Raw genomic sequence first — 544,874 nt, 5'->3', positions numbered from 1 at the left:
CGGTGGCTCCTGGGGCTGTTTTATGCCCAGGTTTTGTTAAATGAATTTTCACAGAACCCAGGTGCTCAGGAACTTGATTCATGGTTGGATCTTGGCCGATGGTTTTATAGATCTTTGAGGAATCACTGGAAAACCTTTTTCTTTTTCCCCGGGTTTTGAAAGCCTAACCCTCTGGTACCTGAACTGTTGGCATAAACTCAGCTCAGAAGGCAATGTGAACCATTTGTCAGTGAAAGCAGCAGCATTTATTTAGCCCTGCAGCTTTTCAAACATTACCCAATAAAATAAGCTTCTCCATCCTTTCTGAAGCCCCCAGATCATGTTTCTGGACTGCCTGTGATTGTTCCATGGCTCTGTGAGGCTTTGTGCATCTGAAAAGCCCCTCATCATCACGACCTGAGGTTTTCTTGGCTTGAAATGCTGATCTGGGCCGAATTCCAAGCATCAGCTCTTTTAGATTAATGCAGTTTAAATTAAGAGAAATTAAAGATGAAGATGTATTATCAGTCTTTAGCTCGGTGTACTGTTGGTTCATGCTTATGATTTTGTCATTACGTTGGTTCTCGGGAAGTAAAAATTGCTGTTAATAATTTAATTTTTACTTCATTGTGTTGCAACGGACCTGCCAGCACCTGGAGGTGTGATGCCTGTGGTCTCTGGCTGATGCCAGCCCTGGTGGCTATGTCTGCTCATTGGCCTGAGCTCCATGCAGCCCCTGTTTGTACCAAGAGCACGCTTCAGGCACTGTAAGGTTTCCCTGCTTGCTCCAGCAGGTGCCAGGAAGCAACAGATGACCCAGCTCCTTCCAGCTTGGGCCACCATTCAGAACTTTCAAAGGGACCTCTGTGTTCATAGTCTAACAGATAAGTATGTTAATAGCAAGCATCTCATCCAAATGAAGGGTTGTTCTGCTGTAACGTTCTCAGATTACGACAATTCTCCATTTTCACAACTTCTAAAAAGGGCTTTGAAACCATAAGCTGAATTTTGGGTGAAAGCAGCGTGTTACTGGTGCCTTCTTCAGTTTGTATTTACACACCCAGCCAATGACTGCTGGGAAATATGGTGGTCGTGCCCTGCCAGTCTGTGCTTTTAAGGGCTGCAGCAGTGATTTCTGAGTTGTGACAAGCTGTCCCCAAGTGCAGAACTGCAGCGTGGTCTGTGCCGTGCTGTTCTTGGTGTGCGTGTGTACATAATCATTTTGGTTAAGTACAAAAAGTAATATTCTATTCATTTAAATATTGTACCATCTGACATAGCTGCAACGTGCTGATATTAATGGCTCACTTGAGGCCAATTCTTCTCCTCCAACGGCTCTTTCTATTGCAAATTCATCATGCAGGCATCGGGCGAAGAGTTATCATTCACTTTTTCTTTTTTTCATGAAGGACAGATATTGATATTCTCCTAAGATGTGAAAATAGATCTCCTTATCAGCAGTGCTTAGCATACTGGCTGCTTTGCAGGCTGAGTCCAGCAGCGATGCTGTACAAAGAAGCCCAGCACCGCAGCTTTCGTTTCCCCATAAATCAGTAATGGGAGCACTCGGGTATTGCATTTCTAGCCTAAAAAACTGGATGTTTGTTGGGTTTCGTGTTATTCATTCCCTGCATCTAGCAGGATTCATATTTCAGTCTGGGTAGAATCACAGAAGCATAAAATGGCTTGGGCTGAAAGGGACCCTAAGGATCATCAAGTTCCAACCCCCCTGCTACAGGCAGGGCCACCAACCTCTGGATGTGGTACTGGACCTGGTTGCCCAGAGCTCCATCCAACCTGCTCCTGAACATCTCCAGGGATGGGAGGTAATATGAGGACAAGAGCTCCTGTGATTTGAAATGGCTGAAACTTCAGTTGGAGGGGGTGGCAGGTGTCTGCAGGCAGCCCAAGGCAGCACTGGTGGGGCCAGGCTGAGCACTGGTGGGGCTGGCAGGACTGGGCTCCTTGCAGCAGCACCCTAAGCAAGTGGCCTGGGCCTCGTGCTTCCATTTCTCATTAGTGATATGCACAGAAAGCTGCTTTCTTTTAATGTGTCATTCTCTCACTTGCTAACCATGGATGTCTGGGGACAGAAGCCTTTTTAGCATACATTTACTGGCATAGCACGAGAGATGCCTTCTCTTGGCTGAGGCCTTCAAGCCTTGCAGGAGCTCAGTGCCCCATGTCCTAAGTGCCAGCAGCATCGTCTGTGTGAGTGTTGCTGAATGGCTTGCAGTGCTGACCGTTGCTTAACATAAATGCATCCAAGGAGGATACGAAATACAATGCAAGGTACCATTAAAAAACAAAGCCTGTATTGTTTTTGAGAAATCCAGGAATGTTCTCCTTTGGCGGAGTCTGAAACTTGAAGTATCTGGCAAATGCCAGTAAAATTAATGAACTGCTGTTGGCTGGTGGGTCTCCAGTGATGGGTGATTTGGAGTAGCAATGAACACGCAGTCCTGGTGCTGCCAGCTAAGGTCTGAGCATTACTGTGTGGGTCAGAATTGATTGATTTCCTTGTCTAAATTATTTGCAAGCTTAGTCATTACTTTTGTAGCTGATAATTTCACTGGACCTGCCATATTATGGCTTATAAAAGTTTAACCATCGGTGAACTCTTAGGCAATAAATCACGGTAGTGTTGCATTGCTCTCAAAACTCAATGGAAGCGCGCGGCTGAAACATCAGGAGGAGAACAGAGAATTTCAGATGCAGCCTTTGGTGCGGAAACATTGCAGCAACTGTCGGGATTCGTGTCCTGACCCATTACAAACCTCAGTGTTATTGAGATGAGGGAAAGCAAAGCTCCTGCAGACTCAGAGGCGTACTTCAGCCCGGCCCAGGACCAAGTTCTCCTCTTAGCATTAATAATACATCAGTGGCTTTGGCAGGGGCATGGTGACATCAGTGTGGTTAAGTCTCTTGGGGGAAAGATAAGATACGGCAAAACTGCTGAAAAAGCAGGATTTCCTGTCTTTGCTGCACTATTTATTAGTTATGGAAAGGTAGTAATCAGAAGAGCTGTAATAAAGCAAGCTTTCAGTGGTGTTTTACAATTTGTGTTTGGCTGCTTTTCTGCCATTCACTCCAGAAAACCGTGGGGTTCTCTGCAGGAAAGAGCTTTGCAATTATTGGACGTGTCTGAGATGACATGGTCTGAACTGGTCTGCCTGTGATATATTTGTTTAATAATCATGCATGTTTGTAATTGCAGTGACTGCAGTTTTTGTACTGATTGCTGCATTGTGAAGCACGTGCCTGGGGGTTAATGTTTTGTATTTGAAGTAGCTCATCTAGGCTTGAACCAGAGCTGGGTAGGGTTACGTGTTAGTTGAAATGCAGAGCGTGTGGTTAGAGTTACCTGAAATGGCTTTCGTTTGGTGCGGCTGTAAGCTGATGAGATCAGATTTGATTTCTGTACTTCTAAGATGCTCCCTTTAAGTGCAATTAAGCTACTTGGCAGAAAAAATGGAAATGTGAGAACTCACTAACAGGGTAACGGGGTTCCCCAGTTTAGGAGGTTGCTGTCAGTGCATTATCATGTCCAGTGCCTTCTGGTGACCCATCCTTCCAAGGCCTGCATCTCACAGGGCTCTCTGCAGCCCTTCCTCAGGGAATGCTTCCAGTCTTCTCACTGAGCTCAATGGAGGTATTTTTTTATTTATCACTTTGGGTCATTGAAAAGAAGGAGTAGAAATAAAGCACAGCTAATCCATATTCTGAAGTCTGGTAAATAGTTTCTGTGCTGTGCTTGGTTATTTTTGGTTGTGGTTTTACAAACCTACATTTCAGAGGTGCTCGCTGACACAGATAGTACAAGAAAGCATCATTACTTTTAAGAAATCGGATTTCCTTCTGACAGTGGATCTGAAATCAGTGCCTCACAGGCTGAGAGGTGTGGATGGGGGATGCCATTAATTTCTTCAGAAGTTATTGCAATGTGTCAAAAAAGTGCTATTTTTTCATAGTGTGCGGAGTGGTTCATGCCTTCCTCCCAACGTGACCTAGATAAGGGCTGTATCAAAGCTATCATCTTTGTGTGCTGGAGTTTCTCTGCTTCTGGGCTCCTTCAGGTTGCATTTCCAGTTTTAAATAGCAGACTTGCATGAGCAAAGAGAGCAGAGCCGTGCCCCGTTGATCCATCCTTCTCTATCGGAGTGCGGCTCTGCTTCTCTGCAGTGCCCTGCAAATGGCAAGGCATTAAATCCTGTGCCCCCATAATCCAAACAGCTGGGCTAATAGTTCTCATAAACATAATAATAATACTAATTTTAGAAAAGCAACGGATAAAGGCTAAGAAAAACATAGTAGCTGTAGAAATTGTGCCATAATTGTTCATTTGTTGTCCCTGAGCTGACTATCATACCTGTCTCTCCTTTTTCTCTGTTCCAATTAGAGATGTAAGATCTACTTTGTAAAACTGCAAGTCCACAGGAAATGCCTTTGCAACTGTGTCCTGCCCACAGCTGGGAGATGCTCCTGGCTCACAGCCTCCTGACTTTGCAGAGCAGTTTTCCATATGGAGCGCATTCTGCCCAGTCCTCGAGGAGCACACAAGTGTATACCAGCACATGGTCACCTGGAAAGCAGCTTTTTGATCGTGAAAGTCTTAAACAGGAACCTGGGGGTAGAGTTCCTGCAGGCACATGGGTTTAATGGCATAGCAGCCCAGGCCTGAAGTGGGCTGAGAAAAGGGCCATGGAGAGGGTGGGCTCGAAGAGAGCAGCCTGAGCACTGCATGAGAGAGAGGAGGAAAGAGCTGTAGTACATCACAGCAACATAAATTAGCATCAGCTGCAAGTTCCAGCAGCCCTCCCTTTCCCTGCTTGCTGCTGATTGAGGCAATCTGTGGTTTAAAGGAGGGCTGAAGGAAGAAAGCCTCTCTCTGCTCGAGCTGTGACCTGGTGGGCAGCAGGCTATGGCAGGAGGACAGCGTGGACCAGCACTGCAGAGCCCAGGTCAGGGCTTGCACAAAGGCAATCGAGCTGGGGAGCCACAGCAAGCTCCATTCCTGTCTGCCACTGTTAGTTTATGTCTTTGAAACCTAGTTTTTCCTCTCAAAAAAACTGCTTTCCTTGCAACCCTCAGCACTGCTGGGCTGAAGGCATCTGCCAACGATGCCTCCTTCAAGGCATGATGCTCAGTTGTTGCTGCTGAGTGCTGCCACGCATCCCTTTGGATACCAGGTATCATTCACTGTGCTGCTTGCAGCTGCATCTTTTTAATTGCAGTATGTTTATTAGCACAGGTGTCTCTGCTGGCAAGGTACCGTGCTGAGGCAGCTCTGTAGAAAGGCTGCATCTTCTCTGCCCAGAGCAGAGAAGGGCAGTGGGGCTCGTTGGGCTACAAGGTGGAATTTCAATGGACAAAGCTTGTTTCTGGTTGGGAGCTGATTTCCTGAAAGATTTCCCATCTGCACACTCTGGCCTGACCTGGCCAAAGCACTGGGAAATGTGCTGGAAATGGGTGTTTTCATGTGTTTATTTCTGTGCTCAAAGGGAGGGAAAAATCGTTAGAAACTTGAAAGTTAACATGTTTTCTTACCACTCGTGGAATTACGCTTTAATATCAGAGTTTATTGTGTAAATTACCAGTACAAGAGACTGTGGACCTACAGCTTAACTCCCCCGTGAGGCTCTGCAACCACCTGTAGATCTTTTGCATTGTGCCCTTGAAGCTTGTGATGTATTTGGAGCCCCTTGAGCAAATTACAGACTTGCATTAATTCCCTACAATTCCCCATATAACCACGCAGTTGTTATTCTTTCTGTTTTGTAATAAAAACTCTTCAATATATGGAAAGACTTAAAAGGTGCTAATTAGCATCAGTTCTGTTAGTGATTGTGGGTTGGGAAAGAATTTACTCAGGTTTCAAAATCTTACTCTTCCTTTCCTATTCCTGATTCTCATGTAATTCCACTGTTCAACAAACATATAACCAGTATTTATTTCGCTCATGTCGGATGTGTCACTGTCTGCTTTAACTCCTTCAGTGCTTTCCTACTTTCTGACAATTTGTGCATCTCCAAGCTGCTTGGGTGCATGTGCTGCTTGTCCTGGTGGAAGGTGTTTGCACAGAGCCTTGCAATACTTTCAGCTTTTCTCTCTGGCTTCTCTTCTATCTGCATAATTAAAGGAGTTGGACACAGAATCAACCCAGAGAGATAGATGTCTGCTCGTATTTATTTCTCCCGCAAGATATATTCCTTATAAATCCTTCATGGCACATTAAAAATTGACTCTTCCTTGTCTCCATGAACAAAATAATTGCGCATCACCAACTATCTCCTTCGAAAGCACAGAACGGGTTGCTGTAGCACTTTACTTAATATTTAATTAAATTCAGGTTTTTTAAAAAAAGTGAGGAGCTCATTCTGATCCACGAGGAACCCAGGAACTTCAGAGCTGCAGTCAGTTTAACAGCAGCCAGAGATTTCCTCAAGGATGCTCTCCGAAGCATGCCTAATGCAAGCACTTAGGAAAGCTCGTTAGGAAATGCACCAATTGCTGGAAGCCATGACTGAGGAGTCCCATCTTAAAAACTACCACCTATAGACGATTACAGTGTATTGTGGAAACTAAGAAATCTGGCTCTTCAAGAGAGCATTAGCCTTGCTTTGATTGCCAGCGCTCGTTAGCTGTGGCGCAGGCCTTGTCCTATGGGCTGGTGATGCCTGGGATGGGGCAGTGCCAGCCTCCTGCAGTGGGATGTCTGCTGAACGCAGAGCCTTTGAAAAGGAAGGAAAAGGTGAAATTCTGCTGTTTGAAGGAAAATATGAAGGCATACCTCATGTTGTAGGCAGTAAGTCACCTTCAGTTCTCCTCTACTTTTTTTTTTTTTTTTGACTGTGGATTGAAGAACCTCTCATGTAGAAACAATACAAGATTCCAACAGAATGCCTGTGAGTTCAGTGTATTCTGAGGAACATGAAGCAATATGAAGTCTGTTGTTGTTGTCATCATCTGCTCTGGGCTGTGTGTGCACTGGGCTGCTCTGATTCTGTTTGGAGGAAGTCTGCTTGTAGATGGGCCTTCATCCCAGTGTCATCCTCAGAGAAGAGGCAATACTTGGAGTGGAAGATGGGAACATCTGCAGAGCTACCCAGCTGCGGAGATTCCTGCCTCTATGCCTGTAAGTGGAGTTTATATTCTGCAGAGGGACAGTTTTGGAGGCTCAGAGATCATTTGGTTACCCTAATCTGAGTACCAAGAAAGAAGGGCTCTCCTCATCTGAAGCACAATGGTACAGGTTCCCTCCTGCGGCTCACGGCAGTTTGATTAAAGCATGTATTGCTGCAGTAACAGCAATTTCATTTGGGCTCGTTACGAGCATCTGTTGGGTCCAAAGTCAGCCAGTCCGCCAGCCAACATCATTTCCACCTGTAGACAATCCATCAGCATTGGGGTGTTGTTACTCCTGGTGCCTTCGGACCGATAACCCAGCCGGTGCTCCATGAGAAGTGTCAGTGTGAGGCTGTGTGTGTGGCTGTGCCAGGAGGAATAGCATCTTGAAAATCATCTTGATAAATACCTGCCGTCGGAGGCTGAGCCCTCCGCTGACATAAATAAGGTCAGTATTTCTCTGGTAGATTTAATACAAGATTGAAAAAGAAATGAAATGCATCAGTTTTATCGCATCGCAACACATTTGTGGAGGAGTTCAAACAGAGAATGAAATATATGGGAAGGCATAATTTTGAATGAAAATTGCATTTTTCTTTCTTATTTTTCCAAGTCTTAAATTAAAATAAAATAAATGGAAGAAATATTGCCAATGTCGGTGCTTTTCAAAATCACGTCTTCAGACTTAACAAGACGTAGGATTAACTTAAGCCTCAAGGTTTTAGAATGTAATTTAATTTTGTCTCAGGAAATGTGGGGTTCAGCCTCTGGGTGCCCTGAGTTAGTGCTCTGAACCGTCTGTCTTCCTCTGCAAGAGCTTTAAATTGCGTATTTATTTGAAGAGCGAGCTAAGATCCTGGGAAATGGAATCGCCTTGGGGCTGGGGCCTGAAAAAGGTCGCCAATAGCAAAAGCTGAGAGATGGTCACACTAGAGCACAAGCAACATGAGTTGCATGGCCTTCACGTGAGTCTTCTGTAGCCTTTTCCTCAGTCTGCTTGGTCGGCAGCCCATGTTTGTGAATCTGAGGGGAGGATGGAGGTGACCGGCTGCTCTGCGCTGGTTCTCCCCACCACTTGTGGGTGGGCAGGAGTCAATGTCAGCTGTGTTTGTGCCTGTGTTTCTGGGACACCTGGCAGCTGCAGGTACTGCCCTTGGCAATGCGAGCTGACAGCAAGCCCAGCAGTGCAGACAGCTGTGTTGTGCCAAAACATGGCACGTCCTGCTGCTGGTGATGTGATGGGCACAGCCCTGGTGGGAGTGAGACAAAATAGAGAATGGATGAAAAATCAAGGATTTTATCTTAAGATAGAGTGGATTCATTCTGAAAATGTAGTTTTGGAATGAGGAGGAATGGATGCATCCCAGCTTGGCTATAGGGCAGCTTCGTGCCTCAACAAACTCCCACTCCTTTGTTTCGGCGTCACTTTATGGATCTGTCTGTGTTCATACAGGCTTTACAGAGATCAGGGAATGCCATTTTTAATAAATAATCACTCTTCCCTAATGTATTAGATTGCTAAATGAATTAACCTCACTTTCTGGAAAGTATGTTTTAAAGTAAATTTTATGCCTGCAATATTGGCATATACTGAGATCTATGGGGAGGAACTCAATAAAGTGTTGGCAGCCCAGGGATTTATTATTTATATAATTTTTGAAGATCTTCATCTTTCTGGAGCTGCAAGCAGCTGAGCTTATAACATTTGATTTCCCCGGATCCCAATTAAAGCTGGGAACATTGATGTTACGCAATTAAGTGACCATTACTTAATTTTTCTCCCATTAAGATCTTTTCTTTTCCCTCTCTCTCCAAGCCTGCTCTGCGTTTTCATTTATTTTGACAGCAATTTGCAGTCCTAATGTGATTTGTAGGGAGTCCAGAGTGCAAAGCAGGGTGTTGACTGACAAGCCTGAGCGACCCTCGCCGAAGGATCTGCAAAATGGCTGTGGCACCAGTGGGTGCTTGGACACTTGGCAGCATGGGAGGCTTCATGGGCACCAGTTACTTCTATCTTCACAGCCCCTGCAAGGGACACAGGGTAGAAGGGCAGTTGGATGCTTTAATGGGGTTTTGGGAAGTGCCTCCTTCCCTCTCCGTGCTTCCTCCAGTGCTGGGTGCATGCAGACCTGGTGGTCACGCTTTGTGCTAAATGCTATTGCTCATCAGGTGCAGTGAGCAAAGGCAGGTGATAGGTAGGTCGTTCCAATGTGCAGAGCATCAGGTCCCAGCACATGCTGGTGCAGGGGAACCTCCTCAACAAACCATCACAGCACAGGTGATGACTGGCAGCCCTCTGTGCAGTGATATTGAGTTAAACAGGGAGGTACAAATGTAGTTTGGGACTTAATGCTTTCTATGTATAGCTTTTTATTTACATGACACTGATTTTTGCTGGGTTGTGATCATTGCTAAGGTTTGGAATATTAACAGCTACAGTGTGCCCATTTCAGAGCTGTGGGGGCTTCAGTCCCAGATCCATATCTGCAGCAGAGGTTTGTATGATGTGGTGAGATGCTGAAAAGGAAACGGGAAAAGCAGTTCTCCCCAGCCCAAAGGGACAGGAAAATTGCAGCTGCAAAATGACTTGGATAGAAGCTGTTTTCTGGGTGCTGTGTTCTGTTGGTTAGCAGCACAGCACTTGTATTACTATGTGCTGTTGTCTAGCTTGACAAACGTGTATTCTTATGAGCCTGTAAAAGGCTCCTGGAGAAGTATTTCTAAATCAGGTGGCAACAGAGCACCTGTTTGTGTTCCCAGGTGTTTTCCCTGGCGTGGAGTTCTGAAAAGGCACAAAGCATTTCAGTGAGCGATGGGAATGGCCTGGGCTTCCTAATGATGTTGTTAGCTCCAGGTGCTCCCAGCCTAGTCCTAGTCCTGCTCAGCCACGCAGCTCCTTGAGCTCCTTTCTTCCCTTCTGTTAAATTGGCCTGGCTCTGATCAATGTACATCGAGTCCCCCTGGCTGGCTGTGGCTCTGCTCCATTAAAACTGGACTGACACAAGATCAAGGTGTGGGTTGTGAGCAGAGGTCATGTTGGAAACAGCAGTGAATTAATTGTGAACGTTAAGAAACAGATTTATACAACCTCGTTAATGAAATATGTGGCTCTGGCCATGAGCTGATTTCTTAAGAAGGTTGACAAGAAATGCCTTGCCCATGTGCTTCATTGCTCCACTGACTGCCTGGTCCCACACCAAGGCACTGGGGTGTGTTGCAGCCATTAGGATATGGAGATTAAAGCAGGATGGTTGTGTCTGGGGGAGGTAAGCGAGCAGTGTGCACAACATGCTGCCTGGATTGCTAAAAGCCCTCTTGCTTTTCTTCCGTTCTGGAGAGGCACTGCAACAAGTTGCCCAGCGATGTGGTGGATGCCCCATCCATGGAGACTTTCAAGGTCAGGCTGGACCAGGCCCTGGGCAACCTGCTCTAGCTGTGCATGTCACTGTTCATTGCAGGGGAGTTGAACTAGATGGCCTGTGAAGGAACTCTAAGGATTCTGTGATGATTCTACAATGACGATGAAGTCTTTACCAAGAGTTTTCTCAAACGGCTAAAAAACTCAGGATGCCATAGCCAAGAAAAAGCTTTGTGTGCTAAAAGCCATCTCTGGCTCAGAGCATGGGGAAGGTAGTTATGAGGGAAATAACAAAGGGAAAAGGAGTGACAAGAAATTGACAAAGAATTGTCAAAGAAATGTGTGTTCAGAATATCAAGTGATGGAAAAGAGGGGAAGCTAAAGAAAACAGTTTGTGCTCCTCCGCTAAGGAATGTTCCAGGAGCTGCTGTGTTTCTCTGTCCTGACGTGATGATTTACACCAAGTTTACTAAGGCTCAGAAACTTTCTGTAAACTGTGGGGATATTGCTGCATGTTCCAAAGGGCAGGCAGTGGCCTGGTCTGCGAATCACCTTGAAGTTGGCATGAATTTGGCTGATGAAGAGGAAAGGAGTTGCACACGTGTCACTGTTGCATTTCCTCACATGTCCGTGACCAAGTCAAGGTTACCTCCCTGCCCTGCCGGCGGCAGCATCTGTGCCTGCTTTCCTTACAGTTTTCATTGACAAGATGTCCTACCTATAGAGATGTATTTCTTAGACGTTTAACTCAGCAGGATGGCTTGGTAATATTGCTCTATTCCGGCAGTTCCAGCACGTGGTCTGCCCTTCAGCTATTTGTATTCCCAGTATTTCTGTTGTGCTCTCTGCCCTGGCTGCTTCATAACCGCTCAGGTACAGCAAGCTGCTCCCAGAGTTTCAAGTGCAGATCTATGCCCTTTGATTCCAGCTCTCTCAACAAGAGCAAGTAGTGTCAATACTCATGGAGATCTACATTTCAGGTGCTGTGAATTCAGCAGAAATGTTTAGGAGTGAGAAAGTGATTGGAAAAAACTCTTTTCCCCATACTTAGCTTGGCTGTGCCTCCATGTGCCGTTTTTTGATGCCATGTTGTGCTTCTGGGACTGCTTCAGGCTGCAGGAGGAACACAAAGCCAGCTGCCCTTTTCCTTGCAGCTTCCTGGTTTCTTTCTGTCTTCATAAGGAAGAAAATCCAAACAAGTAGCATCTGTGAGGCTGCTGGGATAGCACTGCAGATCTGGCATCTCCCAGCATGTCCAAGTTTCTCAGCATGGCACATGCAGCCAGGATCCCACCATCCCCATGCAGCAGCAGGTCAGCATCTTCAGCCTTGCTGAATACTCTGGTGATTTGCAGCACTATGTACAAATCCTGTCTGTGCCCTCCAGATTGACCTCTAAGCCTCCCTTAACTTAGCTGAACTTGAAGTATATGAATCTGCTTTGAAGGCTTTACTTTCAGCATAGCGGGGTGTCACAGACTGAATGTTCACCATATGGTGCTTCTTTTGCAGCTCCATCTCCAAGAAATGGTTTACAGGTAGGTGTGGGGATCTAAAGCTGAGGCATCTTCCAACACCAACACCATGTGGCCCCAGTTAATGTTTTTATTGACCATTTTCCTTTTCCTCTGCAGCTATTCACTGCTCTACTGGCTTCTCCTTTTCTTTCCCCCTGTACCTTCTGAGCCTCGCTGTACTGTTACAGAAAAATTAGGTCTTGTAATGGCTCAGGTCAGAAATATGCCATTGTATGACCCCTGCAAATGCTACTTACTAGTGGATTTTATGTGATAAATTAATGCTTTAGTGAGAAGTAGTCCCAGAGCAGACATATTAAATAGCACTTGTTTTTGACCTGCAGCAACCTCAAGTCGAGAGCTTTCCAGATTTTGTTGCACATATTTCTAGCTATTTGCCCAGTTTGTAGCTGATCCCTTTCTCGTTTGCCCATGTTACCTTTTTCTCCAGAGATGTGCTGCCATGTGAGCTGGAAGCTGGGCTGTCTGCTTTGAGATGCACAGATGGTGCTGAACATGACTCTGAGCCTCCCTGCTGGGGTTAAGGATGGGTCCTCACTGGGTCCTTCATGAGGCTGAAGGTGCCCATGAAAGCGATGATGGGCTGCCCAATGCAATTGGGAATTACATCACCCAAGGCAGGAGAGGGACCTTGTGTGCTTAACATGGCCCTGTTGGGTGGCTCAGGTGATCCCAGATGTGGATTATGGGAGATTGTCCCGTGAGTTTGTGCATCATTCCATCAAATTTAATGAACCTGTGTCTGTAGAAGATGTTGCCCTGTGCCCAGAGCTATCTTGGGTGTTACTTTCCTTTTAAAAAGGTGGAATGGGAGCTGCACAGCTGGAGTTAGAGACTGAAAGAGTTGCCGTGGCCACAGAGGAGAGCGACACAACAATGTTGTTATTATTATTGCAGTGCAATCTAATTTAATATCCGTTTTCATAAAAGATCTCTTAGACAACAATAATGGATGGATGTGAGCTGTCTAGATTTGGGTATAGCATCTGACACACTGTCCAATAGAAAGTTGTTTGTTGAAGTAGAGCAGACAGGGATTAGTGCTATAGGGAAGGCATAGGCTATGGGGTGCACGGTGGGGGCAGCAGTGATGTTGGGGTCTATGCTCACCAGCTCTGCAGCCAGCACAGGGCTGAGTGGAATTGGCAATAGTAAGAAGATCTAGATGTGATATGGGGAGAATTAGATGACAGTATTGATTAGGGTAATAGAACCGAGAGGAAACCGGATAGCATGAAGTGCAAAATAATGCTTTCAAAGCAACTTTTCTATAACCTGGAGTCTTGTCATCTGGAAACGATGAGGAGGGAAAAAGATCTGACTTAGGAGGGTTGTTTGTGAGATGACAGTTATCAGCCACCTGTGGAAAGGATTGTCATTTATTTTTAGGATATGCTAGGTGAAGCATTTCCAGTAAAGTGGATGAGGTTACAGCTGCTGTGCGAGGCCATGGGGTGACCTCACGCAGAATATTTTGTGCCGTTTCAGGAATTATGCCCCAAAAGATGAAAGGATTTGGGTCGGGTGCTTCTGGGATGATGTATGTGGCATGGGTAACCTGATGGGAGCGTGAGCTTAGGGACATCTCGTTGCTGTGTGTCTGTGATCTGAGTCTGTCCATCCCTCGGCCAGTTCCTGGTGGTTTGAATGGATCTGCCATCCCCGGGTTGATTCTTTCAGTTCTGCTTTTCTGCCAGGCGTGGTGTAAATGCTGTAATACTCTCGAGTCAGTGCTTTGGAAACCAAGCATTTAAGAATTATCAAGAATTAAAGCAGAATTAATTTATTTTGCCCTAAGTGTTCTATTAACATTTCATTTATGTATATATTATAGCAAATGGACTCAAACCAGAGATTTATGTGCCTCCTGGATGATCGTTGCGATACAGTTTATTGAAATAAACTGAAAGCACTGCAGAGATGCCTCCTTTAACTCACGGCCTAAAATTAAAATGAAATGATCAGTGTATTGGCTAATTAAGAGAAGACCTTTGTAATTTAAGTTTTAGTGTTCTGTGTAACAGTAAGTCACAGGGCAATGATGGTCGTTAAAACAATATTATGAGAAGGTGACGTTTTCATTCCGGTGATGTAGTTGTGAAATGAATCAACCAATTTAAAGTTTAACGATGTCATTAGAGTGGCTGCGTATGCATCTTGTCTGAGATGGCAGCGTGGTGCAGGGTGAATGCAAAGTCGCTTTAAACAGGGCTTGATGTGGACTTTTATGGTGCACTTCAGTGGAGAGGGGCTATTATTTGATAGCACTTCAACCTGAAACAAGTGCCAGTTCAACTAGAAGGGAATTAAATCTGATTGCAATAATGTGCATGGAGAACCCGTGTAAAAATCAAAAATAAGTATCTCCTTATTGAGGTAAGAACTCGTGGTTTTGCTGAATACAAGTAGATTGCTGGGAGGAGGGGAAAACATTGGGTTGCAGCGGACCCCCAGCACAGACTTCAGCCCTGGTGAGCGCCCTGCAAACGAGCTGCTCTCCTGCAAAGTGATTTCCCAGCAGTACTATTTGCAAATGCCTCTGCTCAGGATAGGAAAAAGAGTCCTTGTGCCTCTTTCGTTTTTTGTTTTTTCTAATCAAAGAAAACCAAGAAACGTGGTTTTGTTGGAGAATGTTCACCATCCATCTCTGGAGTTCTTATTTGCAGAAGAATGAAATTATTGCATTAAGTCAAACAGCTAAAAGCAAAGCGAGGAAATCAGAGTTGGTTTATAAATGACTCGTGAGCATAAAACAAGGCTACGTTTGTTGTCCAAATTATTCATGATGAATTATTTGCTCAGCCCTGGTTGGTAGAAGATTTACAATGATTTCTCCTCTTCTGTGTTGCTCTGTTCAGCCAGATAGTTTGTTCCTCTGTGGATATTATATTATAATCTTTATGTACAGTAAACACCATTTCTTATTGCAGGCATCCATCTCGAAAGCAAAAATGAAGAAAAAAAAAAGATTATTTTTCCTTCTATATTTATTGAGTTAAGGCTTACAGAATCGAAGCAGGGTCTCATTTATCATTAGACTTGGTCTCGTCTTTAAATAATGCCCTTTTTATCAAAATACATTCACAACGTAATTTATGAAAGCAGCAATTTGGCAAATTGAGCTTTTTTTTTTTTTCTGAATGGAATCTCTGTTCTCTCTGATTTAATATTTTAATAACTAAAGCGTATCTGCTGGTGAACTAGATAGAAATGACAACTCTTCTATGCGGCCTGATTAGGGGAAGAAAATCCTGCAGGCAACTAATATCTTAGTTTTCAAAAGATGCTTTTAAGCTCTTCACTTCTTCCTCTTTGAAATTATTATAATAATTTGAACAACCTTGAATTAACAAATAATGTTCTACATCGGACTTCTAAATACTTACCCAGATAGCTTCAGCAAAGTGAGTGCTGACTCCTTGAAAATGGCTGTTTCTAATGAAGATCCGCACCTTAATGATCTTTTTGGTGATCCCATAACTGTATGAATTTTTTTGTCAGAAAATATTTGTACTGCAGAAGTGAGGCCCACATCCTGTTTGTTATTTAAAGACGTCTCTGCTCCGAATGAATGAACTGGTACCACCTTTGGCACCAATCAGGCGCATACCTAACCCAACAATTATCACAATTATCCCATTTTAAAAAAGATTGTCTCTAAAATTATTATTTTTTTAAATAAAATACATCCTTTGTCTCTTATGAATTTGATAGGTTAGGGGTCTTTGACGTGTTCTCTGAGCTGGATGGCAGCTCACACGGAGTACAAGAGGAGCGCTGCCTGGAACAGGGGGCATGGTTAAGTGGCGTGGTGCTGCTGTGCTGGCAGTTGGTCTTGATGATCTCAGCAGTCCTTCGTGACCTTAATGATTCTATGGAGCCAGGACCCTTCTGGAGGTCTCGCTGATGCAGATAAGCTGGCACTCCTTGTCTCTGGTCTCTCCTTGTTGGTCAAACACCAAAGACATGCAGACAGGGCAAAGTATGGGAAGGATTTTCTTGTGCTATTTCTGGCTGATAGCACATCCACAGCCCCAGCTGGAAAAGCACAGCCGGGTATTTATGGCTGCCCTGCTTGACTCTGGCCTTAAAAGGAGCACTCTGGCTTTGGAGCAGCACGAGTACGAGCAGGTGAGCCTTCGGCACGGGCCTCCTTAGCAGGATGCACATTCCTCAGCTGTTGCCCCCTGTTTAGTGCCTGCAGTGTTCCCCCAGCACCCCAACACGGAGCACTGTCTGAACCTTCCTTAGCCCCGGGTTGTGCCATGGCTGATGGACGTGGCCCGTCAGTCTGCACTGCCTCATGACGGCTCCTCCTGCTCTGCTGCTCTCTGCAGCCCTGCCCAAAGCTGATGCCCTGCCTGGGAGCTCTGTGCTACCTGCTTGCCTTCTGCCAGCTCTGGGCCTAACTCAAATTGTGTGATGAAGTGTGCTTATGCAGGTAATTATACAGCATTTTAAAACATAAGAAGAGTCATAGCGGCACTCAAGAGCAAAAAGCCCTTTGGTTTTTCCATTAAGCTGACAAAAAAATAATTTTCGATTGGCTTAACATGCATCCACCCTGCCCAGCACACTCGTTCATTCCATCTGGGTTTATTCTGTAACAGTTAAACAGCTTTTGCCTTTCCTCTTATTGTCAGCATGTTGGCAGCTCACAGGTCTGGCATAAATATTTGGATGCAATTAGAATAAAGCAATATTGACTTGTTGTAGTGGGAAACCTTCACTTCAGCAGAGCAAGCTGCAATCTCCTGGGGAGCAAGGAGGAGCCTGCAAACTTTGTTTGGGATTTCCCCCCGCCGCAATTGTGCTTGTTCCCATCTTCCTGCAGCGCTGAATTGATTTCTGCTGCTGTGCTTGCAGCATCTTTCTCCAGATCCAAGGACACCAGGGTCTCCCTGACTCCAGCTGGCAATGCCTTCTGCCCCTTGCCCTGCTCCCTGCCACAGAGCGGTGGTGCTGGGGGCTGAGCTGGGGGATGGCAGATCTCGCAGCAGCAGCAGACGGGTGGGCGCCAGAGGATGCTCCCCAGCTCTGCAGCCGGCGGCATCACACAGGCTATTTCTGCATCTGCAGGCACGTGCTCCCTCTCTCTTTGAAAATACAGACTGAAAAATAGCTCTTCGCAAGAATCCTCGAACAGGTGAAAAATGTAATCCCCAGCCCAAATGACCAACACAGACATCTGTTGAAGGCAAGCTTAAAATAAAGCTGTTTCTGGGGAGAGATGAAAGCTTAGCGTTGGGAAAGTGCTACAAGACTTGTATGTAATTAAAATCAAATTCATCAGGACTAGCATTCATTGCAGGGATTTTTTTTCAGATGGCAGAAACTATGAAGTTCTTTGAGAGGTGATCAATAACCCATTACAATAGCGACACAAACTCTGAACCTCATTACCAGCAACAGAGAGATGGAGCTAACCTGAAGAGTTATAAGAATGATTGGAATGGGCAAAAGTGTGTGGGGTTAACATCCTCTCCTTTATGTATTTTTCTCTATGTACCTTGATCTCTCGAATGCAACAAAATTCAGGCTAAAAGGGAGAATAATTAGACTCATCTTTTCTCCAACCTCAAAGTGCAAGCACAGCATCTCTTTTTCTCCTCTTGGATACAATTCTGCTCTTCTGGAATATGAGAAACCCCCTTGTTTTGCTGCCATGGCTCCTAACCCTTGCTGCATTTTCGTTCTTAATGAAGCATGCAGATGAACAATATCTATTGTTTATCATCCTTCAAGTGGATATGTCTATAGAGGCTTTCTTTTTTTCCCCTCTTCTATTAAAGTGTATCTGTGATGCTGGAATCTGAAAGTTCCCGCACAAAAACCTTCCAATGCCCCTTGCTGCAGAATGACAGACTTCATGCTGCTGTGAGGTGGCACTGAGTTTCACATCCATCCAAACCAAGTGTTGGAAGCACGTGTGGCCCAGTGCCCAGGATCCTGATAATAAGTGTGTGTGTGAGCAGGGCTGAAGGACGCACTGCTGGTGATGCAGCTGGCAGCTCACATTCTGCTCACTTCATCATCTCGTCAACACAGCATCATAGCAGTGCCTGCTGCCGTTATCCCTGCACCTTTGCCAGCTTCCCTGCAAGCATGGCACCTGCTTGGCAGTACAGTACCTTCTCCAACAGCTCCCAGCAGAGACACAGCCCCCCTTCTCCTTCCCTCTGCTCTCTGCTCTGTTCTCCAGCCGTATCTCACCCTTCTGGCTGTGTCCTGCCATCAGAAGGGGCTGGCCTTCCTCCTGGCACAGCACCACTGGCAGAAGTGTACTTAGTTAGCAAAGACATGAATTTCTTCCTGAAGGACACCTGATCTTGGTTTGGAAATGTGTGGCAATGTTGAGATCAGTGTTTCCCAGCTTGCTGATTGAACTCGTTTGGTGCTCTTGCCTGAATGTGTCTGGTTTTGGCACCCACTTGTAGGTTCTTCTTGGACTCTCTGTATTAAGCTGAAGAAGCTTCTTATGCTGTTTTTTTCTTGAAGATAATCGAGGCAATATAGTGTAATCCAATAGCCTCTCAGTCTTGTTGCTAAAAGGTTTTGCTCTCCTAGCTTGAGCTTTTTCCAGGCAGACCTTGCTTCATTTCTTGGTGTTTTCAGTTGGTTGTCAGAGCTTTTTTTAAGCAGTTGCAGAGAGGAATGATGCGCTGTGCTGCAGTAGCAGTGGTACCCATGGGGCCACACAGGGAGGCACCAAGCTTCCTTATACCTCCTGCTGTCTGTCTGAGGACCCTGGGATCTTAGGAAGGGGTTGAATCTCTGACGTGAACTTAAATAAAAAGTCCTTCATCTCCATGGCTGCTCTTGGAGCTCTGGGGGCTGTGAGCAATGCTGCTGCCTATCCCTCTACTCACACTGCATAGGGCTTACAGGCAGGGAGACTTCAGTGCTGTGTGCGTGGCAATGTCCTTGTACATGCATAGGAGCATTATTGTCTTTAGAGACACATATAAATTATCTTTGTGCATGCTATGCTGTATGTTAAAATGAACACGCAGCTAACTCCTGCAAAATGCTAAAACGAGAGCGTCTTCAAATCATGCCTTTATACCAGGAAGTGATGAGCTTTGTATTTGTTAAAAAGCACAAAATTCCACCCAATTTTCGCTAACAAAGCTGAATTTGGCTTCCAAGGTTCATTTAATCACTACAATGGCTTAGTTAGAAAGAACGCTGCAGAAGGGTAATTTATCTTTATTTGTCAGCTCCCCAGGGGTGAGTTCTTTTGAAGGGCACAAGTGAATAGGAGGTAAGAATAAATTGTAAGCTGTCTAATTTCTGACCTGTGATTCCTTTCAGCCATTATGTTATGGGAGTTTTCGAACAGTGGCATTAGGACACGTCAGTGAAACCTGTAGGGTGGACCAGCCTGCAGTTTGGCTGAGCCTGTGAGACAACATGCTGCTTCACACATTGCAGCCCACAGAAATGTGTGCAAGATGTAAAGGGGACAGAAGGGGACAGAAGGATAGAGCAGTTCTCTGCAGATGTGTAGTTACAGTGGGACAAAATAATTGAGGCAATATAAACTGCTTCAGTGAAACTGCATTTTCTCTGTTTCAGAACAGTGGCAGCTGCACAAGCTTTATCCCACGCCCACCAAAGTCAATAGAAAGATCCTATTGATTTCACTGGGGCTTGAATCTTATTTAATGAGAACTTCACTAAAGGCAACTCGCACGTGTCCAGACTGATGTTGTAAGGGAAACTGCTTTCTGCTGTGCAGTTTAAAAGGGGTCACTTTGGTGAGGAATGCTGATTCCTAGAAAGCTGTTTGTGTCTTAATTTATCAGTGCATTTGGGTAGGATTCTTCATCCCAAGGGTCACAAAGTGGTCTGCCAGTTACAGCACCTGGCTAACCTGTAAAAAGACATACTCATAAAAAGATCTGATGGGTCTAAATGGAATAAAATGACCTTTAGAAATGGACATATTCAAATTTCTAACAGTAACCTTTGTTCATGTGCACTGTACTTCAGGTGTAGTTCACAGAATACTTTTTGGCTTCATTGTCCCAGTGTTCCTGACTTTTTTCTGTAACTCATTTCTGATGCTGCTGCCTTATAAAATGAGCTCCCCAATAGTATTGGATAACCTATAAAGAACATCTACATTTGTGCATGGGAAAACCTACAGCTTTCCAAAGCAGTACGATGAACTTGGTTGTAATAACAACAGAATATTAGGCTTTGATGAGAGACAGAGTTCTGATTCATGTTTTACTCTACCATATAATAGGATTTATTTTACATTCTCCAGTTTTTGTTCAAGAATTTCAGTTTGGTTAATGAGACTGAAGAGATAGAAGTTATCTGGAATCTTTCCTGGAGGGTGAGAATTCAATCTGACTTTTCGGCTGTTGCGATCACCGCAAACTCCTTATTTCCCCTTTTCATTTTTCTCTTTGCATTTCATGTGATCTTACCCATGCCAATTTTCAACCAAGGTGTCCTGATTGAGCAGGGACATACTTAGACAAGTCGACCTCACGTACACGGTAACAAGGAGGTACAAGCAAGAAGGGCAAGTAGTGTGCAACACCACGTGTTTCTAGCAAGTGACCAACATCAGGTTTGTAGTGAGCACTGTGAGACCAGATCCATCACAGCAGTATTCACACACAAATCTCCAGTTTAATGAGGCCCAGCCTCAGTCACTTCTGTGTGAGTTTTCTATTTGTCCTCCAGTGGACGTGGTGGATGTAGGGAAGCTCCTGCAGCTGCCACCACGTGAGACAGAGAAGCAAGGAACTTACAGGAATGAGACTTAAGAAGCAAGCTAGGTTGAAAGCCCTTTGGGAGGCTTGCACAGTAATTAAAGCTGGCAGTAATTAAATGCGTCCTAGTTCCAGCTAGAGGAAGATCCCTGCAGGCAGCAGAAGCTCCTGGCTCCCACCTGGCCGGTGCTGCAGGACAGACCTGCTGGGCTGTGTGTGTGCATAAGGGCTTTTCTTGGTGTGCTCAGCCCGGGTGCAGATGGGGAAGCACAGCAGCCGAGCAGAGCTCAGCCCACGTGAAGGCACAGCCCGGGTTTTTTTCTGCTCTGCACTCTACTCTCACCATAAAAGCAGAGCTCTGAGATCCGAGCACATTCTGTAAAAGGTAGGCCAACCGAAGGGCTGCTACAGCCGTAGTCATAATGTGAGCTGTTCTCTGCTTTTGCCATCACCTTAGCTTTGAGGAGGCTAAGACACAGTCGTTAAATAATGCCATTTGGCTGTCATTCTATTGAGGTTTTCTTTCTGTCCTTTCTGCTCCGCACCAGAGAGCTCAGGAGCTGCAGCAGGGCAGGGAGCTGCCGAGGCAGCCCTGTGTCAGCACCGGGTCAGCAAGGAGCTCAGCCCACCGCCCCTGAGCTCCTCCATCCTCATCAACAGCTGCTGTTCAGTGATTCCAGAAATAAAGATCTTTGTTCCAAAACTCATTTTAGGTTGCTAAGTGACAGCAGCACTCATGCCTTTCCTTACTTACATTACTTACCATACCCAACCACTAAAAGCAAGGAAACGAATGGTCAAAGGCATCGTAAAATACAGAGTGCTGGGCATTAAATACATGCATTTCATTCCTCCTGGATAAGAGCATGGTTTCAGCAGCCAGAAGGGCCCAGCCCAGTCCCAGAGCCCTGGGAGCTGAGGTTGCCCTCTGTGCCTTTACCTGTCCTGTGCTTTTCTTTCTGCAAACATACAGACTGGAGTCGAAGGGGCTCAAAAACGTTTTTCAGTGTCATGCTGATGCTTTGTCACTTTTGCTTCACTCTCAGGAATCCAGGTGCTGTTACGAACAGGCATGTTTCTAACAGATGCTTGTGTTTCTCCTTTTCTTTGTCAGCATCAGACTCTGAGTTTATCTCACGTCGCTAGGTTTGCTTTATTTTGAGACAGACACAAACAACAACTTTTGAAATATAAAAACGCCCCAAATGTCCAAAGGCGGCTTTCAAGTTTGTGTGGGGAGGAGGAATGCGGGGCTGAAACCCTCTGCCTTTGGGAATACCCTGGTCAGTGCTCAGCCCTTAGCATGGGGAGGGAAGCAGGCGGTGATGCCTCGGTCCTGCCCTGAATTTGGTGCAGTGATGTAACTGCCTTAGCGTGCAGGGGAAATAAACCATGCCAGACAAACATCAGGAGCTGCACGCTGTCTCCTGGGAGGAAGGGACTGGAATTGAGAGAGACTAGAAGAGGATTTCTTAATAAAAGCTCATTAACGGTGCTGGCATCGCCGGTCCCAGCGCTAACTATGACAAATATGTATATTTCATGATCACAGGAAAGTGCTGTTCAAATATAAATAATTCCTTCTGTACAGAGCACTTGAAACAGAAATCGTCGGATATTTTCAGTCAACAGCAGTTGGCTTTTCAAAACTTCTCATCAGCTGTGATAAGCTCTTAGGAGAATGTTTATGGACACATCTAAAATTAACTCCAGAAAGCATCCATCATCTCTATCATCCCATTCCAGAGTGAAAGGGTGCATTTTGCTCAGAAATGGCCCGTTGAAACCAGGAGGGAAATGGTACAGGTTAGTGGTTTCCAGGCGTGCCATCAGGCTTAGATATGAGAAAAGAGAGATCGTTCATGTTCTATACTGCTAAAAATGGGCATTAAAAAGATGCTGTGAGCAGAGAATCGCCGCCCTGCATGCTACAAGCTTTTGTCAGCTCGTGTGCTGAAAGCAGAGGGTCAGGAGGCAGCGCGGGTGGGAGGCTCCGCAGCATCTCCGAAATGCAGCGCTCTGGTCTGCAGTGATAGTCTGATGCTTTGTGTTACGATGCTTTGATAGAGCTCCCAGTGCCTCTCCATCCCCAAAATAACTCAGTGCACCTCAAATCAGATGCCTCAAACCCATTTGCAAAGGAAAGGGGCTTTAACCTTGCGGTAGCAGTTGGAATATTCTGAGTTGCTTTCCAGAAGTTAAGAGAGTTTGCATCTGGAGAAGGAGATGGGAGTGAAGGAGTGCTGTGAGCGAGGCTGCCTGCAGCTCCTTCATCCTGGCATTGCCTGAACCACTTTCGGCTCTTACCAGCATCCAGCTGTGCCTTGGTGGATTTTAGTTTGGTCACTTTGGTTCTTGTAACACCTTTTCTTCCAAAGATTTTATTTTGTACGCTGTGCTGTTGGTCTGTTCCCTGCAGTCATTGCTAAAGGCTCTGGACAGCAAAGGGAGCATAAGTCTGCCCCAGGGCTGGGGCTGCTTTATTGCATCCGTCCTCCACAGGTGGGAAGGAGTTACTTAAATTCTGCAAAAATGACTAAATTGGAAAGGAAACTTTTAAATAACAATTATATGGTAGGCTTGTGCTGTAATGCATTGTGCTTTACCTGATGTGGTAATTACTACCATTACAGAACATTTTAATTACAACTGTGAGTCAAGCTTCTGTAGCTCCTTAAAGCTCCCAGCTGCAAAAACTATATTATGTATGCACAGATACAGTTTGTTACTAATATTTTCCTTCCTTCTCATTTAAAAGACTGATTCCTGCTGGCACGTGTCCCCCACTTCTTCAAAAGCAGCCTTGTGTGGAAAACAGATGCATTTTCTGAGACACTTGCTAACGTTAATGGACTGTCATTTTGCAAACTTGCTTTTAAGGTCTCACAGGGGAGAGAAAATATTTGATGTCACCATTCTGCAAACTGATAGCGAGGGGGCTGCAAACTCAGTTTGGTGCAACGTAGCAGGTTCACAGATGCTTTGGGAAGCTGAAATCTAAGGTAACACAGACCTTTGTGGAAGAGCTTAAGGAGAACATGAACAGCCTTTCAAAGGTAGTGAGTTGTGGCCTCACTGAAACAGAGAAACGGGTTTTTTAATATGAAATTATGCACCCCCCTCTGTTCTTCAGTTGTTTTTAAAACCAGCATTTTAGAAGAGAAATCAAAATTAATTTTGCACACCACGGGAAATTCTTAATGGGAAGCTAATGTAAAGTGTTATGCATTCAAGAATCGCCTTTTCAGATTTTTCTTTTTTGCTGTAAAAAGACTTTAATAGATGATAGTTATTTTCCAGTAACCATCCTCGTGGTTTTCCCCCAGGTTGCTGATAACTTCAGCTGGAAGGGTTTTGCTGCTCACGCTCTCTCCCTGTCTCACCCACAGAGCTGCCTTTAAATGCCCATCGCCATCAGAAAACCACTGCAGCCTTATCATTGTGATTGCACAGCACAGCCTTAACTCATCAGCAGAATTGTACGTGGGCTCAGAAACGAACCCCTGGCTTCCAGAGTAGAAATAACTCAGAACAGTTCAACCAACTTCAGCCTTAGCCTGGCTGTTGTGCAGACCGGGGCAGGATGGAGCATCGTTTGCAGCTCTCCTCAGAGTTTCTGTCCTGTGTTCTGCAGGTTTGGGGCACTAAGTTGTAAGTTTCCTTTTGGTGGCAGCTGGTAACGTGGCCTCATCCTTTCGGGGGCAGAAAACCAGGTGGGAAGAGGTTGGATGAGTGATGAGGTGTTGGATATCAGCTTGTGGGTATCAAAGGCACTGCCCAAAGTGCTGTTGGTTTACCTGCAGTCCTGGGGTGCTGCTTGGAGCCATTCTCCAGCAGTACTGGTTAGTTTTTTGGTGGTGTACTCAGACTGGTACTGGCAGGTCCTGTAGGATAAGGGGACAGGAGCAGAGGTATGGTGAGCTGTACTGAGATGTCCCAGTGTTTAAACTGAATATTTATAAACCAGTATTCATGAGTCTGTGCTTCTTCTAAGAGCACCAGCATATACCCACAGGTATTTCTCTTTGAAGACTGAAGAAAAATCAAGATCAAAATCAACCTTGTGGCTCAAAACATTCCTTGCAAAAACTATTTGGCTATCTGTGAAAAATTGTTGTTTTTCTGTAGTCTGTGGTGCTCAGCCATCCTCAAACCTGGCTTTTTGTGGGACAACCCTTTCCTCTTAAAATATTGCTTGGGAAGAACACAGTAGATACTTGGTTTGGTTTGTGTTTTAAAAATATATATATTTTTTTCTTCTTCTCCCCTTTGTGAAAGCCTAGGAGATGCTGTTCCCTCCACCTTCCCTGTGCAGGTCAGCAGTGATGGTGAGGGCACAGCACACAGGAGTGCAATGCTGTGATGTGCAGGCACAACCTGTGTGTGCTTTGGGAGCCCTTGGCAGAAAGCGAGGTGCTGGGTTATGGCTTGGCAATGTGCTGGAGCAGGGTGCTGCAGCTTTACAAAATGCAGTATTGGAGGGCACTCTTTCCTTTACTGGAAGCAGGAGGAGATAGCATGTATGTAGGCCAGAATGAAGCTGAAGTGTTACACCCTCGCATGCAGCCAGGGCAGTAATTCTAGCAGATTGCAGGAACACAGGGGTGCTTCTGGCATTGCATATGGTTCCTTATTTATAATCTGCCACTTCATTGACATAGAACACTCTATCAGAGAGCAGATGATTCAATGTCTACCTGCATGGGGTGGTAGAAGTGCTGTAGGAGGTGCCTTTATTATGATTTTCCCTTATCTGTCAGTGTGGTTTAACTTGTGCACGGGGAGATGATGCACAAAGCCATGCACAGTGGCTCGGTTAACTACCTGACCATTAAAGCTTACCATTAAGCATGGTTGAAAATCAGAAATTTCTGTATGAAGAAATTTACAAATTGGTTGACAGAGGAGTTGTTAAATCAATTGCTTCACTATGGTTTGTTGTGCAGACTGGATTCCTTGCTCCTACGTCTTTCCTAGAGAAATTGTGTTCAAAATCAATCCCAGAGGATGACAAATAGTGGATCTATTTTCTGTGAGAATTAGTTGCAGGCCTGAGTGTTCTCTTGAAAACAGACTATTTCCATTAAGTACTATTGTCTGCTCTAATGGAAAAGCAGCAAATTAGTATCTGTGGGTTGTGGGGCTTTCTGTCCAGTAGTGGCTTTTTTTGTTGCTGTTTTCTTGCAGACAGCTCTTCTGTACCATACTCTACCTGAGTAAAACCAACAACCCAGCGTGCTCCATAAGTTGCTGTGATGTCAGAAATGCTGTCTTTAAGCACTCGGAGGTGGGAAGGCAACGAAGCTGCACTTGATTGCTTATATTTAGGAGGGAAGTTTCAAAGCTGTGTGAGGAATTTGTCCACTTCTGGGAACTGAGCATCCACATAGCGGAGGTGCCCCTGGCAATGATGTTAGGGACAAAATAAGGAGGGCATTGGTGGGGCATAGAGAAAGGCTACAACAGATGGCTCTGTATTTCAGAGGCTGGATTACTGTCATACTTTCCCTGAGCAGAAATGGCACTTAAATATTCCTCATATAATTTTTTTTTCTTAAAAACAAGTTCCTACTTCAGTTTTTAGTATTAAAACTGTGCAGGAATGATAACACTTTGCGGTTGTATAATAGCTATTAACCAGGAGAATCTCAATTTGAATGTGCTTATAGTTTGCAGATACAGAAATTGTACCACCTGCTGCTGGAAAAAAATTAAGCATCAATGAATATTATGGGAAGTGCTCTGCAAGAGCATCTAGTAAGGGAAGGCGCGTGAGCAGATGCTTACCAAGCAGCTGGTGCTAAAATCACAATGCTGTGATTAATGTGAAGTCTTTTAAGATCACTGGGAGGCAGGACCTCAGTTGTCCTTGATAGAAATATGCCCAGAATTACATAAAAGCTGTAGAAAACAAACCACACTACTGATTTTCTATAAGCAGGGCATCCTTGCACACTTGTTGTTGTTGCAAGGCAGTTATTTTTATCTCATCTTAATGTGTCCTCTTAAATAAGTGCAGCATAGCTATTGTAGGTATTCCTGCAGCTTTGCAGAGTCCGTGCAGGGTGACAGCTGTGCCCAGCCCACGTGGCTGGGATTGCTGCTTCCTGCTCTGCACCGTTCCTGTTTTCCTTCTGTCTCAGTGTTGGCCTGCAGCATCCTGAAAAATGCTTCGAGGGCATCGAGGGAGCTGATCCTTAGAGCACTTTAATGGCATTTTCAAAGTGATACGCTGCTAATTGCCGCGTAAACTCTTTGCCACCATTAATAAGATAAATTGGTGTTTTCTTGCTTCTCATGCACAGTTTATGTTAATTTTAAGCCCTGCAGAAAGTGGCTGTTTCCATGAACAAATGTGGATAATTAGTTATAGATAGTTATTATGCAAATTCAGTGATCTGCACCTCTGAATGGCAGTGGATGAGCAGGGTGTGTGCAATGTCCAGATTCTGGATGCAAATGGAAGATCTGTTGCAGTCTAACTTGTCCAGGTTGCCCTCATTTATGATCAGCTGCAGAAATGAAGGTTGGAAATCAAACCCAGGAACCACACCGACCTTTTTTCCAGCTGCAAGTATGAATGCATTTGGATGGAAAGCCCCGCAAGCTGCTTGTGTAAATCGTTCTGCATTGTCCTCCCATTTCTGATGGGGATGTGAAATACTGTATGCACTGAAAACTGTCCATGTAAATGGGACTTGCACTTGTAGGGGCTGCTTGCAGCATCATGCAGTGTGCGTGGGGGGCTCGGATACGGCACATCCAGCTTGAAGCTGAGCAAGCAAGCCTTGCTTTCAGGGGGGGATGGCACCTGCCATCACTGTGATGGCTAATGTTCTGTGTAATTAGGAAGACAGTGGCTCTAACGAGCTGTGCTGCACTGCTGCAGGCTGTGCTGCGGAGCTGCTGCTCTGCCTCTTCCCCTATCGGTGTGGCCGGAGCAATGGATGGATCAAACCTGCCGCAGGGCTGCGACAACAGCTTGCAGGGCCTCCTGCTCCTGGGGGCTTGGCTAATTAGTATGAGTGCAGGCTGGAGCAGCGCCGGGTGCATCCTCACACGTGGAGGTGGAGTGGCTGCAGGGTGCCATGAGGGCCGCACACTCCTGTTGCTCTGAAGGAGGACGTGGTTATATTTACATCACGCCTTGTGTGCTCTGACTGACAACATCTTCAGGCTTCTGTACAGACGTGCTCAATCTTCACCTGGTCTCGTAAAATCACGTTATTGCTCCATCCCTTGATTATCGCAGGGGGACAAAAAAAATGCATTTCAGTAGCACTCAGTGACCAGAGATGGTGGAGAATTCAAGGTCTAATTTCATACATGGAAATAAAGATACAACTTCTCCGCAGAAATATTTGAAAGTTCTTTTAAGAAAAGATGCTGGTGGAGAACAGATGGCCGCCTCCTGCCATACATATTCATGAGTGCATTTATTTCATTATGCCTTCCCCTGGGAAACTTGGCGTTTCAGCTGTTCTAAGTGTGCCTGGCCATCAAATGGAGCAGTCAGAAGCCCTCTGTCAGAGCTCTGCTGCTGTGGAAATTGGAGGGAAGTATGTGAAAGGCTTTAACACTTCTCTCCTGACTGTTATCGTGGGAGCACCTGGTATTTTGAGATCAAAAGCAGAGATTTTTATCAGGTGAAATGCATGTGGCGATTCAGTAGGAAAAGGTGACCTGTCTGTTGTAACTGAATGACGCTCACTGTAAATTCATGACAGCTTTGGGCAGCACTGTGTGGTAACTCTGGGAGTTGTGAGCCCCACTCAGTGCATCCTGGAGTTGCCAAAAACTCTTTTCAGGAAATAAATTGCGTGATTCTCTGCTTGAGGTCATCATTGCCCGTGGTAAGTTTTACAAAGCAGCAGTTGCTTAGATTGCAAAGAAATGCAACATGCAGATATAATTACAAATAGAATTTGAAGTTGTCTTTTCACATGGGAGGACATGCTGTGCAAGCTGAAAATGTTTCAAGGATTACTTTTAATCTACTCCAAAGGCTTCCACGTGAAATCTGATCCAAATATTTTGGGGTTTCAGATGTTTTACCCAAAGAGAAATGCTTTTCCCTGTTGTGCCCCTTTCCCATTAACCTCTAATCCCCAGTGAAAGGGTGCATGTTGCTCTTCTCAATACTGCCTACATCTGGTGCTTTTGATGGATGTGCTCTGTGCAGTCCTGCAGTCCATGGCAAGCACTCTTCAGCTGTGAACTGCCTTCTGCAACCAGATGTGCAGATGGGTGCTTCTCTGCCCTGTGTACTTGGACAGGCGTTTGGTGGGGAGGTTATTTTTCATGCGCTGGCTTTTGATGCATTGCTGGAATTTAGTGATTGTTTGATGAGCTCAAGTAGACGGTGATTGCAAATGGTGGATTTGCTCTCTGACTGACATAAATAACCAGTTCTGTGGTGCTGCAGGCTGGGGTGAGCACTCTAGGAGGAGCAGGAGGCCTGGCAGCAGAGGTGCCCCCTGACTTTTCTTAGGCACTGCCACAGTGATGCTCTGGGAGCAGCCCCATGGGCACAGTGGGCCAGAAGTGGGGAGTTTGGCTTTAGGAGCGCTTTGTAGGGACCGAACCTGAGCCAAGGGCGCAGCATCAGTGCTTGGGGAGCTCAGCATTAGTCTGCAGGAGTTTGTCTTTCTACACCCACCAGCAGTGACTGATTGATGGCGAGGCCAGCGTCCCTGGGACTTTCCTACCCTCACATTCACCACATACCTCTTTTTTTTTTTCCTTTTTTTTTTAAAAAAAAAAAAAAAAGAAAGTTTAGCAGCTGGTCCTTTGATTTGCAAAATGAGGTTTAGTCCAAAAGAATGGGTCAGGATAGAGGGGATTCTGCAGATTTGGGACTTGAAATTTCTTTTATCTTTCCCTTTTTTTTGTAACTTCGTTCCTTTCTTTGAGGCCAGAAGTATTTTTGTGTGCTCTTCAAAAGAGGTGCTGGCATTGTTGCTTGTGCTCCACAGAGGCAGAAAACTCAGCACGTTAAATGTGTCATTGGAATTTGGGCCTTTAGCAAAGCTGAAAGGGAGGAAAAAATGGTGAAGTTTAGAAAGTTTCCTACTTGGGCTCAATTGATGGTTAACAGGGTATGAGATGGAAATGTTCTTTTTTTTTGGGGGGAGAAGGGAGGAGCTTTGCTAAAGCTGAATGAAATTACATTGGGCACAATGTGACACTTTAGGTTGTCACTGTTTGAATACAGACCAAATGTGACCGTGACAATGCAGAGCATCCAGCATTCAGTGTTACTGCTTTTCCAGGAGCACAAAAAAAAGGCTAATGTTCTCCCATTTGGTTCCGTTGGTAAAGAGTACAGTTTAATTAAATAAAATGAGCACAACTGCAATTTTTTTTGCAGTATGGAAATGTCAGTTTAGCACACAGTTCCCAAAGGGTACTCAAAGGATCATTTAATTTTAAAATGATTGTAGCCTTGAAATAACTTAAAAGGCCCTAATATATTTAATCAAAGGAGGTAACTGGTAATAGAGAAATAAATCATTCATGCATATAAATAGTGGAGCTTCAGTGAGTGTGTAAAGCTAACAGGGAAAATATTTAGGATTGAACTCTTTCTTCTGGCCCCTTTCTGCCAATGTCAGCGAAGCTAAGAGCCCCAGTCTGTGCTGTCAATACCAGATTTGGCCTTTGCGTGTATCTGCTATGACAAATGTACTGTCAAATATTTGTATGTCTGTACTCATGCATAATTCATGCATATATTATCCACATTATGTATTAAGTGTTTCCTGATTTGAGAAGTTAAGCGCTCTCAAAATATCAGAATTCAGGTTCCCTAAATAGCCTTAATTTCACCCTTTCATATTATTCACTGAATGGGAAATAATGAAGAAGAAAAAGTCGTATATGTGGCTGTGCAATTAAAGTATCTTTGAGGCTGAATTCAACTGAACTCTTTCTGCTGTTTCCTTCCTTAAGAGTTGCCCTGACTTTGCTGTATAAATAATGTTCTTTCAGCAGTGCTTGTTGCTGTCGTTGCTGCATTTTTTTTTGTTCCCCCCAATGAAGATTTTGCTATTTATCAGTTTATGTGAGAGAAAAGTGCTTTTAAGCACGTGCGATAGCAAAGGAAGTGCTTGGTTGATAAGGGCAGAGTGCTCTGCCTCCAGGCAGCAGCCCTGCTGTGTCCCAGCTCACCTGCTGCCATGCAGGTCAGTGATGCTCAGTGCCACTTGTCCCTTATAAGAGCTGCACTTCGCTTTGACCAGACCTAGAAGTGAGTGGTTGGTGGGACTGTAGAGCTGCTGCTAGGCTGAGATCTGCTGCTGCATCACCTGGAACTGGGCTCAGCAAAGCCAGTCTCCTCCAAGCTGATTTCTAATGGGTTCAGAAATACACATTTCTGTTGGCTCTTCCTAATTGCTGTTTTATTTTTTCATGTTGCTCTATTTTTATTTTTTTTTTAATATAAAAATACATTCCTGTGCATTGTGGTACTGCTTTTCCCAGCAGTCTGTCAAGAATAATCGGGGCTTGTGCTGTGCTTACAGCTATTTTGAGGCAATTGAAGCTCACATCAAGTGCACTTTAAACATCTGAAACACTCAAAACCTATAAATCTTTTGACAAAGTACCCACCACAACTTGATGTTTTTGTACTCTCAAGTATCATATTTTCATTTGTAATTTGCCATATCTCACTTGTGACCTGTACCAACGTCAGGAGATGAATCATTTAAGTTGGGTGTTCTTTTTGTTACGGAACCAAATACGTAAAAATGCAGTCTTATATTGTTCAGTGCATCTCCTTACAATAAAACCATGTTTTTTTCTTAATATATTCTGTAACATACCTGCTCTTAGCATTTTCAGCTTGTATGGCCTTCAGCATCTTTTAGCATAAGCCTTAAAGATGCTTTGTGAACAGCTATGCAGCTTGAGTTCCTAGGATTTCATCCACTTACAGAACTTTATCCATACCTTTCCCTTGGAATAGTAAAGAAACCACATGTGTGTCCCAGTGCCTAATGATGGCCAGCCTCCCCAGAAAGAGAGCGGGGAGGTCCAGCTTGACATGGTCCAGGGCAGTGGGGCTGGTTGGAGCCTTGCATCAGGTCCTGCCCTGTCCCCTGGGGCTCAGGTCACTGCTGTGTCTGAGTTGGTAATGGCTGGGGAAAAAAGCCCATCCTGATGGTAATAGGGTCTGGAGTTTGCTGTGTGCCCTGGGCTTACAGCCCCTGCAACGTTTCCCTTTTCACACACCTTCTCTGTGACCTCTGTGTGATTTTTCTATTTTATTCCTTCCCCCCCCCGTTAATTCTTGGGGTTATAAATTCTGTGCAGCCATTCAGCACACAAAATAAGGCAGTCAGTAGATGCTGCCCTGTGCAAGGAAGCAGGGATAGGGGAGAACTAATTTGACAGAAGTGGTAATGAGACATCTGCCCTGGGTATTTGTTCACTCTTTGGCTGTGTGTGTTTTGTATTAGCAGGAGTGTCAATTTGCTAATTGGCTGAACGCAGGTAGTCAGCCCTGTCCTAGTTTTCTTACAAACTGCCCATTATAGGCTATCTTTCCTCCTTGAATGAAGTTATTAAGCTAATCCAATGATTTTTCAAAGTGATTTAATGAAAACTGAATTTCTAGGGGAAAAAAAGAGAAGATGGCAGGTCATAAATATGAGATTTTCCATCTGTTCTGTTATGTGACTCAGTGATACTCCCATACACCTGGATAAAAGATGAATAACCCCCAAATCCTGCCAGCAGAGCCCTTTATCTGGCCAAGGTCGTTTAGGATTCTGGTATAATACCAGCTTGTTAGAAGTGACATTTTAGTAGCATAACTATACCTCTGAGGCTGTTAATATGAAGAAGGCAAGACTGAGGAGAAAGCTCTGGTGGCTTCAGCTACCAACTCACCAAATGCACTGGAAGCAACAGGTTTTGGATGCTGTTGTCACAGCTGGATTCTGTGCAGTTAACCATGGCAGCTGGGAGGAGCCTGGCCTGCTGTGCCCAATGCTGGGGTGATGCAGTGCCAGAAAGCAGGGGATTCAGGAGGTTGGAACAGGTGCTGGAGCAAAAAAAAATGCGCCTCATAGGGGAGGAAAGATTTAGCTGGCACCCAGTGAGGTGTAGTTCTTCATTGCATTTTGCAGGAAAGCAGAAGGTAGATCTACGATTTCAGTAGATAGCAGCATCTTTACAAAATCCTTTTCTAAAATGTTTTTGGGAAAAAAAGCCAAGAATGGAGTAACTAATGCTGCTGTAAAGTGACACCCAGTAAGGGGCTGTGACAGCCTTCCCTTAGCTGAGAAGGTTTTGAGCAGTAGTTGCTCAAGGAGTAAACCACCAACTTCAGGGGTGGAAGACTGGATGTTCAGAGGCGGGGGGGAAGAATTCCATCAACTTAAACATTCGTTACTTCATCTGTTTTAGTTTCCCCTTTTTTCCATGAATTGTTAATGGCTCAGTGCTGATTGCTACTTTTTGTAGTTGTTTCTTGCACATCCACTGCATTCCTCCTAAAACCTCAGTGGCTGAAGGTGCCACTACCATCAGAGCTCAGTGATAGGCCTGTTTTGTAGGCTCTCCTGCACAGAAACACGTTTCAGAGTACACTCTACCTCTTGGTAGACTTAATCTCACCTCTATCATTGAAGATGTGTGCTCAGGTACTGCGCTGTGTCCTTCAGAAGCAGTTTAAGATGCTGTTCTTCGTGGTGTGTGGTGTGGGAGGAAGTGAGGGGGAGAAAAAGCCAAAAAGCTGAAATCACACTGCAAGTTAACGAATCCTTAAAAGCCATCTATGATTAAACAGCTGTGGTTTTAATAATTTAACTTCACCATGTCCCTTAACGTGGAAATGATACTTCTAGTTTTTTATCAAAAGTTTTCCTAAAGTCAGGGTGAGAGATGCTGTAAGGTGACTTTGTTTGCTATTGGAGCAGACCTGGTGCTGGCCAGCCCTTTTAAGGGTCCCTTTGAGGGTTTGTATGCAAAGCAATTATTTTTGTGTGCTGGCAGTTACCATTAATAGGTCATGCTGATGTAAATTTTAAGAGCTTTTAATTCAGTTCTTTGGTTTGCCGCTCCCATTCCTCTCTCTAGAGGGGAAAAAAAGGAAAAGACATCTGAGTGGAAGGAAGTGACCTTTTCAATGTAATCGAAAGTTTTCAGACATTATTCTTAATAAGTAGGCGGCATGGTGTTATGCTAACATTTCATGTAAGGTAAATAGATGGTTAAAATCCCGTTATCTCTAGGATGCCATACCCAGGGCGCTTCTGAAGTGATCTTGAACTTCACATCCTTGTGGGCTCAGGAGGAGATCTCGATGTCACACAGACATTTAGCTTCTGCTCCTCGTGATAGCAAGAAAAATGTCTGTGCACAGAACGGCTGAGACTGAAGCAAATGTATGCTTAATGTCATGTTCAGACATCATCACTCCTAAATGTTTTTTCTCTTCTTTTCTGCAGTAAATACAGCCATTTGTCATAGCTGCATCACCTAAGCAGTAATAGTGTAATGTGCAATTGCTTGAACTGTCCCTTCTGACAGCACCAGCCTTGTCAAGCTGGCATCACGTGGCAGAGGGCTCTAAAGCATTGTGCAAGCTACAGGACGAAGGCCAGGAAATAAGCATTAATGTTTTGCAGTAAATACACTCTTGCTATGATTTTCTGATTTGATGCCTCTACCAGATATGTAACAGGTGTTTGCACGGTGCATCTCACTGTTCCCAACCATAGGTCTAAGTACAGGCAGTTCCTCAGGTTTAATTACTATCCACTCCTGTCAACGTTAGCTGTGCTGGTGTCCTTCACTACAAGCACCTTGTCTCCATGTGAACAGTGACTGCACAGCACGTGGCAGGTGAATAGCAGACAATGAGGAGTGATGACCCTGCTGAAGGCATCATTTGCCTCCTGGAAAACATCAGAACTATTGAGAGATGCCCGTCAGCAATGATGCAAACTCACAGGGAAGCTGACAAAACATGCCTCAAACATCATCACTCAGTAGCACTGCCCTGAAAGTGGAGGATGAAGAGTGAAACTGCGTTATTGTTTTTTCACCAGTTTATTGGCTCCTTGAATTGGAGCGCTCCATCAAATGCAGGCAGTGCTGGATTTGCTGGAGCAAATGATTGCTCCATCATTTCCAGGAGCGACATCTTGCACACTCTGTCTTAGGCAGCCTTGGCAGCTCAGGTTAGAGGAGCTGTTGGTGGGGCTGCTGGAGAGCTGTTGTGCTCCATGCACAGAACTCGAGGCACTGCGCTCGACTGGTGAATTGCATGTACCAGCTCAGCTGTCACGGAGTTGTCTGAGTTGGAAGGGACCTTTCAAGGTCAGCTAGTCCACCTTCCCTAGGAGTAATATCGTGTTCTGGTCATGAGGTAATTGCATCTGTGATGGCTTGGTAGGGTTCAAGATGATGAGGCGCTTCTCAAGTAAACAAACGGCTTGTGAAAACATCGTATGCGAAGCTGAGGATCTGGGTTCAGCATCTGGGGGGCTGTTTGTCCTCTGCTGGGGCTGGCTGTCAGCCTTGTTGGGGTGTGCTTCCTGTGAGGTTGCAGTGTGTGACCAACTGTTAATGAAGCTGCTGAAAATGTGGAAGAAATGTGGAAGTGAAAGCTCTGATTGTTCAGAAAATCCATCTGTCCATAAAAAAATTCTATTAGGAAATTAATAAATGCAATCACCTGATCTGCGAAGTTTTCAGCAAGGAAAGCTTTTGAAGAGAAGCTCTTAAGTGTTTCTGTATTGAAATTTAGAAAGGAGAGTTCCTCTCTGTTGGCTTTATTACTGCTGCTATTTCAGGTCTGTCATAGCAAAAATAAAAGCAAGCTTTGAGATTGGATCCTTATTTACAGAGTAATAAAATTTCAGGAAAAAGTTGCAATGGTTCATAAAAGTACAAGCTAAGCAGACTCTTTTCTTAGAATATGTCCAGCAATCAGAGGTTGTTTGAAAGGTGATAAGCAGAAGTGCAGGGTGGTTTCTTTCAACTGGTTTAAAAAATAAAATAAAATCAATGGATGTGAAATGAGCTAATAGAGCCTGAAATCCTTCACTTGTGGCACTACAGAAGGCTCTCGGTGCAGAATTTTCTGAAGGAACTGTTCATCTAGCCCTGATGATTTCCTCTTCATATTAAATTAGCTTTTGGTAATGACGGTGTTTAACTGCCCCCACACTTTTTTATTAGACAGCTAATGGAGAAGTTTCACAGAGCGCTATCGAACGCTTCTGTCAGTTCAGGTTGCTCTCTGTCAGCGCTCTGTGGTGTCATCAGCTGATGGTTGATGAGAGCCTATGGTGTGTAACTTCAAAGCCTGGCTGGGCTGTGTCCATTGGGCAGGCTGCAGCTCCAGCCCCTCCTGGCTGTGCCAAGTGTAATGTGTCCAAGCTTATGAGTTCTGCTCCTGTGCAGTATGGCCAGGGTTGGGATTCTGTGCGGGTTGGCAATTGGGATGTGCTGTTAGTCGGATAAACTCATCTATGCATTCATCCACATAATTCATTTTGTGCTCCCAGAAAGATTAGTCCACAGTGAAGTGTTTTGTATTAGAGCTGTTCTTCCAACATATACTCGTATTTATCTGGGGAGCATTTGCAAATGATTGAACACTTTAATCTTTTTCTTGCATTTTTCTCACGTGAATTTCAGTAACATGCATATGGTTACATCAAGTGGACTAAGACCCAAAAGGGTTTTATGAGGTTTGCAATGATGCATCCCTGTTGTAATATTTCTCATCTTTATCTTCTGCTGCATCCTCATTTAACTTAATTCTTTGGTATTCTCAATCACCACTTACTGCAGTACTGTTCCTAGAAGCTCGTTCTCTTGGCCTGAACCCAGCCACGTGCTTCAGCAGGAGCTTCACAAGGGACACTGCTATTAGTTGCTAATGGAAATCCTTCTCCGTGGCTAGGCAGCATCTGTGTGTGCAGCTTGTAGGTGTGCTATGTACAAAGTCTATTGTGTGTATAAACAGAGCAAAGGAAATGGTGCCTCAGAACAGCAGGACCAATATAATGTTTTCTTCTGCACATGCTTTAATTATTTTCTCAGTGTGGTAGCTTTACTCTAAACAATTATGCAGCCATAGTATAGGTGCAAAGGGAAAGTCTGTGCAGGTGGGATCTCCCTTCCTTGAGTGCTGGGGGAACCACTGGACTGACTTTGAGTTTTACTTGTGATGTCCACAGAGCAGAGTAGCCAAACGCCCCCTGTTGTTATGAGAAAACTAACCTGTAGAATAATCCCCTCCACTTCTTAATGTGCTCGTTCAGCAGCCCCGGGGCTCAAGTTTCTCTTCCTCAGTGGTACTAATGGCACCTCTGTATCCTTCTCTGCTACAGACAGTGGTCCTCAGCAGCCTTCACTCAGGTATGTGTCTGCAAACGCTTTACACCATGATGTGTCTTCCAGCTGATGCCAGAATTCACCTCTGGATTCCTCTGCTTGGCACAAGGCAGCCTCAGCACCGTGTGTGTGTCTCTCACATTGTACAGCTTCTCTTCTGCTGCTGTCTTGTTCTCTGAAGGCTGCAAAGGCAAATTGTTCACAAAGGCTGGGACTGCAGCCTCTCAAGAACCTTTGGATTATTTTGTTTTGTTTTATTCTGAGCCAAGCAGCAAGAACAGCTGGCTCTGCACCTCATTCAACCAATCAGTTGATCTGCTTCATAAACCTGCAAGTATTGCTCCCTTGCTTAACCATCACTGTAGCGGGGTGCTCAGCATAAGCTGGGAGTGCAGCTGTAAGCTACGGTTCAGTCCTCATGGCCTTTCCTTGAAGATCTGGCTGCTAGCTTGCTGACATTTGCTGTGGGAATTCAGTTGGATTTGTGCTTGTTTTTAACTTCATTTGCAGAGCTGATGATAGTCACTTGTGGCTTCCTTCCTACAAAACAACACATTGCAAAAAGGATAGACAGTAACTTAGTTTAAAATTCAAAACAGCAATCTTTCTCCAGTCCAACAAAATGATTAACAATCTCAGCTTACATTGAATAATTGCAAGCTTTCCTTCGTGCTCCCATCACTGTATTGTTCTGCTCAATATTGCCTGATACATCTTTATACTATCATGACATTTTTTCCTTGATGGACAATTAGAATTATAACAACTTTTACTTAATCCTCTGAAAAGCATTCAATATAATTAAGAAACCAGATCTCCTTAGAAACAACAGAACCTTCACTCTCCATCACGGCAAGTAATAATGTCACAGAGTGAGTTGTTTTTAAGGCAGCTTATGCTGCACATCAGGCTGCAGCAGCAGGATGCGTTCCTTATTTGCTGTCACTTCCCTCTTTGTGCCTCATGCAGGTTTGCCTTGTGTTTCCAGCAGTGGGGAGGGAAACCTTGATTTAGGAAACTGTGTTTCAAGAAAATGAAAACATGTTATGAGTTATTGTGGAAAACTGTTGCCTTTCTCCTCGTGTTGCTCCAGCGCCTTTGGGAGGGTTTGTGGTAGAGAACTTGATTGATTATTGTTAAGGCTGACAAATCCAGCCTGTGCAGTGCTGTACCACCTCCATGGAGGCAGTTGGCTCCTGCGGGGCACGGGGCTGTGCTGGCAGTGTGAGGTGAGCCCAATGCTCAGCATTGCTCCTAACCTATTGCAGAGGAGAGACTCTGTTGTAGTCTTGTACAATGTGATGCTATGCAAACGTTTCAGCATCTGCATAAAGGTAAAGCCACTTTGCTGTTCCTTGCATCTGACGGGGTCAGAAAGCAGTTCAAAATCCTGAAGTTGGGTAAGTTGGTCTTTCCTGGAAATCACTCTGTTTTCACAGTATAAGAGCATGTTCACAGTTCCCATCCCTCATTTTAGTTACCATCTTCACATCACAGTCTTAATGAAAACTTGTCTGAGATCTGATTTTAAATCTTGAAAGGTTTATCATCAACAAGGCAGCCTGTGTTAGCTGCTTCCCCACTTACTGGGATTTTCATCTTTCAACTCTCTTTTAGAGCCCCCAAACATCTTTCTGTGTTCTTAAAGTTGGAATGCATGATCTCCACTAACGCAAAAATACCAGTGAGAACCCGCAGTGTGCGTTTCGTGGCTGACCTGTATAACACTTCTAACAAGGTGCAGATTCAGAAACCATAGAGAACTCAGTCACAAGGCAACGCAGGGAGCTTCCTTCAAGGTTACAGTGAAGAGTGCACTCCATGTGCCGAGCTGTGCTGCACTGAGGGCAGCTGAGGCAAACACTCTCCCACTCTCCTGAGCACAGAGGCTGCCCATGGTCGCTGCAGGTACAGAAAAGCATTGCTACAAGCAGCCTGGAGCCGTGACCTTCAGGTATGGCATAAGGCCGTGTTGTTTGTGCAAGAGCAGGGGGATGGATGCTGATAGTTCTTGCCCTTCTCTGTGTTGCTGCTGGTTGGGTTGGGAGGCGCAGGATGGGATGTGCTGGAGGTGGAGGCAGCTGCGTGTGGAGTTTGTCCCTGATGTCCTTTCAGGGTGATCAGGTGTTCTTTTATCCATCTTATCAGTGAATCAAAATAAATGGAAACAGAACCGAGATGCTATTCAGCTGATACATATTTTTCTTTCCTTCCCATTTTCATGCATAGAAACAAATCCTATCCAATGTTCTGGCATAATGGACATTAAATAAATTGCAGTGTATTTGTACTGCTGAAGCTTATTTGAAATCTGGCGTAGCATCTTACGTCTGATACAGATACCTACATTTTCTGTTTATTTTCAATTATGTGATAAAGGAGGAGATGACCTTCGTGTCTGCCTTCTAACGTGCCTTTCATTCATGGTATTAGAGCTGCAAGGGGAAAGTTTTGGGTGGAGCTGTTGAAATGTGTTTTACTGCAGTATTAGCTGGCTGATAATTTAACTTTTCTTACTACATTACGCTGCTAAGCAACATTTTAATGGATTGCAAGTTTCCTTTTCGTACGAGTGCCTGGAGAGCACGTATGGTCTTCATAATATGCTTTAAATCTAAATAAAAAGTTAAGTATATAGCACTCTAAATCTTCATAGTACTTCAATAGATTTATTTAATCATCTTTTATGAGCTAGGCTAGCAGTGACTGCCTCCATTGCACCAAGAGGGAAAATGAGATATCAAGAGACTGAGTGATTTGTTTGGTCAGGAGTGCTGTTCCTGGGATGTGAGGACTCCCACAGTCCTGTCCCCATTTTTTGGCTCTGTTTGCCTCCACCCTGTGCCATTCTTGGATGGAAAAAACCTCTGCAGTTTTAACTGGTGGTTTCTTGCATTATTTCTTGATGCTGGATGGGTGCCTGTGTTGGCCACCTCTGCCTGCCTTTGGATCAGGCTATAACTACATAACATGGTGTCACACAGGGCTCAAGTTTTTGTTGGGTAAAAATTGCTGTCAAAGATCCACAGTGATTATCCTCAGCTCAGCATCTGACTCATGGTTTGTAAGTTCTGTCAGAATAAATTAACTGCTAATTTGTCATCTATCAGGTGATTCTTGAATAGGTTTGAAAAACCTTGCTTGCATCATGCATATTTCCTACCTGATTCATACAAGATACTTATTGCTTCTGCATACCAATAACAATGGTTACCTGGGCAGGGTTATTTAATAACCTCATTTAAAAAAAATGGAAACAGATATTTAATGAATCAAAATGCACTCGGATTAAATGGTTAGGAATTCCTAGTTAATCACCAGAAAGGAAACCAATTAAATTACCATTCAGTTTTTATGGGGGCCTTGGGATATCAAGCTAAGTCCCTTCAATCACTTTTTTCATTAGATGGGACAGACATGTTCAAGGTTAGTGCAGATAAATGCAATGTTCTTTGCTCACTCTTAACTGATATAATTTAAATAGCATTTTATGCTGCATCAACTAATGTTAAAACCAAGGCATCCTGGTAAGGAGAAGTCAGGGCAGAGAGGGCTCAATAGACAGGCACGCAAAAGAAAGGCAAGGGTCATGGAAATGGCATGAAACAGGACTTCATCAAAGATTTCATTCAATTACTGAATTTTCCCCTAAGGAATGGGGTAAGTAGGTGGCAATGGGCATGGGATAGTGATGATGTCCATGTTAGCTGTGAACCTTCCTGGGCTGTGCTTTGGACAGCCCTGGTGATGGCACATGGCGTGTGAATGTGCTGCTACACGTTGCCAAACATTTTTGATGCTCAAAGAGAACAAAACTTTTTGGTCAAAAGTATATAGGACACCAGTGGCAAAAGAGCAAGTTCTCTTCCTGGCAGCCTCTCTCCTGTGTCCTCGGGAGACGTTTGCATGGCTCTGCTGTGACAGAGCTCCTGCAGGTAGGTCAGGGCCTTGTGTGCAGGAGCTGACTGTGCTCCGCAGTGACGCCAGCAGCACTCAGATCATCAAACCAGTTCTGTCTGCCTTTTTATTTATTTATTTTTTTCCAATTCCTGTCAGTTACTTTAAAGTTGAAGGAAGTGTTCTGTCAGGGGTTCTACATTTGATATATTTGGTATCTGCAGCTGTAGCTCCTGCTGATCTGTGGCAAAGGAGAAGAACTTCTCCATCTCTCCTGTGCTTCGTCCATCCACCCAGCCCCCTTCAGAGGCACCAGCACTGAGCCCAGGGCACCAACGAGTGGGCAAAGTCCTACAGCAACTCTTCATTGTGTGGGGCAATAGTTAGCAATCTTACTGATCCTCTGAGTCTTGGGAGAGTAGTTGTGCACCTGTAAAGTTACCTTGTAATGTGGTGTTAGCTCAGGAGGAGGCAAGCAATCTGAGCATTCAGGAGTTTTTCTTAACAGTTATGGGAGTCTCATCCCCTTTTCTTGTGTGATTCTTATGCTTTTCTTGCAGTTCTTTTGCTGTTGGTATATAAGCATTTTCCTTGCTAAGAGCAGTAGCTGCTCATTGCAATAGCAATTTTTGGAGGTAGTGCTGCTATTTCATGGATGGGAAACAAAGGTGCCATAACCCCAGGGGTTCCTCATAAAATGGAGGGGAAATTCCCCACTACTTCAAAGCCAGGAATAAATACAGTGCTGAAATATATAGCAACCCAGTAGAGAAGAAAGAATGAAAAAGAAACTTACTTTAACCACAGTTCTGAATATTTTGGTGTTCCTTTTTTAAATTAAAAAAAAAAAAAAAGAAGAAGAAAGCAAACCTTTACAGGGCCACAAATGGAACAAAAGATCCCAGCGATATCCCTTTTGTTCGCTGAAAGGAAGGATTTTCAGAGGGAAGTTAAATCAGTGAACTCCTTTCACTTTCTTTCTTAGTTTTTTAACATCCATATCCAAGGTTTCTGACATCTAGAACTTGCTTGAAAAGCTCAGAAAAGAAAATGCAGCTGCAGGATTTCAAAGCAGGTCACAATCAAGTCAAAATAATCTCATTTCAGAGTCTGGGGTCCTCTCATTCACTCTGAGGTTTTCCCATGTCTAACTAATGGAGATACTGGAGACCGGGGATCATTCACACTGCTCATTAAATTGGTGCAACTTTACTTACAGGAGCCATAAGTATTTTGACCTTTTGCAATGAATGATCAACTGTTTAAAAAATAAAATGATTCTTGTGAAGTGAAGCCCAGAAAGCCTCAAAGTAAAGTGTTGCTGCTTTTCATTTTCTGGTGATATTAGTAATTAGGTTTGCTTTGCCAGTTGGGCTCATGTCGTCATATGAGAATCTTCACCTTCTTCAAAATAATGAGGAAGTTAATATATCTAGAAACTTTCTGTGAAAGCCTGAGAATGCAAACATGGAAAACAAGAAATGAGCACAATGGTATTGGTGTTATTTGTTTGTTTTTCAATTAAAACATTTTTGTATTAGTTTCTACACTTTGGGCGGCAGCTCCTCGTGGTTTTGCAGCGGAGCAGAATGTGCTGCTGTGAGCTATGGGGAAAATCTGCCTCACTTTGCACAGAGCTGACCTCAGAGCTGGAGGGACACCTGGTGTGGGACCTGGAGCACTTCCCATCTCCTGGTACCTCTTCCAGTGCAACTGCATTTGGATGTTCCCATATGGCAAGGCAATGGCCCTTGCTCTTTAACCAGGGGCTGGTTCCACTTTCCAGCCCAGTCTTCATTTCTAGAGAGTTTTCCCTTGTGTAGGAAAGGAGAGGATGTCTGGAAACTGCATCTTGGCTCACAAATGCCTGGAGATGCATCTTGGAGATGCTTTTTGTCTGCAGGGAAGGGGTATGGAAGGCTTTTTCCATATGTTTCTTTGCTTCTTTAGTAGAGCAAAGCAATGACCAAGCTCAGCCTGAGCAGTTTGAGCCCATTGGTTTCCTTTTGGTGACCAGGAGCTGAAGGAAGCTTTGTGGTGGCAATAGGGACCTGCAGGTCTGTTGACTGACGGTTCCCAAAGTGAATTCCTAGCAGCAGGGAGGAGCTCTCTTTGGACACACTGAACATCGTGCACCATCCTTAGTCCTCTGAAAAAGTGTATTCCTGAGTCTCTGGATACTGAAATTACACACCAAGGAACTGTGAGCATGGGCAGAATAAAAGCTTGTCAGGACGTACAGAACGAGGAGAGGAAACTCAGCTGATGCTCCCTCTGTAGTTGTGCCAGCAGTGATCTGGTCTGAGGATACAGAATTGCCTTATTTACTCCTGGCTCACTGAAGCAAAGTGTTGTTTCATGATCTAATTTCTCACATGATTGGTATTTGTCCTGCATTGCTGAGGCCCTGGCTTCAGTTAATTTTTATGGAAAAGGGTAGCAATGGTTGCTAAAGCATCCATGAGTAGAACGGCTTTTACTACTTAGAAATGTTCTTCATTTCTTAGCAGTGGTAGTTCATTATGGCAGTTTATGGAGGCTTACATATGATTATTCCTATATTACTGGTATTGAAACAGTGCTGAAAATGTAATTGTAGTCCAGGAATTCCCTGTTAAAATCATGAAACTGGAACGTGTTGATACTGCTTTAAAGGAAATAACTGTTGGATCTTGGTCTGACTGCAGTTTCGTAGTGGAACAGAACAAACAACAACACCCAGAACAGGTCCCAGAGGGTGAAAGTAAACGTTGCCACATCCCAACAGGCTGGAAAGCAGCCTCCTTCAAACCAACCTTCTGATCTACATCGCAGCTTTCATGCTGGGTCTCAGCCCAGGCTGAGGTGGCACAGCAGCCTCGTCCTCTAATCCAGAGCCATCTTTCATGTTCAGCAGGAGCTTACTGCTGGTTACTGCCTTCACAGCCAGGGCTGAGGAGATGAGCTAATTGCAGGACAGCCAGATGTTTGCTGACTGCTGTAGTTGCCTTCTGCAGTAGCTCAAGGCTAACGTTTGCGTTTTAGGCTTTTGATCATGTGCTGATAACTCTGTCATTATTTTATGAATCTTCTCATATCCTACTATGAAGGCTGATTGGAGTATTTGAAGATAAGCGGAAAGAAAAGCAGGAGGGTACTGCGAGCATCCAAAGCAATGATACTGTAAACTAGTGATAATGAGAGTGCTGCTGCTAGAAGGCATAGCTCATTATTTTCATTCTGAGGCACCAAGGCAGGCTTTGGGATGACCTCTGCAGCCTGGATGCCCAGCAGAAACACCTTTGTGTGCAGAGAACATGGGTGTGCCCCAAAGAAAAGGTATTCATTAAATGCCATGGTTTAATGATGTTTAAATGACTCAAGTGGCTTCAGTAAATGAATATGTTACAAAGATCGTGTCAGAAGAATTGCAATATAGCATAATAGAGCTAACAGTTCATTAGTTTCATAAATGTCAGCCCGTTATTAACAAGAGAGGTAAAGGTAGTTTTACAAGAGACTGCATTACTGTCCTGTCTGTGTGATATTATATGTTTAGAAACACTTTAACTTGCTCTTGAATTCCTGTGCAGTACTACTTGTGACCAGACTGCCAGCCGTGGGCTGCACACTGCTTGCTGGTGACTGGGCACTGCTGGCCACATCTCTGGTCACTCTGCATCCAGGGCAGTTAAAGCATCTCACATGTCCTTGTATCCCACTCTGTGCTCTAAGAATCCTTCCAATCAACACAGGGAAATATTGCTATTACTCATTGGAGAGGAGGCAGTGCAGCAGTTAAACACCACTCAGTGAGGAAGAGCTGCAGATGCTTGTACTAGTAACTTATCTGTCTGTGGAACTTGAATGTGAATATATTGGTATGGGGGACTCTCAAGCACAGCTGTACTGGAATTATTAAGTCACAGCTTGAACCAGTGATGGAGCACCTGGTGGGAGGGCAGGGCCAGCCTGGGGAGCACAGGTGTATGCAATGTACCCGAATAATGGAAGGAATGGAGCCAGGATCCACCCCTTTTGAGACTTCATTTAAGGGTTGGCAGTGGAGGTGAGGGCATCTTTCTCTCTGGAGATCCCTGTGTCCCTGAGGTCTTCTGAAGGTAAGAAGTTTCTTTTCTTTATTTCTGTGTCTTTTGCTGTTATATCTAAGCTGATCCTTGCTCTCTGTACCTTAAGACCTTGCTGCTCTGCCATTTTGTTATGGCTTTCATCAGGTTTCAACAGCTATTGTAAAGGCAAGTAAATGTCCAATCATTTACATAGGTTATTTAGAGACTTGTAAGCAATGCAGCATTGGTTTATGAGGCAGTAGTGGTGGAAGATATGTGAGTATGGGGTGTCAACCTGGCCCCTGACAGCTGGATTCGTGTTGCAGATATTGGGAAGAGTAAAGCCTTTAAGGAGTTACAACCTCAGTTCAGAACAGCCCTTAGTGGCTTTGGGCATGTTAACAGGGAGCTCTGCCAAGGGGTATTTCCAAGGGGTGAGATCCTCTGCTTGCTGTGCCTGGTGGAAGTGAAGATCCACATGGTCACACTGCAGGCTGAGCAGAGCATACACTGCAGCGGCATTCTGGGACCAAAAATATGTGGCCCTGGTTTTACTCTTGCTCCTTTGAAGCAATTAACTGTGCTGGGGATATTGACCTGCCTGTGGGAGACCACAGGTGTGGAAAAACCATTTGTAAATGCTCTTTCTTGCCCTGAATGAAGCCCTCTTCTCTGCTGTGCCTAGGAGAGAGACACTTGAAATATCACAAGTCATTAAAATAATTAGCTAATGTCTAAAAATTCTCCTGAAGAGAAGGAGGATTAAATAAAGAGGTGTTAATATTATTTTTAATAAATATAAGAGCCTGTTCCATAATGTAAGCTTTTATGATGAGGTACATTTCTCTGTGCATTATTTTCCTGTGCTGCTGAACAACAGAAGAATTAACAGACTTGCTTGTGACTTCAGGATTAGACTTTGCACACTGCAAATAGCTCTGGCTTTTATTTCCCTTAAACTGTATTCAAGCATTTCTGTATTTCATGCTTCATGAAGAAGAAGAGGGGCAATATGACAATAATCTCCATCATATACCCTCAGCTCAGATACATAATGGAGCTGAAAAAGCATTTCCAAAGAACAGCTCTGCTGCTGTATTGAAGTTCTATGAAACTCCCCGGGAATAAGATACAAAGGTGGATAAAGAAATCTGGATCACAGTGATAAGCTCCTGAAGAGAAGGAGAGGCACAATAGAGTGAAAAGCAGTAGTGTTATGTAAGTACATTATTTTAATTGAAAAGCAAATTATCCTTGCACTCCTTGGGAACAGATTGTGTCACGGACTGTAAGGCAATACGAAAAGTGAGGGCTTGCCATCATCTCCATATATAGACTATCTTGCTTCATTGAAGTCGATAGGATTTTGTCACTTACTTAAATTAGACTTTGGATTTCACTCCTCAGTTTTCAGTGTGTTGAGCTGTGTGAGAGCTGCTGTTTTTTCATTGGCCAGCTTTGGCTCGAAAGATGGTTCCTGAGAGGCACTTGTTACCTTCTCTTCCAAAATGTGCTGAGTAGAAATTGCAGGCAGAAGATAGCTTGGTCTTGGAGATCGGCTCGAGTTGGAGATCTTCCAAGAAGTTGTTCTGCTGGTGCTAAGTGGCCTCTGTCATCACTGGCTTAGAAGCACAGCTGCTCCCTCCTCCTCCTCACTTTTACAAGTGTTTGTAGCAATGTCCTTGTGAGCAGAGCATCTCCCAAGCAGCACTCCTCAATCCTGCCCCATCCTTCATCTTGCAGCACAGAAAAGGCCTGTGGTGGAATCGGAACATTAAAGAAGCTTATAGTGGCAGCTTCTTCTCTGCAGCAGGCCAGTGCTAGTATCCCTTGTGGATGCTTCTGGAAGGAGGAAATGCTTCTCTTGCTGCAAGTGTGGAAGAAACCACAGTCTGGTCTAATTCATGGAAGAATCTCTTGAGCATACAGTATTTCTTCTCTCTGGCAACAATAGCAGAGTACTTCTTGTAGCACATGTGTGCAATTATTTTGCGCAGTGAAATATGAGAAGGTCCACTGTGTAAGTAAATAAGGAGACGAGTAGGAAGGGGTTCTGTTTTATTTATTTAACACTGGCATCGTTTTCCCATGGCTACTATAATGAAACACCATTTTCTCACTTAAATGTTTTTGAAAAAGTAGAAGTTTCTTTGCTGTTCTTTTTCTCCTTTGATTCCATTTACTGTAAAAGAGACAATAAAAGAAATCTTTTCAAATGATGCCTCGAAATATGAAGAAACATTTTCCCCTCCAAACTGAGGTAGACAGGGGGAGTTCGTGATTTCCTCTCTAGCAGTGATGGTTGGATACCAGTCTCTTTTTCACTGGCACACCATGTTTGGTTATGGCTACCATTCTCCTTGGCTCTTGTGCTTGAAGATACTCCCTGAATTAGTCTCCGTGCAGAAAGAATGAGTGCATACAAAATGGCATGAGGGCAACCCAGGGAGATGCAGGGTAGGACCTGGGGGGGGGCTGTGGTCCTCACGGCTCACGTGCCACTTTGTAAGCACTCAGATCACCCCTGTGCTGCTGCCCAGAGAGCTGTGACTAAATCACAGGCCATCCTCCTAAAAGTCAGGCGCTTCAAGAATCTGCTAAGAAAAATCAAGCCAGCAGCTCAAACTATCACACGTGGCACCAAAACTGCAGTTGTTTCAAATAATGCTGTATTATGTCCCATAAATTCAGTAAGGTGACCCAAGAGAGTTCATTTGAATTTATTTTAGCCTCACTTATTGTCACTTAACAGGCTAAACAAGAACTGATGGCTCTTTGAGCAGTAATAGTAAATTATAGTTATGGTGAACACAAATGCCTCATTACATCCAGTCAAGGTCTATTTCCCCTTTACAGCGATAACTGTAGGAAAGCATTGTTTTTAATTTATGAATAAGGATGCACGAGAATCTTAGATTTCCTATTTACATAAACATGATAGACAATTAATCTTCTGTAAAGTATCCGGAGTGATGTTTAAAACAGGCAAACTCCTTCTGAAACGCACTGCAGAATGACTACAGGGTGTTTGTATTGTAGTGTGTTGTAATGGTAATCTGTTACATAGATGAATATAAGAAAAAAGAAATAAATCGTCTCTTTTCCTGCTGCTTAAGTGTGATTTTATGCTATGTGCTCCTTCCAGCAGAAACTGATGCGTGGGTTTTTATTTGCTGAGGCACTGGGGTGAAAGCATGTCAGAGCAATAGAAATAGCTAAGGTAGCAAAATGTGATGAATTCTTATTGCAGTACTGCTTGTCCCATCTTCTCTAAAATCGTAACAGTATTTCATGTTTAAAAAAAAAAAAAAAACAAACTTTTACACTAATGTTGCAGTATAAATAATGGAGCAATGGAGACAAGTTGAACTTGTGTAGGTGACAAGATGAGCCCTGCCTGATAAGCAGCTGTAGTTCGGTGGTTTACCATTGCTGCTGTGTTGCCTGTATCCTGTAACCACCATATCACCTACACAGAGCTTCATGTGCACCACCAATGAAACGAGGGAAGGTGCAGCCTCTTTGGGAAAGAGGACAAATGCAGATAGCGTAGCGAGGGCTCTATGCAAGACTCTCCTGTGTTCCCATCTTCTCAAAAGGCTAATGGTGATAACTTTGGTAAATGGACAGCAATTGAGGTCAGAATGGAGAAGCACAAATTGGAGAATGTTTGGTTGCTGTAAATACGCTGAGATCATTAAGAGAAGTGGGGGAGCACAGGGCTGCTTCTTGCAGGCTGCTGTAAGGGAAACTTGTGCTGGGGGCTGCCCATGGCACTGCTGGTCACTGACCTGCTCAGGAAAACTGCAGCTGGCTTTGTGCAGTGCTTGTTCTTCCTGCATTCCTTCGCTTTTCCACACCCTCACTTTACTTTGAGTTACTTTGAGTCCTTACAGCAAAGGGAGATGAAGGCATTTGCCTTGTAACTGCTCATCTGGACATAAAGGAGAAGGCAGTCATTAAAATCGGTGTTAATTATTTGCACGTATTAAAAAATAGACATGTAAACCAGCACACAGAGGGAAACTCCATATACAAACACTGCAGTTACACAGCTGAATCTTTGCTTCATTTCTTGTAAGAACAGTGCAGTTTCTGCAGAAACTGGTGAGTTTGACCTGAACCAAAAAGACAACAAACGTGGTTTTGAGGGCTCATAGTAAGACTTCTGTGCTTCTAAGGAGGCGAGAAGAATGTCTGCCTGTTTATTGAAGGCATTAAATCTTAACGTCCTTGAGCAGTAACAAAATCCAATGTGTTAGAACAAAATCATTTCTGAATGTATTATACTTCAAGATGAAACTAATTTTTGGCAACTGTTTTCCTTTTTTTTTTTTTTTTTTCACCTGCTTTCCTCTGAAGGTTTGTATCTGTCAGGCAAGACCTTCACCTTGATCCTGTCCACATTTCAACCTACTTTATTGGTACTGTAAGGGATAAATTTTTGAGTGCTGCCCACATGAAATATTTGATAGTGTTTTCTTTGATGCCTTGGACGTAGCACAGTTGTTCTTTGTCTTCTTAGGACTTTTAAGATCAGTAACTTCAGGTTTCTCTCAAGGCATAGCTATTTTTCTGAGATTAACTAGCTTCCAAACATCCACACTGATCTCTTCCCATGGAGATTCTTATCTTTATCTCACCCAGCAGAAAGTAATGAAATTGTAATAAATAAAATGCGAAGAACGTGGGTAATGTGAAAATAAATCACTTATATTGCATATTCAGTGCAGTGGGATGGCTTGTTTGACAGTCTGTAGTTTTAGTTCTATTTTCATACAAGATCCTGGTACTAAAAGGTGAGGAGATGTTGTCGCTGCTTTGGATAACAACAGAAAAATTTGCTTTTGGATTTTTGTGCTTCCATTGTTAATCTGTCATCTAACAACCCCATGTGTTTGCCTAAAGCAATGAAATCAATGAAAAGTACCTTGTGGGTTCTGTTTAGAGAACAAAAAGAAAGGCAGCTTCTTTCCTTGTTTCTGTATTTTAATCTCAAGAGTTTGCCAAATCCTTGTTGTTTCAGAACCCAAATAATTATCTGACTTTTGTAACCAGAATTTGATATCTTTGTTCTGGAAAGCGATCTCACTGAAATGGGCTTGTGCATTTAGATTGGTGTGACGTGCCAGGTACAAAACTAACACAGGAATGTTACTTTGACCTGGAAATAATGACCTGGAAACGAAGTGTTTTCTGTCAAGTAAATACTCAGTGAATCAGCACTCAAGTTATTGAGAAAAGACTGGCGTGCTACTTCTATGATGACCAGAAACATCTACCCTTGGTGTATCTTCTCAAGTCAGACAGAGTTGTGACCTTCTCCTCCTGAAATCAAATTAATGCAAATGATTATTTTGCTGCAAACAATTCCAGTTAATTCAGACGACCATAACTCACCTCGCTTCATGCAGAGCCCTTCCTGATGCTCCAGGATGCATTACATGCCAGAGCTTTCAGCCTGGTATTGATTGATTCTTTGCAGTGGACCTTAAAAACCCATTAAGGAAGAAGTTAGAAGATGTGAATTAATTCTAACTCCTTTGTTGGTATGTGTGGCTGAAGAAAGCCTCTTCAAAACCATTAATCATAACTCAAAATAGACTGCAAACTCTAAAATAAGCTTTACAGTAAATTGGAGGAAAAATCCAAGTTGGGGATTTACATCTGCTGTCCCTCTACCCAAAGTGCACTTAGAGTTCTCTCAAGTGAGCTACTGGACCTGTTTTCAATATTTTTCAGTGTAGAGAGTTCTGATAAAAGTATGTCACCGTGCAGCCATCTGTGCCAACATGAGAGGAGATTGCTATCTAATAGATAAGTTGTGTCACCTGTTTGGAAGGAGCTGAAAAGGGCAAACAATAAAACTCAGCATCTCCTCCCGGTAGCAACATGAATCAGGGAAAAATTATTTTATAATAACAAAAAAACCGTCTTCCTCCTGCAATCCTCACCAATGATTAAAATTAGTTTTGTACTGAATAGCTTATGCACCCACTGCTCCCCCAGACATCTCAGGCCAACACATGTGTATGAATAATTTAAATTTACACCAAAATATGTGGAGATCTATGTGGTATTATATAGGATATTGACTGAATGAGCAGCTGCAGATTTGTTCACGTTGAGCTGTTTACTACCTGAAGTGCTGTGATTTTTGGTGTCTGTTGGTGCTGGCAGGGCTGGGATGAAAGCTGCAGTCCAGGCAGGTGAGCGTCCCAAGGTCTGGAACTGCACCAGGCACATTGAGCTCCTCAATGGTGCTGGGCTCAGCCCTGCTTGCCTCATTCTGATCCCTTGCCTTCATGTTCCCTGCAGTCCACACTGGATGTTCCTGCGTCGTTCAGAGCCTGACTGCTTAAACAGAAAGCTCTGATAAAAAATATGTTGGCAGGTTGTCTTTGTCCATCTCCTAATTCTGGATCCTGCTGAGGCTGTGCTTTGCTTTGTCACTGTGGTTGCAGTTCCAGGGTTGTGCCAAGGACATCTGTAGCACTGGCAGCTGGAGCTGTTGGCTGGTTCCTGGGCTGGGTGCCTTGGGGTGTTGCCCCACTGTGTGGGTCCTTCCATTAGCAATGCCTTGGTTAAAACCTTCCTGTCCACCACACTCTGATCAGCACTGGGGCTTGGGTGGTCATCCTAATCCCTAGCAAGAGCTGTGGGTCACAGTGTTAAACAGGAAGATTCTCCCTAAAATGGGGAGTTCCTCATCTGTGAGGGAAATTAGGAATTGCGTTTCCTGAAACTTGAAGGTGAACCTGTGGCGGGGGAGGGAAGCAACCCACAAACAATATTTTCATCATTCCCCAAAGGTGCCATATACAGCAGTAAACTGCTAAAGTAATTGAAATGAGGCTGGTGAGCTGTGTAATAAAGATTAATCCTGCACTGAGAACACACGGTACCTGAGACAACTGCTCTAATTGGAGACGTATAGCAGTGAAGCACTGCAGTTAATTTCCAGGTGGTTACTAAATCCATTAATGCTTTATGTCAGTGTGAGGATCAATGTGCATGTGGGTTACAGACATGGCATGTGTCTGGGTTCTGTTTGCTTATGTGATGCACTCTTATACACGCGTACAGAAAGCTTGAGTAATGTCTTAACACAGCTTTGGAAGCAATTATTAAGCTCTGTGATTTGTGAGTTAACAAAAGTTACTCTGAAGAATTTTACAGCAAGTGTGTTGTTGGAAACAGGAGCATCGATTTCCCGTATCGTTACACTGCTGCTAGTTCCCATCTCATTAGCCTGGTGCAGCTCTATGTGTGTGATGGATGGGCCTGGCATTGCCAGGGGTGATCAGCCCCAGGCGTTTGGAAATGGAGGGGGTAAGAGTGGAAGTTCAGCTCCTACTTAGCTTGTGGCACTGTTACACACATCTTGGGTTCACATGTACAGCCATCAGCCAGTGATCGTCTTGGCTCACTGGTCAATGCTGAGTGCCCTTGGGGAGAAATCCATGGCCTGGCCAGCCTGCACCAAAGGACTGCTTCAACTCTTTGGGTCCAGTGCTCTTAGCCTGGTGTGGATGCTGCAGACCTGATCCAACGGCTCCTAGTCCTTGCAGCTCTTGTTCTGTTGGGACATGCAACAGAATCAGATCCCAATTCTCCTAAATCTTCCTGCAGTACGATAGATGCCCCATGGTTTTAATAGATGCAGTTTTAATAAATGCTCCTGGCAGAGTGTTCCACATTAATCATTAACTAAGCGCAGACGTATGTATGACTTGAAATGTCATTCTGCAAAATGTCTCAAAAGCAATGCTTTTTTTTCTTAGTATTAGTGATCTTTTTCCTTTCCACTGCACCTTCCCCCCCTACTTTGGAAACCAAGCTTTGAGGGGCAGCCAGATGTGGTTATTTCTTTAAGGATTTGCTTTCCCTAATTTGCACAGAACTGTCTTTGCTTAAAAATTGCAAGTCACAAAGGTACCTCAGGGATTGTTTTGAAGCAGCATACTTTCTTCTAATGAGAATGTATTTTATACCAAGTTATCCTTTTTGTTTATTCTAAGTGTGCTCTTTATTTTATCGATTGGTTTTATCTCAGTGTGATCAATTAAAAAACTGCGTATCTCACTGCGTAAAAATTGTTGGTAATTGAACTGCTAGCTTATATTTCTGTGGGTGCAGGTCTGGCTGGAGGCATCCATGTGTCTTTGTTCCCTATCCAAAGCAATTTTTGTGCAACTCTGCTCTAGGGAAGCTTTAGTTTCAAACATTATAATGTAATGGGCAGAGCAGAATATAGAATTTGTCTGCAGTATCTGGGCATGCTGTGTCCTCTTCCCAGCAACTGCTGTCAGTAGCGTTCATTTATGCCAACAAGTAAATGAACAAAATGAATAAATGTGATGGCTGCTCTGCCATAAGTCAACAGAACTGCAAGAACACTTTGAAATCCAGGTCTTGTTCTGCTTGTTTCACAGACCACTTTTTTTTTTTTTTTAACTTTTGCATTTCTCTTATTAAGTGGTTTAAAAGTTGAATACCTATGTGAAAGATTGCCTTCCACCCTGAAGGTTATCTTTTAATTCCCAAAGTCAAAAGTCACCTGCACAGATCACCTTTGGATGTGACTCTGTGCACCTCAAACAGTGAGAAATCTGCCTTTTTTAGATGCACTGAAAAAAAAAGAGATATCTTCCACCAGTGCTTTACGTGCAATTGATGTTGCATTATCCCTGATGGATGCTGAGGTAACGTCCGGGTCCATTGCTGAGTGACATGAGCAGAAAGCAGAAAGTCTCCTCCTATTCTTCCTGTGCGTCTGCTGAGTGCCACAGAGGTTGCACCCACTTCTGGGAGGGCAGCAACTGTGGCCATGGGGTCAGGGAGTGATGGATATAAAGCTGATAGAACTGCTGGGATCCTAGAACCAAAGCAGGTGATGATTTGTAGAACTTCGTTAATTTGATACATGCTATCTTCTGTTTTGGTGGTTGTTGTTCTTTGGTTGGGTTGCTGTGTGTGGTTTTTTTTTTTTTAAATTGTTATCACTTTTTGCACGTTATCTTTGGAAAATAAAATGGCCAATTCCATATTTGACAGTTTCAGCCTCGGTTTTGCAGCAGGTCTGTGGGAGCAGCACCTATGAAGGCTATGCTGCAGGGTCCGGGCCTGACTGCGTTGCTGCACAAAGAGCGTATTTTACTCTTGCTGCTGGAGGCTGCATTTATTGTCTGGCCGGTCACAGGCCAAACAGCAATAAGTTTTGCAGTCTGCAGCAGATGTGTGTGGGTCAGGTCAGAGCTCTGTCTCACTGTATGCAGCTTTCGGTCCCATTTGCCTGCAGAAGGACAGATGAGCTCCACGCATCAGGGCTTCCGGCAGTGCTGTGGCTCTCTGGCTTCTCAGCTGCTCGTTCCCAATGCCCAGCACAGTTCTCAGAAAAGGTGTTGCCCAGTGTAACATCCACAACGGGCTGTTAACACCAAGGGGTTTTTGTTTATTTCTTTTTCTTTTTTTCCTCCCTTTTTTTTTTTCCTATAAATATCTCAATGAATTTTTAATGCAAATGCAGGATCCAGGCTTAAGGTAGCAGTGTCTGCATTTGTCCTCAGAGTTTTCTGAATTCTGTGGTGGATTTCACAGCAGTTCTACCAATAACTATTTTAAAAATTCCTCTTACAGGCATGCGGTCTCTTTTTCTAATCAGTGATGGGTATTGACTGTTTCCTTCCCTTTTTGGTTTATTAGCTTCCACTTGTACAGTCAGCACAGGCACTTGGTTACGGTGCAGCCTTTAAAAGCACATCCCAGCAGTCTGCTTGTTGTCCTGGAAGGTGGTCTCCTGTGCAGCCATATGGCTGTAATTTGAACTGAGCTTTTTCTATAGACTCGCAATTTAATCTGTGTTTCCTGATATTGAACACCTTTAGAGAACTCTGTGTGCTGAGAGCAGGTTGCCTCTGTTTTTGAACCATGGAGTTGTGCTTTTTTGTGCCTGCAAAGCCAAGTAAGTTGTGCTCAGCACACCAGGCTCTGCCTTAGAGCCCTGCCTGGGAGCTGGACACAACCAGCAGCAAGGCAGTTACACCCAAGTGCAATACTAAAAATTAAATGGAAACATCAATTGCAAAACAAACCTATGGTAGGTTTTAATCTCTTAATTCAACCTTTCTGTTGAGAAATATAGGAAACCCAAGCTAAGATGTTCAGGAAGATATTGGCAGAGTAGGAAGCCATCATGAGACAGAGCTGCAAACCAAATAATTTGCATGATTTTCTGTCAAGTTTTGAAGGTTATTGTGACAAATTGGAAGTGTTCTCTGGACATTTGTGTTGATTGGTAGATTTTGTACTTTGATGCAGATGGCACTATGAGCATGCAGCGTTATTCCATGTTGATGTTCTGACAGCTGAAGTAAAATTATGAAGTTAGGAAAAAAATGTGATGAATGTTTTGAGGGCCAATTTTCCATTTGCTTGAATTTGGATCATTGCTTAGGTGGTTTGTTGTCCTGTGCTCTTGGTTGAGATATATCTCTGCTTTCCTTCCAATCATCGGATAACTGAGAAGAATCTCCCTGAGTTAAATGATGATAAAGTGAGGAAACTTCCAAAGGAAGATGGGCTTTTTTTTGGCATAGCATGGACTGTTGATGGTACTGCATTTCTTGGGCTGTGTTTCTGCTGACCACCTCTGTGTGCTCGGAACAAGAGCTGTATGTTTGGGTAGCAGCACGCCTGCCCCACTGCTCCAGCTTTAGAATGACAAATTCTGCAGGTCACTCTGTAAAGTATTTCTGAAATGAAATTACTATTTTCCCGTTCTCCTCATGGCCCCTCAGCAGAAGTGCCTTTTATTTTTCCTAATGCTCCCTGTGCCGTGCGTAAAATGTGTGAGAACCCATTGCTCTGCCCCAGTGAACATGTTACACTGGAGGCGTGTTACAGACCTGAGCAGAGCTTTCTTCTCCCTCTACTGCTTCCCCAGTTACAAAGCTTTGCTCTGAATTAGTTAAACCTCTGAGTCAGAGGCATAATGAGCTCTTCTCAATAGCTTTAAAAGCAAGAGAGTACCCAGGGCTGCTTGCGTGAAGCAATATGCTTTACTCTAAAGAATTGGATTTGTCTTTTTTCAAGATGGCCCATCACTTCACATGCTGTTGTCTTCAAAATGGAATGTATTTTGCTCAGAAGTGCTCACACCTCATAAGTTTGTAATTGCCTCCTGCATTAAAGCAGTGTTTCAGCAGTTCCACTGGTTCAGTTGAACCACTTTTCACACGTGGTTGTCTTGAAATGCACAGTGGAGTTGGAGCTATTTGACTCCATCCAACTTGCCCAACCCAATTCTTCTCTTATATTCTCACCCAACTTGCCTTGTCCAGCACAACTCTTTTCTTACCAATAGAGAGGGCACCAGCTGAGATTGTGTTCACTTCCTCTGTTTAACACCGGACTTGTTTCACAACCCTTCCATAATATTTTATATCCCATAGGAAAAAGCTGGTGCTCGCAGGAAGGCTGGCATCTTTTCATTTTCTCTTAGAACAAGATCAAGTGAGTAACTGGCACAAAATACCCCAGAAAGACTGTGTGGATATTTATGCCACTCTTCATGAACTGGAAACTAAAGAAGGCTTAATTTTTATGTTTAAGTTATAATGCAGTATTGATCTTGTGGCAAGAGTTGTTGCCTGGGTGCTGTCCCCTGACATTTTTGTTTCTTTGCAGACTGTAGTGAGGGGAAAAAAAAAAAGCAAAATTGTCTCCAGAAAGATAATAGGAAAGATGATCTTTTCCTTGTGATTAAGGACAAAGATTTGACAAAAAACAGTGTGGTAATATCAGGTTGGACTTTCATGTGGCTTCTGAGAAAAGTAAGCACAGATGATGTTAAAAATAGGATATTTTTTTTCTACTAAAAAAAGAAAAGCAGAACAATTGGAACTGTCTTCCCACCTAAGACCTTGTCAGCATAGGTCCATAAAGCAGTGCTGGCCAAGGAATTGCAGAGGACTTATAGTTAAGTTCAACTACTTATAACTGAGAAATCACAACCTTGCTGAAAAAGATCTTGAACTTCAGGACTGGAGCACTTTGAGCAGGATGAGCTGGGTAGGGGGGTCCTGGCGTGTCCCTCCTGCTTGTGCAAAGAGGGTCAGATGTGATGTTGGATGCACAGCACCAGAACAGCAAAATCACTCCAGAGGCTTTTCTTCTCAAAGTCAAATTTCAGGTTTTCCTTGAAAGGCATTGTGTGTCTGCGTTGTCTGCTGCCGTGGGCTGTGTTGTAATAACCCAGCAAATATTGGAGATATGGCAGTGGTTCTTTTCTTCTTGGCTTTGAATAAAATGTCTGCAGTGCTGCTTGGGAAGGTCAAGGCTGTGTGACACTGCCAGGATGCTGGTATTCTTGGAACAACCATCTGTTCACAGTGCAGTGAAAAATTGGTTGGTGACTGCCCAGAGTCACTTCAGCTCATGAATAAAATACAAAAATAAAATTTGAAAAAAGCACACCAATGTTTTACACTTAAAAAAAAAAATAAAAAAAAATTGCAGCTTGGAATAATTAGTGTTGATGCCCATGCCTAGATGTGCTGTGGTGGTTAGTGGTCAGGTTTAGGTGTTAGGAGCCAAAAGGAGGACATGGAAATTGAGCCCCTGGGATTGTCACTGTGTGACCAAAGAACCTGGGTCACCAGATCAGCTGTAATGAGTTGTACAAGGGCATGCAGGAGGGAGGTCAGGGGCTCACTGTGGTGAACCATGCTGACTAACAGAGCTTGAAATAAGGAAATAAATAACCTGCAGGCTGCACTCCTGCCTGAAGCAGAAATCAGTTTATAAGTGTTTTTCCCTTTCTCTCTGCTACATTAATACATTATATAAAATTGTGATAACTTTGGCAGTTTGAGACTCCTTTCTTCATCTCTTTATTCTTTTTTTCCTCTCCTGACAACTTCAACATTTCCGCTTCTCTGTCTCGCTCTCCTTTGTGGTTTTTCATGTTCCTGGCAGCTGCTTCATTCTCGTTTCTGTTTCTCCTCTTCTTCCCTTAAGGCTTGGTTCAAAAATTAGATCCAGTGACTTCTGTGGATGTTATACTTGTCTGGTTGGCCCCCAGATGTGTTGTCTTTTATCAGTGAGTTCTGCAAGTCAAATCTGCAGACCAGCACAGCTTTTAACTGCTGCTGCTTTGCTTAGTTGAGAGCGTATTACTGCTTAAAGTAGTGAAAATAACCAACACTCATCACAGGGGAGTGAAAATTAATGCTTTTTTTTTTTTTTTAATAAAGACTGTGACATCTTAAAACAAGACCACAGTAAACAAAAACAAAACCCACAGTGATTTACAAGAATAATGGAGTTTGGAAAATATACCTTGGCAGCGATGGCAAGGGCAGCACATTAATGTTTTTTGCAAGCTGAATGCTTCCAGTTGGGGATTTTCTGGACTAGTAAGTCCACATGTGGCTATGGTTGGCTTTCTCACCAGAAAGACGTGCCATAGTGCTTGCTGCCTTTCTGCTTTCTGGTGCTGTGTGCCTGTTTGGTGCTGTATGGAGAGAAAGGCAGAGGCAACATGTGTAAGACATGCACCCCAGGGAGAGGAATGCCCACAGAAATGGGGGCTGGCAGCAGAGGGGAGCTCTGTCTGGTTCAAACACAATTGGAGTCCATTTTAAGTGGGAACAAGCAGCTTTGGGAAGTTATTACATGCAATAGGCTGATGAATATAATTAAAATCACAGAAATGCTTTCTGGTATGGGAAGTTTCATTACAAGTTACATCTCTGAGTTCAGTCGCAATCTAATAAGAGATGTCTCCAGCTTCTTAAAGTTTAATTTGATAGTTTATGAAGAAAGCAATTAAAACACGCTGCTGCATCAGTCACTTTTTATTTCACAGCCTGTGTGAAAAAGTGCCACTCGTCCTGGAGTGAGAGTCCATATTGGCCTGCAGGTGTAGTTTGTCCTTAATGACACACACCCACTGACCCAAAGTAGGTGGGAAGTAATTGTTCAGATTTATAAATGTATATTGCTTTTAATGAAGTGTGGTCTTGACGTAAAATATAAGCTAGTGGAAAGTTTGGAAATGCTGTAAAGTGGAGCAGAGCCAGCCTGGGGTCTGTGCTGGGAGCACAGCTCCTGCAGTGCCTCTTCAGCATCGACTCAGCAGCTCTCCCAGGTCTCTGCCTCTTGTTGTGACAAGGAGATGTTTGAGAGCTCCATCTTTAAGCCATAACAATAGATTCTGGGGAGGGTTTGGAAGGTTTTTTTTGCTTTAGAATACTTTTAGTCAAACTATTTTTGTCACCTTTTGGATGCTTACACTCTTCAGTAACTGCCTTGAGCCAAGTCCATAACTACTCTTCACGTACCAAAAATAGGTTCATCTCCAGCCTCTATCAAGAGAATCACTTTAGATTTCTGTACCACTTACCACTCAGGTGCTTCACAAGCAATACAGGCTAAAACCTGCAGAACCTGTTGGAAGCAGGTTCCAGGACCAGTCAGGTCCTGGTCTGCCACAGACTGAGCTCCAGCATCATCAGGAGGGGACAAGGAGGCTGTGCTGCTGCAGGGCTGGGAGAGGAGAACCCAGCTCTCCATTCAGCTCCATCCCTGAGTGCTGGGCTCACTCAGCCCAATGCTGGCAATCTTCATTTTCTTTTTGAATTACGCTGGTAAGGGTTAAAAGCCCTTAAGACAGATAGGTGGAAAGGTGGGTAGACACTCAAGTCATTGCTTATCTAAAAGCAGCATCTGGTGAGAAAATGTAGCTGTGTGTTCAGCAAGCTGCTTGCATGTGTCATGTTTAATCCCTTCCTCGTGGCTTCTCAGTGCTGAGCAGATTATTTGTGAATAATGGTACAACATGAGAATAGAGCATGGCGCTATCTCTGCCATCTCTCCTTTGTTATTACCTGGAGGAACTGATAATATGAACATGAAATTAAGAATTACCTGAGGACTGTGTTCAGCATTAGCTGGCAGACTTGCAGCAACCTGGAGCTGATGTGATGGTCTTCCATGGGCAATTCATAAACGTGTGTTTCCATAACTTTTTTAGATTTTAGCTACTTGGATGTTAAGTTGTCTACTGATTGCAGTGAGTATGGATGTGTGGAAATGGATTTGGTGAACAAAGCGGTGCTGAGCTGCACTGGGGCTCTGCTGCAAAGGCTGGGGATGGGGTGATGTGTGAAATGAGATGCTGCTCTGTATTCAGAGCAGGTCTTTGGGAGGATGCTTCCAGACTGTAGGACCTACACAGATGTTCAAAATGTGATATTTCATAGTCATGAAGACGTGCAGCATAATTCTGCTTTTTTATCTCCTGAAGTTACAGTGCACAGCTATGTAGAACTGAATCATCCAAGCTCTCTTGAAAGACATTTTTCTTCCGAGGTTGTTTAATTAATTTCCTTTAATTTTTTTTAGTACCGTTTGCTGAACGTTAATTCAAACTGTTGTTAAGGGGCATGTGAAGAGGGAAAAATGAACCACCACATACTGCTTCTAATACAATTGTATCTCCCTGGGCAATCAGAGAACCTGAGAAAAATAGATGTTTGCCTCTATGCTTGACAGAGAGCATTTAGAACAGCCATGCACGTTTTATTTTAATTATCCTTGTTGGGCTGTTTTGTAAAACAAACAGAAAACTCTACAAGTTAAATGAAATCAAGAAGAGGCCTGGATGTTTGAGGCCCCTCTTTCAGACCAGCTATTCCTGATTCTTTTAATTATTTATTGTATCCATAGACCTTCTATGCTATGTTCCCACTAAAAGAAAAGGCATGAAGGCATTCAGTAAGATTATGAATTTGGTTTGAAGGCTGTCAGACATCTATGTGAGGAAACCTGACAGAACTGTGGAATTGTACATCACCTGATACTTAGACAAAAGCTCTGGATAGAATTACATGGGTATGTTTTTGTGCTCCTTTATTCTCATGATTAACTTGAAAGACCAACTATTGGTTGTTGCTGTTAGAGACTGGAGATGTCTCATCATAGAGCCAAAGTGGCACAGAACCAATATCCTCCAAAACAATCCCAGTGCCTGGAAGAATGAAAGAAGGCATGAGCCCTTCTGTTTTAAGGGTGAGAACTGCTGCTGCTTTGGTTAAAGGTGGGGGTGGAGGCTGCTGCTGTGCACTGAACCCCAGCAGATGCAAGATTAGGCTCTTAGAAATTAATGAGGACAATTCTTGGGCTGAGCCCAGGGTTTAGAGCTTGGAGGGAAGTCAGTATTGCAAGTCACTGGTTTGCTGGTAGCATACAGGGGGTGGGCTTGGCTTGCAGGTAGCTGCTCCTTCAGGCTTAGCTTGCTGTCATGTTTCTTCTCTCACAATGCTGACTGAATAATTTACAGACAAAGTTTGTCTTTTTTTCTCACATTTATATTTGCCCTTTCAAAAATCTCTGCTGAATAATTTATCAAAATAAGCCCTTTTTTCAGCAGCTTTATTTGTGAGCAGGTCGTACGAGAAGTTTCTGCTGCCTGATTGGAGGCTTCCAGAATCAGCTCCACTTGCAAAGATGTTCCATTTCAAAGTGCATGTTTCATCCACGTTTGCTGTAACTTTGAGTTTCTTAAAAACTTTCTGTTCTGATGAATGCTCCTGCCAGGAAATTTCCCTTTTACAGTGTTTGTGGAAAGCCCACAAAGGAGAAGGACACAGTTGAAGTCTTTTTTGCAAATGCATTTGAATATTCATGATGCATATATTAATAATTGCCCATTTTCTCCTCGTATGAGTGCAGCATTTCTGTTTTAAGGTACAATACCATTGTGGCAGTTTATTTGGCTATCAGGAATGTTAATTTCAGGGAGGAAAAAAAAAAGCAAAACCAGCAACTGGTGCAATATTTGGGCAGCAGAAGTCCTACTGCCTTAAATACACCCATAAATCACGAGGCTGGTCCTTCTCTGGACTGGGTGGCATGGATGAGGAATATTGCAGTAGAACGTGCATGCTGCTTTGTGGGGAGTGATTGGGATTTGCTTTGGAAGTGCCCCCACCCCTCTGCTGACTCAAGGCCAACTGTGTGCTGTTTGTGTTGGGTCTGGACAGGGGAGCAGGCAGGAGAACAGCTGTGCACCCTCTGGCTGCTCTGCGTTCTGAAGAATCAGCACGTTTGCCTCCGACATCATCCTGACCTTCTGAATTTCAGCACTCAGTCCTGGAGCAATGTCTTTTCAGGACGTGGGGACCATTTATCCTTCACCTCTCCCATTTCCATTACCTTAACGATTGTCTAACAAGAAAACGTATTTCACTGCAGCAAAGCAAACTACACAGCAGATACTGTCTTTTCTTTGTGGCATAGCCCATAACTAACAAAGCATCCATTTCTTTATTCTAGGATGATAGCATACTTAAGAAATATGCTGCCAGCAGCATCCAGAGGAATGTGACACGCTGCACCATTTCTTAGCATTAATACTTTCATTTATTTTCAAATAGTTTGCAGAGCAGCAGCCACCTGGCACATACGCTGCGCACCATTAAATCAAATGGAACAAATGAGTCCGAAGGATTTTTTTGAATTATTGGATCATTCAAACCCTGTACAGTAAAGCAGAAGATGCATATGCTATTAAATTTTTTCTCACAGGAGGCTGTTCGCTCGCCCATGCACTGTTTGCACAGAACTCACTGGTGAATTTAGGGAAGGTGCTGTTCTGCATAGCAGTGAAGCATATCCTAAAGTCTCACTGAAATATAGGAGAAGACAGGATTACAAGTCCTTCCCAAGGAGCCGGAACAGAACCCATTAAGGTATTGCAAGTCATGCAATTCAATGGCCCTCAAAGTATAATTTGATTGTAATTCAGAAGGTTACTAAAAGGAAATCCATACCAGGCTGTGAGATAAGCAAAAGAGAGAGGTGTATTTACTGTGAGTGTTTAAATGTGAGGTGTGTGAATCCCTCTTCTCTTTTGTCTGCAGTTTATCACCACTGAAGGCAAGTAATAGGGGAATAATATCTAGTTCACAAGAGAAGATTGGATTAAGCTTTCCAGAACATCTTACGAGAGTTATTTCCATATCACTTTGCTCTAGGTTAGCCTCGCTCCTTCAGTCCATATCGACATCTGTAAAGGAGAAGCTTTTGGTGCATGGGAGGGATGGGAGGATGGCCAGTGCATTTCTTCCTCCTGGGGGAATTTGCCTTCAGCTTCTGGAAGGCAGTTAGGAGATTCACAGAAGCCAACCTGAGGGCAGGGCTTTTCTTACAGGGAGCTTGCTGGCTTCTGACTGCTTTTTAACGTGCAGGGTTACTGTTTTGTGATGAATGTCTCTCGTGCTTTCTTAGAATAGTCATCAAAGCACACGCATTTCTTTTGTTAAATATCTTGTTGTTGTACTCTCTGCCCTTGTCTACCTTTGTAGGTACTTCATCTCAGTTTATGCCTGTGAAACAGCTAATAAAGTATTGGGGTAGCCTTGAGGTGCCTGTATTTATAGAAGTGCTATAGAGATGAGACTGATACATATTTTTTCCTAATATTATCTCTTTGTTACTGTGTAGAGTTTTGGAATGAATAGCCCTAAATAGAAGATAGATGCAAACAAAGAGCTCTGTTGCCTGGGCTGCTGGTGAGTGCCTGAGGATCCCTGATGTGCTGAAAGCATGGTCTGTCTGAGGTGAGAGCACAGGCAGCAGGGCTGGGAGAGATGATGCAGGTACCTGTGAGAGACTGATAGTGCCAGACAGAAGTTGCTCAGGAAATTGAGGGCACCACATGTTGGTCTTTCCAGTTAGAGAGGAATATGATGGGGGGAAAAGGCATCCAGTCTCTGCAGGACCCTCACTGAGTGCTCCCTGGAAAACCTGGGGCTATCTCAGTGCTTTATTGCTGCATGACAAGGAATTCTGTAGCCGTGGAGTGCAGGAGGAGCTCGGTTCTGTTTTGGGGCAGGGAAAGGATGCCTCTGCTTTCCAGATGGGAAACTCTCATCCTTGGCTGTGCCCATTCCCACCTGCATTGTGTTAATTTTAGCAGAAATGGTGCAGTCTCTGCATAGGGGTGTTCTCTATCATAACAATTACTTTTGGCAATGTGGGTTATCCAGGCAGAAGCTCATTAAGGAGACAGGATTTTGTGGTTCACAAGTATTTACTCTCAGATGGCCCTGTAGTTTCCTTAGATTTTCAGATATATCATTTGCTTTTACAAGCACACATGTGGAAAAAAGAATGCGCAGAATATTGTTTTGCTCTTTTTTACTCATAGCTTAGCTTAGAAGAAGAGATCCCAAATAAGCAGTCCTCTCTGATCAGCTATACCATGCTTTTTTGCAAATGGAATGGCAGAAAACCTGTACATCTCCATTGCTTGGACAGGTGGCTGTGACATTTAACCAGCCATTGGAGCAGAAACGAAGAGCAGCTTTCCTGCCTTTGACTCTGAAAAGGCAGCAGTGACACTTTCTTGCTTGCTGATGGGCAGTGCTGATCAGCACAGCATCTTTCTATTCGTTTCAGACCCTTTATTTTGAAGGGCTGCACAGTTCTTTTTTTCTGAACACTTTTCTTATTTCTGTGGTTACTGTTCCTTGAGCTCCTAGGCACTACGAGACATCTAGATGTTGAATCTTGTCATTTTTGATAAATCTCCACAAACCACAGAGCTCAGCTGAAGGTGCAGTTCAGCATCCTGAAGTGCCAGTTTAATCTATTTCTAGCATTGGGGGGAAAAAAAAAAAAGGAGGTGGAGGAAGTGAAGAAACCTCATAGCTTTAGACCTGCAGTAAGGATGGAAATGAATTGGCTTTCCAAAAATAATTTATTCCCTGGGGTATTAGAGATGGTGCTTGAGCCTCATGTTTAACAGAGGGGGGAGAGGGGAAACGTCCTGCTGTTGGGGGTTGTAGTGAAGGAAGAACACAAACAAACAAAACCCCCCACAACTCTTTTCCACTAAAAATTCTTGAAAATGCAGTTTGGCTTTACAATTTTTCCAGACCGAAGCTGCAGGTGGAACAGCTCACCCACAGAAATGTTAAGGAGTGTTTTGGCCCTTCACATTGCCTTAGGAAAGCAGTTGGAGTATTAGTGATGAAAGGGGAGAGGCCAGTGGCAGTTCTTTATAAGTGTCTGATTACTCACCAGGAGAGCTAAGGGGAGCTTTTAAAGACAAAAAAGGCGTGCTGGCTGTTTGCCATTGGATAGTCAGGAAAAGCAGGTCATCGTGTCTTAATCTGTGAAATTTCCTTCTGGATTTCCCCAGTGTAAGAGCACAAATTTCACTCCTGTTTTCATAATTCCATCTGGACTAAGGCTGAAGGTAGATAGAGGTACATGCCACTGCACCCCTAAGAGCACTTAGGCTGCTATTAGGAATAAACAGAGCGACCCGTTTATTAGGAGTAATCAGGATGAATGTTCAGCATTCAAGTTCATTTGTTTAAACTACCATTTTCATTTAAACTGTGGCTGTGACAAATAAATCAATGCCCACGAAATAAAAATGCTTTGTCTAATAATCCTCTGTGCCAGGGCCATCTATAGTACATTAGTCTTGCTTTGCATCTGTCAATGAAAGTTGCTATTGAGATGAAGGGAGCTCATTGAAAGAAGTGAGTGTATCCTATTTGGGAAGGAGATGTCTTCCACGATGGTCACCTCCTGACTGTGAGCTGCATGCTGTGGTTGCAACACATGCATTGCTTCTATTTTGTTCTCTTGAAACAGCTCAGAGGATGATATGATGATATGTTCCTAAACAGACCAGAAGGGCTACAGAATCTCTGAGCTGTATTCACACCATGGAAATGCGTGTGTGAAAACCTCCACAACAGGCTCAGTAATTATTTTAGTTGCCCTTTGTGTTTTGCCACTCGTCCAAAAAGCACTCATGTGGAGGCACAAGTGTCCTTTTTGGCCAGGAGTCAGCGTGCCCCTGACCCAGCTGACAGCACACGACGTGCTGACTAATGAATGCCCCTTCCTGGGCCACTGAGGTGCTCCTCACTCATTACCCTGGTTTATGTAGCTTGACGTGAGAGACTGAACCTTGTCCCAGCAAGGTGGCATGGCTTCAAGACATGGTATTTCACTCACATACTTTTGCCAGGTTCATCTTGGCAGCTTTCCACGATCTGGGTCCTCTTGATCCATGCACTGAAGTCTGCACAACATGCCAGACAATTTAGGTAGCACTTCTGTGTCATAGTTGACTGAACAAAAGTTTAGCTGCCCTTGGCATTGTCAGCTCTTTAGCAGTTAATTAGAACTCCACATAGTTTGACTAGGGCATCAACAAATACACTGTGTCATTAATTAGATACCAAATAATTAGTTTGGCTCCTGGGATTCAAATGGATTTCCTTCACCCTGATCATTATTTGGTTACAGCAAGTTTTGCTAATGATTGGCATGTGATTGTATGAAAATGTATCAAACCAGGAGACGCTGAGCGGTGGAGCAAAGCATCTGCATCACAGAGGGACGTGGAAGTGCCAGTCTTGATGGCAGCCTTGGTGGGGGCACCCAGCTGGGTACGAGCAGGACTCTGGGTGACAAAGGTATTAATTGTAGTGACTGGGGGCTGAGTTGGGAGCTGCAGCAGTGTGGCTGTGCAACTGTGGCCAGGATGGCTCTGCTGGCTGGATGGGTTGGGACTCCACTGAGACCTCACAGTCAGGGTATGTGGGTCAGTTCAGCACAGCAAAGAGAAGCAGACTGCAGCCAGTAAGGCGTCTGCAAGGAAAGACCTCCAGGGAGACGTAGGGTTTATTCTGGGAAGAAAAGCTAAGTGAGACAAAACCTGCTGGCCTCCTGGTATGCCAGGAACACGTGTTTGAAGGGATGCATGCCACATATATGTAAGTAGAGCTGGTGAAAAGTTCCGATTGAAAAACTGTTTTGTCAGCATATTGTTTCAATGAATGTTTCATGAACGTGTTTTGATTTCTTCAGGTTTTCCTAAGGAAAAACATTGATCGTGGTTTTGGGGTATTTCTGGTGGGGGGAAAAAAATAAAATAAAATCTCTTTCCAATTTATTTTATTTCCTTTTTGCTACAGGAGACTGAAGAGTTACAACGCCTTCAGCACAATCAACTATTTTTTATACCCTTTGTTTCATAGCATACTGCTGAAAATGACATGGGGAAAAAAAAATACAAAAAAATTTTGCAAAGTGAAAAAAAAACCCAATGTATTTTAGAGTTTCTCACAGGATATACTTTCCCTTCTGGAAAAGTTAATTGCTTTAATATTTAAGGTAGAGAAGTGATATGGTTACTGCTAGGGTACAGTTGAGCAAAAAAAAAAAAAAACAAAAAAACATTTGTATATAAAGAACTGTGTGAATTTTGAGCACCGTCTTGTGTCACAGTATTTTCTATCAATATTTCATCTTAAAAAGCCATTGCTTTGAGTCTTGCTTTGCCAGCTCGAGTAATCTATCTCATGTCATTCTTCAGCGGTTTTCTCTGCTGATAAAAGTTAGAAATGAGAATGAAAAAGGGCCTAATGCTTAAAGCTGCCTAGAAAAACAAGGAGAGAATGAAAGAACTTCAGTCCCTTTTTTGTGCAACTTCTCTTCCCCTCTGCCTGCAGGAGTCCCAGCACAGCACGGTGCCCCATAGGAGCCCCCAGCTCAACACAGCGCCAGTGCTGCAGGCCAAATGCAGATGTTTGTTCTTGGGAAAGACTCGGTACCCAGTACAGATTGGCATGCAGTAAAGGCAGTCTAAACTGAGCTTTCCTCAACTAGCTTAGATCTCTTTGAATATGCTCTCTCCACTGCCCTCAGCACACCAAAATAACTTTTTTTTTTTTGCCTCTTCTAGTGCAGTGCTGTGCTGCTGACCACAGCTACAGCAGCCCACTGCTGGACGATGGCACTTCTGAGCTAAGAGGGTATCTGGCTCTGTTACCACTGCTCGCTCTTGTAGAGCTCTTCCAAAGCCCAACCAGCTCTGACTGCTGCACCTTGCTCAAAGCCCAGCTCTAAGAAATGTCTCTGCCTCTCAGCATTGCCAAATCGCTTTCCCCATGCCTGCTCCCATTCCTCACTGCCCAAGATGAACACTGCTCTGAAGTCAGCCAGCGAGTTCTCTCCAAGACAAAGCTCTCCAGGGCCTTCTCTCACAGATGCGATGCATATTCTCATCACCTCCTGTTTCACAGCTCTAATGAGCTGTGAAAAATCTCTGGTATTATCTCAGCTATCTTGGGCTAATGTAACCACTCAGCTTTAGGATTCCCCCGTGGGTCCCAGCTGGCACGTAATGCAGATAAGGCCATTTGGTTTGAGGATTAACCGGTACTCAACAGTGCCCTCAATTCCTGGAGGCGAAGGAGGGAACAGAGCCCAGCTCTCCTCGCATGGGGATTCTCCTTGCAAACGGAAGGTATGAGCAGGTGCACCACTCTTCTGTCAGTGGCACATGCTGTTTGTACCACTGGATTCAGAGGGTGGTGATGCACTGGCACAGGCTGCCCAAAGAGGCTGTGGATGCCCCATCCCTGCAGGCATTCAAGGCCAGGCTGGATGTGGCTCTGGGCAGCCTGGGCTGCTGGTTGGTGACCTGCACACAGCAGGGGGTTGGGACTGGATGAGCGCTGTGCTCCTTTGCAACCTGGGCCATTCTATGATTCTACAGTTTAATTACTTAGTTCCTGTGAAAGCAGGTTGCCTAGAGATGGCTGGTCATAAGTGGGAAAAAAATTGTTACTTTATTCTTGAATAAGACGCATTTTAGTAACAAATAAAAATTATAGCAGAGAGTGAGGCTAGCTTTGTATGGGAATCCACAGCTGTATTACGTTTTTTAGTCTTGCCAACAAATATAGCTTTTCTTAACAGCTTTTCTACTCTCTTGCCTAGCAATTTATTTCTGAATGTGTTATAAATAGCCAGTGTTCCAGATCAGGTCAGTTCCCTGGAGGGATGAGTACATGCTTATATATACTTATATATACAAGGTTAAGTTCTGCCCTGCCTTATACTCTGCAGATTATGGCATTAGTGGAGGTGTAAGACAGGAAGGAACTTGATGCTGTGTACAGAAAATAATTCCAAAAATTATGCCAATTGCATGTTTAGAAACCATATAATAAGGCAATTAATTTCCTCAAATAACTAGTAATTAATTTTATGGAAGATGTTAGCAGGCAGAAAACTCAAAACACAGTGCTCTAGCTTGGATCTGGATACAAATAGGGCAAGATCAGGGTGGACCATGCTTTATAGATACACCCAGTGCCAGCTGGGCAGTGTGGTGTGGTGAAACATGGTGAGGTGGGGAGAAGGCTCCAAATCTCCCTTAGCCAAAGTGGAGGAGCCTGTAACCATCAGGGCATAGCAGAGCTGTGGTGCAAACTGATTTACCCTGCCCTGAGCTGGGGAGTGCATCCTGCTGGTATGGAGTCTCTTGTGGTACCTGTAGCCCTCAGAATCCTGTAGGGATTGCGATTGATAGTGATTCTAACCAAGAAACAAAAGACTGTTAGATTAGAAGAAACCATGATCTGTTGATCTGTCCTCTCTGCTGGTGAGGCAAACTCCCTTTCTTTGCTGGCTGTGGGAACTGTACTCCAAAACTGCTTTAAAACTCTTTAAAACTGCTGGAGCGCATGTGGTAATTTACTCCGTTATATGGTAAAGAGAACCTCCAACGCTGACTTTTTTTTTTTTGCTGTTTTTTTTAATTATTATAATAATTTGTTTCCAAATGGAGCTGTTAATGCTCTTGTTTAACAATCTGCCTTAGAAGAAAACAGCATGACCAGAGTCAAGGAGAAGAGCCGAGCCAATGAATCACGGCAGCACAAACCAGCAGTGAAGAAGCAGGCTGCTGCAGCACCTGCACTGAAAGCCCGAGGCCAGCAAGGAGAGCAGCAGAAAGGCTGTGGTGGAAATGGCATGGGGAGCACCATATGCACTGAGCATAAGTGCTGAGCACTGCATTTTCAGCTATCCTAAAGACAGGGAAAACGTCTGTGTCCTTGAGTAAGGTCAAAGATGAACTGATCCGGACCACACTTAGCATTAGGCAAGTGCAGGTCTGCTTTTATTTAAAATACAGTGTCTCCATGCTAATTGTGCTGTGTTACTTCACTGGGGATGCAAGCTACTGTGTGCAGGATAGAATCTAGCACTGCTGTTGGGTATTTATATAGATGAGAAATGATGTCAAGATGGTTTACATAAGGCTTACGACAAAAAGCAATCCATTAGTCAGTCCATCCAATTAACCACACTGTGTGCAAACTGGGGAGAGGTTTTGTTTTGTCTTTGTTGTTTTAACTATGTGTTGATACAAAAATTGTTTAAAATAGGAATGTAGTTGAATGAGATTCTCAAAATGGGTTTTGCTACTGCTAATAGGATGTTTAAAATCTGTGTGATGCTGAACTTTTCTACCCCATGTGTTTCTCTTTCTTAGTTTTAGATTTCCTTAATCTGCTGACTTCTCTATTCGGGATAAAAGAGAAGAAAACGTATTGTGGTTGAAATCAAAACTGCCTGTTACAGCTTTCCCTTGGCAAGGAGGGCTGTGGTCCCTTCACCAAATTGGGCAGAAGGCAGGTTAGCATCTCTTGTGCGTGGTTTTTGTTTGGTTGGTTTGTTTTGGTTTGCTACTTCTTGTTTTAAGTGCTGCTGAAAGACCAAGGATGCCCACTTAGACATGCTGTGAGTCGGCTGCTGGTGTCTGTGGGCTGGGGAGCAGCCTGGTGCCCTGGGGAGATGGGGGTGGGTGCTGCCAGGGGCTTGGCTGGAAAAACTTCCATGGTTTTACCATGCATTTTCTCGTGATGCAAGATGTTTTGCACAGATCCCCCTTTCTTCTTACCTGAATGTGAACACATACAGATCAATTGATGGAACTTGAAATCTTCTTGGGTGTTTCATGAACGTTCTGTTTCATTATTCCTTTCATGTATTTTGTGCAGAACAAGTCAACAACAAGAAAGTAACTTTTTCCAGATGATCAGAAATACCTTTTTTTTTTTTCTCTCCTGGTTTTCAAACGGCAGTACACATAAATTGGCTGTTGTCTGTACACGAAGCTTCCGTTTTCCATATGTAACCAAGGTGTTGTGCAGCTCATTATTTCATAAGGCTGAGAAAAATCATCACTGTCAGCCATCAAAGCTTGTGGCTGTCATTGGTTTTATTAAAAGCACAATTGTTTGATCTTTTGAAGAAAGAAAAAAGGTCAGCTCCTGCATTTTTAAAAATACTTTGCACTTGGTCTTACTTAAGGGACTCAAAAAGTGAAAAATACGACCTGACATTGTGTGTTCTAGTGGCCCCTAATAGCCAGTAACTCCACCGATTTCTCTAAGTTTATCTTTAATCTGCTACTCCCAAACTAATTAAGGACTGAATGCCTTTCGACTGATTTTCATTTTGTCTTGAGTTATTGCGACGTCTTGGCTACAAATTCTTTTTCAGTCTAATTAAATTCCCGCAGCATAAGTGTCATTATTAATATCATCACCTTTGGTAGACTAACTTTGGTTTGGTCTCTTGATAACTGTGCATTGTGGAATGACTCCCTTTCTTCCTGGTTAATATTTGGGAAGTTTTGCTTGAAGTAAGAACATCTCGAGGATTAGCATAGAGAGAGAATCCATTAATATAAATATAATAATTCAAATAGAGGGGGTTTTATTAAAAATCCTGTAGTCGTGCTATTATATTAGTTTTCAGGAGTATATTTCGAAACTAATTTTAAACTTCTCTTTTTATCTTCAGAAATCTTTCCTGGACCATAAGAATTCTAATAACTTGAGGGTAAAAAGCAATTCCCACTTACATGGCTAAAATTTCCAATCGAATCATTAACGCAGGTAGAAAGGACACTCAGTAGAACAATGTGTGTGGGGCAGCAGAGGACTGCAGAAATGAGGATTCCTTTCTTCAGTGCATAATCTATCCACTAGGTTGGCTAACAGTAGCTTGGCAATTTTTGTTGTAAGTGATTTTAATAGTGATTTTTTAGCTATCAGTCCATCCATCGGTAACACATTCTTTGAAGGACGCAGGTTGCCACTTGAAGGAGGTGCATTAGGAGTAAGTCAACAAATTGATTCCTACTCTAAAAAATTGCTTAATTGCTTAAGATGAAGTTCTGATTTTTGATCTCTTGAAGTTTTGATGAACATTAGTGGTATTAGAATTGCAGGTGCGGACATCCAGAACAAACTATTAAGTTAACAGTTAGTAAGAGTTGAGTTATAATAATCACAGTGTGAAAGCTACATTTTTTTGGAGATAGAGAACTCAAAGGGACAGAGTCTGAGGGAAATGCAGAGATGTGTTAGTTGAAAAACCACACTCTTGATTTATGATTAGCTAAGCAGAAGAATAAAATGCTGCTCAGATAGGCAAGTCTAAACTGGGATAGTGAGGCTATTATTCTTGCTTAACTTTTGACTGTCTCTGACCACTATCATGCTCCCAGAACTTCCTTGGTGCTCCCTAAATTCTCAGTGTAATCCCTCAGTGCTGCTCCTTTCACGAGCATGGAAAGGGAAGGGCCATCCCATAGGTGTTGGGTGCCTTGGTCCCAAGCTGGGCAGGCTGTGCCAGTGGATGCTGGCGCTGAGAAATCCTGAGTCTGACTTGGAACGTGGTGCACTGCTTTATCTGCTAAATAAAATCTAAATGATAAATGCTGATATTTTAATGAAATGTAAGTTTGGGGATTTCACATAAGAAAGCTGCTGTCACTGCTTTAATTTATATGGGGACAGTTATGTGCAGATGGTATAGACAGAGTTATTTCCTGACTGTCATCCAAAGTAAGTTGATTTGTGGTTTAATGACTTTTATCAAAATGAAATAAGCATTTGATCTTTGGATTTGATCTGGCTATATCTGCAGCTGCTACACCGCTACAGCAATTACTTCCAAACTGGGCTTTCTGCCCAGGCAAATGGAGTTCGTCCTTGTTTCATGTCTCATTGACTGTCCTGATAATACATACTGTTCTGCTGTAGGTTTCTTCTTCCTCCAAATTTGATAGGTGTGAAAACTTAAGTAAAGTCTTTATTTATTTATTTTATTATTGATGTTGTCTAGTAGTAAAGCCTTTACGACCGCTAGTTAACTTCATCTTGAATCTGCTCCTAGCTGTAATTTAGTACATGGATGTGTAATTCCCTCTACATAATCCTACTATGTCCTTTTTACAGAGGAACAAGAAGTGTATTTATGAATTCTAAATCTAGCAATTCCAGTGGTAATCTTCACATCTGCCTATATGTTTTCAGGAAGAAATTCCTCTGCCATGTTGTCTACCCATACTGGGCTAAATCCATTCCTAATGCAGTTCCTTTGAAGGCAATAGACTTATAGTAGGAATAAATTTACCTCCTTTCATCCATTTTTGAAATAGTGCTCTTTTGAACTACAGCCTCGTTACAGCCCTAAATTACGGCGCGTTCGCGTTAGCCATTCTTTTTCCAGGACAGTAATTCTTCCTTTATTTACTGCTGTGGATGAGATTTCCCCAAATTTAGCCCCAAAAGCTCCTGGTGAGAGATGGCAGGTCAGGGCTCTGTGCTGCCCGCGGTTCCCTACAGCCCCAGCTCTGAGAAGAGCACAAGGGATGGCTGCTGAGCTAACAGATGTGGTGCTGGCTGGTAGCATGCTCAGACCGAGGCAGTGGTGCTGAGGCTGCTCTGGGGGCTGTGCAGTGGGATGCACGGTCCTGGTGAAGAGCGGCCACGGTTGCAAAGAGTTGCCACGCAAATATTTCTGCTCTCCCTTTGTTTATAGTCTCACTGGGAGAAAACGCACTATGCTTTGTGTTAGAAGCTAGGATTTACACTCTTTTTTTTATTATTATTATTTTGGCAGGATGCGGATGTTTCTTACAAAGACACGTGTAATAAAAAATGGAAATAACTGGAACGTGACTGGAGAATGAGGTGCCTGTAGATCTGTGGTCCTACCAGAGATTGTGCAAGAAAGCTGTTAGTCATCAGGGCTTGGGGAGGATTTCCTGTGCCAGGGCTGCTGCTGTATCTTCAGCAAATCCAACTCCTTGCATAGCACTTGCTTCTTAATCCAGGAAAATTAAAACCACCAGTGATAGCCACATTGTCTGGCCATCTGCTCTTCCAGGTGCTCCCATGCCAGAGTGGAGCTGAAGCGATGTGACCCAGAATCCTGCTGCAGGGTTGGGATCATCCCCAGCACAGTCCTGAGCTTCAATCTTCTGTGTGACATCAGACAAGTAAACACCAAGATTTGATGTGAGAGCATATGTCCATTGCATAATTCATTAGCATTCTTCTCTGGAATTACTTTTAGATATGTGTATTTAAATTAGAATTGGTGGGTGAGGGTTATTCAGGGAAAAAAAAAAAGAGGGCAGTTTTCAGAAATGTGTGCTTCTCCTGGGACTGGAGGCAGGTTTGGCCATTCATTGTGTTTGCTTCTTAAATGATTATTTTGGTTGTGTAGATTCCTTTCCTGCAGTTTGGTTGTGAGATGGTGGAAGAACAACGGTGGCACAGAAACCTGCAGCATAGCACTGCTGCTAAATCTGCTCAGAAAATGTAATTATCATCTACACCAATTTCATAGCTGTGTAACTCCATCACCTTGAGTATAGTCGTTCCTGATTGCCAAACACAAGAAACATGCAAAACTATTTACCTTCTGTTTTGCAATGTACCTGCTCCACGTTTGTACTGCTTAGCAGGCAAAGTCAATTGTTAGCCTGCCCAGGCTGTGCAAATGCACGGTAACAGCAAATCATTGCAGCACTTACAGCTTGTTCTTTTGTGCCAGCTAGAAAACTGGAAACAAGTTCAGCTTCTGTGGGACACCTGGGATGTGCGTTGTTCTCTAATGAGGCCATTGCATGCACCCTTTTCCTTGCTTTATTTCATCTTCACATACAGTGCAGCCAATGGCTTTGGGAGTTGTTTTGCTGTAAGAATGTTTAGGGAAAAAAAACCAAACCCATCCCAAAACAGTGCTGTGCAGTATGAGACACCGAGGAGAAATGGGAGGAGGAGCTATTTTGAGGGCTTTTCCATCTTCCTTATTGCTAGGAGACTGCTTCCCCTGAGTGCAGCCCTCTCTGGGCTCCCAACAGCTGACTCGTTTGCACTGAGAGCAATTCACAGAGCAGCTTTGTACCAGAGGAGAAACAAACCTGGATGGAGCTCATTGTCACTTCTCAGGCTTCTGAGAGAAATGCAAGAGTAAATGGGAGACAGCTGCTACTGCCAAGGAGAGCACTGTGCCCAAAATGTCAGTGATCTGGGGCTGATCTCAGTGCTCTATTCAGGTGCCAGGGCAGCCACAGGCTGTTCTATGCAAAGAGCCATTCCAGGACTGGGATTCAGAGCATGAGGTTGTGCTTTCCCCATAGTTTTGCTGCTGCAAAATCACTAAAGGCAGCACCTATGTCCTGTAAGTCATGAATGTGTGAAGGTTCCTCTGCCCTGCCTGGCTGTGTGGGGCTGGGGAAAAACAATCCATTGGGAGTGAACTGTCAGGAAGATGATGTTGAAGCAATCACTGGAATTGCTGGGGAAGCACTGATGCTGATGGCTGCAGCTTTCCCACCCAGCTGGGTGCGTGGGAGTGGGGTCAGCCCCCCACGGGGCTCCCGGCACTGATGTTGTGTAAAGGAGAATATGTGGAGTAAAGTCTAGGCTTCATTTCTAATGCATCCCCCACTGTGAACTGCAGAGACTGGGTCTAGCATCAAGGGAGGTAAGACTATCAATATATCATTTTGCTCTGAAGTCGTGAGGCTGTTGCACATTTTATGTAAGCAAGTACTCAGTGGCATTAATTTTAGGCATCTTAGACTGTATTTATGATGTACTAAATCCAACTTTATGTTCCTGGTAGCAATCAGATGTCGTGGTCCTCGGAGGTAAAGCACTGAATAGGTAGAAATGCAGCCTGCTGGCTCAGGAAATGTTGATGGGTCAATTCCATGCAGCCAAGGCTTAGACTTCATCAGGTTTTGTCCTCCTGTCTGTAAATGGCGTGATTGGCAAAAGCAATGCCAACATAAGTCAGCAATTTGTGCTTTGATTTGTCCACGGCGTGACTGTGTAACTACCAGATCAGGGTTGCATGTGCACTGCTGGGGAAGCCAGCAGTGAAAATGCACTATTACCAATCTTGCAGCCCAGTTCTGGCCTGTCCCTGGTGGCTGCTCCATGAGCTCTGGTGGGAGTTTACACTGTGAGCTATTGGTGCTCTGAGTTACACCAGAGGCAGATCCTCAAAGCAGCCTTCAAGAGCACGTGTGAAGAGCAGCCAGATAGCACACGTGACTCCGAGTTACAAAATTCTCAATTCTGAATAAAAATTGTTTTCTGGGAACCGCAGATTTAATAATGCAGCTGAAGTAATCTGATTGTGTTTGGGATTATAAATGGACAAATCTCCTAGGGCTGTAATCATAAAGCCTAGAAGGAAAAAAAAACAAAACAAACAAACAAACAAAAAAACCAGAAAAAATCCACAACAAATCTAGTTAATGAGAATGTGTGAATTTATCATCTAGAAGGGAGTTAGAGACAACTGTACAATATCTCTTATTGCATCTCTCACACTAATGCCAGATGGCTGGGAATGGGATCCCCCATGTTCTCCTTCTTGTCTAAGATGACAAGAGTATAAACAGGGAAAGTGTCTGTGGTGGTATTATTTGGCTGCCTGGTAAGATGAGTCATTGCTTTTGACTGCTTAAATAATTAGGAGTGTTTTATAATTTGATTACACTGTTATCTCTTTCTGCTCCGTAACCCCAGGTTTTGAGTTTCCAACAGTAGCTCATCCTTACCGATATTCCTTCTCACTCGCTGTCCTTTCCGTCCCCATTTAGTTCTGCCTCACAGATTGCAAACTCTCAATCACCTTTTTACCTTCCCTTAGTTCATGCTCTTCCCCTGTGCTAACTGCTTGTGACTAATGCACATTTTCGGGAGGGTGGCCAAACGCCAGGTACCCTCGGCACTGTGCTGTATAAATAGACCAGCAGACTCCAGCGGGTGTAAGCAGTGCATTAGAAAAGCTTTACTCAACACAAATTAGTACTTGCAGGAGCCGTCCCCGTGTGTCCCAAAGGCAGGCCAGATGGCCAGTGTTGGCGTGAGCCGGCCCCAGCCTCACCCTGGGGGCTTTTCCTCGGTTTCTTCACACCAGTGCAGCAGTGTGGTCTGTAACTATGAAAGTTTCCATTTTTAATTTTAATTTTCAGAAGCTGGGAGCCATTTGCAAGTGCCAGCACCAATTAGGGGATGCTGGCGCGTGGCTGCTGTGCAGGGTGCTGCTGGGATGGTCTTCTCCCAAGGTGAGCCACAGGCTTTTGTCTCTTGCCATGACAACAAGGCTGTCGCTAGATGAGGCTCTGATACGAGGTTACCAGCAAGCGGAGTGCGTTTGCCCACACACTTTTGATCAGGGATCGGTCCTTGTCGCTTCCTTGTCGCTGGCTGGACTTTGAAAGCGTCTTTGATTCAGCTTTGCCAAAGAAATGCAGTTGTTTGAAGTCTTTGATCCTTTCTGTGGGCAGCCTAGGCCCAGAGATCTTGATGGGCTAGAGCTGTTTCTGAGCATTTCTTCCTTATTAAGACTCAGCATAAGCTACGTAAGCTCTTTCCATTGGCATGTCTGAGCAGACCCAGACCAGGCAATTTTACACCACTTGGTGGGTTGGAGTAGAAACCCATCCCTCCGTCATTCTTATCATCTATGGGACCATCATGTGAGTCACCAAGCTTCCCAGGTTCAGCTGCCTTCCAACCACAGGAGAAGGTTGTGCCAAGAATCACAGGAGATGAAACACAGGGAGGAAACTTTCAGTGTCGTTTTAAGACAGAAGTTTTGTCAGAATAAGATACAAAAGAAAGTACTGGGTTTGCAGATAGGCACAAGCTGCTTGGGCAAGACAGGAATGGGTGCCCTCTGCTCAGGTTTTGTTCTGGGGGTGCTTGGTGTGCTCTGCAATCCTGTGCTCCATGACATGGGGGGGTCCTGCTGCATGCATGCTCTGTGTGCACGTTTATTTTTAAGCAGATAATATGCTGCCTTTCCTATTTAAAGAGCATACCAAAGCAATTTTTGTTCCTTAGCAGATACCAGAAATAACTGGGTAAGTATAAATATATCTTCTAACAGCCTTGTTTGTGACAAAATTGTGCACTGAATCTTCACACTACATCAGGGCTGCAAATATTCAAGTCACATTTGGACGGCAAAGCCAACGGCACATAGCTTTAATTACAATATTTCTCTCAAACAGTCTTTCTCTCATGTTTTTTTTCTGAACATTGTTTAAAGAACTGATGAAAGGGATGAAAACTTTTCAAACTTTCTTTTTCTTAGGGTCTCATCAGCTCAGTCTTTCATCACACAGTCAATAAACAGTTGAAAAGGACTCTTCTGAACAGCAGCAGGAGGGAGGAAGAAGAGGGGAAATTAATGATATCACCAAACTGGAAACTCTTTCAAGTTGCCTTTAATTGCAGAGGGCACAGGCAGCGATTTCAGTTTTTAGCTCTCAGATCTCTTGCTGTCTCCAGATTGACTGACCCTCCTCTCTTCCTGCACTGCCAGCGTTCCCCATAGAGTGGCTGAGCCAGGTGGCAGTGGGACAGGATACATGGCTCCTTCTTGGGCTGCAACATGAGCTCCAACTCATGGCTCCGACACCATCACCTCCAGCACTTTCCCTCATCCTCCAATGGCTCTGCTGAAGTTGGTGTCCCCCAGGACCTCACCTTCACGTCAGCACCTGAATTCAAGGTAGGACTTGATGTTCTTCATCCTCCCGAAGTCCCGCCCCAAGGCTGGTCTAGCTTCATCACCCAACCTTCTCCTTTGAGGTCTCCTTCACAGTGATGTAAGGTTAAACATCCTTAAAACAAAGCTTTTATCACTTGATTCAAGGTGCCACCATCTTACCCTTCCTACTGCTGGGTGCCACAGCCCTGTGCAGAGATGCTCCATCTTCTCTTGTGGAGCTGTCCTCCCTATTTCCAGTCTCTCACAGAAGATCTTCAGAGAAGAAAGGAGAGGATGTGGGAGGGTAAATCGCACTTAGGCTTATTGTATTTAAGCTATATCATGAAGACCAGTGTGCACACAGAAGCCTTCTGTGTATCTGGCATTATTTTAGGGCTCTCTTCTAAACTGCTGGCTGCCTTAGGAACAAATCACAGCAGTTTTTGCAAACTTCTGATATGCTGTATTTGTTAGAAGTGTCCTTATGCTGTATCTTGCCATGTGAGCTGTCAGTCACCCCCAGCCCATGGCTGAAAGTGCTGCTCATTGAGTGCTTGCTCACCCGCCTGTGAGGTGCAGCTGGAAACTGCTCCTCTGGGCAGGCTGAGGGCAGAAAGAAAGCAGCAGAAGTGCCAGGGCTGTGAGAGCATTGCCACTGCCTACCCATGGTTTGCTCACTCTAATGCACCAGGCTGCACCATCCATCTTTGTCTCCTGGGAAGCGTCAGTGGGACAGGCTAAAGATTGCTCTAAGAGCAGTTTCCATTGCTTGAAAGACTGAAAATTGTAATTGCAACAGGTCCAGGAGCAGAAAGAGGAAGTATAAAGCTTTAAATTCTAGTCACACTGGTGAGTATAACCAATAAAGAGACCAAATTCCCTGAAAAATGGGATTACAGTGGCTAATGGGAAAGAAATATTGCTGAGGAAGTTAAGGAGAAGTTAATCTGTTTAATATAATTTGTTTCCCTATTCTTCCTGAACTGGCTTGCTACAGAGACAACTGCTTTCAGGGTTTACAGCCATGCATATGGTTAGGAGGGCTGGAACTGGCAGCAGACCGCCTGACAGAATAATGGCCAGCTAGCAAAATAGCTGGGTATATCACTTACAGATGGTATGACCTCATCAGAGGCAGTGCAGCACAAGCTGTGCATTGATGCAGGCTCCTGTTGTGCTGCTGGTCACCTCTCCTCCCAGCAAGGGGTGTGGGGCAGGGTGAGGGTTCTGCTGGGGCAGCCCAACAGGATGTGGCTGTCAGCTCCCAAAGCTCTCTAGGGAGCTGAAGGGACCCTGGTTGGTGCGTTTCCAGACTTCAGAACTGTCCGGGTTTGAACCTGAGCCAGCCGAGGTGAGGCAGTCTCAAATCCGATAATAAAACTGGTGAAGACAGAGTCTGATGATGTCAAAGTTGTCTGACCTTCTGCAAATATCCTCATCGTTTCTGGTAGAAAACTGTCTGAAAAGCATTGCCCTGCAAAGAATTAGTGCTTTACTGTGTGCGCTCTTGTTTTAAATCTGGGCACAGCTTCACCTCTTTTTTCTGTCTCAGTGGGAGAAATAACAGCTGTGCTGCTGTGCTGGAGACGTTTCCAGGCTGCACCCCTCCGTGCCCCTCCTGACATCAGCATTCTGATTGTTGTTCCCACTGGCCATCATGAACTGCCCTGGTGTTTTCTTGCTGTGAATCCATGCCTTTATGAGGTGAGTGGTTTGCTGGGTCTGAAATATATTCTTCCTGGGTTGCAGAGGTTCAGGCCACCACTGTTGAACTTCGCCCAAGAAGCAGTGCACAGGCTCGTGCTCTGCACTGATAGTATTGATTTCTCTGGCTGCGTTGTGTTAGTGAGTGTGGCCTTGCAAAGAAGGAAATTACTGCTGTGGTCTCAGGCAGTACAAAAGCTGCCATGTCACTTAACGGAAGCGGTGCCAGAGTTTTTATAGAGTGTAGTTCACCTCTTTCAAAATCCTGCTGAAGGATGCTTGAGCTAGCAAGACTGGGTTCTCTCCATTGAAGAAAGCCACGCACATTAGCTTTATTGTCAAGACAAGGTACAGAGCATTTATTACTTTTGGCTCATGTACAACGTCGGGTTATTCTGTGCGTTTACACAAGTCTGTCTATTTGTAGTTGGTAGTGAATTATTTGCTCATTAGTGGTTCAGAAAGGTCTGCCGGCTCCTGCCGTGCGAGGCAGCTTGGGTTCCTCCATGTGATGGAATGTGCTTGTCAGAGGCTCACAGCATCCTCAAGGTGGTCCAGAGGACATGGGATTATGAAAATTAGCAGCTACCATAAGAAAAACATTCAGCTTTTTCCTTTCTTTGTTGCCCTTTCTGGCATCACCTCCATCTTATTCTGTAGCCCTTGAGCCAGCCCCAGAGCAGCGAGCTCATCCCCAGCTGCATCCTGCTTCTTGTCCCCTGCGGTGCTGGGCAGGCTCTGGCACACAGCTGATTTTCTGAGCACATGTTTAGCAGGATCTTCAGCAAGCTTCTGGAAAGGTGCACAAATTTTCCTCTGACCCGTGTTTGTTTGTTTCGTAGAACTGTGCACAGCAATATTGTATTATTTTGTCCTACTTCTTTTCTTTAGAGCATACTCACAAGGCTTCAAGGAGGGATATCCCTGGAGCCAGTGCTGTGCAGCAGCAGGTTTAGCATATTTTGCCTTTCCTGGCTCAATCACTCACAGGGCACTTGCTCTCCTGAAGAATCATTTCTTAGTATTGCAGCCTCCACAATTTCACAATGAAATGAGATCGGAAGTGCTGTGCCTGGACACGAGCAGGCGTTTTGTGAGTGTTTCTTGGTCAAGATACTTAGACATATGGAACAGCCTAAACCATCAGCATCTCAGTGTTAGATGACATTTACATGCTAAATTATATCAAATCCTTCAGCAGATCTGGTCAAATCAAACTCCAAGTCCTCAAAGCTTCGTCCTTTCCACAGAGTAACGATACCGTAGCACAGCCTGTGAGGCCATGTTGTTCTTTGTCCATAGTAACGAGCAGTTCTTGGAAACGCCAGGTTAGGAAATGCTATCCAGGTTAGTTGTGGCTGTCTCTTGGCTGAAGGAGAAAAGCAGATTCCTGTGGCTGAGTTATGAAATGGAACCATTGATGGTCGCTATCAATTTTAGCGTTTGCTGCCATAGAACAGTGCTACCGGGAGATGTTGTAATCTCATTACTTTAAAATTTACTTCCAGAGTGAAGTGCTTAATTTATCCCTGCTTTTCCCTTCCCCAAATTGGTACAACATCAAAGTTTCACCTGTGGTACTGTAGAACAGCTCTTCCCTTTTGGATTTTCTTAGCACGCTTGTGCAACTTGTTATCGCTTCCCACGATTTTTTCATTTGTTTTTAAACTGTGCATTTTATTTCCTACAGTAGCTGCTTATAATCTTGGTGGAACAGTATGGGCAATGATTATAATCCAAAAATGTTTCAGATTTCAGGAAATGTCTGTCAGAATCTGCGTTTGCTAAACATCCACCTAGAAGTGACTGTGCAGTCGTGGCACAGATGTGTGCATGTGGCCCTTATGTGCTCAGGATGCAGTCAGGCAGCTGAGACCAGCTTAACTGCCAGTCTGGGAGATGCTGCATTTTGAGCGACGCGTTCTCATAATCCTTGAGTTCAAATGGTTCTTCTGATTTGATTCTTTACTGCCTCCCCTGTTTTGCATCAAATCAAATCGGGTGTGAAATGACAGGAAATCAAAGCAGCAGGCTCACCTCCCCTCCCACCGCTCATTTGCGTTGATGTGAGCGATGGCAACAAGCGTGGCAAAGACTAATTAGCCCTTAATTGCCCCTGATTAATCATATGCAGTGAACCAGTATTAGCAGTTATCCCAACAGGTGAAGGGTCCAGTTGTTACTCAAGAGGGCTGGCGTGGCTACAGTGGTGGGACCCATGGGATGCCCAGACCCACTTCTCCTGCCTTCAGTTGGAACAGCGATTTCCATGAGGGTGGTGGCACAGATCTCGGTAGTTGCCTTGCTGTCTGCCATGGAGGTTGTAATGATGTATTTACTCAAGCACCTGAAGTAAATGAGTTACATGAAGCCTCTGCTTTGTGTATAAATATGATAGTCTGTGTGAGCTGAGGTAATTGCCTGTTTTATATATGTGTTTATCATCTTCACCACATTGCATACACAATGTGCATTATGTCAAAAAGATGAGAAGCAGCCCTAATACTTGTGAGTCTTTTATACACGTAAGTCTTTTTAGGCTATGGCTGAGACTCCAAGCTATCTTATGCAGTTACCTGCAGTAGGTTTAATGTAAATTAGCATACTTATAAAATGTCAAGGAGCATTAATTGACAATTTCTGAGGCCTTCCTCGCTAAATACCAGCTCAGTGCCAAAACCTGTCTCTGCACATTTAATATATGGAAAATAATGCTTATTCATCAATGGCTTATGTAACGTGGAATTAATTTCATGGCAGCCAGAGAAAGATGGTACAGAGAGTCCTTTATCAAAGGAAGTGCTGAAAATAAAGCTTCGTGTCCCACCAGGGAACTTCTGAGATGGGATTCAGTGCTTTAGAAAACCAGGCTGTGTCATTCTGTGTGTAAATAGTGGCTTACTAACCTAATTCTGGGCCCTCTTTGGCAGAGCACTGGCCTATGTTAAGAACCTGTAACATCAACTGCACCTCCTGGACTTGCAACGAGCACAGCAGATGTGTGTGTTACCAACAAGAATGGTGCGGGAATGGCAGAAGGAGGGAGATCCCACCCCAAAGCTCATCTGCAAAGTGGGGATAACACTGAATGCTTCCAGTTCAAAAAGGTGAAGCAAGCTAAGATTTATTTATGTGACTAACTAGAAAAATGCTGGTAGATTCCTTTTTCTGTCATCTCCTACAGCCTGAGCAGCACCACAGCTTGTGATGGGCATGGTAATGTGCCAAAACTGGGGCACTGAATATTATTCATTGGTTATTATAGGGTTGGTTTGCACAGACCCCAGCTTCTCCCTTGGTGCCAGGCCCAGGCTCGGTGTCCCCACGAGGTGAGGTTGTGCCACCTCCAGCAGTAGGGCTGCTCAGCGCTGCGCCTGCTGTTGGAGCTCGTGGGGACATCACTGCCTGCTGAAGCCCAGTTAAGAAAGACTGCAAGGTGAATTTTTAAAGCATTTGTAGATTTTTCCTTTAATACACTGTTTCTTTTCCATCTATATGATATTTTCTTTATTTAATGCACTGCTGTTAAGCTTATTTCCATAAGATTAGACGCATAATGTCATTCTCATATTACAGAGGTTGGAAGAGACCTTTGATCATCTAATCCAACTGCAATGTACGGGTATGCAGGCACACTGGGGCTACAGAGCTGTGTGGTTATGGGTTTCTATGGTACTGCTGTGGGCAAGATGAGGCTTGAGGGGAGCTGCCCTGCTATATATTATGTATATATAACTTTGAGGTAGCACCCACCCTGATGTGCCAGCAGTGGAACAAAAGCAGCACACGCAGGAATGCAGCCTCTCTCCACCTGCCTGAAACCTTCCCCCGTATCTCCTGTGCTGCACCAAAACGGGGCTCAGTTTTATGGACAGCACCAGTAATCATCTTGTCTTCCCTTGCTTGACACAGAAAAAAAACGTTTTAACCCATCTGCCAAGCAACTGCTTCAAATTATATTTTGTGATAAAAGCAAATGAAGCGTAATTGAGAAGAGACAAGAGAAACTTGCCCTGAGAACAGAACGATAAGAAATGCGTTGTGACAACGGTGCAATGCATATTGTTGCTCTGCAGTGCACCAAACGTCCCCGCTGCCCCAGAGCTGTGACTGCTCTGTGGGGAGGGCAGCTGGCTGCTGTGGTGGTGAAGATGTCTTCCTCCTGTGTGAGGCTGCTCCTCTAAGCCTTACACGTGTGACTGGAAGATTCAGGCCAATCAGCTGTCAGGAATTAGGTAAAACAGGCACTGAGATGCTGCTGGAGATGCTGCTTAAAGAACAAAGGTCAGACAGAGATGCTTGGTGCAGGTATGCAGGCTGCCAAACCTGCAGCCTTTCCCAGGTGGGTCACTTGACCATGAAATTACCCATGAAAGGTGAATCTGTTGTTTACCATGCTAATTAGTAACCCAAGAATGTTGATTTAAAGGTTATTAGAAAGCACTGAGGAATGTGTGTCTGAATGGAAGAAAATTGAAGAAGTCATGGTGTTTTGTTTTGTTAGGTTAGTTAGTATAAAATTATTCCTAATATTTAAGATAATTTCTGAGATGTGCATTGAATTAACAAGGGACTTGAAGTTTTAATATAACTCAGTGTGAAAATAGCCTTCAGAATTTATTTTATTCAGAGATTTTTGCATCAAAGGTCTTATAGCTATTAATTTTCAAACCTCCAGGTTTTAATGGCAAAGTAAGAAATAATAGCTCTAAAGTTCCCTTGAAATACTTCATAAAGTTCTGCTCTTTAAAGAACTAAATGGCTTTCAAATGCCATCCACTGCTTCAAAGAACAGTATTCTTTGCAATATTTCTATACAATATTTCTATTCAGTTTTCTACACTGTGCACAGCTGACTCATTTCTGTAGCACAGAAACATCAGAAGATGGGCGATATGGAGGTATTGCCATACTCCAACAAAATGCTGGACTCAAACTCTGCCAAATACGTGACAGAGTAGAAGTTTAAATGCAATGCTAAGTTAATTTCATGTCACAGAAAGTTACTTTTCCAAGTAGACTTCCATATTCCATATTCTGTTGCTACCCAATATAATTATTCAAGCTACTCTTTGCCTTGTGAGCCAGACCTTGGGAGGATGAGCAGTGCAGCAGGTCAGTGGGCACATAGAGTTGCAAGAAAACTAGAAGAATTCTTCATCACTAAGGACCACAAGGGAGTGACTGAGTTTTAGCTGGTTATGTCTGTTGAGCAGAAAAGTTATCAATGAATGTAGGATAACTTAAGCAAGTAAGGGGTGCAAACTTGGTGCATCCCAAAGGGGTTCCGTAATGGTTACTGGGGAGAGAGAAGTTCCCTCTTGGATGCTACAAAAGAGATAAGAAGAGAAAAACACCTTTCTTTGCTCCTTCTTACCATCCCAGCACTCTAGCTCAACGTTTAACTCCCCAGCTCAACACTGTGGATGAGAGGCATGGCAGCACCTCGTGAAGGAGCAGCACGAGGACAAGCATCGCTCTGCACTGCAGGGAGGGACCTGCCTCCATCTCCCGCGGGTGAGTCGGCTGAAACAGCATCTCCCACTCTCACTGCAGAGTCTAAAAAACTAAAGCATAAAACTAAAGCATAATGAATCTCCTGCTTGGTGCAGGAAGCCAACATGGGCAAGCCAGGTTTCAGTTATGTGTGTGCCAAACAGCATTCAGGCACTGCCCGAGGAGGCAGAGGGCAGCGCTGAACTGCAGCTGGAACTGCAGCTCAAACCCCTCACAGGAGTGCTGCTAATTGTAGATTCAGGCATGCCAAGGATTAATTGCCAGCAGGTGTCAAAGATAAGAAATTTCTCTCTGATCTGGGCAGGGGGTAACTTTGTGTATTTTCTGCTTTTGTTCTGTTCTTACCATTGTTCATTAGAACATAAAATGAGCCCTTTATGTGAAGAAATTGGATAAATAATTTTGCTGTCGCTAGGAAAGAAAAAAAATAATTTGTCAGTGCAGGACTTCAAAGGGCAAAAATTGTTAATTAGGAAATTGCTGTTTGAAAAAATATGACTGTGGAGGCCAGGCAGTTCTTAACAACCTAGCCTGCAATTTTACAACCTGTCTACATTAATGGGCTGTACACAATATGCCCTAGCAATTTACTCGGGCTCCTCACCTACCTTCACTGTAGGAAAATGTGTGAATTTAGACAATAAGTAGAGCTGGTGATTGTCAAGACCCTCCCACTCATCATCAGTTCCTTGTCCATATGCTCAGGGGTTGACCTGGTGGCTGCCTTGCTTGCTCCAGCACTGAGCACAGATCCTGGCCTGGAAGCTGCATTCATGTCAGCTGGATGGAGCAGGAGCTCCTGCTGCCCTGGCTGCTCTTCATTGTGCCTGCGAAGGTAACCTTGACCCAATGCAGGTGCTAACTAGTTGTTTTAATTAGGGAACTGTTCCTTATGGACAGCAAATGGAGAGCAAAAAGAGCAAATGGAGAAAAATATCACTTAAAAAGTGATCCTCCCCAAGCCCTGTATATCTAAATTACCTTTTCAATGTTGTCTTTGTAGAGAATGCAAGGAGAATGGTTTCTGTAAGTGTTTGATATGGGCAGAGCATTTACTCCCCTTGGAAAGTGAGCAAGCTTGCTGGGGCACACTAGGAGCTCCCATGAAGAGAATTACTGCTAAGAAGCAGCACTGCATATATTCACACCTTAGTTTGCTCCCTGTCCAGGTGGGTAAATCCTGGTAGAGCTACCAATTAGCTAGTTCTAGGCACAAAGAAACTAAATGAGTAGGGCTGGTACTGGTTTGCACAATCAAACTCAACATCACAACAGGAAGAGCCAAGATAGAGAGGAAGAGCTCAAAATTCAATGACTCTTGCAGATTCTTAGGGCATGTACAACATACATCATTTCAATCAATATATGAGAAAGAAAAGCCCTGGCACCGCTTTAATGATGGCAAAGCATATGGAGCAGTCAGAAAAAATTAACTGCATGATAAGTGTGGAAGTTGGCAGATTGGAGTGTTCCAGTAGCTTCCTTACACGAGTCTGCAGTGCAATAGATGTTGTCACTAGGGGTGGTTTTCTGATATAAAAAAGTGTTGCTGGATACTTGGTGTAATAAAATAATATGGCCCCAGGAATTCAGCCGTCATCTTGAGCAGCAGCTGAGGCACCATCATTAACTCCTATACAGCGTTTAGGTTGGTGAAAATGGAAAATGAATTTTTTGGGTTCACTGAAACAAAACCCGAAAAACATTGCCTGTAGCCTTGCATGCCTTTGCAAGCATAAGGCTGCCAGCCCACACACCCCATAAAAAAGCCAACATTTTGTTTTAAATTAGCACCCAACTTCTTGCCAAAGGAAACAGAAGAAGCAAGCCAGCCATCTGAGTTTCTCTGCCTCTGATCTCCCAGTGAGCCACTTCAGCTAAGCACCAAAAGCAAATGCCTGTAAGGAAGGACGTTTATTCAGAGCAGAAGAAACATGCTTACAATGTGCTTACTATGTGCATCTGCTGAACAGTAAGTCTTGACCAACCACCCAACAAATGAGATCCCTGTACTTTTTGCATGTCTTCTGCTACAGAAAGTCTGTGTGTCTTTGAGCATTGTTTCTATTTTCTAAATCTATCAAATGCTGTGCCTTGTGGCATTCCCCAGTTTCCCTTTTCTCCATAACTGTCACCAGGAGCGCTTGTGTTAAGTTACTAGCAATGAGTCCGTTGTGTCTGAGATGTCAAGGAGTGATCTTCATTTTTTTACATATACTAAAACAGTTTCTTAATGGCATTACAAAAATCTTTTCATTTTAATTTCAGCTTTAAAGTGATAGAGGATGAATTTCAGCTCAAGGCAACATTTTTCTTTATTTGTTCATTTGTTCCCGAAAAGAACAGTACTTAGAGTCACCCCCTTTGAGTGTGCTGAGCAAGATCTTTATCTCCTGAAACAGCAAAAATGTGCCTTTGGTCTTTGCTAAGTCTCTGTATCCATTCTGGACCATGTCAGTGTGTATCAATAATGTGAAGTAATAGCAAACGTGGCTGACTGAAGCGTAGAGAAAACTACAACGGGCATTTCTCATTTTGACAGTTGTCCTTGACATCGTGTTCATCAGTCTTCTCCAAGCCTGAGTAATTCCTCTAGTAGAAATCATGTAGAGCCTGCTTTCCTGAACAGCACAAGATCTAGGTTTCCATCTGCACAGGCTTATTTTCCTTCCTTTCAGTAAAAGGAATATGCACTCAAGCAGAATTTGAAGTCAGTGGCAGGAAATCAGGCAGCCAGACCACATGAAGATGACTGGGGGAACTATAAAGGTGCGAGCAACGGATAGAATAGTAATGAGGGAATTAGATAAAGGACAGGGAATATGTAGTGCCTTGAAGAGCAAAAGATAAGGAAGACAAAATGTCCAGCGAATGTCCCGGCAACAGTTTCCCAGCAACAATGAATTCTGCTTGCGATAGAACAGGCAGAGAAAAAGCTGGGGCTCCATGTCTTTCCAATCCCTGCCAAAACCACACGGCCAGTGGTACCACTGCATAATGTTCAGTACAATGGGTAAAACTCTCATAGGTATGCATGACTTTGATGCAGCAGCTACTGCCAAGAAAACTATACGGAGGGAGAAAAGTTGACAGACAGTGCTGATGATCTGTGCCACAGCTCTTTGAAGAGGTATCCGTCTGCTGTAACCATTAATTTGACTTCCAGTTTGGCTGGAGACGCTGACAAAGAAGCCACATCGTGAGATGGGTGGTTTGAGGGGTAGGTTTTCTGCACAGAAGTGGTGTTGGCCTCCTGCTTGACTGTTACCAAGAAACAGGAACGGGATGCCTTTTTGCCACGTGGATTGCTTCCTCAATCGTAATGGGGCCTTACAAGTTAAAGGAAATGGGAATTTCCTGTGGATGAGCATCTGTGGGGCAATAAAGAGTATCAGAAGAAGGCTCACGTGTTTTTTGGAGTGAAAGAGAAATGTGGTTCATGCAGGTACATTTAGGTGTTCTGCTGGTGTAAGGTGAGGATGCGGCAAGTGGTCCCAGACTAGGTGAGCTGCCCTGAGAAATGCTCCATTAGGTTATGCAGCTTTGACAGCAGCTCTGAAGGGAGATTAAAATGCCATCTCTCTGTCTTGCAGTGTATTTGAATGGAAGTTCACTGCCCTCCTGGGCACCCAGATTTGGTAACCAAACCCCAGAGGTGAGGAAGGACTCAGCAAGCAGACCCACGTGGGCAGTGCTGGAGGATTATGTGTAGGTAAAGCATGATGAGTAACAAAAAGATTGTAATTTAAAGCAGCAGAATTATGTTTTCCTTTGTTCTTATAACTATTTCAATTCCAAGTATGCAGATTTTTTTTTTCTTCTTCAAATCTGTAATCAGCAGTTGCCAGAAATGAGAAATGGATTGGTTTTTCAGCTCTGCTGTGCTCCAGGTCAGCTTGATAACATAGGAAATGGCAGACTAATGGCAGTTTAACACCAATTAACAGACCACTTTATAATAGATTAGCATTCTGAGTCTGTTGAATTGATAATTACAATAATTAACTCTGAGCTTGCATGCGCTTCTGAACAGAAATTTGGTACCTCTGTTTATGCTGAAGAAGCAAATGCACAGAGATGTGGATCGTGTCAAGTACTACAATCACTCATGATCGTAAGTTTATTAAATCTGGTCTTGCTCTTGAAATGCACTTTGCAGGTGACACCCTCCCAGGTGGAAGTGACCATAGAAATGACTATTTCAGTTTTAGCTAAGCACAGCTGTGAGCAGAACATGAGCTTTAACACGTTCCTGTCATTCAAATAAGCTGCAAAAGGCATTTGTTCTGCCTTTTGCAGCTTATTTGAATGAGAGGAGAGTTCTTCTCGTTATTGCCTTTGGATCCCTGCTTTCAAACCGATTTTCTACATATTCAGGTCATATCTTCAATGTTTGGTACTCGTAGCTGAAGTGAGATTTTTTAAATATGTGCTTTCCTTTTGGGAAACAAATGGTGAGAAGTGTTTTGCAAGAGGCAGCTCCGTTCTGATGCTGATGGGAGACATTTGAATAAGCCACAACTGCAGCTTGGTCATGTCCCCCGAGTTCCTCGGGAGAACCCCCGTTGCTCTTGCATCCCTGAAATCCAAGTGCTGCTGCCACAGTGGTTTTTTTTTTTATGTAGATGATTTGTGGGCAGCTGCTGGCAGCCCGATGTGACTGAGGTTACGTTTTCCCCGGGGTTAGGATGCAGAGCACAGAGAGGTCAGTAGGGCAGCAACTGGCTGGTTCTTGTGACAGGTAACCAGGTCTCTGGCCATGCTGTGTTGATGAGTTTTGTGGTCACAAGATCTCCTTTGTAGTTGTTGGGTTACTACTGACTTTGTACATCTCATTTAACTTCGCCAAGCTCTTCTCTTAAATACTGTGAAATCTCATGTTGCAGGGCCTCAAGTTGTGCCTGGGGGAGGTCAGGTTGCATATTAGAAGCTATCTGTTCTCTGAAAGTGCTGTCAGGCATTGGCATGAGCTGTGCAGGGAGTGACGGTGTCTCCATCCCTGGGGGTGTTCCAGAACCGTGGGGATGTGGCACTGAGGGCCACAGGCAGTGGGCATGGCAGGAGTGAGGTGGGCTTGGGGCCCTAGAGGTCTTTCCCAAACTTAATGAATCTATGATTCTGAGGGGAGCTTTATTTGTGGTCGTTTCTTAAATCTGCAGGTAGGGCTAACACAGCAGGGAGACTCTGCCAACACAGCTCACTTTTCAGCCCCGCACAGATTATCCAAATAAAGCACCTGATGCAGGCAGCACCAACCCTAGAGAGCAGCATCCCAAATCCTGCTCGCCCTGCTCTTTCCATCCGGGATAGTGAAGGAGCTACAGTCTGCATGGCCTGGAAGTGGGAAAACAGACTTAAGAGCAATTTGGATTTTTATACTACAAGTGTATTGTTTGGATGGTATGGATGGATTGCTTTTGTCATGCTGCACTGTACAGGGATAATTGGATGTGTGCAGGGCATGGTGACAAGCTGGGTGACAGTGGGTTTGTCAAGGAGCTAAACAAGGAGCCGGAAGGCATGGGCTGCTGCTAAAAGCTGTCAGCATCTCCCTTTACCCCAGCAGAGCTCACGTCCCCCGTTCTTGACATTTCAGACAATTGCACACGCAGTGCACATTGCTGTTCTCATCTTGTTTGAAAACAATCTACTGGAACAATAATGAGGCGAAATGATAAACATAAGTGGCATTAATGATACTGTGGTTGTAAACAGCAAAAGCCTTGACTTTTCCCAGTAATGGCTCACTGGGGTTTGAGCATTAGGAGGGACGATGCTGTGAGCTGCGCTGGTTGCAGAAATTGTTGCAGAGGAGAGCAGGTGGGCCTGACAAAGGAATTTGCCCATGGAATAAAGTCCACTGCTGTGCTGTAAGCTGGAGGTGGGCAGAAGCCTCCTCTGCAGGGCCTTGTGTTTCCAGATCACAAAAATGCTCAGGCTTTCTAAAACCTGCAGGTGGGAGTTTTTAAATCCACAAACACCTCTGGAAAAATGACTTGTTTGACCATCTTGGCAGAAAAAGGTTGGACTGGTGAGAAAGGTTGTGTGCTAATGGACTGAAGTAAAAGAGCAGTGACATGAATGTAGGGTGTCCTCGAAGAGCCCATGTCACAGGGCTGAAGGCAGTGGTGGGCTAAATCAGCTAGGAAAGGACCTGTTAGCAGAAAAGTGGGAGTAATTAGTAAAGTTGACAAGGGGTCCAAAATTCCTCAATCAAGGAGGGTTGCTGATCTGTAGGAAACCTCTGCCTTGTTCAGAAAATTATAGATTTGTTTTCCTTCAATGTTGGAACTGTTGTTTTAGCGTTACTAAAGAGCTACATTTTCTTTTTTCCCCTCTTCCTGCATATTGCGGGGCACTCGCTTTCGTCGCTCTTCAACATAAGGCAAACACTGCTCATCCACTTAAGATATAAATAAGTGCTGCCGTGCACCCTGTGGGTGTGGAACAGATGTTTGAGAGCACAGCTGTGTGGCACTCCCATTTTTAGTCCCACTCAGCTTTTTATTCCAATCTCTCTCCACGGTTGCATTAAAATCAGCCCTGTCCCCAGTGCATCCCCCAGCCCTCCTTTGCCCACCTGGGCCAGGTCCCCTGGTCAGGAGAAGTAGAGGCAGCAGAGCTCAGCTCTCACAAATGATCATGTACGTGTGCCATAGAGCAAATATTGCAGTGGTTCAACGTTTGCTTCCTGCTGAGTGCAAAAGGAGGATGGCTTTCAGGCCTTTCGGAGGGTCCTTCCTGTGATGGAGAGCCTGCAGGCAGGGCTGTGTTTTCAACAAATGTCTTCATCGTACTTAACATTCAGTAGAGTAAAAGGAGAATAATGAGCACTGCAGCTATCCCAGGTTAGTAATTACCACCGTCATTATTAATTTTCCAGAGCAATCCCATCAAATGAGTCATTATTATCTCAATTCCTTAGCCAGGACTGATTGATTCTTTCTCCCTGTTGTGCCTAATTTCATGTAATATCTGAGAATAATATAGGACCATGGAGTCAGTGTAATTCTAGCACAGAATAACTCTAAATAACCAAATCCATCGCCTACAGCATTTTTAGATCTGATGCTTTATACTACTTAATTGAAATAAATACCCTTGTTCAAAAAAGACTCATGTTACATTAAAGATGGTTATAATTACACTAGAGGAAGAAAAATGATACCAGAAGTGATCCATTTTAGAATATGTTCCATAAACATATCCGTCACCGTCCTTCGTCCAGACCTTCCCAATCAATGCCTTGTCTCCATCCAAAGCTGTGCTGAATTGAGGTGAGCCCATCCAGGAGCATCAGGCCCATATGGGGAACCTCGAATGCTCCAATGCAGCTCAGTTTTCAGCTCCTGCCACATCCCTCTCGCCATCACAGTCAACAGAATTCAGACTGATGATGAGGGTTTACATCGGCCTGGATCCAGTCCGAGTGTTCAAGTGTGACATCTGTGTTGGCTCCCACCAATGTGTTGCAGCAGCAGCATGGAATAATTCTGGAGTGGGGTGTTGATGATCTTCCTCGTTTCACAGTATTCATCGTAAGGTGCCACAGTGAGTAGAGATGGAAAAACTGTTTTATGGGAGAGAATATCTTCTCAGCATCTGGTCGCGTGGGTCTGTCTTGGATGAGATGCTGAATGTTTGCTGCAAGAAATGGTGGCATAGACAAGAAGGACACTGAGGTGCATGTTCAGAGAAGGGCAACAGCTGTGCAGGGTCTGGAGCACAGCAGCTGAGGGAGATGGGGTGCTTCAGTCTGGAGGAATTCAGAGGAGACCTCATTGCTCTCTAAAACTGTGGGGAGGTGGGGGTGAAGGGGGGCTGGCCTCTGTTCCTGGGTAACACCAATAGGATGAGCGGATGGCCTCCCCTTGCACCAGGGGCTCGTGTTGGATGTAGGAAGCATCTATTCTCCAAAAGTGATTTCAGTATCTTGGCTGTGGCACACTTGTGTATTTCTGTGGCTCGCTTCTTGAGGCAGTTCTCCATTAGTCCGTTACCGCTGAATTAATAAATATATATTAAGCATAACTATATAAAATTAAATAGAAATATATTAAAAATAAATTTTCATAGTGTGTGAAAGCAGAATTTCATTGTGCGCTTTGAACTTTTCTTAGCCTTGTATTTAAATCCAGCAGGAGTTTGTGCTGCAGGATGCACTCCTGCGCCGTCTGCTCAGAAATATTTGTGCTGTAAATTCCTGCTTTTTTTCTGACATTTCTCCCTTCCATATGGATGCAGCCAGCAAGAAGCAGCTCAGGTGATAGATTGACATGCTAATTTTTCTTAATTACAGTAAATAAGAGTATCCTGTTTATGTTGCTTATCACTCGAGACATGTTCTAGGTTTGGGAGGCTGAAGTGAAGGCAAAGCAAACCTGGAGTGAATCCCAGGGCCGCCCTGGGTACATGGAGTGCTCTGGGCAGTCATCTGGAGGTGAGCGTGAGCTGGGGAGGCTGTTCTGGCCAAGAATGGGAGCTGAGTTCTGCCTCAGTCCAAGTGTGTGAACAGTGCATCTGAAGTCAGAGAAGAGAAGGTCTGCAGAAAGGAAATGTTTGTAGGTACAGCAGGACAAGGGGTGGAGCAAAGTGGTCATTTAAAAAAAAGAGGAGTTGATATGCCCGGAAAATCTGAACGTAAGTTAGAGTAAATTCAACTAATATGTAAGAATATGGCCAATCTTGGAGATGATCTCCATGTTTTCATAATGAATGCTGCTTTATGACAGCTGCCATATGCTACCTCTGGTCCTGTTTAATATAAATCATAACAAGTGTATATCCTAAAATGCATTATTGTCTTTTTATGGCCACACAGGGCTGCTGTTCCTTCCAGTTGCGATTAATTTTTTTAATGGCTCCCCATAGAACCTGAAAAATAATTAAAACTGATGAATGCTCTGCAGTGACAGTGAAGGGATGAGCGCCGCGTCCCCGATCTGATCAAACCCGAATGTGGAGCGTTGGCACGGCCGTGTTGTGCTGTGCTCCCAGCCTCCTCCTGAGAGCAAACGGTGGCTCTGGGGAAGGTCGTAATGCAGAGCTGCCTTTGTTTTGCAGGGATGGTGCTGAGAGGATAGAATTGAAATCAGTTGAAGTAGCAATGCTTAGTTCTTAGCACAGCCTTTGTAACAAATTAACCCGACGTAGGCATGATTTCAAGATGGAGGGATCTATTGATTTATTTGTTTTACTGTTCTCACCACACCTGGCTTTGGGATTATATATATTCCACATAGTAAAACTGGCTGGACTACTTCAGACAAACCTTGCTGGCCAGGGCTGCCCCATGCCTGGTTAACTGTCTTAAGCATAATATCGTCCCTTCTGTGCCTTATTTTGATTCATTTCTGATATGAGTTTTGGCTGTTTAACTTAACTTGCTCTGCAAGGAAAAGCATAGGAAATGGCTTTTTACATTCTGAAGATATTAGAGTTTAAATAATTTAAAAATACGTGCATAAAAAAAGTCATTGAAGTCAATGCTATGATGCCTCTAGGTGGCCAGGTTGGTCTGTACTCCTTATTTAAGCAACAACAACAAACTAACTAAAGAAACCCGCACTGATAACCCTGAAGTTAACATTTTCTGTACTAGTTTTACAGTGGGCCTCCATCCTGTACAGTTATACAGTATCGTGAGCTAAAGTGAACCAAATCTAAACTGTTGTGGCATATAAAAACGGCAAACAAAGGAAGGCAGCTTTTTTCCCTAACCCCCCGAGATTTATTCTGACAGTTTGCAACTAGATGAAATGGATAATGGAAGTCCCTTGTCACAATAACTCAGTTTAAATGTATTGTCAGATTAATAGACTCAGTTATCCACTCTTCCAAGGAGAAAAACGACTTTTGGTTTCAAATCATGCCCTCTCTCGTAGCATCCAATCAAATTAACTGAGCAGTCCAAATTTAGACTCCCAGCAGAAGCCAGGCTCTTTAGGCATTGTGCCATAAAAATGAGTTTATTTCTGCTTTTAATGCTGGCCAAATGACTTCCATTAGCCACAGCAACACCTCTTGGTGGCCGTGCAGCTGGTAACCTCATCTCATGGAGCTGTGCAGTGTTCCCACACCTCCTGTCCTTCCCATCAGCTCTGTGAATGCCTGAGCTCTGACTGAACTGCTGCTTAATCAGGGGATAAAAGCTGCTCTTACAGGGCTGTAGGTCTGTATTTTCTGCTGCCTTAAAGTGATGTGGGGGAGCGGTGCAGTACAGCTGGTGGGAGGCTGGCTCGTGGAGCTGCTGCGGACGCCTTAAGGTGTTCTGTAGGATTTACCATGGCCGGTTCCCAAAAATGCCTACACACGGCTCTCCTTGTCACAGAATCATGAAGGTGGGAAAAGACCTCTAAGATCGAGTCCAACTGTCCTTCTGATCCAAGGGAGAACGTACTGGGTCTCATCCCTTCCCCAAATAACCCCATGCAATAATTTCCCCTTCTATCCAAGGCAGCTGATTTGCTCTATGCTGCACCAGGTAGGCAATGAAGGCAGCCCCTTGTGGGCTGCAGCCACAGCAGTGTGCTCTCCCTGCCCTCGGAGCTGTGGATCTGCAGCAGGTTGGTTAGGGTTTGGGGTGAACATATTCTATTCTGCACGCTGGCAGGAAATAAGTCAGAATTTTCAGCCCATCGCATGTGGTGTGTGTGGGAAGCAGTGCCATTTATCAGTGCGTCTGCAATGAATTCTCCTGGTTTACATCTGGAGAGAGGCAAACTGTTGGCTTTAATAGCTGCAAGCTCCTCTGATCTGCAGTCGCTGTCTGGGAGATCTTTTGATCTGACAAAGCGTTTGCGGAGCGCTGCACGGCTCCTTCGTCAGCATCTCGGGAGGAATCCTGCTGTCAGGCTGCAGACATAGGACAAGTGAATGGGCAGTTTTGAAGTCTAAACCTCTTCGAGCTGGAGATGCTCTTAGGCAGCAGTTTACCTGCTATTGCCTCTGGCTCTGCTCGCTGCCTCTTGTGAGTTAGTGCAATAGCTCACATTTCCTCTGCAGACAGTCACCAAGTTTACTTGCTAGAATCTCATCCTGTTCTCTTAATTAGGCATTTTCATGCAATGAACCATATGGAAGTCAATGAAAGAAGTGTTGATGTGCAGCGCGGATGGTGATTGATAAAGCTGGCAGATGGGTGGATGGATGGCTTTGAAGACTGGATTTTCAGTTAGATTTGTTTTGAAACCAAGTAAATAAGATGGATAGAACTCAGTGGCAGGGAGGATGTGCAGCAGGGCTCCTTCCCTGCACTGTCAACATTGTTCAGGTCAATGGCCCCCTTGAAAACAGTTTACATTTTTCAACTGCGTGGAATCCTTTGGGTTGAAAGGGACCTTTAAGCCCACTCAGTTTCAACCCCTGTAGTGGGCAGGATATCTCCCATAGATCATGCTATCTAGGGCCCCATCTGTGGCCTTGGGCATCTCGAGGGATGTGGCACCCACAGCTCTGGGCAGCAGTGCCATGGTCTCGCTGCTCTCTGAGCCAATGTATAATGTCACTGTTCATTTCCAGTTGTGTTTTCTTTTTCTTCATTTCCCATATCTCTTCTTTTTCTGCTTCTTCCAGAACTTGCATCTTCCATTTCATCTCTTCTTTGCACATCTCCGTTGTCTTCCCATTTTCCCCAGAACGCAGATAATAATCTCTCACTATTTGGGTCTTTTCCCAATGGAGTGACAGAGTTGTCATTGTGACAACTGTGGTCTGCGGTCTGAATTCCTGCATGCAATTCTGTACAGATTGATTTAGGAAAGCAACTAAAGGGCATGTGTTCAAAAACAGATTTGAGTGCTGTTCCATGCAGAGCTTCCAGTAGTCCTTCTCTGCTCTGTCATTCTGCAAAACTTCCCCAAGAATCAGTAATTCCCAGCAATACCTGGAAGCTTTCCCCGTGCAGCTGCTTGAGAACTGAGCATCGTGGCACAGACAGTGACAGCAACATTCGTGTGACCCTTCCCTGGCTGGCAAAACTGCTGAGCACAGCATAACCACAAGGCATGCTGGTTTTTACTTTAAACCGTAGCCATGAAACATAGGAGAAAAGCCCAATGAAGCTAAAGCTCTTGTCCTTTTATTTTTGCTCTTAACATGTTAAAATAATAGAAGCGCCCGCTGCCTGCTGGGCTCGTTAAATTAGTCTTTTTATTTTCATAAATCACTCTGGTAGAATCTGAATTATTTACTCAGCAAACTCGAGGCTGCGTTGATCTCCCCTCTCATTGCTCGGAGACCGTTTCTGCATTGGTTTTGGAGCAGTTTCCCTCCTGCCTTGTGCTGGGGCCGCCTGGGCAGGTCCCACCCCAGCGGCTGTGGGGTGGCTGCAAACTTCAAAAGCTGCCCAGAATGCTGGCCCTGTGCAGCCTCTGCTGCCGCTAAATTATGCATCCGCACACAGCAGATCAAACACCTCCATATCATGAGCTTGTGGGTCTTTGGCAAAGCAATAAGAACCTCAGCATTCCTTCCTCAGTAATACGTGGGGCGATTGCTCTGCGCGCTGGAGAGTGATGGTGTCGGGGCGTGGGGGTGTGCGTGTAATTTTCTTAAGCGAAGCACTTCAATCAAAGCTTCATTCTACTGTAAACCCAATTAGCTTCAGTCTCTGCCAAGTCAGCTCAGCTGTCTGCAGCAATGTATGTGCAGCTATGAATAATTGCTACACCCGGTTTTCTTTCCATCTAAGAAACGCCACGAGGCTTTTGCTACCACCAGGTAAACCTTCTGCACGTGTCTGAGGTTCCAGATGAAGACCTCTGCTCAGAAATGGTAAACGTGTTTGAACAGAGCTCTGTGTGTGCAGAGGCTCAATGAGAAGCATGCCCTTTCTTTGCCTTGGAGCAGAAGGTCCAGATCGTGGAGCAGATCTGGGTCTGAACCCAGATCCTGTACTCCTGAGAGCCGTCAGGGTGCTGCCGTTAGCTGTGCAGGAGCAGGGAGGAGCACTTCCATGGTGTCAACGTGCTGCTGCACAACGAGCCCGTTACTGCAGGAAAAACACCAGCAGGGTGTCCTCCTTGTCATGCAAGAGGAAAAGGTGGGAAATGAAACGCTGCTACGTGAGGAAAATGGGTCACCTACTTTGTGTGAGGAAGCACACAGGATGCTCGCAGTGTGTTTCAATGTGCAGTGCCTGGTTTGGAGCAGCTGGGATGTGGTTCTGTAGTTAGGATGATGCTGTGTGTGATCACCAGGCTTGTCAGTGGCCCTGCCTGGCAGTGGGATGGCAGGGAGCTGCTTCCAGGGCTTCTCCCTTCACTGAGATGGGCACTATGGGTCCTCTAGCTTTGGCCAGCTGGCAAATAGAGGACTGTCATGGTTTTATGATTATTTGATGTCGGCATTCCACATCATAACATCATGTGGTGCACTGGGAGGTAAAGAGTTAGTGCTCCAGTTCTGTGGACTGTTGATATTTCTGGGTTCCTGGTTGGACAGGGATGTATTTCCTAAGATGAACTGTGTTGATATATTCATCTGGCTTAAACAAGTCACGCCTCACCTACTTGCACTGGGTTCTGCCTTAAATATTTACTCTCCTTTCCCCCATGTAGATGCAATGTCCCCATTCTTCCCTCTCCATCTGTATATAAAGTTTGCTGGGGGTGGTGAATCACCTGCCTAACTCCAGCCTGGATTCCCCTTCTCATTTTTGAAATTGGATCGTGATTTCTTTTAGCATCCCTTGAGGACAGTCATATTCCAATGACAGTTTGAAGACTCTACGATTGTTTTCTTGCAAGGCATTTTATTTTACTTTTTATTTTCCTTCAAGCCCAAGGTTCAGAAAGCAGCACTATGCTCTGTGCTGCCTGTTGGCTATCAGCTGTACAACAAAGCTTTGGTGCTTCAGGGAAAAGGTGAGATGCTCTGCAAGATTTGAAAACGTCCCGATTTTTATTCCTGAAGAGTTAAATGACATGGATTTACACTGACACGCTCATATAGGCAGCTTTTTTTCCCCCCAGATATAGTGTTATATGAAGCAGCATGACATTATTTCGTTTGTCTTTTTTTAATACCCACCAAAGTAATATGTTTGCACGAAGATCGAAAGAATTAGATATGAAAATATTTGCAGTGCTACAGGGGAGGATGTGATTGTAACTGATTTTATTGCAGCAGGTACAGAAGTGAGAGCCTGGTGTGACACCTATGAACAGAGCTGCACAAAGCAGGAGTGGCAGTGTGGTTCCACAGCAGAATTCAGTGCCATGCTGCTCCTCACAGCTCCAGCTTCCCTTCTCCTGGCTGAGTGACGATGTGTCTGCTGTTCTCTGTACACAGTCATCTGTCAACAGCCGCTTTCTCAATTACTCCTGGTGTGTGTGTGGGGGTGGCGTGGAGGAGCAGATGATCCCTGATAATAGTACATTATCAACAGGGGGAGGTTTCATTTTCTCTAAATAGAAACCGTGTCTGCACAGTTGCAAGTCTCCCAGACGCTGTGAAATCTGGAGGGGAATTCAAGCCTTCATATTTTTTTTTTCTGTGGGATTGTCTAAAAGCACGTGTACATCTCATTTCTTCTGGAAAATGTAGTCTGTGCTGCTGCTGTAGTGTTGTCTGCCTGCAGACTCAGATACATTGGGCCCAAGAAAGGAAGACCCATGTGGTCCTCCAGCGAGTCCAAAAGTATCCAAATAGTGCAGAACCCCACACAGTGTGCAGAAATAGGGGACAGCCCTCAAACAAAAGCCATGGGAGGCGTTTCAGTTGATGGAGGACGTGTTCCAGGCAGGTCTTACTCAGTGGTTGTTACAAGTTAGGCTTTGGTAATGGCATCCCAGTAGAGGCAATTTATCCAGAAAGAGACTGGAGATGTATTAAGCTTGATGGTTGCTGTGTCTTAAAAAGTGTCATTACATTTTTCTGCTTGGTGTAGATGCAAGTTGTTTTGGCTGGAAGAGGAGGAGTGTCAGCAAGTGTCAGCCTTCCCCAGCCATCCATAGAGAGTGACAAAAATTGTTAGAGAGCAGTGTGGGGTGAAGCAGAAGAGTGGCCATGCTTCTCCTTACCTGCTTCATTAGTAACACTGGTACACTCCTTACCCAAGGACATTATCACAGATTGTGGTTTGTCCTGGGTGATTGTGCCGTTGACTAAAATGTCAGTGACAGTGCAGAAGGGAGGGAGGTTAGGGACAATTTCAGAGGCTGCTAATGAACTATGGACTTGCTCAGTTGACAGTCTTCAGAGAAAAGAAAAAGAAAGATTTTGTCTTTTTCAGTCTTTATACTTCCAGCAACATTGTTGTTATTGATTGGACGCAAGAGAAGTTTTACTCCCATTTATTTTAATTTCTGGATGATGGTGGAGCCTCTGTCTGCAAACTGCATCTGTGGCCAAGGGGAGGTGCTGCTCAGAGCTGCAGGAATCGCTGTGCAGAGGCAGTGCTCACCTGGGGGTGGCCCTGCTCCGGAAAGCCCAAGAGCAAAGCTCTGTCTTGCTGAGCATTTGCTTGAAGCCTTTCACTTATTTCCTGCTTTCATGTCACTGTTTAGGATGCGGGCCTGGCACTCAGCTCTTACAGCCCTATGCTTAGAGCTGAGCTCAAGCTGAGCTTTGTGATACCTGTGCTGAAAGGAGATGGGAAGCAGTGTGATGTACATGGCAACAGAAATCGGTGCACTTATCTCAGTGTTTGTAACAGGAGGGCTCTGCAACAGGAGCTATTTTAGAATATATATATGTGTGTATGTGTGTGTATATATATATATATACATATATATATATATATATCTTGCTTTAAGTGCAATTATGGAGATTCAGCTGAAGGTTTCGTATGAGCTCATTACAGCATGGCAGGTGCAACTGATCCTCCCAGCGAAGCACTGCAGTACGCTAAATGTGGAGAGGCTGCAGAGCTGCATGTCAGAGCTGGAGTATTCTGGGATGGGGGAGCAGATGGGCTCCCCTAAGGAATCCCAGGAACTCCCACAGATGGATTTAGCACCACAGTATATAGAATATTTTTGTTACTAGTCCAATGAAGGGCAGCGTTCTCATGCAGGGGAAGTGCAACACATGCAGTCAGACATTAGTGTAGAGGAGTTCTGGCAACTGGTTTGAAAACTGTAGCCCTAAGTGTGGATTTTTCAGTTCATTTGAAAGTTTAAGCATGTGCTGCAGTTTCTGTATTCACTGCAAATGCTATGGAGGGACTGTGCAGGATGCAAAGCCTCTGCATGCATCTCCAGACTTTGTCTGCAACACCCACAGTATTCCCGTGAGACACAGCTTAAAAATATTGCATCCTATAAATGGAAATATTGTGAGAGTGTGTGAGTCCTTGGGACTGCACCTGTCATACCAGTAGATTGGATGGGGCATTGAGTGGTGCAGGCCTGCCCTCCCAGCTGTGCCATCCCCAAGCCCTGCAGGGACGGAGGGATGGAGATGGGACAGCTGAGTTCAGCAGCTCTGCTCCCTGCTTAGAGCCAATTAATTGTGTGAATCCTATTTGTAGCTCGTGTTCCTCCTTATATAATCCTCATTTGTTTCAAATGAGCAGAGAGTGTGCCCCTGAGATTCTAAACATACTTTGTTATTAAAGTTTAACCAGAAATTGTTACCTGCAGAAGCTAAACTTAGACCTAATGTAAAGTCAGCTAAAGAGGTGCTGTTACATCTCCTACCAGGTGTTAAGTAACACAGCACCTTAAAGAGGGGCTGGGAAGGTGGCTGTGCAGCACTATGAACGTCAGTGGTAATGATCTATTCTATTTATTTCTGCAATGAGCAGAATCAGATTAAAATCCCAAACACAGCAGTTAATTGGGTGATTGCACAGCAACTGGCTCTTGGTTTTGTTCTCTGCTCCCCACGATGCTGTGTGCTGCTGGGGGCAGCTGGGAGCAGCACGTGGTGCATCCCGACACCAAGCAGTGCAGGGATGTGAGGGAAATGCAAGGGCCAGATGTATGGTATGGCCTTGTTGCACTGACATGCATTAGTACTCCTCTGCCACCCAAAATAACAGCAGCCTTGTGTTAACAAGGTGTTTAAAGGCTTGGAGTGGGATATTGGGCCCATCTGTGAGCTCTGCCGTTCCTCTCGCAGATTTGCAGTTCATCTTGCAAGGATATTCCCATGCAGCCTGAAACATGAGATTGGTTAAGGTGCTGAGGATGTTAATGAGCCAAAGTGAATAATGCTGGGCTCTTCTAATAGGTACGATGCTGGAGAGTGCAAGCACAGAAGGGCAGCCGTCCCTTTGCAGCTCAGGAGCAGCGACTTTCATCATCACTGTGGCTGTGGCGTGCCCCTCTGAAATCAATGAAAGCCAATCCTGCCTCGGTGTGATAGATTGCTTGGAGATCTCGGTGGGATTTTTCTCCAAAATGTGATGTGAATTGGATAGGGTGTTACAAATTACAATAGCCCTGGCCTCAGCAGGTGCTCGTATCCTTGTGTATTTCTGTGGCACCGTGAGAGCAATAGGAAGAGGTGATGGAAATGAGAAGGAGGGCTCTGTGGCGATGTTTGGAGTTGGGCTGGGGGGACCTGAGTGAGGTCTGGGAAGGAGCTTTGTTTGGGGAGGTTTTGGGGATCTGCCTTAGCAAGGCACTGCCCATTCTGCCTCTGGTCCTACATGAAGCTGGCTGGACGTGCACAGTTGCAAACTCCCTGCCACCACGAGCACAAATTGCTAAGATGACTCGAATTGCAGGAGTATTCTGGGAGACAAGATATGCTTTTCCTCTAAGGTATACCAGGATATTTGTCAGTTCCTCTCCATTAGAAAGCGAACAGATTCAGAGGTAAAGATGAAAAGCGAAAAGCCCACAAAGATCAGATGAGAGGATGGAAATTACTGCTCAGGTAACCCAGCTACCTCCACGCTGTCACCATGGAGATCTCCCCATCCCTGCTCCATGCATGCAAAGTGCTGAGAAACACTGCTTTCAATAATTGGCATCATATTTCTCTGGGTATATTAAGCTTGCCTTGGAATAAGGCTCATCGGGCTCCAAATGATTTTTGGATAACCAGCTGTAATAGATCGGATCAGATGGCTCAGCACTGTGGTTTCTGATGATGCGCTGTGTTTCCATGCACAGTGTTAGCACAGCTGGGGGGCACTGTGGGGCTGCTGGGTGGGCAGGGGTACAACGATCCGCTGCTCCTCTCTCTGCATTCTGTGTGGATTTCTGTGCTCTGATCTGGATTTTCCTGGATTTCAGACTGCAGAAAGGAAAAATACCATTGCAGTGCTGCTCAGCAGGCTGCTGCAGAACCAGCTGGAAATCTTATTGTGTTGTTTTTGTAGGTCAGTACGTATGGGCTCAAACAAATATTTTGCACGAGGTAGGAGATTAAGGTGTTCAGATTGCTGCTCTGATCTGCCTTCGGTGCCCCACGTGGCTGCCGTGGGTGAACCCAGCTGTGTGCTCCCCACTGCCCTGCTTACTGCAGCTCGGGGTCACAGCAGAACGCTGTCATTTTTCAGGTTGTGTCTTTTAAATGAATGGCACCGTTTGTGTTTTATGCTCTTGTATCCCTAAAACAATTTAGTCTGATGGTGATTATTAGCAGTCTCATTAAGAACAGTTTAACTAAAAATCGAGACGCAGAGACTTCATCAAAGCCACACAAATCCAGATAATGCTCAGTTTCTAATTCGACTTCTATGCTTAGGAATAAATCCGCAGAGCATCAATTACTGTATCTGCTGTAAAGCAATTACGGCCGGCCTCCCTGCTCCGCTTTACATTTAGCTTAATAATTACTTTCACTTTAAACTATGAGCTACGGATTTCACCGTGCCTCCAGAACGACACAAAGCAGACACCAACCAAAAGAAAAAAACACCCACAAAAGCAGGAGTTGCTTTCTTTTGTGATCAGGTTGATCAGACCGATGTATCATCGAGCGCAGCAGGTGGGCAGATTAACGTAGCGCTAATTCCTAGCGGTCATCACTGCAAGGAAATGTAATCTGCAGAGTTCGCGAGGATTGCGGTCGCACGCTGGCGAGGCTCATTTCTGAGAGAGCAAAAGCAGCACAACTTTAAGTGCTGGGATCCAGTGCGACTCAGAATGATGTCGACCTGCTGGCCATGCACAATAGCTGGGGTCTTGTGTTTAATTGGAAATTAGATTCTTATTGATCACGGCCTCTTAACGACTGCATCCGGAATCCACGCCTGTTCTCGGTTGTGTTTGAGGGAATGCAGTCTGAGTTAAACTCACTCACAGGTATTTTTGCAGCTGCTTGTCCCTGCGGGGTCTCTGTTAGTACACAGCACTAATGGAGTCATCTCTCATATTTGGATCAATTCAGAGGAATTCTGCTGAAATGTAACAAGTGATGCTGGTTTTATATGAAAATAAATTGTGGCAGTGGTGGCTGAGACCCAAAGTGAGGCAGAACTGAAGTTCTGATAGAGATATAAAAAAAAAAAAAATCAAAATAAATTCCTGCATTCAAATTCAGGGTCTGCGGTTTCATCATGTGGGCATTTGCCATTGTGTCTCAACTTGAGGTTAAGAAGGATGGACAGGAGCTTTGTGTCCAACAGAACTCCAAGGAGGAGTGAGAAAGAGGATGTTACCAGCACAGATAACCAAATTAACCAGGGAACTAACAGGCAAGTTACTACATCAGTATGCACAGTAATAAATGGCAATGAATCACTGGAGATCTGGTGCTTTAATGATGCTGTTATAAAAATGATGGCCCTGAACTCCTTCAGTCCACATATACTGAATGTTGGCTGGTGCTTATCAGTTTATATGCAAGAAAATTTATAGCATGCAACGTAAATGAAACAGTCCTTGGACAAGAAGAAATGGATTGCAGGTGCAAACAAGCATGAAATGAAAATCTACTAATGAGTTTCCATTAGCAGCTAAATATATAATCGAATAATTTTAGCCAACACAGAGCAATGAAAAAATCAATTTATTCATCATAAGTACTACTATATAGATTGATATGGATTCATGCTCTTGTATATCTAAAACTGGTTTTGTTAAGTGAAACTTGAGCTTTGGATTCAATTAAAACAGCTAAGAGCAGCAGAACACGAGCTGGCTTTTACTGAATATGAATGTAAACTATTTTCTTTGGAAACCCTGAATAACTCGTGACTCATTCTACCTTATGTTAATATGGAGTGTTTCTATATGAAAGCTGCAGACTAAAATATTTCAGAATGATGAACTAACATTGGCAAACCTGAATTTATGTACGGATGTTCATGAATGTAAGCAATAGTATCCTCAATTTTCTTATTTTTGCCTTAGGTAGCATCTAACCTGACTGTTGTCAGCTTAGACTGTAACAACTATGAGAAATATTGCTCTATTGCAGCTCACACACAGACAAACTGGGTTTCCAGGCATTGGAAGTGCTCACGAGGACCCTTTTTGTTCCTCATCTGTAGCAGAAGACACACTAGTAGAGAGATGCCAATTTAGTGAGGTGTGTGAGAATGGCAAAATGTTCACATTTTGAAATGTTAAAAAGCCCTCAGGGCCTTTTTATTTCCTCCCTGGAAGAGGAATTTAAAATGGGGTAGACTTGGAGATTGGCATTAATGTCAATATTTTAAGGCTCAGTAGTTTATGAATCAAAATATGCATATTATTTCCTAAACTTGAAGTCAAAGGAAACAATAATAATAGAGAAGGAGCAAACCAAAAGCTTTTACCAAGGTTTTGGATGAGATAACTAGTTTTGGTGAGTCGTTATTATTAGGTTTCAAGAACAGCATCCCTGATTGATGTGATGGGGATCTCAGATCAGAAACAGCTTCCACTTGGGACAGGTTGTAGTGGATGTTATTTCTCAGTGGATCTTACAAATGGAATTCAAAATTTATAAAAAATGCATCAGCTGAAAAACAAATGAACTCGCTTGGGCTTGTGATACTTCTAGAGAAGCTTTCAACAAATGCATGCATGTAGATCTCATTTTAGCATGACAATATATCCCATGTAACCATCTCTTTGAATATACCCCATCAAGCTTCAGCAAAAACTCTGCATGGAAACATGCAGACATTGCAGCACGAGTGGGAGGAGGTTGGTGCACGCCAAGCTGATGGCCGTGTCCATGCCTGCTGCTCAGCCATCAACTCCCAGCACCTCACTGAGTCCAACGGGCTGCAACCTGAACTCACACAGCACTTTGCATTTGATGGGCTCCCTAAAAGATTTACAAGTTTGTCAAACTGCAATGTCATCCACTTGCTGCTGAAGGCAGCTTCGTTTGTGCACAAGGCACAGAGCTCTGTGAGCAGCAGTTCAGCGCTGGGTGATGAGTAACGTGCTGGAGAGAGTCTGAAGGGGAACCTGGGCAGGTGCAACGTGGTGATCTGACCTGACATGATGTGGGAGGGCTGTGGGAGTTCTTGTAATCTGATTTCTGAAAAATACAACATGGCATCTCTCATGTATTCCATATTTCAGGTGCGGGTTTCTTCTGAAAGCAGATCCTTTAGCTTTAGGCACCTGTCAGATCCGAGGGCTGTAAGGCAGCAGGAGAAAAATCTTTTCACCCTTAAAAAAGAAAAAATGCATGGGAAGTGAGTAGCTGCTCCATTTCCAGTACTAGGAAACTTATTGCCTGTATCCTTTATTACAGCACTGCCTTAGAATACAGCTTCATCAGGAGATGCCAATGGTGTAAGAACGTGGAGCTGCAGTGGGTGCAATGCTGTGGGGCTACACTGTGACTCCATCATTGTCCCTACCCTCCATCACCACAGCAATTTCCTTTGCCTGCCCACAGATGCACACATCTGGCTGTAAAGGTAATTTTCAAATCCATGGAGAATGCTGTTTGCCTAGGGGATTTCCTTCTGAGTTGCTGTAACTTTGTGCTGCGTGAATGCCTGATAGCAAACCATTGAGAAAGATGTCTTTATTATGGCCCTTACCAGTCATTGTTGTAGCACGGATGGATTCTGAGGGAGGTGGGGATGGTACTTCAGAGCTGCTGATTGTCTCTGTTGCCTCCATGCTTGGGCCATTTCAGCACATTGGATACAGGCATCTGCCATTTGCTGAAAGCTGAGCATTCAGTGATAGTACAAAAATTGAACTGGATTCCAGAAACGCTTATTCTAGCTTCTCCTCTGCTTACAATGGCATATCCAAATGCCACAGGTCTCAAAATGAGTTTCTCCCCAGCATCTCATTGTCCAACCAAGAGGCCAGGAACCAGAAGACTCTGTATTGTGGTTCCCAACTGATTTTGGTCACAGCACTGGAAATGTCCATACAGCATATCCAGCTCCACTCTGAAGTGCCAGATAAAGTATATCCCATCTTCCTCCAAAACTTCAAACGCGAAACAAAGTTTTTGCAGCCCTTTGCAGCCACTGCCATAACCCTGTGTATCAGTTGGCATCTTTTACCTCTCACTGGTTGGAAATCTCATGTTTCCATTGCCCTGGATCACCAGGTGCATTTATCAAACATGGCAAATACTCCAAAGCACTAACTCACTCCTCTTGATCTCAATGGATTATAATAATCACTGTCATACTGACAATAAATTTAAAAATGTCTGTGTTGCAAACTCAAATACTTCAGCTTTCTAGCTGGGCTGGGAAGCTACAGAAGGAAAACTGAATCCTAAATTAAATTTTAGAGTTTTTCAGTTTCTCAGAAATTTGATAAACATGCACTTTTGGGAGGATTTCAGATCTGTGTGTGGGGGGAAGGCGGTTTTTGTAGATACAGACAGGAATGTTTCATGGACCAAAAGATATTTTTTTCTAAGACGTAATGCTATATCTTCACAAGTAGGAAAATGTGGAAGTGAAAAATGACTTCTCTGCCTTCCTAGGGAGCTGCCAGTGCTGTTGCTCTGCCATGCATAGCCCTGATCCTTCTGTGTCCCAGGATGCCCAAACCTGCTGCTGGTGGCATTGCAGGAGGCTGAGGCAGCAGCTGTCCATCTCAGCTTCCAGGAGAAGACCAGAAGGCAGCCGAGCATCCCTGCCCCACTCTGACAGGAGCTTACACCTGGAAAGTGTTGGCAGGAAAGCAGTGAAGTCATTGCAGGTCAAATGCTGAGTGTGGCATAAAAAGGGAAATTTGGACTACGGACACGCAAACAAATTGCCCTAAGGATCCCATGTAACAACTGATGTGTGAGAACCACTTCTTATCTGCAGTGAGAACCAGCCCTTGCAAGGTAACTTGATAGCTTTAATTAAAAAGATTCTCACTTCTTTCTTTGGAGCTGGCCAAAGCCAGTGAAGTGGCAGTGCCTCATATAACCCCATGTCTTATGCAAGAGCACAGGCAGCAAAACGCAGAGATCCTGGCTCTGGTCACAGCACAGCTGCTTCAGCCTTTGCAGAGCTGGACCCCCACAGCCACAGTATGTGAACAGATGTTTTAAAATCAGTTCCAGAAAGGACATATGAATGTGAGTGTTTCCTCCTTGAAGTCTATCACTTAAATTTGAACGTGGTGTTTGTGCATAGGATTGTACCACGGACACCTGGGAGGTCTTTGTTCTCAGTCCACACGTGAATTTTGTATTTTTGAAGTATATTTAACGTGCACAAAAACGCAGACAATGTCTCAAAACCAATGTATTTGCTGCTGTGCAATCATACAGCACTTTGTCAGATTTCTGCTGCATGCCATTCATTTTTAGATCAGCTTAAAAAGGAGACTTGCCTGAGATTTTTCTGTGAGGTTTGTCCACCCAGTCCCCATTGCAGCTGAGCGTGGGATTTTGCTGCAGAAAGGTGCTGATTTTGCAAGAATGCAAAACGTGTGCTGACATCGGTGGGAGATGTGCATCTGGAGTGATTAAAGACCAAACCCAATGGAATTAGCCTGGGATCTGGTACACCTCTTTGCTGTGCAACTGCACCTTTTTAATAAGGGACAGCTTAAGGTTGCGTACCCCAGTCCTGCTGATCCAGATTTCTCTCTCAGCAGCTGCCCAGTGTGACCTTGGAGCCACGAGGGACAGACAGGAAGGCAGCTCCTCACCTGGCTGCTCCTCATGCCAGCTGCACAGGACTTTCTCATTATTACAGTAAGTTCACTTCCATTACTGTTTTCTTCCCAAATACCATCTGATTTCCTTCATTGATAAATCCAGTGTGGTACAAAAGCATTTATTTCCCTGACAATCTAGTTTCCCATTCTAAAAATGCCCAAACTTGAGGCCTCTTAAAGCAACTGACAGTAAAAATTCAGCTTGGGTGAACTCATGCTGCTCAGCAAGCATACCCCAATAGTGAGAAAATGGCACAGAACCACCACAGGAGGATGCACACAGATATAAGTAAGCCGAGTTCTGTGCAGTCCTTTGCTGTCCCCAGGGTGTTAACAGCACCTGGATTCAAATACCTGAAATACTGGTCTGTGCTGAGGAGCCTCTCGGGCAGCTCTGCCTCCTTCCTGAATGCTGGCAGTGGCTCAGGAGTGGCAGATGAGGACCGTCTGTGGGCAGAGGCTGCTCCAGACCTGCTGGGATGCAATGACCTGCTTCATCAGCAGGTTTTGTGTAGAGATTTTGTGTAGATTTTGGAAGGAGAGGGAAGACTGCTTTGTGCAGTTTAAATATTAAAAAGGACGAGAGATGGTAGAATGTAAATAACCAAGTGGCCTGATCTGCTTTCCCTGCTTGGAAGAGGTCCACAGCACAGATGCAGCTGAGTGCTTTGTGGTTTGAATGGCTTGATCCTGTGCCCTTCAGCAGCTCCAACACGGCACTGCTAGGCTCCCACGTTGCCCCTCTCAATTTGTCCAAATGAAGGCATTTTGGAAAACAGTGCTGCTTTCTTTGAGCTGAGAAGGGGCTGAGTCCACGGAAGCACTCCTGGAGGTGGCTGTCCCCAGGGTCCTGCAGTGCCACCCAGGGGGAGCACTGATGCCATGTGTCTGACAGGGGCTGTCACGCTGAAGCCCCACACAGCCTCCCATTGCAGCATGAAATAGGAACCATTATATTTTGGTGATTTCCACAAGCAAACCTCTTAACCTCTTCCGTATCAGCAGCCATCAAACCCCGATGCAGTTTTTGGATGAAATTATCATTAAAGTCACACTGTGTATAAATCACAGGTTTCTACAGCTGCAGTTAACAAGGCTGCCTTCACTTAGATGGCCCGAATGACACGTCTGCATTCTGGATGTGCTCAGCCCGCAGCCCGCATGCTTTCCTCTCTCAGATGCAGTAAGTGTGCATTAAACTTAATGTAAACCTGTAACATTTTTTGCATTACAATCAAATCTTGATGCTAATAAGGCAGCTATATATTTGGCATCTAACTTGCTCTGTTAAGCAAAATATTTGTTTTTAAATTTAATAATGCTGGCGGTCATTTTGTTATATGAAATGCTCATACATATTGCTTTCATGTTTTCCATGGGACTGTGTCACTGCCACGATCCAAACCCATCAGCTGCAGAACAAAGCAGTCGGCCTTTAAATGAAATGATTTTTAAATCAAAGCCATTGACCAGCCAGAGTTAAAGTTATAGTTTCAGCCCTGCGAATACTTAAGGCGTCGCTGCCTCTGTTGTGAAGCATTTATTTCAGCATGGGAAAGTTATTTTCAATGACTGATCCTAACTTTCTCTTTGTTGAAATTTGTCTCTCTGTTTTGCTGCTGCCAGAAGGAATCTATCCTCCTCCATGAAGATACCCCGTCATATATTCACTGCACATCCAAATTTGCTTTTGAAGTTTGGTGCTTACTGGTATATGAGAGGCTGAGAAACTCGGAGAAACGGTGCATTGAGCATCAGATGCTGCATTCATGGAGAATTACACCTCTTCCAGAGAGAGCCCCACTGCCTGGACGCACTACAGCAAAGTAAGCACTTGTCTTCTTTTATTCTTGGATGGCAATTTATGTTGTTCTGATTGGTACCTGCCCCAAGCGCGCTGGCTCTGATCCAGCACAGTACTTGCTTTACTTTAAACCCACACGTAATGCCATTGACTGGAAAGCGATCTTCACCTTCCCATAAATTTAATCTCCCCTTCCCGTCAACCAGTCTGAAAGTTCTCCAACGGGTTTTTAACTCATTCCAGGGGTGGGTGAGTCAGATGGGGGTGGTGAGAGCATCTATTGCATGTTCAGAGGGATGCAGGTGTCACAGGGTGTGGGCCGGGGCAGCCATGCAGCAGTGCCCTCCTTCCAGAGCTCCATGCGAGCAGCAGTGCATGCACTGGGTCCCACTGAATGGTGCTGGTGGGCAAAACCTTGCTTTGTTGGCTATCTGCAAAGCAGGTCCCTCGAGGGCTGCCTTTGATCTCCTTGGTACTGGGAGACGTGGAACTGCATGAGAACAAAGGGTGAGAACAAACTGTAAGGTAGATAAGTAATGACTTGGGAAATAGCAGGGTGACAGAGGTTAAAGAAGCAGGATTTGCAGTGGGAGTAAAAGCCATGCTTTTCTCCCATCCATCTCCCCAGCCCCCTGTGTGTGGGCTAATTCACAGCTAACTGACAGATGATGTTGCTGAATATCCCCTGTTGTTGTCAGCGCCTTGTAAAATAATGCCTTAATTCCAGGTAACCAGGCTAGGCTGACCTGAGCAGAAGGATTAGTTAATGGTCATTAAAGATCACCTCATTGAATTCAGCCCTATAGCCAGGAGTCGGAGGGCTGTGCACTCTGTGCAGGGAGAGAGGAAGGTGCTACTGACAGGATGACAATCGTTGTGCCTCAGTAGCAGCAAAGCACTTGAGACATGGGATGGTTTGCTACCTCACTTGCATAAATCCTGGGCAGCATGGAGAACACAACTGAAAGGGCAGGTCCTACATCTCAGTGCTTCCACAGGGCTGAGAGCCTTTGCCTCCCTGCACAGCCCGCATGTGCAGCGCTCTGAGGCAGAGGAAATTACAGGCTGGAAAACGCTCACCCTCCAGCAGGGGTAATTAGGAACAATGGGCTTAGAAAGGAGGAAAAACAACCTGTGGGAAAGTACCGGCACTCTGAAGATGGTGCTGTCCGTGATTCCCAGCTCTTGCCTGCTTTGTGTGCAATCCACTGCTGCAGCAGAACCCTTGGTTTGGCTTCTACAGGGAGAGACCGTCCACCTGAAGGAGCAAATGATGGTGGAGTTGTGTTTCTCTGTAGTGTCCGGTAGAAAAGAAGAGGAAAGAGATGACCTTTTTCCCTTCAAAAATAAGTCCCAGGAGCTCATTAATTGAAATAACTTAATGAACAGCTAAAGTTCACCTAACAGAATGGGATAAATAATTTGCAGCTTAGTGGAAATGATTAATTGATGGAGATAAAATGCGTCAGATCGTTTTGAACAAAAAGTGAAGGAACTGATCAGGAAAAAAACCAGCACATTTGAGGGCTGTTCCTGACTTTCAAAATGGTGGATTTGTTTTACAGCCAGCTAAAAGATACACTCTTACATGCTGGAAAAGACTGCGTGAACTGATGGGGTAGGACAAGAGCTACAAAGTCATCTTGAAGTAAGTTCTCCAAATGTTTAGCTGGTTAAACTTTGTTTTGGGGCTGGATGAGCCCCAACCAATATTGCTAATGCTTCTCTCCTTTCGTGTTTTGGCTACAAAGAGAAAAATAATTTCTCACGGTTCTGTAGCGATGATGGGCCTGGTCCCATCTGCAACAGCAGCTCAGAATTTACAGCCAACTTAACTGGCTCTATAGTGTTTAGGTTCAATAAAAAGATAAAGCTCTCATGAGCTTTTTTTTTGTTATCCTACTCTGGTTGTTGAAGCCTAGAAGGCACATAAAATGCAATTCTCAGCAGAAGGACGGTAATTGGGAGAAAAGGTAATAGATGGTCCGCATTACTCTTTGAAGTTCCCATTGATCTGTGTTGCTGAGACTATTTTTCCAATTCATAACTCAGAAACGTGAAGAAATTGTCACTTTATTCTCTGGGTAAATGTGATTCACCTCCTCAGAAAATGGGCTCAGAGCTCTGAGCAGCCTTTGTTCAGGTTTTTCTTGGGAGGGGGTTTAAAATGGGGGCAGAATTACAACTGCAGTTGTAATATTTTCTTGAACGCAAATTTTCCTGACGTTAACCAAAACAACAGTGGTTTTGAGATTTCTTTTTAATGTCTGAAATCCGTGTGAGAAGACTGGATACATCCCTGAAGGACGTGCTTTGCAGCCAGTACCAGCTGAGAGCTGGTGTTAATTAGGAGGTGATTATCCCACCTCCTTAGGTTGAAAAATGAAACCTTTCACAAGCGTGGAAAAAACCATCTGTCCAAATGATGCTTAAGAAAGAGGGCTTTTGATGCTCACAAGAGTTGAACCTACATGCAATACCTTGGGTTGATAGCAAATTTAGTAGGAGGAATGGTTGTGTCCCTGATTGATGTGGCTAGGCTGGCAAACTTGCCCAAAGCCAAAATGACCCTGTGTTTTAGGTGCAGGTTGTGCCAAAGCAGGCATTTCTCTGCATTGTCATGTCTGCTAGGTCTTAATCTCTTTGCATTTCTGTATCTCCAATGAGAAGTAATAAATAAATAAGACCTTTCCCTTATGGGAGTTTCCAAAGAGAAACTTCTTAAGACTTGTTCATGCCAGTGCTGGGGCCCTCTGAGGTAGAAGGGAAACCTGGAGATGGGGGAGGGCTGCTGACTTAGAAACAGCTCTGATGGACAAAAGAAAGCTGCAGCTATGAGGAGTTCTCACATCCTGCTGCCTTGCCCTTGTCCAAAACACAAAGCAAAGGCTGCTCCCCATGCTTGCTGCCAGAGGTTAGAACAACCCAGCAGGGGAGGCAGGCACTCATTCCTCACTATGTTTTAATAGGAAGGAGAAGGAAAATTTATAGTCAGGAGTAAGAAAATTACGGGGATCCAAAAGTTCAGAGCTAAAGCGAAAAGAAAACCAACAATATTTGTGATGTTGTGAATGAAAATATTGTCAAGGACTCTGAAAAACGTTTAGAGCTGTGGTCTGGGATCTGCATGTGAAGTAATTGCAAGCAGCGTTTGATTTAGCAGTTTAGTTGATTTAGCGTTTGTTAATTAGGTTTTAAGACAGCCATCATGGCTGATGCTAATGAAAGGACCCGTGTCCCCCCACCAAGAACTCGTTGTGGTTCACAAACAGTGTCCATCCCATGCGGGGCTGCTGGGGCTCTGCAGATGGAACGGCGCCTTCCCATCTTTTTTCCTGGATTCAGAAAAAGGCACAAAATGGTGATTCTGTATGCGCTGGCACACGCAGTGAGGAGTTCTACCAACCTGTCTCCAAGAGGCAGGTTTTTTAAGACTCATGCATTCATAATGCGTCGCCCTGCGTCTGCCCTGTGACATATCCCTGCTTTACATTCCCTTTGTGCCAAACGCACCGGTTCCCACTCAGGGACTGACTCATAATTCTTTATAACTGCCTTTCAGATGTTTTTGGCATCTAGTTTTGCCCGCATATCTGCTCTTCTTCTGTCTTTGGGGATGTGATCAATTCCTTCCTCAGTCAAACCCTTCAGAACAGCCAGGAGACCTGGGGACGAGCTGTGCTCATGGTGTAAGAGCGCAGCACAGTGCAAATGAAAACCTACTTGAACACAATTAAATCTATACAGCAAGCAGGTATTTAGATTTGCTGGCAGTTTATCTCAACCTGTGAGCTGTATCATTGTTTCTTTCTTCTATTTTTAGAGAAACATCTACTTTGGTTTGTAGACGTCCTGGGATCCAGCAGTCAGGAAAGGCAGGGAGAGGGATGATGTGGTATTTCTCTGAGCTTTTGGACTGCCTTGCAGTCCCCAAGCAAGAATCCAAGTGGATTTCATGTAAATATTTAAAGGAGAAGTCTGACCCTCCCTGTGCAATGCTGTGCTGTGAAGGTAAAGATTGGCAGCAATCTTCAAATATTTAGATGTGTCAACTCTACGAATGCAGCTCAAATGCTTGCTCCCATCCTGGAGGTACTGTTCTTTTTTGTAATAGCCATGTGACAGTTCAGTGACATACGACATTGAGGTGTATTTCTGAGAGATCCTGGCTGAATTTATCAGTGGAAACATTGGATGAAAGCATGCCAGGATGGGCTCAGGAATGACAAGGGGCTATCAGCAAGGGGCAGGGTGTTACTAATGTGTATTAATTTATCTTCCTCGTGCTGACATTGTTCTATAGTTTGCTGTGTAGTGGCAAAGGCATAACCCCTATTCTGCCCATGGTGGACAGTGATATAAGTATTACTGGCTGGAGTCATCTCTCTGAACTGAGTGATCTGCATGGTGTGTGTTTGTTTTTACATTGCAGCAATAGGAAGGCAGCTGCCCATGTATTTTCACAGGGCTGGCATCACTCACTGGGTGATCAGCAAGGTGCAAGACACCAGGAGAAAATGGGGTGGGTATTTCTTCCTCATCTCCTTGGGCCCATGCTGCAGTACTGATGGGTAAACACTTCCTGTGAGCCTGTCTTGTTTTCCATTCGAGTCAGTGAGAAATTAATGCTTTTTAACTCAAGCCTGGAGTATTGCTCTGCATTTCCTGTGCTGTCCTGCACCTCCTGTCCTCCTTTTCCCATGCCTACCATGGGCCTGGATCCATAGGAGAAGGAAGTCCTTTGGCTCACTGCAGCCATTAAGCATCACAGCTCTGCTTCTAAGGTTGGTGTGTGTGCATTTTAATTTACCCAATCTGATCCTTGCTAGGGCTCTGGTTTCTCTAGATTCTGCACCCAAAATAGACATCACTATGGGTTTAAATGCTAGGAAACAGAATGGCTGGCTGGTGGAATGGGATGTCCTGGCCAACTTTACCTTACACACAGTCCCATTGAATTGTATAAGAGAAGTGAAGCTCACGCTGCTATTTGCATTGGTGCTGCAGGGGAACCAGCAGGCAGTGGGGATGGTTCCATGCTGGCACTGATCAGCACTCAGGGAACACGCACAGCACAAAATCCACCTGGAGCCACGCATATTCTTATAGGTTACCACAAGTTTGTATTGATTAGGGCGACGGGATCATTTTGTTTTGTGCTGAACCACCCGGCATCTAGAATTGAGACCTGCCAGGCACTGAGTGAGTTAGCAGAGCAAATTGGAAAGAGCAGGGCTATAAATTGCAAGGGAATTCACTTTGTGGTTAACACTTGTGCGTGCTGTGAGAAACAGGGCTGTACACAAACCGCCCTTCCATACAGTCAGTTTGCTGACAAAGTACCCTGCTGAACCCTCACACCTTACTTACAGTATTTCTTAAAGTAGATGTAGTTGAGGAGGCACAGGAAGATGTACGTTCTCACCTTAAGTGATGCACTGACAGGAGACTTCGTGGAATTAATAAGGAGTGTATGGATGAGCCTGTAGCAGCCTTAACGTATTCAATATATACTGCTAAACTATAAAATGTGTAATTGAAAAAGGACCTACTTGATGTGTGAAGCACCATTTCTCTTCTCCTGTACGTGGTCTGAAAAGTCAGTAGACTATTTATTCATAAGTACAAATCCGTAAATTGCTAGAAAACTAGGTCAATATATTCATGCAGGAAACGAGTCAACCTGTACACAGCAAGTTCACCTCGTGCCAGTCACAAATCTGTGCAGATGGTAATTGAGCAGCATCTCTGAGCTGCCAGGCACCACGGGAACCCAGGTCTCTCCAGGAGCCCCAGATATCTTTGTGCACTTCAGCACTGAAAAACCACACTGTGCTTGGAGATGTCCCTCAGTTCCTCAGGCATCTCTGCCTGTGTTATCTTTCCTTCCAGTTATCTTCCCTTCCCGTGCTCCACAGTTTTCTGTGCTTGTCACCTGGTCAGCTTCTAATAGTCTGCTTCTCCTTTATGCTTAAATGAAGGTGGTGGTTGCAGAGATCTGAAGGTTTCAAAAGGCAATGCCCAGAGTGTTTTCATTTCTTATGACTTTTCTCGGTCTTTGGAAACTAGAAAAACGAGGAAAAAAAGAGCACTCACCAAAAAATGTGATGTCCAAAGGGAACCTATCCAGTGTCTGAACTGATGCTGGTACAGGTTGTTCTGATGGTTATTAAAAACAGATATGAGAAATGATAAGGTTATATCTCAAAGATTAAGCAAGTGCTTAATTCAGTGCTGTTAACTAAGGGGTTCAGCAAAACAGCCAGATTTCATGAAAATCCTGCTTGATATCAAGCCAAGGACCAATAAAAAAGCATTGCAGTGTCATTACATCTTACAGTAGAGATGGAATTCGGAGCCAAAGGAGGGAACATGGTTACCAGTTCTCATGCAGAAGAGTATCAAACGCAGTAGTTATTATTTCAGGAATTCTTTAGATGCCTGGAAAACCTTATTACCCCAGATAACTCTTCTTTAAAGGACAGATTTCATTGTGACCAATGGATTTGTGCCACACTTCAGTGCAAGAACAACTGTCCCTTTGCCTGGAGGGATCCATGGGTAGTCTCACTGCTCTGCTGTCCCCAGAGCAGCATTTGCTCTCATATCACATGCAGGTGGGCACTGGATCTCTCCTATGGGTTTAGAATTTGAGGCAGGCTTGGAGATAGCTCTGAAAAATGTGAGATGTAAAGAAAATGTTTGGAGAAACACTTGACAACTTTTCTGCATCCCAATTCTAAAAGATATATTTTCACTTGCAAATGTTTCACACTTTTTATTTTTCTTTTATACTTTTTTTAAGCTTGTAGCATTGCAAAACTATGTTTTTATTTTTTTTTCCTCTGTGTCCTTGGGAAAATGAGATAGCAACATCTCAGGAATTTGTACTGGGCAGTAATTCCCCCGGAACAGAGCTCTATTTTTTTGGCTGAAAAAAATATAATAATCTTGAAGATGTTAATTGTTTTAATTTCCAGTTGTGTAAGAGTTGATGCTTTTGGAAAGATGTGCTCTTTAAATCTGTAGGGAACGTAGATGTCCTCTGGGAGAGAGCAGTGGAAGCTCCGTGTTTGCTAGAGAAGCAGAACATTGGTGCTATGAGGCTGTTTTGTGTTAGCTGGTGGTGTTGAAATACAGTATTTTGTGGCAGAGAAATCGGAGAAGAAAAAGAACCAAAAGGTCTGCAATGCAATGCTCTGTTATGCTAAGAAGGGCAGGAGAAGCCAAATGTTTAAGGAGAGCTGGAAGGCAATAAGAGACAGCAGTGGGAGACATTCACATAAACAATCAACCTGCTGAGCATTAGGACTGAGAGACCAGTGAGAGAGAGGTGCAAAGAGAAATGAAAGGGGAAAGAAAATAAACAGGATTGTAATAAAATGGTGAAAGAATTTGGCTCTCATTGTGTGCAGATGGGATTCACGTCCCTCATGTCAGCCTCACCAGCACCAGGGCTGTCCCAGCTCCCAAGGAGCTCCAGCTGCCACCAAGGGCTGTGCCAGACTGGGGTGGAGAGCGTGTCATGGTGAAGGTGACCTACACATAAATGCCAAAGAGGGGAGGAACTGTGAAGGAAGTGGTCATTTTGTGCTAAACACCAGCTGGTTGCTGTCTGTCACAGAGGAGGAGGATCGAAAGCTGCTGAGGAGACAGGATTGTTTCCTGGTGTGATGTGATGGGGGAACTTGATCATCTTATGATAACAGAAATGGCAAAAATTGTGCTTACAAAAAAAAACCACAATAATCCCAAATCCAGACGATTTACGTGGAGCTGGGATAGAACGTGAAAGTCCTTTGAGGCTCTGCACAATCGATGCAGCACCTCTGCCTTGAGCCAGCCCACGTTCTATTCACACAAAGTGCTGTGAGCAGTGGCAGGGCTGTTCCTACACTGGAAGGCTGCTCCATTACCTTCTGTTCATTCTTTCTTGTTTTGTATTTTTCTCTGATTACACTTCACTCCTGGCAGCAATCCACCATAAGAATGAACTGCATCCTTTCCCCACCAGCCTTCACTTCTCCCCATGGCGGCTGCCCCTGCCCACTGGGTTGGCCTGCTGCCTCCTCCTCTTCCCCTGCTGCTCTTCATCACCTTTTGCTCAGGAAATCCTCACAGCTGCCAGTGATGTTTTAGTTAGAGAAATGAAATTCTCCAGTGATGCTGTAGTTAAAGAAATGAAATTGCTGATCCAGTGTCCTGTGATGGATGTCAGCTGGTCACCATATTTAACCTCGGATAACATTTAAGTACGTAACAGCAAGCCAAGCTGTGCTAAACCTCTCATGCTGGGTTGAGAGCAAGCTCATTTACCAAACTACTTTGGTAGGAATTAAAATAAAATTCCCATTTTACGCAGTTACACTCTGATTCTGGTTGTCATTAACTTACTCGAAAAAGCATTTGGTATTTCAAACTTTAGTAAATCATTGTGTCTTGCAATTAACTTTCATACTCCAGACAACAGACTGGGATTAATTTCATTCAACTCTGCTGTTTAATAAGCGTCTAAACAATTCTTTATTTCTGAGCCACATAGAAATGTCCACTTATATTCTACTGTATACGTGGTAATGGGCAAAAGGAAAATTACTAAGGAGAAATTCATCTCGGTTTCTTGTTTATCAGCTCTGGAGAAGAGATATTGTGAGAGAGATGGGCATGGCCAAGGCAGTGCCCCATGGGCACGTGGAGCTGTGCGGGAGAAGGCCTTGCATACCCAACCTCAGGGGTTCTGGCTGCCTGAAAAGGGCACTTCTGGGTCATTTCAGAGCACGGCAGCCCTGAGGGTGTAGACAGATATGGCGAGGGCAGCAGACCCAAACAAAGGTCTTCTCTATTGCTTCTTTCTCATTAAAACTGGCAGTTTTGCAAGGCGGTCAGAGAATGCGCAACTTTGTCTGTCGTGAAAAGGAAGAGAAGTTGATCCCATCAATACTTTGCAAATTGCAGATACTGTCCAGTGTGGGGCGTGTGGTCCGACTGAGGAGGTGGAGGATTGCTGTCGTTGCCCACATTCAGGAGAGTTAGGCAGAGCACACTGTGAAAAACCTTGTCCATCTTATGTCCGAGAGCAGAAATGTGTTAGTGTTTGCAAAATAAGCAACTCCAGTAACGTCTGAACTGTGGGAAGACATTTACAAAGGCAGGCAGGGCTGAAGCTGAATGCAAGTAGTCAGTGTTAGAAAAAAAAAGAAAACAAACAGGGAATTTATTTAGTGGTAAATAATGAGTTTACGCTCTGCTGCTTTTCTCAAATGTGTTTGCAGATCAATTAAAAGCTATGTTTAATCTCTGCTCCGTTTGCAATCTGATACGCTTTGTGCCACTTCCACCAGGAGCACAGCTGAAGGCTTTTCCTGGGCAGTGCCTCCTCCTGGGGGCTGCTCCACTGAAGGCTTCTGCAGAGCAGCCCGTGCATGGGCTGAACTGCTGTCAGTGGTTTTGTGTGTGCTTAACTTGCATGCCAGCATTTGAAACTGCAGGAAAACTCCCCTGAATGAGTAATGACTTTTTTATTTTGAAGAGACTCATGCTCAGGCAGCGTTTTAAAAAATGAATCATGATTTTAGGTGATTTCTTTCTGCTTGGATGCTCAGAACTGTCTGAAAATTGTCGGTTAAAGCTGCTTCAATTTCTGCCTCTAATGGAGGTGCTCACACTCCCTAAACTGGCAAATGCTGGCTGTGGAATGAGACACGTTCTCCCGATTACATTCTGTTTTTGCATTTATTTGGATACACAAAAAGTAAACCGGCAATGAAGAGCACGGTTAGAGCAAAAATAACCACATGGAAACAGAAAAATAACTGGGCCAAACCCACACCTGGTCCTGTGCATCTGCAGTGCTGGGGCTCCACTGGTCCCAACTCCTTCCCCCGAGCTCAGCCTGGTCTGCATGGCTGGGGACTGGCAGTGCAGCCCAGCACAGCTCAGCCACCAGGTGCTGTGGGAGTTTTCCTTTTTGTCCTTTTCACTTTATTGCATCAGAAGGATGTAAGCCAGGGTTTGATATTTTAATATTTGGCCCGCTGCTAATCAGGGAAACAAAGCAGCTGTACTTGGTAGCATTAAAGATACAAGCCATCTCTAACAGTCTGGTATTAAATGTGGTCAGATTGATTGAAAACGTTTTGCTCTTAAGAAATTTGCAATTCATTTGCAGTCGCTAAAATAATTAGGTGCTGTGCTGTGAATGCTCAGCTGAGGGCATCACTGCTGCCCTGCTGAGCCCAGCGTGACCAACCCCATTGCAGGGAGCAACTCCCATGTGCTGAACCATCCCAGGGACTGATGATACTCAGTGCTTAAGGAGGAGCTTGATGCTTAAATGGCTTCAGGAAGCTGGGCCCCAGCCCTGCAAAAAAACCCAAAACTGACACATAGTGTGCCCCTGCATTCCTATTTGTTTTAACCACTCAGCTTTTATTATAAAGGTATTTCTGTAAATAAGTGATTATAGGACTGAGACAAAAGCAATCAATAAGGATTAGATGCAAGTCAGTTTTATTGGAAAAGAGGGGGAGGAAAAAAAGTCTTTTCTTTGCAGGATCCCACTATGCGTCACCTTCGCAATGCAAAGAAGTCTTCTGAAAATGTGAGTTAACCTACTGAGCCTCCTTTATGCTGCTCAAGTGATGTAAAGGATGTCAGTTTGAACGAGCTCTGTAATGGCACTTCTCTTTCTACAGTGGTGGTTTGTTTTGTTTTGTTTTCAACTTGTTCTTTCTTAATCTAAAAACCTTTTACATTTTGAAAAAGCAAAGAGATGTTCCTGCAGTTCTGATGCTGGATAGCAATACCATGAGAGCAGTATCATTTGCAACATTCAGATGTCAGCTGAAGGTAATTGCTGAGGGCACGCAAAGCTTTTCTCTCTATGTCAGCAGTTTGTGTGTGGGTGAGGTTTGTAGAGGCAGAAGGGGCTGGGTGCTTTTGGGGAGGTGCAATAGGGTGAGGGGAGTCCAGCAAGCCGCTCCTCTCCCATGGAATGGGAATCTGTGGTGCCAAACAGGTCACAGCCAAGCTCACAACAGGAGCTTTTGTTGGCAACGTCACAAAAAACGTATGCACCGTGATGACTCTTTGCCTCCCTGTGTTTCTCACTCTGCTGTGTTCATTGCGTCCAACTCATTCTGCTGAATCAAAACCAAATGGTGAACTAAGGGGAAAACTTCTGTTTGTTTACTGACAGAGCAGGACCTGAAATGATGGTGTCTGTGGCTGGAGCCTGTAAACGCTGCTGTGAAACCAAACACAGTGAAAACAAATGGCCCTTGCAGGTAACTTTCACTTCAGTAAGCCAGGAATGCGAAACAAAACAAATCCCACTAATAATCCATTCACTTCAGCGGGGTCTGAAAAGTTAAGATGTTTGTGTACATTTTCTTTCACTGTTCCCTCCATTATTCAACCTTCATTGGTGTCCTTTACTGTAGTTTTAGACAAGCAGCTTGTTAATTTGTTAGTGAAGCAATAACAGTGGTTATCAAAGGATTGCACTGCGAGGAGGGAATTTTCAGAGCAGCTGTAGTGAAATGACCATGAAAAGGGCCAACGCTTTCACTGAATAAATTTATATCAGATTAATTGCATAGAGTATTAAAAGGCAAAAGTTGTGGGATAATATATGTTGGAAGATGTATCTATTTCCAAAATCCTTACAACCATAGTTAAATATTGGGAGTTATTACCCACCTTTAACACGGTTCCTATCAGCAGCACAGTAAGCCTTAGAGCTGACACTTCAGATGGGTACATGATCTAGTTCAGCCCTAAAATCTTTAACAGAAAAGACATCAGGACTTACTGTAAAATTTCATGGAGGATTAGAGAAAATATTAAGTCAATAGTTCTTTAGTTATTCGGGGCTTTTAAGGTAATCAATACTTTCTAGCCATATTAGTGCCTGAAAGGATAAAAGATGACATGAATATCCAGCTCCTCTTTTTGTGCTACGCTTCTGTATTTCCTTTCCTTAGTTAGTCCTCCTAGGATCAGTAGTGATACAAAGGATGTGATAATTTTTAAAATGCGATCGGCATTGATTTATTTATTACTGCCAGTTTCAAGAGGAACTTCATTTCAGGAACTCGATTTCGTTTGTACAAAAGAACTACCAAGCACACTACAACTTTGGATGCCCCTCGGTTTTGGCTATGGAGAGATTCATGTTTAGCAGGGTGCTAATGCAGCAAAGATGGTTTTATGAAAATGGTAAATAGGATTAATTCTAAGAATTCTTTAGTTATTTGCTATCTTATGCCCTGAAAGCAGTACATAGATATTAATTAAATTTATTTATGTAATTCAGCTCTAAACCTATTTGCATGCAGTTATTTAATAATTGTTTCATCAATTGAATTGATTCTTTCCTTTGATTCTATTAAAAAGCAATGAGGCAGTCACCCAACGCACCGTCCTTAGGCTCAATCTTTGTTGTTCAGGCAGGAACACAGCCAGTCATACAACAACGTTTCAGATTTTTTCCAGGCAGTGTTACTGAGTGTTCTTTTTTTCTGTTTCCCACTGATCATCTGCTGGCTTTCTTCTGCATTTCGCTGTAGGAATTTAAGAGTTCTGTTGATATGGATTTTCATTGCTGCACAGCTAGGATCCTGGTTTCCCTGGCTGCTCCCAACCTGATGCCACCTGCAAACATGGCACAAATGCCTTCTCCAGGTTATCGCTGCTGCCCATGACAAAGTTGTGAATGCAAAGGAAGGCTTGCCTACAGCTTCAAAGAACAGAACTTCATCAAAGCACAGTCATAATTTAACGTCTCTGCTGAACGGTATTCTTTATTTCTTTTGTAATTAATAGAATCATAAACATTGCCATCTAATCTAGTTGAGAGTGACTGTGAGATCTGTGGTGGTCGCTGTGTGTTTGCTGTGGACCACGGGTGTCAGGGATAACTAACAGCAGGTCTGTTTAATGTAGCAGCTTCCTTGTTTGAATGTGACATTTGGAAACTCTTGTTGCTTGTGAAAGGCAGGACTTATTTGCATGCAATGATTGCTCAGCTTCCAAGCGAGTGCCAATGAATGCCAAATGTATACACTTAACTGATTACAGAAAGCAGAACTGCATTATTTTGGCTTGATTTAAATAGTATTGAGCTACAAGTTTAATCTTGTTTCCAGCTCCCTTTATGTTCTGAATGATATAGGGAACTAGACTACTGCAGCAGTCACCAGATGAATTTCCCTTAGGAAATTAGCCCCCCTGATGCAGTGCTGTGCCATGGAACAATTGTTCCTTTCTGACCAGTACTAAGATAGCTGGAAGAAAGAAGGTCCCTTCTTACCCAGGTTTGAAAATGAAAGGAGCTGCTCCTTAGAAATATCCTTGAATCCGCTCCTTTTGGAAGCCATCTTGAGAACTGTTGCAAAACTGTTGCAAAACCAAAATAAAGTGGCTTGAAAGAGCAAGAGAGCAGATAGATGCAGCAGTCCTAGCACTTGAATGAAAGTGATGCGGGCTGCAGAGCTCTTGGAGAGCCTTATCTTGATGGAAACCTACGACTCACTATCAGCCTTCTAAACCTACGTTCCTGGCTGCCACCATTAAATCCCTGCTGTGTCTGTAGACTAATTATGCAGAAAGTAGCTTTTCCTGATAAAGGGTAAGGCTCGCTGAAGTGTAATGGGGAAGGCATCTCCAGTGCACTATCGATTCTTGCTGCTCTCGCTGTCGGGGCTGGTCTGAGCTGAATGCAATTAGATGTGATCCCTGCACTCAGGGGAGAAACGGGGCTTCTCATTTTGTAACTATGCCTTCTGCAAGTCCTAATAAATAGGACATTAAAGGAGAATTATTCCATTCTGTGTTTTACAAAAGGACTAGTCTTCTCCCATTTGATTACCGGGCCTTAACGATCAAGTCGGTGAAAACATTTACAGTCAGGGCCTCTTTTTATTTCAATCCTTTCTTATCCAGGGAAAAACAAAACCTTACAAAGAAAACACTGGAAATTTTGCATTAAGCTGACCTTGCCCCATACATCATTTGTACAGCTTTCTCTCCATGTTTCCAAGAGGCCATTTAGCTTAATGCTCTGTTCCACATCTCATTTCATTATTCTACAGGTGCTCTGGGGATGATTTTCAAAAGAACAAAGGAACGACATTTCCTGGCTTGGAAAATGAATTCAGTGTTTGTTTAGGCGTCTCCCTCCTTTTGTGCCTTAGATTTACTTTCCGTAATCAGGAATGGGTGCTAAGATACTTCAACCAAAATACAGAACATTGCAAATGGAAGCATTAATACAATATTCTAGCCCACTTCAGCTGTCCAAAGCCATTGGGAAATCCTTCGTCTGTTTGCACTTGTAGTAAAAGGTTAAACTGCATTTTCAGAAATTTGGTCAAAGACAAAATGACTTGGCCTCCATTCTATTTTGTTTATGCCAATAAGAACAACAGCTACAAACTCCATTATTTGTAAAGCATTCTTAAGCTTCTTAAAAAACAAAACGGAACAAAAACGTGCCTAGCTGTATGATAGTTATTTAGAGAGCACGTATTTTAAGAGCCCAGAGTATTCAATTTACATGAAAAAGGATGAACGAAAGGGGAGAAACGGGAGTGACATCTTCAACTGTTCGAGCTCAGGGATTTTGTGCCTTACCAAATGTGAAACGGGGAGCATAAAATTGTTCAAAAATGCAGTATAAAGACGGTGACAACTTTTGAAGTGATATTAACATTTTAAAACTTAGAATTGTTTGAAACGTGGTAGAAAATGAACTGTTTGTGAACAGCAAATGAAATACACTGCTGAAAATCTACTTAAGTACTGAAGGAAATTAATCCTAAGTGGGGCTTCAAGAGTAGAATTTCTACTTTGATGAATTTTTCATGCTTGACGGATAGTGATATTCAACTAATAATGTTAATAACCTTACTATTTGCAGGTAATTATCCTCATAAATGAGCTGTGATGGTTTGAAAACATCTGTTTCCTTTTGGAATCAGTGTACATCTGCCCTTAAACAAGGTGAAAATGTAGTGTGGCAACTCTGAGAACTGAGTTGCTGGTTTTTTATTTCTTTATTTTTTTTCTGTAATGCTGTATTCTCTGCAATTAGGTAACAGCTTTGAGTATGATTTTCATTTTCATCTATCTGTGTGTGTTATTAGAATGTTTGCTTCCTTACTCTCTCTGCTTTATCTGATACTCTAGGCATTAAACAAATCATAGGGTCAATATGTACAATGTTTTCAAAATAATTCTTTTGCTGGTGAGTTCTGTTTGACAGATAATTCCTCTTGATGAGCTTTGCCACAACTGCATCCAACGTGGGGCTGTGCACAGCCACCCGCCTGCTCCTTCACACCTCTTGAACCTCCACTGGCACAAATCTGTGCATGCAATGGGCAAACACAGTAGAACTCTTCCAAGGCTGTGACTGAGAATTACTTTGATGCCAGCTGAATATTCAGCCAGAACTCTGAAACGAGTGGTAATCAAATGCCTACAACATCGTGCGATGAGTAAGAATTTCTGTTTTCCAGGAGGTGCATTTTCCCCCCATTCCCAGCAGAGGCATTCACTGTTGCTTTATTGGAAACCCTTCACTGCTGGTAGTTCAGTGCTCCACTCGGAGCCGCTCACAGGTAGTGGAATCCTCTTAGTGTGATGGATATGCTAGTAAATGGAAAAATGCTGCTCTGTAAGTCGTTTCGAACATGAGAGAGGTTATCTGACAGAGCTCTCTTTAACCGTACAGTCTGCAGTGAGATCAATTTTTTTCTTCCTTCCAACAGAGAGGAAAGTGGCAGCTGGAAGGATTTTAAATGAAAACATCTCTCTGAGGCTATAGCTGCTCTCCAGGAGCAAGTCACAGGTTCCCATACTGGGTAGCAGCAAGAGCAAGGCTGGGATTGTCCTCAATCTGCTCAGCTGAAGCTGGTGTGTGACATGAAGGCACCGAAGTAGTTTTGACTATAGACTTGTGTGTCTCAGTTGAGCTGGGGTGCTCAAAATGTTGTAAGGCTAAACTCTGATTTTCCATCTTTCATGTCTCCTCTATTCTTCAAAGCGGCTGAAAAGCAGTTAGAGGGTTTCCTGAGATTTCTTTCAGTGTGTATGTTCTGAAGTATCGCACTAGGAGATGGCAAAGATCATGTCAAGGCAGGAAGAAAGTACATCTAGTCTTGCTGTGATGCCTGACATACCATTAACTATGGGGTCAAGGCTGTCCTAACCAATGTGGAGGTCAAGGACAATGGCATTGTGAGAGCTGCAGAAGTCTATGAGCATCTCTAAAGTACCCATTCCTCTGCGATCCTGGGCAGAAATTCATCAGAGGTGGTCTTTAATGTCCATTACATTGTAGTTTTTAAAGTGTGTACTTTACCTACCATCTCTGCAGTGATTGAAGTGATGCTATAATCTGTAGTGCTATTAAAAAAATTCAAGGAGTTAAGCTAACAATATGATTTTCAGTCCAAGTGATGGAGGGAAATCTACATAAGCCGTCTGCAAAGAATGGGTACTCCATTACATTTCACTATATTGTCATGAAAGCTGTACAGAAACCTCTGCTCAGAAAGGGCTGGCTAGATCTTCTTCAGCAGTACCGTCTAGAACTCTATATGCAGCCATCATTTTGCTAAGATGGGTGCTGCCAGACCTGATAAGAACAACGGAGAAGGAAAAAGAAATGTTACAGCTACTAAGATTCACTGTAGTCACCATTGTCTACACTAGGTAAGGCAAAGGAAATTCTGAATTTTTTAATGCAAAAAAGAAAAAAACAAAAAGAGAGAATATATATATATATATATATATATATATAAAAGGAAAGATTAGACTCTGAGCTCTGATAAATTCTTTTAGCATTTTGTATCTGTGTTGGGCACATCAGCTCATTGCTAACCCTGTCTTGAGCGTTTCATGGCAAAGAGTGTTTCAGGATGGGCCAAGAGCAGCGAGAACTGCAGTGCTCTCCAGCTTTATCTGCAAGAGTAGCAGGCACACAGGAATGGGCCTCAGCCCCTGTTCTCAAAAAGGTTCACTTATCTCTAAGCTGTCTGGAAGCTCTGGGTTAACACAGAGGCAATACTCCTAAGTGACACAGGGTCTTCTTGACTTGGTATACCCTTCCAGCTAGCATTACCTAAAAGGGAGCTCTCACTTTCTATCCTCTTTATTGAACAAAATTTCTGTTTATAGTCACATTTTCTTTATGGCTCATGCTGCATGCTGTCTGACACTTGCACTGAAGATGGGTTTTGCACACGTGCCAAATAGTTTGTTACTTGGCAAGAGTTCATTGGCAAGAGAATTTGCTTCTAAGCATAGTAATAGGCAAGTTTGGCTAATAGGCTCTTTGTCTGAAAGCCTTCTGCATATTCAGAGCTGCTCCCTTCTGCATATTCAGAGCTGCTCATTTGTCACGCTGGCCTGACCTAGGCAACAAATACTAAATAAGAGCCATAAATATGCCCTGTTCTTTCCAGAATGCCAACTGAAGTAAGCATTAGCTGTTTTGTGATGCACTTGTCATCTGTTCCTCTTTAGCTCCACAAGCATTGTCCAATAATGCTTATTTCTAGAATAGTCTTCCTAACCATCACTGAATTTCTGCTTTTGGAAGTGCCTCATTGTGTTCTCTGTGTTCTTGTGGACTACATCTAATATTAAAGCAGACAGCTCTGATGCTGCATAGCTTTGGGATGGTGAAGTTCATACCCCAGTATTTGTGAAGCTGACAGCCCAAGGTCTGTCCTGGTTTCACAGTCAATGGAAGGGAATGTTCCCTTTTCCTTGTGCTCCATGCGTGGGGTGGCAGGCATCTGGCACGTCCTGCCAGTGTGTTACCAGATCTACCAGCAGCTTGTGCTCACTGATCACTATAAAGCCAAGAACATCATTGGGCATTTTAAGATGGCAAGTGTCCTTCGTGTTGAGACTGCCTGATTAATGATATTAAGATGACTTCATGTATTTTTTGCAACTAGCTTTTTATATGTGAGTTACAGCATTTCTTGTCCTGCAACTTCTTTCTTATTTTCAATATTTAACAATAGTTATTCAGAGGTTGAGAGTCACTTTTTATTTTGAAGTACTTACATATATTACTTAATTCTGCCTAGAGCTAGAGTGTATAATAAGCCAATTAATTGGCAGAATAGAAATCAATAGCATACATATGAAAGACTTTTCCTTTTTTAATTAGACTATAGAGACTACTTTATAAACAGAAGTAGTCAAACAGCATGCTGCAGAAACAGGCAAAAGCCTATTCTGAATGGATTAGGTCAGAGATCAAACTTTCCTATTGTTTGCTGTGAATCCCCTAAAAATAGAAAGCCCAAAGCTAACAGTGCAGCACAGTTGATGGTTTCCCAAGTAACAAAATCAGCAAAAGTGAATGTTACAGCACCATCTAGTGCTTCTTGTTCCAGCAATACAGTAAATTGTTTTTCTGCTTAATTCGGGTATGTAGGTGGAGAAGAGGGAATGCATTGGATGCTTCTACATCCTGACAACTTATTTTCTGTCAGCCTGTGCTGAGATAGGAGGGAGCTGAGGGATGGAAAAGAGCTTTGCCATTTTACGTGGCCGGAGATTTTGCCAGTACAGCTGCTGTGAGTTCCTCCTATTTATCCTCTTAACATTCAGTCGGTTTTTCCTCCTGAGAACAGCTGAGATGAGGACACAGGAGTCCACGTGCTGAAAAAAGGGAGAGAAGCACCGCAATTAATTCTCAAAGTGACCAAAGTGAGTATTTAGTGGGAGCAGAGATTTTTGGTAGAGCGTATGTTCTCACTCGTGTGTTGTAAATGACTGACAAGTGGGAGGTTGGCATTTGTCTGCAAACACCTTTTGCTGATAACTGCACTCACGTTGAATGCGTTTACCTCAGGTCACCAGCACCCAAACCTTTCCTTCCATCCTGGCTATGACCCTCAGCAATATCAAAAGAAATTCCAATTTTTGCTATATTACAGTTATTATAATGTCCCTTACATTGCTGTCCTTTTTTTTTTTTTTCCTTCTTCTTTCCCCTGTGTTTTTTTTCTTCTAGAAAAGTGATTGGTGTCCTCTGACTCCAAAGAGCCATGAGGTTAATCAGCAGCAGTTTTGCACATAGCCACTATTGCCAGCCATTGATTGCTAGGTACAAACGAAACAATATGAACTTGGGCAGTAGACCCTACAGGCACTGGTAGCATGGCACATAAAAAGTGTGTCTAATCGATGTTCTTACAAACAGCCCTCCTATAAAAAAATGAAAATTTATGGCAGCTGGCTGCGTGCCTCTTGGATAAACAGCTGCTAAAAAGAAAAAAAAAAGCCCTTCATCATACCAAATTGCTCTGACTTCATCTAAATTACAATAATTTGGGCTACTCACAGATAGATTGACACCGACCAGATTAACGTACTGTGGGATGTACGTACAGTTGCCTTGATCAAATCTAATACAATAACTTGAGATTGACACAGCTGCTCTTCAGTCTGCAACCTACTGCTTTCTGTCTTTAAGCAGACCCTGTGCTGATACCAATGGAAGAACATGGCCTCTGGTGCTTCCAGTCCAGTTTGGAAACATGGCACTTGCTGAAGTGTGAGATTAATGAGCCACATTCTTCAAACTAGAGATTGTCTTTTGTGATAATAGAGCCAAACATTCATCTGTTAAATGCACTTTCTCAGACCGTTAGGTTAAAAAAATAAAATTAATCACACCTCAGAGTGTTTCAATAAAATAAACATCCCAATAGTAACTTGTTACCCAACAGAAATCACATATCTTAAGGAAAGAATTCACTCTGTTTTCACTAGGCCTAGAAAAGCTGGTGGATACTAATATAGGTAATTCATAGTCACAGACTAAATTAGAGTTTATGTCCAATCTGCAGTATTGGATTTAGGATTAAGGCAGTAGCTAGAACTGTACATTCTGCACACAAATATAGCTCTTAGCAGTGTTAACATCACAAAGACTTGATTTCATCCAAAATAAGAATTCCTGGGTTTTGGTCCTAGAATTTCCAGCAGTTGTCATTTTAATTTTTGTTAAATATATTTAATATTTCACAAAACAAAACAAAACAAAACACCTCATTGTCATCTGAATTGAGAAACTCGGCAGCCATTGAAAAAAAAAAGTTCTATCCTTCATCACTCTGGAAACGTGCTTAAGAGCGTGACTCAGACGTATCCTTTGCAGTTGTATGAAAAGAAAAACCCCAACAACAGAAATCCAGCTGTATTAGCATGCTGAAAGAAGTGAAAATTATATCTTGTCACCGTTTTTTTCTAATCAGATGTTAGGCTTCGTAGAAGAAATGGGTTTTCTTAATATTTGTTTGCTGGACTGCGATCCAGCACGTCTGCAGAAGTATTTGTTGGGTTTTATCGTGGCACGGGTGGCAGCTACAAAACGCTGGAGCGGTGTGTGTCGCACTGAGCTGATGCAGGTAATGCAACCTCTGAAGAACTGAGTGCTCGTTTTAGGAACGCTTGGTGTCTCATCAGGGCATCTGTAACACGTTCCTTTTGGCAAACGTGATGCTGAGTCTTGTTTGTATTAATGCTGCATGGATAAGGTTGAAATGCCCCCCGTGATGCTGAGGAGCCCAGAGCCGGGTCTAACAGCCCCAGCAGTTACTGGGGCCTCTGTGCTATTTATCTCTAAAATATGTTTCTCCTTGAACGCTTTATGAAAAATAAGCTGCGTTTACTTTCTTCCCGGCTAGGGGAGGACACTGCTTTAGTGGAATATAAGAGGCATTTCGTGAGAAAAGCAGGAATTTCTCGCCCGGGGCTGATCTGCAGGGGCTGTTTGGGGACCATCGCACGGCTTCGGCCAGCTGCGAGGCAGAGCTGCGCTGCTCCGGCCCGGCTCCGAACACGGCCCGGCTCCGAGCACGGCCCGGTCCAGCGCCGCCAGGGGCCGCTCCACAGCGCCTCGGCTCCCGGCCCGGCGGCTCCTCCTCTCGCCACCCCTCCCCTTTCCCAGGCTCCTCTCCAGGTAAACAGCGATGGCCGCCGAGGAAGGAGGTGGCGGACACCGTAACATGGGGAACCACCTGCAGCTGGTGCCTGGTAACGGGGGAGGAGAGGGGGGAGGCAGGGCTGGGGACGGCTGCGAGGGGCGGGGGAGGAGCCGGGGGGACGGCGGGCCGCTGGTGTCGAATGCGGCAGCGGGCCTGGAGCCGCCCTGCCCGCCGGTACCTCCCGGCCCGGGCCGTGTGGGCCCGCCTGCCTGCCCCGGGCTGCGGGTGGCTGCGGGCTGTCAGCGCAGGCCTCGCCTATCTCCGGCTGCCTCGTGTTGGCAGCGGGGCTGTGCGGGGGCTGTCACTGCCGAGCAGCGATCTGTGAACTGAGGGCGCAATTCTGTAGTGGGTGAAGACGCTGAGGAGCTGTGCAGCTGGTCAGGGGAAAGGTGCCGAGAAGATGTAGGTCCTACCAAAGTTAGCGAATGCGGATAATCCGCTTGCTAGATTTGGGCCGCTCTGAAACCAGATGGAATTGGAAGGAGTTGTTTGCTGATCTGGAAAGGCTCAGCGCCAGCTCGGTGCTCTGCAGTGCCAGTAGGGAGCAGGGAAAAGCAGGAGGTGCAGGAGAGCAGTGCTGGATTGCACGGTGCCCTTTGCAGAGCAGTTTGCACAGCAGCCTGCTTCGTCTGCCCACGGCAGAATCCTCATGAAGGTGCCTGCTGCATATTAAGGTCCATTTTTAAAAAGATTATTTAGAATGTGGTGCCTCCAAACTGACATGAGCTCATGTTTTTGGCTCCGGAAGCAACTCCTGCTAAACTGGAAAAAAATATATATTATTTCAGAAGAAGCATGTACCTAGTGGCGAGTCAGTCTTGCCAGTAACCACTGTAATTTGCTGTGGAGGGAAATAGTAGGAGAATGCTTATTTCAAACAATGTGAAAACACCAGCCTTAGTATTTCCTGCCCTGTTTCTGTTTGTTAAATGAAGTTTGTATTTCCTCGGTTCTGCACAAAGATGTCAGCAGTGGGTCAGGATGAGCATCCAAGAGTGCCCAGCCTGCACCGAGGGAAGTGAGAGCGTGCTCATACTCAAGCTCTCGCAAATTGAGAAATTAAAAAATCAACTAAAACACAATTAAGAGCGATGAGGATACAGTTCCGTTTGTCTTCCGTCTCTCAGTCCTGTAGAGTGACCAAGAGGAGTGTGAGGATGGTGTTTTTTCCACGTTCTCGTGGTGCTGCTGCTGCAGTGAAATGAGTCATCATTCCTCCCAGCCTTCCAGATTGCCTCTGCCAGCACACAGCCGTTAGGGTGTGATTTTGGCAAGGCATGCAAAAGTTTGCGGGGTGCAGGGTGCAGTCACTCTCAGATGAACGACTGTTAATTCCTATTGTGTTCAGAAAAGCAAATGAAACTGCCTTTCTGTCACAAGCTATTAAAAAGTGCTAATGATTCATGCAACTTAATGAGTGCAAGTAAACCAGAATGTGGTTTCTGATGGAGGTGGCTTCCCTTCCCCCCAGCCCACAGTGCTGCTCCAGAACCACCCAAAAACTTCTTCTTGCTCTGCCCCTGCAAAAGGCTAGAGATTGATGGCCCTCTTCTATGTTTTAAACTTTTTGCAACCACTGATGTTTAGGATTCCTGACTGCATATCACAGAATAAGTAAATTATGCAGAAATTAATATTTTTTTATAATAATGAAGGAAGTGGTGTCTTATTGCTTTAAGTTAATTAATGAAATAGCAAAGAGAGTCTGTAACCTGTTTTGTGCTGGATCATTTCTGTTGTGCTGGATCATTTCTGATTGAGATGAATACAACGCAGGATGGATTTGAAACATCAGTGGGTTGTGCTGTTCCTCCTACAAAGTATGCAGTGCAGTAAATCATGCAGGTTTTTGGGTTTTCTTTAGTGAGTTAAAGCAGAAACATAAACAGCGCTGTTGGGATTGTCCACTGTCAGCAGCTACTGATGTAAGAATCCTGCAGAAGTTGCAAGGTTTATAACATCTGTTTCAGATATAGGGTGGTATATAATTATTGTAGGTGTTTGAAGTGTAAGGAAATAGGGTGGAGTAATGCAGTACAATCACCCGTGTGCAGTAATCACATTGTATTCTTTTGGGTGGATGTACAGGCCTACATTGTAATTCACAGCATGGACAGTGAAACCAGCATTTTAGACATGCCTCGTTTGTTATCTTCAGTGTGATTTTTTTATATTTACTTCTAAACATACATATGGATTTTATACAGATAAACACAAAATAAAACATACAAGCAACTTAGTTGTGTTCTTGCTTGAAAGCAATTTTGGGATTGATTCCTAGGCTAGAAATGACATGAAAATAGTAATCCTTAACTACGAGTTTGTACTTGAAATTCTCTCCAGAGTCGTAACATTGCTTTCCTTTATAGTTTGGGCCTTTCTGGGTGTGCAGTGCTGGCTTTTGTGATCGTGTTTGGTATACACAGCAGAGAGGTTGACAGCAGTGAAATTGTCTAGGAACATCAGCAAGGGTATTTGCCTGAGTACAAAGCTTCAGGTTGCTTGTAGCTCAGTTGCTTTATGTATTTAGTTGTATTGTTCAGTTTTGTACCACGTCAAGTGGTGCATTCAGCCTCCTACAGGAAATTAAGTTGGTTGGCATCCTTGTGTTGCAGACAGAAAGCATTCAGAACTGAAGTAGAAAACAACTTCTGAAGTGAAAATCTGAACTGGCAGAATTTGTGCGTTATCAGCTGCCCAAAAAACTTGTTCCTGAGCTGTTCAGAAATACATCACCTGCTTCTGAGTCTTTCTACAGTGCAATGATTTTGCTATAATAACAAGAAAATTATTTACCAATAGCAAAACTGCTTCCCAGTGGAAGACAATGGCCCGGGGATATTGAAGGCATTTCTGTGATTCTCTGATTTTTCTCAGTATTTTGATCTGTGCTGGTTGATGTGTACACAGCATTCTGTGTGTGCTTGTTAGCAGAGAGCGAGGAAGAGGATGACAACGAGATGGAAGTTGAAGACCAAGATGGTAAAGAAGCCGAAAAGCCAAACATGATTAATTTTGACACCAGTTTGCCAACGTCACACGTGGTATGTCTTCCTCTAGATATCTTCCATTAACTGTGTTTCAGAGCAGCTTTGATTGTTTTTACATGACTCTGTCATAAAAACCTTGACTCTTATTTCATTTTATCACGGATGTTACCGTGACTTATTGTGTTCAGTATTTAGGTTCTGATATGGAAGAGTTTCACGGGAGAACACTGCACGATGATGACAGCTGTCAGGTGATTCCAGTGTTGCCCCACGTGATGGTGATGTTGATTCCTGGACAGACGTTACCTCTTCAGCTTTTTCACCCCCAAGAGGTTAGCATGGTGCGGAATTTAATTCAGAAAGACAGAACATTTGCTGTTCTTGCATACAGGTAAAATACATGGGTGAGTTTACTGATGGTACGCAGCATGTGTTTTTAGCACAATTTCTTTGGATAGTAAATCAAATGCAGTTCTGTGGTGAAAACTAAGTTGTGGTTTGAAATAGTTAGATAAAAATATTCTTCCAGCACACTGTGAAAAGTAGCATCTGTGACAGTAGATCTGTGACAGCATCACATTTAATTAAGAAAAGCAGAAAGTGTCCTTGTTTGAGCACGCTCCTGATTTTGCTGTTTGAATGCATTGCCTCTGTTTGACTTACAGCAGTCTTGGTCTGAAATGTGAAAATTTGATTGTTGTTCTGAACCTTTATTGCCAGGGGGGTGTATTTGCTTGCTTTGTGTATAAGCAAGCACAGATGAAGGTTTGACAGTAGAGGCATGTGAGATGGTAGAGAAGTGGAAAAGGCTTATGTGTCCCAAAAGAAGAGGGAGCATTTCTTCCTCTTACTCGCCATTTACTGTGGTTTAATTATGTAGGAAGTGGAGTAGTTATTTTTAGGAAGTCAATCTGAAGAAGTTTGGTACGTTCAGAGTCTGCCTTTCAAGTTGCTGAGCACTGTATTCCTAGATTCTTACCTCTACCTCCTTAAAATAAAGCCAAATAGCAGAAAAAATCACACCGACGTTAGAATTAGCTTTTAAAATGGGGAAAAAAAGTTTGCAGCAGTTCGAAGGCATTTCACCACATTTAGCTTTTTGATTAAAGCTGAGTTGTAAGATTTTACAGTCAGTGCAGGTGGATTAACGTGAGGTGTCTGAACTGTCCTATTTGAAGGGTGCTTAACTTTTAAAATTCTGTTGCTTTTAGTAACGTACGTGAAAGGGAAGCACATTTTGGAACAACAGCAGAAATATATGCCTACAGAGAAGAGCAGGAATATGGAATTGAAACAGTCAAAGTAAAAGCAATAGGAAGACAGAGATTCAAGGTGCTTGAAATACGAACCCAGTCAGACGGGTAAGAAAATAATGTGTTTGATCTTGCATACTGCAAATCTTGTTTGACCAAGAGCATTTATTTGTCACTGCTGCTGCATGTGGCCTTTCAGTCACACAGTTGGCTCATTAGTGTTTTTATACTTAATCAGCAGGTTCTGCAGCTGTGTGTTTCAGTTGTAGCAACTAAGATTCTCTAAGTAACGTCAGCCTGTAGGTTGATTTAACACGTGTGCAAAAGTATCTGTCAGAATTATTTTGGTTCTGAAAATTAAGCTGGAAATACCTCTGGCATCCATGTTTCAAACCAAATGTGAAATGAGAGGAGGCTGTCCTCTATGGAGTGCGTGCCTTGTGTTGTCTTGTGGAAAGCCTCCCTGATACCAGCTTCCATAGCTCTGAAAGCCTGTAACTTGCATTTTCTGAAGTCCTCTCTGGAGGTCTGCACAGGACATGTTCCACTGAACTTCATGTGCAGTTGCAGCTCTGAACTGCTGCAGGCACCGGTCTGACAATACAGCTAATAACCAAATGCCTGCCCTTTTTCTGTTCTGAGTGATCTTTAACTACTGAGCTTGAACAACATACAGAAGCATCCAGCTGCACGATTCAGATATGGAGAGGACAGTAACTGATCCCAAGAGGGGTGGTTTTCTTGGGGATGACTGGAGGCTGGTAATAATAACGGAGGGATAAGTCACTTCTCTTGCTCCTTAAAATAATGATATGCATCTTATATTTCAGCATCTCTGGTGCATCATACAGTTAAAAATGAAATTCCTTCCTTCCAGGCATTATTCTTGATAGCTGTGTAACTGTTATCAGACAGAGTGGAATAGGTGACCTGGTTGATGGTAGGATATTAAAGGACGATCGGAGCTTATATCCTATTTCTGCTGATTTTGAACTCTAGCTTAGCACATAAGCTTTTGTGGTTTCAAACTGCATTTCAGCTAAATGAGAGTTTGGTATGTAACAGCTGACTGTTAGTTTATTACCAAAGGTAACTCGAGGGGACAAAGATCTGAAAATCCACTGTGAGATGGTAGAATATTGTGTCTGCCACAGTCCAGTAGCTAACCTGTGCTCTAAAACATATGGGCATCTTGTTGTATCTCATGGAAAAAGAAGTTAACTGGGAAAGGAAAAATAAACAGCGAGTAACTTTTGCTGAAAACATTCTGTAGGCCAGTGCAAAAACTATTTGGGAAGCAGCTAATTCTGGCTTTCAAAGGCAAATTAAGAATAGACAGAGGAATCTAGAATTCGTTGCTTCTACTTTGATTTTAGGTGTACTGAATTTCAGTGTACACCAGAGTCCAGTCAGCACAATGGCTTAACAAGTTAGCCAAGGCTGTGAGTTCCTGTTTTAGAGCAGCATGTGCTTGGTTTGTTAATAGGCTGCATGTTTCCTAAGGTAACTTGAATTATGTTAGCACAACGTAAACTCTGATGTAACAGATTCCTGCTTAAATTCTGTAGTACCGTGTGTCGGTAAGCACTAAAACCCAATTTTGATGCTCTTGTGTTTGTGTGTATCTCCATGGTTTCTTTCTTTTCTCAGAATCCAACAGGCTAAAGTACAAATCCTTCCTGAGCGAGTGCTGCCTTCAGCAATGGCAGCAGTGCAGCTGCAGTCTCTCAGCCGACGTCATGTATTTCCTTCTTCAAAACCCACAGCGTGGCAGGATCGAGCTTTCCGTCAGTGGTGGCAGAAGTATCAGAAGGTTGGAAGCAAATTGTTTGTTTCTCATTACTGGTTTTCGTGGTATTGAATTCCATCTGTTTGTCTTCAGAGGCGGAGGCACAGCTGGGATGCTGGATAGCAAGCTCCTGTTTTTTGTGTTGTTCTTTTTTTTTTAATAACAGACTGTGATTATTTATCAGCTAACCACAGTAGGGAAATGCATGCTGTATATGAGTTTCCTTTGTTTATTAATTTATACATGAACGCGTCAGAGATGATGCTAATTGCTAAAGCTTATAGATGATGAAGAAAAATTTTGGTAGAAAAAATAGCAATTGTTTTTTGTTTGTAGGTAGATCAGGAAAACATCCTGACTTTAAGTAGCCTGACAGTTTTCTTCATCAGTTCTGTTGTGAGAAAACCTCCTCTGGAAGTTCTGACTAGCCCTCTTGTTCGTAACACGTTGGTTTTCCTCTTTAAAAATGTGTTTTTGAATTTGTCAGCTTAAGATACTTGAAATTGCTCATTAATCTCTTTCTTTCATTTTATGTATTTATTCATTTGAACGAATTGATACAAAGTGCTTTCATCGCCTTACATAGGATCAGTAATTGCTGTGTTGCTGAGACATCAATCACTGATGGAGAAACAAGATGCTTTACCTAATTGCACTTACATTTTTGAACCATCTAGATTTCAGATATTCTTTTGAAAGGCAATAATTCCTTATTACTAAGCAGTAAAAGTGCTTACAATGCTGAGACAGATTTTCTGAGAAAGTCCAGGTCTTGTCTGTCTTGCACAAAAGTTGTGCATTTAGAGCTTCAGAAGCCTCATCAAATATTGGCAGTGATGGTGATGATTTGTTGTGTCCTTAAATAACCAGATGTCTGGTTTACACAAACAAATAATAGACACACATTGGTAAGATCTGCTAATATTAAACAAAAATTGTTTCTGATTTGGATTTCAGAGGAAGTTTTACTGTGCCAGTCTGACGTCTTGGCCTCCCTGGCTCTACTCTCTGTATGATGCTGTAAGTATTACCAAGCAATATATATTTTGTTTTTTGTATCTGTTTACTGGATGATAGTTTTATTTTGTTGTCTCATAAGTGTATTTTAAGAAGGGTACAGCTGGTAGTTTACTGGGAAGAGTTGTAAAGGCTTCCCCTCTGTATGGTTGGTCCCTGGTGCTATGAGTGTGCATCTGCCATGCATGACTGAGGTTCAGGTTCCTGCTGTGTTGTCTTGGAGCAGAAAACTCAATCTTCTGTCCCACGTGCTCCACGTGAGTGTCCTAACCAGCACAGCACTTGATAGTCTCAGGTGGGTCTTTCCTGTTGGAGTCAGTTTACTTTTTAAAAAGCTTGTATTTTTCTTCATATGCTTAGGTGGAAATGTGTATTTAATACATAAAGGCTCAGAGATGGAGGAGGCTAATTCTGCTTAGCCCAGATCTGTACATGTCTAGAGTTTAAATAGTTATCTGCTTACCTCAGATGAGATTCAGAACTATTGTGGGTTGTTTTTTGCCCATTTCCCATCTTGCTTTGTTCTTAGCTTCAGACATGGAGGTATGAAGTGTCTGTAGTTAGCATTTAAGACTTACAGGAATTGTATCGTGTCCACTAGGGAAAATAGCTTCGTGTACATTTTGCTTCTTTTTCCTAAGAGAGCAGAAATACCTATGTCCTTATATTAGGCTTTTTTTCCTAACGAAAGGAAACCTTGATGGAAAGAGTCAAGAGGCAGCTACACGAATGGGATGAAAATCTTAAAGACGAGTCTCTTCCAACAAACCCGATAGGTATGATCTTCAGCTTATGAACTGAAAGTAGAATTAGGAAAAAGAAATCCTAACACCTAAGAGTGTGAGAATTACTTTCTACTGACAGTCCATTTCTGACTTCTGAAGTTTCACTTCAGTTGAGGAAATACTGGTAGCTGACGTTGTCATTAGCTTTGACAAGAACTCGTAAAGAAATGAATGTCCTCCAGTTGTTCTAAAACACTTTTAGTAAAAGAAATAAAACTCACTTGTGCTCCTTATGGAGGGAATGTGATTTAAATGATTCATAAGAAAACAAGAGCCAAAAGCATATGAGATTGTTAAAGTTTTCTGCAGGTGTCTGGATGTATAGAGATGAGCTCTGAAAGTCCATTATGAAGCTACATTTTAGCTCTCGATCTGTAACTGAGTAGAACAGGCAGGTTTATTTCTTTCTGAAATTCTAACAGGCCTGCTACTTTCTCATTTCTAGATTTTTCTTACAGAGTTGCTGCTTGCCTGCCAATTGATGATGCCTTACGCATACAGTTGCTTAAAATAGGTAGTGCTATTCAGCGACTCCGGTGTGAATTAGATATTATGAACAAAGTGAGTACTGTTATACCTGTTATTTACTTTAAAATTCTTCTTCTCACCACCATAAAAAAAAAAGCAACTTACCATCTCCTGTAACAAATAATACTTCTGGGCAGTGAGCCTGGGAGTTTTTATTTTCCTTTGCCTTGAGAAGTTGGCTCAAGGAAGAAACTGGTGTTCATTCTAGACTTATTTTGCAGCAAGAACCCTATTTGTTTTTGTTAGAAATCATATTTCAACACCGTGCTGCAGTGCCTTCTCCAAGAGATGGTGCTGTAAGTCCAGTGTTGCTGTTCCCAAACTTCTGAACATCAGGACCCCATATTGCCAGCACAGTGTACTGCAGTGAAGCAGTGTTGTGCTGTGAAGACTTCTTTTCAAAGATGTTTTAAAACAAGTGATCTTGTTTTCTTGCCATTCCATGGCCATATAATGCATATAACATAGGCCACGTATTTCATTTTTACATGGTACGTCGCTTAATAATGTAACTCTTGTTTTATAATGCAAGTATTGGACCTCATGTTGAATCCATGTTTCAGTATCTCCAATAGCAGTTCAGATTGCTACTCGTGTTCCAAAGAGCAAACACTGAAAGAGTCACCAATATAGAGAACATTGGTCGGGTGGTTGGTAGTGAGAATGTTCACTGTTGAATTTCTGGCTAGAGAGACCAAGTTTTGGTGACACATTCATCAAAACGCACCTCCTGAAACATGGTAACAAAGCCTTCTACTGAGCTGATTAAAATGGTTCTTTTCTTGGCAGCATTAGTGATAAATCGTTTGGTTCTGCTTTATAAATATCGTAGGAGATAAATTACCCTGTCATCATAATGAAGAAAAAGGTCAGTGCAGCATAGGTATTTATCTTGATTAATCTGAGACAATTGATCTACAGTGTTCTCAAATTTTAGAAAAACTTTAATGGTTACATTTGTATTCATTCTACCTTTTCTGTGTTATATCTCAGGTAACAAAGTTGGTTTTTTTTGTTTCTAAAGTAGCTTTTAAGGATCGTAGCAATTTGACTCATTGCTTACTCAGGTTTTTTAAGATTAAAAAAAGTGTATAGATTTTTAAAAATTAATCTTAATGATTACCATGAGTAAGTAAAATGCATGCAAATTGTTATCCTTTGATATAAAGAGTAAAACATAAGTGAGTGCTGCCAAAGGAGTCAGTACAAAGTTTGTTCTGAGAGAACAGAAGAGAAATGTTGTTATTTGCCTCTGTGCTGCCAAGTATCTGGAAATGAATGAAGTTATCCTCTTTTTTCTTGTTTCTCTTCTTCAAGTGTACATCTCTCTGTTGTAAGCAATGCCAAGATACAGAAATAACAACCAAGAATGAAATATTCAGGTGAGTTTATAACTCCTAATCAATTAAAGCACGTGATAGAGACTCAGGTTTTAAGGGAAACATGATGATAACCCCCTTAAACGGGATGGATCCCATAACAACGTCCTGTCAGCTGCTCTCTAATAACTCATTTCCTTTAACAAACAGCTGGGCAAGGTGCAGCTGAACATGAGAATATTGTAATCCTTACTTGGGCAATGAATGTTTGAACACCTTTCCTCAAACTCTGACAGAATTTTTAACTGTGTTTTACAGTTTATCCTTATGCGGACCCATGGCAGCGTATGTGAATCCTCATGGTTACATCCATGAAACCCTTACTGTATATAAAGCCTGCAATTTGAATCTCAGTGGACGACCATCAACAGAACACAGCTGGTTTCCTGGGTAATACTGTTCAGCTATTAGTAACAGTCATAAATTTGGTTGCAAATTTTCCTATTCCACTATGGCAAACACAGAGCATAACTGCAGTTACTCTACTGAGGGTTTGTTGTTGTTGTTTTTTTTTAGACCTGAACTGAATGAATGTTACAGTATTTTATACTGACTCTGTCTTAATCTGATTACCACTGAAGCACTGATTACCACTGAATCTTTAAATGGTCTTGCTATCTGGGAAAATGGCCAAATTAATTGTCAAGATGTAAAAATCTGCCTAATATAATAGTCTTGTGCCAAAATGCCATTTTTTGCTTTAGATAAACACGCTTCAGGCATACATTCAAACCTTTAAATACTTGACCTCTTAACAAGAGCAGAAATGTGAAATTGTGTTTGAATTACAGTTTCACAAAACCATTCTTTATAGCTGTGTGGTTTTTTTTTTTACCAAATCACTTATCTTTGTGGTCCCTTCTGTGACATACTATCAGAAATCATTCTTCTATCCTGAATGCTTTAAGAACTTTCTCTCCTTGAAGGTTTTGGTTTGTTTGGTTTTTTTTTGACAGGTACGCCTGGACTATAGCGCAGTGCAGAATCTGTGGGAGCCATATGGGCTGGAAGTTCACAGCTACCAAAAAGGATATGTCACCACAGAAATTCTGGGGATTGACACGGTCTGCTCTCCTGCCTCGAATTCCAGAAGCAGAGGACGAGTTGGGCCACGACAGATCTCCATTACTCTGCCTGTAATCCAGTACCCTGCTTTGGAGATGAACAGGGAGTACTCTGTCTCTTAGATACATCCGCTTAGTTCTGCTTTTGATGCTCACTTAAAAACCAACAAGAACTCGCAGCCCAGAACGCTTTGCCTTCAGTGTGCAGCACGTTACGTTGTTTCAGACACGCTGAGGACTGAAGGTTGATTCTTAAGAATGACAGCTGTGGAGAGAAGGTGGCACGAGATGCCAGGAAATCAGTTCATTTGGACAGACTTGACTCTGAACTTTCTACTTCCTCTGAACTTTCATTTCAGGAAATGTTTGCTGCTATCAGCCTGCAGTGAAAGAAATAGAGTATAATTATGCAACGTATGATGTTAGATACTAGTATCTCATTGCAGGATATTTCCCTTACTTAAAATGTGTTTACGATGACGATTCCTGTTTCTAACTATGTGGAATACTTGCAGTTTTAGTCTCGTGATGTTCATGAAATAATAACCATCAAAGAGAGTACAAGGCTGAAGGATTCTGTGTTGGTGATGTCAGTAGCAGTGGTGTAAATGGCAGAGCTGACTGCTGGGTGCAGCTAGAACAAGCATGCCAGAAAATTCCCTTTGAAACGAGCTTATATAAAGTATTTGTTCCTTAGAAGTTCTCTGGTGTATTGAGCATTTCTGACTTGTCTTTTAAATCTTAAATTATTTATACAGAATACACTGATCAGTTCCAGGAGATGAAACACACATTGTCATTTACCGTGGTTTATTTTACTTTTGAATGTAATTCTTGTATTTTTCAAAATAATTTCAGTGGGAGATCAGCTTACAGGAATGCATGTCTAGGATCCCATGAAGTACTCTCCAATCTACCTAACTGGAGATTTTTCTCTAATATGTATTTTGAGAAGAGATTCAGCTAATCTTTTTTTTCCTTCAGCTTTAGTATCATAAGGTAAAACTCTATATTATCACCTTACCTTGAAGAAACAAACTAACAGTGTTTTTCTTGCCCCGCTCTTTTTCAGTTTGTTTCCTGAAATTCTGTCTGTGCTACAGAAATGGACGCTAAAAGAGGGCAGCTTTTGCTACTGCTTGGTTGTTTTTTTTCCCTCAGAACAAATGCAGAATCTGAAGACGGCAAGATTTCATCAGTTTGTGAGTGTACATACACACCTTTTTTTTTTCTTGAAGCTATTGCATTCACTGTTTCTTCTGTGTACATTTTCAAGAACTTGCGTTGTTAAATACTGTGAGAATACTGCTTAAGGTTGAAGATGTAACCCAGTAATTGTTCTTTCCCAGTCGCATCAGACATGTAGCATGGACAGATTACTGCATTGGGAGGCCAAGGTCAGGCCTCTGCAAGGCAAGTGTGATCTGATCTCGTCTAAGTTGTACTTGTGACAGCAGAGCTTAGGAAAAATCCAGATGGGAAGAGATGCCAGATGCTGAAAGGCTGTTAGGATATTATGCTACGTATGTAGAAACTAATGGATGTGTAACTCAGGTTTCGTTCTTTGAAGCCTTCTACCTCTGTGCTTCTGTAATAACTTTGGTTTTCTCCATAGACATCTTTAATGCCATCTTCAGTTGTCTGTGCAGTACTCTGATTTGCCAGTGAACTGTGAAAAGCAATAATTCTTTGAATAGAATACTGAACAAATAGAGGATGAATGCGCTCATTTTCTTATAGAAACCATTCATTGTGTTTATGTAATAAGCTTTCAGAAGACTAAAATAAGGAGTAGTATGTGAGACTGAAATCTCTGCACCTAGATAACCACTAGAATCACACTTAGCTTCCCCCTCACTCCCTGCATACACACAGAGCCACCCGTGGCTTAGCTGTAGGCTTGGATTGCTTTTTTCCCTCTGAGATACTCAGGTATCTCTGCTGCCATTTGCTTTCAGTAAGTGAGGCTTTCAGGATGATCATTTCCTCAGCTCTCCCTGGACTTCACAAGGTGTTTTGGGTTTTGGCTGAGATTAAAAATGGCATTATATTCACAGTGCTTAAATACAAAATGGGCATATTTTTGGTATTGTGTGTGTGTATATATATATATACATATATATACAGTCAAGTGTAGCTAATATTACCAAGTGAGACAACTCACAAGTAAATTAGCACTAATTTTATCTTAGCGTTGATGATTTTTCATCAGCCCAACCTTCTGTGAATTGTTTCCCATTTGTAAGCCTATGACTGCTGGCTGAAAACAAGCATAATTCAGCTTGCTGTAAAACTGGGGGATCCTGTCATGGTGAAGCTGGCAGTTAAAGTGCTACAGAATGCACAGCCAGCATGTGACTTCCAACATGGATGTAGAATCATGGCAGGCTCAATACATTGATGAATGCTCTCTATGCTTTTATCTTTTTTTTTTTTGAGAAGAAACTACTAGAATGTTGGGATTGTGGAAATTTATTACTAGCAAATACAGCCCTCGTAAGCTTTTGAGAGTTAAGTGCAAAGAAAATCAGCGTATCTTACAGCAGTAGCTACATTTACTACATTCAGTGGCTGGCACGTGGCTTCATGCTGTAATTAATCCCACTGATGTGCTGGCTGCTGCCAGGAGAGTTTTTCTCCCACTGTAATTTCACTTATTCTGGGAGAGCTGGGAATTACACAGCCATGGGATGGGCGTGCTGGTAGCACAGCCGTGGCCTTGCTGGGTCTGATGAAAGGATTAAAGGTATTTTGGGGTGGGGGGACCCACAGGGGGGTTTCCCTGTTGTAGTATTGCTGCAATCACATACAGTGTCATACAATCAGAGCCTGTAATATTGCAAGCTTTCATACAGCTTAGTTTTGATGACTGTGTAGAATGATAACAGGATACTTGCACACTTGTTCTAAGAAGTTCTAGCTGTTCTTTTTTTTAACAATAATGCTATTTTTGTATGCGCTGCAATTCATTTTGTTCCTTTTGTAGTCGATCACCTTTACTTGCTTTGTACAAGCTATGGAAGGTGTAGCACATTCTCTGCTTTCACTCTTCCTCTGTCTGCCTTCTGGGACAAGTTTTCAGGAAAATCTTGTTGCTTGCAAACATTTGCAAAGAATAAAATTAAATTTGTTTCAAATTGATCTTAGCGGACGCGGTTTCTGCTGACTGTTGGAAGAAAGAAAATGTCTGGTCTAACACTGCTCAGGTTTTAAACCACAGTGCTTTCAGAAAATGATGGTAAGGGAGGTTAAGAGCGATGATGGGCCACTGGCTGCCAGTGGGACCCAGCCCTGTGACCCGAGGCATCCGCTCAGGCTGGGGGTGAAGCCTGTTGATTACAATGGGGATTGCTGTAGAGCTTCTGCACAAAGGCAGGGGCAGCTGCCTGGGGACCTGTCTCCACAGGCCTCGTATTTCTTTTGCTATAGCTTCATCTGAAGGTACAGTGACTAAATGGGGCTATAGGATGGCAGTTCAGTCTGTACACAGGTAGTGGAGCATGCTGAATTGAATTCCAGACTCGTGGAGAGCTATTGTCTTATCAGGTTATGAAGAAATTATCTAAAATGTCACAGCTTTAAATCCTCATCCCATTGCACAGCTCAGCAATGAGGATTGCTGTTAGTCATGCTGCCACCATTCTGTGTTTAATAGCAACCTGTTGAAGCTGGGAGAATCTTTTAAGGGCCAAAAAGGAGTGATTTCCTTACCACAATATTCCGTGGGATTTGCTGATTTATTTTAGTTTGGAAGAATGTTCAACTAGCTGAAAAAGCCCTGACATAAGACTAGGTGAGACCTATAGATGTTATCTGCAGCTTAGTAGCATTTGTAGAGAAATGATAAAGGGGTGTGACATGGGATATGTGCTACTGCATGCTGAATCTTAGAGTGCTTTTCTGGACCTAGTAGATGTTGCTTTCAGTGCTGTGAGGCTAAATTTAAAAGCTTGAGCTGAGCACCCATCTCCATGCAGTTTGTGTTTTCCTCTATGCTCTTGTTTCTCCCTACCCAAGAGTACCTCCGTTTCAGTACGTGAGAAGGCTGATATTGCCATCAAAAAACAGTTAGAGCCCTAATTCCTCAAGAGTCTAATTCAAATTAGTAAGCCATTTGTGTCTCTGCAACATGGCAAAGTAACAGAATAAGAATCCTGCTTTTAAGTGTAGCCTATATTCCCATGTATACTTATTTATTGTGCAAGCTGTAAATACAGCACTGCACTCTCCCCAGGGTGAACTGTGAAAAGGGCTGAGTTGTAAACTTAACAGTTAATAGAGCATGCCACAATTCATAGGTGTACAGAAAACAGTTTCCAGAGATGAATGTATACTGGAGATGAGAACCCACTGCATTTGTGCCTGGAAACCCAGTGCAGCCCTTGGCCCAGTCCACTGTGGTGAGCAGAGAAACAGAAAGAAAGTGTACTTACCACAGGCTGCTAAGAGATCACTGTGGAGTTATTCAGGGCTCCAAGTGGAGCCATTGCTCCTCAGTGTGTTTATAAATGCTGTGGAGGCAAAGCTGAGAAGCATGCTAACAGTTTGCAGCTGAGTCAGGAGAAATGAGGAACAGCTGTTGTCTCTCCCCAGGTCACCAGGCCAGTGGTTAAGCAGTTTGGGTAAGAACCAACCTCCCTTCCTTCCTCCCTCCTGTCCCATTTCTCTTGAATCCCATGTTACAGAACACGCTTTACACACATTCCCACCTGCAATATGATAGCACGAAATGTTTTCTCCTTTATTGTTACCTTTTACACTTTCTTCATACAACTTAACAACTCTTCTTTATCCATGCAGTACCCACTCTTCTTCCATTCCTCCCGTAACTGCTGCAGTGCTGAGCCAATTTCTTTCCCACAAGTTATGCCCATTTTCCGCAAATCATGGCCACTGACAGGAAAAGTAGGAACAGTCCACTGCTGCATTTCTTTTAAAAGCTGCTCTTCTCCCTGGTACTTCAGGAGTTCTGATATTTTGGAAATCGTATTTGCTTCTCTAGACTGAAAAAAAAAGAGGATGTATTAGGAACTAGATAACAATTCAAACCCTGAACATCTGCACCTCTCTCTCATTAGTTTTAAAACTCAGCCTGGGACTGGAGAGTCCAGCAAATGCTTGAAAACGTCATGAACTTCGTTTAGTAGCTTTTTAACCATTATCTTTAACCTACTGCTGGAGAGGGACTCACACCTTCCCTGGTGTGGAGGAATTCCTCTCTGCTGACACTGACCTCTTTCACCTCAGTTACTGCAATAAAAGTGCAGAACTTCACTTTCAGATTACTTGAAATTCACTCTGGAAGATGTTGTGTGTTTAACAGTACTTGGTGAAGAACACAAAGCACTGTTCCAGGCACTATGCAGACTCTGAATGCTCAGAATGAACATGAAATGAACATGAAATCCTTTGAGGTCCAGATCCTGTCTCATGCTTTAATACAGGAGGAGAACTCAGGGAGACAGTACAGCAAACCCTCAGTCCCCAGCTGTGTTCAGAGGCCACACTTTCAGCTGACCCTGTCCATCCTGACTGGTTTTTAAGTCTAGTAAAAATGTTGCTAGAGAACGCAAGCTGCTTGGATCAGCTAAGAAACTGTTTATCTCCTTGCAAAACTAAGCTCTGCTAAAGAACAGACATCTCTTTCTGTTGCTGCAGAAACATGACAGGACATTGCAAAAACACTTGTCTATTTCTGCTCTCCTCTCTAGATTCAAAGCAAAAGGAAAAAGCCCCCAAAACTTTAATTTATTGGATCTATTATTGTTAATACTGGATGATATTCCCGCAGTTAATGTAGTGATACTGCACTGGAAGCAGTCTAACTGTGGCTACCAGTTCTTATTAATACAGCTCATCTTCCTAATGCAAACATCACCATCTTGACAATCCTGCCGCCATGCACAGTGGAAGGGCTGCTCAGCTTGTAAGGCCCATGGCTTTCTTTGGCACTCTGTAAAACTGGAAACTCGTGGTTTACTTGAGAAGCCAAGTGCAGCAATATCAAGTACACTTACATCCATTATGAAGTCTTGATATGGTTTCAGTGGTTCTGGCCCCGTCGCTTTAGTTAACTCCTCACGGTGTTTCAGCAGAAAGAAGCCAAGGTTCTTCTCCTCTTTTGAGATTTTCAGCCTCAGATCAAGGTTTGTTACATCATCCTTCACCTTGAACAATGATGTCAGAACAGTCATGGGTTTTGGACACAAATTTGCAGTATTTATACTGACTCTGTCAAGTTCCTCCAGATTTCCATTACCTGGTAAACCTGAAGAGAAAAAGTTCAATAAGGCGTTAACAAGAAACAGGGACATTAACAAAGGTAAAAACAAACGAGTTTCATCTCCTTTGCTGTGCTGCAATTCCTTGATTTCCTATTCCTGTAACATTTACAGTCATCTAACTTTACCTATGTATTGAGCGACGTCCAGCTCATACAGAAGTCGAACCAAATGATTTACGTGGTTTCCAATTAGAATTTTTTTCAGTTCCACCCAAATCCTTTCTCCTGATATCCCAGCCAAACCTTTGGCATTGTCTTTAATTGCTTGCAGGGTGCTCGATTCGTGATCGCCAGGTTTTTCTGCAATCCTCCCATAAAACCTGCCCCAAGAAAACCGCTCCATGTTAATTTTGCCAGTCATTTCTTATTGCTACTCACAGAATTAACTCATGGAAAATTACATTAAAACAGTGGAGGACAAAAACATTATAGTTTCTGAAATCTCTGCAACATTTTTCTACCGTGAAGCTTAAAGCTCCTGCCTGCTCTTTCAATTTCACCAAGAGTACTAAAAGGGAAACTGCAGAGAGATTATATGATGTGCAGAAGTTCAGTGCCAAAAAAAAAGGCACAAGGTGGGTTACGTTGTTACACTGTCCAAAGCAAATAGATCAATCCTGATCAGATTTACTCTCCTCTCCCAGACTGCATGAAGCTTCAGGGCAAAGTAACTGTACTTCTTTTGGTTACATGTCAACAGATAGACGTCAATAAACTTATTACTTTGTTTTAAATTATACTTGAAACAGTACTGTTACAAAGACTGTTTGCAAAGGACAGCGTATTTCTTGTTCACACAGAGAAAGTAGAAGCCAAAAATACGCTTCTCTCATCATTTTGTGAGGAAAAAACATTGTCTGAATTTTGGTTTACAACCTTCTCCATGGAACTCTATTTCTACATCTCCAATGAGTCATCAGAAGTACTTATTTATACCATCTCTTCATCCAGACAAGGTGAAAGCTGGTACCTGAAGTATCTTAGGATTCGTAAATAATCTTCTTGTATTCTTGCGCTTGCCTTTCCCACAAATCTTATTTTCTTGTTCTTTAAGTCTTCATATCCATTAAAGAAATCATACAGCATCCCATCCAAGCCTAGAAGATGAAAAAACATCAACAGGAATTTAGAAACACTCTTATTTGAAAATGCAGAGGACAAATGGTGTCACTTGCTGTGGGTTGCCATATCTGTGCAGACCTTTTGGCTGACAGCAGTATAAACCAACAGAATGCAAAAAGGAGAGGGAAAATTTACTGGCATGATTTGAAAAGTGGTGTTTGATCTACGTATTTTCTTTTGCGTAATCTTACCTAAAAACATGGAATTGATGGTCAGATCCCTCCTTTCAGCATCCTTTTCCCAGTCGGTGGTGAATTCCACCTCTGCGTGGCGTCCATCGGTGACAATATCTATTCTGAGAGTAGTAATTTCAAAATTCTGTTCATGGAGCTGAAAATCCCACAGAGATCGTTATTTCAACGTGGATACAGATACAAAGGCTATCTATTTTCCTGCCCCACGTCGGTTTGCATGTAGGCAGCTGGAGCACAAACTGTACACAAACACACGCTGTGCTTCCACACGGAGCTGACACCGAAACTCACAGATGCCTCAGAACAGAGCTCATTTCCACATAAGCCGTCTGCAGGAAGGTGCCTGCAGGCTTAAAGCAAAGGAACGTGCAGACAGAGGAAGCAGGACCCGAGAAAGCAGGAAGCATCGAATCGGCTTCCCCACCTGATACAGATTGTAAGAGAAAACCCACAGCCCGACCGCGAACCAACCCTGGCCGTGATGGTTCCGTGTTTTTCTCCTTTGTTATTGATCAGCCGAACCCCAGCAGACGTGAACATCTCCTTCATCTCTTCGGGTGTAGCCGTAGTGGCGAAATCCACATCTTGAGGCGTCATTCCGCTCAGCAAATCCCTCACGGCCCCTCCCGCGATTCTCAGCTCGTAGTTCTTCTTCTCAAACAATTCTGACAAGGAGAAGAAAACAGTCGAGAACAAAAGCGGAGCCGCCACAGCCCCCACCTGTGAGGGACCCGGAGCCGCCACAGCCCTTCCCGAGAGGCCCCGCCCGGCCCTCACCTGCCACACTGCGAAGCCCCGGTGTGAAGAGCGCCTGGAACTGCGGGGATTGCAGCCTCATGGCGCGCGGCGCGCGGTGCCGCAACCGGAGAGGCGGAAGCAGCCGAGCCCTGCAGGGCAGAAGCAACACCTCAGCCCACATCTGGGGAGAAACAGAAACGCCGCGTCAGCCCGCGGGCCCGAGCAGAGGGGAGAGGCCCCTCGCAGGAGCGTCGCACTCACCCGCGGGCTGCCGGCCTCGCTAGGCCCGGGGAGCGGCTCCGTGCGGCCCCGGCGCGGCGCAGAGCGATGACATCAGCGGCGCGACCCAGCCACGCCCCCCGCCCTCCCTCTTAGGCTGCTCGCGGGCGCCCCCTGCCGGCCGATCCGCGCATCGCTGCTCTCCCTCCGCCTCGCTCTGTAACCGCGGTCCCGCTGTAGCGCCCCGCGCTGCGCTGTTTGTTTCTCAGCCCCGTTCCACGGCGGTGCGGAAGCACGCGTCAGTACGGTGTGCAGAGAACAACCGCCGCCGTCCCATCCCCACCGTGCCCGTGTTCCTCGGGAAAAAGCTCTAAACACCTCCACGTGTTGTGAAACCTTCACGATCCTCCGCGCCGCGTCCATCCGTGCGCTGGTTGCGAGGTCCCGTCAGCGATCCTGAAACAGCTTTAAGCGCTGTGGCTGCTGAACTACGTGCAGGAGCAGCTCCTGAGTTCGTTCAGCTTTTAACGTGTGGAAACATTTGGGTGGGAGCCCTGTGCCAAATCCCAGGCACAGCTGGGGGTCCCCGTCTGCTCTCCATGCCGTGCCGTCACGCCGCTGGTTCCATGTGTGAGATTTGCAGAGCGGTGCTGCAGAGCTGCTCAAACACACCGCTTGGTTGCCTTTGAAGTTCCAAGCCGGAATAAATCTGCCTCTGCCAAAAATGCTACGGGTTCTTTGTACCTGAAAAGAGATGTTATACAGATCTGTTCAGCCTTTCAAGCACCCAACAGATCAGCACTTTGCTGCAGAAAGGAGAGTGCTTGCGAGCATAAAAGGGTTTTGGGGAATGACCTATTGCCAAAAACATCTCACATTTACAATAATTTTGTCAGGCTTGTGTAAGAACATGAGAACATAACCTTTTCTTACCTGTTCTTTTTGTGACTGCTTCTTTTGTTAAATATCCTGCCTCACCTTTAGAAACAACCTCCTTTCTGCTGTAACGCCGAGCTGCAGCTGTCAGAGCTCCCTGCTCAACAGTTAGCTGTTTATTCAGGAGTGCACAGATACAGAAAACAGGGCACCTCACGTATCTCCGTGCCTCCTGGCAGGATTTCCTTACAACCCTCATTCCTGGCTGACTTTGTCTAAAGGTGCCCAGCCATAGTGCCCCCCCCCCCCCCCCCCCCCCAGCACTGAAAGTTCCCTTCATACCTAACCTGAATTTTACCTGTCATTACCTTTTATTTCTAGCTCCCCACTGCAATGGACTTGGAAAACAGGTGAAAGCCTTCATTTGTGCTCTAAGATTGCACCTCCGCATGGGCATTCTCCTAATTTGTTTTGAGTGGTTCTGGTTTTCGTAGCATCCATCACTGTACACTGACCTCCCATTGTTTGCTCCGTTTCTTTCTCCAGTGCAGCATCTGCACGGGGCAGTGCATTGAGTGGGGGCTTTATCAGTGCTGAGCAGAGCAGAAAGATTGCTTCATGTGTCTCGCAGAGGATGCCAGCTTCCAGCTGCCCCAGCACGCCTTTTTCACAAGTGCACAACAGTTGTTGAGTCCTCTGTGGTTTATGACCTGGCATAACCCCAGATCCTTTTCTGTAGAGCAGATACCTAATCACAAGTTGATTACTAATAGCCTGTAATTTGCAGTTAACAGCACCTAAATGTAGTTGAGAGCTTGACCATGCTGAACTGTGCCCAATTTTCACTGATTTTTGAAGAACTTGCTTAAATCGAGTTCTAGCCCCCAAAGAACTCACCTCTACCAGCTTGCATCACCTTCACATTTAGAAGGGTTTTCTGTATTTGCAATCCAGGTTTCTAATGAACATGACCTACCTAGGCCTATTACGAACAGACTCACTTTCTGCTTTCTCTGTGCCCTTAGGTCGTTTTCCACTCCTTTTGAGCCTGTCTTATCCAGCCTTCCTATGGATCACAGCTCAGAGCTCTCTGCACAAGATTGGGAAGCTGGTCTTGTTCTGGTGCCAGTAATTTCTCTAAATACCACCAACAGATATATGGCTGTATGGCAGGATGACTGGACAAGGTAATACCGCATGGTCTTCCAGCAACACTAGGATTTGATTTTCTAGGGGATGAACAACTTGATGATGGCACTGGTCAGCAAGTAGATTCTTTGCTTTGCAAGTAGATTCTATACCATGGTATAGAACTAATCCTCGATACATAAAGTAAAACCATGTGCTAGAACAGAGCCTTCCATCCTGTGGTTAAATCTGCAGTTCCCTTTTACAATGCAGGCTTGTCTATCTTATCATCTCCTATCATTTCTGAAGAACCTATCACATCTGTGCTTAAAAGACAGCAGTTGCAAAAGGAACCCGCAGGGAGACGACCCAGAAGACTTTTGAACAAACAGAGGAGGCTCTTCACACAGCTTCGGAGACTCTGCAGGTAACCTCCTGGGATTTACATTGCAGTCTGTTTTTCTGTCTTTCTGTGCTTTGTTTGAAGATTGGCCCCACTTTGAAAAGTCATCTTTGCATTATGGTGGGAAGTGCATCTGGAATCTGCTCCTGACCAATTGCCTCTCAGTAGAACTCGTGTGTCAGTTGTAAGAAAGAAAATCATGACCAATTCAGCTGCTCACTGTGTTTAGATTTATACTGCACTTTATGAAGGAATAGACCCTTCCATGAAGGGAATGCCTCTTTGACTTTCTCCTCACTGCTTTTTACTGCGCATAACCAAAACCATAAACAAGGCTTTTACTCATCCTGAGAACTTACTATGCCCGTTTTTGTGGGGAGCATAATCTTGTTTGTAGGTATTTGTTAACTTTTTGATTGTATTTTCAAGATTCCATCGCATGAGACAAACCTGTTATCACAGACTGTGATACCGTTCACGAATGGTAATGCAATTGGAAAAAATCTTGGGGCATTGTCTAAGCATAAAGGTATGGTATAGGTAACAGTGCCCTGTTTCATGTGTATTCTGGAAGAACCAAAATATCTGACCAAAATGTCTCAGTAACCCAACCTATGCAAAAGCAAGCGCTGACTCTCCAGGAATAATCCATTAGAAAACTCTAGAGGTTCAATTAGCCTCATGGACGCTTTGCCTGGCAGAATACCAGATACACACAGAAAACAAATGCAGATAATGAGCAGACTTGGACATTAAGAAACATACTGCATTGTGAATTATGCATCATTTTAACGAACTAAGCACTCATACACCATTTTTAAAAATAGTTATTGTGTAGCAGAAGTACTCCAACTGTGATCAATTGGATTGCTTCCAGTCCCTGGGTTATTTATTGGAGGTTCAGTGAGAACTGATGGGTTAAAGATGCTTTCTCTGCTCATTACCGTCTGAAAATATTATGTTTTTCATACAAGCAATTGTGTAGATGCCCCAGGGAAGCAGTGTGATTGGGCTAGGAGGGCGTATTTCTCTTCTGTGAGAACATTTTGGAAAGCTGCTGTTCTGTATTTCCATGTTGTTTATATTAGGTTATACATGAATGATAACACACGGATTTTTTTTCCCCTCAGTACTTCATGAAGCAATCTGTAGGAAGCATAGGAACATGCTGTTTTCAAGCATTAAAAATAGTCGCTCATTTAAATTAGAAACAAACAAAATAGTTTCTCTTACCCCCAGTAATTAACACTGGAGAATTAGCCTTGAGGTGAGCGCTGAGACTGCTTCTCAGTGAAATGGAAACCGGAGAGTAAATTCCAGCAAGCAGCCATTTTATATACAGTGGCAGCTAAAAAGACAGCTATTTCTGCTGTTTTTCTTGGAGTGAATGGGTCTCCACCGAAAGCCAACCTACCTGAAGCCAACTCTCTCTGCTAAGAGATGCTGTAGGTCCATGACCGCTGCCCTGAGCATCCACGCATGGCAGTGCTGGAAACAGCAGCTTTTTCAAGGGGGCCTGGAAAAAACAAAGGGAGCAAAATGAGATGTGGTTAATTGTACTTAATTTTAGCTTCAACGAGATGTATCTTCCTGCAAGGGAAGGAGAAAATTCTGTGCCCTGCAAGGTTTCATTGCTTTGGTCATGTAGCTGTGATTACCTGTAGCATGCTCCATGGTCTGCGTGCTTAACGCTTGGGCTTGTGCTTGGTTTTAGCTATCAGCCTGTCTGCAAAACGGTTGCAAGCCATGTACTCTGATGCATGGTGTTTCTCACTGACCATCTAAACTTTATAGCCAGCATGATGAGAGTTTGTCTGATGCTCCTTTGGATAAGAATCGTAGTCCAGCCCCCCACGCTTCAGTGTAAAGCAGGTAAGTTCTTTTCCTTCCAACAACAGCAGTGTTCCGGACAGTTTTACATCCAGGAATAAAACTGCACCTATCAGCAGAAACAAGGCAGCATAGAACATTGAGAGCAGCAGCCCTGATCTCTGTCCTGGCACATCAAGAACCTTAACATTGGCATTTTTTGTGGGCAACTCAACAAGGAACATTTTGGAGCAAGCAGTTCAGGGCAGTTGGTGCTGGGGTTTTCTAACTCTTCAGGAGGCCATTTCTCTAATGCCAAACACTTGCTTGAAAGTTGAAGAAACGGGCATTAAAAGCTGCCTGGGACATGGCAAATGAGGGAGGATGGGCTCTGAAGCACTCCAGAAATGGAAGAGAGTAGATTGATAATTTCACTGCATTGCTATTTATATGCTAACATTTCTCCCCAGCACGAGATCTTCTTCATTTCCATAAGAGCTCCAGGAATCCCTTTTGCCTTGTCATTTTAAATTATCATTCTCATCCTTTCTATGTTTTCTTCCACTTATGCCTAATTCCTCTGTTCATCATGCTTTTTTTTCCTCTCACATATGTCTTCTTGTGGCTGTCAGCCTTCACGTAGTCAGCCCCCACATCATGCTGTTCTGCAAGACTGGGTCAATAAGAATGGATTGTTTGGCTGGTCGCTTATCGACCCTGCTCAGTACAGATGCCCAGTTCTCTAGGGGATCCAACTGAAAAGCCTGAATCCAATTAATAAGCCAAATGTAATGTGTTACTGTAATTATAAAGATGAAACCATTGTAAAAAAAAAAAATTAATAACTTTCTTAAGCTAAGTTTTAAGTAAACTCTTATTTGATGAAGTTTTGGTTGTTATTTAAATGTATTTTTCAAATATCAGAAATGCTTTGAGAGAAACTATTGAGAGAATATAATATAATACAGTTTTATTATATTATTTATAATTTAATAGGATATAATATTTTTGTTTTCTTGTATTGCTCACTACGTTATCTACAGGTATTGGCCTAAACAACTTTTTTAGGATTACTGCACTAAGACTTTTTTGTTTTCTTCCTTACAGTTCAGGTTTTCCCACCTGTTAACTTCACCCTTACAGTCTCTGCATTAGCACAAGTACTTCTAAGCTGGAAGCTAAGTCCTAATCAGGAACAAAAAAACTACACCATTAGATACGATGTGAAAATCTTAACTCCTGTGTTTGAAGAGGTAAGATAAAAATAAGTCCAGGGTGCTAAGAAGGCTGACTTCTTGTTGAGTTCAACAGGGGAGCAGAAGGTGTGATGCATGTGATGGTTTCAAGCAACCACGTAGTGAGGCGCTCAGCTAAAAGCCTGTCCTTTGTAGACCACTCTCAGCAGATCCCTTAATTAAGCTTCTATCTTGTGTTGCTTCTTTCTTTCTTTCTTCTTTCAATTTTCAAGTATGATACAATGAAGACTCACAGTCTCCAAACAGCTGTACTCCACAATGGTTTCTCGGCACATGTCCGCACGTTACTTTTCCATCAGGGTCTTCAGATGATGAGCGACTGGGTGACAGCAGAACTCCAGCCTCCACCGGGTAAGAAGAAATGAGAAAAAGGTCTGAATTTGTGTTCTCTACTGGTCTATGGAGTAGACATCAGAAGCTGAGAGGTTTAATGCTGAATAATACAGCGTTTCTCACTCTACCTGCTGCAATGGTTTTACAGAATCATTTAATCCAGGCCTCTCTGTATGGCTCCACAGCCTGCTATACAATCTGAAGATGCAACATAGGTAACCCATATAAAATATTCTAAACATTGCTTGCTAAAGCTGAGATAACCTACTCCCATCCACTCAAGGATGGCAAAACACTGCCTGAATCCTAAGGTGTACAGAAGGTACGTCATGGTGCTGTGTGCTACAGCCTTACTTGGTGGTTTTTTGGAATCTCCATCCTTCCATAACTGGTAGAACTGTGTGATCAGTACCAGGACTGGACAAAACCTAGATAAAAATGGACAAAAGACTGTAGTCAAAGTGTCTTAGAAGTGCCAATTTCATGCAACTTCTGTAGTAAGTGTTTATTTTCTTCCTGTCTTATAATTCTGTGTTTCTGTAGGTGCTGAAAATACAGCTGTCACTGATCTGTCCTGTGTTACTCACTTCACCATTTCTAGCACTGTTTCTCTCCATTGCACTTGGCTTCCTGGTAAAGGGGCACCAGAAGATACTGAGTACTTTCTATTTTACAGGTTGGTGTCTTCTCCCATTTTACTCAACACAAAATTTTTTGGAGAGCATTTCTCACAGATGTTTTAATTTAGGTATGAGACCTACATGGAAGAATGCCAACATTACATCAAAGACAAGTGGAACAGGAATACAGAGTGCAGGTTCTCAGTGACTCGTATTGTTCCCGGTGAGATTGATGAGCTCATTGTAATACACATTAATGGCTCCAGCAAGTATGCTGCAATCAAGCCTTTCCAGCAGTTGTTTAACCAAAATGCCATTGGTGAGTAGAAACAAGCAAATGAACAAACAGCTCAATGAATAAAGTCCAGCAGAACTGTGAAAGACTTGTGAGAGAATGTTGTCAATCCACAAAATAGCTGCTGGTCATTTGATTTTTTTCCAGATTTCAGTAACTTTCCTGGTTAAAAAAAGAAACAAAACGGTTTGAATCAGTCTATGATTAGTTTCATGACTTTGCAAAGAGTAATTTAATAACCTTCTCCTTCAATAATCCAGTTTTTCTGATCTTATAAGTGGATTTTTAAAGTTCTTTTCCTTTAATTATTTTGTGCAATACACCTATTCCTCTTTAATCTTTACATTTTCTGCCTAAAATGTGAAATAACTTCAGAAAGTATAGGCTGCATTTGAACACTTGATCGATTTATAATCTGTTTCAATTGCTAGTATTTAAACTTCACTCTGTATATAACTTACTGGTGTGATTTTCTTTTCATAGAGAAGGTGAATGTTCCCAGAAATGTCACTGTATTCTTAGAGCAAAATGATCTCGTGGCCACATGGGAGAAGCCACTTTCTACTTTCCCTAAAGGCTGTTTTGAATACGAATTTTACCTCACCAACTTGAAGTCAGGTAACAAGCAGGTAATTGCTTCTCTGGTGCCCCAGCATTACATTTCACTCCTGACACTCACTGTCCTGTATGGATAAAGATTGACTTCATGCAACCTGGAGAAAAAGCCTTTGTATTCATAAACATGGTACACATTTAAGATCATTTAAATTAAAATCTGCTCTCAGTGCATTTGTGAAACTATGGGCTGTTGGCGAAACTTGGGTCTCATTTGTGACTAGGGTTCAACAAAGCCAAAATCTCAGCAGTTTTCATGTTTTATGTCCTTTTTGGATATCATTTATGCCTGCAACAAACCATCTCCAAGAGACCTTGGAAAACAGAAAAACGAGAAGGTTACTCCCTTGTACTGTGTTCTGCCTTCAGAAGGATGATGGTGGACAGTTCTCAACATCCACCATTAAGGGTCTTAAGGAAGAATCCAAAATAAAGCATATTTCACAAGATTTGCTCTGAAATACTGATACATAAGGAGAGGAATGGCACCTGTAAAGTCAGACAACTTTCTCCAAAGCAGTGTGTGATGTTCAGTGCAAGTCTACTAAAGAAGCTTGTAAAAATTAAAAAAAAAAACAAACATGATTAATCTGTTTTCTAGATTTCCTGGTCTTAAATAATGTGTGACAGTATGGTGTTGTTTTGTTAACAGGTATCAAAAACATATTCACATGACTTCAGATTACGGATTGATGTTACCTGCAGATACTCCATACAGATAAGAGCAAATCATTACATGTGTGCTGTAAATGGATTCTGGAGTGACTGGAGTGAAATTCTTTATATTGGTAAGGATTGCATTCATCAGTCTTGTAATGAAGGAGTAATACATTGTTGGAAAGCACGTACTGCCCAAACCATCAGCATGTGCAACACTCCCTTAATTTCAATAGAAAACAGCATAAGTAGATGCTCCAAGATGCTAATGCTGGAAGGTACTGTGAGAGGTCACCCCAGGATTACCTTACTGGAGCTACCTGAAATCTTAAAACAAACCAAACCACCGTGGTCTTTGGAATATGATCATTTGCCCCACTTCGTTCTGTGTTTCCTACTGAGCATAATTTTTTTCAGGGAGCAGCAGTTTTCTTATCATGGCACGTTATCAACTGTTTGTTCTTAGACATCCTGCTTTGCTGTTAACATCTTTTGAGTTTCTTCACTTCCTGGTTTTCACTAAAAAAAAAAAAAGGCAAAAGAAAGTCTACTGTACTTCTCCCTTCCCTCTGCAGCATTCTCTAGCTTTGCTAAAAATTGAAATCCAATTCTGAATCCTTTCCTTGGGCTGTGCTAATCAAACCCTGTGCAGTGCAGCCACGTGCTGCCAAAGCGGCGTTGTTAAAAGCTCACCTTGATCCCACCTTTCTCTGAGAGGTTGTTTAGAAGTGCTGCAGTCAAACAAAATACTCATGGCTGGTATGTGGGAGAACCCACTGCCAGGGCTCACGGCTTAACAGATGATTATATCAAGTTTGGGGCTGGAAAGTACTCACAGCACATCTGTGCTGTCCCAGTTCTGCTTTCCCAGCAATTCTGAAGAATCTGAGAGAAGCTCTGTCAACTGAAGCACTTCTGAAGCCATCTCTATCCTGCAGCATGATGGCAGCTGGGGAACCAGGAAACATAATTGTAAATGACTCCTCTACTAAGAGGCAGCAAATACCAAATATGAGAAATTCATTTAGTTATTTAACGAGACAAAAAGGAAATTAGTCTTCCTTTTTTTTTTTTTCAAAAAAAAAACCAACAAAGACTAAAATCTCAAACGTATCCAAGAACAGGATCAGCTTCTTCAGTTTATCTTAGGAAAGGGGATATTTAGAGGCTTGTTACAATCCATTGACCCAGCAGAGGTTACTCCATTAGTTGCTGGATTTCAGTACACATTTCAGCCATTCTGATCCACTCTGCTGCCAGCTTTCTGTGTGGCTCTCAGGATGGTTCCTTTATTCCCTCTCTGTCTCTCTTACATGTTGAAGACTGCATGAGGCTTTGAGCAACCTGGTCTAATGACTGGCACCCCTACCCATGGCAAGGGGTTGGTACTAGGAGGTCTTCAAAGTCTCTGGGGAGCACCATCAACCATAATATGGAAAAGACTTAGGACTCTTCTGGTTTTGGTTTGGGAAACAATGCTTCCCAGCCTTTATGATGGCAGCCTTCGCAAGTTGTTTGCACTGGGCATAACCCAGCTGGGTTGACAGTAACACTCCTGATTTCTTGAAAGAAAAGTGACAGCACTGCAGACTAAATAAGCCATCCAAAAGCAATAAATAAGCCATGTTTGCAGCTGGGGATTTCTGTCTCAGTGGCACGAAGGCCCAGGACACATTGATGCAAGCTCATGGCAGCACCCAAGCCCTGCTCCCACTGCCTACTCTGAGACACCAGACTCAGCTCCTTGTTTCTTAGGAAGAAATCTGGCCCAAATTCAATACTGTGTTTTTTCTACTGCACCAATAAAACCAAGGTGTCTGCTGCTGGCCGATTTATGTCCTCTCAATTACCTGGTAATGGCAGCGCTGACATTTGATACATAGGACTGGTAGTTATCAGAAGCACACACGGACTCGGCAACCTTTTGAAAATGCAGTTCAATGTAAATGTTTTTGTTATATGGCGTAATGTGGCACAAAGTAATGGTCCTGGTCACTAAGCATGCCTTTCTAAAATAAAAACGTTGACCTTGGTAGAAATACCTGTGTCTGCTCGCAGGCAGAGGCAGTAGAGAAGACCTCCCAGAGGAAATGCATCAGCAACAGCTCACAGGAAAAACTGCAGGTTTCAACATCTTTTTTACAGGCAAGTTTACGAAGGCAGAGAAATGCAGTTCCTGTGCAAAGGGTGAGCAGAAGTGAAGAGCAATTTAATGGAAAACAAACAGGTTGTGCCTGAGGCTACAAGCAAGCAGTGCCTCTGCTGCCTTGGGCATCTGGGGATGAGGTTTGACACAGGCTGGCACCCTGGCAGTGCTGCCGGGCCAGGTTGCTCTGCTTGGTGGCAGTGCAGTGAAAGAAGTGTATTGAGGAAGTCAGAATGTCAGCATAACAGAATCTATTCCTGAAGCTTTACATTTCATTTTTAATTTGAGATACCAAGTCGGCATAGTTTGCATGTTAAACTGTGATATGAATAGAAAACAGCCGATGAAACCTTTTGTAAAAGCATGCTTAAAATGACATCTGCACTAAAGTACATGTATTTTTTTTTCCCTGATACTCAGGAGAAAACAAACAGGAGAATCTGATAGTCTGGAGTCTTGCTGTGCTTTGTGTATCCACATGCTGTACGGTCACGCTTATTGCTATAGTATGCAAATCGTAAGTATTAATTTCTTCTAAGTATTAATTTCTTCAGTTTACCTAAGTATAGGTGTTGAACAGGCTTGGGGGTCATTAAAAGCTTTGCTTAATTTTTGGAAGGGAGTTTTGTATTCAAGCGTAATTACACAAAGCAAAAGTACTGAATAGGGAAGAATCAGCCTCATTAATTATCAATAATAATATTCAGCCAAACTGATGGGTTAAGAGGGTCATTCAATTTAATTTTAAAACAAAGAGAACCCCATATATCAAGAGAGAACATTTCCCTAAAAGGCTTTTTGTCCATATCTCATTTCCTCACTTAAGTGGACGTTACAGAGTTTATGAGTTCCAGAGGGGGATTCTGTCTTTAACCTCAGTAAAACTGATGAGACCATCTTTCATGGCCAAAACGTACACGCAGTCCATGATTTTCTCATTGGCCAGCACAGGTACACACAGTGTTCTACCCTGGGCAAGTAGTCTGTATGTCAACAGTGTGGTATGTGCTCTGAAGAGGTAAAAATTCCAGTGATCTTTTGAGCTTTCTGCTCCTTGTCACCCCTTGACAAGAACAAATGCATTCAAGTATTGGCTGTTGTGAGTTTTTAAGCTTATTTTTAAATACTGCAGAGGCTATGGATGCTAAAACAGCTTCCACATAGCCAAACTTCCAAGAACGTGCTGTAAAGAAAGCCAGCTGTGTTGGATTTCAGTAGCAGTGACTGGTCAGGCCATAAGTGATGAATTAGAGAATCCACGTAACTACAAGCTTTTTCCCTGAAACAAGCAGCAAGCATCAGTTTTCTGCTTCACAATACACACAGTTCCCCTCAGTTTAAGTGCCATCCTCAACTCTGCTAATTTCTGATTAATTTCTGTAGTGCATTTTGAATTAGTGGTCAGCCTGATGTGTCCCCTGGCCACTTCTTTACCTCACTGTCCCTTTTTCTAGCCCACTGGCCCACTCTGGGAGGAGGCAGGAGGTGCATAAAGATGAAGCACAGCGGTTAGCCTGTATGTTTGTTGTGTCTGCAGATATTAAAAAAAGAACAGTAGAACAGGTTCCCTATATCACAATTTCATTAATAATCCCAGTTTTTCCCGCTGTTGGAAATTCATGAAGTGTACCACGCAATTCAAGCCACGGAATCATTTGAAATTTCATGCAATTTAAAGACATTATAAGGAATTTCATTCTACTAAAGGGTTCTATACATTTTTCTGTGATACAAGCAGAGGTAAAGATCACAGCTAGAAGGAAAAGTAGCCTTTTGGAGAACCTTTTCGCTTACTTGCAGTAACAGATGAGGAAACTGTCTTGATGAAAAGCACAATTGAATGCTTTCCTAGTTTACCCTTTGTCTTCATGATTGAGCATCCTCTACGCTTCCTCACCTCTGTCTCTGAGCAATGCTTTCTCCTGGAGGAGATCCCCCAAGAGGATTGCCCTGCATACCCTAAGATGCCCACCCTGCTCTGCCCTGTTCCCCTTCTTGTCTGCACCCCACACAGCCCATGGCCAGCAGCCCCCCAGCACCTGCTGCAGGGCCGTCATTTGGAACAGGTCACAGAGAATCTCGGGAGCCATGCTGTCAGTAAAGGCACTCCAGCAAAATGTGAAATCAAGTATTTTATCCGTCTCATCACGGAGGTTACAAGAGAGAAAAAGAATGTATTCTCTTATTTCTGTTTATCTTTGGCCTTCTAAAATCCAGCCCATGGGAAAGTAGCAAATTTAGAAAGAAAGACACAGCACAACATCTGAAGCAGAGTGAAGCTTGGAGGGGCCCACAGGGCATTTCCAAAGCCTAATGGTCCAAGTGGTGCTAACAGCAAGGGCCGTGGTCTAAGCCATATAAAGGCAAACACAGATGTCTAGATTACTTTTTTGAGACAAAATATTTGATCACTTCACTTTTCAGTGTTCTGCAAAAAAAAAAAAGACCAGGACCATACTGAGAGCATCACTGTAAGCACCACAGCACTGCCCCATTGCAAGGACCCTTGCACCTGAGGGGCATGCAGCCACCACGAACCCGGCTGTGCTCCCAACCTCAGTGCTGCTGGGCACTCTTGCACCCATCCTCAAGTGTTTCCAGTCCAGAAGTGATGTGTAACTTAATTGCTGACTCAATAAATGATTAGGGCACAGCTCCATCAAAATCTTTCATTGATAAACAGCACAACTACAAATGCACCAGCTCCGAAGAAAACCACACTTCCTTGGTTACGTTATGCAGCAGTAGTATAAATCAAAACCACACTCAGACTGAGGTAAGAGCAGGTTGCACCCCTGCTGCTGTTTCCCTGAGCTGCTTTCCCAAATTCTCCATCTTTCCTGGCAGCAGCCTTGCCCCAGGTCCCTTTGGCTGAAGCTGAACTGAACTTGGGCACCCCGAGGCAGGTGGCAGCGGGTCACTCAGCCTTCCCTCAGCTCTTTGAAAACCATGTGCCACTGGGGCTGTGGAACCAGTGTGGACAGAGCTAAACTTATTTCTCCTCCTGGGAGGCCAGGACACAAAGGATATTCTGGATACAAAGGATATCCTTCCAGATCTGGCCCCTGCTAGAAGCTGGGGGAAGAGGCAGAGCACAAACCAGTCCCTCTTTATGCCCACAGAAATGCCACCTCACAACAAAGGGCCTTTTCAGATCCCCCTGTTTCTGCTGAGCACAACTGATCATTTACTGTTCTGAGATCACTTTGCTCTTCGTGGTAGGAGCTGTGAAGATGGAGTGCCTGCACCAGGGTGCGCACATTCCTTTCTTGGCTGCATGCCTTCCCAAGCTCCGGTCCATGCACAGCAATGGCAGACATCCCATAACTCGCTCAGTCAGATCTTGCTTTGTGCCAGCCTTGGTACTTCCCCTCCCTTCAGCAAATAATCAGTTCCCAATCAATGTCTCCTTAAAGGCAGCAGCCGCTCAGCCAGGAAGGTTTAGCTCCAAACTGATTGAAAATGCTTTGAGGAAGGGTGGGTGGGAGAGAGATGAGGATTTTTCTTCTGTCTCAAAATGAAAGCTATGGAAAAGGGTAAGTTAGCAGCAGGAATTTATTTTAGACTCCCTGCTGAGGAGGAATAATAGGATAAAAGAAAACTTGACAGAAATCGGAAAGCTTTAGAAGGAAAGTCAAAGTAACCAAAGTGCTCAATGAACCAGAGATCAGCCAGAGCTGTCACAGAACAAATGGGGCAGGGGAGCGGGGCTGGATGCAGTGCCCAGGGCTCAGGTGCTGCAGGGCAGCCATGCCTCAGCCTCACCTCTGCTTCGTGGGCACCAGGCCGGTCCCCAGCAGGCTCTGCACGCTCCTCCTGAGCTAAGTCCTGTCACCTTCACGCTGGCCACGTTCCCATTAAAGTAGGGCCCTGCTTGGACCTTGGCAGACAGAGCCTTTTGGTGACTGAGATGTGTATTCTGTACTCTGAGCTGTGTCAGATGCAAGGAAACGGTTGCACTGCAGCTCTTGCTACCACGAATGTGCAACTGCTTGGGCCAGAATAAGGAATCACGGAGTCACTAAGGTTGGAAAAGACGCGTTGGACCATCCAGTCCGACCATCAACTCATCACCACTAAATGCAGCAGCTTACAGGCAACCCATGCAATTCCTTGCAATTGCTCTCCTGCCAAGACACAGATTATGTCCAGAAACCACAATCTGAGCACAGGGCAGCCTGTCCTGAACTCCCAAACCAGGCTGCCCTCAGGCACAGCCCTGCACTGCTCCCCCAGTCAGGGCTGCTGGTGCCCGCAGGTTGGGCGCTTCCTCAGCACCCAGCAGTGCCCTCACAGCCCTTCGCCTCTGTTTCCCACAGACAACACACGTGGAGCAAACTGTTTCCGCCCATTCCGACGCCCAGGATCAAGTTCAGAGATCCCTTTCCAAATCACTACGAGGTAAAGTCATATCTTAATCGCTTTCGGTTTTTCTTAACCAACAGAGGGAACGCTTGTGTGCTGTCTCTCCAGCCCTGCCTCCTGTGGCAGCAGCGCGGCCAGGCACGGCGTGCCTTGGCAGGGACTGGAGCTCAGCTCCTGCAGAGCTGATTTGTTTTGGGAAACCGAACGGTGAGAGATGCTCGTGTCCTACTGTTAAGCTGGTTTTAAGCCTTATTATGTTTGCTGTCGCTTTCCCGGTAAATACATTTGCCTTACAGATAAGATAAAACTCCTCATTGTCTGCTCAAGGAAGTGCTGCTCACTAACTTGATTTTAATTTGTCCCCTCAGAATAGAGATTTGATTTTCGGGGTATTATTCCATGGTCCGGTCAAGGAAACAGGCTTAAAAGATTAGCAAATGTTTGTTTTTAATCAAAGCCACGGGTGTAAAATAATATGACTTAGAGTATCACAAATAAGAATGTGAGAAATGGCAAACATTAACACCGCAGCCAGGAAATGGGAACGCACAGAGGCTGTTCTGTTCCCAGGGGCATCTCAGCGCTACCTTCAGTCCTGCTGTCCTTAAGGGAAGCTCATGGTGAGCAGAAGGTCAGGGCACAGGGATATGAGACCTTGGAGCTGCTTGCTGCGAGCGCTCCATGCCTAAATTAAAGCATACATTTGGTGAGGTGCTGGTGTTACTGCCGCTGTGGGCTACCCTGCAGCTCTTGATGGCTCGCTGGTTCAGTTGGTGCTGCAGCTCTGCTTGTTTTGCAGAGGGCACGCAGCTGCCCCAGCGAGACGTGGCTGGAGCCAGGCCTGGCCGAGGGCCTCCCCTGCAACGCTCTGCACGACGACGTCTTCTGAGGCAGCCGCATGCGAAGAACTGCTCGGCTGTGGTTCCAGCACTGTTTGTTGGTTCATTTAGAACAACTGCTGTGAGCGGTGTGGAAAGAGCACGGCGGTGCCAATGGCGAGGTGAAAGCCCCAACCCTCAGACGGTGGTGCAAGAGGTTACAGCGTAAGGGGGAAAAAAAAATTCAAAAAGCAGCACTTTCCTGGCACGTTCTGATGCCTTTCCTCAAACCGATCTATAGAACACAGCCCGGGAACACAGCCCTCAGTTATGCAGAGCTAAGGAAGTTTGCCAAGGAGCTCCCTGTGGTTTTACCAAGGCTTTTTGATACTAAAGGAGCTGGGCCCCTTCTCCATCTGTAATTCCAACTGCCTTCAGGTGAGTTTGAAAATCCAAGCCCAAGATTGCAGCTCATTCTTCTTACCCATCCAAGCAAGTTACCAGACCTGCCCCAAGCAAGCTCTGGTCTGCCCTCACCAGCTGCTCTGCTCTTTGCATCCTCCCCAAAGAGCCTCCTGCCCACCCGGCTGCCCCAAGCACGTAAGCATGGAATAGGAAGACAAAAAAACAACAAAACACTGAGCAATGAAGTTGTTTGGGAAGTGCCTAAACATAATGGAGCTCCCAGGTGCTAAAGACTAGAAATAATTATAATAAATGAGGCAGCTCTCATCTGGGTGAAATAGCATGGCTCCATCAAAATTAATGTAGCTCATTAATATAACAATGTTTGTGCCTCAAATGTCTCTACTGCTTGTGATTGGAATGGATTGGAGGTGCCCAGCTTTAACAGTCTGAAAATCAGTATTTCATTAGTAAAATCCTAAAAACGAGATGAAAGAATTCATTTACTGTAATGTATTTCATTTATGTCACGGCTTCAAGTCCTCTAATAAATAAGATTTGTAAATATAATTTCACTCCCATTAATGGAAAGGTGCTGCAGAGATTAATGCAGTACATTTCGGTGTAGTTTGCATTTGAGCTGTGCACTGTGACTGCTCTGCACTTGCAGCGAAAGCCTTCAGCTCTCAGGGCACTTGGACAGGTACCCACATTTCTGCTAGGAGCTTCAGAAGTGGCAGAGAAGCTTGGGATTTTCCATACTGCTGGTGGGGATGAGGGGAAAACAACACAAACATTTGCAGTCTGTTGTTTCCCTCGCCTGGATTTCTGTGCTTTTTCCCCAAAGCCACGCTCAGGTGCCCCCCACCAGGTGCCAAGCTCCCTACCTCCATCTGAGTGTCACCGCTTCTCCTTCCCCATGCAATGTTCAGCATCACGAGCCTTGCCTGTGCTGCTGCTTGGGAGCTGATGAAACTGCCTGACACGTGGCCGGGCTGAGTGCTGCACGGCCCTACGGTGGCACGAAGACATTAAAACATGAATTTTTAAATTACTGCTTAGGCTGCATTCCAATGAAACAGAAATCCTTTCGAAATCATGGCTATTTTCATTGTTTTAATAAATCTTTGCACATTTCCCATGGAAGATGGTGATTCTACAATTTCTTTCTAAAAAGTGAATCGCGTCCTTTTGGTTTTAAGCATTACTGATGGGCAAAGTGCACTGGGTTCCTCTGGAAAACCAAAGGAAACACCCAAGATTTGCTCCAATCGCACAACTTACACTGCCACACTTAACACAGTTAGAAACACAAAACGTTGCCACGATCCACAAAGACAAGAAGGAAGCGATGCCTTACCTGAGGGGAAGGAAGCGTTTGTTTTGTTTCTGATCCTTTCTGATATCTTGGTGAGACTCAGAGATGCCCAAGCTGCACCGCAACCACACCAACCTGCATGGAAGCTTTGAAAGTTCAGGACTCTACAGAAATAGCTGCTCTCACCCCAATAGATCTACTCTGAAGCAGACCTGTCTGCCGCCCCCCCGTGTGGGGAGGAGCCGGGTGGGCGCTGGGTGCTGACATTTGTCACTGTGGGTGCAAAAGGATGGAGGGGAGAAACGCTCCTGGCAGACAGGTATCTTTACAAATGACAGAATATTTATTAACAATACCTTTAAAAAAAGGTTACATCTGCTAGTTCACTGATAAATATCATTTACACTGGGGAGAAAACTACAGCTCTTTTTTTTTTTTTGTTCCATTTTTCTTGGTTTTGTGTTTTTTTTTTCTTTTCTTTTCTTTTTTTTTTTTTTTTTTTACATAGAAGTAACCATATCAAACTAAGAAAGAAACACAGCTTGAAATACTGACAATATTTCTCTGGTCAACACCCCTGACTTTTACACAAGTGGAATCCTGATTATGCGTTACTGAATAAATATATTTAGAAGGTCTAAAAGTTAACTGTGTTATTTTGTAAGCAAAAAAGACAAGTTACAGGCAAATTCAAGCTATCAGGAAAAAATAATAGTAAACCACTGCTGCGCATTTAAACTTGAAAACTTTATAGAAAATTCCATTGCCTTGTACTAGCGTTATCCCATCTGAGTGAACGTACAAAAGTACCCCGTAGTAACAAACAGTCCTTCTCTGAAGAAGATGATTTTTGCTGTGGATATTGTCGCTTTCCGGCGTGCCGCTGTTACGCCTCCGGGTTCCTCCGAGGGGTTCCAAGAGCTGTGGGCTCCCTCTCCCCACACCGCTGCCGGGCCCCGGCGTGTGCCAGAATGGGGCTGGAGAGGAGGATGACTATGGGACGAGGGAGGGAAGCGTTTGGGCAGCGCTGAGCCCGGCTGCGCTGCGTCTCGGAGCGCTGCTCTCGGTGTCCATGGAGCAACGTGGGCACGGGATGAGCCGGGTTTGCAGCGGGGCCCTCGGGGGACACCCACTGGTACCCGACATCTCCGCGCTGCCTCCATTCCTTCCCAATTTAATGCTAATCATGATAAAGACAAAGCTATTTCAAGACAGTAAAAATGGAACCTTACTGCGTGGTGCCAGAATTATCAGCTACATGTCCTGTAGTCCGCAAACGACCAAAAGCTGCGCGTTCCGTTTCAAGATCGTGGCGTTCTTTCTGAGCATTTGGAGTCTGAATCCTCTGAATAACATGGAAAGTCTCGTGTGCTAACAGCACTGGGGTCACACAAGGATCGCCGCTCACTCTGCACCCGGTGGGAAGCAGTTCTGCCCCGCGGGGCCCTGTGACACCATACAGGAAAGTGGCGGCCAGCTGACTAAGAACAACGTGGAACTCTCGGTCAGAAAGGAAAAAATTCCAAACAATATTTTCATGATAATGTTGTCCATAGCATTTTATAGCAGAGGAAAAATTAATATCTACATCATATGTTAACTTTAAAAAATTCTATAAAACACTAAATATATAATAAAAAATATGCATATAAGGACATATGTAAACTGCTTTGGTAACATCGTATTACAGATGTTTTCAGTGCATTGCAGAGTTTCCAAGGAAACTTCAGACAAAGCTATATTTGCTTTGAGGAAGTACTGTATAATGCCATTCCTAAAGAAGCATAAACATTTTTCCAGTAGTAAGATGTACTCAAACCACAATATTACTTGGTACTGGGTGTCTTCGAAACAGCTAGCTAAATGTTGCTTATATTATAAACAAGAAGTCCTCCGTGTAATTTTTGTCATAAACTGGACCGAGCTGTGAGCGAGATCATTATCGTGCTGATGGCCGACAGTGTGCAGGCGTTGGAGGTCGAAGAGCTGCCTCCTCTTGCGTATGCATCTGAGCAGAGAGAGAGGGGAGATCAGGAGAGCACTGCAAACCCTCAGCCCGCAGCCCTGCCCGGTCCCCATGCCCCACCACCACCCCCTCTGCCCACTGAAATCCCCATTGCTGTTATGCTGAGGCTTCTCCCACGTTTCTCTTTATAATTCTCCTACTTTCAAGCTGTTATTTACAGCACCAGTCTGGCCCAATCCACATCCTACAGGACGATCCTAAAGGATCCTACAGGGATGCTCCCGCATGGAGCCAAATAGGAACTGGCGTGCGCTCCTGCTCTGCTGTGTCTGCTGATGAAATCCCTCTGCAGGGTTTGTATGGCCACAGCACACAACCAGGGGGAGATAATTCCAATCTCATCCATGGTTTTTCACATCGCTGTAATTTTAATGCCACATTCCTGCATTGCAGAGGCAGCTGATTTAATGCAGCTTATAAACGGCGGTATTATTAATGGAAGATGGGACATGGAGATTTTGCAAAAGCAATGTTGAGTAATAAAATACTCTCTTTTCTGTTTGTTCTTCTGCACAACCTCATTTCCCTAAATAAATATTTATGCATCCAACACAGAATGGAATATTGCCATATAGTAGCCTTATAAATTTAAAAGTCTCCGAACACTGCATTTTATATTTTGTTATAGTGAATTGCAGTGAAACAATATATTCAGTATATATGAGTACGAAAGTAGGAGAGCAGAAAGTGTGCAGAAATCTTAAACACAACCGTAAGCACTTATGGCAGCGTTTCCTCATATTTTAAACTTGGCTCAGGCTGGAGCCAGGACCCTGAGCTGGGCTGCTGCTGAATGCTGAATTTCTGCCCCCTCCCAGGGCATGATGCCCATGCCCAAGTCCTGCTGGCTGCTCCTGGGGTGAAACGGAGCAGAGGGGCACCTGTTCCCCAGCCTTACTTGAGATCTTTGGGATCCGGATCTGCTCACTGCTGCTGCCATCGCCCCCGTCACTGAAGGGCTTTATCTCGATGATGTAGTCCTCGTCAAAGGGCAGGGAGAGTTCCACAGAGGTCCTGTTGGTTTCAATCACTGATGCGCTGCTCTGCCTGTTCCACCTGTACAGAACCTGTGGGAGAGCGATGAGGAAGCACTCATGAACAGCAGAAGCACTCAGTGCTGTAGGAGTGTCTGGGCTGACCGCTGCTCTTCCCTTACCTTGAGTACCCAAAATGCACCCAGTGACACCCAGACACACAGTGTGGTCACCAAGGTGCTGTCATCCTGACCCCAGCAGCCACTACTGGCCTCCCCAGGTAAACTACTTTTTAAATTCACTGTCTAAGAACTGGAAGTCCTATTATCTAGCATCATAAATTGTGGCGTAATTCAGAAGATTTCCAGAAAAAAAATAAAAAGCTAGGCAGTGTTTTGCTGTGAGCCAGTAAGGAATGTGACTGTTATCCTAACCATAGTTACACAGGGAATTTTTAGAAACCTGTGAGATAAGATTCTGCTTTTTCAAAGGTGATGAAAGTCTCTTTCGCCTGTTTCAACTGACTTCTTAATTTGCATTTCAGACCAAAAATACGTAGGAATGAGATGGTCTGAACTGCTGGGATTCACCTGGGGATTCTGACTGAAAGCCCCGAGAAATTCCTTACTTTTGATTTCTCAATAGAGTGCACCAAAGATACTTAGAAGTGAGGGCAGACATGAAAGCTGGCACAAGCGCACGAATCTGATGCCCCCAAACTGTGGGCAGTGAACAGAACACAAAGTGTGCCCAGGTCCTTCATCGCTTCCAGCTCTGATGGAAACGCTCACATAGCCCGGCCCTGGAGGCACTGGCTGGCATTCGCTCACTGATGTCTTTTTTGGGCCAAATTAAACCCTTGTGGAAGGTGATGGAGCTGAAATCTTCCCAAAATTTCTCTCTGGTTAAATTAAGCCCTATTAAAACTGCTACTAATGAGGATTCTCTTTCTTTTCTTTTGGCTTTGCTTTCCGAAGAAAATAGAGCTATTAAAAAAGCATTTTATTTATCTGCAATTAAGGAGCTGGCTGCAGCCTCTGGAAGGTTTCCACCCAAGTTCTTACTGTAAACCCGAAACTCAATATGAGATAATAAACATTTCCACTAAAGCACAGTGCAAGAATGTGGGGATAGCCAAGGTACCATCAGGCCTCCCTGCAGGTCCCGATGGAGGCTGTGGCTGGTCATGGTCCCACTGCCTGTGCTGGCACTCACCTTGTAGCCCTGCACTTCTGACTCATTATCCAGTGCTTTCACTTGGTCCCAGTTCAGTATGATCTTGGAGTCTGATGAGTTCCATATGATGTTCCCAGGGGGCTGACTTGGTGCTATGGCAAAACAGAGAGAGTGCTCTGTGACTGAGAAGTGCCATCTGCAGTCACATCCGTCCCCATACCCTCCCAGCTTGTCCCATCCCAGCTCATAAGCTGATCTGTGTCCCTGAGGTCACAGCAGGTGTGACTGGCTGAAAAAGCATGCACTCAGGTGCTCAGCATGCCCAAGACCAGAAGAAAAAACTCTCTTGAACAACAAGATAAATACTTAACGTTCCTGCACAGCTGTGATTTGAATTTTGCACGCTCTGCTTACTTAACATGCAGAAGAGCCATACCAAAAAATGGATAATCCTTCTGCACAAAGAAAACAGCAAAGAACGATCTCCCAGTTCCTTAGGCTCAATTAAAACCCGAGGAGCTGGCAGAGACCCCCCTGAGGCAGAGCACTGCCACTGTCCTGAGCACTCACGTGGCTTTTTTGTCGTCACGTTGACCATGGCACTGGACGGACCGGTGCCAGCAGTGTTGTAGGCTTTGACTGCCAGGTGATAGAGCGCATTGCCCTGCAAGTTGGTGACTTTGGCAGATGTCTGGTTACCAACTGTCCTGATCTTTCTCGCGTTCTCTTCCTTTTCGTCGTGTCTCCAACACCTGACCTGCAAGACAAAGTGAGAACTTCAACCCCAGCTACAGGTAGGCAGCACCCTGGTGGTTCCTAGCTCTATGACACTTCTGCCCAAAGAAGTTCTCTCTGTCTCATCTGGATAAGTCTTGCTGTATTTTCCACCTCGGGGTAGATGTCAGGGATTAGACATGCTACCTGCTATTCTTAAACCCAGGGCTGATACTCCTGACCACTGCTTTGGTCTGAGATGGAGGAAATGACCCAATCTGTGAACTTTCCCAAAGAAGCACGCTGACATCAGAGCAGCCTCTCTGGTCATCAGCACACACTGGCTACCCACAGCAAGCTCTGATCTACATTTCAGCCAGCTACTCACGGACAGATGCGTCGCCTTTTACCTCAGAAGTAAAGGAACAAGAGTCAGGCCTTGCTCAGCAGGACCAACGCAGCAGGAGCAGTGCTGCCCCAGCCTGCTCAGCACACAGCCCTGCAACCACACCGCAGCTCCCTGCCTTACCTCATAGCCCTGTATCCTTCCTTTGTGCTGATTGTCTCGAGGAGGAGCCCAAGAAATTTCAATGTCTGTGGCAGAAAGGCTTCTGGCGAGAACTGTGATCGGAGCTCTGGTCGGCTCTGGGTAGACGAGTTGAAAATAAAATCAGAGTTTTCAGTTCTGTGTTTAATTAGTCACTAACTGCAAGGGAATTTTCGTTATCGCATGTGAAAAGAGGCATGTGACAAAAACAAACTTTCCCTTTTCAAAACAAAGCGCTGTCAGGCCTGTGCTAGACTGCACTTCCCCTCTGCAAGAGAAATAATAAATGTCATTACTAAGCTCAACTTAGGATACCATGTACAGTAATTAGGACAAGAGGGAACATTTTCTAATCAGTGGACATTAATTCATACTAAATCTCAGCTGAATTCTTTCCAGATTACATATTGCTTTTCCATTAATATCAAAAGATTTCATTATGATTAATGTTATTTTAATGACTATCAAAAGAATTAATCACGGTGCGCCATTTATTATAAATCAGAGCAAGGATTAGGTATCAAAGGATGTCGCTGCGGATGCTGAACCCTCTGTGATCCACGGACGACGGCGAGGAGGAGGAGATGGGCTCCTCACACTACCTTCCTCTGCTGAGTACACGACCGTCACGGGGCTGAAGGAGCCTTCCCCCTTGTTGTTGTACACCCCCACTTTCACTTCGTAGGGTGAGAAGGGCGGCAGGCTCTCATTGCGGAAGACGTATCTGGAGGCATCTGGGGAGGCCACGACGGTCTGCATCCAGCTGATGGTGCCAAAGGGGCGGAAGGCCACCACGTAGCCAAAGCCGCCTCCGTTCTGCAGCTCCTCGGGCACGGTCTGTGGGCAGGCAAAGCATGGAGAGGTGGCAAGTTGAGCAACTGCATTTATTTCCTCGGTTGCTTCTTGGTCCTTCCTAAGTCGAGGGTGAGCAGCTGGAAGCCCAGAAGGGCCTATGGGTACCCAAAGTTTCAATGTATGACGATATTCTGTAACGATGGGCCACTGTCCTCTATGTCAAGGGGTTACTTTTGGTGACAGTCTCGCTCTGTAGTCCAGGGCTCAAAAAAATAAAATACTAGGCTGTTAGAAAGATGATCTCTGGATGTTTACGAGAATAAACTGACTGTTGTGTCGGAATACAAATTATATTTTGTGCAAATTATGAGTCAAAGTCACGGCTGATGTTCTTGTGTTTTTGAAACATATTGGAGTATCTGTAGGAGATGCAGCGAAACTAATTAGTCCAATGGAGGAGGAAATTTAGCACATTGAGCTGTGTGGTAAGGAGAAAAACCCATTTATAGTTTTTTAATAACCTTAAAAATATCTCTGGTGATTCATTCTGCCAGCTTGGTCAGGAATAGTGCTAAGTGGAAGCGTTAGCATGTCTAGTGAAGTTCATTATTAGGAAAAATACGCCAGCTGCATCACATCATAACATGAAAATACGAGCAGACAAATGACTAAAGTTCTAGCCCTGGCTGCCTTAAGGAATATTAAACATTCTTCATCGCTGCATCTCCTCTTGCTGGCTTTCATTAGCAGCAGTAAAAGCCAGCATGAAGTGCATTGTGCTAACTCTTAACCATTTGCTGTCACATAAGACTGCACCAGGGTAAGGGTTGAGGCTCAGAAGTCACTGCTGGTTCGCAGCACTGTATTCATTTTCCTCTTGGTTTGGACTCCACTCACCTCCCATGTAATGACCAGCTCTGATTTGCTCCCACCGCCTCCGCTGACATTGGCTGGGGTGACTTCAGGAACTGGGGGAAAAAAAAAGAGAAAAAAAAAAAAAAAAAAAAGAAGATGCAGAGCTGCAGACAGCACTGAAAATGCACGTAGGGATTTTGAAACCAGAGAGTGTGTTGAAATGAACCAGCTACAGGACTCTGCTGGCCTTTCTCTGCTGGGTATTGGCAACATTAGCAAGTGACTAATTTGCCACCGCAAACAACACATTAAAAGTATGTCAATAATAGTATATGAAAAGTATGTCAATTAACTTGTGTATTCAGCCTCTAATTGTTTAGTTTAAACATTAATCTTCCATAAAAAGGGCTTTTAGGTATTTTCCCATTTCACAGCCTGTTCCTTTGCAGCCTAACGTGGAGCAGAGGAGGCACGTTTCCCATGACACACACAGATCTCCGGACCACCACCCTGAAACTACCACTGCCTGTGACCCTTTTCAGCCAGACCAAGCGACAGGGGCAGCACCCAGAAGCATTACAGCTCTCGAGACTTGTAACACGTCCTCTATGAGCACTTAGGGGACAAGACTGAACTCAGCTCCTCACTGCTACTTCTGCTACTTACGAGCTTCTTCGGTTCTTCTGTTCTCCGAAGGTCTGCTCGGCTCCCCTATCCCAATCAGGTTGGCGGCCACGACTCGAAACTCATACTCGACCCAAGGGTTGAGGCCCACCACAGTGGCTGTGAACGTCCTGCCATCGATCACCTCTGGAACTGGAGACAGACACAGGTCAGGGGTGCAGATAAAGCCACGACAAGTATTGAAAAGGGCTGAGAAAAGCCCTGCTGGATGCCCTTAGCATTGAGGGATTAACACAGATGCAACGTAAATGAGGACTGTCAAATGTTTTCTCGTTTTTAATGTTTTATTAATTGCTAAAGTCAGAGCATTAAAACGCTGTGCTTTCAGCACAAATTCCTGCCATTAAAAAGCTTCTCTTGAATTGCCACTTTCTGAAAACAAGGTGTCAAGACAACAGGTTTACAAGTTGTTCTTTTTCTCCTCTCAGACTGCACTGTTCCCTCTGTTTAATGGTTACTGGAATGGAATTAACCTCTGGTGGAATGAGCAATTACATCACGGGATTTTTCCCACTATCAGGAAAATAATTCTACTTAAAGATAGGCCAGATGACACAGGCTGTCCCTGAGGGATGTCTTTATAGACCACAATTACTGCTGTATATCTCCAGCGTGGCAACAAAAGACAGGAATTCATTCTGTTTTCCCTTAAACATTCATGAGAAAAATGGATGAGTAACAGCACTGACTGGAACTTAAATCTTCGAGTTGCCAGACTTGAAACCAGTTAAGAAGAGCAGCGTCCTACAGCCAGAGAAACCACACTGAGAGCAGAACCATGGTTCAGCAGTTCCCAAAGGGCTCCTTCTCCAGCAGCACAGCTCGGTGGGTCGGCGCAGCCCTTACCTGTGCTCACAGCCTGCCAGCCCACCGAGAAGGGCGTCCGTGCCTGCACCACGTACATGGTGATGGGGCTGTGGTTGTCTGCTCCGGGCCTCCAGGACAGCTGGGCCGTGGTGTCGGTGATCTCATCGATCGTCACGTCCTCGGGGGGACCTGGGGGACCTGTCAGAAACATTGTAGGAGGGACTGCTTGAAGCTGGGTGCGGACTGTGGCCTTCCTGCCCTGCAGGATGCTCCTAGCAGAGAAATGACTCTGTCTTGCATCACATGGCCACGTCCATCAGTACTGGTGCCTCTCCCCAATGTGCTGCTTCACAGTGACCTCACCTCTTCACTCTTCCACTTTGGTCTAAAATTATTCTCAAATGATATTAAGACCAGAAAATGGTCAAGTATCTAAAATACCCTGAAACTTCCAGTGCCCTGTCATTATAATGAAACTTTCAGCAGGTATAGCCAGATTTAATTTCTAAGAAATTAAAATTCTATGTCATTTTGCTTGGCTGGGGGAAATCAATCACACAATGCAGCCTTGCTCAACTCCTCCAGTCCTTCCACCCCAATGAAATTTCATTGCACACTTCACAATTTACTCCTCTTGCTTGGCCAATGCTGACATAGCCCATCTTCTTGCCTTGGAGTAATGACGGTTACTCCCAACATTTCCAGATATACAGCTTAGCAGTGTGTATGATGCCTGATTAATTCAGAGACATTCATACAGGTGCTATCTCAAGGTCAAGAGAAGGAAAAGAGTCTCTGGTACTTTCATACAGTGACCAGAGGAGACAAGAAGGAATTAGCAGCTGCACCTTTTCTCAATTAGATGAGATAACCTGTTTGGGACAAAGTGATCCTTCAGCAGGAGTACAAATCCCCTAAAAGCACAGCGCTGCCGAAACCAGGCATGGGTTTAACAGCCTTTCCCTAGGGCTGCGTCACATCATCTTGACACAGCTCAACTGACTATGTACTTATAACATCTATTAGGAAAGCTCTATTTATGCAACAGATATTCGTTCCCCCTCCAGTCTCACAGCCCAGGGATGTTTCCCAGTGTCATACAGTCGGTGGCACAACACAGCACAGCTCCTGATGCAGCCGTAAGACCACCAGAGACATCCCTGCTGCTGCTGCTTCCAGGGAAGGACAAGAGTGGTCATTTTGCTGTCACCAGCAGCCACTTTCCTGTGAGAATTTCATGTTCTTCCTCTTAGCTTGCAGAGCCAACACTAAGGAAATTACCTAACTGAGGTTCTCACAGCAGGCTGTTTTGAAATGTGTGTACAATAAGAGTAACCAAAACCGCGTGTTCCAACTGCTGCATGATGCGAGCATCAACCTTACGTTAGGAGATGAAAAGAGACATTCAGAGGAACCAAAGCAAAATGGGTGGCACAGCTTTCACGAAGAGAGAATTTCTCACTTTTGGTACATGTGCTCCTACTTGCCTTGAGTTGCCTGAGATTTTTTGCTACATGAAGACTTGGAAACTGCAATTCCACAGAATGGTTGAGATTGGAATGGACCTCTGGATCCGTGCGGTGCATCCCTTGCTCAAGCAGGGACAGCCAGAGCAGGGTGCTTGTAAAGCCTATCTTAAACTTTTGGTCAGGGAGGAAAAATTCAAAGCTGGGATGGAGAGAAACAGGGCAGGACTCAGCTTCATGCTTCCCAAGGCTCACAAGCAGGAAAAATATTTAATGTTTTTTGGTAAAGATTCAGACTCAGGTTAATTAATTTCATCTCCATTAAAGTCATATTTAATATCATCTCTGCATAGCAACAAATAGAACCTGACAAGTCAGTGGAATTACCGAATCACGTTTATTCTAGAAAAGGAACAACTGTAAAGGAATGCAGTGAAGAAGCTGGAGATGATTTCTGCTGCTGAGTTCAACAAATAAATGTGCTCAGCTGGTGCAAGTTTTGCATTCAGGACACGAATGTGTACTGGTGTGTTTATCTGTGCTGTGTCTCGGTTGTACAAGTATGTGTATATGAAAGCAGCTTTATATATGTTGCTTGAAAATGTACTGTGAACCACAGCTTGTACTTCAAGCTTCCTTAGATTAATTACAGGATGCCGGGATCCTAATGAATGTCTCTGAACCCAGGAATTGTCTTACCAGTGGCAGAAGATAAGAAAGAAAAGAAATTTTACAACAACAACAACAGTAACAAAATTCAAATACCTCTTACAATCAGGTCTGCAGCAGCAGATAGCTTGTCCACACTTGTTTGCACCATGCAGACGTATTTCCCAGCATGCTTCAGCTGGATGCTTCTGATCATCAAATCACCAGCTGAATCCTGCTGATAAAGTAGAGAAAAGTGGTTACAATTACTTTTTAATGAGCGCTAAACATCATTATCACATGAAGGACACTGTGACTAATGGATTTATTTTACACTGGCTGATGAAAACATTCGTAATGCAAGCCGTGGCCTATTAAAATTATGTGAGTCTGCCTTGAAGATAAGAGCGGGAGCTCTTCTACAATTATGGCTTCGGCAAGGGGCAAGGGAGCCAGGTTTGGGTCCGTTAAGCAGTTTCCCCATTAAAACAATGCAACAGCCTTTGCAGGTTTGTCTGGATTCTTCCTTCAACTCTCTGGATATCTAATTTATAGCCTCTTCGCCATTCGGGTGTCTAAGTTGTGTGAACATCTATTTTGTAAGCACAAACCAGCCCAAATTATGAGACATATGCAACAGCAGCCTTGTGTTATGGCCAGCATTTTGATTGCCTGGCATTTCTGTACTAAAGATCATGAGAACAGCACTCTCCTAGGAAATCTTGCATCCACCTAACAGCGGTAATTTGTTTTCCAAACGCCAAATGCATGTCTGATTAACTGTTGAATAGAACTAATTATGTTTCCGTATGTATAGGAAGCTCTGAACTCTTTCTAAATTTTTCTCCAGACACAAAGCATTCAATACATTAGAAATCTCAGGGTAACCTTGTGATTGTGGCTTTCAGACCGAAGAATATTAATACAGTTTGTAATTTTAGCTTTGCAGCCCAATCAAGCACAGTCACAGGGAAGAGCTGTCACCGCTGATGTGCACCCTAGGCAGAAATCTTTACATGCATCTTTTAATGATTTTTTTTTTAAGGGATAACAGCGAAGCTTGTAAATTGTATTTCCTTTTATTTTCAGCATCAGATTTCACTCCTGACAAATGCAAAGACAGACTGCTTGTCTGCCTGGAACTTGGCACAGTGTGGGACTTTGTAAAGCCTCCCTCAGGGTGACATGCAAAGCCCCCCCTTCTCTTCTGTCCTCTACCTATGCTGAAAATGTATTACAGTTTTCTTCTTCCTTTGCTCCTTCTTTTTCTCACACCTGACTCTTCCAGCTATCAGGCTTTTCATACTTAAACCTCAAACAAACAATTCTCTGGACATTACAAAAGTTTGCAACGTCAGTGGGTCCAGCCTGGGCTTCCTAAAAACAAACAAGTAACAGAGAACCCAAGCACACCAACGCGTCATCGCCGGGAAATGCCACAGATAACACTGAGAAGAAACATCACCTCCAACGGTCAGCGACATCTCTAGCACAGAGCAGATCCTTTTACATGAGGGAAAAAATACTCTAAGCATGTGGTCCCAGGAGAAAAATACAGTCATGTAAATGAGCCAACCACAGTTTCCGTACAAATACAAAGTTCTATGCTGTTACACTTGGATTTTTTTCTTTTCTTTTTAACTTGTGACAGACTTCTTCCCAATGGGAAAAGTGAAATGGTAGTTTTTTGTAAGGAGAAAATGCATTGTAGGTCTTCTGACATACAGTTCACTGCAATGGCAAACCGTCATTCACGCCATCAGAATCGGGGCGCCTCATTAAGCAATTATAACAGTCCTGCATCAACTGTCACAAAGCAGTGTGCTGTCAATGCCTATTTTCTCAGCCTGTGAGACAGAAGATAACATCTCCTAGTATCAGCTTAGTCAAATACATTTGTCCTGTAGGCAGCCCTTCTGTGTGTTACCTGCAGTTATTTCTGCGGCTGCTGATGCAAGAGGAGCCCTTTGGGGAGATTGCCTTAGAATTGATACTTACCCCGCCGACTCTTTCAAAGTGATCCCCATCTTTTTCAAAGTCTATCAGATGCCCATTGAATGACCAGGTGAACACGATATCGAGTGAGTGATCGTGAGACACCTGGCAAGGCAGGACGATACTTTCTCCAACAGTGACATCCATGCTGAAAGGTGACACCATCACCCGTGTTGGATCTACAAATGAAGAAAACGGAGGGGAAAATATTAATCCTCTCTTGAACTGAGACAGTTGTGGAGCTGAATCCACATCTCCATGCAATCCAATCCAGTCTCCATCCATCTCCGCAAAGAATACTGCAACTACAGCATTGACGCTGGGGTTTGAAAAAGTCACAGTGCTTACTCTGGAATAGTAAAAAAAAAAAATTAAGGCAATATCTGAACTATTACATCTTTGATTTCATCCCGATACCTTTCGCTTCTTAAAACTCACATGGTTTTTCTCTCTGAGGAGAGCCCACACAAAGAGTAAGTATAAACAACAAGTGGTACCAACTGAACCCTTCAAAAGATGCAACCTGAAATTGTGCCCCAACCAACCAAGCAGAAGGGCTTTGTGTAATGTGGATCCTGTGTATTACGCCCAGCTGATGTGGGCAGTAAATGGTCAAACACAGTCCTCTTCTAAGATCCTGGTGGTCATAAACAAGAAGTCACTGACCTGATGACCAGGAACAGAGCAAATAGTTTGGAGAGATGTAGCAGAAGAAAGGTGAGAACTGGTCATTTTCTGAAACCTCACATTGACAGAGGAAAGTCAAAAGACTGCAGGTATCTGTGATGTGGGAAGTCCTGTCTGTTATGTGCCAGCTCCATCCTGGGCTTTGGGACCAATCCCTTATTCACAGCTAGACTTCACCGCTGGTTTACTTGTCTGTTTTTAACTTTGGTCATGCAGTGCAAACAAAATGGAGCCACAGAAAGATGAGCCACGATGCATTATGCAGACTTCAGCCCCTCATCTATGCCCATGAATTCCCTCTGCCTCTAAAGTTAACATTTGTCTTTCATTTCTGTTGACAAAAATGCTGTAATTTTTTTCTACAAGGCCTCAGAGGAAATGAAAAGGAGAAAAAATATTGCTTAACAATGAGACCAAAAGTCTGAAAATCTTATACAGACAGGTATTTTTGCTTATTCCAAAAATCTATTCTGCACAGCTGTCATGGTAAAATAATACAGGCATTATTCATTCTCTAGTATATAAAATCAAAATCTTAACTACTTCACCCAGGGACTCCTGGATAACTGCTTAATTCTCTGCTAAAATAGTAAAGCTACTGCAAAAACACACGTGCTGGGCAGAACTTTTCACTTCAAAAGTCCACAGAATTCGTAAAGAAAGATTTCACAGCCAACTCAAAGAGCCTTCAGATCAATGTTTAAAATGTTTATGAAGGATATGATTCTGAGATGCAATGAGTGCCTTCCGCATTGCCTCGAGTGCTCCTACACACAGCCCACAAAGCACCAAGCACACCGTGCTGCTCAGCAAGCAGTGAGGTTCTGCTGTGGGTAGCCCTGTGGATTGCTCTCCAGAACTTTCTGCAGGAGGTGAGAAGAGCACACTGTAGATCTGATTCTTCTTGCTAAAATACACAGAGTTTATAACAACATAAAGAATGGAACATGGATGCTAATGATTTATTTCCCAGAGCAGCTCAGCACAGCTTCTGTATGACTGTAGGGCATGCAAGTGCCCACTGCCTTTGAAAATCAGGCCCCCAGGTTTCAATCCAATCATATCAAGAAACATTGCAATCTTAGAATTGAGCACAGCGGGTTAGAGGAGCAGCTGATAAGGGCAGTGACAAATGACACACAGCACAGTCTCTGACCCCAGTCATACCTGGCATCCACAGGAGCCCCCTGCAACACCCTCTGCAAATCACCCCAAAGAGAATGCTTACCAATCCTTTCCCAAGGACTGGAAAAGCTGGAAAACAAAACCACCCCCTCACCTTGGACCTGAGCAGAGCAGCAAATGGAAAACGTTATTCAGAAGCCAACTGAGGGCAGCTCAGTGTAGGCACACCTTGGTGGTACGCAGCCAAGCAGTAATCAAATTATTAGGTGTGCATTCTCGAAATCTGTAACATCAGGCTCCTTTTAAATTACAGTGAGTGCTTTAACAATACCAACATCATGCTTTCTGCCAGTTGCTGCCCGAGGGGCTGTGGGCCCCTACCAAGGGAAGCAGCAGCAGTCACCTCCCACAGAACCATCCCAGCAAGGAGAAAAGAGAGCGCGACTGCTCTGAGCCAGCGCTGTGACAGCTTGTCCAGCATTACCACCGAGTTTCTGAAGAAGAAACAAGTGAATGCTGAATGCCAAAGGGAGTGCTCCCAGGGGATGAAAAACTCCTCACCGTCAGGATGCAGAATAACCTGGCTTTCAGCCCGGCTTGGCTGTGCTGTGCACCCCAGGCTCAGGGTGCAGCGTGCCCCCTGCAGGGCTCTGGCTCTAGGTGTCACTGACGGCTCAGGGAAGCAGGGCAGCTCCCTGCTGCCTCCTTGCACATCAGCGCTTTCTCCAAGGCAGTTTCTGTGTTTACTGTGGGAAGAAACACGTGGTGTTCTTTCTACGTACAATTTTCCTTGCCTGCCAACAAGCAGACACTCAGCAGAGCAAATCTGTGACAGGATGGCTCTGCAGCACCTGAGCATGCAGGGATCATTGCAGCTCTCCTTACCCACGTGTGTCCTGAGTGGCATCCCTTAGTGTTACTGCTGCAGTGCAGTGAGAATTCACTGTATTTCTGACTCATTTAATGCATTTGGGGCTTTGGAACTACATGATCTTTAAGGTCCATTCCAATCCAAGCCATTCTATGATTTGGCTTACAGCAGCAGAGATCTTCACAAAGTTTTCTTGCTCACTTTCAGTTTGGAAGAAGAAGATACAGAGCTGAGAAGCATTTCCCATCTGCAGTTGCTGTGCATCCCTTGTACCCTGCTAACAGGGAGCTGCCATGGACACTCCGTGCCCCATCTGGGGATGCTGTGCTGCATCCTCACTGCAGACCCGTGGGCTGTGCACACTGTGGGCTGGAGCAGCAGTTCCCCAGCCTGAAAGGAAGCCTTCTCGCCCCGGTTTGCTATTGATTGGGTGTCCATTAGGACGGATTACTTGTTTAGGATAAACAGCTTTGCATGGCTGTGCTTGCTTGTTGTAGCTCATGCAGTGCTGTGTTGTATCCTATCGATCTGGAGGACATGACACAGTGGGACACCATCCACAGAGGCATGACACAAATGGCATAAAGTGAGGCAGAAGCCGACACTCACAGATAATGCTTACTTTTTTGTTAAAAAACAAACAAACAAACAAAAACCAACCCAACAAATCATCCTAGACCAGGCAAATATCTCCGAATGACACAAGAAGACAAGGGCAGAACAAGAAGCAGTCCCATGTGTGTGGTACTAAGCAGCAAGATTTCCATGGGGTGGAGGGGTTTTCTACCTGCAGGAAAGTGAACCTGTTTGCATTCCTCAGCTCTTGGCACCCAGTTTCCAAGTATGCTCACTTCCAATGGGGCTCAGCTGCGGTGGCTGCGCTCAGCTCCGCAAGGATGGGATTCAGTGATACCAGTAACGGCAGCACCAGTGTTTCTCTCCCATTTGTGACTGAAACGTTTCTCCAAGAGCACGAAGCCCACAGCATCGCAGACCTGACAACTGGCTCAGCTTACGGGAGCTCTTAGTGCTCTGGGCATCATCGGATCCTGTGAAAAATGCTTAAGACAGGAAAACATGGCCCCAGACTAAAAAGAGTAATGACTGGTGAACAACTGAAAATGTAGTATGGCCACGTATCTAACAGGGATTAAGGAACGGAGGGGTGGAACACTTGACCTTTCCTGGAAGACTGAAGACTGCTTCAGCAACACGCTCAGTTCAGCTGGCTGCTTACGATGTGCTAAAATTGCACATCCACAAGAGGATCTTGGTCTTTCAACTCACTTGGCTTAAAACTTGCCATAGTAGAACTACAGCAGTGGAACTTCCATGCTGTTACTTTCAGATAGGTGCTTCAGCAAGTTGCATGAGTCCTTTAGGAATGCTCTTTGCTTTGGTGCAGGCAAGGTTTGTTTTAAGAGAAGAGTTTAAACGTTGCTCCTCGTAATCTGCCCATCCACGTCCTTAAGCCTCACTTTTGAGATCGCCTTCTTGGCTTCGTTCAGAGTTCAACTGCAGCTGAGGCCCAAATTATTAATGAATTTCTTAAACTGATGCTGAAAAAGAGCTTCCCACAGATTGAAAACTGTCTGAATTGATGCAAGTCTCCCTCTGAGGAATTAATGCCTCCCACCTTGCAGACAGAGACCAGGCAGTCAATCAGCGGATTGCATTTCTGCATACTCAAATACACATCCTTTGTGTGGCTGAATAATAAATGAAGGTTAATTTAAATCTGAAAACACATTAAGAATGGAATCGCATCAAAGGATACTGGGGAGGGATGTACCATTACAGCAAATTCAAAGACAAAATATATGAAAATACATCCACTCCACTGAGAGTACAAAGAGTGTTACTTAAATAACAAGAGGGCACAATACTTCATTTTAACCTCCATTTTAGCAGTGCAATGCAATCTTATCAAATCAAGATCTCTCCTTACAACTGTGAGAAAGAAAATCATATCTAATGGGGTCCTGAAATGACAGTCAAATCTGTCACTCACAGAAATTCATCCTTGCTCTTTATGGCAGTGTGTAACAGTGCCTGATTATGCTACAAAACCCAAACATACCTTCTGTCTCTCTTTGCATTTCAGGCTCAACTGAAAGCCACTCCACTTCAGAGGTGCATTAAATGAAATTGGTATATTTGACAAACAATTGAACAATTTGTGACACACTTTATAGATAACCCAGGGAATCCAAGGTGTCACCTTTTGTGGGCTATTGATTGAAACTAGCTGATATCCATCTTTTCAAGTATGGAATAATCTACTGTCATTACAAAAATGATGGCCGTCTTACAGAGAAGGTTAATCAGATACAGGAGAAATCATATCTAATCTTTGATAAATTGCAAGTCACTGAAGGATCAATCACCATTCCCCTTGTAACACAAGACACAGGTAACTGTGCAAACAATGCCATGTTGTCTGTTGCACAGCCCATGCACGTGGGCTGTGGCCAAAAGCATTCTGCCCCTTTGAACAGCTTAACCTGCTGGGGCTGTTGATTTACGGGGCTTTTAAACATGTTTGGAATGGTAATGACCACAAAAAAAATCTTCAAAAAGAAACAGAGCAGCAATAATATGAGAGACAGGCATTCAAACTGAGAAATTATAAAGTGACTGACATGGTCTTTGCACTTTTGTGGTAGAGCAGGGTTCTAGATTTTCCCTATCTGAGCCCTATGTTAGTTATCTACACCCTCCTGCTCAGGACCTAGATGTTAGGAATAAGCTGACAAGCAAGAATAAATCCCAAATTTAGAGTCATGAGGAGTCGATGCCTCTTGGAGCTGTCAAGCCTACGGGAAGGCATGAAAATCACTAGGTGGAATTTCAAGCTTCGCAGTGGATGATGCACAGCCTAACCATCCTTAATCCCATCCAAATCAAGTCTTGTGTTTTTCATAAATGTCCTAAGATAAGCAAGGCTTGGTGCACAGGTGGTTTGTCAGGCAGCCCCAGGCACACTGAGCTTCCCAAGCACTTGGTGAGAGCACAGCAAGCCATCAGTCCCATTGGGAAGGAGGACCGGGTGGGGGTATCTACTGAGAGCTCTGAAAAAGGAAAGCTTTTACTATTATTTTAATAAACTGGACAAATTTAAGAGCATTCTACTTCAGCTCCTATATGGTTCACTTCTTTAACACAAACATTTGCAGTAACTGCTGCATATGTATCTATCCAAAGGTAGTAAATCTCCCATACGTGCCCATACATAACACAGGTATCTATTTAAGTACCATTTCATACAGAATGGAATCTGCACGAAGAGATGATCCTCTTTGTGCTCAAAATTGATACAATTAGTTCTCAGTAACATTCCCTCACTGTTATATTCCCACCAGAACTCGTGGCTATGTGTCATTAGGAAAAATGACCACCTCAGTTTTCACCACTGAGTGTCTATCTCCTGCTGTTACCACAAGGGCTTCTCTTCTGGTTGGGCTGCTGTATCAATCCCATGAATGCCTTCAGCCAAAGTATTTATCTATAGCAGCATCTGCTCCTACTATTTTATAATTAGAATATAATTAGTGGAAGTTCTCACAAGAAGCTCCCATAGAGAAATGACTCTACCACACAAAAGTAAAACCTGCAATTCCCAAGCTATTGGCAATCTTCACTAGAAAAGAAATCGGGGCATTTCTCTAATGCCTCAGCAAATGCCATCTTGACAACAAGACATAATTAAGAAGTTGTACTGCATTGGGAGAGACCAGATACAAACCATCTGCAGACAGGTAGGGCAATCAATTATGCAAAGACTTACTTGCAGTTTCAGAAAAACCCTGTCAGGTCAGCTTAAAGGTCAACCTCAAATGAAAAAGTCAAATTTCTTAATAAACCGAGTGCTCGGAAAAAATATTGCTGTCACAGCAACATAGAGTTTTCTACTTAAAACTATTTAAAATGTTCTAATATGTATTCTTTTTACAGATGGAAAATGGATGCCTCTAGTTAACGATAATGCTGAATTCTTATTCAGCTTTTGCATACAAATGGCAGAAAAAACGTGTGGATAGTGCCTTGTCAGAAAGTACCTGGCAAGTTTAAAACTAATTAGGAGAGCACAACAGCAATTATCCCAAACCTCTGGAATTTACAAGCATCCAAAGAACTGAGTCAGACAACGGGGAGAGGAAAAGCAAGCAAGGGAGTGATTTGAGCTCTATTTAGTGGCTATTCGCAGAGGGAGCATCTACAAAACTGCCGGCTTGTAAATCGCTCCTGCTAGGGGCAAACACAGCATGTGAGCCATCCTATTAAATACTTACTTGAATTTTCAGAGTTTGAATCACAACCAAATGTGAACAATTAAGCTTAACGGAATTATGCGGAATGGAGAATTAGATAAGCAAAAGAGAGAGGAAAGTACAGAGCGAGGAGCTCTGTGGGATGAAGGCCAGCAAGAGCACAGATCTTGGAGTGAAAGGGAATAAAATGAGCTCCATTCCTTTCTTTCCTTGTCTGACCTTGGGCAAGTCATTAAAAGTCTCTGCAGCCCTATTTACTCAGCCTATCACACGGAAGTAGGGCCTTCATTAGAAAGTGTTTCGTCTTCTTACACCGCTGTGCACAGTAGATATTCTTATTTAAGATAAACTTTTACTTGAAACCCTGTAAAGACCTCTCTGTTGCCAGGCAGGACCAAAACCCAAACACCTCCCTCCAAAAAGATCAACTTACAGTCTAACAGAGCCAACAAAACAAACCTTCAGAGGCCATTTCCTGGGCCACAAAGGTTTAATTTGCTTCCTGGTGAAGGTGAGGCTGTCTCTGTGCGCTCTGCTCCTTGCAAGGAAGTGCCTTGCATTCCCACGTCCCAATTAGTCGGTGACAAATTGAGAAGGCAAGCCCTTCAGAGCACCTCGCTCCTGTTTTGCTCTCTTGTTGGTGTACTGATGTTACACAGGGGCAGGATCAAGGCAGGAGCGTGTGTGGAATGAGAACAACAACCTGCAAGATCATCCCATCATTAGAACTTGCTCAAAATTCTCAGCTTCTATGCTGCTGAATAAATATTCAACACAGGGCATCGTTAAAGCATCCCTCGCATTTCTCCTGTTACATGGCATTTTATTTCTAATTAGCCACAAGTTTTTTCCTATGCATGTCACTTCAAAACAAGAGCCAAGGTCTAACTAGTGAAAAGACATGTGGAAAGGGGGAGAAACAAGCAGCAGGTCAGCAGCAGCACCTCTCCTTCCAGCCTGGTTTCAGCAGTGGATGAGCTTAGCCCTGTCTTTCTCAGCACACAGCTTTGCTGGGATGCAAGACGTGGTCTGCAGTATTCCTCCCTGACATCCCCACCTGTTGCTTTCTGCTGTCTGAGATGTCATTCCTCTCCCATTCCACCATGCACTTTGTTATCAGGATGAATGAATTCAGGCTTGAGTTGCTGCAAAGACTTCCTACCGACACATGAAAGAAACTGAAATTTTCACTGGAGAAATACTGCTCACTCTTTAAATTCTAATAAAGATTAATATTTCAATATATTTGCAATGAAGCTAGAAGAAAACAGTACTGAAACAACTTTGATCATTAGCTCTTTATAATCCAATCAAAAACTTCAAACATAACGCAAATGAAATTTGTATTTCAAGTAAGAGAGTTTGCATGAGAGAGAGAAGCAACCCAAGGCACAGCAAAAGAAGTGGATGACAAAACTCCCTTGTCTTTCATAAGCAATCTGCTATTGGACCATGAAGGTTCACGTTCCATCATGTTCCCAAATAACTGGTTTAATGCTGTGATACAGCACACCCAGAACTTAATCTGTTCAGGCAGTATCTGATGTCAAATTCTCTCTGCCACCATGACTCCAGGATTAAGATAAGGGTCTCTCGCCTCACATTAACTTTGATGTGATTGCCCATCATCTTACTTAAATTAGATGAGGTGAGAATCAGGTTCCAGGAGTCCCTAACACTGCAAACATCACCTCATCACACTAAAGCAGTGCTTTAGCTACTCTTTGATGCACTAAGAACCATCATCACGGCCAGACTTCATCGTTGTACGCTGAGCTCTTACTACCTGATATGCAACCCTGAGTACACCGGCGCTCCATTCCCCTTCCAATCCAGTTGGGCTCAGGGAGACAAAGTCAAAACTGTTCAAAGCCTCTGAAGTTTGGTTCTGCTAAGCTGCTTCCAAAACCGCTTCTGAGAAAACACACACAAAGACTGATATTTCCCCGAGTACTGTCCCAGATTCTTTCCTTCACCACTCACACATTTTCCTCCTACTACAGAAAATGTGCTCTCCAAACACTTCATCTGTATCTTTGAAGTTAAAAACATAGCCTTCAGGCCAGTCTGCTCTTAGTTACTATTTTCAAGGATATAAAGTTCTCGGGGATAACAGAGTCATTACCACTGTTACTCTTTATTCCCCCGGAGTGATTCCTTCATCTCTCACTTGCAATGGGGACAGACAGTCATTTTCTCAATGCATGTAATATTGGCATCATTATCTTCCTTATCCCTCCCTGCACACACTGAACTGCTTGGGTGTGAAGAGAAGTGGCTCCAGGGGCACCCCCCCCATCTTGCACAACAGGACTGTGTGCTGTGATGATCTCAAGTTTTCTCTGCTGTATCCTTTTCTCTTAGAGTACTCAAGACTTGTGGGATTTCCATGAAGCTCATCCCACTGCATGCTTTAGAAAAGGATAAATCCTCGCCTTCACCCCCTTGGGATGATGATCAAACTCATTGTGTCAGTAGACTGACAACTGAAAGTTTTCCTGAAAGAATAACAAGAGGATGCATGGGATTTTTGCCCCGTTGCAGTAAAATCTTCATTTTTGGTTCTCTAGGAACAAAACAGCTGCATGAAGCTAGAAGCTCCAGGATCTTTTGCAGCCAGAAATTCCCAGCGAGTCCACTAACAAACACAGAGTTACAGGAACTGAGAACACAGACCTTTACATCCAACCCCTGTTGGATCTCTATCACTGAGCAGCCAGTGTGTGTGAAGCTCCTGCCTTGCTCTGCCTGGTGCTCCTGCCTCGTTACCTGGAGTGCACGGTTCTGGCTCATCCCACAGACCTCAGCTCTTCCTCCTGCTGCTAGTAGCTCCTGGAAATCTAAATTAATTCCCTGCAGCTACTGGCTAAGAAATGGGTGGAAAAAAGCTCAGTCAAATGTATTTGGCTTTTCTCATGAATTTGTAAGTGTCCCCAGGTGGACGGCCGCTTCCAGTTAATAAGCTCTGGGTAGTCTTCTTAAGTTATGCAACAAACTATTGGAAAAAATAATGTGTTGCTTACATTCTTCATCCAATCACATCACACGTCTACTGCACTGCATTTTGATTAAAATACGTATCAGAAGTCTTTGATGTACGGTTTCGTTTTATGCTGGATTTTCATTTGTATTCAAAAACTGAGAAATACTTTAACCTTTCTGAAATGGATTGCGTTAAAATAAATTAAAGAAAGCTGATGAAAAGCATTAATTAACCTGCTTTTGTCTCATTAAGAGTCTGCGTTTAACCTATAGGTCATCTCCCTTTTCAGCTGATGTATGGATTTGATCTTCAGTGATGAGCTAAACACCCAATCTTCTATTGATGACTGAGTCAACTCCTGAACTTCTTTGCTTTTCTTTTCTGCGTGGGAGAGGACAGGAAATTTCCTAAAAAGAAAGTGCTGAGCTTTGTAAGGCATTATTCTAAGCCATCCATCCCAGTTCCTGCTGTGCCTGAAGGTTGGCTGGAGGTTGCAGCACACAGAGCCAAGAGGGAAGGTGGTGGGGTGGGAAGCAGGGAGAGCAATGTGCTGCATTTACCCAGAGCACACGTTCCACTCTGATTTCACAAGCAGAATTTGACAGTCAAAATACCTGGAGTAGCTTCATAAAAGTTGGTATGTTTGTATCTCTGCTTTTAAAAATATAACTCTAATAACACCAGAGATAACTCCAAAACTGGCAGGAGAGATAGGCCAGAGATCTATGCTTTTTAATATCAAGCTCTTCACTACGATGACTTTTATCACGTTAATGGCTAAATCACACTGACTGTAAAACAGCCAAAATGAGGCAATTAGTAAGGCTTGTGACAGCCACAGAAAGTGAAACGCACAAGGTTTTCCATGAAAGCCAGATGGATATCTTCAATATATTTCTTATTGTCTGCTTGTGGTAATATGTTCAATTAAACCGAGTCAGTGCTACAGAAGAGCATTTGAATTGCCTGAAAAAATTAATTGTCTGCTGCAAATTTAATGAAGCTTAACAGTTATATTGTATTTACAAGTTTTATTTGTTATGATCAGTAAGTGCTTACAAGAAAAAAAAACAAACATTCAGCTGGCCCTCAGTGCAAACCACTGGTAACTGATGGTTCACTTCATTCACACGTATCTTTGCCATTTACTGTTTTTGGCCTTAGAAGATGACCTACTTTTTTTTTTTCTTCTCTCCCAGATAAGAAACAGAGCTCGTGGCACTGTTCATTCATGAATGGCTGAGTTGGGTCTCATCTGAAACACAAGATGAGCTCCTTGCTGCTGCGGAAGGCAATTTTGTTTGGGTATCATGCAATGACGTTTGCTGCGGTTTGCAATTGTAAATGAACTTGTAAGTTGCTTGAAACAAGAAAGTACCTGATTGTAACCCATACCTGAAGTGCTTTAAAACTTGCAAGGATCCTGAAAGTAAGACAGCATCTACTGGCCACCAAACCCACCAGTTTCTACCTGGAGCTCTGCTACCCAATGCTCATTAATGACCTCCAGCAAACCATGCCCAAAGCCTCAGGGTGCCATGGTTGGGAAGAATGGATTCACAGCTCTTTCATTTACAAGCACGCCCTTCACGCAGTGCCCTGGGTCATAATTTTACTTAAACCTAATAAAAGACCCTTAATTATGCCCTAGAAATAATTTGTTTCAGTGGAAATAGTCCAATTAGAGCGGAATATGTTACTTTGCAATTTTACAGCCAAAGATTACAGCTTTCATTGTCAACTGTTAAAATCAAGCACTTTCTACTGGATGTGAGCTAGAAGTCAAGAAAGGCTTTCAAATTGAGGAATAAGCTTTATTTCATAAACATGGCAATGTACCAACATGCCCTTTTGAATGAATTCTTGCTTTCATGTGTCTGCAGTTCTCTCTAATCCTTTTTATTTATTTTCCTTACAAAACTCTGATACAGAGATTAAGGAGAAAAACAGGTTTGTTTTTTTACTTTTTTACTTTTTCTCCCTGACATTTCTCAGAACAAGTGTTAAGTCAGATAAGGAATATTCATATCTGGACCACATATAGAAACTGCGTGCAGCCATCACAAAAAAAAAATACAATAATAATAAAAAATTAAGACAACTTTTGAGTATTTCAGAGTTCTCTGTTTTGTGCAGAAAATCTTGGCTTTGGTACCAGCCAAACACCCACACTGTGTGCTAAAAAGGTTCATTCCAAAAGCCCATAATATATGGACAGCCCTAAAGGGCTGCTCTGAGATTATTATTTTTAAGCCTGCCTCTCTTCTATAAATTAAATATTTTGCCTTCAACACGAGGTGTCATTTAATGAGTTTCTTTCTAAACTCAAACAAGCCCTGGCTGTGCTCTGGGAGGGCCCTGGGCACTGAAGTAGAGAAGGGAGCATTGATGGCACGTGTTAGCGCATATCAGCTGTCTCTGTTATGAAGCAATTAAGCCACAAACAACTCAAAGGAACCCTGCACTATGCACCAGCAACAATGTTCAGAACACAACTTATGAAATACGCCGCCGCAGACAGATGGTCAGCCATTAGAAAGCAAAGTCTCTGCACTGCAGTGCACCTTTGGAGATAGAGGACTAAACTCTTGCCAGTTCCCTATGGACAGCACAACATTCGTTCCCTCTCAAGATGAAAAAAATAAAATAGTTCTTCCTTATCTATTAAAACAATCCAAAACACTACCAAATGCACTTTAGCCCCTTGGCTGCAAGGCAAACTATTTTCCAAACCACAGAGATCAATACTCATCAAGTTATGTTGAAACCCAGCAATCACAGATGGCAAGAGGAGCCAGAAGACCTCAGCGTCCCAACAACACTGTTTGTACAGAGCTCAAAGGCTGTGCCCACACTGATGAGCACAGGGCTGCCTCTCAACTACGAGCCCAGCCTCTTCTACACCAGGTTTGAAGATAATAACACTGAAGATTCTGAAAAGCCTTTTGATAATGGACCAAAGTTTACAGTATTTAATAAATCTTTTCAATTTTAAGTGCAATGCACCAATTTGATGTCCGTACAAAGGAATACGCTCAGAATGGAAAATATGAAGCTTTATAGAAAATGATGCCAATCCCCGTGCTGGACAAAGTCAAGAACAATCAGACCATTCAAGTGTGAGGAAACAAATAACCTACTGACATTATCTTTGTATTATTTTTCTGCTAAAATGATACGGACACCAGCTAACAAAAATTCTCCTGCTTTTACTGCTTTGAGTCCTCCCATAACAGTCAAAGCGAGACAAGCTAATGGCAGGAGGAAAATGTTAAAAGTACATCATAATGAAACAGGCAAATAATACTGTCGGAACTTGCCCTTGTCAGAGATGTAAGTGTACAACCAGAACTGTGCTTTGCTACCAGAGCAGAAATTACAGACCCTGCCAAGCACTCACACAGCGGTTCTCCCTGCCTCCACAGGAGCTGGGACATCTCTGCAGGAGCAGCCCCTGGCCCCAGCCCCTCCTTGTGCTGCACCAGCTCAGAGCTTGTACTGCAGAGTCTTGAAATGAGCTTCCTATTTCAAAGCCAATTTATACAACGGCACTAAACAGAAATCAACTCCTGCTGCACAGTTTATACGCTTTGTCATGTAATCTCTGGTGCTGAGGAAGGCTATAGTCCTGCTTCGTGTTGGAAGAACTGAACATTTAGCCTCAAGTACAGTAAAAATGGAAAAAGAAGGATGGAAAATTCATATTTATGAGTGCTACATATAAAGACATGCCGTGTTTTACATAGCTCTGAAGGCCATCTGTGGGATTCTCTTCCATCCCTACAAATTCAATCCTGCTTTTTAATTTAAAGGTCAAACCCGACATGTAAATTTGCAAGATTTGAGGTCTCAGAGGCCAGAAGAGTTCTCACCAAGAGCAAACCAATGGAAGAAACCCAAAACACAAGCTCACAGGTTTGGGAAGCCACTGAGGCTCAGCAGCTCTGACAACAGCATGTTAATACACAGCCCTATGGGCACCCATCAGAATTTCATATTTTGTAAGCTGTCTAGTCATGCAGAATATGAATATTTATTCATCCCTCTCTGGTTGTTTGCCAGACGTTTATTTTAAGCTCCTTGGTTCTGGGGTAACAGACATTCTCCTCCTCCTCCCAGCCTTGCCCACACTGTCTGTGACACTGTTGGCATTTCTTGCTGAGAGAGGAAAAAAAAATAAGAAAGAAAAAAGAAGAGAGAGAGAGACCCTGCAATGTTAATGGGAGAACAGAGGAAAGCTGGAAAAAATGCCTTTCGACCTTCACTGCGTTTTACCCAATGACATAGGATGAGTTAGGAGAGAATATAAGCATATCTTAAGGTCAAAAAACTCATCAGCTGATAAATTAGTCTTTTTTACACCACAAAACAGAGTTAAAGTAAGATATTCAGTCATATTTCTGTCAAACCCTGCCCATGTTTTACTTAGGGCAGGGAAACTCAAGCATTTCAATATAAAATAAGAGTATTTTACACAGTTCATTTGGAGTTCAGAATAGTTTCTGCTCTTTTATACTTTTTATGGGATAGACTGTGAAATTGCATTTCTCTGTCTGCTGCTAATATCCACATCCTGGGCTTAAAAGAGTGTATTCTCTGCTTCATGCACACATGTCACTTCCATTAATGCTAATGGAACCAAGTGAAAACGGAGCACTGAGGGAGAAAAAAACACTTGCTAATCCTCTGTAACCCCACCATGAAGCACGGCAATGTGTGAACCATGTGAACACAAAGATCCCAAGTTACCAAGAACTCAAGTTACTGCCAGCTCCTCCTTACTGCTAATGAGGAAGGACAAGGTGTGGATGACAGAAGCCTGACTCAGAGCAGTGGGCCAACACCGTCCTGTTCTCAGTGACTGGATTGCAGGGTGCCAAATGCCATCGGCCAGCTACAGAGGAGCTGCAGAGCCAAGCTTGGGTGCGTGGGCATCTGGTGGCATCACAGTGGGACCCTCCTGCCTCTCTGTGCTCACCCCTCTGCTCCCAGCTTTCCTTTGGGAGAAGCAATTGACGACCGACCCTTGGGTAACAGACACAGGATTCTGTATGTCTGTTGTCTCTGAGCATCGTTCTCATGGCTGTTTGCTACAGGTTGCTCCTCAGGACAACACAAAACAAGAAAAGGCAGAATCAGCTCATATGGAAATGAGATCTGATTTTTACTCTGCTCTATTTTTTTTTTTTCTCAGGGACAGATGTGGGCATGAGTAAGTGCCATGCAAGCTCTTCCAAACCTCCCCAACTGCAAACGTAACCACACAGCTAACAGAGGCAAACCTTCTGCCCTGGGATGACAGGTGCTGCTGTACTGCTGGCACCTGCAGCTCACAATCACAACAGGGCTTCACCAGCTTTATCAGCACTTGCCTGACATTACTTGCTCTAGCTGTAAAAAACACGGATTAAAACTTGCACTGAAACATTTTAAAGTATTCCCTATCCACCACAGAAATAATTGATGGGGAGACCCTCTAACCAAATACTATCCATCAGTGCCAAAACACGGGAGAATGAAAACTGACAGCATCAGAGCTCCATGATTGATTTATTGCTTTGCAATCAGTCTTCCCTGATGTGTTATCCAAGAGAGGTTTTCCCCCAGATAAGGAGAAGGAGAGTTATTATAAGTGTGATAATCCATATACTCACTGCCTATTCCTCAGACGCAGGACTACTCATAAGCAGAGGACAAATGAATTTAAAACATTTGTCAGCATCACGCTGTTTAACAGATCATTACTTAAAACGTCTTTGTGAAACCTTACAAGTCCTGCCTTTAAAAAGAATAACAGATGGAAAAATTCTGAGTACACAGCAACAAACACCTGGAACTCCTGAGCTGCAGAACTGCATCCCCATGTGACACACAAGGCTGTGTGCAGCCAGAGAGCCTGGCTGCTGAAGGACCTGCGATTCCCACAGGCCCACATGTGTCAGCAGCAAAGGAGCAGGCTGTGCCCAGCACTGGGTAGCACTCACCAGAGAACATCACCGTTACCTTTCACAACCAAGCTGCCGGTGCTGCTCGCTGTCCCAAAGCGGTTGGTGGCCAAGCAGGTGTAGCTCCCAGTGTCCGACTTGGTGACGTTGACAATTCGGAGGCTGCCATCATCCAAAACGGTGATTCTGGAGAGACAAATGGGCACAGAACACACCTTATGTTACACGCACATGTTACGTTCACATACTGCTCTTCCCATTAATTATTAATGGCTCGAACAGCAGATAGAGTCTGCTGTAGAGTGAGTTAAGCTGGCAGAAACCTGTGGGCACGCAATTCATAAATACTGAATGCATCATTTACATGAGTTTTCGGTGTCTTTACTTGAGGGCAACTCTAATTCACACACAGCTTGTGTAGGTTTTATGTGAGACTGTGCTTTGGTGCTCGGCGCTCTCCAGGACAACCCTGCAACACGCACTGTGTGCGCTGCAGCCAGAGATGCACGAACCTGAGGGCTTTTCAGCGAGGATCCCAGTCTCCCCTCCACAAATCCATACTCCATGCCACCAAAACGCTGTTATGGGCAACGCTACCCATCTCCTGGATGGCGGGAAGCAGGTGGAAATGGAGGATAACTCCTGATCCCTCCTCTCCCCTGCTTAGCACCACACCAGGGATGCTTCCGGGGGTTCCTCTGTTCTCACAATTAGAGCTGTCTTTCATCCCGTTTTCTTGTGCTCTGCTTTAAGTCAGTGAAAGCAGAAAGTCTGATCTCCCGTAAATCCCATTCAACGTGAATGCCTTGAGCCCCGAGGAAGCGAGAATTGCGCAGTGTGGTCCCACAGGACTCAGGATGGCTCCATTATCAGAAGTGCCTTTGGCCAACATTACATTAAATCTGTGATTTGAAATGTGCAAAGAATATTCTTTACCCAGGAGCTCTTGGGGAGCACAGCTGATGCCACACCAGTGCAGCAGGATCTGCCGCTGTGGAAGCAGCACAGGGGACAGCTACAGAACACCGTGCTGCTCAACCACTGTAATACCCACCATTAGCCACCACTGTGCACGTCATTAATCGCTGTAACATCAGCCGAGCTCAGTGCTGGTGACAGCGGCAGTACGCTGGGGGCTGTCGCCATATCACTGCAAATGCACCCCAGTGGACGAAAACAACACGTTTTTCTCTCAGTTTCCAAGGACTCCTCACCTCCAGGACCATGAGTGCCTGGCTGCTGCAACCACAAGGCAAATGGGCACTGACACACACAGCATGCACCACTGCTTTCTGCTCCTGCCCAGGACAAGCAGTGAGTCACACCTGCACTCTGCAGACAGCCACATCCTTCCATCACCTCTTGCATCCCCAGTTGGAAAGCCTCTTTTTTCCATTTAGCACATAATTTCTGCCTGCTGTCTCTATGAGCAGGACTTTGCACCAACTTCATCTCTTTATTACTCAAAGCACTTCAGTGTTCCCTCTATTACATTTTGGTCATTTTCTTTTTAATTAGTGCTTTCTTACCTTGGTGTACAGCAATCACAGAAAATACAATTATTTGAAGACGCCCAAAAATTATCTGCAGAACTGCAGGGAAACCTTCCCTCCAGACTAATATTGTCTCTCTTAGCAGAACACGTGGCTGTCTGCTCAGTGTCATGTCTTGGAGCACAATCTGTTTTCTGCCCTTCAGCCACTTTCAGACCTGCACTGAAAATCTCATATTAATTCCCACCTTCTCCTGCTCAATTATTTCCTAATTTAACTAATTTGAAAGAAAATGAAGAAGCCTTCCTGCATCCTTAATGCCAATCAAGCTCTGAGCAACTGGATTGAGGAATTAGGATGAAAGGAATCTAGCAGACAATGGCTGCAGACATCACAGAAATGCTCGAGAGGTTCTGGCCAGCTGAGGAGCTGTGCAGAAGCCGGGCAGCACATAGCAGCAGACCCCACAAGTTGAAACCCTCATGTGCTGCCATGGGGTGACACTGGGCAACTTTGGTATTGAGAAATAGCAGAAAGGAACAACGGGTGATTTCAGCTGTCTGCCACACCACTTGAAAGCGTGCATTTGGTGCTCTGTGTTCCTTTTTGGCCTGGTCTGAATCCAGAAGCAACCCTCAGAGAGCTGTCAGCCCAAAGGGGTGGATGCCAGCCCAAAGGACACCCACCCCCACCAGCACAGGAACAAAAGGGGCTCCTGCAAGCAGCAGCGAGCACAACAAGTGAGGACTCCGGAGACACAGCTTCATGTAGGGCAGTGATAAGAGTCACAGAATCACCAAGGTTAGAAAAGACCTCAAAGGTCCTCCAGTCCAACCATCCATACATCACCAATGGCTCCCACTAAACCATGGCCCTCAGTACATCAGAACATTTCTTGAACACCTCCAGGCATGGGACTCCAGCACCTCACTGGGCAGCCCATGCCAGCAGCTGAGCAGTCGGTGCCTCCTGTCACACCACACTCTCTTGATGAGCACAAACAGATGCACTTTAAAAAATATGATAGCTTGTCTCTTTACAATGGCACAGATTGAGGGAGAGGAGGACAGTGCAGGACGCTCCCAAGCCTCCATCCTGGCCTCTCCCTGACCTGCTTTAGCAATAGCACAACAGCTGGCAGAAACCAGGGGCAGGGGTTATATTTCACACGTCAATAACAGTGATATTAATAGAAGGTTCTCAACTGGCTTATAGGTCTCCAAATTGTTGCAGTCAGTAGCATTCACTATTGTAATTTATTTTTGCAGGAGTCCAGTGACATGTATTTGCTTCTGTAGCAGTTGCTCCAGCTCAATAATTGGAAGAGAGTAGTATATAGCTACTTGTCTCTTATCTTCACCACTGTGTTGGCACAAATCAATGCACGTATTACATTAAATGTGCACTGGAGCACAGAACTTGCCATGCTGGCCTCTAGTGCAGGAACCTGGGCAGCAGTAGCACCAACAGCTCCCAAGGAATTACTTACTGCTGTTATCAATTTCAGGTCTTCAGAAACAACGGTGCCTTTCTGAAGGCTGAAGGTGCCCTTGGCGGGCATTAAAATTCAAATCGATATAAAGGACAGAAACAAGCTCAGCAAGATGCTCCAGCTCAAGAAGGACCACACTGTGCTGGCCTTGCCCTGCCAGCCTGTGCACTTGCTCCCTCAGCATTCTGCCATCTCAAAAAATCTGTACTGTAGACTGTATTTCCCTACAGTTGAGATTTTGTTTTTATTTTTATCCACATGGCTGAAAACTGTTTACAGGATCATCTCCTCCATGGGTAATTTTAACTGTACCTGTGGATAAAACTAGCTTTAATTTCAAATATTAATACGTTCTCTACCTCTATCTTTCTGCTGCTATCAGATTCCCATTAAGTGCCTATTTACATTCCCAGTGTTAAGTAGTAGTTTAGTGGACTGGATGGTTTTAGGGACGACCTCTGGATGAGGTCAGTAAATCCCCCATGAACTCTGGCACATCATGGGGAGACTGTGCAGTTTCCTTCCATCTCTATGCAGAAAGCCACAGCTGGTTAGGTTTATCCTCTGATAACACAACACTGCAAAGCTAAGACTTGCACTGAGTTCTCCAAAGCCATTCCCCAGTGGATCTCCACGCACAATGAATTCTGGTCTGATAACCAATCGACTCCATGCATGCTCCTGCCAATGACCAGCATCAAGAATGACAAATAATTGTGCAAGTTAACTGTTGGCTTTTTCTTTTTTTAGACGAATCAGATCATTAAAATCCTACTGTGAGTCGCTGGCTAGGAGGCCTGATGCTTATGTGGCTCTTTTTGCTGAAGGTGCTTTCCTACATGGAGTGTTTTGTCCCTTCATTTTAATCCAACGCGCCGGAAGTCAGAGAGTAAATTATTTTAACACTTTGGAATTTGTTACAGTTTGTTGAGAAAGTAGGAATGACTGTCTCTAATTTTGCTACTTCACAATTCCTTTGCAGAAGTATCTTCATTAAGAGGGAGGAAAGGCTCATTTCAGGCCACTGAAAGTTCTCAAACTGCTAATTGGCTTGAAAGCAAACATCCCCTGATCAACCACTTGTAGCAGTTTGGTTGAACAAGTCCTTCTAGGACACAAAGTTCAAATTAAATGAAGCACTACACTGCACGCTTTCTTTCTTCTTATCTGAAATACACCCTCAAAAAGTTTTCTAGTAAGATGGCTAGGAAGACTTAAAATAAAGCACATTTCCCATAGACACACATTACTGCAGAATAAAGTGTTGGCTGCTGAGTACACACCTCTCTGAACCACTCCAAACCAAAAGGAGCTATTGACTTGCTATTGAGTGCTCTGGGTTCCCTGCCACAGCAGCAGTAAGAGGAACTAATAATGCAGATCTGTTCTTGTACAGATTGGTGCCACTGATAACTGGCACTCAGTCACTGCTACTAGCACAGAATAAACAAAGAGAAAAATATCAACTTGGAAAAATAATGGCATAATATATTTTAGCACTCTCGTATAAGGAGTCACCTATTTTGAACATTCCATGGCATTCGTAAGAAAGAATCTGTTGACTTGCGTTGTCAACTGGAGATTTCAGATCCGTGGAGAGCAGAGTCTGATCTGAAATCAGGAGATGAAAGGACTGCTTGTTTTCTAAAACGAAGGTTTGTGCTCTTCCCCAGGAAGAACTGATCTTTTCTTTGGCTTTTTTAATACTCTTCTGGGGACAAAGGACCTTTAAAAATGCTGAAAACGTTCCTCCCTAGCCTTCCTTGCCTTGTTTTCACCATCGCAGCAGCAAATGGAAAAACTTGCGAGCTGAGCACTTTATGTTACCCTAAAAAAGGCTTTTGCAGAATGGGCAGGCACACAGTTTTCATATCGGCCTCTTGCCCATGCCCTGTGCTAGCTCTGCAGGAATGGAAGCGTCTCACACTGTTTGTTAGGTTGGTTGGTGTGAGCCTGAAAACTACAAGACAGAGATAGGTGCATCTTTCTGGATGAAAAATACCTAACCATTGTGCAGAGAGATGCTGTGCTCAGGCATCCACCCAAGGTCATGAGGAAAGGACAGCTCTGGCATCATGGCCAATCTGCACAGAGCTCCTCCTGGATCAACACGCTGCTACCGACTTGCCCAGTATTTCCAGCTGGAGAGGCCAGGCAGACCTGGAGCAGTACAAAGAGAAACATCAGCACACAATCACTGGATCTACTCTCCTCTATTTGCCTGCAGTGACATCTCTGTCATATTGGTTCAGTGCCCCTCAGCCACCTCCACCCTGAATTTAGATCCAATTTACAGCACATCCAATTCATGGAGCTCACTTCTCACTGCTGGGCAGAATTCCCAGGAGTAGAAAGATATTTCTCAGTGAGTAACATGCATTTAGTGATAACACGTCCCAGTGAGATCAGTAAGAGTTTTATCACTGACTTAGTAAAAACAAGATCAAGCCTTTGTTTGGAACAGGAATAATGTGTGAAAACTGCAGAACTCCCTAAGCACGTAATGAAAGAGCTCATCAGTAATTACCTCCAGCCTAGCTCCAAGGAAATCCGACCTTTGGCTGTCTGACTGCATCCCTTGCCTCTACACAAACTGCTGCTCAGGTCAGCCCTGTGCTGCAATAGAGCACTTGCTTAAAAACCTCAGCCCTACTTCCCTTACTGTATCACCTTCTCCGTGCACGTCCAGGAAGCAAAGAGACCAGCACTGCAGAGCCAGGGATGAATAACCCCATCCATGCCTGGCCAGCATCAGGTGTGAGCCTCAGCAGGGTAAGCGGTGTGCTTGGGGGCCAACCTCCTCACAGTGAATTATTTACTCACTCATAGAGTCCCTGCAACACCGACGGAAGATCTGCACCAGACAGATGATGCTGCAGGTATCCCTCAATATATTCTTGTCAGCATGCCCTCTATTTTTCTCTTCAGCAGGTGGAAATGTGGAATATGAATGGACGACAGAGGCAGTGCATACAGCAGGCTGCGTGACAGCGGTGGTTCTCCTCCCAGGGGACAGGGCAGCAGAACTGCTGGACTGCAGCAGACAGATAAATTCTTTCTTGGGAGCAAAGTACTCATAAGTGACTTTTTTTTTATTTTTTAATCTCACATGGTTTTATTTGCTCTGCTGAAATGAAGCAAGGTATGTTGCTTCTTATCTGATCACTTCAGCATTTTAATTTATGAAATACAAGCAGAACTACACTTGCTTTCACTGTTGATTAAACACAGACATCCAAAATATTTCATGCTTCACCAAGTGAATATTTTTAATTTTTTTCCCCCCAGGAAACAATGCTTAGGATGTCCTATCCTTTTTCTATTACAGGGAGAAAAGATGTCTTAGAGCAAGCATTTAAATGAATGTCAGCTGGAAGAAATACACACAGAGTGCAATTTGAGATAAAACTACCATTGATTCCTTCATGTACAGCCTTTGTGGCAGTAGTTGACGTGACTATTGAAAAGGGACTGTGGTGCCAGAGTTCTTCTAAGAGATAATCTGTCTTCTGAGAGAAGATTTAGGTTAAAGGCACCTGTGAGAAACAGTGCATTTCAGCCTACATGATGAATGGCTCATTGTCCTTCCTCTGATCTGGGGCTGGAAGCAAAGGAGGAGGGAAAAGGCATGAGACAGCCTGGCCTTGATTCTCAGCAACGTGCTTGCTCAGCCATTACCTGCTGTTCATAGGCAGGAACATGGAAAGCAATTTTTAGCCTAACAGCAACTTTGCTTTATGCCAAAACTCTACTGCAAATGTAAATGATTCCAGGCAATTGCATTATTTATCTAATTATTTCTGTTTCTATCGCATGCCTTTGTAGCAGTTTACCTTCTTAATAATACTTCCCATGCAATGAAGCAGTGACTAGAATTATTAAAATGATCTCTAATGGCACAATTACCCATTAGGCTCTTTGAGAAAACATGGAAAGATTTAGAAATGCTTCCAGGCCTGGATGTACATCCTGGCTGCCAGGGAGGATTTACTGCTCCCAGCCCTCCCTGAGCCAAGGCATCACTCACCACCACCTGCCCATCACCATGAAGGATGGGCTGCCTCGCTCCCCTGCTAATAGCAACTCCACGGCCATGGGTGAGTGTGACTACAACCTTTGTGCCGCGTAAATAAATAACAGTAAGGCTAGATCTGTCTGCTGTATAACATTAATCCCCCTTAAAGTAGGCACAGAGGTCAACGGGGACACCACAGATCTCCATTCAAACCTGTGATGGCCTCTGGCATGCACAGGGAGAGAGGACAGGAGGAGAGCCCTGACCCTGATCCCGTATCTTCAGGCCACCCAAGATGTCCCTCCACGTGTCCACAGCACCATCTCCCAAGGCTGGGCTTCAACTAAGAAAGCACATGAGAGCAGCTCTAACTCCAGACACTTCTGCACAAGTGGGAATCTGCGTGAAACGGACAGAATGTTTGTGGGAATGGCATCACAGGGGCTTTTATTTGACCATCCATCTAAACCCATAAATGGTACTGACTGCCATACGATGCAAGCAGCCTTGTAATGCTATGCAACTTCTTGTCCTGGACCTGTTAAGTTTTGATTTACATTACCACCAACATCTGCTATGGTACTTATTCGTCTATAACTACTTGTCTTTTCATGGTTCACAGAAAAGTCTGAACTAATTTGGAGCCTCAGTCAAAGCCCATTTAATTTAGTACATGTCTTTCTCTTGGTGAAAGCAGGCACTAGATAAGGCCTTCCTTATCCATGACAACTGGCAGCTCTCTTAACAGCAAACTCACTATAATTAATTTTCAGGTAAGAACTGTATTTGCTCAGAATAAACCAAGGTAAAAACCTGTTCCATTTAGTTCAATAGAAAAGTTCCCAGCAGCTTTCCTGGAAATGCATTTTACGTGGAACTACAGAGGCTGAGGATGAAGTATTTGATCTGAGGCAATGAGTGGCCCAAGATGGGATGGCAAAGGCCTTTGTCCTCAGTGCTCTTGATCCCTAAGACAGGACGCACCACAAACACACTGAACTTGGTGTAAACCAGTCACCAAGTCATCCTAACACTCAGCCATCCTAAGTCCTTCCTGCAACTTTCTTTATCGACTGTTTATCTGCAGTCAGATAAATAATACAGCACTCAGAACACATTAATGACTACCAACGCAAAAGCTGTGCTTTGTCATCATCCTCCTTTTTGCCTGGAAATTTTTAGGACAAGTCTGGAACTGATGAAATCCTATTCTGAAGAAGTGAATAGGAAAAAAAGGAGCATTTACAGCTATTAGACTTCATGTAAATTGTTTAGAGAAGCCTAGGGTCATAATTCAGACATAAAAGTATCCCTGGGTTATCTAAGAACAGTTCTCTACAAAATGTCTTTCTTAAGGGATGATGATAACAGGAAGAAACAAATGAAAACCAAACACAAACACGGCTAGGGACCCTGAAGCAAAACAGCAGGCTGTCATGAATTTTAAAGAATAGAAACCTTTTGTCTTTCTGCTCTTTTTTCATTGTACACAAAATTAAAATAAATACAGTAAGAGCAAACGTGTCATAAAAATAAATATTTGAGGAAGCAGATCCAAGCAAAGCAGAGCAAAGCTCATTTTTACAGCTTTCATTCCTCAGACATGAGGCAATAATTTGAGCTGTATGGGAAGACGGCAAGTCTGGAGGGTCCAATGGTGCAGAGCGCCAATTTCCCATTGATTTGGTGAGAAATGAAGACCAATCCCCACGGGAGTCCCCTTTTAGTGCAGCCCTTTAGCCTCACAGTTCATTTTTGCAGACTAAGCTGGCCATTTGTCACAAAACACGAGAGCAGCACCAGCAAGAAGGGGTTCTGAGTGCAAACACTTGGCATGGAACAGGCTCTCCTCTTCCTGAAGCAGCTGGTTGCTGGCTCAGGTAGAGGGGCAAAGCACTCTTGCAAACCACCCTGTGGAAGGCTAAAACATCTGCACACAACTGTCTGTCCAGACACAGCTCCTCACCAAGAAATGTCGCACCCAGCATCAAGGGAAACCTTGCATAAGGAAGCAGCAGGTGCTTCAGAACTGCTACTCAATTCAGCCTACCTATCACTCAGTGAAATATTTGCTATGCTCATCCTTCCACGGCAGCGATTAGAGCCCAGAGGCACAGAGATTGAACGGATTCTCCCAGCCAACAGGGAGAGATAGCAGCAGGCTGAAAGCGCTGCCTCCATCATCCTCACCAACAGCTCCCTCCCAATGAGGACAAACCATCACCCTCTACTTACAGCAAAGGCTCCAGAGTTCTGGCAAACATAACCATTAACTCAACTGAAGCTCAGAAAAATAATTCTCTTATGAGAAAAAGAAAAAAATCTGCACAAGATTTTCCGTGCATCAGCTGCTGACACAAACCATTTCTGGAAGCATTCGTGAGATTAGAGCAGAAGCAGTAAATGCGCTCTCAGCTTATTCGCTCCAGCTGATACCATCTGAATGGATGCCCAAAGGCACAGTCTTTCAAAGATAACACGTCTTTTCCTCTCGTCTCAACAAAAAATGCCCACAGTACAAAGATAAATTACCCACTCCGGTTGTAATTGGCATTAACGTAGACTTGCAAGATCCAAAGATGCATTTATGTCACTTAAAAATGATGTTTAAATAATCATCAGAAACATCACCAAGTCTGGTAGGATGCCTAAAAAGTTCATTAGAAATCTCTCACTTCCCCCAACAGACATATAATTATTTCCTTGGATTTTAAGCACGTATTTCTTAAAATGTAGCCTTAACTGTAAAATTATTATCTTCATACCACTAATTGTGAAAATGTCCAAGAGAAGAAATATTTTATAATATTTCTCACTTCAAAACGCTCTGTGCTCCGCAGGACTTGGGAAGGGCTGGTGGGTGCTTCTGTCACTTCTCTTGCAACCCCCTGCAAGCAAGGCTCTGCTTCTAAAATAAGCAAACCCAAGGCAAAAGCTGCTGACTTCTCCAGACACAGCAGGTCCCACCAATGCCATGAGGTTGGCTGCACTGTGGTCACTGCGTGGTGACACTGCTGTCCTACACAGCATCCCCAGTGAAAGCGGTTTGCTGGGGGAACAGCAACAGCTTCTGGTGCTGCAGAGCAAATAAATACGCTCTGTTTTAGGGATCAGCCTAATTAGGGTTATGTCTTGAGACGTAAGAAATAACATGGCATTAAGCTGTGCTCTAGAAACAACACTTCTCAGGTAACTCTTCTTGAAACATTTGCACAAGAGCAGAGGGGAAAAGGTAATGCAACAAAAAGGACTGGCAGGGCCATCTTCTGATCAGCACTGAAGTTAAACCATTGGAAGGCTGGCAGAATGAGTCTGAGGGCTTCCTTAGACCCTCTGACCACCAAATCAAGTGGTTTCCTGGCTCATCTTAATTCTCTTCTTGAAGAAAATTGGTTAATGCAAGTACGCGCCAGTTGTCTCAGGCACTGCAATGAAGTAAAGCCATCTTCTGCCATTGTCTCTGAAAAGTAAGATGAATGCCGCTCCGTCGACTCAAACTTCAAAAACCTATTTGCAGAATGTCATTTTTCATTGCGCCTAGGCAGGATGTAATGAAAAACTGACACGTTATTGATGGTTTGGTTACCTGTCTGCCTTAAAGAAATTGCACAGGTGCTGTATTTAGAAGGAAAAAAAAAAAAAGAAAAAAAAAAAAAAGACAGTCAACACAATTAATGCAAAACAACGATAGGAAGCATCCTTTGAGGTTTTATTTTCTGCTGAAGTGTCACCAGACTGCACGCCCAAAAGCCACGGCTGGCAATTCGTCTCTCGAGTAATCAGGATAAAAATAACACCATGGTTTGTACCCTGGCACCAGACGGGAAAAGATGCACCCTCTGTCCTACTGCCTTTTTCTTCCTGGCTGTTTAAAGCAATTAGCTACTAATTAGGAAGTCTGAAGCATCAAATAAAAAATGGGAATTAATACAATTTGCCAAACTCAAGACACTGACAGTAAGAGAAACACCTTTCTTCCTGTCCTTGTCTGATTTCATAACTTTTCTTCCTCAAAACAGAATAGCACCAAGATAAATATGCAGAACTTGTATAACTGGTGTTATACAAGTAACAGCTGATCTGATGGCTCTGAAAGTGAACAGCCTTTGTGAGGGCATCGCGATGGCGTTAACTGTTCAGAACATGCTGGATAAGGTGCTTCAAAGGTCCATCAGTCTCCATACTGAAGTGCAGAAGGCACCAAAACACCTTGCTTTTCAGAAGCCATTGGGGCAATAGGACTTCCCTAGGATACAGTGAAGAGCAGCAACAAGGCACCTGCAACAATTTGGCCCTGAACTGCAGAAGCCACCTCTGCAAATGAATCTCGAGCACTGCCTGTAAGCATGGCTCTCTCCTGACCACAGTTTGATGTGGACGAAGCTCACCAGGCACGCTGTACAGTGCTAAATGCTGCCACAACTGACCTTTGTAAGTAAACACCACGACATGCAAAAAAACCTGATGCAGCATGGCTCTGCATGTGCTCCAGTGTGCTCATACATCATGAAGCTTGTCAAGGCTGCGAGATAATGGGACCAACTGGGAGAATTTCCATGGTGAGCTCGCCTGGAGTATCTAGGTCAGATCCTGCTCTAACAAAGCGCACTGCGAGGGCCGCTCTATACAGAGACTTGTTTAATTAAGATAACAGATGTTGCTATTATATGAGTACTAGTCAGTGGCTGTTTAATTGGACACTTTCATATTCCTTGCTACCAGCGCAGAGCATCATTTGTCTTTTATGAATTTCTTCCTTACAATTAAACTCTATAAACAACGCGCTGTATATTCGCAGAAAAGAAACAGCTCTAATGATGTAAGGGCTGTACACAAACAAGAATGAGAGAAAAGTAATTTGTTTTGGGGCTTAAAACTGCAATTATTTTTCTTTCCTGGGCTGAGAACAAGTGTGGTAGGAGGGTAAATATGACTGCCAGTAGCTTCAGCAGAACATTAGAAAGGAAAACCATTGTGAGTACATACTTTGAACATACATTATTTCAAAGGAAAACACATTATATTTTGATATGTTCTTACCAAACGCTCGAGCAGCTGACAACAGAACAGGGAGGCACTCACTGGCGAGGTGTGGCCGAATGGCAGACTGATAAATGCCTGGATTTCTCCTTGAATGTCAGAATTCGAAGCCAGGTTATGGATTCAGCCTCACTGCTGCACCACAGGAGGGTTGGGCAGCAGTGCTACAGCAAACCACCAGGCTGGAGAAATGCAGCGTTTCTCCCCCAAAAAGCTATCCTGGACTTCCTGCACACAAGCCTACGCTGCTGGGAGCTGGGAAGCAATGCAGAATTAATGCAGCAGGAAGAAATAGTAAACCAAGAGACCCAGACGTCTCACTAACCCCTAAAGAACTGTGCAACCCTATGTCTTCATACTCTGGGAAATGACAGTTTGTGTGTCTGATAGACTGGAATCTAAATTGAAACCCTTTGTTAAAAATACAGAAGTGCAAATCTTACCAAAATACCCACATGTAAACTCAAGCAATTTCTGTATGGGCAAAACAAGCACCAGGTGAAATAAGAAAGAGCTGCAAGGAAGTCATGCAAATCTTGCACTACACCTAATCCCCAGTGCTACTCCAACAAAAAGCCATTCCATGCCAGTAATAAAATACATCCCTTGACCAATCCCACTGGAAATTTTCATAAGGTCCTCTAACAAAATGACCTTCACTGGGAACTTATTACAAGTTCAACCTGTGCTGATGAGAGGCAAAAAGCCCATGTCCTTCATGGCAGATCACAGCACCAGTGTCCACTTTAATACTCTATTTCAGATCCCAGTGCTTCTGCAGCTCATCCCTTGGATGGCGTGCACCAACATGGCAGCATCTGCAAGTCTGGAGAGCAACGCTCTTTGGCAGCTATGGCAAACTGTATGAAAGAGATTTACCTGTTTCAAAATTAAGCTTGAATACCAACTCAATTAACTGCTTAATTTAATGCCAGCTTGCAGCACCCTGAGCAGTTCCAGGACTTTTCTCTACTCACACCCAGCCTCGTCCTCCCCTATACCCAGGAAATAGGAGTGAAGTGGGGACAGCAGCAACTTCTGCTTGTCAATGGTGTGAGGATGAACTGCTTGTGCTTGCACTAGCACAGCTCTCTCTGGGAGCAGTGCTGTAATTACGAGCAAATTGAGAGCTTTCTATGATAAGATCACCTGAAAATAAAGGTTTTAAAACAAGTCTTGGTAATAAATGTATGTAACATTGCGGCATTAGATGTAATTCAGTTATTATGAGAGGATTAAGAAAATCCTGCAAGAACAATCTGGGCGCTGTGACTTCCCCTCCTGCTCCTGCCAATGAACGGCAGACAGAACGTCTTGCAAGGATGTAATTGTCACAAACAAGAAATCCCATGCATGGGGAGATGCCTGACCTGATGCCTGGCATTCAGGAATCCAAAGGAAAGACCCCTCATTGAGTGCTGGCTTTCCCTCCCACCACTGTTATGCAGGGCTCATCAGTGAATGAAAGGTTTTCCAGACTTGTGAGTAACTCTGGATACCTGTTTTATCTTGGTTTATCTCAGGTAAAATTACCCTCCACCTCTGTGACTGCACTGACATCTATGAGTGACTCTTTAGCTGCTGATCAAAGTACAGACATGGTTTGAATCCACTCTGTCTTCCACACGATGCAGTCAGTGCAAAAGACCACACATTTCTGAATGTAACATTTGTCTGATTCCTATACACTGCGTATGCAATTCTGTAGATGACCGTATTTTATACACAAAACCTCACTTGACATTGACTATTGGTATTTCACAAAACCAGGGGAAATGAGGATGCAAGACTGTAAGAAGATCAAAATGCCTCTGAGAATTAATTAAGTAAAAAACATTGCCTGGCTTTGGCAGCCTCCTCCCCCACCTACCTCCTTCCAGGGTTTTTTTTTTTCCTGGTTTGAGTGTCAGCAACACTCTCCGTTTCCATCTCAGAGGCCCAAGTCCAGCATCCGTCACACTGACGTCACTAGAGCATGAATCAAAGAGAACCCATGCAACAGGATCCCAGCTCATCAAACCCGGCATTTTTCCATCCCATCTCCTCTCCCACACTGGTGTGGAGGGTGGAAGTTAGGTTGGCAAGCAGTGGCCTCACCTGCTCCTACCCCATCAGCACTCACTGATTTGGGGCCGATTTGTAAAGAGTGGCAGTAAGCACTACCAAGGACCTTCCCCACAGAGTCTAAAGACTGTTGTGTAGGTGAAGAGAACAAGACAGAGCACCAGGGACAGAAAACAAACTCTTCTATGTAGAAATAGCTTTTGTTTTCAAAGCAGAATTTGCAACATAACTGTATCTGTGCTGTTGCAGTTTCTGTATAGAATTTACCTTCTAGAGTCAAGCTACCGACGTTATTTTGCTCATTCAGGCCTCCAAGGCAGGATTTCCATTATTATGGAGATGAACTGCCTTTAATGACTGCAATAGTATAATTGTACCTCAGGGCAGAATTTCTAATAACATGATTGCACAGATCTCAAATGCTGGTAAAAGATGTCTTCAGGGCAGGTTGTTCATTAGGGGCGCAGCTCACACCAGCGCAGCCTCCAGAGAAGAACATGAAACCTCAAGCAATAAAGCTCTTTTTTTCCATGGCAGCCTCTGCCCTCTGGGCAAGCATTGAACAGTGCACTTAGTTTTGCCTCCTGGACAGCAGTAGCCTCCAGAGCAGGATTCCTGGCAGCCAAACCCCATAAACAGTATTTCTGATCCCAGAAAATTGTCCCTAACATCACATTCTATCTGAAAAGCCACAGGAGCCCCAGGAGAAACACTCCAGTGATCACCACAGTTGAAGTCATGCTGTTCATCAGCATTCAGAGCCAGGAGCGACACCTTAAATGATGCTTTTGTCTCCACCTGGAATTGGCAGGACCATCCATATTGATTAACCATCCCATGATCAGGTTCAGCTTGTAGAAGGATCCAGATGGTCAGGTGCCTCTCTGAAGCTTGATGGACTCCTTAACGTCAGTTAAGCTGGAGATTTCATTTAAGTTGTTTCTCCCACACCTGTCTCAAAGTTCAGTTTTATGCCCTGGATGAAGAGATTTCAGCAACAGCTTCTCTTGGCATCTTTCTTACTGTATCTCAACAGATTTTTTTCAACAGCCAAGAAAGTTCTTGTTTGAAGCCCACGTGTAAATGTGGGTGTAGGGACATCCCCAGATTGGACTCCAGTCAGTCTGCTGTCCCAGGAAGGCAGGATGGAAATAATGCTTCGTTGATCAGAAAGCAGGAATGGGGCGGATGATGCTGGCCACGCGGCCTGCCTGAGCTCTGTGCAGTCAGACAGCACTGATGAACAACACCACAACTGTATCAGCCAATATCAATCCTTAATTGCACTTTTCACACGGTCTCCAGTCACAGATTGCAGGGATGTCGTGTAATGGAGGTGGTGATGAGGATTCAACATCCTCATCCCCACGAGAGACACAAACAACAGCATAGAAGAACTAAATAGGTCCATCGCCAAGTAAATGGAGCACTGTTTTGCCATAGAGGCCCCTGCTGGAAGATCTGGCTGGTGGAAAACCCCAGAGCTGCAGCAGCAGCAAATTTCACACCTGCTTGGGTACATTTCACATCTGATTTCCCATCCAGGGCTCAGTGCCCAAGCAGGAGGCTCTGGCCAGGCGAGGTGCACGGCAGGCGCAGGGTGAGGAGCACAGCAGTTCTGCAGTCTGCATTTCAGTTCAGCTCTCAGCTACTTTTTTCCCCAGCTGCTGCCTCACCAGGAGCAATGAGACCTATTTTTTTCCCCACATGAGAAAATCTAGCAATATTTCAATTCAGATCTTAGTAAGCTTTTAAGAACACACCTGCCTTTTGCCATATGTACTATGCCTTGGGTGAAGTCGAGTCAGGAAGATGCAGCAGATGCAGCCCAGTGAATTGCTCCTTAAAACACATGGACATGTGTTCACTTCAGGGTGTGCTTTGGTGTGGATTCCCTCATGCCCACCACACTGTGATTTTAGGTGACAGTGTTTCAGGGAGGTGTCAGTGCCTCCTTTTCCCACTTGCCTGTTTTCACAGAGCCCCGAAGAAACCTCCTGTTTTTACGAGGTGTATCTTTTTCTCTAAGCTCTGGTGAAAACTGGTCGAAACACCAACAGCCTGTTTGAATAACCAGCTCAGAAGTTATTTGTGACGACACACACAGGCAAACTGAGCCTGGCTGTATGGTACAAGTCACGAGCCCCTTCCCTTGGGAAGCCAGGATCCAGCGGCTTCTGCAACAGACTTTTAGGAAAGCTTGCAGATGAAAAAGCTGTACTAGAGCAAAATCACTTCGTTGTTAGCACTGCACCGCAGTGACAAAGCAAGAAGCACAGTTGCTCTCATTTCTTTCCTTTCCTAATCCCTGGCTCAGATAAATCCAGGCCTCCTCTCCCGGTCTCTAAATTAAAAAGAGATGAAACCACAGCATACCAAGGAGAGCAGCTTCAGAGAGAACAGCAAACTTTAGCTGCGGACTCTGCCGGTGAGGACAGAAAGGGTAAAGTGCTCTGAAACCTCAGCACTTGTTACTTCCACCCTTTCCACATACTGCAGCAGAAGAACAAGCTACTTTGGTTTAAAAAATCAATATGGCTTGGTATACTGTAACATCAACCTTGCATAGCTTTGTTCCCTGAATGCTCAAGGAAGTTCTCCACATCCAACTCCTTTTATTCCAAGAGGTGAAATCAAGCTGTTCCTAGACAACTGCCTCCTAAAGACCAGATATCAGACAGTAAATAAGTCACAAATACATCCACTATTTTACTTATCCAACTGCAAACGAATATTTACACGCACATCACCACAGTATTTGCTTAATGCCCATTACAAGCAGGTTGGCCGGAGCAAGACTAGACTTTCCAATTCCAGTTCTAAGAGGTTTAAGCTTTTAAAAACAACAATTTCCTCTAGTTCCTGTCTCCTGGGTCCATACTCATAGGACACAAATGCACTCTTCCCACAAGTGCACTGCGGTAAAAGAGGTGCATCACACCTTGAGGTGTCCACAACAGCTCCACAGGTCCCTCTCTCGGAGGCTGCGGGAGATGGACAAGTAACACAGCCAGCAATGGATCACTGCACTCACAGGAGCAATGACTGCAGATTTAGAAGGTAGGCTCTCACTTCCTTCTAGTTCTCTCCCTTGAATTAAGAAAAATTATATATATATTATTTGGCTAGCCTGAAAAAGCTGTCTCCAAATAAGTGTTATCACTGCCAAATTAATTACCGACCCCAAACAACTCCTGTTTGCAGGACACGTTGAATAATTTACCAGGATTGTGTAATTTGCAATGGAGGGCTTCAGCACTACTCTCCTGGGGAAGTTATCTGAAAAACAGTGGCTATTAAGAGCAATCCAGAGACAAAAGATTTGCTTTTTAGAATTTATCTTTAACAGCTTCTAGGTGGAGACGCTTCAACAGTACACAGACAGGAGGATGAACACAATGGGAATAGAAATTTCACCCCCAGCTCCTTGAGATTGAACACTGGCTGTTTTCACATTTATTTGCAAGTCAATTTTGGGAAGCTATTAATGACAAATTTAGTTTTCACTGCTGAAAGCCCCTGGGTTGGAGCAAGCCAATGAAAGAAATGGTTTCTGTAAGACATTACCTCTCATTTTCTCTTAGGATGTCTTTTCCTTTCTTCCAAGAATAAGTAGGTCTGGGGGAAGCTTTCGGCTTGCACTCAATGATTACCTCACCGCCCACTTTCACAAGAGTTAACTTTTTCAGGAGCGTTTTGGAAAAGTCTGGCCCGACAGCTGGAAGAGAAAAAATGAATACGGATCAGAATTTCCTCTAGGAAAGAAAGGCAGGCTCTTGGGAACGTGACCATATCCCAAGGATTCTTCTCACCTGTAATTGCTCAGTGTTCTGCCTTAAAATCTGACATGTTTATATTTACAATCACTGCATGAAGAGGATATCCTGCTATGATGCTATAAAGGGAAAAGACCTTGGCACAGCCAGGTCCTGAACCAAGCGAAACAAGGCCAAGACTTGGGATGTCAGCAGGGCATGGACAAATCTCCCATCATTTGCTGAAGTACCGTCAGAGCGCATTCCTCTGCTTTGTGCAAAAGGATTCAGAATGGCAAACAGTGGAGCAGTGCAGACAGGCTGCAGCATGGCCACAAGGCAGGCCTGGCGGGGAGGACACTGTCTGGCCCCAAAGAACTGCTCATGATTGATTTGATGGGACCCAATGACAGGCAGAGCTCGGAGGCAGCTCCCTCTCCACTGACTCCCCGAGGAAGACCAGAAGGTTGTGTTTATATCAAATAGGAAAGTTATTCTTCTTCAGTACAGAAAGCTCAAAGCAAATCAGGGGAGGCAGCAAAATGGTTTGATGAGCAGCTCTCGCCACGCTCACTGCGTCTGCGTGGCACAAAGCTCTGCTCCCCTCAGATTCTCCCCATCTCCTTGCACTGTGCCTCCTGCCATGCCCTCACATCGCTGAGGTGCCAGCAGTTTGTTCAACTTCCTTTCCACACTCTGTGAGGTGTAAGTTTAGATCACCACGCGTTGATCTGCTTGGTGCTCCAGAGAAGGATCTCAGGGTCACCTGGTGCAGCTGGGAGAAAAAAAGCTGCCGAGAGAGACAGAAAGCAAATTCTTTTTTCCTACGGCATCTCTTCTGCCTCTGTTCTTTTCAATATCATTTCTGCCGCAAAAGGGCTGAGAATAAAAAAATAATTCCACACTGACAATGGAATGGCTTTATGTTCTAATAGAAGCCTTCTGTCTTCCCCTTATGCGACTCAGAGCTCACTAATCTCTGAGATGCCCTGTCTGCTGTGTCTAATCATAGAGGGGCAATTCATTTCAGAATAGAGGAAACCGTCTGTTATTAAAAACTATAAAAGAGCCTTCTGAAAACCAACACCGGATATGTAAAACATCTCAAACTTAAAGCAGCATCCTGAGAACGACTCCCCAGCAACACGCTCAGAGCCAGATGAAGCATTAGCTACAGCATACTGTGGTGACACACTGTCCCTTTTTGGAAATGCTTTCAGTTGATTGTCTGAAACGTACGGGCAGAAGAGATTTTTGAACTCTCTGGTGATTCCCACCTCTGTAAGGCACAGTTTGGGTTGTTTCTTTACAAGTCATTGGCTACTCCCCTCCTGCTCCTGCATGATGGAGAGGAGTTGAACAGTGTGGGTCTGTGAGGACTGATGAACAAAGCAGGCATCGGGGGATCAAAATGACTGAAATTTAGGGGGAAGGAGGAAAACCTACTTGGATTATGCAAGGAATTCAGCACGGACAGAATGCACATTGTCTGTAAAGAACAACACATTGCTGGGAATCTTAAGAGACTGCTGTTCAGGTCTGATAAACTGTGAAACAGCTTCTACTACTGGCTGTGCTTAGGGCTGAGATGGGAACCTAAAATCTGGAATTCAGAAATCTCTGGGCTCAGTTCTCAGCACTACCAGAGCCCTTCTATGCCACCTTAGGGAGAACACAGTATCTCCATACCTTGCTTGTAAAATGAGGATTTAAATCACGCTTTTTTCACTCTAAGCTCATCTCCCAGCTTTTTTTTTTTTTAAAACATCCAGCAGAAAAACTCTTTCAGGCAATGACTGCATCTTCCTACAGGTTTTTACAATGCCCAGCACTACAAGACTCTGGTTTTAGCTCAAGACTCTGGGCAATATAATTGACAACAACAATAGAGAAGCATCATTCTGAGAAAAGCTCTGTGAGTAATTTTCCATCACTCTTTTTCACTTAATTTTGCTATAAGCCTCACTCGCTAATAATGGTGTTTAATCATTTCAAGTGCTTAACATCAGGATCTTGTAAAACAACCGTTTTTATACTCAGAAAGATCCCCTTAAAAGCCAACATTTCTCAGTGAGAACTCAGAATATTGACCTACTTTGAAAACTGCACTGAAAGGGAAAACATGCTGTTTTCCTTTAATAATGTGCCAAATTAAATCACCGATCCACAGAGCTGAACCTGCAGCACAGCATCCTGGTACTTCTCACGTGACACACAGAAGCAAGATTGTGTAAAGCCAGATGTGAGGTCAGCCACGCGCCATCTATCTGGCAGGTTTTTAAGAACAGGTTTCCCAAGGTCTGTGCTCTTTGTGCCAACATGAGGCCTGCACTGGGATGTCCCTCTTACCTCCAAGACTTGGGGAAGACAGAAATTACATTAGCTCTAATTATATCCTCAATGTTCAGTTCCATCTTTTTGGGTGGTGGTTCTGTCTGAGCTCAGCGTACAGTGAGGATGCTGTCTCGCTATTGCAGGTCTGGTCCTCAACTGCCAGGAGTTGGATTCAGTGATCCTCATGGGTCCGTTCTAACCTGAGGTATTCTATGATTCAACCTACAGTCCAGAAATGTCAGTGACCACACTCTCAGGACCAGTTCCAACCCCACTGCTGGGACAGCTGGGTGATGGCAGCACCCACTGATAGTCTTTACCTTCCCAGACAATCTGCTCTCCCAGCAAAGGTTCATCTCGACAGGAAATGCATCAGTGGCCTTGTTTGAATTTCTTCCATGCAGTAACACACCCAATACATCTTAGCACTGGAAAGTCTGATTTATTGAACATTATTGCACTTTTCTTGAAGAGCAACAATGACAATCTTTCAAATGATTTCTTTTTCCGCTGTATTGCTGCTGATAAAAATGACTGATACTGAAAATGCCATAATCAGTAAAGACCTTGTGCTTTCTTCTTCGGGATGAAGTGGGGAATTATGCTATTGAACGTGTGCTTTGAAAACAACTAAAGCACTATTTTTTAATTGCAAATTCGATTTAACTATTCAAAGCTGCGTATCCATTTTGACTTGCAGGTTCCTAGGCCTGTCACTCACACACGAGATTTCAGAGAGTGAGATTCAGCATCACAGAATGGCTGAAATTAGTGGGAGGTGGTCTTGTTCCAGCTCAGCTCAACCTGCCCACCATCCTGTCCTGCTTGGTGTTGAGTATCTCCAAGGATGGAGATGTCTTATTCTGTCTGGGCAACCTGTACTCATGTTATGTTTGAAATAGCAAAATAAAGATTTTCTTATATTTAAGTGGCATCTCCTATGTTTTAGCCCATGCCCATTGCTCTTTTTTGGGTGCTGGGCATCACTGAGACAAACCTGTTTCTATCATCATTACTGCCTCCCATCAGGCATTTACACAGATCGTTAGCATCCCCCAGAGCTGTCTCCATTAGTTTCACATTAGGTTTGTTGAGGAAAGCAGTGAGAACAGCTTGCTAATTCAATACAGAATAGGAATCTGGAGACTTCAATTCCATTCTCACTCAAAGATGCATCTTCATGATTTCATGTTAAGCCTGATTCTAATTGTTGGAGGACTCAATTCACAGGAGGATCCCTTGATATTAACTGGAATGATTAGGTTAGGCATACACAAAAACAGGGAGGGCAGAAGTTGTTTTCTTGGTGAGGGTTTAGGACTGAAGCATCATGGTTTTTGGATGGTGAAAGTTCTGTTCAGACAGAAAGGTTTTCAACATCTCCTTGGGACAGTCCAGAGTGCTTTGAATTAGGGCAATTGCTTGGGTTGGCAGGAGGTTGGAGCAGGCTTGCCAGCTCTCCATGCTCAGTTACCTGGATGAATATGAGAACAGGACACGATATAAAGAAATCTGTTCTCTACTGATCTGCTTTCTCAAGTTTTCATTTCATGCCACACTTAAAAACAACAACTTGTCCAAGATTCTCAGTGGCACTTCTTCAGACGTTGACACTTGGCAAAACCAATTTGGGTTTAAGCTTTGCCAGTTTTTGGAAAGTTTGCAGCACTCAGGAAAGTAAACTTACCTATGACACTCAGTTCTGCACTGGCATAAATGGAGCCGTGTCTGTTTTCTGCAACACACTGATACATGCCGGCATCCGACAGGCTGACATTCCTTATGGACAGTGAGCCCTGCTCTATCTGAACTCTGCCCTGTGGGAAAGAGTGAAACAAGTAAAGAAGTAAATAAGGAGATTCTTCCTTGGAAAATAATCCCAGCAGGAGCCGTGCCATTTTGCATGGCCAGGTAGACAAAAAGGCAGGCAGTAACAGGAATAATTTGCATGCTCCATTCTATTTGTTTGCAGACTAAATTTAAGTCAGCTTAAATGGAAAAAAACAATACAGTGGTTGGTAAATGCAATTTAAATCGAAGGACTTTCCCTTGACTTCTCATTGATTTAATACCTAAACCATTTAGATTAATCTCCCTTTCAAACAGGTGAACTTGAATCAAAAAATATACTTTTTTTTTTCCCCATGGTGACATATCACAGCCAACCCAACTCTTCAAAATATTCAAAACGATGATATTACAGGTATATATGAAAAAGAAGGTTAGGTGGTTGCCATTTTAGCTACAATGGGAAATATTTAAAATCCTCTGCAGTTTACTGCAAACAACATAGATGTTAATAATTTAATGATCCTTCACTTCATATCAGCCACTAACATGATTTACGTACCAGACCATCTGCTAGTGACCAGCGTGAAGCAAGTAAAATTAGTGTGTGGAACAAAAAGACCACAGTATCATTTGTCAGCCTAAGGATATGGAGCTCACGTTATCAATTTTAATAAGTACAGCAAAGTGTTTCCTCCCTCCCCAGGAGTTTCACCATTAAAAAATAGTAATATAAAGAGCTATCGGCTTTCTACTTGGCCGTAGGGTGGAAATTTAATGTTTGTGCAATCTTTGTCAGGGTTTGATCAAATCTGGGCAGCCATGTTCTTTCACAGTAAGTGAAGGGAAAAAAATGCAGGCTACTGTGAAGCCAATGCTTTGGTAATTTGTTTTAGTTTGTTGTTATAATTGAGGCAATCACAGGACTGTGTGATTCCTCTCAGTGGTACAAGGAGCAGGCGCCTGCCCTGTTCCTATGGATTCCTCATTTCTAGGCAGGTTTTGGTGTGCCTAGCAATGGCAGGCTCCTGGTCACTCACACAGGGACACAGCTGGGCAGGAGGAATAGGAATACTGCTAGAGACCAGGAGAAATTCTAAGGTTTGCTTAGCAGCTGTAGCTTGCCTCAAAACCATAAGCTGGAAGAACAAAACCAGAGCAACCCACAGTCCCACACGGCCATTACCACTTCTTCACGTGCATGTCCACTCTTAGATCTGTTGGGTTTGTGGATCTTTCATTTTTGGGAGGAACTTTAAAGCTGTCATGCATCCTAGGTGTCATTAACAGCTCTCTGAAGCCAACCCAGGAGAAAGAATGGGGCATTCCCCGCTTCTCCAACTCAGGAACTCAACCCCATACAGAAGCACCTACCAAGCATGACAAGGAATTACCTACAAAGGAAGGGGATTTCAGAGCGCTGCCATCACTTCCATCCCCAACAGTCATGAAGTCATAAGCAGAATGAGAACACCTACCTGAGGCAGTAGTGGTTCGCCATCCTTCAGCCAGCGGTAGGAGGGCTTTGGCCTCCCGCTCGCATGGCACTCCCAGAAGACATTTTCCTCAATGGCTGCGTGTACATCACTGATCTTCTGAATCCAGTTGGGCTGAGCTGCAACGCAGAAGTGAGGAATAAAGCCAACAATAGCTTGCTCTCCAGCATGACAGCAAGCAGCCATACATTTCTTTAACATCATATTTAAGAGTTAGATTCGGGCCTGATCCACAGAGCGCTGCCACACAAAGCTCTTTCACATATACGAAAAACTCTTTGGAGCCAGTAATTGTGTTAATGACACTGAACATCTCCAAAAACAGGTCAACAGGCCCTGGAGATACATGTTGATAGAACTCAGTCAAACTTGTGCTGGAAGGTATTTTTAGCTATGTTTCATGTATTATTATCCTAAGAATTCAATGGTGTTTTTTTTAGCATCCAGCCTAAGTTTAGCCAGACCCCAGCATGCAGAATTACCCCTTGTTTTTGGAAATGACACAAAAGCTCCTCCTCTTGCTACTTTCACAAACACCATCAGCCTACGCTTATTTACAATATTTTTCAGAAAGTCCCATTAAAAATAAAGGACATTCAGTCTTTTTAGTTGTCATTTACCCTACACTGGAGTAAAAAAATCTGAGACTTAGTAGGAAGGTGTTGCCAGCAGAGGTCTCCAAGAACCTGATTAATCCCTCTACACATGCAATCAAGATTAGAAAACAAGATTACTCCCAGACAAAACAAAGCAAAACAACAACAAAAGAATGCATCTCTTTTGAATAAAGACAGGAACCAGAAAAAGAGGCCTGAAAGGATACATTTAAAAATACATGAAAATGTTAAGTTGAACACAAAGTTGGTACACCTATACCTAAAAAATTGATGTGTCTACTGCTAGGTGATGCTGGATATATACATTCAGAGAGCTCAGTGCCCTTCCAAGGTCTTTTCAGGCTGTGACAGATGCGTGCCTAATTCCACATCTACCACTTCAGCATGTTTCCTTTCTCACTACATCTATAAACAACAAAGCTTAGTAGAAAGCTGAAGAACTTTGCACAGAATCTGAAATCTGCCTCAAGAAATACTCTAAGGGACTTGCAAGAAAAGCAGAAAGGAAAACTGAATGTAACGATGATGCACAAGCAATATGTGGAAATGGGAGGTGAGCAGTGCTTGCATCTCCAACTGCACCTCCTGCCCTGTAATGTGTTTACCTTGTTTATTATCTGTATCTACAGTGATGTGAAAAGGAAAGGGTTTAAACGTAGGAAGACGAAAGTCAGCTCTGCCATTTAAAGTAAGAACTTGAACAACCCCACGCAACTCCACAGGATCACTGGCTCAAGGACATTCGCAAATTACTCATGAGTTTATGCATTTATTATTCTAAGAACATCTAACTCACAATTTTGAAGAAAGTCTTACGATACCGTGAAAGGAGCTCTACAAAACCACACAGACCCATTTGCCTTTTTTGCAGAGCTGAGTGTTTTACTGATTTCCCACATGACAAAAAAAAAGAGTCAGACAAAACAACTGAAGCAACTTGCAGAGAAGGAAACCCGTAAAAGGCACAGTAGGGTCTACAGAATATAAATGTAAGCAATGTAAAAAGAAAAACAACATATATCCTTTGGGGGAGCAAAGTAAACTCAGTTTTTTATCCTTATTTCAATTCAGTACTTCTCTTTATTTCAGGCAATCATAGTCCTCGACAAAGGCAAGTTCTTACTCATGCCAGTGAAAGACTGATATCCATCCAGTCTTTCTTTCACAGTGTGCATGTTACAATGTGAAGTCCTGCACTTGGATGAACACAAAGTCCATCCCTGGAGGCATTCAAGGCCAGGCTGGATGTGGCTCTGAGCAGCCTGGTCTGGTGATTGCTGACCCTGCACATAGCAGGGGGTTGGAACAAGATGATTACTGTGCTCCTTCTCAACTCAGGCCATTCTATGACTCTACCCTAGGTAACAGTGCAGATTCTGACCACGGTGCTGGAATCACAGGAGCCACTGCCAACCCACCCACTGCAACGCTGCAGGCTCGCCCCACCATTCATCCTTTCCAGTTACTTAAACTAGTTAAGCTTCCCACCCTACAGCTATTTATGCTGCAGATGACTACAGAACAAGTGTATCAGGTTAAAAATAAAGCTCAGTGAAACCTGGAGGAGCTCTATGTTTCCCAGGAACTTCATTCTCTGCTGCTCTTTGGGAGACGTTTCTAATTAGGTCAAGCTCTCCTTTGAACAGCTCATTTCAGAGAATACCAGGCATGCTCTTGACTTAATCTTGAGTTATACACAAGGGTTGGTTCATGTAGCAAATATGTTTGAACCACCAAATGAGAGTCACCATAATATAATGAAATTTGACAGCCTCCCATTGGGGATCGTACCAAGACACAGTAATGTGACACAAGATTTCAAGCACGATAATTAAAATAATTCAAATAAGGATACGAAACCTGCTCTGTGCTAGAAAATCTTCTGGTATTGCTGCATTATTCAAGATAATGAAAAGGTTCAATTTTTTTAATTTAATGGCTGGTAGTGGTGTTCTTGAAAAAGTTCTCCATTTAATTTCTGTGACACTGAGCAAAGAGGAATTCTTGCATATGATGGGACAGGAAACATTTTGACTCTGTTAGCAGGAGATTGATGCTACTGGCTTTGTTTGGAATCTTTCAGGAAGAAAAATCTGGTACTAAAGAAAACAATTACACAGAATTTGATTAAGAATTCAACTGAGTTGCAAAGAAAATTCATATGCTACATCTATAAAGCAAAAGAAAAACATTAAAATATGATGCTTGCACAAGGTGAGAAAAAAGGTGAGAGAGCTGTCTGGAAACTGTACTCAGGTGGGCAGAAAAAAGTGATGGCATGGGTCTAAAAAAATTTTGTTACTTTTCAGACTTCAACAACATGAAGTAGGGCATTTTAAACAAGGTGATTAAGGAATATTCTCAAGTATTCTCTTGCTCCTTTGTGAGAAAAGGAGGAGTCTGTTCTTGGTAATAAATGGAAAGGCAAAAGCTGGCATTGGAAAGTTGGACCAGAAATCACATCCTAAAAGGCTTCTCAAAATGAAACGATAGCCAATGATGATGCAACACATCAGAAATAAGTAAGGAAAACAAAGAATTATGGGAGTGACATGAAAAACGAAACAGAAATAAATCTGTAGGACTTCATAAGCCTCTGCAAGTTCAAAACAGCCAAAGAGATTGAAAAAAAAAAATGAGGTATTAATACATACACAAAATCCAATTCTTGGTTGGTGTATATTGATTTCAGTGTTCCTAAGCCAATTTATAGCAGCTGATGACCTACTGTGGGCTGTGTAATTCATCATTAATGGCAGATGGAAGGCTGAATGACTGTCCATTACTATATCTATTATGAGGAGACTGAGCCCAGGACCAGAGAAGCACAAAGACCAGAAAGCTAAGCACAAAAAATAGGAGAAACAGCTGGGAGAAATACATGAGTAATTAAAAATAAAGAATACACCCAGTGTATAAAGTTTGTGCAGGCAAATGCATGCGTCACTCCGGTCCAAGTGGGGATATAGCTTCTGAAAACAACACCCCTATGTCCTTAATTTGTTGTCAATCCCAATCACCACAGGAACATGGAACCAGACATTAAGTTACCTCTTCTCCTTTCTGTTTCTTAATTCTTTTCTCCTGACCTCTGCTGGCAACTGAGGACTATTTGAAATCCATACAAGTCTCAAAGATGTGCAAATCCCCACCAAAGTCATTTGCTTGAATGTCACATCTAAATCAGGTCCCTTCACTTGCCTCCATCTTTGAGTTGTTCAACACTACTTTTTGGGCAGGTAGTCTCCTTTCTGCCTTTCTAGAAGACTATCACAGTGAACTGGACAAGGAGATATTAAATATCACAGAAAAAAGAAACAAAGGAGAATTCAAAGGTGTTAACCTAGCAGAAAAAACTACTTTAACTGTCCTCAACTTTTATTTAATTCCTCTTCCATAAGTTATTTTGTGCCAGCGCACGATTCACTCCCCTCCTATATCAAGTACCAAAGGACTGTGTGCACAGACACGTTCATACAGACCAGACCCCAGGGACTGAATTATTTTTAACCACCGATGCTCAGGATGCTGCTACCCAGGAGAATAAGGAAGATGCAGGATGCTCTTTGAGTTGCCTTCAATCCTCATTTCTCCTACCTGCTTTAGTTTCTCCTGACAAGGAGCTATTTTTAGAAGGCAAAATGACAGTAATTTGAACACTTTCCCCTGAATCTTCTAGAAACAGATTTCTCTCTAAGCAGGTTTCTAGCCATCCCTAGCAAAAAGGGAAGTGGAAGAGAAAGACACCTGTTCTCCATGCAGAAACCCCCTATGGAGGCAAGGCTTCCTTCAGGCAGCACATTATTCAAAGCTCATGAGTTACTTTCCCTCCTGCACTGAAGTCTGAGAAAACACACTGTTGGTAAGCCATCATCATCCACGGAGAGCACAACCAGTGGCGAATGGCACTGCAGTATTTGCTCCCAAACACAGCACTGCTTGTGTTAAGGACAGCTTTGATGCCTGGCAGGTCTCTAGAAGGTTGTTAACCAGGAGTTAAATTGGCACCATATTTCACAGCAACACAACATTTGAGACTTTAAACAAAATTAACATTGAGATGCTTGAAGGTGAGAACTTGCTTTCTAATATGCCTCCGTAACAGATAGAAAATTGGGGTTTCCAGTGAGACATGCAAATTATAATTAATAACACATACTGGTACTATTAGTGTTCGATGTATTGTGCTTCATCAGCCCAGTAACTCATTTTATTTCAAGTGCTTTTGATTTTTTCAGCAAATTATTTGTGATCTGAGGCCTAAATGGAGTAGAGGTACACAATTTCCTGATCTTAACTTATGTAAATTTCCTTGTCAGACTTCTAGCAAGTGAGGAGCACAACGTGATTTCTACCCTTGAGCTCATTCTATGGAGTGGCATAAAGTAGCTTTAGCAGAAATAAAACTCGGGCTCATTCATGAAAGGGGGGCTCTTCTCATTGTCAAATTAAGGAGCTGTATACATTCCTCATGGGACTTTCATTTGAGAAATACTTAATCTGAGAAGTGGCCCGGCCAATTAAATGGTTTCTGCTGAATATTTTACAAAGTGCTGCAAAGAAAAGTAATTAGTGACAAATAAGCCTGTTTCTTCCTAATACAGATGCTGCTGTGCTGATGCTTTCAAAAATCATGCTTCCTGCAGTTATTTCTCCTCACCTTGGTTCCAGAAAGATGGTTGGCAGGGAATGTATGGGCTCAGCTCAGCTAAAGGACTCCCAGTCCTTGGATATTTTCCAGTACAGATCCAAGTATCACACCAGTCCTTGGATATTTTCCCTCACTTCCAGGCTGTATAATACAGCTTAGATCTACTGCAAACACCAAAGCCAAACTCCTTGTTTCTGATCCTAACTCTGGCATAAACACCTTCCTGGTGGTGCTGTAGCTTCATAGCCTTAGTGGTCCCTTTCCTCCTCCTCCCCATTTGGGTGCTGGGCCCCAGCAGCCTCCTCCAGCACCAGCTGCAACGTATTTGTGGTAGCTAAGTACAGGTGGGAATGGAAGACAGTGGCTTTCCAGTTTAATTTGCTGATTCTCCAGAGCCAATTTCAGGTACATGGTATCAGGTTAGGAGTGGCAGACAGAACAAGAGAGTCTTACGGCAAAAAAAACCACCTGAGTGATCTATCCAACAGTCAAGAAAACAGGTACAAGTCACAGTAATTGCATTAACACCAACATGCTTTCTATCATGTAGGTCTATCTATCAAGAAGGACGCGCAGCATTCAGAACAAAGGCTTCTGGAGAACAATAAAGCACAAACTGTTGTAGGGGCTCAAAGCGGAGAAAATGGAGGAAGAACAGATCTTGCACATTTAATTAACCTTTCCTGCCGCAACGAGGATGTCAAACAACTTTCATGTCACTGATACGCTAACAGAGGAAAAAAATAAACATTGATACAAGAATGAAATACAACAGAAGTCAACCTTTCCTGACAACTTCCAGGAGCACTGAAAGAAGTTGACAATGCAGGCAGGGCCGGGTTATCTGCAGCAAGCAGGCAAATTTGAATTTCATTTTCTTTTTCTTCTCTATTTTTTTTTTTATACTTTGCACACAGGCAGATAACTGGGTTTAAAAGAGTGCCACTGTTAGAGCCAGATTTTAATCTCCAGGCCTACGCTGTATCAGTGTGTCCCTGCGTGATGCTGTGCACAAGCCCAAAGCCCCGTGTCCCACATCCCTGAGCAGCAGCCCCTACCCCACCAAACCAGCTCCTACAGCTCTGCCAGCACTGCTCTTATGTTTCAATAACAGCATAGCAGTTCTCAGCATTAAAAAGAAAAGTGACTACAGGAAAATAGCTGTCATTCAGCCTCAACAATTCATACGAAATGCCTATGGTAAGTTGCCCTCCTTAAAAAATTTCACTGCCATGTGAAACTCAAAAGCCTAGCGTACAGAAAATAGAAAACCCAATCTTTTCCACTGCTGAATGACTGCCACATACAGGCTGGCTGTCCTTGAAAGCTGAGTATGTACAGACCAGCAACTCACCATCCTGACAATGAGACTCTTTTTTAGTGTATTATGTTTAAAAACAGAAATTAGCACAGGCTGACACCCCTCTGCTTACAGGATGAAAAGGAGATGTGAAGATGGTTCACAACATCATAAACAACCAAGAGAGGAGGACGCTGCTCTTCCCATGGAACCTTTATATTCTGTGCTGAAAAGACACCTGAAAATTGACATAAGCCATGGCAGCAGCTCTTTTGTATGGTCTGCTGCCCATCAGGAATGAGATCAGACTGGGTTACTCACTAAATCAATTAGATGATAATCCAACATTTGCTATGGTAGGAGTCTACCCAAAGCCTGAATAACTGCAGCCTTGGCCAAACTGTGAAACTGATGATGATGTTTCAAAACATTTCAACTAAAAAAAATTCCTGAGTGTGATAGCAGCAGGTGCAGAAAGCCTTTAAAGTGGCCCTGATTCTGTAGGCTCTGACATGGTTAAGCCCTGCTTTCCAGGCAGGGTAACCCCTATTGGTGACCCCTGCTGCAAACAGTCCTTAACTGGTTATACGCAATTAACATTTATTAACACAAGCTGGGGATTCCCCCTTCTGTGGGGCCACATACCATAATAAATCACAAGCTGTAAGCACCACCACAGATCTCTGCACAGCACTCCCAGCCATGGGAAGGGAGATGAAGCTCTTCAAGTTCTTTCCGTGTGTTACCAGGCCAATGTCCTCTCAGCAACACGGTTTTGTTTTCCAGCAGCTCTGACTCTCAATCAATACGTGCTGCTCAGACAGGTTTTATTTCAAATTACACCCTTTTCAAGATGTGCTGTTCATAAATTAGTCATTTTTAAAATCTGCCTCCCCCCCCCCCCCAATGACTTTCTCTCAAAATATTTACTGCATATCGCATCTGATGCAATAAAATCCCCTAAAAGCAGGCAATCTGCTTACCATAAAATGTCAGCTGTCCTCGTGCCACGTTTTTCCCTCTCACATTTTCAGCGACACACTCGTAGAGTCCAGCATCTTCTTGCTGAAAATTTGGGATCTCCAGAAGCCCATTTGATCTGTGTCTCCTGGCTTTTCTGGGTATCTGTTTCCCGTCTGCTCTCCTCCAGCTGATCGTAGGAACGGGGCTACATGAGAAAAATAAAGCAAATAAGGTTTGCAGTAAAAGGTAGGGGTCCTGTCCTGCTAATCTCGTGTCTAACCAACTGGAAACTGCTTCATGATCGAGGATGATGAAGACCCTCAGGGGTCAGTCCTGGGATCTGGAGTGATCTGCATGTACATACTTTGTGTATCAGTGGTTCACAACTCACGTTACCTTAAAAGCAGGAGTCTGCATTATAAAAACACAGTTTGACAAAACTGGGATTGGGTTTCTGCTGTGACAGTACATCCATTCTCTTATCAATCCCACATTTTCATTTTGGAAGCGCTGCTGCTATTTACACTGGGAAAAATAGACAAGCTTTAAGTCTAGGAGAAGCACTCAGAACTGAAGATGCACAACCGTGTCTTTACAACATAAGTCATGCTTTTTGGTGAGCAAAGTCCCTGCTCCCCAAGTGCTCTGTAATGAGTGCTGGCAACAACAACTCCTGCTGTGGAAAGCGAGGGACCGCCAGCCCTCGCAGCTGAGCTGTACACCAGCAGCAGAAGGAGCACAACTTACTTTCCCAGGGCAAAGCACTCCAGTTTCACCGCTGTTCCTTTTGCAGACGGAACTGTTTCTGGGAACTGCACTTCTATTTTCGGCTCGTATTCCCCCATCACCCCTGCAAACATAAAAGAGCGGCTAAGGCTGGGCTGAGGTTTGCCAATAAATTCACAAGCGTTCCTGTGCTACTGCACAGCTCTTCTCTACATCATTACTTGCCCAATTAATCCATTCATTTTAAACATGGCCTGTTTCTAACAGCCATGCCGTGTGGGCTCTCTTCCCATTTACTGCCAGAGGAAAATCAGAACCAGCGCTCCACGCCATCTGCCACAGATTAACATTTCTTCATGGCTGCATTACTTTTTGCTTTTGAATATTCGGAGGTTTTTACAGGTAACTCATGAGATAAAGCAGTAATAAGGGGGGGGAGGGAGGGTTCACCACCTTCTAGAAACTGAAATGCAGAACAAATAGCCATTAGGAAAAGTTTTAAAAGCACTGGAGCTAATCAAGGCTTCTGTTAACTTCAAGGATTTGGAAGCATGGAGATCGCAGCAGAGTGATGGGCTGTGGTTGTGGCACTGCTTCCTCTCTCCCTGTGTTGCAGAGGTAGCATGAGGTGCCTTCTGGCTTCTCTTTTTCACATTTAAAATGGTTTAAAGCTGAAGATGCTCACCCTGAGGCTTACGTGGAGTGTCCCCTCACTTGCTGACCTCTGCACTGCATGCTGTGCTGCACTACCAGGTTACATAAGTGTTCTTCAACCCTTTCCTTTCACATAAGTCCTGCTGCTACGTTGCACAAAGAGCATCTGTTGCACAAAGTAAGCCATCCAAATGGAATGTGTTTGTTACAGATACGGATGCTGTCCCTGTACACGTGCCCTGGCCAGCACACAGAGCGGGAAGCACACGAGTCTGTCTGTGCTCCAGCATTTACAGATTACACAAAAAGGAATTAAGGAGCACAATCCCCATCATCTCACTGAACATTAACAGAGCAGCCCTGAAGGGCTGGGAGAGACCAGTGCTATGGAGGCAAAGTCTCTCTGCTCTCCTGACTGTGATTTACCAAATGGTGCCTAAATTCCTCTGCACTCCAAACGAAATATTTGCTGGGAGAGCTCCAGGCAGGACAAGGAGCAGCCATTGCCCAGCTGTTCCATCAGACAGGGCTGTGTGAGCAAATGTTTGCAAACAACGCAGCTCTTTTGCTGATATTAAAATTTACTGAGATCTTTTCCCCAGAGAGCATTTCCATATTCTATAGTGCCCACAAATCTGGCAGCGGAAGAACCACGGAGCTTGGAGTTGGCATCCCTCAACAGATACACATTCTGTGCCAGCCTGGCCAGATGCAGCCAGGCTCCTCGCTGCCTTGCACTGCTCAACAAGGACTTCCTTGAGGAATCAATCACCCCCAGCCACCGTCATCTCCAAGCAGAGCTCCCTGGTGCCCTGTCTCAGGGAGGATGCAGCACCCCCAGCCCACCCTGGGCCTCCACTGGCACTGAGCTGACAGGTGAGACCTCAAAGAAGAACATGGGAGATGCTCACAGGAGCAGTCTGCATGCCAATGCTTAATCCAGTCCCTAAAAAGCAAAAGCAACAGGAGCTATTCTTTCTTCTTCACTCCTAAAGCAGTAATTTGGCCCCCTTATGCAAAGTAGGCTGTGAAGTATCATTTGACACTAACGAGCTATTTAGGAAATTAAGGCAGAATGTATTATTAATACATTTTTCACTGACAGATCAGGAAACGAGGAATGCGAGGGAAAGAAAATTCTTTTTTTTTTTTTTCCTTCTCTTTCTTTGTTGTTCAGACTGCCCTACCTTGGAAGCTGTGACCCTGAGGGCACAAAGCCAAGGCAGACTGCTGAAGGCACCAGGGCTGTAGGGCAGATCCCCTCCTTTCTCTTACACTGAGGAACTCAGTGGTTTGACAGCATTACTGCAAACACTCCCCACTTCAAAACCAGCATCTGTTCCTGGAAAAACCACCGGGATCCCATCACAGCCCCAACCACCCCCCTGGAGACGCTGGGTGTACATCAAGCTCTGGCTTCTCTGCCTTAAAGGAAAAACGTGGGTACACTGGAGATACCTCACTACCAAATCTAAGCTCTTTTTCACACCGACAGTCCTTATTTTTTCCTGCTGTTCCTAGGTGAGTTAACATCTGACTTAGCATTGCAGGTGGAAAGAATAAGGGAGAAAATAAAAGACTAAAATAGAGCCTGGGTTTGTAGCTTGGAGAATGTTTTCAGTGTCATGACACATCAGATGCTGTACGCGTTTGCAGTTCAGAGGATTTCATATTTTTCTCCCAGTTTCAGGGCTTAAAAATGTGCTTTTGGATGAAAGTCCCAGGAATTCAGAAGCAAACTCATTTGTCTGAGGATATGCATTTCCTGACAACACCTGTGAAATGTTAAAGTTTAATTGGCCCATACAGCTGCTGCTGATGGTAATTTCATTCCAGGTCTATTGCAGCTCTTTTCCACTATTACTGTTTTAATTTTCATGTAAAAACCCAAAGTGCATTTTAAAGAGAAGAAGTGGAGCACTGCAGAAGGGCTGCTGCGGCACTGGGACTGCAGCAGAGAGGTGCCAGGCAAACGCTTGGGGCTCACAGGTCCCTGTTCTGTCTCAGCTGCACCAAGAACTGCGCTCCTGGTGGATGCCTTCGGGCTTTGGGGCTGCTCCCAGCCTTTGGGTGCCACATGCATTTGGCTCGAGCCATTTCTGTGCTGCAGGAAGCTGTCAGCTACAGCCAGGACAAACCCAGGGCCAGGAGATGGATGGCGCAGCTGAGCAGCCCACACCTCTGCTCTCCTCCACATACTGTGTCTTAAACCAGTGCCACTCCCAAACACCTTTAATTGGGTGTCATTCCCAAAGCCTTGTATGGGAGCACGTGTGTGCTTTTCAGGGGGACAAACCTCAAATCACAGATGTGCAGTTTTGGGGGACTGCTGCACTGACGTGATACTGCACTTACCCCAGGGAAAGCTTTTATCCAAGCATCCTCACTGTCAGATATCCACCTAGCTATAGAAAAGTATTTAAATGAAGAGCAATTCAGTGCATTTGTGGGAGAGAATTTTTAAGAGGAACAGCTGAAAACCCATCCCTTTCCCAGTACCTGTTGCACTTCGTCCACATTACCTATCCCCATGAGATCACGTGTTGCTGGCACTGAGATCTTGGACTACCAGAGGCATGGCACAATGTGCTCCCACTGCCCTTCCTGGAGCCCTCTGGGTATTCATCTCATAGAATCATAGAATTACTGAATGGCTTGGGTTGGAAGGGACCTCAAGGATCATGAAGCTCCAACCTCCCTGCTGCAGGCAGGGCTGCCAACCTCCATATCTAATACTAGACCAGACTGCCCAGGGCCCCATCCAACCTAGCCTTGAACATTAGGGATGAGGCATCCACAACCTCTCTGGGCATTTGTTCCAGCACCTCACCATTCTCTTGGTTTAGAACTTTCCCCTGATATCCATCCAAAATCTTCCCTCCCTCAACTTAAAACCATTTTCCCTTGTCCTGCCATTATTTACCTCTGTAAAGAGTTGTCTCCCCTCCTGTTTGTAAGCTCCCTTAAGGGAGAAGTTCTTCCAGGGAGGAAGAGCTTTCTGGGGATAGCAAACGGTGCACACAGCAGCAGGAGGGGAGCCTGATTCCTGCAGCTCTGGTTGCTAAACAGCTTTGCAGACAACAGCAGACCTGTAACTCCAGAGCACCACCAATGACAGCAAGCATAAAGAGAAGCATAAAGGCACAGGGAAGGAATGTAGTCTGCCCATTGGGTCAGGCCTTATGCTGTATTCCTGCATCTTCCCCTTCTGCAGCCTGTACATCAGAAGCGTGCTATGGTAAAGCAAGCCTTGCTTTAAAAACATGCTGAAAAGCTGTTTTTCTAAGTTGATCACATGTAAGTAAAATAACCATGACTAAGATGGCAGGTATGCAGCTTACAAAGCCTAACTGACTTGTGGCTGAGTCTAGAAGAGTTACTGCAATACACTGAAGAGGAAAGGTGGAAAAACCTTGTGTTCAGGCAGTGATCTCAGCCCTAATAATACTGCACAGCAGCCCAGAGAGGGCAGCGGCTGCTGGGACGAGGGGAGGGAGGTGGAGTGGAGGGTGCTGGAGCTTTGGCCACAAAGCGAACATCAGCTATGATTTCTGAGAAAAACACATTTCAGAGATTTCTGTGAAGTGTTTTTGAGAATTCACAGCATGCATTTCAAAACAAAGCCAGTCAGGCGGTACCTCCAACACGTGTAATGCCAATCTCTTTTGTGCAGGGTTCGCTGGAGGCGGTCAGCAGCCCCAGCCCAGGCTGAGGGTCCCAGTGCTGCAGAACCCCCTGGAGCCGCACAGGAGTCCCACGTGGGGGGAGCGGGTCAGTGACTTACATTAATCCAGGGAGGCACATTAAGCTTTTTTTTTTTTCCCCATTAAATTCACTAATTGAAGTTAAATGGAACTGAAACACTAACTGCTGATGAACCAGCCTCTGAGGGTACTGATTTAATGACACAGTGTTGTAAAGCAAATAACGTCTATTGCTGGACATTGCAAACAGGAACACAAAAGATAAACACGACACATTTGCCAATGGCAGCACCATTTCACTCACTCCTCTTGTTCCCACATTCAGAGTATATGTACTTCATATGTAATTTCTCTTCTCAAGCTTAACACTGTGTTCTATTCAGATTTTATAGGTTACTCTACATGGAATGAAAAACTGAGCCTTGCAGATTTTTAAAATGAAGTTTGTGTCTAACAGTAGTGCGCTCCTATTTTAAAACGCACGTTCAACTTTTGATTACTGTCATCCATGGCTCTACAGACATTACAGCACCTTTGCTGTTTAACTCAGGAATGCATTCCGGAGCTCCTCAGAGGTTCAATTAAAGTTTCATATCTATAATAAACAGCAGAGCGCACATCAAAGGAATCAGAGAACATTCCTGAGAATTACCTCGGGAAGGCAATTGGTCTCTGTAAATAAAGCTGAGTGCGTGCAGAGGAGCGATGCGCTGGGGCAGAGCCCTTGGCAATGCACTTGACAATCAGGATGACTACCAATCATCACAGCATTACCCTCTGCTTCAGAAACAGAGCAGACACTGAGCTCGGTTTTGACAAATGGAAGCGCTTTCCGCTAGGTATGGCTTGCAAAAAAAAATCTTGCCCATTCAATAGCTACAAACGTTTCTCGTTCAGCACTGAAAATGTTAACATGAGATGAATTTAAATACTCCTCCCTGTCTTTCACACCGTCTTAGTTTCAGCCGGATGGAATTGCTTTCCTCATAGCAGCTGGTGCGATGACGATGACTTAGGCTGGACTCAGAGGGCCACGTTTGCTGCCACTTAAACCACTGCGTCTGTAGAGGTGTGCTGTAAGGGGAGCGGATCTGAGGCACAGAAGAGCAGCTGTCCTCACCCTGCCCAGCACTACAGGGGCACTGCTCGTCACCCCGACCCATCCAACACCCCACCGTGGGACCTCTCTTATCACAGATGAACGATTGCAGCTGGCAGCACCACATCCCTGTCCTACAAAGGAGGAATCTTCGTGAAATACCACTTAGTGACAACGGATCTTCTTCTAAAAGAAGTTTCTAATAATACATTTCTATTTCTGGAATGAATGTCCTAAATGCTAGCCTTTAAACAGACGCTTCAAATTAACATGCAAATTTATTTTTCTTATCTCCTTGGAAATGACTATGATACAAATCAATTGCCTGTATAAATTTAGAAATCCTCTTTTGGTTTCTTTTCATTGTATTTTATTTTTTTAGCATTATTCCACAAACCACTAAAAATAGCGTGGATTCTGCTGGGAAATACAGCCTGAACTAACAGTTACCGAAACAACAAAGTGCTTTTGTACACTTTTGGGCTGCATAAAATGAACAAAACTACAGTATAGCCAAACTCTAAAATCCGTTTTACGAAAGTTCTTCCAATGATAGAAATAGCAACCTTGGCCACAGCATCACAAAACCCACCAGTGTGAAGGAGGCTGAACCAATAGCTAAAACCACGGGTCTCACAAAGCTCTGTGAGGGAGAAAACCCTTCTATTCTAACATGGAAATATTTGAGGCCATTCCTTAAATCTTGCGTGACACCCAAAGAAACCCAAACGAGTCCTACCGTCGTTCCTGAGGATGAGCGGGGTGGGAGGGCCCAGGACCCGGCTGTTGGTCACCGTGTTGGTCACCACACACGTGTAGTTGCCCACGTCTGAAGCTTCCACCTTTGCGATGTACAGATTCCCCGTCTCCTGCGAGACGAAGCGGCGGTTGTCCTGGTGCACGAACGATGGGTACTCATTGAAGATCCAGGCGTAGGTGAGCTCTGGAAGCACAGGGACCATCAGTGCTGGTGACAACCAAGCCTTGGCTGATGAGGGGCTCCAGCCCAAAACTCAACTAGAGCCCCGAAAATGATTTGCACCCTGCTCCCCTCGGTTAGGGAATCACAGCCCGTGAAATGACCGAATAGCAAACATTTTACAAGTTCTCATCGTTTATGGACAGGAATTTCCCAGTGTGACACCTGGAACACCTCTCCTACGAGGGAAGGTTGAGGGAACCGGGATTGTTTAGCTTGGAGAAGAAAAGGCTCTGGGGAGACCTCATTGCAGCCTTCCAGTACTTGAAGGGAGTGTATCCACAAGGGTGGGCAGTGATAGGACAAGGGGGAATGGTTTTAAACTGAGACAGGGGAGGTTTAGGTTGGATATTAGGAGGAAGTTTTCCACCCAGAGGATGGTGAAGCACCAGAACAGGCTGCCCGAGGAGGCTGTGGATGCCCCATCCCTGCAGGCACTCAAGGTCAGGCTGGATGTGGCTCTGGGCAGCCTGGGCTGCTGTTTGGCAACCCGCACATAGCAGGGGGTTGGGACTGGATGAGCGCTGTGCTCCTATGCAACCCAGGCCATTCTATGACTCTATGACACTTCTGAGACTGCATGTAGACCTCAGTTCTCTTGAAGTGTTCTTTAGAGTTCTTCCAATCAAGAGTACAATGTATTTTATAGCAATTCCACTTCTGCCACAAACATTTCAGCCTTCCTGTCCTGTGCCTTTTTTTCTGCTTTCTTAGTTTTGCTTTTTTTTTTTTTTTTCTTTTTTCATTTAAAGAGAGTTTGGAGGAGGATCTGCCAAGCTGTGATATCATACTCTATACATTTCATTCATCTGGAATCCCAGAATCAGCAAAAAATTCCAAACACCAAATTAAGCAGCTGTAATCTTCCATGTGTCTAATTAGAAAACATTGCATTTTGTAAGGCATCCTTAGAAGTTATTTGGCCGTAAGAACTAACAGAGAGACACGCTGCAAGTGGTTGCATTTTATAAGTGAGGTTAATGCAATATAACCCTATTATATTTGCCTAAGACTAATATGCAAACCCACTGGAAATGCTTGAAGAACTCAAGCGAGTGCAAGATTGTTGTAGTTTTCTAAGGCAACAGTAATTACACTAAAAAGCACATTCTTAGTTTAATACTCTAATGAGTCATAACTGTAATTGACCTCCACCATTAGGTATTTTGGAAAATACATTCAGCCCTCACGTTCCACTGTTTACACACACGAGGGGTTGAATGCAGCTTGTGGGCTTTTATTTATTTATTTTTAACAACAGGATTATAAAGTGCCTACTTAGACTTTTAGGAAGTTATGATAATTCTGTTTATGTAGGAATATCTAATCATCGTATTTATACATGTGCATCTAATTATAAGTAACGTCATGCTGATGCCAAGAGGATACTCAGGAGCCTACAAGGTAGCACTTCTCAGTTGGCTTATTATTTTCTGCAGGTAATTTATTATCTTTTTTCTTTTCCTTTTTTTTTTTTTTTTAAAATTTACTTTTGGTGAAGAATTATCTTGTTATCTCAGAAGCACCCAGTAATGGCAAATAAACACCCCTGCTGTGGAGCACACAGAAGCATTAAATGTTGAGCAAACCTCCACTTTGCAGGTATCCACTAAAGACCCCCAAACTTTGTAACTTTGTTGAATGAAATGGTGAATCAATCACACGTTCTTCATAAAAGCACAAGATGGGGAGGTTTTCCTGGATCAGCAATCCCTGTCCTACCCTGCCCTTCCTCAGGACGTTCCATGCTCCCATCACAGACAACCCAGAAGCACCAAGATTTTTGGCTCCTGCTTTTCCAGTGGAAGTTGGTTTTGCTTTAATTACTTAGAACCCATTAATTTCCAATTTAAATATTTGTATTACTAGGCCATATCCATGTGCTTCTGGGCTAAAGACACCTTTACCTGAAGTGGTTCTTGCCTCTTTGCTGGTGAAAGCAATGAAGAGCCCATCTGCCCTCATTCTCAAGACAGTAATTTCATTCTTAAGAAAGCTGTACTAGCTTTTCCTACGCTCTGCTCTGGAATCACAGAACCACCAGTGCTCCAGAAGAGCTCTACAGTCATCCAGTCCAACCATCCACCTAGCACCAATATCACCCCACTAAACCACATCCCTCTGTACCACGTTTAATGCTTCTTGAACACCTCCAGGGACTGTGACTCCATCACACCCTGGGCAGCCCATTCCAGCATCATTCTTTTGGAAAAGAAACTTCTCATAATATCCAAGCTGAGCTTCCCCTGGCACATCTTGAGGCCATTCCCTCTAGTCCTATCCTTAGTCACGTGGGAGAACAGGCTGACCTCCATCTCACCAGAGGTTAGACTCAAGACTGTAGTTAAAACTCAAGACCTTAGTTACAATTCTGGAGTATATGTGTCATCTGAGAAACTTGAGAGGCTGGAAACCCTGGTAGAGAAGACACAGGAGAGAAGAAAGCAGATGTGAAGCTGTGCAGGAGTAAGAAGGTCAGAATGGAAATGAACATGGATTCTTCCAACAACCAAAGGCGCTAAAGGGAAACTATTTCTATAGAGTGTGAACTCTCAAAACCTCTCCAAAAGGCGTCTTCAGGTAATACTGGTTTCGCTACATAAAACTAAGGAACTCCAAATCCAAATGCTGGACATAATAAAGATCCGATGTCACAATTCCTCCCTTCCTTTCATTAAAATAAACCACTGCACAAAGATGCAACCGCCTGGGTTACTCAGCCTTACATCCTTGGAGCAGTCCATTATTGCTACAGGATAGCTAAAACAACTGGATAATTGTCTTGCTAAAATAACACGGGACTGATGGAGTACAAAGCACAGGAGACAAGGCAGACTGGAGTCTCTGTAAGTGCATTTGCTTGTGTGGCAACATGTAAATAAATACTGTATCAAACTCACTTTGATTTCCTTAGAGATCCTAGTGCAATATTTATGGCTTTTCAAACTTGACGGATTTCTTTTGATAAGGTTTCAGATACTAATTGCTCTGGAAGTGATAGACAGTTCACATCCCATAGGCAATTTGTAAGATCTGTGTAAACAGACACTTAAAATACTGCCTGAGATAGCTCCTGGTGGCTGTGGGTGATGGAAACGTTTACCAAGTTACAGACAAGCACTCTTTCAGCACAAAGAACAGATGGTAACAAGCAATTCATGGTTCTAATTACACATTACACTCTATATAGTCTATATATTTCAGGAACTTATTACAAACTTCTGCTTTTTAATTGAAAGACTGTTCCATCAGTTGGACCAAGGAATGATGGGGTCACCGTCCATGGAGGTGCTCAAGAAACGTTCAGATGTTGGACTAAGAGACATGGTCTAGTGGGGAAACATTGGCTGTGAAAAGGCCTCTGTAGCTATAGTGGGAAAAGCTATTAGAACATGAAGATTACAGTTACCATGAAGCTGAATGGGAGAATGAAATGTTGAAATTAATATTTGGGAAAGAAAGAAAAGGAATAACTTATCATTTTTAATAAGAACAGTGTGGCACAATACACTATTAGTTTTTATAGGCTTTACAGAAAGTTACAGAGATTAATCCTGTCATTAACAGCTCCTGTAATTTATATATTATCACCTACTATGTCACTCTCAAGTCAGACAGGTGGGAACTATTATTCAATGTGAAACAAAAGCTCAGCAGCAATTCCTGTAAAGCGTAAAAATTATGCTTTGTTTCACACTGCAAGAAACAGGTGTGAAATTAAGAAAATGAAGAATCCCTTCCCTACATAACAGTCTCAAGCAACCTCAGATATAACGGTAGCAAATACAGCATATTAGTGCATCATTTTGAGATATTTCTAAATGAAAGGTGAGGATCATCCTGCTGTGCTATCCTTGAGGACAACTGAGCTCCAGGTGTGGTGAACACACTGAGTTAGGTCTGCACTCTTCTTGGTCTCGCCCCATAAGCCAAGCATGGCAGTTGAGCACCCGGGATCTGTGCTCTGGGGTTGTGCTCCAAACAGGGCTGGAGTGGGAACTGCATCTGCCTACAGCGACACCATATAAACCTCACAGCAGAATGGTTTTTGGAGGATAATTTACAGCTTTTCTTCTGCTTTTGCTCCAATTGCTTCCATGTCTTGGTGTTTAAATTTCTCTCAAGTGGTACTAACAGACTGCTTTGATAGTGACAGCGAATTCAAGTGATGATAAAGTGCAACTGATCACCTGACAAATGTCCTGTGAATTCATTTGGTGTTCTCACCTTCCTATATTTTGCTGACTGCTCGTAGGGGACATTCCTAACTTCAAATGTCACTGGGATTTGATTGCTTGATCAAACTCCTTAGCCCCCTGAATAACATAAAGAGCTGACCAGGAGGCTTAATGCACTATAGCTGTTTGCATGAGCATGCAGTGTGAAAGAGAAGACAAAGGACTGTCAGGGAAAGATGAACTCCTGGCATTACTTACCACACACTTGGCCCTACCCAACCCCCAATGCTCCTTTCCACCCATACCTGTTTGTCAGTGTCACACCTGGAGTTTTTGACAGTTTTTCTCCTTCGTGGTTTTATTATAATAGTAGGGCTGCATGAATTATGCATTGTACACATTTCTTTTGTGATCTTGTAGCCCGTTTCATTGCCCTGCCAGCACTCGGGATCAATTTTTTTTTTTATCTTCTCTTCTTAAATAATTGCTGCATAATTTAAAGGAATCAACCTGGGTACAAACACTGCTCGACAGCTCTCCCCTCAGCTCCATGCTCCAGGGCAGCCAGGTAGCAGTGCTGCTTCTGGGCCACAACTGCACATTTTAATAAAAGGAGTCATGAATAATGGACAAGATTAATCTAAAGTTAATAAGATATTTTTGGCTAAACAGTCATCTGTACTAAAACTGGCAATGCTGCTGCTCGAAAGTCAACCAGTGGCAAACGAAGATGTGAACTATCCTTACAGGTAGGACAATAAACCCTTAATATGAGTGAATCAATGTCCAGAATTCAGCTTAGAGAAGTACAAAAGCACCACTGGTCAATTAGGGCCAATGATGATATGGCCTCTGACAAAGACAGCACAGTTATCTGCCATGGAGTATTTGCCCACATTGTTTAAGGAACAGCTACGTTTCTGAGACCCATCCTCGTTCCCAGCAGCTTTATAGAAAGTAAAAAGCTTTCATGAGGCACGTTAGGAAGCATCTGAAGGATAAGCAAGAGGATGCTTTGCTATTTAGAGGTTTTACCTGAAACTGTGTTATAAGCAGCTACAGGAAAGGACACTGCCATACAACAACACACTCCTGGAAACCAATCAGACACAAATCCAGTCAGATCCACGAGGATGTAAAGCAGTAAGGGATGGGGGTTAATGAGATGGGAACTGTTATGAAGACATGAAATCAAAGAAGGAGATAGGCAGACTGAGAGGTCATCTCTCCATCCTGAGATTCGATAACTCACAACTACAACGTCTCTGTGGGTTTTCAAAGCTTTTCTTCAAACCCTCCAATACTGATGCTGCAACTTCCCCACAAGGTCTAGCAGGGAATAATGCACCAGAAGAGAATGGGGTGATGCTGCAGGTTGCACTGCTGTCATCTCCACACCAAGCAAGCAGTCCCTCTCCACTTTGAGGCAGTAACTCCTGCAAACTTCACTGTGCCCCTGTGTGTATTGGCACTGGTTTACGGCAGCAGGAAAGCTGGATATACTGCAGATACTCACGCATCAAAACGCATGCGGTGAGCACAATTTCCAATGCCCATTAACAGAGTTTGCCATCCTCTTAGTCACAAACAATGCAAATACACAAATTGATGTCACTCACATTAATGAATCAGAAGCACGAATGAGGAAAATGCACCAACTGGCCAAGCTTTGGGGCAGACAGCCATCTGCAATGTGGTCAGGGCTGTGCTTGCTTTCTGGCCCAGTGACTCCATGCCCGCCCAGCACATGGAGCTCCAGGTGAGAGTAATAAAAAAGGTGAGAGGTCCTCATTACCTGAAACCGGATCAATAATCACCTGCATCTGCTGCATCTCCATTTGTCAGTATCTAAAATAGTTAAATATTTGATGGCTGCACATAATTGACCTGGCTTATCTCTCGTTAACAGCCTCCAGCCCCAGTCGATGGCTGGCTACACCGCCTGCATGGCACTGTAAACATTAATGAGTACTGCACCATGCCTTTTGGGACTGTGACAAATTTCTAACCTGCAATTCCCCTGGGAGAGAAATCAGCAGCAGCCTTTATCTATGACTGAATGGAAAATGTTGCTGAGAGTGTCATTTCACTGTATTTACTACAGCTAAATAAACAAACCTATTTCAAAAGGCCTTATGGGCAGCAGGCATCATCCCACACCTACAGCAATCTGGCATAAAGGCTGACAGGTTTTGTCTTGACAAACCTGATAAACTGTCTTACAGGAATGTACAGCTTAGCCTGGTCCTGCCAGAACAAAAGAAATCCCAAAACAAACCTCAGACTGCAATTATTCCAAGAGTTATTCTATTTTTGGGGAACCTTGTGCATTTAACAACCACCAGAGAACCGTGCCCAAGTTTCACACCTACAAGTTGCATGCTTGGTCTCATTTAACCCCAGATGATTTGACGTGTCTTCCACCAAGCTTTATGATGCTCACTCTGTTTTTAAGCTGATCTCAATGAGGAAATGTAGGTTAAAAGAAACCCACAATAGTAATAGCTCAATACATTCCACAGAGTGGCATCAGCACCCCCACGAAGGAACACAAAGGAACCAACAAAGCACCTCTGTGATAGACATAGTCAGCAGCAAAGGGAAAGGAGGGAGAGCCAAAATAAAAGACATGGGGGGCCCAACTGAAGCTATTAGTTACTTATGGGCAAACGTCAAATGAAAAAAAGTATGCTGTAAGCTGAGCATGTACATAAATGACACACTGCATGTTAATTCTGCACTACATTTCCGAGCTGTGAGATTCAATCATTGCTTGTATTTCCCCAGCTTGTTCTACACAGAGTGCTGCAGATATCACCTTAAGGAATGACTCGCAGATTTAATCCATCAGTTTGTTTTCTGTTTAAAGCCAGGGAGAGTTAGCCTAAAAATCTTCCTTTTTTTGTGCACTTGCTTCAGTAAAGCTAAAGGTCCCTGGGCTTATTTTAAAACATATTTCAATGTGACCCAGTTAATCCTTTAATACCAGCCTTCAGTACCTTTGATCAGCCTCTTACTGTAGCTATAAGAGATTAGATCAAAACTTTCAAAAAACAAAGTTGGATGTGGAGCATTTGGTAACTGCAGTGAATTAATATTACAATCAGCTCCAAGATTGAAATATTTGGCCAAGCAATGAGGGTGAGCAGTGCGCCCTTTAGGGCAGATCACTGCACAGATATCTCCATACACAATGCCACACCACTCCTCCACACAACATAGGAAAAAAAACCTACAAATTTGACAGGCAGTGTTTTGACATACACCAGTTAAAAGCAATATCCAGTTGCACACTGAAACGTATGCATCAGATAGCAGAAAATGCTCAAACCAATCACCTGATGTATTTTTTAGCTACAAAACAACACCTCAGCAGGAAGGAGTGCAGGACTTTTGCACGGAGCAATAGTTGCATTCAGAGATCCGGAAACTCAAAGCTGACTGCAGAATTAGAGATGCAGAGCTGATGTTGAGGGCATGCTTTCTGTTATGAGCATCCCAAGGGAGCTGAGAGCAGATCAGACCCTGGCTGACCCTGTGAGTGTGGTGCCAGTGGCCATTTATAGTGGGGTGAGGGGGGGGTAAGGGTTGTGGCAAAATGGTTAGAAGAGCCTGGGAGCTGTCCTCACATCCCTAATTTATTTTGCATGGAGATCACAAGATGTTAGGACTTTGGATAAATGCCTATTGACTGAACTCTGTCAGATGACAGATTTCACTCTTCAGGCAGCCTCTGTCTACGCTACCTTCTCCAATACCACTTCAATCTTCATTTAGAAGCAAAAGCAATATAACAGGGGAATGCACCACGTGACTAGCTTGCAGATCATCTCTTTTTAAACATGTCATGAGCTGCCACTGATAAATGAAAAATCCATTAATGTCACAATCCTTATTATTTCCAAGGGCCGTACTGGAAAAATCAGCCTGCTCTCTACAGGAGTTACAAGCACCGTCCATCCCACCTCACTGCCCACCCTGGGACAGTCCAGCTGGGGCACAAACACACAGCAGACCGTAAGAAGGCAAAAACATAAGGAAATCTGCTGTCTCACTTAAAACTGTATCACAAAGTTACAGAGTCAGAACCTTCCCAGCCAGGAAGTGAAGCAGCTCTGCTGACACCAAAGGTGAATAAATGATGTACGGCAGATGAAAACTGGGGTCTGAATGCCTGTGTGAAATTCTGTCCTCAACTGTGACCTATTTTGCAACTCCTGCTCACAAAACCCAGTTCTGCTGAAGCAGGGCAGATCGCAGGCCAGGCACAGGCGCTGCTCACACAGCCAGGTTCCTAGAGAAGCACAAATCCAAAATGTTCTTGGCATTTGCTACTGGAAATACTTCTGATTTCATAAATTACTCAATTAAAACAACACCTGTATGTTCACTGTGCCATCAGAAATATCAGTCTTTTATGTAAGCAGAAAACAAGAATAGTGAGCGAGTTACAAAAGCACATTTCCCTCATCCAAATTTGGGAATAATTTATCTTGCTCTCTTACCACTAAATATGTTGATAAACCTGTACACATGCTGAATCAGCAGTTTTAGAGAAAGGATCATGTCAGATTAATTTTAGTTTCATCCATTTCCATCCCCTAAGAAGCTTCTCTTACTCTTAATAATTTAAACGCTGACCGTGGTGTAATGTAAAAAATAAATGATGGGAGATGCACTCTGAATGGAAGCTACATCTCTCAATCACTTCTTATTTAAATGACTTTCATATGCCTGCATCTAAGTTTAATGAAACTTCTTTTCCTGAACTGCAATAACCCTCAGCACGTGGAGCCCTGCACAAAGCACGCTGCTCTCCTGCAGCTCCACGCTCACTGCCATGCCGCTGCAAGAGAGGAGAGCATCAGATAATGCTGCACTGTCCAGAAGTGCTGCCAGGCTGCTGAGAGCCAGCACAGCTTACAGCAGGGTTGTTCCTCTTCAGTGGCTGGGGGATCCTGCCTCTGAGGTGCACATTGATGCTGCTCACAACAGGTGGCTGTGGGGACATCATTTTCTGGTCACTTGGAGGCTTTAGAGCACAACAGCATACTTGCTTTTAAGTGCTGGCATTTATTTGCACATGCACATCTAACTGCTGCATGGGGATATGTGGCTGGGGGTCACTATTAATCAATTTCTCCTCTTAGGAGAGGCAGGTATTTTTAGTGCTGCACTATTTTCCTCAAAGCGTATTTGATGGTACCTTACATATATGAAACAACATGGACCAGGTGTCACTTTAAGGTCCAAGATATGGACCAGTTATGCCAAACAACCTTGGAAAAGGTTGAAAAGCTTTTTTTTGTGTGTGTGATTTGTGATTGCCTGGCATTATTTTCCACTGCCAGCATATCTGCAATCCTCACTCTCCAGCACTTAGATCTTGCCTCAGTTTTGTTTTTTACTCCTGTTCCAAGAAAGACATTTGTGGGCTGAGCCTCAGCCTGTGGAAAACACAATCCTACTTCAGCATTGCTCCGCCACCACTGCTGGGTGGTTTCAAACAAGCCAGGACCTCCACTGGTCTGTACTAATGCAAAATACTTCTATCCTTTCCTTTGCAGCCGCAAGGGCTTTGGCTTCAACCTTTGTAGCAACCCATGAAGATTGCTCGGTGACCTCGTGGCATTTTGAGAAAGAGTTAAAGCAGTGAATCAACACTTGCCACCAGCTTTGCAGATTTTTTGCTTGGTTTCCTGGAGAAATTGAACTTTTATAACTACATTGCCTGTGAGATGCTCCTCTCTAAATTAACTTCTTGCTAATTGGAACCAAATTCAACCAAGCAGAAAAGGTTTATAAAGACATTAAGATAGGAATGAAAGAAAAGAAACTGCTAATGCCTCAAGAAGGAAGAAGCAGGGTAGTATGGCAGTCTGCTTGGCAAAAGGCAAGAGAACAGCTCTGGGCTTTTAGAAGAAGTACAAAAAGTGCAAGAAGTACATCTTTACAAACCTCTGAGCACATTGCACCAGAAGGAACTGCAGGGAAGCAAAGGTTGAATATTTTGGTTAGTGTAGTGAAGTGGGATGGGGACATAAAACACTCCAGGTCACCTGGCATGCAAGAAACAGGGCAGGAGAAGCAATGGCATTCCAACAAAAACACAAAAAGCAATGGTACTTGTCTGATCCAAATTTTTCATTCCTCTAAGAATATCACCTTAATGGGAATGTGTCTTAAGAGAAGGATCCAGCACTGAGAAGCTGATTTAACACTTAAAGAACGCGTGCTTAAATCCACAGCATCCAGCAGTTGTCACTGGCATCGATGCTGCACAGCAGGCAGAGCAGGCCAGCACAGCTTGGATAGAACTGAAGCTGAAATCATCAGCTGCAGTCAGGCAGACATGAGACGGAAACATCCTTGGCCTCTCTGGCTGTCAGTGATTTAGAGATACCTTTTTTTCCTCATTCCATTGCTTTTTCAAGGCTGACTGTTTAAATACTTGTCGAAGTTTTTACGCCAGCTTTGCTTAATGTTGACTCGAAGGGCAGCAATGGAGAATATGACCAACAACTCTAACCCGCTCAAGGGGAAGGCTCCCATACACTGCTCTAGTGATGGCATGGAAATGGCTGAAAATCCTATCAGCCATACTTACAAGCCCAAACATCTCCACTGTTTCCAGCCATCGAAGTGCCCATCATTGCTCAAAAAAGAAAAAGTAGAGAAAATATGACCAGAGGAGAAGCCAGGCATGAGTCATTTTTTCTGCAGAGCACAGAAGTGGTCTCAGCACCACTGTAATCAGTAAAGTGCTTTCTGAAAACATGCCTGGTGTCTACACTTCACTACCTACCATTCAGCATGAAAGGCTGAGATTGAGATGAAATCAGAATTGCCATCTCTTCTGTCAAATGCTAAAATTTCGTTAGTTCTACTCGATTAAGCTGTGCAACAGAACTAAAAGTTCTCTCAGCTATCAGGGGAAAAAAGGCAGGAGAGAGCAGGAAAAACCTGAACACATCCATTACATGAAAAGATGTGAAAATAACTCTCTGTCAACATTTCGGCTCACAGACAGGGACTACACGGGTGTATTTCCAACAGCAGTAATGGCATTTGAACAACTGAACCTTAATAAATGCCCTCCTCTTTGGGGAGATGGACATCCAGAAGCACATCTCGAAAACGGGCGCTGCAAAGAGATTGACAACTGTTCCTCTGGCTTTTCTTTTTGTGTAATAATAAGTACATATACCTTCAAAACTAAGCAGTTCTGTCTAGGGCACAGAAGGACCTGGACTTGGGCAGGGGGATAGGACATCCTATACAAAGGTCAGCAAGTTTATAGTGCACATTCAAGCACTAGAAGCATATCTAAGCCACTCAAAGAAGCCATCAGACAGTCTACTTTTTTTTCCATAGATTACTGAGATAAAATGGGTGAGGAAAAAAGCAATAGGTGTGGTGGTACAGGCTATGAAAAGAGAGCTCAGAATGCACCATGCCTCTCCAGAATGCAAAGAACACAATGTTTAAATAGCTGAGTAATCCAGAGACACTTTTCCACGTACATTCATCATTTCCCACCACACTTGGAAATTCAAAATCCTTTATTCTATGGGATTTTCTCACCAGGGCAGGAAGGCAGATGTCATGAGAGCATCGTGTATACAGATCTTCCATAAAGATAAGAAAATCTAGGGAAGGGGGAGTGGGGGGGGAAGTGAAGAAATGCCCCAAGCCAAATTCATTCATCTCCCCACAGACAGGGACAGGACAGGTTTCAGGGCTGGATTTACAAGCTTGGTCTTCTGCATGTTTATGGATGTGCCACCAATGGCCACATGAAACTTGCACACCTTCCTATGACTTTTGCTTTAGCATCCAGCCTCACGATGAAAGGACCTCCAAGGATGACAGAAGGTAGCTGAAAACTGTAGGCAAAACATTAATGAATCCTGTCCTGAACACCAAATGAATCCGACTAAAGTTGCAGCTCAATAACTCAGTTCCCACACCCTGTAACAGAAACAGCTATTTGGCATAAAAAATGTTTTGATCATTTATATTTTGGAGATTAAGTCAACAGCACAGTGACCTCCAGATAATCCCTGGGCTCATTCCCTACAGACTTGTGCTCAGAGCTCTGAGAAACACAAGAGAGGACTTGCTTTACTTTGTGCTGTATGGATATTTTTTTGGCTGGGAAGGGCTGAGGGTGCTCTTTTTTTTTTTCCCTCTTATCTTCCCAACAAACGTATCTTGCCAAGCTTGATTAACAGTGTCATAAAAAACCCAAACCAAAATCCAAACAAAGTAAAAATGTTTTCACCAACAGCTTTAAAAGTAAACAGTCCATTTGACATTTCAAAATGCTTCACTGTTTCTAAATATACCTAAATGTAATAAAAAAGGCTTAATATGGAATGAAACACTCTGGACAAACCCAACTTATTTTTTGTGTATTTGTTTTCGTTTTAGCTAGCAAGGCCCCCAGATCAATTATTCATGCAGCTCTTGGGATGAGAGGCAGCAGGGAGTATTGATCTAGAAGAGCTTTGAGAACATAAAGCAATACAGCATCGTTTTTATAGCACCCAAATCACATGGCTCATCCTGAGGAATGCTGAGATACCATAGCCAGGGCTCACTGGAACAGTCATGAAAACTTCCTGATGTTCCCTACATTTCCAAAACTCTTACTGTGTGTGATTTAAGCACTTAATAAGCTCTGTCAGGTAGAAGTGCCTACCAAATGCTGCTCTAGTGTGCAGCAGCTGCATTGGGATCCTGGTGTGGTTGTAGGCTCATAAGGGCTGGAAAAGTTTTGTGACGTTTCAGGGGAAGTCATCCTTACTTGTAACAGAGCTCATTTCCAGAAGAAACCATGCAGGTGAGAGTATTCCTGCAGCCCTTCCACAAATATCTATATTCTTACTCAAACCCTAGGTTAAATTCTGTGCTTTATCATGTATAATCTCTGGATCACAATCACAATGAATGCTCACTGAAGCCAAATTGGAATTGCACAAATATGTTTAGGACTTTCTATCATCTTTTCTTGTCTACAGCTTGACTGCTTACACTTCTCCTATTGCCCATCATGCTGTTATATCTGCACCTCATGCCACATTCCCACAACAATATTTACTCTTGCATTATGTTTCCATGGAGGTTCACAGACTGGCTGACACAGGACCATCGTTAAGTTCCGATTAAAAAAGCAGTGGAAAGAACAAGGGAGAATCCTACATTCTCCAGATAATTATTTCAGACAAACGCTCACAACACAGGCAGGCATTTTTCTACTATTTCTTACACTTTAGTGCAAGAGAACAAGTAGAGAAGGGGAGAAAAGTAATTAAAAACTTAAAGCAAACAAGATGCCATCAATACAGCAGGATGGGCTTTAGGGGCTCAGGCTCCAAAAGGAGAAATTACGACCGAAGCAAATGTTTGATTTGCATTTGTTCTTTTTCAGCTCAGCTACTTCCTGAGCTGCAGATAAACATTAATTTTCCCAATTTCCAGCACTCAGCAAGCTCTTCATCATAGGAGGCACTTACATCATGATGCTGCTTAACACAATGGAACACCAGGATGCACCGACCTGACAAAACAGCGGCTCCCTGCTGGAAATGCACCGCAATGCACAACTTGTTTTGTCTTAAAGGAGCAAGGAGGAAAGCAGCCTGGATTCATATGTTGAACCTCCAAGCTGTATTATAACAAAAACTGGGGCAATTCATGGAGATGCCCATGCTGCCTTCACTAGCCCTACGTGCTCCACTTTATGATGGTGGAAATATCTGTTAACTATCTGGACTTGCTTTCAAGATGAATTCCTAGTAACACTTGAGTAATGAGAAGCTTTATATTTGGCATCATTATGAAGAAAAAAACCTCCCAACAACTAATGTATGTAGGCCAACATAACTCCACTTTCAAATGCCAGCTCTTTAAAAATGGATATTTCCAAGCAGTGAATTACAGCCCAAAGGATGAAGGCCTGAAAGCAGACAGATGTTTGAATTTTAGTACAGCTTAAGACCAAGATGACCAACGACGCAAGAGAGGACAAAGAATGATTCCTTTTTAACAGATTTTGCACAGATAAGGGCAGCCCTGTGCACTGCCACCTGAGTCACCCCAAAACTGAGGGAAAACTGCAGCTGATCCCCCACACAACTGGGAATTTCTCCTATCAGGAGGGAATTGTTGCACCTGCACCTCCGGCACCCAGAGGGATAACCTACACCCAGTGCTTAGCAACAGGCCAGCTCTTGGTTTCTCATTCTTTTCAGGCTTCTTTCATTCTCCTGAATGCCCTCAATCAAAGCAACAGCCATCTTCCAGCTGAATTGTTCTGTCTGCTCTTTTATTTTTATTTTTTTTTATGTGAAATTTTAAATGCAGAATAGAAATTACAGTAAAAAAAATTTTTAAAAAAACCATAACATAGAATTTTTCCCCAGACAGTCCTATGCTTCTGTGCTGGTCGTGAATGTCCCCAGGCACCTTTGGAAGGATGATGAAGTTAGCTTTGCTGTCATAATCAAATTCCAAAATAAGTAATTGCGTTTCCTCCACCTTAATTGCCACTCACACTTTCAACTCGATGCATTTCTCCTCACTTCTAACCTGACTGCTGCACCACAACGTTGAATCATTGCAAAGTTACACTCAGAGGCAGCACGGGGAGGCACGGGCAGGAGCTGATCTCTGCAGCTTTGTTCTGCAAACACTGCCTCAGAGCTCTGGGATGGGAGCTGCCAACAGAACACTGCGATTTTCCGATACGCAGTTCATTCCCAGCAACATCTGATATTCTCTTATGAAGCTCCATCTGCCCAGAGCTGGAACAGGAGATAGCTGTGGTAATTGTGCAGTAACTCCTAGAGACTAAATAGTTTCTATTACGCTGGGAGACATACGGAGAGCGATGCACATGGTTGAAAAGCATTAACGTTGCAGTTGTGACTTCTAAAACTCATCGTTATTTCCAACCTTGGGAGGAAGGAAAAGAAAATGAAATTATTTCCAGAGAGAAGATTAATTCCTGCAGAACAAGGGTCTCACTCTCAATTACCTGGAACTATTTTGACTTTCCACAAAACACTTTCCATGCAAACCAGAAAACCACCACGGGTGTACAGCAGCCCAGCTTGGTTACAACACTGCAATAGTATAAATTTAGACTAATTGTGGATCTGGCTTGATACAGTTAAGATAATTTACTAGCTGTAATAGAGCAGACGGTAGAATGTGGCCATGTAGGAAGACATCTCTCATCTAAATGACAGAAGGAAATAACTGCCCTTCAGTTTCCTGTTTTTCTGGGCACCAGAAACATATTCACCTCCTGTCACTTCTCTGTCACCCTAAGATGCTGTTGGGCAATTCTCATCCAGTTGGTGAGCAAGCTTTCAAAGGACAGGCAGATGTCAAAGCATGAATGGAAATTCCTTGTAGAAGGATGCAGAAACATGAAACATGATGACTGAAAGATGACCAGATGCCAACGATGCACCAAAATGCCTCCCAACACAACATCAGGCTGCAACGGCTGCTTGGTGAGTACTGGTTGGTGGTCACAGGCCACACATACCAGTGAGAAAATGCTGTCTTCCTTTGGGTCATGAGTGCAAAATTCTCATAAACCTCATAAACACTGATATATGTGCTCCCAGCAAAGAATGGTATCTGACAGACACCACGTGTTCTCATTTTAGGGTACGCACATGCAGCACCTATTGCAGTCTCTTGGTGTTAACATTCAGAAGGTACACAGAGAACATAATACTGCCCTTAAAACCCTATGGCAATTCAGAGTAAAAGGTTGCAAATATATAATTTCCTGTCATGGTATTTCCTCCTCTCCTATACCACTCTGCTTTGCCTCTTCCTCCTATAAAAACAGTAGGAAGAGCATGTACTCTCCAGAAATAAATCCTGTGAGGCCTGGAAAACTGCTGAGCATCCAGGAGAAAAAAAACACAGGCAACAAGTGTCTCAGAAATTAAAATAATCCTGAGAAGATCACGCACAGAAGTAGCTCTGTCAACAATCTCCAGCCTATTTTTCAGAAGATACACATAGGTCACATATTAAAAGGCTGTGGCACTTCCACTAGGTCTCGGCCATGTCTTCTCCATATGCACATACTGCTCTGGTTTGCCTCGGATTGCCTCCTATGCACATACCTGGATACAGTGCAGCTAAGACCTTTCTCTGCACTCATACCCTACTAGGGATCTCCCAGTTTCTTTGCTCAACACAACCAAGAACCAACCCTTCAGGCAGGCACCACCACAGAGCTCTTCTCTGAACCTTCTGAAGCGTATCCTGAGAATGAAAACCTTTCACATTGCCACTGCACCCTCAAAGCAAGAGAAGCAGTTGCCTTACCTCCAGAGTGTGGCGGTGGTCCGCACAGCAGCACCATGCCCTGGCCCTGGCGGACGGACACTGTGCTTCTTACTCTGGTCTTGAAGTTCTCGAGATCTGCCAAGAGAAATAACTCAATTAAAGGAATTGCTTTTTCTAATGGGAAGGACAGAAGGTTTATTAGGATTCTGCTGCATGACAAGGAAACAAAGTGAGCATCAGCTTGCATGAGAGGTTGGGCTACAGAGCAGCAGCAGCGTGCTGCTGAAGTAGCAAAAGGATTACAAAATGTTCCCAAGGCTGTAAGATGGGAAGGGGACGAAGTGTCGATTTACTCAGGGCAGAAGAAATGCCTGGAGAAAACTCCAGCAACCCATAACGCTGCTGGAAAGTTCTTACACATTTAAGAAGAATTACTGCCTTAACCCAGTTCTCTTTCCCCTCAGGAAACTTGTTACTCATGCCCTTGCAACCCATGTGCAGAAACCCTTCCTTTCCCACAAGGAAGTCTCTCATTAATAACTATGTTAGCCACACGGTGCTTTAATTAAATTCCATTCCTCCTTCCACCTCTCTCCCTTTGCTCTCCTCCAGGGGCCATAGGCTGCAGAAAAGCAGCTCCCTCTTGCCTTGCTCGCTGAATTCAAGAGACTTGCTAGGAGGTGATGCTGCACAAGCTCAGCACCAGGCTCTGAGCAGCACCATCGGCTGCTGCAGGAGCACAACGCGCTGAGTCGCTTCAGCAGCCTTTAAACAGTCCTTTGCATTTCAATTTCCATTTCTTCAGCTCTCGGTGTGGCTGAGCTATGCTTTGGTGATTGCAAACCTGTTGTCAGTGCAGTTGGGAACCAGAGGAAACACGGGCGATAAATATTTAACAGCAAGAATTAGCAGGAACATCATTCAAATGTTAAAAGGGCAAAAAATTAAGCCTTGATTTTTATCCCCTGTTGAAAACGGGTTTTGGAAGCACTACTGTGCATACATAAGAAAAGAAATCGGGAGAAATCACTGCTTCATTTCAGACAGATGAGCATGCAGGTCGTCACCTTGGAGCAGTCTGAGCTGGAACTGAGGATGCCCCTGTGGTACCCACTGAAACCACAGCCCCCTCCTGCCCTCCTGAGAGCAGATCTTCACTCTCACCATAATAAATTAATAGTAAAAATAAATACAAATCAGACTTGTGAGAGCTGGGTAATCAGGCAGAGCAGCGGTTCCTGTTACGCTGGGAGCCCTGCTCATGGACACATCCTGTTGGAGTCAAATTAAGGACAACATACAGGCAAAAAGGGAACTGCATTGGAATCATAGAATCACAGAATCGCCAAGGTTGGAAAAGACCTAAAAGATCACCCAGTCCAACTGTTCACCTATTCCCAATAGCTCCTACTAAACCATGTCCCTCAACACAACATCCAGCCTTTCCTTGAACACCCCCAGGGTTGGCGACTCCACCACCTCCCTGGGCATCCATTCCAAAACAACAAGCAGGAATTTTCTCACAGTGCTAGCAGGCATCAGGAGATCTCCAGCACAGGTCTGGCATACACTATGCTCTAAGCTTCATTGTTTCACTCCAGCTTCATTCATCCACTCCAGTTTTAAAATTTGCAGTTCAGTTGATAAATATTGTGTGATTTTAAAAAGACGCTGCATGCATAAAAAAACCTCACCATTATTTGTGAAAACAGAGACAGAACTAAACAGTTACTGACCTGCCTGCCTTCTGCTCCAACTCACAGACAGAACCAAACTAAGACCATGCTGCCATTTGCATCAGCCAGCTCTGCTGGAAAATCAAACAACTTTGTGGCATGGTGGGATGGGTTGGTTGGTGGTTGGACTGGAAGATCTTAGAGGTCTTTTCCAACTGTAACGATTCTATGATTCTAAGATTTTTTTAACTTGAGCAAAATGGGTGCACACAAAAGGTTCAACAATTGGGCTCGAGTTCAGAATCGATCCAAATTTAATCTGGGTGCCAATTTAGCAGCAAGTTTGCATGTGTTTGCTCAAACTCCAAGTAGAGAGAGATGGACGCAGAGGTCCTCACAAGGACTCTAGGTCACATGTAGTAACAATAAAGTCATTTCCGATGTAGTCAGATAGATATGGAGACAGATATGAGAGAAAACAGAAGAACAATTTCTTAGTCTTAAATAATATATAATATGAAAGATTATTTGCATGCAGTTTATATATGTCTTACACGTGTTAGACAGATTTGCCTCTGCCTTTGCACAATCCATTATGCCACATGCATATCCATCCACACACATATACACACACAGAACATTTCAAAGCTTGCACTGGATTCTCTTTTCAGTTCTGAATTCTACAACAGCCATACACAGGCCTGCTTTAGAAGGTAAGAAAGCTAGCATCAGCTCTCAGCCTGCGTGGTTAAGCCCACTTGAACAGCGCTCCAGGGAATGCTTCAGTTAATCACCAGGGAGGGAACGGGAGAGGCTTTCATTACCAATCATAAGGAACAGCCACCTTGGTGATCCAGCAACTCCTGATTACAGCAGCGTGGAGAGCAAGTGCACGACTCAATTGTTTAAATGCAGACTATGTCCTCTGATTTTTTTCTGCGGGGAGGAAATAACCCAATTTGTTGACAAAACAGCCACATATTTACGACAGGAAAAGGAAGGGGTTGCTACCAAGAGCAATCTGCTCGGATGATCAACTAAGAAACGATGGAAGAATGGTCAAAATCAATGTGAGGCAGCAAACAAAGCAAAGCATTCATCGTTACCATTCCCAGTGCAAACTATTGAGTTTTTAAAGTCAGTTGTCAATTCTGGAAAGCCTCACACATGTACTTAAAAACGAGCTCTGAAAGAAATAGCAAGATTAAGGTAATTATAAAAAAGCTAATGCCTCATCAAACTGATTGGGCTGATGATTCTGATCCTTTCACACTTCAAATTTATTTGTGCAGTACCTAAATAGTAACATGAATTAGCAATAATAATATCACTGCGTCTTAAAGGCGTTATTAATAAGAAGTTTCACTTAAACACCATCTTGCTACACAACCTTTCCTGAGAATTTAGGAGCTGCTTCCATATTGCTGAACGGCTGCAAAGCGTACAAATTAGTGATGAGCTGATTCGAGAGGTTCTTCTGCTCTCCCCTGCTGTGCCAAATGGGCAAAAATATTTTTTACAAGCTTCTGCTTGAATGGGTGCAAAATATTGCACTGAAATTTGGCACAGCTGAATTCCCCGTGCAGTGAGGTCAAACTGCTTGGTTGACAAAAGTGAAACTCGCTTGCTGGGTACAACCCCACGGGAAGCTTTCAGGGTGGAGTAGCACTCTAACACTTATTTTCCTGTTTCTGTTGTTTTCCCAAGAAAACACAGTTATCCAGTACCCTGACTGGAGGGGAGTGAGAAATTACCATCTCTATTTCTAACATCAAAAAATGAAAGGGATAGGAAAGCAGGAAAAAGAGTAACTCTTGCAGCTGAAGGAGGACACTGAATTCACTGCTTAAACACTTCAGTTCTGTGTGTGTGACCCCTTTATTCACTGCTACGTTCTGCCCTGTCTTGCTTTGCCCCCAGAACCCAAGAAGCCTGAGTAGGATTTTTGTTCTTATATGTTATTAAAAATACAACAAACCCCTAAACCAACCACACAAACACACCACAAAAGCCCAGAAGACTTACTGGGACAGCAAGCTCTCGGCACATTTGGAGGACTATGACACTTCCACGCTTCTCTAAACACCAGCTCCTTCCCATTGGAAAGTGCAGGTGAGCAGATGTCACCAACAGACCCAGGCAGTGCACAGGTTTGCTCTTGGGAATTGGCAACACAGTGTGTAAGGACTCTGAAAATTTGAAGTATTTCAATACAGGGTATTACAAACTCCATATCAGAAATAAGAAACACGGTCATTGTAAAACAGTGTGGTTGAATGCCAGATACAATGCACTGAGCATTAGTAAACAGAAGGGAGACGACGTGATGAAGCAAAACAATGCCTGGAAAAGATAAGTTGATTAAATTCTAGCACGCAGGCGTCTCTGTAACTTAATTAAAATTTTTAGGGTGGGAATTGCTTCAATTACAGTGATCTATCACAGCCTAGATCAAGAAAGAAAGGAGTCTTAATTTCAATAAAAAATATTTACACATGAAAACAAGTAAAACATGACCAGAATTGAGGGCTGCTAATATGGGTAGAAACTACTTCTGGTCAGAGCCAGGATCCCTGCGTGTGCTTGGGTGAAAATCTGCTCATTCCACAACTCAGATGCTCGTGGCATGAGGCAGCATCTGACCTCTCAGAAACAGCCCTTCTGTTTGCACGATCGATGCGTATCAGGTGTAGGCAGGATGTAAACCTACCCTAAGTGATCAAAGCAGCATGCAAACTCAGTACGTCTTTTCACTTAGTGAACTGCTTGGTGAGCCTTGGAATCAAAGTTTGTTCTTTTGAGAGGAAGTCTGTTCTGTGGGAGCAGTGAGGTGCTGGAACAGCTGTCCAGAGAGGCTGTGATGCCCCATCCATCCCTGGAGGTGTTCGAGGCCAGGTTGGATGGGGCCCTGGGCTGCCTGGGCTGGTATTAAATGGGGAGGTTGGTGGCCCTGCATGTGGCAGGGAGTTGGAGATTCATCATCCTTGAGGTCCCTTGCAACCCTGGCCATTCTGTGATTCTATGATTCCTTTAAAGAAGGATTTCAGAAGGTACATCAAAGCCCCAGCAAGTCAGCAGGACCAGATTAGCTCTCTGCTCTGCAGGTTCTTGGACCATGACTAGCAGGGAGAGGACCCGTGGTTTTAGTATTTACAAACAATCTCACTTATAGCTCCACTGATCGTTCTATTTTTAAGCCATCTCCCCAAGCAGAGTATTTAGAGCATTTGTACTGCAGGCCCACTTCGCTCCCGTTCTTGACTACAACGTGGAAATAATTCAGCTGCTGAACTCAGCACGCCCTGGGAACAAGAGTGAAACAATGAGGCTTCCCTTAGGAGGCTGTGAGTCTCAGGTCATTGGTGATCTGACAGAGAGATCCCTATTTTTTCTGAAAGCTAAGCTCTGTTTAGCCTTTCTTTGTTAGCCAGAGGAGTGTTTCCATGGTTTTTCCTTCTTAGGCTACTTATTTCTTTATTTAAAGTGTGGCATAACATTATCAGGATCCAAAATGCTTTCGTAATTATGCCAGCCCTGAAATTAAAGAGAGACCTCGCTCTGCAAGAGGGCCATCTAAAAACGACCACAGGAAAACAAAAATATTATGGAAAACTACATGAATGGTAAATGATTCAAATTGATTGTGACAGGTGTCTGCATGTCTTTTACAAAGCCAATTTATGTGACTGCATCCTGCAGAAAGAAGCACTGCCGTACATCTCTTTGAATGGCATACTGTCAAAAACTCATACACCATTAGTGAACCCTTTGTCATTACATTTAAGATTTTTTCCTAATGATTAGAAAAACACTGTCAATGCTGTTTTTATCTATTACTCTTATTCTTGCTGAACTGGGGGAAAACTATTTCTCCTTTAAATATTCTAGCCAAAACACACATATAACAATCACTTCTTTATACATCACTGAAGTTTAATTTCCAAAAGAAAGAGTGACTAATATTCAGGCTTAGAGAAAAAAAAATTGTCTTTCTGATGCTATATTTTACTTAAAGTCTATCTCTAGAGATTCCTGTGAAGTAAATTTGATAACACATCAGTGATATTGCTGTAGTGAGTTGATGCTAATAGCAAGCAGTAACCAAAACACAATACCTCTATCTCTATGTCTATCTATATCTTCTAATGTATTATTATTTCTGTAGAGTGAGCTATTCAACCTTAACAGAGGATGTGTAAGATTGATAGAAAAACAAAGGATTGTAGCACAGGATCCCAAACAAGATGATTGCAAAGGCTTTGATAGAGAAGACACAGGATGAAAACGAGAGTTCTTGAAGCTATGAATACAAACCCACAGTCTCCAATAAAGGAAAGCCTTGGGACTGAAAAGTGGGTTTGTGTATAACAAAAGAACAAGAACCTAAGCAACATCAGACTTGTGTATTAAACCTTTAATAACAGAGAAAGGAATCAATGAAGCGAGAGCAAGTAATTCAGCAGTATTAGCTAGATTGTGTTAATGATTTCCTACACAAATCAGATGGGGTCTGGTGTTTGGTATTCCACACTTGAGTCTTGGCTATCATTTGTAGACAAGAAACTTGCGTGGATCAAAAAGAATGCGATAAGTTAACAACAGGCAGACCAGGAAACTGAAATAAATTTGTTCACTGTCAATTTGGGGCATTTCCTAGCAGACAAAACACCACTCTTCCTATTCACATTAAATGGACTCCAGAGAACCATGCACTGAGCTTCCCAGCGACAGGAAGGATGGGAAATAGTGCAATGATGCAGGTGAGCTGTAGTTGCCTCTTCATCCACGTGAAACAAACACAAAACCCACTTATGTACACACATACAGCCAAGAAACTGCAAGTCAATTCTCAAGCATGACTTAAAAAGGTTTACGAAGCATAATGCAGTTTTCCTTCTCAGATCCCTTACATAATTCTAAAATGATCTCAGCAACCTAAAATTTAGAGTGATTTTTAAGGTCACATTTGCTCCTTGAATCAAAGTCAATGGGATTTTTTTTGATTAAAGGTCACATGGTGTGATGTCAAGGGGATTCAGAACAGGCTGCCAAAGACATCTTGTTTAATGAAACAGCAACCAGAGGAATTAGCTAGATCTTCCTTGTTCTACTGAACAAAGAACTCTGTACAGAGAGATAACTTGAATGTCCTCTTTCAAAGGGTTTTCACCAAATCTGAGTAACACCAATACACACAGAGCACACTTTCATGTGAAGTAACAGTCACAACCAGATGGAAAAGAAGTAATTTGCTTCACTGACCGTGGAATAACATGACTTCACTGAATGCAGACTATAAGCTATGCTAATTTAGCCCATAATACAGTCTTGAAGATGGGATTCTAGTGCATCTCAATCAATTACAGATTTTAGAGGACATTGGTTTGAAGAAATCACAGCCTGTCTATAAGAAGGCAGGCTGAAAGCACTTTAACTGATGACTAGCACCCACAAAAGCATTAAAGCTTTTTGCTCTCGAAACACTTGACAAGATTTGCCTCTAGATATTTATGGCTCTAATATCTCTAAACACTGTCTCTATAAAACCTGTGCCTGACTTTTTAAAAGCAGGGTTTTATGTCACCCCTTTCAAAAACACACAGAGATTAAGTTCTTCTGCCCATGTCCTTGTCGTTGTGTCAAGACTACGCAGCTGGCTCCGTGGTTCAAAATAAAAACCCCTTTGATACAGAGCTTAATAGAATTTTAGTTTAAGAGCTGCTGTTCAAATGAATAATTTTAGAGTCACTGATTTGAGAAAAGGTTTACAAGTCTGGGGATGAAAGCTTTCTAATCTGACCTTTAGAACAGAAATTTCTCTGGGATTTCTACTTTGCTAGAGAAAAGTTTTAGATGTAAACATCTTACCATTCTCCCAGTCTGCCTCCCCTCCGGAAAACAGCTTATGTTGGGCTTTATGACTGCAAGCAACAAACAAGGTCCTGCCTGAGCATCCTTACCTAACAGCCTGATCCAGTTCCATCATTTCCATAATGGAAACGATCCTTTTCATGAGATGAAAAATCTCTCAGACAAACCTTTGCTGCTGTAGGGACTCTGCAGCTGGAGAGGCCTTGTGGTGGGGTTTGCTCTGAATTTAACTCACTGATGAGTAGAGATGTGTACCTGGAGGATGGGCAAGATGAACCCAAACTCTGTGTCCACTGGGGAGACATGCTGCCTCCTTTAAGGGAACAGGCTCTGCCAATGGCCACGTTGGTGCTACAGGAGGGAAAAGCTGGTGTGTCTGGTTGTGCACACTCAGCCTCTTCGATGGCTTCCCAGGACTGTGCACTAGCACTGCACAGGGACAGCCTCCCCCATGCTCTAAAACCAGACACTGCAGAGATACAGAACACAGACCAGCCCCACTGAAGTCAAACATCTGCTTAAGTCTGCAGAAGACGAGTAAAACAACAGGAGCCAGCAGGAAAAACAGAAGTACATGTGAGCAGCTCTCGTGTTCCTCCCAAGCCCTCCCCACTCTGCCTGTCACTCACATCTCTGACCTATGCATATCATCTCTGACTTTGACATCTCTATCTGGATTCTCATATTGAGATGATGTTTAAATCTTGCCAAGCCTTCCTGCCCCCCATCCATCACACACACACTGATTTGTCTATCTTCATGGCTACAATTCCTCCTTCAGGCCTTTCCCTTGCATCTCAAAGACTGTGAGAGCTTTTCCTGTAGCGTTACAAACGCCGCTGGCCAAAACACAGCTGCAAGAGCCCTGGATCCTGCACTGTGCTGGGCTCTCTCCTCCCTCACGCCACGTGAGCTCCTCAGGGCACACTGCTGGCCCAGTGCTTTGCTCCGATTCCATCCCCTCCTCAAACAGGCAGCAGTGCCTTGCACCTTCCCATCCGCCACTCATCCCACTGGGGAACAGAGGCTCTTATAAATATCTGCAAGGTGTCAACTGTTCTCTGCCCAAATCAAATTACTCTTCTTTATGATGTTACAAAAAAAAAAAAAAAAAAAGAAAAAAAGAAAAAAGTTCTCCTTGACTTTGCACTGCTTTTAATAAAACCTCCCCATTTACTGTCTTCCTACAGGAAACACTTCAAACATTCATTTTGAAGGAAACCTTTTGCTTGATTCAAAACGCTGAGGACTTCAAAAATTGTATTTTATTACTTTAATCTTGAAAACCTGGGCAGACATTTCCCCTAGGGGTGACTTGAACAGAATGAGTTTACTCCCAGATTTTTGGATTTTTTTTTTCCTGCTTTTAGCAAAAACAGTGCATTATTCACACACATCCTTCCAGCACAGACGACTATGCAGCAGCCACATAGTAGGACTTCCACCTGCAGCAGGAGGTGCTATAAAGCCCTCTTGCAGTTGGTAACTGAGCACTAATGCAGCAGATACCCTGGGTGTTCCCCACTGGCACCGACTGTATGGTGGGGCTTCCTTTGTGCAGTTGGATGAAAGCTAATACAGAACCCCAAATAATCCAAAACAATATGCCTCGAGCTTGCTGAGCTTGAAGTTTTCCTTTACTTGACACAAATGAGAAACACCGCACTGAGATCCTGGTCTTAAATGTTACCCAGCTGCTCAGCTTGCCTCTGAAAAGGTCCTGCATTGTACTAGAGAGTGCTATTTAGACCAGAAATACTCCTTAATTTCCTTAAGTTCATCACCCACTTTGCATGAATTATGAGATGGTGCTCACGTTTGCAGCAGACAAGGAAACTAACAAGATGCAATTTTTGACAAACGTATCTAAAGCTCCGCCATCCTTCACATGCCAACACTGACTCCCTGCCTTTGCTCTGCATATGGAAAACAGGGAAGAAAAAACAACAACAAGAAAGCAGACAGTAGAATAAATCTGCTCTGCGTTGGCTTTGTATCCCACCAGCAGCAAAGGGCTTTCTTGAAAAGATAAGATTCTGCCTTTGGGTACGGGCTGTACTTGACCAGGCTCTCCTGGAAATGCTTTATATTGGCATCTGCATTTCCAACCTATTTCATCTACTGTCAGAATAGTAATTTAAATGTACCATTTAATTTCCTGTGTTATTTATGCATCCTTCCAGCTGCCATCAGAATAAAAAAGTGCATATCAGTGATACGCAGAGGTAAGGCTGCACCCAATGAAGATAGCTGGGCTATAGTGTGAAGTTACGCCTAAACTGAAGTCCAATAACATCTACATAACTGCTCCACAGCTCGTATTATTTGATTTAGGAAATAAAAACTCTGAAAACTGTTCTGCAAATACAGCCCCACTCTGCGGATTAACACAATTGCTAGGGACATTAATACTCACAGCTCCCTACTCTCATGGATTATTTGCATTCCCATTTCAGCCTTCCAAGAATGGGCCAGGAGGCTGACAGCATCCACTGCTTCTGCAATAAACCGAAGGGGCCACCCTGGAGCCACCCTTGTGGTATCACAGGGACCACAAAAGGGCCTCAGGAGGAAGAGCCTGGGGGATTTGGTTAATAAATGGAGCAGCATCTGATCCTGCACAAAGCCAAGGGGAAAAAACGAAAACTACATCCTCATCTCCCCTCAGGCTTTCTGCAGGATCTCTGTGCTTTTATTTATGATCCATCGAGCCTATGAAAGCAAGGATGGCACTAACTTAAAACATGAGACGTCAATGTGACCAGTTAAGGCTAAGGTCAACAGATCTGCAAGTGCAGAGATATCTATTGGATGTTAAAGTATCAGAACACTCACTTTTCTGTTCAAAACAACAGAGAAAATGAGAAATCTCTTCTTCCTTCCATCCAGACCCAGCTGGAATTTTTCACGGCACCTTGGCATGATTTAGCAAAGACAATCTCCTCAGAACCGGAATCAGTTCTCACAGCAGAGCTTCCTGCCAGGAAACCTTTCCATCACTAAACCACATCAAACAAAGATCAGCGTGGTCCAGGTCAGCATCCAGTCTGACCAAAAACGATACCTGCATTTAGGCCTTAAATATCCAGCCCTCAGTTATCTGAAAAAAAAAAAATAAAATACATGCTTTGAATATATGTCATTATTTATTTTACATGTCAAAGGCCAAATTAATAACCATCGAGAGGAACAAAACAGACCTACTGCCTGTGCCTTGCTGCACCATACACTTCCAAAGCAGAGTTGAGCCCACAGCTGTGGCCCACTTGAGAACTAAAGCTCCTGGGACAGGTGTCCCCAATGAACACAGTGCCACTGCGATAAGGAGTCATGTATTTGTCCTATTTATTATCCTTGGGTGGAAATACAGCAGAGAGAAATCCTCCATTCTGTGTTAAGGAGCCTGCTACAGCAGATGAAAGTAAAGTAGGTTATATAGCTATCCTCTGTACTCCCTGTTGGTCCTATTCATCAAAAAGAGAATAAACCTAAAAAAGAAAAGCTTACATGTGGCTTAACCCAGTTTTCTGTCCCACCAGAGACTGTGAGGCAAAGGTGCAGAGGTGACGAGCTGACGGTGGCAGCCACGTTTTGCTCAGCTGAGTTCAGGTTTTAGCACAATACATGAACACTCGTGCATGGGTAGAAATTCAAACTGATTTGCTTGTTCCTTTGATAAAGAGCACCCTGTGTCACACCAAGCCCAGCCCTGGGAACCCCTTGTAGTACCAGTCTCCAACTTTGGAGAAGACCTTTGTTTATATAAATAGGACTTTGTCTTGAAAGGATATTGCAGGAGGAAACAAGGACTATTTACATGCATGCAGGAAGAGACATTCTTGAATCAGATTTGTCATAACTAGCCCCAATCACTTTCTGATTGTCTAGGTCATTCAAACATTACATCTCCACAGAAACCGGGTGCTTATGCCCACACTGCTGGGAGCTGTGTAAAGGTGCACATAAGATGATGGGGTGGATTTGAAGGCAAGGCTGCAAACCAGCAGGGCAGTACATGAGCCAGGAGCACATGCTGGCAGCCCAGCTGCATCCTGACGCTGGAGAAAACACCACCAAGCCCCAACCTCCTCTACTTCCAGGAGCTTTAAAACACATCATCTTTTCTCAACATCCAGGCATTAGTAATGACTGCGGAAATGATTTAATTTGGGTGCCAAATGCCTCGTTCAGCGGAACAGAAGTGCATTAATTCATTGATCAATCACTGCGATTGTTGTCGTGCGTGTTTGTTTAGCCAGGGAAACGCAGATACTCGGGTGCTGTTCTGCAAATGTTTCCCTTATTAATTGTTCTTGAAAGAATTACTTCATTGATCATTTAATCTTCAAAAAGAAAACGAATGCACTTCAGGGCAATAAGAGGGTACAACAGTAAAGAATTTGAGCAGCAATTATAATTTGTTTCTTAGCAACTAATAGCAAAAATTATGGGATTTGTTCGGGTGCAAGATAGAACAGGAATCATTCCAGCAATGGGAATATGGAAAAAAAGTCCTCTTCAGTATAATGCTGGGAATAATTTTCTTTTTCTACCATCGTAGCGAAATTATTTTGGGACGGCAGGTCAAAGCCCCAAAGTATTTTCATTACAACAGCATTATTATTGTATTTTCTGCAACCATTTGCACTGCACAGTGCTGAATCCTATCTGCTAATTCATGCATAACAATTATTTCCGCAGAAACACTTCTATAAAACAAATCCCTTTAATAAAGTGTGGGGAGGAACAGTTTTCAGAAACAATAGTTTGATTTCCTGCAGTTAAGGATACACTGCCAGTAACAAAGAAGAAAGTTCAAGCTCCTATACATGACTTGAACAATTCAATAGCAAGCGAATAAAGGCCGTGCTTGGGCTGCTGCCCCCACTCAGCACCAGGGACAACCATCCCACGCCATATATGCAGCATGAAGCACATTCAAAATACCAAATCTTATCAAACGCAAGCTCCAGCAAACTGCCTGTCCTGATTGAGCAAAAGACGACTCTCAGAAAATGCATTTTTAGCCACATATTCAGCCAGGCTGAGAAGCAGTTCCTGGCTGGGGAGAACAGTGGAAAGCATTTTTGTCATCCCAGAAGTGATGCTGGGGTGCAATTTACTACCTGCAGCTACAGCTCTTTAGTCTGTGCCCACGAGCAGGTGGAAAACAATGCAGATATTTCTGCTGCCAGTCCAAGTTTGATTGCTGGAATGAAAGTCACTGATAAAGTGCATCTGCTGTTTGTCTGGGGGAACACAGAAACAGGAAAGCAAAGCCAGTACAAAGGCAAAGGACTGACAAGACTAACCAATAAGACATTATATATGCATCTCTGAGCTACACCACTTCCCAGGCATCACTTCCAATTGACTTCAGTGGTATTTCCACACAGAAAGTATCCACAGCAAATAAAATTGTCGAGCCATCCGTCCCCTCCCCCCCAAAAACCCGCATAATTTAATCTATTTCAGCTGTGTTTTTGTGTATCAGTTTGGAAAAGCCACGATTAGGATCCATACTCAGAGCTTAAAGTGTTTTTTATTTTCTGAGTGCCTGCACTGATATAAGCACAGGGTTTAGTGCATCATTATCCATATTCTGTTACCACGGCAGAGCAGATTCCTCCCTCTCTGAAACTTTCTATTTCACAGACAACCAGCACTGGGGAAGAAAGGATGTAAATGATACGTCACAAGGCAAGTACTGGAGGAAAATATTAACACTTTCATCGTAATGAGTTTGGAACCTAAATACATATTTCAGAGATTAGATTGCTGGCCCCCCTGACCCGCACAAGAGGTTGAATGGCTGGATTGCAGCTTAATCCTCAGGGAAGATACCTCAGAAGTATGATACAGCCCTCACTGAACAAACAAACATGTATTAAACATGCCCCAGGACTGAAAGTTTAACCCACAAGGGCGAAAACAGCTCAAAATCCCAGAGCACTCAGAAGAACCTGCACTGATTTTCCTTGGGAACAAAATGGAGATGACACCAAAACCACACAGCTGGCAAGTCAGGCAGGAGGGCTGAAATAAAAACAGAGGGGCAAACAGCTTTGTTAAGCAGTGCTACTGCATCTGGGTATCTTGTACACCAAGCTTTGCTAATAAACATGCCCAGTTTTATTCCTTCTCAGAGGCAGAGCTTTTGGAATAAGCTCTGCGTATTTCATAATTCGGCTGATTCTGGCTGCAGTCCCCCTGATTGCACACCTCAAAATGATTTAGTGTTTGGGAAAGCGCAGAGCCTAGCCTGATAAGTGCTAATGCTTTTTTATTTAATCCAAATGTTTCTAATCTGATTACACAGTTTTATTAATCTAAAAGAAAATTTAAGAATCAAAAAAATATATATATTATTCAGGATTCCCATCGTTATTTTAAAAGGAAAAGAATAGCTTTGTTTCTACATTCAATCTTAATTAAAAATCAGTCAAACCTAACTTGCATTCGGTCCACTTCAGAACTTGAAAGACTGTTGCCAGATGTAGCATTCATCAAGTGAGATAAATCAATCAGAACTTAACAAATGTTCCCTACGTGAAGCACAATGAAACGTTAAAGGTTGATGAATTCTTATTTTTCAAACAGAATCCTCTGTGTTTGCAAGCTCCTGGTTAATTAGTGTATTTAAACATGCAAAGAAAGCAATGCACTGCACTGCAATGCCAGCATCAGGCTGCTTTCCCCTGACCCTACAGCCCGGACTTTGAAGTTGCACTGTGTCCACAGAGCTGGAATCCCATACTGGGCTCATCCCTTACAGGATTGCCTTTTTTAGCATCTGAGTCCAGCAAAGATGCTGAGCTCTGAATGGTGAAGCTTCAAAAGGATTACCTGAGGGTCAGCAGTGAGCACGTGGGCTCCAGAGAAGCAGACAAGCAGACCAATGCTATATTTATGAAGCTGTCACCCGGCATACTGAATGCTGGAGTTACCAGAGTGGTCCTGAGGATGCAGCTCATTACCCATCCAGGGTGAAAATACAACTTCAGTCGTGCACCAACACAAGCAGGTCAAAAGCAAGCTGATAATATATTGTAAACTATGTGGGGAGACAAAGGGTTCGGTTTCACTCATGCTAATACCTCTCATTACAAATCATCTCCTTACATTTGTGTGAACTTGCCATTTATGGGCATCTTTAAACCTGCGCATCTATTCTCTGCCTTTCCCGTTGTGACTGATGAGAAAACAGACGGCTTGTGGTCATTTGCCCATTCTTATGGACTCTATTCAGTCCTCCAGCAGAGCTTGTTCTAATTTCATATAACGCTGATTCACATTAAGAATTGTCTCTTTTGCTATGCTTAGCTGTAATGCTGCATTTAACCCAAAGCATGACGCAACCTCTGATTTCCCTTTTACACACACAGGTACAGATATCATCCATTCCTGCAAGAATCCGTACCCACATCCAAAACTTAAGTTACAAGGAACATCACAAACAGCTTGTTGCTTCTAAAGAACAGAATCCTGTAGAACGATTGAAGCATCAGTTCTCCAGAGAGTGAAAAATCAATGGTGAGATCCCATTTGCCAGCTACTTTGCCAAGTAGTCTCTTTCTCAAGGAAGAGAGACACTGCATTCTGCATACTACAGCGAAGTAAATATAAAACGAAACAACTATCCCTCACTCACATTCACTCTTTAAATCCAGCTTTTTCTGCTCCATGCAGAGCTCAGACAATGAGAAACAGGAAAGTGTTGCTTTCATTCTAGGATGCTGTGGGAAGTGAGGCTTTGGTGCCATTTACTTACAAGCAAACTGAAGCTTTGCTTCTCTGCTAATGATCCTTCCAAATGGGTTTGTTGCTACACACTGGTATGTTCCAGTATCTTGAGTTTTATTGGGATTATTGATCAATAGGTTGCCTTCCACCGTGCTGTAGCGGTAATCCATACCGATGTCAATGTTGGTTCCATTTAACTTCCACCTATAGCACAAAATGACAAAAGTTAAATCCCACTCACCTTAATAGATATCTGAAAATACAACATGGACGAAATCGTCATTCAAAACATCTTTGACTGACTACTTAAAAAAAAAAGCATAAAAATACATGTTTTGTGCACAATATTGAAATACTCCCATATTTAACTGAAGGAACAATATCCTTGACATATATTTCAGCCCCTGGTATGATTAATGTTTCTACAGTTGTTGCTGGTGCTGCTGCTCTTTGGAATTAATCATTTTGCAAGAGGAAGTCCCAGAAACAGAATCTTTAAACTGTTCCAATCCTCTCCTGCCTCAGCTGGCTGTTTGTTTTTCAATTGAAGAAAAATTCACTCACGGAAGTTCCCACTAACTGGGGCACTGAGGATTTCAGCAGCACGCTGCCCCAATTACAGCAACTGTTGCCCCGCTGTGCGCAGCCCCCCAGCAGCTCCCCATCTGAATGCATGCACAATAACACAGAGTATGTTTGCATGAGCAAATCGGTCACTTGTGGCAGAAGGCACAAGTGAGGGCTGAGGTCTCATCACTCCAACAGGTTTCAAAGCACCCTTTTTGCTTTGATTAAACACAATAAGGAAGGTACCAAAGGGAAAGAATGGAAAAGACATCCTCAATGATTTACATCAGCCAGACCAGTGTGTGGAACAAGAGCAGCAGCATCACCGCAGCAGTAGAGCACCTTTTTCAGATATTAACTCAAAGCAGTTAATAAAACTGAAGAACCATTAAGAGCTTTGTCCGTGTTTGTGGGCAAGGATGGTTAATCAGGGAGCCAAGATGATTAACGATCCCATTGTAACCCTTATGAAGTCTTATTCAAATTCTACAACCGTGTTGCAAATGCAAACCCTGGGCTGGGTTTTTCCTTCATGTCAGCACTGAGAGAACCACCCTCCCCCCCTCCCCGGGTGTTGCTGTGCTCAGATGGGGGTGAGAGGTGGGGAGGGCTGCTGAGCACAGCGCTGTAGGGAATATGCAAGGGAACAGGGAAGGATGCCACAAACCCAATGGTTGGCCGGGGATTTCCTTTCACTTCGCAGTTTAGCTTTACTTTCTTTTCTTCTGAATCCAAGGGGAAGATCACACTGCTGGGCTCCTGCAGGAAAACCGGCCCGTGCAGCATGTTGTCGTCTGCGTGAAAGAGAAGGCAAACGTGAGACTTGCAGCAATCTCCATACATCAGATGCTGAAACAGCACCTTGGCAGGTTTGGGTACTACATACCCTAAAAAGAAATAGTAATTACATTTGCTTTTAGAAAAAAAGTATTTTTTTCAAGAGCCATGGAACCTTGCACGGACTCCATGTTCAGAAAAACGTTTGAGCACTAAACAGAGAGCAGACTGAAACTGAACGTGAAGTTAAATGAATGGGAAAAGGACAGCCTACAGCCAGAACACAGCTCAGGATGTCTAATTTCACTTTGAAAAACTGAAAATATTTTTCTGTAAATTAAAAAACCCATATGATAAAATAAACCATAGAGCACATTACACAACACTACTACTTTGGTCACCCTGTGCAATCTTATAACAACCAGAAAACACACAGCAGCAGCAGCAGCAGCAGCAGCTGCCAGGTTTGCACCCAGCAACAGCAAACACATTGCGTTTGCAGTACAGCAGCCAAGCACTGTAAGTATGGAAAGGCTTCAAAATACCCAAATGCATTTTTATTCTCCTGTATTCGGTCTCTCCTGAGCGCAAAATGAAAACAGAAATGTTAAAATCCAGTCTGTGAGAAGAAGCCCAGATAGATAGTATTTCTGATGCTAGGACATACCAAAACCCATTTTTGTGTAAGATCTCCGTGTCAAAACCTTTCCCTGACCTAAAAGGGTATTGGTAGAGGGCTTGTAGGACATACGTACATTTGAACTCATTTCCTAGAATGGCAATGAACAAAAGTCCAGTGTGCCACACTCAAAATGCTGCTTGTTTCTCCCAAGTATACCCTGAAGACCATCTGAAGGCACTAGAACATACTTCACAACTGATGGTCAACATGGATCCACAGGGCAGGGAGCTCAAAGGCTGCCATGTCCAACCCGAAGCAGCCTGAACCCTATCGGCTATCGGCTGTGCTGGTGTCACGAGTGCACCGGGATGGACAAACAAGGAATTGGTGGGCGCAGGAAGTCAGAAGAGGAAAATTATACAGAACATAAAATAATGATGGTAGGATGTACAAAAAATAAGAAGAGGAATGAACAGAAGATGTGCCTTCTTCCTTGAGGGGTGATGATGACAAGGGACAAGTTGCACACACTTGGGGCAGGGAAGCCAGCTGGGTTCAATAGCAGGTGGCACAATGGCCCTTTATTCCATCTTTTCCATTGGATGGTTTCTGCCACAAAAGACTCTGCACAAAGCACAGAGCCATATCACTTGTATTTATCTTTATTTTTAATTATATGTTAACGATCTCTGACTGCGACTTATCTATTATTCAAAACACACTCCACATCATCTCTCACTTTAAATTACACCTGTGCACAACTTACTGTTGCTGGCAGAAAAAGATAATAATAGCCATAAAGCATAGAGGGCTAGATGATGAAATCCTGACTGGTTTCCAAGACCAAGGGCTGTTCTGCACCTTAACCAGCTGCACTGATTCATTTGCTTCGAGAGAGAATATTACAATCTGGCCCATAAAGATTATAGCTCCGAGGGCTGAATTAATGGGTCTGAAAACAGAAGAATTAAAATACATTTTAATTTTCTAATGGTAAAATAAAGAAGCTGGCCTGGTGCTGGGGTTCTTGCTTGAAGGAGCTCCATCCCGCTGGGGCAGGCATGAGCCAAACAACCCCAGGTAGCTCAGGGATGTGCAGTGCCTGTGTCACCTGTGTCCCCAGCACAGCACGCGAGTCACGCCATGCTGTCATTTAGTGTTATTTCAATTAGAAGGCGTCAATGTATATTGCATCACATCTTGCTACAGGTTCTGATCCTCTGATCAGGGTTATACACACCTTGCATCAAACACGTCCAAATTTAATCTCATCTGCAGCCTCCCCTTGCTGTAGCTTAATGCATGACTGAAATCACTGCCAGCCCACACCTTGCCAGAGTGTGCGACAACAGCCAGGCCCAGCACCTTATGGACATGAGGATTTGACTCAAAACCACCACATATTGTGGTGAATAAATAACGTGACTAGAATAATATATTCTTGTCCAGCATCTGCATAGGCAAATGCATTACTTTAATACAGTTCTGCATGAACAAAGTCTTGCTATTCAGACAGCTCTTCAATGTGAATTTCACACACTTTCTATAGAAGTGGTAACTTCTTTCCAATTGCCACGAGGTGTTCAGGGACACGCAGCCATGAAGCCCCAATATCCCATTCTCAGTATCAATGATGAGCATCACTTGTGCCCACTGATGACAGAAGAAGGTACTTTCCTAAGTTGGCTTTCTGCTTACCCTTTTCTCATTAGGCTTTCCTTGAGGCATCTGACTGACCTGAATGATGATGCCATATGCACATACACACATGAAAGCCTCCCTTGCTCTCTTCAGTTATTACAGCTTACTTCGTCCCTTATGAATTTCTGTAGCTACTGTACAACCTGTGCTGCTCCTTACAGGTTTGTTACTGTCCTGGGCAAGCGCAGAAAGGAGCCTGCCTGAGCAAGCTAGCCCTTGAGCTACTCTCTTAGTGACAGAATTTATTTTAAAGAGTGACATTTCCTTTGCTCAAGACCAAAATGAGCTAGCCCAGAAGAAGCACCGAGCTGCCTCGAGCTGCAGAGAAACTGCAAACAAGACTGGTTACCAAAAATCTCTTTTTGCCCCTGTCAAATGAAACAAATGTACTACCACTCTGGTTCTGCCACCCTCAAGAGAGCTGTATGTCTTTCAGTAAGATGAGGAGCATAGGAAATTTCAGTAGATTTCATGATAGAAGTATCATTTTTAAACACAGTATGAGGTGTATGCCCATATGCTGTTGGACAGAATGTGATAGATAATTTAGAAGAACATTCTGCTGTCCTAGCTTCTACTGATATATATACTTTTCTAGTGAATCACAAAATGTATTGAAAAACATCAGAGCCATTTAAATCACTCCAAACGAAGCAGATCTTTCTGTAACCCTGCAGAAGCCCAAACCTGAGAGCCAGCACATCCAATCCAACGTTCAATGCCTGTCTTCCTTCTGCACTTTTGAGGACCTGAAACATGAAGAACGTCAACCAAGGTTAACTCAGCCCAACAGGTGACTCTGTTCTTACTCTCTGAACATCAGGACCAGTGATGGATCTTGTTAACTACATGGAATTGCTTTAGCTTTCATTGAAAGTTACAGCAAATCGGAGAGAAGGTTTAAATGAACATTCCACACTGTAGGGAAAGATAATAACTGAAGAGAGAATTCGTGGAGTACATCCACTATAAGTGATATAAACCCTCTCCCTGTTGGTGGCGGAGGAATTGGGTCCTGCTAAGGATGCTGAGCGGTGTCTACATCCCAGCTCACTGCTGCACTGAGTACAGCCAATGCAGAAAGCTGTGCTCGACAGGCGACATGTGACAGGCAGGAGCCTGATGGCCGAGTTCAACAGCAGTGTCAGGTAGTCCTCCGGGGACGTAACGAAACCGTAACAACCCAGAGGATCCTCAGAGCTCAGACGACAGGAAGAAATAAATCTCTGCTCTCATAAAAGCAGGCGTGGGAGAGCTCCGGCATTTGAAATGGGGACAGCTCAGAGCCAACGACTCCATTTATGCGTGACCCGAATACCTGGGGCACTGTGAATCACAGCAGGGTTAAACGCATCCGCCCCAGCACAGAGCGCAGGGTCCATCAATTACGGGAGGTCAGGACTGGCCCCGGCTGCTGCTTCCGCCCAGTCCTGCAGAGCCAGGAATTGGTCTCCAAACCCTCCCAGGCTGCATCGCAGCAGCACTGATTTCCCCTATTTAAATGCCAGATGATTAATTATACCAAATGCCTAAAACATTTTAGTTGCAAAGTGCTACTTGCTACCTGCTCCACACACACCGAAGCAGTGCGTTTGCCTCGTGCCTCGCCTACCAGGTCTAGACGCCCCGGTGCAGCGTAATGAGCGCCTTGTCCTACAACAAAAACCTCATTTAATGCAATGTAATTGGTGTTATCTTCGTAAGTCAACAGCGTGATTGTAATCACAGATGTTCTCTTCTGTATATGATAAAAGGAATTTATCTCCACTGCTGCAGAAAATCACAAATTCCTTCGCTGAGCAGCCTTCCCTGAGTCATCGCAGCTGACATCGGGAGAATAAACAGATAAACTCACCCTGCTCTGCCAAAGTGGTATCAGCCCAGGATGGTGCTCTGAGTAATTAGAACAACAACACTGGGGCATCTCGGCCATAGGATCGGTTACAAAAGATAACACAGAACCTGCTGCGTGCCCCAGTATTGAAATAGGAGAAATTGCCAAAGGGATGCTTCTGAGAGATGCTTTTAAATGCACAAGCAACAAGCAATCTTGTTGTAATGTTTTGCAAGTTAAGCTCCAGCCCCATGAAATCAGACAGTACAGCCCCGATGAAATCAGACAGTACAGTTCTATATCCAACCACAGAAACAAGGGATTAAACAGGAAATTAAAATGCTCGTGTTATTGCTAACGCCATACAGCTGTTGCTACTATTGAGCAGTAATAAAATATGCATGTTTTTCTTATTAAAGCAACGCAGACGCACATTCTGATTTTAAGAAACAAACAACAAACTTTCCCACAGGTTCCGAACGACCGCTGCACCACATGCATGTTGTGTGAGTTTCAAACAGAGCCACTGAAAATCAATAAACCAAAATGGCAGGACACAGAAAACTACCATAGACAGTTCATCCCTATAGATTTAACTATGGGGGCTAGAGAGCAGGAATGGTCCTCGCAGGCCACACTCAATCTCACAGAGCTGAGCTGTGATCAGGAGTACAAACACCATGATGTACCAGCTCACTGCCAACTGAGCCCAGCCTAAACCCAGCACTTGGTTCTTCAGCCACTAGAAACCTTTTCCTCAGCTATTTTCTTCACATTCTCATAAGACCATTAACAACGCTAATATCTAAACTAAGTCTAATCTAAACTAATGCTAATATCTAAACTAAGTCTCTCCTCTTCTAGTTTGAACTGTACCTCTTGGTCCTATCACTATCAAACCACGTGCAATGTCTGTCCCCCTGCTGTCTGGCTGATCATTGGCACAGGTGCCACTGTGAGCACAAAGCTGCTCCAACTGCACTCCATCCTCTTCCCAAGGATGGCAGATTCCTGCAGTGCTGGGTGTTCCCCTGTGGACAAGGCATTATATATGTTCCAAAAGTCTAATTAGTTATTGATTTATTAGAAAAATTGGAAATACTGATATAATTGTCTCCTTCCAAGCAGTACTCACATCGTTATTATAAGATTTTAAATATGATTACAATAAAGTGGATATTAGAAAAAGAAAAAGCTGAAGTACTATGTCTGTGTGCATATTTTAATTTAAAAGACACATATTTCCTATCCACAGCACCTTCTCGAACTTCAATAGATTTTACTCTGTCATATAAGAAGGAAGGCAAGTAGAAGGCAGGCTAAAGATGCTATCCTCCCTGCCCCAGTGGGCAGTAAGATGCTATGGAATACTCACACTGAAAAGTCCTAGAGTCTAAGGAGAGACAAGTCCCTGGAGCAATAACCTATAATCTCTGCATCATTCATTGCTTGAGAAACAAAGAGAACTCCCAACACGTGCCAGATCTACATTGATCGTGAAAGCCCAACTCCACAGAAACATCCAAGGTGAAAGGAGCTCTGTGCACCACCTCAAGGTGAAGCCTGGTGTACTCTGTGCAGATGAGAGTCCATGAGACTCTGTCAAAAGGGAAGCTGAACCCTGTCGGCTCTTTACAGCTATTTACAGAGCAGTTTAGGCAGCAGATGTTGTTCTCAAATATTTGTGAATAAGCAGCTCAAGTTGCCAGTGACCTGCGAGCAGTACTGGCGGGTAATGGTGCCAGCAGGCATGGGGACCTACTTCTCACTGTGTCACTGGTCAGAAAATGCTGCACGGTGCTTGGTTTATCAGCAGGGCACTGCAAATCTGCTTGTTCTGGGTCACATGCACACACTGTGCAACGATGGCAAGGAAACACGGCGCTGTGCACACAGGGATGCACTGGGGATGGCTTCAGCTCCATGTTCAGCTCCTCCAGCAGCAACAAGGAGGTGTGCAGCAGCACAGAGCTGCTGTGCGAGGTGCTTGAACCACACTGGCTGTAACCTCGGGTGCAGAGCTGCGTTTTGCCATGGCTCACACCAATGATCTCACACTGCAGTGCACACAGCCTCTGGCTCTGTAACCCCAGCCTTGGCAGGCTGCTCCACCAGCACAGCTCCACTCTCTCACTTCTGTAAGGAACTCATCAAGCCAACTGGGCTGCAAGACTGGTCAGAAGAGATTATAAAAGTGCAAAATCTCCACCTGTCTCATTACAGCATAATAATTAACACAGTAGCCCAGCACAGGAGAAACCTGCCCTGGCTCTAGCTTTTCAAGCACAAACCATGACTATTTGGAAGAGTGAGGGATGCCTCCCTGGGACTTTTGCAAATTGCCTGCCCTCCTGAGACAGCCCGCTGCCCAGCATCATGGTGCTGAGCCATGCATGCAGAAACCTCATTGGATTTCCCATTGCTGCCAAAGCAATAAAGCATTTAATCCCCTAAACAGGATCCAGTGCTATAATCCCCAGGTGGTTACGTTCTGTAAATGGATTTAAGGCATTTGAAGTCTGCTGCTGGGACACCAGCCTGGCACCTCAGCTAGCATAAATCTCCATCACTTCACTGCAGTTGGTGGAACAGCACCGACTCAGGGTTTGAGGAGCTGCCCCTCAAATTTTTTATCAATTTTTAATTTTTAATATTTTTTTTTTTTTAAATTAAGTGCCTCTGCAGCTCTGAGCAGAGTAGGTACAAAAGGCACAGCTGCTCTGCAGCACTCCCAGAGATGCCTGAACAGAAGCACAAGGTCCCTCACAAATCTAGCATTAACATCAGCGCTTCTGAATGCCACCCTGAGAGTGGCTGAAATCAAGCTCCTGGAGATTAACTGGTAGGAATCAAAAGAGCAACTGGGAGCACGATTTGTGCAATCTGCCCCACGGCTAGCACGTGTCCTTTTAATTTTTAAAAAATGTTATGAACTTTCAGTAACGCAGCAGGGATGAAAAAGCAGTAATAGCTGTCAAAACTGTGACTTCACTACTTCTTACATCGTGTTGTAGCACCTTTAGAAACCTCTGACAGACAGCATTTGCAAGCAAAATCTTTTCTCTATCTGGTATAACACTGCCAGGCTAAGCTTTCAGGCACCTCTGCAGGAATGTTTTAGGATGGTAGGATAGCCCCTGTGCAAAGGGGAACTCAGGCCTCACCCCCAGGCCAGATTCTGGAAGGAAATGTTCTTATTGTGCTTCTTGCAGCAGGAGGGAACTGCTCCCTAAAGCACAGACTTTAATGCAATACAGGGACATCAAAGAGCAACAGCTACCAAAGAACTCCAAAGATAAACGTTAAGTTTTGGCTGCTTATTGAGAATTCTAGATCTTCATATATAAAAAACAGAGAAAAAAGCAACCTATGCATAACACAATAACTTGAAATCAATGACTTTAAATTAGACCTTGACCTGCTGGAGATGACATTTCCTACAAATGATTGGCCAACAACCAGAAGCATTGTGACAGGTAGCACCACACCTTATAGCCACCCAACTGTCAGCAACAGCCTTTACACCAATGGAAGGCACCAACAGAGGGCTTACACAGGTGGAAGCAGCACAGATGTGTCTGAATGCAGGTGGCACACCTGAGCCCTGGACAAACACAGTAATTGCACCTCAAGAGGAAACAGAGCTGGTTGGCCCCACAAGGAGGCTCCTGTTTTCATGTTACAGGCAAAACATTAGGAAAAGCTCCAAAGAAACATGCTGCAATAAAGTGATTACAGAAATAAAAGAACAAATTAAGTATCAACAAGGAGAGCAAGTCAACAAGCTGAGTGGAATGGAGATGAAGTGGTTTCTTAAGAGAAAGTCATCTGACCAAGGCCTATTACTTTATAATCATCATCAGATTTATTTTATCGTTCACAAGAAATCATATGTTTCACTGTTTGGATGGGGTCCAGCGCAATGAATCAGTCACTACATAACGCCTGCTCACCCTGCACCAGCAGGTGGCCAAACCCATTGCAGCAACTATAGATTAGAGCTCCAGTACAAACTAATCAACCTTATCTTTTGCTGTATTTTAATGTAAATAACCTCAAACATCAGGAAGACACCAAAGGAAGAGTTGGAATACATTTCTCATCCGGATGCTGTGACCATCTGCAGCACTGGCAACTGGAATACAATCAATGCCAGGACAGTTTGGTTGTTTGCACTGCTTTGGTTTGGTTGTTGGGTTTGGGAGTCGGTTTGGTTTTTTTTGTAAATCACAAGTCAGAAGTTAAAAGTGGGAAAATCAGCAAGAATCATATCACTTCATTCTAGTGAAGGGAAAGCTTAATAGGGAATCAAAATAATGTGCACTGCTTCAGCAGTTCTTTCATTACAATTACAAAAATAATGGGTTTCTCGCTTTTGAAAATTAAGGATTATACTGGATTGAGAACTGCATTACAAAGAGCCTACCAGCTGCTTCTGCTGGCACCTCAGTGGCATCCAGGGCCTGCTGCAAGTCCTCAAAGGGCTGCAAACCTGCCCCATGCGCTCATGGCGTGCATCTCCACCATGCTACAAATACAGAATGGACTTCAATGGCAACCAACACGCATGAAGGCCACGAGATTTGGCAGCAGCTCTGCAGTTCAAAAGAATGCGCTTGAGCTATGCAATTAAAAATTAAAAGAATATAATTTATACATAAACACAGTCATTTGCAGCCCAGCAACAACACCTACTGCATGCTTTTGTATGAATGAGAGTACAGCTCTGTATGTAGAGCAGGAATTAACCGCACAACAGTCAAACTGTTAAAGTCCTGTGCTAAATGCTGACTTTGCTGGCACTTTAGCAGGTTTTTGGTCCTTGCAATTAACATCTTCTAATTGAATAGATTTGTGCTGTATTAAATTAACTACGAATTAATCACTTTATCCTGCAACGAACAAGCTGAAACCTGGTAAGATTTTTGTTTACTTGTTGGCATTGCTACAATTTTAGCTTCCTTTGCCCTTAGAACTTCTGTGCAAACTTTTTCTTAGCTACGAGTGCACCACTAATACCAAGCAAAAGCATGCCTCCCTATTGCTGCAACAGCACAACTTTGTTTACCTTCGGGAAAGAGTTAAAGGCATATCAGTACTAAAGAACAAATACATCTATGAAGAGGTATAAAGAGATTGCTCTTACACGTGCAATCACGCAGCATTACCCTTAAATACAGATCATTCTCGTCCTGTTGGTCAGTCCCCAGGACAGCTGCACGCACCTCTCCTGCTGCCACGGCCTGCGCTCCAGCGCCAATTCACAAAAGCAAAACCTCTTTAGAACCAAAATAAATACTAATCTTAAATTCAATGTACCCTGACAGCAAATAAGTTTGCTGTGCTTACTTCAGCATGAATAAAAAGCCCGCAAGGAGACTCCTACATAAGAGTATATTTACAAGTTCCATTACCCACTGGAGAGATTGATGTAATAAACCTATAATAAAAAGCCTGATGTTATGGATTTCTCTAATGTTTCTTATCAAACAGCCTGTATTATCTTGGCTTGCGTATTCAATTTAAAATAGGTTTTCAATAAGTGCCTCAGAGCTAGAGGTCATTCTCACTTAGTTCCCTGCCACACGGGGATGTGCGCTGTCTTTTCCTGCCCTTAGAATCTAAAAGCTGTTTGCAGCTCGCTCAGATGCAGTTTACAAAGTAGGCAGCCAGAGAGATTAGAGAAAACAAGTAAGAGAATATATTATCTGTACATCTATTCATAGCGCACAGCCACAGCCAAGGCTGCTGGGGCACGGGCTCCCTTCTGCTGTTTATTATGGAGCAGGAAGTTGTAGCTGTTTTCTCATGAGAAAAGCAGCACACAGGGACTGAATGCCACTGGTTGTTCCTTTTCTCTGCATTTTGGGGCTGCAGCACAGTGAGATGTGCACGGGGAGGGAAGGGAGCCCACTGAGAGTTTCCTAGGTTTCCTGCATCAACCACTTGCTATGGCTTCCTTCCCTGTAATCAAATCCTCTTTCATTAACTGCTCCGTAACAATAAAAGGCCACAACTCCAGGGCCTGCTTTTTACACAAAATGAATGAGAGCAGGTTTTTTCGGTAGCATTTTGTATCTTCAAAGGCAACAACTTCCAGCAGACAGTTAACAAAAACCCCACGTTGGGTACAGACGTGCACCTTCAGCCTCCTGAACAGAGCTGGGGACATCAGGATGACACATAACAATAAGAGTAAGGGCAAATGGGAAACAGGACTACGATCTGCATGCCTCTCACACGCTGGGAGCACACTGCTTTCTATACTTTCAAATAAACACCTTGCTTGCTGACTGCTCCACCCTGCTAATAGCTATGAAGCACTGCAAGCTTCGAGCATGTGTCTTAAAAAGCCTGAATTCACTTGCATTCGCTTTGGTCAGCTCAAATAGATGTTTATTGCTTCTATAAAACAGGTTACTTTTCTTTCGATTGCTTTTTCCATGTTACTCAATAGCCTCTAAAAGGAAGAGGACCAGCCTTTAATGCAACATCCCGTACAAATTATAGCAAAGCAAAATTTGAATCCTTGCTAATTTAAGTGTTATTTTTACTACTAATGTGAATCCAACCCTAACAAATTAAAACAGGAAGAATTAATTGGATATGCAAATGAGATTATTCAGTATATAAATCTAATTACATACCAATTTGCTTTAACAGCATGAAAAGTTAAAAAAAAAAAAAAAAAAAAAAAAAAAAAAAAAAAAAAAAAAGAAGAAAATGTTCTTTGTGAATTGATTGTTTTAAACAACCACCTGTAGCACAACAAGCAGAAAGGCTGTGCAGTAGAGGAGCTCATTGTCAGCAATGCTAAGTTGATGTACGGCAAAGATCATCACAAGCACTGCAATGCTGGGCAGCCCATTTGCTCCTCTGGTTTACCATATCACTGTATGAGTTTTCAAACATGCACTGAACAAATCTTGACCTCAGGATTTGTCCCAGCAAGGGACAGATGCGAACAAACAGGGCTGATCAGGGAAACACAACATGCACAGCATCCCCTCAGCACCCATTCAGGTTTCTCTGTCACCTTTCGGAAACAAAAGGGGAAAGAAATAATGAGCAGAACAGCGAACTGCAGGGAAGAAAGATTTCTCCAGGGGAAACAATGAACCAACCTTCATTTTGAGTGTTCTGTGTTCAAGAAGCAAATTACACAGATAGGTAACTTGACTTCTTTGAGCAACTTCTTGTCAGTAAGAGTAAAAATTACTAATGAGATCACTGGGATTGATTAAGATAGATAATCATAGAATCATAGAATCACCAAGGTTGGAAAAGACCTAAAAGATCATCCAGTCCAACCGTTCACCTATTCCCAATAGCTCCCACTAAACCATGTCCCTCAACACAACATCCAGCCTTTCCTTGAACACCCCCAGGCTCGGTGACTCCACCACCTCCCAGGGCATCCATTCCAGTGCCTGACCACCCTTTCTGAAAAGTAATACTTCCTAATGTCCAGCCTGAATCTCCCCTGCCGTAGCTTGAAACCATTCCCTCTGGTCCTATCACTTATGACACGAGAGAAGAGGTCGACCCCCAGCTCACTACAACCTCCCTTTAGGAAGTTATAGAGAGCAATGAGGTCTCCCCTGAGCCTCCTCTTCTCCAGGCTGAACATTCCCAGCTCCTTCAGCCTTTCCTCACATGGCCTGTGTTCCAGACTCCTCACCAGTTTTGTTGCCCTCCTTTCAACACGTTCCAGGGCCTCGATATCTTTCTTGCAGTGAGGGGCCAGTATAGATAATAGGTGACACCATAATTAGTGCCCACTATGGCATCTCTGATAGAGGACCCAACCACCTGCTTTCAACGACTCTATTGGTTCTCTACAACTACCTGAAATAAATAGAATTAAAAATATTCTCCAACAGGTAAGAAAGCATTCCAGTGTTTTCATTGGGATATCAAACAACTATCGAGATCACCTTATCAAGAGCATGGTGCTAATAGAGAAAATTAATCAGAATCATTAATGTTGCAATAGACCACTCAGATCATCTAGTCCCATCGCCAGCCCATCACCACCCGTGTGTTCCACAGGAAATCCGAACTGGAAGTATACTACAACATATTTAGAGAGGTTTTTAACGAGTTAAGGCCACATATGGTCAAGGGAATAAGTGTTTTCATGAGAAAAAGCCCTTGGCAGTGACTGTGGACAAGGGGTCGGCCCAAAGTTCATGTGAGCATCCAGGCTGCGCAGCACAGAGAGAATCTTCTGGCTTCCCTCCTGCTTTCCCACTCATCATCATTTTGGTGCATCTACTTTCAGTCAAATGAGGTTCCCCGGTACCCAGTAATCAGTGAGTTTGTCTTCTCTGCTACCTGTGGGGTTCTGAGAGCAGCAGCTGTATCCAAATGCATCGCAATCCTGTTCCAGCAGTGCCTGTGGGCAGCATCTCAGGCCTGCTGGGTACAGAATAATCACTGTGCACGCCGCAGCCTGACCTGGGGTGAGAACTGGTGCATTCTCTAATAGGGTTGATCCCCCCGTGAAGGATGCCCAGCACTTCTGTAGGGAAATCAGACAGCTCTGTAATTAACTAACCCACACGCACATGCCTGACACTGCCGCTTTGAATGCATGTGCTGAGCCATAAACACTTAATTAGAATAGTGTTATCAAGTAGGATGCAGTTATACTTATGGTCATATGCATTTTGCTGTTTTTCAATAGAACACACACACAAAAAGTAGTGTGCTGACATCCACCTGCCTCTGCCACAGAGAAAAGCTGATCTCATTTCTAAAGAAAACCCTGTGACCGGCCTGATTGCTCTCACAGGAAGTGCTGCTGGAAGCAGAGGTGCTGCTGTTCCAGGATGGGGTTTCTGCTCCACCCCTCCGAATGGATGGAAATGCAAGAATTTACTCGGGGAGGGATTAAGAAAAAAAATCACTGCATTGATAAAGCAAATGCCCCCATCCCACTGCAAGCTGAGCAGAGGGCTCCTGGTGCTGGCTGCATGACAGCTGCCTTCTGCAGGTGTGCCCCTGCACTGCTGCTGTGCACTGCAAGGCCATGAAGAAATCTGGTGAGCACAGAGGGTATTGGTGTCGTTTAGGATCTCTATATGGAACTTATTTGCAGCACTGTATATTTTAGATTGTATTGATAATGAAGGATAGCTCAAGTGTTATGCAGCTACAGAGACTGGTAATACCATGGTTCCCATGGTCTGGCCAATACATTTTTCAGGTAAGTACAGACTGGATACCAATACATCTGCACAGTGAAACTAGTACATTTTTTATCATGTTAAATGCTTCGTGGGCAGCTGCAGAGTAACAAAGGAATTTACACGAGATCTTCTGAAGTCCTCAGAAACAACGTGAGCAGTTTATACACTCCTTCATTTTTCTGTTCCCAAAGTACAATGGCTGCAAGCCCTCCTCCTGCACAGCATCACTGTCTTCCTCTGTGCTCTGAAGTACTGCTGAACAAAGAAGCTGCCCAAACTTTGCTGTTTTCTCCCATTTTCCCAACTTTTCCAGTGCAGCACGCATTGGGGACAACAGGCTGAACCCTGACAGTTGCCTTTTATTATTTTTTTTAAGCTATGTTATGACATCTATCAAATTGCATAAAATTCTTGCTAACCTCTGTAATGCTGCCTGCTATGCTTTCGTTTATCCTTTTGTAAGTTCTTTTAAAAGAAAGCAGTAAGAAAGCAGAGAATGCCTGAACATAAGACGTGGTGGTAAAGCTTTACTGGCAATGGATGCCACAATAAGGAAAGCTGAATTAAAAAAGAAGCACTGAAATCCTCTGTCACAAGTTTAAACACAACACCTTGCCGGAGCTGTGAACTCTGCTGCTGGCTCTGATGTGTAAAACCTCACAGGCTAACAACCTCTCACAGATCAATCCTGCAAAACACTGACAAGCACATTTTGCTTCTATTGCTGAGAAAAACCAACACTATAAGCACATTTTGTACGCAGCAAGCATGTTTCAGAAACAGCACGGCCACATCTGAGCAGGAACACTGAGTCTGACAGCTGTTGGAATGAACTGACAGTGGGACCTCAAAGAAAACTTGAAAAGTTTGGTTCAGAAACAATCAGAAAAAAATAATAAGGAGAAACATGGTTAACAAATCATTCCTGCCCACAGCGATGCCACCAGAACAGAAGTAGAAATAACTACCACTGCTCCAAGGGAAGGGTGAAGATTTCTCTTTCCTGAACCCCTAGCTCAGGTCCTCGTCTCCCATGCACTGTTTCAGAGAGGTTTAGCAACCCTGGACCTTCCCAAGCTTCCCAGGCACTGCAGCAGCACCAGGACATCGTCCTACAGACACGCTGTGCTCCACAGGCACATTCTGCAGATGTTGGCAGCTGCACAGGCATGCCCTCAGCCACAAGCTCTTGCAGCCCTGCCCACAGTTTCTTCATCTCCACGGATTTTCTATGTCATTCCTCTTCCAAAATCAAATTAATCATTTTTGGCTGAGAAGACACGCAGCATCTTGACCCAGCAATCCAGCACCAAACTACCACTAGAGACAGTGCTGCCTCCCACTGACAAAGCCCTGGGTTTTATGAATGAGCTCTAAATCCTTCTGCAACACAAATCCAAGTGTGCCCTTTCTTGCACCCTGCAGGGGCTTAATTAATGTGACTAATGCCTGTCAAACCTTGTTCCTTCACAATGAGGGAGACAATCACATGCTTTGCCTCACACTGGGATGCCCGTTTGAAATACCTGTTTGCATGCATTTACATTAAAAAAAAGAAAAGAATAAAGAAGAAAAAGGAGACAGCCATAAGCTTTAAAAGTGGTCTGGATGATGAAGCTGAGCTCAGAATGCCTCCTTTTAGTAGCATTTGGTGGCTCTGTGCCTCGTGCTTGCAATGCAATCCTGGTGCACTCCCACTGCTTTGCTCTCCTCACGGCAGCACCGGGTAAAGCTCCTGCATTTCCTGTAATTCATCATTCACATACGGCTCCTGCAGCTAGAGTTGCAGAAAAGGACATGTTTGTAAACAAACATCCATCACAGCTGTTTGATCACGCTTGTATTTTCTTGCCCTTTCACCCTTTTTTGCTTATTTTCTTCTGATAAACACGGCGGCTGTGGTTGAGTAACCGTCACCTCATGCTGCACTGCCACTGGAACCAAAAGGGGTGCTGACTGTTTATGGGATTATACAGTGATTTGTGCCCAGTAGGGAAGATTGAGCTGGTGGAGAAATACTGAAATCAAACAAAAGGACTGTTGGCACTCATCCACAGCACCACAGTGCCAAATGTTTGGTGCATACATTGGTGCCAATACCAAGAAGAAAACTCAACATTCACCTGCATGGCTGGTTACAAACTCCTGTTGCAAAAGCACTTCCTAGCTCTGGAGAGCCTGTGAGACAGGCGTATTAAATGAGCAGTAAAAAGCAACTTAATAGGGTCGCTGTTAAATTAGTTTCAATTATCAAACCCCATTTTAACCAAATGAATGCCTGGCTTCCATCCAGGATGCACATAATTTACATGGAAGAGTGCTGGGTTCTCCCCCTTCCTGGTAATCGATGACTTGTCACTGCTTTGCCTTTCGTTGGGGAATAAATGCCATATTCTCTATTGAGTACATGAATGTACCAAAAAAATCCCAAAACCAAAACCAAAAAACCAACCCAAAGAGAAAACAAAACACACGAGTTCAAGAAGAAACATAGTTTAAAAAAAGAAAATAGTGAAAGCCAACTGTTAAACTTTTGATGAAGCAAAGTCAATACTGTTAAATTCTGGAAAACCTTATGGAGACTATTTTCTCATTAGTTGTCTGAAGAGCATTTCCAGGACATTCTGACAAGTAAGAGAAGACCAAGAGAACCTCTTATAGTTTCAGAGTTGCCTACATTTCCTTCTCTGGGTATGGTCACAGAGTACCTGCTTGTCAAGCACAGAGGAGGCTGGAGACCTCTCCAGTTGTGTCCCACAGGCATCAGACCTGCATTAGGCATTCAGGGGACCACAAACTCATGATAAATCAACGAGGTGAAGGATCGTGGCACTTCAAATCAACAACTGGGATGCTAGCTTAGAAACAGACAATACTGTTGTTTGTTCTGTATGTGTCTCCTTATGAGGGACAGTGTAAGAAACTTGAAATAGATTATTTGACACCAAGAATTTTGCAGCAGTTCTTCAGAAGCCAAGGAAGTGTGCACCTCATCTTCATTCCACCCATGCATCCAGCTGACTCCAGCCCTTTTTTATCTTCTGCATCACCCCCTGCCTTTGCATCTCAGGAATCCTAGCCATCAGCCTGTCTTCTTTCAAGTACCTCTTCAAATATTGTCTAGTAAAGCCCACACAGCACGAACCTACAGAGAAAATGCCATTTCACATGGATCATCCTAAAAATGGAAGGAGAGTGAGTGCTACAGGAATAAAGCTTGATCTGACTCTCAGTGAGTGTTTCATCTCTCCTGCTCACACAGACAGGAAGCTTTCAGGGCAGAAATAAGCTATTCCTCCAAGTCCCACAGAACACTCATTGTATTATCTGCCTTTTGCAAGTGAAACAAAAATAGTATTCTGAACTTTGTTAGGGATCCTTCTTTGCATTCATGGAAAGCACAGATAGTATGAGTTAAACGATGGCAGGACAGATAGTCCAACAATAATCAAGAGGAAGCCACCAAAATCATGCTCTACTCAACACGTTCAGTCAAACCTCCTTACACATATTGCTTTTCAGCTCTGCAGAAAGGACATGGGATGTTTTATAAATGACAAATTATGCTAAAGCAGATGCACTTTTCACAGGTTTAATCTCACAAAAGTGGAATTAAGATACATCAAAATATTAAGATAGATATATTTTTCATACATTTACCGACACCTGGAAAGTTTAATTAAGTTGAAAGTCACCAATTTCAGCTGAAGATGGCTGGATGGTTAATTACTTGCCTGTCTAGCTGATTATCAACTTCTGCAGTACTTAATTATAAATGGTTGTAATGCTTGCCTTGCTTCATGGCCTAATTAATGGTATATAGACTGTTTAACAATCATGTGTTGGTTTGATTATGAAGTTAAATACATGAATTTTACTGCTAAATAACAATTCAAACATAAAGAAAAACAAATGAAAGTCCTGCAGTGCTAACGTGCAAGTTCTTCTTTCAGCTTAATACTTGAAATTTCTCTAAATTGAAAACTTGAAACTTCTCTAAACTTGTAATAAGGAGTCTGTCACAGCATTTGACAAATGCTCCCAATAAACCAGCATTAAATAATATTCAGATGACTGAGCTGCACTATAACATTCTGTGCTCTATTCATTAGAGCAGCATTTATGGTGAGCAGCTCACTTACTTTCCACAGCACAGACTCCTATGCAAGAGCACATGAAAACATCCACACTGCTGAACTGCTCATATGCTGCGGGACACGGAGCCCTGGTAACGACCAGAAAATGAAAATATCTTTGCATGGAAACTTTTGCATGTGGTGAACACATATATCCTTGTTTCTAGCTATACATATACCCTAGGATTGCAGTTCATAGAATTATGGTTAGAAAACACCACTAAGTCCAACCACAGCTCTCAGACAACACAAAGATGTTGTCAGAACTGACGCTGGAAGATGGGAACAGACTTAGCAGCAAACCCCAGTGCCTGGTTTTCATTGTCTCTCTTACCTTCGCATTCTCCTCAACGACCACATAAAGACTGTAAAGACTGCAAAATGAGCTCCCTTTCCAATAATATTTACATTTGCTAAGAAATATTTCACCTCTAAAAGAAATTGACTAAGCACATCAAATGTTGCCATAACGTTTCAGTCTTACTGTCCATAAAGAAGTATTTTGAGACCAAATTCTCCCTGATTTGATAGATGCGTAGAGAAGTAGGTGTTTTTCTAACTCCCTAAGTGAGATTTAATTTCAATACCTACCTACTAATTTAAATGCAAAGAAGCTAAATTGAAAAGAGGCATCATATAAAATGCACAGGGGATCAGTACGTAGTCAGATAGTCAGTACATCTGCTTATAAAAATGTCTGTGTATTCTATTTTATTTTAAGTGCATCGTCTTAACTCAATAATTTTTTCTTTGAGAAAGATGTAATTAAACTTGCCCTGATGGACTTATGAGTTAAACAGAGAAAAACACAATGTACGTAATCATCTGCATGTGAGAGAAATTAGAGAATTGCACTGATATTGTCTCTGTAATTTGGGAAATCGTGGCCTAAATCACAGTCAGGTCACATCTAGCGAGGGCTTTGCTGCTGGCAGAACAGGAGCATGAAAAGGGTGCAGACCAATCCACTGCAATCAAAGTAAAACTTGCCATATGACCTATAAAGAAGCATTCATTACGTATAACCGCATACATTTTCCAACCTTCCCTCTACAGCAATGCACAGCTGGATGGTAATGTAGAATCCCATCTAGTGGCTAAAAGTCTTGAGGTTGCAATTTTATTTAATTGTTGCCCACTTCAGATTTAATTGTTCTTATCTCTTAGAACTTTTTTCCAATCTGATTTTATTTTCCTCATTTAAACTGATCTCTTTATCTCCAGCTCTCCAGACAACAGTAGCAGTTCCTTGTTTGAAAAACAGTTTGAAAACCCCTCTAACATGAAAGACCAAGAGTGTACGTAACATCCTCTCCAAGATGGCTTCAAGGTTTAATACAACGCATGAGCTTGCAACCTTTTCCATTGGAAATCCCTCCCTACAGCCTGTTCATAGAGCTTGCATAGCTTTTCCTTGACGTTAGAGGAATGCTAGATGGTTCTGGCATGAGTTAAAGACACTTGAACTCTACTTAGCAACAGAAAGCACAAGGGAAGGAGGACTTTCCTCAGGAGGACTGCAGCCTAAGTGCTCAGAACAGACTTGTGCCAGCTCCAGCATCACCTCCACTGCATCTTACAGGAACCCAAACTGCCAAATGTTATCAATGCCAAACGGTAATACTTGTGGTCTTTGCTTCAGCACTTACAGTTATTCTTACCGTGAAAACAAGAACTTCTACAACAGCACGTCCCATTAGCTAGACAACAATCTTCATCTATTGCAAAATCATCCCTTGGACACGATGAGAACACAACACAAAATCAGTTCAACCACATTCAAGAGGCTGTAACACTTGCTGACACAAGACTCAGCCTGAGGCTTTGGGAGAGTTGGGGAGCTTCACACTAAAGCCCTGGTTTTACATACACCGTTACAAAACATCTCAATAAAAGATAGATGAAAAAGAGTTCCGTGACTGCAGAAAATTAACAGAACTTGCTAATAAGGATTTTGGGGGCACATTTATAAAGCATATTTAACAGACTGCGCTATTACCACATACCCCGTAAGCAACGGGATTACTTTGCCCTTTTGCTGTTTGGGGTCACCTGGCCTTCCTCCCACCTTCCTGGCTCTCCTGCAATGCAGAAAAAACCTCAGACTTTTAAGGATGAGCCTGATCTCATCTGCATAAACCTCCTACGAACTTCACTGACAGCTTTCCAAGAGCCAAAAAGCCAAGGGCTGCGTCGTGTTGGAGAAGCGGTATTAACAGGAGTCATTCGGAGCTTTATCTACTCCAAGTGCTGTGCAAACAGTAATTAGGCAGTTGGGTACAGAAATGCAAAGTGCTGCAGAACTGACCAAAATATAAATTAATTAATTATAGAGCAGCAACAGATTAATCACTTTCTAGCTAACATCAAAGCACTAGTTGTGGGAACTGCGCAGCATCAGACAAAAGCACTGAACAAAATGAACTGCCATATCACTTACAGAGGACCAACATTCAATATGTACAAATATTTCTTAGTCTAATTATTTGTATTCAGACATGAAATCTAGCAGAACTTTTTCCGTACATAACCTACATCTGTTTGGATAAACACATGCATTCAAACTGGCTTGTAAATATTCATCTCTGTAGGAACTTAATTTGTAACAGATTGGGATGCCCAGATCTCATTGGAATTCAATGGGAACTGGTGAAGAAATGTCCAACATTTCTTGAAAAATTACCCTTCATTTGATGTAGACCAGCCCTGCTGATTATGTGTCATTTTATGCTTCCTATTTGTGTATTAAGTGATCAGTATCACGCTAACTTAGGCCTTGTACTGTTACGAAATTTGAAAGTCTGAAAATAAAATATCAAAATGAGACACTTTGTGAATATATATACAGTGCATAGTAAGTTTTCACTCACGCATTTGCTTGTTAAAGCCAGCTCTCTTCTCAAGCTGCATTGATATAAATTACAGTGATTTTTGTGCAACAGTGGAACGCACTTTAACACTGATTGCTTTTTTTCCCAGGGAATGACATAGCCATGCTCTAAACACCCTGGCCTGAGCCACTGCTGAGGCATTTGGCTATCTCCTGTATCCTGGTTGTGTTTCTATCTCCTGGTTGTGTTTCTGAGGCCACTCCAGTCTTCCTATTCAGAGCAAATACAGCTGCCACTGCGCCTTCCCGTTCACAAACCAAGCTTCTGGAAACAGAAGCATCATTAAGGGGCTGCAAGAGCAGTTTGCTTATTGAAGCTGCTGAGTTTACATGGCACTTGCTAAGAAGAAAGGAGGGAGAGCCTTGCTTGTGCTGAGTGGAGATCTTTGTTGGTAAAGGGCGAGGGCAAGTGCAAGGGCGAAGGCAGAGCCCAGGAGGCTGGGCACAAGAGCAGGCCATGACAGCAAAGCAGAAGCACCCCTCAAGGGCTGCCAGGTTCCTTCATCCTCTGCCAAAATCTGCATGGATCTTCACAGGTTAAATCACATTACAAAATATGCACATGCACACTCGCACAGGTAGCACTATTCTTTGAGCAGGTCTGCAGCTCATTAACATGCAAATAAAACTTCAGCAATGAAGCTGCTTACTAAAGGAAGGTATCGAGGAAAAGATTTGCCTAAGAGTCATAAAAAAGCAGGACATTTCCTACAGCCATGGTGCTAGGCCTGCGAGACAAGCAGCTGCACTGACCAGATGTGAGCCTGACCACTGCTGTGCTGCACCTCCTGAAAGGCAAAACCAGCTCCTCACTCACTGCCCACTGCACAACTTGCACTGAGCATCTGGGAATCAACTCAGTAAGAGAAGAGTGATGTGGAGAGTGATGTGGTGCTAGGAGGAAAGAAATGCTGTTGCATGCTCTGCTGAAGCCTTCACTTTGCTGACCTTAAACTTTCTGCAACAGATGCCTAAAATATAGAAATTACAGTAAAAAAAAATATTTTCCATGCTTTTGTTTTTCCATAGTTTTGTTTATTTGCTCGTAATAAAGGTTCCTGCTCTCTGTGCTCCCGCAGCATATCTTCTGGAGGGTTACAGCTCCTGGGCACTGCATTGCAGAATCTCTCTGCATTCAATTTTCTGCCAGCTCATAAACTGTCGTAGCACATTTGGGAAAACTTGGAACCAAATTTCAAAAATAGGGGCCAAATACGTACAGGAATAAAAGCACCTTTGCATTCAGTAGGGCCAAGCAAAAGAAAGTACGTGATATTAGAAGCAGTTTGCTATTACCTAATGCTGAAATAGGGCCCTGACAGTGTTCACATGGAAAATGCACGCAAGTTACTAAACGAAACACTGAGTGTGAAACAGCAGATAAATTAGAGCAAACAAGATGAACACCAAAGTGACATATGCATGAATTAAAATCTAACAGCCCCCTCTCAGAACAAAACACATCAGAGAACCACAGCAGTGGCAGAGCCTGTGGCAGCAGAGCTGCTTGCCTGGAGTGAGCTTTGCTGGACCTTTGTAAACCTGAGATGCCTTCAGGAACTGCTTCAGCTGCAGAAAAATGGCATTCTTCAGAAATTTTATTTTGCTCAAAACAGTGCAACTCTCAGGGGAAAAAAAAAAAACAAATGTAAAATACGACAGCTGCAGAAGATGGTTTTATTGATGAAATATGTTATTCTAATTATTTGTTAAATGAAGTGTGTTCTTAGCTGTAACACTCCTCATAACACCGCTTTAATGGGATTTGAAGCAATACTCTACATAGGTTTAATTGGGCATTGAAATAAAGCTATACTCTACGTAGGTTTAATTGGGCATTGAAATACTTAGCACTGAACGTGAGAAAACAATGTTTGTCAACAGCAGCTTGGATTGGGAGATGGGCAGAGCAGAGCTCTGAAACATGGAGCTTTTGCTGTGCTGGTATTGTTCAGCTGGTGAAGAGCAGCAACCTCTGGTAACACCAGCCATGGATCACAGCCTAGTTTTACCATTTTGTCATTGGAATGTAACATGCAGCCAACTTTTGCTTTGGTGCAAACACTCTAAAATAGAAAGTTTCAAAACAATGCTTTACCTGCAAGGCACACCATGAATGATCGCAGCACGAGCAGCTCCCATAGCAACCTCATCTTCAGCTTCCCAGGGCAGAGGAGACAGGTTCAGGAACTGCAGGAGAGAACCAGGCTCCGTGGAAATTTTAGGCCACTTTTAATCTGTAAAAGAGAAAAAGAAATTACGAGGAGACCTAGGATTGTTGCTCCTTCTGTTTCTTGAAAGTTTACTTTTCTTCCCAGGGAAATCACCTCTTAAGATCAAGAAAGAAGCTTTCAAAAACCATTAAGAATTGAAATCATTCTGAAAAGCAGCAAGATGAGCACTGGTGTGAAGAAGAGGAAAAGAAGCTTGTCAGGAGAGAAGCATGGAAGCTTATGTAGAAAACCAGCTCTGCAAAGCGAGGCTCCAGGTGTACTGGGCACTCAGGATGCTGAGATGCAGCCTCAGGTCTGCACATGTCTGCATCTCTCCATTTTCTCTCAACAACAGATGCACTCTCTGGGATAACTAGCAAATAGTTAACTCTGTAAACTACAAGTAATAAGAAAGTTATAAGAATCACTCTTGCTTCTCTTCAACAAATGCCACCCTCAGGTGAAGCAGACTGCCTCTCCAGGCAATGCTTGCTAAGCAGCATTCTCATTCTGCTCAGGGCAGGGGAATGTTTCCTGTCTCACATCTTCACTGTCCTGGAAATCCTCAAAAATACTTCCAAACATCTGGTCATGTTGGTCATGAACCCCGATCATTTGCTCATTCTCAATTACAATTAGTAAGCAGCTGTAATTTTGAAGCAGGGAATCTGAAGATGCTCTGCTTCTCACTGCAGTACATCCACCCTGCACAACGCAAGGGCAAAAAAAAGTCTCTCTCATGAAAGAAACCTTTTCCAGAGCAAGCATTTAAATATTAAAAAATAAATAAATCAAGCCAGACACACATTCTTATAACTTATTTATATCACTGAAGGCTGGAAGTTAAGGAGCCTTCGTGCTTACAAGACAAACTGCATGACTAATAGCACGTGAAGGGCTATCATTAGAGGTCTCCGCTTGCTTTTGTGAGATAAAATTGATAGGATTCCTCTAATAAAGTCAGGTTGAATGCACTGAGAAGACCAAGAATCTGTCTTCTGATGCAATTTTCAAGAGGGTAGAGATTAATTGAGTATATTCATCTCTTCTCACGCAGACTGATTAGGCTAGCTGGGGTTAGCAGGAAGGCCTAATCAATGGAAACTAATAACATCTTAAGTGAGTGATTAGAGCATTAATTATTAATTTTTCTAGGAAAATGCCATCATAGACCTTTATATTGATTTACAAAGTTAAGCAGTTACTCTGTGTTTATAGGGAACTCAAGAAATGTATTTGTTTGCCCTCTGCAGTCTGCACAGACGTACAAACACTTTTTCCTCTCTGCACCACATTCTGTTGGTTACAGCTGTGCCCCTTCAGGAGACTTCCACCAAAGGCAAAAGGCTTTCGGTGCTACACTCACCTCAGTGAGACTGGAGACAAACCCTACTTTCACCAGCAGCTGCTGAAATTCTTTTGTGCTCTTGTTTTCCCATGTACCATTCCCATCAATAAGACCATCGTGTCACTTAAAAGGCTGCTCTTCATTACGCCACAGCGCAATGCTTTATGGATACTCTTCTTACTGCAATAAGCTACCTGAGACTACCAGAAAAATCACTTACAACCATTGATACCTAATTAAAAACACAAGAGGTACAGCACTTATCAACTTAAACCACTGCCAGGATGCCCATGGAAAGCAGCACAGACCTGCCAGCCTGCAGGAAGGCCAGCCAACACCACTGGGTATATAAAACACAACATCTGACCACAGCAGAGCTGAGCAAAATGCCTCCATTTGACCCACGGGCTTTGAGGGCAGTGCTTCTGGAGAAGTGATGGACATGAGAAACTGTTCCTCATGGAGGACCACGGAGCAGGCAGTCCTGTTTGTAGATTTCTCATGCTTCTCTTCATGGAATCACCAAGGTTGAAAAAGACCTACAAGATCATCCAGTCCAACCATCCACCCATCACCAATAGTTCTCACTAAGCCACGTCCCTCAACACAATGTCCAAACGTTCCCTGAGCAGCTGCAGGGTCAGTGACTCCACAACTTCCCTGGGCAGCCCATTCCAGTGCCTGACCACTCTTTCAGAAAAGTAGTATATCCCAATGTCTGCTCCCCAAGGCTGCTGAGTTACTTATTTCGTTCCCTGCTTTTCTGTCACTGCAAGAAAATCCTCAGTCTTCACCTCCTTACTGCTTCTTGCTGCTGCTCCTGATGCCCCATCCCTCTGGGGGAAGGCTGCAGCACTCTGCCTGCTTACACCTATTCTACTCACAGCTTTCTGCAAACTACTTTATATTCCATTCAGGAAATCATGCTTCTCTAAGCATTTTAAAAACTAATACAAAACATTTCCAAAGTATTAATGTAAATTAGTTTTTGGCTTATAAGGGCATTAAAAATAGCAGGCTCTTTCTTTCTTCCCAGGATGATTTTGCACAGTCATTGGGTCTTGCTTTCAGACAAAAATAAAAGCTATGCTAAAAATACACATTTTTAGTACTCAGCAGAGTTAATAATTAAGCCAACTGAAAAAACTGAAACTCTTCCCTAGTGCTTGGTTGTTCAAATATGCTCCATAGATCCAGCAGGCATCAGAGGGTCACAGATGTCCTCCAAAGAAAAAGAAATCAGGTTCTCTAACGTTACCATAACGCACACCAGTGTGGCACAAGAAGTTTCCCCAAAGAGAAATGCTGCCTGTCTTATCATAAAAAATAGTGAAAAGTAAATGAGATGATCACGATTACAAATATTTTCCTAAGGTTAAAATACAGCTGTATTCAAGATGCTGCTGCGTTTTTGTTTCTCACGATACATTCCTCATTTCACATGTGAGTGACTCCAATCTCAGAAATGTTTTCCTGTAAACATAGCTGCTATCATATCAGTAGGCTCCTTGTTGAAGTCTCTGTAAAATGTTGAAACACAATTTTTTATGGTAACAACTTGGGGAAACGCAGTACTTGTATACGAGCAAAAGATACATAATTGAACAGATCCTTCCCATTTCTAAATGTTTTCTGACTATAACATCCCAGGGGGTTTTGCTTCGCTTCTAAAGCGCTTCAAAATATTTTATTTCCAGAAAGAAGTGCATGCAGTTTCAGCCTTATTTCTAAAAAGACAAAAATGACAAGTGCTCGCAGTTTGGAAGTGCATCCCATTAGAAAATACAAAGGCAACACACATGTGCCACACAGATGTCTTCCTGACTTTACTTTCAGCATTCACTTTCACCCATTGCAAATTCTTCTGTGTGTGATTGGAGTTTGATGAAAAAAGCTGACTCTAAGAATTCTGACCGTAACAGGGAGTGAGAGGGGAAAAAACTCATGGGCAAGGAAAAGGGAAGATCAGTGTCAGTGGTTGTGGTGGAGATGGTTGGATTTGGTGATCATAGCTGTCTCCTCCAACCTTCATGATTCTACAGCTCTCATTTCGGTGTGGAGGCAGGGTTTGTTGCCAGTAATTTCAATTTGCATTGTTAATGAGTAGCACTTTTGAACAAACACAAAGGAATAAAAATATAAACAAACATAATAAGGTCAAGCTATAATGATGCATTCAACACATCCTTTAGATGCAACTCCCTTCTCTCACTCTGCTGCAGCTTTCAGCAGAATGGTAAAAGCCCACTTCGGACTGCAGAGGCTCCCAGAATATTCTGAAGGAAAACTTTCAAAACTTGTCTCCAGCCCCAAAGCACTGCAGCAGCACCAAGAAGCCTTAGCAACCAGCTCACGTTTTCCTTCTGCACACCAGTGCACCACACGGTGCCAATTCTGTGAAACTCCAAAATAAATCACTGTTAATGAAGCATGCTGCACATACAGACAGCAACAGGCATCTTTTAATCACCTAAACAAAGAAGAGCCAGAGGTAAGCACAAAGCACCCTGAACACCAGCACAGGAGCTGCCAGTGGATGCAGCAGCACCTGCCTTGCCCAAACTTCCAAAGCATTACCAACCTTTCTAAACTGGAATACAGGATTACAGAAGTAGCCCTCAGACTTGGTGCAAAAAGAGAGCAGAGCGATGGGCTGCCCTGACCAGCGTGAAGACTGGCGTAGGTTCGCTTTAGCAGAATGCCACTAACCTGCAAAACTGGGCATCCAGTGACAAAAAGTGCCTTTATGTCCCCATAAAGTTGGGGTCTTCGCAGTAGTTTTTCACAGTGATTTTCTCACTGCTCAGTTCCTTTGTGGCAGCTGTTATTATGAGCACTGAGATAAATATCAGCCTTCTAGGAGAGGCCCTTTTGCACTGGGAGAAGAAAAGGGAATTCAAAGGGCAACCATGGGAACGGAGGGGAGCAGGAGCATCTTGCACTGCATTCACAGCATGTCTGTCAGATCCTGATCCATCTCAAGCTGCTTTGCTGAAATTATCCCTTCTGGAGCTGTGCTTACACACAATTCGTGCACTAGGAAATACATATGGGTGTAACGTGCATGATAAAACAAATGACACACATACACCGTGTTCCTGAGACGTGCCTATGACAAATGGGGACGAAATGCTTCAAAAAATTACCTAATAACAAGACTGAGAAAAGCAACGTCAGTTGTTACATTCTGTTTTGTCCTTCGGGCATTTGTTCCCACCCATGAGACAGAGATTTCATTTCACTCTACCCAGGAAGCTGTGGCCCCTCAGCACACACACCACTGAGCTCATTCCTCTTGTTTGTATTTGTCAGGTTCTCTCTTGTGTGCCACGCCAGAGCCTTCCTCCCCGAAAAGGCAGCAGCCAGAGCTCAGCTGTCCCCTAGGAGGACAAGGCACACAGGTACATGGCACGGGTACACCTCTCAGACTGAGGACAGCTGCTCACCTGATTGCACCAACCACATCCACACAGCCAACATGTTTCTAACGGCGTCAGCAAAGATCGCTGAAGGAACAACTCAGTAAGCATCCAGCGCAGTGAATCACCACCCACAGCACTCAAACATACTTTCTGCTGCCCTCCTGGATGTCAGCAGGGGGCGATTTCACCTCCTCCGAAACCCATCCAGCTGTGGCCAGCTGTGCTAGACAGGGCAGCCCTTCCCTCCCATGCAACACCAGGTGTGCACTGCTGCCAGCAGCCCTTCCTGACCTGTTAGCTCATCAGCTCTTACAAGCAATACACCTCCTGGCCTTATGCAAATACACATACGTGGTTTAAACGCTGTCTAGAAACTCCAGAGATACCAAACAGCCAAACAAGAATTCAGACACTCTTCCAACGTTTTGCTGTGTTGCAGAGTTGCCCACACAGCCACGGCAGCAGCAGCGATCCGTGCCAAACACTGCTATTCCCTGCTGCACAGCACCTCCCGCCTCGGAGCGCAAATCACCACCGATGAAAAAATGGCAGTAATTAAAGCCTTTTAATTACGAGTCACTAATTACCACACAGTACCCTGTTAGAACCCTCGCTCTTGTCCGCTGCCCCCATGAATTGCTCTGTGAAACGTGAATCATTTGTAAGCATGAACAGCAGCTCGAGGTAAGGAGATCTGGGTGACTAAAGGCAAACCTCAATTAAAGCTGCAGGTGTTCATCAGGGATCACTTTGTATCACTGCACCTTTTCCATGGAATGGATGTATTAAAGCCACACACTGCACAGTGCTGCACATCCTGCAGCTCACTGACCCACACAGCTCCCTGCCCCACGCACAGATAAGTTTTCCACGTAGGGTTTGGAAGTTCCAAACAAGCAGCTATCTTCTACAACGAGGAACAAATAATCAACTCTGCACAGGATGCCAACTTTCAGAATAGCAAAGAAAGTTTTATTTGCAAGAGGTTCAGGAGAGGAAGCAAGCCCTGGACACAAACTCAGGACGAGGAGCGCTTGGTCTGGAATGCTGTTTATCATCCCATTCCCAAAGTTTCATCTCCAAGTTTCCAAAGGCAGTGCTGATGCCCTGGCCATGCCCTTGGGCTGAACTCAGCAGTGCTCCTGCCAGCTGCAGCCTATTTTCAGTGCTCCATTTCTCACCACGGTTACGTAAGAAGGCACAGCTTATGGTGCGAAGCCAAACGCTCTGCTGTTTGTGTGAAACTGAGGAACCCACGCAGTGAGGCAATACAGCTAAATAAGAGTATTTACAAAGTCCTGACCCGCTTTTCCTCATGGATGTCCAGAGAAGGCACAGAACCACTCCTGCACGTCCCTCAGAGTTTTCCTTACAACAGCAATAGCTGAAATCACCGCTCCCTTTGCAAATCTAAAGGTACATCTGGGTCAGATCCCTATTTGCAATGTTTTGCTGTCAAATAGCTAAATACCTGAAGGTGTTTGTTTCATAATAAAGCAAGCTGCTCCCCATGGAAACCAGCAGGAAAGCAGATAAATGGAGGTCTAGCTTTCACAGTCCTACAGAACAGGTAACTTAGCATCAACATAGTCAACTGGAATGGCTCAGATCTTCACTCTGGACTGAAAACAGCTGCCCAACCCCTCAGCCCACAAAGCAAGCAGCCAAGAGGAGACCTTGAGGGATGGATGGACCCATCTGCTGCAGGGAGCTTGAGAAGCCAAATCCTTATGGGTTGAAGCAGAGAGAAAGCGAGTGCTGCTGCTCAGGCCGTGATGTCAGTGGGGGTTGCTCTGAGGTGTAACTCAGGGAATATGTAGGCTGTAATAGAAAACAACACATCGCGCTTGTAGTGCACTGGAACGTCACTAGTGATTTCCAAACCTCATAACTGCAGATAAGTGCAGATGGAAACAACTGCCATGGGCAAAACAGCAGGACTGAGGTTATGGCCAAAAACTGCAGTCACCAGAAGCCCCTGGCCCAGACTGTGCTCATGCTGCAGAGTACAGGGCTGGAGACAGCCCTGAGCTGCTTTGCACCTCGGAGCTCCTTGGACATCAAGGTTCTGCAGAAGATGCTTCAAGACTTGCCCCCAGGTAAGGGGAGGGCAGAAGTGCCCAGACCCATCTCAGGTCTGACAGACCACCCCAGGCCAAGCACTGCGCAGTGACCCCCGTGACACCTCCGTGTAGTCACTGCTGTTCTGTGATACACTCCATAATGCAATCTTTTTGCTCTGATTTAATTACTAAACATAAAAGGAAATAAACTTCAGAAGGAAAACAAAGAAATTGCACTGCGTGTAATTTATGGGAGCTATTCTTCAGCTGAATGCCATAAAACCCTGCGTGTTTATGATCCCCTATTAGAGGGCTGAAAACACACTTGAATTTGCTTATATTGACTATGCAGATTATGTGATATTGCCGCTTTTTTCTGCCTCTGCCATTTTTCAGAGGAGCAGCGTATTTGTCTAAAGACATCCCTGCACAAAGCACTGGCTCCTACTAGGAGGAAAAAAACCAAAGCCTGGCTGTGTGCTCCTCATAGTCACAGGCTGCTGAGTAGGAAGCAGCGAGCAGCCGGCGGGGGGATGCAGGAGATAGGGGCACAGTGCCCAGATCTGCTCTCAGTCCACACTAACAGTTACTGGAGGGAACTTCACGGCCAGACAGAACAGGACCCAGCTCTGCAGTGGATAACGATGTCAAATGATCTGAGCTGAGCAGCATTGCAGGAATGGCGGGACGGCAGCGGGAGGATTTATTGAGATATCATGCTAATCCCTCAGTTTTCTTGTCATAGGAAACAGATGAAAGGAAATAAGGTTTGCAAACTTGACTGCAGCATTGATTTATGTATAACAGCTTCAAAAAGCAAGGAACAGAAACGTGTGTTCCTGTTATCCCTGACTTAGGGCTCTGCACAGCAGTGGGCACAGTGGGGCTCCTGGCTCTCCTCCGAGCAACTTGCCTTCCCAGCCACCAAAGGGCCGACGCAGCCACACTCCTCCATCACAGGATTGAACCCAATTGAGGGGAGCAGCGAGAGGCTGGGTATTGGTGCACATGCAATGCAATGTCTTTGGCACCCAGGACAGCTTCAGCATAGAGATTTTACTCCTCTCTTTTGTAAGCTGTTCCCTGAGCAGCAGGTTCTTCCTACCTTGCACAGATGGAGTCGGTATGAAAAACAGGATGAATTCACACCCAACTGAGCCTATTCTCTGAAGAGGTGGCAAAAGTTCATCTCTTGCCAGCTTGCAGATAGGCCCAGCTAGCTAAGGAATTAAATATACGCTGTGCATCCTAGTGCTGCAGTCACAACATTCCTTTTTACTGCCTATTAAACCCCCTTTTAGTATCTCCTCGAGTTTTAATTGTCAGCGTTTCAGCCTTCATCTGTGCCTCATCTCTGTGCCAACTCTTCTCCAGTTACAGTCACTATCTCACACCTCTTGTTTTGCATAGATGGATCTGTCAGCTCAAATTTAATATACTCAGTATTTGACAAAACTTCTTAGTGGTTCCTGGGAGCTTCTGGGACAGTGTTGTTTAACACATCCTGAATAGAAAATAAATAGTTCAAGAAAAAAAAAGAAAAAGGATTTAAAGGAGCACAGAATTAGAAAATTAAGGCTGAGAAGGAGATGAAAAACATTTGAGTAAAAACTTCATTGGCTTTAGCTTCATAGACTGGATTGAGGCTCCAGTTCTGAGCAAGGAAGACAACCCACACAGCAACACAATTAGAGTGATCTTGGAATAGCTACATAAGGATTTACTGCAAACAATAAAAGTTCAACTCTACAATTTAAGTTATAACAGTGGGGTGTTAATTTATCTCCAGTTAAGACAGTTAAAGCAATGACAAGTAGCAAGAACCAGAGAGCAGAAATAGCCCATTTTACAGCCTGACATACAGATGGAAAAGATCTTTGATGTAACAGAAGCCCATCAGCTCCAATGGGCTTTGGATAAGACCAGGGTGGAAATATTAGTAAAAATAGCACTGTAGGAAGAAATGGTGTAATAATAATAAATATATGCATCATAGTATTTGTCAGTTAAATTAGTTCTATGTGCAGGATAACTCATGAGGAACAACTATTTAACACTATAAACCTTCACCAAAATATAACAAGGAGCCCTTATTTCATTTTTACTTTAATTAAAGCAGCAGCTCAACGCACAGCCATTACATTCCCCATTATTTTACAGCCACCACACTGCCAAGAGAACTCCATGAAATACCCAAAGTGAGCCAGAAGTCGCAGATAAAACAGGAGAAAGATAAATATTTCAATCAAAGTGATGCTTGCACAAGAGCTGGCTCAATGGCTCCACATGAGCCAGGCAGCAGGCAGGAGATAAGCAGAGATATGGCTCGGGCTCTGATGCTATAAGCAATGAGCATAGGCTGATTTTAGTCTCTGCAGTGGAAGAATGAGTCCAGGAAAGCTTTGGGTTCCCTGAAAACATTAGACAGAAGGCAGAGAAACTGAGCTGATAGTTACAAACTCAGCAGGAAAAATCTTTTCTTCCTTTATCACTCTATGCATGAGAAAAAGAAAATCACCATGAAGGCACAGCAGGAATCACTACTGAGTGCTAATCACAGGATGGCGTTGTTTTGAGGTTGGAGGTATGTAAATATTTAGTTTCAGCCCATGAAGTCACTATTTTTAAATGCTCCTTAGTTTATCTGTCTGTGCCTTCTGTCTGCTCACTTGCGCAGAAGTTCTCAAGGCAAGCAGCCCTCAGACTTCTGGGTTTGTAAGGGTATTAAACTGTGTGCAAACAACAATTAATGCTATTGAGATCTGTCTGCCTTGAAATCCAGATGGGAAATGACTGTGGTTGGTTCCCGGTCTTCATTCAGAGAGATGTTCATCCAACTAAGTTCACAAAAACAATTTAAGAAAACACACAGAGGATAATTTAAAGGAGGACATTCAAACATCCAGGCAACTTCCATGAATCCTGACCTACATGTGAATTTTGTGACAAAGGCAGCCAGCAGGATCCTTCTCCTTTGCCCAGACATGAAGTCGAGCCTGGTGCAGTGACAAGAGCTGACCTTGAGTGCTCCATCCCCAGACAAAGAGAACGCTCCTGCCCGTAAAACACAACCCATGGCTTCAAATGCATGGGGCTACAGGCAGTCTTTATCAACTGACAGGGTTTCTCCAAATCAGCCCTACCATCTGACTTTGCACAAGTCTGGAATTGTTAGATGGGGCATCCAAACCAACAGTAGGACAACAGCAGCCACCGTACTCTTGCACAGTAACCAGATCCATGTCCTACATTCATGTGTAGGCGCTATTAACACACAGTCATTAAGGACCCAAAGTAGTAAGCTGAACTCCCTGGCACAGTACAGCTGGGACACAGTGTGAGCCCCACAAGCTACAGCAGCACTTCTTTCTCTAGTGTCCTCCCATGGGCTACACTTCTATGATCGAGTGGAGGGTTGTTAGGGTAGGATGGTTAGGTTGTGGTTGGACTCGATGATCTTTAAGGTCTTTTCCAACCTGAGCAATTCTGATTCCAGAGCATGAATGTAAACATGATGGTTAGAATTTCACCCTTGACTGAGAATTCAAATTATCACACTGATCAGCTTTGCCACACGTAGCATAGAAAAGATTCACATCAACGTTGTCACCTTGCTGGTGCAGAACAGCAGCATACAGCAGAGCTAATCAAGTGGCAAAAACCAACTTTCTTCTGAACCACGAGATGACACCCCCCAGTCACACCCCCAAATTATTTCACTGTAATGTTTTCAGCGTTGACCCATTTCTTGCACAAAATGTGCCCTCAAACCTCACAGACACAAAGTCAATTCTGCCCATCTCATTTTCCAAGAGATGAGTGCACATTAGTGGCAGATTTTATTAGAAAGCAATCTTCTAGCAGCCCAGGGAACAGGAGGTGCACCTGTAGGCACCCAAAATGAGGGGATGATTCAAAACCACAAAACATTTTCATTACATCCCACCAAATAATTTTAGCACAGCACACCTGGAAGCTGGACTCTAAACAGCTCAGCACTGCTTCTTTGCTCCATGAGCAGAGCTATTCTAGCACACAAGCCATGGGCAGCCATTAGGAGTGGAAGTCAGGGAAGCATTTAGGTCAACAGACGGACAAACTGAACTGCACCAAACTTTGGAGAAAGGTAACAACTAATACATGTTGTTTGCAATATGCTGAACTTCTGTAACACACAGAGCACATTAAATCTGACATCCCAGGAAAGTGGAAAATCTATGCCCAGGTGCACAAAACTCAGTCAATTGATGAAAAACTTAATTCACAATATTTATATCTTTAGCTGTGATAGAACGTAAGAAAATATACTTCAGACCTGGGATTCTTTTAAGATCAGATATCTTTTCTGCGTCTCCAGCTGGACCAGTTTATTTACTTCTCATCCTGTTCATTCATTTTTAAGAAATGCAATGAGCATATTGGAATAAAAGGATTTTTGTTTCTAGTATAATAAAAACGATGCTTCCAGCTGTGGGGGGCAGCAATACAAGTGATGGATTAGTAGCAGAGTGTGGGTGAGATGGCCAAACTTGCATGTTAAAGACAATTTATATAATTACGCTTATGCACAGCTTAGTACATGTAACATCCAGGCAGCACGCGGAAAGAAACTGCAGTGAAGCAGTGCTTGATACCAAGCACAGAGATCAATTTGTAGATTTCTTGTGGGAGAATCACACTAAACCCTAATATTGATGTAACGTTAAAAGATATTCTAAATCAATTGATATTTAAGGCTGCTTCACTGTTACTGCGTCTGGATAATGCAAAAGCCTTGTTAACCCTCATGTATGGATCTTTAACTTGGAAAGACTTCTTCAATTTCATACCAGGAAGAGACTGTTAATATAATCAGGAGTCTGTCAAGCTGTTAAGAAGCAGGCAGATTGTGTATTTCCATCTTCAGTAACACGGGCCAGAACACAACTTACATAAACTAACCAACTTCTGAAATTTTCAATGGAATATGTTAACAACAGCAGCAAACCTAATTCTATAGGGATCAAATCTGTTTGGGGGAAAAAAAAACAACCACCTTCTGTGCTCTTCACAGGGCGCTGGCACTTCCCAACCTCGGCAGAGTCGTAATTATTTCCTTCAGGCTGGGCTGAGGCCACCCAGCTGCTTCTGCTGCTTCCATTCCTGTAAATGCCATCATGATTTAATGACTCTCTATCATTCCTCTCCTGAGAGCAGGGGCTGAGCATGCACAGAGTCAGCTAAAGACACACAACTTCATCGCATCTCCTCATATCCATCATTTATACGCAGGGCAACCCACCAGCCATTTAACCTGATTACGTTCTCATGCCCCACTTGCAAAAGATACAGAGATTGTCCCAGAATTATTCATAAAATCAGTGAGACGTGAACCAGGCATCTAACTTTACATGCAAGGAACTGCATTTGAAACTTGAAGGTATCCAAAGATTTCAGAAACATCTCTTCACAAATAGCACAAATGCGAAGTCTTTTGCCCTTTAACAAAGCTTGGATTTCATGAACCTTTTTCTAAATCCACCTTTTTAGAAACAAATCCCATCACATGGAGGAAGACAGGCCCAGATGCTGAACTCCACAGCTTAAGGCTTGTCATGAACTCCTCATTCTGAAAGCACCGATTCTCTGATGAAGCCAGGTCTCCCATCCCTTAATTAAGAGCAGGAGCTTTGTGTGTAAACCAGAAACTGCATTTGTCAAAATAAGAAAAATGACACTTTCCATGTTTAAATACACACTCTGCTCTTGCAGCATTCTCAAAACAAGGAACTGCCCTCATTTCACCATTCACAGCATTTTCAACTGCTACCACCTAACACAGAGTGCCATGACTTGCATTCTGTGCCATCTCTGAACACAACGCCTTGCACGAAGGAAGCCCTGCAGTATTTCCAGCATCAGTGCAAAGCACACTGCTGATCCTGCACAACTCAGCAGCTGCCCTGTTGTCTTCCCTCCTATGCCATCTCCCTCCTCTGGTGACGGAATTCTTCCAGATAGCTGTGGGACTTCTCATTAACTGCAACTGCAGTTGCTGGGTTTTACAGAAGTGAAGAATTCAGAAAGCTCTTAATAGGTTTTCGTTGGTCTTTCAGGAATTAGACCAATTTTATCTCAAAAACCACTTACAGATGACAATATTGGGTAGTCCCGAGTCAACACTCCTGATGAAAACCTAGGCTACTGCATGAGCTTCACCCCAAATTTCACATTATAAGCCACAAAGATGAAAAGAGCAGAAAACCAAAGTAATTTTATAAGATCTGCTAATCATGAATGCAACATCTGACACATCCTCTGTAGTTATGGAATGGTATATTGGTTACTGACAATTTCTCCTTGTCAGCACGATTACCTACAATAAATGCAGCTGCTTGGTTTGGATTCTCATGGTCAACAAGCTTCCCAGGCCAGGTGTTTCCTTATGGAAAAGAATTAAACCAACAGAGGAGGTTTCCCTAAAAGGAACAGGGCAGAGAGGTGCCCATCCACCGCAGCCTCCCTCTGCAGTGAGCACGTCATGAGATAAGCAAAGAACTGAAACCTTCCACATATCCAATGTCCAAAAGATCCAGAAAAGAATCAGAGAATCATGCCCTTCTCTGCTGTAGGACTGCACGATTCCCTGCAGCCAGAAGGGGAAGAAGCCATGTTTGGAAAGCCAACTTTGTGCATGCAATTTCTTGCCATGTACTGACCTCTACAAAGGAAATACCTCCGCAGAAGAACAACAAAGATCATTCACATCCCTATGCCCCCCTAGGCTGAACGCTGTCACTTACTGCAAAACACGGGCATTTGCTCTTGGTTATATCATTTTAGCTCACAGAGATGTCATTAATCTGGTTAAGCACCAAACGGTAGCTGAAGGCGACTTGTAAGTATCAGTCCATGCTATAAACTATTCAGGTTTCATAATGGTTCACACTGTAACTCACCAGTGCACACGACAGCCGTTCCCAGCTCCTTGCAGCTCTCGCACACCCGATGCATTTCCACACCGGCCCTCCTCAACGTGATGCTCATCCTCCCTGCTTCATCTGACCACAGTCCTCTTCGACACCTACTGTCTGATTTACATTTCCTTCGCAGAGCACTCCAATTCCTGTCCCTCAATACAGGGTTTCCTTCTGGCAAGTCTTAAATTTGTTGTCTTTGCACCGTTTGCCAACTGCCGGGGATAGTCGGCTTCTGTAAATTCTGCCATCTCCTTTCAAGTTTACAACGCTGCATTTTACATCTCGCCATGAAAGAGACTTTATTTCTCTGGTATCCTTCTGATGCTTCCCTCTCAACATTAAATCATTGATTTTCCCTCCTCAAAACCAGGCTGATGTTGGTGCAGCCCTTTGCTTTATAAGCAAAACTGCTTTATAGGTTCTTTGAGAATAAGTGTCTTTTAATTGTAGTGAACAGAACTCTAACAAAGGCTTTCTGTGCAATAAATACAGGCAGGGCTTACCTGTGATTTATAGCTTGCCTCCTACCATACAATAAAGCTGTCTGCTACGCCATCGGAACTATTAACTAAGCAGCATTGAGCTGAACATTCAAAAATCCTCCGATGCGTTGGTTCAAAGCCAAACGTGTGATGTTGAAGTCAATACATAAAATTGCAGCTAAGGAATTAACAGCTTATAGAAATCAAAGATTTCTGTCACCTCTATGCTCTGCACAGCAGAGCCTGGGTGGCTGGAAACACGCTTTGCTTTAACCTGGATATATGCTTCTTAGAGAGAAAGAATGCAATAAAATAGGGCAGATCTTGCATCGGTGCTTTTCTTCATTAGATCTGACTTGTTCTGCTAAGATATTGATACTTTGAAACCCAAAAGCAACACTGAGCTGATAAAAAAATTAACTATTTCATGGTTCAATACGTTATGCACCATGAGTTTAATCAGAAATGATGTAGCCAAGAATAATCTGAAGCAGAGAAAATCTGAAATACCTATCACTCTCAGCAACGAAACGTCACAAGTTACGTGCAATAAAGCATTTAAAGCATATAAAGCATATAGAAAACACTGCTTTCCTATTATGTCCTTCAGTGGCTAAAGAACACCAGTGATTAACTCTCGCAGTCCTTAAAGAAACCTTTCATTAAATAGCTTTACAACTCTCACACCCCCTTCCAATGCTGGGGGTTATTTATTTATTTATGCTCTCAAAGAGAAGTATACATACATGCCAAAGCCTGGCACGGTAGAAGAGGGTTGATTCTTCTGCTATATGATGCACGCTGAAGCAGTGCCACAGGTCTTTTTCCCTCTGTCTGCTCGTAATGGAAATGCTGGATTACAACACTGCTAAGGAAACTCATTGTCATGACAGTGTTCACTTCAGCCCTTCCACAACCAGGGCTCACCAGCCATGCCTTTCATTCTTAAACAAGGGCAAACTCTTCTTTCAATTAAGGAAAAATTCTGAAGACAACAAAGCTAAACATACTCACTGCATGTGTTTAACTGAGGCTTACAGCTTCCCATGAAAGCTGAAGGCTACATAACAAAAACCCAGAGCACCTCTGGAGGGTAGGATGCTCACTCCCCCAGGCATGGCCCTAACACTTCACTGCCATTTCATCATCTCTGCCTGCTGTATGTTACCTGTTGCTTATCCTGTTCCCTTTTATTCCTAGGCTGCAGGAATGTCTGCAGCACTCAGTAACCCACTGTTGCTGCTCTTTCCTTTGCTGTTCTCAGTCAGTCAAATCTAATGAGAATATCCTCTGTCCTCACTGGTGAGTCACTTCCATACTTCAGAGAGGTTTTCTCCACTTTGAGCCTTATTGCCTATTCAGGAAACGACAACAATAACAACAAATTTATTTGCCTTTTTCTATGCACCGCCCATGGCACCATGGAACACGCAACTGCTCTGCACCTCAGACAAGAGCAACTCTGTGCGACTTTGGAGCACTCTTAGGCTCTGAGCTCTAGCCAGAAAAAAAGTCAACTCCAAAGACAGACCATTTAAACAACTGCATTACAAAAGCATATGAAACCAGAGTGACATTTACTAACATCCCGCAATATCCAAAAAATCCATACACCTGGATATAGGCTGTTATCAATCTTAAATGTCACTGCTACCGCTTACAAATTGCACAGCCTCACAAAACCACAGCAGCACCCACATCTAAGGCTGGTATTAGAGGTACTGACTCGTGCTGCTGGTCTGACAGTGCTGAAGCAAGCATCAGTGCAAGCACCTGGCATGTGGTCCAGCCCTCAGCCACTGATGGGCGCTACAAAAGTGCAGAGACAACTCTTCCTGCACAGCACTGGCTTTAATGCAGCTTTGTAAGCAATTGCATTTGCTCTGAGTTTACAGTGATAAGGTCATCCAGGCACCTGGAGCTATCAGTAAGACTGAAAGCCAATCCTTAAAGTCTCAGCCATCTATCACACAACTTCAATTTTGGAGTTGGTGGGGAACAAAGCAAAGTCTTCCTGGGCAAAGAAATGCTTCTCTCAACTCACTTCTCAGCATCTAAATGAAAGAAATCAACACTTCTGGCACTGTCAGCAAGTCACAAACACATCCAAAGGTGTAAGCCCAGGAAAGGCACCCAGGTCTTCTCCAGCCATCTAAGCCAGCTCTGTGCAGGAGACACCCGGATGGCTCCAGCACCCAGCTGCAGTGCCAGTGTGGCATTTCTACATCCCAGCAGAGAAGCGTTCTGCTTCCCAGAAATAATTTTTGTTCTCCTTTTATCTCCAATGTACCTGGCTGAACTGCTCAGCTTGCTCTTAAAGAGTTTTATCTATGCTCAGAGGCACTGCAGTGCCATGCTACACGACAAGATCTCCAACTTCGAAGGAAAGCGGTTGGTCTAAAGAACAGCTAATTTGCTTAAATTAATTGATTACACACATTTTAAAAGAACAAAAATAAAAAAAAAAAAAAACAAACAGAGGAAACAGCAAGCCCCAGGCACTGCTCTGCCTCACCAGCTTGATCCAGCAGTGCAGCAGCAGCCAGCTCGTCCCCGTGCTCACAGGATGCCCAGCGCTCCGTCCCAGCCTCCTGCTGCTGCCCAGCACAGCTCAGCCCCTGCAGCTCTGCCCCTGGGGATGGGGAGCAGCTCTCAATGCCAGCCCCAACCACAGGCATGGACGTGCTCACAAGCTGCAGTGAGGGCTGTGAGCACAAGATGGATCTGTTCCTTGCGGGGTTAAACTCTGGGGACAAAGCTTGTTGTGAAGTCTCCACTCTCAAAGGCGCAAAAAACTGTACATCCGTACAGTTTTTCATTTATTTTTTAAAATTGCAATAAGGGTAGCTATAGAGCTGCCTCTTTTTCCAATATATACTGCAGGTTTATTGCTTTATGCATGTTTTATTTAAGCCTCAAAGCCAGTAGCTCGTAAGGTCAACGTAACAAATATGTAATTGCCACATTTATTATTAAAGTAAACAGATCCTTCTCCCATGGCACTTCATGAATCAGTAAAGACTGCACTTGAACCTTCTCACACAGCCCTGGGTGCCAAACACTGTATTGGAGCTGTAATAACCACACCAACACGTACATCAAATGAATGGTGAAAAACAGTTACAGAGAGGAGAGGAAGCAGATTTATAGCAGGGCAACACCCAGGGGACATTTGCAGCTCCCATTCCTGAGCCAGCAGTTGCCCAGAGGACATGAGGATCCATCCAAACACTCCCAGATTGGGAAGGGTCAGTGGTGTTCTAGGGAAACGACCTCCAGGGCTCGAGCAAAAGCAATGTTTACTTAATGCAATATTTACTGCACTGTATCAGAGCTTTGAGGTGCAGGAAGGGGCTGGGATAAAGATCATGAAAAGTGATAGACAGCAGACCAACATTTCTCTTCCATACAGCATTCCGAACCAACCTGGGATTACTGCATAACAAATTCCTTGTAATTGAGAACAGAACACATTTCAGTGTTGTTTGCATATCAATTAGGTATTTCCGCGATCAGTTATTATAAATTAAAAATTATATTATTCCATTTTAAAAATAATATTCTGAAACTGCACCTTTCTGGAAGATAACCCTACTTTTATTATAACTTTATGCAAATTGCCACAGATCCATTGAATTCAATTAACTGAACTGAATTCCAATTTACAGAGAAGCCTGGCCCAATAATTCAAAAAACTGCATTTCTTGAACAATTTTTTTAATCGACCAGTGCTTACGAATCTGTCATTTCTACTTCCACTATTGTTACACAGCTGTCAGTGCACATATTTCACAGGAACCGAGAGATGCACAAAAAAACAGGTTAATTAAGGAGCTCTTGTACAGCCCAGCCACGTTAACAAATAGACCCCAAGAGCAAACAAAATGTGAAGCACGTGAAAAAATCCTCAAGTATTTATTCAGTAATAAAACAGAAATCAAGACTTTAATTGCTCATACGTTGCATTCAGTGCTTCTTTTGGGGAGTAGAGGCATAAACCTGTTAAGTCGCCCTCTGGGTTGCACACACAGGGCCCTGTGATTCGTGTTTATTTCTACATGCTGGTGGCAATTAGCAAATGATTTCTCCTGGCTCTGCTCATCCCAGCTGGGATGGATTCCCTTGGAGATGGGCTACCCCAGAAGGGAAGCCTTGCAACTTTAAAGCATGTGAGATCTTAAAGGTGTGTTGTTCAAAGCAGAATACGCTGCAATACAGTGAACAACTACTGAAAAGAAACCGTGTCTTCATTATTGAACCATTCCAATGTACAGAGAGATCAACAAAGCGGGAGCAGGGAGATCTGTGTAACAGAACACTGACAGAGGGGGAGAAAGAAAAACTACAGCAAGCAATTCAATAGAAAATGTTGAAATCTGATTAACAAAACACAGTTTCTCCAAACAATACTGTTTTAAACTCCTTCTCTTCCATGACTGTACAAAGAAACCAACACTTCTGCTATTAGAACTGTGCGGTAGGACTTGGGGAGCTCAGACAGAAGAAAGGACCGACTCCTATCAATACAGGCACAACCAAAGAGGGTTAACCCTGCCAGGAGCTGCAGAGGTTGAATGCCTTTTGTGTGATGCTCTTCCACCAGAAGCATTGCACTTGACCAGTGGATGCATCTCTCTGATACTTCTTTTAAATAGGAAAAGTAACTCCCTTCCTAAAGGTGAAGACTTCTCCTAAACAAACCTCTGCTGTAGCGAAGGTTGGAGGGCTGGAACTGCTCTCAGCACTGTGTTCCCTTTGGGAGGGTACTGGGGTCCCAGAGCCCTGTGAGTTACAATTAGAATGGCTTAGGTTGGAAGGGACCTCAAGGATCATCAAGCACCAGCCCACTGCTGCAAGATGGGCCGCCAACCTCCATATCTAATACTAGACCAGGCTGCCCAGGGCCCCATCCAACCTGGCCTTGAACACCTCCAGGGTCAGTTAGATTTCAAACCAGCTTTTAAAAGCAAAAAGGAACAAAAGCTTCATGCAATGCGCTGACAGACAAGCATCTGCTGACACGTACCTTCTTTCCAACAGAAGGATCTATCCCATACCACTTCAGCTCAATGAAGCTAAGGGTGTGGAAAAAGGAATTCATGCACCAGATCCCATTCCAGAATGGTGGTTGTTTTATTTTTTTGTTGTAGATGTCATCAAGGAATTTCTTGCTAAGAGGAGCACACACAGGAGAACTTTCCAAGCACAATCCTTCTTGGTTTTATAACTCAGCTAAGTCATCACCACTAAACAACAGAAGTCAAGAATAACTTTAATTACTCAGCTTCAGCAAGTTTTCCCATAAAAGATGAGAGCTATCAACTGAAAGCATAAGCTATATGAGTAAAAAACTGTACTGCAAGATTCACAGAAAAACACTTAGGTTTAGAATATGAAGGAAAATCACCCTATATGTTACTTTACACTATACTGAGCTGACAGACATGAAAGGGTACATTTATTTGCTCTTACATCCTTGATGACTTACCAAATGGATCAAAGTCATCAAAGACAGAACAGTGATGCTCGACAACACTCATTCTTTTAACATTAGCTATATTTTTCTTGCACTAAGACTTGCACAAGTGACATTTCCAAGATGATCAGAAAAAACTGACCTGCTAAGATAATCGGTTCGTTATCCCACCAGAACAAAACTGTTTATTTTTTTCAACCCGCTCATGTTTCATTCCACAACAGGAAAACAATTTGAAAGCCCAAACAAAGCTGCATGCCAAACAAAGGCTAATGTAAGTCAGCAAGTCTCACAGTGTCAACACCAAGATGAATGCCTTGTATTTTTTGCATTATTTATTGTGCTTTTTTATCTATGAATTCCAAACTATTTATTTACCAGAGATGGTGCCCACACTCTATGGAAATAATACTGTGGCAGTCAGTCATTTCCATCACTCCTAAAAGCCACTTCTACTGCAGCTGAAGTTAATGCACTCATACCAAAGTTGGGATTTGTGCTACCTCCCACAAACTCTGTAATTGTGTACGCAAGGGAAGTCACCATGCTATGGAATCACTTCTGCTCACTTTCTCAAGCAAACAAGACCTTGAATCGCTAATTGTTAAGACTGTGCATTTTAGATAATTGCTGATTACGGTATTTGAAGTGTAAGTGATTGTTAAATGTGCTGTTTGGCTAATGCCCAGAAAGCCAATGTGATATCATGGATAATTATAGACAGTTTAATTGCTTTGGGTCTTTTAATTGGCAAAGTACACGGATGATGAGAGAGAAGATGAAACTGAAAGGGTCGGCTGAGCCAAAGCAGCCTCCAAAACCAAATGCCACGAGCTGACCCTCTGCTTTCCGGGTTCATTCTTTAGGGAACAAAGCAGAATAGGAGGAGACATTTTCAACAGAAAGATCTAACCAGTCCTACCTGAACGCTTATTCTTCACTTGCGAGAAATTCCTCTGCCTGTCTGCCAAAAGCTGCCTCCTGCTTTCTGTTCAGCCACATACCTTGCACAGACACATTCCTGTTGAGATTTGCCAATTCAACTTGTATCACTCTGCCTTTCTTTTCTAAGCTCTCTCACATAATCCGGTAGGAAAGGCTCCTAACAAGCATGGGTTTGACTCCTGGCTGTGGTTAGATGTGGAAAAGCAAGAACCTGCAGCTTTCATACCCAGATTGTAATGAGACCTGTGTAAGAATTACAGAATTTGGTTCATGATTTAGTTCAGCCAACAGATGGAGTGAGGCTACCTTTGTGATTTGGGGAACTCTATTCCAGTATTCATGACAGTTCCTGAACCTCCAACCCCCAAAACTTCAAATTTAATGCTTATTTCGTAAGTCATACTGGCAGATGTAAAAATACAAGCCCTTCTTTAAACCACTCTGTGGTAACCATGCAAAATTCAGTCACGCAAATGCCGGCAGACATCAGACAGTTCTTAAAACTTCAAAGTGATATTTTTTTACTTAAGGAATAAATGGTTGAATTACATCATCTCTGATAGCATTAAAGATGATTGTATTACTCAGAATGAGTCTATAGGTAAGATCTCATACTCGCAACTGCTATTTCTGATCTCGCAGTATTTTTGCTATAACAATCCTGTAATCACTTCATTACAGGAGTTACTTTCCAGGGAGATAATGAAAGATGCTGCAAGTTGGGGTCCTAAAGCCATTTAATCTGTGTTTTTAAGAAATAAGATCTCCCTGCAACTTTGTCTCCACCATTACTACTAGATTTAATTCTAGCACCTGAAAATTCAAGATGTGAAAAGTACTTCCAGTATCTTTAGAGAACCGTTTCTTTCATGTGTCATTCCATATTTACGCCAGGTTTAGCAAGGTCCTTCCTATCAGTTCCTTTTGTGAAGCATTTCCCCACACAGAGCCACGGGAAGGCAGCCACCACTCAATGGGCTGCCTGCAACGTCACCGTTTTGTCACAGATTTCTTTGCACTGCAATGGAGAAGCTAACTGCACTAAAATTCCCATACACACCCAGGTTTGCATTAAATGTCTCCAAAATGACAACTGAAACTTGACAGGGAGAGATGAGATGCTCTCACATGATGAAAGGAGCGCTGAGGAAGGACTCGGTGCACTGCTGCTCATGGATGCATCCCCCCCAGACATCTCTACTTCCCTTCTGGGGCAGCAAAAGCCCCTTTACATCTAGAAACATCCGTCCATGATATCACTTTTCCTCCAGACAGGCTTTGAATGAACTCAGGCTGACTCGCTATCTACAAACACACAGATAAATAAACCCTCGCCTGTTGTTTCCATTAATTGTAACTGTGCTTTCATAGAGCATCTTTCATTTCGTGTCTCTAATTTTAAACACACTGCTGAAACCGCTGTTTGCATTCAGTTTTGCACAGGTTAACATGGAAGGTAAGTCTGAACACCTTGCAGAGACTGCAAAGAAGAGAAAATGAAAAAAAGGCCAGCGCAGACAAAACAAGCCATTACCATAAACTTATATTAATTTTTAAAGTATGTTTAAGAATACGTACAAACAGTTACTGAAACAACTCAGATCTCAGAAAAAGGAATTTTGGAATGTTATGTTCTTGAAAAAGCATCAAAGAAAGGAGAACAAAGTGTCCTAGTTAAAAAAATAAAATATAAATCTAGGAGACTTTAAAATATACCAAATATATGATTATTTTCTACATCAGTGTTTTCCAAATGCCTGAATTATCTCCAACTAGGACAAATTATACCTTCTTTCCACCATTTCACTGAAAGTATCCAAGGTACAGAGCTGTCACCATCACCTTGAGATAACATCCTTCAGTCCTGTAAATTCACTCCAGAAAACTTTCTGTTTTCATGTTTTTTTAATTATGTTTTCACCCTCTTGCTCAGCTGAGCTCCTTTTTGTACAAGTCTAAATGGATGTTAACCCAACCCATGGCCTTTCTCTGATGGCTCTTGTCCTTCTGGGGCTGCTATTCCCTGCTCAATTTTGCCTATGAAATCCTGGAAGATCGTGGGACTTTGCAGGGGAAACCGAGAGGATTTCACCCTGTGGATTATTAACAACGAAAATGTACAAACCAGAATAATCACAGCTTGAGCTTCAGAGCTCACATCGCGTTGGCAAAGCTAGCAGCTAGGAGGAAGAAAAATACCTTTTTCTTGTAAAATGAACAGATTGAGGAACAATAAAGCATGAAATCACATACTGCACCACTTACAGACCATCCTTAGAAGCACATCTTGATATAAAATACAACATAGCTATTTTTCAGCTGTCCTAGCCCAGATATTTTGTTTATAGCCAATGATGCATGGAAGATTTTGAGCCTTGTAGACTTTGCCTACAAACAGTCTGTGGCAAAGCTAAAGTTCTTCTCTTCTCCATCTTTAAAGCAGTTTTCCGAGAGAAGCACCCGTGCTTCAAGCCTGACAGAAAGCCAGGCTATGTGCAGACATTAGAAACATTATCTGGAGATGAAAAGAAGGTGCAGCCATGGTGTAGGCTGAGGTCAACCTTAACCCACTTGTGTTTGAATTGCTCAGTTCTCAGACCAGACCTAAGCCTCTTGACTCCTGATTTTTGAAAACCCTTTGAAAACCCAGGATCAGCAGCTTGTCTGTACAAGAGCAAAGCTTAAACCTAGCATATTTCAGGTATCTCCAAGCTGCTTTTGCTGTGAATTTTCACAGCTTTTTACCAAATACACTTACCCTTAAGACACCACCTACTTCCCAACCTCAACAGAGCTCATCTTCCACTTCGCAGGTTGTCAAGGGACTGCTCCATAGGACTTGGGAGAAACAGTCTGCATAGCTTTAATATGCATCTTAGTGGGTAGCTAAGCTCCATGGTTATGCAAAAGAGTGAGAATTAACCCCTTAGGGAGGCTAAGAAACCTTCTAAAGCATTGCTTCTCCAGCGCTTTTCCTGCCCATTGCTACTTATCCAAACATAACTCCTGTGGTCAGCAAGGCTGCTGTAACAGCAATGAGTTACGAAAGCAGAACTGATGCTACGTTAACCACAGTTAGCACGCACTAGTACTGCACTGCAAACCAGTTAGAATAGTTTTAGTAGTTACAATAGAATTACAGCAGTAATATCTAAAACTACAGGGTAAAAAGCAAACTAAAATCAACAGGAAGAGAAGTACGAACAGACTCAAGGTCACAGGAAACGTGAGGCTTACGAGTTAAAGCTCTCTGCAGACCACTACAGCCAGGTTTGGAGAGAGAACTACAAGGAGGAGTCATTTAAGCAGTTCTATGTAAATGAAAACAGGCAGCGTTTGAAAGAAAAGGACTCTTACTGAACTGTAATCATAGCCCTGTAGCCATGATGCCTGGCACACAAAAGGTGGAGTTCTAGATGTGGCAAAAAGAGGCTGAATATTTAAACAACAGGGACAAGATTGCAGTTCATATCAGTGAGTGCAACATTTATGGATATAAACAGGCTGATAAGTGGAATTAAAGAAAAAAGCACTACCAAAAAAGTAAATACACAGTATAAAACTAGAGAAGAAACATGAAAAGCTTGCATTAATTTACTACAAAGCAAACAGTATAAGAGCAGAATACAATTACTTGTTTAGGTCAAATGTAATGTAATTAGCATAGAAGTTAACGTAAGCACTGTGATCTATGTGACATTTGAAATTAACCTACTTAATACTTTCTTAGGTAAAGAAATAATTAAGAGGTCTATTCTCTGCACAGTGCCGAACAGCAATAAGAAGTCAGCAGAAAACAAATGGCTATGACTGAAAGCAATAGCCAACATCATGTGATTCATATCGTTCTTAAGATGTCATGTAAACATCAGAGCTAGGGTTAAAAACATATCACTTCATAGTCATGAGATAGGAAGTTGGGTTGTCTTCTGTTCTGAAGGAATAGGGCAACTGGACCAGCAGTAATAAAGTGTGATGAACACTTGAGTCAGCTGGAGTCTGTAAAGATACCAGAAATGAGAATAGAAACAAGAATGGAATGCTTTCTGATGCATCTAATATTTAATAGGGACTTCTTAATCAAGCACTTGGAATGATTACGGCTGAATAAAAGGACACTACAGTTCTCATTGCTGTCAGCATCCCGGTCACGTTTAGCAGTTAGAGGCATGGGTGAGTGTGCTGTGTGTGTTCATGCCATCAGGCAGAGCCGAGACCTACACCCAAAGCGAAGGTCAAGAGCAGAAGAAAACAGCAAACGTGTCTTTGATTCTTTTAAGCAAGTGAAATAAAAATCACTAATCACCAACTGCTTTAGACCACAACAACAAAGCCTTAGCTTTTCCCATTTCCTTTCCCCCTAAAATCTCAATTCCCTTGTATCTAAGCTCCTACAAAGTAATTGCTTTCCAGTAATGTAGGGAAACTGATTTCTTATTTCAACCAACATGAATTTCAGCCATCACCAAACTCCAGGCTCGCACATCTCCCTGTCTGTCTCACCCTACTTCCACAGACACAGGAAAAAACAAAACTGACCTCAACAGGAGATTGACAGATTTCAAGCTTGTTTTGCTCACTGCAGTTATCAGAATGACTGACTTTAAGACTTTCCTAAAAATACTTTTTCTAGTGTCACAAAGTCCCTGAATGGCAATGAGTGCTTTATTAATGGAAAAACATTGCTAAGAAAATTTAAGTTCATCAAGTGACTAATTTGGTAAGAGCAGGGCACACGTGCAATAATTACTACAGAGAGATTGGCAAGCCTTTGCTCTGCTCTGATGGCTCTGTGGAGCATCTGCTTAGTGCACCAAAGTGCGTGTAATAGAGTGAATCCCCTGGTGGATCCCACAGACAGCCCATCACAAGCTACCTGCACACTCAGTGCTTTTGCCCTTGCCCAGAACAGTGCCAGAACTGCTGCGCTGAGTCACTTCCAAGTGATGGAACTCATCAGCACGAAGCACAAGAGTGCGCCTTCCAAAGAGCATCCCATCATTAACATGGTAAAGAGTATTAGGAAATTCACACTAGATTATTTTAATTAATCTCTTAAACTTGTACTCTTAACTTTAAAACCCTCTAGCCCATTTACTCTCCCCATGCTAGAAATTAGGAATAGGACAGTATCACAAACTTCTTTAAGTGCAAAAAAAACCAAACAAACAGAAAAAAACCTGCAGAATGAATTTTACTTGATAAAGCCAAAATGTTAGCATTTCTAAATAGCTACATTCATCCTCAGTGCAAATAATACCTATGGCTTTAGCACAAGCTAGACCAAAATAGACTCATTTTCCCACAGCTACACGTTTCTGCCGGTTATTAATGCCTGATGCAGACTGTGCTTCTGCGTAGAGGCGGATGGGAGCGATGATGTGGGCTGCTAACATTTCTTTCAGCATATTGTCTGCACAAGTCCTTCATTAGCTTTAAGACAGAGTATTTAAAGCCAGGCTTTCAGACACAGTAGTCAACAACGAAAACACGCTATTTCTGTTTTATTCAGGTTGGCGTGTTGGACTGCCATACCCGCATGCAACTTCTGTTCTGGACATATTTATGAAAATGAGTAGGAATACATTTCTTCAGAAATATTCTCTCCTCATTTTTCATTTTCTCCTGTCAAACATCATCTAAATGGGAGTTATTATTGGCTTTATAATTTGTAACTTCTAAAATCCCTCAAGGGAAAATTTTCTGTCTAGTATTACTGCCCCTTCGCTAAATTTGCCTTTTGAGAACGTTACTCCCTAAAGAAGACTGCATAAAATAAGTAAAAAATAATAAAATAATAATAACAAACTTCTTCAATGGACAACCCAGTTATGCAGTCTGACTGTGCCATTGCTCCAATAATGCTGTAAGCAAAAGCAGGCAAGTGATCCCTTATTGGTTGACTTGCATCCCTTAAGGTGAGGCAGTGCAAGGAGGCAGTCCATATCAGCACGTACTGAATTGAGGGTTACTCCTCTGAATTCTATATTTGCCTGCTATTACATTTCTTTGTAGGAAAAAGAACAGCAGTTGAACATCAGCAGTGCCGTCTTTGAGGGCAGAAGGGCTTGGGTTCTATTGCTCAGCCTCTCAAAATCCCAAAAGTAAAAACTGAGCTTTGCTCCTCCTCCCCCTCCAATGGAACAATGTGCCCCCAGCAAGACACCGTGTCACCTGCTTGTGCTGGGCTGCCCCAAATCTATGTGCCATGATAACTGACGGGGTCTCACTGCATCCCAAGAGCCAGCAGGCGTCCTGTTCACAGCCCATGGAATTCACTGCACAAACAGCACGTACTGGGGAAAGCACCACTGAACACCATCTCTGATATTTTGTATATACTGTGATCAGAATCTTTGACGTTTTTTCTGTTTTCACTTCTGTTTAGATACAAAAAGAAGCCAACAGACACTACTAATTTATTCTTTTTTTTTTTTTAACCTCATCCCTGTTTGGCTTCTTCAGCAGGTGACATTTAAAGCATTGAACTCTTCCTTTATGTGCTGTCCTATGTTTGATCCCATCTTAAAACTGACTTGGGTATCACTCTTTTCACCACAAAAACCTCCAAAACTGACAAGGAATAACACTGGCCACCGCAATAAAGCAGATTTGGGGTCTGCATGCAGCTTAAGTTCAGTATTTATTTTCTTAACCACCACAACGCACCAATAGCATTATTTCCACTTGAAAATGACAACCTAGCCTTAGTGATGCTAGGACCTATGCAGAAGTGATCTAGCACCGGTTTTCAAGCCTTCACAAATGTATGGAGACATTCAAGACAACTCCCTCTCACTGCACATGTGAGGAAAGTGTTCAGGCTCATTTTTTCCTAAATGATAATCCTGCACCTTGCAGATTCTTTTGCTGCGATTGTGACTCCCTTGCCTTGGGTCTTAAGCCTATGTAATTTTCTTAACTGTGGGGTACCCATTTATCAGATTTGATGCTGATACCTTTTATTTGCTTCAGCTGGAAAAAAAACAAACAATAACAAGTTCTTTTCAAAAAAGGTTATTTAAATGTGACAGAATAAATAGAAAAAAGCCACCTAAAACTATCGATAGATGTAATGCAATAATATCTGATGACATCTAGAAATTCATTAGGGTAACACACAGCTCAAAAGAAGGCATTATTTGCTGTATTTAGCAATTCATGTTCACCCTCATTACTTGCAATCAGTTAACAGAGCCTCTAATGAAAAAGGCCAAAAGAGTACTTCTAAAAGTACTTCTAATTCCCCAAAACAATGTCAAGGAACTATGTTTTCTTTTATTTCCAGTTCTGGTAAGATAATTGCTGGTGTTTATTGATGCTGTCTCAGTGAAAAAAAATTAATTTGTGGAAAATTCATTAACAAGCTGCATTGGTTTGCTAGAGTGGCCACCTCAAATGTCCACCACAGACTGCTAGAAATTGGAAGAAAGATAACAGAGCGAAATAAAATCCTCACTTTTAATGAAACCAACACATTAAGGCCAGATTTGACTATTAAGGCTTTCTTTATTATTTTAATTGTGAAATAAGTAGCATATTGAAGACAAAGGAACGATGTCCTTATAATGAAGAGGGCACTGCTGGCTGCGGGACAGCTCAGTCTAGTTTTAATTCCACTTGTCCCCCTGCAGAATTTTGTTCTAATAAACATACGCAGTCAGTCATACATTATTGTGTCAATCAAATTCTTGCTATTAAAGGCATTGCATATTTCAGTGTATCAGCTCGTAACGGTTAATTATCTTTCAGCAGTTTGTAGGGTGAGATCATCACTGGGATAGGAAAGCACTATCAATTCCCAGGACAACATCCATCCACCGTTTGCTTTTCTTAAAAGAATCCCTGGTTGCCCCACACAGCAAGGAGAAGTGGTTGTGGGGTCTGGCCTGAGCTCAGGGGGAAGGAGAGGAAGGACAGAGTGTGCAGAAGGCACTGGGCACAGGGGTGACCTTGGTGAATGGTAAATTCAGAGAAACCTAACAAGCATAAAGGTTGATTTAAGGCAGAAACTGACTTATTCTGGGAAATGGAAATACAGATAACAGCGGAAACAGTCACAGCATGCTACAGACCATGTTTAGGTCTAAAGACACTGGGATTTGACAATTCCTAGCACAGAATCTCCTAGAAATCTGAGTTCTTCTGGACTCTAACAGAGGAAAAATTAAACCCTGAAGGCAGATTCTGCTACAAGAACAAGTAAAGCTCAGCACTTGTGCCCAGGGCTTTTCTGGGGGCAATGCAGAGCGCCAGCATCCTGAGGGTGCCCTGAGATTTGTCCTGCCTTGGCTCCTTGAGAGCAACCCCAACATACATCGGGACTTCCAGCGATTGGAAAGTCAACAGTTTATCTCAGAAATCTCTAGGACAGGCATAATTAATATCTCTAGTATTGGTTCAGTTGGATACATTTTGAGGAAAGTGGCATTTAGCATTTGATATGAATATTGGAGTATTCAAACCACTTCAACTCAAAATCTTCCTTACGAGTTTATTTTCTATGCATCATCTGCAATCTACAGCTATTAGCACAAATGGTCACTGAAAATACACTTGGAAATCACACTTTGCAGGAAGGAATTTAGAATGCATTCTCAGCACGTATTTCTGCCACAGGTTTTTGCATACATATATATTTTTTAACTGGACTTATGATCACTCAATTAGCAAAAGAAATAATGAATGATGATAACCGACAGAAACCATGCAATGCTATGAAAAACCGAATCAAGAATAAGTGACATAGAGAGGTCACCAAGTCATTCTGAATAAGTACATTTGAGATAATGATGAGCTTTGAAGACCTTCCCAGAAAAAGAGGCAAAATTAATCAGAAACATTAAATTATGAATTATTAACTCAGCTCTATTAAATATCAAGTAGAAAAGCTTTTTAGGATTAACCATGTTTTCAGAATTTCTGCTAACTGCGGAGTAGATTCCTTTGATTTAAAAATGATTTTTATTTAGATATGAAATGCAGAGGACTCCCTCTGGGGCAAGCAAAGCTTTCCACAAGCAGTGGATCCCTTCCATACCCTCAGAAGCAACACAGATAAAGACCTTGATCCATTCGCACTGAGCCTTTCGAGATGCTGAATGGTGAAGGTATGGATAAAGCGAAGTGTAGAAGCACCAAGGACACAAGTGCTGAAGGACGGTTCCAAATAACACCTGGGCTGCATCTGTTGATCCCTGAGAGTGGCTCAGGTACTGCTGTATTCAACTTAGAATAAATGCACGACTTCATTTTGTATCTCCAAGGTGCTCTGGATATTCTGACCAGTTGATGCTAGGCTTCTGTTTGTTTTGGTGGTTTTTTGTTTTCATTGGCAAAGCCTTCACATGGAATCGTGCCACAGCTACTCATGAAACAAGTAATGATGGCCTTCAGTTAAATGAACAGTGCTGAAGGAATAATGGTTGTCATGGGACGCTGGCTTTTCCTGGCTGACAATAGCTCCAGCTCCATCTGCTCGGCATCACAAAGAGCAGACTGGGCCCACCAGCCTCTGGTTCTTCACTTGCTCACAGCCTCTCATTTCCCTGCTCATGGGAACTCAACCAACAACAGATTCATTTGTCCTGCTCCTTCAAAACTTTGAAATAATACATGTCAGACTTTCTTTGCTCGTTAGCACTGATACTCAACAATTGTGTTGTATCCTTCTGAATTTTCATCTTAACTTATAACAGAATTCCTGCATAGACTATAGGCTACAGTGGAGGAAACATGAGCATTTCCACAGCACTTGAAGACACTGTTTGCAGAACTTGCAGCTTTTTTATTTTATTTTGTCTGATGATTCTGACATTCTTGATTCTTAGTTAATCATGTAATTACGAATTAGTGATTTATTCTATACTCAAAGACTGCTTCACAAATTATGTCACTGTCATGTATCATTATAATTTCTTTAGCACATCTGATCCTTTGATCTATTAGCATTCCTACCATGCAGCAATAAAACGTGCTCTCAGTCATCACCATGACACAGAGCTCACCAGAGCTTACCAGGACAGGAAAATGCACTCTGCCTTCCTCTTGAGTAGGCACATGAGTGCAGGGAAAAGCCAGCACCAAACCTTTCCCAATGTTATTCTATCTCAGAGCATGCACTCACAAACTCCAGGTTTTACCTGCAACTGCAGTGCACCCATCTTGTGAACTGCACTGTATCTTTCTTTGCCTAACAGTCGCATCCCTCTAGCAGAAACCTCATGCTGAAAGCTGTGCTCCCCCGGTCAAAGAGGATCCTTGATGGACCCAAATATCCTGTGCAAACCAACTACCCACCTCTAAGATGTTAACCATGAAGGATAACTTACAGGCTGAGACTTATTCCATATTTATTCAGAGAAGACTCATGAAGTTCATTCATGAATAACAAAATATTATATATATATATATATATATATATATGTATATATATATAGAATAAACAAGTCATGGAAGGTTACCTGCTGGAGAGGACCGCAAATACATGAAATTCAGGCAAGCCCCTGAAGACATGGGAAGTTGTACACATGCTGATGAAGACCAAACATAGAACAAAACACCTCACACCCTTAAAATTATTTCCTATTGCTTTTCCATGCATAAAATTACCATAATATTATCTTGTAGAGAGGAGGTAACGCAGTCATGTGAATGAAGATTCACAATAAATTTCAGTGAACATATTCAAGTACATAAACCAATTTCAGTCTGAATAATGCCAAAGTGCGCAGCTCTTCATTTGTCCTTCACACAATGCAAACTATAGATGTCAGCCCATAACATACAATAGAAGTGTGTACTTCACAAGATCTTGCAAACATGTCATCAGCGTGCCAAATTTCTGTCAGCAGCTTATTCTAGACAGTCTCTTGTACATGCCAGAAAGAACACAGACATCCCTGGCACTAGCTTTACATCTCTATTGTTTGACCCTGCTTAGTCTGAATTAAATTAGTCTAGGATATTATCTATACCCTTCTCAGTTGAGATTTGCTTCCATGCCTGAAGCTGGATGAAATCCAATGCCTTTCTTCCAGCACCATCACAGCTGCTGCTTCCTACAGTTCTGAAGAACAGAACTGCAAAATGCAGTGCCTGATGAATGTATTCTCCTATTTTTAAAAGATAAGTCTGCTTTACTAATGAAAACAAGACACTACAAGGTACATTCTGCACACACACTGGGTGCATAGCAGATGACCACAGGCTGGAGAGGAGAGGTGGCACAGTTATTGCTGCCTTGGATGTGACAACAGGCTTGCACCAAAGCACATTGAACAAACCGAGAAAGAAAAACCTTAACACTAAAAAGCTTTATAAAATATTTTACAAGAAAGCATTTTTCTTCCCAAGGTTTGTTGTGCGATATATAAACTGCATTAGGAGGACAACAAGCAGTCATGATGGCATTTATTTGTCTTATGAAAATGATTCAGGAATTTGAGATATTGTAGACGAAAATACCTCATTCCAGTTTCTTCTCAGAGCCTAATGAAATGGAATGGATGAAGTTTGCTAGCGTTGCCACTGAATTATATAATCCTAGAGAAGACATTAACGGCTGCTCTAAAAATCTAATTAAATTTTAGAGCACTAGTAATGCAGCCATAAGGCCCATGTAAGCCATTATCTACATTAATAAAAATTAAAGTCAAACAGTATCGATACAGTAATAATGTACCTGGATTCAAGGTCACTTAATTCCTTTACTCCCATATTTTTCTTCATTGTTGCTATAAATATTATTATTTAATCAAGACTTCAAATTTATGTGCATTTCTTACCCCGAATGCTCTCCTAATGCACAGCATTAAGACAGGAATTAATCTAATTGTTTTTCTTAATTGTTTATTTTCTTGCCTTCTACCTAATATAACTCCTATTATTAGCATATAAATGAGCAAGAAATTGGGACACTCTACAGGTACTTTATCACATATCTAAATAAAAATTCAGAATCAGTGCAGCTCAACCTGCACACATCACCTCAGATCCGAGCCCTCTCTGGCACAGAAGCAGCGTTCAGGAAATGTCTGATGCTGCACTAAGGTTTGGTGGGGAAACACTGTTGGTAGGCAGGCTGCTGGACTGGATGATATTTGATGTCTGTTCTGACCTCAGTGATTCTATGATTCTAAGAGAAGAAAACAGCGTAACGTGGATGCCACAGAAGGAACAAGGAACTAATGGGGCAAGTAGAAGAGCTGGGCCAAGGGAAAAGCAGCATCCACACAATATTAGTGGCTACTGAGGTAAAATAATACATTCTCATAAAATAACGTTTCCAATAGCTATAAATGGCTCGCAGCGGATGGAAAGGCATTTTCTAAAATGCTTGTTTTACTTAGAGGGATACTACAATATGCAGTGTTTATGAGAATAAGGAGTTGGTTTTTCCAGCACTGCAAAGCACTGTACTTTGTACAACCACATTATTTGCTCTTTATGTAATTAATCCTGCACAATTTCGGGATGGTTTGTCTGAGGAAGCCTCTGGCTACAAATGCTTTTGCGTTCTCAGGATAATTTGAGTTGGGAAGAATCACTGCCATTGGTTCTGGACCAGGAATACCAGCTGCTTTATCTCAGCCCCGAATTGTGCCTTTTTACTGAAGAGCAACAGGAGTGAAAATGAAGCTGGAGAGACTCCTGAGCTGTCGCAGTGTGATACCACTCTATGCTGACCTCTGGGCTGCAAAATGAAGTGCAACACACAGAAGGGCAGTGAAAACCTGAGCATGTTGTCGGTTGAAGAGTTTTCTACTTGACAGGAAGAGAGCATCTTCCAACAGCATGCTGACAACTTGGATTTTGCCTGGGACATTACATCTGTGCAGTTATATTTGGATTTTATTTCTAGTATTTTTTCTCTGCAGATTGAAACAAATGGATTTTATTTTCCTCCTCTGAAGGATGGAGATCACTGCGCATTTAAATAACGTCTCTACCCACCACGGTGTATTCTAAATGACAAAACAAATTGCAAAGGCAATTTTGGAGGAGTATCTTGAAGATGAAGGATTTACTGCACTTCCACTTATTTGGAAAGACTGAAAATAGTTGGAGCAAGATCACCGCCTTTGTCTCTAAGACCCTGTACAAAACTTTTCTACCACTGACAACTGCTCCAGCCACAGCAATCCATTGCCAGGCTGCAGTTATCGTAAGCAAGAGCTTTTTAAGAATCAAAATATCATCAAAATGCCTTTCCTATGATCATGCTGCTCACAAACCCACAGCATGCCAGCAGTGTTCTGAATAGTGGGAACACCTCCTTAGTTGTGAGCTAAACATCCAGAAATACTCATTTTCATGGAAATTCTCATTACTGACACGCGTGAATCATTTATTGAGTGCATTCTTAAGTCCTCAAACATTTTCTATTGAAATACGTGTGAATAAATTATTCAGTAGCCAGTACTGAAATTAAATCTTCTACTCTGAGCAGCACAGAACACCCCACAGTCCATCTGTCCCTCTGTGCAGCTCCAAGAGTCACCTCCTGAATATTTTTGCTTCCGCCAGCACAGGTAGACACGTTACATAGGGTACATCCCTAGCAAGACCATCAGACTTCAGATTTCCTCTGTCCAAGATCATCCACCAGCCTCTCAAGAAAGAGCATGGCAGCCACTACAGCCGCGTTATCTCAAAATGACCTCAAAATGCTCAGATTCTCATACCTGAAATGAGGGGAGACTTCAAAAACACCTTAATGAGCAGAAAAGTTCCCTCACATTTATTCATCATGAGAACCTGGCCTCTGCAGCTTCAGTCCTGAGGGCAAATGCTCCAGGGAAGGAGTGGAGAATAAGGAAAAGAAAGGGCTGAAGGGCAGTGCTTTTCTCCAGAATAGTTCATTTGGATCCAGTAAACACATCGCTTCCTACAGTGGTTTATAACTATTTTTAATCTATGGATAAAATTCAGTTTACACATCCAAATGATCTGTCTTGCATATATTCCTCTTGTTTTGCTTCTCAGAAATGACACTGCTCATGCCCAACCAGAAAGATCAGCTCATCTGGGAAAATGCATTCTCTGCTGTTCCTTTCTTTCTAGCTTCAAGAAAATTAGTTAACTGCACAATAGCTTTTTAGTGTTAATGAATGCAGCCCGAAGACCTTTCCCATTTGAAGAGTTCTACTAGCATCATCTCCCTCAAGCAATCATTTCCCCACAGGTCGTATTATGGAGGCAAATTTTTTCACTATCAGTGAAAACGTATTTGCTTTTTAAAAACTTGTTCATAGCAACTTTCCCAAGAACTTCATACATAGAAAGTTTTAGGGTTGTTCTTTCGAGCTCAGATGTTATCACCACCGAGCACGGGGAAGGTTAGCTTTGGTTTATGACTTTCATTTGCATCTGGCAGGTGTGGGGAAGGGATGGATGGCACAACCTCAACGTGCAACCTGTTCCCACCCTCACAGTAAAGAATTTCTTCCTGATATCTAGCTCAAACCTACCCTCTTCCATTTTCCCTCAGCCCATCCTCTTACAGGGGAGGTGCTCCAGCCCTCTGTTCATCACTATGGCACCTCCTTCTAGACCCACTCCAAAAATTCCACATCCTTCTTGTGCTGGGGCTCCAGAACTGGACCCAAGTGAGGTCACACAAGAGCAGATGGACAGAATCACCCCCCTCCACCTGCTTGTCACACTTCTCTTGATGCAACCAGCTGAAATTCTGGGCTGCAAATTATTTGTTTTCCATTTTTACCTCTCCAAATTCCTCATCCTTTGTCCCAGATGCTTGCAGACACCAGCTGAGTGCCACCAGTGGGAAGAGCAGAGGAACCCTGTGGCTTTGCATGTTGTTACTGGGCAAACAAATTACTACTTTAGTAGTTATTAGTCTTCAGTAAAGCAGCATATTTCCAAGTAATGATGGAAGACTGTCTTAAAAATTACAGTATATAATGCTTTGATCCAGAACATCCTCAAACTATTTTCCAAATCTTTCAGACTGATTTTCATTACCATTTTGTGCTCACCCTTTTCTTCTTCACTTTTAAGACATAAGTCTCCAATACCAAAATGACCAGCATAGCTCCTCTTCTTACCTCAGCATCCCAAGAAGCCCTGTCCCAAACCACAGAACAGCACTAACGGGTCACGGTATTCTCTGTTCATCTGTAGCTCTGGTACAAAACTAAGAGATGAACAATCATTAGAATATCCCAAACTTCTCTTTCTAGTACCATTCTTCATGGAATAATATTACCATAATTTAATCTGAAAAGAAAAGTGGGAGCTATTAAGGACGAGTGACTGGAAGATCTCCTTGCACGGGCCTCACAGCTCCCACATCAGCTCCAATGAATTGCAATGTAGCACAACGCTGTCCTGGCTGCTTTATTTATTCTTATTAAATAAATCTCCAACTTTTTATCTGGTGGATTGCCTCAACATTTTCTGTTTGAAAAAGATAAAGTCACGAACAAGGTTGCACATTACATCCAGGTTGTAAAGGCCGTTTTTCCTTTGCCAGATGCAAAGCACTTCAAAAGAACTGGAAAACTACCGCCAGCTGTTTTCTAGATGCGTGCTGCTGGACCCGAGCTCTACCCTGGTGAACAGCTGCTATCCCCCTCCCTGCCTCTATGAGCTGTGCCAGCCCAGCACTCTGAGCTCATCCTGCCCCCCAGACAAAGCTCAGAAGGACTCGCTGTGTTGACGGTGTGTTTCTGGGAAGACGCGCTACGCTTCATCTGCCACATCCGCTGTGTTATTTGCATAACCTCTCTCCCAGCCCTCTTTTAGTCAAATAAGAAATGGAACATGCAATATATTACAGACGCACACATCAGACAGTTGGTAATTCACTCCTCAGCTCTCTGACACTTCTAAAATTTGCAGAAATAACAAAGGCACGAGAACTTTTTCCTCTTTAAAGCAACTTGCTAGGAACGCCGTTCAGCACCAGGTGAGGAGGTTCTGCAGGCTGCAGGGAATCAGGAGCCTCAGGCTGAAAAAACTGAAGATTGTTAAGTAGAAGCCTCTAAGAATCAAAACATTTTAATATTTGCGTGCTTTACTGCCTTCTGACTTGGCTTGACAGCCTCACCTACCCACTGCCACAGGCTACCTTTATCAATGATTGATCTCCATCTCCCTCCCAACCTTGTGGGGAAAGCTGGACAGAATATAGACTTTTATTTTATATAATAACTAGGCTTCCTGTAAAAGAGGCTGCCATGTGTTGAACACTCCATATGTGACTTGACTCATTTATGGATGTTTAATATTCTTCTGCCTCTCGCTGTAACCATTGGAAGAAGCTGGACTTGCAGAAGAGCAGAATACAAAATAAGCCAGTCTGAGCCCAGGGGTCCTGCAGTGACAACATCGCAATCAGTTCCCTAACACAGCAGACAAAATCCATCCATCTCCCCAGCCGTCAGCTAGCGAGGTTTTACTTGAACCAGTGCCTTGGAAATTCCCTGTTAAATAATGCTTCTAAAAGATTGCTTTAATTTGCAAATACAGCAACGAGAGACCATAAAGTGCCTGCTGAAGGAGCTTGTAAAGCAGCACAGAGACAAGAGCACACGAAGTTGTGTGCACAGCTTCACTCGGGGCTGCACTTCAAGACGTGGAAATACATCATGAGATGAAACAACTTGCCATCGAGTTGTGGGTGAGGAAAGCAAGGAGGAACATTAGAAAATAAGGAAAACAGCGGTTAGAAACCTCACATCCCTGAGCTCATTCAGTCCTCCCCCTCCTCACAGGCTTATTCACTTGCATCTTAAGTGAAGGGTGGAAATAGAAGGTAAAAGGTGCTGTTTGTCAGTCCTTATGCTGGACGCAACCATGTATTCAACAGAAGTAAACACAATTACATTTCTTGCTACTAACCAAGCCAATGCTGGTTCACCAGTGGTGGATGCTGCCCTCAGTGAGTGCAGGGAGCTGCACAAAGCCAGGCACTGCAGGGCTCTCTGCGTTTAGAAAGCCATCTCAAATATTCTGGTCTCAAAACAAAATGTTTTAATTAAAAATATTGAAAGAGCACATCTATTACTTTATCTTCCAATTAAAATACAAGCAGCAAAGATTATAGAAAAAAAAACCTCCTTTTGGATTAAGACACATTTGGATTCTTTTTATGAAACAAAACGCCAAAACCACCTCTTAAAACACTGACTTCTTCTTCCTGGACTGTGACCCAAAATAGTTCAAAGCTACAGAAAAGATGCAATGAATTTTTGAAGAACCTTCTTGAAGAGCTCTTGGAAAGCAACCACTTGCTGGCTATCAGACACCACAAAGCAGCATTCAGAAGGGGAGGTTAACCACAAGGATCCTAGAAATATTTGTTCTCACTTGGGAATTGTCAGAAATTTTCAAGGAATAAATTATTTCTGGAGCACATTAACTCACAAAGAACCTAAAATAATTTCCTCATGGGAAAAATGATAAAATTTGTCAAATTTCTGGTAATCCCTCTGAACCTTTCAGACTAAAATTGCAGTAGATGCTGCCAGCACAAAGATCATGAGGACTACAGTCTGATTGCTCTACTTTGACATTTCATTTTCCACAAATTCCACACGAACTCAAATTCAAATGCTACTTCAAAAATATTTTGGATGAAAAAAATGAAAAAAAATAAGAAAAGTTTTCCATTTAACTCTTAATCACTGAGTAAAGGAAACCACAACTGTAAGTCAGTTGTAAAAGCTCAGCACCTTACAAGATCATTATGTAAATGACATTTAAGAGTGACTCCTAGCTAATAGCATAAGCTTTATTCTTGCTGTAATGACCTATGAATTTATTTCTTTTAATATGGCCACAAATGCAGAGCCTGCAGATCAGTTTATTGGGCTACAGACTTCACTTGAGCCCTTAGTTTAAGTCAAACACTGGAAAGCTTTTATTAAAATCAACATATATAATGTTTTTCCTCCTTCTGCAGACCTGTAGTCTCTTTCAATTACAAAACTTGAAATAAATATGTCCAGAAAGAGTTTATTTATGGGCTTTTTCTTCTCCATGACTGCAATACAATAAAGAATTTAAGCTTCCATCATGTATTTCACCATTTCTCCATCTATTTTGAGTACTTTCCCTGAAACAGCCCCAGCACAACTGGATAATGAACCAAAACATAGGCAAGGCATTTTCAGCTCCATAGCAGATTTATTTTCTGTGGGATTCTTGAAATTTATTTGTTGATTATGAGTTTCCCAAAAGATATTATCTCCATCATCGCACAGGAGTTTCATTTGGTCTGTCTTGCACAAACTGCAGATCCATCTGACTCGGCAAGGTTGGCAGTGCAACATTCCAAGCTCTGCATGTGCTCTAGAACAATTCTAAGTAGCAAAAGAAATCTGGAATGCAAGAGCATCCACTCAAACAAGAAAGGGCTACTTCCTCAAATTATATTGCATCAAGAAACAAAGAGATGTTTTTTCCCCCTAAGGCAGCACCAGGCAGTATTTAAAGCATGAATAGGATCACTGGAACTAAATTTCCTACGTGATCTAAGACAGTGTGCTGACCAAGTGTAAATAAGTCCTTGCAAAATGACCAATGGGAATGCGCAGATCCCTTTTTATTGGGTAACAATTTTTCAGAGCTGGGAATTATTGTCGGTTGTATTTACATCCCACTCACTAAAAAAGGATAACGGCCTTCTCGCATTCAGCCCAAAGCCTTCAAAATACTGGGGTGGGAACAAAAACAAACCACCAAAACCTTCACGCAGTTTTCAAAAATTACATCACGTTCACTTTATTCAAATAAACGTCTGGATGAACAGGATCAGTGTTCATTAAAAGCTCCAGAGTGACAGGTACACAACTGGCACTCGGCGCTGCACTGCAAAGCTTTCACAGCTGTGATGAGCAAATGGAGCATCTGCTGGCACACAGCTGACACCATCCGTACCTCCAGGTCTGACACTCCACTGCCCTTAGGAGGGAGCTGAGATTATTTTTTTTTTTAATAGTTTATTTACAGAGAAGAAGAAAATAATCAGAATAACCTTCTCAGTAAGAAGGCTCTGAAATGCAGTTATAAAAGAAATGTCAGAGGAAAATCCTTCCAAGCGATAATATTTATGTGGACTAAAAGCACTGCTTGGCACATATACTGTAGTTTATTACCAGACACATTTATAAAATCACCAGCTGCCCCAAGGTCCCCTTCAGTCGCCAACTCTGAGGCAGGAGATAAAAGAAGTCAAGGTTATCCTCTATCTGAATCCCCATCAGTTGCCAAGAAGTCACATCATACATGATACAAGATATACTTCTCAGGACATCATTTCTCTAATTGTGAGAGATGTATTTACATGGTAGCCTTCAATGATTCCTGGCACTTGAGTACTCTCACAGCACTTTAAAATGTTAGGGTTTCTATTTATTTAATCTACCACTGGCTTATATTTTTGGATGATGGGTATCGTTTTTTCTGATACCCAAAGCATGGGTGAGGCCAGCCAGAAAAGGCTTAGCAGTTGGGAACAGGCACACCAGAACCAGACACCTACTCTAGAAAATCTATTACAGAAAGTAATAGCACAAAGCTCCGAAGTGCATTTCATCCCCTTCTGTAAGGAAAGCTCTAAAACAGAAAGGATTTTATTCGCATTTTTCAGCTCTTTAAGATTTGTTTGCCCGTTCAATTCACAAAAACCTCTCTCAGACATCCATCTGTATAACTGTGCCTCCCCTCCGAGCTGTGCTGGTGGAAGGATGGACTCCTCGTGCCGTACCCACTGCACTCCACCTACCCACAGCAATGATTGCTGATGGATGAAACCTGCAGCTGCGTATGGGACCATGTCAGCCACATCCCTCCAGGTCTGAACATTGGGAAAATGGAGATCACACCATTTGCCCAGTTTGGCAGCCCTGACAGACAGACAGCCGTCCGTCCTTCTGCCTGCCCACAGCTGCAGTGCTCAGACATTCTTCCACCAAGAGCTACACTTTGAAGGAAGAGAACAGTCTGAAGAGATTGATCTTCAGCCCTCAGCTTACTACAGAGATAAAATCAATTTTCTTATTTTACATTTTTCTTTCTGCTTCTTCTGGATATATGAAAAACATTGCCAAAACAAACCAACATCAGACTTTGGTTTTGGAAACTTAAAAAGCCACCATTTGCTGACACTCTCTTGCCATTAGCTCAATCAACAGAAAAGACCAAACAAGTGCTGAAGGCAGAAGTAGAGGAGTCCACATGAAGGACATGGGGTAGGAGGATAGCGGGGCCTGATGGAGCTGAGCCACCTTGCCCATCACATCAGCACACTCCCATAAGAAGCAGACAGTCTGCTTCATCTCAGTTCATTTGGAACTTATTCTATCACACTGCAATGGTCAACACTGCAGGAACTGCGAGAACTCCACATACAGCCTCCCCATGCATTTCTCAGTGCAGAAGGACAGCGTGGGTTGATGTAGGATTTTATGCAGTTTACAACGCATGCATTAAATATATACATACACACTTTTCCTATCCAGACCCACAGAGTCACGAAGCAATAGGTTGGGGAGCTGAGACACTCTGCCTAGCTGATCAATGCTGTGCTTTTTATACACACAAATGATCCGAGTGAGACCGGATCTCAACGAGACCCCATTTCCCGACGTGGGCAAAACCAACCTTCCCTGTGCCTCCATGGCTGTGCAGGAGAGCTGAGCTGCCTGCTGCTGCGCCGGCCGCTATAAATACCAGGAGGCAGTTTCATTATTCTAAACCTTAATGCAAGAATACACAGAAATATTTCACATCACACAGTAAATGGTTTGAAGATTGCAGATAAAGTCAGGCTATGAATAACTGACAAGAAAGTCTCAGATAAGCATATGAAATTAATTATGGCATACCCAGAAATAAATAAAACCGCCATCTCCAATGCTAACAAAACAGCTGGTAATAAATAACAGCATGCAAACATTTCAATGCACTTATTTTGGTAAAATTAAAATCAATGCTCCTGTAAGCAGTAACTACTAAATAACACTTACTCAAGGAAAAGTCTGAGAAGCTTAAAATCCAGCAAACCAAGGCGCACAGTGAGAAACAGCTGGAGCTCATCTTTTATATCATTTCAAGGTCTTGAGGAAAATGGCAACCAAAAAAAAAACCCACCACATACAGATCTTTGGGGCAAATAGATCTCATAAAAAAAGGATTAGCGTGTATGAGGGTAATCAAACGCTTCAGGTTGGAGTGCAGTTCCACTTAATAAATCAAACTTCTACTCCTGCAAAGGTTCGTTTGATTCACCCACTCTGTTCTGGTTCTATACTCCTTTGATTAGCTACACTAAAAATAAATCCCATGCAACAGAACCAAAAAAATAAATGGTTGACCTTCTAAAATAAATGCCACCCTGAACTGAGAACAGCCCAACCTCACCAATACCAGCAAACCCACGGCTCCAGGAACACTGAAAGCTCCCCATAGCCCACTTTTCATGACAAAAACTGAACTTTAAAGTTTTTACAGCCACGCCAGCAGCACACTCCTGGCTTCAGCCTCTGCTGAGCACCAGCTCTGCAGCTCCTGCTGGGTAGGCACAGCAGAGCTACAGAAGCATGGAACGTCTTCCAAATTTTCTTTGGATAACTATGGAGGATTATCACCATGAAACCATCAAGGAAGGGTTCCTTTCCTATCATTTTCTATTTTCATTATTATGGTGAGCTTGAATTAAATCAATGCCACACTCCCTGCTCATGCAAGATAATTCAAAGGGAAGCCCAGGTCCACGTTCTGGTGTGGTTGTGGCCATCTCTGGGAGAACAGATCACTCCCATTGAGCACATTCCCCTCACAGTGCCGAGCCTGCCATTGCTCCTATTTAATTAGGGACCTCTGTGCTCTCAGGGTAATTTTTCCTTACAGGAGATGTCAGCTACTTCACCTTTTATTTTTCAGGACAACATCTGCGGGTGACAACACGACACTGTAGCAAAAAGGCCAGGAAAAATGGTAACCCAGTTTTGAAAAATAAAGATAAATTCCTGTTCTGACAATTGTCTGCAGCCTTCTGAAAAATGCACCCAGCCTTCGCTGCAAATCATGGTAGCGCACCATTTTATTTGACCTTTTCATTATTATGCAGCTTGATTAGCTATTTGAGCCGCTTGCTTTCAGAAGAGAACAAAATCAGGTACTTACAGAGGAGAAAAGATGAAAACGATCAAAGTGATATTTAGTATTCTTGGAACACTCAAGCCTTAGAAGAAGTGCCACCAGGCTTCATCAAGCGAAGAGCAAACGCTTTCAGCACAGCAAGGACGGACACGCGCCCTGCTCCAGCACAAGGCAAGGCTGAGGCCTCCCAAAAAGATGGATCCCCAAAAGGACCTCTGCACAGGGAATGCAGGTATGGCACAGCCACAGCCCAACAGTAAGACTTCTGCCAAAACCCAGATCTGCGTTTGCTCACCGTTTACCTTACAGCAAATCCGGCACCAAAGAGTCAAAGAGCAGAAGAGGGGCTCCAGACTCAGGTGAAAAACAGACTTGTCCAACAGCAGCATCAATTTTAATTTTAAAAAGAAATATCTTCTGCTTAGCAGCAAGTAAACGAGTAAACTCAATACCGAGATTTCACATCTTGAAGCAATTATGGTATTTGCACTTGACTTTGGTATTTCTAACACAGCAAGAGCAATATTGCAGTAGGCAGCATCCCAACACGAGAGCATTTAGCCCAGTGAAGTGACTCCACATAGGGCCCCATCACTCACGCTTCAGCTCCAAAATAACTGCGCTATTAGGCTTGATTAGCTGGTGTTGATGATTAGAGAATATTCACAAGCATCACTTGAATGTGGAGACGCAGTGACTGAAGAGGCAAAGCAGGGAGGGATATGGCAGAGCATGGGAATGTGGGCTGGGACCAGCAGGCACAGCTCTGCACAACTGATTTTTTTTTATTATTTTTATTTTATTTTCTGCATTCTGATTTCACTACGCCAGCCACAGACCCAGATGCATGTGCTGAAAACTCCATGCATCTATTATCACTATTTATTACATAAAACCACAGCGATGCTTTAACAGTCCCTTTTACTGCGCTTCCATTAGCAAAATATTGGCTTGACTTCCTCTCCCACTCCTCCAATGACAATTATGAAATATAACCCCTAACTACTTCTGTTTTTTAAAAGTACATTTTCCTAATATTTAATTTATAAATCATTTCCCACATGTATTAGTAATAAATGTTTAAAGGCGGCAGACAGGAATATAACAGGAAAGCATAATGCTTGCTGTTTACTAGGAGGCCTCATTAAAAAGGCATCAAGAGCAAGGAAAATAAAAACAACCTTGTGAACCTTTGTAATTGGTCTCAAGAGAAATGTAACGCTGAGGACATCAATGCAGAAATGTCACAGCCCTGTCCAGGCTCAGAAATGGGAACAACAACAGCAAAAAAAAAAAAAAAAACAACCAAAAAAACAACATTTCACTGCACCTTCTGCAATTCTCAGTTCATAAAATATCTGATTCCTTTTTAATTAAAACAAACTTTTCATCTTTTCTTCTACCTGTATTCTCTCTGTGGGTCAGGTAGTTGATGCTATGATACGCAATGTCATCCTTGAGAAATCATTATTTCCTCCTTCCTCTCTCTCCCCCCCCAAAAAATGATGTTAAGAACAGAACAGCTACGTGCCATTTGCATGTATTTGGACTTTCTGCAAGTTCTGCTGTAGTTTCTGTGGTTCTCCCCAGCACACTGCCTGGTACAGCAGTCTGTGCAGTGCGTACTACCACCCTATTTGGTCTCTATTTTAATAACTATAATGGATGTGATCCTAATTTTGACTTGCTGTTTATAGAACACATTGGGCAAAGTGCTATTTTAAATATACTTTTTAGCAGAGTAAAGAATTAGCAGCTCGTTTCAGAGGTAGATTAATTTGACCAGCCTTTCCCTTTGCCAGCCAGCTTCCAGTTAAACACAGATGTCACTTGCAAGGCTTAATTTTTAAACAAAACACAGCACACCATTTATTACCGAGTAGACTTCAAAATTCATATTTAAACCCAACAGGTCCCAGAGGCTCCGTTCAGATACTTCTGGGCTTCCCAGAAGACTCATGAAAGTTGATTAAACTAAAAATTGCATTTCATTTTCCTGTTTTGTTTGCATTTAAATGGAGAAACTTGCAGCTGGATAACAGCCATATATTTTCTGATGTACTTCCATTCCAGCAATAAGCATTTTGTCATGTTTTCTGTCACCCAAGTAGATACTTGTTTCTGCTTCTATGAGTACAACCATTTCTTTGTGCCAAACTGCATTGTGGAAACCTGAGTAAGGCATTCCTGATAGGTTTAATTTGTGAGATTCAGAAGCCATCAAAGCACAATTATTTGTCATGTCTTCATTTGGAGATGCATTTCTATGCATGGTAATTTCAAGGCATGATTACTTCCCGTGCAAAAACTAATTCTCTGTTTCAGACCTCTAAACTTACAGGTCTGTGTGCAGCCTGGGTTTCTCCTCTCTCGTGCCAGCACAAAAGCAGGATGCATCCCATCCAGGATGATCTATGGATGTATGGACAGATGGGTGTACAGATGGTCATGGCAAGGAGCTGACATGGCAGCTCGGGGTCTTCCAGCTGTTGAAATACCACCAAACATCCCAATACCCTTCGTCAATTTTAAAATGCCTCCCCAGGCCAACATACAGCCTGTGCTGTGTTTTGCAGTGGAGCCATCGAATCTCTCTAATCCCCTTTCAGGGGAGCAGTGTCTCCACTGCGTACCCAACTGTAACATGCTGACTAAAAGCAGCTTTGTGCTGCTAGCACTGACCCTTAAATTCACACCTCTAAAAAGTTGTGCAATACTGCTGTAAGTTTCCTCTTCTTCGGGGGCTAGAAGTAGATGAACTCTAACATCCTTGCCAACCCAAGCCATTCTGTGATTGTGCATTATGCCATGGTCCAGCAGCTGCACATGGGTACAGAAGGTTGCCCATATCTTAAATTCACAGCTCTTCTAAGAGAGAGAAAAAAAAAATAAAAAAAAAATCACACTTCTAAAAGTACTGTCGAGAAAAAGCCCTCCAAGTTTGTGCTCACCCATTTAGATCCTGTAAACCTTCATGTTGTTTAACAGCAGCTTGGGCAGATGAAGGCTTGCTGAAGTGCTTTGGGGCACTTTCACCCAGTGTTCCTTGGAGCAGCTCTAACTTGCCTTTAAAGACCTTTCAGCAAATTCCTGGACAGTTTTGCCTTGCTACTTGGTGCATTATAGCTTCCATGATGGAGAATAGGATCACAGTCATAGGATCACAGAATAGCATGGGTTGGAAGGGACCTCAAGGATCATCAAGCTCCAGCCCACTGCTGCAGGCAGGGCCGCCAATCTCCATATCTAATACTAGACCAGGCTGCCCAGGGCCCCATCCAACCTGGCCTTGAACACATTCAGAGTTGGGGTATCTACAACCTCTCTGGGCAATCTCAGCTTCACTCTCCCTTCGTCACCACTATCTTCCCAACCAAACAGCTTCTCCCTTCCACCTCCCCTACTCTCGTTCTATTTTGCACAAATCCATACTAGCCCCGTGGCAGTAGATGTAGCAGCGTTTCAACTCATCCAGAACAACTGTTAATTGTCTCTGTCACATTAATCACACAAGGAGCAGCAAAGCACAGCCACTGGAAACCCAGGCAGTGAATGGGTTTGCTGCCCCCCAGCCGAGGTGAGGAAGTGCCAGCATCCCATTCCTGTTACACATCACCAGAGCACAGCTGTGTGCTTAACAATGAGGGAAAACCTCTCATACTCCAAATAAAGTGGAACAAACCTTGTTGCTTCTCCTCCACTTTTCCAAATAACACTTCAGACCCAGCACAGAGAGAAGCTTTGCCTGCTGCCCCCCTACCAGACGTGACTTCATGGTCCAGGCAGTGCCCACATTTTAAGAAATAACAGTGAAAGTATGCTGATGTGTCTGAATAGGCAGTGGGACAGAGACAGACACCCACTTGTGCAAAGTCTGACACGGCCTTTTTCACACTGAGATCAACAACAAAAAGGATTAAGAAAATTAAAGCGACTTTAATTCAAAGCAACTTCTATTTTGCAGCATCACCAACTGAATTCTCTCATCTATAGCCACGAAAGCAAGGTTGGAACTCGCCTATTTCCTCTGTCTTCGTGCAGCAGTGCTGCTCACTGCTCCTGACCAACAGCGCCTGCAGCTCCGGGAGGAAGCAAACGGGCTGCAGTAAATCAGGAGCAAATGGCAGCAGCAAGATTGTTTCACAGCCCCGCAAAATCAGGGCGAGTAAAATTCGTATTAGAATTTCATTAGGATTTCTTCTCCCTGAAATATTGCTTTACATAAATTTTCTAATACAATGCTTATTAAATACCTCATGCAAACAGGGAACTAATCGGCTCCTTACCACCTTCTCCCCGTTTGTTTATAAATTAAATTCAATTAAAAAAAAATAGATTGTGATATATTGCAAGTCTCCTTACTTTAATAGCTTATCTTTACATGTGGAAAACGGTATTGCAAAAATACTAAAAATGTTACAATGAAATTTCAGAAAAGTGCTGAAATATTTCAGTTTTCCATTACATCCACTTAAATTTTGCAAGATGTGATTCAATAAATCACCGCCTGCATTCAACTCTGAAACTGCCAGAGGCAGACAGTGTCCAGAGAGGACAAAGTTTTGATACAGCCCGAAAGGTTCTTTTCAAACACAGGAATCGCTTCAGGAACACAAATCCACTTTAATTACTAATTCCCCTTCGCAGCCCCCTCACAGCAGGGCACAACATGCTCTCTCTGGCATCTATTGGCACAATTACTACACAATTAACACCAGCCTTGCACAGTACAGTATCAAACTAGCGAGCTACATTACTTAGGAAGGAAAATTTTACTTACAAAACTGGGTTTCTTTGCATTTGGTAAATGCTACCTTTCATCCATTTTAGTTTAATTTCAAACCTCTGTGGACTTCTGGTCTTCTAACCAAGAGCAGCAGCCGAAGCCTTTGCTGTCTTTGAGCTGCTGGTCTCCCTTAGCAGTGATGCTTCACAAACGAAGCAGCTTCAACGGATCCCAAGTGCAAACCCCTGAGAAATCCATGTGTATTCATTGCTTTGAAATTATTTCAGAGGCAAGAGGAAAAGAAAAAAAAAGAAAAAAGGAAAAAAAAGGCACTTCCTTACTTTGTGTTATATTTCAGAAAGTTTAACTGGTCTAATATCCTATTCCTTTTCAACACACCACAAAGTGCTAAATGGTAAGAATTGCATTACTGCCACTGCTCAGATCCTGGCTGATAAGGTGAGCCTCTTACATTTATACTGACTTCTGAAAAAGCTGTTGCTATACCGGTCCAACAATTAATAATTCATGGTGCCAAATTACAGCTCGAGAAGGATACAGACATTTTTACTAGTTCTTTCATATTACCCTGATTTATGTATGACCAGACAGAAGATTGAGCAAAGTAAAAAAAACCCTGAAACTTAACACTTCAGGTTAGGAATTAAATTGCTGTTCCATATTCACAGTGCGTGGATGGAACAGAACAGAACAACGCTTCTTTCCAGACAAGCACACGTACAAAGTTTCTGAACATACATTAATTTCAATTATAAAAATAGCTTTTGCAGTGCTGAAATACTTAAAATTAGAAATATTTATCACTAATGGGACTTTTCAGTATTACGGAACCAGGGCACAACATTAATATTTGAAAACTCTTCACAATAGTCTTTCTTTTAAGTTGTCCTTGATGAACGGACCAATTTTTCTGTCCACCTAATTGTAGTAATGTAAAATTACCTGGCATAGGATAGAGTAGCCAGCCCCTCCTTGTTAAAGATGCATTTTTATTGATCCACGCAAAGAACAAGATCTCCCTAACGACAAGGATCAGTCATCTATTTCATTCTGTTATTTCTTTCAGAAAAGCAGATGATTCATAAAACCACCTCTTTCTCAGCCCACTGAGTGTATCTTAGCTGACACCTTCAGAGACGCCTAAATCCCACCTTCCAAAGGCTAAGGGCACGGATCTTGATACCAAAAAACCCAAAGTCCTCTAAAGCTGCAGGCGTGTGCCGGAGCTTTAGGAAGTTCTTAAACCAGGGCGACTTCTTATTGACTTTTTCCCCAACAATTCAGTCTGAGACTCCAGCACTGAGGAAATGCAATCCTGGACCTTGGGAGGCGAAGGAGAACATTTAATGCACCAGGCTCAGGTTTAACGCAACCAAAGCTCTGAGCAGCCATGGTGGCCTTGTTCCAATCAATACCTCCACACTGCAAAACTGGACCTTTTGAACCTCATTACGGCTATTTTTAAGCATGGCTTATTGCTACAAATTTGCTAAAAAAGATGAATTAGTGCCAGTTTACCATTTCAGAAGCTACCACCTCTGCACAGCTTCTGCAGGCTCCGGGAGCACATGCATCTGTTAAAACCATTGTCCCGAAGGTCGGCATGCCTCTGATTCATTTCTTCTATCTCCTTGGCACAGATAGCCTCAGTTATTTGCTGTTATCTCTTCAGATGCAGATACATGCCGTGAGAAATCGTCTCATGTCTAGAAGATGCCTCGCTGTTCCGACTCATGTGGGTATTTGCTCAGCCTTCAATTTGCTTATCACCAACAAAAATCTCTGAAAACCTCATTAATGCAGTGAGACTGTTTAATGTTTGTAAGAACAAAATGCAAAAATTTAAATTGGTGCCAAGAAGAAAGGAACTTCTCTCTTTGGTTTTTGGGAAACTGCAGAAGGGCAAAATTTTCCTAACTATTACAATAATTAGGTCTTAAATTTAGTTTCTTGAGGTGCTTTGAAAACTCAATTCTGTATCATACATAATCTAGCAATTTTATATTACGACAATTTAGATTTCGTTTTGTGCTTCTTTATCTAATTATATGAAGTTATCTAAGGAGAAAAGAGGATTTTGGAGCTCCCACACATCTTTGTTGCACACAAGCATTTACATCCCATCCCTAAGTATGTTTAAATACAAACAGCAGCAAAAAAAAGGCTGAGCAATTCCTTTAAAAAAAACTTGAGAAATTAAATTTGTGATTTAGTGATAGAATGATTGGCTTTGTTATTAAGTATCTTTTATTGGCCTAGAAGAAACTTTGAAATGAAATTCTTGACCTTAACAGAAGCCGATGATGTCTGGGGCACGGAACCATTCAGCACATGGGCAATTCCCCCAACCTGAGCCCAGGTTTTAAATGCAACCCTGACCCCGCTGCCAGCCTAGCTCTGCCTGACCTGTCCTGCTGGAAGGCACATAGGGGGAATTTACTACAATTCACTTCCAAAATCAGTTCACTTTACATCGGTTCCTAAGGAATCTGAAACCTCGTTTTTGTATTCAGGAAAGGCTGAAAGTGCAATACAATCGTCGAGCCATTGTGACAAACAGAGGAAAAATAGCAGGAGATACCTCAAGAGAAGTACCACATCTTTTTGCAAAGCAGAAACATCACAGCAAGACTCTTATAAGCAGCAGCAACCTTCTCGTCAAAGCATCTAATTCAAGGTGAACTTAAATGTGGAAGTTTATCAAACACGGCTTATTTTCACTGACAATTCTGTTTGTTTTTTTGCTGCAGATTTAATAACATTCCTTCCTCCAAGCAGGCGGTACCCGGCTTTGTGCAGAGGGCAGCCTAGCTCCTCACTCCACACACACCAGTCATTAGAAGCTTTGCAATTGTACTTAGCTCCACTTAAGGCGATGAAAGATGCAGATAATAGGTGTGCTTTACGAATCCCTGATAAGCATTCAGTGTGTTCATCTTGCACAAACAACCCGCAACTCGTACTGTGCAGAATTCCTCAACCCGCTGCTCACACAAAAACACTCTGCCAGCAGTTAAGACTTCTACAGCCTGAGATTTCCAGCCCTGCCACAAACGCTGGATGTACACCATAAACACTGCAGTAGCTATGCCCATACTTTACAAAGCCACTCTGGGCTCCAGCAACTCCAAGAAGCTCTCAAGAAGCCCAGCCAGCAGCGCCAGCACCTTCCAATAAGCTATCAATATACATCCGCTCCTAAATCCTAAAGTCAGCACTAGAAATGAGTTAGATTCCCAGCATGAAAGAGAACACCCTAAATATACACATACAGTGTATGTAAGCTTGTTACCTAAATCAGCTCACCAGCTTGAAGCTATTGCCATCCATCACTCTGCTGCAAGTGCAGCACAAGATGCTGTTAGGCACTTCTGGAACTAGAGCGTCTGTCTTGGAAAATGTTACGACATTTCTTCTTCTTTGAATAAGAATTATTCAGGCTTACATTAGTGAAAACAGTACACAAGAGAATAGGTCGCTCCAAAAGTAAAGCCTCATATTTATTTCTATGGAAACTACAACAGATATAAAATGTTGGCATACAGTCCATAAAATGTTGGCATACAGTCCAACTTCCGTTGTGCTCACATTCACTGTTCCATCCCCATGAATGTCCAGCAAGAGCCCACGAATGATAATGGGTACCATTTTTTTCTGCATGTAGGAATTCAGTCCCACACCTCTGCTTTATACACACTTCCACATCAGAGGCTATTCTGTTAGACTGCAACTCTGTTGCCATTTGTTGCACAGCAAAAAAGTAATGGAATATTGGTGAGAAGGGTCAATCTCTACCACCATCCTGCCATCATCTGCTCCTGATGTCATGGGTCAACGTCGTAACATAGGGGGCATTACTTTTGGAGCAGTGCCTCCTATCTTTCCTATTGGCTAAACACATCAGTGCAGCAAATAACAGCAAAGATATTCATTTAAGTTAGAAAGTGAAAACAAATTCAAAGTGGAGAACGCAAAAGAAAGTCACTGATTCACATTTTAAAACGCAGCTTGTGTTCTCAAATCCACTTCCAGAGACCTCCACACACCCTGCAGCCTCACATAGGTGCACAACAGAAATAATTCATTTCCACCTCTGAGATCCTGCCAAATCTCAGCACCACCTGCACGTGAGGTTCTAGTTCCTTACTCCCAACACTGGCAACGTTGGTTTTCACCACAAAGCTGCAGGACTGAGCCCCTCCAGGACCCATAAACACACAGGGCTGCGGGAAGGCATGCTCATCTGAAACTAAATGCATCTTAAATGAGCCTGAAGTGTTAGCTGTGTTGGAAATGCCAGCAGATGCTCAGAGCGCAGAAGTGCTCATTCATAACTTCCCACCAACACGCAAGTTAAATTCGAGAGTAGAACAGAGGAAGAAAATCTCAAAGCTTGAATAAACTCTACCTGCTCCTTGACTGAGGATGTGTGAGAGACATGTTTGTCAAAGCTATATAGCGGCACACCTCACTTGCGATTCTAAATGGAAAACAGCTGTTTCAAACTGCTGCTAGCTTCCATTCAATCTTCTCTTTGATGCAAGCCTAAAATCCAATACAGCAGGAGCATCTCCAGGATTAACTCCTGAAGCACAGACAGGTTGGTCTGGCTGCTGGTCCTGCGAGGAGAGCACTGGGCAGGCAGGCAAACAGCCACAGCTCATCTGAAATGGGTCCTGAAAATTCCCTCTGTTAGATGAATCTTTAATCTATTTATAATCTACAATGTTTCCTTACTACACAGCACTCCATGTCTTACCTTGTCTCATTTTCTGCATAAATGCCATGCCACAGAGCTAAAATTTATGTCCAAATAGAAAAGTGGATTTTTAAGTGAAACGTTTTGGAGATTGACCTTATTATAATTTAATCTATGGCCATTATGACCAGAACAGCTCAAAAGCAATTCTCCTCATCTTTCTCACTGCAGTGTTTGGGAAGACGGGACCCTTCCTACAAGAAAGTAATTCCTCCCTTACTGCAGTCCATCATGACCATATTCCTCAGATGTTCCCCAAATCTAGAAGGCTGTGGATGAGTTAAAGAAGGGATTCTGTCAGCAGCTGCTGATACGCTACTCACTAGTTAGTGAACAGTACCTTAAAATACATTTAAAAAAAAAAAAACTCAAAAAATAAAATAAAAAAAACCAAAACTATCTTCTCCCATTAAAAGACATTTTTAGTTTAATGCAATTCACATGCAATCCTCAATACAGTCAAAGCAGAGACAGAACGTGGCTGAGACAGGCCAGCGCTGCTGAGCATCCCATTAACACAGCCTGCATAAAGGCACAAGTGTGTACTTCTGTCCCTGATGCTCAGATAGCAGGTAACCCCATCCACTTAGTGCCTATCAGATGGCAGGACTATAGGGCAAAGCCTTTATCTGCTTCATATCTCACTACCGGATCAAGTAGCTGGAATTCAAGTGTTCCGGTGCTGGTACTTCTATTTTAGGTACTCAGCAATGCTCCTCCCTGCATCTCAACCTGGTGATACAGGCAGGCAGCAGCACGGCAGTGATTCAGCAGCTGGGTAGTGCAATGGCTGAGCCTGAGAAAGCAGCAGGTCTGTCATCAGTGCCAAACACAGCCTTACTGCACCAGGGAGAAGCCTTAAGTCAATAAAAAAAAAATACCAACCCTGAAGTACTTTCATTATTTACATTGCTATATGCATTTCTATCAGCACTAGTGATCATTATGCCTGATACAGTAATTATTTTTATAATGCTAATAAAAACCTCATTCTGACAGGCTTATATAGCAAGAACACCCTCACTTCTTCTTATGATTGACAAAATTAGCTCTCCTAGAAAAACAACATCTCTCAACACCAGTTTGACTCAACCAACTTCCAACAAGTCCAAGGGTCTGTCAAACCTTTCGCTGTCAGATGCCTCTAAGGACAGAAGCAGGGATTCTGCCCTGCTGAGGAATGGGAGAAGATAGGCAGAAATTTCTGCTTTATTCCACAATCCAAGACTGCTTTTCTCACGTTTTCATCTCAGCTAATGACACGTGGTCGGTTTCTTTAGTAGCACTCTTACTGTAGCTCATATTCATTATATTTAGAGATGTTCTCTAAGAGATACAGAATGGGAGCTTATTAACATACAGTTATTCAGATGCTTTGGGATCAGTGTTACACAGCCTACCAACCAACAGGCTCCCATGAAAGCCTGACACTGAACTGCTGAGGAAAATTCTGGCAACATCTGACAAATTGCTCCTTCCCAGTCAGTGTATCTATGGCCAGGCAGAACTAAACCTTGATGAACACCCATAGCAAACCCAAATTATGAATATTTTCAAGAAACTCAGTTACAAGATTTTTCTTCCCCTTCGTGGTGTCATTTCATACTACGGTTTTACAGAATCCACAGAACAACAGAAAGTTTCTATGGTTTCACATTCGGAAAACAGCATTAAAGAGTAAAAATAATTTTTAAGAAGAGGAAAAGAAAAAGTTGTCAATTTAAGTTTTCATTTTCATTCAGAAATCTCTCCAGTTGGAACAGCCACAGACCTTCACTCCTGGTCCACTCTCTGTCAGCAATGCTTTGCAGCTGATCATAAGCTTTCAAGTAACAAAACAGAAAGGAAGCAGCCACTGGGAAGATAATAGTCACACTCCTTTATCCCTTACTTCAGTCCCTCTTCAGGATGGAAAATTCAAGACTAAGGTTCCCCCTCTCTCAAGGCAGCTGAAGGCTTCACCCGAGGCTTTGCAAGTTTTGCAAGGCAGGACAATGCTGCCTTAGATCTGCACTGAGGAAGAACAAATGCTCTCCATGGTGTGCACAGAGCTCCTGGAGGGCTTCACACTGCTCACACCAGTGGGAAGAGGGCAGAGCCAACTAGGGAGAGCAGTCATGTTATTGGAGTCTGCTGTGTGCAGCACCAAGCTGCCCTCCATGCTGCTGAGGCTGTGACAGCTCCTCAGGAGACAAGGCAGCAGCACCAAAGGAAATAAAAGACTGATACTCCTTATGGAGATGCACAAACAGATCTTCATTTTTACAGTCTTTGAAGGTGCATCATGAAATTCAGTCTTTCAAAGCGAATTTAAACGCATCTTTAAATTATAGAAAAAAAGGCTTTTGTTCCTGTGAGATGGCAATCAAAGCAGATGCACTAAATAATGCAACTGTTATTAGTCCAGGAAATTTTGTTTCCAACATAAAAGATTCCTTCTGAAAAAAAAAAAAAAAAAAAAACGACTTTAATTATTCTGCATTAGAAAGAATGGATCTTATTTAATTGTAGCAAAAATTTTCATTATTGATTAAAGTGCCATTTTAAGTAAGACATTACAGAACCAAAAGATCGTTTCTGCTCTTCCCAAATTAAACATACAAAACTAAAATTTAAACTGTAAGTAAAATGCCATACATTGCATTGAAATTTCCAATAATAGAAGCTACTTTATATTGGGTACAAACAAACTTAGTCTTAATTAGATTGACCTTTAAAAAGCTTCTCAGGCATTTGAGAAATGTAAATACTTGACAGTATGATTCATTCACATTCCTGTTTGTTCAGACAGAACTCTGAGAGCTTTACAGCAGAGCTTGGGCAGCTCTTGCAGTTGTGCTGGTGCCCATCAGGCCAGCCTTAGGATGAGCTCCATTTCTTTTGACTGCGAGGGCCTGAGGGAGATTTGGATGCTGCACACATCTGTACAGCTGCAGAATGCAGTACAGCAGCAGCTGGTAGTAACTTACGAGATGGGCAAATGGAGAATAGATTGAAGATGCTGTTCCATTGCTACACCAGAAGAGGCACAGTTCGCATTGTTTGCCACAGACCATGGATTTTAGGATTCCTAGCACTTACGATGTTCAAACTGACTACAGCATCTCTTCCTATTCAGACAGACCATGCAGTTGATTTCTCAGTCTCTGTGTGCTGGCTTGGGAAACACCTCCTTGGAAGCCCCACATGTCCACACACGTAACTTGAAGATTCTACCTCAAAAGAGCTATTTGCTTTTATTGATGCTGAGCTTCTGTTTGCTAGGATGAGGTTGATACAAGGGAAATACTTCATTGGATTACAGTGATGTTTCACAGTATGTGGACCTGGCATCAGAGAATAACAATTCATGTTTCAGCACTCAGATTCATCATCCTTTTTCTCTCTTCTGAGCAGCCAACAAAATAAGTAACCGCCTCACTCAGCAAGTGAAGAGATAACATGAGAAATAGAATCTGTCTAATAACAAATACAGCAATAAAAACAGAACTTTGTCTGAAATGAAGAACAGGAATGGATGTATTTACCAAGATTCAGGAAAAGTTGGGCCACATCCTGGAAGCACCGCCTGTACCCAGAGTTTCTGCATAGCATCATAAAACTCAGACATCCTTCCCCAACCTGCCTGCTTGTGCATTTATGTGCAAGCTTTCTTTAGGAAGTAATTCACATCCCAAAGATCCAGCAGCATTAACACAGCTCCCTGCAGCAAGGCATCGCTGCGTCAGTCTGCACAGCTCACCCTAACCTACCTCCACTAGAGCCTGTTCTCAGTGCGAGCTGATTGCTCATTTCAAACTGTCAATTTAAAGCACTTTGCTTATGAACTTTAGCTCTAACTAGACTACAGAGACTGGGAACATTCCTGGCAATAACGCAGATTAAGATTGGGAAGGACAAGCAAGTATCATAAAAATAACTGTGTATAATTGGATACCCTACCATAGCTGGTGAAGAGAAATGAGCAGGTCGAGCAATGGAGAACCAGAAGGAATGACCTTAAAAAGTTCTGTCTGGGGACAGGCAGACGATGGTCTAATCAGCATTCAGCTCCACTGCCACAGTCTGGAGGAGGAAACGTAATGCAGAAAATGGAAAGGAGGGAGATAGAAGAGCAGTGGGGAGAAAAACATCTTTCTTAATCCAGCTGGGAAGAGACGGAAACCAGCCGCCTGCAGCCTCTTTCGCCTTTTCTTTTTTATGAGTCCTCTGGTCTGTGACCCACCCACTAAAATATTTTCAGTATCACATATAATCTTTAAGAAGAAAGATGGGAGGCTTACAAAGACAACAGTTGGTTTGAAAGGCACAGTTGAATCTTTCACTGCAGATTTGTATTGCTTTGTGGGGCTTCGAGTGGGATCCTCAACAACGCTCAGCACATTCAGGTGCTCAGTGATTTTCAGCAGGAAAAAAAATCAATCTGCTTTACATACCTTTGAAAATCTTTTACTTGTAAGCTTCCCAGGACAGAGATTGCAGTTCCTAGGTGTTTCTATAGCTCTAGTGCATTTGGCTGTTACTGCTAAATACAGTGATGTTGAGAAAAGGTTACTTCTTGTCATCTACCTTTTCCATCAGGTTTTTACAGCCTTTGATAATGAGAAAAAGAACGGGTGGGAGGGGGCAATTTTGTAATGTCTACATACACAGCATTTTCACAGATGTTTACAGGTTCTTTGAGAACCTGAAAACCTCCAAACCTGTCCCTGTCATCTTTCAACCACAAAAATACTCTTGACTAAAAGTATGAGTGAAAACCAATCTTTCTACATTTTACACCTAAGTCCTTTCAGTGGGAAAGGCAAACTGCAGGTTTAACAAAACAAGAAAATCCCATTTGGCATGGCCACAGGAAAGGGAGATATAGCATGGCTCCAGTGTGCAACCTACAGCAGTGCTTAGCACAGCCCTGGGTTCCATCATCAAACAGCACCCGCCCAGCAACCACAGCTTCAGTTTCTCATTTCTGCTACTCCTTCATTGCAATGAGTTCATAACATGATAATAACAATATGGTTAAAGACACAGTATGAGAACTTCCACACAATTGGGTGTTGTCCAAGGTGAGTGGCCTGGTCATGCTCCAGCATCAGTTATGATTCAAGCTCCAATAAGGAATGGTGGCAGGGAGTCTGCAAACACACAATTACTCATACATTAAGGTTATTTCTCTAGACTGCTGTTCCTTCGTTACATTAAAAATACTAATTTCAGCAGGGAGGAACACTCAATTAAGAAAACGCTTTCCCTAGATTAAATAAATACACAAAAAGCCAGAAGCAAATCATTTTGGCAGGCAGGTTCCCTTCCTCTCAGGTTGAACGTGAAGACAAGCAGCAGGAGTTAAGCCCATCTCTGCTTTGCCATAAGTCACCCTATAATACCGATTCTCAGACCAGTTAGCTTTCAGATGTCATTAAAACTGACTATATTGAAAAATACCTTAAGGTCACTGAATCTGCGGTACTCCTGACCCATGGTATTTAGGGCTGTAAGAGGATTTCAGCAACACACTGTAGAACAGGCACACATTCCCTGTGCAGATATGCAAGACAGCCCTGTGATGTGAAGACAGCCCTCTGCTCCATCAGCACTGAGGTGATGAAGTTACTCAGCAGCTTCTGAGACCTACCCTGCTCCACATAAGAGATACAGGCTGAGCTCTGTATTCTGAACAGGTCTCTCCCACACATCTTACTTAACTGAAGCAAAGAGAAATGTTAAGACCTAGGCTATTATTATTGCTATCGGACTTCTTTAATTACTATTATTACTAAATACAGTTAAATGAAGTACTCATCACACACTATTGTTTCATTTATTTTCTCCATGAGGCTTTTAAACAAGTCCAAGGGCAAAAAGTATAGGAAAGCAGCTGGACTATTTACCCTAAGGACAGCTGCATGAAATCTGTGCTGAGCTTGCAGTGTCCCAAAACCACCCAGGCTCTGCTGATCCCCAGTGTGACCATGGCCCTGTGGGCAGTCACTGCTCTTCAGCAACGTGCAAGGGTCTGCTTTTAATCCAAAGAATTTTGTCAGAAGAGACTTTGTCCAAATTCACACAGCCTCACCAAACCTGGGCTGAGGCAAACTTACATGACAGACCTATTAAACAAGACATTTGTTAAGGAGACCTTTAACAACAGCAGCTTCATTCTGACATTAGATTTAGGGGCCCTGAACAAAGTCACACAGAAGGCACGTCACAGAGATGTCCTCAGTTCTACCAGGCTTGGTTCCAGCTAGGGGGCTGGGGGTCTCAGCTACACCTTGGCTAGGGCAGCTGTCAACTTCATTTGCTGGAAAACAGAACTGCACTGAGGAAAAAAAGTCTTTTTGCTTCTCTTGCAACTTAGGTAACACAATGATGTGCAAGTCTCCTTTATCCCATACATTATAGATACATACATCTCAATTACGTGTTTGCTCAAGAGACTTTCCCAAACAGAGTGAAGGTTGGCTGAACACTGCCTCTCTAAGGGCCATGCAACTAACTCCAAAATAATACACGTGGGCTTTGCACCACAGGATGAATCCACAAGCTATCAGTTGCACGAGAAGCACAGAGCGATGTAGTTCATTAACCACAACCTGCTGGATTACTACTGCTCCAACAGATAGTAATTCCTGTACCTATTACTTATGGAGCACATTCCAGGCATAGAATTGCCCAGGGAGAATGAAGAGAGCTCTTCGCTCCCTTTGCCCAGATGATGGCCCAGTGATCAGTGTCTCACACTGCACCTTCCTGCAGTCACAAATAATTACACTTTTCTTTCAACAACCCCCCTTCCCCCCAAAGTTGCTCTCAGGGCAATCACCAGGATCTGCTGCCAAATTGAGGCTGGAAGTTCTCCAGTTCGTTCCCATCCTTCTCTCCAGCTCCCACAGTTCCAGTCCAACAAGCACTTACATGATCTTACAGCATGTCCAGAATGCTGCCAAGTCACCCCTTGGATCCATGCGTGTTTCAGATGAAGATGTAAGAGGCCAAAATTCTCAAAGTTATCTGCAACATTACAGTCGCTTTTGCTCAAAGAGACATGACTACAACTCCATGGAATTAGAGGTATTTCTTGTTTACTGCACTATACCTACTAGAACATTTTTACAATCCACAAATACAAGAAAAATACCCTGCTTGTAGAGCACCACGAAATGTTATCACCTGTACAGGGTGATAATAGGGTTAAATAGGTGTTTCTCAGGCTACTTAAGCTTCCCTATTTGCTCCTAAAGACCTCAAATACACCTCACCACTTTTGGAAAAGCCCTAAGCTCAAACAATTAGGGAGGCAGAACACCGTTAGACTTGATAAACGATTGGGTTGCCAAATGCAAACAATCTGTCACTGACACTCAAACACAAAATCATTATGGTCTGTAAGGCTTCATATCACTATGTTTCATTTCAGTTGCACCAGAACTCAGCCTGGATTTCCAGCTGGTGCAAACAAGGAAAGGCAAACAAACAAACAAACAAACAAAAAAAAACTCCACCAAATTTAAGGCCAGATTCAAGGCCAGTTATTCACTGCCCACAGCTAAGCTGCTGGTGTGCCAAGACTACCCAAAGCATTTCACATCTACAAAGAAGCTACTGACATCATGTTTCCTAGAGAGCTCAACAGGCAACATGTGTAAGGCAAAACCTGCCTTCTTCCCAACTTCAGCCTAGGCCAACAAGAAGTCTACACTAGGTTTATTAGCATCCTTCATCCCACCAACAGTACATCACAGGTGCTCGACACACAGTAAAACGATTACCAGTGACCTTCCTATACTCAGACAGAAGGGACTGCATGTCATTAGTATTCCTATTAAGACAATAGAGCGTCACTATAAATTACCAGTTATTATCTAATTAAATGGTACAGAACAGATTGCTTCTGTGTGCAGCAGCAGACTTCACGCTGCCGCTCAAGCTTGCTCTCCTACGTGTCAGGACACACTGCAAGAGATTGATCACACAAAGCTGGAAATAATTAATATGTTTTGATGTTACTGAGCTTGGAGTCTCAAACAAAAATAAGTGGAAGTCCAATAAGAAGAGCATCTTCTGGATCTCAACTTCAGCTGTGTTACATTACATGCTGAGCAAGCTGTGCAATGCACACCTTAACCCACCACATCAAGCATCTAGACTGCAAAATGAAAACCTGCCTTAATATGGTAATAATATTTGTTTAGGTAGCAGCTCACTACATTATTACCTTGTTTCTGGAAATAAATTGGACAAAGGGGAAATGAATCGAGTCCCCTGAAGTTAATGGGGAAACTCCCATTTGCTTCCCTGAGCTTTGACTGGTGTGATGGAATTCTCTAATTGCTTTATAAACATCTTCTTAATGTTTTTGGATTATTTTTTTTTTCCTTACTTAATGCTCTTCCATCACTGTGACATTAAAAAAAAAATGACAGCCAATTTCAGAAGGGACTGCAGATATTCAAGTGTTTTTCTACGACAATAACATCTCCCTGTTGGCTTTTCCCTTCAGGTACATCTTCCCTTTTATACTCTCTTGGTCCTTTATCACAGAGTCAAGATTAACTTTGAAGTTCTGCTGATTGTATGATCTTGAACTTCCATGAACAAAAGCCTCTTTTACAGGCAACATTAATATTCACGTTGACAATCCTGAACATCTACTTTCCAAAAGGCTTAATAACTTTCTAAAATCTCTTGATTTTGTTACAATTAGTTGTATTCAGCCTAATGTCTCTATTTGTCTTGAGCTTTGTCGTTCACACTGAGCCTTATCTGGGTAATAAGCAACGGTCAAGTCCTGTATTCGTTATTTCACTAATTGCGATTTCTTCTTCTATTATTTATAACAGATAACTTCTGTGTAAAGCAGAAACCTGGGACAAGAGAGAAGTTGCATGAAAATACTTTTCTCTTTGGGTACTTTTCCTCAAAAGGAGTCTCTGTCAGCTTGGCGTTGCACTCACTCCTGAGACAGCCAACTGTTCCATTCCACTAAAACATCACTGAAAGGGCAGAAAACTCAGCTCTGAACATAAGTGGAATTGCTTCCTTTGACATACAGCTTCCAGTCCAGGCAACACTTCAATGGGTGCTCGTTCCCCAAAAATGCTGGTGTGCTACCACCACCTCCCAAGAGGGCTCCTCACTGCAGCGGCCCAGGGCTAAGAAAAAAAGTCAGGGTTTCTAGGATTCAAACATCCCACTTAAGCAGACCATGAGCTTTTGATGGATATAAAAAGCAGATATGAATACGTGTCACTGAGATGCCTCCAAATAATGTCTGAAAAGCTTTCTTAGCTGAATGGGTTCGTTGAGTAAGATGAGAAATACTCCAGGCTCAGAGCAAAGAAACTGGGATGTGCCAGTTTCCTACTTCCTACCAATTTCCTACATCTTCTGAAACTAGCTTTAAAACGAGGCTGGGCTGAACCTGCCACGCACAGCAGCAGATCTGCCTTCACGGGAAGCCTGCAGTGGCCCAGCCGGGGCAGCACTGTGTGTCCTTGCCTGACCCTAGGGATAATAATGCTTCACAGGAGACCAGAAACAGCTTCCATCCAAGCCATCTTTCTTCTGGGTGTGTGACAGATGTGTGGAGCAGTGACAGAATCCAGCTCAGCTGCTCTGCAGATGACACAGCACACCATGAATGCCAAGCCTCCAGTGATTTCATCCAGATTAAAAAACGCTTTGAACCACGGTCTAAATATTTTGCTCCTTAAAATATTTAATCATCCACTAGCTTATTATTCTGCACTGATCAAGAGATTTCAGAGAACCGCATAGGAAATCTCTGCAACAAAGCTGTTAGCAGTGGGCATGGTGAACTACCTGCAGCACTGCTTGGGTGGCTTTGATCTCCCTTTGCCTCTCTGCCACCAGTGATGCAAAACTCCCCACAACAGCCCCCCACTTTGCTCAGCTGAGCGTTGATGAGGTTAAGAGGATTATTGAGTAGCTGCGTCCTACCACCTGCTCTTCTGATCCTTGGCTTTCATGACTTTTCATACAGCATACGCTTACCTTGGGCTCAGTTACTACAAACACTGATAATCTTCTACTTCCTCAAGGCTTGTTTCCATCTCATTTGAAGATAGCTGTAATTACTGATCCCCTTTTAAGGCCTAATTTCTTTTTAGTTAAAGTCAACTTTCATCTCATTACTAATCTTCCCTTTATTTCAAAGGAGACTCTAAAGTTAGAGACTGTGCAATGACATCTGTGGAAAATAATGACATCTGTGAAAAATATTTAATTGCCTCTTTTTAAAAAAAAAAAAAAAAAAGTTTTACTTCCAAAGAACAATAGCTGTATCCTGATGTTAGTGTTCAGCAGACCCTTCCTTTTGCTCATCGTCCCCAACTCCTCATACCACTCTGCTTGCAGCCTAAAACTGCTTTTACATCCTACTGTTGAAAGATGTTTCATCTTCTACCATGTCACCTCACTTGGATTTTTTTTCCCCCCCACTGTGTTTCCATGCACTGTTCCAGGTCAGTGGCAGACACTTTTTCCACTCCATGAAATTTGGATTGATCTACATATGGAAGACAGCACCAGGTAGCATTCCACATTCTGGATTTGCAACATAAACTCCACTAAAACAGCATTCCTCAAATTAGACCTATGAAAAGGTAATGCAATTCATTTGAGTTTTTGTTGTTGTTTTTCTGTGATTTTTTTGTTTGTTCTTGTCGTCGTTTCCTAAGCCATGTTCTACTCCCAAAAGGCAAAGTGCCAACTCCATTTATGACCCAAAGGCATCCCTTCTGACAATGGAAACCCTTACCCTACTTTTAGAACTACATAACCTCTAGAGGAGAAATGATATTTGGTAGATGCTTTGTCCTCCTGCTCTCTTTAATGACTCAAGAATATCTAGGCCTACCTTCGTGAAGCGTATGGATACTGCTGTACTGCCTCTGCAACACAAAAATTAACTGCAGACCATATAATAATCATTATATAAAAATCATATATATGTTATACAAATAATTATTCTAACTCCAAGTAACTAAACTGATGTGAAGAGCCTTCTCACAGTAACAGCACATCGGAAGCACAGGGCATGTATATACTGTCCAAAAGCCATTTCCCACCCCCAAAATGAAATTTTAGAAGCAAGAGCAGGTAATAAAGCAATGAAAAGACCACCTAATCCATTTACAATTTGATAAATATTAAGTCTTAGGCAGAAATTCAGCTTGTTCCACCATCTGAGTGAACTTTTATGGTAATTTTATCAAGATGAGAATCAGCATCTTCCCCCACCCCCAATAATTACGTACGCAATTTCTTATATTTCAATCTTCCATAAGATTAGATGCGTCATCAAAAATTGTCATTGACCTGAAGCTGACTGGTTATCTGCTACAAAGGTGGTATTTTAATTACCGAAGTTAATTACCATCTCCATGGAATGCAATTTCCTAACTTCACGCAGTTGTAAAGTGGGGAATGGAAAGTACAAGCAGTGCAGAATCCACAGAAGGTCTACACAAAGGCTTGTGTATGACTAATTGGTCTGAAATTTAATCAGTTAAATTTGTTTCATGTTCCTCTGATAAGATTATCTTAATTACTTTTTACACTATCTAAGTAGGAGAAAAAGAAAAAACAAATCTGCTGAAGGGGAAAACTAATTCATAAGCCTAAAGGGAGAAAGGGAAATAAGGGGAGGGGAAAATACACATCTGTTGGTTAGTCTGTACGAAGCACAGATTCTTCCAACTTGATTTCACGTTTCCAAATACTCATGAATATACTGAACTCAGAGATGTGAGCTTCAGCTGATCAAATTGCACATTGTTTTTTCAGTCCTTGTTGTCTTCAAGAGCCTCTGTATGCACAAAGATCATAGGTGGCATCACCTTCAACACCGCCCTTGTAATACAGAGATACTTCACTCATTCTTTACATATTCAGAATTGTAGTTGATAAAGTCTCTGCCATGAAGGGAAAAAAAAAAAAAAAAAAATTGAAGCAAGAAACAAGGATTCAAAATACCAGACAAGTTTCAACTACAATATTAAAGGATTTAATAATCTCACCAGCAGAGCCCAACACTACTTTCATTTTTTACCTTGGCTCAGAAAAACGTGAGCCTTGGTAAGGATACCCATGCTATGAAGGACCAAAGGTCAGAGTAATCTCAAATCTACCTTTGGGGTTGTCTCAGGAATCGTTTATATATTCAAAACGCCACATCAGCCAACAAGCTCTTGTAACAGCTAACAAGCAAACAGTAGAAGGGTGCTATTCCTGTGAACACTTAACTCCAGGTGAAAAGAGTTTTGAGTCACAGAATCACAGAATTGTAGGGGTTGGAAGGGACCTCCAGAGATCATCGAATCCAACCCTTCTGCTAAAGCAGGTTCCCTGGCATGCAAGTTATGTTTGAGCCCCATTTACTTCCCCCAGCAGCTTGTCACAGCTCCTTGGGCAACTGACTGCACATGGGGGGACCATGGTGCATGATCCCACTGCATCATTTTGGTACCTCTTGCAATATTTATGATCATTTCCTCCAACTCAGTATAGTAAACTGCAGACTTGCTCTTCAGGCACAAAGCAACCCAGGAGACTTCTGCTGAGTGATTCCCGTCTCCTTAAAAACCAATGGCTCCACAAGCTTCCGAACAAAGAAAGAAACAGAATCAGATATGGATTCTGATGTTGGATCCAAATGGAGTTACTCAGTGGTGTGTGAAAGCTGCTCGGTTTTATTTTGAGAGATCCCCATTGTTTCCAACTGCAAATTTTTCAGAAGTGTGATTTCTATGGAATTAAAACCGAGTAAAATTAATGTTTGTGGCTGTTTCAATTATGTCAACATTCCATTTGCATAAAATTCTGTTTTGAGTCGTCTTCTGTGCAGCACAATTTAAAACATAAAACTTTATCATCTAAATGAAAAAATCCAAGTGTTCTGTAGTAGCATAGATAATATTGGCTAGAAGTAATTTCAGGTTTGGTTTCATTTAACAGAAGAACATTTTGCAGCACCAGAACTTCCCATACAATGGAGGTCTGTGTTTTCAGACAACTTACTCTAAAATTCGTACTGCTTAGGGAAAATGGGAACTGAAAGTCTCTTTGTTTGGTATTACCACAGGTTTCATTTTGGTATCCTTTGACTTCCAGCACAGAACTAACACCCTATGTCAATAGCAGAGGGACACATCCAGGAGTAAGTGACAAAAACTTGCCCAAACCCTCTGAAGTCGAGGAACTATTTTCACCCACACGCATGGATGCTAAGCAAGGCCCTCTCTCTGAAATGAGCTGAAGAATCTGAGCTGGACAGTTTTATTTACACTTCAGTAACTACAAAGGGCAAACTGGAAATAGCAACAGCTCCATTGCGTTCCCAGTTCTGCTCCTCCGGTTCCAGAGATCTGGGAAACAGGCAGCCTTGGAATTTATTTCAGAAAAACTGCAGCATCGGAATGTTTGAGCTTCTTTTACCTCATTTCAGGTCCCTGTGATAATTAACACAGAGATGGACTTCAAGCAGAAGACACTTTTCTCCCTGTTGTCCACAAGCTATTTATAAATTGCAAGAAGTTGCTACAGTTAAATGCTCCAAATTAGCTGCCAATGCTGCTGCTCTCTAGAACTGCTCTCAGCAATTTTGGTTCTCCAGACACGTAAGAGACAGGAGTTATGCATTAATTATCATCCAATATTCTTCATCAACATCGAGTATAAAATTCTCAGTCAAGCTCTTGATCACAAACTTAATCATGCCTAGCCCAAACTGATTCACCCTGTTAAGTGGGATTCATTTAAAAAAAGACTCTGCTATCACATCATCAGACTTTAATACGATGCTTTTACAGTGACATACAAAATAAAGTTGAAGCACTCACTGCAGGGGTAAAGACAGAATTTAATTAGATAGGATGGGCATTTGGCTTTGCCTGAGCTAGACAGCTGTACAGTAAATGGGAATCTACTGCTCCAGCCCCACTGTACCATGAGCTACTGAAGCCCCTCATGATACCCACTGGTAGCAGAGACTAGGAATGCCGTGAAGAAAAGCAATAATGAAATAACAAATCCTCAGGAAGAGCAAATACTAGAGAAGGAAATACACGTACATTGGTCCAGTTTAAGCTCAGTCCTTCCCACACAGCTCCCACCACCCCACCAGGGAGCTCCTGGCCATGGCGCCTGCGCACCCTGCAGCTGTAAGCACATTTCCAACTCCTGGAAATAGACTCTGCTCCCTCTACACATTACAACTGAATATCCTGGATTGAAATATGAGGCTAGACTGTTCTGTGGGATCAGTGGGATGTGTGCATATTCCAGAAGAATTCACTGTGAAATAACTTTTCATTTCCCCCCAGATTTTAACGTAGCCAGAGGGAAGAGGATGGGAAGAAAGGTTACTTTTGATCACTTGCTATCCAAAAGAATGAGATCTGTATTACTAACACAGGGTGAATCAAAGTGCACAGAGAGATGGTCAAAGTACAGGTTGGGGTAGGAAGAAAATAAAGCACTGTTTCTTCTATCAAATGCAAGTAGACAACAACTCTTGATAGACAGCTCAAAAATCCAGGCTGACTGTTCTGTAAATCACTGCAGTCTATAAAACAATTCTAGGATAAGGCATCCATTATGACAAATAAGTACTTAATGTAACTTTGAATTGGTTTTTCTACATTTTGAGAAAAGACAAAAGGGAATTGGGGAAAAAAAAAAAAAAATAAATCACAATATGTTGACAACTGAGAAACTTTCATTCATCCAACACATGATATTTTAAACACAACCGAATTCCTTGGACAATTACGAACAAGTGAGAAACAATATATTTTAAAATTCATTAAAAGATTTATGTCACTCACGAGGTGTAGTACAAAAGGAACTTGAAGTCTTTGAAAATTAAATGCAAGCTCATACCTGATTTATTACAGAGATGCTGTAATCAATAGTAGAATTGAAGCTTAAAAGCACAAGGTCTCATCTGACAGTACTGCATCTTCATCTGCCTTGTCTGCACCAGCTAACTTCTGATCCATGGCATCCTCCTCAAGAAGAGCTGCTTGCTGACAAAGACAAGACGTCTCTTCTGATCAAGAGACTTAAACCAAGTGCCTACGTAGATTTAATAGCACTCTTTCACCCCGTTTCATATACGTGTAGAATCTAATTTCACTTTCCAAGTTGTCTCTTTTATCAGAAGAAGCAATCGTTTCAAACTGGCCCTCAGGAAGCAGGAGGAAAAGCGTTATTATCTCTCAAAGCTCACCTTCCTGCTCATCCCAGTTAATTAAAGCAAGTTCTTTCTTTATCGATGACAAAATCTCATTACTCTGTTCTTTCAGTTCCCAATTGGGTGGATATCCCTCCTTTTGTCATTAAGGTGTCTTACTTGGCACAATCTCACAGGGTCTTCAACCTAAAATCCACTTCCCTTCGTGCTGCGTCATTTCATTTTGTCCAGTTATGTTATACACCTCCAAACACGGATTTCTTGTAGAGCACAGCACCATTACACTGGCACGTTTTCGCCACGTCCTGGGAGCCTGCCTTCCAGCTGCTCTCACCACTAGCTCCATGCCAGGCAATAAAACAGTCTGGGACACAGCATCGCTCCCAACCCCACAGGAAGAACCCACAGGAAGCCACAGATGTTGCTCCATCTTAAACAGAAGACAGCACACCTACAGCATTTTCAACTTGTGGGCCAACCTTCAGCTAAGGCTCTAGGGACAGATGTGTATCAAAGAGCTATGATTCAGCAGATAATACACTGCGTTTACAAAAAGGTCTGTCAACCAAAAAAAGAAGTGATGTGGAAGAGTCAAGTTCTGTTTGCTGGATAATATGACAAAAGTGGTGGCTACCTTGACATCATTCATGGATGGAACCTCACGTTAAAAGAAAGCATTAAAAAGATGATAATTCAAGGGAATTTTGAAATAATACACAGAAAGCTTGAAGAATAAGAAAACTACTGCAAAAGTGGCAAATAAAATGAAATCACCACTGCGCTTTTCTACTTCAAAGGAGTACCCTGAATGATAAGCACCTTCAAATGATTGGAATTTTGTTTCAGAGTTTTGTATTGTTCAAATACTTTAAGCAGATATGCTCCAAGTCGAATTTTTGCCTCACTGCCTCTATGCATTACAGATAGGTGCAGTGCACAGAACAGATACACACAGTGCATGCGTGCTACTCCTACAGGGATCTTTCTGCTTCTTCCTCTCCTGGAAGTTCAAGTTTCCCTTCTAACATGCCTTGCTTCCCTCTCAACAGTCTATTAATGCTGTGTATGCTTGACAATTTTTTCCTCTGCTGAACAAGATCACTAACAGGTAATTCCAATAAAACATGCAAGGACATCAGTTTGCCATACATCATTCTGCAGCACTGTCATATTTACTGCTATTCAGAAGTACGCATATTTTATTGCATCAGTGTTATCATCTACACATCTCTGTATCACATATCATTTGTATATGAATTATAAATCTCAAAGCTTTGTTCTCAGGAATAATTTTCCTTATCTCTTATATCACCAAAATTGTTTGGGCCTTCCTTCCCATTCTCAGAGTGCTGCCCACTTTTTACACTGCTAACCACTGCATTTACATGTTCACGCCTCACTTGTATTTTAAGTACCACACAAGCAAATACCCACAACATCCTTCACACCTGCAATATTAATACAAGATCTGATCACTGCCAGCCAGTAGATGCGGTGATTTGAACGCAGAGTTGTTCCAAATAAATAAATCTCTGAAGTCTCCATGAATACAGATTTCATAAACTGCTTAGAAATTATGTGAGAGAACTTCTCACACTCCATCTTGCTGGTCCCTGTCAGATAAAGCTTCTGCTGGGCTAAGAGCAAGGAGTGCAGTGCAAGCAGCAGACGGGCTCAGGCAGCATTGAGCTGCATGTTCCCTTCGTGAGAACCAGCCTTACAGAAATAAGGCACTCAGGCAGGGCAGCTTTTTTTGTTAACGATTAAGTTCCAAAGGCTCCACACAACACAACAGGCACAAGGTACAACTACGTACAGTCTGCACAGACTTTTCCTTCTGAAATGCATGTTTGATTTGCTTTCAGACAAGACATTCAGGGCTGCAGTTCCTGCTGTACCTCTGCTAACACATAGTTATTACCCTAAGTATTTTTGTTTCTGCTTTAGTACCAGCTCCTCCTGGTTTCAACCACATTATCCTCCAGAGTTAAGCAAGATATGGAATATTTAATTCAATTTAACTTCGTACAAGGAAAGACAAGTAACAGGATAATAATATGCAATAAAAGGACATTTGTTCCCTGCAAATTCAGTTCATACAAACACAGAACTTGACCTCAACTTTATTAAAAGGGGGCACCAGCAATCGTAACTCATATAGAAGTGCTTCTCAGCAAATCCCAAGTCTGCTTGCAAAGCTTTCTTTTAAAGTTATATAGTAGCAGCATTCATACCTGACTCATTTTTATAATTATTTTATAAATATTATTCCACACACACACACACACACACACAAATGACTGTAGCCAGCCACAAGGTTCCTTAAGAATAACACATTCTCCCCATACAAGACACCTGGAAATGCAGGTTGTTACCCGAGTGCTCAGTAGCATTTACCAGATCCTCAGCAATGCCAGAACTGACAATTACTACCTCAGAAGTGCAGAACAGTGCATCTAAATTCAAGATCTCCTTCTCCATTACATTTTATAAACTCTGAAAACACAAGCCATTTTCCCTGCAGCTCCTACAAGTCCTTGCCTCACTCGATGCCCACACACTTTGTTAACCTGGGTACTTTTACCTGTGCTAAAATACAGTATTTTCATCCCACTTTAGAAGTTCAGTGGTGTCATGCAGGTCTCAAAAGAACCAACCTACATTTTCAATTAGAATGAAATTCATCTGGATATTTAAAAAGAAGTGGGTTATTTTCCAGAACTCCAATCAACTTTTCCTTGAGACCAGCTGCACAACCACAAGAACTACAAGAGGAAGGAAGCGTCATTTAAACATGTTCACTTTTCTTCTATAACCAATTTATTACATTTGGGGCTTTAATCTGCCTGCCTGACACCAGCAAGCAAGCGGTCACTTTACCCCTATCATTACCACAATGAATGAAATCAACCCCAGAGACTACAAATGCTTTCTCTACTGTAAGTAAACAGCAAAGCTTAACAGGCTGGAGAGATATCCGGAGATAATCACATCCCTGGGATATTTACCAGGCACGGTGAGTGCCACTGCCTGAATATGATTATCTTCTGATAACGAGAAACTCGAGTGTTCTCACAGCACTGGAGAAAACTCATTACTGGGATGAAAACGTGAATTTATTGTTCCTGAGCACGGAGCTGGCAGCTGGCTCAAGGTAACTAGGCAGATGTCAGGCTGGGCCCTTGGTTATCCTGAGCTAATGCTACTTAAGCCACCAAGAAAGGAGCTTGCATAGCATTTAACCACACTGGAGGTTCCTCAACTGAGATGCAACCACCTCCAGGGAATGTGAAGCTGTTCACGTCCACCAAAAACACTCAAACAGAGGGCAGACAGATTGATCTTGAAGAGAAGGAAAAAAGTTCTCACAAGTTTCATCACCTTACTTGCCTTTGGAAGTTTAAAAAAAAAAAAAAAAAAAAAAAAAAAAAAAACCCACACTGGGAATCTCTTAACTCTCTTGTAATAAGGATATAAATAGGAATGTTCGTGGAGTGGTTTTCTTCCCCTGCCAACACTGCCTCAGCTCCAAGAGGAAACCCATCTCCTGCCAACACATTCCCAGCTCCCAAAATAAAGCCAGTCTGTTTGGGGACATCCTCCCCTCCAGGAAACATGCAAATGACTGAAGGTCAGCAGATCCAGAACTGCCATTCCCTCTGATGACTTAAGCTATACTACTGCTGCTTTGCTTTAAGAGTAATAAATAAAAGAAATTTAAAAACAGCACGGAGGATATTTCTGTGATGTCTCCATATGTCTGTTTCTGATCTCCCCAGTACCAGAAATAGGGACCTAGTGGAGCAAGATCAGCAGTGATACACAAAGATTTTTTTCCCCCAATAATTACACAGTATACACGTTCATGCAAAAAGAAAATCAATTCCGCTTTGACTAAATTTCCCTTTTGAAATAGAAAGTGCTGTACCAGACTCCCAGTACAGCTGTGGGCACTGGGCCGGACAGACCCTTCCGCACACAGACACCAACAGGACAGCCTAATGCTCTGCCTTCAGCTTCTTCTCAGAATTGCATCAGGATTAAGCATAGCACAGCTCCCACACAGTGCTATTTTGTTCTACCAGCTCTTTCTCACTCAGCAAGATGCCAAGATGTGCATCTGGACAAGAGGTTTCTGCATCACCATCTTCTGCTGCGAGCACTTGGGCCCTTACCTCTGTGCATACGAAGGCATGAATGTACCTGCAGATAAACACCCTCTCTCTTTCTCTCCTTCAGGGTGTTATTCCCTTTGTAGAGCTCCAGTCTGCTGCATTGATATGATTATTTTTAGATCTAAATGCTTGCTTTTTTACTTGTATTTTCTTTCCCAATAGTTATCCCACCGAACAAAAGGACATCCCCCTGGCAACTCCAGAGAAACAGCTCTTCCCTGAAGACAGGGAAGAAAGAAGAGCAAATCGGATTTCCTTCCCCAGCACTGCAAAATGCCTCCAATAAGAATCTGTCGCTCCACACCCCATCTTTGCCCCAAACCTGTGTCACAATACTGCTGATTGCAGGGTCACTTCATGCAACACAGATATGTCATAAAATGGGAACGCTTCAATTCTGCAGGTACCCCACACCCCTGTATTACAAAGACCTAGCTTCATTTACTGCGCAAACGCAGGAAAAGCCCAAACTGTTCACAAGCCAGGTTACAGAACAAGACCATTCATTCTCCATTATTATGGATTTCTTTTTACTCAAATTCAGCCTAGCGGAGATTTAGTCCAAAACCAACCAAACAAAAAAAAAAAATCCACAAAGATTTGGTAAACGATTCTAACAAAAACTCACTGAATGTTTTTCTTCTCCTAATCCATTAGCATTAGGAGAAGATCGCTCCAGTTTTACCTCCAGCACTACTTTTTCATGGTTATTTTGTCAAGAAATGTAAACAGAGCTTACGTTTTAGAACTAGGACATCATTTGTACCTTAGGCATGAACAGCTGTAAACATCTCCCAAAATCCAGGCACAGCACACAAAATGATGCTGATGCTGCTTGGACAGAAGGAGATTCACTGTCCGCTGTGGCTTTCTTCCATAGTTAGAGGGGAATCAATAGTAGCACAAGTCTCCTTCCATCCAGTGCCCTACAGTCAAATTCCCATACATCAGTCCAGTTCTCATTGACAGAGAGTGTTCTCTACTTTTCCATCACATGAGAATTTCTTAGCTGAATTAGAAATGAAAACATTCCTCAGAAAAAGTGCTTGAGAGAGATATTTCAAAGACCTGAGACGTACCCACACAGTACAGCAATTTAGCTAGTGGAAATGGAAGAAGTTGGCTTCTCTGTTCCTGTAAAACATTTCTCTGATTCCAAGTGAATTACTGCTAATTACTGCCACAAAGAACACTGACAGGCAGGTCTCTGCCTCTGTTTACTGAAAGTTCACTGCACTAATCCTGATGACAAATGAAAGTTTTCCACAGTATTTTAGGAAGATAATTGTGCCATCTGGGAAGCCATGTCACAGCTGTATGAGAGCGAGCAGGCCCGGGGATGTGTAACAACTCCTTCTGTGCCAAATTCATTTCTGCTAATATATTAATCTAGGATCAAATTTTCATTTGGTGGGGTTTTCTGTGTGTTTTTGTTGCCGTTTGTTTTAGAGAACATCTTGGGAGTGTAGCATTTCAACAGGGCTGTCTGAGCACACATCAAATGAGCTCTCTGCAGCAGGGAGATCTGATCATAACCATCACAGAACCAACCTGATTTACACAAGCACAGAAGTTCACAGCTGCTTTTGTACCTATTTGTTGGTGCCTTCAGTGAATCAAGAAGAGAACCTAGCAGGCAATGTGGTAGCTAAGAGATACACAGCAAGGAAGAACCTCCTTGAAACAGTGTATTTTTTTCCATAGCTCAATAGATAGGATTTACTGGAGCCTTATCATTTACACAACATCGCATCAGTAGTACATTTATATTCTCCACAAGATCAAAGGCATTTAAAATAGATGCTTATTTCATTTTTACCATTGCAGCCCTGTGCTTTGCTTTCGTAGAGGTGCCTTCAAAATCATGAGGGAATCCAAGACAGAATGGATTGCCCAGCATGCATACAGTCATCTTTAGGATGACTTTAAGCAGACAAATTCTCATCCAACACCGCCACAAACGTCAGAGCTACCAGAACCTGAAAGCTGTATGGCAGACTGTAAGAGCAGATTTGTTTTTATGAAAAAGAAATACACAAAAATTATTGAAGTTAATTAACTTTTCCACTTGCGCTTGTTCAGCTTATGTTCTAGAAATTCAAGTTATTATTTGCAAAACGTAATAACCTAAAATTCTTGTAACAGAATATAAGACAACTCACTGCTGAAGGACTCCAAGCATTAGCGCAAGATTAGGCAGAACACATTATCCCCAGACAATGGCAAGAGAGAGCGAGCAACACCAACTTCAAAAGGGCTTTTGCAAAAATCAGTGGAGCCTTAAATAGAGTTCCTGGCACCACTCGCATCTGGATTTTCTCCCACAGAAAATGTGTTGAGAAGAGTCCTTTATCTAGAGCAGCTTAAACCTAACTAGACCCGACTTGAGAATATATACGTGCATCTTTCTACCTGACTTTGGAATCACAGCACTACATCTAACCCGGCACTCCCAGCTACACAGAATTTGGTAAGAACTCCTATTGGAAGCACCAGAAGGCACTTCTCCAAAAGGCTTATCTTTATTACTTCCTACTGCAACACAGGGAAAGCCCAGTGGCTATTAAATACTACATCAAGAAAGTAATATTCCATTAGACGTTACAAGGCGTGAGGAGCTCCTTTGATCCAAGGACATGGACATTGCTCTGTGCAGGAGGAGTCCATAACAGCATGAACTGCTGGGAGGAACTCATCATTTACAATGAATTCTTACTGAGACAAGCCCACAGCAGCCAGGATGAATCAATACACAACAGCTATTCGATACACATGGGAACTAGGAGGATTACACATCACACAGGGACTGGGAAATTTCCATTCTGGGACCTTTAACTTCACTTCAACAGCCACAGCTGGTACTGCAGTGCTTGCCTGAATCTATTACTGCCAACACCGCATTATGTCAAGACAACCAAGCACCAGTGCTACACTTTCATGAGAAGGTCTCATAAATCCCAAGCCATTTTTAGGACTTCTTAAAACTTTCACCTGTGCCCACAGAAAGACAGGTGCAAATAAAACGTGCCGACATGCGACAACATCAATATCAAGAAATACAAGAGTTTTAAGGCCTGATGCAGGACTGGACATTAGGGCACTTGAGTGACTCTTACAGGAATCTGCAGAAGATAACCAGAGCCTGCACTGGAAAAAGGTCTGAAGTGAGAGGTATACGGAAAACAAGTAATTAAGGATGATATCATTTTGCACAAGTAACGAAAATAGAGTCCTACAGACACAACTTCTGATTTCTTTTTTGTCTTTGCAAATCCTTGAAAGTTATTTTGACATTCCTTTGTGTGTGTACAATAGCTTAACGGGGGGAAAAAAACTGAATTCATGCTGTACAAGTGGGTAGATAATGTTATCTGTTCAATAGGAATGTTTAGTGTCTCTTTTCAAAAAACATGCTCAGAACATCCCACAGAAAGGCCCAATTAACTGTAGATTTGTGCATTTTTTCTGAGCAGTAGCATTAATAATTTGAAAACACAGTGGGTATGCACCGAGCTGAATTCATACTGATAATTGCTTCAGTGTAATTTATGTCAGTAAGTGCTACTGAAGGAGTACGGTATATGAGCAGATAATACCGTAAATTAAAAACAGAATTTGCATAAAATTAATGTACCATTATACTTAATATTGATAGAAATGCACCAAAGGTCAACAGCAAGAGCTAGAATCCCTAGATGCACGCCAATTTACCACCACACACGGTCACCTGAATAGCACTGCAGGAAAGTTTCAGAGCAAAGACAAACAAGAGGCCACAGAGAAGGGCCAGAAGCCCAACTCAGTGCTGGTGTAACTCCATTAACTTCAGGGAAACTGCAGCATAGGTGCTGACTTTGGCACCAGCTGTGAAATGCACACTGAACACACAGGTGAGCTGGTGCTGCTGGTGGGCCGGTACCTGTTGCCTTGATCTCTGCATCATTCTGTTTGCCTCGCCAGACCACAAACTGGTCAGCTACCACTGCTGAGTATTACAGCTTCCTCTTTGATCCCGGCAAAATATCAAAATGGCTGAGAGAGCATCAAGGTATTATAGAAGAAAAGGTGTGGGGGCAGTCTTAAGGTACCCTTCTTTGAGGAAAGATAGCAAAACTACTAAGTGAAATCTCACAGTTCCTTACAACGTGCCATGAAACATTTGCCGTTGCTCATAAATATTGTAGGGGTAGATCTGAACGTTCCAAGATGAATGAGGGCAGTTGCAGTGGAAGCCACACATTCAGCATTCCGACAGAGCTCAGATTCCATTATCACAGACAAATCAGACCAGGTGAGCGGAGCTACTGGAAACGAGAAACGGGGTGAAAGCTTCAAGCACTGCGGAGTGTATTTAATAGGCAGCACCAAAACGTCAGACCAAATGAAAATGCAACATTTACACAACGCGATGCCTCCCGTTGAGGCGCGATGACAGCTCACTGGGATGGAGAGCAGTGCTGGAACACGGGCAATTTTAAAGAAAATCACTGGCGTGCTGTGTTTGGTTTCCTGTCTCCCACCTTGCATTTTACAAACTGCATCAAAGCACACAGTATAACAGCTCCAATTTCCTTCCCAGCAGCTACACCATGTGAGAAAAATTGACAGATTAAATGGAACGTAACTGCCAAAGCAACTGCAAACTGTGGCTGCCCACGAGAAGAAAATGAAGTTCCTGAGCATCACATAAAGAGGTGCTTCTGTGATCAAATGCAACGAGAGTCCATTTCATTACAATACCCCTCAAAAAAGAAAGGAACCCTTTCCTTCCCCCCTCCACAGGCACAAAATGTCACTGCAGCTCATGCAGCCTCTGCTCTGCTCCTCCAGAGAGGCTGTCGAGTGGAAGTGCTGCACATAGAAATGGATTAAATTTGTCAGGGCCACATGCGCTTTTATTTTGATGAAATCTCAGATCTGTCCTGCTTCAAGCAAGAAAAAAAATATCTGGTCCTAACAGAAATGGATGATGCTATGTTAAATGAAGGCCCCTTGCTCCACTGGAGAGGCGAGCTCTAATCTCATCAAACCACTGGACATCACCACTTCATCAGCGCTGACATGCGCATCTCTAAGTGCCACTGACATGGGCACACAAGCATTATTTATCTATTTACGGATTGCTCCACATCCCTAAGTAGACAAATTGGTATCTCAAGCATTGTAAACGCATGCTGCCTGCTCCAAGCACTACACGCTCAGTAGAAGGACCAGTGCAGCTCCAGAAGCTGGAGAGCAGTTAGCAGCATTGGACAGACAAGGTTATGTAGAGATGAGGCCCCTTACAATACTGCAATAAGCCAACAGCAGATCATACCTCACAGCAGTGCACTGCCCTGTATTACACTGAAGATTCTATGTTTAATAGCTCAACTTAATAGCCTACAGGAGGCGATTTAATGAACCCCCCACAGTTGTACAGCTTCAAACTGAGCCCAAGTATAGGCTCAGCAGCTTGGCTTTCCAGGTGAACTATGGTTGCTTATCAGCAAAGTAAAACACCAGAGTCAATCCAGAGCATTCTTTGGGGAAATGGTCCAAACCCTCAGTTATTTGCCATCTAACTAGTTTTGATAAATGGCAGACTGAAGTGAAGGCACTCGGAACCAGCTGCAATCTAGAAGCACTAGTGTGCAATACCTATCAAGAAAACAACCACCTAAAGCATTTCCTTCAACCTTGCTCAAACCTTTCTTACTATTTTGGTCTTATTAAAGAAAGAATGAACAAGACATTTTCCCCCAGTTCCATGACTGCAGTGTGCACACATTGCCTTCAGAGTGTACTCTCCTCTCCCTTCCCTCTGCATTGCTCCATGAGCTCCATGCACATGTGAGAGGATCTGAATTTCAAATTGAAATGCAAATATTAACCCAGCAATCAGCTCTCAAGGTTCTCTCTTTTGCCAGGATTTTGTAAATTACTAACTTACAAGGTTTTTTCCATTGTAAATAAGAGATAATTGGCCAGGTTATTAAACAAAGCAGCATGGAAAGGTTAACTAACATATTAAAAATGCACAGCAACTAGTAGAATGTTAAAATATTTGAATTATACATTAATACAGCAAGCTAGTCAGTACAAACTCAACACCGAAAATAATATTAAGCAGCTGATTTTAGTTGACAAGTGCAAGGGTATTTCAAATCAAAACAGACAATTCATTATTAACAACTCCCTCCCTCAGTAGCTATGTCCTCAAGCAGCTCTTAATGACTTCAAGTTACAACAACGTGTTGAGAACAGAGTGAATGCAAGAAGTTTTTTGCTTTCATCAACTCCAGCCAGACTTCAAGGTTTTAATGGAAGCTTTTTGCTTTGACACTGAAAATTCAGTGTTTTCTCCTTCTCTGAATTCTCACCACACCTCTGCTCTGTCCTGCTTTTGGCTTCTGCACCCTCTCAATGGAAACTGCTGTATAAGGATGATCACCTGTCATGGACCTTAATCCAAAGGGCAGGAAGACAGCTTAGCAACTGCATTTGTCTCAGTAGTGTTTTAAAGTACTTTGGAATACAATCACGCAGAGTCTTTATGGGCATTACCAGCTCAGCCTGATGCACCTTCTTCCTACTTGGCTGTCTGTATCCAAAATGATTTACAAAGAGGAAGACAAAGAGTGCCTCTGTATACAATAACTCCAATGAAGTCAATCATAAAGCATTTAAATAGCCCGCACAGTAGTCAGTTCCTGAGAACCCTATTAAACAAACGTTGGGCTCAGTACTTCTCATCACTTCCTGCAGCTTTCAGCTCTGGTGCTACCAAACAAACGAGCAGGACGAGGAAGCAGCCTGAGCTGGGCAGCTGCACCAGCAGCACTGCTAATTGGGGAGCTGCTCAGTGCCTGGTCTGTGCATTTAAGGACTGAAGGAACAGCTGCGCATTTGTACAGCTCTTGGTATTATTTTTCTGTTTCAAAACGATTACAGTCTGGGGAAACAAGAAAAGAAATAAACAATTGCTTTCCTGTTTTTGTTTGTTGTTTTTTTTTTTTTTTTTTCTGGGGGGGTTGGCTTGTTTTTCTGTGTAATGTTCATCATATTTTTATTTTAACCAAATTATTTTGGATTACTCCAACATAGCTTTTGTTTCCAAGTACTGAACTAACTTGCACCAGACACGTACAAGTATGTTTTATGAACACAGCTGCTTAGTAGGATAATATACAGCAGACTCACGCAGAGGCACGTGTGATCTCTGCTCTCTGTGAAGAGCTGCACTAACACTGCTGAATCCCTCCCCATCTATCTTTCAGTAGCAGGCAGTCCAGGTGAGCCCCCCTTTCATAGAAAGGAAATGATTTAGAATAACAGTGATCAACGATAGAAAACAGTGACCTACAGATACAAAGCTTCAATTCACAAAATACCAACACAGATTACCAGACTCCAAATATTACCAGTTTCAGTTGTTCCGACCTTCAAGCTCAGACTTTTTCCCCCCACAAAAACCCTCAAAAACTTCTATTGAAAATACCACTGTGACGAGAGCAACATCATTTAGAGAACTTCTGCACAGCTTTGATGCAAGTTAGGCGTTAAGATCTCTCCTGCTATAATAACTTTGGGGAACTGCCCTGCCTTGGCAAGGAAATACACCTCCTCTCACACTGCAGTCCCAAAGCCCTCTCACACCCCTGGTAGCAGCCACCTCTTGCTGTCGGTTACCACGATGGACTTGGACATGGGTATTCGGTTCAGAGTCACAAGGACTACTCAATACTCTCTAGAGCAAACTCTATACAAGACAGGAATATGCATACAAAACAAACTTTGTTTGCACAGGCTATGCTTTATTTTCCCTTTGTATAAGTACTGGAGTATGCGAACACACTGAAGATACACTGCTGTTCAGTAGAGGAGTGACACCAGTGAGCATTAACATCGGTATCAGGAGGAAAATAGAAGGAATGGAAAACATTAGGTAGATCTCACCAGTCATTACTCTGAAAAACAAAACCATAAAAATAAGAGTATGACAAGAATATTCAGTCATTGTTCGGTTTTGTGGGCAACACGGTAAGCAAACGGTCAATGCCAGCTCTTTCTTTGAGATGAATGTCCACATAAAAGCATTTTAAATCATAGAGGACATTACTCAGAGTAACAGTGGATGATGGACATTTCACATTATGCCAGAAAAGACGGTTATTTCTTGGCTGAACTAGTCTACTGAGAAGCATAAGAGCTTAAAGAATATGCTTATCACACCTACAGCAATTTCAAAAAGAGCAACAACAGATGTCAGGACAAAACGTTTGGGGCAATATGTTTGTGCTTGCTCACCAGAAAGCAAAGATGATGGATGCACCCATCTCCAGCCAGTCCTGTCATCCAACAATGTTTCAGGAGGAAAACATACATAACGCCAGCGTTGCTCTCCTTCATTTCTTAATTGCTTGCACCTATCAGAAAACAACCCTAAGCTTGTCCCCACTCACAGTTAAACCAAAGCACTGAAACGTTCCAGCAGAACCAAGGAAAAGGTCAGTGGAAAACAATCAAACAAAAATTCAACACGTTAAGCTGCAGTCGACGTACCTGCAAGAAAAGAGCTGCAAAGAGCACTGCCTGATATTCTTCCCCCCTGGACTTTGCACTATTTCCAAACGAGTCTCAGCCATGAGATTTCTACGTGTTTCTCTAACTTGGTTCACAACAGCTTGGGAACAAGCACTACCTGCCATCTCCTTGCCATCTATACACAGCATAACTAAGCAGAAATTCTTGATCACACACATCTCAGATCGTCCTGGAGCCATACTTTGGTTTTCAATCTTGCACATCCATGCATCCATGAGTTTCATCTGCATCATTTTATGGGTCAGACCATACACACTGCCTGGCTACACCATCTCATTACACTTTATAAACTCCAGAGTAGGTGCCATAAAAATCAGAGAGCGGTTTTCTGTAATTAATGAAGTCACTGGATTTCATTAACTGAGAAAAATTAATTGGGTTCATAAGAAACAGAGCACCATGTTGAGTCCATCTCCTCCTTTCTCATATACTCATTGAAAAAAATTCACTCGAGGAAGACACAATGTTATCACTAGCAACCAAAATCCACAGCATACATAGACAAACACTACAAGATCAGTGCTGCACAGAAGGCATAGAGAAGGAATTATAAATGGGAGAGGACAAACCAGCCCTACTTGGCTTGCCTTCTCTTGCTGTAAAGGTGCTGCTGCTTCACATAGATCATCACATTTCTACAGAATCAAAATAAAATATAGATGAAGCTGTTAAAAACAGTCATCAACAGAAAGGTCAGGGCCTCTGGCAATGAAAGAAAAAAAAAATTACTCCTGTGGTCTTCAAACAGATTTATTCTTGATATAAAGCAGCACCATTTACAGCTCAGCAAAACTTTAAAACTGGCAGTAAAGCACATTACAAGCTTTCTTAATTCAATTTTCTCTGGCATTTATTGTGGTTAATAAAATACCTAAATGTCATCTAGATTTATAAAAATGTATTTATAGGTTAATAAATGCATAAACCGGATCATTCACAGAAACAGCTTACACAAAGCCTAACAGCCCAAACTGATACAGATTTTGGCTTTGCTTCTTTTCAGAGAAGTAATTAGTGTTTACCTGCAAAGTTTTTCCTTTTATAGCCCAGTAAAAACAATGCACCTGATTACTTTTGCTGCTTCCAGAGCTGACATCCAACTTCACAGGTCTACCTTGCTTTTAACACAGAACTTCTGTTCACTCCACTACACTCGACCCAAAAGGAATGCAGTCCCTACCATCCCGACATTGAAGCACATTTCGTTACCTTGCTTTCTTCCTGAATCATTTCAGCTCTGCCTTCCCATTTCTGCTGTCAGGTACCTGACTTACTCCGAGTCAGAACTTCCTTCAAATAAACAGTAATGTTCTTTAATACCCATGCTAATGATGACTGGGAATGGCTTCTTTTTAACAAGTACTCAGTGTAACCAAAGCTTTTATATGTAATTAGTGTTCCGAGCTGAATTCTGGTACAATACCATTTATATCCAAATTATTTTTAATGAACGTTTGGATGCACCAGACTAAAGGACTACAGATTTAAAAGAAATATTAATATTTCATTTGAGAACCCATTCTAAATGCATTTCTGTAACTAATAAAAACACAACCAAGTAATTGCTAAGACAACTGGCTAAAAAGAGCGCTTCACAACTTCAGAAGCACGGCACAAAGTTTCTTGCTGGTCAGTGCAAAATGCAGATTTGATTTATGACTGCAACAAGAAGCACTTTCAGGAAAAGAACAGAGACCAAAGATGCATAGATGCAAATAACGTTGAACATGCTGCTAACTAAGGGATGCACTGCAGAGCCGTTTAAGCTCTGAGGAGCAGATTTTGAAGGCACCCATTCTTTCTAAGAGGCATTTTGTATAGTGTAAAAGCATCAAGTTTCTCAGAAAGCTTTTACATACAGTTCATCTTTTTATCACAAGCACTTCCTGAGCCCTTGCAAATGCAGTAAGTTAGAAAATGATTGGAAATGCAGCGATGGTAGCTGAAGCTGCCATTTTAGTGGAACACTTCTGGACTATAGAAATAAATGCAAAGAACAGGGCAATTAAAAATACTTTGCATTTCCCTTCTTAGTGAACAATGCGGAATATCTCCATATTTCAGCATTAGAAAACATTAACAAAGAAACATTCCAGGTCCTTAATGCCACGAAACTTAGCAGGTATTGAGCTTTGCCAGTGCCAAAGGAAAAACCAAAAGGGCCCCAAGAAGTCTTATTTTGACATTAAAACCAAATCAAATAGTGACACGAGGCTATTTGCTCATTGAAGAAAGTCATTTTGTCCATTAACACAGCCCCAAATTATCTGTCAAGGGAAAGGCTCATAACTCTATGGACCTCAATACCATTTCCTAGTAGATAAAAACACCCCTTACACAAATCTAAATGATGCAAAGAAGTTGGAGTAAGGCTTCTCCAGCATTTAAGAAATCTTGGCTGCTTTTCCAGGGGACTTAACAGTGTAATTACGTAATAATTGAACATCCTAATTTATAACACTCTACATTTAATGACTGAAAAAAAAAAATAGCCCTTGGCTCCTTATAAAACAAAGTAGCTACACAAATATTGAATGCTTGTAAAGTTGATGAATTTGTAATGGTTAGAAGTGATAAAAACATATCAAGAACACTGAAAGCACAAGGCAGACTTAAAACTGCTTTATACCTCAAGTGTAAAAAGTCACAAAAGCATTCTTTCCCCTATAATTTACACCTTTGCTGTTGTTGCATTATAAACAACACTTCTTAATTTGTCATCCTATTAAGTGCCTAAACAAAGGCATATGGTACAAGTCCCAGTGCCTTCTCATTGACTTTGCTGGGGCTTGGAACAATCCCAAAGTGACTTGTTTTCAGCAATTCTAAGCAATTGTAACAAATGCACCATTATTGAATGGAGATTTAACCAAATGGCACAAATCCTAAACTGCTGAAAGACCGACAAAGAACTACCAGCTATTCAGAAATGATTTTTGCAATCAAGTCTAACTAATATATTTTGAATGCTTCCACAACTTTGCCAAGTCAATAAACAACTACATTTCAACACTTTGTATATTCTAACATCAACTCACTTCGTGTATTTTTGTTCATGTATAGCCAACAGTGTCTCAAAACTTAAGCTCAATTTGTGTTATCCTTCCTTTGGAGAAAATTAGTAGCTGTTTATTAGCAGCATCCTTTGTTACTCAACTCAATATTTCCAGTTTTCCTTCACTGATCTTCCACAGCACAGCACTTTAATGAATTTGTGTCAAGCTTGCTAAGGTCTGCCACCATTCACAAATCAGCTACAGATAAATGCAGTATATATTAAAATCCTATCACTCTCCAACCCAGCAAATTCCAGTCTTACATGATGACCCGTTACTTGCAATAGTACTGCCAGTTCTGGCAGTTTGCCTATCAGAATGTTGAAGTCTTATCGAGTTTCTTCAGGTTAAGAGTACATACTTGGCGATCTTCTGGTGACCAAATGAATCTTAAATGTATGCAGTTTCATGATAAGGAGTTACTTCTCACAAACGTCATTTTGCAAAACACATCCAGGATCACAAAACATTCAACTTCATTTAGAAATGGTTCACGCTGGTACGTAATCAGTCTTGCAAGTGTTTTCTTTCCAAGTTCAGACCGAGACAACAGCTACAACCAACCACCACCGTCACCACATCACCTGTCAGACAGCAGACTTTTTGTAGAACGAGGTTACCAAAGACAGAGCTGCTTTGGATTGCTCTCTCAGCATGACTGTCTGCAGACAGCAGGTCTTTAACTTGCATCCCACGCCAGCCCCCAGCTGCCCAAGGCACTGTCATTGCTGAACAGTGAGCCTTCTGCACACCGCAGCAGGGCTGTGGGCATCCACACATCAATACTGTCAACGTTTTCCCCTTTTGTTCTTTGTGATTGCTCTTGCAGTAGTTTATGAGACGCCGTACCAAGAGGCTCACCTACGAGATCAGCCTCCCAAAGCAAACCCCCATGGCATCAGATGAAGCTACGGGAGCTACGTTTGGGAGCAACTAAGGATTAAAAATGACATTTCAAACGCAGCGCGATGGCTTGCAGACTCCCTAACAAGCAGAACTGAATACTAAAATTAAAGCTCATTTATTAATTAATGTGAATGGCAGTGCGCTATGAAAATAACGACACTGTTTTGGCTCATCTAAAAACCTATTTAAAGGAACACCAACGCCAGCAGAAGGGGCAGGAGGCAGAGCACACACAGACACCCTCAGCAGTCACACGAAGCATTTGCTGGGCACTTGAGGTTGCTTCTGCCCTTTCCTGGGCTGAGATGCTCAAAAACAAGCCTCCAGTTTCCCTGGTTTCCTCCATGTGTATTCCCAATCTCTAGTTAATCAAAGATGCTTTTTTCTGCATCTTACTCAACCAACTGCAGAGGGTTCACGACGTTAAATTTCTCAACAACTAAACTTGAGAGACAGGAAAAGGGATGAATTACAGATGTTTGCTCAGCTACAGACATCACAGAGCATCTTACAGGCAGCGCATGCACAGTTTGCAATGTGCTCACAAACAGAGCTTTGTAGCCATACCCAGACACAATACAGACATATGCAGCAGCCTATGCACAACTTAGAAAAACATCCTCATTAGCCATAATTATGACTTATGTAATTAGCATTTTGTATCTTGTCTGCAGGTGTTCACCCTTCCCTTGAGGAAGGCATTGCTCCCTTGATGACTAGTGGGACAGTGAAGATGGGCAGATTGACTCCAAAAGGGTACCCAGAAAATTCACAGACCCATCAAGAGAAATTACACTGTATTCAAAGCCTTTTGATAAAAAAAAAAATTAAAAAGAAATTAAAAAAAAAAAAACAACAACAACCAAAAAAAAACCAAGGCTGGAGATTCCACAAACTTCTCTTGGCAGTTTGTGCCCTTTTAAGTGGCAGTCATTCAAAAAAAAAAAAAAAAAAAAAAAAAAAAACGGTCTGGCAAATAAATGCTCATTAAAGCCTCCCTTTCTCAGTGGAACGTTTTAGCTGCAGACTGAATAACTTCAGTATCCTGCAAACTGCATTTCTTTTGAATGGCTTTTAAGAGCTCAGGTGAGTTTTTAATCAACTCAGTCATAACGTGGATTATCAGCTGTATGTATACAAGTCCCATCTCTATGTCTGTATCTCCAAAGAGCAATAAAACACTCCCGTAGATCCCCTTTGTTACACACAAAAATCAAAGAGCTTGTGCATCTGACAGCACAGTACAGCCCATACACAAATCCTAACCTAAAATGAAGTAGGAAAAGTTTCATGTCTTGGTCCAAAGTCCATTGGTTCCAGTGGAAAAATACCACCATTTTTGAACGCGTGCAATTTGCATTATTTTTAGCAAAGATTATCTTTGAGCAGAGGTGCAGAAACACTTAACAAGTCTAAAGCACCACTCGAGTCCCAGTCACAGAAGCTTTGCGCGGACAAAATCCTCATTACAATCAGCAGGGGTTTGCTTTCATAATGAGTATTTGAGTCAACTGATTGGAGTGCTCAACTTCTGTGATGGTGGGTGCACAAGACGTTCTTGACTTCATGATTTCTCTGTAATGCTCCATAATACGCAGCACTGGTTCCTTGGAAACGAGCCATTTTGACAGGACTGAAAGGGGTGCAAATGAGTAAAGTTTTATCTCACATGGATGGCTTCAATGTTTAGGTTATTTCTAAGTGTGAACAATTTGAACTTTTAAATGGCTCAGTTTGAAGTTTCCATCAAGTGAATGATCCAAATGTTGCAACTCTGAAGAATAGCTGGACCTGAACTGGCATAGAGAACATTCCTCTGGGTTAGGAACAACAAATGCACTCAGGTAGATGCTATAGGTTTAGCTTAATACTGAGGATCTCAAAAGAAGTTGTAATCATGAAGATGATTCCTTCTATTACCATTACCTTAGCTCTATGAGACACGTTCATATTTTTCTTCCTTTTGATACTACGTGTACAGAATGTAATTACATGCACTTTTCTTTTTGCCAGCCAAATATATTAGAACTGCAATACTGGAACATCATTATTTTCTACTAGCATTCTTTTCCTAAGGAAGCGAGTACTATTTTTGTGATACCAGAACAACTACTCCAGCTTCCACAGAAAAAAAAAAAAAAAAAGAGCAGAATTACACAGAATTACACAGAGTAATACCCAATACTTGGGTATTTCACTACCTTCCTTCTCTCCACTGCAGAATTATTTTTTTTCCCCACTTTTGCTGCCAATTTCTGTTCATGTGCATGGCTTGTTTTTGTGGGCAAGTCCCTCTTCCAAACGAGTACAGCCTCCTCCTACCTAAAGTCAGTCATTCCAGTCCACTCTTCTTTACAGCTTCCTAATTTTGCCACCAAAGCTAATCTAAGCTATTCCCCTGCCTTTTTGCCTTTCCTTTTTCCCATTACTCCAGTTTATACCCTTTCCTCCTACAGTGGCCTGCTGAGCTACCTTGCTCACAGGGTTACTGAAAACAACTTCTCAAATTGTAGTTCAGTTTTACGTATCTGACTGGTTAACTTCACAAGAAAGCTTCCATATTCTACCTTTCATTTTTCCTTTAACAGAAAACACTCCGAGTACGTTCTTACAGTTAATCAAGCACAGTACAGTAAATAATGTATTTAGGTATCTGGAAAGCTTTTCAGTTCTGTCTAGCAGGAAGAAGGTAAGATATTTTTTGTTTTCCCATAATTAGCATAATAATTAGGAATGTTAACAAGGGCGCTTGGTGCAACTAGCACATCAAAACCTCTTCAAATAAAGTCAGTTACCTGGGAGCATCTGCATCCTCACAGGCACAAGGCAACGTCCTGCTTGCTGAGCCAGGACAGAGCATGGGAACCAATCTGACATGCAAATCAAAAAGGAAAAGATTTTGCTCTGAAATACCCCAACATGAAAAGCCATTTGTATGAGAAGTAATACAAAAGCTTCCAGCCAGGCAAAAGCGTTCAATAAACCCAACACATCAAAAGCAGCACCAGGTTCCTGAACACTGAAGTTTTGTTACTTGTTCCTTTGGACCAGTCCTGCTCATTTATCAGCGCCAGCACTGCCCATGGGTTTTGCTTTGTGTCTGATGACACGAACTCAGGGACCACTTACATTTTTACTGCTTACTGCCATGTCACTAAGCTGTTCTGATTTGCTCTGCTGGGAGGCTGTCTCATTCCAGGAATAGAAATTAATTAATCAGTATATTTTCCACCCCCGTGCCAGGAAAAAAAACATCTCTGATTAAAATGGTGTACTGAAGTTTTTCATAATCAGTGCCAACACAACTATTGATTAAACGAAAAACCTTGTGAGCACTTACTCATTTTATAGGTGTATTTCATTTCTCTCAAGCTCCCTTGTTGTAATTAAAGGATATATTCTAGACACGTTATGACTGTTATAAATTGAAAATACTTTTATGAATCTAAGGCATCACCTTCATGAAATGCCTGTAGTCTGTAGGTGACTGAAGTCCTTAATTCTCAAGTTTAGATTCTCACAACTGCAGTCCAGTGAAAAGTCAGCCTTGGAGGTGAATACTGAAACTTAACAGTCTATGCTCCAAATACATCCGCAATGTTGCTTCTAGGCAGGAAAAGCACTTCACACATCACTGTGCAGAAAAGTTGGCACATCCATAACTAAATCCCACCGAGACCGTAAGCTTGGCAGCATTCCTCATATCCAGCTTGGGCTGAGCTTCCCATTTGCAGAAGATTTCTACCCAATAAAGCTATGCTTAAAGCAAACAACGTTTGTTATTGTCTCCCTTTCAAAAACACCATTCTTGTAACTATGTCACATTCCTATGCTTTCTAGGGTGAATTACTCACTTTAACACATTTCTGCTACTTCTTGCTTATGACACTAAAGATTGGCATTTCCTGGCTCGATGCAGAACGAAGCCATTGACCTCCCATCTCTTCCCATGTTCCAGGCTCCTGGGAGCACTGGGCACTCAACTACTTTCAGCAAGGATGAATCCCTGCTGTGTAATTTAGGGATTACTTCTCTAATTAGCAGCATGAAAAGAAATATTGACATCGCACTTGTCCATTGCTTTTCATCTCGCTGCTTTTCTCCATGTCACTACAGAGACAGATGCTCGCTGATTCATTTTAAAAATATAAGAGATTAATTATCACACATTGTTGTAAGAAAATCACAGTAAATTAGCCCAATAATTACAAATTGCAAATTATCTGGTCAGGTCTGATAAATGGAGACCAGCAGGGAGCTTAATGCAGGCTACGTACCCATTCCTGCCCACTATTCCACATACGTATACATGGGGAAGATGTTTCATGTACGTGTAACCCTTCAGACATTTTGTCAGTTTTCATCAACTTACCTAAACTGCACATCTCTTCCAAAGATGCCTAGAACATTTTCAAACTTCAATATGCATAAATTAGTGGTACTGCATAAGGCAGCCCTAATTTATGCACTCACTATGGACCTAATTAGTTCTTCTGTAACAGAACGTCAAACAGATTTTCTTAATAAAGCAGAACACATCATATCCAATATGTATATCATACACAGAACTTTATCTTTGTCACTTCACATTACGAACCCACAGCAAGAAAGAGCTCCTGAACCTGAAATTGGCTTTTACTCCTGGTAGAACAGAGACAGATGATCACTGGGGACAAATCAGCGTCACTGCAGCACAGCTCATCAAGTGACACAGATTTACATCAGCAAGATGCACAGCACATCTCAGCCCTGCACAACTGCTTGGGGAGGTCCTACACGCACCATGGGCAGGAGTAGGCAGGAGCAAGGGGGGGGCTCTGCATGCTTTGCATGTGGGACTACACCCCAGCGTGCAGCAGAAGGCTGTCAGGCTGTTGATGATGCAGTTAGTGTCCAAAGCCTTCCAACTCAGCTGGCTTACTGCCTCTTGCAAGGCCCAGCCATGCCTGAACGCACACAAGCTGAGGCTCCATCAAGATAAGCAAAAGGTGACAGTGAACTGAGAGGAAAAAGGGATCGTGTTTGCACTTCTAATATTTCTCACTTTAGTCAGCAACCAGAAACTTTGCTAAATGTGATTATATATCAATACGTCTGCATCTCCAACCTACTTCAGCTATCTCCCATGTATTTTGTCACTTCAGGTTCTGGCTGCTGTGACCTTCTTGGTTGGACTTTACATAAATCCATGTCAAATGGAAGCAGGCTGCTGTCGGTCCCTCAAATTAAATCCAGTGCTAGCAGTCTGAGTGCTGCAACCCTGGGAAGCACAGTTCTGCACAGGTCAGCACTGAGAGATGGTACTGCTCTCCTGCACCTGAGGCTTCTCTGAAAGCCTCCCAAGGCTTTTCTACATCCTCTCTGAAAGCAATACTGCCATCCCACGCAAAATATGCTTATCACTTCCAGGAGTAAAAACAACACGTCTGATGTACAGTGGCACAATCCAGGAGTACACTAAGTCACTTCAGATGACAAGTAAGTAATTTGTCTTTCTGGTGTTTATTTCGAGCAGATTAATCAAGATGAAATATTATGATATTCACGCATAAATTAGCTTCATTCTTCTGCCTAATGACCTCTCAGTCAAGCCTCTTACAACAAACTAATTACAGAAATCTTTTAAAATGGAGCAACAAAAAGCTTTTTGTTGTTTTTAAATAGCAGTGAGGAAAATCCCACAACACTGAGGGGCAGAGGAACCCCCAAGATGGACCTGGTCCAGGCAGCACTTACATTCCTCATCCACAGATAGCAGAGATCAGGCTCCTAGTCCTGCATGCGACCCAAAACTCCAAAATGAAAGAACTGCCTTTCTTCTGCACAGATGTTTTGTTTTAAATGCACAACGATGTTTGGCATTTCTTAAGCAGAGGGCAGCATTACATCAGTAAATGATTATTAAGGTTACCGAATCTACAACACCTGAAGTTATATTTCTGCATCATAAAGATACATGTTCCACTTAGCTGACTTCAGATAGGTAAAGTTTCAGAAACTAAACTGCATTCAGGTCAACAAAGCAAGGGACAAACAGGAAAGCCTTCCAGTCTCCCCCTCTCCCCACACGCTTTGCTACGACCAAGCCCCTCTCCTAACTCCTTTCTCAAAGCCAGAAGGTTTCCTCTACTTTCCTCACTGTACATCACTACCGCCAGTTCATCACATATAAATGCAAGAGGAATGGTGTCCACTGTTACCCTCCAGAACAGCACGTTCTGCAGCTCCTCGTGGACCTGGCACAGCACTCCACAAGCACTACTTAAGAGTTCCCCTTTCATCCCGCCATGCTCCGGCCCTCCTGGCTCCTGCGCTCCCACAGCGCTCTGCTGACGCCGCCTCTCTTAATGGAAAGTTGGAGCCAAAACCCCTGCCAAGAGATAACATTCTCCAGCAAAGCCTCAGCCCTGAAACTTTTCCTGCTGCTTTGACATTTGTGTAACATTCAGAAGCCGCTTGCTCACACAGAGACGCTGTTCCCCACCAGTGAAGCACTTCAGATGGAAGGTATTATCTATTCCTAACCGACGTCTTTCACTAAATGGAACATTTAATTAATTTGGTCCGAAGCCAGTCTGATCTCTTTTGCTTGCGTGAAGACGAAGACGACTCACAACTCTTTGGCACCATTCCTTCCTTTCCTCCCCCTTAAAAGAACTTTAGTTGTTTACAGAATAGATACAAGAAAATCCAAGCTGGTGCAGTGACACATCATTAGTTAAAAATACAACCCAGCATAAAGAGCTTTAGTACAGAGATAGCACCGGAGTGCAGAATTACATGAAAATGGCTCAGGAAGGAGAATGAAAGTCATCTGGAAATTTATGGGTTTTGCTATGGGCGGTAGCGTAAGAACAAAATGACTGCAACCACTTTGTGTATAACTACAGAAAGTGAATTTGCTACAATTAACTGAGATGGAAATAGAGAACAAGGAGTAATAAAAATGCTCGAGATGTACCTATCTATAAAACGCAGAGAGTAAATGCATGGTGAAGGGGGAAGGTCTCTAAAGATAAAAACAAAATCCAAAAGCCTACAGGAGTCTAAAAGTCGCACATCCCTGACCAGAGACAGGCTTGCATAATGAGCAAAGACAGCGTGATTTGTGGCTTACTGTAAGCTGCAGGAAGCTCTACGGACAAAGAAATGAAAACCCAGCCGTGATGACAGCATCTCATTGGGAGGCTCACTGTGCCAGAGCTCCAGAGCACTCGTGCCACTTGTGCCATCAGGCAGATGCACGTGATGAGTTCTGACAATGAGATGACAGCCTAACACCAGGATGCCCACATTTAGTCCGGATCTACAGTTCTGTCTGCTAACAGAAGCAACCTCCAGATCTGAACAGCACTCTGCTGAAGAGAGAAGCAGCACATCTCCTGTCTGAAGTTATCTGTAACGCTGCATAATGACTGCAAACTGCTGCAGACTCCCAACAGCTGAAAGAACAAGCAGAGGGCTGCATTCCGGAGAGGAGACAAATGTGGCCAGAGGACATTACAGGAAGAACACTTACACCTGGTTAGAGAAACAAAGTTCACACTAATGAAATTAATTGGGTTTATAGCAAATACCAGCAGATAAATTTTAATAAGGCAGCATCCATCCATACAGCGTATGTCATAGCCACGAGCCCTTCTGGTTCTGTACACAGCATCACACGTGTCATCTGGAATCCTGGCTCTGCAGGAACAGCTGAGACTTCAGGGCCTGCATGCAACCACATCCATCCTCAACTTGTGTGCAGCTTAATTAAATGGCAGTGGTAATTAGTGCACAACATGGGAGCCTCAACAGATGCTGAAGAAAGAAATATTCTTAATGCTGACAGAGAGGCTCATCGTTCTCCAGCTTCTCTGCAGCCTTGGTGGGATGGTCGTTGCCCACTGCCAGGCTCATCAATGTGATGCTGCTAAGGATAGCTGATTTGCACGTCGATAAGGAAGAACATAACTATATAGATGGTATATGTATGTATATCAGATGGCATATGTAAGGTATAACAGAAGGCAATGAGATGGATGACCGGCTTAAGGAGAAACAAAGGCAGCTCTCATAGGTGATGGGGAGAGCCTGGTGCACATCACTTGGTCCCAAGGCAAGACTGAGGGAGTCAACCACATGCAAGCTGCTCCAGAAAGAAAGCAAATCCTGTATGATGCTTGGATGCTAAGGAACAGAGAGCTTAAGATCAACACGTATAGAGAGAAATTACAAGCAATACATCTTATGGCATTAGCAAAATGAAAAGTGAAGGAAACGAGTGGCACAGGCTGAAGTTCACGATGAAGTGCCATCATGCACAGCCTGCTGCATCTATGATGCTGTATGTATACTTTTTGAAAAGTCATACTGAAAAAAAAAAATGGAAGATAGCTATAGCAACACTTTACAGAGGAGAAGAAGAGGTAGCACCAATCAGTCCCTGAAGAGGTGTTTAATTCCAGAACATGCTGGCAAATCTAAACAAAAAACAAATCAGTGATGCATCTGTTCACCATTGAAATGTTCCCCCCATCCCTCCCTTCTGCTTCCTATGGAAGTAAAAAGACTTGAAGGAGTCTGCTGAAGATAATATCTTGCATATCAAAGCAGGTGATGAAGCAGAACTGCAGTAACTCCTGAGGAATGACAGGAACAAGACTGAGAGGAAAACGTGAAAGTAAAACATCTCTGAACTGCTTCAAAGAGGGGCACCACAAAGCTGATCCAAGTTCCCATGAACTTCACTGCTCCCTGCAATACAGTTTGCTGTCTGTATTACTCTGTATTCTGGAAATATTGGGCTATTGAAATATGTTCATTACAGCAAAGTGACAACTAGAATATGCTACTGCATGCTTGTAACGGTAATGAGTCACAAGTACAAAAGGAAACACAGACCGAGTGGTAAGAATGCTACAGGAAAGAATGGATGGAAAGGAACTGTTTCATGTGAAGAGGAATTAAAGCAGTGGGCGTGAGACATGTAATAGCTTCTGAAAGATTTTCTAAGAAGTGGCAAGGGAGCTGAAGATGAGAAGTGATGGAAAGAGACTAGAAGGAATTACACACTGGAGGCAAAAAACTGAAATGAGTCACATTCTGATGCCTTCTTGCCACAGGGTATGAGTGGCAGCTGTCCTCAATAACTACTGAAATAACATCATACAAGAAACCTCTGAGCAGGGCAGTTGTACTCCATCTCTACAGATCCCTTCCAGACTATTTTATGTAAACAAAATGAGTAAAGTTTTATGCAAGCTGTATTATTTTTAAAGAGTGATTATGGGAATATCTCAAAGTAAGGATACAAAGATGTTCTTGCTAAGATGAAATTCAATACGTACAACAAACCGGTACAATGAAGACAAAAAGATGTTTTTTTCTTCTCAATAAAGACATTAACGTCAACTGTGACTCTTGAATAAAAGTAAGAGGATTCAAAATAGACTTCAAAACTTGCTTGAAGGAATATTTCTCATTCCTTCAGTTGGCAGATTGATCACAGCAACACCTCCATTTACCAAAGCACTTTTGTTGGAGCACAGGATGCAAAAACACACATAAGCCCAACACAAAGATAGATCAGGGAAATGTTTCAGCAGCAAAGTCATGCTGTATCATCTCTATTACTATTTTTTTGTATGGATAACAATAACTCACTGTTAGTTTCTGGTAAACACTACACTGAATAATTCAATCTACAAAGCAAAAATGAATTTTAATTATGGACTTCTAGAAGCATCATTTCCCATTTGTTCATTGGTTTTTTTTTTTTGTTTTTTTTTTTGTTTTTTTTTTTTTAAACTTTGGAAATCAAAACTTAAAGAAGAGGAAAAGTATACAGAGGCACTAAAAGGAACTTCTGTTATCTCATCCAAACACTGCCTTGGCCTTGACTTCTATTTCTAGTCAGATCTCTCCTTTTCCAAACGGGCCAGCATCATGGATCTGAGCAGAGAACTTAAACTGGTACAGTATTAAAACTGGCTGCAGTCAGTACTTATGTTATCATTTTAGTATCAAAACACCATTTGCTGTCTCAAGCAGTTTTTGCCTAATGAATGTATGGATCAAGGGGCAAGTGAGATGCAAACTCTGTGTACTTCATTTACATTTCTAAAGTAAACGTTTAATATTCTAATGGACTGATATGAATTTCCTAAATGTTAATTGATGCAACTGAAATTTGCTAAGGGCACATTCAAGACATTTCAAACAATTAACAAAAGATTTGAAAGCAAAGAAGCCATTTCAGTAACAGTCAAAACCACTGTCATACCTGTTGTTTCACCTGTAGTAAGAAACTTTTTTTTTTTTAAACTTACCAAAATAGAATAGTAAATTGTGCAATTTAACACGACTATAAGCAGGACTCAACTAAAACCTGTCTAATTCTCACTTGAGGACAAAACTCCTTTTATGGGTTTTTCAGTCCTTCTCTGATTTCTACATGGATGTCACCAATGAAGTAAGCTGAGGGCACTCAGGCTGACACGTCACTCAGACTCTGAAACACCACAACCACACATTGAAATAACTCATGCAAAATTTAAAATAAAACCTATGCTTCAGCTCTGTTCTCAGTCCTTGCAACCAAGAACAGGCACAACTATGCTGAACTGCAGACCCAGAATGAAGCTGTTCTGCCCATAAACATCCATCCAGCAGAGCATGCAATACTACTCGTCCCCATCTTCCTGCCCTGCAAGATCTCCACTTACCCCAAGCCTTCTTTTCAATTCAACCTCAAGATGTACAGAAAGCTGGGTTGGAAGAGAACAAGCATCCTTTCTACCAATCCATTTAATGCTTATTGCACATGTATGTGTATTGCATGACAGTTGGGGAAGGACTACTACACTGTCTTGTTGAAGCTGGGGCTTACCTGCTCACCTGCTAACTGCCAGCAGGCTGCTTCCAACTCTCTCTCCTTTATACTAAAAGCCCAGGAATGATTTCTAATATTTGTAATTACAGCAGCTGTCTTCATTCAAAACACAGGTTCTCCTTTCAACTTTGCTGCCTTAGAGACCCTCTGCATGGTTATATTCAGAGAACACCTGAGCAAGCTCTTTCATGTTCATTTTAAAGCTGATCAAACCACTTGAGCTGAAGAAATTCTCCCTCTGAAAAAGGTCTTGTAGCTCACTACTTCTTTTTGCCCTAGTTGAGGTATAAAGATACAAAGGGTCTGAAATTTAACTTATCAAAATAAGAACAGCAGATGAATCTTCAACCCTAAGGAAGCAGACAGACATGATTTGCAAACAACACGAACTGGTGCAGGGCCTCTGAGGAACTATTCTGTGCTTTTGAAACTCATGCATTCTAGCACGAGTTCACTAGCTCAGATTGCTTTCTTCAAGGAAATTCTGAAAGGAGTAATAAGTTGCTTTTGATTTTAAAGCTCCAGCCTACATCTGCAGTCTCTGTAAGATAAATACAATAAATGTCATTGAACTAGCTATCTTCAACATTATCTTGTTAACAATTGATTATTTATCCACCAGAAACTACACGGTGCTCCTTTCCTGCTTGCAGGATAAACTGACACTTGATTCAGATTAGTAATCTACTGCAAAATGCCAACTGCACAAAGCCCATGCAGCAGCCCAGACTCAATAGGTATGTTGAGGAAAATGCAGATGTCTGCGTAAACAGAGGATCATGTTGGCCAGAACTGTCACTCCAGCATTTTTCAGGAGCACTGCACTCACTTAAGCATCCCTCGAGGCTTCAGCCATCAGGAGATACAGGATGACGGATGCACCATCTCAAACAACAAATCCTACTGTGATTTTAATTGAATTACAGCAGCCATTTTATTTTTCCAGAGCCTCTAAGACTCCGTACCGCTTACTCGCTTCCAGTGATTCAGCAGTTTATTTTTCAATACAGCAATCCCTCCTTAAGACAGTTCCTCATTCCTTTTAAGTAGTGCTTCTGACAGCAGCTACCTAGATGGTTGTTGTTTGAGGCACTCTACCTTTTTTTATTAAATAGAAGTAGTTTATCTCAGACACCTCTGTCTTCAGAGTCGAACACCTTTCTATTCATTTGAATGCTCAGTCTTTTAGCAGTTCTGGAAGTGTCCTCACAACGTACCGTGCCTCTACAGTTAAGCTAACTTGACTACAGCATTGCAAGAAGTTAAAAAAGAGACAGAAGAAAGGAAAATCTAAAACCCAGAGGATAAACAGCAACACCAGCCTATAAATACAAGCCAACCTTGAAACACCAGGAAGAAAAAAAAAGAAAACCAACATTCTGTAATCATAGGGGACTTCAGCAGAACTGTCAGGAGGCTATTTTTGTTCCTAACCTACATAGGAGGCTGCAGAAAGGTCAGTTCACAGGCAACCAAGAATAGGCAAAAGACACTGCCAAACACCCATGTCCTAGCATTACTTCACTCCACACTTGGGGCTTTTTATTTCCCAACTATGCGATCGGTGCTTTTTGTACGCACAAACATTTTCTTTCAACTTTAGAAATCATCCAGTTTCAATTTCCCAAAAAGACCAGAAAACAAGCCTCAATCTTCTTCTGTGCCCTGCTTATGCCTGAGCAAGAAGTATGCACAACTTAACAGAATGGACTAGGAAATCCTTCCATCCCCTAGAACCAAGAGGTGCAGAAAAACACTTGAATTTATGGTCCCCATTAAAGGTACTTGTGTCAATAGTAGACACGTATGACATCCCTCCACTTTCCTAAAAATATGCTTTGCTTAGGTCTTTGAAAGAACCACACCTGTTTGAAGTATGCTGCTAGCCAGAAGTCCCACTTATCTTCTTATTTTTTAAGCAGCACTTCACTATATATTACACACAGGTAACATCAGAGAATTGAGATATTTAACACATTCTGATTACATTGTGTTTACATTGAGAAGTGTTTACAAAACAGTAAACTGTGTAAACAGAAAGTAATTGTGCCTAGTGATGGATGGCATTGTTCACAAGCCATTACACGTATGCATATAGCTGTATCCTCCAGTCCTTCACACTCACCATCCAACAGGCATGTAAGGGATCTGGAATGCAGAACCCAAGCCTGCAGCCTAAAAATTATATCACTAGATCTAATCCTGCACTTCTTCATCAGGCTCAATTAATCAATTAATTAAGCATCAGCTTACTTTGAGGAAACTGGAAACAAGAATTCACCTGAGAAAGGGCCCTGAGTTTAAGAGCTGACCAAAGACATGAGAAGATCGTTATTCAAAGCTATCTTCAATATTAAAGAAACAAGCTTTGCCTTTCAAACCATCAGAATATGATATCACAACACTTCTCATACTGTTTTTGAATGTCTCACACAGATAGTTTGACAAATTTAAGGACCATGCTGAATAAGAATATTTTACTAAACATAAAGAGCAGTAATTCAGTTTATATTGTAAGCAGCACCCAGCACAAGGAGATGCATCTCAATCACTTCAAGAAAAAATAATCAAGAAATTAATTGATAAGGTATTTATGACCTCTCCCAACAGACAGAGCAAAAACATCTACAACTGAGAAGAAAAAACACATAATTTATTGTGAACTCTGGCTGGGTTTTGCTCTTTTTTATGACAATATACTGCATACTTCAAAGTATCTTTCACTTTGATAGAAATTTATCTGCAGAGTTCAACCACCTGAAAGCCCAGTGTTGAGGAGCAAAGGCAACACAGTAGAGATACAAAGGAAAACACAGTCTGACCAGGGCTGGACTCTAAAGACTAGAGCTGCCATACCTGTATTCATGTTCAATACTTCAGTGCCATTCTAGAGAGAACAAGAGCATTTCAGGATATATAGAAAAGAGCCACCTCAACAAGCAATATTGATTCATGCAGACCTTCAAGCTCAGATACCATTAAGGTATTTGAGTTTCAGAGGTGACAGTTTTCTTTCGACAGTTCATCTGCAGAGGTGACCATTCAGTGATCAACTAAACAGCAACTTTGAAAGCCTCGTAACAAAAAACAGAGACCAAACAGAAAGCATTCCAAGACATCAATCCCATTTTGTAAGTGGTTCCTTCTTTAAGTCATATACAACGTTTCTAACAGCATCACATTTACAGCTTTCTGAAGGCAAACTGTTTCGTCTTTTCTGTAAAACTTCCAGTATAAGATTCCCTAAAAGCAGTATCTATCCTAAAGAACTCAAATGAAGTCTCCCAGCAGCCATTTAAACAAAAACCACTGTTGATGCACTGAGAAACACAGGGATACATTGCTTAGTCTAAGGCACAAACAATGCAAAGACATTCAATGTAATTACTTCAAGATCATAAAAAAAAAAACCAGCATTAGCAGATCATAATTAGGATTAAATAATTATTACCTTCTCCAGTGCATGATATGTATTCTTCAGTCAAAGTTCCAGTACCTGAAAGAAGTAATACGCAGGGAAAGTTAGTTATACTGATACTGTCATTAAATTCATCCCCACTCACGTTAAATAATTTTGCAAACAGGCCACTTTGATCACTTCAGTACCTCCAGACAAGGCAGTGTGCTGGCTGGGCACCCTACGGCAGGCTTCACCACTCTCCACACCAATTCCCCCAGCACACAGGCATTCCTCCCCCAGAGCCCATCGCTTCCTGCAGACACCAAATGTGGTACTGAGGATTAAGCAGCTCCTTGTTTCTTCAATTCTGACTAATTTGCTAAGGGCCAATAAACTTTCAGCCTGCTGCAGCAGCTCACATGGAATCCTTTTTCCCCAGGTGCAACAAACTTTAGGCTTTCAACAGGTGGCAGAAAGCCCCAGCTGCTCCCCCACCCCCGCTACACATCAGTAGATCCACCCAAATCCCAGAGCCACTTACAAGGAGTCCCAGCACCACCATTAGATAACCCTAATGACCAATGTATTTTTAGATTCCAATCTATCCCTTGCTGCTCAGAACAATAAAAGCTCTCCAGTTTTTGCTTTTAAAGCTCCCGTTTTCTCTAGGCTCCGAGGAATCCCTCGGCTCACAAGGCACTGCGCCGAAGCAGAAAGGAGGTTTCTTACAAAACACACGACCTTCAGAACTGCATTTGTGTTTTGTTTTTTAAAGCCCTGTCATGCCTGCGTGCACAATCGAACCAGGGCTTTTTTTGGTGCTCGTGTAGGAGACTCTGGATCAGATCATTTTTCTCTTCCCCCACAACTCCAGCACGTGTACCAACTACTACGCCTGCTGCTGCTTGCTTCTGTAGGAGTTCTCGCATCAGGTGCTCACTCAAGCAGGACAGCTGACCTCCTGCATGCCCACACGGTGCTTTGGGTACTGATAACTTCAGTAGAACAGGTGACTCCAGTTAAAGAAGCATACACTGTAACTGCCAATTAACAGATCAAACCAACAGCGCCTACATATTAAAGCCTTCAGAACTTTCATAACTTCCAACAACAGAAATGCTTTCGGGGGCAATTTCTTACAACATTTTCCATTGGTAGAATGATATTAACTCAAAAACTAGGAATAAGCAAATCCAGGATGCTTTACATTCAGTATAGTATTTCATCCCTTAGTGATTGCAAGAAAACGAACACTGTTCTTCATAGTCATGCATTTGAGACTGATTAAATTAATTGTACTTTATCCTCACTAGCAGCTCTGAACCCAGATTCCTAGGTTTGAAATGATAAAGCATTTTAACTACATTACCAGCAAACATTCAGCAGTGCCCAGGCAATTCTGCTAAACATAAGATCTCCCACAGCTCAGGGGAGGGCTGGCCATTGCATCCCACTGCTTCCCATCAATTCAAATGCACTCTCAAATTCAGGTGAAGGACAGGTGGAAACAGGCACCAAATGGAACCAGCAGTGATCTCCCTTAGGTGACACTATGGAAGGCAGTGCACCAACAACTGCATTTAGCAGCTCCAGGTTTTTCTGCATCCCTCGTCAACAGAAGGCTTGGAGAGGAACTTCAGAATGCAGATATGAAATTGTCTCCAAAGGAAAAAAGCAACAACCCTCTTTTAATGTGGCTCCCCAGCCACCACTCCACTCGTTCCGAAAGCTAAGGCTTCCTAAAAGCCTCAAAAGAAATTCAGGTTTACACAACCCTGAGTTTCTGTAAAAGAGCAGCACATACTTCAAGGAAAATATCGCTTAAAGCGTTGCCTCCATTTTCCATCTTTATTTCACAGAAATACTATATAATCACACTCCAAATTTGCTTTTTCAGGTAAAGGCAGTTTTTTTGGGAGCTGGCTACTGGGGGAACTGATGAAAGCCTGAAGAGCTGATTTCATCTGCTGCCAGCAGACATCCTCACATTGCACTCCAAGTCTATAGTGGCTCTGAGATGGCTGAAAGAAGCCATCCCACAGAAAGCTGAGGTGTGTTTCGCACCTGGGAGCTCATCAGCACATTATGCAAATGCTGACATTCTGAGAGCATCCATCCCCAGAATGCTTATGCAAGATAAGAGTACACAGTAAGGGTTATATTTCTGCGGGCAAGAAGCAACCCTGGTCAGTGGCAAGAACATTACAGAGGCATCAGGATCTGAATCCCCAGACAAAATTTTCCCTTACTTATTTCAAACACAAAACTCGTTTGCTGATTTTTAATCTTTTTTTTCATCCCAGCTCTGCTGTGGGCTGGTGTTTACTCAGCTCGTCTGCTCAGGCACTGTTCTGCATTGCCATCAATCCAGCAGCACAGTCTTGTCCTGTTTCCACATCTTCCATATTTACTACTGAAGGAAGCTAAAAGATTTCGCATCTGTCTCTGCCTTATTCCAGTCTCAAATTAAGCACTGCAGAGGCTCTCTGACTGCAGATCTGTCTTTACCTCAAATCCACCAGATACCATTTAAGGGCTTCCCCGTTTCTGCTTTCTAATATAGGTTTGGTATCTTTCAAAGCTTTTGCTCTTTCTATAAACACAATATCTCCACTGTATGCTAAAAAATGTGAGAACTGCAAACCTGCTAGCCTCTGAGCTTATTAATATAGTTCATTGAATAATGAAGTGTTTCTGATCTCTTCCTTGCTTATATTCACTCTCAGTGGCCCTCCCACCCTCATGAAGAAAGATGAAGTTCACTGCAATTTCTCACATTGCTTTTTCTACCCCTGCACCTGGAGCACACTTAGGAAAGCAAACCCAACAACCAGACTCATTGCTGCCCTACTCTGCCTCAGCTGCCCTCTCAAAACGAGAAGACATTAACTCTGAAGTACCACCATCTCAGTAGTTACGTCAATAGATGAAGAGAAAAGGACCAAGAAAGAGAGCACCAAGGAAGCCACACTTCAGCCAGCCACAGCCACCAGCTGCAGTGGATGGAAGATGCAGCCCTTCCTCAGCATCTCCCAAATCCTCATCTTGCCTCTTGCTCCTCAAGTCAGACATTGCTATCAACACAACAGATTGATGACAGGAGCTAAACAGAAGAGAGTTTTCCAAAGCTGAAATATAAATCCAGTATTCATTTGCCCTGTAAACATCTCTTGTGCATTTAGACATAGTTGGCAAGTCAGCCAAGAGCATTCTCTAAGCCTATGTACCTCGTGCAAAAAGATAAAAATAACAATGGAAAAGCCTAATCACCATCACAGGTCTCCCAGGGTTTGATTGGTTTAACTTCAAAGTAAAATGCCACCAAAATAGAGATCTCACATAGTTTATTATAAGGAAAAAAATGAAAATTTAATATTGCAAAGTGTTATTTTTAAGTAACAAAACCTCAGTCTCACCAAGTAAAGAAGAGCACACACATTTCTATTGGATTTCTAGGCTTTAAAAGGCAACTTGATGCCATTTGCTTCACAAATGAAAAGAACATTGACCTGCATGACTGCATATTGATAATAATCTTTAGACTACAGAATTCTGCAGAGATCGTAGAAGAAATCTCACACTGCTCCAGCAGCTGGTTCATAAATTGCACCTCTAAGATGCATAACCCTTGAAATTATCTGTTACTTATAACAGGCCTCCCTGCTCCATCAGAATATGCTCAGAATACACTGTTTTTTTGACACAGGGAACAGACACATGCATGTAAAAATGCTCTTTCAAAGGTATTTTCCAAGTGGAAATATAGGTGAATAGCTCATGTATTGCTAAAAAGCCAAGGATAACTCCAGGAGACTGCACTGACAGCCGAGGACGTGACCATCACCCTTCTTTCCACTTTAAATGCAAAGTAATGAAATGCGTGCAGTTGTTTCGCATCGTCTGAGAGATGCTCTCGTCTCTCCAAATTGCTGATTAGGAGATCCTGTGCTCATTTGTGTACAGTGCATCAATCCAGCCACTTACCAAAGGTTATCTAACAGAACATGTCAGGCTTTGATGACAAAGGGAAAAATCACTGTAGATACAGCCAGTTTTATGCATGTGATATCTCATTACCATGCTACGCAGCTTCTCCTTCCGCTTCTTCTTTTCCAAGCAACAGAAGGGGTGGGTTGTACCAACTCCTTGCTACCAACCATATTTTTATTCACCATCATGTAAGCTACAGGTTGGTAGTTTTAATTTTGAATGAGATGGATCCCACGTGCATCTTTAAGGCTGTTCAAGACCCAAGCCTAAGGCTGTGCCCTGATGTGTCTCCCCAGGGCATGAGCAACCCACACCACCACCAGCACGCATCTGTCCCAGCTCTGCCCCAGACTCAAACCAACAGCTTCTGAAACACTGAGGCTTTGCAGAACAGAAGTTCCCATTAGTTTCTGTATTTGTTTTCCAGTCTTCACTTGGTGACTTGTGCAGCTGCACCTGGCCAGAAGCCTGAGCCAGCTGAAGGGCACAGCAGAAAGGATATTGTTCAATGTCATATCTGAGTGATTCTTTGCATGAAGGAGCAAGTTGAAGTTAACAGTCTATGCTAGCAGAGAAGGGAGTGGACCATTAGTTCCCCTTCATTTCTTGCTCCTATCCCTCTTATATTAAATCTTTTCTGACCAGGATTGCAGTGCCAGAAGCTAAAATCAGAACTCTGATAAGGAATGCCTCTAATCACTTGTCACCAATTACAAAATGCCAAGCAAAAAAGGTCAGTAAGAAAACCACATAAGTAACCGAGTAATTAGTATCTACATAACCTGTAATAATTAGCACTTGATTGTTGATTTCCACTCGGCATGTTTTACCATTCTGTTTTTATTTGAGCTGACAATTTCATGTTTATTTGCAAGCTAAGGCAGGTATTCACATAGTCCCCCGATTGCTGTAAATGAAGGCCTTAAATATTTGCTGCTGGTGATACATTTTAAACTTTCAGCAAGATTATCTTCTAATGCTCAGAAGTGTGAGATTTTGTGACCTTGTGTGTTGAGGAATAATCTTCTACAGCGAGATAAAATGGATGCACGCCCACAGTCTATCCTTGCTGAAGCTACAGCTCCATCACTGTTAAACTGTTTGTTTTTCCTTTTTAATTTGCTCCCTGTCCTTGCAAACCAGAAGACATTTCAGACCGCCCACATACTCCCTCAACACCACGTTCTCCAAAAACAAGGTCTTTTTCTTTCTAGGTTGGTTTCTTATACAAATTGCCACGTTACCTAACTGGGACACAGCACACAGATACAAGAGGACTGTGCAGGGCTTGGAAGTTAAGCATACCCACACCAACTACATAAACACATATTTTCCTGGTGCCTGGCCCCCCTTCTCCTGCAACAAGAAGCAACAGTTTGAACAAGGTGACTTGATATGGCTTAATTCAACCAACGTGGAACAACCTGAGATGAACAAGACCTACCAGCTGCCTACAAAAGCAATCAAGCCTACGAGGTCGGATGAACAAGTCCAATTTTCAGTGCCACAGCACAGAGAGTTTCTTCAGTTTTAATACACTGCTCTCAGTGAAACCTCGGGGAACAGTGGGGTGGTGTGCATCCATTTGTAAGGACTCAAAGCAGGGGAAGGATGTGCTGCTCCTCCTCGGGGAGGCTGTCAGGTCAGGGGAGCAAGAGCCCTAAGCAGGGGCACCTGAGGAAGCACTCCTTCTTCCTCTGCCTTCAGGAAAAGCCTCTTCCTTTTGGAAATGCCAAATTATAACTAAAGAGAGATGTTGTTTTGAGATTGATTTGTGCAACCAATTTAGCAAGTCCTGAACGCCACTGAGGACAACTAACAACAGTGCCAAAAGCCACCTTGACTTCAAGAACCAACTAAAACACACACACACACAGTTTGCAGAGAGTAGGAAAATGATAAGTGAGCAATCATGTGCACTCGTAATATACAGCAGAGAACTATTGAAATACGTTTATCTTTTTTTCCAGTCAGCCCTAAGCAGTACATAGCAAGAAAAGCAAGTAAATGCAATAATAAAATTGATGGTACACAGAAACAGCAAAAGCCTCACACAAGTTTCCAAAGAGCAGAAGATGTCATTAGTGACTAAAGTACAATAATCTCACTTCTCAGGAGACAGGATTTCTAGTTTGGTGCAATTCCATCACTAAATAGAAATCTATGCTATGAAATTATATCTCAGTCGGAGGTTCTTCCAAAGGATTCATAAAATACTGAAGAATAATGAAGAACTGATCTTAGAAAACCAAAGATTGCACGTGAAGTTCCTTGTAAACTATCATTTACAGAATGAAGCTAATTGAGACATCTGAAAATTTAAGTGTTTTGCAGCAGGAGACAGCAAATAAAGGCAAGTACCAGCTACAAACCTAAGAGGAGGGGAAAAAAAAACAGGAAGACTAGTCAAAGTAACTGAACAAAGACTGAACATATCTGAAATGAGCCACAACATCAGTAGTAAAGCATTTCCTTTAAACTGATTTGATAACTTGATTTCTGAAATCTAAGCAGAATCAGTAAGGGACCATGAAAGCTTTCCTGCTGGCATGCAACATCTTTTCCTCTTTAACTTCCCAATCCTGAAACAACTCCATGCAGAAGAATAGGGAATATTTAACCAATGTATTCTCTATGACTGGAGGAGGGGAGGGGAGGAAGTTTGCTGTAACATCATCTGTCCAAATTCAGAAGCACAGAAAATGACTAGTCTGCATCCTAGAGATAGCAAGCCCTTTTCATAGGAACAGTAAAACAAGCTAAGCTACCAAGCCTTGGGATCTGTCAAAACAGAAGAGGTCTCAAGTACTCATTTATACGGGTAGTTTTCTTCTTCCTCTCCTTCCACTGGTTCAATTATTACAGCGGCATCGTGAATAAATGGTATTATTTTCAGGGAAAATTAGGAAAAAATTAAATAAAAGCTTAGGATTAGCCACAGATATCCCTCCCCCTTTTTTTATTTTTAAATACATCCATAAATTACTCTCCCTACATGCATCAGGCTACATGCTACAAACCTACCAGCTCAGCAATCCCCCCCTAATTCCAATTCACTTAGTTTTGCCAAGATGCTCTTCCCACTACTACACCCTACTCAGCTTAATCAAGCAATTAGTTCGGCTACATTAATAGATGTACAAGATGCAAGAGAAAAGCATGTAGCTCCATCCTTACTCCTACACCATGGGCAATCTAAGAGTATTAATGAGCACAGCTATAAAGCAAGCACATCAGGAGGGGACGGAGTTGTTGTTGGCCTAGAGGAGCACGGTTGTGCCTTCACACTTGTGCAAGCAAGGTTGTGTCATAGGAAGTAGGAGAAGTTCATGGTCCAGATCACATTAACCAAGAACAGCATTTCCTTCCGTGGCACTAAAGTGGCACAGATAAGGCTGAAAAGTTCACTGATCATACTGGTAACAGCACCATTCTCAAGAAGAGCGAATAGAAGCACTTGGCAGCACCCTGGTGCCCTTTTTTGCTCTCACCATCAGGTACTTCTGCCTGGCTCTGTTGGCATCTGACACTAAAACTCAAGCAAGTGCTACGCCTTGCTGCAGAGAAGAGCCCATCAGCACGGACACGCTTTCCAAAGGCTAACACCGCCGTGCTGAGGGGTGATGCCTCGTAAGCTGCTGCAGCCCTGGGGTATGGAAAGGAGATGAAAGTGCAGCTGGGAGCTGTGGGCAGACCTGCTCAGGGATCATCACCACCAGAGACGGCAAAATCCTGTTTGTGAAGGTCAGAGCTGAAATTCGGCAATGATAAATCCCATGAATCTGGAAAAAAGACTCAGCCAAATGCCATTTCAACTCTTATAGGCAGAACATCTACATGAGTGAGCATGGTTCTAAGCACAGCAAAGCAGCTCTGGATCAGATTTTGATCCCACTGATCTGTCAGGGGATCTCTGAGGGCTGTGAGAGCCACATTAGAGTGCTATCAGTAAGAGCAAAGCATCCAGGATCTAAAGAACGGAAATTACAAAAGTACGTTCGAATCTAAATAGAAACAACTGAACTTTTGTAACACCAACGTTTTAGGGGGCAAATAAGCACAAACTTGCAACTTGTTTCCCACGAAGAAACAGGAGTAAACCACTACCCCCCCTGAGAGAACATCACTGCAGCATGGCTTAACAGAAGTGCCACTGCTCACACCTGGTGATGGCACTGAAATGGACGAGCAGAGCTCGAGAAAGACAACAGACATTTCTGGTTTTGAAACATGCATGCTTTTTTTGGGATGCACACAGTGGGGGCAGCCCAAGCAGCCCAGGGCAGAGCTGGTTGGCTCCCAGCAGCCCCAGTGCCTCAGCTGCTGCCTCCACCAGCTGGTTAATTGCCTTGTTTCCCCAAACATGGATTATCAGTGAAACAGATTTGTTGTGGCTGCTGTACCATGATTGATGGGAAAATATGTTCTGGAGGCAAAAAGGAGACCAACAGCTTTCCTAAAATATGGAAAAATCTGAAAATAAGCAGAGATGTCCGCAGTAGCTACAATCTCTGTATTGGCTTTCAAGGTAATGCACAAGAGTAATGTAAAATTATCTACACACGTTACAAAATATTCATTGTACAAATGCAGACTGTAGGATGGTATAAATATACATATATTCTAACGCACTGTAAGACTATGTCAATATTTTGGATATATTTTCATATTATCCCATATGAAATACTTCAAGACATGTCCTTGCAGGCTGGTAACTTTCAGAAATTAATCAGACATTGCATTCCTTCGTGCACGATAGTTATTTTATATGTACATCACTAATGCTTTTTCCTGGAAGAAAAAAATAAGGTTAATTATGCTTTTTTAATAAAAAGTTTAAGTATTCAGCAGGTAAGCCCATTTTTAAGGATTTCTGATTTTCTACCCAGCTCTACCAACAATGCACCCAATATAAAATTCACATCAGTGTCAAAAGCAATCCCACCTCTTACTTCCACTCAAATCTGCTGCTCTGAGATGGCCTGTGGCATAGAGATCCGGCTAGGATCCTGCTGGAATCAAGCACAGCGATCCCCTTCCCCTCCCCACCCCTCTTTAAAGAGTTAAGCCCAATAACTCCATCTTCAAAGTCATTATTCTATCAATACACTGAATAATTTAGTAGGCAGCTGTTTGACTTGACATTTTTATACAGGTCATAAAATCACTAATACACTGAAACCTATGCTTCAACTGGTATTTCCACTGGGTAAAGCTGCTCAGGGACTAAGCCACACACGTGCTCCTTGCAATTCTACACCCAGCTGCACAACTTTCACATGGTTTTCTTTATTATTTTATGCATTATTTTGATGACCAATCCCAATTCCATCCCTACAAAAGCCACAACTTGAATTATTTACTCATTTGTATGTGAACACGAAAAACATGAACTTCATACTATCTGTACAGCATTAAGGATATTACTTGATCCTCAAAGGCTAAGCAGCTTATGATTAGCACTGGGCTGTCAAGTAGGAGCTAGGAGCACAGCTTGATATTTTCTGCCTTTTGGCAACTGCTCCTGGCCATTCCCCATAGCCCTGAGCTGCTGGTTGAGCCACAAGGAAACTGGTCAGATATCTACAGCAGCTTGCTACGTCATGAAAGATACATGGTAAATAAAAGTAATTAAGAACATATCTTGCAGATTATTTTCCAGCTAAGCTGTTCTTATTTCTTGTCAGTATTCCTCTCAGACTTTCAAAATGGTCAGAAGGAAATGTATGTAGGAATACAAGAAGAAGGAACAAGCAAATGGAATGAAGAGACAGAAGAGCACAGAAGACTTCAGTGCAAAAGATGCTTATGAAGAACATTTAAAATCTGCTACCACTACAGACTGCACACCATACACGTAGCACTTACATACAGCTTGCAAGGAATTAACTAAACCTTTCCCTCAGGTTTTTACCACGATAGGCTGTGCACGAGCAGCTGAGCTCTGCCCCCATTCTCCTTCACCTTCCCAACTGCTCCCAGCCAGGCACAGGGAGCCCAGAGGGCTTCAGGCAGCAGTGGCAGCCCTTGGGCAGCCCAGCACTGAGATGATTGCTGAGGCATAATGTTGCTAGCCAACATAAATCTGACGGCGGTGTGGCTGGCAGCTACTTTGTTAAATGCAGGAGCAGCAGAGGGATGTGAAGAGAAAAGATGCTGCTCCTTGAGCACACATCAAATCCGGTACTAAACTCAGGGGTCCGACCTGCCATGGAGAGAAAAGCCCTCCATTCCCACACCCCCAGCATGCACAGGCTGTCCCAGAAGATAACACCGTCCTCCAGGCTTCTTCTTGAATCCCAAACATTCTCCTAGATTATCAGATTAGAGAAACACAACCACTGATGAGCTGGCCTTGAGCAAGCAGCAGCATGGGGGCACCCCCTCTGCCCACCCAAACCCCCTGAGCAGACAACCTGCAGAATGAAGCAGAGGCCTCACTCTTGTTAACAACTCCCTTTTAGAGGAGGAGAGGCAGGCCAGTACTGAGAAAATACAATCAAGTGGAAAATGAATACAAAAGCCAATGCAACTCTGCATGCTTCACCTCGCACACAGCTAATCCAACCCAACCACAGGACACCCAGCTTGGCCCGGCCAAGTGCCATTTTGGACACAGAAAGTGTTATAAGATATTGTAAAGGCACAAAAATCAAAAGATCTGCAGAAAAATCTCCCAAGTGCAATTATTTTAACCGCATATAAATACATCACTTTCTTTACAAGGTATAAATAACTATATGCAATTACATGCTAATTACTTACAATTAAATTGCAGCGTAAATACAGCACCGCACAAAGATAATCAGATGGTTACTTGTACAATGTAAATTAATTGATAACAGGAGATTTACAATTGCAAATTAGAGCGATTACATTTTGAATCCTTTGTTAGATGGCAGGTATGGCACACGGTTCACCGCCGTTTTTTTCCCACCAGGGTCACATTCTGCATTCCACGTGGCTGTGGGTTCCCTCCTCGGGGTGACAAAGAGAGGGAGGAGGTGACAATTTTCTGAGTCAGCACGTACAACCTTTGCTGTTCTTTCCGACATAATTACCCCACGTAATTTCCATCATTATCCGTTATCTGAAACATTCTCCATGCTGCTGGCAATAGGATACTTAGTTCTGATTAGCTTTGGAGAGAGAAATTTCCACAGCCTTATCTTCCACTTGCATTTCTGATTCCTTCTCCCCTTAGCTCCATCCGGCACTCAATTTAGTTTCACTTGTGTGGCCGTCTACAGCTATAAACACAAATTGTCTGCAATTTTACGCCTTCAAAATCCTGGGATTTTTTCATTATTTCACCAACATGCAGAAGGCAAATTTACCATCTATTCATAAAATAACAGCAGTGGGTGTCTTTGCTGCTTACTGGAATTTGTTTGTCCTTTTCTTAAAGGTTGTGCGTGCCTCTGTGTGTTATTTGTGTTATTTCAGACCACGTGTGTTGTCCCTGGCTCCTGCTAGAAAAAAGGATATCTGCAGTCACTGTTTGTTGATTTTCCATTGACTTCTGTTTGAGTCTGAAGGTATTTCTTGTTATTTTCTTATAATACACTGAGAATACCCATTTAGCTCCATTGACCTTGTAATGAAATGTATTTCTTCTCGTTTTAGTGCTGGTGTTGAGCATAGGTTTTATTACTTATTCTGTGTTTCTCTGATTTGGGATGATGTGAAGCAGCAAGCAGGTTGGGTGCACTGCAAATAGAGCACAGGAGCAGGGCAGCCACCTGCCCCCCAGGTAAGCTCTTCCAGCATCATGGCCAACCTCAAGCACACAAAGTAACTTTTAATAGCAATTTGCAAGGGTTCATTTTTTTTGCTTCCTGGCTTCCAACCCTTTCTTTTTCACTGTATAATTAAGGTTTTTCAAACTTCATCCTGCAGATAGCGAGAAATGCATTTCAAGTGGAAGAGGGAAGTACATCACGCTGTGCCAACAGAAATAATGAATTCCTCCTAGGATTGGTGAAGCACACACTAACTGAAACTACAACGGCACGCTGCAAAAAAGGAGGACAGCTTGGTAGTCTACATGGCTGCATGCTTATTCTTTTTTCAATAAAGATTAAAATGGTGCCAGACCAATTACTGCAAACTGAGCTCTCAATTCTCTCCAAACCAAACGCTCCAATAGCTTTGAGAATACTCCCTAACATCCAGTCTTTTCCTCCTGTTCCACAGCCTTCACATCCCACCTCTCCAAGCCTGGTGCACCATGGTGTTATGGATAACTGCACTACGCTCAAATGCAGAAGCAGCTGCACGAGTTGTGTTGCAGTTTCTCATCCCACTGCAGTACATTTACTGATCTGCCTTCTGCAGTTTCATTTACAGTCCCAAGTGTGTCTATGCTAACTTGTAGTGGAAAGTAAAGCATTCAATCTGCACTAGGAGTATTAAAAAAGGGACGTCTTTGATGAATCTACTTCTGGATCATTATTTTACCACCTGAAGACTGCTTGATTTGCATTAGAAATAAATAGGCTAAAACATCATATTATCCAGAAAAGCCTAATTTCTGACACTTACATTTTGGAAAGGTACTTTCTATGGAAACTGACCCCTTTCCAGACCTCCTAAGATAACAGCTATGGAGCATGTAAAGAAGTTTCCATTTCTGGGCAAGTCTTCGTAAGGAAGTTTTCTCCCAGAAAACAATTTGAGAGTTGCCTTCTGGCATCCATCCGAGCACTGAAGGCAATAACTGGTGCCACAGACAGAGAGGACAAGTCCACTCGAAACCTCTATTACATTTTTCGTTTACAAAAATAAAGAGAGTATCAGCTCTGTGAACTGCAGGTCACAGAACTAGCAGGGCTGTGTAACCTGCAGGTTAAACATGCATGATTATACATGGCTTGTGAGAAGTATGACTGAGCTAATTGATGGGAAAATCACGCTGCACCAAAATGACCTTATCATTGTTCAGATTAAGCAGAGGTCCCCACAGAGCAGCCACAGCTTCAGGAGTGTTTTCAAACAGAACGCAGCATTTTACCAACTCACAGAGGTATTTCAGGCTGCAGTCACCCCTAACAGCATCCTCCATCAGATGACAGAAAGGAACTTGCCACCCATCACAGGGAGACTGCGGTAATCCCCGGAGATGCTGCACTGCCAGGATCATTAAAATGCATGACATACACTCCTGCTGCTATCAGATCAGCCGTGCATGGGAATATGATGTCTATAATAGGGAGCATACTGGCTCCAACCTTTGTATTCATCTGGGATACCTTTACTACACCAGAGTTGGACTGACTTATTTCATATAGGGGAATGGGCCATATGCACGGGTCTCCCGTTGACAAGCTTCAAGAGGAAATGAAACCCAGGAGGCATACAAGGAGCTTTTTACAGCGAGTCCAGCTGAGAATGAGGTTATGATTTTGGGTTTGCAAATGATCAGTGCATGCATGTGCAAGAATATAAAGGCTCCCTTACAAATGCAAGAGAACGAAACCGAGCACATTTTTACTTATTCTTCAGCTCTATTATATTTTCTCTGTAGGAGGTGAAAACTGGCAATTACTCCTGAAGACGCGCAGATAGGAAGATGGAATGTAAATCAAAATAAAAAGAATACAAATATCTTCTCCAGCTATTCAGTGGATATTTATTCAACCAAAGTGCTTATGAAGGACTATTCTAGCAAAGCACACGGTACAGTACGAGGAGTTTCTCCGGTCTGCTTGACGTTACTGGGCAATCAAAAGAAAAGGAGACGAAGAGAAGCAGCAATGTTATATGCAACGTGCAGCCCAAATAAAGCCATTTGGAAAGAAAAGGTCAGCGGCGGTCAGGCTGACATGAATAGCACTTCTACAAGATGCAAGCAGTTCAGCCTAAGTGTACAGACGAATTTCAGAAACACCTACAACAGTTCTATTCTTCCGCTCTAAGGGGATATTCAGGGAGGAAAGGAAGACATTCACTCTGATTAGATGATTTTAAAGACCATATTCTTGGCCTGAAGAGGCATTTGGTGTGTGTTTGAAGGTCAGAACTCAGACGAACCTGCTGGAATTCATATTCATCAGGAAGAAACAAAGTAAGTCCTGGGAAGCCCATTAAAAACATATAATGTGCTTTTTCCTCAAGAATTGCTCTGAAATTAGGTGTCATGTATCTGACTTAATGCTCTAATGGTATGACTTGAACACTAGGGGAGGATATACAGGAAATATCTGTTCCTTATCTGATTATAGAAGGAAACCAAAGTCTCACAGTGTGACACTCCAAGGTGGCTTGCTGACAACCTAAACCTCCAAAATTAACTATTTATCACTGGATTAAAACAGAGCTCAGAGGGCCCGCTGTCAATCAGCCACACCGTTCAAGCTCAAAGAGCACCGGACCCCAAGAGAACAGACAAAAGGCACAAAGGCAGGCAGGGAAATAGAGAGGCACAGAAAGAGGAGGGGACCTGCCCACCATTTCGGAGTAAGAAATGCAACACTGGTCCTATAGACTCCGCTGCTCTCCCCGTTACAGGCAGGTAATTGTGACAAGCCAAGCTTGGTGGCAGTTGTTACCAGAACAAAACAGCTTGAAGAACAATTTCTGTATAAGAAATGATTCAGGAGATTGCCAGCTATCAAGAAATCATTCAAAAAAATCTTTTGGAAAGTCTTTCGTAATGGAAAATGCAGAAGCTCATCATGAGAGCCTCACTTTTCAAAAAGAGCAATATGGAGTTTTTGTCGAGGGCAGAGCTTTGCAGATGTGATTTTATCTTTAAAGCAGGTCCTTGAAAACAACTCACACACTTCAGGGATCCTGGCAAGGGCTCAGAGTGCACAGAAGAGGCACATTATGGCTGTACGGGGTGCAGGGCTCAGTGCAGCTCCCAACAAATCTCCCCAGCACCTTGCAGGGATGTGCTGTGATGTCCATCCCTTAACTCTGTTTCTCATTCCAGACCTGGAGATCCCCTGTGGTTCTGCTCAAATTCATCCAAAGGATTCATACCCCAGCTGCTGCAAACAACCTGATTATATTCACCTGAATGAAGACAGTAGCATCAACACCTATATATTTACATCATTTACCATCATTTACAAAATCTGCTTCTGCTATTAGTAATTAAAAAGAATCATATCAAAAGGCCGAGGGAAATCTAGGGAAATCACAGAGGTGGCACTTCAGCAATACACTAATGGTGGAGCAGAAAAGGAAGGTCAATATTTTTGTCAAAGTCTGCAACACAGGCAGCTGCAAAAGCAAAGTGGGGCAGGAGCATCTCCAACAGTAGGTGGTAATTATTAGGAGGAGGTTACAAAAAGCCAGTGGTGGGAACCAGCAGCTTCGTCTCTGTTGCAAGACCAAATAAACCTTGCAGATGTTTGGAAAAAGCTGGGTTTAATTTAGAAAAAACAAATAAATACCAAGAGTGGCTTCAGAAGAAATCAGTGCTTCCTAAACCCACCCAGACTGCAGCTCAGCCAGGGCCCAGAACAAGCAAAACCTCTGGGTACAGGGCCAGCAGGCAAGGAACAAAACAGGAGATGCTTTCAAGTATGCCTTCTCTATGGGGTATTTTCCAAGCAAATGTGTCACAGACTGAGGACCGAAGATGCTTTTTTAGCAGCTGCTTAACTGATCTTATTTATGCATGAATGCAGTATTACTGTGCCAAGGAAGTTAACACTGCATTAATTCCCCTGCCTCCTGATTTAAAGGACCAGGTCACAGCCCTGTCAGATGCTTTTGCTTGTCAGAGCAGCCTTCAGCAGACCAGCACGCTGCTCACCAGGCTGGCATCACACCATCACCACGACAGGCAGCAGGCAGAGGGGGGGGTGACAAGGGCTGTGTCCTGATCTCAGACCCACAGCTGTCTGAAGGGTGCCCAGTGCTTCAAGCACTCGCAGCCTGCCCTGACACCGGCAGGACAGCAGGGTCACCTCATCCTTCCTTGAAAAGCTCAAGAAATAAGATACTTGAAGCTGATCCCTGCAGAGAGCCTTGTTACATCTCCTCCAACCGAAACCCATATGGATACAGCGCAACTGGGGAGCAAAGGTCACCACGCATCAGCATTTGGGTGGCTTTTTGTCACTTACAAACCTGCCCCCACAGAACGTTTTTGAAGAACCTTAATTCCCAGGAGATTTTCATGTTCATTTAAAGGTGCTCCATCTTGAACACAGAAGCTGTAAGTCTTTGCCCATCAAGGAAATTCAGACTGACACCATCTCAAGACCGCCAAGGCAAACTGATTTAGCAGCCCTGACGGGCATTTATAAGAAAAATAAAATGGGAATCTAATTTCAGCCTACTGTACTGAAATAATATGCAACATGTTTTGATGTCACAACATGAATATTTCATGTATGAACAGCATCTTGTTTGATGGAGAGATGCTTCCAGACACCAGTGGGAGGAGGTCCTGGGAGACAGAGAAAGCTTAATTGCGATCTTTCCTTGAGCAGCCCAACAGTACAGTAACTTTCAGATCTTCATTGACGTCTTAACTGCTTTGCTACCTGTCAATATGTAAAAGTTTAGAAGTGAAAATCATGACTGGACCTTTCCTCGTAATTAATGGCTGTATTGATCAGCCAGGGTTTCCTCCAGCCTCAGAGAACACCAGGTTTCAGAAAGGTCCCTGCCAAAGAGGTATTTATACTTAGGGCTCATGAGCAAAAAAGGAAACTCTGAGATCTCCAGCATGCTAACAGCATGGCTTTTTAAAAGTGCATTGATAATGAACAGCCCAATGAATTAGGGCAAAGCCAAGTATTTAAGGTCTCAGGGGCTTTTCGTTTTGTTTTGATTTGCATTGAGTTTCAAGGTTCAGCAGTTTAACAGCCAGCATGGCCACAGTTCCATTTCCTTCATTTCTAACTTAGAGGGAAAAAATCTCAAGGTTACATCTCAAACAAGAAATCAATCCCAAATTCAAGCTGGCAGTTAACCAACACATACAGAAAACGCAGTCCACTTGCTGCTTAAGTTTTGCTGAATTTTGTTACAAAACATTTGCACAGCCCTTGAAGTTGCCTGGTATCTCTTGGACTAAAAATATAACCAATGAATCCAATGCACATAATTTAAATGACACTGAATATTCAATAATGGTAATCATCTAAATATTAGAAGCTCTTTGATATGTATTTCTGGGGAAATTGCATTTGTCCTTGACCTTTGCTTACTCATTATTTTGTCTGCACGTAATTAACACATTCATCACATCATATAAATGCCACTTATTGATACTGTCCCAAGAGTAACTGGTTATCTAGGAAGAACGTGGACAAATTAGCATTTACTGACTCATTTAGCTTCTTTTCGGCACCACGCTGAAGAAATCTATTTGTCAAATCACATGGAAACGTGTATTAAGCAGGCAGGATTTGACAAGATCATCCTTGCAGTTGTGTTACTCAGTAATGGACAGGAACAGCCCCCGATGGGAGCAAGCACAGCCTCTGCAGTGCACCAAGAGCTGCACCAAGGGGTGCGGACAGACAGACAGACAGACAGATGGACGGACACTGGCATCCCCATCAGACTGCTCATAGGATGCAGACAGACAGCATTTACTGTCTTAATTTTTTATAAACTCACCCTGGCAGATAACAAAAATGCAAGCAAAGAAAGCCGCTGCATATATTGGGAAAAAAAAAATCTTCAGATTTCTCCTCGGTGAATTGAGTTTGCAAAAAGGGTAACATACTGCCCCAGGGCACCAGCTCTGCAAGCTCTGATGCCATTCAGAACTTCAGGTATTTGTTCATATTCTACATTATCTCCTCTGCCTACAGATTTCACTGTTTCATGGGATGCTGAGCATCTCTTTGCAGTAAGAACCTGGTGGAGGAGCGAAGGAAAATGAGGAATAATCCTGCATCCTCTTCTTTAATCAAGAATGCATTCTCTGTTATTTGTCAACACGACCAGACACTCGGGGCCACATAAGGTTGCTTTCAGCATTTTGTTCACAGAACATGGATTATTTTCTGGGATTTATTCTGGAAGACATTTGCAACCAATCTCTAGTAATACGTATGTCAACACTTTGGTGAGGCTCACTCGAGTTAAATTTGAAATGGAAACCGGACTAATTAATTACTTGAGATGGCATAAAAGCTTGATTTCAGCGTATGACTAAAAAGGAAAAAGATGAAAAATACAAAAACTGGCACAAGTGCTGCCAGGACCAGGGCTGTGTTAGAGCAGGGCTGGGGGCTGCCCAGTCACAGCCAAGCCTCGTGTCCTTGTGTCACTGCCTGGGGATGCACAGGGCTGGGCTGCAGCCAGAGCACACCAAGGAGCCATCCTGAGGGAAAGATGCTGCAAATATGCATCCTGGATATGCTGGTTAGGCTGGAGGGATTGCTCAGGGTGAAGTGCTAAAAGTTGGCTGCTTCCAAACCAGACTGTTCCACCAAAAAAAAAAAAAGACAGAAAAAGTGCTTGGTAAACAGGCTAGGAACGTACTACCTGAGGCTCCAACAGGGAAAAAAAAATGAATAAAGCAACCAACTGCTACTAGGTTTACACTTAGTACTTTTGTAATAGAAGAAGGAACAGAAATGAAATTCAACCTGAGCAAAAAGCAGGTGATATAAGCAATCAATGCACAAAGTTAACAAGTAAGCAAAACTGTGTGCCAGAAGAGACCTTTCTGACAGATCCCACTGGAGGATATCCTCAGCAACTCGGCATTACAAAATAAAAAATCATAAGCAGCCTTGGGCAAATCATGGATTTTTCCCTGCTAATGTTGATGTAAAATATGTAAATGTATTCACAAGCTAGAAGGTGTGGATAATGACTGTTAAACATGCAGAACAGTGACCACTAGAAACAATAGCAGCAAATACACAAAAGAAAGCAGTTTTCAAATTTGATTTTTCTACTTTCACCATGGAAACCTCTCTCTAAGCACTAGCATCAAGTTCAGCTGAAGGAACAAAACAGGCAAAGTTCTACCCTCCTTTTCAGCTTGAAATAGATTTGTTTGTATACACAAATAAGCCATGCCATATTTTCCATACTAAAAAACCCTCAGAAAACCAGAAGTTCCCATTGCTTGTTCTCAGGTTCCGCTTTGGGGAAAGCACTGGAAAATGCCAAGCTGCAGATGAGCTGAAATAAAGCCCAAAATGACTCAACTTTGTGACGTGGCGGCCTTCCCTGTACAACATCCCTCTCTTCTGGCAGGAGCTGGACACAAATACACACACACATGTCCAGGGTTCCTGACAGGCTCCTGGCAGCCGATGGATGGATCACATTCAGTAACTGGAATACGAAACGCTAAGGTTCTGACATGAAGGGAATGCATGACAGTGGCACAGCAGATGAAGGGATGGGAACCTTGGCTGAATTGCCTTTTCCTCCACGGAGGGGATAATGAAGAGCTTGGCCACGGCAGGAACGCACTCTCAGCAGTGAATATCGGTTTTTAAAAATACCTTTGTAGTGCTTTCAAATTTGTCAGCAGCATCGCTAACACACGGGAGGCATTTTAGCCTGTATGAAACGTAACTGTGACCGACGATAGCGAGAGCCTGAGTCAACATGTCAGCACATCCAAAATGCTGTGCGGATCCGAGTCCAGCCCGCTCGTATTACTGACACACCACCCTTCATTCGCCTCCTGAAGCCACCAAGGTCACCCCAAAGGCAGCGCTATGATTTCTAAGCATGTTCCATTCGGAAAAGGACACAAAGCGATTTGACACGTAACGTGACTCAAAGGGGAAAAGGATTAAAAGACGAGGGGGAAAACAGAAGCATTTTTGGATCAAACCCTACTTTCTGCTATGAGCCACTGCATTCGGTGTAGCTTTCTGAATTTGCAATAATTTGGGTATGTTTTATCATTAGCAAATATATTGCCATTTTTCACTGAAATTGCTCAGAGGGAAGTTTCCAAGCAGCACTTCTTCTATGGTCTAGCATGCATATATATTTTTTCTAAAGGAGCTCCCCCTTCCTGAAGCCCAGCACAACTCTGCTGTTTCTGCCATGCTTCTATTTGCAGCTAATATACTGAGCCATTTGCAGAGAAAGTGGAATATGAGGAGCCCTCCAAACTGGACACGTTTCCTGCTTGTTTTTCAACAAACTAATTCCACTTTCTTCCACATCCTGCTTGCACAAATGACATCCTTCCTACAAACCCGTCTACAAGACCACAGTACCATTTAGCAATCAAAACATGGATGTTCATTATCTGCTTTTTCTTCTGCTATTTCCATTTGTGTTTTTTGGGGTTGGTTTTTTTTTTGTTTTTTTTTTTTTTTTTTGCTTCTGTTTTCCCCCTTCTTTTCAGTCTCCACAATATTTGGGTCAGTTACTTCTTTTACTTCTACATTCTCTCTCTCATGCTGGCAGGTGTGATCAGAAACACATCCACTCCAGTTGTTATTAATTCATACATATTTACAGATGTTATACAGAAAAATACTTTGCAAAACCACAATACACTTGGGATAGATGGCCAACTCAGTTCACATATACTTATTCAGACTGCCCCCCTCCCTCTTTCACAGATTTTATGTTTATTTTAAGAGAGTTTTCCCAAAAATAAAATAAAAAATAATTAAAAAAAGATGCTTGTTTAGAGAGTGAAAGAAGGATGAAGCTGAAGAAGTTATTTTTTCTGCTCCTGAGTTAATCCTGGGGGAAATCAGTGCAATTCAGAGGGCTTTTTTTTTTTTTTTTTTCCTTCCCAACCAAACATCTAAGTCAGCTCATGTTCATCTGAAACTCAGTTCACTTTAGAAAGGCTAAAGAAATGAAGCAGTCCATCAATTATTTAAAGTGTTTGGCCCTGATCCTGTAAGGGCCCAGGTACACGGCTTAATTCCACCACAGCCTTAAAGCCTGAGCCTCTCAGCCACAGGCACGGACCATGAAGAGGCTGGAAAAGAAAATGCACATATCAACACTTTCAGCCAAAAAGAAGCAGTGCAGGAGGGGGGATGCGGGCAGGCAGTCAGGCTGGACTCACACTGGGATGCTCAAGGCATGATCCCACCACGGCCAAAGGGCCAGGGCCAGGCACAGGGCTGCACCAGGCTAACGAGCACCCAGGGACAGGAGGCTGCAGGCTGCACCTGGGGGCTGTGCAGCAGAAATACTGGTCTGCAAGTCCAGAAAAAAGCAGATGTAGAGACAGTACATATAAAAATGACATGCTATGTGAAAACAGAAGAGTGGATGATATACGTGATCTTAGAAGTGAATTGAAATGGAGAAACGCATTCATCTGTTCCACAGAACTTAACTAGCTACTAAAATTAGATATTGTCAGTACAGTTATAAAGGATTCTCTGCAGTTGGATTCAAATATTAGACAATATTTTACATTTTACACAACAGTAATGGACGACATTACATTAGTACAGGTATTACCAGGTTTTTCTATGTGAATGCTTATGCCTACTCATAAATGTTTCAGCCGGTTAAATCATACTTAGCTACATTTTCAAAAATACATTTTTCATCCCAGGTATTTTTGGGTTTAAAGCAAGTTTTCAGCAGGCCTTTTACCCTGACTATTTCTATACCCAGCAATCAATGAAGTTAGAGAAGGACCATTCCAAAGCAAAAACAGTGGTGCAAAAAGGTCAGCATGAGACAGAATCGTGATGCCCGCCTGGCCCCAGCTTGTCTCAAAGGCTCTTCCATGATCATAAACCCCAAAATTCTGGTGGAGGCACCAGTCTTAGAGCCACCATTGATGTCCTGGGCTCGCCCACTTCTTTCCTTACATCTCCCCATTACTGGGAGCATTGAGGAAAAGACTGCCCAAGCCTTCAGCTGCTTGCCCAGGGCCCTGAAATGTCATTTGATGTCAACACTGCCGGCAACACGTGGAGTTCCTTGGGACAGTGGTTGCCTAAAGGAGCAGGGCTTTGTCCTGAAGGTGCCGCACTCAGTTATAGCTTGGTTTAAATTTTGGGAGACTTATTCAAAAGTCGCTCAGACAGATGGTACCATTGGTGGTGCCACTGCAAAGGATTTTATAAATTCCTGAACTACATTCCCCTATTTCCTCACTATTTATTTGCTTATTTTTGAGCAGGCTCATGCAGCCTTAGCTGCTTCACAAGCTCTATGCCCCCATAATATACGGAGCTGCCATCCTCAGTATGCCCAAGAGAGAAGCTAGATGATCCAAAGCCAGAAGTGCCATTTTAAAATGTGACCCTGACATTTCTTTTTGACAGATGGATTTTCTAGGTACAGAACTGTGTTATCTCTGTAATATCTGAACTCAATTTAAGTTTGATCTATAAGATTATTTTCATTTCAACCCCTTTGGACAGTTGCAACAATAATATTTCCCTTCTCCCTACACGAATCTAATTTGGTCTTGCACTGCAACTCTGCTTAGAAAGCTGTTTAGCGGCAATGTTTCAGAAATATGAATCAAATTTTCTTGAGTGAAATAAAATTAGCAACCCAGGAAAGGATAATTCACTTTTCCAGGGGCAGTGATTTCATATGTTAGGTAATGATTCTAAAATACAATAATAGTCGTAATAATAAAATGTTCTGAGATACAGTGGGTGCTGATAGCAACCGGCTATCAGGGGCAGCCTTGCTGTCCCTGAATATGTCAAAAATGGCAAGTCTTGTGTGAGCTGACAGAGGAGAAGCCTCCCCAGTTCAGTCTTCTATGGGACATTCTCACCACCAACTGCATGAGTAACATGGCACAAGCCATCTGAACAGAGCCACCATAGCAATGTGTGATGTAGGAGCTCAAGGAGAGGAGAGAAGAATAAGCAGAAGGAAGATGTTTTTTATGGGCCTTTTGAAGTTGTCTTGCTCTGCCACATTCTGTGTCCCCTTATCCCTCCCCCTCCCAAAGCAGAGGTGGCATGGCCCGCAGCTGCCTGGATTTCCCAACCACCCTCCAAGAAAGGAGAAGCAAATCCAACGTAATTAAACAAACAGCAATCCCAACACTGCACTGCTGTCGCTTCATGCTAGCTGTTGCAAAGTGGGCTCCTTTCTCTGCACAGGGCCTGTGATGTATCATTTAATCTAACATAAGGACTCAATTCATACAACTCAAATTGGCCAACAGTGTGCCACTCAGCTCCGCTGCACACTCTCATTTACACAGGACTGAACAAATCGGGAGAAGGCATTCCTGAGCTATTACCAGCATGCTCAGACACATGCTGTTAGGTTTCTAACTTCAGTGGTCCAGAAGATTGAAGCAGAAGAGCAGATGAGGAATTGCAAACATGCGCTGCAGTTGGACTTTATACTTACTGGCTGGAAAAATACTGACTGACCTTGAGACCTGCTCTTTGGAGGAAAGGAACCCGACTGAAACCAAACAACACTGCCACAAATGCAAACCAAATACACAGCAAATAAACAAAATTAGCCAAGACCTGCCACAAAAACAAAACCAGAAGAGCCTACTAGTCACAATGTTTGTTTTCCACAGAAGAGCATCCCCAGCTCATACACAAACCTGCTGGGGGAGAAGTTAACACCGCCTCTGAGTCCATTTCTGAACTGCTGCAAATCTCCCATATAGCCCTGGACAACTGGCCAAACTGCCACACAGCTGACAGTCTTCCTGAACTTCAGAAGTACAAATTCTGAGCTCAAAACCTGCCTGACTTGGCCAAACTGTGCCATGGCCACCCCGCTCTGCACATGTTTGGAAAGCCTCTTGCTGAAACTCAGCTGCAGTTTCAAACCATTCCGCGCTGTGCTTCAAAAGCCCTAATATGTGCCTGTTGCTGAGGATCAGGAGAAAGATTTATGGTTTTAAGCAGCCTGCATGGGAATCAAGAGACAGACAAACCTCACCTGCAGCAGACCAGGCTCAGAGGATTCTGCTTTTGAAAGCGATCAATAGTATCTCCTTGCAATGCACATACTCCACCAGCTGGCAAAAATGCTCAGCAATGACAGGTGGACTGTATTATCAGCAAATGGTTCTCATAGGCTGAAGTTTTCTTGTTCCCTATCATTGCCCACTACAAAATAAACTGCCAGTAAAGCACCTGTATCGTGCCATCATAACACCTTCCAATTTTTGTGAGTTTTACTTCTTAAAATCTTTCATATCAAAGAATCTTCTAAACTGGGGAACGGCAGTCACAGCTCACTGCGAGGAGGGCAATGCTTCCAAATATTCATCCCAGGATATTTATGCAACTTGTTGCAGAAAACCCTCAGTTGTTGAGACCACATTGCTCCCAGCTCCCCTTTAGCTGAGCAAGCAAACCAGGAACCCATTAATTTGCTGCATGAGTTATGGCTCCCTGCAGCACCTTTTGTTCACTGTCAAGGTTGTGCAACAATGACGAATGCAGCTACATTCAGCCCAAAACTCTGGAATTTGATATACTAAATCATTCTAGATATTAAATGTCTCAGCGATAAGCCTGGCAAATGAATTCCTCTGGAGCCTACACTTTTGCTGTACACGAGGCAGGACGGAGCCCCGATCCCATCCCACGCTGACTCACGTTGCAGTTTGGTAGCACTGCTGTTCCCAGGAAAGAAATCAGAACCCCAGGAAAATTCACCCCGCTTTCAGCGGCCACTAAAAGACGCTGCAAATCTGCATACTTAACAGAGGCAGCAAAAGGCAGTGTGGGGAATTAGAAGCTCACCAGTTATCCCTATTTTAATAGCAGTAGCTGCACACGCATATAAAATTTCCACTTTCCCTAGTAAATAAACAGAAAAGATTGCAGCAAAATAAACAAACAGGAGAACACAGTCAGAATACTTAAGCAGCAAGACACAGGCAGTTTTCAGTTTCATTGTCATCAACTTAACTATTAATCTTTTTTATTTTAAAAAGATCTTCTGCCACAGCACGCCAAAGTCAGGAGAACTGAATACACTTCATCTTATCTAATTTGTAATGAACATGTAACATTTCAAAGGAATCCTAGACTGAAATGGATTAAGGCATGAAGATGCTGGAACAATTGCTACTTCCATTTTAATTTCTCAAAACCAGATACATCATAGTGCTTAACACTGAGAAGATTTTGCAAGCCTCATAAACAACGGTGGCACTACCCATTATCACCCAAGTACAAATTAGTTTGACCTTTTCAGCTTTCTCATACTACGCTTCCTTTTTTCCACTTGACTTAAGAAAATATTGAGTCAATCTGTGTTCTGCACTCGTCATTCTCAAATGCATCTGACTGCTGTTTTTTTCCCTCCACCTGAGATTACAAGAGCCCCATCAAACCCTGAATTCACCTGAGCAATTCTTTCACTCCCACCAGCAACATTACTGTCACTCCATAGGAAAGACCTAACCTTAGGCTTAGCATTGCACCATATCTGCTTTTTCCACCTCCACCTCCCTGATAAAACAAAGAAAAGGTGTGATGGCTTCCTTTAATATTCACTGCAGGAAATGCTGGTACACAACGTGAAAATCAGACAACCACTGCACCAGAAATGTGAGACAGCTGCGTGATGGCCACAGCCCTGCTCATAGAGCTCCGTGCCTGCCAGAGGTGTCAGGGGATGGAGGTATTTTCAGTTCAGCACTTCCATCAGCACACAGACAAAGCCTTGCACCTTTCGGGACATCTCTGCACATGCTCACCGACTTCTGCAAGGTTTAAAATCACTCTTTCTGAATCACTGGCACTTTCTAACAGCACGTCTGGCTGCAATGGATCCAACAGAGGAAGCTTGTTGTAGCTTTGATCTTCTTGTGTGGCAACCAAAGGAGCTGGGGATGGGCAGAGAGAGTGCTGCTCTCTCGGGCACAAAAACCTGACCTGTCTGCCAGAGTGCAGGAGTACTTGCCGCATCAGGAAGGATGGATAACAGCAGGTATAAAAACACTGGGGAAAAAAAGGGTCAAACAGAGGCAGAATGGCTTTGTGGGTTAATAAAGAATCAAGACGCTGATGGTGGAAATGTGTCAAAGAAAAAAATGATGTGCTTTGGTACAGATTCTGAAGAATTAGGAATCCTGAGAAAAATCATACTGGGGAAACCGTATGATGGGGATCATAAGCACAAGCTTCAATATGCACCTGAATGCCTGCAAGCTGCCTCTGGCTCTTCACCAGGGAGCCGTGGAAGCAGAGCAGTGATACCGTGCCCCAGTCCCCTGGTGTGTGTGATGCTTCCTCCTGTGCAGAACAGGGAGAGGCAGGGATGCTCTGAGACCAGGGAGGCTGAGGGCTGAGTGCTGCCACCCTGTGGGATCGCTGCCTCCCACGTCTGTGCATGCACAGAGCAGGGACGCAGGGGGGAAACGGGGTGAGAAAAGCCCCAAACAAGTTGTTTTCAGAGAAGTGAAATGGTGAAATACATTGGAGAATTTATTCTGAGCATAAAATATTCATGCCTTGGAAAAAAAAAAACTTACTGAAATGTGTCCATAACAAGAGCAAATATTAGAATTCAAAATAAATCACATGGAGAAACTGCCGATCTGAGTTACACAGTCCATATGCACTCATGCATATCAAGGCCTGAACTGAAATCCAGTTTCTGTACATGGCTAAGAGCTGATTATGTCTGCAATGACTCTTCGGCTGCACTTCATACTCATTCATTTCTACTTCGAGCTATACATGAGTAACAGAGGGCATTACATATGTCCCTAATTGAACAATACAGATCAATTAAATATAAAAAGTCATTTCTGGACTAAAACCCTCTTAGGCAAATGTTCTGCTCTTATGCTAAGTAACTCTTTTTAGAGCTTGGAGTTGAGTGCTGTTCAGAAGCTTTTTTTCAAAAGACTGGGAGACAAAGACCAAGAAGATTCACTCACTCATGATAAGAGGATTCAGATCTTTTGCCTCCATTTCACAAGAGCAGGGTAGTAGTGATAAAATACATATGTTATTTGATGAAAGCTACTCAGTGCTCCGCAACGGGAGGTGAAGAATCCTCACCCTTTTCAACACACAACTCGTGGGTCACACCATTAACACGAAGTACAGAGTTATTCAAATCATATGGAAAAGTCATCACAGAAGTTATACACACACTGCAGCCCACCAACTACAGGTTCCTCACACATATGCTATTTGAAACCCAGTGGTCCCACCTAATGCCCAAGGGCAGAAGATTGACTACATTAGCCAGTAAGTCACCTAAGTCATCACTTCCTGATGGTGTCAGAAACCAAGATTTCAGCAGGTGGTATGGAATTCCCCAACAGCAGCTCAGCACTAAAACAGCCACGGAGGGTATTTGTTTTGCCACTGACCCACCAGTATACGCTTTTCCCTAAAATACACCACTGTAATTGAAAAGATTATGGATTTAAACCTGGTGCAGCTAAATTGACAGAATCCAGCTCAGATATGAGCCTAATATTAACCACCCAAGAAAGGAAAGCCTTCCTGACAACCTTGGAGTTTATGGACTTTCTGCAACTCCAAAGCCCAGTCATTAGCTCATACTTACAGAGATTATGCTCAAGGTTTTATATCTATAACTGAAAAGAAGCACAAATGCAAGATCAGAACCATTAACAGAGAACAGGCAAAACAGCATTCACTGAATATTCTCAATAATTCTGGTTTTCACAGAGGGCAGGTTGGGTTTTTATACTCCTATTATAGGAAGCATAGAGATGGAAATGTGTTTAATTGTTTGAACATGATGTCGTTCATAAGTCTTCCCAAATAACACCCTGTTATCTGCCTAAGAGCTTAATAAACCACACACTTACCTTTCTGTTAAAAAAAAAACCTACTGATAGGTTATTGTTATTCAGTCCATGAAGATTAAATTATCATTAATACTAAAGGTTTTTCCATTATGAACACAAAGTATGGTATTTGTTCCTTTTCTTAGTCCTCTAATTGACTAAGATGACCTGCTAAACCTTGTGTAGATTGGGTTTAAATACCACACATCTTCATTGGCCAAACATTTATGTAAATATATTATAAACACTGATTTTGTGTGAGGGCTACAAAGACCTTACACTGATAGAGTTTAGAGCACAGTCAACCAATCAGGAGTATGAAGCAGCTCAGGACTCACTGTCTCCTGATCAGCTATCAAATGCCAAATGCTGCTGGGATCTCTTTCGGTAAGAGCATCTACTAACCAAAATCTCACAGGTCTCTTCCATGACACTCTACAGCATCACCTCTCAGCAGCTCAGGCAATGACTGCCTGTGGGGTGCAGTCCCTTGCTGCCCCCAGCCCCCTGCTCAGAGTTATGGTTCAGAAATCCCATGAGATACAAGCAGTGACCAGGTTGGAAGTGATTCCACTCATGCAAAGTGCTCCAGGAGGTGCAGAGGCACTGACTTCGGGCTATGCTACTGGGGAGCAAGGAGATAAAGGTCAGGAGATGAAACATCTCAGCACACTGGCCTCCCACGTTTAAAAAAAAGAAAAAAGAAAAAGAAAAAGCCAACCATAGCAATTGGTCTTACGATTACATCTTGCCCTGCTCACACGAATGGAAAAGGTGATGGTTAATAACAAATGTCACCAATGAGTCTCGCTGAAGCCTGGCTCAAAGCCTCTGGAAAAACAAACAGAAGAAAAGATGGCAAAGTACTGGTACTTAACAAGATTGATCTGCGCTTCTGCCTGTGTGTCAATGCTCACCAAACTCCCACCGCACCACTGAAGTAGCCCTGATGGAGATCTGAGTCTTTTCACCTGGAGGCTTTTCCCCAAAATCATTCTTTGGGGATGTTAAATTTTCAGAAAACCCATTGGGGAAAAAAAAAAACGTTCTCGTTAGCATATGAGTACATGCTAACAGGCAAAATGTCTTGCTTTCTTTTAAACTTCATAATGCATCTTAGGAGAGCTTTGCATTGGAAACATCAAAACATTTATTCATTAACAAAGATGTTTGGCTAAATCCGAGACATCTCCAGCCAGCTTTCATGTAACAGAGCATCAGCTGCTGGTCAACTGGGAGCTTCTGGAAGGATTAATAGAAGAGATAAACGCTGTAGAACCAAAACATTTCACCCTTTAACACGATCTTTTAAAAATCCCTGTGAAGGCCATTTTAAAAAATATAATTGTTCTAGAATATTTTCTCGAGATCCCATCACCTTTTTAAAGTGATGTAACGTGGTGAGCATGTCACTTGCCTTACTGAAGACCACATGCTGATGCATCTATGCTGTAATTAGGTACCAGAGCAAAAAATCCAAATTTACATTGCACAGTCAAAACCTGCTCCTTATTCTTAAGCATGAATAGAAACCGTGAATATAGATTACAGAAAATTCACTAGATTGTTTTTAAAATGCTTTGACCTTCCTGTTCCTGAAGGTCTGATTTCCAGTGATTTAACAAAGCGATTCAAAAAAAAAACAAAAAAAAAAGAAAAAAAGAAAAATCTTTCTTTTCCTAGTGTCATACTGAAACAGATTTTTATCCTGCAGATTAAGATAAAAAGTGACTGCTTCTATCTAGGGAAAAGCAAAGAATGAAGTTATTTCCTAAGTACAGCAAATACAGTACTGGAAATGCTGTTTGGTGCAGAAAATACCATTCTGAGTTCCTAATGAAACATGAACCTCGTTTACACTAAGGCTGTAAGCAGATTTGACACCAGCTTTTTTGCTTTAATCTCACCATTTTTGGTGGATGATCGCAGGGGACAGGGAACGCTTGCGTATTCTCAGGGAACACGAGATTGGGTGGATGTCATCATTATATATATGTGCTTTGCTAATAATAAAAAGAATGAATCACTACTGTCATGATATCCACACTTATATTTGAGTAACCACTGCAGCAGATAACAGTAAAGATGTGTGCAAGTTTAAATCCTGGCAGCACGCCTGGATGAGAGCTCCGGAGCTGACATTTGTGGATCCGTGTGATTCATGTAACTTTGCTGTGTTTGTGATTACCTTCCTGTCAGGGACTGCGAATCACTCATGCAGCAGCCTCACAGTTCCTGCAATGGAAGGAAAATTCCCAACTGTTGCACCAAACCCTGCTCACCACGAGCCCCACGACAGCTCACAGGCAGAGGGAAAACAGTTTATAGGGACGTTATAGGGTCATTTTAGGCCACAGACGAAGGTGTGGGAAGAAAAGCCAGACTTCCTCTGATCTAGTCTGGCTAAAAATAGGAAAATAGAGCTGTGGCCATTTATGAACTTAGGAACGTGGCAGAGTAGCACTAAGGAACTGCTTCTCCTCGTGCCATCGCTGCACTCCAGTGGTGCCAGGGCTGGGCCTGGGGCAGAGCTCTGCTAACTGCTGCTCAGGGACACCACAGAGGAATTGGAAAGGCAACAACCTGGCTGTCTTGTGGGCAGCATCCCTCTGCCTTGTTTTCACCCTGATTTTTTAATAAAGCAAGCCAACTCCACAGAACTGTCAGCCAAGGCTAACTCCCCAAATCAAAGGAAATAAATCACTTGGTACCAGAATATTTACAAAATTGTTTTCAAGTTTCGCGTATTTCACAGAAATTGTACAGAATAACAACTCTATCTGTTTTCATAGGTTCTCCCACAAGCTAACACACATATTTTAAATGGTGGCTATGCTATCCCCCTTTATACAGGTATGGGGTGGGAGGTTGATGGTTGGATTCCATGATCTGAGAGGTCTTTTCCAACCTTAATGACTCTGTGATTCTATGATTATCAGATGTGGATGTCACCAAGAAATGTTCCAGTACAGGAGGTGCAATCTGGGAACCAAGGAGGGTTTTCCCACCAGTTGCCTGCTGCCTTGCATTGCCACCATCTTTGCCCCCAGAACAAGCTCTCCGAAGCTGATGGTTAAACATTGGTATTCGGGGAAATAAGCAATGGAAGGATTAACACCCAAAATACAACTATGGCCACCAACAGGCTGAGGTCTCACAGAACGCAGTGCCACACCAGTGCCAAAGCTGTCCCAGTGCTGCAGGGCTGGGGACATGCCACTACATCCCTCTACCAAGGCACACTCATCTTACATCCATGGTGGCCTTGGGTTAGGAACCATGGTAGCACTGCTCATGTGCAGTTCAGGTTGGAAAGAAACATTTCATCCTCTTTGCATTTACATGCCAAGGAAGAAGGGAGGCTCTCGTACAGGTAAGCTTATCTTCTGCTGTCGTTCACATCCAAAGCATACAGTCTGTTCTCAGGTAGAACAGAGCAAGCTTAAAATTCTGGGAATTCTAGGGAAAAAAATAAAAAAAAAAGCTCAGCTCCACAACAGAATGTGCACACAGGAAAATTCCCAGCTCCAGGAGTTTTCCCATGGCCATCTGATTCAGTGCTGCACTGCACACACTACTTGACTCCAGTGTTCAGCATCCAGGCGAGCACATGGGCAGGAGATCCTCCATGAGTGCTATTCACAATGGCACACCAAACAAAGGTTTTGGCACAGCTTCCTGCACAGTGTGAGCCCACTGGGTGGGAGCTGATGAACCACCTACTGACATCAAGACCCTGTCAGAGGTATTCGGCTCTGCCCAGAGCTGTGTGCAGTGAGGAAGAGGTTACTGCACCCAGCAGAAGCCATTGTCTAAAGGAGGCTGCTTTGGGAAAATTAGCAGTGTGCACACCCCTAAATGAAGCTTTACAGCAAGTAAAAGAGGGATTAGCCATGTAAAGTAAGTCCTTTTGGTATTAGATTAAAGGGGGGAGGTGACTTTGAAGGATTATTTAGGAGCCATTTAAGCAGTTTGCAGGGACTTAAAAGTGCAGGGTAAAAAATACAAGCTCTGTAGGTCCAGAAAAATAGAAAAAAATAAGTGCTCTGGCCGGCAAAGCAACACAAAAGATTCCTGGAGGGTGGACACAAGTGCAGGGCCCGTGGCTTTCCTTCCCACACATGCACGGGACAGACTGCTGGTGTAGAGCAGCAGTGGGGAGCACAGGGGCTCGCATCCTGCTGGCAGGCTCCGGGCACGGGGAAAGAAAGCATCTCAGGAGCCCCGTGGCTGCTTAACTAGTAAGATCTCACCGGTCTCTGCTCTCATCTGAATGATTTACCTGCGAGGATGCAGGTCCTGAACCAAGCCACGTAAACAGAAGGATGTGCAAGCATAACACAAAAACTGACTTATCCCCATAGGCAAACGTTCCCTTTCCTCCCCGCACCTCAGGGCGCCTAATCAACATGCTGGCTCTTAATCCTTTGCCCACATTAATCCCGCAAGGGAAAATGAATGCACTGCTGCAAGACCTCAGACTGTTTTACTAAACCCTCCTCGCAGAAACCACCTCCTGCTTAGTCCAAAACGTAATGGATAATTAGTATGTAAGATACAAACTATTTCCACTTGTTATGCAAGCGGCATCGTTTAATTTGTAGTTTAGAGAGCAAGTCATTCCTGTCTGGGATAAATAAAACAACACGCTGCATTATGTTGCTCACGACACGGAAGCAACATCAGACTGGGGAAAGCAGAAGCTGCTAAAACTCAAGCAAGGAACATCGGCTGTATCAAGCAAAAAGTTATGCATGCATTCTGCCAGCTTGCGAGGGAGCATCTCCCTGCCAGCAGAGACGCGCACACACCCACAGCCCCAGCCCCGCGCTTTCCATCTCCACCGCGTTTCCCTCGCCCTCGGCGGGGCCAGCTCTGCCCTACCCCGGCTCTCCCCTCCCGGGGCCGCTCTCCGAAAGCCGCTCCGGCAGCACAGGGGAACCGCCGCGCTCTCGGTTCCTTTCCCCACACCCCGCGCATTCCCGCTGTTCTCTCCTTCCCCTCGCCGCACCCGGTTCTCTTATTCCCCGCTGGAATTTTTCACCTCCCGATGGGTTTCTCTTTTCCCACCCTGCTTCCCGCAGCGGAGCGGCGCTTACCTGCCCGGGGCTGGAGGCATGCTGGGCTCCGCGGGCGCTGCCTGCCCGCCGTGCGCGGCAGCCCCGAGGTGCGCGGCTCCCGCAGCAGCCCGCGGCCGCAGCATTGAGCGGCAGCGGCCGGGAGCCGGGCGAGCAGCGCAGACCCCTCCTCCTCCTCCCAAAGCTGCGCCGTGCGCGGGGGGCGGGCGGAGAAGCCGCGGCAGCGCGGCCGCCCTTAACCCTTCTCCCACCCCGCAGCCCCGAACGGTGCTCGCCGCCCTCCTGCGGGGCTCAGCGGGAGTCTGAAGGCTCCCTCCGCTTCTTTTCGGTTTGCTTTCAGTCAAGGCAGGGCTCGTCCCGGCAAATAAGGACCCATCAGCATCCGCTGCCTAGTACAGCCCCGAACAGCGGATAGCACGGAGTCCCCAATTACAGCGCTGGGCATGTATTTGTTTGGTTTGTTTTTTTTTTTCTTCTCTGCGGTTGCCTCCAGTATTAAGCTCAGCTTTACCATAATTTTCTCACTCGTACAAAGCTGCCTCCCTCCATCTGCCTGGTCCACCCTCTGCTTTTATGCCCATTCTGACCCTTGTCGTCCAAGACGGCAATATCTCTCGGCGCTCTCGGGAGAAGGGACGAGGCACGGAGGAGCACACGAGGTTCCCATTCGTGCCCCTCCAACACCCCTCACCGCCGCACTGCGAGCTGCCGTCCCGCGCTGGGACCTTCCCCAGGGTCCTCTCCCACGAGCTCTCTCTCCACTTGTAGCTGCCAAGCAAATAACGAACCGCGAACCGCTTGGAGAGCCGGAGCTCAGGTTTAATACATAGAGCGATTTAAAGGCACAAAGAATAGAGAGAAGAAAAAAAAGCAAAAACAAAAACGCACGCAAACCGAAGGCGGCACCTACCTTTCCCCTGTCCTGCACTACCGGGGAGAAGTGCTCTTAAGTGACTGTGTAAAAAGTGCAAAGAGAGTATTCAGCTTTAACTGTGCCTCCCCTGGGTTTTGAGGGATTAAGTGAAACCCTTATTATGTTTAATTATCTCTAGAGTTGCTCTCTGTGCTTGCAGCCTTGCTTTATGGTTTAATAAACTGCACGTCGATATAAACTGAATGACAATTAACATTAGTGCAGGTTGGATTTGCGTTTATTGCTGCTCACAGGTTCACACTCGACGAGCCTCCGCACGGAGCTTTCATTGCCACCTATCAGCACCTCTTCATCAGCACAGCTCCCAGCTCCAAAAGGTGGCTGGAAAACTCCCTGAGCAGCTCGGGGTTCATGTGGGAACCCCTAATTTAGCCCCATGGACACCCATCATCTGTGCTGGCACATGGGGTGGAGGTAACCGAGTCCCTTGATCCCACCTGCTGTCACTGCCTGCAGCTCCTTATGAATGCTGGGCTCCCACGTGGTGATAGTGGATGCATGCAGAGGTCAGGAGGGGCCAGCACTGCCTTTCCTGAATCCTCGTGAAGCTCTAACATCAGATCCAACTGTGAAACCAAAGTCTAGAGGAGCTGGGAGTATGGCACTTGAGTAGTGTATAAATGAATCCGCATGCTATGAGACGTTATATAAATGTTATGTATTATCTGTGTAATCTCATTCTGATTTATACAATAGTAAAGACTGCTCAGTAATCCAAAATAAATATATCTCAAGTTTAGCTCCAAGTGTTTTCAATTTGGGAGTGCCTGTGTCTCCAAGGTCACCTCATAAATCCTGGCACTGTGGCACGGCGCTGCCAATCTGCGTGGGGTGTAATAACTCTGGAGGGAAATCAACGCTGAAAATGCTGCCGAATTTTTCAAAAGGAGCACGGGTAGAAATACATCATCACAACCCATCTGAGCGTGCAACATCCTTACAAGCGCTGGAGGAAAAACATCATCCGGCCTCAACCGGGTGGCAACCAAAAGCAAATAGGAGCTGAAAGGTAAAACCAGGGGACCGGTGTGTGCAGACAGATGGCTTCCTTGGAAAGCCTCTTGATTGCACAGCCTTCTCTGCAGACACTGTAACATATCACCTAATGAAGGAGCAGACAGGTCACTTGCTTTTGTTACAAAACAAACCCACGAATAAGACCAGAGGTAGAAGAGTCAGAACTCCAAGACTCCCTTCTACAAGTCAGACAAATTCTTTTTAGCAAATAGTCTAAAATACTTCATAAATCCAGTAAGAAAAGCTGCCTTGCAGGTTTTTAAGATCACTTGCAATAATAAAACTGACACTTTGAATAAAGACTTACAGCACGACCTTCAGAAACAAGCAGCTGCACTCATGCTTGACAACTGGGATACTGGTGCCAGAACATTGCAGCGATATTTAGCATGGTAATACTAATTATGGAAAAACAAACTATTTTTGATTACCATGAAGGCTGTCACGCAGGCAAAGCCAAGAGGGAGGCAAAACCAGCCCTGCTCCTGATGCATTTACACCATCCTGCCCTGCTGCTGCCAGCAGGTGTGGGTGAGGCAGTGCGTGGCCCTGCAGTGCATCCATCCCATCTGTAGGGATAGAGACAGAGAGGACCAGGCTATAAATTTATGGGTGATGATCTCATGGCCTGAACTTGGCAGAGGTCCTTTGTTTAGTCTCCAATTTGTGTAAATCTTGGGGAAGGTTTGTGCACTGTTTTACTAATAGGGTAAGACTTTGTTAAGCAACTCTTTAAATGACTGCTACAAAGCAATCTCCAGGGTTTATACTGTAGTTTTGTCTGACCTTTAATTAAAATACCAAGGCTATCTTTACAAGGTGATGGCTCTTTGCAAAGTTCTTTGAGGGGCTGTTCAAGTCTAGGGCTGCTTATCTCACAGGGATACAGACAGCATTACAACCCCCAAAGAGTTTTGCAGGCATTTAGCTTTTTTTCTAACCATTTAACAGTCTTGCATCTTGTGAGTTTCATTACAAGATAACGCAAATTTGTGTGTATATATATATATATATATATATGCATAGTTTTGAAGGAGATAAAAGAAGAAAAAAAATCTGGCTGAGAATTGTTTGCAATGTGATCTGTTAATATTCCCACATCCATGGGTACGTGGCAGCACGGACAGTGAGAAGTGGGAGAATAAATCTTTTAGACAAACTTGAAGTGATATTAGCGCTGTGGGAAGGTGGTAGATGGACGCCTTCAGAGGCTGATGTCCTATCTATGAGCAAGGAAGAAACCTCTGTGTTTTGCCAGCACGGCCCAACGTGTGTTTCAGAAGCCATTGCTTGGAGCTGCAAGGTGATGTTAGCGCCAGATTTAATCTTTGGCCATCCCAGTGAGGTCTCTGCCAAAGATGCCAGAGAGTGCCAAACCCAATGGAGCATTTTGAAGAATGTGGGTATTGAACCCTGGCAATATGGCTGAGAAGTGAACATCTGAACCTACAAACTTAGAATCATCAAATAGCCCGCAGATGTTGGCTTTAATGACTTGGTTGTCCAAGGACAAAGAACAGTGCTGGGCTTTCCAGGATGTGGGTGTTTGAAAGAGTCATCATTTCTTCAGCTTATTTCTAAATTCTTCATGTCCATAACATCTCTGGATGACAGCAGCAGTTCTGCCTACCTCAGGGTAGCACCGGAATGGAAAAACAATTATTGCAGTCTAAAAAGCTTTGTTCAATAGCAACTGAATCCAGATTGCTTGTTTGTTTTCACTGGACTTTCCATGTCCAACTTTTCAAAAATCCCTTAAGGGATAAGTTTCCTAGCCAAATTTGATAATAAAGGGCATTTTAACGATCAAGATACCAAATCCTGAAATTTGGGATTTTGGAATGAAAATGATGCAATCCTCAAATGGTAAAACTGTCATTTGCAACTCTAAATTAAAGCCTTAGGTTACAAGGCAAAGAATTTTAACATTTAAAAAAAAAATCAGAATAGAAACAGCCTGCAGCTTCTCAGTCTAAGTTATAAATTATTTTTGTCATGATTAAGATTCCAAGGTGACACCCGCTGCTACATTTTAGTAGTTAGAGAAACATGTTAATGTAAACTTCATTATCTGCTGTGACTTTTTTTTACATTAGATTTTAAATACTATATAAATAATCTAATTACTTCAGAAATTAGAAGAACAGCTCACCATTATTTCCAAACCATCACAAAAGGGAAGCTTCAAACGATACAAACTTAATAATACGTATATTAAAAATGTTAAAAATAATTCCCCTTAAAAAGACAAAATTCAGAGTGTGTTGCCATGATAAGGTGCTGACATTTATAAATGCCATGTGATTAGCATGTGAAGAAGAGATACACATTCATTGTATGCTAAGACCTATTAATCATCTGTCACCTGATAAACATGCAGCATAATGCCCTCCCTGCTTCATTTCGAGTCCTCACAAAGTTGGCTGTGGGTGCTGATAACTCCAAAACTTCTTTGGACTGTTTAGTTAGGACTTTTAACAGAAAGAACTATGCACACTACCTGTGCACAGCTGGGATCTTGCTAAAGAACACAGATCAACTATCATAGGTCAAAATTGAGTGGATGAATGGCTGTCTACCAATGGTCTCATCAACCACAGTGACGTTCTACTAAATGTTGTCTAAATGTTCTACTGAAAACTTTGGTATTTGGTCTTCAGAGAACAAATCTGTGCTTGAAGCTTCATGAACGGAGCCCTCCAGCCAGGCAAAACCCCACTGATCACATCACATCCCTGCACGATTCTCCACAACTCCAGCCAGTGAACTGGGAAAGAGTGACAGCTTTTCTTCCAGGGAAGCCTGGAGACAGGTCCTCCAAGGCAGATAAAATTCCTTACATCCATAGGAAAGCCAACACCAGGCACTTAGGAGTTCAGAGACAAGAATCATCAGATTAAACACGCGATCCATTTGTCTGGTATCTCACCTTGGATCATGACTTATTCCAGGGAGAAGAGCCCAGCATGGCCCTCACACAGCCCACCCATGGAGATTCCACTGATTCAGAGTCACACAGATGCAGCTGCAGGTAGCTAACTAAAACCCCTTCAAAGTACAATCTGCTCTTCTCAGTAATGAGAGCTGGAAGATCTTTTAGACTTTTGCTAGAATGGAGCCACGGAGAGAATTTTGAGCAAGACACAGTCTATTGTTAATGCACAGATAAGGAAGAACAAAAATAGAACTGTATTAATTTCAGCACAGAAATACAGGGAAAAATATACTTGTGTCAAGGAAAAAGAAAGTAATAAAAATTTTTATATGAAAGATTTCTATAGAGGCCATTAGAAAGAGCAGAGAGAGGGGAAAAAAGAGCAGAGGAAAACATCTCTGCAGCTTATGAATAACAGATAAACTTTATTCTTGTAATGATAGGGTTTTAGTTGAAGGGTAGTAGCCTGCCAATAATAAAGATAAAGACAAATACTGATATAGCTGCTGGAAAAATAAAAATATAGCTGATTTTTTTTTATTTTTTTTTTTTAATTGAAACAATTATTTTTCCCTAGGACAGTTGGCTACATTCGACAGATAAGTTATTAACTGTCACTTCTGAATTTTAGCTTTATACAGCAGTTATCAACGTGCTGATTCTGCATGCATAATTTCCTAAAAGGGATCATATTATTATGGCAGTCGTGTTAGCAGTATGCGAACACGCATATTGCCGTTTAAGTCATTATCTGAAAATAATATCCTGAATTGGATATATCCCATGGGAAGAAACAGAACAAAACCACTTTGGCCCAAACGTATTTATGATATTTAAGTAAACGTAGGAGCCATTTTACATGCCTAAGCCAGAAAAAAATAAAGTCAGTGTAAACATGCTATAGAGCATTCAAATGCTGCACCGTTGCTGCTGTGAGACATCCAGTGGATGCCATGCTATGCATTGCTTACTGCTGCATGCCCATGAGTCCACGAGTGTAAAAAACCAGATCCAAAGACATGAAATTCTTTGTTCTATGCAGAGAAACAACCAGCAGCTGAATCTTCCTATTCCGAATGATTCTGAGTTTGGCTTTTGTGTATTCTGCAAGCTTAATAGACCTTCCTGTAGTGACGGAGCTGCTGGTCATTCATTAAAAGGAAACAGAACAAATTATTTTTCTTCTTCATTTTTTATTTTTTGTTTTCTAGAGAATGGATTTAGCTCTGCAAAGGAAAGACAACTGAACCATTTGAAACCCTAAGGAAATGCTTACTCCTTCCTTTGCAATGCTGGGATGTTCCACTAAGGCTTACATTTATTAAGAGTCTTCCAATGGATTTATGAACAGAAGATTACGTTCTTAATGCTGCTTCTCAGAAATTGAGTGAATAATTCAAAGCACACCAGTATACTACAGAAAACAGAAAAGTACCTTTACAGCTCAGTACCATACAAAGAAAGTGAGCCTCAAGCTCACTCAAGCTATATAAATGTGATAGATGCAGCATAAAGACCACTGTGTATGAGACAGCTGCATGAAGTGAGGTGGTGTAAAGCACTGAGTGGTAGCTATAGAATATATAAACAATTGCTAGCAATAATGCGCATGTATAACATAAGATTGATAGCACTACATATGAAAAACATACCAGTTAGACCATTAATAAGCTCTGTTTGTGCTTTGTATTGACAGATTTAAAGCATCCGCCCATCAGAAGTCAAAAACTGTAGAGCAATGGCCCAGGGCAATGAGCCAGCTACCAGAGGAGGTTCAACCTTCGCGCCAGGGGAGAAGAGAGCAGCTGGGAGCTGCTTCTCTAAATACCTGCACTGTTCCCTTTCAACATTGTTTTCTTTAAGAATGCTCATGGCAAATAGGAATGGGCTCTCATCAGATGCACCGGGACAGGAAGATGCCATGGAATGGCAGTAGTCTGCTGGGTTTGACAACAGGGAGCTGCTAAAGAGGAGGTGGTATGAGGACACTCAAAATGGGAAAGGTTTGATTGGCAATTTGGCAGTTGCTGTACGCAGCTCAAGTTAGTCTGAAGTAAACAGTAAATCAGTCATGCCTACACATGAATTCTTGCTGAGGAGTGAGAAAAGCCCTATATCTATAGAGGTAGAGGACACTGTGGACCCATGCAAAGACATTAAAAGAGGGAAGTTCAGGATTATCAAGCAGCTGCATTGAAACATGCAAGGAAATCTCTCTTTCCTGCCCCTTCTCTATCAGAATCTGGCACCACTCATTCTTCCTGTTCTTCATGCTAGGATGCGATGAGACAGCAAAGAGATCACTGGAGAAGCCTCTCATCCAAGACTGTTCAATTGTAAAATGGGGACTGGTGTTGATTTGCCCACCTGCCCCTGTGAGCACTTCTCCAAGGAGTCAGCCTCCCTGAGTGCAAACTAGTGGCATTTCCATCAAAGCCATTATCTGCCAAACCCATCCTAAAAAACACTTATGTGCCAGCTCAGCACTCAGCTTGCAATGCCAGGAGCCTTCTGCAAAGCATCTCCCACCAGGGAGCTGATCATAAAGTTTCAGATTCCCTCAAATATGGGGTTTGAGGGATCCATTGTCCCCCCCCAGAAAAGTCCATTACTATGTTTAACACCATTAAAGCCCATATGAGCAAAGCAGGACACTAAAACCTGCTTTACACTTTTACCTCAAAATGAAGGAAAAAAAATAGCATAAAAGAGCAGATCTGAGCCATCCCCATCAGAAAAGAGCTTTCCCTTCTCAAACATGCACGTCTTGACATCTGACTCAATATCACAGTAAAAATTGATCCCTGTGCAACATCCCAAAGGCAATAAGGGTGAAGAATGTGTGTCCTTTACTTCTTTTGGGCTACCTGCTTCCCTGCCTTTATTTTAAATTACAGATGATAAATAAAGGGGAAGAAAGAGCAAAAGAAACCCGTAGGAACAAAAGATCACAGTGTTTTCTGGAGTGATCCAGCTGATTTGAGCATGTAGAAACACTTGATGCTCACTGCAAGTTACTTTGTTGTGTTCTTTCTTTAACTGTATGTGGTTTGTCTCACTGCTGTCTTTGTTTCGGGGTTATTTTTAGATCTGAAAAATGCTCAGCAATTAGCTGCTTTCTCACGGTGCTGTTCCTCACCAAATGCTTGCAGGTTGCCTTTCCTGCTGCAAGCCTGCCTGCAGCTGCTGATCACTCAGTTCGCTTGCTGCCACGCATGCAGCAGTCAGGAGCTGAAGGGGCCGAGCCCTACCTGTTTGCCAACCCCAACCTCCTGCACCTTTTGGGGTCATCTGAACCCCCTTAATTCTGCATTGCATGCAAACTGCACACCACTGCAGGCCCACAGCTGCATGAATGGTTCTCCTAACGTTTGCTGCTCAGCATGCACCGACCGCTCACTGCCATCCGCTAATGGGAGGGCACGGGTCTGAACTGGGTTGTGTCCGTTGGCACTTCCCATTCACATTCTCTAGGAATCTTTTGCAAAGTCTTTTTTCACCCCATCTTGAATCTCAGCTGTTATGCCTCAACAATATCTCCGTAAGAACGAAGCCACCACAACAGAAGGAAATTAAAATAAAATAAAAAAAAAACTGTGTGGATCTCTCGTATCTCCCAACTCTTATGGTCTGATATTCACAATCAGACAATAACAGCTTGGATCTCTTCTGTCATTTTGCCCTGCACGCACTCAGAATAGCAGTGGAATTTAAACTACTATCTGCAATATTTTTTATTGAAAGCTGTATCTAAAAAAGGGTATCTTGCTGAAATAAGCACTTAGCCATTTCTGTATTTCAGGGGTTTTCATTTTTGATGACACACACTGCGTATGAACCTTTGTGACATACTGACTCCACTACCTAGCGGGGAGTGAGCTAAGTCCCATGTAGACAAAGGTGAATTCCAGCATTGCTGATATTTGTAATTGGAATGAAGAAAACAGATGAACAAAAATTCCTTCTCTAAACCTCCTGACACATCAGCTGAGCCCAGGTTGACCCTCACGAATGAGAGCTTTGCACAAGCTCGCCTCAATCTACAGACTGGCTTGTAGTATCATCATCAATATCCACAAGTAAGTCTTCCACTTTAGTTTGTTAATCAAAGGCTGATTTCAAATTTAAATTAGACTTTCTCAAACTTATGCCAATGCTGCCTCTGTTGGAGGAACTCTCTGTTCACAGGAATCTAATTTTCCAATTTAGATACCGACATTAAAAGCTGTGACTACATCTCCAATGGTCATACAAAGATATTGCAAATAAGTGGAAAAATTGAAGCTTTGGTCATACTCATAAAAACCCAGCACCATCTTATTTTCACTGCTTTCTGAGTGAAGACAACTTAATTAGTGTGCAAATCATGTTCTTCATTTCTCTTGTTTTCTGCTTGTTGTTACTGTTTACTTTATAAACAGGCAGCATCTCTCAGCATATGTTTGCTCTGCTTTATGTTTTTAACAGCACAGACAGAATAAGAGAAAGGATATACAGCAGACAGGATGGTTGCATTCCTTTGGGAATTATCTCCTGTTTATGTTCCCTAAGCCACCTTTATGGGGTTTTGAGCTAATACCATTCTGACATCTGTACTTCAGCTCATTGAACCCCTTCCCACGATCACACCACCAGTGAGAAATGAGAAATTCTGAGGGTCAGTGAACAAAGCAAATTTTCCCATTACTGCAAGTGAGACTATTTAGTTTTGGACTATTTGTATCTGTGATGTAGCGCGCCGGTACACCTAGGTGCATTAAGAACAACACTTCTAAAATACAGTTTTTCTGGTTTGGCATTGACATATGGATTCCCATCATGAAAAAACTCATAGCTCAAAACACAGGAGAGGATATTTTCCCTCCTTGTCCCTTTTTTCCTTGTTGAGAACGATCGGTCTTCTTGACTAGATTAAAATAAACAACAATCCATATCCAGCACAGAAACAACAGTCAAAGATCAAACGAGCACAGCTTTCCAGACTGACCTCTCCATCAGTCTATAGCTGCATGCATCTCTGAGCCTTCCAGAGTCTGGGTAAGAGAAACGAGAGCAGCTCTCCCATTCAGTTAGCAGTGCTTTTGTTTTGGGAAACCTTTTGAGATCTGCTTTTGCTCTGTGCTGACACAACAGTCCCCTTGCCAACTAAATCAAAGGAACCAATACGTCTTTGTCAGAAGTCAGATATGTCAAAACTACCTATCCGGACTGAGAACAGTTTATTATACTTACAACATTTACAGGTTCTCCTGTCTATCTTAAGAACACATCCTGAAAATATTTGCAACATGTTAGCCGTACAAATGAAACTGCTAAGCACCAAAACAATCATAAGCACTCTGAGCAGAGAGTCAGGCAAGTCAGTAAATAAATCACACCAGCACCTGGTCATTGGAAGCTCCAAGCCAAGTGGCAGCCCTTGAGCCTTGCCTCTGTGATATTGCTTATTATTACTTTGTGAAATGGGTGACCGTAAAATTAAATCCTATAGGCCCTTCTGTCTTCATCTTTTGGTGTATTAGAATGTAGTAATAAGTACATTTTTGAGCACAAAAATACTGGACCATTTCTGAGGTCAGATGATGGAAATACAGCAACTAAAATAACACAACAGGATGCTAAGTACCTCCATAGTAATCACTTACATGACCAGATAATGCAGCAGCTTGGAAACAGCTGACAACAGGTCTCTTCCTATCCATCACCCATCGTGGAAACCCTTACTGAAGAGCTGTATTTGTTCCAAACGCTGATGCAGCACTCGTATTTCTCTCAGAACCAAACACACAACACTTCAGTAAGCATAGCACAGCATAGCATAATTGTTTCTGCTGCGATACCCAAGCTTGGTGTGCTCTTCAGTATTTGATGGGGATAAAAGGAAGTCCTTTACAGAGATGGATAATACGTTACGCCAAAATTGTACTAACTTAAAATTAGCACCAGAAAGACTTTCCAACCTTTTATCTTTCCTCTTTTTGCAGAAAGCATCACAGGAAATTCAGCTTTTAACTAAACACAATTCATTTAAAAATACTGGTCACACATGACTAATGATCTCACGTTAATTTCCAGTAATCTCTTAATTTAAAAACATTAAAATAATCCCGTAGCATGGTAGCAATTGGATCTCCTTTTAAACTTGCTCAGTTGAGCATTGATTTCCTCTTTACTTATTCCCAGCTGATGTTAGTCTTCCATCAAGAGGCTTCACTGTTTTAAGCTCTTTTTATGAGCAATGTACAAAAGGAAATGCAGATGTTGATTTGGAAATCCTTTCACGTTTACCTGTTGACACGGCTGTCAATTACTGCTCTGTCTGATTTGCACCCACTCTGTATGTGGCGTGGAAAGATTTTTCTTGTAGCTATTATTATTTCATCTCCCTAACAGATCTGACCTTAACTTCATCAGTTTAATTAGGTGAATCATAGAGAAATGAGTTTTGGTTTAACTGGAGTGAACTCCACTTTTCAAAGATGCTACATAGGAAACGAGAAGAATGGTATTTGCTGAAAGATCCAATTTTTTCTTAAGGCTGTAAAACTCCTCCTTGGCGACCATCAGCAGATACATGTAAGATACACAACATAACATTTTTTAATTCATTTACTTCAGTGCCTTCTTTTTTGGCAGCAGTGTCTGCATGGGCAGAGTGAAAATTGGAACAAGGTTTTCAATCTTTGAATATGAAATCAGCTAGAGGGTAGTATTGAGGAAAGCACCCTAAAAAGCAAATTTGCCCTTCTTATTTTGCTCTTATTGAGAAATGAAGCATCATATGAATCTCCTGCCTTCTCATGCTTGCCTTCCCATAGCCTCTCCCTTTTGCTCAAAATACTGGGAAGGAAATAAAAAGAAAAGCACCAAGCTGACATGGCGGCAGACATGGCTTCAGCACCATGCTGGTGGGTCTTTGCTTTGGAGGAGGCTGGTTATCACTGCACACCTCTGCTCGGCTCGTTAATGACTTATTTCTTTTGTTCTTTGTGGTTTTGCTCTCCAAAACAATACACTGGATATGGTTTTGTGCCACAAAGGACTGCAATAAAGGGAACCCTAGCATGTTAGGGAGAAAGGTTACCTTGTGCTATTGGAACTGTCAATGTGTCAAATGCACGTAGGTAAGCTGTTGTTTTGGTTTTCTCTAGTTGGCAATTTGTACTGAAATCTTTGCTCCTGCCCTCAAAGTCTTGTTAAGAAATTCCAGCAAATTCACAAATTTTACCCAATTTCTTTATAAAAGCAGGAGACCCACACAATGCCAATATGATTCAGTCTTGATTGAAATTCCATTGCCTTTAATATTATAATAATAATATTAAAGTTAAAATATTATATATTAAAATATAATATGCCCTAATTCAGATTTCAACAGAAAAAAATAATCTACGCTATGAGTAACAACTAAGGCTCATCATCCTGAAAAGCCTTACCCCCAAAACACCAGCAAAGAAAACAAATAGCTCCAATAATTAAATTCTACGTAAGCATGGTTTATTGGTGGTGATTAATAAAATAATGGCAATCTGTAGCTCCTGAGGGCTGACACAACAGTTAGCTACTAGCACCGTTCTGCTGGAATCGGTTGAGTTACAGCCTAAGACTGCAGTCCAAACAACGCCACTAAATTAGCTGCCATTAAAAAATAACTGCTAGCACTTTTACTATTTCAGACTTCATTATCCTTTTTTAATTTGAATGTTCTCCTCATGTAACCCTCAGGGCTTAAAATGCTAGCAGTGTCATAGGCATACTATTTCACAGTACAGGTGGCTCAATAAAGCATGACACTAGGCTGGGCTTGTGAGAGTGAACCTACTTGGGGAATATGTGTACTGTGGGGTTATATGATATATTTTTTTAATCTACCTATGAACAAAATTAGTGAGAAATTTCTTGAAAAATGGAGAGACCAGTACAAAACAGCTTGCCTGCTCCCTGAAGGGGCCCATGCCCTATGTTTTGCCTTTCTTTGCCTGCAGGGAATCATTGCAGCCTGTGTAACAGCCTCACTTACCGAGAAGGAAACCAAACCATCCATCTCCCCTGCTGCTGGTTCCCACCTGGCTCCATGCTGCAGAAGCACCATCAAAGTCCTTACTTCTGTCACCAATTTCATTATACTCAAAATCTATCTCACGCTGGTTGGGAAAATCAGTCCCTGGGTTTCTCATTAGCTTCTCCCCCAGCCTTCAGGGCTCTCCCTGCCTGCAGCTGTTCTCATGCCCTGGGGACAGAAGGGGCCAAGAAGATGCTTTTATGCACCCATACACCACTCTTACACCTTCTTTATGGAGTGTTTTGGTGTTCCACTCTAACCCCTGTGAGCACACTGGCTCTGGTGGGTTCTCCAGCCCCACTCCCTTGGTCTCATCCCACCAATTCTATCCCCCAGTACCACATCCTCCAGCAGCACTGCCCTGCTCCAACACCTGGCTGGCTGGGAATTCAGCCTCCTTGCACATGTGACCAGAATTGCAAAACTGAGGAAGGGAAAGCACAGAACTCTAAGATAAATGGGGTGCATCTGGTAGGTCTGCTCCAAACTCCCTGAATTTGCTCGCCTAGCACTTGCTCAGCAGTTAGCAAAGGTCTGCATCACCTTGGCTGAGCAGGAGGGTGTGCAGCATCCTGCAGTCAGGTACTAAACTGGTACCATCAGAGTATCAGATCCAGCCCCAGACAGCAGCCTGTCACCATGTCACCTATCCTGCTTCTTTCCCCTCTCTCAAGACTACAGGAAGCACCACAAGTCTCTTATTTACTGTGACATTAATGCCTCCAGAGGGCAGGTCATTCTCCCCCAGCACAACAGTGCACCAACTGCACCCAGCTTCCCCTTAGCCTCTTCTTACAGTGCTGGATTGGCTGCACCTGCACTTCTGGGGAGGGGGGGTATTCATTTAGGAGGTTGGGTGATGGGGGAGTTCAGATAATCTCTTCTATTGATCTTCCGCATCTCTAAAATGAATTGATGGAAATGTTTTCACTGCAGACCAATAAAATATTTCCATGGAAAGCACTGGATGAAAAGAGAAGTGATTATTGAAAATTTGGTCCTCAGAAATATCCTACCCATAAGCAGGGACTGTCATTAGTCTAATGTATGTTTTATAATTAGTCAAATGCTTTTAGTATTGTGCAGGTGACAGCACTGAAAAGCAGCACTGTGTCATGCTGCACATCTCATATTTGATTTGTATGGGTTTAGCCTCACAACACTGTTAATAACAGTGAATGATGGAAACACAAATACCGGTAATAGCTGAAAATAATTTGGAAACAGCTAAACAAAGGAAGCACTGGTTTGTTGTGGCAGTCTGGAGAGGATTTTTTGAAGCAAGAGCTGTGCGTGCTATGGTCCACATTCGGGACCAGATCCATAGGTCCTGAGGCCCTGTTTTGTGATGGAAAGGCACAGCCCACCCCATTTCCCCTCCATGGACCTGGGCAGGCAGTAAGATAATGAACATCACCCAACTCGGTTGCCAGAGCCCTGTTGTGACAACAGCAGAGATTGCATCGCTGTGATTTACTCCCTGCGTGCCCGCTGTGTTTACAGGAACAGATTTCATTCTTCCACGCGCGATTTATACTTAACTGCAAAAGAATTCTGCAGAAGATCTATCAAAAGTAACAGCAGACATCATATTTTTAGAGAAGATAGTAATTCCTACTTGCACCAGCAGCTGAACTGCAGCAGGTTAGCACAAGGCACAGCAGGGTGTGCAGCTGGGGGCCAGCAACAGCGCTTTCCCTCTCGCTGACTCCTCCAACTCTGCTCACTGATGCTATTCACTGAACCTCACTCATGCCTCAGGACTGCTGTGGGAGGCAGGTCCCAGGATGTGACATTTGGGTGGATTTTGGGGAGAGGGATGGAAAGATCACCTTGATCAGAACCTCGTGGCAGATCCCAAGCCCTCAAAGTTGAATGAGATCAGCACCATTTGTCGCTTTAAGCTTTTACTCATTATCTTAGGGCCTGTTTCAACAAACTAATTCCACAAAGATCTATAGGTTAAAAAAGAGAGAGAAAATTAAATCATGATATTTGCAATATTTTGAAACTGAGAGGGCTTTGGGAACTGTGCCTGGTCAGACTGAGTCCTTCCGCAGCACAGCACTGAATTTTGTCACCCACTTGGATTGGCACTGAATGTTCAGTTACTGCTCCATGTAGCATCCTTGTGACTTCTGACTTAAACTTTCACAGGGAAGTTTGTCTGTTTATGGCTCTTACAATTTGTGTCCTCGGTGACAAGCATTGGAGGTTTTTGCATTAAACTTGGCTTGTGAGTGGCTTCACAGGGCAGACGTGGCCAAACTTCTCTGTATGACAAAGCCTCTGCGTGGTCCCGTATTACTCTATAAATATATTTTATATATTTATAAATATATAAAATATTACTATATTTATATAAATAAATATATAAAATATATAAAATATAACTATAAACCCCACGGGCTGTATTACTCTTGTCTCACAGAACTGTGTGCTTTCAGAGCAATATTTTTTGCTGTTAGCTTCTTCACTTGCAAGACTGAAACTCTCCTTCTCCTGCACTGAGCCTGATGAAACAGGCAGACCCTCTCTTTCCTTCAAGCTTGGATGCTGACTGTCTGGTTGCTGCATTTGGAGGCCTGCCTTTGGCTGCACTGCCTGTACACATCTGAGAGCAGATCCAAAAGCATGGTTTGCTTCTTTGTGGCTGTGACCGAGGTCACTTTCCAAAGCTCTATAAAAAAAATGAAAATCCTGTAACGAAGCCTTTGGAAGAGCTGGTTTCCCTTTCCTATTCCCTTCTGCAAAAGGATGATAAATACTGTACTAAAGAGTTCTGTAGTATTAATCTGGCTCGGAAAAGATCCTGATTCAAACTTTCTTCTTGCTTAATGCAGATGAAAATTTGAAGCAATATTCATTGTTTTCATCTCTTCTGTGCTGACTTCGGGCCCCAGCCTCTGTCATGGTCCCAAACACTTTTTTCCACAGCAGAGCTTGGAGCCTGACAAATTAGACTTGATGCAAAAACATCCTCAAAAACGGGGCTGTTTGGTGCCAGCAGATGCCTTCACGATGCCTCCTATGATGCTGATGTGGTTGATTGAAGCTCAGTGGTTTGGACATCCTCAACACCTTCCTGCCATTTCTTCAGCCCTTATCATCTCACAAACCTTAGTTTGTTCCTTCCACCGTGGCAAGGAGAACTGAACGTGGGGCAACATCAGTGCTCAGTGTGACAGGGCCACAGCATCTCCAAATTCCCCAAGTTCTGGATCTTGCTTTTTTCCCCACACACGCTGCTTTTTGGTGCTAAATGAATTTCATTCACTGGAAAATCATTATTTCTTCTCCCTCTTCTCTTTGCTTATTTAATTCAGTAAAGCAATCTACAAGAAAAGAACAATCTCTGAAGGGTATATGTAAGGTCACCTCTGATGTAGGATATCCAGTGCTGAGGAGAGGGAAAGAGCACTCCATCTAAGACAGGGCACAGATGTGTCATGGGGTGCAGGGAGGAGAAGAAAAGATGTTTACTTAGGCTTTCCTTACATGGAAGAGAACAGAGAAAGGGCAAGCGCATGCAGGAAAATATAAGGCTGTTCAGGGCATAATTTATCTTAGTCAAGTATCAATGGAAATGGCCTTTATTTGAAAAGCAGCCTAATTACTGAAATTACTGCTGCTGAAGTCCCACAACACAGCAAAGGAATCTATACGTTCTCCACCATTAGAATGTTTTGCACATTTTCATATAGGTTTAAAATAGCAATATTGATCAGGCAATTACCAGATTAAAAACAGCAGCAAAGCCCAGGAAAACAAGCAGAATTTCTGTCTGCCCAAAAGCATCTGAAATGTGTGTGTGTGTGTTTCCATGTAGTTGAAAATTAAACCCAATCACATCTCATGTTCCAGCAGGTTTATTTTTCTAATGGGGGAAGAAAACTCCTTGAAAAGAGAAAAGCCTCCCTGATGCTGTTCAAAAGGCTTGAGGCAGTTTCTACCCCATTTATTCTTTTGGATTTTTCTCAGCCCCATCTGTTTATTTTCTGTTGAGCAATCATAGCAGAGCAGATAGCCAGGCTATAAAGATCTGAGAGCAGGTGGGACTGGGAGATAATTTGTGAGGCACAATGTGATGTTCTCCGAATGTAGCACCCAATTTGGTGACTCGGACTCATAACCTAATTAGCCTGCTTTTATTTATTTATTTTAAAATAGATATACTTTGTGTGCCGGGGAAACTTTTGTCTGTGATTAGATGCTGAAAGGGGATCACTGAGATACTCTGCTGAGGACCATAGTTTTCTGCCAGCTTACCTCTATTTCAAAGCACCACAGCTTACACTCGCCCACAGAAGCCAAAAGCAACCTTAAATTCCTCTCTGCTCCCTGCAACCATTTACTGAGTGTCATCTGTGTGCTGCATGCTGTTAGATGGGATGGCAGAGCATGGCAGAGCCATCGTGGGCTCCTCTGCTGGCATCTGTCAACAGCAGCTCAGATAAAGGCAGAAGTAGGTTTGCGTCTGTGGGTGTCCGTATATAAATATATGCACACAAGTATATAGAAATATATTTAATTTGGGAAGTCATGGTTGGAGGGTGTTCATTTGCATTGCATTCTACTTTTAAAGCCAGTTTATTTACTACACTTTTAAGGTGAAAAACACTAAGCACGCCTCATTTTATCTTAGGATTCTCATAAAATTGGCACCTTAATTACTTCAACTGAATCAATGAACAGCTGTGCTGCTTTTGCCTTTACTAGAGCCATTGGTGTGGTATGAAAATTTAATACTCCTATTTCTTCTATCTTAATTGTGCGTAATGAGCTACTTGCATAACGAACAAGCAAATTCCAATATCCCGTCCATGTTTTCCCCAGCAAGACAATATAATGTCAAGTGAAACTGTCTTTCTCAATAATTGAATGAGTTTAAGACTGATAATATGTGATGCAGTCTATAAAAGTGCCCACATTATTCCCTCCACGGGTACTGGTGGAGAGGTTATTTAATTCATTTATTTATTAACAAATGTTTCCCCCTTAGGCAAAGGTAGTCCCAATTAAGGGCCATATTTTCAAATGATAAAAAAGTATGTATTCTAATAAAGACACTAATTGGCAAGTATGTACTTTAAAGATAATCATAAATTATAATATCTCATAGCAAGTGATGCCACTTCTATTAGCATCTCTGCAACGCAAGGCAATTTCCCTATTAACCAGGTTTACATTTTACAATGTTGAGAATGCCAAATGCAAATACCCTGCAGGCCAGCAGTAAAGCAGTGTCTCTGTGAGCTAACCAGTGGGTAGTTAGAGGCAGCAACTAATTACTGCTTTTCCTGAATCCACATTTGATGAGCAGGGTAGTCTCCTGATCCAAACAGTTATTGACAGATCAAGCACCAGCCAAAAAAACACCAGAGAAAGACGGGCAGAAAGTCTTTATACGCAAAGAATTTTAAAGATGAGTATCTATAAATGTGAGGGATTGGGAAAAAAAAGTATTTTGAGCAAAGAGAGAAGTAACAGAATAGAAAAAATAAGCCCCAGTCATACTGCTTCAAGATGACAGACCCAGCAGGCTTTTATATACAGATCTTGAAAAGCTCCTTAAAACTTTACAGAACTGGGAACTCACGAAGTGACCAAGCTGAATGCTGGAGATTTGCTTCCCTGTAACACAAAATCATAACTTGTCAAGTCAGGTGAGCCACTGAGCATGCTTGCACCTAGTACTTAACAGGACTGATCTGCCTGGTGCCATCTGACATCCCAGCAAAACAGATGGCTGTGGGATGCGTTGCCATCCTTGGGAATGTTTGGGGTGGTACACTGAGAAGCGAGCCATCAACAGACATTGCTTGAGTACCTCATGTTGGTGAAAGCTCCCTTTGGAATTCAGAATCTTACAATGCAGCAAATAATCAGCATATATGTGCACTGAAGATCTTGGTAAATGAGAACACAAGTCTGTGTTTTCCAATTCAACCAACACATTTCCTACTTTCCCACCCAATTTCCATATCGTCGTTCTCTCTACTCAGAGGTGCATCAATTTTATTTAATACTTTCCATCCATCAACCTCAAAGCTTTTCTCAAATTGAATTGAACACGTGGCCAGAAAGCAAACTGGCCAGCCTGGGGCATCCCCTCCTTGCAGCAGGTCCTTGGGCACTGTGCCCATACTAACAGCTTGGGCTACTGCACTGCTCCCCAGCTGCTGCTGCTCTATAGCAGCCAACAGTCCCACAGCAGTGGCTGCTGGAAGAGGGTACAGCACCTCTCAGTGAGAAAGAAGAGCAGTCAGTACAAATGACTGTCCTTTTTTTTTTTTTCCATACTTCATTTTCTGAATGGGAAAACCATCATGTGGACTTGCACTTTTTCACCCAGTGGCATCATACAACAGTTAATCAATTTTCTGTGGCCTTTGCACACACATAAAAAAAGTCTCCAAACCATAGCTCCTGGATATCTTATCTCTCTTTACTCATTTTTTGTTTTGCCCCAGAATATCAGCAATGATTTCCATATATATAATTATAAAGCAGTGTGAAAAGGATTAGATCAATCTTACGTTTAATTCTTCATGGCCGCTGGATCACAAAGACTGAAGCCAAGCTACAAGACAGAGCCGTGCTCTTCCCCAGGTAGCTGTGCAGCTGATTTTATACCAGCACAGTGAATGAGACTGTGTGGGATTGTGTCACACTCTGGTACAGACCAACGACCTGTGGTGTTACAGGATTTGTGCCGCTTTGGCTTTAATTAACCTCTCATACAAGCAAAGGCAAACAAGAACGAACGCTCTCCTTTAGAAAGGAATATTCTTACAGTAATTAAACACAGATTAATACATTTCATAGCGTATGGTTTTGTGGGTGACATGGGCACTATTTTTACAGCTGTTCTGTAGAGGAAGAATAAGTTTCTCTTCATTAAAGACTAATAAGTAACATTACATTTAAGAGCTTGCGTTAGATATGCTTCTTTGAATTTAATGATGGGGCAATGAGGCCTTTAATTAAACAGCCAAAAATTTCTACTGGGAGAAACAAAAACAAATTCACCTACAGGTTTTCTTCCCAATACAAAAATAAACCAGAACCCATCTGGTAGATAATCAATGGTTTTCTCCATAGAACTAAGCCTCACACCACATTGTCTTTAAAAACATGGTTTTTGTTCCTGAAATCCATATAATGTATGGAAGAAACTGATCATTAGTTGTACAGTTACACTCAATAATGCCTGTGTCACATCTTTACACAAAATTTTAAGATGAAGAGGTGATAGGAAAACACATCTGTTCAGACACTTTCAGTGCACACCCAGCTCTCTGACACAGATCGGTGACTTGCTATAAGCACTACTCTGGCATATTTTCTATTAATGTTTTTCATTTGAATTTCATTCATTCAATTAGAGTCCTTGCAGATAGGCCGTAAGTGTCATCAGAATTGCAGAAGAGGCTAAAATTGGCTGTTACCATATCATGGTAACCACAGACTTCTGTGATGGACTTGACATTTGTAATAACCACCAAGTTGTGTGGGTCTCATTATTATTTCTTTGTAAAATTTTCAATTTTAAAATAAAATTAGCAAAGTTTTCTATATGCTTGAGCACGAACAAGGAAAGAAAATATCATCAAATAGAAAATATACTTATTTCATAACTTGGGTTGGTGTCAGCTGTTATTCCTTAAAAACAGAGCTGCGACAAACTGCACTGAAGTATAATTTGGGAGCTTCTTGGATCTGTCAATAAGTGACAGCTCAGAAAGCCTGCAGAGGAAGTTTGTCTCCTGGACACAAATGGTGAGCAGACCCACTCCACCTCATCCCACTGTATTCTTCCATTAACTGAAGTGGGATCCCACTGCCTGCTTATTTTTATCGCGTTAAAGTTTAAGGAAAACACGACAGACACGATTCCATTTTCTACCACAGCTCCCTTTAGCAGAACAGCCCATCAGTTGAGATACAAATGCCTCTATTAATTCCTGTGTTGATTAGTGGAATAATGCTAAGCTTTGAGTGGCAGCCTATCTTCTGGTAGGTGAGTTCACCTGTGCTGTATCCTCTTGTACACAAACGCGAGAGCTTACTAAATATGTTCAGGTGTGAAAGATTGAATGAAAGTGCACAGATATTTCTCTCTAATGAGAAAGGAAATGGGATTCTTCTTCAGCTGTGGTCCCAGACCTTAATTCTTGTGCACACTTAGGGGGTAGTACATTGTGTGTACTAGCATACTGACACAAAGCCTTGATTTTGTTCAATATTGATTAGTCAATATCAGTCAAGATTAGTCACTGAAGGAGTCTGACATTTGGAAATCTGAACACTCCCTTTGAAAATCTGATTTCTTCATTTGAATATCTTTCTCTCTCTCCCCAAACACCCCTGACCCTGCCTCTGGGTTTGAATGGCTTGAAGAACACCTGAGTTCTTGTTTTTCTACTCTGGATGTTGTTCAGTGAGGAAACGAAGAAAGAAAGCAGCACCATCAGCCAGCACCAAAGTACGTTATCATGTAGACAAGCATTCACAGCTCACTGTTCCATCTGCTCTACCAGCAAATATCGCTTTTTATAATTCTATCGTCAATTAGAAAAAAAAATATGAACTTAGATGGTGCCTAAGCAATCATTTAATTTTTTAACACCACAGTTGAATTGGATTCATACTCCTGCAACACTCAGAAAGTTACAAAGAGTACATGAATAATAAAGAGGTGCTGAAAATAGATGTGACATAGGAAAGAATCACATACTCACAAACATATTTGCACTCAAGCACTCGTAAGCTTATAGTTTCCACCCTAAAAGTGCAAATAACCATATTGAATGTTAACTTCTGGGATAGTGACAATCTCAGCGTATCGCCTCAGAGCCACGTCTCCAGCATACGTATATTTATTAGGCACATTACTGAGGCTCTTCCTGAGTTAGCTTCCCAATGACTACCTGTACCCTAAAGAACTGGGACACAATTGCTCAGTCTAATAACTACATATCTGTAATAATCATGGAATGGCCTGCGTTGCAAAGGCCCACAGTGCTCATCCAGCTCCAACCCCCTGCTATGTGCAGGGTCACCAACCAACAGACCAGGCTGCCCAGAGCCACATCCAGCCTGGCCTTGAATGCCTGCAGGGATGGGGCATCCACAGCCTCCTGGGCAACCTGTTTCAGTTCCACTAGATATTCACCAGTGTTCTTGACAGCCATTAGCCAAAACCACAACACAAGTGCATTGTATTCAACTGCTGCAGTCACACCACCAAAATATTCTGCAGACACACAGCTGCTATGTATTGGGGCAGCGTGTGCAGCTATCACAAAATTAAGGATTGGCCACACTTGAAATAAAACTAATGTGTCATCTGCTAGAAGTAAATAGAATGAAAAATCATCAGTAATTGTAGATGTTTGATAGTGGTACTAAAGTCATGACAAAGCATGAAATAAAAGAAGGAACCACAAAATGAAGGTTTTTTGGTTTTGGTGCTTTTTTCTGTTGTTGTTGTTGTTTTACTTCTAACACAGTCCATCCATAAGCTTTACACTTTCCTGCTTCACACCCAGATTATATACAGGTGTGATTCATCTGTGCCTGGGAACATAACAGCTGCATTTTGAGATTTCTGCGATTTTTAAAGGCCAGGCTTTGAAATGCTATGGTTATTTTTAAAAATGATACACAACCCAAGGAGAGGATGGGTGCATTATGTAGAAAGCCTGAGAAAGAGCTCCTGAAAGTCTTAATAGAGGTCACCATACAAACTAGAAAACTTATTTCAACATATAAACATGTATTCCCAATACAATATGATAATACATACGCTGAATGTAGCTCCCCATGAAAGCAGAGGGCATCCTACGCTAAATACACATTTGCAACTCTGGAGATGTGAAGACAAACTGCTTTTACTATTGTAGCAACTGGTCTAATTTACACTACTCAGCTTCTTAAAGCTTGGGTTAATGCTGAACTGCTACATAAGTATTTCTTCCCCTATTACTCTGTGGGACTGAAAGCTACTATAGAACCTCAAGCAGCATTGAAAGTAACCTGAACTGAGAACTATGAAACAAAGTCAAGAGCTGAAAAACACGTTTAGGATCTGGAGGCAGCTAGAGCCCTTCTGAATAAGGAAATCGGAGCAGTTCATACAAGGCATGGCTGTAACTTAGCTTCATGATGCCACTGCTGTTTTCCCCTGGACTTTCCTTGCTGCTGTGCTTTCAGGCTAAAGCAAAATTTAGCATGTATCCAATTCAAACGCAGTGGCCTCTGCTCTGGCTGCTCTCTTAAAAGATTTCAGGTCGTTCTCCCACTTGCTGTGCTTGCCAACTCATTTTCTGATTAGGAGATACTGTGACATTTACACTCCATCGTTATCTTTTACTAGCAAACACTGTCCAACGGGACGTTCCCTGCTAAGGTAACGCTGTGCTCGCAGCTCATCTTGCCTATAGAACCATCCTGCACCTCTGCTTAAATCAACGCTAACAGAAAATCTATTGCGCTTTGCACTGTAAGCTGGGTCCAGCTCTTAGCAATAGTGATGTTAGCAGTGTTAGTGAGAATAAATCAGAGCAGAGTGCACAGACAAAGAAAACGCTGTCTGAGCCACATAGGTTATAAAACATTTTGTACTTGAAAAGAGATTAAAAACATGGTATAGCAAAACATTCAAGAGCCAATGATAATGGAAGAGTTGACCCCCCTCATAATTCTGCCCACCTTCCCAATCAGGATTTCCGTATTGGCATCTAATTATCTAGCTCTTCATTCATCTCTCCAACTTCCCATCATGGTAGAGTCAATTGAGAGACTACCATTGAAGGCAAAGTAAGAATCTCATTAACCTTACTGGCGCAGCAACACATCCATCTCTCGTGCTCTGCATTCTCTGTCAACTGCTTATATGTTGCATCTCTTTCTTTCTGATCTTGTTCTCCTGGGTTATTTAAAATGTAAAACTAAAGAGCAGCTACTCTGTCATCCTGTGCCTTCCTACGATATCTACATCAATGGTGTCCTACTGGGTTAGTGCCTCTCTCACTGTGATACTGCTACTACTACTAATACTGATCATATCTTCTCAGCTTTGTCTCATATAGAAGAGGACACTTAGAAGGCAGTTGCATAATAGCAATAAACGTGAGGTATCGTATAATAGATCTTCAAAGATACATCAATAATACATTTCAAATCACTGCTGCTGGTGCAACGTTACTGCAGGGGAAACTGCTGGGGAAGAGCAACGCTCTGAAAATATCTATCATCTTTTAGTGTCTGTGTAAATGTTTTGAAGATAGGCTGTAAAACTGCATTAAGTTTACAATAAATTTTGAGGTTCCTAATCCATTACAAAGCACCAAACTCTGGTGTTCATCCACTGAGGCACCAGAGCCCATATCGGCTGCCCTTTCTGCAAAGCTGTTATGCTTGCTTCCCTGAACAACAGCATTGCATTTCACTTTATTTTTCTATTTCCAGTGGCTGCCCTGTGGCACATTGGTTTGGGAGAAGCTGGAACGTCAGAAAAACATGACTGCAGAAGCTTCTTTGTCTAAAGAGAGACAAAGCCTTCGCAGTCATTGTACTCTGTGCCTTTGCAAATATGGGTAAGCACACAGAGATAGCTAATTAAAAGTAAACAACTGTATATGTAAGGAAATTTAATTTAACAGGCTCTTAAATCTGTTTCCATAATATTGTCATTTGAAGGTTGTGCCACTTAGAGCAGAGAAAGTAAGCACTGAAACCTGAGTTCTGGTGGGAGTGGGGCTAAAAATGGTAGCTCTCACCATATGGAGAATGACACCTAACATAAGCACAGGGAAGTACGACTCAGGCACTTGTAAACACACCAGAAGTGAAAGTCGTGGTCAGATAATTGGCCATTCTGTATTTTTTGGCACCCAGCGACCTCCTGTTTTTCTTTTGACTTAAATTTGTGGAAAGCAGATACCCTGAGGTTAAGGGATGAACTCAGAAATGCAAATTAGGCATTTGCCCAAGAGAACACATTGCTGCCCTCTACACTTCATTGAAATCTCAGGTCTTTCAGAAGGCCTAAGATCTCATTATCTTGGCCACGCAAAGAGGAGCAACTTGACACAAAGCATCGAACCCCATTGGACTGCAAGCAGGTTAGCTTATCTGGAGATGCCAGCAGGTGATAAATCACTCAAAGCACCTAATAATTCTTTCTGTTTCTGCTCTCAGCAAAGCACAAGGGCTAAACCCAGCCCCCACGTCCTAACCGACTCGGTACTAATCAAGTAGCAGAGATCTTCTACCAGCTTTCTCTCACCTGATGCTGATAGATGAGCACTTTTTCCAAAGAAGAATAACAAAAAAAACCCTCCAATTTCTACAAGTCATTTTTTCCTGGCATGCTGAAAGTCTCCCTATAAATCTGATTTTTTCAGAGAACAGATCTTCCAGTTCAAAACAGAACCAGAGTTCTATAATGTAAAGCTGATGGTGGGTTCATTTCTGTTTCTAAGTAGTACCGGGTTTGATAACGATTAAAATTGTATTTAATTAGTGTCAGCTTTGTTCCTATGATGTAGATAGAATGAACTTCTGACAGATATCGGTGGATCTGTAATGAATATCAATCTGCATCCTGCAACGCCTTTTGGATTTAAAGTCTTTCTGGAAAAGCACAGAAGGAGGAAAGCAATCAGTCATGCCACTCACAGCAGTCTGAGCTTTTAACAAGAGGATGCTAGATCAGTACTGAGATTCAGCCGTGAGTCTAACCAAATTGTGCATAAATAGCTTCATCTATCCAATGCATCAGAAATAGTTAACAGTGAGAAATCACGTATGCTCCCATATTCACCTCTGCAAATTGCTAGATATGCATCATGAAGTGTATTTGTTTTCTGGGTAATGTTAATGTGAAATCAACTAAAAAAAACACAAGGTAATCATAATAATAATAAAAAAAATTCAATGGAATGGAATGATTCATGCCTGTACTGAAGTTATTTACAGGTGGGCAGGGGAAACAGCTATTCACCCTGTGAAGGAGCCTTGGCTGAGTGGGCACATAGCAGAAACTGAAGGAGCACAGCTTGGATGTCACCATAGATGGCAGCCACAGCCACGGTTCCCAGCACACCTCAGGGCTGGGGGCACCTGGGAGCTCCCCGCTGAGTGGTTTGCTGCTTTCTATAGGAAAGCAATCGATTTAAAAACTGATATCTGAAGTGAAGCAGAGAACCACAGTCATTGTAATGATAAAAGATTCGTTAAAATGTCCAGTGCCAAATAAAGCTCCACTGTTGTGGACAGCATCATCGCCATTGGAAAGCATAAGTATACTTCCATACTGTTTCCTATCATTCATTACAAACTCTGTCCAAACAGAACATTCTTGGTCAGAAAGGAATTTTTAAAAATCATATTAGTAAAACAGCTATTTATGTGCTAAGACTTGTTTTTCTTTAATCCTGTTTTAAGAAATGAAATTAAGTGTTCAGTGAAATGAAAGAAGGGCCTTACCGATCAGTTACAGACATCCACACAATTTAGATTTTATAGTCAAATTAGATACCAACACATAGTTTGGAGTACAAAGTAAAGCTAATAAATATAGGCTGCTCCATCGGTTGACTTTGCAGAAAACTTTTGCTGTTGCTTCATCTCTTTTGATACCTCTGAAGTTAAAGAGAGAGGCTTTCTTCCCTTACAACAGACAAACAGACCTTTCAACCTCATGCTGTTGTTTACTTCTATATCTTAACCTAAACGCATCTGAAAACTTGAAGGCTAGAGGATGAGAAGCCTGCATTGCTTTTGAAGGCACCTCTTTCTTCAGCTGCGGCTGAGTCAAGATGGGAAGAACCAAGGCTAACAGCTGCATTGAAACAGGAGGCTGGAACTAACAAATGGAAGGAGAAACTGAAGACGACAGAACAATTAAGTTATAAAGCAGGGGAACTAAGGGTAATTAGGGGTGGAAATGTGAAAAATGACTGTGTGGTCATTGAACAACTAACATATTTCGCACCTTCACAATCAAACGCTGTGTGCTGGTGGTAAAGATGGTTAGTTGTAGGTCTAGGGGTTTGTAGTGATGTAATAGATGTGTTTGAACACACATCTTCATTCTTCCTGGGATAATCAATCAAGACTGGAGGGTAAGCAAGTCTCTTTCTGAAGACAGCACAGATTTTCCACTTCCTATTCCATTTTGCAGACTAGATACCATCTACTTATTCTGAAGTCCATAAAAATCACTGGGAAGTTTCCTAGAACATTTATGGGATGTTAGACTGCTCTTGTGAAGAAGGGCTTGGTTTTGCAAGGTGCGATTCCCTGAATTTTGCAACTCAGATTTTTTTTTGCTTAATTCAATGAGCAGTTTTGCACTTGTAGCTCTGTCCAAAGCCTACTGAAGTTAATAAGAAGCTTTCTGTTGACCTTAGCGGACTTTGCATTGTGCTCTGTGCAAAAAACAGTTCACTGACTTAACCAAGAAATATTTATGAAGCGAAAGCCAAAGGAAGCTTAGGAAAGAGAAACCTTCCATTTCACATACTATCCATTTTAGTGCCAAAAATATAATAAAAAATTCCTGCAACATTTTTCTCTTTACCATCTTCTTCTTTACAGGCTTCATGAACCTCATCTAAAAGGTGCTCGAGGTAAAAAGTAGTGTCCTTCTGATGAATGCCAGCCCTTTGACATGAGGAAGAAGCCTTTTATTCTCTGACAATGTCCCTGCCAACCTAAACGGAGGATGTAGGCAGAAAGCGTTGGGGAAACCCTGATGCTGATGAACCAGAGCTCCCTGCTGAGAGCTGCCTGATGATACCCACCATCTAAACAGTCTAGTAACTTTCCAGCAGGTAGAAGAATCAGGTTTGCCTTTTTGTATGATTTTAAAAGGCTAAAGCCTGAATCTCACTCTTCACAGAAGGACTGAATCTGTCCTGTGTACAACTCCTTCCCACATCTTCACTCTTAAACTTTAAGCAGCAATTCTTTTATTGCTTGTTGGAGGGACAACACAGCAAGCTGTTACCACTGACTAAGCATTGCTTGCTGTGCTGGGAGCTTCTAAGGGGTAAAGACACTGCATTCTCAGGGGCTGGGGATCTGCTTTTGGAGGGCTATGTTGTCTCATAAATCAAAAGAACTCCCTTTTAATTAAACATTTCCAGTCCTTTATGTTTCTGATTAATTGGAAATGGTGCTAGAATGACACTTGCCGTAATTTCATATTGCATATCTGCATTATATGAACGTTGATGACATACAGAGCATTATGGTAAGAGTCACAATAATAGAACATATGACTCAGCATAGTAAAATCCCAACACCATTTACTTCTTGTTGTTACTAGTTACATTTTTTTTCCTGCAATTTTATTACCTCTATCCCTATATAAAATGAATTGCAACAGCTGTATATGTCTGATCATTTCTATGAATGCAGAGCCTAAGAGACTTCATATCAAACTGGGGAGTCATTATGGCAGACACTGAATAAACTTATTTTCTCATTAGGAGAACCTTACGTGCAAAGTTCAGCTGGAGGTGAAATCACTGCTTCCATTCTACATGCACATTGGTTTTACGTACTGATAGCAGATAACATAAATAAGAATGATTTTTTCCCCCCCTCCATGATAAGTGAGAGGCTGTCCCAGCCTGAAAGGTTTTCACTCTGAGAAGATGACATGTGGGAAACAGAAGTGCAAAAAATCATTGAGGTGAACTTTCCAAAATATCAACACATCCCTGCAATCTCAGATGGGCTTTCTATAGAAAAAGTGGAAAAATTGCTTTTGTGAGCACTGGCAACTGGAAATAACTCCATTCTTCCTTTCTGGTCAACAAGAAATTACTGTTCAAGAACTTCAGATAACCAGAACTGCCTCTGTGTGCAGTTCCACATCCAGGACCCTTCTGTCCAACCTGTGTGTCTGGGGGCTGCATTACCACATAGAAAAGAGGTTTGATGTCACTCAAGGAGTGTGGGATTTCTCTCAGCCCGTGAGGCAGAGTGCATATTAGAGTCTGTTATTAAATATTTTGTCTGGTCTATCTGTGTTTCTCATTTCATCCCCAGTTTGGTAACATGTCATATATACTATATTATTGCTGACTTTAAAGCACAGAACAAGATCAAGCCTTGAAAGGACAATTTCTTTCTGGAAAGTGGAAAATTGGCAGGAGAAATCACTTCTGCTTTCAGACACAGTGGCAGAAGCAGATGCTGAGTGCAGACTGTGCAAGGATAGCAATGTGGGAATGACTGAAAGGGGAATTAAGATAGGGATCACACAATCTGGAGAATTTTAGAAGCAGGAAATGCAGACTGCCCAGCTACTGCTCAAACACAAACCGGAGCAGACAAGGTGAAGGAGGAAAAAGACCAAGCTGTGTACTTTAATCACTTTATGTGAAGAGAGCTTACTACATAAGTGCCCACGCTGTAGATATTTAGAAAGTAGATGATTAAGAAGAGATAAGAGTGTAAAAAAATTAAACAGAAGTGTCACTGGTGTGCAACTGTTTGTCACGGCACAATGGGCGAGAGGACAATTTGCATGAAGTAATGAATCAAAACTTCAAAGTCAAGAAAAAAAAATCAAGAAGAAAACAATTGCAGCCATCAAGAAATGGTCATGAGAAGAGTTTGACAACACACATCAGAATTTTTAAATCTGAGGGTGTTGGCTTAGTTGACGCTTGGCTGAACTTCAGTTATTGGATGTTCCAAAGGTTTGGATGCAGTCCCTGTGTGCGTGCATTGCTCTTTCTCTTGCTGTCAGACCCAGGAAGCACAGACAGTTTCATCTGAGGCAAGAGGGAAACATCTGATCACCATTTGGTGGATCACAGGGATGGCTGAGAAGGAAAGGCTCACTGTCCTGCTCTGTGTCAGCTGGTAGGATCTGACAGTAACAATTTGGAGGAGGCAGCAGCTCACCCCAGCACGTTCATCTCTGGAGGCTCAGCTCTTCATTTACAAAGGTGATATTAAACTGGGTTTCTATTAACCGGAATGACATTGTCTATTTAATTTACAGAAAAATAACTGCAGATCTCCCAACCTGTTCCTCTCAATGAGCCTCCTGTCCTAAGCTCAACATCCATATCCAGCAGAGATCTGCAGAATTGACCACATAGAGCAGATGGCAGAATTTCAGCTCAACCTCAGGCAAATCAGTCAGATTCTAGTGAAACTGGGTTAGCATGAGCACCTGGCCATGGTTCAAGAGCATCTATTAAGTCTAAGAGTCTGTACCTGAGGCTGGTGCCAGTCCAGAGCATGAGATTGAGAACAAATGGGGACAGATATTCTCTCATCTTGCTTGTTAAACGTACTTTAATTAGCTTACTTCTCCACACCCCAAAACCACAGCACCCAACCAAAGGCATAGGGATTTCATAACACTGGAGTATCAAACACAAAATGGCTCAGTGTGCTGAAGTTACAGGTACAGCAAAGCTTAAAAGCCTTGTAAACAGGGGGCTGGAGAAAAGTCAGCCAAGTGTTTTAAGATATTTTCCTCACAGTTCATAATAATCCTTCTAGAAGCTTGAAATGTTTGCTTACCAAATATTCATTAGCTAATATTTATACAGTGCTTTGAAAATGTAAAGCACTAAATACGCACTAATTATAATTATAATTACTTCTTATTATCAAACTCTTGCTTCTCTTTGTTCTGTGTGACTGTGCCAATGAGGAGGTACAGAGGTTCCTGCCCTGGAAGCATCTTTGCTTCTTACAGGACTGAATTAAAAGCATTTGTTTCCCAAAGAAAGAAAAAAAGAGAAGAATAACAAGCAGGATGAGCTGCAGGTGGATGGGAGAGACAGCAAAAACACAGAGCATATCACATTCACTGGGGCTTTCTGTTATATTTGTCTCCACAAGCCTGATCCAATGGGGTCCATATATCACGCTCTGTCTGGAAGACAGGCAGCAGGATTAATGCCATGTTTTCCAAGGGACAAATGATGGCCTACTGAAGGGCTGTAAGAAGCCACACTCAGCCTGGTCCTGATGGGAGGATGGCATCACACTGTAGGATGGTGCAGAGCAGAGCCTCCACCCTAGTGTACCATCCCCACTCACTGCCTGAGAATCACTGCTTCACCAGCACCTTCACCACACAGACAGCACGCTGCATTGCAGCTGTCTGTTTCATGTAGCATAGAGAGGGGGGAAAAAAATCCTATTCCACTAATGCTGGACTGCTTTTCAGATTGCTTGGCACTGACACACACAGCCCTATATGCCCATCCTCCTCCTCTCATTGCCAGCCCTGCTCACTGCAGCTGTGTCTGCAGGCCTTATTTCTCCTGCAGTCCCTATTCCCCCAAGTGAGTCAGTTCTTTGCTCCTGCTATCTAAAATTAAACTTGGCCATTTCCTGGCAGCCCCTGCCCTGGTTGCTGCCAGCACCACACACTACTGCTCCCCTTGTTTCTCAGGAGCTCCAATCATGTGTTTGCCACGTGCTTCCTCTAGCATGCTTGCAATGAATGAAGGACAAGTCTTCTACGTGGACACACACATGCATACCTAAGAATGAGGGCAAGGTGATGGCACTGGAAAATGAAGGCCACTGCAAGTTTGCAGGATGGAAACAGGATGGGGTGTTTTCCACATGCCAAGCAAGCCACTGAGAGCCCTGGGTGTGGGTGTTACCTGCTTGTACCTATGCTCTGCTGCTAGAGCAGCATGGTAATTTCAGGAGTTGCTTTTATTCTTCCGTCTTCAGATTGTGCCCTGTAGTTCCCAGAACAACATTAAACAGAGCTGCGTGCATTTACACAGTGCTTTCCTTCTGTCTTGTCTAGCACAAAGTGACACAAGAGCAATGCTCTCTATAAATATCTGCTAAAAGAATCTACTAATAATTAATGCTGAGAACTCCAAAGGAGAAAGAAAACAGTGTTTCACAGCAAGAACTTTTAATGAGAATGTCATTAAGGCAATCAGTCTGCAAACCTCCCAGTAAATTGCAGGGCAACCTCAATGATCCATGAACCTGGAAGGAGTGTGTCAGCTTCTAGCCAGACATCAGCAAACACAAGTCTTCATGGATGGCAAATCTGCCCTGTGCTTTGAGAGCCCAACAGGACATGCAAGGGGAGAGGTAAATTTTGGCCCATGCATTGACTTGCAGAAAAGAGCAATGGAAACTTCTGAGCAGATATGGTCTACTGAATGGTCAGCATAGTAAGCATAGAATGGCCTGGGTTGAAAAGGAGCACAATGCTCATCCAGTTCCAACCCCCTGCTGTGTGCAGGTCACCAACCAGCAGCTCAGGCTGCCCAGAGCCACATCCAGCCTGGCCTTGAATGCCTGCAGGGATGGGACATCCACAGCCTCCTTGGGCAACCTGTGCCAGTGCCTCACCACCCTCTGGGTGGAAAACTTCCTCCTAATATCTAACCTAAACCTCTCCTGTCTTAGTTTAAAACTATTCCCTCTTGTCCTATCACTATTCACCCTCATAAGCAGCTGTTCCCTTTTCTGTTTATATGCTCCCTTCAAATATCAACATCATGCTGGTGGTTTTGGAGACAAGGGGACCATAGACCAGAAGCAACACTATACCTGTTTAAGCACCAGTTACATGGGATGAAACTACAAGGTAAGATTTAACATACGAGTTCAAATAGCAAACTGTCACATGGGGCCTCAGGATTCCTATAGTCCCTCCTAAAACATTTTATTGTAAACAGTAAAACTGTACTGAAAATGAAGTGTTACTAATTTCAGTGTGAATACATTTGTACTCAAAGATTTTATATTTGCTATTTAATCAACTATCTGATTTCTAAGTGTTTTACAGTGTTAAATATTTGTATTAAGCATATTAAGTATTTCTGTCTTTGTGTGTGTGTGTGTGGTGGTTAGTCAAGATTAGTATTAAGCACAGTTGTTCTTTAAAAGTCAAGCATTAAGTTATGATCCCATCAGCTTTAGGGATTGAATACCTGTAAGACACACAGAGGTAAGAGCCTGTTGATAACTTACTAGCTCAGGGCTGAAGAGAAAATTAAAAAAGATTGTGGAAAAAATAAACCACGTACGTCGAGTGGCATTGCATAAAATTAAATAATGATAAGTACGTGGTGTTTTGATGCTTAGGTCTGGGATGTTTTACTGTAGATTTTCAACCAAGAGAGAATTTTCAAATGAGGAGATAGGAAAAGGTTTTACATCCTGTACACTTTAGAGGCTTAAGCACTGCTTGCAAGAGCCTCTCTGTTTCCATATAGGCAGATGAATGCTGAATCCTACACAAGACAGGTGCTGCCTTGATGACTTGTATCAGTTCTGCAGCATCCAATTCTTTCTAGTTTCTGGTGCTCTCATGAAATCTTCCATTAAAGAAAGCTTTCACCTTTCAAAGTGACTTCTAATATTGATATTTCACAACTGAGGCATGCAGATTATGAACCTTTCACCATTATAGCATTAATCAAGTATTTTAAGAAGTGTGGTGGTTTTCCTGAACAGAATTGTAAGACAAATGACTTAATATGAACCTAATTAGGGTAAATTACTAAAATGAAGGTCAAATTTGTTTGGAAGGGAATAACAGAGTAAATGGGTGTAACAGATCTGGAAAATGGAGGGAGAAATCTTGACTTTTTGGATAAATGCAGTACAATAGAAAGGAGAAAACCCTTGAATATCAGCCCCAAATCATAGAAGCCTTCCTTCGCAACACAGAAGTCCTGGATAACAGTCATTACAACACTCAGTGACATGTCAACTCTCCTACTATTAGTTTCCCAACAATTCAAAAGATTATTTCTGGTCATCTTTAGTAACTGGACAATGCTTTGTCCAGAGAAGGAATGCTGCACTTGTTGTGTATAGCCTAGGAGTAATTTCTGCCTTTCCTAAGACAGCTTTCTGTTGGTGGCAGAGATGCCTGCCTTCTGTTTGAGGCTTCACTGTGGTGGGTTTTTTTTGGTCTTTTTTTTTGTTGTTGTTGTTTTTAACTACTAGAGCAATAAGTGGCAATAATTAATGAAAAAAAAAAAAAACATTCTGGGAGAAAAAGCCTTGGAGGGAAATTAAGAACAGGTAAGGAAGACATGAGAAAAGAAAGCAAAAACAGGTTAGGTAATTTCTTAGCCTTGGAACACATAATAGAGGAGCTGCAAAGAAATACAGCAGGTTGTTTGGGTATATTGCCAGAGGAATTGAATATAAATCAAAAAGGAAGCTTTGCTACAAATGCAGCTTTTCCTAGGGGAAGTTCTGAATTGGTCATCACAGAATATCTTGCTGATAACAATGTGTTATGAAAAAGAAGAGTTTTAGGAGAGAAAGAGTATGTCAGAGACCTAGGTCATGGAGGAAAGGCTAAGAAAATTAATTGCATCCTTCCTGCCAATAAGAAACTAAAAAAAAGGAGACTTCATAATAACATAATTAATTGGTCATAAATAAATGATGAAGAATGTGTATATGATCACTCCTCACATTCTGATCACAATGGCACCAGAGCTCTGATGGGGAAAAATGCCTTCCATACGCGCACCTGAAGCAACACAAGCAGGCTATGAAAAATTCAGGACAACTGAATTGAAAGCATCTATCTCTCTACATGGACCTCTCTACAATGATCACTGAGCCAGACTGTGTTGCTTTCCAAAACCAAAAAGCCTTCGTAAAAGAGCTTTCTATGTAATTCCTCACAGTGAGGATCAAATTCATTCTGTATTCCAACCTGAATTTTCCAGTCAATGGGAAATAAGAAGCTTCACATATCTTTAAAGTAAAAGCTAGTTGAAACGTTACTATTTCCTTCCTTACTCAATCTTTGCTGTGCCTTGATGCAATGTCATGCCAGAACTAGGCTGACGTGTACAGTGAGACCACAAATGGTTTACATTTCAGAAAAGAGTCTCATGAAGCACTCCAAAAGAAAAATACCTTAGTTTTGCCAGATAGAAATGATGGCCACAATCGTACTGCCAAGTGATCCCATTATCACATTCCCATTTAATGCCCGAGTCTGAAGACAGGATTTGTGCAGCACGGCACCGGAGAGCAGCTCCAGGAGCGCACATTCTGATTTCACCTTGGAGTTCCACCAACTCTTTCAAGTCTAACTTTGCAACTTATGGGGCTCAGATGAAAGCACAACTCCCAGTTGCACACTGTTCTACAGGGCCTTGTTGAGGCTCAACCACGACAGACATTGGCTGAGGAGAACAGGAAGGCCATGGGGTGACCTTCCCTTGTGGAGGGCTGGAACAGGCAGCCAGTTTGGGAGTGACAGAGAAACAAGGTTCCGCGAAGGAATCAAAGGTTACCATGGGGCATCCCACATACAAAGGATGAAAGCAAAGAAATCAATCATGTCCTCATCCCTGCTGGCAATGGCCAGATGCCACGCAGTGCACAACTTTCTCCAGCCTAAGTATCCATTAATCCCTTCTGCAGACAGCTCTTTCTGTCCTGCTCACAACAGAGTTCAAAGAAACAGGTGTAAAACCATGAGATAGCACTGAAGTGTACTGTTCAGATTAGAGAAAGAATACAGTTGCAGGAACAGTTTCATCTGCACTTAAAATGAAAACTTAAGGATATTCAGCTGCCAGCTTCAGTTAGGACTCGCAGTGAAAAGCAATTATAACTATGCAACCTTCTTCCTTGGCTGCTCTCAGAACTGACCACTGGAAGTACACTGAGCCTTAGGGTAAGAAAGATTTCCTTTGGAAGAGATGAAATACCTCACATGCAGTCTACTTTTGTGCTCTTAAAAGTGTTACTTAACAATTAGAAGAAGCCCATACCTAGTTATTTCCTCTATTTCTACCAGGTTAAAAAGATAGCTTGGGGACTTCACATGAAAATTCCCCTCAGTTGCTCTTAGGAAGAAAAAATGATTAAATTTCGTCTAAAATTTATGCAGAAGTTGATTGTTCACTAGACGAGATCCCATTTCTGAAGCCCACAAGCCCCCAGCAAAAAGGAGCAGCTGCAGCTCAGCTCATCTTTATTTCATTGAGCTCTGGCTGGACCATTTTCTGGACCACACAGACTCGTCCTCACCATTGCACAAAAACTAAGCTTAGTCAAGAACTAATGTAAATTGTACTTTTCTGATTTGTCAGCTGACTGTCACGAGCTTTCATCTCCACTTCTAGTTACAGTTTCACCCCTAGGTAAAGAATTGGAAGCCATGAGGAGGGTTTCTTGCCTTCTGAGTTACAAATATTTATGTGAGATCACATCAACGGTAGTCTTTGTGGTTTTGACTGCTGAGGCATTATATTAGTGATTGTTTGGGCTGTTTGCAATAGTTGCCATGCATGAAGTCCAGAGCTGCTGTAGCTGAGTATAGCTGATGGCCTTTTAAGGAGGAAAAAAAAGAAATAACCTCTTTAGCACCAGCTATCACCCTGCTTAGACAAGACTGACTTATACTGCATGCACAGACAGGAAGATATTCACCTCCTCCCAGGTCACACCTGATGTCTGTTCAAAGTAAAGAAATTGCCATGCTGGGCAGGATCCTAGGAAGCTATTGCCTTTTTTCCCTCCTAGTGACTAATAAACAACTGTTTGCTCTTGTAAGTTTGAGCAGCTGAACAGCACATTTGCCTTTACTGAACACATTACTCAAGTTTCATACTGTTGTACAAATTGAGGTGTGTTTTCCCACATTGTTTCTCAGTTGGTCACATATAAGCATGAAACAGTAAAATCTAAAAGGTCTTTTACAAACAAATACACCCACTGCTCTCCAGCTACCACAGCATTTGCCAGAAATGACCCACTGAGGAGTCCAAGTGGAGGTTTTCTCACTGTGGTTCATGCAAGAACCAACTAAAAAAAGCAAAGATTGTTTCAGGAGGTTAAATTCTATATGAGAGTAGCTTATACCTCATTTCGTAGATTCCTGATGATCTACAAATATTGAAAGACTGAAAACTATGATTTAAGTACAGCAATGACTTTATAAACCAGCCATCTGTGTCAGAACCTGAGCATCTCTATAGGAACCTGGCTAAGTAGGGCAAGCGCCTTGCTCAAGGACTTGGCTCTTTGATCATCACCAGTGTAATTTATCTGGAAAAAAAAAAACAAAAAACAAAACAACAAAAAAAAACAGTATGAAAAGCATGCACTGACTCCCAGAAACACCAGCTTAGTTGCTTCAAAAACAATAGGAAAGTAGAAACAGGAAAAACAGGCTTTCTGCAGTGCTATGTATTATTTATACAGGTGCTAAGTGAGAGTTCTAGAAATGTACAGAACATTTTAATTCAGAAGTACTCCATTTTCTCATATCTGGATGAAAAAAATCTAACTCTGTGATAGCAGATGAAAGAAGATAGGAGCTCAGGAATATTACAGAGTATTGGTTGAATCAAGACCCGTTCAGTTAAACTAGTGAGTCATACAGATAATGGACCTTTTACAGAGACAGGCTGTACAGTTCATCCATTCAGAAACAATCTGCTTTCTACACTTCCACACATGGCACCATTCATCCAAGTCTGACTATTACTGCAATGCTGTAAACAGCAGAGATGACAAAACAAGATGATAATGTCATTCTTAATTGGAATTAAAAAAGAGAACGCTTGCCAGCCTTCACTGCTACTGGGATATTGTGTTGCTGTAGAAAAGCTGCACATCACCCAACTCTGCTGGCTTCAAGTTTTGGGCGATGCTGGAGTGCGGATCTCCTGCAGCTAAGAACAGACTCCCATTTTCTATGAGCTATGCAGAAAGTTTCTTTCCAGAGATTGTCTGCTCACGTCAGCAACAGCCACAGCTGCGCAGCTCCAGAGTTTCTGCCATGCAACAGAATTAAGGGTGGAGAGGCCCAAGTTTGGGTTGCCGTATTTTGTCTTGAGCAGAACAAAACACGTTGAGATGGTCTTCTCCTTTTGGCTGCTCAGCAAATTCCATTTATTTTGCTTTCAGAAAGGTGCTCTGTGAAGACTGCAAAAGTAATTTAAGGTTACCAATGCTTTTCTGTGTTGTGCTGCTAGAAAGGGAATGCATTGACAAATACAAACAAAGATAGAGCAAGCTACCCAATGCTCCCATCACAGTGGTGTGCCCCTTTCCTGCTGGAAGTTATCCTATTATCTCTGTCTTCATCTACTCAATTGTATGTCTTTAGGCATTCTTGTGTTTCATCTCCAAATTGAAAAAAAAAATGGAAAAATTTATGCTATTTACCTGTGTTTAATTTCCAAGAGAATCAGGGATGCTTACAGGATGTTTCTCCTTACTATTACCTTAAGTATTATAAGCTAACTTAAGTACATCTTAATACAATAGAAGTTGTAAGGGAATCCAAACAGACCCTTGTCTCCATCTGTGAAATGTAATTGCTACAATTGTTCACATGAAATGATTTCATGGTTTTCCAATTAAAGAATAACAAAGCACGTATGTTGCGAGCTTAAAAAAGTATATATACAGCATCATTTCCTTAAGTTCTCCATCCACTGGAGCAAACCTGCTAATGCTTACTGAAGTTCAGTTATAAACAGGAGGATTTCTATGGTGTCCCAGTTAAACAGGAAAAAAGTTAGAAGTGAGCAACCAACAAAATAGTGAAATTATAGACCAATCACACCCCACGAGCTGCATGCACAGGTAATAACGAAAAGCCTGATTGCTAAAGCTTGCTAAACTTATTCAACCACGTGGATATAAAAACTCATCAGGAATCCCTTCACCTATATTCAGAAACGTATTTATGATATTTTTGAAAGGCAAAGCAGTTTACTGAATTTCATCCAAATATCAGAGCAAAGACTAATGTATACATTTCAGGGAAATTTCATTTTGCTGTAGCTAAAAGCTCTGCTGCGGTAATAAAAATAAATCATAAAATGGGTAAACACCTTCCAAAAATGTTAAGTTACCAAGAACAAGAATAATCCCTTATCTGTACTTTGCTATTAAATGCTCGTGACAGCGATGATGCAAAATAAAAGTATATAATTGCCTGCAGGCTGGGACATAAGCAAATACATTATATATGCTTCAGTTACAAGCAGACTTGCGCCTACCTGCATTCCATGGACATGATTATTTATTTGTGATGATGTTTTCTCCCCCCCCCCCAATTGGTTTGTGGTGTGGGTGTTTTTTTGGAGAGGACTGAAGCTTAACATTGGAAAACAACACTTCACTTGCATTTGAAAGGTTGCATTGAGTAGAACTATAGGTAGGCATAGGATGACTTGTGGGCATCCACCCCTTTGGTGCCTGCACTCCTGTGATAGCACAGATTTCTGAAGGCAACAACAAATGTCACTCACAGGCAGCCCTAAATGCTCTTTACAAATAGCACAGAAGCATTATTATCCTCCTTTCACCCATAGGAAAACTCAGGTCCCGATTTACAAACTAATCTGCCTGAATGAATCACTGGGTACAGAGAGATATTTTCACTAAAATGTTTTGTATTAGTTTTGCATAACACCCAAATACAGCTTTCAGTGGCTTCCCTGTGAAATCCTGACTACAGTATGGGCTTTTATTTGAATTCTAATGGCCCAAAGACAAGATTGTTCAGAATTAACCCATTATATGAATAATACTGCACACGAACAAGAGAAACCTAGCGCTCAACCCCATGGCCCTAACACAGTTATAGCAAGTATTATTTACAGGATGCTTTTTCCTTTCTGCTTCCTACTGTAGGTGAACTGGATTATCACAGCAATGCCTTGAATGCTTCATTATGAGATGCAGGTGTTTCATTTCAGGAGCTCACTTATTAAGGTCACCATACTGAAGATGAAAGTGAGATATGAAACATTCTCCTTTCTTTTTTTTGTTGCAAAGTGTCTCATTTCTCAAGAGATCATCCCTTTTGGGAGGTGTCTGATTCACTATAAACGATAGCCCCTCACTTGAAAGAGAAGCACTCAGGTAAGGGGAAAAAGGATTAAGAATAAAGGAGGCATATAAAGCACATTTCCTTTTATTTTAATGATCTTTATAAAAATTTATGTAGAATTTAAAGATTGAAGCAATCTAACGTGCCAGAATTAATAGATACAATCAGATAATTACTGCACGCTAATGAATACTGGAACATCAGGTATTCATGGCTTGAATTTCACTTTATTTCTATCAATCCCACCTAACATATTCATTTTTGCTGTGGGAAAGTCAGTGAAACACATCCTAGTGCAGAAATCTGACCAGGATTGTAATATCACCCTGGCACTGTATGAAATCTCATAGAAAGCATAGGTGAGAATTCACAAGTTAGATGAACTTGTACTCATACCTACAGAAGCCTCAGCCCCGCTTTGTTCTCAAAGTAGATTTGTGCACCAGCACCTTCGCCACCAAGGTATTGCCTATCAGGTCCCACTGGGCCCGACTCAAAAGGACACCTGAAGAAGCAATAGAACAAGAAGTGCTGCTCTTCCTTTCACAGTCCTCACACACAGGCTGTCCACATTCGAGTTTGGGGAGGTCAGCTCTTATAGATCTCTGCCCAGCCACGATGCTGCACTAACATTGCTCTAAAGGAACGCATCTACCACATGTCTGCACCCTGCCCCACTATCAGGGCAGAGGTGTTCTCAGGGCAGCTTCTTTTATCAAAAACTTTTATCAAAGGCTCTGATCAGTTTTCCTTGGCAGCCCCAAAGAAATCTTTGCAAAATTGTTTTTCAGCTCTATCTACAGAAGTCTCTGGCATGACTTTACAAAACTACATATATTTTTTTCACATATTTCTGGAAATAAGAATTATCTGCAGATAGAAAGATAACATTTTCTCTGTGCAACTGCACCGTCTTATTCTTGTTTATGAATTTACATGACTAATTAACAGTGTCATGTATTTAAACCACTTCAACGGCACATATCTATGGTTACTGACTTCTGGGTAAGCAAATTCAAGTTTTTATTAACTTATAATTATCAAATTAGTTTTACTTTATTTCAGCCAATTTATCACTGAATAATTCATGAGTAATAGATTAGCAAAGACACTCTCTGCAGCTGGGTGTCTGCCACTGAGATTGCAGAGCACTGAGATACTGATAGGAACTGCCACATGAGTACTATGAAAGTTTGATGGAGACAGAGAGAGAGAGGTTATATCTTAGTAATGGAAAATGCATCATGAAAACACGTCGTATGCAAGATACAGAATTTCCTACTGCATGAGCAGTCTGCATCAGGTGTCGTCATCCTCATCGCTGTTATGACATGGTTAATATTGAAACGGAGAAACTTAGCATCTTTAACCCTCCAACAAGATTTCAGATATTCCACAATAGTTTTTCTTTTTCCTGCTGTCTATCTGCCTTTGTTTCCCCTCTCTTCTTAGGCCAAAGAAAGGCAAGAAAGAGGATGAGGAATAAGCAGAGTTAGGAGGAGAGGAAGAGAGACAAAGTTGAGTGCTCCCCTGGTTAAAATGAGTGCAACAACAAATACTGACATACACACTTCTTGGCCTTTCACTCAGCCTTTCACTTACGAAAGTCAGACTTGTAAGCATTAAAATATCAAGGGAATCATGTTCAGAGAATTCCTTCCTGCTTTGAAGTCTGTCACACAATCTGCCATTTTAGCCATCATTCACTGTTGGATGCACTTGCTCACCTCTGAAGCTATAAATGGCAGCAGCAGCAATGTTGTCCAAATCATCTGGATTAAAAGTCTTATTTTTTTGTTTGAAAATGTCAAACGTTACATCTATCCTTTTCAGCTAATGAGTTGTGTGCAGGGAGGCACTAGGATTCCAGTAAAGATCAGACATTTATATGAGTAATGAGAAGAATCACTCCTTCACTATTTAGGATTAAAAAAATAGTTACATAAAGAATGACAGCCTATAAGTTTTAATGACATGCTGAAAGGGATAGGAAAGAATATATCTGTGAAGTGGAAAAACTGCTAATGTGCTCTGTACATATTTTTTCTTGTTACTCTCTTGGCACCTGTGAGCCAAACAAACTCCATCAATGCATCTGATGCTCTAGTCCTGCAGAATTTGAAGCCGCATCTGGAGAAATACTGACTTCCAAAACACAGGATATTTGCTATCTGAGCTGTCAGATGTTTTCAGATGAGATATTTGCCCTTAACAATACCCAAGATCACGCTTAGCCTTAGAAAGTACCACCAAAGTCTTTCTTTTAGTATTTCCTATAATGAGTATTTCTTTCAATCATAGAATCACCGAGGCTGGAATAAGCCTCCAAGATCATCCAGTCCAACCATCCACCTACCACCAATATAGCCCCACTGAACCACGTCCATTAGTGCCTCATCTAAACATTTCTTGAACACTGATATATCATTCCATCCCATAAAATGATGTAAGATAAAAGCCAAGTTAGTCAGCGTGATGGGAAACACTGAACAATTGTCTTCAAATTACTACTGATTACTTAATTATAAAACCCTATAATCCCACATATTATCCTTGACACACATCATGACATCTCGTTTTATTAAATTATTTTTTAAAAAAGAATGGTAAATGTTAGTGTTTGATCACTGCCTAATTGCACGTTTGGCAAGATTAGCAGTGAAATACCTAAGACAGAAGAACAACTTCCCCCCACACCGGGCAGGTTATTAAGCATCCAGAATTGTACACTTTCTTTCTAAAACTTATAAGAACGCCAATTTATGTTGAAAGGAATATCTGGAGGTCAACTGCTCCATCCTCAATGCTCAAAGGAAGAGTGAAATCAGAAGTGGGTCCATACTGACCATGAAGGATCTGCTCTGAGTTTTGTTATTTTCAGTTACATTTTCCTAAGCCCCTCCAGAAAATCTGTTCCAGCAGCTGACAGCTCTCACTGTGGATGGTTATGGGTTTGTTTTTTTTTTCCACCCCCCCCCTTAATATTTAATAACAAATTCCCTTGCTGTGGTTTTTGTCTGCTTCCCTTTGACTATATGCCTCCAAGAAAAGAAAGCTGTCCTTGTCTTCTTTGATGTAACTCATTAGATAGGAGCTTCTGGGCCAAACAGGGCTTGCCTTCGATAATAGGCTTATCAGATTGTCACTCTGCTTTTAAAATATTTCAGTTAGTAGTGTCTGTTGGCAAATGCCCTTTTCCAGTGACTGGAGAGAGCCCAATGGTTATCCTCCACAGACTGAATACAATACAACCAGCAATCCTTTGTGTTACAAGGGATAAAAAGCCCCACAAAAACAGCCCATGGAACACTCCCCAGACAGTGGGAATATCAGAAACCAGAAAAATGAAAATAATTTTAAAAAAAGCTAAAGTCCTTCCTTTTAGATCCTGAAATACTTAAAATAATTCGCACTGATACTTTTGATTATGATCTCAACTTTTCTCATCTGAACCTTGAACCCTTGAAAATGTCAATAAACCCATTTCGGCCATTATATTTCAGAAAAAGGGAGTTTGTGTCATAGCACAGTGTTAGAACTTGGGAAAATACATGGAATCTGGAAGGAGCCCAGATTTCAGCTGCACACTTGGAGCTTATCTGTAGCAAACACATAGCTTCAATAAAAATGAACTGGATTGGAATGCATGAGTAAGCTCTTCAGACGTAGCAAACTGACTTGTGAAAAGAGGAAAATACAGTGGCGCTCATGAAAGAGTGCTTTCTTCTGATCATAACTTTAATGCTTGGTGGAGGAGATGGAAAGCAACTGACAAATGTATTCCCAGCATTGTAATTTAAATAACGTATCTGCGCCGCAAGACGGTATCTATGTAGACATAACCAACACCACTGCTTTCTGACATCAGTCACAGGGAATGAAAAGGGCTGGGCTGAAAGCATCGTTTATTTTCTTTAAAACCAAAACATAAGGGGCTATTTATGCTTTAAGAACTATGTAAGAGACATCTGGGGAAAGAAAGTTGCCTATGAGCAAGATTCTCATTGGAGGCAATAGCGGATTGTTTTGATTTGAAGAGCATTTGTGTTTTGGTCTCTCACAGTGGCTCTCTGCTGCCAGACCCGCTTTGCTGGAAGAAAGAAGTGGTCCTGCCCCAAAGCAGATTCTTACTTTCATAAATTCAAGTGAACAAATACATAACTAAAATGCAGAAATATCGACCCAAAGAAAAATCTATCATTTTCCTACGTGTGCAACTGCATATGGAGAAAAAGCATTCAATCCCTCTTATATCTATCTAAATTTTAAAGCATTGTCACAATCCTTTTGCTATTCAAGAGGGTTGATACTGAAGGATATGAGAGAGAGAAATGGAAATAATAAATTTGGAGGGAAAAATAAACCAACAACTCTCTGAAACAATGACAGCGTTACTGTAGACTGAGCTATTTTCAATGATTCTTAATAGCACATCATCTCTTTAGTCCTGAACATATTATCATAGTGCCCTAAGGCTAGGGAAATGCTACTATTCTATTCTAGTTTTGTTCAAGATTTGCTTTGGAAGCTTAATCCAAAACAGCAAACCCTGAATTCTGGCTAAGCTGCTGCTCGTTCTGGAGCTGACCAAACTCAGAGCCTTGGTGCCTTTAGGAACAATTTGCTTTTTGACATAGTTCCCAGAAGAGCAGCAGGATGAGGAAGGACTGTACATCCCATCACACCTGCAAGGCACTGAGCACTGCCAGCAGTCCTTCAAAAGGTTTGGCCCAGCTCATGGAAAGAGTTTGCAGCAGATTTAGGACACTCTTATGCCTACCAAGCCCAGGTGCTGCACACCATCTTCCCAGATCCTGATTCATGGCAGCACGCGCTTCAATCACAAGTTCTGCTTTTAGATTTAGCCACTTTTGTGGACTTCAGTACCAGATCATTTCCAAGCATATTTTTAATCAGCTAATTTGGGTTATGACAGCTCCAATTATGTAAGGGAGCGCTGTTACATTTTCTGTAATGGTTTTCAACCAGTATTCTCACTGCTGCCACAAACAGGTATGAGGAACAAAAGGCTGCCCCTACTGAGCGCTGCCATAAAATTACCTCCAGGGAGCAAGAGAGGGAGGGACAAAGCCTGTAATTAAGGGTGGGTAGCACAAACACAATGCAAATTCCTTTAGACGTTTATAGGTAAAACAAACCACTTCCTTATCCCCCCCTTTCTTGTGCACATTTTGTCTAATGGAGTCTTGAAGAAAGGAGAAGGAAACAAACTTGATGTGCTGCAATTTTTGCCTCACTTCCCACCTTAGCGCAGCGCAGATAATAAACAATCCAGCAAACATTATTTGTACCCATCCGAGCATAAGCCAGCTGCAATGTTTGCCAAACATCGAGTTTCACAGACAGACAAGGAGAAAGCATCCTATTTTCCTGCTTAGATCCTACCAGGGCTCCAGAGAGACTGTTGGGTATGGCTTAGCACACATCTTTACTAAACCTGTGGGTTTGGACTGTGGCCCTTTGATTTCAGTCCTTCAAATAACATGCAGATAGAGTTATTTAAATGTGTTTTCTAGTTTTCTTTGTCCCAGCGGGCATTTCTGTGAACATGAATCACGCTTTTCTGAAGACTTCTTTTCCTTGCAGAAGTAAATCAAGCAAATAAAAAAAATGTTCATGAGTAGCAGCCTGAAGAAACCAATATTTCTATGGGCACTTCAGCTGACGAATAGGAGCCTTTAATGACTTCTTGCCTATTCTCTTACATTCTCAAGAAAGGGCTGTGGCATGGCTGCCTGCAAACTAGCCCTGCATAATCAATTTTTAAAATCACCTGCACTTGCTTTCCAAATTATTTCCCTTCACTCTCTAAAGATACCTTCAAACTATTTTCCCCTTAATTCTTGGAGGAAAAACACACTAGGAAAAAAAAACGTTTAACATTTCTCAAGCTCTACTCCATAGGGTTACAAGGAAGGGGAGACAGCTGCTCATTAACCTATGTGAGCAGGTCCAACAGCACTAGGGGAAGTTTCAAGGAGAGAAAGATGAAGGAACATCAAAAAGCATGCAAATAAGTGAAGGTTAAGTGAAAGATCAAATACGTTCAGCACGTGAGAGAAGGGAGCATGGGGCTGACATTGGTAGTTCCTATTGGCCCACAAACAGGCTGTAAAAATTTGGTTGAAACACTGCAGGAGAATGAAGTGGGGAATCAAAACTGCAGTATAAGGAAGTCATTAACCAGACAACCACCTCCAGCATTTGTTTATCTACCTCTATTACTGTTTGCCTTGTTTATTAGGATTATAAACTCAAGAGGCCATGCCAGCTCTAGAGTAACTATACTGTATTTCTCCCAACACAGCCTCAGTTCCTGATTACAATGCCCCTCTAGGGTGCTACTCTAGGCAAATAATATAATAAATAATGGAAATGGACCCAGGAGGAAACTCGGATGTTAACTGTGTAGAAACGGGGAACCTGAGGCTTCATTGCTGTATAAATTTAATGTTGGGTTTAAAGCTCATGCTGTTTGACGGGTAGGTTTTTGGAAACCTGAGCAGGAATAAGATGCCATTTGAAAATGAAAAGCACTGCGATTTCTATTCTGTCTGCTGCTGCATTAGCACCAGCTCCATCTCTTCAAATGCTTCCTGCTGGTTCTCCTAGAGCACAGGAAGCAATGTTCTGGTGATTAAGCAGCAATATCATTATAAAAGCCAAATGAATAATCATTGTGTTAATGAACTTTATCTTAGAAAAGATTAGGTTTTTTTTTTTTTTGATGTTAAGCCTCTTTTCATATGAAAGAGGAAATGCACTCTCATTCCATTTAATCAACCCTGAGATGCTCATGATCTATACAATTTAATTTTCTGTCTGCATGTATTCTTACGTATCTGCATATCCAGTTGCTTAAATGGTGATGTCAAATCATTTTAATACATCAGAGACGATGCATTTTCCACAGCAAGCAGGCTTGGCTCTGTGTATTCTTTGCAGAATGCTTTCTTTTGAAGGGATGCCAAGAGGTCAGGGGGTCCACCTACCAAAGAGCTGGCTGCTCTGTGGCAAGTAGAAATTATCTAGCCAGTAGGTAATAATGAAAGCCACATAAAGACTGGGCTACTGGGTAATAAGGTTTGAAACTTTTTATCTGTTTGAAAAAAAAAATTAGGAATAAACAAAACTGTAGAGGAGACGGCTGATACAGTGAGAACCTGCCTTCCAGTTTGAGAGAACCACAATCTCTCCTTTCTTCTGCATGAGAAGAGCTGAGGCTCATTCCTCAGGAGAATGACTCAAGAGAAACGCTCCTATTCAAGTGATGTCTCAACTCCTAGAAAAATCCTGCAGCACCCCTGGAGCATGGGAGAAAAGCAGAATACGATGAGAAGGCAGAGAAGGAAAGTCCTACACGCTAGGAGGTACCCAAAGGCTGCATCCGTGCTGCATTGCTCAGAGCACAGGGCATGGGAACAAAGACAGCTTTTTATAGATACACACTTCCTGGATTCATTTTGTGCAAGTAAACAGCACAAGGTCATGCAAGTGGTGTAAGGGCCAGAAGAATCTTTTTATAGTGATGAAATGACTGAATGGACTTAATTTGTTTGTCAGGAAAGAAAAACAAACTGCTTCCATCAGAACATAAACATCTCCAATTCCAGAAAGCCTTTAATACAGCTGCAGTGGGAGGTTGAACACTAATTTAAGTGAATGGGTATCAATCAAGTCAACACACGTTGCCACTAAACCTGGCCTTCAGAGAACAAGATGTGCCAACTGGCAGGTGAATAAATGGTATCTGCTGGTCACAAGGTACCTTTATTAGGAATATAAAGGTATGAAAATCTGATAGGTCAAGGGAAGCGTCTGATTCATCTTTGGGTTTCCAGATTGACTCTCCTAACATCAGTAGAAGTCATGTAGCACTTCACATGTTGACTTGCACACATTTCCTCAACTAGCCACCCTGAATCATTGTTGCACTATTGCAACTGCTGCCTTTTTCCTGTCTTCTCATCATGCAGCAAGAGATGAAATTGTTGAACTAAAATGCGTCTTTAATTAGTATATGTTCTTCAGTAATCAGTACATCATTTCATTATCTGCAAGCATAGCATTGTGTTGCCATGGCATTTTTACCCAAGTAACTTAACAACTGACATGATAAACAAAGACCACATAGCACATGAAAGAGACTAGTCGTGCAGTCTGACTCTGCATAAGTTATCTTTTATTGGTTTGTAATAGATTTGGGAAATGGATAGCATATGCTACAGAGAGAGCCAGACACCAACACATGCTAAGAAGTCCAGAGGGAAACACTCAGATAATTACAAGCTTTTTGTGGATTAATCAGCCTGCAAAAATGTTGGAGTAGCGTTAAGCACCCAAACATCCATTTCAACTCCCACTAAAATAAAAGGCAAGTTGTCGTGCCCATAAATCATCCACAGCTAACTCTGGTTGCCATTTCTCCTCTACCAACTGCAGTGTGACCGCACACACCTCAACAGGAGATCACATCCATCTGCACAGCTCCCCTGCGTGAATCCCCCCCCAAGTAACGCTGTGCTGTTGTTTTTGCCACATCCTCTGTGCAAGGCACTCATAAAGCAGACAGAACATGGAACAGCTGCGTTGGCATCATAGCAAATATTGATCCTTGCAGTGACAGAATGTGACAAAGTTCGCAAGTGACAGAATGGTCTGGCGTGAATTACTGTTGGTTTTTTTTTTTTTTTTTTTTATGAGCTACTGAGACAGCAAAAGATCACATTTGCAAGTACATTTGTTTCTTTTTGATTTTGTTCATGGTAAATCCACTTGAATACGCCAATTTTAATGGAAACAAACTATTAGAAACTATGAGGCCTCAAGAACTCCATTAGAACATGCAAAAAGCAGGCTGATTTATTTGAAAGATCTGCGCTTTCTTCTGTAGTACTTCCAAAACAAAGCACGACGTTTGGAAATGAAGATCTTGTGTCTGTTGTTTTTAAATGCTCTATCTTAACTTCCATTTGTGTTATTTTCTTTAAACAACTCTAAAAACAATACTGTGAATATTATCCCCCCCCCCCCCCAAAAAAAAAAAAAAAAAAGGCTTCTAACCATTCCAATCCCTCCCTCTCATCAGTTTTGTGAGGTATTTCTTTGGCTTACACCAAAACTGAGGTTTTTTTTTTTTTTTTTTTTTTTTTTTGTGTGTGTGTGTGTGTGTGTGTGTGTGTGTGTGTGTGTGTGTGTGTGTGTGGTTTTTGGTTGTTTCTTTTTTCTTCCTCCAATTTTCAGTGCACACACAAATCTCCAAATTCATTATGATTAATTAGAACAGTGATAAACTGATCACTATCACAATAACAGGCAGAAACCCAACCCAAAATCTGTATTCTCCTTTATTTTTTCCTCCTGTTTTTAGTTTCACCCAACTCCCCAGCTATCTTCCCTTTGTAACTCACACTTAACGAGTTCTGTTCTTTCAAAACTTTATAATATAAAAAAAAATGGTGTTATATGGCATGAAAGTCATTCTTTAACAACTACTCCTCCTGAGTTTGAGGAAAAGTTCTATAGAAACTCAGAGAAACAAACAAAAAAAGCTTTCTGTGTAGGCAGATGAGGTGAGCCAAAGGTAACAAAGTCAAAACAGAGATGTGAAGAAGTAGAGAGGAAAAGCAAAGAGAAGCCTGACTTTTTATTTTTAAACGCTCCATATTGAAATAGAACAACGGAGTGGGAGAAGGTATTAACCCAGAAAAGAGAACAGATTGGGAGGAAACCAGGCAAGGGTAAATGCCATCTGTATTTGCAGTATTACATGCCTAAATAACAAAACTGGAGAGAAGTTTTCAAAGGGAAAATAATACATAGTGGAACCATTCAGATAATTTCTAGGACAAGTGCAAGTTGTGTGAAGAAGTGAAGGGTTGTTGCTAAAAATAGTATTTCTTTAAAAAAAAAAATCATAGAATCACCAAGGTTGGAAAAGACCTCTAATATAATCCAGTCCAACCATCCACATATCATCAGTATTTCCCACTAAGCCATGCCCCTCAGTACAACATCTCTACACTTCTTGAACGCTTTCAACAACAGTGCCTCTACCATCTCCTGTTCCAACACATGAGCACACCCTCAGAAAGAAGTATTTCCTAATGTCCAACCTGAACCTCCCTCAACACAGCTTGAGTCCATTCCCTCTAGTAACTATTGCTGGTTACATGGGAGAAGAGGCCAAATCCCACCTCCCCACAATTCAGGTTCATTCAGTTGTAGAGAGCAATAAGGTCACCTCTGAAACTCCTCTTCTCCAGACTAAACAATCAATCAGGTGATGCTACCCCAGTTTATGGGCTGTTTATTTCTCATCTCTGTCATTAATAAGAGAGGATTTGCTACTTTTATAGTTACAATTAAAAAAAAAAACAACAAAAAAACAACAGCACACTAATCAGGATTCAGGTGGGAACCTGCAACAAACAAAACGGAAAGGAAAAGGTCTTTACTCCTTTTACACCTGGAGTAGGAGCTTACAGGTGGGGGAGAGAGATCAGATGAAAAATACCATTCTTCGTCCTTGTCATATTCAAATACACCCATCCACCTCTTACATCTCACCAGTTATCAGAGTTTAACATTACCCACCACTCCCAACGATCAACTCAGAAGAGATTCTAGTCTTCATAAACTTCGTACTTTTCTCCTGATCCCCTTGAAGGATTATTTAATGTTAGATTATTTTTATAGCACATCCTCAGTGGTAAGCACGCTGGAGCGCCCACTGTGCTCTAAGAAACATTTGAGAAGCCAACGTGCTCCCAGTTTATGTAGATGTTTTCAGTAGCCTGAAACCACAACGCAAAAGAGTAGGCAGTGAGCTGGTATTCACTCTTGAAGGGCTCTGAGGGTCGCTGTAGGAAGATGGGTTTGGAAGCAGATGCCTTATTTTTAGGTTTGGCTTTGAGTGAGAAGATCAAAGAGAAACTGTTGCAAAGAAAAAAAATAGCTGGATGGGGAATTTGCAGAACATGAGAAACCCACTGTCAGTACCCGTGTGCTGGTCTCTGATGTCCTCCAAACACAAGACAGGAGATTAATGGCCATAAACTCAGTAGTTCCAGAAAATGAGAGCACAGCCTCTAGAAACCAGGTTTAAAATACAATTAGAAACCCTGGGAGATATTTACACATCAACAGAACACATTCTTCCATGCTTTTTTAAGTTCTGGAAATATTAGTTTGGATGTGTAAAGCTAATCTGCTTGCACCTTCTGGGCTGCAGCTGGAGATGGCATTTTCAGAGAAGGTCAGTGTGAATGCTGATGCTCCATGTATATAGCAAGCACAGCACATCATATGCTCTGCAGTTAATGGCTTTGGTAGCCCAGTTTCATTTTGATTATGTGCGTTTGAGGGACTGTTGCCCTCCCCTGTGCCCAGTGACCTGACTGGGTTTCATTCTCACCTCATTACTTGGTACTTTTCTCCCCACCTCCTACCACTGTAATCCCTGTATTTCAAGTGTACTTATAGAGAAAACACAGAATTACTTGGGAAAAATAAGATCTTAGAACAAGATTTAACAAACAGCAGTCAAAGCATACACAATCTGCAGCCTCCATTGAATTATTATAGTTTTGTTTAGGTATAGAGATAAGAATACAAATACATAAAAAAAAAAATCGAGATTTGAATAAAATACACCAAATTTATGCTTCTCATCTCCAGCAAAACCTACATTTTCATGGGAGCAGCAGTGCAGCCTAAGCAATACCCAATAGTTTCAAAACATTTGGAACCTACCCCTCTCTTTTAAGTTCCCCCTGACCTGTGTAAAAAGCTCAGCAACAAAACAAGCTGAAACATCCTATTTTATTACACTGGTGCCATCCCTCTTCATCCCTGTTACAGTTACACTAGCATGAAAATGTAACAAGTCCAGTGCACTGAAGCTGGGTATTTTGCTTGTTATATTGCAACAAATCAACAGAAAGCAAAGGCACTAGAAACCAACAGAGCCGTCTACCTTTTATTGTCTAAGCAGCACGTGAAGACATTGTAGGAGCCAGTCAGAGATTAAAACATCCAAAAATGAAACAACATTTCAACATCCAAACACTTCCTTACATCAAAATACCAGCTGGCACTATAGTGGGAAACAAGCACCAAATTACATAGCTAGACACAAACAAGCAGCTGACAAACAGGTGCACCAAAAGTTTCTGCGCACACGAGGTCCGTAGAAGCAGATAGTACCAAAGCAATCACTTGCAACTTGAAGACACAAGACGACAGACCCTGCACAGCTAACGAATACCACTGTTCAACAACAAGCAACCACAAGCCTCCCCAAAGCCCAGCCAGTGGCAAAAAAAAAAAAGCAAGCACCAACCTCAACAATACAACTGCTTACAAGGCGTTTGTCCCCAGGGCAAAACGTTAAAAAGAAAAAAAAACAACCACCAATAAGCAAACAACTTTCTAACAAGAAGCTGCTGCTCTACAAGATCTGCATTTCATGCCCCCATAGCAGCCCACTCTACATTTGCCCATTGAAGCTTACCTTAGCAGCCATCAGGCTCCTGCTCCGTACCCAGCAACAAGGTGAGGCTACAGCAGGGAAATCCCCATAGCACAGCTCCCACCTGCTAAATAGAGGGGTTATGAGAATCACCTGTGGGGTATCAGCATTGCCCAAGGAAATCAGGGCTCTGACCAAATGTTATTGTTAACGCCTAGCTGAAAATCAGTATGCCTTTGATTGCAAAAGATCGTGTCTTTTTCACCAGACCCTAGCTCTAGATAAGCTCACCTCTGCTTGGTTTCCATGTACTGCTGAGCAACATATAAAAAGAAATTAAATTGCTTCACGTATTTACCTAAGTACATTTGGGAGAGACATTGAGATTTTTTTAGAAGGTTGTCTGATGTGATTCTTGCCAGTGGACTTGGCCTGCTATTTTCAGGGCAGCTTAGTGTCAGATAAAGCACACGGAGAACATATTACTTAAAGCCTGTCAAAGGAACCTAGCTGTGTCTGAAGTAAGAATTTGTCACGCCTCTGAATTCTAAAGTTTGCTTCTGCTTCTTGAAGAGAGCAAAACAGACGGTGCTTCAGTAACACCAGACAATTTCCCTTTCATATGCTGGGATGAACCAGGCAGCTGATTAATAATTAAGCGCTGATTAGAAAGTACAACAAGCAGTAAGCAATCAGGTGTAATTATGCAAAATGTACACAGAATAAACGAGATCTGCAGATCTATTGCAGGTAAAACTTCATAACTGTTGTTAAAGGGTCGAGAATAAACTGGAACCCTTTAAAATGCCCCGCTTACACACGTCATGTTTTTTTTCTTCCTTTCATTTGTCCGTCTGAAGGATTTTTCACCATACTGCAGGTACATACAGCGTGTTCAGACTCAACCCAGTTTTCTTCTCTTGCATTAAAACCACGGAGAGAGGCAGGTTGCTCCTCAAGATCCTTCCATCAAATCAGTATACCTCGAGGCGAGTGTATGACCACATAATTGAAGCAGTAAATTGATGACAATTAGCACATTAGCAGTGAATAGCAGCAAGTGATAGTCTTAATTGACAATGCAGCGGTTAGTAATTGATGTTAATGACTGAGAAGAAGAGGAGAATAGTGACTAATAACTGCAATGGTTAGCTGCTCTCTCTGTTCCTAAGCCTGGTGTGATGCTGGGGCAGCTGGGGATGGAGGCTGAGGAGAAGTGAATATAACTTTCAACAGCTTAATGAAATAAATTACAAATCGCTCAGGTGCTCAGCTATTTAAAGGATTCCAGTAGTGCATTCAGCACTTCCACAGTTCAAATTTCTTAGGCTTTTTGGGGGGAGAGGTGGGCTGGTTGTGTGAGTGCAGCCCTTGGGCTGGGTGCACAGCAATCAGAGGATGCTTTCTCTTCAAAAAGTGTCAGTGCACGAGGCAAAAACAGGAAGAAAAAAAGACTACGTTTTCTGGACAAATAGTAGATCTTGAGCAGCTTGCCTTATCTGGGGGCCCTCCTGTCACTTGAGCAATTTAGGGACACTAAGATCTATATGCCATCTACTGGGCTGATCTGCACCCAGAAGAATGGTGGTTTTAGGGGCTTTCTTTTCCTGCTACACAAGAATTTTTGTGTTCATCAAGGTGTGTTCACTGCATAAAATGCTTATTGTTTTGAAAAAGGGGAGAATCAATCATACTCTACAGTAAAGCATATGGATAACCAGGTGGGTGGCACCAATTATCCAAACATGACAACACTGAGGGGTTCCTAATTATAGCCTTGGACTTCCCTACAGTAGCTGCTATAAGCCACGTACCTGGGATAATACCTTCCTTAAAGATTGATGTCAAGACCCAGTGCTGTAGATTTTTCCACACGTCTTTCTTACATCAAAGCCAAAAACAGCCTAAGAATGAACTTGCTATGAAGCTTTTTATTTTTAATGTCTTAGCTCATGCACTGTATTTTTAAATCAGCCTAGAGAATGATTAAAAATTAGTCCAGAGCTTTAATAAAGCTGGATGGGAGGTACTGGTGGGAGATGGGTTTTGTTGCATTATGTCTTTGGCACCTTGTTACCGTGCAGGCCCATGTAGAGGCATTAATGAATGAAAGCGTTTCATTCTGAAAGGTGAAATGTAAGCTGGTATTTTGGAAAGTGTTTTAACAACTGAAATGTCAAGGACTGTTCACATGCAGTGATTACTTCCTACAATAGAAACATTTTAAATAACATTTTTTAATAAAGCTCTGCTCGTATCTTGCTATGTGATTTCTTCAACAGTGCCTGAAGATGGTAACTGCATTTGTCATCAGCACGTGCATTCTTTATTTTTTTTTTATTTTGCAGGAACATTAATTCATTAAGCAGTGTTCAATCAAACACCAGTGTCTGTGTTTGACCTGGTTATGCGCATTTCCAAGTGCTGGTACTTCTTAAACCTCCAAAACTGTGAGAGCCACTGCATCCTTCAAAATCACAAATTGGCAGGTGAGGGGGCTGAACAGACAAGAAGAACCTTCCAGTTGTTTTGGGGAAGTGGAAAGTTCAGCAGGAGGTGCTGGATTCCAGTCTGTTGAAGTGAATTCTGGGGATGCTCAGGCACAGTTTCTCCCATTCAGTCAGTGCTCAGGTGTAGTGAGACTTGCACAGTAGTGTCTTCAACAGAAAGCACAGGGATGGTGTTTCCAAAAAGCCAAACGTGCGTCACAGAGAGGGAAGGGGTTGTGTATCACTCAGATTTAAAACTCCTGGGAAGGGACCTTTCTTGTCCAGCTATTGCTATCAACACAAAGAAGTCGTAGGATCATAGAATGCCCTGGGTTTCTCAGGTATACCACTTAATGGGAGTGACTGGAGCATACCAAGGAGATGTCATGTCAGCCCTGAAACAAAATGACCAGGGGAACAAGAAACCGTCTGGTGCTTCTCTGGTTTTGTCCTGAAATCTCACTGTGAGCAGTGGAATACTATTGTGGGCAGGCAGCACGCCTGCTTCCTGCCCGCCACGCAAGCCCCATGTGCCATAAAGATGTCAGCCCACAGGCAGAGATCATCCCTCTGTTTGTTTAACAGCTCTCCCCACGCACAGAGCCCAGCACAATGAGTTCCAACGTCTGGGAAAAGCGTTTGCACCAGGCGGTCCATCACCTGCAGATCTGATGCCGAGCACGGCCACGAGGGAAGGCGCTGGGTTTTCACCTGGTGTAATTTACTGCTGGTCTTTTGGCCTCAAAACAGCAAGATGGGTCCAGACGCTCCGTTTGAATTCCTGTAAATCTGAGGGCTGTGGCAGAACGTTCCACCTGAAGCGATGGGCCCTTCCCTCTGCGATTTGCTGCTATGAATTGCTTTCCTCAGTGCCCGTGACAAATTTTTATTGATGTCAACGTGAGCCAAGGACCTGAAGCAAGATCTGCTTCTGCTACTGATTAAAAGAAAAAGAATGAGGGGAGGAAGGAGAGAGAAAACCAAAGTGTTCCGTAACATATTTAGGTATTAACATTGCCACAGTTTTATCACCTATATAGTGAAAGTAAACACAAAACGATGGAAATACATCTCAGTGGCATCGTGTCCAATTTCTCTCTGCTTGTTGCATTTCTTGGAAATTATTTGGATTACTCATTTATTTTGATCACAAAAACATTTAAAATAATTTGTCGAGAGTTAAGTAAATACAAGAAATCTGCATTTGCATATTACTTTTATTTATGAGCTGTTATAAATCTATTTTGTGAAAAACTAATTACGATGATGGGTGAGTGAGAAGCAGCGCTGTACAAGACTTAATTCAGAGTACATTTTCGTTACAAACTCCTGTTTTAATTTGCTAGCTTTGCTGAATAACTACAATTCACAGCTGTAGCAAAGTGCCTCATATATAATGTATAGATCACATCCTCTTGCCATTTTTCACAGGTGCCTGGCTATTATACGGTTCAGAATTCATTCATAGTGCCTATTAGAGGTCTTTATATGTAACCGACTTCCTTTCTTGAATATTTATAGCTTTTATGAGACATTTATGGGCAGACCCAACAAGAGTTTCTAAGGAAATACTGGGAAATAGTTCTGTATAGCATCATTAATATACTGTTCTTTGATGGTAATGGCTACAAATGTCATCTAATTGCTATATTCTTGCTTTGTCTAAGCTTTGTATTGATGGGGAAACTGCCATAGAGAGCTTCTCCATCCTAAAAGTCTTCTGAGAAACAATCTGTCTCCCACAGTAGGAGAAGAAAGACTTTTCAGTCTAGAAATTAACCATTCGAGTCAGGTTATCCATGCCTATGATTACTGCCAGTTCCACCACGGTCTGCAAATATCTCAATGTACAACAAAGCAAATAGTGTGTAAAAATCTTGTAAACCAGATAAGATTAACTCATCTTATGTTGTGACAAGAATAGTCCTATGAGAACAAACGATATTGCAAAGACTAACGACATCTTGTATGAGGCAGAAACTCTTTTTTTTCAGAGCAAGATTGAATTATTAGATAATATTTACCAGCAAATTCAGGAAGGCAATCCTCCTTTATCAGAGGAACCTCAAGGGTTTAAGACAACATCTGCTCCTTCTTATAAAGCTGTATTCATCAGTGATGGTCAACAAGGTTGTAAGAAAATTACTCATTTCCCACTCTACCATCATTATCAACTTGAGTGGAATGAAAATATATGTATGTATATATGTGCATGTATATATTTGTAAGTTAGCATTAGCTTTGTTCCTTGTGGATTTATGGACTTGCCTCTGGAGGTGGCTTTGGTTCAGAGGCCATTGCATCAAAGAGAGAAATGTACAGTGCAATTCATATTTCTGTGAGAGAACAAAGTCATGTTCTTCCACCTAGAAGCACTGCATTGAGAGCACTTTGTATGGCAGGAGCTCTAGTCAGCATGGTGTAAAGCAGACAGCTACAGCAACCACAATGTTTGAATCCCAGAGTGGGCTAATAACAAATGTAATATGAGAGAAATCTCTGCCTGTTCTAAAGTTTAAGCAAACTGTGCTTCAAGACTGTCTATGGGTGTAAAGTATGTACATTCTAATGCATGTAAACACACTTCCTTTTGTTCATGTTCACTTTGTCTTAAAAAGACAATATTATTTTGTGCTTTGTAGATGTTGATTAATAAATAAGGTGTGAAATTTCATGTAATGGCTAATGTGGAGGATAAGTATATTTGCTTCTTTTAGACTCATTATGCAGTGTGTAACAAGTGACGAATTCAAAACAGTATTTGCTCTTATTTTTGGAGGCAAATATTAAAGGATTTTTACACACTCTTCTCTTTGTCCCTAAAACTCACTGCACATTTGAGGCACTCACCGGTGCTGGCATGAGACTCCTCTCTGGAGTAGTTCCTGGCATCTGGAACAGCTTTTCCTGCAACTTCCATGCTTCACCAGTTCCATCTATTTTTATATCTCCTCTCTTCTCCCTTGACTATCTCTTTTAATTTCTCTCCATCTGCTTTTTATATTAACTTTATAACTCCATATAACATTTGCAATGCAGTTTGCATGAAAAATACCAGCTATCCAGCAGAAAGTTGAAGCTTGCCATTAACCCCACTGAACAGGTTTGCTCCTGTGGAAGACTTGATTCCTACATCCATGTGCACAGGAAGAGCTCATTGACAGCAGTCAGGAAAGAGACTCTGAGTGTTTCGATATTTTAGCATTAACACTCAAGATGAGGAGTTGATTGCACTAGTTTTTGGGCACATGTATAAAACAAGAAAGTGGAGCTTGCAGCCAAACATGTAAAATATTTATGTGTGCACTACTGGCAATAGTAAAAGCACAAAGAAAGCTTTTTTTTTTTTTTTAATTTATCCAGTAAAGGATTATATCAAGAACGTGGCTAACAACCACACTGGATCTGCTATGTGTTTCCTGCACAGTTAATGGAAACTGCTGAAGTTCAGTACTTCAGTTTTCACATTTTTACCTACGCTATTTTGGTTCAGCACATGCTATAGATTTTAACATTGCATGAGAAAAATCCTCCTTATAGATAAAAAAAATTCCACATCTTTCCTTTTCTTGAAGGATGAACCTGGACAAGGTCTGCAGTGGGTTCCAGGTAAGTCATTCACCACTTCCAATACTGCATGTGATTTCAGGCCATTAAAATAAGTGAACAAGAGTAGAATCAGATGGCTAATTCTAACTGTCCAGTTAGCTAGAGCAATAACATAATAGGATGTGATATTCACCTAGTCTGCCATAGCCTGATCTGGAAATGTTGTGGAAGTTCTGTAGTCTTTCAGTTGGAGCAAGCTGCACAGGTTCCTAATGATTTTACACTATCTTCTGGCTAGTCCAGTGACAATTATTTACTAAGCTAACAAATCTCCAAGGCTGTGTAACTTGTGTTTCACCTGCCCTGACGTATCACACAACATATCAAAAGCAGCGTGCAATGCCGTATTTCCTTGTGTACTGAGCAACGCCAGTTTTTCTTTTTGCTGCTGCTGAAGTTCATTTTATCTAGCACCAGTATATTAAAAATCTATTAACGTTTCACACATAAAACAAACACAAATTGAACTAGCGGAAGATTTATACCACCATGCACAAAGACCCCAAAGTAACTCCAGCATTATTACACCCCTTCCCGTGGCAAACACAACTCCTAACACTACTGACAAATGTTCCACCATTCCCATGTGTTTCTTCCTGACTGTTCCTCCAGCTCAGAGCTGTTCTCGCTGCAGATCAACTCAGCTCATGAAAAGAGCTTTCCAGTCTCCTGCTAAGCGATCTCCTCAGACGCCAAAAGAAAACTTGTGATGGAAAACTAGAGGTATTCTGAGTTACTTTCCTAAAATGGATACAAAACACCTCTTGGAAAAAAAAAAAAAGAAAAAAAAAGGAAAAAAAAAAGATCAGGCAGCATTAGCTTTCCCATTATCATTCTCTGTCTGCCTTTGAAAATACTTACATGGAGCCTAAGTGCCAGTTCTTTGCTCTGTCAGATCTCATCCAATGATTTCTTTCTCTATATACTCATGGCTTTAAAACTTATTTATGCCTCTTCTTTTCAAAATACCGTGGATTACAGGTTTTTCTCTCTGCGTTTTCTTTTTCTGGCAGTACCTCATGTCATCCAGCTTAGCCTGTTGACACAGTTTATGAACTCAAGCAAGAGGTACGATCAAACTACTGAAGCTGACATCACTTAAGCTAAAGAATTAAGGAGTTTTCAATGTTTCTGGATTGACAACAGGAGAAAATTGGGATCAGAGAGATTCAGAGAGGCCATGCTGGCAGTTCATGCTCCCAGGCAGGACAAACTGTCCCTGAATCAGCATTGACAGGTGCTTCTCCATCACAGGAGCCATGAAGAAGCCAGATAGCCACACTTTCCCTTAGCATTTATCCCCCCCCCCCCCCCCCCTCCCCCCACGTGATCACCTTTCCAAATCATTACGAATACTTTTCCCCTAAAACTTTAATATCACTTACTGAAACTTGCATGTGTTAATTCTTTACCCAACTCAAAGTAGGCATGGAAAACAGCCTGATCTCTTCCTGGAATTGATCTTTTAGATGTTTGAAAGTTGAAAGACCCTTTGGGCTAAGATGACCTAACAGAATAGCACCCATTCCTCCAATTTTTCCCCTCACAGCTCATGTTTTTCATAGGAACTAGTGAAAGAAGGAGTACTGTGCATTGGAAGTTGTGGGCAAAGGCAGTGGCATGTGTTTTGCCACTCCCTGCATGCAGGACAGGACCCACAGCTTCCTTAGCAAGGGCCACGTGCTCTGCCAAGGCTCTTTTCTTTTTAAAGACTACAAATGTTTCCTTTCCCTAATGAGTAGTACAGGTTACTGTTGTATTTTGTAATATTTGAATAGTTGAGAAAATAGAACAAGTTTCCTTTGTAAAGGGAATCTGTTTGTTCTGTGCTCTTGTCCCACCCTTTGTTGCTGTACTTCATATTGAAGAAATCTTCATTGAGCTCCATCTTTTTCATCTCACATGCTTGCTACATCTGGCTTCATAATCTGTTGTCATGGAAATCAGATGTCAAAAACATGGCTTTATCACCTAATTGTGTGATCCACACAAGAAAAAGAATAACGTAGACAACCTGATGAGAAGTTCTGCAGCAGAAAGCAAAACAAGCAGACAACAGTGAGTTAAAATAAAAAATAAAAAATAAATTAATTGCTATGGTACTCTCATTATCACCACTAAAAAAAAAAAAAATGAAAATTCGCAGTTACTGCTTTCAGTGCTTATTTTTGTATATTATTTTATGCTTTGCAGCTGAAAGGCTCCCACCCTACTTGTGAGGCTTCATCCTCAGTGCAAAACAAGCTGTGATTGTGGAAGATGTTTTGCAAGTGTTCTTTGGGCTCAAACCTGACAAGTAGCACGAGAGGTTTCTTACACCTTATACAGTGAGAGCATCATTTAGCAAAGGAGGAATAAAAGTAAAATGCCATTCCCCAAAGTGTCCAGCAGAGTGGGCAGGGAAGTCTCCTCTCTGAGAGATATGGTGTAAATCCAACCTGAAGGTAAAATGGCACCAAAGAAAGCTGGTGCTAGGGCTGAAAACCAGAGCACCATTAAGACCCCATGCTTCTTGCTCAGGATGCAGCCCTCTTACAACCACTGCACCCACAAAAAGTGCTTTCAGTGGCACTATGTACCCTCTTCTACTGAGAGTATCACCTTCCATGTCTACATTAATACAGCAGTTTTCCAGTTAGCTATTAACATTAATTGCTTGTACTTTTTTTTTTTTCCTTCTCTGAATCAAGTTGCTACTTAGTACAAAATGAGATTCCTTAATGCTTGTAACAGAAATTGTCTCAATATCAGCCAGCCAAATGAATCTACTTAAAACAACGCTGGATCTATAGACATTTCTACCCATAGGAAATGTGTGGTGCTTCTTCACTATGTTGTTTATCAGATAGGATATATATTGGTTGAAGAGAATGGGTGCAACTGAATTCATTAATAAAGCACATCACTTCTAAAGACTGTAAGTAGGAAAAAAACAGGTATGGCTTATTGAACATAAAAATTCCACCTGTATCTTTGTTAGCCTAGGAATTAAAAACAGTGAAATTACAGACTGATTCAGGATAGAACAAGGCTGGCAGGAATAAAGAAAGAGGGCAAGGAAGGAAGGAAGGAAAAGAAAAGAAGGAATGAGCCAGCCTGCGAACCCAGCTTGAGCCTCAGACTTGTGGATGAATTTGCTGAGTCTGACTGTTGAGGAAACAACCCTGAATTATAAATTGAACGCATCTATATGGGAAACACTGAGAGACAGCACACATAAAACTCTGCAACCACACTTCCACAGAATCATTATCCAGAGGATAGCAGCAGTTTCCATAGCACAGGATCTGCAAAATAGGCACCAAGACCCCTCCTGTGGGCTATCTGCACTGGAGTGCTGAGACCTGCTTAATGCCAGCAATAGATTGCTTAGCTTCAAACTGCCATAAGCATGATGACAACCATACAGTGCCTACCAGTATTTTAATATTTTATGCAACAGAATGAATTGTAGCTTTTCAGTATTAATTCATATTGCAGCAACAACATTATAGTCAGAGAAGGGTAAAATTAACATGTTATTTATGCTGAAATTACATTGAGTCACAAACAGTGTTCCTGGAAGGCTGAAAAACTGAATAATTTTGAATAAATTATTGATGATTTTAAAAGCCTCTCTTATTGATTAAAGCTTATACTCTTAGATTAAAAGAGTGCAACTAAGTCCTGTCAAAGTCTTTAAAAGTCAGAGTTCATCAGAGTAAACAAGTGCCACCATGCTGCAGTAATCCAGGTCAGCCAACAGGGAGTGAATGGCACCAGGTGCGTTGCTTCGTGGTGTGAAGCTGCTATATTTATTATCTCCTTGTTTTTTAAAATTACTCAGAAATTGTACAGAATAAAATTAAAATCACAGAATCATTCAGGTTGGAAAAGACCTCTAAGATTCTCAAGTTCAATCCCAACCCCCACCACACCCCCTGCCCATCCCTCAGTGCTGTATCTCCACATTCCTGGAACATCTTCAGGGTCAGTGACTCCACCACCCCCTGTGCAGCCCATTCCAGTGCCTGACTTGTCATTCTGAGAAGAAATTTCTCCAGATACCCAACCTCAACCTCCCCTAGCCCAACACGAAGCCATTCCTCTTGGCCTATCACTAAGTTCCTCAGCTATTGTAAGTTACCTTCAGTTCATACTTGCCAAAGTTGAGCATTAGGTGCCAGGGGACACCTAGGCAACAAAGAGCCACCAGGCACACAGCAACACAACCACAGATACTCTCCCAGTGCCCACCTTTTATACTTCCCCCAAGCCCTTGCAGCCTGCTTACCAGCTAGTTCTCTTGTGGTTCTGTGTTAGCTCTGCACTGCTGTAAACATGCTGGCAGGATTACCACAGGCTGTTCCCAATTTACTTCTGGATAATTGCAGTATCCTGTTACTAAGTGCATTTAGTTTCTAGATGTGTTTCCTCACACAGCATGCTGTGGTCATGTGCATTTCACCCTAGAGGTCTTTAGTAAATTCCTGTAATTACTTCTCCACGTCTCTTGTTCATTCATTCCAACTGAAATTATCTCTGAACATTAGTTCCATTTGCTAAATCTGTTCTTGCTTTATTAACTTTAATCAAACTAATATATATTGCTAAATGAAAGGTGGTCTATGATGCCCATACCTGCCTCAGCCCTCTTCCCAGGGGTAAACACTCTCTTGAAACAGTGACACAATTTAATTTTGCAATTATTGGAATATAATTTGGCTGCTGTAATTTCAGTTATTGAATAGTTGCCATTGATGCCATTCAAAAGCTGTGTTGCTTCTGCAAAATAGATCTGAAATGTTCTATGTATGGTCACTTAAATTTCAAAGTAGGTTCACTCCTCAATGGAGATTGCATCTCCATTAATGTTTGCTTTTCATGAAGTTTCAAGTGAAAGAAAATTCAGTTGGGCAAAGTGCACTCCCTCCTCATGGAGAGGTGTGATTAAAGAGAGGAAAGAGAAAGAGGTTGGCTTTCATTCGTATTTATTTTTAGAATTGGTGAGGAGCACAGATCCTATGGTATTGAGGAAACACAAAAGACTGGCTGAACACTTTATACCACACTGCTGTTAAGGAAAAGATTCCTGTAGCAAAAAAAGAAAAAGAAAAAAAAAATTATAAGAAGGTAGCTTAAAAAACCCTCATTAAAATCAACCTAACTAGACCTCTAAAACCATCTTGACTTCAATTAGTCTGCTTCTCTATGTCAAATGCACATTAATGGCCCAGTCCCGTTCCCACGGAAGTCAGTAGGAATACTGGCCCTTGTCTGAATAGGAGAGAACAGGAGGGCAAGAGTCAAGCCAGAGATCTCTGAAGAGCAGATGAAAGCTGAGCCTCGAGCTGAAGTTTTCAGAAAGATGATAATTAGAAAAGTTGTTTTTTTTTTTAATATAAAAAATTACAAAATACACAGATCAGCTACATTCATACATACATGCATACATACATACAGCATACATACATACATACATACAAACAGGGACACTGTTGCTGTTCTTCATGCAGTGAATTATTACACACAAAAACGAGAGAAGACTGTCCTTTTTGCCATGATAAACACCATGAGCTTGCAAGCAGTTAGCTGTATGAACAAAAATACTTGCTTCCAGTAAACCGAATTCCTTCTGAATCACATCTATTGTGTATGTCAAAACTTGGGACTGAATTCAGTACTTGTTACCCCAAATTAGGTTGGGACAAACACAGTGAGCCATCTTTAAAAAATGGTTGATATCATTATGACACAAAGCATGGCATGCCTCATAGGTTTGTAAATAAACCTGGTGCAGTGAAAACCAGTATGAATTCCAAAATAGATAAAATAAAATAAAGTAAAAACCAAGGTGATGATTCCAAACTTTTCAGCTATTTGGCTCTTTCTTTCAGGCACATCTATAATCCTCCCACTGCCTCCCACAGAGAGCTTTCCTGACCTGGAAAAGTTAGCTAGCTGACCTCTTTTGTCCAGAATTTATCTTGATAGGAGTCTCCTTGCAGGTTTTACGAATTAATAACAGCACAGTTCTTTTACCTTACCTGAGTGAAGTATCTGCTATTTGGTGTATTTTCATGCTGATTGTCTTCAAATATCTGTCCTGGTAGTTTCCAGTCTCCCCTGAGAGAAGATTTAAATCACTCAGTCACATAGTGGGAAATGAGTTATCATTTTTAAGGCTGCATTGCAAGACCCAGACTCTTGCTGGCCTAATTATATGGTAGATAAAAACACAGAAGATGTACATCTTTTACATCAGTTGTCCTGTAAAATCAGACATCTAAAATACCCCCGTAAAAGCAGATAAACCAAAGGGCCATTAAAAAAAAAAAAAAAAAAGCCCAGGTTACACACAAGAATAGGACATACCTACATTAAAATGTGCCTTTTGCAGAGAGCTAACAAATGTCAAGAAAAAGGAGAAAGTTTTCAACTTCTCCTTTACACTGAGACAAACTTAGAAAACAGTTTGTAATGAATCACTCCTGAAGTTCTGGAACACAGCAAAAATTTAAATCACCTTCAATCTACATCTCTGATGTAATGCTATACATTTTTCTCTCCCTTTTACCATCTTTGTGCCATCGAAACGTAAGGCTGAAAGTACCAAGATCTGATAACCAGTGTCTCAACACGTTTGATGAGTTATGTTAAGTACTTTGATTTTACAGCATTTCTTAACCTCCTATTAATAGCTGTATCATTTGTACAAAAAAAGTGAAGACATAAAAATGTAAGTTTTTAAAAAGGAAAATCCTGTGATCATTAAAAAAAAAAAAGGATTGTTAAGATTGACTGTATAAAGCATTTTGTTTTCTAAATTATTTTAAATTGGAAATTTAAGTATGGTGGATGTCTCTGATGGACTAAGCCTCTGGAAAGAAGCTTCAAATCAGCAGCTCTTTTTCTTGGCTGTTGATTGAGAATTAGTCTTAGCTTTTGGAAAATGGAAAGAGAGCGAATATCATTAGGATGTCTGGGGAAACTGTGTCTTGCTGCTCATGAAATCAAATAAATTCTGGCCAGGCACGGAGTTCAGATATCTTATCTGCAGGGATTTTGCTGAAAAGTTTTCCAGATAACCAACACTGTTAAGACATTATCAATTTTCAGGGCTGTAGCTATATGTGGATCAGAAGAAAGTGACAAAGCACAGATAAAGCATTCCTCTGCTGCCCTGGCTCCTTGGAAATACTGCTGAATGCTGCATCAGGAGCACTCTTCATAGCCATAGTCCAGAAATGGACCATCTCCAAGGAGATCAGTCCAGGCTGTGGAAGAAGGAACGCTTTCCTATCTCTATGTATTTGTTTGTCCTGAAAATAAGAACCACGTACATCCCAAAATTCAGCCCACTGAATATACAAATGTGGCACCGTTGTTCTTCCATTCACTCCTTGACTGACTTAAAAATAATAATAAAAATAGAGTCATCTCGAGAAGTAGTGTGCAATAAATCAAAGTTGATGGAGCCACTGCTGTTTGAACACGTAGGGTTATCTGGCTGCCAAGGGCTGAGCACAACCCAGCGTTGTGACAAACCAACTGAAGATTTGATTCGATATGGAAGTAAATGGAAGGAGACTCAGCTGCTTTGTACGAGTATTGCATAAGGCCCCACAAGAAAATCTCAGTAAGTGTATCCTAACATCTTGCGAAAGTCTTGCATTCAGAGACATAAAGAGAGCAAGGTTTGAGCCTTCTCTATTACAAAAATATCCAAAGGAAGATAGGCAATGCAGTTTGCCTGGCAGACTAAACACTGCTATAAAAAAAACTCCAGTATTTAGACACATGCCATTCCCCAGACCAAAGTGCTGTGTTTGGAATCTGGTACTCCTTATGAATCTTCACCGAAACTCTATAACTGGGCATACTCTCCCCTTTGCATTCCCCATAGCCCTGCTCTTACCTGCAGCCCATGATAAGCAGCTGGCAGCAGGGTTTACTCAACAGATGGCAGGCACAGGGGCTTACGTGCATTTACTTGTCTCTGGCACTAGTTGGGGATAGATGGTATAAAGAAATTTTTCACAGTGGTTGGATGAAAAAAATAAGTCTGGTCCATTCTAGTGAAATAATAATTTTACATGAGTGTGGTTTTACCTTGGTACTTTTTCAAAGGTCATCTAAATCTCTTGGGGATCTGTGAAAAGAAATAAAGAAATTATTTGATATGTTTTCCGTATCATTGCTTTAGGATTAACAGCAGCGAGGCTGGTCATGTTTGTAACCAATGAGGATTCCTCTGGCTCTCACTTCAATCAGCACTTAAACGAGCTGAATGCCTGCTTCAGGGAAGAGATTTTCCCTGACACATGTTTTCTTAGGAACGCTCTATCTCCATTAATACAAAGAGATCAGGTTTTAATCATCCTAACCAATTGGTAGGAGAAACAAGAAGCAGCAGTGAAATAGCAGTCTTGATTTTAGCAAGTCGTCTGCCTAATTGGTGCCTTATTAGACCCTGGTATTTGGATGTTAGGATTTTCCAAACAGCAACGTTTTGCTTGCGGTCTGTGCACGTTTAGAACATGATTTCAGTAATATAAAAGTAGAGGAGTCTGCGTGAGCTCATGGGAGAGTGAGGAAAAAATAGGACTTTTACTAAACCTAAGAAAAATGAAGAGGGAGGAGAAAGCTGGAATTTAACTGGATCTGATGTGATGATGTTCACGTCCTTGTGTACATCCCTGCAGGAGAATGAGAAAGTGGGAACGCTGTGGGAATTGTTCCATTCAGGTACAGTAAATACTAGTCTGTCCAAAGCAGAAGAGATCAACCCAGGATGAGTGCTAGATACAAAACTACTTGCTTAATTAAAGGGCCAGGAGAAGTTCTAAGAATTGACTTTAACCACAACTTGCTGTCATGTAGATGTGGATGTGAAACACACAGAACGACTTGCTCGGCGGGCTGAAAGAGCTTTTCCTCATATTTTTTCATTATCAGCACACACTTCATCAAATGCTGTAAATCTGATGGTTTTTCTTTTGCCTACAGAGGATACAAATTCGTTGATATCTATTCCCAGAGTCCCAAGTTTCAACAGCTCCTCCATCACAAAGTACAACTGGTCCTTTCATAAAGCAACCTTCCCTGATTCTGCACTGCTGCCTCTTCTAAGAGTCTGCTGCTCATCTTTAGCTAAAAATAGTGGGGAAAAAGCATTACAGCTTTAGTGAAAATATAATAACCTCAGTTAATTTCCATGCCTAGCAGTTAATGGTTTTTCCTAAATGCATGGTCCACAAATATTTGTTAACCTCTGACTATCTTGGCTTAAAATAGAGTTTTAAAGTAAAACTTTACAAATGAGCAAAGAAAATGTTTTCTCCTATGTAGGAATTTCTTTTTACATTTAATATTTTTAAAAATTGGGCTCAATTCTGCATTGCCATACCACCTTGTAGTAACGTTGAGTTGGGGGTACCCTTTTTCCTACAAGAAGCATCTGATGAGTACCAGGCTGTTAAACCTGGTTTATCTGCAGTAAGCACCTCATCATGACAAAGATTTGGAAAATACTTCAGCACAGATGTTTTCATGTCCTGCCTGATATATACAGAGCTTTGAAGGCTATGGCTGAAATCAAAGTTTTCCATCCAAGCTGCTTTGCCAGTCCTTGTTTTTTTTTTTCTGGTGATGGATTCACCAAAACTAGCAACTAGTCTCAACTCAGCATAGATCTCCTGCAGTGATGGAGATGCAGGCCTCACCTGGTCTGCCCATGGGCTGGCAGCAGGGCTCTGCCAGGTGATGTGCCAGGCAGATTTGGATCTGTATAGTGGCTCAGAGCAGATCTTCCAACTTTCTATAATGGGAATACATGAGCTGAAAACCCTGAAAAATAACAAGACGTGTAATCCTCCTATCTAGCTTTTTTTTTTTTTCCCCCAAACATATGGCACATCTAGGAACCATAGACAAGTATTTGAATTAAATGGGAATAATAAATGTAGCCATATAGTTGGGGCACAAATAACTACAGATTAGTAGAGCAACACGAGTGAAGTGGACAGAGGTCAGGGCAGCATCTGCTTTCTTGATCTCGCATATATGGAGAAGCAGGTGTAGCAGTTTGTTACCCTAGAGGTGCCCAAGCATACAGGACATGGATTTGCAATAAATGGAGACCTTCTGCTTGAGCTTATGTTGCTTTCGTCCTGCTGCTGTTCTGGGATTTATCTGGAGTTCACAGACTGGATAAGGTGGCCACTAATCTTTTAGCAGCAGATAGAACATTTTGGCAGTGCAGCTGGAAGAGGGGAACACTCAGAAGCAGGCATTGCCTGTGCACAGCAGACAACCTTCAGGGGTTGGGAGGATTTTTCTGAGCACACAGGTGAAAGCTGATTTATTTTCACCTGAAAAGTTTGGGAACCAATTTTTGGCTCACTGTGAGAGTGGATCCCAATAGGAATTAAGCATAAGCAGAAACTGAAGTTGCCAGCTTTTTCTTGCTCTTAATGCTCCCTATCCTATTAGGGAAAGGATTTTGTGCATGAATCACATTATTGCATCCTTGGAATTCATGAGAAACACCATGCCTTTTTAAAAAAACCCTCAGCATATAGAAAAAGCGTGCAGGAGAAGGCGCCAGAGAAGGAGAAAATGCATTCTGGGGGAGGCAGATTGAAATGAGAGTTGTGCCAAGTGCTACGCAGCATCATTTAGTGCTGCTGAGGATATACAGCTGGTTTGTAGGATGCACTGAAGTAAACCATGGAGAAGCAGATTGCTGACGAGGCATCCAGTGTGTTGTGTGGTCAATTCACCTCAACCCTGTCCCTTACTTTCAGTCCCTTTCTACCTGTGGTCTTTGTGTCTAGATACAAGATTTTTAATCAAAGACATTTTCCTGTGGCTGTTCTGGGCTTGCACAACTTCTTGCTTGGCTATCCCCACATCTGTCACCAGCTCTGTGAAGAGGTTTGGCGATACAAAGTTGTGTATGGAGCAAAAGAGCTGTGGGAGAGGTTGGTGACCAACAGTGAAGCAAAAGAGGTGACTTAGGCCTTGAGCTGGATGCTTCCCGGAATGCAGAAAGGGACAAATCTTTGTGTTGTGGGGTTTGGCAGAGGACCTGCTGAGATGCTCCTGAAATATTCCCAGAGAAGTCATCAGAACTTTTGAAACAACACCAACACAATGAAGCAGAGAGCAAAAATTCAAACTCTCAGCCACTAGAGCCTCACCAACATCTGCAGGGAGCAAGCGTCTGGCTGCAGGGGATCAGGGATCTTTAGGGCAGCCATGAAACCCCATGGGGCCAAATCTGGCAGCCACAGCCCAAGTGTTGATGGAAAGCCTTTCTAGCCAGGCTCTGGGGAATGGGCAGAAGGGCACTTCGTCAGCAAAACCAGTGCATCTTCTGATTAGGAGTGTGAGGACAACATGCAGCTCCACGAGTGTAGTGGTTAAACACACTGCTAAGAGCCGCAGAACCCAGGTGTGCCAAAATAATCCTCCCTTCTGCATCCCGACTTCCTGCAGTTCAGCATCCATTGTGGGCCATTCTATATTTAGCAAAGGTAAAGCAGATGTAATGTAATTAAGCAGAATGTTCCTTATTTTCCTATTGGAAACAGTAATAGCAGTAAATTACTGCAAATAATTATGGACTGCTTACAGAATTTCCACAGACAAGACAATGCAGTTTTATATGATAAGATTTTATAACCATACAGCCTTTATAGCTGTAGAGGTAAATTACTTTTCCTGTGGTTTCAACATAATGGGTTGCACAGATAAAGTATTTTTTGGGAAAATACAAATGCTTCCAGATGCGTCACATTTCTCTCACTGGTTTAAACTTTATCTTCACATGATTGTGCATAGGGAGTTCATGCAAGGTATGAATAAAAAGCATGAATGGAAAAAGGTGGGGACTTGGAACAAGAGAACGTAAAATTTTATACCAGGTTTAAATGCAAATGATGATTTGATTGATTATATCTAGTCAGAAATGCTGCTAGGTTGGAAATTTTGTGTTATTTCTGATATCACGCCAAGAGAGCTCTAATCTATGAAAATAATACGCTAATAGGCATTGTGCCAGTTCCAATGTGTGCACTCTAAATTAAGCTTGAGGGCTCTTGATGTCGAATTTTAAGATTGGCCTTGAATTTAAAATTTAACAAGTAATTATTAAGGTATTGGTTGGGAAATAATCCAAAAATTAATCCAAAACCAATTATCAAACAATAGCGACACAGGGACTCCCTCAGGACCCAAAGACATGTATTTGCTGTATGTGTGTGCTGCGTTAATAGATAAATAACCTTCCTCCGTGACACAAAGTTTCCTCAGTCTATGGATATTTGAGTTTAGAAGAAAGCAATTAATAGAATGGTATTTCATCCCACGTTCACTGCTAGAAACGGGAGCAATAAATCATAATGCTGGAGCGCAGTGCTTTGGAAGAAGGCACTGTAAGGGAATAATTCCAGCACCAACCAATGGCTGAGGTCAGGCTGTAGAGCGGGGAAGAACTCTTCAGGCCACAAAGCTGCATCTTGGCAGCTGGGAAAGGTGAGCCCACCACCAAAGAGAGTCGTGTGCTCATCTATTTTCAGTCTGCTTAGGGCACAGATATTCATTCTTTACAAGCCTGGTGCTATGCAGTGCTTTACTGGGGGTAATTCTGTGAAGAATTATTTTCTGAGTTTATTTTGAGGAGAAATGTGTGGCTCTTTTGAGAATACCTTCCTGGCACACAAAGGTTAGCTCGGTACCAGAAACCTTTTAGTCACAGGCTTACCTTCAAGCACACACTTAAATCCCATTGAAATCAGAGAGCTTTAGAAGTGTGATTAAAGCTAAGTATACGTGTAATGCTTCACTGAGAAGGCGCCATGTGCTTGGGAAGGTGTTTAATGTCATGTATCACTTGAACCAGACAATCAAAACTTATGTTGGCCTTCTGAAACTATCTTAATGTGCGTTTCCCATCAATGTTGAATGGATTATCCCCCAAAGTTTCATGAAAAAGGTCTAGTAGCAAAGAAGGAAATGAATTTTTCAGTGAAAACTCTTGGCTAATTATAATTTTTTATAGCAAACAAATCCAGCACATTGGATCCTAATTTTCATTTGAAAAAAAAAAAAAAAAAAATCAAAGCAAAGCCATTCAGTTAAATCATGTTTTACCAGCGGAAGGAATCACATTGCAATGTGATTTAGAAGTTACCATAAATCTTGCAAAGAATTTTACATGAACTGTAAGTCAGCCTGTGATAGAAAAGCAGGCCTAACTACGCCAAGAAGCAGGATTTGGGGGCTGGGGCAGGTGGGCTGCATGCCAGGCAGCTGCTGTTGAAACCTTACGTTGTAAAGGGTTTATTGAGAATAAATAGCAGTGCAAGAGGAAAACGGAGCTGAGCAGAGGTCTGCCCTGCTGAGCGCCCAGTCAGCGCTGAGCCACGAGGATATTGGCAAACATTGTTAAGTACAAAATAAAGTAATAATCTTCATAAGAATGTCCATACGCTTCTAAACCTGTAGGGCCTTAAAAACCACAAAGTGATTGTGAATGTAGGGCTCCCAGGTTAATAGCTGGAAATCAAATGCATTAGGAAGTCCATCCGGAAGACGCTGATAAGAAATACTCTGTGTTCCTTTGGAAATAGCAATACTTAAGATAAAAGTGGAGAACATTTTAGAGTGGCGATGAATCTAACTTCCAAATAAAACATGAAGTGAATATTGAAAAGAACAGCAGGGAAAGCACTTTTGATTTTCTTCTCGAGTTCAGTATCTGAACTTTTAAAATAATTTATGTTTTGTTTGTGTTGATAGGTCTACAGGAAAAGAAAACTTGAGGTTTCCTGGGTTTATACAGCTTATAACTAATTTGCTTTTTAAAAAAATAATTTATTTTTATAAGCAATGCTCTCTAAGTTAGCGACATAAACTAAAGGAAATCTAACATTTCTACGTACGTGCTGGTGGGGAGCAGAGCCAAGCCCTGTGCCCCTCATTACCTGAGCCTGTAGAGTTTTAGCTTCAGATAGTACAAAAGATGCTGTGCAGAATTATTCAGTGAGTAGCTGTACAGTCCCACTGGTGTACAGGAAAGGAGAACTGTAGGCACTGCAGTGTGCTCAGAATACACAGCTTGGGAACTCACCTCTCTGTCTTTTGCATTCATCGCATTGGGATGTTAGGAGCATTCCTCAGGTATTTAGAAGGGGCACTGAAACCTCATTTACTCACAAATCCCATCAGGTTTTCAGTTCTCACCCAGGCAAACTCTGCACATCCCACTTTCATTGAGACATAAGTTACTGTTGTGACAGAGGGGTACATGAGGAGCACTGTGTATTCTGGTCTGGGTGACACAAAGCTCCATGGCTTTCTGACAGCTGCTCTGAAGATGCCCTTCAGGAGTTAGGCTATAGTTAGCACATACCAAGGGGCCAGGAACTAATGCCGTAAGTCCTGTACATTCAGTAGTTTTGTGAAATAGGAAAAGGTGGAAAAGAAAGAACACGCAGGCATCACATAGTTCAATTTCTTGCTCTCCAGCTCCTTTCTGCTCAAGTTTTAAAAATTATTCTCTACAGTCCAACAGGATTCATCTCTGTGACTGTACGTAAATGAACATTTCCATCCCAATAAGGCTCACAGCAGACTTGGGTGCAACGGGGTAAGGGCTTCACCTCATTGAGAGGGAAGTTTACCTCCTGGTGTACAAAAAAATCAGGTGAGAGTAGCAGGTTGGGGTCTCAGAAGTTATTAATGAATCAAGATTCACCACATTTTAATGTAAATGTCATAATGTAGAGGGCAAAAACATTATGTCGCATAAAGGTCAGTCAGTCTTTGGCATTGCAGATAACCTTATCAAGTTATGGATGTGAAATTTGATTCAGCTGAGGCCTGTGATAGCTCAGAAAATGCTTAAAAACAGCATCTTCGGTATTTTGCTCTTTAAATCATGTGGCCTTTAACAAGAAAAGCTGCCAATATTTTCAATTAAAATAGACTTCCAAAGTATCAGTAAATTAATTTAGAAGATGTGACTCAAGTAAGTTAAGAATTGCTTTCTCTGAAAAATGAACAAAATGATCCCTAATGAGTGGTGCAAAACTGAGGCTAGGACTCAGAGAAAGTGAGAGCTGCCTATTCAAGTCAGGAGCCTTTATAGCTCTTTCTTTCTCAAATGATGGAAGGAGGAAAACATACCTCTTTCAAGCTTGGCTGGATTTGAAATTATCTATTGTCATGCTTCCTCTAGCTCAGCATCCTCATGGGCTGTTCTTAGTAACGTCTTCATTCTAGGATTATATAGACTATTTAATGCATATGCAGCAGACGTCTAATTGCCTTTGTTGCTGCAATCCTCGGTCATCAAGTTTCTCTCCCAAAGGCTGGCACATGCTCATGGAGAAATGCTCTTCCTGCAGGAAATTCACAAATGGGGCAGACATGAGGAGCTGGCATAGGTGTGGGGGGAGGGAGGGAGGAAGCTGTGGCACCTCAGTGGGTGTGAGGCCACAGCTCGGTCCCAACCGCTTGTGAATGGTTATTGGAAGGGAAAAGCCAGCAGACGTCTGCCCAGCCTGAATGACAGGAGCATCTACAGGCAGAAGTAGGTCACATAGGGGAGGAGCTGTTATTTCAAAGGTTTATGAATCTCAGATTTTCTTCTGGAAGATGTTCCTTTCTTTTTCCAGATGTATTATCTGCTGGGATCAAACTGGAAGTGCAGGAGCCCTCCACTAAAGCATGGTATCTAAAACTCAGATGCATACAACACAGGCAATTCCACCGTTTCATTTCAACTTGCTGACCCTCAAATTCAAGTGTAATCAGACAGGTTCCAACTAATATGAAATTATTTTCATGTAATCTTGTATCAAATTTTCTTCAAAGCCTATATGAATCATATATATGAGAAGACAAATATTTAACATGTGGGAATCAGAATTAACTTTGTTTTTCTGATTCATTTCTCAGCAACTCTCACTTGTGCATTAGGTTATCTGTTTCTTCATAGGTGTGCTAACACAAGCCTTGCCTGTTCTGTATCACACACAGAGTGAGGGAATCATTCAGCTCACACTGCCACTACAGCTTGACCTAGCAAGTGCTGTAAGAAAAGGGTGGTTTTGCAGCAGTTCCCAGAATTCTGATTATTTAGCTGTAATAAAAGCAGTTGTAAAAAGCAGTACCAATATTCAAAGTCAAGGAAAGCATCACTAGTTTTCTTTGTTTAACCAGCAAAAAGGGCTTGATAAGACAATCCCACAAAAATAGCATCGAATTGCCGAGGTTGGCAAAAACCTCCATGATCATCCAGTCCAACAGTCCACCTACTACCAACACTTTCCCACTAAACCACAGAAACTACTGAAAAATAGAAGTGTTCACCATCCTTCCCATAACCTAATTTACTTCTGTCTGGTAACTAAGATACCCGTGTCCTTTTATTTATCTATTTAACATCAGAAGTTAAAAATCTCATCGCTATCAAGGGCACCTGTGAGATTGGATTGTTGAGCCGATGTGTGAAATCTGAATGCTGGAAACATCTGGCCCCGACATTGTGCATCAGACTCACTTCTGGCTACATGACTTCTATCCAGAGGCCAGAAAGTAACCAGAAGGTGATCAGATGAATAAAAAAGCCCTCCTAGGACCGCGTCTCCCTATGCTTACATGTACATACTCATCTCAGGAAATACACAGGATAATTGCATTTATCAGGAGGAATTGGTAAAGCAACTGGAAGCCATCAGCCCCTCTGACTTTCATGTCACAAGCTTTTGTATGGACTGTAGGATGTAAAACACAGTTTCTTATCCCCTGCACGCCTCTCTGAAGAAGAGTATACCAACCCTACTTGTCATGCGCGGAAGGTCACAGCCATAATGCTGAGCACTCTGTTTCAGCAGCCTCAAATGTGCGTCTTCCATCACCCACTCTCCCCAGAGGACCTGTTTGTAGCTTTTGCCAAACCGTGTAAGTTGATGAGTACCATGATATTCCATCAGCATTTTTCAGCACTCTTACACTAGGAACAGGTGCCGTTTCTAACAGCGAAAACAGCGAGAAAGAACTTTTTTCTCTTCAGCTCTAATTTTGTTAAAGCCAAATTTTTTCCACCATCTTTTGAGACGAAGCAATAAAAATGTTTTTCCACTGAGTTTAAGATGACCCACCAGAATTAGATTTATGATGAACTGAGCTTGCTGCAGTGAGGAAGATACATGTAATTGTTATCATACACAGCTTGTTAATATTGTGCATATTCTTAGCCCATGACCTATATTTAACAAATATATGCAATGTGACACATGCCATCAGAAATTAGAGTTGTCATTATGAAAATATAAAGAACGTGACATACACCATTAACACGTGTCAAAAACCATTAGAATCTTTCTCCATTAAAGCCACCCAAGCACTTATAAAATGAGGAAACCCAAGCTCTTTCTAAACACTCAGCTTAGCTGGTACACCTTTTATTTTGTCTGCATAAAGGCTCCCAGATAAATTCTGTGCTATAGTTACATTCACTTCCTTTGCTCAGAGCATCCATTTTTCCTGTAGTACATGACCAAAAGTGTGGCAGTCCAGAAGTTGGTTTTGGATAGAACTTGGCACACACTGATGGGATTTCTATAGATTAAAATGCAAAGCAAGTTGACAATGAAATGCAAAATATTTTTCAGACCTTAATCAGAAAACACAGCAGCCCTGTTCTCCTTCTCAGTCATTCAAGACATCTTGAACTTTACTCTTCTTCTCCAGAAAAGCTGTTGATCCATTCATCCCTTTTCTCATTCTCAGCAAAAAGTAATTAATTCCTGGAAGTGATAAAGGGGTTGTATCCACAACAACTTACGAACTGGTGTTCGTAAGACCAGTGCTATCAGAGTCATCTTCACCTACAGAGGATTTTTGTTGCTAGGAAAAAGTGCAAGAAAACCATTTTCAAGCCAAAATAGCTCACTTGGAAGAGCTGTGTTAAGATCTGAGTTTTAAAGAAATTCACACTTTTGATCACTCAGGCAGTCTATCTAACATAATTAAGGGAATAATAATGCATATGGGTGTATATGTTATTACTTATTATTTTGAAAATACCCTTGTTTTAAATCTGGATGCTTCGTGGATATCACACAGCTTATCCTCAAGCCACCCTTGGAAAGCAGATGGGTAGATATCTCCATTTTATCAGGGGGAGGAAAACAAATGCCCTGTGGTCTGTCAGACCCACAGCTCAGGCCCCAAACACATGGGTTTTCTGGGCAGGGCACAGCTCTGAATGTGACACCCATGATAACCATTGTCCTGCCCTGTTCTCTCACGTATTACATCTTCTAAAGTTCTTCTGCAATCTCGGGAGATTATGGAAGCTGTTTATGCTCTTTCCAAATCCAGGAGAAAACAAGAGATTGCAACAGATGTCATTGCATTTAGGGATGCTGAGAAACTTTCTCCCATGCTCAGTCAGCATAGATGGACGTGGAGTCCCTGACCCTCCCCTGGGACAGGTTGGCACCAGCAGGACAGAGGAGGAAGGGAGTTGTACAGCAAAAGTGGTCCTTCCTGTAAAAAGCGGTAGAAATAGAGAGCATCTGGCCTGCTCAACTACCCAGTGAGTGGGTAGGTAAATTGTCAGCGTCAATTTGCTTCCAGCCTTCCTTCTATGCAGTCTGGGATGCCTCAGGAGCTGCACTCGGGAACCTCCGATCCTGAAATCTCATGCTCTACTTGTCCCCAGGGCTTGCTGCCCTTTGATTCATTAGCACAGACAGACGATTCCTTTCCGCCCCTTCTCTGCACATCCCACGCTGCAGATTCTACTTTTGGGTGCACACAACCTGTCCTAGAAAGTCCTAAAATGAAAAATGTTTGCATCACAGCTTGTTTGCTAGAAAAGTCTTATTCTCGCCTGACACATTGATCTTTTTCATACTGTTTTTGTTCCCTCATTAGCACACACAGCTGCCTGCATTATACCATGCAGAACGTAACACACGCAGGATGTGCTTGTCAGCATGTCAGGCTTGAAAACCTATGATTAAAAATTATGTTGCTCATTAGTCATCACGAATCAAACTGAGAACAATGCTCTCTGGCCAATTTGTAAACAAACATCCTGTTCAACCTGTTCCATGGTTCCTCTTTAAGGAAGAGAGTAAGAGACCAGCTCATAAATAAATAACTCCCTCATTCTGCCGGAGACACATACTCAGGGCAGCTTACTGGATGGATAAATATTCCATAATTTCATTTGCTTCAAAATTGCTTCCTACAAGTTTTGACTTCGGATATCCCTAATGCTAATAATGATTCATAAATATTTTATGGCAGGAGCTTTGTGTGTATGTGTGTGAGAGATGTATGCCTGCTCTCTTTGGACAGAAAATTATCATTACAAGCTACAAATTAGTATCCTGAGAATAATGTCAAGAACATCACACTGGACGTATAAAAACCCTCAGTCTGAAGACAGATACATATTTCCCTTCTGTCTGAGAACATATGTGAAAAGGGGTCAATATTACAAAACAGAGCATTTCCTGTAAAACTCTGGCATGTTTTTTACCCCTCCACAAACATTTCAGCTCTATTGAGCATCATCAGGACTAGGAAGAGCTTTGAAGTTGGTGGCATAATACCTGTGTGCCTGACCCCTCACCCACATGCAGAAAGAGCACAGACCACATACCATACCACACGTACGAAGGTATTGGCCACATGGAAAGGCCTGATTCTTCATCTAATGTCACAGAGCGACTTCATAGGTTGTTAATTAGAAGCTGTTAGTACTCTGCGGCACAAGGGCTGATGCTGTTGAAACAACCCCGTTTGTTTTAGTTGTTCCTGGACCCAGTGAGCATGCTGCTACAACCTTGACTTAATGTTCGATTGATTTAATGACACTAGCGAGGTACAGCAGCACAGAGCCCAGCACAAGCTGACTGGTAGCTCTAAGGATGAAGAAAACACTCATTTCAATTCCTGGTTGATTCTTTTTCTTGTAGGAGCAGTAAGTGTTGTATAATCTATATCAATTCTCTCCTAGTTCATCAGGCAAACATCTACTCTCATTTGCATTTTAGTTCTCTCAAGAAGCATTATTTACTCAACAGACCATGATAAATCATTGACCAATTATACCTTTGTATTATCTCCAACAACACACTGTACTTCTGCAAAGTTCCTTTCCAGCAGCATGTGACACTGCAGGCAATATTCTCCAGGAACGAGCTGAGTGCCGCTGCTTGCATTGCCCTGGCTCCTCACAACTGGGCAGAGAAGAAAACTTTTCTGTCAAGTCTTGTAATATGGTGCACTGTGGTGTTCTACTGAAAAACATCTCTGGTTTCAACTCCAGTGCATGTGGACTAGTGTACTAGCAAGAAACTACTCACTGTTATAGCACAGCTCCTTTTGCATTCCTGCATGTAGGCTCAAAGTGCTCCAAGCAACATTACAGCTGAGGCACATGGCCACCAGGATGAGCAATGGTCTGATGAGCAGAGACAGCTCTGTTTGAGAGGACAAAGGCCAAATGCTCCTAGATAAGCAATTGGCACTGCCATTTGTACCTTATGTGGAGGAGGTTTATGTCTCTCTGCTTAGGAACCAGCTCAGCCTGCAGGTGGGTCCATCAGAACCTCCGTGCGGTGTATTCAAAAGAAACAATATCACTGAAACTAGTTTTTCTATTCAGGACATCTCATGCTGTTTCTTTATGCAAGTCTCTCAAACTGCACCTGCAAGCCTTGCGAGGACCAAACCAATGCTCAGCAAAGTAAGAGAATTTCTTTGTATCTGGTATACAGCCTCTGCATCTCTCCTATATAGAGTGCTGTTTTCTATGTTACCCTTGTCTTCCATCCTTCCATTTTATTTTTTTTTTTCAGGACATTTATTCAGTCATCTGAAACTCAAATTTTATCCAAAGCACTCTCAGTTCTAATAATTCACAATTTTTTGTTTTCTGTTTTCAGAATCATTTCTGTTTGGCCATGCAGGAAATTAATTTATATATTGAAAACTTTTCCTACAAAATCCCAATAGGTGCATCTCTCCTCCTTGAAAAGAAATCACAATTTCTATGAGAATGTTCTTTTTTTTTTTTTCTTTTTTTTTTTTTTTTTTTTCTCTAATGAGCTTTGCAGCCACTTCTTGTTTCATTTGGTCTTGCTCTAAAAGCATAATGATTGTCAAATTGCTAAACTACAGGAAAGGTCAAGAAATGCATCACTGCATATTTACCATAGTCTTACGTACTCCAAGACCTACTCCTGTGCAGAACAGTACCATCAGAACTGTTGTTTATGTGCTTTAAGGCAAGTCCATACCCAAAACAACAACATCAAGCATTAGCCCATCATTAGATCCAGAACATTCTGAGCATTGCTGCCAGGCTCTAAGACAAAATTCTGTGATACAATTACATAAAAAGCAGTGACTGTGCACTAGTGATTTCAGTAAAATTAATGGTGATGCTGATCATACGAGCAACTCTGTCTTCACATGAGTCATGCTCTTCTACTGCTTTTGATGTGAGGAAGATTATGTTTTGAGGTACGTAGATGAAGACCTGTTGCATCAGAACACACCAGTGGATCAGACACAAGCTATGAATGCCAATGAGCTCCTCATCAAAGCCAATGTATTGATGGCAGCATTGCCTATTAAGGCACCATAAGATATAGACAACTGGATCATATATAATTTACACTGTTCTCACTTTAGGAACCTGACAACCAAACAAATATAATTGATTCATGTATTGCAATATTCATTCCATTAGTTAGAATATATATCCAAAATTGAAGATGTCAATCAAATCAAACGAATGCATGTTTTCATAGAGCGTTGTGATTCCTTTTATTAAACCAAGAAAAAAATAAAAATCAATCACTGGTTTTTTACTCAGAAAGAAAGGGAGCGTGACTCCTGCAAGTGACAATAAATATGTGTTTATTTTAGTCGTGTTAGAAAATTACTCTGGTTACTTTTGATCTATTTAATGTATAAGAAAATAAGCTATTTATGATAGCAGTGGCTATAAACACTTTAAACAAATATTTCATCTGACATGTAGGTACAGGAGATGGCACTGATTCTCACTCACACCAATTTTACACTCCATTGGGTTCACGAGTCTTAGCCTTGATTTACACCAGTGCAGAGCAGAGGAGATAGGAACGGACCCTGTATTTTAACTGCTGTCTTTCACATGCTGATCTGCAGCTCCCAAACCACTGGATGAATGATGTGGAGGCAAGTATTACAGGTTCCATCTGCATTTTTGTGGTAATTTACTTCTGAACCTTGGGAATAAAAAGAGAGATCTGTCATCAGCAATGCACTCATTTCCTCCATTTGGAGCTCTGCCTGCTCTTGAAGAGCAGATCTGCCCTGTGCTGCATGTCAAACATGCTGTATGCTGTTTCCCTCTCCAAACAGGAAAACAGGAGGGAGGGAACTTTGCTGTGAGTCCGAGACCTGAGAGCCATGGTTTGTCTGGTCCTGTGCTTGTTGCACTGCACTGCACTGGAATGGTTTTGTTTTTCCACTGCGCTCATGCTACATTCTGTGCAGCACACCTAAGGAAGGGGAGAGCCCACACAGCTTTTCCCAAAGCCACAGTTTACATTACTGAGGCTATCTGAACATTTATTTGGTGCATTTTAATTTTGACCTTTCTCTTATATGCACTGCTACTTTGGACGTGTGCATGTGTACTGAGCAGCACTGGGTCCCCCCTCACGTGGAGATGAATGAAGGTATGGAGGCCCTAATGTGTATGCTAGAACATCAGAAAAATATAATGCATTAATACTCATTGATATTTTAATACAAATAATTAGAATTCACATTATAATATTCTAACATATCCTCTATTCATTGAAATAAATGGAATCTAAATTCTTCTTTTAAGCCACTAAACCTACAGTCAAACTATAGGAGTGCAGCACAGTCTTCTCAAGAAAGAGATAACTGTGCCTGCCCCATCACCCCTGTCCTAAAGAGCTTCCCATTGTCACCCCTGCTCCTGGCCCCAACAAGGGATTTCAGTGATGTGGCATCACCACCATGATGGAGGGCCTGGGAACGATGCTCTGCTTTTGTACAAGGTAGAAATAAACACAGTTGGCTGAGCATGATAATACACACACACAAAAGGCTATGTAATATATACCCGATCACATTGTAAGTTTTCAAAATTAATACCACTTATAATTTATTTCCTAAACCTTTAACTTGTAGCAATGGACCCTTAAACGAGCTGCAATAGAAGCGCTCAGTATCTGTGAGAATTCCTCCATGCAGATTTTTACAATATCATTACCTGGTTCTCTGGACATCCATGCCAGGGAATGGTACTATAGATTATTTTGGTAGATGCTAAATTAGGGTTCCTTGGTGTGCAACCCCACAGATGCCTTATGCAGTAGCCAACTGATGCCACAAAGGGCAGAGCTTGCTCTGGGATCTCTGACACTGCAGGAATTTGGGATATATGTAACAGGAACGATGGGGAAGGATGGCATTTATCAGCTGTTCAAGAGAGGACACAGCCTTGCAATGACTGGATAGATCCCCAGGGCTGTAAACAGACAACCACTCCTTGCCCATGCCGCTCTGAGGAATCCCTTTTGCTGGAGAAGCCTGGGTCACTGGGTGGGATGTGGCCATCCTCCTCACCCCTAAGGATGCCCTGCAAACCCTGCCAAGCTGCCCACAGCACCTTAACTTGAGGGCACCAGCAGGTACATCTCACCCAGCCACAGGTTCTTGTGTCAGACCCCAAATCTGCAGTGCACACACAGCAAACCATGAGCAACAGGAACAGCTCAGCCACCATCACAGCACCATATGGCCAGATGTAAAACATAGGTTTGTTGTAAGGAACTGAAATGAGTGGCTTAACCATTATGAATAATTAAACCTTCATATACGCATAGTTATGTATATGTGCATGTGCACCTCTTCCTTTTTTTGTTTATATTTACACACTTGTATACAAATTGAAAGCAACAGACTTAATCCATGTTTACAAAGAGGAAGAATGTAGAGCACCCACACAAACACACTTCATAGTCTCAAATCCAACAGAAAAAAAAAAAACCAAAACTATTTTCTTGATTAATTTAAATGAACCTATATTTATAAGAAAAAGCATCTGCATCATCACAAATGTCATAATGTGCCTGAACACACTTTCTGTAAATAGATTTTTTCCTCAAAACTAGGAGAATGGCTGCAAATCCACTCCCAAAAACCAAAGCTCCCCAAAATGGCTCTAACATGAGCCTGTCTTCTCTGTAGGCAGGCACACAGTGATCTGCATTTCCTCTATTAGTTTAAGATTTCAGGAGTCAGTAATGCACTGCTGATGAATCCCACTCTACCTTATTCCCAACCCACGTCCACATTTACTTCACTGCATTTCTGCAACACCACAAGAACTTTCATGTTGTATTTCCATCAAATGCCAAACAGCAAAGAAATAAAGTCTCCAGCAAAGGATTTTACCATTTTTGTCAATACTGAATGACATTTCTAACTATAAATCTCATATTGCTCTACTGTAAATATAGAGAGGATTTGTTATGGCACAAGCTAAGACTTCACTGCAAGCAACCAATTTCCCACCCTGCCACAGAGTCCTTGTGAGCTGCAAAGTGCTACAGCCTCATCTCCTGCTCTAGAAAAAGAGGAAAAAAAAATCTTTTGGAAAAAGTTGTAAACATCCATGCAACTCTCAGCTTCATCACCAAAAATTAACAGATGTCTTTGAATGAGGATCTAGACATTGTTTTGGGACCTCTTCTTTGATTAAAGCTGGTCAGGCTCTGCTGACATGTACACAAGTGTACGCTAATATTATTGATGATCTTTCAAAAATAAGAAGTGCTTATCCTTACGGCCGTTTTCTTAGTTTATTTTCCTCCCCTTCTATTTCATCTTATTCAAACTCGTAACTTGAGGAGAATCTTTTTTCTTCACTGTGGGTAGATATATGTGAGAGAAAATGTAGGATAAACACCAGGAAAACAAAGCAAAACAGAACAAAGCACATTTCATCAGGAAAGCCCATTAAGGACCTCAGTTTCCATTCTAAAACCACAGGTTCTGTAACACTGGCAATTTCAAAGGACAGATACGATGTGATTAATCCTATCTCTGGGTGGAATAGAATAGATGGTTTCTTGAAGCCCTTCTACCTGCATTTCCTACAGTCTTGCAGATCTCAGTTCAGTGCCTCAACCACAAGGTTGAGGCTCTTTGGAGGAACTCTTTTTCCCCTCTTATTTCACATCACCACTTTGTCCCCAGTAGGCACAATAAGGTTGCTGACATCTCAAGACATAAAGAATTGCTGTGGGAGAGGAAATAGCCTTTTTCTTATCCATCTGTATCTAGATTGCCTGGCTTTCATCTCTAAAAAGTCAGTTTTGACCAAAATGGCCTGAGCGATAAAAATAGCTGATACGTTCTTTTCTTTATGTCTCCATCTTTCTATATTTCTGGGGAGAAAAGAAAAAGGAGCACTTCCTGGGGTCAGATCAGGAAAAATTCTGGCCGCACACAGCTCCTGTCACACTCATCTGTGTTCCTTTGCTAATTAGAAGAGAGGATGCTTGAGTCTTCTATTGGGTCCCAACTGTACAGTTACATTTCCATAAAAAAAAACCAAAACAAAACAGGAAAGCACGAACTCACTGCAGCTCAGCTCAGCATGCCTTTTTTTTTTTTTCTCCTTCCCATCAGAGCTAACAGATTTCTTCTTGGCACATTTTCCACATGTCTATAGCATGTAAACCTGTTTCAAGGAGCTGCTGGCAATGGGCTAATACAGTATAATAGAGTTATCTGTTATTCCATAGCAGGTTTACAGGAGGTAAAAATGATTTGCAAAGGATACCAAACAGTAGATGCCTTTCTGCTTTTGTATGTAACATGAAAGTGGAGGGATGATCCAGGAGCACACACAGACCTGTACATGTAATTAATGCACATTTAGGCTCATTTGTCCTTGGAGTGCACATATACAGGTAAAAGATAAATCTAACAGCATCATATGCATCAAAGGTTGTATTTGTGCTACGAAAAATCAAAAATATTAAGTGAGAGTATTTTCATATGAGCATACATCAGGACAGGTATCAAGAAGTCACCCTTTTTCCTACTGAAAAGGGATGAGCAGTCAGGTTTATCCAACATAGCCAGTGTTTAGAGAAAGGATTTGTTTCAGCTTTACCTCTGGACTCAACAGATCTCCAGCGCTGAGGTAACTGTGCTTCCTTCCCAAGCTAAATGCTTTGCGCAGCCTTTTACTTTAGTCTTTATCACAGAGATGCATTTCCTCCCATCAAACTCACACTGAAGCCTCAATAGAAGTCCTTATTGGCATCAGTGCTATATAGACTAACAGCGTATTTCATTACTACTCAAAAAGAAATGTATTTTCCACAGAAAAGGAGACTTATTTTTGTCTGAAAAACTTCTAAAATCCAATTGTAATGAGGACAGTGCTGGTGACAGACTGGGAAATGACTGCAAATGTTCATTACACTTCTGAGTCCCTGTTCTGCAACACGAAGACAACCAAAAAGAATCAGGAACCTGGAGGATAATTGGCACACGAGTATTATGAGTTTGCACTCTTATAATTGTTTCATGAAGTCTGCATGGTAATTTTAAAGGCAGTTGTTACATGGGTGGTTTTAAGAAAATTACTGAGACATTACAGGCTGAGAAAGACTAATTGGCTTCGATTCCATAACGCAGCACTGTGAAACTTCTGCAAGAAGCAAGCACCCAGCTCCATCCCTGCCTCTGCTTCACCCAGCTAGGACCTGGCCTAAGCACCCCAACACAGTGCTCTGTGTGCTCCAGCATCAATGACTGGTCAGATGGTTCCCTATCACCAGCACCTTCCCACAGCTTCTGCAGGTGTCATTGCTCTGATTTCTCCTCAGACACCGATTTTGGCTACAAGCTTGCTTTTACAAACCTGTTTCTTCTCAAAACGGAACCTAAAGTTTTTTATTATTATTATTCCAGAAAGAATTTTGACCTTTGTAAGGAAGCTGAACAAACAGCAGCTGGCTGATCAAATATACATAAGGAAGAATCTGCTGCCTGCTCTTTCATAGCTCTCTTTGTCCTGCAGCCACCATCCCGGGCTCTCTTTCCCCAGTACAACATTATAGCATATTACATCACTTGTCTGTCAGTGGCCTCCCCTGCAACATGCTGGTGGCAATGAACTGCTCCTGACTCCCAGACTACCTCCGGTTGGGACAGGCACTGAGCAAGATGCTTGCTAATCAGTAGGCTTCACATCTGTGGCAAAAAAAGGACGTTATCAAGAGAGATAGGAACAAGATTGAGCTAAAGCCAAGTTCAGCCACAAGCCAAGCAGTAGCACTCTGCTGTCCCGTCCTCAAAGAGTGGAGCAGGGGATACATTTCAGAGACCCTGCTGGTTTTTAGTGATGCTGATGATTTGTCCCACGGTTGGGGAGGATGAAGCAATATTTGCCTCATTGCTGGGGCCTTTACTCCAGCTCTGTGAAAGATTATTTATAATGCAGGTCAACACATTAGGAAAAAAGTATTTTCCTATTTCAATCCAGAACACAGTCAAGGTAATATTGAAATAACCTCAAACATTCCATACATTCATATACAACGCTGTAGTATTGCCTAGAAGTGATTATAACATGCTACAACTTAATAAAAAAACCTTCAAGAGTATTTCTGTGCTAACAAAGATAAAAGAGACCCGAAGGCATCACTCTGAGTTGACAGGGAGTTTTTCACCACTTGAATCAATTTGCATTATCCCAAATTTAATGTGCTGTGCATGCATTAGTTTAGAAAACTAAATGCATCAAAATGATGAGGGATATAGTAATTGACTGTATGTATGGCAACTGAGTTACCTGATTTCATATTTCCAAGTAAAAATAATCTGCACATTCATGGCTCTTAATGGCTAGATCAAGTGGAAAAACATAATGCATATCCATCAGGAATTGTATGCATAGTTAATTAAGTCTGAAATAATAAATACTTGATTTCTACAGGATAGGGTAAACATCCAATTAAAATAAGATGCAGCATACACTTTTCTTTCTCATTAGTCAAAGCATAAAGCATTTTAACGTTTCCTAAATAATTTACTTGTATTAAAATAAAGTGAAATGCTTAAAACATTAATAGGGTACTTTACAATGCTGTAGTCAATAAGTTGCTATATGAAGGTAATGTAAATAATTCACAGCACTGTTCAGCAGAAAGAGTCTGCAGTTCTCAGCAGAACAGGGTCCCACAAGTGCAAGAGATCAGGCACCTGGCCAAGCAAGGCTAAAATCACAACTCAACCCTACAGAGAGTGGCAAAACCAGCCAGCAACCTCAGACCTGCAGACCCAACCTACATGTGGTGAAGACACCTGGTGGAGGTCCTACCACCCAAGGGCAGTGACACCACCTGTAGCAATGCCTTCCTCATATCAAGCAATCCCCTTAGCTGCAGAAATTGTCCCAAAGCCACAGATTTGCAACACATTTGGTCAGTTTCCACTTGCAGGTGTGGTGCTCACACTGCCCACACGTGCTGGACTGTAACTTCTCCTAGGACTGCAGGCAAGGGCAAAATTGTCATTGTTTCTAAAGCCAGGTGGACACAAGTGGTTTTGGAGCTGTGAATTTGAATAATCTGGGTTACTGAAATGCCTGTTGTGTTTCACACATCAGTTTCAATTTGGTGCTCAAAGTCAAGGTATGGATGTTAACTCTGGGCTCTCTGGTGAGAAAATACACGTACTGACTACCTAAGCAGATTGCTGGATCCCGTGAATTATGGAGCACAGCACATCACCAGTGAGCACATAACAGGTCTGTGCAGCTGCACTAAACAAACATGGTTTTCCCATGGATCATTTTGCAGCTTAGAGGAAGTTTCCCCAAAATGCTTTATTGTGTAGCTATAATAAATAAAAATTAATTCCATTGTAAGAAATTATCAAATACTGCTTTTTATCAAGAGATAAAAGTAACATCCTCCTAAACCTTAGATTTGCAGCTCAGACAATATATAGAAACGTGGCATTTGGCTGGGACAGCTTTTAAGATGTTTCAAATGTTAGAATCACTTTTCATTAAAACTGTGACAGAAACTGAGAAACTGGCATAGTGCCTTTTCTTATATGTACATTAAATCACGCATTTCACAGCAAGATTTTTACATTTTTCTGTATATAGAAGTCGTGTACAATATCTTCTGAGTCAGAAGAAGATCCATCTGTATGAAGATATATTTGCCACGTAAGGAAGAGAGCTTTAAAAAATGTACTGTCCCCAAAATCCTTCATTGCAGCATGCTTCTACAAGCATAACTCCCCAGTGCTGCTGTATTTAAATGAGTGATAAATGAAATTACTGAAGGTTGACTGTGGCTTTGCCAGCCTTAGCCAAGCTGGTGAGAATGGTGAGGACACGTGAAAAAGTCTCTAGATACAGGGGGGCAAGCAAGGGTGAGGCACTGAGATGCCTCTTCCTTCCTGGGTCATCTATTCTCTCCTTCCTACCTGCCCCTTTTCCCAGGACTTGCTGTGCTGCAGTATCTTTTCTTTACTAGTTCTATTGTTATGAGAGGCCACTCTTGTAATGCACATTTTAAAGACTTTTTGCAATATCTTGTTGCAAACCAAGTACTACAAGCAAGGGAAAGAAATTATGACTAGGCTTTAGTCCTGAAAAGACCTTTGCCTTGGGGAACAGCTCATTGTTTCAGAACAGAAAAGATGATTAACTCAAACCAAAACAATCCAAACTGACAAATTCTGCCTGTGGTCTTCAGGCAGGAGCCTGCAGCACTCCCACCTTTGGCTTGGGAGTCCACTGAGACCCCCGGGGCTGAGCCTGCTCTTTCCCTCATGACCTCACCTCGTGCACCTTTGTGGGAGACAAATGCCAGCATCAACTTCCCAAAGCACCCTGCAGTTGCACCAAAGGCAAGGAACTGCTGCCACCACTTCTCCTTGCTGCTTTCTACAGCAATCTCATTTCTATGGTAAGGCTGGCAGAAGTCAAAATTAAATTTGGGACCTAATTTTCAACAGAATTTCAACCTCCTGAGTAAACAATAGATGGAGCCTGCCTATTAAATCATCATGTTTTAATTAAATTCTTTGCAGCTTGCGAGTTCTTTGAACTGAGCTAGGTGATAAATGCATTGTAATTTTAATAGGGTTATATTTTGCACTAAACTCACATAGAGCAGTGACACAAGATATATGCCACGTTGCCACCAAATACAGCGTGGCATTCTGCTGATAACCACGCTCTTGGTACATGATGGGCTGCCTTCACAGGAGGAACAAAGCCAATGTGAAGTGGGTTATTTTCTGTTATGGACTTAAAGATTCGAAAGCACATGAGCATTTGTGGAATTTGCAAAAAAAAAAAAATTTCATATTAATGATTTAAGCTCAATGGAAACCAGAGGGAAATCCACCTATTGATTTAAAGGGCTTTTGGATCAGGCCATTAGAGTGCTACTGACAAAATTAAATAGAATAAGTAAGAAATTCACAAAAATGAAAAAGCCAAGGATGGCTTACTTCAGTAGTACATGAAACAGTATTAGGGCTGAACAGAAGAGATCTGAAGAAAACTACTGACAATGTCATCTGTTTTCCTTAAACAACACTGTGAGTTAGGAAGTTGATTAAAAAAAGTAAAAGTTGTAACTTTAGAATGACCTCCAGCACCATCACTGAATCTCTCTTTTTCTTTATCACAGCCTCTGCAAAGCTATCTTCCCATAATGCTACTGGCATCATAAAGTTTCCCAGTAGGAAATATGACACACTCTTAAAACATATGTCAGAGATTTCCAGAATTGCAAACATGGTATTTTAGATGGTGAGATTCCTTCCCTCATAAAAGCATCTTTAAATTGTCTGACAGAGAAAATTCATATCAGGAATAAAAACCTGGCCCCAGCGGAGTCAATGAGAGTTTTATGCCTGATGCGAGTGGAACCAAGATTTCATCTCCGTTTTTCCTCCACTTAGTCCAACATGTAAGTACCTGCTGGTGGTGTCAGCATCTGGCTCAGCACTGAGCAAGGGTGAGCCAAGGGGTCAGGCTCAGCCCAGAGCCCACTGCTCAGCTCCCTGGCACCAATGGGTGCCGTTTCTGAAGCCTGGAAATAAACAGAGCAGGAGCCCTGCGTGCTGACATCTGTGAGCGATGCTGAGAGACCTTAATAAATAATGCCATAGTTGATGGGTTTCTGCTTCTGCTGTAGAGACCTGATTATTCCACCTGGATAGTGGCTTAAACAAAGGAACAACCAGACAAAAGAAATAGATGTGCAAAGTCCAAGAAGCAGGCTATTATTTTCAATAGAGGAGTTTTTTGTTGTTTTCTTCTTTTTTTTTCCCCCCTGCATTAGCTGCAGTAAAATGAATCACGCAGAGCAATATTTTTCACAAACCCCAAACATCTTGCATTCACATAAAACTGATGTACACCAGGAATGTTCACTGGGCTGTAGAATGGGAACAAAGAGGGCCGCAGACATACAATTTGTCATCCTGATTTTATATAATAACAGGATATAAGCATATAAATGGATAGGTTTGGCAGGTGAAAAGGAAAATTATAGGCAGAGAGGAATATTGTAGCTAACTCAACAGCGGCCATACTGCCAATAGATCCTTTTGCCATTTGACAGCTGTCTCACAAAAGGGCTGAAAAATCATGTTTACTCACATCAGCCTGATCTCTCTCAGTTATTTAGGACTCTGCATATTCCATGAAAATAACCAACATTTTCAGCTTCTAACTTCAACCAAATCACCATGAAATATACATATTTATATGTGTTCTTTCTGAACCACCAGCAATAGACTTGAGTGATAAAGGGCTCAGGTTGGCCCACTGTCTTGCACATATGAGGCTGCAATATCATGAAAGAAAAGCATCTTTTCCTACAGAGAGATTGGAATGAGCAAAGTTCCACACTTTCAGCCTGACATCACCATTTCTTTTAGAGAACAGTGAATGGTCAGCATGCAAAGGATGTCAGTGAGCCTGAGAAAATCTTTCTGTAGGATGAGTAAGTACGGAAGCCCATGAGGGCTGCCCTCTCTCCCTGCATGTGACAGAGCCCACATCCCCATGGACAAGGGCTGAGGAGAGCAACATGAGAGTGAGTTAAGGAAATGCTCAGTAAATATCTGACAGATCACTGCTACTGCTTCTTGTCTTTAGGGCTTGTTCTGCACTGTACTGAGAAGCTTGTAATACTGGACTGAGCTGAAGTGGTGACATTCAGCCAAGTCCATACGCTCCAGGCTAAGTCTAGTGTTTCATCCAAAATTGGATCAGGAAAAGCACTAACTCTGTTGCTGACAGACCTTTCTTTCACTGTGAGCAGGTGCTCAGGGCAGTTTCCTTATGGTGACCCAATCATTGGCATTTGGGGGTAAGAAGCTTGGAGAAGGGACCATTATTTACTTTCACTTCAACGAGATGGCATTTCTCTGAGCTATCTTCTTCCAGCAAGATAATACCCTTTATTCTTCCAAACCAATAGTACAGTACTTTTTCACTCTAAAATTCTTTATCCTCCACAGTTGTTGAACAGCACGTGCTGTTTTAAAGGATGTTGACCAAACTACAGATTCTGTAGTCTCTTTTGTATGTGTATTATGGATTTCAGACATTCACCTATCTGACAAGCAGATGCAGTCAGGTTGATGTGATGGTTATTTGAATTGAACAGGCTTTGAATGAAAGAACAAAACTGGGGAGTTAGAAACCTTTCTTCTGTATCTGATTCGCCCATTAAGCCAGCTGAAAGCAGAGATAGCAAGGCAGCCAAATACATGCATATATACATATAGACATAAGGTCAGAAGAAGCGTGAGGTAGCTATTACAGAGGGAACAACTTGCCTTTGTGAAGTTCCATGTATGAGTAATGGGTGGACTCAACAAAAACCTTTAAAGCTTCAACAGTAACATCAGCAATAGTTTAGCCAGCTTGTACTAATGAGCTCAGAGTGGTTCACCTCATAATAAATGGATAACAAGCATAGAAAGAACGCATACATTAATATTTTGAAAGTTTTTTTAAAAAGGGAAATGGTTCCTAGATGTCTCCATACTGAGAGATGGAGGGACATCACGGGTAGATGAGGAAAACATCCACTACGCCCTTATTGATCTGTGCAATTTCTCTTAGTAAATATATTTGATCCATATCCTCTCCAGGTGTGGTGGCAATGCAGTTTTAAGTGTACTTTTATAAGGTTGAGGGCAGTTTATTCCAGGTCTCCTTTTATCTGCCTGGACACACCACTCACAACTGCTGCCAGCAGCAGGTCAGTGTGCTTTCACTTCAGCCCACATCCCACTGATACCACATCTAATGGGAGAGTAACAGGTAAGGCCTGGCAAGGGGCTGTGCAACTGAAGAGAGTCGTTGCACATGAAGTTTAATGTACAGATCAGCATCAAGTGAAATGGATCCCACTATGCTAAGTGGGAGTTCCCACAAACAGGTACCATGAATTTGTTTTGAACAGCTGTTGGGTGAGGCATGGAGGTCGGGTTGGACCCACAGTCAGAAGCCCTAAAGGGTCCTGCATGAGGAGTCTCAGCTCCAGATGTGAAATACTGAACCAGATTCCTATAATTTAATGTAGCTGCCAGTCGACACCAACAAATCTGAGGAATACCTGTGAGCTTTCAGGAGATTTCTGTAATATCTGTGCTTTCAGTCAGACTTATTTTGGCAGTTTTGCATGGAAAATAAGCACTAGACTCTAACACACAGAATAAAAAAATTCCCAGGGATTTATCTGAAATAAATATTACGGAGGAGTTCATTTTAATGGAGTTAATCCACCCAGAAATGGATAGCAGCAAGATATTTAATCATGGCATATCCAGTTTAATCACATTTAAAATCCTCTGGAAATTAAGCTTATACAACTTCCTTAATTTAGAGGACAGTATAATGCTTAAGTATTTAATCTCCTTAGAATTGATATTGGACTCAAGTCTTTTGCAGAGTTTCGTGAATAGATATAACATTTTCATGTTAGCAAACTTCAGAAAAAGCTCAAATTAATGACTCGTCCATTTACGATCCCAACAAGATAGACTAAATAGCACAAAAAAAAGCTGAAACTTATAATGATTTGTTTTTGGCCTTTAACACTGGCAATGAAGGCCATTAAGGCCTTCATAGATACACTAAGACAACCATTCTATTCAATTTAACTTTCTGCTAATGAAAAGATTTAGACCTTCCCGGCAGCCTCTGGAGAATCTCACAATTCATAATTTTTAGCCTGTGTCTAAGAACCCTGTAACACTTTAAGCTACAGCTTTATGTAACTGAGAGACAGGATGAATATGAGGTCACAAGTTATTAACCATCCATTGCTCTGATTTTGTTCAGATAAGTACATCCCTGTATGTACCTCTATGATATCAGCATAGACCTTGCAAGACTTTCTGTAAAATACCTCGATTCCATTAATTTATTTCCTAGCAGTCTCATAACAACTTCAGCCCTACCCTGTCTTGTTTCCAGGGAAGGCATTCAAGCCAAGATGACTGTTGTAGATGGTAAATGATGGAGGAATGCAGCCCTTGTAAATACAATATGATTTCTCACCTCTTCCATTTTCCTAATGAGAAGCCCAACTAGCCCACAGATGCTTACATACTCCGTGCATAACTGAAGCCTGCAAACTGCACGCACCATCCACCTTTCTTGCCAGGAAGTGCAGCTCCTGTAAGAGGACCAGTCAGCACTCATTTGCAAAAACAGCTTCCTGAAAACACCAGGGCAGCACAAGGCAGTTACTGCTCCCTGGTATGAGTAATGCATTCAGATTTGGATCCTAATTTAAGATGGCCAGCGCTAAGAGAACAAAAAACAAAATGAAACTGCTGAAAATAACAAACTGAAGAATATTAATAGCAAAAATAGTTGCCAGTAATGAATTATTTCCCTCATCAATCCTTCACGCAAAAAATATCACTTCAGCTCTGCTGTATACAAGGCTTTAACATCACTCTAGCACTGGACTATACCATAAAATAAGGCGATGCCTTGTCTCAACATGTGCTTTAATAATATAGTATTTGGAGTTTTATACCTAACAATAATTTGATTTTTCTGAATTTATCGATGCAGAAAGGGCTGTAAATTCCATGAGTTCTTTCAGTAAAGAATACAGAATATTTCCCACCACAAGTGTAGGGAATAAAATTGAAATAATAAATTCCAAACTCATCCAGACAGGCACGTTCAACACCAAAGTAAATTCATTGACAGATTTACAATTAAGTTCCATATGGAATGGAAATAGTAATAATTATAAACATCTAGAAATACTATAGCAGCTCACATCTAGTGATCAGCAGGGAAAAGTAACTCATTTAGTTTCAATAAAGGCATAATTTCTGATGTCTTCAAATACCAGGGAAGATTGGTTTAATGTAGTGGATTCTCTGAGAGAGAGGGATCTGTCTAATACTAAATGCACAAGCAAGCACAAAAGGAAGTACAAACCATTTCATCTCATGGGAAAGAAGTCCTGCAAATCTCACCTCCAAGGGCCTCCCATGCATGGTGCTGGAACCAGTGATGCTCAGCCCTGCCCACGGTAAGGAACACTGCTTTCACACAGTATCAGGCAAATGAGCCCAGGAGGGCAGCAGTGATGATTCTTGCAGGAATCAGCCTGTTATTGCTCTCCCAATGAGAGTCATTTCCACCATAGCAGATGCCATCATAAAAGGAAAGTCTCCTCTGAGTATTTTACTGCACTTTGATTTTTCAGGATGTTTTGAGATAAGACGAATATATCCTTGTAAATTAAGTCTTAAGATGTGGACATTGTGAATGCATCCTGACTTTCTCCTAGCCTGTGTGGATGTGGGGCTGGAGTGCCTTATTAGAGCCCCAACATGAACAGCTGATGAAAACTACTAATGCACACATAAGATGGGCAAGGTGGTTGGCTGGCTCATCCACATTTTCCTTCCATAAGAACCCACTTTCATGGCTCTCACACATCCAAGGGCCCTAACTTAAAGCACTCCAAGCAAATTACAAGTTCCCAGATAATGAAAATGATCCCTACAAGTATTCAGAGATTTTTGTTGAGATGCGTTTATAGCTATGTTTCCTTATGAAAATCAGCTGGACATGGCACAGTGGAATATTTTGAATTCAATTTTTGCTTGTTTTTCTACTAAGCTTGGAAAAACTCAACATGAAGTTCACTGTGGAAATAAAACTCCTATCAGACAGACTGGATGTTGCACGTGTGATTTTTTTGTTTAATGAATAAAAATATAGAAAGATACCTGAACACAACTTGAGCTCAGATTCAAGAAAATGTTAACAGGAAACATCTTCCCATTTTGCACCAGTGAGATTTATGACTGAATAAGAAGATTACAAATTGTAGTTCACTCAACATCATGTTAGCCCTAAGGTTTATATTTAAACATATATTTCAGTGATTAATAAGCATCACATCAGCTTTTGGATGAAGCATTTTCATTCCAACCCTGTTTCTTCAAAGTTGAAATTAATTTTTCTATGTATTTTTAACGACTTAATTTGGCTCTTAAAGATTTTTCTTCCAATGTTTCCTAATTTTATCCGTCTGAAAAAGATTTGAGTATATTTTTTTTCAGTTTATTTTGACTGAAAAGTTTTGTTTGATTCAATGTCACCTTGCAAAAAAAAAATAAAATAAAATTCAAACCTTCCTTTCAAATGTGTAATGAAAAAAAGTTCCACTCTCTAGAGGAGTGGTCATCCTCTAGTCATCTATTTTGATTAAACTGAACAAATCTTTTCCACATGAAAAAGCTTGTAATTAAACTTAATACGAAATCACTTTGAATAAGAAGAGTGAGGAAGAAGTGAATAGACTTGACTTTACCAGATGTTTAAAAATTGCAGTAAATATGTATTAATCTCCTTCAAATGAAATGCTGAAACTCAAAAATTGCTGCAGATCTGTACCAGGACTTCATTAGCCATTTACTTTTCTCCCTGCTGTAGAAGATGAAAAGCAGCTTCACTGTGTTATGTCGTAAAAAGAATATGAATTCACTCAGCCTATTGACAGAAAAAAAATAAAAAAAAATCAGTTGTTTTAACTATTTTTAGTTCATGCAAATATTCTTTTGCAGTAGTACTACTACTGGCAGTCTATTCATTCTCCTCGTTAGTGTAGGGATTATGGGAATATTGCTCCCTGAATATTTAAATAATTCATTAGTTGACTGCTATTGTGTTCTGGATCAGTTAAAGCCAATGGAAACCTTTGATTTTAAAGGGTCAAAATTTCATTTGATGTTTGTAAAAGCACATCAGTGGAGCTATTCCATGGTTCTGGATCTGTACTGAAAAAAGCTTGGCTCATAAACCTGGTGAAGCACTGAAATAGAAAGGATTTCCTTGGGTTTTGGGATTCCCCAGAGAATTCAAAGGGTAATTTGCTGTGTAAAATACCATTAAAAAGTCAGGAGCCAAAATACAGTCCAATTATATGAGGAAAAATTCAATGATGTTTCTTTTACATTTAATAACCACTAATACACAAATCTGACAAGTTAATAACAATGAAATTCGGGGTTGTGAGATCTTAGGTGTCATTTTAATTGCCCCAAGACTGCAGAAATATTACTGCAGCAGCATGGATCCAGAACTAACTGGAGTCCAAGCGCAGTAACTCTCCTGGTTCTGCTTTGCCTTGATTCAATACAAGCTGCGAAGCACATTCACAAGGGCAATTAAATCCCAAAAAATAAGACCTACAAGAACCTGGTTGCCTCGACATCCTAGCAAAATTATTTTGCTTTGTTCTCCAAAATACAATTGTTTCTCCTTTCAGATACATTATAATCTCTTACCAGTGCTCTTATAATGCCGAATCTTCTGGTAAATTTTAATCCTAGTATTTTTAATCCCTTGTTCTAGTCCCTGGATTTGTCACATGCCTTATTCTAATAATACTGTACTTGTCCTTGAAAATGTATGGCTCCAATGCAGTGCTCTCACGGTGCTTCCAGTATTTGTTTAAACAAGATGTAGAGATTGTGAGAGAACACATACACGCCAAGGACAAATTTTCTTTTCCAGTCATCTTTTGCTATATATCTCAAGGTACTTTTTAATTGTTAAACAATTGATGCATTACCTTGGGAAGTGGCAAGTTACCTTGGACATTCAGTACTCTTGCTATCAACAGAACACAAAAACAAGAAGGAGCTTGGCCTGGTAAGTTTCCCTATTAGCACAGCATCTCTCTCTTTCTTCACACAAAGGATGGAAAGTTCAAGGACAAGGCAAGTGACCGCAGAAATCTGGAGTCATTCAAAGTACAAACTTGAATGAAAAAAAAGAGACAAAGATGGGTCATGTCTTTTGAGGCCAATTCTGATTCTTTAATTGATATTTAATACAGTCCTATCATCTGTCAACATCAGTAGATACAAATTCTTACAATCTTACATTGTTTCAGTGTAAGAAATAGCCATAAGCCTCTACAATTAAGACATGAAAAAAGTAAAAGGCCCTTCAGGAGAGATCTCATTCTGGTAAAAAGCCCTGGTGCTCTTTATTCTTCTTTGTGGTGACAATAAAGACAGACCTTGACTGACATACAGGGCACTGATTGGTGTTTCTAGTAAAGACAGAAGGAATTATTTTCACTTAATGCTCGAATAAAGCCATCGCACATGCTTTGGATGATGGATGGAATGGAACTGTTTCAGGTTAAACACTTAAATGCTGGATCACATCTTATACACGCCACTTAAATCTCATTAGTATAGCAAAGCTTCACTTGGAATTCAGTGCTTTTTTCCCCCACTTCTCCGTTGTTTCAGGCTGTGACCTGAAATTAAGTCAGAAAGATTTTCTCTAAAAAAAAGTTTTCTCTGTTCCTCTTCGCCCTGATGCAAATAAGGATATATCTTTCTTCTGAATTTTTTTTAAATAAGAGAATGAAATCCATGAGATTATGAACAACTATAAGAAAAAAAATATAAAAGATGCTTTCTCCTTGAAATTAACATGCGTTGCTACTAATTGTATAATATTATTTGAGGGAACCAGCAGAGGAAAATCATGGTAGAACAAATTCACAATGAAGGAGAGAGATTCACTTTTTTTTTTTTATGCTCCAAGAATAAGAAAAGCTCCAACAGAAGGACATAATTAGCATTCATATCTTGAAAGCAAACAAAACAGTTTCTACTCATGGCATCAAGAATCCCCTGTGGGCTGAATGCCCAAAAAAATTATGACTTGCACCCGTTTCTACCTCAAGAGGAGGAAGAGAACACTACTGTTTAGGGGAGATAGAAGAAAAGATGAGCTAAATATTAACATTTAAAGAAAACAAAGCCACAGGAGAGCACTGATGGTCTCTTTAGCCTACTGAGTATTTTTAATGGAGAGATTTACATAGTCTGAATGAATTACTATTATTTATTGCCTTAGAGCATGATAGGACAGCATGACAGAGACCTAAGCTCTTCCCTATTTCCATTCTAGCATTTTTCTTCCTCAACATCTGTAAAAATTAATACACTGAATTCTGGCATTAAAGGCTCACCATCAAGCCAGAGCATCCAGAAAAAACAGGAAATATAACTATCACACACATTTGTGGGTAAAGAATAGTCTATTCCTACCACTTATAAGTGTTGGCATAAAAAAATAAAAAAAAAAAATCAACAGCAGTTGCTTGTGAAGAATCAGCTTCGGAAGAATGGTTGAATAAGATGATTCTTTGTTTCATCACCTTCTTTTTGACCTCAATAATACAGTCATTTCTTTCAAAATACTTACTATAGTGCTATAGACTTGTGTGTGAAAGCTATTTTGATCTTTGAATAGAAGTACTCTGAAGACTCCTTTTCCTAAACTGTGAAGTACTGATAGCTATGCACAGCACAAGACCTGCTCTCATGGGGCAGCAAGCACCCTCTCCAGAAGCAGAGGCAGCAGATAGTGGTACAAATTCCCATGGAGAGCAGCAATATGCTTAGGTGATGCCAGTAGCCCTGACTTCAGCTGTCTACATCTCTCACTGCTTTCACAACTGCCTTGGTCTGCTGGTGTAGAAGAGCAGCACAAGCCCTGTTTTATTTATTTATTTTTAAACACAGCTATGAAATAGTTTCAAGAAGAGTTTGTGGTACCAGTAGTGGAAAAAAGAGGATGCAGGAGGAGGCATGGGAGGCCTCACTAAGAGTTCTGCAAATGTTTAGAGCAAGAAGGTCACCCCTGGTACCAACCCAACCAGCACGCGGTGACCTGAACCTGTGATGTAACCATGGAGCTCATTAGTGCCCATAAATGCACCCTCCAACCTGTTTAACAGCACTGCTCATTAGGGGTAGCACAGCACTCACACTATGCTTGTCCCTTTAAATATTTTGATTGCCTATAGCTGCACAGTTAAGATATCAGTCGAGTACACTTTAATTAGCCCAGAGGAAATCACAGTAGGGATGAAATGAGTTGGGTTGTTATTCTTCTGTTTTTACTAACAGCAAATAAAAGCATGTAATTAGATTAAGACATTTTTGGGATCTTAAGGTTATCATAACTGTAAACAATAGTATATTTATCTAATCTGAGAGCGGCACTTGAAGTATGTTTTAGCTCTGAATAGGAAACATTAAAATTACAATAGGCCTACAGGTTTTTGAAGAATTGCACATGGGTTGAAATACGCAGTTAAGCAGCAGTTGCAGGGGAGAGTTTTAAAGAAGGCTTTCCAGCAAGAAAACCATTTCTGGATTTTTTTTGGCAGTGTCAAAACACATCTTTAGCATGAAATAAAAATATTTTGTTTTGATTTATTCAGACTCATTTATATTAAAATATATTGTTTGAATAATGCATTAGTATGCATAATATTCCATAATTCATAAAGTATGCAGACTAAGATTTAGCAACATAATACTCAAAAAATCTCAATTACTTCAAAATGATGTGATTTTGGTATAACTGAGATAAAGCAATTTAAACAGAATTTTTGAAGACTTCTTTCAGATTTTTTTTCCCCCACATCGTAATTTCAATGCAAGTTTCCTAACAGTTTATCCCACACTATCTGCTATTTGAATTTCAGACAAACTCTTAAGAGCTTGGTTTTCCCTTCAGTTATATTGATGTAAGGAATCTTTCAGCAAAATTATATGAGTATGGCCAAAGAAAAAGTTGAATAATGTGTATTTCACTGAGATATCATTGATTAGTTGTAATAATGTCCTACAAGCTTTATCTGAAAGGAAAATCTGAAAGATTTCATCTTTTAAAGATAGTCTTTTAGACACATTTCCAACCCAGTTTTGCAAAAGTGGTTTGTAATGGGAACTGCAAAGTGAAACAACTGCAGGAAACCACTGCAAGTTTGCTTGCATCAAGGAATTATTGTATGGGAGATATTTGTACTATTATCAGATTTCCCTTCAGCTAAAGAACGTTATGTTCTCACAGCTCCTAAACAGGACTTTGGAATTACCTCTGAAATTCCTTACGGCTCTTACAAATGAGCCCACAGATCCCCTTGGGAACACTGTAGGAAAGCCAGATCTCACTGGGGAGATGATGAGAGACAGCAAAATGAATGAATGTGCAAAAATAAAAATAATAATAATAAAAAAAAGAACCAGCCCAGCCTGCACATGGCCAAGGATGTGATGAGGGCGGAGGGGCTGAAGAAAGGTGATTCAGCACAGTTTCACAAGGCGGTTTGCTATGTTCTAGAGGGAGCATTCTGCAAATTAATTCTCTGACAAAAAATTATCACCAACAGGCTTCTTAAAAAGGAATATTGTTCCTTTAATGGCAAAACCCTCAGAGCTGAAGAAGTCCATACTACCAAATTAATGGGACATGGAGAATTAAATGCTCATCTCCCACTGGGTTCTCTATTGGTCTTTGTCTTTGCATTTTACCCGAATTCTGCCCTGGATTCCACCTAGCACAGATCTATCTAGGGCACAGCAGGAACCCACAGCCACAATCATTGGGGCTTTCACTTTGGAAAGACTCAGAATTCTTAAAATACTTTGAGTACATTCCCATTAATCACTCATTGCAAAATGAAATATATCCAGGAAAACACTATCATTGGTAAGAACTTTTATAGGCTACTATCTTTTGATATTTTCTTTGGAATTACTTTCCTGCTCATCTGTGAGTATACAGAACAAAGGTTTCACATCTCACCTCAGACAAGAAGACTTTGCATTTATTCCTATATTTTACATGGTAGACTGAATTAACCAACAACTGCATCCACTACCAATATTAAGATAGCAACACAGTGGAGTTGGATTTGTCACTGATTAGAGGAGTTAATACTGAGCACTCTAGATAGGATGGTGCAGCTCTTATATGGTACACACCTGTCTTGTAAAAATCAGGGTTATATATATACACTTTTTTTTTTTCCTCTTATTGACTATATAGGGATTTTTACTGATTTCTACCCCCACAGAACCAGCACATCCATAACTGAATGAAACCTCTTCTTCTCATTTTGCTGATCATAGTTTGAAAAATCTTAATACGGTATAGATTACCCAGAATCCTCCCATCACCGACTCATCACTCATACAAAAGCCCTTTCCCTATTACATACATCTCCTGCAGTAAATCTTCCATACTTATTGATTGTTGAACATCAAATTCTGGAGAGAATAACCTAATGAACTTTTCCACATATCACTCTGACCTTTTCTAGATAAATTCAGTAAAGGCAGCATTATTTCTTCCTTCATTCATCTTGCAGTAATTCTGATAGATGCCACCAGAAATGACCCACAAGACTGAGATAATTATTTTCCTGCCAAACGTCACCAAGATCCTGTCCCTTCAGCAGACACTGATAATGCTGTGGCAGACCATACAATGCTGCATAACCATGATATCATCACACATTTATTTCTTTTACTGTGTAAAAAAGCTGCAAATATCAGACTTCGCTTTTTTTTTTTTTTTTTTTTGGATCAGTGGATAGAGAAGAGAGGCAGAAGTACAGCTGTTATCCAAAGCCATGAATGCTCCTCAGAGCTTCTGGAAACTCACCCCCAGGGAGGACAAAATGAAGGCATCAGCTCTGAAGGGTATTTTCAAGTTCAGCAGCTGAGACACCAGGAGATATGGAACACCAAATTAGGCGCTAGCTCCACTGAGCTTCTGTCTATGGCAGAGATCATACAGCACAATGACATCAATAGAAAATCCATAGGTTTTGATTTTATCCTGGATGCAGCTTTCCCATGAAACAGTCTGGTTTGTGACAATTGCTTTATATGTCTGTTCTTAGCAGATGCAGAAGGAAAAGCTAAATGGACATCAAATATCAATCTGTCCTTGCCAGCAACGTACTGCCAGCCCAAACGTCTATTTTAACTCAGAATAATGAGAACATTTAGCCCTTTCAAGTTCTGGTTTCACTTCAGCTAAAGCAACTACACATCAACTTAATGTCTTCCTTTATTCAGTGACACAGAGGTCACCGCTGTGAGATTTATTTGATTTCACAGTTTGGCTAATTAATTTGCTCATTCTGAGCATACACCATCAGCGTTGCTTTTGGAGTAGTACTACCAAAGCAACAGATTAATTTACATGGTACAGTGCATCCGGAATAATTATTACCCCACAGAATTGTTATTGCTCAAAATCTGAGGGGAGAGGGAAGTTCCCTACTGTGATAAAAGGGCTCTGTTTTGGCTTTATCAGCTGAAAACTATGAGGACTAGATTACAAAAGAAGCTTCTTGCTAATACTAAGCAGCACAGATATCCCAAAGTCCATAAAGCTGTTACAAGACCAAATTTGTTTCTCAGTTTTAATTCTTATCAAATTGACAGGCTCAAAATTCTCAAGCCACCCCCATTCCTTCAGCAATATTAGCAGACACTCCACTGATCAATGCCGATTAATATAGCAGCAGTTTCCTTGGCACTCAAGTGCTGCTTACCTGCTGCTTCGAAGCAAGTCTGTATCAAGGTCTTTATAAAGACGTACTTGAAAACTGATGGGAGCACAGGTACAGAAGGGAAACTTTAAGAGGACAGCAAAGTGAGATCTATAGCATCTTGCCTCGAGAAGGTTAAGTACCTCGAGTTCTGGACAACGGATTGACCAAGGAGACAGCTTTTACATTACCATTCAGAGCTGATCTAAATTCTCTTGTTCTGCTTCTTGGGTCTTCGATTTGCTTTGACCAATGCGTTAATTCTTTTCACTAAGCTGCGAGAAGCGATCTTGACTTCTCGCTGGACATCCAATTCCTACAACTCGTTCCCATTTCTGGGATACTCAGCAACTGAAGCTCAGAGGCTGGAGCTGGGTGACAAGGGAGTGAGCTCTGCAGCTGTGAACGCTAACAGCAAGAGTGAGCAAGTGAAGTTTTAAAGGTCTCCAGCATGCCCGAAGAAGGTGACAATTGGGATGAAGTAAAGAGATATCAATGACTGCTTCCCTAATTAGCCTTAGAAAGGACTTGAATAGCTGTCACCTGGTCAAGTGAGCTAAGAACAGGTTAAGAGCGTTAAGACTTCGCAGGTAATTGGCAGACCAGATAGGATGTAATTTGCAACCCATTTGGAAGTGCTCACATTGCACAAAGCGCCACATTACAGGTTACAAAGCAAATATATTGACCCACGTACCTGTTATATTTTCCTTCCATCCCATTCCCGGCTTCTCAGAAGCACAGATAGGTGTATTTATTGTAGAAAACCTTCTATTTATGGGTACCTCCAGCCCTGCAAGGCTTGTGAATACAGGCAACCTACCAAAAGAAGCGTTTGTAGTGCAGTCCTCCCCTTAACAGCAGAGGAGGTTTCCCCGGCCTGTGAGAACTCTGAAGAATCTTCCAGGATGTTCTTATGACAAAACTGTGCTAAGGGAGCCCACAACCTCACAGAAAGGACAGGGTCTGGGCTGCGACAGCCTGCAGCAAGCAGGAAGAAAAAGCAGCCAGACTGGAGCTTTCTGTGTCAGAGGCTCTTAGCTGCAAGGATGAAAGTAACTACGACTGCTGGATGGCTTTTAGGGATTACAGTAACTGAGGAAGTTGCAGGAGAATGTCAATAAAAAAGCTGCTGCTACGTTGGCCATAACTCGTTCAGAGAGCTGACATAGGTGATAAGAGCCTTCAACAGAATGGGCTGAAAAAGATAACTGCTCCCATTTCTTCTCTTTCTCCCCCTCAATTCTGGGGAAGTCAGTAAGGCAGCAGCATACAATGAGCACGTGTATCCTGAAAGAATATTTCTTTGATATCAGGCTCATCACTAAATAGATTAGACTCATAGTAGTAGCAGCTGGAACAGTTATTTCCTGATCTTTGGAGTTTATGCAGCTACACTTCAGGCTCAAAAGAAATGTTATTTGCAGGCATAATTCGTCCTATTTTGACCCCATTCATAAAGTCAAAATAACACTGTATGTTTACTACAGGGGATTTTGAACTCCATTTCACGACTATGATTTAATATTGCCACGGGGAAATCAACCAATCGTGGCACATCAGAAAAAATATACTGGTGACCCCATTTAAAGTGAACTGGTCAACTGAATTGAAATGTTTGAAGATTAAGAATATAGAATTTTATTAGCATTACTTAGACATCATAATACCATCTGCATATAATGCAAACAGATGAAAAGCATTTGCTTTGTGTAGAATATATAACAAGCCCTTCAATCAAGCCTTCTCTACATCTTCCTCCTCCTTCTATAACACGGTTGGACCTTAAGCACCTATTTCCCCAGCCAGGCACCATCTCTCAGTCTCCAATAATCATAGTACACAAAATAGCCATAAAAAAAAAATAAACAAATAAAATAAAATAAAAAAAAAACACACCACCTACCTTTCATCCAAGTACTTCCCTTCCTACACACATCCCCCTCCTGCTCCTTTACCTAGTTCACCCAAGAAACAGCTGCACTTGCTTAAATAAATACCAGTGGTTTCAGCCCACAGGTTCGGTGAGTTCTGATGAACTGAGGAGATTCAAATCACCTGTGTAGTCTGGATTTCTACAAGTAAAATGAAAATAAAATGTGAAAATAAAAAATATCAGTTGATCAAGTGATCAATTGAGGGTCTATGCGTTTATAGCCATATGAAGGCCAATGGCAGGCTGTACCCTGGAGGTTCGAAAATGCCATAGATACAGACATACACATGTGTAGGTGTATTTATATTAAACACACAGATACTGTATTACATATGTCTGTGCAACAACACTGTCTTTTTTCAGCAGATGAGACTACAGAGGTAGAAAAATGAGTGGTTGGTCCTCCTGATAATTTTCTGAACTCGTTGCTTACAAACATCTCCCATTCTCTCTGCTGAGGACCATCCATTAGACAATGCTGTTCCTAAGGCTTGTCATTTTGTTCATGGTTCTTTGCTTTCAAGCAGTGTGCTCACAATAGACATTCAAAATCCCTGTATGCCAGATATAAATACCATATTGTAGCTGCATGAACCTGATTGAAAATGCATTATCTGGTAATGGTACATGGAGCTTATTTCGCATCTCTCGCATTCTCATTCATTGGAGATCAGATCAGGCCAAAAGCTGTAGCCATTGAGTGTACAAGCAATAGACTGTGTAGAATGAACTGTGATATTGATCCACTGCCTGGAGGATAGGTCCCACTATCACAAACAGTATATATAGGCAGCACTGCTGCATACAGTACTTTGAATATACAAGCTAGGACTGGGGCTGCAATTAGAGTTGGGTTAAATTACCAGGCAGAGTTGTTTAAAAAATGATAACCTGTTATGCAAAGGTTAGTTTTGTAAGCTGAGCTGTTGCTTGTGCTTATTCCTGGTGTAATTCCCTCAAAGGACTTTTCTTTTGGCCTACAAAGAGCTGTGTGTGGCTGCAGGTGAGGTAGCAAAGCCTGTAATGCCATCCTTAAAGTGCATGGAGGCATGAGATGTGGAGATGTAGCCATGGAAAAAGAGTGCAGTTGGTAATAGTAGGTATCTGGAATTGGAACAGAAGTGCATTTCTAAAAAGAGCCAGTCTGCATGTGATAGTGACCTTTACACTGTGGGGGAGCAGAAGGGCTGTGACTTTTAATTTGACACTCAACTTCATGGTCTGCATCAACCAAAGCTCTGTACGTGGTCATAGATGTATCTGTTGCTCTCTCTTGCGTGAGTTCCCTAATTTAGTGATCTACTCCATTCTGGTAGCTATTTCTATCAAGCAACACAATTTAAATTTTCTCACTGACGACCATCATCAATACAATTGTACTATGATTATCAGACTGTTTGTGCACTTATCCTACAAATACAAACTGAACTATACACAAAGTACTGTGCAAACTGTATACAGAGCCATATTTTCATTTGCTTGGTCTATTGGAGGGATATGAACTGAGTGCCTAATTAAAATGAAGTGAAACTCGTAGCAGTTTATTTGCACAGCAGTGCATTTGCCACGTTAGTCATTACATTGCATTCAGTACCTTACCATTTAGTTATAGTACACCAGAACTGCCACTTAAAATGAAGTGTAACATATTCTTTCTTTTATTTGTGTCCAGAGTCTTAACCATCTGCTTTATGTGGTTTCATCAGTTTACACATCATGCTACTAATGAAGACAAAGCTCTAATTGAACAGTGCTGTAAATGATAAGAGGGACCCATGCTTACCAGCAATGGGTGAAACTTGAACAATTCACTTCTGATCACCATTCTACATGTAAATTTATGCCAGTCTTACCTTTAATGAGTCCAAAATCAAGAAAGAGGTGGAATTACAGATTCCATCAATGCAATTCCTGGAATGGAATTGCAGATTCGGGACTATGAAGTGCATACATATTGCAGTATTCAAACAATCTCTTCACTGAAGAGCATTGTATGATTCTATGATTTGTTTTTCTCTGTAAAAAGTCCTGTTCATCATAGCATACATCAATTTAGTGGCTGAAGAGAGTGAGATATCTAAGTACAGATAGAATGGTTCTGGTCTCCAGGAGGATATATTTCCTCTGGATCTTTTTTGGAGGTGCAGAGTGTGTACCCAGAAGATGACCTCAGGAAATGGAACAAAGATGCAGTGCTTATGGGACAAAGGACACCCTTCCTCTGCAACCAGTGACTTAAAGTTCTTCACCACCTGAATGGCCCAAAGTGCTGAGCAGGGATCTCACCTTTCTTCAGCTGGAAGGACTTCTTTTGCTTTTAATTGCATATGCTATGACAAACTACTGAGCCCTTACTGTGAAATTTAAACCAGAAGCCAGCACACTGCTAAAGCAGTACGAAAGCACAGATAAAGCAGATCTGCGAAGCCTTTGAAGAAGTGTCTGTGAAAGAAGAAAAGAATGAAATGCAGATGCAAAGTGTGTGTGTGTTTCCTGTACCAGCATAGTGAAGGTGTCCCAACTAGGCTGGGGATCCTAAGAACTGTAACCAGACATAAATTTTAAAAAAAATGCATTGATTACAATTGTAAATCCAAGGTGCTATTCCCAATGTCTCTACTAAGTAATCTTATACTGAATTGTTTTACAGTAGCATAGAAAAGATCTTTGAGATTTTTGCTCAATTTAAATAAATCTTGTAAAGAAAATGTGTTGCCTCATTCAGCAAACATCAAACATAAGCATTTCAGTTCAACATCAGAGGTTGCGTAAACAGTATGCAAAAACTGGGTCAAAATATTTGTTTTAAAATGCTGCATATCTAAATAGGAAAGGGAATTGTTAATCCACGGACAGAATGGATCACTCTTGCACTGATTACTTTCTTCTAATTGTTTTTTAATTGTTGCCATTGGTACTGTGCATAAATGGTGCGCATAAATAATTCTACTTTAACAGAAGAGTTTGCTGAATTGGAGATATTAATTTAATTTTCAAAATCTCTTTTCCTAAAGTTAGAAAATCAGCACATTTAAAGATGTGAAGGCAAATTTTGGAGATGTCTGGTTGGGAACATGTGCATTGCTATTCCCCTAAGCAAGCCCAGCCCACACACTTGGCATAAACCTGCAATGGGAATTTATGCTTTCCAGGTACTCATATCCCAATCTGTTTCTCCCTTCCTCCCTTTCTTTCTTCCTCCCTTCCTCCTTTCTTCTTTTCCTCTTTCTTTCTTTTCTTTCTTTTCTTTCTTTTCTTTCTCTTCTTCCTTCCTTTCTTCCTTTCTTTCTTCTTTCTTTCTTCCTTTCTTCCTTTCTTTCTTCCTTTCTTCCTTTCTTTCTTTCTTTCTTTCTTTCTTTCTTTCTTTCTTTCTTTCTTTCTTTCTTTCTTTCTTTCTTTCTTTCTTTCTTTCTTTCTTCCTTTCTTCCTTTCTTCCTTTCTTCCTTTCTTCCTTTCTTCCTTTCTTCCTTTCTTCCTTTCTTCCTTTCTTCCTTTCTTCCTTTCTTCCTTTCTTCCTTTCTTCCTTCCTTCCTTCCTTCCTTCCTTCCTTCCTTCCTTCCTTCCTTCCTTCCTTCCTTCCTTCCTTCCTTCCTTCCTTCCTTCCTTCCTTCCTTCCTTCCTTCCTTCCTTCCTTCCTTCCTTCCTTCCATTCTTTCTTTTCACAGAAAAACCCATCCATATTTCCTAAAACTTCCGAGTCTGCAGAGAGAAAATGCTTTTGTAAACATGACCCAGATATCCACTTTGAATGTGGTAGTGATCAAAATTATCGTATAGCTTTTGTAATCTGATTTCCAAAGTTCTACTTGTAATGGATTCCTTTGTGTTTATTTCCTTTAACTGTGTCATTTTAGAATATTTATGGGTACTGTTCTCCTTCAACTGAGTCCTTGCCCTTGTGAAATAAGCAGCCAGCATAGCTTAGGATATACCTCAGTATAAATTATTTATGGAGAGCATAAAGTATTGAAGAATATTGTTTTAAACTTTATTCTCTGGCAGTATACAAAGAAAAAGAAAGCATCATCTAATTAAAATGTAGGCTTTATATGAAATAGAAAGAATTTGCTTTCTCTGACTTATGGTATCGCAACCTTTGACAGGATTTTTTTAATAAAAGAGAAGAAGTATGTTTCATAGAAAAATAACCAACATGGATGAGTTATCCCTGAAGTAAATACTCAGCTTGTGAGACATAAATAAGGAGGCTAATGTAAGAGGAATATAGATGGACCGGTTTAAAGGAAAAGATGAAAGAGTAAAAAGAATGAGTGTGCCATGAAAAAACTCTCCTGGGTTAACTAGAAAAACTTGTCAGGGTGTGTGCAGGGAGAAAAGAAATACAACATTAAAGATCAAACAAAAAGATCCTGAAAATTGGGTAGCAGTTTCAGGTATTTATGTGTACCAGCCAGGTAGCTACATATGTAAGAAGGGCCTGCAGTAAATGCTAACAATGAGTGAGGCAGAATGATCAAAACCTAGAAACAAAATGTTGTTTTCCATGAAGACTTTGGTTGCGGGTGCTCCCACAAGCTGCGAATCCAACCTTGGTGTTCCTACAACCTTCTGCGTTGGCCAGATGCATTGTGTGCTGGGCACCAGCATGGGAGTGAGGTGGTGAGCGGAGGAAGGAAGCTTCACCGCTGCTGAAGGCTGGGAATGCTTGGAACCCTCTGCAGCCATGTGCCCTGACAGCAAGCTGAGCTTCTTAGCAGCTACAAAGCAGTCGTCCAGGCTTGACTTTTAAATTAATTTGATTGTAGCCCGTTTAATTACAGCCTATGTTAGCGGTATTGATTTCCTGGGACAAAATGTGTGCACCGAGGGTCTTGCTAACACGGTGGCACCACCAATCTCCCACATCTCCCAGTGGCCAATTCCAGCCCTGCTCCCACATCAGCTGAAGGGAGGAAATCATCCGTGTCTATAACCCCATCTTTCTTCCTGTAAAAGTAAATGAAGGGCAGAAGTAAACGAGGGCAGCTCTGTAACAGATAACTTCTAATCCCTTGTACCACCTGGATGTATCTATAAACCATTTCAACTTTCGATAGAGCAAAACCAAACAGAATCATTTCATATGCAAATGTGTTTGAAATTACCTGCATTCAGGATTTCTGGGTTCCTGTGCCTGGGCTGCAGCCCTGCTCTCTCTGCTGGGCTCTGCGGGGAGGACTTGAACTCACGTGTGCCCTGAGCTCACAGAAGCACAATGCTATTTTGCTGATAAAAAACACTTAGTAAATGTCAATTCGGAATTAAACTGCACTCCAAACCTTTTGTAAAGCTACATTTAAAATGACTTTATTGCAAGATTAATATCTAAGATATAGCAGACTTGTCTTCAATTATTGGAGTTCAGTAAATCTGAAAACCTCAGAATGAGCTATTTCTGTATTCTTGGCCAGGTGGCTGCAATCTTTCAATTCCATTATTTTTTAACTTTTTTTTTTCTTCTGTTGTCATGTTTTGCTTTCTGTAAAATGTTCTTTTTATTACAGCCCCAGTCATCTGTCTGCGCACAACAGAGCTTAAATGCTTGATCCTCTTAAATAAATGAAAGTCTATCAACTGTCTTTTGATCCATCCCTTAAAAGGAAAATAGTAAAAGATGACTGGGTCGTATCGATTTAGTTGCAGCCTCACCTAACTAGTCAAAACTCATTGGAACAACTCAAATTGCAAAAAGGCAAATAACTTAGTGTCTGGAAATGTTAGGCTACCCACGTGCAGTGGCACTTCTGCTATCACATATAGTAGGGCTTCAACATATAATGAACAGCCTCAAAAACCACTATTGAAAAATCTGTTCATCTTGGTAACCTTGAGACAGGCTGAATGGGCTGCCTTTGTGAAAGCCTTTGTAAAACCTTTGTGAAAGATTTGAGAGAGCAGAATGGCTGTGACCTGCACACACAATATACAGAATATACACAGATTTTCTACATGGCAGCTATCATCCACAAGCAGTGTTTTAGAACCTGCAAATCAAAGATGAGTAATGTGAATTCTCCATAATGATCTATAGTTCTCAGTCAATCCAGAGATAACTATTTGACTTGAAGCTATGTATTAAGAACTGTTGGGTTATTGTTGAAGTTTCATTTTTTACTGTTGTTTGCTTAATGAGCTTATAGCTTATGCTTTCATCTGCTGCCTACGGGGGAGTGAGGTGGGCTGTGGGCTTTAACCATTATTAATTACTTCAAGTTCTGCCAGAAAATGTCATAAAAATAATTCAGCACTTTGAAGGATGTTAGTCATCATTTGCACAGATTTGCTAATAAATCTGGCTAGTAAATAAATACACTGAGTTGTAGTTGAGGCTGCCCTGACTCTTCTGTGATTCACTTTGAGACCCAATAGTGTGGATCCACTGTTAATTAGAGGAAATATCAGTAATAATCACCTATTTTCACTCTAACATTATCAGAGCTGAATGTGTCGGCCATCTCACACTGAAGATACCTGCTCTTCATTGGGCTGCTCCATGGGAGTATAAAGGGGCAGAGCTGCTGCTCTGCCATCACTCCTCACTGTTGCTCCTTTGACAATTATGTTGATCTTTCTATATAATCTCACTTGTCAAAACGATTCTCAGACTTCTGTGCTCCACCTGCGGCTGTTTTGGTACGCTGCTGTTTGACCTCAGAAAACTTGCTCCATCAGCCTGCCCACATGAGTAAGGACTTTCTGCAGTGACCTTTCACAAACAGCTTTTCTGCACAAGCCATTAAGATTTATTTAAATGTCTCTTGCCTACTTTGTGAAGAAAAAAAAGCTCTTGATGCAGTGTCAGACTTCCAATCTGGAAGCATTCCTACTGCTGTAGCAATTTCAGACAGCACTTTGCTTAGCCCCCGGATTTCGTAGGCTAAACCACTGCTGGAAGCAGCACCTCAAAATAGCAAGGCTTTCAGAGCTGGCAATTCTTTTCACCACTCATCCCTGCTTGCAGCATGGCTTTGCAGTTGCCTGCTGGCACCTTGTCACCTGGTTGAGCAGGGACCTTTCTGTACCTGTAGCCCATGCAAGAGTTTGCTCTGCTCCCTGGAAGGGGTTTGCAGAGCCCAGCTGTGGCCACTCTCCAAGGGGCTGTTGGCTGACTGCGCTCCATGCTGCCCAGGAGCCATATGGCCATATTTATATCTGGCTGTAGCAGAGTGAATCCACAGCCATGTGTCTGGGTTGGGCTGGCTCTAGAGGTGGGTATGACAAGCTGGCATCTTCCTACCCATTGCCATTGGGATGCACCTTTGGCCTCATAGGTCCCTGTGGGTCTGGCAGCTGCCCCCAGAACTGGCACAGCATTCCCATGTTCTGTAAGGCTGAGCTGCTAGGGAAGGCAGAGATAAGCCTGCATTATACTTGGGGTTCAAAGTACTCCTGCAAAGGCAAGAGCAAATTTAACTGAGTGCTAATCCAGACTCTATAGTTACAGAAAATATTTTGGCATTTAATGGTTACAGTAAAATGTAATCATGATAATCGTAGTAAATAATGCAATAAGTAATATATACTGACTAGTTTTTTTCTTTTTAATTATCCATCCATGTACATATAAATATGCCAAGTGAGAGACGATCATATCTTCTCTTGTGGGTGAGAAACATCCAAAAATGCTAAATAAATGAATATGAACAGCCAAGCCTGGCTTCAGAAATGAAAAGAAATCCAGGTTTTATACATTGGGGTGTTGAATATTGAGTTATTTAAAATTCATGCCTAGTTAATAATAAATGCATTTCACAATTAATATTGGAGGTCAGTTGCAAAACTAAATCTGTGAACAAAACCACTCTGTGTGTACTTAAATAATCACAAAGATGTGCATCGGATGGTAAAAGGAAATCTTGCAGAAGTCAAAGTCACTGAGGTTCCAGGCCTTGGGCAAAGGACTAGTAAATACATTCACGGAATCACAGAATCATAGAATCATGGAACCACGGAATGGTTGGGTTGGAAGGGACCTTAAAGTCCATTCAGTTCCAACCCCTGTGGTGGGCAGGACACCTCCCACAGCCCACGCTGCCCAGGGCCCCATCCATGGCCTTGGGCACCTCCAGGGATGGAGCACCAGCGCTTCCCTGGGCAGCAATAGCAGGGCCTCACTGTAAAGAATTTCCTCCTCATATTTAACCTAGATCTTCCCCTTTTAGTTTAACAATGTTACCCCCCTTCCTGTCACTAGAGGTGATAAGACACACTGAGTTCTCATGTGCTCCTGACTATGTAACGCACTCTATTTCCATGGGTGATTGTCTTCAGCAAGTGTGTAGGGAGGTCTGTTGCAGGCTGTTCTTGCTAAAAAAAGGAGAATGAAAAGGCACCTTGAAATGTTGTGAAAAGAGACAATTTAAGGACCTAAACATTGATCAAGACGAATTAGTAAGAGCCTGGGTGTGGAAGCTCATGACAAACTGCTCCCCTGGTTTCGTGGCACTGTGTGGGTATGGACAGGAATGCCAGCAGTCCGAGCTCACTCTCCATTCACCACTGAAAACTGCTGTACCTAACGCTGAATTTCTGTTCCAAACTGCCTCAGGGAAAAAATGATCATAAATACTACACTGCATATACAGAGCGTAAAAGGAAATGCTTTTATGTTCTGTATTTCTGCAATTGTTTTTAATCTTCCTTGGTCTGCTCCTGGGTAGAGAGGAGACATGGATTTCTTCCCTGCTGTTTAGATGCGGAGGAAAAGCTTTCTGAAGTGAATTACCCACTTTAACTCGCTGCTCTTTAGAGGAAACGCTCTGTGGTTTGGGATTAGAGATGTGAGAAGCAGCAGACGTGGCACCAGCAGCCCTACCAAGGTCTGTCCTTGTGTGTCCCCCAGCTCCTTCCCTGTTCCTTGCGAGTCTCCAGCAGCGCTTGCCGAGCATTTCCTTATAGTCTTATTACAGAAATCCATCCAGAGGTAGCTTTTATTTTCTTTTGCTGATCTCAAGGAGTAGCGAGCAGAGGAGCTGCTGGTGGACATGGAGAAGGAGCAGAGCAGGTTGTAGTGGTGCTTCCCACCAGCCCCAGGCACACAGCACTCCCTCCCCACTGCTGAATCCCATCTCAAGGTTGATAGCCCTGCAAGCTCTGATTGCTTTCAGCCGATTAGAGCTGAGACGACCAGCTCAAGTTTTTTAATTTCTAAGCATAAGTAGGTGAGCTAAATTCCACTCAAAGAAACACTATCTACAATTCTGCACTTTTTATTTTAAGCACTGTAGCAAACTGCCGTGTTGTCCAGGCATGAGGTAAATTTTAATGCCAGAATTAATGCCAAATCTCTCAATACATCTTTAAAAATGAACTCATTATCATAACACTGGAAAATAGAACATTGATCCATTCACACAGCGATCCAAGGGGTCCAATTTTATGGTCTTCTTCAGAGAATTTACTGAAAGTTGTCATCATAAATTTTTTTAAAAAAAACCTAAACCTCTCCAGAACATTTGCAGTGTTCAGAACAGAAGGGAGAAAATGAATTACAGTAAAAAAACCTACAGTTTAGGCATACAGAGTATTATGGAAGGCATCTTTCGTCAAGCAGGGAGTTCTGTGTCTTCCTTCGTATTGTGTTTGTACATTTGTGCATTATATATAGAGAAATGGTTTTGACTGTAAGTATGCACCCATTAAAAATCCACATTAAATCTTCTCCCTAGTTTGGGAGCAGACTGTGCATTGCACCATACGTAGGCACAGATTGGGAAGTATTATTTTCTCCATCTTTCTGATCTGAAGGAGGCTGCAGTATTTTCACATGCCATTTACTAAACATATCCATCCAGCAACACGATATCAGGTATCCATAAATCATCATGTTTCAGATAACTAATTGACAGAAATCAACCCCCAGAGGAGTCTTCTTGTAAATTCAACAGCTCTTTACAATGAAGGACTCTCTAACTCAAAGCTAAAATCCGTTTGAGCTTTGAACCAAGACATGAAGGTCAACAAATGTAAGCTTAATCAGACCAACATGGAAACAGATTTCATTGTAAAAGCCTCTTTATTGAATAACATGCTTCTCAGCTCTGCTCGGCTGGGAACGCATTACACAGTGATGAGCGAGGGACCTAAATTACCCAAACCCCGGAAAGATGCATGGCCTCATTCAAACACAACTATTCTCTGGAAGAAGAAAAGGGTTTTTGTGGTATACATGAGAAAGGTGAGAAAATGGAAGTGCTTGCTGCAGTGCTGGTAGGCAGCCCTGCGCTCCCTGGCCCTGGGAAGCCCAGAACATCCCACTGGAAATGCTGGGAGCAGCTCTCCAAGCTGGGAGCCTGCTGGAAGACAGACAGCTGTTGTGCAGATGGCAGGAGAACTGTAAAATATGCTTTTGTATTAATTGAGCTTTACATCACACTGTGATGGAGTAAAAAGAAAATCTACAAAATTACACTTCTTTGCAGCTAGAGGGAATGAACTCCTGTCCACTAATTGGCACTTATAATGTTTATATGCTGATTTTTTTTAACTTACTTTGTTTTCTTCTACACACAATACACCTTAAAATAAAGTAAGGCCTTCAAAATGTAAAATGATTTGTTTATTGAGGTATCGCTGGAACCTGAAATGTCTCAGTTTCCAAGAATGAAGAACAAACCAGCGACCTTTGGAAAACGGCTGTAAAGATTAGTTGCAATCTTGAAATGTTTAGTTTGAACTTCAATCTATTTTACCTATTACATATTGGCTAGATAGACGATCTGTTACTTGGAAATCCCTCTCTCCAAATTGATGCTTGCAGACTCTAAGTTTAGCCCTTGATCTTTGCTTTGCTGAGAAAAAACAACAGCTCAATTAGCTCTGTCTCTGCACTTGAGGGCACATTTCTGATCCTTTCATCATTCAGTGGTACATATCTGATCCCATCCCAATTTATCAGCATCCTTCTTGGGCTGCAGCCAACGGGAAGGGACATAACATTGACATAGTAGAATAATCTGCTAGTAATTAAAATGCCTCTTTTTCTTTATCTGAAAAACCCAGTGTCTGTTTTGGCTGCAGTATCTTCAAGTGCCTGTGCTCAGCCATTATCTGTTCTGATCTCAATGTATTTCTTGGTGACTGCTCCCAAGACAGGCTCTCCAGGTAAGTTATACTGAAGTTAAGTAAACTTCAGCACTAATTTATTTCCTATTTAATGGGTTAATGAGTTGATTTAAACTGCGGGGAGAGGGAAGATGAGCCAGTAAGGAAGGAGCACAGTGGTGTAAGTTTAAAACCTGTAAGGTATGGATTCATCTCCCTCCTTCCAACATCTTTAGTTTGTGACCTTGAGCAAGTCAGATTAGCTTCTTGTTTCTTACTTCTCTATCCATGTAATGCAGATGATCATATTCCTCATAGTACTGGGGGAGTTGGGAGGATAAATAGATTAGAAAGATGAGCCAGATCATAGCTTTATTTCCATTTACAATGTATAAATGTATATGAACACACTTTCACTCTTCTGGCCAAGCATAAAATGAAACATTTAGAAGGTAGGATCCAAAGAATTTCATTAAGAATCCATCGCAAATTGCAAATGACACCACATATATTGGAATGTGAATTGTGAGTTGGGTGTTGCAGAAGTGTAAAATTATTCCATAAATTATCTATGACAAAGTCAAAAAATGTATCAGTCAAAAACTGTATAAGTAAAGCCATAGTTTATTTTTAGTTCCTCAAACCCTGCACAGTAACACCTATAATACAGAGATAATTACTCCATTGCAACATGGTAAAATAAGACAGGACAGAAAATATTTAGAATAGAAAATAAAAGGAATTTGAATTGCGAAATTCAGAAATTTCTGCCTGTTGACCTCTTGGAAAGCATATTGCTTAATGTTATATTAATCAGCCTTCCCTATCATGCAGAGACATTCTACCTCATATATTTTCACATTTTAATATTCATCTGAAGATTTCCTTCCCATTTCAAGGGAAATGGTAGATGCATGCACAGCATCTCAACTACCTTTCATAAAATTTGGGATAGAGCTGACTGCTGAATTCTGCACTCAGCTGAAGTTCTGCTTAAGATCCCAGGAAACAGGTGAGAGAGAAGGGTAACAGGATTAGAAAGCAGGTTTTCTTCTCTTCCTTTTCCCTAGTCCTTTGCTAGCAGGAGGAAGAATCTCCTTGCAATGCAACCTGGGCTTTCAGCACTAATTGGTGCTCCATCAGAGACTGCTCTGCAGGTTCCCCAGTTGGCCCAGCACACCACCTATGCCAGCAGACTTTTGGGCCACCATGGTGCACAATGCACAAGCAAGAGATGAGTGCAGCAGCAGTGCTCAGATGCTTCTGTATCTGTAGGCACATGCCCATTGTTTTGCACTGCCACCGTCCCCTTGGTGAGAAATTACCCAAGTAAACATGAAATCCATGGTTCTGAGACCTCTGAAGATACATTTAAACAGGAGTAAAGTATTATATTACTACATCAATTAAATAAGATGGGTGTTAGTACATTAAATGATAATTTAATTACTATGAGCCTATCTGCATACGCTCTCTTGGGATATAAATTAAGTGTGTGATCAAAAGCTACTGTTGCTTGAGGTCACTCATATTCAAAATATGTCATGACTTCATAACAGATTTCAATAGGTTTGATGAGATGGCTATGAAATATCACCTAAATATTTACAAAGTTTGAAATCTCCACAATAGGTGGGAACGTAAGTGGATTAACTTCAAAAGGAATGGGCAGAATGCAGTCCTACATGTACAATTTACAGTTCTAATGTTTTTAAATTACTACATTAATGTTACTTAAAAGTATTTGTGTGTTTGTAGCTATTCTCTCAAATTTTCTTAATTCCTAAAGAATAAGAGTATGACATTTTTCAACATTAAGATAAACTGAGCATGTTATCAAGTACCACAATTTTTTCACTTCAGTGTTTATAATATTAATAGCTGTGCACTAAGAAGTGTACTATTGAACTGTCAAGAATGATTTGTTACCAGGTGTTAGCATAATTTGCCAGCTGTCATATTTTAATCATTTTTATTTGCCTAAAATCTGACACTTAACTTTACTGGTAAATCAAGACATATAGCAGAACTTATTTGATGCTACAGTAGCTAAGGGCAAAAGAAGCCTGTGCATCCTACAACTGGTATTTGTATTTTCACTTAGAGAACAGATTCTGAAGTCCACTTTCATTCATAAATCATGTCAAATTGCCACTGTCCTCCACAAAAGCTTTTTCCATTTAAGCAGTTCAAGCAGACGCTGCAGGCTTTTACTCAAGTATGTGTTTACTCATGTGAGTAGCACCAGCAAAATTCTCCAGCCTTTGTTGGGTAAAAGGCACTTCTTGTACAAATAAGAGCTATAAACCAAGATCTTATGCATATCTATCTTTTCCAAAGTACCAACTTAATTTTAGCATATATGGTCTCATTCTTGATTTATAAACATATAATGAATCTAACTACACTAAAGTATTCTTGTTTTGAAGGAGCAAGGTTAGTGGGGGATCCAGAACACTCTCTTTTATTTCCCTGGTCTCGTAATTATTTACCTTCAAATCAATCTTCACGTCATCTGAAACTTTTACAAGCCAATCATTACTGAAAATGATTAATAGCAGTAAGCAGATACCAGCCGAATACCAGCATCGCACTTAATTATGATTTCTCTCTGATGACTATGCTTCAGATCCATTAGCTTGCCCATTTTTAATAGATTTAACCTGTGCTTTATTGCTATTGAATAATTCTCAATTTTAATCAAAATATTCCCAGGACTCAGTCAAGTACTATGCAAAAGTCAGTGTGTGGGAGCTTCACAGCAACCAAGCTTGTAATGTTATGAGAGAAAAAAAAAAATCAGCCTTGTTTGATATGAGCTCCTTTGTATCACCACGTAGAATGACAACCGTACGTCCGTCTTTGATTCTTCATCACTTGGATCTTTTGTCAGCTTTCACACCATACTTTGCCCAGGACTGAGGTCACACTAACAGACTGAGAGGAACCAAGGTCGTCCCGGCTGCATATCTGGGGCACTGACACAACATAAATACTCTCCTAATCTGCTGGAATGTCTCTAGTATTATATGCTGGATCAGAAATAAATGCTGAGCTAAGATAACCTCAACCAGCTACGAAGGTCAACCTGCGGGGAAGACAACACGGTTCCAAATGTGGGATGCTTGTATTTGTAAGTGCTGTTTAACATCCTCATTAGTTAGTAGATGACTGCTCAGTGAAAAAAAAAAGAAGGAGGCTACCTACCACCTGAATTTTTTTGTCTGTACGTTCTCAGATTTTTCTCTTTTCCACCAACCTGCTAATTTTCTTAGAGCAGGGACTGCCGTGTGCTCTCTCACTCAAAAACTAGCAAGCTCTGACTGCAGCTGCATGGGAAACAATGGTGCACAGATCCTCAGTAAACATAACTGCAGGGTCGGGGTTCTGTTTAGCTGGGTGCTCAATCAATCAGTTTGAGAAGCAAATAACGAAGACTCACGAGATGCTCTCAAAAGTGAGTTAGAAGCCAAGAATTACTAACAAACAAAATCTCTGTAGATAATATAGCTGAGGAAGCTGTCAGGGTTTGGGGCAGTTTGTGAAAAGAAAGAAATAAAAGATTTCATCAGATAAATTATCTTTTGTGACTGTTTTCCCAGCTCTACTAGTAATCAGCAATAGAAAAAAAAATTGGTTCCTTTGATATTTTCTCAGGTTGTGACAACGGTTTAGTTAGGTATGTTGGAATAATTTCATGGCTTGTTATTTCTACCAAGGTAAGACTCTCCTATCCTAATGATCTTTCCATTTGAAAGTATTGCATTTGCAAGAAGCTGTGAAGTCATAGCTGAGTCAAAGCTTAGCTTGAGAAGAAGAACAAAGCAGTCTGCAAAGCTGGGAAAGTCTAAAGAGGGAGATGCTACAACAGGTGTTGCATCTGGGGAAGCACTGATGTCTTCCTCATGGCTACCAGGAATAACATAAGGAGTAATTAGCTTAAACTATAAAGAGGAAGGTTTGGGTAAGAGAGAAGGAAATTTTTTCACAGTGTAATGTTGGTTAAGCATGGGAGGAGCATATGGATCTTCTGAAACCATCATATCAAGAAGCTTTTGGAACTGATTCTACAACAGAAGCTATCAGCGGTGATGAAGGTGGAGAAGAGAGGATAAATTAAGTGACTTCTGAAGATGAACCCAAAGTCCCTTTCAGACCAATTATTTGCAATTTCAACTTACGCTCTGAATGGATTGTTTTTTTCAGGCCAAAAACTCTGAGAAACGAAACACAGAAAATTATTTGAGGGCTCAGAGACATTTATCGCCAGCTACAAAAAAATGACATGTCGTAAAAAGTTAGTGAATATATTAAATATGTCATTATATTTATTATAACAATTAAAATAGCAGAAGCTTAATAACTAATGAACCTGCAGAGAACTTTGCTTTCAAATAAATTTGGTGATAAAGAATTATTTTTGACAACAGCATTTATCATGGGCTACCTAGTTCTGTTGTAGCTATTTGTTGTACTTAATAAACAATGATAAATATATCTCCTTGCAGGAGAGTAGCTTAAATGTGAGTCGTGCAATATTCTTGAGACATTGTAGCCAAGACTAATTAAATGATTCTAATTAAAATTGTGTAGATAGGAAGGAAATTAATGGCTTCATTTGTACTATTTGTTTATTTCATTGTCAAGTGTACTGGATATAATTGCAGTGCAAAGAAAATCAAAATTATTTTTTACTCTGTTGATTCCCTGTTACAACGTTTATTCAGAGGCTTCCTTTTCTCAGTGTTTAGAGAGAAACAATGCTGGCAAAATGGAAAACCTCCATAAAGTTACTTTCTTGTTTGAAGCTGTTAGATGAAGAATACATTTATTGAACAAAATAAAGGTTGAACTTCAATTAAGCATTCTAAATGTATTTAGAGAGCTATTGAAAAGCCATAATGTCTCAACCCACATGCTTCACCAAAAATGATGAACAAAATAAACTGTAATAGAAGCAGGAGGAGTATTCAGATGGTATGCCTCCAACATGGAACTCAGAAAGGAAAGCAGTGTTACTCCTACTTTCTATTATATACAGTTTTTACCAGATGAAGTAGAAAAAAATATCTTTGTTGTGATATTATTTTTAACTAGAAACAGACTCCTCTATCAGAAGAGGAAGAATGCCTAATTCTTTTCATGGCTCTTGTTTATATTTCACTTGTTCACATCCTGGGCACCTCACATCCAGGGGATAATCATAGAATGGCCTGGGTTGAAAAGGACCGCAACGATCATCTAGTTCCAACCCCCTGCTATGTGCAGGGTCTCCAGCCACCAGACCAGGCTGATCATACATAATCTCTGGCTTAGATGAACTGCTTCATGTTTCGCTCTGTGTGCTCGGGGAGAGCTGGCTGAGACACGTGTGCATTACTTGTGCCTCACTGAGCAGCTTGGAGCAGACCCGTTGCTCCCCAGCTCACAGGTAACACCAGGGGAGCCTCCACGTTCACCCACCTCAGAGAGCTGTGCTCCCCAGCACTACTCAGGGAACTGCTAATTAATTTAAAGGGTTTAAAGACAGGTAAAATGGCTTGAGAATTTTGTTCCAACTAAAAGATGTAGAAAAGTTCTGAAGTTCATGAGCTTAAAATGTGTTTCTGTTTGGTTGGGTTGTGCTCGTGAATTTTGTCTCTTTGACATGTCAACATTTGCTACAGAAAGCAGATGTTCTTTGTGAAAATTTCTGATTAATCAAAAATACACTTTCCTTTTTAAAATTACTTTCAGTTGAACAATTTTGACAACTGAACCGTAGCTAAATCCTTTATGCTGAATATAAAATCTGTCTTTATGGTTTTGCCTACGTGTGCTTCCGCAATGCCATACACAAACTAACTTTTACAGCCCTGATATGTGGAAATATGTGGAAAATGAGAGTATATTTGAAAATTCTTCCATTAGAAACATTTGTTAAAGCTAGCTAGACTAATGGCTTATTTTCTGCCTAAATCAGAGAGATTAATCTATAGCCCTAAAATCAGAACAGTAAGAGCTCTACCGAAATGTAAGGTGTTGAGTAAGACAATTTTCTTCTAGGGTAGGAGACTAATCATCCTTCTCAGTGACTGTTTTTCATTCTCTCCCCTTTTCGGTATCTCGTAAATGCCAGCATGCTCTGTGAAAACTCTGTTGCTCCTCAAGTCTTCACTGTGCTGTGGTTCTGTTCACAATGCTCCAATCTGTTCCTGGGGGCCAGGATAGCTATCTTGGGCTTGAAAACCAGAGAAAGGGAAACAGAAAAAACTATTTCCCACTGGGGCTGGTAAGCTGGCTGTTTAATCATCAGCATCATGTATTGGTGCAACCACTGTGGTGTCAGTAGCTGCGATGCTCTAAGGATATTAGTAGAGCAAGTTCAGCAAAAATACTATTTTCTATTGAACGAGCTGAAAGAAGAGCAGATAAGACTGTTATTCCTCATGTGACTGCTGTTCCTCCTATATGTGAAACAAAGGTCTTCTGTTTCTCATCAGGATCATCAGTGAGCTACTATAAATTAGAGATAGCA

At 42.5% G+C, this 544,874-nt stretch overlaps 4 protein-coding genes and 2 long non-coding RNA genes across 17 annotated transcripts; 4 read left to right on the top strand and 2 right to left on the bottom strand.

Moving 5' to 3' along the window:
* The first annotated feature begins 62,630 nt into the window (after positions 1-62,630).
* Positions 62,631-63,657, top strand: LOC128078681 (uncharacterized). Its single transcript, XR_008205746.1, has 3 exons — positions 62,631-62,793; positions 62,965-63,078; positions 63,548-63,657. It is a non-coding gene; the product is annotated as an uncharacterized LOC128078681 (long non-coding RNA).
* Positions 63,658-86,682: 23,025 nt separating this feature from the next.
* On the top strand, positions 86,683-107,736 carry LOC128078614 (uncharacterized). Its single transcript, XR_008205726.1, has 3 exons — positions 86,683-86,804; positions 89,563-89,681; positions 107,567-107,736. It is a non-coding gene; the product is annotated as an uncharacterized LOC128078614 (long non-coding RNA).
* A 5,641-nt stretch (positions 107,737-113,377) lies between these two features.
* CRBN (cereblon) lies at positions 113,378-144,370 on the top strand. Of its 3 annotated transcripts, none has more exons than XM_052678577.1 (11): positions 113,378-113,402; positions 135,706-135,818; positions 135,953-136,155; positions 136,976-137,125; positions 138,668-138,830; positions 139,764-139,826; positions 140,515-140,599; positions 141,054-141,169; positions 142,454-142,518; positions 142,774-142,905; positions 143,472-144,370. In XM_052678577.1, the coding sequence occupies exons 2-11, from the start codon at positions 135,735-135,737 to the stop codon at positions 143,653-143,655; spliced, it is 1,245 nt and encodes a 414-aa protein (XP_052534537.1). In that variant the 5' UTR covers positions 113,378-113,402; positions 135,706-135,734; the 3' UTR covers positions 143,656-144,370. The 3 variants fall into 3 exon arrangements, with proteins under 3 accessions (XP_052534537.1, XP_052534535.1, XP_052534536.1); XM_052678575.1 differs by lacking the exon at positions 113,378-113,402 and adding an exon at positions 132,695-132,823; XM_052678576.1 differs by lacking the exon at positions 113,378-113,402 and adding an exon at positions 132,712-132,823 and having other exon boundaries at positions 135,709-135,818.
* On the bottom strand, positions 143,005-152,273 carry TRNT1 (tRNA nucleotidyl transferase 1). Of its 3 annotated transcripts, XM_052678579.1 has the most exons (9): positions 152,178-152,273; positions 151,956-152,097; positions 151,650-151,843; positions 151,176-151,314; positions 150,833-150,959; positions 149,989-150,182; positions 149,597-149,847; positions 148,331-148,582; positions 143,005-143,959 (listed from the first exon to the last, which is right to left on the bottom strand). In XM_052678579.1, the coding sequence occupies exons 2-8, from the start codon at positions 152,095-152,097 to the stop codon at positions 148,334-148,336; spliced, it is 1,296 nt and encodes a 431-aa protein (XP_052534539.1). In that variant the 5' UTR covers positions 152,178-152,273; the 3' UTR covers positions 143,005-143,959; positions 148,331-148,333. The 3 variants fall into 3 exon arrangements, with proteins under 3 accessions (XP_052534539.1, XP_052534538.1, XP_052534540.1); XM_052678578.1 differs by lacking the exon at positions 143,005-143,959 and having other exon boundaries at positions 148,295-148,582; XM_052678580.1 differs by lacking the exon at positions 143,005-143,959 and having other exon boundaries at positions 148,295-148,582; positions 151,956-152,065; positions 152,178-152,224.
* A 1,849-nt stretch (positions 152,274-154,122) lies between these two features.
* Positions 154,123-167,724, top strand: IL5RA (interleukin 5 receptor subunit alpha). Of its 2 annotated transcripts, XM_052678623.1 has the most exons (12): positions 154,123-154,198; positions 154,449-154,566; positions 156,337-156,414; positions 157,459-157,604; positions 157,820-157,958; positions 158,484-158,616; positions 158,689-158,879; positions 159,339-159,484; positions 160,123-160,258; positions 162,694-162,790; positions 166,593-166,674; positions 167,438-167,724. In XM_052678623.1, the coding sequence occupies exons 3-12, from the start codon at positions 156,342-156,344 to the stop codon at positions 167,525-167,527; spliced, it is 1,233 nt and encodes a 410-aa protein (XP_052534583.1). In that variant the 5' UTR covers positions 154,123-154,198; positions 154,449-154,566; positions 156,337-156,341; the 3' UTR covers positions 167,528-167,724. The 2 variants fall into 2 exon arrangements, with proteins under 2 accessions (XP_052534583.1, XP_052534582.1); XM_052678622.1 differs by lacking the exons at positions 154,123-154,198; positions 154,449-154,566 and having other exon boundaries at positions 154,573-156,414.
* Positions 167,725-169,624: 1,900 nt separating this feature from the next.
* Positions 169,625-423,093, bottom strand: LOC128078431 (contactin-4). Of its 7 annotated transcripts, none has more exons than XM_052678620.1 (24): positions 422,947-423,093; positions 390,244-390,288; positions 291,527-291,665; positions 268,942-269,068; positions 267,736-267,911; positions 252,457-252,552; positions 235,679-235,882; positions 229,504-229,606; positions 228,777-228,961; positions 221,208-221,344; positions 219,629-219,758; positions 215,420-215,570; positions 197,807-197,934; positions 181,870-182,045; positions 179,989-180,106; positions 177,797-177,955; positions 176,933-177,082; positions 176,309-176,379; positions 175,219-175,453; positions 174,599-174,714; positions 173,926-174,112; positions 173,395-173,507; positions 172,104-172,272; positions 169,625-171,187 (listed from the first exon to the last, which is right to left on the bottom strand). In XM_052678620.1, the coding sequence occupies exons 3-24, from the start codon at positions 291,579-291,581 to the stop codon at positions 171,087-171,089; spliced, it is 3,087 nt and encodes a 1,028-aa protein (XP_052534580.1). In that variant the 5' UTR covers positions 291,582-291,665; positions 390,244-390,288; positions 422,947-423,093; the 3' UTR covers positions 169,625-171,086. The 7 variants fall into 7 exon arrangements, with proteins under 7 accessions (XP_052534580.1, XP_052534573.1, XP_052534574.1 ...); XM_052678613.1 differs by having other exon boundaries at positions 179,989-180,109; positions 422,947-423,092; XM_052678614.1 differs by lacking the exon at positions 422,947-423,093 and adding an exon at positions 390,399-390,515 and having other exon boundaries at positions 179,989-180,109.
* Positions 423,094-544,874: the final 121,781 nt, after the last annotated feature.

Source organism: Tympanuchus pallidicinctus, unplaced genomic scaffold (genome assembly GCF_026119805.1).
Source record: "Tympanuchus pallidicinctus isolate F22 unplaced genomic scaffold, pur_lepc_1.0 scaffold17, whole genome shotgun sequence".
Lineage (NCBI taxonomy): Eukaryota > Metazoa > Chordata > Aves > Galliformes > Phasianidae > Tympanuchus > Tympanuchus pallidicinctus.
The sequence above is the reverse complement of the archived record's forward strand: the minus strand, read 5'-3'. Positions and strand labels throughout refer to the sequence as shown.

Bases quoted from the DNA above. Each gene is read 5' to 3' on its own strand.
- CRBN (XM_052678575.1), top strand. From the start codon at position 132,760: ATGGCCGCCGAGGAAGGAGGTGGCGGACACCGTAACATGGGGAACCAC. The intron at 136,156-136,975 runs GTAAAATACATG...TGTTGCTTTTAG, and splicing joins TTTGCTGTTCTTGCATACAG to TAACGTACGTGAAAGGGAAG. The intron at 140,600-141,053 runs GTATGATCTTCA...TCTCATTTCTAG, and splicing joins TCTTCCAACAAACCCGATAG to ATTTTTCTTACAGAGTTGCT.
- TRNT1 (XM_052678579.1), bottom strand. From the start codon at position 152,097: ATGTGGGCTGAGGTGTTGCTTCTGCCCTGCAGGGCTCGGCTGCTTCCG. The intron at 151,844-151,955 runs GTGAGGGCCGGG...TCTCCTTGTCAG, and splicing joins GGGGCTTCGCAGTGTGGCAG to AATTGTTTGAGAAGAAGAAC. The intron at 148,583-149,596 runs GTAAGTGTACTT...TTTTTTTTTCAG, and splicing joins ATCAAGACTTCATAATGGAT to TCTAGAGAAGCAAATACGAT.
- IL5RA (XM_052678622.1), top strand. From the start codon at position 156,303: ATGGTGTTTCTCACTGACCATCTAAACTTTATAGCCAGCATGATGAGA. The intron at 158,880-159,338 runs GTGAGTAGAAAC...TTCTTTTCATAG, and splicing joins GTTTAACCAAAATGCCATTG to AGAAGGTGAATGTTCCCAGA. The intron at 160,259-162,693 runs GTAAGGATTGCA...CCTGATACTCAG, and splicing joins GAGTGAAATTCTTTATATTG to GAGAAAACAAACAGGAGAAT.
- LOC128078431 (XM_052678613.1), bottom strand. From the start codon at position 291,581: ATGAGGTTGCTATGGGAGCTGCTCGTGCTGCGATCATTCATGGTGTGC. The intron at 252,553-267,735 runs GTAAGTAAATGG...TTCTCTTGGCAG, and splicing joins AGCAAAGCTTCAGTTTGCTT to ATCTCGAGAACTTCAAGACC. The intron at 174,715-175,218 runs GTAGTGTGAGGA...TCGTCTACCCAG, and splicing joins CGTGTACTCAGCAGAGGAAG to AGCCGACCAGAGCTCCGATC.